Source organism: Acanthochromis polyacanthus, chromosome 12, assembly GCF_021347895.1.
Source record: "Acanthochromis polyacanthus isolate Apoly-LR-REF ecotype Palm Island chromosome 12, KAUST_Apoly_ChrSc, whole genome shotgun sequence".
Classification (NCBI taxonomy): Eukaryota; Metazoa; Chordata; class Actinopteri; family Pomacentridae; genus Acanthochromis; species Acanthochromis polyacanthus.
This window is the reverse complement of record NC_067124.1, coordinates 9,387,546-9,964,261: the sequence shown is the minus strand read 5'-3', so window position 1 is coordinate 9,964,261 and position 576,716 is coordinate 9,387,546. Positions and strand designations below refer to the sequence as shown.

Here is a 576,716-nt window from a genome sequence, read left to right as displayed (position 1 = left end):
TTTGGTAACTAGTTCGTTCTTGACATTTTTGTGATCTAAGATAAACATTTTTGCTCACTTTCAACGCAAGCCTGAACTTATCATTTTTGCTCTTTTATCTATTTCTCTGACAAGGCGCTCCGCCCCTCCCGCATCCTTGATAAGGCATAGAGCCTCCTCAGCAGCCTTGAACGGGCTTAACGCCCCCTCGGCGGTCTTAAGGAGGCATAATGCCTCCCCCAAGTCCTATTTGAGGCAGCTTCCCGCCTCCCTGTGGGTTTAAGGAGACGTTCCGCCTCCTCTGCAGCCTTCAGGAGGCACCCCGTCTCCTCTGCAGGTGTAAGGAGGCGAATCGCCTCCTCTGCAGTCTTCCGGAGGCGCCCCGCCTCTCCCGCGGCCTTGGTGGAGCTTTCCGCCTCCTCCGTGTCCTTGTCGAGGCGTCCTGCCTCCTCCGTGTCCTTGTCGAGGCGTTCCGCCTCCTCTGTGTCCTTGTCGAGGCATTCCGCCTCCTCCGTGTCCTTGTTGAGACGTTCTGCCTCTCCGGCGCCCTCTGAGAGTCGTAAAGCCTCCCTGGCGCCTTTAGAGGAGCTTAACGCTCCCCCTGCGGTCTTAGAGAAGCCAAGAGCTTCCCCCGCGGCGCCTAAGGAGCCAAAGGTTCCGTCTACAGCCTTTAGGAGGCGTTCCACCTCCTCTGCAGTCTTTAGGAGGCGTTCCACCCCCTCTGCTGCTCTAGGGAGGCGGCCCACCTCCCTGGCAGCCTCAAGGAGGTGTCTCGCCTCCTCCGCGTTCTTGTCGAGGCGTTCCGCCTCCTCCGCGTCCTTTTTGAGGTGTCCCGCCTTCCCCGTGGCCTTGGTGAGGCGTCCCGCCTTCCCTGCGGCCTGTGTGAGGCGTCCCGCCTTCCCCGCGGCCTTGGTGAGGCGTCCCACCTCCCCTGAGCCCTTGAAGAGGCGTAGCGGCTCCTCAGCCGCCTTGAGGAGACGTAGTGTCTCCTCCCTAGCCCTGAAGAGGCATATCGCCTCCCCTGAACCCTTGAAGGGGCGTAGCACCTCCTCGGCAGCCATGTGGGAGCATAGCTCCTTTTCCTAGCCGGCCTTCTGAAGGTTCCCGTCGGGCCCACTGCCGGTTCCCAGCCCGGCCTCCAGAGGGTTCCCGTCGGGCCCGCTGCCGGTTCCCAGCCCGGCCTCCAGAAGATCCTCGTCGGGCCCGCTGCCGGTTCCCAGCCCGGACCCCGGAGAGTTCCCGTCGGGCCAGCTGCCGGTTCCCAGTCCGGCCTCCAGAAAGCCCCAACCGCTGCAGCTGCCGGTTCCCAGTCCGGCCGCCGGAGGACCTCCATCCTCCTGGCTCTCTGCTCCCGGTCCAGCCCCAGCCTGTCCTGCACCCGGGCCGTCCTCCGGAGCGGTCCCATCAGCCTGTCTGACTCCAACCTGTCCAGCCCCTGGACCGTCTTCCAACGTGTCCCCCCACCCACCCGGTCCCAGCCCGCCCGTCCCTTGGGCAGCCCCTGGAGTGGCCCGCCCCTGGAGCGGCCCCTCCTGCCAGATCCCTGCCATTTCTAGAGTCGCCCGCCGGTACCCCGACCGGTCTTGGGTGCGCCAGAGTGGGGTACTGTCACACTCCCTGTGCCAGTGCTTTGATTCAGCCAATTTGGAACAGCTGAGGAGAAACTCAGCTGAGGAGAAGCTCAGCTGAACTCAATGCACAATCAGTTCAGTATAAAGTCAGGATCCGCCGACAGCTCCAGTGCTGGTTCATTGCTCATCATCCAAGCCCACGACGCACTCCGCTAAACCCTGCACACCATTCCCCTGTCTCCTGCACACCGTTTCCTGGACTCTATCTCCCCTTTGGACTTTTTACCTGTTTCCCTGCCCTCGCCACGTTTCTCCATCTGCTCCATCCGTTCAGCCTGCTTCCACCCTCCTACTAACTACCCCGTAGTTTTGTTCTGTTTTATATTTAGTTCTACTCGGCCTTCGAGTCCACCCTTAGTTTAGTTTAGTTAAGTTTAGTCTAGTTTATTTTCCATTCCCGTTGTCTCCCATCTGCTTTCTTATTTTAGTATTTGTCTGCTTTTTTCTATTAAACCCTTATTAATCTTACCCACCTGCTTGTGCCTGCTGCTTGGGTTCTACCCTCCAAATCGTGACACTCTCACAGTTTCCTCGATAAATTTCAATTGATCCAGAATTCAGCTGCCGGTATCATTACTCGAACCCCCTCCATCCACCAAACAAATTAAACAGCAGATTTAAAATCCTGTCGTGATGGGATCTAAAACTGCAGCTGCGTCGTACATATTCCTGTCCTCCAACAGTTCCACTGTCTCCCAGTTCAGTTCCGCATTCAATTCAAAATCCTCCTGTTAACTTTCAAGGCCATCCACAATCTTAGCCCCCACATATCTGTCCAACCTCCTCCATGTCTCGTTCCCTCAGATCCTCTTGCTCTATTCATCTGTCTGTTAACGCCGCCCGTCTTACCACCATGCATTCAGCCGCTCTGATGCCTGTCTCTGGAATTCATTACCACCCCTACTCAGAAACACCAATTCATTCCTACATTTCAAATCACAACTCAGAACACATCTGTTTAAAGGACATCTGATGCCAATTGACCTGTCTCTCTGTCTCTTCTATTGTTTTAATAGTTTTTATGTGTATTTTGTGCAAAAAAAATTGAATATGTTTGTGTGTATGGTGTACTTGAGTGCTGAGAAAGGTGCCTTCAAATAAATTTTTTTTATTATTATTATTATGGTTCAGCATGGGTCCAAAGTCAACAAATACACAAGAGAGAAAGCCTCCCTACTTTTTTTCTATTTTTTTAAATCAAAAACAATGACATATTAAAGTGTAATGAGAGCTTATAGACATATAGATTACAGCTTGTATAACTGGGCTTTATGAGTAGGACTTTGAGCAAGTGGGAGGAGGAGAAAGTGGATTACTGACATGCACTTTGATCAGACTGGTGTTACTCTTGAGTGTCTATACATTGTAAGAATTGCGTGTAGGCTGATTGTGTGCTGCTAATGCATTGCAGTGTATCAGGATAGAGTGGCTTCTTGGATAAGAGAACCACCTGCTTCAGAGGAAGTGTAATCCAGCCTGACTCTCCACACTCTCACAAAGAAAGCAGTGTGGAGTAATCACCAGAACCAAATCTCTAACCTTCATGAAAGAGACACTGTGGAAAAAAGCCCAGTCTTTTTGAACAAGCACCACCAATGGTGTGCGCAATTAATCTCTAATTCAGCTGCACAAAACAGCCAATTTGTATGTTAAAGAAGGATGTTGGAAGTATAAAGGGCCAGTAGTAGTTGGACATTAGGATTCGGACATATGTGTTCTCCTTTAGCAGCAATCTGCTGCTTGGTGAAAAATGGTGTTTTGATGGCGTGCCATGTGGTGGGATATAGAGGGACTGTAATGCCTTTTTGAAGGTTTTTGATATAGGCAAATGTGAATGTGGAAGGTCAGAATGAGGCATGATGGCTTCTCCTTTGTTCCCCATTATTTCCTTAAACACACAACTTGTTCTGCTACACTGCTGTTACACCCTCTGCCATGGTGGTCCCCACAGCAGACAGATGGCCAAGTGCTCTTACAATGGTTTAATCACATACACTGATCTATAGACTATATGAAGTTAATCACAACTTTCTAGACAGTTAATCAACCATCACTACTAATCCATCAGCATGTACCCTTTAGTGTTATTATTTAGATGTGACATCTATAATGGAATGAAATTGGGTGAATTCATGCATTGCACTATAGTTCAATTTTGACTGAATGGGCCTTAACTTGAGTATTTCCATTACATGCTGTTTTACACTATCATACTAAGTGTTACAAGGAAATATTGAAGGCAACTCTATTCCATGCTACACAGCTAGGACAGCTAGAGTTAGTGGCTACTTTTCGTAAAGATTTTAAAAAGACATTAAAATATATGAAAGTATAAATGTTAAATATTAAAGTAGTAGTAATACCCCATGGTTAGAAAGACATTATCCAAGAAATGTATCTAATGATTTAATTTTTAGTGGCTCCATACAAATGTAAAAGTGAAAAAAAAAAAATCACCTGCATGTGTATGAAATCCGTTTCTTTCTCCACTTTCACATAATGATCCAGTAAGTCCTTCAGTGTTAACTATATTTATTGTTTGTTCCTACCTTCAATTCATGTGATTCATGTGAGTATATTGCAGCTTTTTTTCATCCTTTGGTTAGGACCAAATGGGTGAAAAATAATTTGGCTCATGGAAAATCAGTATATATCCTAAAGAGTACCTTCTCTAATATAAGAAAGAAGAACAAAAATAATAAAAGGAAAATTAAACAGACAACAGACCTTGTTGTCTGCTTTATCCTGTAGATTTTCATAGAGCGGTGGAGTCTCTCCTAGCTGACACTGGGTAGAGTGTACATGACAGATTACCAGTTCATCACATTGCAAAAATAAAGACACAGACGGGCATCCACACTTACAGTCACAAGCAAACTCCACACAAATTGCAACTATGTTGCAATTCAGACTGTCATATCTGATTTCACATTTACAGCTGTTTTTGCAGCAGCAGATATTTGGACATGTCAAAGTACAGAAAACAGAGATGTGTCGGTGGTGGCTCAAGTCCATTAAGTGTCACAGGAAGCTATGAAAGTGAGCTTGAATGCACAAGAGCAGGACCTTCCATAAGTGGATCATGGTTATCATTGATAGACCTGTACTTTTCCAATGGTGACAAGGCAGTTTCAAGCTGTGAAAATGGTCTGTAGCAGTTAACTAATTAACTGCTTGTAAAAATGATCTGTGGGCTTGATTTTATGGGAGAATAGTCTCATGTCACTGTTCATCTTCAGGTTTACATTGTGACCTTTTTGTAAAAGTCTGACCATACCTTATAGGAACCACTGAGCTAAGCTAGTTAATAAAGTAGTGAAAACTACCTCTACCTCTGCACCTGTTTTCACATCCTTATATCACATCCTTGAAAGTTACTTTGCAAACTTACAATAATTAAACATCTGGGGTTTGGGAAGATGGCGCCAAGTAAGATGGCTGCATCGGCTGGAGGATTCGACCTCACCAGTTTATATTTTATGTGAACATACAGGTATTTATGACGCTTCAATACATATTTGTTCATGAATAAGTGACTGACTATAACATCAGTGAGAACGAAATGCCGAACCTCCGGAGGAACAACTCAGACGGACCGCAACAGCAGCAAAGTGTCTGAGCTACTGCTACTCCTGGCTCGAAAGCTAACCAGGCATCTTCAGCCTCGTCACTCCAGGATGCCACAGATGCAGCCGTCTCCACTGCTAAAATGCATGAGCTTCTTCAGAAGGTAGCGACTGATCAAACAAAGATCTTAAATGATCAAGCCAAACATTTTGAGGAAGTTCGCAAGGACGTGTCAGAAACTAGAAGAGCCGTTGTAGCGATGGAAGCTAAGCTAGCCGATATGCTAACGAGGATAACGAGCGCGGATGCCTGTCTCGATATGCTGGAGGAAGCGGAGCGGCAGCGGTGCAATTCCCCCTCGGCTTTGGCTTCTGAGGTGGAAAAGTTGAACGCCAAACTAACGGAAGATGAGGATCGGGACAGGAGAGTGAATCTACGCATTTATGGCTTCCCAGAAAACGTTGAAAATAAAGATGCCATCTCGTTCCTGAGGGCTACTCTTCCCGAAATCCTTCAGGCTGAATTCCAGGGAGGGCTGGATTTGGAGCGTGCTACCAGCTAAACCCGGAGCCCCACTGAGGCCTTTCATCGTTCGCTTCCTGAGGTTTCAACAGAAGGAGCGGGTAAGACAACTTGCCAGAGATCTTGGTGATGTTCGCTGGAGGAACCATAAAATAAGCTTCTACCAAGATTTCTCAAAGGCTATGCAGGAGCGTCGACATTCCTTCTTCGAGTGTAAACGCCTGCTTCACTTAGCAAAAATCCCATTTGGTCTTGGTTATCCTACGTTCTGTCATTCACTACACCAGGCGGGATAAAGCATCATGTACTTTGACATGTCCAAATATCTGCTGTCAGAAAAGTTACCACAGGGATAACTGGCTTGTGGCAGCCAAGCGTTCATAGCGTCGTCGCTTTTTGATCCTTCGATGTCGGCTCTTCCTATCATTGTGAAGCAGAATTCACCAAGCGTTGGATTGTTCACCCACTAATAGGGAAAGTGAGCTGGGTTTAGACCGTCGTGAGACAGGTTAGTTTTACCCTACTGATGATGTGCTGTTGCAATAGTAATTGCAACAACACATCAAAGTACAGACTTCAGGGCCTAAAAAGGCCCTGAAGTGCATTAAAAACCTCTAACTGGGCCCCTCCCTCCATTTCTTTCTCCCTCATGGACCTTACAGACAGATTTGGGTGAGACAATGACTTGGACAATACTGGCCATCTCTCTCTCTATTACAGTGTTTTTTTTTCTTCTTCCTTTCTTTTTTAATCATTTGGGAGTTATAAACACTGTATTGTGGAGACGTTTTTATTTGTTTTCTTTCAACTGCACCTTTAGTTATTTATTCTTTCACATATTGTCACGGATCTTGCTGGCAGACCCAAGCAGAGAGCCACACAACCAGGGTAGGTGGAATTGAGAAGGTTTTATTGTGCAGAGTGGATATGAGGTGGTGAGGGAACCAGGCAGTGGAGAGACGGCAGGTGGAAGGAAGGTTGGACAGGAGGGTTCTGGAGCTGGGGGTCGGCGGTCACCTTGGTCCGAATGAGGGGACAGAGTGCCGTAGGTGGAGTGGGGGAAACCCTGGCGGTCGGAGGCAGGTGGGGAAACGGGGCGGAAGTCGGTCTGGGGTTTCAGGGAGGGGTCCAGGCAGGAACGGGGGTCTGACGAAGGGGGAAACCGGTGCCGAATTGTCAGAGGAGATCCAGAGGGGAAACAGGTCGGCTGGGACAGCTGGGTCTGGCGAAGGCAGAAGAGAAAACCCAGTTAGAAACTGTCAGAAACACAACCAACTCTGGAGGGCGAGAGAGAGAACTGACTGGCAAGTCTTGTTCAACAATCTGGCAGGGAGTGGAAGGATGAGCCGGTTCTTATTGCTGAGGTGATAATCAATGAGATGTCCCTCAGCTGTCCTCAGCTGAGCCGTAGAGGTGGTTGATTGCCTGAGTGGAGTCAGCTGGGAAGCCAAACTCCACTCAGGCATCGAGCTGTAAGGGAAGACAGGGGTAGAGGAGCGGATGGGAGACTGAAGAGACAGAGACAGAAACTGAGGGACAGATAGAGAGAGGGGAGCATGAGTGGCAGAGGAGCAGGAGAGGAAGAGGAAACAGATGGGGAAGAGGGGTATTTGGGATGTCAGGTGGGAAGGACGGGGGTGAGGAGGGAGCCCTGACACATATTGATTTTTTTTTTTTTTTTTTTGTCTGCAAGTCCGCTCAAAAATGACACCAACCACTCATGGTGCCATTGCTTAAGCTTCATGTGCAATTTTTTTTTTTTTTTTTTTCTTGTTTGTGACTGTGACCATCCAACACGGTCTCACGGGGATTCGTGAAACTGTTACGTAAATTTTTTGTTTCTTTTTCGTGCGCACCAACACGATTTCGTCATGTTTTTCGTGCCGCTCACCACGAAATGTTTTTCGTGTTGCTCACAACGAAACCCGCTGTGGTAATCACAGCTGAAAGTGGTTTATACCAGCGGATTCATGACGATCTAAGCTGTCCATCGGCGTATACTGCTTGTGTGATCGCGTTTGCGGCCGCCGGCCGCCGGACATTCTTGAAATTCCTATGCAAATTGGAAAAAAAAAAAAAAAAAAAAAAAAAAAAAAAAAAAAAGGTAAGTGTACCACCGGGTTATGGTTATGGTTAGGGTTATGGTTAGGGACGATGTCATGCAAAATATAGCGTTGGATTCGCCATGGTTTTACATTAAAAATATAATACACACATTCGTTTGAAATACGTTCTGGGTGGCACGAAAAGTCCGCCGTTTAAAATACATTGGTGCGCATTTCGTGGTGAGCGGCACGAAAAACATGACGAAATCGTGTTGGTGCGCACGAAACCGAAACTAAAACTTACGTGACAGTTTCACGAATCCTCGTGAGATCGGGCTGGACCATCACCGGCCCTCATGGCAAATTAACCTATCATGTTTATTTCAAGCTGTTTTCTACATTATGCCATTGAGGGCCGTGCACACCCAAGTGAAACATAAAACAAACACAGGACAGACAGAAAGGTGAGGCATAGACAGTGTTCTAAGAGAAAAGGTGCATTTTATTTGTTTGTACTCTTTAATTCACACCTTAAAACCATTTACAAATCTAAAACCCTTCACAAACACCTAATACGACAAAGTCCCAACTGGATCAATCATGAAGATGTCAGGAGGCCACAAGAAGGATAGATAGAGCAGAGTGAGATCCACAGACACTAACCCAGCAACCTCCACTGACTCAGCAACCGGAGGAACACACTCTATTGAGTTTTGGTAGGTGCCGGTGTGGTGGGTCTGGCATGCATGAAAACCTCCACCAAAAGGAGGGAGCTGTCCCCTCCAGCCCAAGGAGGTCCACCCAGCCCCCCCGCAGGAGCCACCAAGCGGAGACCCAGTCCAGGACCCCGGAGCGACCCCCCCCCCCGACACAGCCAGAGCCCCAAGGCCCGCGCAGCAGGACGGGCCATAGCGGACCCCCACGGCGCCCCACCGGCCCACAGCCCCACCTCCCCCACGACCACCCCCCCCATCCTCCCCCACAACCCGGCCCCCCCCGCCCCCAGACCCCAAACCCCCGCCCCCCCCACCGTCCCATTTTATTTTGTATTTTTGAAGCAAGTTTGTATATGACATGAACGTATTATCTGAAAAGAGGTGGTGGAGATGTGTGATACCATTCTGCTCCCAAACAGCTAAATGGAGCGGCTGATTGTTAACTTGAAAATCAGGGTTGTACCAAATGGGAGAAAACTTACAGGGCTCCAATTTAGAGTTTGCAATTTCTAATGCCTTCCACCAAGCGGTCAAGGTGGAGGAAATCATTGGGTTTTTAAAACAGTTATGTCGTTTGATGGATGTTGTAATAAAGAGTATGTCTGAAAGTTTGATGCTATTGCAATCCTTCTGTTCCAATTCTAACCAACAGTTGGCATCTACGGTAGGTTGTGTCCATAGAATAAGATATTGTAGCTGGTTAGCTAAATAATAATGCATAAAATTTGGTGCTTCTAGACCTCCTTCGGATTTACTTTTCTGAAGAGTAGAGAGACTGATTTTTGCTTTTTTATTATTCCAGTAAAATTTTGTGATAGCCGAGTCCAGCGACTGGAACCAGTTGGACGTTGGTTTGAATGGAATCATTGCAAAGAAGTAATTTATTTTTGGTAGGATTTTCATTTTGATAGTAGCTATTCGTCCCATAAGAGATATGGGGAGATTGTTCCAGCGCTGTAGGTCATTGGTGATGTTATCCAGTAATGGGGAAAAATTTAAGTGAGTTAATTCAGATAATTTAGGTGAAATTTTTATGCCTAAGTATTTTAAGTTGCCTGTAGGGAAAGAGTAGTGAGGGTCCTGGTCTGCAGGACTCCATGAATTTTCTGTGATTGGAAGTAATGTTGATTTTGTCCAATTTATGGAATAATCTGATAACTCTGAAAATTTAGTTATTAAGTTAAATACTTCCCTTAATGAAGTAGCCGGTTCTTCTAAATAAAGTAATCTATCATCTGCGTATAAATTAATTTTGTGTTCTGTTGCCCCAGAGCGGATTCCTTGGATCCTGACATCCTGGCGCACAGCTGTTGCCAACGGCTCAATGAATATCGCAAATAACAAAGGAGAGAGTGGACAGCCCTGTCTGGTGCCTCTCTGTAAGGTGAAAGTCTTTGAGGCGATTCCATTAGTGGTGACAGTAGCTTTGGGAGAATCATATAGTGCTGATACCCAGTGAATAAATGACTCTCCAAAGCCAAGCTTATTTAAAACAGCAAAGAGGAAGGACCAGTTAACTTTGTCAAAGGCTTTTTCTGCATCCAACGATATGATAACTGCCTTTTTGTCCTGCCGCTGTGATATGTTAATCAAATTTAAGAGCCTTCTTACGTTGTTGGTAGAATGTCGACCTTTAATAAAGCCAGTTTGATCATTATGTATAATTGTTGAAATTACTGTCTCTAGTCTAGATGCCAAGGCCTTTGCAATAATTTTAATGTCGGTATTAATTAGTGATATCCGGCGATAACTTGACGGAAGGGTCGGGTCTTTATCTGGTTTTAATAAAAGTTTAATTGCTGCTGTGTTCATATGAGGCCGTATGTGACCACTGGTTTTAATTTCTGTTACTAATCTAAAAAACAGTGGAGCCAGCGTTGACCAGAAGTGCTTCAGAAATTCGGCCAGAAAACCGTCTGGACCTGGTGCCTTACCATTAGGCATACTGTCTAGAGCACTGGACAGCTCATTTATGGACAATGGAGCATCTAGGATATTTTTATGTTCAGTAGATAACTGAGGCATATTTAAACTACTGAGAAATGCCTCAATATGCTCAGGGTTGGGTTTGTTATTTTCTGAATACAGATTCGAATAATAATTGTAGAAAATATGATTAATTTCTTCTGGCGATTGCGTATACTCACCAGTTGTCCCTTTTATCGCTGTTATGAGAGATTTTTCCCGATTGCGTTGGAGTTGGTTTGCAAGAAATTTGCCTGATTTGTTATTATGCTCAAAGTTGTTGTATCGCAATTGTTGTATTATGAACTCGGTCCTTTTGGATAACATCTCATCTAGCTGTATTTTTGTATTTTGTAATTCAGTCCATATTTGATTATTTGGGTTTGTTGTATATTCATCAGTTAGTTGTTTAATTTTATCTTCCAGATCTTTTTCTAATTTTTGATCTTATTTCTTTTTATACGATGAATATGATATAATTTTACCTCTAAGTACTGCTTTCCCTGCTTCCCAGAGTAAAGATGGAGATGAGTTTGGGGAGTCATTCATTTCCAGATAGTCTGCCCACTCTCTCCTTATGATCTTATTGAACTCTTCATCTTTTAACAGTGAGATGTTAAAACGCCATATCGGAGGTGGTTTAAAGGTGAGGTCAGTTTGTAAGGAGAGGGAGACTGGTGCATGGTCACTGATAATAATGGGGTGTATTCTTGTAGAAGTTTTCTCAGTAATAGAATTATTTGTAAGAAAAAAATCAATTCTTGAAAATGATCGATGCACCGAGGAATGGAAGGTGAATTCCTTCTTTGTTGGATTTTTTAGTCTCCAGCTGTCGCCAAGGCCAAAATCATCCATATATTCTTCTATTACTTTAGCAGATTGAGATTGCCTTGTACGTGTTGTGTTATTGGAGCAATCTACTGATGGATTTAGGACTGTGTTGAAGTCTCCTCCAATGATAACAGTTGAATTTGCTGTTAAGTCAGATAGTTGAGAGAAAAATGAATGAAAAAAGGCCGGATCATCATTATTAGGGGCGTACAAATTCCCAATCGTATATTCTTTATTGAATATAGTTGCCTGGATAATAATGTATCTGCCTTCTGAGTCAACTATTATGTCATTTAAAGTAAAAAGTAGCCTCTTATGAATAAGTATAGAGACTCCTCTTTGTCTACTGTTATAAGAGGCAGAATAAACCTGATTGAAATTCATGCCAGTAAGTAATTTTTCTTCAGATTTTTGTAGATGGGTTTCTTGTAGGAGACAAATGTCTGCTTTTAATTTTGAAAAATGGTCTAAGATTTTTATTCTTTTTGCCTGTGAGCGCGTGCCACACACATTCCAGGAGACCAGAGTTAGTTTATGCATATAGACTGTTTAAATTCAGCCTTGGATGTATAGCTATGTGAGCAGCTTACTAATATTGGCATGTTGTGAAATAAACTCAGTCTACTGATAACGTTGGATGAGTGTATAGCAGGGTTTAAATCTATGATGGGTGTGGATAACAAGACTGTAAAACATGTCAAACGTGAGCACAAAAAAACAAAGAACACTGGTGCCTCGACATATATAACACACGAAAGATTTACATAGGGAGTTTGTGTGGGGGGAGAGGGGAGGTGTGAGTTTAGGTGGTTAGGGGAAGCAGAGGGAGGGGAGGTAGACAAAAAGGTGAACAGAAGGGGGTCAAACATAAAACAGTGAGCCATTATTATAAGTAGCCATAGTGAGATTAAATACATATACATATATACATACCTTCATATATATACATATATATACACACAATATATACATTATTTTATAGTAAATAAACAAAGCTCTTTCGTTTCACCATACTGATCAGAACAGCCAGGGAGTGGTATTGGGGTCCCGGTACAGTTGGCCATCGATATAAAGTTTATCTACAACCAAAGTAGACCGTTTACCCTTCTGCCTGCTCTGCTTCAGTATGGGAAACAATACCTTCCGCCGCTCGTTGATCTCTCTCAGGAATTGATCGTTCATTCCGAAAGAGGTCCCTTTAAGCTCCCGTCCTTTACTTTTAACTAATTCTTTCTGTTTAAAATGTTCGAATTTAGCGATAATAGGACGGGATGTATAGCTTCTACGGGCTCCAAGTCTGTGAATGCGGTGAAAGGAAATATTATTCACCGTTTCCTGGGGAATTTTTAAAGCCGTTGTCATAAATTTCTTAATTTCTGTCTCCGGATTATCTGTGGTGCTTTCAGAGATTCCTGAAAATATTAAATTGTCCCGCATACTACGGGATTGGACATCCAGTACAGTTTCTTTAAGCGCTTTATTCTCCCTTTTAATCGTTTCCAGCTCGGTTGTAACTGCGGAAAAGTTAGAACGGAGTTCCGCGTTGTCCAGTTGAAGCTCACTTACCTGTTGATAGGCGTTCTCCAAACTTACCTTCAGGTCTCGAATCTCGTCGCGGAGGACGCTGAGAACATCTAACTTTTTATTTATAGACTCCAGGACATCAACCGGGACGTCCGTTGTAGCTAGGTCGTCAGTATCAGTCGAGGAATCATTTTTCCTCTTTTTAGACGGATTGTCGCGGTTCGGGTCTTCCATGACGCAGTTGTAAAAATATCCGTCGATAAATCGCTCGAGGTCCTCCACGGTGGGTGGTGCTCCAAATCCGCAGTTCGAGTAAGGAAATATCAATAATTAAATGCAAGTAATGCGGTGATTAAATTTAATTTTGTTTCGAGAAAGAGCTAAGACTAGTGAATTCTATTTCAGCAGCAGGGCGCTGCCATGTTGTATTCCGAAATCTCACTGGCAGTCTCGCGAGAGTCACAGCATAGCCTCTCCCTCACAGCATCCTCTAATTCTAGCTCTTCCCTGACACATATTGATAACTATTTCTAATCTCCTCTGTCGATGCATTTTATGCCCTATTTTTAAGTAATGTACGTCTGCAAGGCACTTAAGTTGGATGGGAACCATGTTCAGGGCTATGTCAATTTGCAGTTTGTTCTTCAAGGTTAAAAATGTTATCGTATTAAGGTAAGGGTTCACATTACTGTAATTTCTATTTTGATGTTTGGTGATGTCGGTGTCACACTTGTGATGCCTGAAACTCTCGTTTTCTTGAGTTAGTTATCCGAAAGTGGATTTATCAGGAGGGTTTGATGGTATGTTCCCTCACCCCCCTTTTTCCATCCCCCCCCCCCTGGATCCAGACCTTTTTTTTTCTTTCTCTCTCCAATGGCTGTTGAAGCAACTCTATCCTTTCTTTTCCATCTTGTTTTATCATCAAAATCTGATTGAACATGACGGCTCTTAACCTTGTTTCAATCAGTGCTAGGGGTCTTAACACTCCACACAAAAGGACAACCGTATTGGAATTTCTTCGCAGGGAAAACATAGATTTAGCTATGATACAGGAATCTCATTTATTAATTAGAGATTCAGGTCGTTTAGCTAATAAATTTTACCACCCTATTGCAACTTCATCCGCAGTCACAAAATGTAAAGGGGTTATGGTGCCATGTAAACGCAAACTGAAATTTGAAGTGATCGATTCTTGGGCAGATGATGCAGGTTGGATAGCTATTGCTAAGATCTGCATGGATCGGAAGAATATTGCATTTATTTCTGCTTACGCTCCTAACATGTTTGATGTATCTTTTTATAAATTTTTAACAAAAACTTTGTTTGATCTCACAGGCTTTCACTTAGTTCTGGGCGCAGACTTTAATGCAGTATGGGACAGTAACATGGATAGAACAGGTGGCATTGAGAGAAGGGACCAACGCCTAGCATCTGAAGCACTCTGCAAATTGGCATCTGATACTGGTCTGGTTTACATATAGCGAATGTTGAACCCTTTCTTAAAAGATTTTTCGTTTTTCTCGGGGAGACATAAATCTTTTTCGAGACTAGATTTTTTACTTGCTTCGAGGGATTTATTCCAAAATATTCAAAATGCACACTCTATTCCAATTACGTGGTCAGATCACAAACCTGTATTTTTTTCGGTCACTCTTCGCCCTTTGCCCAACAAAGCTCCGAGGTGGCATTTTAATTCATCATTATTAAGAGATCGAAAATTCATAGCTCAGTTTGAAAGCAACCTTACTGAATTTCTGGAGTTCAATGTCGGCTCGGTTTCAGATCCAAGGACTGTTTGGGAGGCAGTAAAGGGCTTTATTAGGAGTAATACCACATTATATGGTTCAACATGGAACAAAGAACATGCAGCTAAACTAGAAGCTTTGGAATCAAAATATGCTGCTCTTGATACTGCTTTACAACTTAATTTTGATGATGCTACTGCTTTACAAAAGGATCTGGTTAAAAAAGAGATTAACTCACGCTCAGAATTTCTCATGCATAAAACAAGACAGATCTATTACTTTAACTCTTCAAAACCCAGTCATCTACTAGCAATGAAACTTCGATCTGACGAGCATTTCGCTGATATTTTCTGCATTAAAGACAACAATGGTACCATACAATCAGACCCCAAGAAAGTAAACACTTCTTTTGCCACTTCTTACAAGGAGTTATATAATTCGGAAAATAATTTCAATCAACAAACGTGCAATAATTTCCTAAGTAGCGTTAACCTTCCCCGCCTTACTGATGATGATTCTATCAAATTAGATTCCCCCATTACATCGCAGGAATGTGAGGCAGCTGCTAGAGACATGCGCAAAGGTAGATCACCTGGACCGGATGGCATCCCCCCGGAATTATATCTCACTTTCTGGTCTCTGATTGACCCGCTATTACTGAACATGATCTAATTCTCGATCAAAGAGGGTTAATTTTCTAGGGATGTCAACTCAGCAATTTTTTCGCTACTTCTTAAAAAGGGAAAGGATTCTGTACAGTTTTCTAGCTACAGGCCTCTTTCACTTTTGAACGCAGATTTAAAGATTTTTGCAAAGCTGCTGGCTAGACGACTGCAGGGTTACATGACAGAACTGGTACACTGTGACCAGACAGGGTTCATTTGTTCTAGACTGGCCACGGACAATATTAGAAGATTATTACACGTCATCAATGGGGCCCAAAGTATCAGTTCTCCTGCTGCCGTCCTCTCGTTAGATGCAATGAAGGCTTCCAACCGCCTAGAATGGCCTTTTCCCAAATCCCATAAACTGGAGTTTATGGGATTTGGCAGGACGTTTATTAATATGATCAAAGTGATGTATAAAAAGCCAACAGCTGTAGTACTTACAGGCAAAACTAGCTCCCCTCCTTTTCCTATTTTGAGAGGATCGAGACAAGGCTGCCCTCTCAGTCCCTTGTTGTTTGCTCTTTCCCTCGAACCACTCTCTCAAGCCATCCGCAGTTCCTCTACAATCTCCCCAATCACTGTTAATGGAACTAATCATCACATTACACTGTATGCTGATGATGTTTTACTGTATTTAAACAATCCAGTGCAGAGTATCCCACATGTTTTGACGATTTTTGAACTTTACGGCAAACTTTCTGGTTTTAAAATAAACTGGTACAAATCAGTCTTACTACCATTAAACAAGGCTGCGGTCCCTGCTTCTATTCCAGTTATTAAAAATTTTACTTATCTGAGAATAGAAATATCCCAGATAGCAAACTATGGGTGAATCAATGTTGAATCTATGTTGAGACCTAACATCGAAATTATACAGAAAGCACAAGGTTGATAAAATGTTGAGTCAACGTTTGCTTTTCAACCATAAATCACACTTTACCCAGATAGCAAAAGATGTTAAATCAATGTTGAATTAGGGTTAAGAAGGTTGAATTGTGGTTACGGTTGAAGACTGATGGTTGGATCAATGCTGATTCAACAACATTTTGTCAACATTGAAGTTTGTGTTTAAAAGATACCATTGAATCTACATTGTATTTTGGTTTAATTAAAATGTTTGACAGGTCAATGTTTAATTAATGTTGAATCTATGTTTGCAAACATGTAATCTATGTAAGCAAACGTTGACTCAACATTTTATCAACCTTGCACTTTCTGTATAATTTCGACGTTAGGTCTCAACATAGATTCAACATTGATTCACCCATAGTTTGCTATCCGGGATATCTTTCTACTCGGACTATATCTAAAAACAATTTTAGTAAAACACTCAGCAATGTAGTGGCAGACCTCGATCGGTGGTCCAACCTACCTAATTCACTGCGTGGTAGAATAGCTATTCTTAAAATGAATGTTTTGCCCAGAATCAATTTTGTTAGTTCAATGCTCCCTCTTCCTCCACCCCCCCAATATTGGAATAAATTACAGTTAGCAATGACAAAATTTATCTGGCGAGGCAAGCGACCTCGTATCAGGTTAACCACAATACAGCGAGATAGGCAGGACGGTGGTTTGTCACTTCCAAACTTTAAATTTTATAATTGGGCCTTTACTCTGAGACCTCTATTAACTTGACTGCAGTCTGATGCTCAGGTGTCTTGGCGAGCTTTGGAAGAGCAGATGTTAGCACCATACTCTTGCCAACATTTTATACTCTAACATTTCTCTCAACCAGTGTCGTTTGAAATTTGGTCCTATTATTTCATGTTTGATTTCTATATGGAGGAAGGTGGAGAAATTGTCTGGTTGTTCGTCTGGGTGGAGTCCACACTGTCTAATATTTAACAATGACAAATTGTTAATTGGTGGTCAACCTATTCAGTTCCCTGTCTGGGAAAGAAATAATATAACTACACTTGGTGATATCTATGGGGAAAGGGGTCTTCATACATTTCAGGAGTTACGCGTTAAGTCTATCATCCCATGGTCCTCTTTTTTCTTTTCTTTACAGTTAAGATCTGCTTTGAAGGACAGTGGTGTCCCTTTGCAGAGTCCTCTTACACTACACCCTCTCCATAATCTGTTTTATCGTGTTGGTAGCACAAGTGGTTTTGTTTCAAGACTTTATAAGCTTGGTCCTCCTTACTAATTAGTCTGCGTGAGATGCATATTTAGTGTTCAAATATCTTGCTGTCTTTGTTTGTTTGCCTGTATTGGATCCAGGGAATGGGTAATTTAATTTAATTTATTTCATTTTTCATTTTATTCTATTTCTTTTCTTTTATTATTCATAGATATGTTACCCCTATGTTCTATTCTTTGTGTTCTAGTTGAATAAATAAGTGGCTTTGTATTTTTTTTCATGGAAAACAAATAAAAAAAATTGGTCACAAAAAAAATAAACATCTGAATACATTATTGTCTCACACCACAGGATAATCCACTGACAACTGGTTTATCCTGTGGTGTCCAAATCCAAATATACATAAATTTATGTTTTTATTTATGTGTATGTGTAAACATATCTAATAGGTCATATGAGTATACACCATTTGTGGCTAATGTATGTTTGTAACTGTACACTGCAACAAATTGCTGTAAGAAAATGACGAAATTCTGACAGCAACATACTGTTTTTCATTAAAACAGTAATTTATGGTAGAAAACAATGCATTCTGGGAAATATTTACGGGCAGCATGCCGCTTTCCATAAATACTGTAATATTTTGTCGTACAAAATTAAGTCACACACCAAATCTCAATATTCATCAGAAAAATTGCAATTAGATATTTTGTCTAAATTGCCCAGCCCTAATCCAGACTTACACTATGTTTTATGTGCTTTCAGGTTACTGTTTTCTACTGTACAGCCAGACAAGTGTATGAGGTATGTCATCCATTTTCAAGTGAGTATTGTAATTACAATACTCACTTGAAATGACATACCTCATACCTCATAAACTGTCTGGACTGGGTGACAGTCCAGGGGCCTCATTTATAAAGCTTGCGTATGCACAAAACAGGGCTAGAAAGTGGCGTATGCCACTTTCTACGCAAAGGTTGTGATTTATAAAAACAAACTTGGCGTGAGAATGTGCGCACTGGTGCGCCAACCTTGATTCTTGATGCTTGCTTACGCACAAAACAGGGCGTAAATCACAAACTTTGCGTAGAAAGTGGCGTACGCTGTGTACGTTGTGATTTCTAAAAACAAACTTGGCGTGAGAATGTGCGCACCGGTGCGCCAACTTTGATGCTTGCTTAAGCACATTTTGGAGACAGAGGGAACGGCAGTGCCGGAGGGTGAAGTGGCGAATTGAAACCAGATTGATCTCCAACCTTTATTGTTATCACATATTAGACTTGTAGAGCCGGATAATCATAAACCCTCATTGTTGTAGATGTTCATATAGTGCGTCATTCGGCCGACGACTGTATTTGCAGAACTATGTTCATATATCAACAGGGGCAGATTGAACGTTATTTCATTCGGTCATTTGACCGAAGGGCCGGTCCACATCTGGGGCCGGTGCGGTGATCTTTATTAAATAATTTTGTTTACTGATCACCAGGTGCCCGTATGGTTCATCGGGGAAAGCAGAAGACCCATTTGCTGGGGTGGTCTCCGACGCAGCGACCCGGGTTCGATTCCTGCCCGCGTCAGTTTTATGCATCCCCCTACTCTTCTCCCCATTTCCTGTCACTCTTCACTGCAACTATCACAGTAAAAAGGCAAAAAAAAGTAAAGAATTTTCTTTTATTTATCCATATGCAGCCGAATGGGATGAGCGTCCAACCATTAATCAGCCCTGTACAGGCACGCAGGCACACATGCTTCACACCACAACCCCCGAGTGAAAATGAATTTGTCTATGTGAACCGAAAAAATGTACATTCAATCGGTGTACAAATTATTTGTACATCGGACATGATCATAACAAATTTAGTGGCAGGGTGGCCTGGGTCAACACGATTCGTTCATCCTGACGCACAGCAGTGAAAAGACTGCCGGCCGGCGCTGCGTGAAATGCCGTGGATCCCCCAGCTTATTTATATACAGATACATTCATGAGTTACTTTGCATTGACCATTCATGGTAAAATGTGGGTGTGTTGTGGGCGGAATGTGAGGTGGATCCACCTGTGCAAACTTCCAGCTGGTGTGTGATTTATCAAGAAATTGCATGCAGCTGTGCTTACGCAAAGTTTTATAAATCAGGGGCGAAGGGCATACGCGCATTTCGGATTTTCGGCGTACGCAAACTTTAGTATGAATCCTACGCAATGTTTTATAAATGAGGCCCCAGGGCTGTCAGAAGCTGACATAAGTACAGTAATCGATGTCCTAAAAACTGAAGATCTCTTGAGGGCTTGCATAACCGAGACACTGACAACTGACAAAAGAAGAAAAAATGTGTTCAGAAATATCTTTAATTATGTTGAGCTAGTGTCCATTTGCTTGGGACACAATGAGGCAGGCAAAGAATGTTTTGCTGCCATTCAAACAAGCAATAGAGTCTCTCTTTCAGTGTGAGTCAGTGAGAGAGCAGTACAACCAAGTAGACTCCCATGTCCCATCTGAAGATGTTTTTTTTAGATGTATGGATGGCAATAATATTAGGGAACATTTGCTGTTCAAGACAGAAGTCTCATCACTTGGTACAGTAATCTCGATTCTATATCAAGATTCCTTAGAAGTGGTAAACCCTCTGGGGTCTGGCAAGAAAAAACACAAGATACTCTTGCTGACATTTTGCCACAGAACAGGTCAAGCACTTATATGCAACGTGTTCTTCTTTGTAAAGAACAGGATTTCAAATATTTTGGTCAACATTTAGTCAAGGGCCACCTTGTCAAAGACCTAAAAAATCTTGAGGTCAGTGGCATTGGCTTGCCTGATGGAACAGTCTGTGTGCCAATTTCAGGTGAGCTAATGTAGGTGAGTGTTGATTCACACAACACTGGAGGCTTTGTTGAGAATTTTAGCAAGAGTCAGCATTTTTGCAGATATTGTGAAATTGACAGAAAATTTTTTTGAGAAAGATGCTCTTTCCAGATGTACTAAGCGGGCCACACAGTCTTACCCCAATGATGGGGTTAGTGGAGGTGTCAAATCTGACTCTGTGTTCAGTGAGCTGACTTATTTTCATGTCAGCCAGGATACCTCCCTGTCTTGGCCATGATCTTTTTGAAGGGATTGTGTCATCTGATCTTACATTGTACATAAAGCATCTTGTCAGAGTAGACAAACAGTTGACTTACTGTTTTACAGCATCAAAACCAATGAATAAAGCAGTTCCATTGTCTTGGGAATGATGCCAATGATAAACCCTGTGAGTTTAATCCAGAGGGTATGCAGCACGCCCACCACAAGCTTGGTGGCATGCTGTGCAAAACTGCTGTTTACTCAGGATGTTGCCAGTTTTTATTGGAGAGAAAATAAGAAGTCCATATCATAACGAAGTATGGCAACTGGCTTTAAAACTCCGAGAGATTGTGGAGTTGATCTGTGCACCAGCCATTTCAACTGGCCGAATAGGCTATTTAAGAATTCTTATTGATGAATATTTGTATTTCAGATGGTATGTTTTTCGGACCACGATCCGAGGCCGCACCCAGACTCCATTCGATATAAACTGGAACCTTAAATTTGATGGGACACTTCGATTTTAACCAGCACAGCTTTTCTATTTATGGCAGGAATGACTAACCAGTCTGCGGTCTAAACACTCGTCTAAACGAGCCATCGGTGAACTAAAACAAGGACAAATTCAGCCACTGCACAGCTTATTTACTTTCAGAAATACTTTTCCCTGAAGTGTTTTTGAAATAAAAGAAAAAATTTGCAGCCGAGCCGCTATGTTTATCTGACTCGTCTGCCAGACTGTCAAGCTGAAAACTCAGTCACGTAACCGGTAGTGGCCCGCTGAGGCTCCAGCGCTGTCATGTGACAATGTTGTGGCCCGCTAATGACCACCAGCCAAGTGTACGATTTTCAGATACGGTGCATTTAATTGTGGGAAAATGCTTCTAGGACACGTACCTTCACTGTATGTTTTCTGTAAGCATTCAGGCACTGTGCCAGAATTCCAGCGTGCGGCACTGGCATTTGGCTCGAAAAAATAAAGATAGGACTACATTGCCAATCAAGTTCATCTACCAATGGAATGAGGGGAACGGAGCTTTTGCTCTCACCCAAACTAATATCACTCGCAAATGGGAAGTAGAATGGGTGTCCAGGATGGCTATTTCAGTTGCACAGCGCACTCACTTCCGCTTTTGATGCTGTAACACACATGTCTAGTGCGGAATCCGATTACTCGATTAATTGCCAGAATAATCGCTAGAATACTCGATTACTAAAATAATTGATAGCTGCAGCCCTAGGCACTACAATTTCAGAGCAAGCATACATACAGTCCTGGTCAAAAGTTTACATACACTTGTAAAGAACATAATGTCATGGCTCTCTTGAGTTTCCAGTTATTTCTACAACTCTGATTTTTCTCTGACAGAGTGTTTGGAACAGATACTTCTTTGTCACAAAAAACATTCATGAAGTTTGGTTCTTTTATGACTTTATTATGGGTTACCAGAAAAAGTGACCAAATCTGCTGGGTCAAAAATATACATACAGCAATGCTAATATTTGGTTACATGTCCCCTGGCCATTTTCACTTTAATTCGACGCTTTTGGTAGCCATCCACAGGCTTCTGGCAAGCTTCTGGTTGAATCTTTGACTGCTCCTCTTGATAGAATCGGTGCAGTTCAGTTAAATTTGTTGGCTTTCTGACATGGACTTGTTTCTTCAGCATTGTCCACATGTTTTTGTGGTAGGATGGTCCAGTCCGTCTCCACAGGTGTAGTAGATCAGGTGTGCGCAGCTGGGAGTCATTATCCTGATGCACCTGGCTTACTGGGCGGTGCTACACTGCAGTATATTTGAGAGAGGGCTGCATACTTTCCTTCCTGCATCCTCTACCTGGAGCTGGAGTGTTTTCAGCAGTGTTGTTTGCCTTGGCAGTCTCAAGACGCTGGAGGAGTATTTTTCTACCTACCTGTCAGTAGTTGGTCCATATCCTGGCCGAAGGCTGCGAGCCGAGTGTGTGTGGCCTCGGAGCTTGGCATGACCTTGGCATCGTGTTGGATTTGTGAGTGATCATGCGGGTTCTCTGCGGCTGTTTCCCCTGATGCCTGAGGAGCTGCAGTTTTATTGACGAGCCGCTCCACGTCTGAAGCAAGCTGCTGCTGTTCTGTCTCCGTGTTCATTGCAGCAAGTTCTCTGCCCTTCGGGAATTGATGCATCGGTCTTTTTATGGTGTTTTAAGGACAATCCTGGTGTGCGTGTGCCCATCGCCTGGCACGCCCATTGTTATTGTTTGTAAAAAATTATAGCATTAGAATTACTTTTTACTGAGTTTGTGATCTGTCTATTGTTTGTTCTTTCCCTTTCTTTTGTGATTCCGTGTTTAGTTCTCTAATTATTTTTGGGGTTTTGTATGATTGTTTCTTTTGTTTTTGATTTGTTTGGGTGAGCAGGTGGCCTGATTGGCTTTGGTGGCGACCTCCGGGGTCCACTATCATATAGTGTGGTGTCAGGGTAGTTCTCGAGATCTGTTCCTGTGGCTAACCATATTTCTCTTTCTGTGGACAAGCTCCTGTCCACAGAAAGAGAAATACGGTTGGGCTGTGTGGCTAGTGGCTGGCTGACCTGTTCAGTCAGTCATTTCGGTCTGGTAAGCCTTCAGCCCTGAGTTCAGTATTTAGATGTTCAGTGGCTGCACCCTGGAGGTCCTAAAAGATTACATCTATTTGGCCACTTACTATTGAGCTGTCTCGTGGCATCGCCACTAAGGTTTTTATATTGAAACATTGTCATTTTAACAAAAAGAATATATTAATAAATTCTATTTTGGTGTATATTTGAGTCACGTCTGTCTCTCGTGTGGCACATACGTGTGACTTTTTCCCTGTATTGGAGTGGTTGTTCCCTCTAATAGGATTTCCTGGGGGTGAAATTCCCCCATGTGGCATTGTCAGTCATTTGGTAATCAGCCAAAGTACACTAACCCTTGTAGCATTGCCACATTTTCAATGGGGTTTAAGTCAGGACTTTGGTAAGGCCATTCTAAAACCTTAATTCTAGCTTGATTTAGCCATTCCATTACCACTTTTGATATGTGTTTGGGGTCATTGTCCTGTTGGAACACCCAACTGTGGCCAAGACCCAACCTTCGGGCTGATCATTTTAGGTTATCTTTAAGAATTTGAAAGTAATCCTCCTTCTTCATTATCCCATTTGCTCAATGTAAAGCACAAGTTCCATGGGCAGCAAAACAACTCCACAGCATAATACTACCACCACCGTGCTTGACAGTAGGCATGGTGTTCTTGGGGTCAAAGGCCTCACCTTTTCTCCTCCAAACATATTGCTCGGCATTGTGGCCAAACAGCTCGATTTTTGTTTCGTCTGACCACAGAACTTTCCTCCAGAAAGTCTTATCTTTGTCCATGTGATCAGCAGCAAACTTCAGTTGAGCCTTAAGGTGTCGCTTTTGGAGCAAGGACTTCCTTCTTGCATGGCAGCCTCTCAGTCCATGGCAATGCAAAACACGCTTGACCATGGACACTGACACCTGTGTTCCAGCAGCTTCTAATTCTTGGCAGATTTGCTTTTTGGTGGTTCTCGGTTGACTCTTAACCCTCCTGACCAATTTTCTCTCAGCAGCAGATGATGGCTTGCATTTTCTTCCTGATTGTGGCAGTGACAAAACACTGCCATGCACTTTATACTTACAAACAATTGTTTGCACTGTTGCTCTTGGGACCTGCAGCTGCTTTGAAAAGGCTCCAAGTGACTTTCCTGACTTGTTCAAGTCAATGATTTGCTTTTTCATATCCGTGCTGAGCTCCTTTGACTTTCCCGTTGTAGCATTTGTGGGCATTTGTATCCACTGAGCCCTATTTAAATGGCCTCAGAGAAGTAACCAGTAACCATTCTTTGCTTTCATTGTAGGTAATGTCTGCTTTATGTGAAGAAATCAAGGGCATCATTGTCAGGGCATTGCCAAACCTCAGAGTAAGAGATTCAATTGCAGCTGATTTGGAGACTTCAATTTTCTGGCTTAGAATCAAAGGAAGGCTTGAAATACACTACTCACAATAAGTTAAGGAAATTGTGAGGTCCTCAGTGGATTTCATACATAAGGTGTTTGTTTCACTTCAGTGATTTTGTTGATAGGGAGGCAATTGTATTAGGGTGTTAGACACACCTCATTTTGTGTTTTCCACGTAATGGTCTCACTGTGTACAGTGCACTTTACATTTTGGCTCCAATACAAAAATTCAATAATACAACCCTTTTCAATGTGGCATCAATTTCAACATTCTGGGGGTGTAGAAAGCTGATATTATCAGTAAGTCATTCCCAGTTCATCATTCAAGCAGCCATGAACGCACAATGTCACTTAACGGACAAGCAGCGCCACTTGACCATAGCGCGCCTTCAGATCAGTAGCAGGCGACCAGATGTTGCTGGTGAACTTGATGTGTCATCAGCAGATTTGCAGTAAGACACAGAACTTACTGGCAGTGTTCATGAAAGACCCCAGGAGTGGAGCCCCATGAGTGATGGACCACAATGATGACCAGTACCTAGGGACCTATGCACTCAGACACCATTATGCAACTGCCACACAGCTGCAGGCCTGTTTACAAGAAGTGAGGGGTACTCGGGTTTCCAGACAAACCATTCGCAATCGACTCCAACGCTTTAGTTTGGGACTACCTTTCTTATTGTCTAAATTGTTGGGGTAATAAATATTGCACTATTGAAAATGGTGCTTCTTTTCATTCATTAATAGTAATGTCAAAGGGAACTATTACTTATCTTCATTAAATTTCAGACCAAATAGGAAAAGCACTAATGAAAATAACAATAGCCCTAACTTACTGTGAGTACTGTATGTACAACAGGAAGACATGGCTGACCTCTTTCCTCTTATTCAGCTCCGTACGCTTTTGGATGTGTTTAAATCAGGTAATGCAAACATGGCTCAGAGTGAGTTTGGCTTGAAATTAATCTTGCCATGAGCTACCACTGGTAAATTTTGGCTTAATGCAAATTTTCTTTTTTGTACAAGCCACTGTCAATTTGGTATCTTTCAACAATAATTCACTAATGTGTTGTTTTTTCTTTAGGTTGTTGCTAGTGGTACGGACCCGTACCCGTAGCCTGTGGCCTATGGATACGGCACTTTCCATTTGCCAATCAAATACACGAGATCTGGTCACGTGACTCCCGGTAGACGCTAGAGTTACGGACCCGTAGCATCGGTACTACAGGTACGGACCCTAACCCTAACCCTAACCTTAACCTTTGCTTACCTTTCAGTAGTTTGCAGTGGTTAGCAGCTTCTTGACTCGCGAGACTCGCATACGGGTCCGTATCTGTCGGCAAATGGAAAGTGCCGTATCCATAGGCCACAGGCTACGGGTACGGGTCCATATCTGTAGACACTACCTTTTCTTTATTTTAGAGACAGAGATTTTCCCTTTAGATCTCAGTGACGCAAAGCCCATCACAACTGGAAACAACTTTAGCACTATCCAGCCCCTCATCCTTGCCATCCACATCTAAACTGTCGGAACTGAACAACCCAGACAACAGAGGGTTTCCATCCCAGATTTCCAAAACATGGCCAGAAACTTTCCAAGTGCCATGGGATCACATGCCACTGAGATGTGATTCCATTGCCAACGGGACAAGACCAACCCGTTCAGAGCGGCGGCAGATGGTGACAGAAGAAATTAGGTAATATGAAGCAAACCCAACACGTTCCCAGTTTCTCAGAGTTTGTCAGACAATTGTGAGGCAGTACCCCCAGAGTTTTGCAGATGTTTTTGCAGATGGCTCACTTATGGCAGGTGGTCATACTTCGCCTGCCATAAGTGGTGAAGGGGAAAGAATTTGCACCAGAGTTGAGGGAGTTTATGGCAGCAATTCTTATATATTGACATTGACTTGGTCTACATACCATGGCAAGGTCTATTGGCCTCTCTCTCTCTCTCTCTCTCTCTCTCTCTCTCTCTCTCTCTTTTTCACTCACTCACACACACACCCATACACAATGAGCATGACGAATTCATGCTCATTTTACCCTCATCTCATGGCCACCTAATATTAGGGTTGGGCAATGTATTAATTTTCATTTTGTTTGAAGTGATCTGATCACCTGCAGTTCGTATCACTGTCTTTCTAAAAGTTTGATTTGCTGGAGATTTCTTGATTTTCTTTCTGATTCTAATGGTGGAACTTGAATGTCTAATCACCATCGTATTTGTTACGAGGGTGTGCCTGATATAAAATACCAATACTTGTGTTCTGCCGTTGTTCTTGATCTTGAAGAAGGCATGAAACTTCATCTGAATTTAAAAGAAATGCATATACTTTGCTAGGTTATCTGGGCCATATACTGATTTTAACCTGGATTTTACTCTGTCTCCCTTGCCTTCATGTGACAACTTGATCAATAACTTTAGTCAATTAGTAACAGAAATTATGGATGACATAGCACCTATAAAAACAAATTATTTTCTGGCAAGACAAAAGCACCATGGATGAATGTGGAAAGAGTGAGGGCTCTAAAAAGAGACTGCCGCAAATCTGAGCGCAAGTGGCGCAAGACCAAATTGCAGGTTGACTATAAGATCTATAAGGATACGCTCAGTACTTATAATAAAGAAATAAAACTATCTAAACATCATTATTTTTCTCAAATCATTACTGACAACTCTAATTATTTTAACCCTTTAAACTTCAGTCAATTCCAGCCGTTTTCAGTACAAAAAATCGCTAATATTCTATTTTTAACCCCTTAAGCTTCAGTGTACTGCCGGCGGTACACCTACTAATTTGCACAGGAATTTCAAGAATGTCCGACGGCTGCAAACACGATTATACAAACACTATACGCCGATGGAAAGCTTAGATTCTCATGAATCCGCCGGTATAAACCACTTTCAGATGCGATTACCACAGCGGGTGAGAAAAACACATTTGTCCGACAAAAACAAATATTCACCCATCCGTTCTCTATACACGGCTTCAACGCACACAGCGCGACTCACATTTCCGGGTTTATTATTACACACAAAAAAAATGATTCCACAAAAAACGGCTATAATCCAACCTTTAACATCCAGATGACACAAGCCAGTAAACTATTTTATCCAAAACATGTCCTGAAGTCGGTATAAAATCCCCGAATCGGTCATTTTCAAGGAAATGCACCTCGCGATGCCCGTCCAATATTCCCTGTATTTTTCGGAATTTTTTTTTTTTTCTTCCACTGTACTGATAAATGTAATGAATCTGCATTACATTTCAAATCTAAAATCTTGAATATTAGGAACAATATGGGGGTTTCCTCTGTTGGTGGACTTGACCACTTTCCCTCCGCCCAGTACAATGGTGCCAGCACTCTTTCCAACTTCACTCCTATTCAGTGCAGTGAAATACAGGAAGTTGTGCAACAGCTAAGCTCTGCAACTTGCTCTCTTGATCTCATGCCCACTAGGTTGTTTAAAGATGTTTTTAACTGTATTGTCGATGATGTACTCAAAATTGTAAATACCTCCTTACAGTCTGGAATCTTCCCCTCATGTCTCAAACGTGCTATTATAACACCTCTGTTGAAAAAGAATAATCTTGATCCATTCGCTGTTGAGAACTACAGACCAATCTCAAACCTTCCATTCCTGGGGAAAATTCTGGAGAAGATTGTTTACCAACAATTACTTGGGTATCTGTCATATAATAGCCTGTTTGATGTTTACCAGTCTGGTTTTAGAAATAACCATAGTACAGAAACTGCCCTAGTCAGAGTTATCAATGATCTGATAATTAACACAGACAACCATAAAGTTTCTATTCTGTTACTTCTTGACCTTAGTGTAGCTTTTGATACTGTGGATCATGTCATTTTACTCCAGCGCCTTGAACAGTGTTTGGGCCTCAGGGGCACAGTCCTTAACTGGCTTTCATCATATCGAAGTGGTAGATCTTTCTCTGTTTTGGTCGGCAGCTATGAATCTGATAATGTCAGCATTCAATACTGAGTCCCACAAGGATCAATTCTTGGTCCTCTGCTTTTCAATTTGTATATGTTACCACTTGGGTCCATTATCCAGCACCATAATATTCAATATCATTCTTATGCTGACGACACGCAATTATATGTATCTGTTACTGCTAATAATTTGGGTCCAGTCAATGACCTCATTCAGTGCATTACAGATATTAAGTATTGGATGGCAACCAATTTTTTACAGCTGAATGAAGATAAAACAGAGATTCTTTTAGTTGGTCCGAGTGCTCTGAGGCAACATATTCTCCCTTTGTTAACTCCTCTGTCAGTTAAACCGTGTGAGCTTGTCAAGAACTTGGGTGTTATTTTAGACACTGATCTTAACTTCCAGAAACATATAGCTAATATCTCCAAGATTGCCTTTTATCATCTCAGAAAAATATCTAAAGTAAAATGCTTTCTGTCGCCAGCAGATTCTGCAAGCCTGGTTCTTGCTTTTATCTCCAGTAGATTAGATTATTGCAATGCACTTTTTGCTGGACTGACAAAGCAAATGTTACATAAACTTCAGCTTATTCAGAATGCTGCGGCTAGAATTTTAACAAAAACTAAGAGGTATGAACACATCACTCCTGTTCTATCCTCTCTTCACTGGCTTCCAGTTAAACAAAGAATCAATTTTAAAATACTTATTATTGTTTATAAATCTATGAATGGTTTAGTTCCTTCCTACGTTGTCGACATGCTCACTGAATACATACCGGACAGATCCCTTAGATCATCAAGTAAAAGTCTTCTTATCATACCAAGAATTAACTCAAAATCTGCTCATGGTGCTTTCAGTCACTACGGTCCCACTCTCTGGAATTCTCTACCTCAAGAACTAAGGTCTGCTACAACAGTGTCTTCTTTTAAAAGCAGACTAAAAACGTATCTTTTTGCACAAGCCTTTGACTAGGTTCGAAATGATTGGCTGGATGATAGCATTTTATTATGGAATTAATTTTATTATTATTGTTTTTATTTTTCTTTTAACATTATATTTTAGTACCTTGTAAAACTGTTAGTTTTTATTGCTACCCTTTAATGTTATTTAATTATTTGTTCTTAAGCACATTGAGTCTGCGCTTGTCGTATGAAATGCGCTATATAAATAAATGTGACTTGAGTTGAGTATTGAGCCATTGTATGCAACACTTTTTTTTCCTACTCTTAAGTCTATTTCCAGTGATCACTTCATGCTATTTTCCATCATGTCTGGTTTTGGTGTAACTGTTGCCTTTTCCTGGTTTTAAAGGCTGCTTTGCAGTAAAAAGATGCAATTTTCTGAACTTATGAAACTGTTGCAGCCATTCTAATATCTGTTCTAGCCTTTGGTCATCATATTTAAATGAGTACTGATTGTCTACCAAAAATGTGTATGCAAATATCTCATGAAACTACGAGTTTAATGAGATACAATAGCATCACAAAGTTGACATTGAAGTAATCAGGTAAAAATATTTTGACATTTGATTTTATCCCTATCATCGAGCCTTACTTTATGTAATAGCAGATTTTATTTCCATCCCGCCTCTAATCTCAAACTGCTGTGTTTTTCAGGCACTTCATTGGGATCAACCCAGAGAGAGGGGACCAAGACCAGCCAGGGCAAGATTGTCTCCAAGAGGACAGGGAAAGTAATTTAGAAGACGTCTGTAACAGTCAATTCCTGTGTGTCCACTCTTCTGAAGAACCTCATAGACGTTGAGTGGAATTTCATATAGGTCAGTGAAAGTGTTAGTGTCAGCAGTACTTGGTAAGGTTAGGAAACATACTGGTTTTGGTTCTGTGTTTAAAAAAAATCCTTCAGTTCTTTCACTATCATCTTTTCCACACTCTTAATCGAGTGCTACGAGTGTGAATCCAGAATGTATTTTTCCAAGCAGATATTTCATCACGAGAGAAGTTCTAATTTTGTTGATGCATTCTCATTATGTTAATAAAAGGTGGTGAGTTTCTCACAAAATGTATTTCCTGTTGCACATTAGCAGAAAATAAAGCCGTGACACTTAACAAATGGAACAATTTGCATTTGTTTTTGACCATAGCAGATTCCAACAAAAATGTAATGTCTTATTTCTAGTCTAGTGTAAACACATTCCTCTGTTCACTGACACATGGTTTAGCCAGGCATGTGCATGCCTTTAACACACAGGCATTTTTGCCTCTGAGCCTCGTAAACATTGGGCACATACTCTGGGATGAGCTTTCCATTCCTCTTTCTGCCTTTGACTTGGCTATGATCAAGAGAATCATAGAGGAAGCTGTCTTTGCCTGTGGAAGACAGAGGCAAACATGCAGCTGGGAGGAAGACAAGGGAAGGTGTTCTGTTTCAGGATCCACAGGAATTAGTGGTGAAAGGTTGTGAAAACAACACCAAGACCCAAGCTGTGCGTGAAATTGTGAACAGAGGGATTAATGGGACTGTAAAAAGAGCATTAGAGCCCCCTTCCCACAGCTAAACCACTTCACAGTGCTTTTAAAGGTCTCTGCTAGTGTGTGTGTTTGTGTGTAAGATGGATAGAGACCACCTCCTCTTACTCCATGATGACAATAATGAGAAAAACAGAGAACATATCGAGTACAACAATAGTGTTTGAAGAAATGGCAAAACACAACATGAAAGCGACAGTGATTCAACTATTATTTTCAATTGGTGCATTTGATGTTCGGTTCAGTGTCTGACAGATCTGTTCTTGTAACTACAAGATATATAAAGATATAAACTGATATATAAAGAGGGTTAATTCAGAACTCTGAAGTAACCCTTGGATGTACAACATCGGAGAATAAAATATACTTGCACTTGTTTCATGAAAAAGAGAAATCTAAACAAAATATCTATATGAATAGCTAAAGTGAAGCTCAGTTTACAATTGTAAATGAAAAACAAAATAAAAAGTTCTGGCACAAGTATCAATCTAAATTAAATTCTATGATGATACTTAGGTTTTTAACCTGGTGCCATTGATTGAGTGCCAGTGAGTTTAGTTTTGAGGCCAGTTTGCCTTTCTGTGCCTCTGCTTCAGTTAAAAAAAAAAAAAAGTGATTCTGTTCTGTCTCTTTTTTTGACCAACTTTTCACCCCGGACATTTTTTTGGTCTACATCTGCAAATTTCAGTTTAATGTATAAACAAAAATATTATTAGAATAGAATAGAATAGAATAGAATAGAATAGAATAGAATAGAATAGAATAGAATCACTTTATTCATCCTAGAAGGGAAATTCAATTGCCAGGGTTCTTATCTGTTTAATTTTGAATTGAATAGCCTGACTGCTGATGGCAAGAAAGATTTCCTAAATCTTTCAGTCCTGCAGCGCAGGGATAGGAGCTGTCCACTGATGTTTTGTTGTTCACTCAGGCAGATGTGAAGTGGATGATCCAGGTTTGTCAGAATGGCCTCCATCTTTCTAAGTGCCTGTTTCTCCACCTCATCCTCCAACTTAATAATAATAATAATAATAATAATAATAATAATAATAATAATAGTAATACAAAAACTAAAAACTTGGTTATTTCCCCAAGGGTATTACAATCAAACATTCAGCAATGTATCAAATGATACTAAAGATGAAAAGGTTTTAAATATGATGTGTATCAAGGGGTTTATTCTGCAATGTTTGGTGTGTAATCTGTCGGTTTGTATAAAACGATCGTCAAGCTATAAATGCAGTGAAATGCATCTTATCAAAGTTTAAAAAATGCTTGAGAAACAAGTCCATGAGACAAAAAATGATGTTGATAATTCTACTACTTAGTCAAACCAGACAATCTATATTTTATATTGTCAGACAAGTCATTAAAAATCACACCATTATTTTGTATTTCTGTATTAAAGGCGTGTCTTTACAGCTTAACACCCATTCAGATATACTGTGCCATATTTAAGGCACGTCTTTACAGCTTAACAGCCATTCAGATTTACTGTACCTCCAAGTACAGCATGTGCTTTGCGTCCTTTGTGGCATTGCAGCCTGGTCAACATTGCTGTATTTGTGTTGTTTAACCTTTTTTCTTCAACAGTCGTTACAAGATCTGCTGTGCTGATTGCAGTGACATTTTGTGACATTTGAGCATATGGCCATACATCTCAAATGGGATGGGTATACCTAGTATGGAACGAGAATCAAGATAATCCCAAAAACTAACAGTGAAGTCTGTTGTCTGCTTTCCAGGGATCAATACCACAGATATGCTGTCCTTTCCACACATGAGCTCCAGGTAGACACACACAAAGAGGGTTTAAAGACTAGAAGAATGGCAAAGCAAAATTCACAGCATCTGACTGCTCAGTCATGTGGCCTTTCCGTGTATCCTGTAGTGTGTGTTTACTAATCTCTATCTTCATTCCATTGCCTACACCCATCTGTCCTGTCAAGGGTCACATGTGACAGGAGGGTATACCAGCTAAAGCTGAGCTAAAGGAGGGGTATGGCCTGGATAGGTCACCAGCACAGGGCAAACAGACAGACAACCATGAACACTCACATCTACATCTACAGCCAATTTAAAATCACCAATTAACCTTTTAAAGTGTGGGAGAAAAGCAGAGTACCCAGAGAAAACCCCATGTAGGCACAGGGAAAACATACAAGCACCACACAAAAAGTCCCAAAACCAGAGCCTTTTTGCGGTGATGCAACAGTACTAACCACCACTTCACCCTTCCATTTTTCAAGATAGTATAAATGATTATAATATAACATACAGCTGTGGAAAAAAATATTCCATCACCCTTGTTTTCTTCACTTTCTTGTTCATTTTAATGCCTGGTACCACTCAAGGTATATACTCAAGGTATATACCTTGAGTGATACTATAAAAGACAATGAACATGACAAAAAATGTAGCTGATTACATAATACTTTATGCCCTATTTGACATGCTTAAGCTTAATTGTATTTCCAGGGTATAAAGAGGGCATTTCATGTCATAAGCAGGACTGCACATGCAAAGGCCCAGAGTGATTTCCTGCTTACATTCAAGTTGTAGCACAACTCAGAAATTGTCAGCTCTTACATAATGCCTAAAACAAAAGAATTATATGAAGCCACAAAGGCACTGCTGGAAATTGGCATGAGCGAAAGATAGGTAGTGAAAAAACTGCAGATCTTAAAAGACACCAAGAAAAAACAAGCCAGACATGGTACTGCCAAAGTGCTAGCTGGTCGTGGCAGGAAATGTCCTTCTACCCCACCAGATGTGCACTCATCTATTCCTGTGTCAGGAATCATCGTCAGACCTTCAGGGACCTTAAAAATGAGTGGGCACTGTCAAGAAATGTGACTTGTCCGGCAAGGACAGTTCAAAACAGACTTCTTGAAGCTGGTCTGAAATCACACAGGGCATGGAAGAAGCCCTTTATCAATGAAAGGCAGAGGAAAGCCCAGTTACTCTTTGTTAAGGACCACAAGGATTGGACTGTTGATGATTGGGCTAAGGTTCTCTTCAGTGATGAATTCAAGTTTCAGTTGATGTCCACTCCAGCCAACTTGCTGGTTAGGATTCCTCATAACCTGGAGAAACCTGCAAACCAGACTATCTTGCCCCTACAGTAAAACATGGGGGTGGATCAGTGAAAATCTGAGGTTGTTTCAGTATAGGTGGAACAGGGCAATACAGGCTGTAACTACCTTTGCCACATGGCTATAACTACCCTTGTCACATGGCAAGGGTACTTATAGCCTGGATGGAGAACCAGAACATTAGTTTGGAAGACATTGACACAATCTGGTTTGTGGGGTCTTCTGAGACACACTTCTCCCACAATGACCCAGCCCAAATCAACACGCTGGGCGTAAGGTGCATCGTGGGGTCCATTGCATTGTCCATGAACCTTGTGAACCCGTAGTATGTCTCTGCCGAGCAGATGGCTGCTTGGGGGTCTAGAACTGGGATCTTGTGGACAACTTGCTTGAGGTGTGCATAATATTTGGCAATCTCAGGTGTGGGGATTTCTGACTTGTCATCTGGGAGCATGTCACATTCGATTAGAGTGGGGAGTGGAATTTGAGTTTTACCACTCTACGATGAAGTTGTTAGCTCATCGGCCTGTGGTTTCAGTGACCCCTGAGCAGGTTGTATGCTGCTGTGCCTTCTGCTAGATACCAAAGAGTTCAAAAAGTTCAGTGCTTGCCAGAGACTTATTACTCTGCTCATCCAGAACAGCATAAACCTTGACACCTCTCTCTCTTTGACCTGCTGGATAAACACAGACAAGGCAAATTTTGGAGCATGATCTTGACCTGATTATAGTCCCACAGATAGCAGTGCATTTTGATGTGACAGCTTGAGGGGTTTCTTCACCTCACTCCCTGCCTTGATCTCTTGGGGTTACAGAGGTCTCGGCTATCCACGGAGCCAGCCCTGGATGTAGTGCAGTAGTTTGGCTGTCACTATTGGATTCTCTACACTGAAATCTTGTTCCACAGTCTTTAGCTAGGTGACTGCATGATGCACAGCACCTATAGCAAATCTTCTTTTCTTTAAGATAGGCTTTTTTCTCATCCAAGGATTTGCTCCTAAAACCATTACATTTGATAGGGGGCTGTGGTTTGTTACGGAGCGGGCATTGCTTGTCTGGGTCAGTCATTCTTTTTTCTGGGGGTTGTCACAGCAGCTGTCAGAATATACTCAGATCTCTGTTTTTCTGACAGAGATGGGTGTTCTTGCGTTCTGTTTAAAGGAATGCTCCACCTTTCCTATGCTCGAACCACCTGTGAGTGCAGCAAAGCTTGGGTCGTTGAGTGTTTTGGCTTGATCACAAACAAACTTTGCAAAGATGGAGAAAGGTGGGTAAGACGTTCGGTGACTTTCCTTATACCGGGATGCGAGAGAGACTCACTTGTCATGCAGGGAGTATGGCAGCTTTTAGACTATTGGAGTGATGCCATGGGATGTGTCCAGGTAATTGAGATCAGGTAAGAATCCATCTCCTCTGGCAGCTTCAAGCTCTAAGAGAATGTCTCCCAGTTCTCTAAGCTTTTGATTTTCTGTGACATTTTTGGGAAATCATCAACTTTCTCAAGAAGTGCATTTTCTATTGCCTCCGGTGAACCGTAGCATTCTTCTTGCCTTTGCTGTATGGCAAAGGCTAGAAGAATGCTACCGTGCTCACCCCTACTGCTGCGTCCTGGATGTGGACTGCCTGGATTCTCTTTGCATGCTCAGAGGATTTTGGTCCGAGCCATTTACACAGCAGATCAAGCTCCTCCTTTGATGTCAGGTTTAAGTCCTCCATAGAACTGTGGAAAGATGCTTTCCAGGCCCAATAATTTTCTGGGTGATCGTCGAACCTTAGCAGCCCAGCGCTTACCGTCTCACGGCATATTAAATACTTGGCCAAGTCATTTGTTGATGATGAACTGGGCCCAGTGGTTCTAGTAGCAGCACCCGTACATTAGAGACTGACATTTTTTCGGGATTCCCGCGGGTCACGGGATTCCCGTGGGATTCCCGCGGGATGGGAGTCAGCTTTACTATTGATCATGTGATTGGGACGGTACAGGATAAAAAGTTAACGGGAGCAGACGGGAGTGGGAACCAATCAATAAGACAAAATATAATTTATGACATGCGCCGCCATTTTGTAGTTTTTTTGCCAATAAGCCTACACTGTAATGGAAGTGAAAAGAACTACACGGCCCAGAAGCCAACAGTGCTTCCGGCCGCTGCTCTCCGCTGTAATTCAAAGAAGAAGACTGGCGTAGAATCTGATGTGCTAAAAACTGATTTGCAACGCAAAGTAAGAAGTAAGGACCTATCTATTAAGCTGACAGAAATGGCAGGGAAGTCGGAAATATTGCTCAGCTTCACTGCTTGTTGCAGTTTTTTGTTCAAACAATTTAAAACATAAAAGTATTGTCAATGTTCAAAGGGAACAATTGCTCAATAAATAAGCAAAATGAAGCTTCATATGTTTGGGTTTATTACACTAAGGTAGGCACTTTTGTTTGGACCGAGGTAATAAATAGGTCCTAATTTTACCAGAGATGAACTGTTCCTGTTGCCATATCTTTTGAAATGAAACTGCAGAACACAAAGTAATCTAAAAAAAGAACGGGGAGAAAATCAAATCAAATTCATTGTATTGCCTAAAAACTAGAGGAAGGGGGAAAAAAAGGGAGCGGTACAGAAGTGGGAGTCATTCTGAATGGGAGTGGGATGGGAGTGGGAGCCATTTTACCAGGAGTGGGATGGGACAGGATTTTTTTTTTTTTACTCTGGCCTGGGATTGGGACGGGACAAGATTTTTTTCTGTGGGAGTGGGTTGGGACAGGAGTGAAAATCCACTCCCATGTCACTCTCTACCGTACATACAGGTACATAGCTGCGGATTTTGGTAGCAACTGCTGGATGGTCTCATATTGTGTGGCTGCGTTAGGTAGCTACAAGTTTCTTTGGATGGATTTAAGCCATGCAGATGTTCTTGCTTCAGGTGGCCAGTCCGGGATGAGCTTTGAGCATGAGGGTGATATGGAGTAGCATCATCCTTCTGCTTGTATGCTTGGTGAACAGGTAAGTCACAGAATTCATAGCTACTGATCTGGCTTGACTCCTTTTTACCTTCCCCCATATTGGTGTCAACTGTCTCACCATTGTCCATTGTAAGCTGGCGCATTGGTGTTGACATGGGTTCCATTAGGATTAAGTCGTGGTGAGGCTCAGGTTTTGGATTTTCTGTAATTAAGCTCGGCACATTCACTCTTTAGGCTAGCAAGATCTATCTCTCCAAATTGATTCCCAGCAGCTGCTTCCAGAACATTTGCTTCAGCGATGGCAGCTGAGGCCGCGCTCTCCAGTTTCAGCGCGTGCAGAGTGGCTTGTAGCTCCACTTTCTAGCAGCCTCAGCTGCAGCCTTTTGTTGCTCCTCTTCAATGTATGCTTGTGCCTTAATCATGTCTGCTTCTCTTTGTGCAAATGACGCTTGTGCACGTGCAGCCTCCGCTTTTGCACGTGCCCTGGCTGCAATGGCACTGGCTGAGGACTGCAGACTGGTTTGTGAGGCACTGGAACATACTGATCTCCATATCATCCATAGTCTTTACTGCAGCTTTGATGACAGAAGCAACGTTGAATTTCCTCGAAGCCCATTAGGCGATGTCTTTTCACTATTCTGTCCTCACGAGGATGTAGAGCTGTCTAGCTTGACAGATAGATAAACAGGTCCTTTAAATAAACAGCCTGGAGTCAGCAGGTACGTTCAGGTTGCTTACTTGCAGGACCACTGTGAAACTGTAATACAAAAATGACAAAATAAAAGATTACAGACTGTTTATTTCACACCAACAAACATAAAATCAATAATTTTCTATGTACAATACAAATAAACAAAAATACGTACTTAAATCAGGTAAGTAACACAGACAAGTAAGAAACCGCCGATTAGCTTCATGCTAACTTAATATAGAAAACGACATAGACCGGCTAGCGTATTAGCATCGCTCCTGTTTTAAACTTTTTCACACATAATAATAACAATAGTAATAATAATAACAATAATAATAATAGTAATAATGGATTAGATTTATATAGCACTTTTCTGGGCACTCAAAGCACTAGTAACTTTACAAAGGACCTGCACAGGTAAGTTAAAACTAAAATATAACTGTCACTTACAGACATATGCTCCATAGGGTTCAACACAAGAAAAGTGAACAATGGACAGAAAATGACCGTCTGCTTCTGACCTTTGGTGGAAAAGACAAACCAACTACAGCAAGCCCGCATGAACAAAAAAGGAACAGCATGGTAAACAATCGCCTTCATCTCATAAAGGGGCAGCACAGTTTCTGTGCGTGTGGAGGCACCACTGAAATTATAGCTTCTGTTTGCTCTTCATGTTGCTCTTATTACCTGCAGAGACAAAAGTTGCAACACTCCCGCCAGTTGGCTTGTTCCAGGCTAAACACAATTGCAAAAGACTTTTTAAAGGGTTTATATTAATGGCCACATCTACCACAACTGCCCACTTCCGCTTCTTGTCAACCACAACTATGGTAGGTTGCTTTTTACCAGCACCTGCTTGGAACTTCAGATCCCACAGGAACCTAGCTCCTGATCCTGTTGTTCTCAAGCACTTTTTAGTACTGTTTCCAATACTTTTCTTACATTTTGACTCTGACACTCACTCATCCTTGTCTTCAATCTGTTTGTTGCTTGTATTCAGCATTATTCAGTGTCAGAGTCAAAATGTAAGAAAAATATGGGAAACAGTACTAAAAAGTGCTTGGAACTTCAGATCCCACAGGAACCTAGCTCCTGATCCTGTTGTTCTCAAGCACTTTTTAGTACTGTTTCCCATATTTTTCTTACATTTTGACTCTGACACTCACTCATCCTTGTCTTCAATCTGTTTGTTGCTTGTATTCAGCATTATTCAGTGTACTGTGACTGCATTGTAAGTTTTTGTGTCTTCAGTGGTATCCATCTTTTGTGTCTTCATTGATATCCATTTCGTCTTGTTGCGGCAAGAGCAAAGGAGTCACTTGCTCCTGGCTCAAAGGTTAGTGTCATCCGTGTACAGGAGATGGTTTCTGTGTCTGTAACTTTGCCACTTTGGCTAGATGATCAGAAAGGATCTGACTGAGAGGATTCAGAACAGCAGCTGAACGTCTCCTTGTATGATGATGATCGTTGTAAGGAGATTTCATTGTTCTGATATGTGTTAGCCAGAGTTGATTTACATCCTTTATTCCTTGATCTTCTGTATTCTCTCTTCTTGATATCTGTGCTGTAGCATATACCCAAATCTTTTGTAGAAGTTAGGTAGACTTTGTGTCAAGATATAGATTTGACTATTAATTACACAAACCTTTACTGTGTTAGTTACATTTATTTTCTAAAGATAGCTGTATACATGGGTGATACATATATACTTTAAAACGGATGACTTACTCTAAGCAAATAGGCAGTAATTATTCATTATTTTCTTTAATCAGTCCTGAAAAAACAGTTAACCAATGGTAACTACTAGGTATAAGGCATCACTTCACTTGACAGGATACAAAAACAGCAAATATCATTTAGTAACTAATGCAGAATTACTACCCCACCACAATGGAGTTATGTGATGATCATCATTGGTTTGTCCGTTTGTCTGTCTGTCCGCTCACAAAATTATTCAAAACGGACTAGCAGATTTGGATGAAATTTTCAGTAAAGGTCAGAAATTAAAGTCAAGATTTCTTCTACTGGAAATCATACAATGACTGAGCAGCCTTGGTATTGCGCTCTATGAGTGTTGTTCTTGTTAGTTCTGTGAGGCCCAGTAGCTGCACATCAGCTGCTTATCAGTTATAAGGCCATATTTTTGACAGATATAAGTGGGCAATAATACAGAACTTGTTTTAATTTCACAGAGCCTTTGGAATGAAACTTTTTTGAGTTTAGTATTAAATGTTAGTTAAACTGGTTTGAATCATGGGTATTTTTTTTAAATGCTGGAAATGATCACGCTACTTTAAAGTGGGGGTTGAATTCAGGTCAGCAGTGTTAATGGCAGAAGACATGGTTCATCACCACACCCAGGCCTCTGCACCCACAGTACTATTTGGAAGTCAGGACAGCATTAACTCTCCTTATTTCATGGTGTTTTTTTTTTTTTTATGACACAGTGTTCATGTCATTACATTTAGCCCATGCTGCTGAATGTGTATTAGGTGAGTGTGTTGAGCTGAAATGCATCTGTAAATGATTTGTCAGTGACATGTCAAGGATGCGTGGACATGAATGAAAAGCCACAGAGAAAAGCTTGCAAAACAAATGACTACAGAAGTTAGCCTCATGGAGCCTCCATTAGACATACACTGCTACCTCATACTGCAGACAGGCAGTATGAGAAAGTAGAATGGAGGGGAGCGGAGGAAGAAGAAAAGGAAAACTTTGTCCATTCAGGAAACACTTAAACAAGTTAATCCAATTAGAACACCAATTGTGGTATCCAAGCATTTTCTGTTTACAGTTTTCTTGCATTTTATGCACTTTGGTTAAATTATCATCATTTACTTTGGTTGCACTTTTTGTTATATATTACACTTGGAAACAAAATCAGTTGTGATGTTTACAACTGCAAAATTTATTTGAAAGCAGTGCATTAAAGTTTTATTTGCATAAATTATTGTGTTTTTTTTAAACAGTACAACATAGCTCTGAAATATTAGAAAAGTATCGAAATCGATATCGAACTTTTTGACCAAAAAGTATCGATATCGTATCGAATCCAAAAAAGTGGTATCAACCCATACCTAGTATGTGACTTTCATTCATTTCATTTCTTCAACTTCTATAGCACCAATTTGCAATGTATGTCATCTAAGGGCATTTCACATAAGGTCAAGACCATAAAATATTATAACACGCAAAGAAACCTTGCAATTTCTTTTGTGCAGCATTTAGTGACAGTTGTAATGAAATATCCCTTTTAAAATGAGGAAACCCCCATCTGACACATTCAGACTCAGGGAGAGCAGCCATGCACCCAAGGGTGGAGTCAAGTTGTGGTTTGGGATGGCCATGACCACCTCAGACTAAAGTCTGGCCACTCTGCACAACCTATGTGTATAGCCCTGCGAAAGGGCTATACACAAACTCATAGGTTGAGAAATTGAGTTATATCTTAATCATAATGTAATTTATGATTAAAAGCATAACTAGAAATAACCTCACTATCAGTCATGTTGTCAACCTGGTTGTCCAAAGAAAAATTGTCTAGTTCCTTTACTGTGTCTGCTGTGACCAGCTGCGGTGAGGGTTTTCAGGGATTAGTTTGGTTTTGAATTAAATTATAGCTGTATGCTTGAAAACTGTGAGTACTGGTTCCCACCTACCTTTTTACTGTTTGTTTTTGTTACGAATCCCCCAGTAAGAGGCTCTAAAGAGAGGTAAAGAGACACGACACAAAGCGTATGCTTAAAAGAAGAATATATATTAGAGTTTTCTCAAAAAACAGAACTTCAAACATGGATGGCTGAACTACAACTGGTCGAAAAGATAACACAACAGACTAGAGCCTCCACTAATGGGAGCGTAAACTGAAACTACAGAAGTCAATTCAAAAACTGAATTTACAAACGACCCACGTAAGGTAAGACCTAGGCAGGAAGCAAACAATATACAAAATACAAAGTTACCTTAAACAAGAAAACTAGCGATTCAGCTCTGCTAGAATTGACGACAATGATCAATAACTGTAACATGAACTGGCTCAACGAACAAGTGGGGACTGAACTGAGAGGCTACCATTGAGACAGAGCAGGGCTGGGAAGTTGTGGCAGCTGAAGGGGTGGCGTGTGGTCCGGTGGAAAGGGCTCCAGAGGGGAAGCTGTCCAAACTGATGGTGTTGCCGGTGAGCTGACATGCCAGAGTTACACCAAAACCTCTACAGTTTCTGTGGCTGAAGGGAGCTTGGGCAGAGGGACAAAATAAGCAGCCTTAGAAAAATGATTTACAATAGTTAAGATGATGGTGCTACCTTGGGAAGGAGGCAAACCGATGACAAAATCCACAGCAATATGGGACCAAGGACGGCTAGGAAACGGCTGAAACGAACAGCCCAGGCTGAGAGAGAACTAATGTGTTGGTCTGCCCAATCAGAGGCCGTCCTGCAGGACACCTTGGAGACAGAGGGCTGGGAAATGCTCCAGCACAGCTATGGTGATGACGTTAGCATATTTACAGAGACGGTTGTGGGATATATTAGGGAACTGGTGGAGGACACTATTCCCAAAAGGGCCATCATGGAGTTTCCCAACCAGAAGCCGTGGATGAACAAAGGTGTCAGTGACGCTCTGAAATCCCACACCACTGCCTACAACATAGAACTCACTACTGGAAACATGGGACCTTACTGAGCCACTATATATGGCGTCCGCAGAGCTGTGAGGGAGGCCAAACAGAAGTATGGGGAGAAGCTGGAGTCACAGCTGCAGCAGAGGGTGTCACAAGACTGCCGTGTGACCCCAAGCAGCAGGCAAGCAGGCAGGTGGATAGATAAAGAGGATTTAATGAATGTTTTTTTTTAAAGAAACAACAGCGCTCAATGAGGGAGGCTAAGGGAAATCAACAGAAAGATAAAATAAACTAAACTAACTGAGGGTGAACCGGACGGCTGAGAAAAAACTATACATAAGATAGAACTAATATTAAGACGGCTTACTGGGTGTCCGGTGGGGGAAGACGGAAGTGGGGCAGAGCTGACAGAGTCAGTGAAGGGAGTGTGGCGATGGCTGAAAAGCAGGAAGGATATTCCAGTGGGGAAACAGAGTCCGTGGAGCGACGTGCAGGAGACGTGTTCGGGGTGTAGAATGTAGCAGGGTGTGTAGTAGCGGGGTGGGATCAGTCAATGAACCGGCATTGGAGTGGTGGCGAGAATCTGGCTTTATGCTGTGCTGATTAATGATCTCTCCCGGCTGCGCGCTCCGCACAGCCGTTTGTCATTCTGCTGATGAGTAAGGTCACAGGAGCGGAAGGGCGTGACAGAGGGACTATGGCAGGGACTAAGAACTGTGACAAACTATAAAGCAACACCGATGCCCATGGTGAGTGCTGACATCTCTCTGGCCAACGAACTCAACAACTTTTATGCGCACTTCGAGGCTCTCAGCGGAGAGGCACGCATCCTGCCCAGCAGAGAGGAGGAGACACGCACTGTGACAGAGCATGATGTGATGCTGATGTTTCAACGCTTGAATACCAAGAAGGCTGTGAGACCTGATAGTATAACAGGCTGTGTCCTGAAAGCCTGGGTCAACCAGCTAGCACTGGTGTTCACGGAAATATTCAACATCTTGCTCTCCCAGTGCATCATCCCCAGGTGCTTTAAGCAGTCCATCATTGTTCCGGTCCCCAAGAAAGCCAAGCCCAGCTGTCTGAATGACTACCGGCCCATTGCTCTTACCTCTGTGGGGATGAAATGCTTTGAAAGACTGGTAGGACACTTCATCAACTCCTCCCTACCTGCCTCCCTGGCCCCCTGCAATTTCCATACCAGCCCAATAGATCCAAAGAGGATGCCATCAACCACCTGATACACACAGCTCTGGCCCACCTGAAAATTATGAAGGGGAATTATGTGCGAATGCTGTTGGTGGACTTCAGTATTCAACAGCATAATCTCTTCCAAACTGGTCACTAAGCTGCAGGACCTCGGACTCACCTCCTCCCTGTGCAGGTGGGTCTACAGCTTTTTGACCACCAGACCACAGGTGGTTTGAGTTGGAAAACACCTGTCCCACTCACGCACCCTGAACATCGGTGCCCCCCAGGGCTGTGTGCTGAGCCCTCTGCTGTACTCACTGTACACTCATGACTGCTTGTCCACATAGACTCTAACATCATCATTAAAGGGGAACTACAGTTTTTTTTAACCTGGGGTCTGTTTTCATATGTAATTTCATACATGTGAGTGATGGAGAAGTGAATTTTCGACATAGCTCCAGTATGCAGCCAGGCAGGCAGCTTAGCAGCTCAGCTAGTAGCTCAGCTAGCGAAAAGTATGCGGCAACTGCATCCCCCACTTCAAAGTCCGCCCTAACGTGCTTTTTTCCCCACACTGACCGGCTCGGATAGTCTCAACGAGTGTCCCACAACATACGAGAGATGAGAAGTGAACGAAAACCTCCACATTACCTGGCGATCACTCTTTGTTGTGGTCTGTATCCAAATCTCGCTAGAAAGCAAATCTCGTTCCGAAATCGCGCGATATCTCGCGCCCGGTGGGGGGAAACAGCTGTTTGCCTCAGGAGACGAGGAGAGAGACGAGTGGAGCGATTTTGTGTTGGATTACAGAACAGTTCGTTTTTTTCTAAACCTGGTAAAACTAATGGGTCGTCAGTGCGCATTTCTGAGTTGTAGCAACAGAATGGTATGCTACACTTCGCGCAGCTTTCACAGACTACAGTACTCGGAGAAGGAAATGCTACAGTTGTGGCTAAACGTTTTACAAGTGGACCCTGAAACTCCAGTTGATGCACTTCGACGTGCCGACTACAGAGTCTGCAGCGACCATTTTGACCGGGATGATTACTGCAGATCAAAGAGGCGAGCAAATCCCAAACGCGTTTTTTTGAGGAAAAGTGCAGTTCCTAGATGGGAGACACCAGCTGCAGGCGGAGTGCAGGTACGTTATTAGCTAATGTTTTGTGTGCCTCCCAACAGCAGTTTAGTTTATATCTGTTTATCACGGTTTGTTTTGATTCTTACCGTAAGTTGGGAGGCGGAACTAATTGCAGCCGTACCTGTGTCTTAGTACTAGTCAGTGCAGTGAACGTTTTCACAATCCAGCAGATCAAAAACAAAAAGTAAAGAGAAAGTAAGAAATGCAATAATGAGTTGTACAGTAATAATCTTATCATTTGGCTGTGAAAAACAATGTTTTAGGACGCTGATGGTGCTGACTGTTCACAAGCAACGGAATTTGCTGCAGTTCCACAATCCACTCGAGTAAAAAGTAGACACAGAGCAGATGAAGAACCATGTCCTAAACTGTCATCTGGCTTGAAACTTATTCTGTCAAGTCCTCATCAGACCACACCTCGCAGCAAGCCTTCATTATCTGGAACATATCATGCACTACCTCCCTCTTGGGCACAATCCATGGTAAGTTTAGCTGTGCTAACACCTTTTCTGAACAATTCAACTATCACCATACAACTTCAACATTCCTGGAAAGACAATCAGTCAGTGCATATTGTTATTGTGTGTACAACAGACTGTACCTGCACCAACTGCAGATTTGACTGTCCCTCGCACAGAAACTGAACATTTATCACATGTGAGTAGTATGACTTTTAGTCAGCTTTGTAAAAGAAAAGAAGTGTCAAGATTTTACAACTATCCTGTTTCTTCAGACTCAACAGGAAGATGCAGCAGAACCTGTTTTGATTGACATGAGCATGACCTTCGAGGAAGGTTGATGCTACAGGTACGGACCCATACTTGTAGCATCTGTACTAGAGGTACGGACCCGTACCCGTACCCGTAGCATCTGTACTAGAGGTACGGACCGTTAAGGTCACTGAAGAGCTGGCGCCAGTTAACTACTATTTGCTGCACATTACAGGCAGTTTATATGAATGACTCTGACGGCGAACATTGTATAATTTAACCAAAAATACAACGTCTCCTCTCACACTTTAGACATTGCAGTTTTTACGCTTTTAGACGCCGTGTCTAGTCCAGTTCCTATTAATTAGTTTACCGCGTTCAGTGGTGAAAGCGGCTGACGAACTCCATTGCAAATGTTCCCATTTAATTTCGGACACTAATTTACAAGATAAAGTGAAGGATGTCGGATATGAAGCAAACACTCGTGAATGGTGAGGAGCAGCTCTTTAATTCGGCATGAATTAAAAAAAAAACACAAACTCGATTTACTGTGATATTGTGAGATTTGTTTGTGGTTATGTAACTTAGCCATTCAACAGAGTCAGCTAACATTAAAGTGACTGACGTGCAGTGTCTGTGTTGACAGACGTAGAAAATACGTCAGGGTTTTGTTTAGGTTGTTAATATGTAATAGTCTGTCGCTACTTTTGAAGGTAAAAAAAATACTTGTAGTTTGCTGGCTGTTAGTTCTGCCATTTGTTTTATTTGCTGTTTGTGCTTTATTAGAACAGGATCACGTGAATAAAAAGTTTTGCTATTTTTAATAGTAGTGCTGATTTCAACCCCCAAATCGCTGTCCGTGAAAAAGTCAGATAATGATATTTATAAGACATTATGCATGATAGAAAAGAGAACAGCAGATGACTGACATGACAGGCTCGCCACGCAGATTCACCTCGAATCACGGAAGCGCCTTCATCACTCGGATTACCAAACCGGTTTATTAATATTTATGTACGTCGGATTACCAGCCAATCACAAAGCGCGTTCATCAGCCGGCTCATTAATATTCATGTACGTCTCATTAATATTTATGATAAGGGAAAGTGCCGTATCCGTAGGCCACAGGCTACGGGTACGGGTCCGTATCTGTAGACACTACCTTCGAGGAAATGAGTATTCATGATCCAACAGACAGCAGTTTTGCACCTCTCAGCACCACCTCATCTTCTGCCACAGGATCTGCTTCTGCCTCTGCCTCTGCCTCAGGTAGCCCCCCCTGGAGATGCACCAAAAGGATGGGCAGAGAAAAAATGGCTGGTCAATGAGTCAAAACTCAGGGAACTTTTTAATAGGTGCAGCCAATGTGGGTGTGCCATCACTGAAAAGAAAGTGACAACAAGATCAAGCCAAAAAAAATAAATAGAGTGGAACTTCCTGAATGGACACTCAGGAAAGTGGGCATCCAGCCCTGATAGAAGAGGGATGGCAGAAAATAATCTTTTTGTATCTGCAGCTATTCTTTTTACCGGAGCTACATACACCACCATTGCAGAGTGGGCTGGACAACTAAATGTCCAAATTCCAAAGCCAACTCAGTTTTATGCCATTCAGTCAACTTACCTCATTCCAGTCATCCAGTATGCATACAGAGACCAACATGAAAAAATCATGGAGCGTCTCAGAACATCTGGAAAGAAAATTGAACTCTGTGGTGACGCAAGATGTGATAGCCCAGGTAAAACGTTTTCCTCTATAAAATTGTAATGTTTTTGTATGTCATTGTAATTTCAGAAAATAACCACTTTTTTCTCACCAGCAAATATTCAACGTACTCATTCCAAGACGATGACACAAAAGAAATTCTGCATTTTGAATTGGCTCAGGTAATTCACCAAGAAATAGTAACTAAACATAATATAACATATGTTTCAAATCCAATTTGACTGGTTGTCTAAATCTGTGAGTATGTCATATATGATGACACATTGTTATGCTCTAGGTTACAGAGGCATCCAGCTCGGTGGCAATGGAGGGGATGGGGTTCCAGAGAGGGCTGAACTACTTGCTACATATGGGTGTGGATGTTGGTGTTATGACAACAGACAGGTCGCCATCTGTCAGAAAAATCATGAAGGAAACATACAGCAACATCCTCCATGAATTTGACCCGTGGCATGTCAACAAAAGTAAGAAAAATGTTTACAAACAAATACAATTTTATGTTTCATGTAATGCTGTTTACATCTTCCTGTTGTAACTATAAACAATGTGGGATGCCTCTTTGTTATTGTTGTTTCAATTAGGTGTGAAAAAGAAACTTGTGGCTGCTTCAAAGAAGACACAAAACAAAGATCTGCAACCATGGGTCAAATCCATCTGCAACCACCTTTACTGGTCATGTAGCTCATCTAAAGGTGATCAAGAGGTAACACTGATATTTTTAGTATCCTTTGCAGTTACAAGAGATCTTTTGTCATAAATGGAAGAAGAATGACTGATCAAATACTTGGTTATACTTTATCACTAAAAAGTAATTTACTTTATACTTACTGTACTTCTCTGTATTTCACTATACTTTATTCAGTTTTACCTTGATCATCTAAACTCAGGTTTTTGGACGCTGTTCAAATTTTATTAGGATGTTGTGCGACGTTGGAAGAGCGTACTGCATCACATTTGTGGCGTGCATAGATGGGAGGAGGATGGTGTTGAGTTCACCTGTCATCATCCAGCCCTGACCGAGGATCAGCAGAGAAGGAAAAAATGGCTTCATGCAGATTCATCAGCTTTCCGTGCTCTCAAAGCAGTGGTATTGGACAAGAATCTCCTGCATGATTTGAGGCAGATGGCACGTTTCAAGCACACTGGTATGCTTTATTTCAAGAATAATGTATTTCATTCAAATTAAAAGATTTCTTTTACAAATACTAGGTCAAAAATGTCTGCTGCTGTGAGGACTAATACCACTACTCTCCAGGTCACACCACAGTAATAGTAATTACTAAGCACAACCACTGTACTGTTTACAATATCAACATGTACGATAACGTGTGTTCTGTGGAAGTAGCACTCAATATTGTTTTTGAACTTGCAACACAGGATCTCTGGAGGTCTACCATGCTTCAATGTTGAAGTACACTGAAAGAGGCTGCACTTCGCATATGACTCCATGAGGGCCCGTACACAGCTGGCAATCATGGATCATAATGCCAACATTGACAGACCACAGGCAAAAACAACGGAAGGTAAAGATGTGATATGTTTATGAAAAAATTCCATTTTTTATGTGTAGTCTATATTGTTGTTCACTGCCTGAGAAAATATTCTGTGCTGATTATATATATTCAGAGAAACATAGTGGCATGTTGGGGGGTTACAATTTATAAGAGTTTCTAGTATAGAAAAGCATTCTCCTAAAACTACCTGAAAAATTAACATGCATCTATGACATAGTGAACTACAACTCATGTTATTTTTTTCTTTTTGCCTTAGGAGAATGCCGATACAGATATTCATTCTCAAAACAAAGTGCACAGTGGGCTGCAAGGCCCATCTATGAACATACCAAGCAGACCTTCTGTAATGACCTCATGGAGCGTGTCTTGAAGAGATGACACAACTGTTGTTTTTACAGAGCCTCTGCCCCGTCTCAAACCCCGCCGAAGACTTCTTCGTAACATTGCTCCTGTTCCGAGGCCTACCAAAGCTGATTTGCTTGCACGACATAGTTCAAGGTTCAGACCTTGCTAAAGAGGATCCAATATAATGTTTAGGACATTATTCTTTATGCTGCTTTGTGTGTGTACCAGGTTGAAAATAAAGAGATTGGAAAACAGTAGTTCTAAAAATAATTTATTTTAGATGATTGACTATTACAGTGAAGTATAACAGAGAAATGTATGTGTGCAGAATAATTTACATTATCCCAAAGACGTCCTCTGTGTCGTTGAAACCAGCATAAGTGCCAATTGGAGAGGGGTACTTGTTTCTTATAGCCACAACAACGCAGCCAGGCAACACTCTCCTATTCCCACGACCAAGATGCTCTCCTCTGAGCGCCCACTCCAGCACCACACGGTAAGCCACGAGTCTGCATTGGCTGGAGAAGAGGAAATAATCAATTTTCTATGTGAAAAGTATGACAAAATAACAGTAATTGCGCACACCAGAGACCTTTCGCAGTAAATAAAGTACACAAACGTAAATGGTCACATACACACGTGGACAAAATTGTTGGTACCCCTCAGTTAAAGAAGGAAAAACCCACAATTCTCACTGAAATCACTTGAAACTCACAAAAGTAACAATAAATAAAAATTTATTGAAAATTAAATAATCAAAAACAGCCATTACTGTTGAATTGTTGATTAACATAATTATTTAAAAAAACAAACTAATGAAACAGGCCTGGACAAAAATGATGGTACCCATAACTTAATATTTTGTTGCACAACCTTTTGAGGCAATCACTGCAATTAAACGATTTCTGTATTTGTCAATGAGCGTTCTGCAGCTGTCAACAGGTATTTTGGCCCACTCCTCATGAGCAAACAGCTCCAGTTGTCTCAGGTTTGATGGGTGTCTTCTCCAAATGGCATGTTTCAGCTCCTTCCACATATGTTCAATGGGATTCAGATCTGGGCTCATAGAAGGCCACTTTAGAATAGTCCAACGCTTTTCTCTCAGCCATTCTTGGGTGTTTTTGGCTGTGTGTTTTGGATCGTTGTCCTGTTGGAAGACCCATGACCTGCGACTGAGACCAAGCTTTCTGACACTAGGCAGCACATTTCTCTCCAGAATGCCTTGATAGTCTTCAGATTTCATCGTACCTTGCACACTTTCAAGACACCCTGTGCCAGATGCAGCAAAGCAGCCCCAAAACATTACTGAGCCTCCTCCATGTTTCACCGTAGGGACAGTGTTCTTTTCTTCGTATGCTTGCTTTTTGAGTCTATGAACATAGAGTTGATGTGCCTTACCAAAAAGCTCCAGTTTGGTCTCATCTGTCCAAAGGACATTCTCCCAGAAGCTTTGTGGCTTGTCAACATGCATTTTTGCAAATTCCAGTCTGGCTTTTTTATGAGTTTTTTTCAGCAGTGGTGTCCTCCTTGGTCGTCTCCCACGAAGTCCACTTTGGCTCAAACAACGACGAATGGTGCGATCTGACACTGATGTACCTTGGCCTTGGAGTTCACCTTTCATTTCTTTGGAGGTTGCTCTGGGCTCTTTGGATACAATTCGAACGATCCGTCTCTTCAATTTGTCATCAATTTTCCTCTTGCGGCCACGTCCAGGGAGGTTGGTTACTGTCCCGTGGGTCTTGAACTTCTGAATAATATGAGCCACTGTTGTCACAGGAACTTCAAGCTGTTTAGAGATGGTCTTATAGCCTTTACCTTTAAGATGTTTGTCTATAATTTTTTTTCGGATGTCCTGGGACAATTCTCTCCTTCGCTTTATGTTGTCCATGTTCAGTGTGGTACACACCTTTTCACCAAACAGCAGGGTGACTACTTGTCTCCCTTTAAATAGGCAGACTGACTGATTATGAGTTTGGAAACACCTGTGATGTCAATTAAATGACACACCTGAGTTAATCATGTCACTCTGGTCAAATAGTTTTCAATCTTTTATAGAGGTACCATCATTTTTGTCCAGGCCTGTTTCATGAGTTTGTTTTTTTAAATAATTATGTTAATCAACAATTCAAAAGTAATGGCTGTTTTTGATTATTTAATTTTCAATAAATTTTTATTTATTGTTACTTTTGTGAGTTTCAAGTGATTTCAGTGAGAATTGTGGGTTTTTCCTTCTTTAACTGAGGGGTACCAACAATTTTGTCCACGTGTGTATAGGCTACTCACTCAATAGATAAATGGCCATTTTCTCCCTGTGGTCGTGGTCCCCTCTTCCAGTTGATTTTGGGAACATGGAAGAAGGTCTCCAGCACAGCCCTGTTGATCAAGGGGGGGAAATCCTCTGACAAAGTCAGACAGCGTGTACCGTCCAGTGGGTAACCCCCACTCACAGCTTGCTGCAGCAAGTCCCATTCCCTGCAGCAAAGGCATTCCTCTTCTGTAGGCATAGGTACACAGCACCCACAGAGACACTACCAGTTTCTTGAGTTTCGCAGCCTTGCTTCAGCTGGTTCCATGCTCTCTGCTTGTTGACCAACTGTTTCTGTCCTTGCCCGTTCTTCAATATCTTGAAGTTCTTCGTCCGTGTATTCGGGTTCAAATAAATAAGGTCGGCCATCAAAATAAAATTCAGTTTCGTCCACGTCCTGCTCATCGGGCAAAAACTCAGCCATAACTTCAAAATAAATAAATGAAAAAATAAACTTCGGTAATCCGACACAAAATCGCTCCACTCGTCTCTCTCCTCGTCTCCAGAGGCAAACAGCTGTTTCCCCCACCAGGCGCGAGATATCGTGCGATTTCGGAACGAGATTTGCTTTCTCGCGAGATTTGGATACAGACCACAACAAAGAGCGATCGCCAGGTAATGTGGAGGTTTTCGTTCACTTCTCATCTCTCGTATGTTGTGGGACACTCGTTGAGACTATCCGAGCCGGTCAGTGTGGGGAAAAAAGCACGTTAGGGTGGACTTTGAAGCGGGGGGGGGGGGGGGGCAGTTGCCCCATACTTTTCGCTAGCTGAGCTGCCAGCTGAGCTGCTAAGCTGCCTGCCTGGCTGCATACTGGAGCTATGTCGAAAATTCACTTCTCCATCACTCACATGTATGAAATTACATATGAAAACAGACCCCAGGTTGAAAAAAACTGAAGTTCCCCTTTAAGTTTGCTGACAACAGAGCAGCGGTGGGTCTGATCTCCAACAACAGTGAGGAGGACTATTTCATGGAGATCATCCATCTGGTGCAGAGACAACAGAGACAAGACTAAGGAAGTGATTGTGTACGACACCAAGAAACAGCAGAGGGCATACCATCCACTCAGGATCAGCAGGACAGAGGTGGTGAGAGTGGAGAGCTTCAAGTACCTGGGTGTTAACATCATGCAGGACCTGATGTGCCATCACATCAGCACCTTGGTGAAAAAAGCTCGACAGCATCTTTACCACCTCAGATGCCTGAGGGACTTTAAGCTCCCTCTGAAGGTGCTCAGGAACTTTTAGACCTGCGCCACTGAGAGTGTTTTGACTGGTAGTATCACCACCTGGATGGGCAGCAGCACCTAGCAGGACTTCTTGGTCCTGAGGAGGGTGGTCCACTTGGTGGAGTGCACCATCAGAACCAACCTCCCCAGTCTGCAGGACATTTACAACAAACGCTGCAGATTGAAGGCCAGGAAGACTGCGAGTGAGCCCAGTCACCCCAGCCACAGACTGTTCTCTCTGCTGCCGACAGGGCGGCATTACCACTGCCTGAAAGCAAACACAGAGAGGATGAGGATGAGCTTCTTAGCTTCTTGCTTCTTCCCACAGGCTGTCTGTCTGCTGAATCTGAAACAATAGACTCATATATATATACGCACGTATGGTATGTATATATATGGCATGCCGTTTAGGAAATTATATATACAGTGAACCCTCGCTATAACGCGGTTCACCTTTCACGGCTTTGCTGTTTCACGGATTTTTTTAGTGCAGTTTTTTATGCTTTTTTTAAACAGTTCATTGTGCTCTGCATCCTGATTGGCTAAGGGACTGACCAACGTGAACAGTCTCCGCGCCTAGTCTCCTCTGCCATACAGGCCAGCGGCAGCGCTGCCTGCTGTGGAGCGCTGGATCATTTCTCTCCTTGGTCTCCATGTAGTGAGACACCCTGAAAGACGGAGCCGACGGAGCAACCTTATTCTTTTCCCCCACCGTCAACCGGACAGTGGACGTGGTCCCCAGCCGTCTCTGGCCACCGCAGCCGCGCTCTCCAGGAAAAGAGTGCCGGTGCGAGCCTTCCCCACCCCCAACAGCTCCAATTGATTCAGCCGGCCCGCTCTCTGAGGCAAGAGTACCGCCGCGGTGTCCACCTGGCTGCAGCTGCAGTGCTCTCCCAAGTGCAGTATTGTATAATAACTGTAAAAAATAAAGCTGACTACTTCACGGATTTCGCCTATCGCGGGCTCTTTTTGGAACGTAACCCCCGCGATAAACGATCACAATAAAAATGTCTCATGACAGTTTGGACAGAACAGCAGCCTTCAGCTGAAATCCAGTACAGTTGTGTCCCACCAGTGGCGTGATTGTGGATGTGTCCAGGCAACAGCTGACCTCTGCCTCGTAATTAGCCTTAAGACCAGCTATAAAGATAAACATAGATATTATCATTATCATCAACAAGTAGTGTGTGTTTAACCGCTACGTAGTCGATGCAAACATAGTCGAAGCTAAGTAGCTAAGCTAATGCTAACACATTCAGTGTTCAGAATCAAAACATCTCTAAAAATTTCCTGTCTTCTCAAACGTAGTCGCCGTTGCCCGTGACAACGATGAAGACAGATAGTTAATCACAGCAGAGCTAATCTGAAGAGCAAACGTCCAATAAGGTTCCTGTTTTTGTTTGCCATGTCCCTTCCGGGGCTCCGTAGGAAAAAGTCTGAATGTATGGAATGAAACTCTGAATAGATGGAATGAAAATCTGAACATTATATATATTCCGACTTTCATTCCATATATTCCGACTTTCATTCAATATATATCGACTTTCATTCAATATATTCATACTTTCATTATATATATATATATATATATATATATATATATATATATATATATAATGAAAGTATGAATATATTGAACGAAAGTCTATATATATATTGAATGAAAGTCAACATATATATATATATATATATATATATATATATATATATGTTGACTTTCATTCAATATATATATAGACTTTCGTTCAATATATATCGACTTTCATTATATAAATATATATCGACTTTCATTCAATATATATCAGCTTTTATTCAATATATATCGACTTTCATTCAATATATTATTTCATCCTATACAGTATATAATTTCCTAAACGGCATGGCATATATATACATACATATATATGTCACAGGCATACATATGTATGTAGGCGAAATCAAAATCCTACTATGGTTGTTGTACAGATTTCAATCTTGATATATCAATAGCCTGTATATTAGAAAGAATAGCCCTAACCCTAACCCTCTAACATGATTTTGGTATACAGTATATGAAAAAAAACAACCCAGAAACTACTTTGACAACATAATTTTTTCCCTGTTTATTTTGTCAAGTGTTGAGGACAAAAGTTGACATTACTGCTAAAGTAATTATTTACCTTGTATCTAAAACCAAATTTCAAGGTACATAATTTTAGGGAAAACAAATAATTACATTAACAGAGCATATCATATTCAAAACCCTTCAAATTTCAATCTAGCCTAGGTGAAATCAAAATTCTAATTCTGCCTAGATTCTAAATCTGCCTGGATTCTAATTTGGCCTGTAACATATACACACACACACACACACACACACACACACACACACACACACACACACACACACACACACACACACACACACACACACATATATACACACACACACACATGTAATGTGTGTGTGTGTGTATGTGTATATGTATACATTTTACTTGTGTGTTTTTATTCTTATTGTCTCGGTTTGGAAAAGGTGGATAGTGCATTTCACTGCACATTATACTATGTATAATTGTGTTTGTGACAAATACAGGTCTTGAATCTTGAATCTAAGTACACAAAGACGAAACGATTTTTCATGTCACGGAGGATGTCATTGATCAGATTTTGAAAGACTGCAGGTTGATTAGTGAGTCCAAAGGGCCTCACCAAGTACTCCAAGTGACCCAATGGTGTATTAAACGCAGTCTTCCCCTCGTCACCTTCCTGAATCCGGAAAAGGTGGCAAGAGTTACAGAAGTCTAACTTGGAGAAGACGGTGGTGACATGGAGAAGAGTGGGGACAGAGGATCAGTGTTCTTGATTGTTATATCGTTTAAGCCTTGAAAGTCAGTACATGGATGAAGGGTCTTGTCTCATCCACAATGAAAAAGCCGGCTCCGACTGGGGAAGATGAAGGCCGAATAGTCCCAGCGGCCAAGGAGTCCCGGTTGTAATCCTCCATAGCCAACTGCTCAGGCTTGGACAGGTTGTACAGGTGGCTTGTGGGGAGAGTGACTCCAGGGATCAAGTCTATGGCATAGTCATAAGGCTGATGCTGGGGCAGGGACAAGGCCTTCACCTTGCTAAAAACTTGGGCTAGGTCACGATACTGGACCGGAACCGATTCTAATTTGATGGATGAGGTTGGCAAGGGGAGTGTGGAGTCAGACGGAGCGCAGTAAGGGCTGACCACCACACATCCACAAAGCTACAGGCTTAATTGGAAATTTTGGTGTATTAATTTCCATCAGTGTTCTTTATTTGCCAGTGCAGGCACAGATAGCCTGTGCAAATCTTAGTGAGCTTGCAGCCAAAAACACATATCAACAAGTCATCAAACTAAACCACAGCCAGAGTATTAGAATACTACCATATCATTTCTTTTTTAAAAGGATGTTTTATATAAATATATGTTATTTAACGTGTGTTTCACGTATGATATTGCATTGGATGTGTGTGTGTGTGTGTGTGTGCAATATTAATATGCCTAACATGAAGTATCTGAAACATAATGTGAATTGTGAATGTATTATATTTGGCATCTGAAAATCTGAAAGCCTTGATAACTGATTACCATTTGAAAACCACAGGTATATTTATTTATAGTAATTTAGCATATGTGAAATTGTGAGTCACAAGCATTAAATGTGAAATGTATTTCATGTGATAATTACACATTGCAAAATACGTAAGTGAAATATTAAATTAAAAATGGAATCAGTGTACATACATGCTCATTTTTTAAATAATCAAATAAGTGTAGCAGATATCTTGAATGTGTTTTAGAAATTTTATATTTACATGAAAGGTATTTGTAAAATTCATGTTTTGGAAAAAAAACAATGTGTCTGTATTTGTAGCACATCAAAAACCACAAATGGATGTTGGCATCTATTTCATTATTCCATGATGTTACATGTGAAATGGATATTTGTCATAATGTTTTACATACCACATATGAAATATGTAAAATTCGCTTTCATTCTCTGCCAAATGGATAAATCATATGTGAAACATCTACGACATTACAACATAGTGATAGATAGATACTTTATTAATCCCGAGGGAAATTTAGGCTTTCAGCAGCCTTACATACAACAACATATAACAAAAAAGCAGGTTAGCAACATTAACAGTCAAGGTTAGTATATAAAACTGAAATTAAAGCTCAATATACAGTACTTACACATTTCAAGGCACAGAAGTATAAAATTAAAGTGAATGTAGTGATTAAAGTGGCGATTAAAAGCGGCTTTGACGGGTACTAGGAAAAAACATAAAAGTTATATCAAACCACCTAAGCTGCATGGACATTCTAAGATAATAACATTGGTCCTAATGTGACCTATGTGTAAACCTGACCAGTCAGTGATGAGTTGTAGAGTCTGATGGCCAGGGGGACAAAAGAGTTTCTGAGTCTGCTGGTGGAGCAGGTTGGAGACAGCAGCCTGGAGCTGAACACACTCCTCTGCCTGATTACAGTCCTGTGCAGAGGATGCTGTGTGTTGTCCAGGATGGAGAGAATCTTTTCCAGGGTCCTTCTCTCTGCTCCTGAGACTAGAGAGTCCAGCTCTATGTCCACCACTGAGCCAGCTCTCCTCACCAGTCTGTCCAGTCGTGCAGCATCCCTCTTTTTAATGCTCCCTCTCCAACATACTACAGCATAAAAGAGAACACTGGACACGACAGACTGGTAGAACATCCGCAGCAGTTTCTTGCAGATGTTAAAGGACCCCAGTCTCCTCAGGAAGTACAGACCACTCTGCACTTTCCTGTAGATGCTGTCCGTGTTGACTGACCAATCCAGTTTATTGTCCAGCTGCAGTCCCAGGTACTTATAGGTCCTGACCACCTCCACGTCCATGCCCCCGATGGAAATGGGCTGGAGATGGGGTCTGTTCCTCCTGAAATCCACCACCATCTCCTTGGTCTTGGAGGTGTTCAGCTGCAGGTGGTTTGAGCACATGCAGTATAAACTTGAATCATCCATCAACTGGATCTTGAAAATTAATTTAAAATAACATAATTAGTGCAAACTATTTACATTAGAATAAAGACTAATATACCTATATGCTGATGTAAATTTCAATAAAACATGGAGTATATGTATCCATATATGTATGTGTGAATTCATCACATTTCAAAATGCTTTGTTACATGTGATATAATAAAGTGCATGTGTAAAGGAGATATTAAGAATGAACTCGGTTTCGACACTGGTTCTGTGCTATCATCAGATTCACACAGGGAGTATTGGCCAGAACACCACTTGAGGCCAGTTTCTCCAGAGTAAAGGAATAAAAGAAGCAGAGACTTGGTTAATTGTTATATCGCAGAAAGAGTGAGTGCTGCATCTTCACTTCATGTTGGCTGGTGCTTTGCTTATATGACATAATGGCCGTGACTTGCCTTAGCCAACCATGGCAGGAGGATGCCCTATAAAGCTGGATAATAGCCATTCACCGTCCTCTTGCTTTGATGTCAGGGGCACGCCCCACCTCCCGTTCGCCTCACTTCCTGTTTACCTCAGGTATGGTAGCAGTTGTTACATTGCTTGCCCTTTGTTTTATGTTGTTTTTCTTCAGTGTTGTGGTTATAGTAGCTATTTATTCTTGTACAGTCACCATTGTGCGTCCGTAGCCTGAGAGGTGAGCCGCTCTCAGGCTGCTGTGGTGCATCCAGTCCGAGCAGTGAGCCGTGCGCAGTGCGCAGCTCGCGGGCCATTACTGGTATGTCTTCTTTGTTTGCTATCATATAATGCATTTATGTTGCATGTAAATAACAGCTTTTCATTATAGGCTGTAACTGTGCCCGCTGGTTGCTCCCTGTTCCTTTGTTGTGGACCGATTTCACCGACTGGTGTGGCCAGCATTTATCAAGAGCTGTCCCATCTACACTGGGTCATGGACGCAGGAGCAGTTGCGCCTGCAGAAATTTTTCATCGGGATGGCCAGGTGGGGCCACTTAAAATCTTGGGGTGGCACACCAAAACTAAAAAGCTATAATTTCAGAAATTTTATTTTACTTGTACTGTTATTACTATCTTTTTATTATACTGTAGTATGTAGGCTAGCAGAAAACTATCAGACTTGATGAACCACCTATTGATAAACTTGTTGTCTTTATTATGTTATATTTAATGTTACTAATGATCTAATGTGCATAGACTAACCTACAGTTAACATTTTGAGTTAATTTCTTCCCTTCATTCCTCCTTCGTCTCTTCATCACTATGCCTCTGCTGCTCAATCGTGGGCTCTCTCTCGATGTATTATTTACAACGGATGAAATATTTAATAAAAAATTAACTTGTGCTGAGCACAGTGTTATGCATATGCATGGATACAAAACTGCATGTAAATTAACATTTATGAAGGTATGTTGATCAGTTTATCAATTTTGGCAAGCCTTTGTTTTGCTAGTGTTAAAATAACCGTTCCCTCCATGCCTTTATTTTGAAGACGTATTCTTAATGTTACAGGCTTTTATTTTGTAACCATTTCAGCAGCACAGGAAGTGTTGTCTAAGAAGCCGTTTCTTGACATGACGAAGACCCAGCCAAAAGTCTAAAAATTCACATAAAGATGAACAAAAATGGTTCCACGCTGTTGCTGTCTAGCAAAGGATGTGTCGAAACTTATAATCAGGGAGGTGCACATGATTTCAGGGGGCCGGGGCTCAAAGTCAGAAAAGGGCACGATGTGCGCAATTTTTTTTCTTCGGTCCTGTATAACATTAAATTATAACATTATAAATTAGAATTTGGAAAATGATGTTACATTATATAATTCAGTACTGATACTAAACTAACTAAGCCCTATGTGAAAGTTTCTTTTGTGTCAACAAAGTATGATCACCATTAGTTTACTCACATTATAGGCTTAAGAGACATGCAAAGCAACAACACACTGGTTCATTATTAGGCTGTTTATTGAAGATGAACTCTTTAATAAGAACTGAAGGAGTAGGAGGTGGATGAAGAGGAGGAGGAAGAAGAGGAGATTTATCCAACTATCTCCTCCAAAATAACCTGTAAGCATTAATGCGCATCCTCATCTGCCCCTCTTCCTCCTGCTGCTCATCTTCCTCCTTCGCGCACATGCTATATACGTTCTGTCTCGCACACGCTGAATATTTCCTCTCGTGGGCCCTTGTGGTGTTCTCGCGCGCGAACAGTTTATTTGCGCCCGCGCTCAGTTTATTTATCCGTGCGTGCTTGTGATTGTGTGCGTGAGAGAGCATATCTACGCGCATGAACAACATTACGGCCGTGTTATTATTAGCGGAGACATCTCAGCTTCTTTCCCCTGGGGGACTCACGCCACCCCTGCTGGGACGCCACCTCCGCATCTCCCCAGGGAGGCGGCGCGCCTCACACTTTGAGAAACACTGGCTTAGTGTGTCGAATACGTGGATGGGTAAGATCTTTACTCACAGGTTAATATTGTGCAGTCACATCTTACTCACTCTGATGGGTCAGCGCCGCTTTCTCTCTCTCTCTCTCTCTGACCAGGTCAGTCACAAACCAGGACGCGGTCTCTCTGTCTCTCGCAGCCTCTGTGGCTGAGCTGCGCTAACCTGCACGTCACAGGTAGAAGGGCTAGCAGAGGCTCGAGACACAGAGGCGACAGGCTCAACGCGGCACAACCCCGAATTACAAGAAAATACCGAGGGGGACAGTTTTTTTTCGTGCAGTTGTTGTATTAATGCAGGGCACATTATTACCGCCCGGCAAAACTGCGTTTGCCAGAAGGTATTGTTTTCACCTGCATGGTCTTGGTTGCTTGCGTGTTTGTGTGTAACACTTTGGTTTCCGCACGATAACTCCATAAAATATTGATGTAGCCTCACCATATTTGGTACATAGGTCTACCATAATAAGACACAGGTCAAGTTCGCATTTGGTGACCGTGACCTCATTTTCAAGCTCACAGGGGTCATCTTTGTCACTGGGCGGTCCAAGTTTGGTAAAACTTATAGTTATATATATATATATTTTTTTTTTTTTTTAAAAAAAGGGGCAAAAGAGGGCTCTTTTCAATACGAGGCAAAAAGGTCCTTTAGGTCTATGTGTGCACGTGCATGCTTATAATCACCTAGCAGGGACAAGGTCTTACGGTGAAGAAATGAGGGAAGGACAGAAAGGTGAATTTGTGTTCACAGTAAGGCTGATGGCTGAACTTAACGTGTGTGGCTGGGGTTTGCTACATCGCATGACCTAAATATGTTGCGGCAGGAATTGATGGGACTCAGAAACACCCCACAGTTTAATCATATCTTCCTTTTATGATTTCCAAATGATTTCCAGCAATGGGAAATCTTTAACAAAGCCATGAATCCACAATATAAGCCGCATCAATGCCAAAATATAATCAGTTGGTCCTTGTGTTATTTCTGACCTTCCCTGAAAATTTCATCCAAATCTGTTGCACATGGACAGACAGATTCACAGACTAACAGATTTACAGACAAACATACTCCGATCGTCACATAACTCAGCCACAACTTGGCAGAGTGATATTAGCAGCAGCCAGAGCCGGCCCAAGGCATAAGCGAGTTAAGCGGTCACTTAGGGCCCACCACCACCAGGGGGCCCCCAGAGTCCTTAATAAAAAGCAAGTGTAATTGTAAAAAAATTTAGAAAAAAAACCAAAACAATGAATAACCATTGTTTCGGGTTGTACAACAATAATTTTGGTATAATTTTCTAATGCCAGCTTGGTTGCCAAGTATGTCAACCTTCGATGGTATCAATAAGTGGACCTAGTTACTCCTGCGGCAGAATACCTTAGCGGCTGCGCAAGTTCAGTGACAGTGTCATTGCTCAATGACGGACAGAAGCAACAGAAATGTTGCCGTCCAAGAAAAAGTACCTCTCAGGGGCACAAAAAAGAAAGAGAAAACGGTTGGAGGAGCAGGAAAAGAAAAACAAGGATAAAGGTAGGTTGTATGACTTTTTTGTTTAGATACACACGTGGACAAAATTGTTGGTACCCCTCAGTTAAAGAAGGAAAAACCCACAATTCTCACTGAAATCACTTGAAACTCACAAAAGTAACAATAAATAAAAATTTATTGAAAATTAAATAATCAAAAACAGCCATTACTTTTGAATTGTTGATTAACATAATTATTTAAAAAAACAAACTCATGAAACAGGCCTGGACAAAAATGATGGTACCTCTATAAAAGATTGAAAACTATTTGACCAGAGTGACATGATTAACTCAGGTGTGTCATTTAATTGACATCACAGGTGTTTCCAAACTCATAATCAGTCAGTCTGCCTATTTAAAGGGAGACAAGTAGTCACCCTGCTGTTTGGTGAAAAGGTGTGTACCACACTGAACATGGACAACATAAAGCGAAGGAGAGAATTGTCCCAGGACATCCGAAAAAAAATTATAGACAAACATCTTAAAGGTAAAGGCTATAAGACCATCTCTAAACAGCTTGAAGTTCCTGTGACAACAGTGGCTCATATTATTCAGAAGTTCAAGACCCACGGGACAGTAACCAACCTCCCTGGACGTGGCCGCAAGAGGAAAATTGATGACAAATTGAAGAGACGGATCGTTCGAATTGTATCCAAAGAGCCCAGAGCAACCTCCAAAGAAATGAAAGGTGAACTCCAAGGCCAAGGTACATCAGTGTCAGATCGCACCATTCGTCGTTGTTTGAGCCAAAGTGGACTTCGTGGGAGACGACCAAGGAGGACACCACTGCTGAAAAAAACTCATAAAAAAGCGAGACTGGAATTTGCAAAAATGCATGTTGACAAGCCACAAAGCTTCTGGGAGAATGTCCTTTGGACAGATGAGACCAAACTGGAGCTTTTTGGTAAGGCACATCAACTCTATGTTCATAGACTCAAAAACCAAGCATACGAAGAAAAGAACACTGTCCCTACGGTGAAACATGGAGGAGGCTCAGTAATGTTTTGGGGCTGCTTTGCTGCATCTGGCACAGGGTGTCTTGAAAGTGTGCAAGGTACGATGAAATCTGAAGACTATCAAGGCATTCTGGAGAGAAATGTGCTGCCTAGTGTCAGAAAGCTTGGTCTCAGTCGCAGGTCATGGGTCTTCCAACAGGACAACGATCCAAAACACACAGCCAAAAACACCCAAGAATGGCTGAGAGAAAAGCGTTGGACTATTCTAAAGTGGCCTTCTATGAGCCCAGATCTGAATCCCATTGAACATATGTGGAAGGAGCTGAAACATGCCATTTGGAGAAGACACCCATCAAACCTGAGACAACTGGAGCTGTTTGCTCATGAGGAGTGGGCCAAAATACCTGTTGACAGCTGCAGAACGCTCATTGACAAATACAGAAATCGTTTAATTGCAGTGATTGCCTCAAAAGGTTGTGCAACAAAATATTAAGTTATGGGTACCATCATTTTTGTCCAGGCCTGTTTCATTAGTTTGTTTTTTTAAATAATTATGTTAATCAACAATTCAACAGTAATGGCTGTTTTTGATTATTTAATTTTCAATAAATTTTTATTTATTGTTACTTTTGTGAGTTTCAAGTGATTTCAGTGAGAATTGTGGGTTTTTCCTTCTTTAACTGAGGGGTACCAACAATTTTGTCCACGTGTGTAAATGTTGTGAGCATCGCAAGTTTAGGGCTCAGTCTGAGTCTTGTTTGCCATGGCGCCTTTTTCTCCTCCGGTTGGATATTTGGTAATTGCAATTACATTTTCTAACCTTTAATACATAACAAATCCCTTCACTTAACCCAAAATGATCTAAATCCTCGACTCTAAACATAACCGGAATTAAAACCCGTTAAGGTTCAGCAGCCCGCGGGCGAGCCGTTTTGATATTTACATAAGCATTTTTTAGAAGTAGAACGACACTGCCAACTCGATGATAGAAACATTATACACCGACCGAAAGCTTAGATTCTCACGAATCCGCCGGTATAAACCACTTTCAGATGTGATTACCACAGCGGGTAATATAAACACATTTGTCCAACAAACAACCAATATCCATCCTTCCGTTCTCTATACACGGCTTTAACGTATACAGCGCAACTCACATTATTCATTATTACATAGGGTTGCCAACTGTCCCGTATTAGCCGGGACATCCTGTAAATTGGGCTAAATTGATTTGTCTCATACGGGATCTCAACTGTCCCGTATTTGTGGGCGCCGCCATTACTGTGGTGTAACAGCGCGTCTACTCCCAAATGCTGCCTGCTGAGACAGCGGCAGATATGCTTGTAATCAAAACGTTACAGAACCACAAGAGTACTGTCAAATATATAGGTCTAGAGCTCACGCTACACTCTTGCAGCTGACCAAACTCCAGAATTCAGTCAATAACAACTACCGGGCATAATCAACAACCGTGCTTATCTCATGAATATTCAATTAGCCATGTGCTGCTTATGCAGATCAATAACTTTGGCACTGAACAGGAAGGAGTATCGCTACCTGATAGTTATGATAGAGAGTTGAGAGGATGTTTTGTACAGTGATAAACAAATAAACTTCTCCAGATCACTGTCATTCAGACGTATGCTAGTTATAGGACTTTGCGGTCAAGAAACAGGTGCAGCACAGAGCTGATCAAAAATGAACTTCAGATATCTGTGAACTGTGATATGTCATGTAAGGACTTCTCTTTGGCTGTGCAGAAGGACAAAAACTGCTTGAGTCAGTCAAGGGCAGCAAAAAGTATCCATGGAAAAAGTAAACGTGGTGAGTTTTTTTGCATTTTTTTTTGCCTGTTTTTATGTAAAGGGCCAAATTATTTTAGGTTAAAAATTAAAGGGAATATAGACATTTTTTATTTCCTGTTAAATCACTCAATGAATTTACACTGTGCTCACGCATCATGCTCACACCATAGTGGCACTGTGCACCTGTCCCTTATTTAGTTGTGAGAAAGTTGGCAACCCTATTATTAAACACAGATGAAAAGAAAAAGAGAGCAGAAAAAGCAAAAAGAAAGCAAAGATTTTAGTGTTCTAGAGAACTTGGTTTTTATGTATGTTATAAAATCAAAATATTTTGAATTGTCCTTTTGGAAAAGATCTTCCATGTATAATAATATAAACATGTCATGTGCCTTTTCAAATATGAAAATATGTTTTTCTGGCATGCCAATCTGTACTTTTATACTCTGTTTTACAATCATTTGTAATAAAAAGTAAGCTAAGCAACCTTACAGGTAATTTCTGTTAATGATTGATTGATTGATTTGATTTCATTAAAGTGTCATGCACATTTGTGCCCAGCCCACATGGGCTTACAAGACACTAACAAAAATACATAAAAATGCATAGTGTGGCTGCAGACCACAACTTATAAACAAGAATCATATTAGACTGGATACAACAACCTTTGCCTTCTATCCCAGGCTTTACATAGATACTTGGCAATGGAAAACACATGATTTTCAAACAGGCAACTCAAAATAGAACTTTCTGTTTGCCAAAAAATATCTGGATCCAAGCATTCATCAAACAAAATATTTCTTAACTCACAATAACAGGGACAATAAAGAACAAAATGTGGCTCATCTTCTACCACGTTAAGGTCACACAGCGTACATAGCTGTTACAAGATAAAGGAAACTTAAAAAAACATCTAAATGAACTTCCAACATCAACATAGTCAGTAATGATCAAAGAACTTGATTACACTACTTGAGTAAAAGTAAATTGGGTCAAAATTTACCCCAATAAATGTAAAAGTAATTCAGTGAAGTGAAAGTAAAGAAGCATTTGCTGTAAAGTAAAAGCATAAAAACTGCTGAAATACACGCTATGAATTATAATTTTGGGGCTTAAAAATTACTACCAGTATGATTTCCTGCATGGTAACACAACTGAGTTTATTGAGAAAATTCTAAACAACACTTGACATTGACTGTGGTCACAACAGGCACAAAGCACTTAAACCTACATTTTAATGATAATATAACATTCAATTTATCACATGTAGGCCTACTTTCTCTATCAAACAAAAACACTTTCAAGTCTATTTGTATTTATTTTTAGACATACAGTTTAAAAAAAATAGTTGCATTACCTTCAGTCAAGCTCATTCATCACAAATTGTTTCAAACTTTATTGTTCATTGGCTGCAGTACATTTCTAAATCCACTCGTGGCACCAATTAGTCAAACCGACACTGCGTGATACATGAATGATACAATGAGGGAAAAGTGTGACACACACGATGAGGTCTCATCTACCCATCACTACTTGACATATATTCAGATTTTGTACTGAAGTCGTTCGTGGGGGGCCCCCAAGGTAAATTTCGCTTAGGGCCCACTGAAGGCTTGGGCCGGCCCTGGCAGCAGCTAATGTTAGCTGACCATGCCTAGTACTGTAACGTTACGTAACTCAAATAAGTTAAAAAGCACAGCAGTGCTGCTCTAACAGGTTGCTGTAGCAGCACCTTTTGGCACTTAAAAAGCACGTCATGACGAATATTACTTCTCCCCCTTCTTTTTACAAAAGAAATTATGACATTCATAGTCCTCTCTTCAGATCGGTGCTGCTGATCGATGTGGATCAATGGCGATGCTGTCTGAGTTTGCAACCTACTCAGAACCAATGGAATGAATGAGTGATTGACATCACTGTTAGACAGTGAGCCAATCAAGGGGGAAGGAACCGTCTTTGTCATCATCCCCTTGTTGTTTTTTGATTTCTTCACGTGTGTGTACATGGGAGTGGGGTGATTTTTTTTCCCTGGGCGTGAATGCTTTTTTTGTTTATTTTTAAACAGTTTCTAAATCGAGTGTTTTTGATATTGTTAAAGTGTTTACCTTTTTGTCTTCACTTGAACTACATCTCCTGCCTCATCAGTCGAATGAATCTGAGTTGCTTTCTCATTATTGGTGATTACAATTCCCTGGATGAAAGTTCCACGGTGGTGTTGTCTGGCCGGAGTCTACATTCAGTTTTTGTATGTAGTTGTAGCACCCTAGTTCATCTCACCCTTCCACTCACAACAGTTATTTATTTGCATTTGTGGTTTTCTATAAGGAAAGGAAATAATAAACATATCTTAACTTTAATCTATACTCTAACTCCAGTAAGACAAGCATTGCAAACAGAAATACAATCATACAAAAGCTCATATAGTCCATAGGCCAGACCAGATATTGGTACCATCTCAGGTGACCAAACCAAAGTGGTACTAAAATGTACATTGGGTTAATATAAGTACATTAAGATGTGATGGCCTTTCCACACTGGCAGCTTAATCACTTTTTTGTGAAACGGTCACATTCACCATAACTGCTGTATTGCAATCCATTTAACCCTATGAGGCCCACAGCTGCAACATTACAACATTTTTTAAGGCTGTTTAGCTGTAGCTATTTCTGCCTGAATGTAGACAAACACTGCATATCCCAGCACCCCACACTCTGAACTGCATAACTGCAACATTTTTGGAATGTATTTTAGGAAAATATTAATAATGTGAGACATACCACATTCCAAGTTCAAACAACATGTCTTTCGCTGACACCCCCAGCTCTCTCTTTAGGGACAATTTCAATAATTTTCCAAACAAGTATTTGATCCGTAATCATTTTTTCTTCATATTTAACTTTGTAATGCTCACAGCTTGTTATCAATCCATCAGTCAATCAATCAATCAATCAAGTAAAACTGGGGTTGTCTTCCACTTTACACACAGTATAAAAACTTAAGGATTTGAGCTATTACTTGAGAAAGCATCATGCCAAAAACAAAAAGAGAAAAAGAATTGTTGATGCTTACAAAGCAGGAGAAGGGTCTGCAAAGTTATCACAGCGTTTCCAAGTGTCCAGAAGTGGAGTGAGAAGTCTCATCAAGAAATTTAGAGAGAGCCACACAGCACAGAACAAGTCTGGCAGAGGGAGGAAGCCAAAGATTTGAAAGACTCTGGAAAGAAAACGTGTGAAACATGTGTCTACAGATGCTAGAACCACCACCAAAACACTGGTTAATGACTTAGAGAAGTCAGGAATTGAAGCGTCAAAGAAGACAGTCACTAGACCCTTGCACAGAAATGGACTGAACCCAAATCCTCCACTTCCACAGAAGAGAAACCTTAAAGCCAGACTGAAGTCTGCTGAGGACAACCTGGAGAAAGATTATGAAGACCGGAAGCGTGTCCTTCAGATGAGACCAAACTCGAGCTCTTTGGCCGTAGAGTCGTTGCTTCTGTTTGGAGAAAGAAGGGAGAGGCGTAGAACCCAAAGAACTCCGCCCCCACAGTTAAACATGGTGGTGACAGTATCATGCTGTCAGATGCTTCAGTGCATCTGGAACTGGGAATCTGGTTAAGGTTTAAGGAATCATGAAGAAAGAAGGATATATGAAGATTTAGAAAGAAAACCTCCAGCAGTCAGCTGCTAAACTGGGTCTGGGTCTTACAACATGACAACGACCCAAAACGTACGCTGCTCCTGGTGAAGATCTACCTCCAGAAGACCAAAGTGAATGTTATTGACTGGCCTGCACAAAGCCGTGACTGGGATCCCATTGAAAATCTGTGGGGTCAACTGAAGACCAAGGTCCATGCCAGAAGACCATCAAATCTGGAGGAGCTGAGAGATTTGTCAAAGACGAACAGGCTGGGATTCCTCAGGAGATGTCAGAGACTGGAGGAGATAGTTGGATAAATCTCCTCTTCTTCCTCCTCCTCTTCATCCACCTCCTACTCCTTCAGTTCTTATTAAAGAGTTCATCTTCAAGCTGTTATCCAGCAAAAAGGAAACAACTGACTGTTAGCATCAAGTATTGTTCTGAGCTGTAAAGTTATTATTCAGGTCATGTGTAGCATGTGGCATTTCATTTTTTTTTTTTTTTGCAATGAAGAAAAATCCCATCAAATTGTCCTGTTGAGTTGATAGGACTTTTGGCTCAGACTCCATGCATTTCATTGTCGGTCATGTCCATTAAACGAGTGATAACATATATTTAGTTGTGAGTATGCAAGGGCTATCATATCAAAATGCAAACTAGAGACATATAGCAAGTTAAAAAATACCAAAAAGAATTGGTCACCTGAGGTGGTACCGATATCTGAAATTTGGGTCCTGGCCCAAGGACTAATAGAGGTATAGAAGATAAAGGTACATAAGCTCATGATTGTAGAGCAAATGCTCTACAATCATGAGCCTCTGTCCGTAAACGCCATCAAATACTCATATTGCTGCTGTTTGGAACTTATTAACATAGAATTTCCTGTCTTACATTTCATAATAAAAAACACTCTTGCTATATAAACATGGACACATTCTTATTCTGCATTCTTGCATTCCTGACTTAGCAAAGGTACAGTGCAGTCGCAGTTTGAGTCAAAGAATAAACATATAATAATGAGCTTGATGGCTACATATAACACTTAATAAGCGTACCATTGCGGGGACACTCATTAGCATAATAAGCACGTGCAGAAAATAGAAATATCAACTAAATAAAGAAAATAAACATGACAAAATGAATTAGCCACATCACACATATTCCTTAGAAAATACTCACTCTTTCATTCATGCACAAAAAAACGTCTGAGGATTCTCTGCTGACTGTTGACTTTATTCACCCATTAAGCTATCATGCTGCTCATTACTACGTGACATCACTCCCCACACGTCTCACAAGAGCATTAAATCGAGCAGAAAGGAAATCGAACACTATTTCAACATAAACTACAACCTTTATATACAGTATATAACTTTGGGGCATTTTCTGCAGAATGTCTGTATGATAATAGAAATAATGCTTTCATTCAGTTGGACTTCATCTGTGTAGACACATCCATCCATCCATCCATCCATTTTCTTCCGCTTATCTGGGTCGCGGAGGCAGCAGGCGAAGCAGGTCGTTCCAGACGTCCCTCCCTCCCCCCAGCGATGCTTTCCAGCTCTTCCTGGGGGATCCCGAGGCGTTCCCAGGCCAGAAGGGATATATAATCCCTCCAGCGAGTTCTGGGTCTACCCCGGGGCCTCCTCCCGGGCGGACGTGCTCGGAAAACCTCCAAAGGAAGTCTCCCTGTAGGCATCCGAATTAGATGACCAAACCACATCAACTGGCTCCTTTCGATGCGAAGGAGCAGCGGCTCTACTCTGAGCTCCCTCCGGATGTCTGAGCTCCTCACCCCATCTCTAAGGCTGAGTCCAGCCACCCTACGGAGGAAGCTCATTTCGGCCGCTTGTATCCGCGATCTTGTTCTTTCGGTCACTACCCAAAGCTCTTGACCATAGTTGAGGGCTGGAACGTAGATGGACTAGTAAATCGAGAGATTCGCCTTACGGCTCAGCTCCCTCTTCACCATGACGGACCGGTACAACGCCCGCATTACTGCTGATGCCGCACCAATCCGCCTGTCCATCTCTTGCTCCATTTTCCCATCACTCGTGAAGAAGATCCCAAGATACTTAAACTCCTTTGCTTGGGGAAGCAACTCCCCCCAACCCGGAGGGAGCAATCCACCGGTTTCAGCTGCCGCCCTTTTGGCCAACCGGTACCTGTCAGCTGCTTCGGGAGACCCCCCGAGTCAACCAGGCTCGAAAAGTCTCCTTTTTCAGCCTGACGGCCTCCCTCACTGCTGGTGTCCACCAGCGGGTCCTTGGATTGCCGCCACGACAGGCACCAGTGACCTTCAGACCACAGCCCCTAGCAGCTGCTTCTGCAATGGAGGTTTTGAACATGGACCACTCAGACTCCATGTCCCCAACCTCCCCCGGGATGCAGGAGAAACTCTTCCGGAGGTGGGAGTTAAAAACCCTACGGACATGGTCCTCCGCCAGATGTTCTCAGTTCACCCGCACTACATGTTTGGGTTTACCAGGTCTGTCCGGCAGTCTTCCCCGCCATCGGATCCAACTCACCACCAGGTGGTGATCAGTTGACAGCTCTGCACCTGTCTTCACCCGAGTGTCCAAAACATACGGCCGCAAGTCTGACGATACGACTATAAAGTCGATTATCGACCTTTGGCCTAAGGTGCTCTGGTACCAAGTACACTTATGAGCAACCTTATGCTCGAACATGGTGTTTGTTATGGCCAAATCATGACTAGCACAGAAGTCCAATAACAAAACACCACTCGGGTTCAGATCGGGCAGGCCGTTCCTCCCAGTCACCCCCCTCCAGGTTTCTCCATCGTTGCCCACGTGAGCGTTGAAGTGTCCCAGGAGAACTATGGAATCCCCGGGCGGTACCCCTTCCAGGACACCATCCAGAGACTCCAAGAAGGCCGAATACTCCGAACTGCTGTTCGGTGCATAAGCACAGACAACAGTCAGAGTTTTCCCCTCCGCAACACGAAGTCACAGAGAGGCAACCCTCTCGTTCTCCGGGGAGAACTCCAACAAAGCGGCGCTCAGCCGGGGGCTTGTGAGTATCCCCATACCCGCCCGGCGCCTCTCACTTTGGGCAACTCCGGAGTAGGAGAGAGTCCAACCCCTCTCCAGGATTCTGGTTCCAGAACCCTTGCTGTGCGTGGAGGTGAGCCCAACTATATCTAGCCGGTATCGCTCCACCTCCCACACCAACTCAGGTTCCTTCCCCGCCAGTGAGGTGACGTTCCACGTCCCCAGAACCAGTCTACGCCACCAGGGGGCGGCATGCCCAGGCACCCGCTCCTGCCTACTGTCTGGTTGACATAGCACCCAACCCCGACTTCCTGCCCTGTAGGTGGTGGGCCTACTGGGCAGGATAAAACAGTGTGTAGACACAGGCCTGATTAAATGTTCTTCCAAAAACAGCAGATGCAAAAAACAAAACAACCCCCCCCCTCAAAAAAACCACGATCCATTTCTGCAAAATGATTTTATTTTATTTTCCACTTTGCTTCAGTCAAAAACACTCAATTTACAAGCAGTTAGACTGGATGTGATTGTAGCTATATTTCAAACTTATAAAGAAACATTTAGTCAATTAATACAGTTTTTGCCCACGTGCTTAAATGTGGTAGCATTTTGTTTTCTGAGAATATTTACTGTACACCATAAATAACTTCAAGAAACTGAGCACATTTAAGGCTTTAACAAAATGAAAACCAAAATAATCCAAACTTCCAATATAAATATAGGTTCATCTAAGGACTGAGCCTCTTCAAAGAAGAAAATCTAAGAGAAAGCTTGAATCTTGTACAAACATGCCCACTTAACAATAATCAGTTGCTTCAAGGATCCGTCATAGTAATTGATGCAGTGAAGCTACCTTACCTGGCATCCCAACAAATTGCATATGGTCACAAGTATCAGCCTTCATATAGTCACTCATGATGACTGGAAATATTGCAATGGAAACCATACGAAATTTCCTATGTTCTATCAGTTCTCTGGATCATACTTGAGCATTTGCAAAATTGCAGTAGAAAATCCATCTGCTCATTTTATTGTGTTGCCAATCAAATACATTCCCTCCCCCACAGTTCTGTGTAACTCATTCAGATATGTCCAACACTGCATTCTGTATCATGGTTCTCACCAGATAATCTTGTACCCATGACAGTCATCAATGTATCTACCATTTTCTTTACTATTTCCTTCAAGTTACCAAAACTTGAGAAGAAAAAAGATATGTATAGGACAGTTTTGCATATTAGCCTGTGAATTTAAAATGGCATTTTTATGACGACAAACCTGTACTGTAAGTTTCATCTGCATCACTGCAAAGTGCCCTACACCCTAATCTGTCATGTCTCTTTCAAGGACTTGAAAACGAGACATCTTCACATTAACTTTATCTCCTATAGTGCAAAAAGGCTGTACAGCTCTGTACAACTAAAGGTAATACAACAATTGGCCAACATGAGTGGCAGAGACAGGAACAGACATTAAAGAAAAAAAAATACAGCCATTTTCTACCCAGCCTCGTCATACTGATCAATTTTGACTAAAATACTGTTACTTTTTCCATTTAGGTTTGACCTACACTTTACCGTTTAAAAAAATCAAACCTATTAAAGCTCAGCCTGTGATGAGACATTGGAAGAAAAGGATACACTGTACTGTTCAGTTTTGCTATACCATTTTCTGTGGGCAAATTGTCACATCTTCATGGGATTCTGAATCCCACAAATGGTAGCTTTGCATCACTGGCTCCTCATTCAAGCACCTACACCAAATGTTTGAACCTGCAGTTCCTCCTCGTACTGAGCAGGATTTCTATCGTAACAACACATCATCAGTAGGGTAAAACTAACCTCTCTTACAACGGTCTAAACACAGCACACATTCCCTATTAGTCGTAGAGAAATGCTGCTCTTTTAGTGCTGATGTCACATCCTAAAATGGTTTCCATTCACGTTTTATATACATTTTGCAGACTCTCCTACAAAGAATAACAGCATCAGTCATTCCAGCAAAAACCTCAAAATACATGTCTGTGTTCATATGGCACAACCTCTTGCTGCTTTAAGGAAAGAAGAAAGAGATGTAATGTTATAGAGGTAAATTCTGTTCAAGGGGGAGGTTGGGGTGAACAGTTTGATCAGCAGAACATCCATCCATCCACACATCCATCCGTCCGTCCGTCCATCTATCCATCCATCTATACACTGTTTTATCATTTGTAGGGTTGTGGGGGGCTGTAGCCTATCCCAGCTGATTCAGGGTGATTCAGGCTGGGGGACACTTTGGGCAGGTCGCAAGTACATCACAGGGCACCAACAAAACACTGAACTTTCAAATGGGAGACCGGTGATTGTTTCCTGTATCTAAGTTGTTTTTTTAAAAAACAAAAACAAAAATACATAACCAAAATCAATCAATCAAAACTAATCAAATCCTAAAATATTTAACAGTAATTTGAAAATTGTTCTCATCCTTCAGATTCTGACATGAGATCAGCAACATTTCTATGTGTTGCTGTAGAGGGCATGGAAGAATATTCTGCTATGTCAGTTGAGGAACATGCTGACAGTTTCATGTTTTTTTGTTTGCTTGTTTCTAATCATCCAGAACATGCGTCTTTCTCTTCTATTTCTAGCTGTGCATGCTTTGTGTGTGTATGTTATTGCTCACTACCTTGTCATGTCTCTGCTTCACTACAAGCCCCAAAACAAAATGAATATAACAGAAGTGAGCATTAATGCTTTTAGGCCAGTGTAGGTATTAGCACCTGAGACTGAGTCAATCTTTGATCCAAATTCTATTTTAACTAATTGTACTGGAGTATGGCCATGGTTTTATGTCTGTGTGTAAATATGACCGATACCAAAGTGGTTCCAACCAGGCTACAACAGCCAGTCATGGTGCAGTTTTGGTTCATGGCTGTTCGTTAACTGGACATCATGCTCTCGGTGGCCAAAGTTTTCTCCTTCGATGTGGGTCTGTTTGGGTCAACCACATTTTGGAACAGGTCTTACTTGTACAGTTTAGGTGAATTATGTCATATTAAAGCTCGTGTCCGGAGTTTGAATCGCAGCGTCTCCCAAAACTGTTGGTCCCACCCTCCCTCTGATTTCGCCCCTTTATTTGTGCACGCGCACAGTACCTGAGAGGAGTGCCCGGACTGCTGCAGCATCTTGCCTGTTTTGCTGTTTTCCCCTCTTCTACATTTAGTACATTTAGTAAATAATAAAGGAATTACATTAGAATTCTGTATTGAGTCTAACTTGTCCTAATACCAAAATAACATGAATCTGCTAGGACGAACGAGTAAAGTTTCAATGTGATTACACTCGTGTATCCCTCTCGATGACGTTGTTTATCAAACTTAGTGCATTTACGCGTGTGTATGTGTTACATTGTTTATTTATTTCTATCTAGAGTTCAGAATTGCATGACTCCTCTGACGAAGAGTATGTCCCTGACGCCCCAACATCTTCCTCCAGAGGTCAGGCATCTAAACGAAGCCGTCAGGCGGGCTATGGAGGCCGTGGTCGGGGAGTGACGCGAGCACCCCGAGCCAAAAAACATCCTGCAGTCTCTTGGCCTGACAAGCCGTGGGATTGGTAACTTTTCTGGAAGTTGCTGATCCCTGATGCTCTCTCCTCCACAAGCAAAACAAATGTGCGCGCGGTTGCGTAGTGCGTAGCTCGCCCACCTCTGCATGGGCTTCCTTGCTGTGCGCGTAAACGTTGATTGACAGCATGACAAAGCGGAAGCTCGAACTTGATTGGTTGGCAGCGACCGGCGCTTTTTGAAATAACATGGGGGTCTATGAGAGGAAGGCGGAGCTCATGAATAAATTTTCATATCGCGTCATACTAACATTATATTATAGTATTGAACTTGTCAAGTGGGGCCTAGTTATTTGAGATCCCAGGAGCAACCACTACCTAAATAAAAGCTTTAAGCAAACCAATGAAAAGTTAAAATGAGAAACATTATAAGTTAACCACATGATTATGCTTATGCTTGATGCAAGAATGATTTTAATAGGCTGATATATATTCTGAAATGATTATTGCTATAGAAGAGAATGATTTAAGATGATTTATTTTGTTTAAACTAAGTGGAATGATTTTGATTTAGAAATAGATTCAGTGCAGCTTAATGTGAATGATAACTAAAGTAATCCCTGTTTAAGCTCTGTGTGTGTAGGGCAAAAAGCAGAAGACACCATGACACTGCAGAAAGGAGGACATTGAGGAAGTTCTGTGGCCATATATGGTCTTGGCAACATGTCTCAAGCAATGTGTGTGTGTGTTAACAACGGAAGGTGGATGCTGTGTACTTGCTGTAAAACCATGACTTCTGTATTACTGATGTATGTGATAACAAGTTGATTGCATGAGTTAGACGGTGTCAGGGGCATACCTAGCCAGAGATGTGTGTATTAGAGGATGACACTATAAAAGAGAGAGTCAGAGACACTGAATTCGGAGTTCTCCCCTGGAGGGGAGAGATGCTGCTCACCGGAGCTGCAAGAGATGCTGCTGGCCGGAGCTGCCGGAGAGCATTGCCAAAGTTCTGAAGAATCTTCACCGGACCTTTTTGCCCTAGAGACGTGAAGACAACGCAGGACTTAGGCTGCAGAGTTCTTTGAGGACGTCGTTGGAAGCAAAGTTGTTCTAACTTTGTTCAAAAGAAGAAGACCACACTCTGCTGAAAGGAGAGTCCTGAGAGGTCTGCAGTTATCCAAAGAGATGAAGAGAAGACAGCACCCATGGCATCCAGAGAGGTACAGGAGGCAGCAGCAGAGGGCTGCTCCACTCCAGGGGCTGGAGGACCCAGTGACCCACCACAGCCTGATGAGACGGGGGCTTTCCACCACCACCACCCGACTGAGAAGACAGCTGAGACGCCTGCACTTGTGTTCCAGCTGCTGCTACAAAAGATAACTGCCAGACCAACGATTGGCTTTCGGGACCTCTCCACTCCCCCGGCCTATGAAGAACACCCTCTGCCCACAAAGAAGACTTCGTACCGAGTCTGCTGGTCTACGGAGGAGTTCAACTAGACGCAGGTCAAGACCGGGCGTGGCAGCTAAGGCCTGGCTGTCCGCTCTCTCTCCTAAATTTACTAATTAGAGAAGATTCTTAGGTGCGCTCAGCTTAGTTTAATTTAGTTAAGTTAGAAATAATCAGAAATAATTAAATTGTTTAATCATGAATTAATGCTGTGCCCCTGCTAATAATTGCTTAATAAAACACTATATTGCATTTAAAGAGAAGTCTAATGAAATTATTATGATTCACCTATTCTGCATAGTGGTAAAAAGTTATCAACAAGTGCCACAGTTTTAAGAGGAAAGCTGTCGTTAACAAACGTGGTCAATAAATCAATTCTACTACTTAGGTGGGCTGCTTAGTAAGAGAGTATTTATTGGAGTAAGAGGGGTAAGACGTTTGGAAGAAGACAGTTAGGACCTAGGCGAGTATTCCTCGACACCAGCTTAATCATTCTGCTGAAACCTGTTAGGTGGAATACTAATAGGCAGATAGAATCTAACCCTTTAAACGGAGAGCTGGTCCTGATTTAACCTGAGGCAAGGGTTAAAGAAGGCTATACTGACCGACAAACTAGACTAACACATTTAAGCTTTGTTAAACAATGATACATAAATTGAAAACAAACGGAAACTCCGGACACGAGCTTTAAGGTCTCATTTTTTAGGAAAAAAAAATCTATGCATGGGTTTGTTCTGAACATTTAAAATTTTTTGTACTCAATTTTTGGCCAAAAAAACAAATACACTCATCAAAGAAAGAGAACTGCAATTAAACATTATCTATCAGAATTGCCGGCACTGTTTTAATGTAACCTTGTTGTTCCCTCTTGAGAATATTCACATATTACCCATAAACACATGCACTGGTTAAGAAGTCTGCTAAAGAACATTCTTTAGCAGACTTCTTCAACATGAAAGTTTTAGCATCACTTGAAATTAAATATTGGAACTATTATGAAACAACTAATTAGATTTAGAGCAGAATTATCTGGTATGATGGAAAAGCCACTTAAGAGGATGCAGAATGAAAATGGCTTACTGCTGAAATGGGAGCTAACCAGCTCAGGCCATGTGACTGACATCCTACTCTGTGTTAGCTGCCATTCTTAATAATGACAGAGGTGCTTTTGTGTCCAGGTGTCTGCTCTGCCGGGATGTGAAGGTGATTGTAGTGGGTGGGGCCAGAGCTGGTAGACATGCAGTAGCTCCGAAGACTGTCTGGGTCATAGAGGTGTTCCAGAGCAAGGCCAGTCAGAGAATATGCTTTATGCTTGTCCAGGTATGGCCGCGGGTGGGTATTGGAGGGGTAGAGGGCTGGTGTAGGAGAAGCTGAACATGCACCTGGCAGGCCAAAAGGGTGGGGTAATTGCAAAGAAAGGGGGGCAAGGTCTGTTTGGAGGTAGTCTTTGGGTTTATGGATTCGCTCAGAACCTGGACTGCTGAGCCTGGATAGGGGTGTGGGGCTAGTAGCAGAACTAATCCCTTGATTCAAACCTCGACACACCACAGTCTGAAGAGGTTGGAGCCCTTGACTACACTCTGAAGTGAAACAGGGACCAGGACCCTTGGACAGTCCATTGGCTAGCCCCAGTGGGGCATCCTGGGGACCCTTGCGAAACTGCAGTCTACTTTCCTCTTCCTTGATCATCTGCTGTGTGGCTCGGATTAGTGTCTCAATCTTGCTAGGCTCCTGTGGGCTGCAGCAATAGTGGTCAGCTCGGTACCGATCCCCTGAGTCACTGGCTGAGCCTCCATCTGGAGAGCTGACCGCACTCTCTTCATCGCAGTGGCTTCGGGCTGCAGGAGGATAAAGTCAAAGCAGTCACTGCAGAGTAAACAACAACAAGAATTAATAATATTATTAGTAGCTGTACCAGCTCCTGTATTCTTCTCTTCAGGTCAGCATTTAACACAATCATTCCCCATAGTAGAGAAACTTGGATACTTGGGACTGAAAACCTCTCTCTGTAAGTGGGCACTCGATTTTCTAACAGGGAGGCCACAAAATGTGCGAGTCAGCAGCAACTCCTCCAAGACAATCACACTGAACACAGGGGCCTCTCAAGGGTGTGTGCTCAGCTCACTGCTCTTCACCCCCCCACCCCCGCCCCAGGTCTGTAACATACCCATTTACACAAGCACTCTGCCTCTGTTTATGCCTTTAAAGACTCATACATTCACTATCTGTTACATTATGTCATAATCTGCAATTGATCATTTCTTTAAATAATAAATATTTCATATTTTTTATTCTTTTAAAAATTAACTTTACATATATATTTTTGGTATTTTATTGTATTTCATTTTTATTTATCTTTTTTACATTTTTTATTACTGTCTTGTTGTTTTTAATGTTTATGTAAAGCACTTTGAATTACTTTGTGTTGAATTGTGCTATACAAATAAACTTGCCTTGCCTAAATGTATGGCACTAATACAAAAGTGTGAGAGAAACGTCTTTTTGAGTCCTCTGTCTGTCCTGGATGTATAGAGAAGCTGACAATAAAAATGTTCTATTCTATTCTATTCTATTCTATTCTATTCTATTCTATTCTATTCTATATAGGTTCCTCTGAACTCTTTTTTGGACAGAACGTTGTCCAACAAAAGAGTTCATTGATAACTTGGTTGATTCCATTAACTGAGTTAATGATTTATATGCTGTTGACACAACAACAGCATATAAAGCATTAAGTTAGTGTTTGCTTTATAGACTGAAATGGATTGAGACAGCACGACCTCTCAGCTGTAGTGGTACAGCAATTACCACCAATGAAGCTATTAAGGGCTGTGGATTTGATGTAGGTGTAAAATGTCTCTACAGAATACTGTAAGTTCAGTTTAAAACTATGCAGACGTCAGCTCATACATTGACTCTTATTGCTCACCATGGTAGCTGTGGATGGCTGTGATGTGTGGCATGCTGCTGTTATATGCTTCATAGTTCTCCAAGGAGCTCTTGCTCAGTGGTAGGATGGACCGGGCACTGCCCCACCATGCATCCATGCCAGGTGGAGGGGCTCCTAGAAAGTATCTCCCTGCCTCACATCGACCTCGCCCGCAACTCTGACCTTGACCATGAAAGTGTGTGTGGCCGTCGCTAGTGGTGTGATGCTGCTCTTCTGACAGGTTGTAGCAGAGTGTGCGAGGATCTGTGAACTGCCTGTAGAGACATGACGCATCCAGGCCTTCATTCTGCTCCAATAGCTGAGGGCAAGCAAAGTCAGTGAGGGGGCTACTGCCCCACAGACTCTCCTGATCAGACTCTGATCGTTCTGTCTGGAAGCTAGGATACTGTGGTGAGAAAGGGGGATGAAGGACAGAATAAGAAGTAATAACAAAACAGTTAAAGTAAAACATTAGGATAATGTGGGAACATTTGGGGTTACACCATAAAAAACTTTGAGTATCCCAATCTAATAATTGTTTGTCCATAGATGCATCCCTAGTCACTGTAGCTATCAATATCTTCAATCACACCCAAAACTACACAGATTTAGTTTCAGAAACTGAAAATGGAGAAAAGAAAGAGAGAGATAACAGATGCCATAAATGCCAGAGAGTTCATCAATATGAATATGAGATCCATTAACATAGTTGAACACTTTTCACACACTGTTTTTGAAGTACGGTGATCTGTAAGACCATATATATATATATATATATTTATATATATATATATATATATAAAGAGTTCATTTGCAAAAACAGGTCAATCTGTTTTATACATTTTCAGAAAATTCTTTTTGTTGTTTACTTAGTCAAATCCATTCAACTTCAGTTTGAGAAAATTTATCAAAATGGAGTTATCTGTTTTTGCAAATGAACTCTTCATATATATATATCTATATCTATCTATCTCTCTCTCTCTCTCTCTCTCTCTCTCTATATATATATATATATATATATATATATATGTGTGTATGTGTGTGTGTGTGTGTGTGTGTATAGGGATGTCCAATATTATTGGCCCAATATTGGCATAAAAATGCATTATTGGTCAATATTGCTATCGATTTTTTGGCCTATCAAAACCCAATAAAATAGTGCCTTTAAAAACATGCTTGTTTATAGCAAAACACGACTTGGCGTGCAACAGATCTTAGCCACTCATTACTCTGTGCAAAAAGTTGACTGAAGATAAAAAAAATGCACTGTAAAAATTGTCTGTGTCAAATCAGCATGCTGGTTCCATAAAAACACATGACATAGCACCAGCATTTAAGACAAATCTTCCTGAAAAGCTCAAAAAATGTGCTTTCATTGAATATGATGAAGCCACTAACCAGAGCTGGACAACAGTCTTCATGAGCTTGTTAGTTTTTTTTATGATGATGAGACCAGAGGAACTCAACATCTGGCAAACAGAACGTGAACATTGCCTGAACACTTATGGAAGAATTAAAAGATGTCAGAAAGAAAGAAGAAATAGATAGCTTACCAGTTCTTGTAGCACAGTAAATGTTTTTTAATTGAATTGTAGTTTTATTTAGAAAACTGTACATGCTTATTTTCTGTTTTCTTACTTGTTTCTGATTAAGTTACCAGTTCTTAGAGCACTTGTGTTATTATTTGAACTGAAATATAGTTTGCTGTTATGAACTGTATTTTTATTTTTTGCACTGTGGCTGTTCACATAGTTGTATTTCAGAATAAACAGTGCACATATTGTTTAAAGGTGAATCAAAGTCCTTTTTCCATGTCTTTTACTGATTAGTTGCTAAATAATATACTTGCACCATGTTGTAGTCAGATGAAATACCTACCATCACCTAGTATTACTATAATCAGCATTCTGAGTTTCTGAATGCAGATAGCTTCATTTCTTATTAGTTTGCTAGATTGTACCCTGACCCCCATCCAAAAGCAAAAAAGTTCAGATTTAGGATTATTTTTCACTTTAAGCCCTACAAGTGTGGCTGCAGTAACAAGCTTGCTGTGCCTGACGAACAATATGTCTGTGGATTGGAATTATTTCCAAGTCCACAAGTCTGGTTGATATCGAAATCAGAAATTAAGAATTGGACAATATCGTTTTTTGGCAAAATCAGACATCCCTAACATACATGCTTAAGCTTAATTGTATTCCCAGGGTATTTAATAGGCCATTTCATGTCATAAGGAGCACTGCACATGCAAAGGCCTAGAGTGGTTTCCAGCTTACATTCAAGCAACAGCTCAGAAATTGTCAGCTCTCCCATAATGCCGAAAACCAAAGAATTTTGTGAAGCCACAAAGGCAGCCATCTTGGCACTGCTGGAAATTGGCATGAGTGAGAGACAGGTAGTGAAAAAAATGAAGACCTAAAAGACACCAAGAAAAAACAAGGCAAACATAGTTCTACCAAGTTGTTAGCTGGTTTGGGCTTGTGAAAATCACAAGTGTCTCCAGGCTATATAAAGTAAAAACTTCTAAGAGACACGTTAATCAGGTGTTCAAAACTCTCTGAACTGATTTCTTTCAAAGAGGGAATAGTTATACTCTGTGTACTTCCTTTAAAATCAGCCTGAATGAGCACTACAATATTTAGTTTTGAACTTTCTACCAAGAAGCACAATCTAAACACAAATTTAAAATCACAATTTGTGCGATATGTAATGCTTAATTACAGTCCAGTATCACATGAAAATCTCACCTGTGTATAAGGTGAGAGTCTAGCTTTTGTCTTGAGCCGGGATACTCTGCTCTTAGGAGTTCTGCAGTTCTCTGGGAGGCTGCTGGCGGAGCTGCTGCTGTAGCAGAAAGAGGTCTTGGATGTGGCCTGTTCCAGAGAAAGCTGGAGGCCTTTATATTCTGTCTCCCTACAGACACAAGCAGAAATCCAAGTGGCACATTTACAGCAATGTTATTGATATTTCACATTTACATGATAGATTTCATATGGTCTATGACTGCACAAGGAAGTATCCCAGTCTCATGGAAAGGTTGTTTATTAAAGAACGCAAACACCTCATGTGTACCTGCATGTTTGTTTTTTCTCTTGGTACAAAAACCCATGAACATCTCTTTTTTAATTAGAACCTCATCATGGTGCTGAGCATGTGGAGTGATGTATTTTTCTGTGTATGCCAGGGGCGGCTGGTCAATAGAGGGCGCTAGGGCGCCGCCCCCTTTGTCTCACATCATGTAGAGTCACAGCCCTTCCTTTAATAAAACGTTTTTAAAATTACATTTACATGTATATCCTATGTTTTTAACAAGCAAAATGGATAATAGAGCCTGTAGAGAGTTTCTAAAATGTATAATTTGTAATAAAAACCCAGATTAGAAACGTCCGACGTTGTCTACAATTACTAATAGTGGACATATATGGCCGGGGCGCACTCATCTTTCCCCATTGATTCTCATTATAACTTTGACATGCGCAGTTTGTTCTTCTTCAATACAAGAGATAGGAGACAGCAGGGCGCGCATAGACATATATACGCAGACGCCTCATTGACTGCGGCTGCCCACTCGAGCAATGTGCCTGCAGCGCCGCCATCTTGGACCGGGGCCACCCGAGGCAGCGGTACATACACATCTATGGAGGAGAGAGGTACTGCTGAATCTAAAAGTGGAATTATTCGCCAAATTTTGAACCGATTGCCAAACTGTTTGATTTTTAGAAACGTCACACGTGTAGCTACTATACAAGGTGCTTGGATATTTTTTACAATGCAGGTTTTGCCATACTGCTATTATTACTACTGTTAATAATTATTATTATTACTACTCTTAATATTATATCAATTATTACTATTATTACTGCTATTATTACTATTATTTTTATCATTATTATTACTGTTATTATTACTATTATATCACGTGTATAAATCACGTTCTTTGGTAAAGCTTAAACGTGAGGAAAAAGTAGCTAGAGATAAAGAATTGTCTACAACAAAAATAGTTCCATCATAAATCAGGGCTATTAGATCAATCAGATGCTGTATTCTAACCCACCAAATACTGCAGTAAGTTGCTAGGAACGCTAGATTCATAACATCGAATTTCAAACAAAAAATTGTCTCACATTAGTTATTTCACCGGTAAGCAGCTGTGTAATACACAGGATGATGCAGAGAGCTGGTTAGATCATGGGTAGTAGAAGCCAGACACGGAACTGAGGGGTTCTATCCGTCTTCTCGGCGTTTATTTCACTCTAGCTATGACAACCTGCTAACAATATATTATTCCTTACATACATCTTACATGTGAAAAGTAATCCCACATGCTCTTGTTCCCTTACAGCGCTCATTAGAGCATCCATAGGCTGAACAGAAGTCCGGCATCTAAGTGTTGAGTGGCAAAACCAGCATTGTAAAAAAATATCCGAGCACTTTGTATAGTAGCTACACGTGTGACGTTTCTAAAAATCAAACAGTTTGGCAATCGGTTCAAAATTCGGCGAATAATTCCACTTTTAGATTCAGCAGTACCTCTCTCCTCCATAGACTTCTATGCACCGCTGCCTCGGCTGGCCCCGGTCCAAGATGGCGGCGCTGTAAGCACGTCTCTCGACAGCCTATGAGGCGTCTACCTATATATGTCTATGAGGGCGCGGCCCTGCGGTCTCCCTCTGATCGTTTTACACACCACCGGCCATGCGGTGGCAGCAGAGAGCGAGCGGTTTGTTCATCCGCTTGCCTTTAATTAAACTGTCAAGCGAGTGACGTTCAGGGCTGAGTGTGGGAGTAATTAGCAAGCAAGATTATCAACGAGTCCTAGAGCGAGCCAAAAAAAGGAGAAAATGGAGAGAGAAAATTCAGTGAAGTCACTGAAAACAACGCCGTTCGAGAGGAGAACACTGCAGGAGAAACTGAGAGTGAAGGAGCTCGGACCTGACCGGCCGGACGTCTTAATTAGACAACAGTCGGTGGACAGAGGGAGGAGATATACGCGGTCTTTTTCTTTATTTTGCTTCCCTTGCCTGCTTTTTCAAACCAAGGGAACTGATCAAGCCTGGATTCAGACAGGTATGGCGGATTTAAAGCATTTTTCCGAGAAAGTAAGAAGGCATGAGCAAGCTAGGAGCCACATGGAAAATGCTATGCGTATGGGCATGTTTGGGAGAGCTAACATAGCAGCTCAGCTTGATGATGGCTACAGGATAGGCATCCGTAAACATAACGAGGAGGTCGACAAAAATAGGCATGTGCTGTCTAAATTAATAGACTGCATTAAGTTCTGTGGTGCCTTTGAGCTCGCCCTGAGAGGCCATGATGAGAGTGAAAGCTCCGAAAATCCAGGTGTTTTCAGAGGGCTGGTGGATTTTGTAGCATCACTAGATGCAGCTGTCCATGAGCACCTTCAGACTGCCACTGTGTTTAAAGGGACATCCAAAACAGTGCAGAATGAACTCCTTGACTGCATGCTGGCAGTTTTGAGAGTCTATTATTGAGGAAGTTCAGTGTGCAGACTTCATATCCATCCAGGCTGATGAAACAATGGACATCTCCACCCAGTGTCAGCTTGTTCTTGTGATCCGCTACATCGACAAAATGAATGAAGTGCAGGAGAGATTTTTTGAGTTTATACCTCTGCAATCTGCCACAGCTGAGTCCATTGCCACAGCACTTTTGGAGAGGCTGAGCCTCATTCTCCCTGATGACCAGAAGAGCAAGCTCATCTCCCAGGCCAATGATGGTGCGAGTGTCATGAGAGGAGCCACAGGTGGTGTACAGAAGAAAGTGAGCGATGGGTATGCGAATGCACACTATGTCCACTGCTATGCTCACCAGCTCAACATTATCATGCAGCAGGTGACATCCCGTATCCCAAAAGTTGGTCCGTTCTTCTCTGACCTAGCTGGATTCTCAGGATTTTTTTCAAGATCCCCCAAGAGAACCAGTGTGCTTGACAGAGTGGTGGCACACAGGCTTCCAAGAGCAAGCACAGTAAGGTGGAACTTCCACAGCCGTGCTGTCAACACTGTGTTTGAGCACAAAGACGACCTCCTTCAGTGCTTCGAAACCATCAGGGACTCAGGTGACTTTGATCCTACCACTGTCCATGAAGCTGGAGGTTTTGTGAGACTCCTGGAGGATGCTACCTTCTGCTTCTTCCTGGAGCTTTTCCACCACATCATGCCTCATGTGGACATGCTCTACAGCCAACTCCAGAAGAGGTCCATCGATTCGGTCTTTGTCCACAGAGTGATGCAGCAGTTCACCGACAACGTCCAGATGATCAGGTAAATACATTGTATGTAACCATATTAAACCCTTATGCATCCTCTCACAAAAAGTGTCATACGCAGTACTACGGGACAAAAATGTCCAAGTCAAAAACTGTAATAAAATTATTATATAATAATATCATTTTCCTCTTACATCGTTAGATTTTTAAACCATCAGTCCAGATAATACAAGTTTTGATTGAACTGATCATTTTCAGAGTATTAACATTTTCTTTATTACCTTTAATTCCCAGTTCATTTACATTGTATCACTATTGTTTATTGTGAAAAAATAAAATAAAATGAGTTTTACCCAAACACTTAATGCTGAAGGAAATATTTAAAACTAATGCAGTCTTGGATGTATTAGTGATGAGTAACAATGATTGATTTTGACAATGATTTTGTTTCCATCATTATTTATTTGTGGATAATTTGTGTGAAATGAAAAACTCACACTCAGTCATGTGGGCATCACATAACTGTAATAAAAAACAACTTCTGATTAATGTTAACCATAATAAGTCATTATTTATGATACTTAATGTGCTTAATTTCTTTCTGTTTCGTGGCAACTAAAGTTTAATTTTTTTCTCTTCTGGGGCTGGTCAGAGACTCCCTCCCTACTGTCAGTGAAGAACATCACAGCTGTGTGCCTCAGCAGCAGCTGGCCAAGAAGCGCCACACACTGGGACCAGATGAACTACAGAGGATAGCTACAGAGATGAGATCAAAGCTGAGGCTCTGGTAACTTGGTATCCTACGATACGTATGTCTGTGACTGTTGTCCTTCCTGTTGTTATTCCTTTCTATATATTGACAGTGTACGTCGTCTCTCCCTGAAGTTGATGAGTGGTGACCTGAACAATCAAAACTTTTCTCACCACTCATCAGGACACACAGCTTCATAATTAAATCTTAATATCGACTGGCAGCGGTTCCTCCTGGCCTTAGCAATCTGAACAACATGGCTCCATGTAGTGCTGATAAACCTGCTGGACAAACTGCCACATGTAAGATAGCAGAGCGTTTATGAAACACAGAATTCAACTGCACAACAGCTGCTAGTGCATACACATATGTCAGCAACAATAATTGATTATCTGTGTTGAATTAACACTGGTATTCAAGGCTGAAGAGGGACATGAGGGTGTCCACAACCATATTCCCAAACCTCCAATTTTTCCAATAGAGTATATGTTATTCTGTTGTAGATAAACATTTTCCAAATAAGATTCAATAATATGGACATGACCTGAGTGTGTTGTATGGTCTTTTACAGTGTTATAATCATAGTAAGCTGTTATGTGAACAATTGGACAAGACACTTTTATGTAGGTTCTGTGTGATATCATGTGTGTCTTTCTTTATAGGTTTGTGACACAATCCTGGGCCATGCAAAAGAGAGGTTTGCCTTCACCAAACACCTAATCAGTGCTACACTGCTTCAAGGAGACAGATTCCAGGAGTACGACAGCCAGTTCCCTGAAGCAGCACTCAACACCACCATGGAGGCCTATCCAATGCTGAACAAGGGCAAGCTGAAAACTGAACTGTCACTCATCTTCAGCAACACAGAGTTCAGGAGTTGCAATGGTGCTGTGGCTCTGTACCAGCGCTTCATGAGCAACAATCTTCAGGACACCTTCTCAGAGACTGTGTCTCTCCTGAAGATCCTCATCACGACTCTAATGATGACAGCTGAATCTGAGAGGTGCTTCTCAACACTAAAAAGAATCAAGACCTTCCTCAGGAGCACGATGTCGCAGGATCATCTTAATGCACTGACCATGCTCTCTATGGAAAAGAAACTTGTCAGGGAGACCCCAGATTTTAACCATAGAGTCATTGAGAAATTTGCATGTCTCAAAGACAGAAGAGCAAAACTTGCATACAAAAAATAACACAGATGTAGAGGTGCTGGCTTTAATCTCTAAAATGTGAGGATTTACTTTTTTTGTCATTTAATAATGTAAATAGAAATGTTAGTTGACACAAGTGGCACTTTAGACTGAAAGCCTGTTGATTTTCATATGGTCTGAAATCTGAGGAATTACTGTTTTTCTTTATTTTCATTGTAAATATATAATGTTAGTTGACAGAAGCACTTTGGGCTCAAAGCCTAAGATGAGATAGGTTTTATTTGTCACATGCACAGTTATACATAGTATAATGCCTAATGGTTTCAGTATTTTTTTTTCAGGCAAAGTGACAAATTTTTATTGCTTTGATCTTAAATATGCAGATTTGCTGTTTTCTCATTGTCATGTAAGGTTGTTAATATAAAAGTTAGCTCACAGAAGCACTGTCTGCTTTAAGCCTTATAGTTAGATTTTTTTTTTAACAAAATGTCCAATGTTTGTTGGTTTCACAGGTATGGATTTGTTTTTGTTTATTTGAGTATGTAAATATAAATATGTTGTTCCAAAGATGTGGCTGGACAGAAGAAGCACTTGGCACTGTTTGAAGCTGGAAAAATGAATTGTTTCTTTTTTTTATTTTTGAAGTAAAAAATAGATTTGGATATTTATGCATTCTTAATTATAGAAAAGGAGATTTTAAGGGTTTGGGTGTACCAATTACACCTTATCTGGAGCAAATCATTTCAAACACTGGGGAGATAAATTCAAATTCACTAGCTGGTAACATTTATGTGCATTTTATTGTCTATTTGACTCAGCAGTCGTGTTTAGGTGTACTCTCGTAGTGGTGCATAGTAATAGCACGTCAAATGGCTGTGAACATAATTTACATCAATTCTTGTATTTCGGTGTTGCCGACTCTGCTATTTGGTTTGGTAAATTAAATGCGTCCCCCCCAAGAGAAAAATTCACCAGCCGCCACTGGTATGCGGATGTAATTGTGACAGCTGGGAGAGGCTGGGAAGCGCTAAGAGGGCTGGAACGGCTGTTGGGATGCTTGTTTTACCAGAAGGATTGAAGCAAGGCCTTCAACAAACACTCTACAGAGGCAAAGCTGTCAAATCAAACACACGAGGAGATTAAAGGCTATGTCTGGCTAAATCAGGCCCGCTCAAGAAGCTTGGACATCTCACTACTGGGAAATGGGAATTGATTTCTGGGTAGCGTATTCTCGCTATGGATGATGAATCAAGTTTGAGACAGCAGGAAACTTGGACAGGGATGCCTTGAGACAAATAGTGAGCCATCCGCCATGTATCCCCTCTGTCTCAATCTGTCTCCACACAAACAAACTCATACACACAGGCAAATACATTTCATAGAACTTGCAAGGGAGACTGACAATATATTATATTTACTGAGTAATGCTACTCCAACCATGATGCCCAAAATTATCTTTAGCCTTTGTTAGCCGTGTTAGGGGTTTATCTTCTGCTGTTTTTAGTGCCAACAGTCAACACACACATTAACAAACAAATAACAGTGAGCACATACACCCATCCCTCCCCCCAGCCCAAAAGAATAATAAAATGCAAAAAAAAAAGTAATAAAAAAAGCATAAATCTATATACATGTACACACGTGCATTTATAAATACATATATATATATATATATATATATATATATATATATATATACACTGCTCAAAAAAATTAAAGGAACACTTTTTAATCTAAGTATTGCATCAAATCAGTTAAATGTGGGATACTGATCTGGTCAAGTAAGTAACTGAGGGGCTTTTTAGTCAGTTTCAGCTGCTTTGGTGTTCATGAAATTAACAACAGGTGCACTAGAGGGGTAACAATGAGACAACCCCCAAAACAGGAATGAATTTACAGGTGAAGGCCACTGATGTTTTTTTTTCCTTCCTAATCTTTTCTGACTGTTTTTCACTAGTTTTGCATTTGGCTAGGTACACACGTGGACAAAATTGTTGGTACCCCTCAGTTAAAGAAGGAAAAACCCACAATTCTCACTGAAATCACTTGAAACTCACAAAAGTAACAATAAATAAAAATTTATTGAAAATTAAATAATCAAAAACAGCCATTACTTTTGAATTGTTGATTAACATAATTATTTAAAAAAACAAACTCATGAAACAGGCCTGGACAAAAATGATGGTACCTCTATAAAAGATTGAAAACTATTTGACCAGAGTGACATGATTAACTCAGGTGTGTCATTTAATTGACATCACAGGTGTTTCCAAACTCATAATCAGTCAGTCTGCCTATTTAAAGGGAGACAAGTAGTCACCCTGCTGTTTGGTGAAAAGGTGTGTACCACACTGAACATGGACAACAGAAAGCGAAGGAGAGAATTGTCCCAGGACATCCGAAAAAAAATTATAGACAAACATCTTAAAGGTAAAGGCTATAAGACCATCTCTAAACAGCTTGAAGTTCCTGTGACAACAGTGGCTCATATTATTCAGAAGTTCAAGACCCACGGGACAGTAGCCAACCTCCCTGGACATGGCCGCAAGAGGAAAATTGATGACAAATTGAAGAGACGGATCGTTCAAATTGTATCCAAAGAGCCCAGAGCAACCTCCAAAGAAATGAAAGGTGAACTCCAAGGCCAAGGTACATCAGTGTCAGATCGCACCATTCGTCGTTGTTTGAGCCAAAGTGGACTTCGTGGGAGACGACCAAGGAGGACACCACTGCTGAAAAAAACTCATAAAAAAGCGAGACTGGAATTTGCAAAAATGCATGTTGACAAGCCACAAAGCTTCTGGGAGAATGTCCTTTGGACAGATGAGACCAAACTGGAGCTTTTTGGTAAGGCACATCAACTCTATGTTCATAGACTCAAAAACCAAGCATACGAAGAAAAGAACACTGTCCCTACGGTGAAACATGGAGGAGGCTCAGTAATGTTTTGGGGCTGCTTTGCTGCATCTGGCACAGGGTGTCTTGAAAGTGTGCAAGGTACGATGAAATCTGAAGACTATCAAGGCATTCTGGAGAGAAATGTGCTGCCTAGTGTCAGAAAGCTTGGTCTCAGTCGCAGGTCATGGGTCTTCCAACAGGACAACGATCCAAAACACACAGCCAAAAACACCCAAGAATGGCTGAGAGAAAAGCGTTGGACTATTCTAAAGTGGCCTTCTATGAGCCCAGATCTGAATCCCATTGAACATATGTGGAAGGAGCTGAAACATGCCATTTGGAGAAGACACCCATCAAACCTGAGACAACTGGAGCTGTTTGCTCATGAGGAGTGGGCCAAAATACCTGTTGACAGCTGCAGAACGCTCATTGACAAATACAGAAATCGTTTAATTGCAGTGATTGCCTCAAAAGGTTGTGCAACAAAATATTAAGTTATGGGTACCATCATTTTTGTCCAGCCCTATTTCATTAGTTTGTTTTTTTTAAAATAATTATGTTAATCAACAATTCAAAAGTGATGGCTGATTTTGATTATTTAATTTTCAATAAATTTTTATGTATTGTTACTTTTGTGAGTTTCAAGTGATTTCAGTGAGAATTGTGGGTTTTTCCTTCTTTAACTGAGGGGTACCAACAATTTTGTCCACGTGTGTAAGTGTCACTTCTGATAGCATGAGGCGATACCTGGACCCTACAGAGGTTCCACAGACAGTCCAACTCCTCCAGGATGGCACATCAATGCATGCTAGGGTGACCATATTCTGTTTCTCTGAAAAGAGGACACACTTCCAGCTCGCGCCGAAAAATTTTCAGTCCCCCCCACATTTTTAGGGGTTTTCCGTGGGTCAGGGGGCTTTCTGTGCTTCAAACTCAGTTAAACAAATATTCTGAATTCCCCAGAAAATAACACTTTACCTGGATATACAGAAAAATAGCCCAAAACACTCACAAACAGTTGCTTTATAAATAATATATTTATTAAATTAAAGCAATTCTCCTAAACAATATAATCAGTCACATACAAATATGGCATGCTCTAGTCATTAATAGTTATTGACTCAAGTTGTGTAGGAACACATGTATTCAGATGTTTAACAAAATAAGAAATAATCATCTCTCTTAAGTCTGACACACCGGAAAAGTGAGGTAGAGCCATTCTTCAAAATAACCTCCCAATTATCAATTATGTAAAGATAGAAATAATGCCTCAAAATATTAAACAAAAAGAAAAAAGAGAGGTAGTCTATTTTTCAATGTTCAGTTAGGCCATTCTTCAAAATAATGTGTCTAATGGCAAATTAAAAAAAATATATAGAAATAATGCCTCAATTCAACAGTTTTTCCTTCTTTTTCCTTTTCTTATTAGCTATAAGTCCCAGCTTTGCAGACTGTACATTCTGCCTCCCATTTGACATGACCCGGACGAAAACAGGGGTACTTTTTTCGCATTTCATCAGTGAAATGACATTTGCGTTTTGGCATTTTCTTTCGGTTTGAGTGCTCTCTCGCAGTGTGCCTACCTGCCTGTCAGCCTGCGAGGAAGCGAATCTCCAGCACCGTGGTGCGCGCCGGCGCTTCAGAGAAGCGGCGCTGGCGCTCCGCAGCGTGTGCAGTGGAAATTGTCTGATAGAAGAGAATGGGTTCTAAGTGCTGCGCAGTACGATTAAAGAGCGCGGCGCTGTGCGGCGCGGCGGTTTCGCGTTATGTGGAATTTAGGGGATCAAAAACCCGGACATTTGAAGGACTTTATAAACTCCGGCCGGACAGGCCGGACAGCCTCTCAAAAGAGGACATGTCCGGACTTACCCCCGACAGCGTCCGGTGAGCAGAGATCCGGTCCGGTTTTGGTCCAGACGAAAGTAGTCCGGCCAGTTTGCTGGGGTCACAAAAATAAAGCGTTTTCTTCTCAAACCAATATGTGTTCGAAAGAGTGATATATTTGCATTACAAAACCGTTGTCCACGAAAAAGTCAGACCTCGTAAACGCTTGGCACTATTTTCTCTCCCTTCATATCACTCCGCGCTGCCTCCAGCTGGCAGCCGCGCAGGTTTCACTTTGTTTACTGCTTGTAAAGTTAACAACAACATGTCTGACTACGACAGCGACAATGAATATATTGACTTCAGCATTCAGCCAAGGGGATATCTTTATGAACCCGAATATACTGAAGCCGAAATTCACCAGATGGAGTTAGAACGGGCAGAGAGAGAGAGAGAGGGTGGACAGAGAAGTGGATCATTTGTACAGTATAAAGTTATAAAATTCAACCAAAAAAAACTGAGGAGGCAACACTTACTCTGAAGACAACTGACCGTCGGGTCCAGCTGGCCTGAGACGCTTCTTCCAGTTTATTTTAGGAATGTGGAAAAAGGTCTGCAACACACCCTCATTCAGGAGTGCAGGGAAGTCATTATGATGTGTGATGCTGACAGAAGCTGGTAAGCTGGCCTCCTCATCAATTTAAAGGTCTTGCATCTGTGGCATGATGAGATCCTATTCGTGGCAGCAATAGGACTCCACCTCTGTCGGCATTATTTCGCACTTGAAACAAGTACACCACCATTTATCAGTCACTCGGTGTCTCACGGCTCCAGCTGTGGCTCTTCAACTTCAACTTGTTCCACTTCTCTGTCCACCCTCTCTCTCTCTCTCTGCCCGTTCTAACTCCATCTAGTGAATTTCGGCTTCAGTATATTCGGGTTCATAAAGATATCCCCTTGGCTGAATGCTGAAGTCAATATATTCATCGTCGCTGTCGTAGTCAGACATGTTGTTGTTAACTTTACAAGCAGTAAACAAAGTGAAACCTGCGCGGCTGCCAGCTGGAGGCAGCGCGGAGTGATATGAAGGGAGGGAAAATAGTGCCAAGCGTTTACGAGGTCTGACTTTTTCGTGGACAACGGTTTTGTAATGCCAATATATCACTCTTTCGAACACATATTGGTTTGAGAAGAAAACGCTTTATTTTCGTGACCCCAGCAAACTGGCCGGACTACTTTCGTCTGGACCAAAACCGGACCGGATCTCTGCTCACCGGACGCTGTCGGGGGTAAGTCTGTGTGAATGCACAACACTGCTGACGGGGATGCCATACAGATTCATGTCAAAAATCCCGAACTATCCCTTTAAGTGAATATATGTTTAACAGTGTCACATGAAATGACAAAATATTGCCTATTAAAAGATGATAGCTGTTTGGATCAGAGATGGTTGAATGGTGTACAAATGGGATATTTTGACGAATTAATATGGCTATGCCTTTCACCTTCGAGAAAAATGTTGATTGATAAATCTGGGACGTCCAGCTGCATTTTAACCTCCATTGTTTCGTGTGTTTAATATGAGTTTCTTGCATGAAGATAATATCTCCTTGTAAAGATTTTAAATGAGAGAAATCCTTGCCTCTCTTTAAAATTGTCCTTAAGCCCCTAACATTCCAACTAAGTAAACTTAAGCAGCCACCATGTGGTGAGATTAATGAACTATTAGCAGCCATGACAAATGTCAACTCAACTGAACTTTATTTATAAAGCACTTTTAAAACACCAGCCACTAAGACAAAGTGCTGTCTAATAAACAATAAGATTAAAACATTAAAAACAATAAATAAAAACATACACATATTAAAACAGCAGCACAATAAAACAATAGCAGAGTCTCATGCTGTGTTAAAAGCCAGTGAATAAAAATAGGTATTAAGTTTTGTTTTAAAAACCAAAAGTGAGGGAGCCTCTCTGATGTGCAAAGGGAGATTATTCCATAATCTGGGAGCAGCAACAGAGAAGGCTCTATCTCCTCTGAGCTTCCGCCTAGACCTTGGAACCTCTAGAAGCAAGTGATCAGCTGATCTGTGGGTTCGTGAGGGGGCATGAGCATGGAGCAGCTCAGAGAGGTAGGGAGGGGCCAGACCATTTAAAGCGTTAAAAACAAAAGAACCTTAAAATCAACCCTAAAACGCACGGAGAGTCAATGAAGGGAGGCTAAAACGGGTGTAATGTGCTCATATTTTTGAGTGCTGGTTAAAAGATGGGTAGCAGCATTTTGAGCCAACTGGAGATGTGCTTGGGCAGACTGGCTGGCTCCAAGGTACAATGAATTGCAATAATCCAGTCTGGTAGTAATAAAAGCATGGATGACCATTTCAAAGTGCTCTGGTGTTAAAAAGAGCTTCACCTTGGCTAACCGACGCAGGTAAAAGAAACTAGCCTTCACCACGGCACTGATTTGATGGTCAAGTTTAAAATCAGACTCCGTTTTAAAACCCAGGTTGGAAACCACTGGCTTAACATAGCGAGCCAGAGGGCCCAAGTCAACAGGGGGAGACTCACAAGGGCCACTGGGACCGAACACCATTACCTCAGTTTTCATCTCGTTAAAACATAGAAAATTTTACAAAATTAATGTCATCAAGACAGGACAGAAGCAGCGTGACCAATTGACAGTCTTTCTTTTTCAATGTCACATAAATTTGTGTGTCATCTGCATAAAAATGGAAGGCGATGCCATGCTTCCTGAGGATGGATCCCATAGGAAGTAGGTATAAGGAAAAAAGGAGAGGCCCTAAAATCGAACCCTGCGGGACCTCAAAAGACAATGGAGCAGAAGGGGATTCAAAGATATCGAGGCTCACAGTTCTGCGAGACAAATAAGACCTAAACCACTGCAGTGCACTACCACTAATGCCCACTGAGTGCTACAAGTGACATATTAAAATGTTGTGGTCCACTGTGTCAAATGCAGCAGTTAAATCCAGAAGTACAAGAACCACATAATCCCCAGAGTCATTTGCCAAGAGAAAAATCATTAAAAACCCATAGCAATGCCGACTCCATGCTATGCAGAGTCTTAAAACCAGACTGAAAAACCTCCAATACATTGTGCTCATCTAAAAAGGACTTCAGCTGGGCATGAACAACTTTCTCTAAAATGTTGGAAAGAAAGGTCAGCTTGGAAACTGATCTGTATATTGAAAAATAATTGGTATGTCTATTTTTGATGACTTTTCAGGCAGGTTAGTGTGGTACAAGTAATGACAGAATTGCTATATGATCATGAGAGCAACAACAACAAGAAAAAAAAAGAAAAAAATACACATTCTCAATCCTAACTCCCAACCACTGCCCCCAACTAAGTGGAGCACAGATACCCCCATGAATATCCAGACACAGCTAAACTCAGTAAGAAAACATCTGTTTCAGCTAACCTGAAATCCAATGAAAGTGAAGCAGAGCAGCTTTCCAGCAGTCTCGTCAGTCTAACATGATCATAAACACTTGTTCATATAAAGCAGGAACATACAGAGATTTAATCAAGGCAGAACTAGGAAAAACACAAGTCTCTTGGCTCGTCAGGTATGACCAAAAGCAGACGGATATTGAAGACTTGTTATCGGGTCTTGAGCCAATGGCCGGTTCAGTAAACCTGTCGACAAAAAGCCTCAGTATCTACAGGTTTTTGGAACATTTTCTGTTTGTTGCCAAACGAGAAGATCAGGCGTGTTTGATGCCTGCCTCTCTCGGTTTCTTCTTAGCCATGTCAAAGGCGCAGCGCTGCTCAGATATTTCAGGAGAAAAGTCTGGGAAAATGTTTATCTTGGCACCATTGAAAGTCAGGGGAAACTGCAAGTGGGCGAGCCTGAGGATTTTCTCCTACTCAGGGAACATGGTGGAGTTTGGCGATTGTGGTCTGGGGGCGAGTAGATGAAGACTGGGGGCCGACGCCGTGTGCGCGGTCCACTTTAAGTCCGTTGGGTGAATTTACCTGCTGGAGGAGTTGCGGTAAAAACTCTGCCATATACTTCGATGGATTTCCCTTCTCTACTTTCTCTGGTAAGCCCGTGATTTTGATGTTTGAGCATCTGGATCAGCCTTCCAGGTTAGAAAATTTTCGCTTCATGCTTTGGTTGATCTCAGTTCGCTCTTTGCATCGTTTCTCCAGAGCAGTGAGGCGGGTGTCATGGTTAGTTACGCAGTCTTCCAGGTCGGAGAGGCGGGCAGCATGGTTGGTCAGAGAGGTTTAGACTTGGTGTATACTGGAGTCCAGCGCGTTAAACCTGGTAGTTATGACTTCTTCCAATTTTCCGATGGCGTCTAGGATGTTAGCCAGAGTGGCCTGGTGACGAGGAGAGTTGCTGGCATTGGCCGTGAGGTTGCTTGCTGATTCAGAGCTAGGCTCGTCATCTTCATCTGCGATGAAAACTGCTTTGTTGTCTTTTTACGGTTAGTTTACAGTTTGTCGGTTTTCCCTTTGTATTATTCCTTCCGGAGTTGTTCATTGTTGGTGAATTGTGGAGCAAGTGTGATTTATAAAGGTATATTTAATGGGTGTGTTGCAGAGCCATCAGTAAAGTGAGTGGAAAAACAAGATATTAAAATACTTCTAAATCCCGACTCAGTACCCTTTTGAGATTTTGGAGTGGTATGATAGACAGTGATAAATACACAAATGCACTAAATGAGAGAATATTCTTAAGATGAATGCTGTTCATCCCTCCAGTAGAGTTCCCCTGAGAATCAAAGACAAAACCAAAAAGCACTGCAGCTGATCTGGTGGATGTGGTAGACCTAAACCACACAAATACTTTCACCCATCTGTGACTGACTAAAGCTCTTCTCTTTTAATATATAACAGTAGTGCTATCTGAGCTCCTTATTGCATAACACAATTCCTCTACAAAACAGTTAAAACATGTGCATGTCACAAAAGTTTACACTCCCGGTGAAAAGTTTGAACACGTTCTTTTTAAATGATTTTTCTTGATTTTCATGACTATTTACATTGTAGATTCACACTGAAGGTATAAAAACTAGGAATGAACACATATGGAACTAGAAAAGCACTCGGAGAGCGCAGACCTCCGCCAGGCCATCTGTCTGTCTGTCTGTTAACAGCATAACTCAAAAAGTCATGGACGGATTTTCACCAAATTTTTACAGGATGTCCGGAAGACCAAGGTGATCTGGATCACCTCCAAAATCTAATCGATGGTTACTTTTGGTCTTCTGGACATCCTGTAAAAATTTGGTGAAAATCCGTCCATGACTTTTTGAGTTATGCTGTTAACAGACAAACAGACAGACAGACAGACAAACTCCGATGATTACATAACCTCCTGGCAGAGGTAATTATGTAGTGAACAAGAAAGTGTGAAATCAGTCAAAAGATGTTTTATATTTTAGATTCTGCAAAATAGCCACTCTTTTCTTTGATTACTGCTTTGCACACTCTTGACATTCTCTCGATGAGCTTCATGAGTCACCTCAAATGGTTTTCCGACAGTCTTGAAAGAGTTCCCAGAGATGCTGAGCACTTGTTGGCCCTTTTGTCTTCACTCTGAGGTCCATGTCATCCCAAACCATCTGGATTGGGTTTAGGCCAGGTCATGTGATGCAGCACTCCATAACTCACCTTCTTGGTCAGATAGCCCTAACACAGCCTGGAGGTGTGTTTGGGTCATTGTTTTGTTGAAAAATAAATGATGGTCCAACTACATTCAAACTGGATGGGATGACATGTCGCTGCAGGATGCTGTGTTAAACATGCTGGTTCATTGTGCCTTGAATTTTGAATAAATCGTCAACAGTTTCACCAGACCCAGACCCCCACACCATCACACCTCCTCCTCCATGCTTCAAGGTGGGAACCTTGTGTGGTGAGACTGACCATTCACCTTTTCTGCTTCACACAAAGACATGGTGGGTGGAACCAAAGATCTCAAATTTGGACTCATCAGACCAAAGCACAGATTTCCACTGGTCTAATGTCCATTCCTTATCCCTACTAGGGTTGCAGGGGGTGCTGGAGCCTATCTCAGCTGACTCGGGTAAAGGCAGGGGACACCCAGGACAGGTCGCCAGTCTGTCGCAGGGCTACATGTACAGACAAACAATCACACTCACATCTACGGGCAATTTAGAGTACTCAATTAACTTCAGCATATTTTTGGGCTGTGGGAGGAAGCCGGAGTGCCCGGAGGAAACCCACGCATGCTCAGGGAGAACATGCAAACTCCATGCAGAAAGATCCCAGGCCCACCCTGGGATTTGAACCAGGGATCTTCTTGCTGCAAGGCGAAAGTGCTAACCACTACTCCACTGAGCAGCCCCAGGTGTAACCAAAAATCTCAAATTTAGACTCATCAGACCAAAGCACAGATTTCCACTGGTCTAATGTCCATTCCTTGTGTTCCTTAGCCAAAAGATATCTCTCTGCTTGTTGCTTTGTCTTAGTAGTGGTTTCTTAGCAGCTATTTGACCATATAGGCCTGATTGGCGCAGTCTCCTCTGAACAGTAGATGTAGAGATGTGTCTGCTGCTAAAACTCTGTATGGCATTTATTTGGTCTCTATTCTGAGGTGCCGTTAACTTCCCATTTCTGAGGCTGGTGACTCCGATGAACTTATCCTCAGCAGCAGAGGTGGCCCTTCCTTTCCAGGGGTGGTCCTCATGTGAGCCAGTCTCGTCATGGCACTTGATGGTTTTTGCAGCTGCACTTGGGAAGGCATTCAAAGTTTTTGCAATTTTCTGGACTGACTGACCTTAAGTAATGATGGACTGTCGTTTCTCTTCACTAAGCTGATTGGTTCTTGCCATAATATAGATTCTAACAGTTGTCAAATAGGGCAACTGTACATTGTTGCTGTGTACCAACCTGACTTCTGCACAACAAAACTAATGGTCCCATCCTCATTAAGAAGGCAAGAAATTCCACAAATTAACCTTGACAAGGCACAACTGTGAAGTGAAAGCCATTTTAGGTGACTACGTCATGAAGCTCATCCAGAGAATGCCAAGAGTGTACAAAGCAGTAATCAAAAGCAAAGGGTGGCTATTTTGACGAATCTAAAGTATAAAACATGTTTTATTTCACACTTTTTTTACTTACTACATAATTCCATAAATTAATTCATAGTTTTCATGCCTTCAATGAGAATCCGCAATGTAAATGGTTAATGAAAATAAAGATAAAACATTAAATGAGAAGGTGTGTCCAAACTTTTGACTTGTAGTGTGCATACACTTGCAGATATTATGTATATCATGGCAGTCTTGTGTTTTCCATGATTTCTATAATTTTGAATTTTCAATGATGGAATTAAGCTTTATAGGACAAAAGGCAATATTGCATCTTGGTTCTTTTACAGATTTATTATAGGTCTTCTGAAAAACTGACAAAATCTACTGTGTCAAAATTATACATACAGCAACTAAAATTTTCAGTTTTGGTGATATTTGGTGGTTATGGTGATTTTCTTTGAAGCAAATTTCTCATTTGTGATTACGACTGGCTACAGCTGGTGACAAATGTCAATGACTTGAAGAAGTCACAAAAGTCACTAAGCAAAAATCAAATGTGTACACTGCTGGATAAAGTGTATGGCACAGATGTGTCTCTGCCATGCTTAGGAAGAAAACACAAGATATCACCTCCTGTTGAGAGACAGTTGATCAGGATTGTCAAGAGTCAACGAAGAATCACAAAAAAGTGGGTCTGCAATGAATTAGAAGCTGTGGGAACACAGGTGTCAGTGTCCACAGTCAAAACATGTTTTACATCACCATGGGCTGAGGGGCTGCCAGACAAGAATGAAGCCCTTCCTCTAGAAGCAGCAACTTAAGGCTGGACTGAAGATTGCTGCTGATCACATGGACAATAAAAAGGACTTTTGATGCATATTCTGTGGTCATATGAAACAAAAATATAGCTTTTGAGATAGAAATATGTTTGGAAGACAGCAGGTAAGGCATTTGACCTCAAGAACATCATACTTCTTGCAAGCGTGGTGGTAGTATTATGATCTAGCACGGTATAACATGGAGCATGTATTGATCACGTTTACTCTGTGTCAACAATAGTCAGAACTAAACTAACAGAAAATAAATCCACTTTTATTTGGTTTGTAGACTTTAAAAAAGCCTTTGATTGGGTGGACAGGGATCTGTTATGTTTGAAGCTTCTTCAAGCGGGAGTTGATGGAAAGTTCTATCGAGCATTGAAGTCTCTGTATGCAAACTGTGTAGGGTGTGTGCAGGTGAATGAAGAGCAGACTGAGTGGTTCCCAATTCCCTTTGGTGTAAAACAAGGGGATTTTTTTTTTTTTATCCCCAGGCCTATTTTCTTTATTTATAAATGATTTGGCTCTGGAAATCAAACAACTGAACCTAGGTATACACCTGGACAATGTGATTGTAGGCATCCTACTTTATGCTGATGATGTTGCACTGCTGGCTGAGACAGCTGAGGATTTACAAACAATGTTAAATGTTTTACATAACTGGTGTTGTAGATGGAGACTTGTTATAAATCAAGCAAAAACTCAAATTATGCATTTTAGGAAAAGATCTGCTCCACGTAGCACAAGGGTGTTAACATTTGATAATATGAATTTGGAGTATGTTACTCACTATAAATACTTAGGGTTTACATTTGATGAGTTTATGAATTTTGATGGAGTTAAAATCCTAGCAGCTTCCGCCAGCAGAGCTTTGGGGTCTGTGATAAATAAGTTAAAAGTGTACAAAGATCTTGGATATAGTACATACACCCAGTTGTACGAAGCCTGTGTGTCCCCTGTGCTAAACTATGCTGCAGGTGTGTGGGGGGCCAAACAGATCCCAGCTTTAGAAGCTGTAGAAAACAGAGCAATCTGCTGCTTCTTGGGAGTTCACAAGTTTGTTCCAGTCTTGGCAGCACAGGGCGATATGGGCTGGATTCCTGGATTTATCTTAAGGAAATGTGAAATGGTTAGACTGTGGAACCGGATTATTTATATGCCTGATAATAGAACAACAAAAAAGGTCTTCCTTTGGAGTAAATCTAACTCTCCCTGGGCTGCAGAGCTTCGAGCAGTTTTTAATGAAGCACAGTTTCTTTATATATTTCATAACAATTTGTCCTGCAACATTAAAGACATTCAAACAAAGTTATTGCTACATTTAAAGAAAAGTGGAAAAGTGAGATTTTGACTAAACCCAAGTTATGGACTTATGTTCAGATAAAGGATGATTTTGAGGCAGAATTTTACGTTAAATCTAATATGACAAGGAGCCAGAGATCTCTGATTGCTCAATTACGAACTGGAATTCAACCTCTGGCTTTAGAGACTGGAAGGTTCTCACAAACGCCTGAGGAAGAGAGACTCTGTGGACTATGTCAATTGGGAGAAGTTGAGAGTGAATCTCATTTTTGTTGTATTGTTCTTTTTATGATGACCTCAGAAATGTTTTGTTCAGTGAAGTATCTGTTAAAAAGCCTGATATGTTCTGGTGTAGTGACAATGACAAGATGAAATATTTGTTTACATATAATGTTTATAACCTGGCTGCATTTGTTTGTAAAGCCTGGAAGAGGCAGCAGACTTCTTTATTTAAATAATGAAATTCTAAAATGTGTTTATTGTACCTACTGCTGGCAATTGGCTTGGTGTGTATTTTGGTGTCTTATAAGCCCATGTTAGGGCTGGGCATACTGAATGTATGTAAGACACAATAATAAAAAATTCATTCATTCATTCATTCGTATAGCTGTAAATGGCACTGGTACAAAGTACACTGAATAATCAAGAATGGGAGGATTACCTGAACATTCTTCTGGAAAGTCTAAAATATTCAGTCATAATGTTGAGTCCTGGAATCAGTTTGGTGTTCCAACAAGACAATGACATCAAACACATAGAAACACATATCAAAAATAGTAAAGAGTTAATCAGTCTAGAAATAAGGTTTAAGACTGGCCTCCCCAAAACCCTCGCTTTAACCCAATTGAGAATCTGTGAACTACACTGAAAAAAGAAATCTGTGTCATAAAGCTTGTGGACTAGTACCAAAAAATGTGAAAGTGGCCAAGGGACATTGAACCAAATGTAAGCATTGCTGCCTATACATTCTGACCCAGCAGATGTTGTTATATTTCGAGAAAACCTGTAATAAAAATTTATGAAAGAACCAAAATGCATGATTGTTTTTTGGGTTTTTTTGGTGTTTTTTTTGTTAAAAAACAAGACACATGTTTCAATCTATTCATCATAAAAAATTTACAGTTACGGGAATCATCAGAAAACTCTGGAAAACACTGCTATCTCGTTATACACTATATAATGACAATAAAGCACATTCTATTCTATTCCCTCAGCAGTGTTTTAGCATATGGATTCTGGTGATTGTGGTTTTCCAGCTGCACTAAGGCTGACCAACAGGTACTCCAGCGGGTGGTAAAAACAGCAGGAAAGATCACTGGAATTACTTTCCCAGAGATCAGTACCATCTATACCACCCGCTGTCTGAGGAGAGTGCACAACATCATGCATGATCAACACCACCCGGAACATCACCTGTTCCACCTGCTGCCTTCAGGTAGAAGGTAGAGTCCATAAGAACCTATGCCACCAGACTAGCCCACAACCTCAGGCAGTGAGGCAGCTCAACTGTTATGGAACTGGAAGAAGGGACTTGCACCATCTTTGCACTTTGTATCACTGTAGTGTATGAATGCTCTGAACAAAATTTCATTGTTTTATTGACAATGACAATAAAAGATTGAATTGAATAAACTCAAGGCAACCATGATATACATAGGCTTTACATGTATGTAAACTTCTGTAGGTTGTTGCTCAGATGTTGATGTTGTTTCTTGTAGCAGTGGGGATTTTGACAATGATACCAGGCAGACAACTGAAGGAGAATTCGAAATGCAGACCCGTCTGTATTTTGAAAGGACATCTTGCTTCAGCCTTTGCTTAGTTCCAACCAGTATGATTGTGATTGGTTTAAAGAACAAACCACCCATGGTGTTTCCCTAGCAGAATGATAGTAAGGTGTTACACTGAATGGTCTGCCCATGCAAGACTAAGTCCACATCCAGTCAGTCAGACTAATTTACAGTTGAACATGATTTCAATTAATCAAAATAAAGTTTGGCCTATAAAATCTCAGACAATAGTGAGGAGATGCCATTACAATTTCCCAGCTGCTTGTTAAGGCCATAGCTAATGCCCATTCCATTAGAGAAACATCTTAAATGTACAATCATAAGTCAAAGACAAGCAGTAAATCCTTGCCACCTGCTTGAAAAATAATCCAGAAACTTTGCTCATAAATTTTTCACCTCTTTCAACTCCAGCTCATCAAACTATGCATTCATAAAGTCAGTTGACACAATAATTTCACCTGGTGAACACATACTCAAAAAAGCTGTATTTATGGAGTTTATAACTGATGCAATAGGTTACCAGGAGTCCTACAAAGGTATGAATGATTATTAAAATATATAACCACCTGACCACCCGCTTGACTGCAACACTGGGTGCTTTGGTACGGTTTGTCTTGTCTTGGAGAATCATGCCAAGAGTCTTTCCTTAATGTTGGCTACACTTATAGCAAATTCCATCAGCATTTGAAACAACTTGGAGAAAACAAAAACAGCCAAAGACAGCATTTGTGGTACCTATGTAGCATCACCGTAAATGTCACAGCCCCAACTCGTTAGATTTATGAGGAGGTGTATGTCAGCTACAGAGTAGCCAACACTGTATAGTTGGTTTTGGTCAACGTCTCTGTCTACAGTACACTATAGAAGTATAAATATAAATCCAGGTTAAAGAGAGCATAGCACCACTGATTAAACAGGCAGCATAACTTGTGTGACGAGTAAAACAAGAAAACATGCTTTTGCAGCAGTCATTTCTTTATTCAAAAGATTCAGTGTCAGGTTGTGATAGCAGAGGCAGATCTAAAGACCCAGGGCAGAAGTTGTCAGAGTTGAAGACATAGTTGGAGTTCACATGCAGGTGAAGTGCCCCTCATCACCTATGTTACCCGTGGCTATATACACTAAAGCTACTGTACCTAGTAGCTTTAGTGTATATAGCCTAAAGCTACTGTACCCAGTAGCTTTAGTGTTACTCTGCTTCTAACAACAATACACAAAAGCTCACCTCCCCTGCGTATCTCTGTCTTTCGTCCACCCCCAACCTCCTCACCCCCTCATCCACCCACACCCACACATCATACACATCCACCATCATATGGGATAAATTTCCTATCATAATTCAAGAGCATTTTAAATTGATTTGAGGACAGCATTTATCAATTTCATTCTCAGATTTCATGATATTGTCTCTCAGAACTCTGCTCTCGCGCTCAAATTTGCTCTGAGCGTGCTCAAACTGTGTCCTCGCGCTCGGCTACGATGCTGCTCGCGCAGATTTCCTGCGCTCAAACTCAAACTCTTCCTCTTGCTCTCACGGAACTTCTGCTCACGGATCTCTGCTCTGCTCTCGGATTTTTTGTGTATCAACGCTGTCAACCAATAGAAGGCTGGCTAGCTTTGACCAATCACACTATCCCTGTTTGTATACGGGTGCGTTCGCTGTTCTTCCGAGGAGCGTCGCATACGGGCAGGCACTCTTTCAACAGGTTTTATCCACTCCCTACCTCCGGGGCTGTAATAAATGTGATTTCTTTTATTTTTTTGACCACTGTTGGAATAAAATATCATTCAATACATACAACAGCATCCGAGCTTCTCATTGAAACGGCTATATTGTATAATAATAGCGGCATCGAACACTGCTCTTTGAGGTGTGCTGGTGGAGAAAACAATGTCACCATCCTGAAGCTAGCGGGACAGCAGGTGGCTTGCTAAAATGGACCGGTGTTGTAGAATTTTCACACTCCCCGTAAAAATCTGACTCGCCCTTCGCGTGAACGCGCGCGACTTGCATTTCACTCTGTGGCCACTTGACGGGTTTTCTGTTGTACGTTTACTGTTTTTGCTGTTGTTTTCGGGATTAAGAACCGACCTGCAGACGTGTTTTCCTGTTAAATATGATTAGGTGACATGTGTCTCCTCCTCTTCTCATCCGTATGTGCGCACCCTAAATGGCATCGGGGAGATCCTACGCTACTCTCAGCTTCACTCCTATGAGGACATCAGGACAGGACAGGGTGTAATCGCCAAATATTGTTCATATTCCATCAGTGTTCTACACGTGTCAATAAAATATTTGTTCACTGAGAAAACTTTATATCTCCTGACTTAAAATCGGACTCTCCTAAGATATGGCATCAAAATATGTCTGGTATTTATGTATAAAGTCTTTAATATAAGTATAGTTTTTAAGTATATAGTCATTTGTTATTGTTGTTATTTTTATTGGGCCAGTTAACAATATAACAGAATTGAATTTCTTTATTTATCCCACACCTGGGAGATTATTTGCTACAAGAGCTAAAACACCAAATTACAACAATTAAAAAAAAAAAAAACTAGTAAATTGCAGTCTGTAAGAACAGAATAATAAAATAAGGGGCTAAATGATCACAGTATGGCAGATTAAGAACAGACAGACTATTTCAAAACTAGGACTTTAACAGAAATATGCAGGTTGAGTTAACTGTGCAGATTGTATGATATGAAATCAAATCTGGAGTCAGATTTTGTGGGGTCACTTAACAAAATCTGACTCCCCTACTATTTTGGGAATGCAAGAAGTGGCAACCTCCAAACTTTCTCAGCTACAACATCTGCACCTCTGCTGCTGCTGTGTGAAGTATCAAGTATGTAGTCCCGCTAGCTTCAGGATGGTGACATTGTTTTCTCCACCAGCACACCTCAAAGAGCAGTGTTCGATGCTGCTATTATTATACAATATAGCCATGTTAATGAGAAGCTCGGATGCTGTTGTATGTATTGAATGATATTTTATTCCAACAGTGGTCAAAAAAATAAAAGAAATCACATTTATTACAGCCCCGGAGGTAGGGAGTGGATAAAACCTGTTGAAAGAGTGCCTGCCCGTATGCGACGCTCCTCAGAAAAACAGCGAACGCACCCGTATACAAACAGGGATATGTGATTGGTCAAAGCTAGCCAGCCTTCTATTGGTTGACAGCGTTGATACACAAAAAATCCGAGAGCAGAGCAGAGATCCGTGAGCAGAAGTTCCGTGAGAGCAAGAGGAAGAGTTTGAGTTTGAGCGCAGGAAATCTGCGCGAGCAGCATCGTAACCAAGTGCGAGGACAAAGTTTGAGCACGTGCAGAGCAAATTTGAGCGCGAGAGCAGAGTTCTGAGAGACAATATCATGAAATCTGAGAATGAAATCGATAAATGCTGCCCTCAAATCAATTTAAAATGCTCTTGAATTATGATAGGAAATTTATTCCATACCATCATGTCATGACTCTATTCATACAGTGTCACAAAAAAATAGGAAAGCAGAGCAGGGAGAACAGGAGGGAAATAAGACTTCATTCCCAACACAGCAAGGTGGAGCTCATAAATGTTCATCATGTTTACAACCGATCAATTAAAAGCCCATAAACACAAAGCTTTTGTGCATTTGATGTAGGAGGTAGAGAAAATGTGTGTCAAGCTGTTCTCTGCCTCTGAATGCAGAGAGTTTTATAGGTCTTATTCATTCATGTGCTCTCATGTACAGTGCCTTGCGAAAGTATTCGGCCCCCTTGAACTTTTCAACCTTTCGCCACATTTCAGGCTTCAAACATAAAGATATAAAATTTTAATTTTTTGTCAAGAATCAACAACAATTGGGACACAATCGTGAAGTGGAATGAAATTTATTGGATATTTTATACTTTTTTAACAAATAAAAAACTGAAAAGTGGGGTGTGCAATATTATTCGGCCCCTTTACTTTCAGTACAGCAAACTCACTCCAGAAGTTCAGTGAGGATCTCTGAATGATCCAATGTTGTCCTAAATGACTGATGATGATAAATAGAATCCACCTGTGTGTAATCAAATCTCCGTATAAATGCACCTGCTCTGCGATAGTCTCAGGGTTCTGTTTAAAGTGCAGAGAGCATCATGAAGACCAAGGAACACACCAGGCAGGTCCGAGATACTGTTGTGGAGAAGTTTAAAGCCGGATTTGGATACAAAAAGATTTCCCAAGCTTTAAACATCTCAAGGAGCACTGTGCAAGCAATCATATTGAAATGGAAGGAGTATCAGACCACTGCAGATCTACCAAGACCCGGCCGTCCCTCTAAACTTTCACCTCCAACAAGGAGAAGACTGATCAGAGATGCAGCCAAGAGGCCCATGATCACTCTGGATGAACTGCAGAGATCTACAGCTGAGGTGGGAGAGTCTGTCCATAGGACAGCAATCAGTCATACACTGCACAAATCTGGCCTCTATGGAAGAGTGGCAAGAAGAAAGCCATTTCTCAAAGATATCCATAAAAAGTCTCGTTTAAAATTTGCCACAAGCCACCTGGGAGACACACCAAACATGTGGAAGAAGGTGCTCTGGTCAGATGAAACCAAAATCAAACTTTTTGGCCACAATGCAAAACGATATGTTTGGCGTAAAAGCAACACAGCTCATCACCCTGAACACACCATCCCCACTGTCAAACATGGTGGTGGCAGCCTCATGGTTTGGGCCTGCTTTTCTTCAGCAGGGACAGGGAAGATGGTTAAAATTGATGGGAAGATGAATGGAGCCAAATACAGGACCATTCTGGAAGAAAACCTGTTGGAGTCTGCAAAAGACCTGAGACTGGGACGGAGATTTATCTTCCAACAGGACAATGATCCAAAACATAAAGCCAAATCTACAATGGAATGGTTCACAAATAAACATATCCAGGTGTTAGAATGGCCAAGTCAAAGTCCAGACCTGAATCCAATTGAGAATCTGTGGGCAGAGCTGAAGACTGCTGTTCACAAACGCTCTCCATCCAACCTCACTGAGCTCGAGCTGTTTTGCAAGGAAGAATGGGCAAGAGTTTCAGTCTCTCGATGTGCAAAACTGATAGAGACATACCCCAAGCGACTTGCAGCTGTAATTGCAGCAAAAGGTGGCGCTACAAAGTATTAATGCAAGGGGGCCGAATAATATTGCACGCCCCACTTTTCATGTTTTTATTTGTTAAAAAAGTTTGAAATATCCAATAAATTTCGTTCCACTTCACGATTGTGTCCCACTTGTTGATTCTTGACAAAAAATTAAAATTTTATATCTTTATGTTTGAAGCCTGAAATGTGGCGAAAGGTTGAAAAGTTCAAGGGGGCTGAATACTTTCACAAGGCACTGTATATGCAACCCGGTCTCACAAGGATTCGTGAAACTGTCACGTAAATTAATCTATGGTTTCGTGCGCACCAACACGATTTTCTCATGTTTTTCGTGCTGCATACAATGAAATTCAAGCCAATGTATTTCAAGCGGAAGATATTTCGTGCCACTCAGAACGTATTTCAAACGGATGTGCTACAACCGGAAAAACTACTGCAACGACGGATTTGATTTTATTTTCATACCTGAATCTTAACAACCCAGTCTCATGGCCAAATGTGAAATACCTACGTTTGTCCACAGAACAAAACGTAACAGTCTCACAATAAAGGTCTGAAAATTGTAAAATGTTTACCTTTTTTTCTCCCTATTATTTTCTAGTCAAAGAAAATGTATTAAAGCAAAAGTCCAGAACATCATAATGTCTAACTTGAATTAGTGTGATATATGTTGATGTCACCTGGTAGTTACATTAGGGTCTGCATGTAATCAAAAACTGACCGTCAAATAAATTCAGTACGGTTCAAAAACATTTCGACATTTATTAATAAATAACTTTTTATGTAACTGTATATCTTAAAATAAAGTGCAGAACTTTTTATTTAAAAAAAGTGGCTGAACAACCTGAACCAACTTATATACATCTTTAGCAATACCTAAATCTCATAAATGTAAACATTTGAACACTTTCACATTGTTTTCTTGTCTTCTATCACTCCCCTTATATCTCCGCTGCTTAATGGGAGAACTGAGCTGCTGCTTGTCCTGCCACTGGTTTGAATCGTGGCCTGAATGGTGTCAGAGCTGTTCTCAAACATATTTAGAGGAGCTCATTGGTGAGTCTGGAACAATATTTAGTTTTGATTATGTTCATAGTTGAGAAAGCTGCCTTACAGCTGTATGTTGAGCCAAACATGTCCAGCATGTGACCAGAGTCTGTCCTCCACTGATGTATAATGTGCAAAAGATACAACTCTCAGAGTCGATGCTTTGTAGTGAATCTGAAGAGTCGACTCCTAACGTATTTAATGGAGTATGGAGTTTAACACTGTCCTCGCAGAAAACATGTCACTGGATCCTAGATCAAAGAAGCTTGCCTTCAGTGACAACAGAGCTGTTGATGAGAAACTTCAGAGAATAAGAGCAGCAGCCTGACACCTCCACCATTAGAGGACCAAGTGGAGGAGGAACCTCAAACTTCTGCTGTGTGGAGGCTCTTTGATGGAAGAGCTACAGGAGATGCTGCAAGGAGAAATCCTACAGCTGATGTGGTAATGGAGGATCATATCTAGCGGAACCCCTCATCCAACCAGCAGACGACCCACTGAGCTGGAGGCAGGCCAAGGCCTCAGTCTGCCCCACCTGGTGAAGGTGATGGAGGAGAGACAACTTCTTCCATCAGAGAATCTTCTCAAAAACACGGCAGATATTCACTGAAAGAAGGAGTGGTATCAGCCCATCCAAGCTCGGGCTTCTGATTTTTCTGAATGTCAACCTACACTGAGGACATTTATACTGTTTGAATACTGAGTTTGGTTCTGTTTCTGTTCTGGTTCTGTGGGTTCATGTGCAGAGTTTTGTTCATTTGTTTTTTGTGCAAAAAATTTTGATTGAAATATTAAACAAAAGTAAGAACGCCTGTTTTTGTAACAAAACAAATGCACAAAATGAGTCAATTATAAGGCTTCTCATAAAAACACTGAATGAAAAAGTGTTTGTCAAAACACAAATGATTCATATTTGCCTGGTTAGGCTAAATATGAGGCTACAAACAATAATAAATTGGGAGCCGAAAGAGCCTGCTTTTCTTTGGAAGCCGTGCCAAAAGCTCTCTGAAAAGTGCCTAACTTCCATCACTATTGTCCTCTTTGTCGCTCATCTCTCAGCTGGTTTTTGAAGGCAGAGCGATGATGCCATTCAGCAATGTCATTGGCTGAGTAGCGTCACGTGGGATGCCTGAACTCGTACATAATTGGTCTGTGCGTTTCTGAGCTGACAGACCAATGATAAACACTGGAAAGCTGCACCGGTAAAATAGAAGCGACCTGTCAAATTTACACCCGTATAGACAGCGTCTGGGTCCGGATCCGGACCGCAGTCGGCCTTTAGTGGGCCCTGTTCTCAGCCAGACACCTTCCCCGCCCCATCCAGCTTCACCGCTTCCTAACGCAGAGAAGATGAATTTATGAACGGGAAAGTTAACGTTATGTCAAAAAACATACTGATACATATGTTTGCGCATGTTTAAGTGGTTATATGGAAATTCAGGACCTTTTCTAGTGGGTATAAGGCGTATACCTGCGTGTTTACACCCCTGGGTATACGTATCTTTGCACATTTTTAAGTGGGTATACGGAAATTTGGAAAATTTATAGTGGGTATACGGCGTATACCTGCGTATCACGTAGACTACACCACTGGGTGTGATTAAGATTCAGATATGAAAATAAAATCAAACCTGTCGTTGCAGTAGTTTTTCCGGTTGTAGCACATCCATTTGAAATACGTTCTGAGTGGCACGAAATATCTTCCGCTTGAAATACATTGGTTTGAATTTCGTTGTATGCAGCACGAAAAACATGAGAAAATCGTGTTGGTGCGCATGAAACCATAGATTAATTTACGTGACAGTTTCACGAATCCTTGTGAGACCGGGTTGGTATATGTGTGAAATACACACATCATGGGTAATGAAATATTGGGATACTAGACAAACAAATGGTATCCTTCAAGATACTGTGTGTAATGCAGGTAGCATCTCTGCCATGTTTATAGTTTGACTGTATTGGAAGGAAGTGAAAAGTTGAAGCTTGCAATGGTGATTTTACTGCTAATGCTGTGCTATTAGATGGTTGTTGCAAGATAAAGACCTAGCAAATGCAATCTGGCCTCCAGCCCAGTATCTGCCTATAGATACTGCAGACAGAGCTGTCAGTCTTGGATAAACTCTACCATGAGATGCCACCGAAGAGCACCATTGCATTGAATACAAGAGAGGAGATTTCGTAAGGATTTACAGGAATGTTTCTCTCATCAAAGGCAGAAAAATCACAAAAGGTAATTTTTTACTAAAAGAAATCCCTCTCTCCATCACTCAATTTACTTTGTCTCAACCCTAGGCTACTGCAATAGCAATTTCAAAATTAATAGGACTTGTTAGATTGCTAGATTCTACTAACCAGGCTTTAACAAACATGTCATATATTCAATTAACCTCGAGTTAATTGCTTTACAGCAACTGTTTGTGTGAATATCTTGTACAAATACTCATTACTTTTTCAAAGCACAGAATGACAGCAAAGCATAGATCTGAGCAGCTCTTTCTGTCTTGAAACTACTGTACATGTCATTTTACACCACATTTTTTTTGACTTGCAACTGCTGAGTGTCCACCAGTGTTCTGTTTTTCTATTCGGTTTAATAAAGGCAGTGATTCAATCTACGGTTAGTATTACAATTATTCATTTTAATCATTTTTGGGTAACAAAAACTATTGCTTTATAACATAGAGTAAGATGATATATCAGGCTTTGGATGAAAAGATAATACTATAATGGGATTTTGACATGAACAATAAGCAACATCACCAGAATTATCCTTCATTATCCTTTTAACTGCTAGTGATACTCTCACTAAGACACTAAACTAGCTTAGAGAACAGCCAGTAATTATGAAGCATTGCTCAAATTAGTTCAATAGTTGGCAGTGTTACTAGTAGCTAGTGTAATGTAAGTGTAATAACTAGCTTACTCATAATACATAATGTATTGAATGAGTGCTCATCTAGCCCTGAGTTATGTTGGTTAGAACCAGTTGCATCGAGCTAAAAGTATGGATAAAAAAAATAGCATTCCCAATGCACTGTAGTTGGTGCGAGACGATTAAAAGGAGGTGTGCACACATGAAGTGCAAGCGTATTCATCTTATCATTTTTGGGACTGCCATATTTCAAGCTAGCTAATGTAGTCAACTTCCACCTACATCACTTTTAGAATGAAAATACATTGTATATTGCAAAAAAGACATTTTAATAATGGAGGCATTTTAAATAATGCACATATAAATGCATCATATGAGTTTACTATATCACCAGTTCTTATTCAAAAGTGTCTCCAGCATCTCATAGCATAAATAAATGCAAACAGGTTATGTCTCACAGAATCCCAGACATAATCATAAATATGTGTCTCTGGATCATCTTCCATTCGTGTAATTAAGGTAATTACCTAAGTTAAGGGGTAAAGACAGGCACTCACGTGAGAACATAGTTGACACTGACTATGCAGTGAGGTCTGGACGAGCGGCTGTTGTGTACAATGGTTGCATAACTCTGGACCCAGACCCAGCCACCTTGCTTGGCCAAGAACCGGTAGTACTTTGTGGTGACCTGACCTTTCACCAGCACTAGAAGACCAAAAGATAGAAAGCAAATATCAGGAAATGATTACTGTCAGGAAAAATCCAAGCTAATTGGAAAACTGTAGTGAATGTATTTTATTTACTGCATTATATTCTACAAAGATCTACATTAAAAATTAAGTATTTACACATTTCTGAAATTAGTATTTCTTGACGCTTGAAAAATGTCATCACTGGCATGACATGACATGACATGGAAGGGCCTAACATAACATGAAATGATATTAAACATTTACACTACTCTACTGTGTCTATGCCAGAACAGTATGTGCATGTGAGTGTGTATAAAGATTTTGTAGGAAGATAAAACAAACCTAACTCACACAAGTGATGAGCACAGCGCAGGTGGAATGAGTCACAGCTGTGAACATGATGATAGAGAGTCTTCTCTATGAGATCCTGAGGCTCGTAGCCTGTCAGCTCCGCAACCCTAAGCAACACACATACATACAGACACACATGCTTTATCATAAATACTACTTGTCTAACCGTAGTCCGTAATCTTGACCTAACCCTAACCTTGGTCTTCCCTTAAACCAAGTCACTTCACACTTTACTTTAAAAAAAGTAAAATAAAATAAATAATAACATAAATTACAACATGGAGTCTTTATGTCACCAAGAGACCATGAGAATGTATAAATATGAGTAATACACACATACAATTTCCAGGTTTCATTAAGACTGTTCACATGCATATGTGCATACCCACATACAAAAATATTTAACAAGCCAATATTTTCACATCTGCATACAAACAAATATGTTTTCACTGTGTGTCGGCAGACAGAGGACACTGTGTGGACACTGTGTGTACAGCATGTACCGTGAGTCAAGGAAGATGAGTTTCATGTCCAGATTGGCTCTGAACATAAACATATTGCTGTGTAGTTTGATCTCAGTGATGGCGCTGGGTGGCAATGAGTGTCCAACAGCCACCAGCCCGACGTTCTGATAGCAGCCATCAAATGGAGACATGTCCAGGCTGTACTGACGGATTTTCAGGTAGCCACTACAGTGGATAATCTAGGCCAAGTGATGAACACAAAAAATAAAAACATCAGTCCACATACACAATAGATGCCCTTTACTCCTATTAAGAGTCACAGAGTCAGAAGGAGAGGCCTTGTTTACCTTGCAATTGCAAGACAAAATTATTAGCTGTATTAACTTTCCAGAGTTGTGGAATTATTCCTCATCGTATTAATTCAATTCAGCTCAATTTTATTTACAAATAGCCAATTACAATTCAGATTGTCTCAAGATGCTTTACAGAATCCAAATAGCCTGAGCCCCCAGAGCAAACCCTAAGGCAACAGTGGCAAGAAAAAATGCCTTTTAAACCGGAGCAAACCTTGAGCAGAACCCACTGTGCAAGCTCTTGTTCCTGTTCTATCCTGTTTGTACATAGAAACTCACCATTACTTTAAGCAACATAGAGTGTTTGAAGGCCGGCTCAAAGTCTGATTTGCTGTGATTGACAATCAAATTATCACACTGACAAAATGGTCAAGTAAAGTACATTTCTGTTGTTTTCTTCCTGGTCTGTTTTTTTATCCCACTTGTCAGTGGCATGCACAGATAGACACCAGGTGGTGCTAGAGCACCTGCCCTTTGCCCTCCGCATCTCAACTTTTTTTTTTTAAATTTAAACTTTAAACACACACACAGAGGCACACACACACACACACGACCCGTGTCGTGCCGCGACTCGCCCCGCCCCGTCTCGTAACGTGAACACGAGGAGTGGACACACGCGTGGCCGCAGCTGCCCAGTCCACAGGCATCTCCACGCTGACTGTGACTGTTCTGTCCTCGATGCGTGCTGAACATCTGCGACAGGCAGTTAATCACTCCACTTCAATCAAAAACTCTGGCCGTAGTTTAACAGGTTAATTGAATGAAGCAAAGTGTGAAACGACGACACAATCACAACGTCACTAATGCCAAAGCTGCCAATTACTCCATGTGCTGTCAACTTCTACAAGTTACTTGCTGAATAAATTTTTTTATTCAAAATCACAAAACACAGACAGCTGAACTTAAAAGAACCAGTAGGTGGTGATATTGTGTAGCAAATGTTGGAGGGTTGGCGTGTTGACAGAAATTAATGTCTCCACTTTTCCCAGAAAACATTAGCGAGAGGCTGGACCTGCCGCCACTGGTTCCGGTAAAGGTCAGAGGTCACAAAGTTGTCAACAGGGGCTGAGAGAGGGCACACTTTCTGTGTGAGGAGAACAGCTGGGGACAGTATGAAATTCTTAGTAGGATCTGTTGACACAGGAATGGAAGGCCGTGCATTTATAATAGCAGACACTTCTGCCATGAAGGTGACGAGAACTTCGTGGGTGAGTTTTGTGGCTTTAAGGTTAAGGAACATAGAGTCCAGAATTCTCCAAGCCAGACCCACCATCCTTTCCCATGATTTACCAAAATGGTAGGCGTGAAGGGGATTGAAAGTCCATGAGCATCGTTTCCCTAACAGGTAGGTTTCGACTGCTATATTATCTATGTTTGAGGGTATGTAGAGTTCTTTACACACACCAACAAAATTGGTGCCACGATCTGAGTGAAGACTCTTCACTGGACCCCTGAGAGCTAAGAAGCGTCTCAGTGAGTTAATGAAACTCGATGTGTTGAGTGATTCAATCACTTCAATATGAACTGTCCTCATACTTAAACATGTGAAAATGACAGCCCATCTTTTGTTTTGGACAACACTTCCTCTTGTGCGTTTTGTAAAGATGATCCAAGGGCCGAAAAAGTCCAGACCCACATTTGTGAATGGGGGGTCAATTGAGAGACAATGAGCTGGGAGTTTAATCATCTTTTGCACACTGAGTGGGCTCTCAACTTTCTACATCTTACACAGTGGTGAATAACATTGTTCATTTTCCTTTTACCAACAACAACCCACAAACCTGCTGAGCGAACAGTACCCTCAGTATAGAGTTGACCTTAATGGAGGGTCTGTTCATGACAATGTTTTACTATGAAGGTTGCAATGTTATGTTGGCCAGGAACAATAAGTGGATTCATTTCTGCTTGACTCAGGTCTGCCTCACTGATGTGACCACCAACCCAAAGTAAACCTTGGTTGTCTAAGAAAGGATCTAGACTCTTAATAGGACTGCCTTTAGGAATCTCATGTTGCTCATTAATGCACTTGATCTCCTCGGTGTACATTTCCTCTTGAACAGATCAAAAACACAGCGTTTTTAGCCTACTCAAACTCTTCTACTGTGACTCCGGTTCCACAATGGTGCCAACCTCTACAAGAACTGTCTTTAATGATGCCTGACCTGAAGGTATGAGCAACATGCAGGAGACGAGCGATGGCACGAATCACGGAGCTCCAGCAGGAAAACTTTGTGAACCTTTGAGAACCAGGTTGATTCATCTAACTCCATCTGGTGAATTTCGGCTTCAGTATATTCGGGTTCATAAAGATATCCCCTTGGCTGAATGCTGAAGTCAATATATTCATCGTCGCTGTTGTAGTCAGACATGTTGTTGTTAACTTTACGAGCAGTAAACAAAGTGAAACCTGCGTGGCTGCCAGCTGGAGGCAGCGCGGAGTGATATGAAGGGAGAGAAAATAGTGCCAAGCATTTACGAGGTCTGACTTTTCGTGGACAACGGTTTTGTAATGCAAATATATCACTCTTTCGAACACATATTGGTTTGAGAAGAAAACGCTTTATTTCGTGACCCCAGCAAACTGGCCGGACTACTTTCGTCTGGACCAAAACCGGACCGGATCTCTGCTCACCGGACGCTGTCGGGGGTAAGTCTGTGTGAATGCACAACACTGCTGACAGGGATGCCATACAGATTCATGTCAAAAATCCCGAACTATCCCTTTAAGTGACAGTACATTGTAGTGAGCACTACTATCAAACAACTCTGATTTGTTAGACTTTCTGGGGCGATAAACACCGAACAGAGGCAAGTACCACCTCTCTTCATCTTCTTTCAATGGAGGGGCAATCTCAGCATGGCTATTTTTGAAAATTTTCTCCATCAAGGCTACGAAGTAATTTCTCATTTCTGGTTTTCTGTCAAAGTTGCGGATCGGAGACATGAGCCGGTTCATAGCTTGTGGTCTATATTTGGGAGCCTCTGGCGTGGTAATTTGAATGGCAATGGAGTATTCCAGCTGTTGTTTGCATCCTTTTCCATCCCTTGTTCCATGATTTTCATGAAAGCGTTGTCTTGAATAGAGGGAGATACTTGATTGTCATCGTTGGTTTGTTTAAAGACACGACAGCCCAGGTGGTCTGAATCACAAGTAAATCTGTCACTGGGTTCTGGTACATTGTGGTCGGGATTTGGACCCCGCAGGGTTCCTCTTTCACGTTAAACACATGGGGTGAGGCTGAAAACATGTTGACCAACCTCTCTCTGTCATGTTCGTGTAGAAGGCGTTTACTCTTGCGGTTTTATGAATGTCACTCCAGCCCACATTTCCCACTATAACCCACCCCAAGTCTAATTTTTGTGCAAAGGGTGAGTTGTTAGGGTCACTTATCTGTTCATGGAGTTTGTGCACCCTGTCAATGTCCCATCCAATCAGCATCAGTGTATGGGCGTTTGGGTCCAGCTCTGGGACGAGGTGCGTGACACTCTATAATGAGCAAGACCAAGTGCTGCACTGGGCGTTGGTATCTCCTCCCTGTTATTGGGAATGTCATTACACTCAATCAGAGTGGGCAGGGGGACGTGGACTGTGCCATCTAGAGACTCTACAACATAACCCGTGGCTCTCCTACCCATTGTCTCTTTGAGGCCAGCGCATGTTCTTAGCGAGTAGGGAGAGCAAGAGCCACTGTCATTAAAAATTTCAAAAAACTTTGAACGAACCACAGATCTGTTACTCTGTTCATTGTGAATGGCATACAGCCTGATAGCCTGGTCTGGGTGGCCTGCTTGGTACACCTTTACAAGGCAGACTTGAGTGCACTTGGAAGTGATTTCACTGGGCAGGTTAGCACCTTGCTCCCCGCCATGCTCTACATCAGGGACAGTATCTCTGCTCCAGGGGACTGGGCCTGGATGAAGAGCAGTGTTGTGGTTCTCATTGCCACATTCTGAGCATTGCACTTTAGTTTTTCACTGTTTAGCAAAATGTCTTGAAGAGGCACAGCATCTAAAGCAAATGTTCTCTTTCAGAAATGCCCTGCACTCATTGATGGGCATCTCATGGAAAAACTCTGCAGATTAGAAGTGCATTAGGCTTTTTGTGTACTGGGCACAGTTTATCACAGTCATCTGTCTCCTTTGAATTTCCACGTGATTTGTAGCTTGGTTTTGGAAGTACTTCTGTTTTGTGTACTGACACTTCTCTCTGTTAAATTTCCAGGAGAGTTTCTCAGGTTTAGCTTAGTTTTTAATATTAGCTTTGTAACTAACAAAGCGTACAAAACATCAAATGGAAGAAAAGAGACTTGATGTTCATATTTGTGGTATTTGTAGTAGTTGCTTAGCTTTTGCTCCTGATGACAGTCCACAGGTTACAGAGTTGGTGCATGAGTGATGAGCATCACATGAGGGGTCGACTACATTAGCTGGATACTTATCACATGATGGAGGCTCTTTGTATACTTTAACAGCTTCAGTTTCTAGTAGCTTAGCCTGAGCCTTAATGTAATTTTCTGTGTGTAGTGAACTTTCAATAGAAGGGAGATCTGAAAGATGTCTATCATCTTGTCTATCTATTTGTGACAGAACAGCAGCTTCCAAAAGTTCTGCTTCTGCTACAGCTGCAGCTGCTTCTTTTTCTCAATGTAGGACTTCAAAGGATGCTTCAAGTTGAGCCTTTTCCAGTTCAAGACTTACTTCTTTCTGGGTGAAGGTGAGACGAGTCTTTGCGGCCTCTGCTCTGGCTCTTGCCTGCGCTGCTGCTGATCCCGTAGAAGAGCATGATGTCTGAGACGATTTTATAGACATGCTTCTGAGGAGACACTTACTGTACTAGCCATGCATGCTGATGCGTAGTGGCGTCGTCGTGGCATTGTGTCGTTAGCGTGGTCGGTGATACCTTGTCCGTTGGGAATGCTGTCGTTTCACTGTTCTGTCCTCGATGCCTGCTGAACATCTACGACAGACAGCTAAACGCTCCAATCAAAAACTCTGGCCGTAGTTTAACGAGTTTATTGAACGAAGCAAAGCGTGAAACGATGATACAATCACAACGTCACGTATGCTGAAGCAGTCGATTACTCATGCGCTGTCAAACCCTACAGGTTACTTCCTGAATAAACTTTTAATTCAAAATAACCAACATAGACAGCTGAACTAAAAACAACCAGTAGGTGGTGCAGCAAGCTCTTTCTTCTTTGCAAAAATACATTTAAATGACTGAAACAGATATAGGCAATGATGTTTTTTTAACTTTAACACAAATATTATAACCTGAAACAGAAAGTGGCCAACAACCAGGTAACACGGAGTTGAATCAAATTATTGTTCATAAGACTCAGTTGCCAAGCCACACGGTGCATTTATTTGTCTCTGTTGTGAAGTAGCCTGTCTCATGCAGCGCTACACAACCGCACCTAAATTATCCAACTGCCCATGTTAGAAAGCCCTCATATTTCAATTGGAATATTGTCAAGGTTGTGTTATATATGTGCATTTCCTCCTTTGCTGAGTTACTCGAATGTCAATGTTTTTTCCGTAATGTCCCTGAACGCACCTTGAGGGGTGTGTTTTTCTCTATGGGAGATGCCAGCGTGTCGTCATTTGTTATGGTCACGTGGTACAAGACCGCTGCTGGTTGGCAAGAACCAGCAGTAACATAACAGCTTGCTACGAGAAGGGTATCGAGTTTGAAACAATACGCAAAATTATCGCTTTTCATGAATGAAATTGCACATGTATTTACCACAATGGTAATATCATGTGTAGTTGTTGGTTGTATGAAGGGTTTTGAGAAGGGATCAGGCTTGAAATTTCACCGAATACTGATTTCAGGAGAGAGAAGATGGCGGTGGCTTCAGGCCATCAACAGGAAAAATTGGACCCCAGTAAGCAGCAGAGATCGTGTTTGTGGCTCCCACTTTTCTTCAGGTAAACTATTCAACAGTGTCGCATGTTTAGTATGTTCAACATTGAGCTTATTTACCAAAAGATATTGATTTAGTGTCGCATCCTTCGTGGAAAGCGATCTCTACACTTTCGGTTTGGTTCAGTGTTGTCATGTGTTACCGATCACTTTTTAGGCGATGAAAGTATACTAAAGTCGAATGAAGCATATATAATAACATCTCCTTAAGCCAGCAGCCTCATATTTGCAACCAAATTGTTTTGTATGCGTCTAGCGATCGTTTTTTTAGAATTGTCCTAATTTCGATCACCAATGCTGTGGGTCTGTTACTGTTACATAGAAGCCATTACTGCAGACAAAAAATACAGCAACTTCTTGACATTTCTTTGACATCTTGTTGAAGATTAACAGAAAATATATTATTTTTAATTCATAATTTTTATATTTTTGGGTGGGTGAACTGCCAGGGGTGTCAATCGAGTAAAAATAAATGTTGGTGAAGGAAATGTCCGGCCACAATGAAGGATCGTCAACCCACCCAGTCTTCAAATTGTAGGGATCTGGCAAGGCTTTAATGTTTCCCTGATATCTCAGGCTTACTCACGTATCTTTGTCGGGCCTCAGGTGATAAGGATTGAGCATAATCGGACAATTTCACGGAAGGATAGTTCGCATTGTTATCATCAGCCATTTTCCTCTGGTTCCTCTTGCCAACCAGCGTGGTAATCACGTGACTTTGTGACGTCCACTGTTTGTAAACACTGGCGTCTCCCATAGCTGTACAGTTTGTTGACTAGTTTCTCCCGTGCACATGTTCAGACTGAATGCATGTTGCATTTTTTTCCTTTACTTGCTGTGTGTAAATGACCAAGGTAAGTGGTCTTGTGTTCTCCCAGTGTAGAGCATTCACTGTTCATTGTTACCTGTTGATTGTTATTGATACTTTGTGACGGACATTAGCTTAGCTATTAGCCTATCAGTTGTCAATTGTCAGCCTGTCTGGTTGCGTTGCTAATGTTATGTGAGTTAATGTGATTGAAATGCGAAGCCATACACAATATTTTGGCAGTTTATGCTATTGTGTTTACATGCATTTTATGTTATTTCTCAGTATAATTATTATTATTTGTGGCTGTACTTATGGGCAATGTTTCACTGATTTATTATTCCTGTTTGCTTGTAACATTTCAGAACCACAGTGCAGCACAGCACAGCTACCTGCCACAGCTGTCTATAGTACAACAGCCTTTTGAGTTATCCAGCAATACACACGTGGACAAAATTGTTGGTACCCCTCAGTTAAAGAAGGAAAAACCCACAATTCTCACTGAAATCACTTGAAACTCACAAAAGTAACAATAAATAAAAATGTATTGAAAATTAAATAATCAAAATCAGCCATCACTTTTGAATTGTTGATTAACATAATTATTAAAAAAACAAACTAATGAAATAGGGCTGGACAAAATGATGGTACCCATAACTTAATATTTTGTTGCACAACCTTTTGAGGCAATCACTGCAATTAAACGATTTCTGTATTTGTCAGTGAGCGCTCTGCAGCTGTCAACAGGTATTTTGGCCCACTCCTCATGAGCAACAGCTCCAGTTGTCTCAGGTTTGATGGGTGTCTTCTCCAAATGGCATGTTTCAGCTCCTTCCACATATGTTCAATGGATTCAGATCTGGGCTCATAGAAGGCCACTTTAGAATAGTCCAACGCTTTTCTCTCAGCCATTCTTGGGTGTTTTTGGCTGTGTGTTTTGGATCGTTGTCCTGTTGGAAGACCCATGACCTGCGACTGAGACCAAGCTTTCTGACACTAGGCAGCACATTTCTCTCCAGAATGCCTTGATAGTCTTCAGATTTCATCGTACCTTGCACACTTTCAAGACACCCTGTGCCAGATGCAGCAAAGCAGCCCAAAACATTACTGAGGCCTCCTCCATGTTTCACCGTAGGGACAGTGTTCTTTTCTTCGTATGCTTGGTTTTTGAGTCTATGAACATAGAGTTGATGTGCCTTACCAAAAAGCTCCAGTTTGGTCTCATCTGTCCAAAGGACATTCTCCCAGAAACTTTGTGGCTTGTCAACATGCATTTTTTGCAAATTCCAGTCTCGCTTTTTTATGAGTTTTTTTCAGCAGTGGTGTCCTCCTTGGTCGTCTCCCACGAAGTCCACTTTGGCTCAAACAACGACGAATGGTGCGATCTGACACTGATGTACCTTGGCCTTGGAGTTCACCTTTAATTTCTTTGGAGGTTGCTCTGGGCTCTTTGGATACAATTCCAACGATCCGTCTCTTCAATTTGGCATCAATTTTCCTCTTGCGGCCACGTCCAGGGAGGTTGGCTACTGTCCCGTGGGTCTTGAACTTCTGAATAATATGAGCCACTGTTGTCACAGGAACTTCAAGCTGTTTAGAGATGATCTTATAGCCTTTACCTTTAAGATGTTTGTCTATAATTTTTTTTCGGATGTCCTGGGACAATTCTCTCCTTCGCTTTCTGTTGTCCATGTTCAGTGTGGTACACACCTTTTCACCAAACAGCAGGGTGACTACTTGTCTCCCTTTAAATAGGCAGACTGACTGATTATGAGTTTGGAAACACCTGTGATGTCAATTAAATGACACACCTGAGTTAATCATGTCACTCTGGTCAAATAGTTTTCAATCTTTTATAGAGGTACCATCATTTTTGTCCAGGCCTGTTTCATTAGTTTGTTTTTTAAAATAATTATGTTAATCAACAATTCAAAAGTAATGGCTGTTTTGATTATTTAATTTTCAATAAATTTTTATTTATTGTTACTTTTGTGAGTTTCAAGTGATTTCAGTGAGAATTGTGGGTTTTTCCTTCTTTAACTGAGGGGTACAACAATTTTGTCCACGTGTGTAAATACCAATAACCTGGAAAGTCTAGCTGCCTGTTCTCTAACCGAAATACCTCATACCTTGTGTCACTTTGAAACGACCCGCCTGGATGCCCTGTCTCTTTTTTAGCCCACCTGCTTAACAAGCTCGATGCTACCCATAATAATAATCAATTAATCGACATAATGTGATATAACGTTGACCACACAACTAATGTTTTTTTGTGAATTGGTAATGCATATGATCAGTATACTATAATTGATTATTTAGTTTGTGTAGGTTTATTATTGGCCTACATTAGGTAGAGACAACACTTGCTATGACTTATTTGCCAAATGACAAAAAAAGTAGCTTTCTGCCTTGTTGTAGCCTAATATCAGGAATCAGTCTCGATATTGTCGACCTCTTTTAATTTACCAGTTGCAGCATGCCCAGAAGGGAAAGGGTCAAGAGAGACAAAGAAAGGGAGCTACATCTCATTTACAATGTTACGGTACAATGTTTTATTGACCCTTTGTGTGTTATTATTAAGATTATAAAATAAATGCCCTTACAAAAAATGTGTTCCTGATTTTTTCTCTCTCCAAATCTCACACTGTTATATTAAGGCAGCCAGTGGTTCTACACGCTGCACAAGGTGCCCTTTTTTGTAAACTGAGCACCTGCCCCCAAAATGTCTGTGCACGCCACTGCCACTTGTACTTCGAAAAAAATGCACTATATAGTTTCAGACTACTAAGAGGTTAATGAAGATTTTTCTTTGAGTAGTCTGGGAAAAGGAAGATAGGTCATGCCAGAACCAAACATACTGTACCTGATTTTTGAATATGTGTGCATACCTGGACTACAATCAATGTATACACACCAGGTATACTATATTGCCAAAGTATTCGCTCACCTGCCTTGACTCACATATGAACGTAAGTGACATCCCATTCCTAATCCATAGGATTCAATGTGATGTCAGTCCACCCTTTGCAGCTATAACAGCTTCAACTCTTCTGGTAAGGCTGTCCACAAGGTTTAGTAGTGTGTTTATGGGAATTTTTGACCATTCTTCCAGAAGCGCATTTGTGAGGTCACACATCGATGTTGGATGAGAAGGCCTACCTCCCAGTCTCCGCTCTAATTCATACCAAAGGTGTTCTGTCGGGTTGAGGTCAGGACTCTGTGCAGGCCAGTCAAGTTCATCCACACCAGACTCTGTCATCCATGTCTTTATTGACCATGCTTTGTACACTGGTGCACAGTCATGTTGGAAGAGGATGGGGCCAGCTCCAAGCTGTTCCCACAAAGTTGGGAGCATGGAATTGTCCAAAACGTCTTCATATGCTGAAGCATTCAGAGTTCCTTTCACTGGAACTAAGAGGCCAAGCCCAGCTCCTGAAAAACAAGCCCACACCATAATCCCCCCTCCACCAAACTTTACACTTGGCACAATGCAGTCCGACAAGTATCGTTCTCCTGGCAACCGCCAAACCCAAACTCGTCCATCAGATTGCCAGATGGAGAAACGCGATTCGTTACTCCAGAGAACGCGTCCCCACTGCTCTAGAGTCCAGTGGCGGCGTGCTTTACACCACTACATCCAACGCTTTGCATTGCACTTGGTGATGTATGGCTTGGATGCAGCTGCTCGGCCATGGAAACCCATTCCATGAAGCTCTCTGCGCACTGTTCTTGAGCTGATCTGAAGGCCACATGAAGTTTGAAGGTCTGTAGCCATTGACTCTGCAGAAAGTTGGCAAACTCTTGGCACTATGCGCCTCAGCATCCGCTGACCCCGCTCCGTCAGTTTACGTGGCCTACCACTTGGTGTCTGAGTTGCTGTCGTTTTCACACACTTCCACTTTCTTATAATACAACTGACAGTTGACTGTGGAATATTTAGGAGCCAGGAAATGTGCACGACTGGATTTGTTGCACAGGTGGCATCCTCTCACAGTTCCACGCTGGAATTCACTGAGCTCCTGAGAGTGAGCCATTCTTTCACAAATGTTTGTAAAAGCAGTCTGCATGCCTAGGTGCTTGATTTTATACACCTGTGGCCATGGAATTGATTGGAACACCTGATTCTGATTATTTGGGTGGGTGAGTGAATACTTTTGGCAATACAATGTATATTAACGAACAGGATTATTATCCTGCATCATGCAATGTTGTGTGCTTCCCTATGATGCTATCTTATGTTGAAACAATTGTCATGTCCATAAAGAAAGATAAATTCAAAAGCAAAATTGCGCGAGAGCTCGAGCCAAAACCGGTGTTTTGGAGCGAGATTTGCTTTCTAGCGTCCTGAGATTTGGATACAGACCACAACAAAGAGCGATTGCCAGGTAATGTGGAGGTTTTCGTTCACTTCTCATCTCTAGTATGTTGTGGGACACTCACTGAGACTATCTGAGCCGGTCAGTGTGGGGCAAAAAGCCTGTTAGGGCGGACTTTGACGCGGGGGGGCCAGCTGCCCCATACTTTTTGCTAGCCGAGCTGCTAGCTGAGCTGCTAAGCTGCCTGCCTGGCTAAATACTGGAGCTATGTCGAAAATTCATTTCTCTATCACTCACATGTATGAAATTACATATGGAAACAGACCCCAGGTTGAAAAAAAACGAAGTTCCCCTTTAAGTTAAGGTTGTTTGGCAACTAAGAATCATGTCAGTCTGCTGCAGTCCATCATCCTTGTCCATCCAACACTTTGATCTTTGGCAACATACTAAACAAAATTACCTTTAATTAGGTATGGCTATTGATAGTATCCAAAACAAAAACAAAGCAAAACAAACAAACAAACAATAAAATGTAAGGATTATCTTTCCTCTCATGTGCTACCATGGGCAAGAAATTTGACTTATAGAAGAAATACTGAAATTCAATCAGTTTCTATGTTATTTGTTTGTCACTTTGAACACTCCACAAATCTTTTTCGTAAGCCACCTTCATGACAAAATTTAACCTTCGCAAACAAGATTACATGTAATCTGATAGACAGATAACAATGAAATTTGCTGAGCAGATTTATATTTGCAATAGATGAACTCCATGGATTTTTAGGATCCTAGACACATTTGTTTTTGATCATCCTCAATGGTTTAACTACTATTGGTAAGTTATTTGAAATAACAAAATAGTCACATTGTAATTTCATCAACATGTATTGTGTTATGCACACTATGGCTGTAGCAGCTGCTAAGACACTTCATTTAGGTCTTATCATCCTTATAAGTACAAAGTCTAAGACTATCACCGAAAATATATTTAAAGGGCCAACCTAAAAGGCACACTTCAGAGATGCTTCCATGTTGGCATGAAGTATGTCAAAGCATTTGTCATGTGTAAAATCTAAAACACTAAAAAAAAAAAATACCACAAGGCATTCTCTTTGAATTCCTTTGAGTTTTCCTTTGTTAGATTACAAATTATATATCGTTTCCAGTGTCTTTGTTTTGACTAGAACATGTCACTGCTCATTCCTTCAATTTGTCAGTTTACTAGAAAAATCATAAATGAATACAGCTGTTTTCAAAACTATTTAGCAGCACAGGCATACTACCTTGTAACCTCCACATGTAAGACCAGCGTTTCTCTTAGCAAGGACACATTTCATTCTTAGAAAGAAGGAGCGCTCCATCTCATATTCTGTAGGAAAAAAATGCAAAAACTCAAGTTATTCATGCTGCATGGTGAGTCCATGTCAAATGGAAACAAATGCCTGGGCCACTGATTACCTTGAACAAAGTGTGAGTGGTAAGGCTGGTGTGCTGTGAGAACGGCTGTCATTTCATCATGATCTGCTGGGTGGATGTATTCATAAATGCTGTTTCCCGTCAACTCCACCTGTTGAGATTAAATTGTAGCTCAGAACTGTGTTATACCAGGCCCAGAGGTCCCATTAAGGTTAGGTTCAGGCTTCTGGGTTCTGTAAAGTGTCTTGAGACAATCTGAATTCTAATTGACATTATATAAATAAAATAAAATTGAACTAATTGTCAAACCAACCTGTGACAGTCCCAAGTGGACTGATGCTGTTTCTGATATGTACATTATTTTCCCATCTGGAGCAACCACAAAGATGAAGCCATCCAGTGTCTGAAAGAAACATGAAAAACATGTTTTCATATTAGATACCAACAAAAGGACACAAAATATTTTTACTGGTAATAAAATCAATGTTACTGTCTTGAGTCATTCACAAGGATAATATGCAATAGTGCCTTATTCAACACTCTACAGAGAGAGTTATTGTGATTTGATAAAATAGCGAAATGAAGGAAGGCAATATGTTATATTGTGACATGTTTATATTACTTATCCACTTCATTTGGTTTAGCAAGGCTCAGTCTACCTGGCAAATGAGGGGATGAACATACAGTTACTAGCCTTAATTACATTAACTGCAAATAATAACAATACTAATAATAATAATGATAATAATAATAATGAGGAACATTATTAGTGACAATAATCTCAGCCTGTAATAGAATTAGTATTTATTTAGCAAACAGCTTACTACCAAAGCTGCTTTTCCTCTGTTTAATGTATAGTCACTTGTCTTCAAATCTGTGGTCATCTTTTGCATGCATGGTCAGCGTAAAGCCCTGCCTGTTAAACCATTAGTCCTATACTATCACTGTAAAATTAGGCTTCAATGGGTACATTTGTCTGATCAGCACTAGCCAAACTCTACTTTATTCTAGCCAGCCTGAAGGCCTGCACCCATGCTCCATTGTATTACTGCTGATGTGAGACTGGGTGCAGGACAAGATGAGGCTCTGTGCGTGACCAGGAATGTGTTCAGCTCATTTCACTGTTAAAGCCCCAGAATGATGGCAGCAGAAGGCAGATGGCAGCAGCTAAACCACACACAGTTTACCTATAGCCTGGTGGAACAACAACAACAATAACAATAATAATAACTTTGATTACATTTCCCCCATAGATGTGAACAGTAGAATAATTCATTTTTGTCAATTTTAACTTTAATGTGACCAAATGCAGTTGCTTTCAAATACTGTAAATACTTAGTGGTATGTACCTGTAAGAGATGGGAACCTAATTCCTGGTTGACTCCATCTCGAGAATTTTTGCGAGTCACATGACCCCAGGATTCCCCGAGGCCTATTAAAGGAAGCAACACATACAGAAAAAATATAATTGCAAGAAAGCAACATCTTACTTTACAACGACCCTGAAAATGAAGCAAAATTTATAAAGTCTCTTTTAAACAAGTATAAAGTCGTTAAAAGCTTTACTACAATGACCATTTTACACACAAGTGACTATTTGTATATATAAGTTAATTAGAATCTTCACTTCATAGACTGCTAATGCTTACAAATGCGTCTGCGGAGGGAAATTGACTTTTAAATTTAACAACCTATAGTTTACAATTGGGACTGTAAAATCTCCTTTAACTTCAGCACTGACCAACGCAAATGTAAAATCAGTTCAGCGCAAACTGAAACAAAGTGTCAAGCCAGCAGAAGACCTCTCTAAAAATGGACTAAACGTAAAAAGCTGCTGCGGACTTTCATCAAACGTGAATCATTGTAAATAGCGGGGTGAAAATGCTTCCATAAACCCCACACAACAGAAGTAGAAACACCACCTCAGATGATGTCTGGAACGGAGGCACGGCGGCCCGTCCGAACGGGCATCTGTGAAGCAGCGTTGCGCATTGAAATGCAAATCCCGATCTGCAGAGTAAACAGGCAGCGTGCAGCGATCACAGCGCGCCGCCGTCTCCCTGCTTCATATGGGGCCAATATGGACTTCGCGCTTGCATAAAAAGACACAATCAAATTTCCCCCAAAATACCAACGTGTGAAAAAAATACTCCGACTTCCCTTTCATATCAAACAGAAATAAATATAACGACGGAGCTTCTACACGCTTTACTGCAGCAACAAACACCGCTGTGTGAACATTCATTTAATCAAGAACCGTTCCGTTTCAACCAACACGCATTCAGCAGCTGCATGTCTGTTAAACACACGGTGTAAAACTACTGCAGCACAGGGAATTAGGGACTGTTCTTAAACGGTTGTTGGGATTTACTCCTCAGACGGGTTGACCTTATTCACAAGTAGGCCTTCAGTTAAAAAAAAAGTTTCATAGATATTAATTTGATTGCATTTTATTATAAGATGCCTTGCTTTGCAGTTAAATTGAGTCTGAAAAATCTTTTAAAATGACTCAGTTGGAATTTGGTACAAGGAGCTACAGACAGTAGAGCAAGTCAACAAGTGTCGCTGTCTGTGGCTGTATGTGTGTGTTTAAATACCAACGAGGCGTCCACCAAGGCAAAAGCTTCACTATAACACCGCTCTGTTATATACATAATCATGCTAATTATCATTGTGGTTACAGGCGAAACAGTTCGCGTTTGGCTGATGGCTGCAGTCTGCCGCGCTCATCTGATGGTTATATGTGGCTCACCTGCAATACAAACGGAACGCACACATTCATTGTGAAGTTCTTCTGATGACACAAAATTTGTGTTAATTTCATTAACTACTAGACGTGATGGGGGATGGCAAAAACGACTACTTTTGTGTTACTAAAGCAGTGGTTCAAAACTTTATTGTTAACCTTATTTGAAGGCATGTTTATTCGTGACACAATGCACTATCGCCTTCGGTTAAACCGAACTTTAAAACACGGCATGAAAAAGCGAATTCTTCAAAATAAAAAAAAAATTAACATAGATATAATTTTGTGCGACAAACTTGTTTTAATTTTTATTTCTTTAAATTTCACAAGTTTGCAAGGGGTCTGACCTGTAACTTGCGTCCTACTGGGGGTGACTTAAATACAAGAAGATATTTATTTAAAAAATAATAAAAACAAAATTGACTAAATTGACTAAACGAAAAACAAAACAGATAGGCTATAACTATATTATAATTACGTATAACTCAAACAATTGTAAAGCGATCACCAGAAATGCTCCGTTCAAGGAGAAATAATTTGGTGCTGCACAATTTAATAGTTTACCACACTAAAACAAATCGGCCACAATATTTTAACCCTGTCACTACCCTCAATCCACAGAACAGAGTTGCTGTGTTTAACACAATTAAGGAACAACAGTAGACTATTAACAATGATAATTAACTTCTGGCACAATAAGTCTTTCACAGTCGAAGTCGGTCAAGCAATAGGTCGGAACTAAGAAAAAAATGTTACATGTGGAAAATTGAAAGACAGTAAAATCGAGTCAAGTAGTTTATAGCTCATTCAGAAGGATCCGAAGACTGTATACACACACACACACACACACACACACACACACACACACACACACACACACACACACACACACACACACACACACACACACACACACACACACACACAAGAAGTAAGAAGACAGTATGCATTTATTCTGATTCTCAAACACTACTGTGGCCTACAAATTATCTATTATATATTTCATTACAATAACCAAAATAATAAAGTAGATTTTGCAAATGTACAGTAATTATTATTTTAAAAATGACTTAAAAAATCCCTTTTTGGTTGTAATCTCTTCCAAAGCTTCAGAGAGGAGAATTCACTAAGATATTAATTGTTCTGTTGTTGTTATGTAATTTAACCCAGGATGGATAACATCACTGAGGTCAAAGGTAATGCGACACTGATTATTCTGAGTGCCATATAAAAGTGACCCCCTGGAGTCAGAAACAAAAAGAAAACGAAAATTAGGAACACTTTGTGTCTTTTTCTCCAGCACTTATAGATGGAATTCTTCCAGGTTCTGGGAGTCCTTTGAGTAAAAATAGGCAAGAAACCTGAGTTCACAGGTCTGTAAGAGGAAGAAGACAAGACGGAGCAGAGAGGATAGAGGAGTAAAAGCCTGTAACCTCCATGGGCAACACTCTCCGTTAAATTATTTACAGCTAGCAGGCATGTTTATGTTGCACACACGTGAAGGAGCACAGTGTGATAACCAGTAATCTTCCAGTCATGCAAGAAATGCAGATTGTAGGTGACTGTGCCAGACAGTTTCTGGAAGCAGAATAATGACTGTTTTTGGGGATATTTATGCAATGTACATGTGCTTTAAATATGGATGTCTAACATTGCAACATTCTATTCTGTCAGATATATGAATCTTAATATTAAAAACATCAAATGTAGTTATCCTAACTGATGGCAAACTGATTCTAATTCCAAATAATTATTTTTTTCCTTCTAGAAGGAGAAAATATCTGTATCTATGCACTGATAGATATTTTGTACTGATATAGCATTGTGTGCTGCTCTATTTTTATTGAAACTGTTTAGCTATTTGCTGCTGTTACACTGAAATTTCCCGGCTGTGGGATCAATAGAGGTTTTATCTATCTATCTATCTAGTAAGATTCTTTAATAAATATTTCCATCTTGTGTTGCATTTTGTGGAATCCTGCAGTACAGGAAAAAGAGATTCTGTACAATCACCATGTATGTTTATGAAATTATATATATATGTATATACACACACATATATATATATATATATATTACATTTTACACAGTGGGTACAGAAAGTATTCAGACCCCTTGAATTTTTTCACTCTCTGTGTCATTGCAGACATTTGCCAAAATCAAAAAAGTTCATTTTATTTCTCATTAATGTACACTCAGCACCCCATCTTGACAGAAAAAAACAGAAATGTAGAATTTTTTGCAAATTTATTCAAAAAGAAAAACTGAAATATCACATGGTCATAAGTATTCAGACCCTTTGCAGCGACATTCATATTTAACTCACATGCTGTCCATTTCTTCTGATCCTCCTAGAGATGGCTCTGCTTCTTTATTGGAGTCCAGCTGTGTTTAATTAAACTGATTGGACTTGATTAGGAAAGGCACACACCTGTCTATATAAGACCTTATAGCTCACAGTGCATGTCAGAGCAAATGAGAATCATGAGGTCGAAGGAACTGCCCAAGGAGCTCAGAGAGAGAATTGTGGCAAGGCACAGATCTGGCCAAGGTTACAAAAGAATTTCTGCAGCACTCAAGGTTCCTAAGAGCACAGTGGCCTCCATAATCCTCAAATGGAAGAAATTTGGGACGACCACGACTCTTCCTAGACCTGGCCGTCCAGCCAAACTGAGCAATGGTGGGAGAAGAGCCTTGGTGAGAGAGGTAAAGAAGAACCCAAAGATCACTGTGGCTGAGCTCCAGAGATGCAGTCGGGAGATAGGAGAAAGTTCCACAAAGTCAACTATCACTGCAGCCCTCCACCAGTCGGGGCTTTATGGCAGAGTCACCCGACGGAAGCCTCTCCTCAGTGCGAGACACATGAAAGCCCGCATAGAGTTTGCAAAAAAACACATGAAGGACTCCCAGACTATGAGAAATAAAATTCTCTGGTCTGATGAGACCAAGATTGAACTTTTTGGTGTTAATTCTAAGCGGTATGTGTGGAGAAAACCAGGCACTGCTCATCACCTGCCTAATACAATCCCTACAGTGAAACATGGTGGTGGGAGCATCATGTTGTGGGGGTGTTTTTCAGCTGCAGGGACAGAACGACTGGTTGCAATTGAAGGAAGGATGAATGCGGCCAAGTACAGAGATATCCTGGAGGAAAACCTCTTCCAGAGTGCTCAGAACCTCAGACTGGGCCGAAGGTTCACCTTTCAACAGGAGAATGACCCTAAGCACACAGCTAAAATAACAAAGGAGTGGCTTCAGAACAACTCTGTGACCCTCCCTGACCTAAACCCAACTGAGCATCTCTGGAGAGACCTCAAAATGGCTGTCCACCAACGTTCACCATCCAACCTGACAGAACTGGAGAGGATCTGCAAGGAAGAATGGCAGAGGATCCCCAAATCCAAACACTAGTTGCGTCATTCTCAAGAAGACTCATGGCTGTACTAGCTGAAAAGGCTGCTTCTACTCAATACTGAGCAAAGGGGCTGAATACTTCTGACCATGTGATATTTCAGTTTTTCTTTTTGAATAAATTTGCAAAAATTTCTACATTTCTGTTTTTTTCTGACAAGATGGGGTGCTGCTGAGTGTACATTAATGAGAAATAAAATGAACTTTTCTGATTTTGGCAAATGGCTGCAATGACACAGAGAGTGAAAATTTTCAAGGGGTCTGAATACTTTCCGTACCCACTGTGTGTATATATATATATATATATATATATATATATATATATAGTTGTCTACCTCCCCTACATCACAATCTGCCTTACTGTTACAAGTAGCTCCATATGTTGAGGGATCAGACGTGCAGATCACACTAATATCCACGGCTCTGCAGCAGTCACGCTGCAGATAATCTGCTGGCAGGGGCCGCCAGGGGCCCCGGAGAAAAAACACATCACTGCACGCTGCCCACATTAACAGACACAGCAGACTTGCGCTACTGCTGACCCCATTCACTCACAAAGAAGGATGAACTGCAGAGAATATTCCGCAGATATGTAATTTTCGCCGACATCACCGTTCTAATTCATACGAGGGCCTGCAAAATTCTTCATTCTATATCTGATTGTCACCACTATTACGGTACTAAAACGCCAGGGAAAGATAATTTCAACAGTACTAACGAAATCAATCACATCAATCCACCAAAGATTAGTGTGAAAAGAACACACTGATTAAAATTCGGGCATAAGCCTCGATCTCCTCTATGTTTACCCACCTGGATATTTTCATTGAAACAAGCTTCAACATGAATATTTTATGAAAGAGACGGTGACAATATAGTTTAAATAAATAAATGAATAAACTACTGGAGTTTATTTTGTATTATTTACTTTTGTAAAATTTGTCAGGTAGTTATTTATATGCAGACTTACTGCACACAGAGTGTTTAAAAAAAACAAGACAGAATTACTCGAAATATATTTTCGATAATAAAAAAAAACACAGAATAAGAGCACGTAAAAAAACGCCTCACTAATAAACAAATAAATATGAACTAACTTATCATTCCAACTAATAGGCCACTACTGCTAAAAGGCTAAAAATAGAAATAAGGCAATAATGGGATAACCATCGAAATTATAACAAGATAAAAGTTAAATTTGTTCTACCGGAGCCTATTTGCTTCATTGTATTGTACAACTGTATATATAACGTGATTGTTGCGATTTCCGTTCTATATTATACTATTGTTTTAGTTGTTATTTTTAATTGGCTTCACTCTCTTCATTAGCACTTAGATGCAGATACCTTACCTTCAGGAAACACTACTCTCATCTTCAGGTAGCTAGTTGTCAGTCGTATGATTGAGGCTTTATCCAGCTGGGAGGTGATAGCGGAGGGAAGTGGCAACAGTTTGGCCAGTTCATAAAATTCACTATTTTCCTTTTCCCGTCGAGTTCGGGCCGCATTTTTAGACTTTTCCTTCATGTTGTCTGCTCTGTGTCAGCGACCACTGGTCGGCTGACCACTCTGCACTCTGAGTCCGGCTGCGATCAGTCACTCTGTGGGTTTCTCATAGTGTTTTCATGAAGATCTCCACACGCAAAAGTAAAATTCTCCTTCCGCTCGCGGCCTGAAATCCCCATTACACTTTACTAGCGCGGGACCAACTTCACATATTTCCAGGTGTTCCCACAACTGGCGACGAACAGGAGGCGGCTAATTCCCGGATTGCTTGCAACTGAAGAGGTGTTTTGGATGGCTCACCATACTCTTGTATCCATCATAGCTGGTGCTAAACTTAACCGTGGAACCGCTGGAGACCTTGGGCCCTATATGACAAACAATTCATCAGGCAAACCACATTCATACACACATTTGCGTTCTTGTGTCTGTCTTCGAAACAACATACTGAGTCACTAGTGTACATAATACTGACACTTGTTTGAATCGTTCTAGAAAAGTATAGTGCCTGCATTTTCAATTCTCATTTCACTGCAAATTAACACGTTCTATTTACTTACCTTGCTGCCAAGACAACTGTCGGTTTTCTAAGGTGACGGCTTCTGGGTACACAGAATCTCCCAAAAGCGCAGGATTAACTTATCTTTCATACTGTGTGATTTTATGGACAAGTGGAGCATCCAGAGCCTCCCATGTACTGCGGGCTCGAAGACCCGCCCACTGCAGGAAACGCTGTTCCCTTTGGACGGTTGCATACCCAGCTCCGATATCTACTGTCTGGTATTTAGAACGACGCACTCCAGGAGGGTGAGTGACTGGTGGAAATGTTCACGACTGGCGCCCAAGTTGGACTGAAAAGTCCTCTGCTCTGGAAGACTAGGGTATGAAGAACTTATTAAAAAATATGCTGCTTTAAAGATGTGATGTCTGTCATTAAGAATGCATATTTTGTAAAGACTGCCCTGAAGTCACCAATAATCTGTGTAAGCTTCTTATTTATTTGCCATAAATACTACCTCACTTTCTTAAATTCTCACTTTACTTAATATACTTGTTAGTTTGGGAAGTTGTTTTTGCTAAAAAATTATATCCAATAAACGTGCACTTGGAGTATGTTTTTATGTAGTATACTCCATATATATATATATATATATATATATATATATATATACATATATACATACACATATGTGTATGTATATATGTACACACGTGGACAAAATTGTTGGTACCCCTCAGTTAAAGAAGGAAAAACCCACAATTCTCACTGAAATCACTTGAAACTCACAAAAGTAACAATAAATAAAAATTTATTGAAAATTAAATAACCAAAAACAGCCATTACTTTTGAATTGTTGATTAACATAATTATTTAAAAAAACAAACTAATGAAACAGGCCTGGACAAAAATGATGGTACCTCTATAAAAGATTGAAAACTATTTGACCAGAGTGACATGATTAACTCAGGTGTGTCATTTAATTGACATCACAGGTGTTTCCAAACTCATAATCAGTCAGTCTGCCTATTTAAAGGGAGACAAGTAGTCACCCTGCTGTTTGGTGAAAAGGTGTGTACCACACTGAACATGGACAACAGAAAGCAAAGGAGAGAATTGTCCCAGGACATCCGAAAAAAAATGATAGACAAACATCTTAAAGGTAAAGGCTATAAGACCATCTCTAAACAGCTTGAAGTTCCTGTGACAACAGTGGCTCATATTATTCAGAAGTTCAAGACCCACGGGACAGTAGCCAACCTCCCTGGACGTGGCCGCAAGAGGAAAATTGATGCCAAATTGAAGAGACGGATCGTTGGAATTGTATCCAAAGAGCCCAGAGCAACCTCCAAAGAAATTAAAGGTGAACTCCAAGGCCAAGGTACATCAGTGTCAGATCGCACCATTCGTCGTTGTTTGAGCCAAAGTGGACTTCATGGGAGACGACCAAGGAGGACACCACTGCTGAAAAAAACTCATAAAAAAGCCAGACTGGAATTTGCAAAAATGCATGTTGACAAGCCACAAAGCTTCTGGAAGAATGTCCTTTGGACAGATGAGACCAAACTGGAGCTTTTTGGTAAGGCACATCAACTCTATGTTCATAGACTCAAAAACCAAGCATACGAAGAAAAGAACACTGTCCCTACGGTGAAACATGGAGGAGGCTCAGTAATGTTTTGGGGCTGCTTTGCTGCATCTGGCACAGGGTGTCTTGAAAGTGTGCAAGGTACGATGAAATCTGAAGACTATCAAGGCATTCTGGAGAGAAATGTGCTGCCTAGTGTCAGAAAGCTTGGTCTCAGTCGCAGGTCATGGGCCTTCCAACAGGACAACGATCCAAAACACACAGCCAAAAACACCCAAGAATGGCTGAGAGAAAAGCGTTGGACTATTCTAAAGTGGCCTTCTATGAGCCCAGATCTGAATCCCATTGAACATATGTGGAAGGAGCTGAAACATGCCATTTGGAGAAGACACCCATCAAACCTGAGACAACTGGAGCTGTTTGCTCATGAGGAGTGGGCCAAAATACCTGTTGACAGCTGCAGAACGCTCATTGACAAATACAGAAATGGTTTAATTGCAGTGATTGCCTCAAAAGGTTGTGCAACAAAATATTAAGTTATGGGTACCATCATTTTTGTCCAGCCCGATTTCATTAGTTTGTTTTTTTAAATAATTATGTTAATCAACAATTCAAAAGTGATGGCTGATTTTGATTATTTAATTTTCAATACATTTTTATTTATTGTTACTTTTGTGAGTTTCAAGTGATTTCAGTGAGAATTGTGGGTTTTTCCTTCTTTAACTGAGGGGTACCAACAATTTTGTCCACGTGTGTATGTATATATATACATACATATATATATACATACATATACATATATATATATATATATATATATATAAGTATATTTTTGTTGATAAAACTCAAGTCACCTTTTTTTTTTTTTAAAAAATGGAATTTGGCACGTATTATTCAGAGAATAACAGAAAAGACACTGACCAACTCAAATTGTACTGTTTATGACCAGTATAGGTTTTATATAGCCTACGTCCTTTATACCTAAAACTAAGTATTAAAAAATTACTTAGTTATTTTCAGTTTCACAGCTTTTTTCCACCAGTTGTACCATGGAAATACAAGACAGAATTTTCCTCTTCTAATTGTGATCACAATATCTTCAAAACTCACCACACTATATGAAATGTTACATTGATTTCATTGTGTTGCAAAGCATACCACTGCCCTTTTCCAACTCACATTGTGTGTGTGTTGGAGCCGTTACAGCGGCTTGGTAATGGGATCGAGCCTACGGTGTGAAAATCAGCCGGGATGGTGGAGCCACAGGAAATGGTTGACGCTAGTTTAACCTCCGCTTAAACTCAAAATTTATTAGACGTCGGCTGTGAAAAATATGACCTAAAATACTGCACGATTAAGTCGCCAGTCATTCAGGACAGACGAGTCCAGAAATACAGTCATCACAAGCTGATTATTGTAAACAGATCAAGACGCCACTGCTTTGCTGTGTATTATCGAAATGTATATAGGACACATATTTTAAGACATATTTCAAAATAAATTGGACATCTCCCTTTGTTTTTCTGCTTTTCAAAACCGCCAATGTAAACTATCGACCTCAAAATGATTTTAATTAAGATGTTCAAGTTTTACCCTCCCAGTTGCCATACAGGAGGACAACATTAAAACAGCAGCTTAAGAGTCGCTTGTGGATTTTTTCTTTTAAGAAATAGGCTGACTATTACAGGAAAAGAACTATTGCCTAGAGGAGCAAAGGCCTGGAACTCACTTCCTTTGAACATCAGAGACATTAATAACAAATTAATGTATAAAAGGAAGATTATGCAACTCCTTTTCCAGCAATAATTATTAGATGTTGTGTTTTATAGCATACTCTGTTAGATTTGTTTTATTTTTATTTTTTGTTTTTAATAAGATATTATTGTAATGTATTATGCATGTTTTAATGTTTGGAAAATTTAGACTTTTGTGTGTGGACCCCAGGAAGACTAGCAACCACTTGTGGGAGCTAATGGGGATCCTAATAAACAATAAACAATATTATTTTTTGAATCGTTTTTACATATTGACATAGTCTTATTATTTTAATTCTTACACTGGAAGCTGTATACTCAGCCTGTACTCAACTCAAGTGGTCTCTTCTGGGCCTCAAGGAGCACCACTACAAAAACAAACCTCCACAAGCATTTTCCTGTTACCATTTTGCCCCATCAGTACTGTGCTGCTGATTTGCTGTTTTGCATCATGTGTTTAAATAAAACCTACCACAGTTAGTTGTTTAAACCATGAAAAGAAACATTTGATATATTTTTCAAGAAAAAACACACAGGCTTCAGCTTGCCATATATGAAAATTTATGACTTCTCTTTGTTTTACATGAAAAAATTGCTGGTTGGATCTGATGATTGAGGAAAAAAAGGCATTCAGTGGAGTGATTTGTAATCTGTTTTTTCAGAGTCGTATTGATGACTTTATAAGTCAATTGGCAATTAATCAAAGATGAAAATAACTGTTGGGTGAATGAATTAAACACAAATGTGCATGAGGACGAGGAGAATAGGTGTATTGTCAGCTCAAATATCAGGGGTCTTAACCACAGTTATTGTAGGGCCTCCAGTGACTCCATTGGTATGCTCACCAACCCTGACATCTTGTTACGTGCTAATTTAAGCGAACATTTATTTGGGAATATCCATCCATTTTGTATACACTGCTTTACTCTCAGGAGGAGGGCTGAAGCAGAAGGCTTGAGCCTTACTATCTGACTTAGGGGACACCCTAGCACACCTTGGATAGGTTGTCAGGCCAACAAAAAGAGTTAGACAACCATACACCTAAAGCTAGTTTAGAATCACCAACCTGCACGCACATGGGGAGAACAAATTCCACACAGATAGAGGCTGAAATATAAACCAAGAACCTTCAAGGTGTGAGCCTACATGATTGCCACTTCTAGTAGATGCACCACTAAAACATAAAATCGACCCTGCTTTATTATCAGATATGAGGCTCTACTGTAAAAGAGAAAACTACAGTCCATTCAGCAGAGTTGGTATTCTGATTTGTTTGAACATGAAAATAAAAATAGCTACTTGACATGAAAACACACATCAGACCAATTGTCATCCTCATTATGTCTAAATTTGCAATTGTGAATAAGCTGAAAAGGTAATTACAACAATGTTGTAAAAAAAACCCACAGGGTTTCCCAGAATACACAACAGGGGCAAAGCCCTCATGCTTTCTTTCCCTCAGCTATGACCTCCTGTAGCTCTGCAGGGACTATATGTAGTGGTCATGGGTTCAAAACCTGGTCATGGGTTCAAAACCAGCTCATGGCCCTTTGCTGCAGGCAATTTTCCTGTCTCTCAATGAAACCAGAAAAAGGGCAAAAAATAACTTTGAAAAAAAAAATTAAAGTGGTTTTCATTAGTTCTTTGGTAGTTTGTTGAATCACACTATTCAGCTAATAAACAAGTTTATATTGACCAAATGAAGAATTAATAGTAGTGACTATTCACAGAACAATGAAATATGACTTAAGACAATGAGCTAGCAAATCGTTGAGACAATTCAAAATTTTACTGCAAAAGGTTGCCTTGAAATTTTAAGTTTCCTCCACTAGTCTTTTTTTTTTTTTTTTTTTTTTTTTACGGCAGAAGAGGGTACTACTGACAAATTCCATCCTCAAGATCTTCTATGCTACATATTCCTAATTTATGGGTTCATATGTCATATGTCCAGTATAGAAGAACTGAAAAAAATCGCAAAAACGATGGTTGCAATTTGAATAGTATGGGAGGGAAATGGTTTGATCATATCAAATGCTGTTAAACAATGGCTAAACAGAGGCATAAGCACATGGAGTTAACAGTCAGGTATTTACAGATCTGACTGGGTCCCACTTACACAAGGAAACTAATCAAATAGGAATTGAATGCAATCAGATTAAGGACCTAGACAAGATTTTTGATAAGGGAAAACATATTCGACAACCCACTGAAAAAAGTATAATTTAAACATTTTCTGTAAAAACAAAAAACAATTTAGCAATCCTTTTTTAACTTTCAATATATTTTCTTGTATGTGTGGTTGTAAAGATTTTCCCTCAGCATCATGGAATGCACAGTTTCATACTGTCCTTCACATTGCCATGACTGATAAAGTCCATTAGTAAAAAGTGATGTGTTGGTTTAGAATAAGATCTGATAAAATTTGATCTAAAATCATGAGAATCTGCTTTAAATTGTGTGAACTCCTCCTCAGATAAATCAACCTCTAAAATTTTCAGAAATTTAGTTATCATTTTAGTTTTATTTTAGTTATATCAGTGCTGTTTGAGCTGATGATGGGACAATGATTCTGGTTTTCTGGGAAGTATTATCCATGTACAGTTAGTGCACTGTTTGTTCTCAGTGTCAGCACTACCATTGGGTATGTTTCATTTTCATAAACAGACTTAAACAGCCAACATAGGTGTGATACAGCTAAACTTCCAACCCTTTAGAAACAAAACTGTTTAACAAACACAGCAATTATCGCCTGTCATCTAAATATAGATTGGATTAAAAAGTGCTTTATTAGGTTTTTCAAATCTGGAGTAATGAACATTTAAATGATGGATGCTCTGCACTGACAATCTATAGTGTCTTTCTACTTTACCTACAAAAAAATTGACAATTCATTTCTCATTCACTCACACCATATACAAGGTTCTCAAAGGCCCTCAGGGCCAATTTGGGGTTCAGTGTTTTGCCTGGGAGGCATTTCAGCATGGCTTCTCAAATGACAATGTAAAAGCAACGTGACAATGCAGTAATGAACTAACCTTTCTTTCGTTAGTTTGAGAACTTCGCTAGCCTTTTTTGGTTTTATTTGGTTCTTTGAGTTAGCAACAGGCAACAGCCTTGTTTTCTTTGATCACTTTTATGTAAATGTTTGTCACTGAGCAATAAATTGCTTTGTCCTAACCACTGACATCTGGTTCTTTTGTTAAACCCAGCTGACCCTAGCAACTGGGTCATAACACTCATTCTAAATTGACAAGTTTGGTTTGCTTTCTTGAGTTTGTTTTGTCACATTTCTCAGCCGTCTCAGTTACTTTAGCATGTGATCAGCTGAGGATGCTTCTGAGTAATTGAGAAAGATTTTTATGGAGGGGAAGATTTATTGGATGAAACGTGATAGTTTGGCAATCCTGAGCGAAGCCCCTGTCACAAGAAGAAGCTTGTTTTAAACACCTGCACTGAAATCCACTCCTGGAGATTAAATTGGCTTTATCATCTTTTCCTTGTTTGGCACAATGAAACCAAATTTCTCCCTCTGTTGATTTCTGTATCAGTGTCTCAATTAGGGTTTGTAAACTAACATCTGATTTTTTTTTAAAAAGAACAATATGCCTAACCATATTCTGATATTGATATTGTGCTCCTTACAGCACTTAACTCTTTCTTAACCAAACTATATAATGCTCAACCATTTACTGCATCATCTGTGTTTACCTTTTGATATTTTCCAATAGAGCCACAGTGATTGCAGGCTAACTATACACGTAGAAATCTGTTTTTTTCCTGTTCCTGTTAACTCATCTACAACACATGCTTTGCTATTTTGTACCATGCACTTCTGAATCCATTCCTACATTCCTCGCAAACAACAGATCCACAGAACCACAGTGAGTCACACATAGCACATACTGTAAAAGCTGCTGTATTATTCTCTATTGATGAACACATGACAATAATTGATGAGCTAACTAAACCAAAATACAATTTTTATTTAAAGGCACTGAGTAAACATGGTAAACCTCTGTTGATTTTACTGCTGACTTGTGTATATCTACTAGAAAATAATAAGCATTTATAGGATTTTCAGATAATATAAAAACTGGTCCTGTCCTCCAGATTCAGAAAGATTTATTTCATGGAACACGTGGAACAGAACAATCCTGCTGCCTTGTTCTAATGTATTTCACCTTGAAGAAAACACCATTTGAAATAGTAAATAAGTATTGCCCAGCAGTGTTGTTATATACATTGTGACATCACTGATCATAGGTGTGGCCCTCTGGCCACACCTATGATCAGTGATGTCACAATAGCTATTTATTCTTTGCTAAGGAATACTAAATACTTGCTGTAACACACAACACACATTAAAATTCTAGGCCATAGAGAGCTGTGCAGCAGCAGCTCATTACTTGACGTGATTCAATGTTAAATCAGAATTAATCAATGAAAACACAAAAAAAGTGACCTAAAACATTTTTTTTTCATTTTGAAAGAATCACAATAGATCTGTCCACATCCCAGATTACAAACTTATATCAAATAATCAGAGAAACTGCAAGGACACAAGGCACAAATGTACCTCAGCAACCTTAGCAGAGCAGAATACAGCAAAGTCACAATGCTTAAGTAAAAGTGGAGGCACTGCCAGTGCTAGAAAATCATTAATTGTTATGAGAAACTGATACGAAGTCAGTAGAGCAAAAGTAAATTCCAGCATGAACATAACCCATCAGTGACAGCAAACTCAATGAGATGACATGAGGTTTTCTGTCACTGTTTCTTAGCTGAGGGAAAGGTTATTCACTGAGTCTGACACCTCTGTGTTGACTTGTGAAGCAATGCTGGCAGGTGTTACATTTAGATGGATGTCATACTGCTGGTCCAGACCCAGGTAGCTGTCACTCATCAGGTACAGTGTGTAGATACATCTGAAAGCAGAAAATACACAGAACAGCAGTGAGAGTTTCAGTTAAATTTATGCCACTGGTGGTATTAGGTTCAGATTTGTGTCAGACTGTTGAGATTTGTTTTTGATCAGTCTCAAACCTGTACAGTTTTTCATACCCCCAAAGACTTATCTTTAGCTTTTCTAGAATTATACAGTATGTAATCCTCTGTCTTAAAGTCTCTAATACTCAGTTGTTCTTGATGACAAATCCCCTGTACAGAGTCAAATCATCAAGGAAATTGTCCTAAAATGTATCGTGTATTAGGGCAGGTCGCTGTTAAGCAGACACAAAAGTAGACACCGACCCAAAGTGCCTTTCAATGAAAAAAAAACATTCAAATGACAAATATGTGTGTGTCTATATTAAAGAGTGATGTATCTTAATCCTCTGTGCCACAGGACTCCATTGTTCAACAATATTTAAAACACATTAGCTATCCACACTGTTGCACTGGCTGATATGTTCTGTTTCAATCACACAAACACAATATAGTTCATTTTGTCTCTGTCCCACAATATACTGTCGTGTTGACAGCAATATTGACTGGAGCACCAAACACGGATTATTCTGCCGCTAAAAATAAACTAAAAAAAAGTATTATTTCCTCAAAGACAACAGTTTTTCATTTATTCTACAACAAATAGTACAACTTGCAGTCTGGTAGAAATTGTTAAATAAATGTAGATACTTAACTAGAACAATGTGACAGTCCTTTTTCCATTACTAGTCTAAAGTTGTCTGTAAGGTCGATGATGCAGTTCAATTTGTCACTCAGTCTCACTGTCTGATTAAAGTAGTTTACAGGCGTGTTTGTTGTCAGCTATTGCACATATAGTGTGTGGGTATAGTAAGTGCTTCTGTATGGCTTAAATCTTTTTCCCCTGCACAGTAGCTTACTTTCCAGTCCTTTCTGGTGTGTAGAAGGCCACGGATGCAACTGTGTGGTTGTGCACATATCCCAGTCGCTTGACAGCCAGCAGCTCCCTTCGATCCACCTCTCCCAAGACAAGAAACCATGCTTCATCCTTCACCTTGGGGAACCTGGGAGCCTGGGCCTTGGTTTCCTGTTTCCTCTGTAAGAACAAACACATTGCTTTAGTCCCACTGTTCTACAAGGCTTACATACTCAGAATATCATATTTATTTGATTTGAAATCTTAGCAGATGTGCCTTTATATGATCTCTGGACACCACAGTTCTCAGAGCACTGTACAGTACTACTAAAGTCCTAATAGCATTACTGGTCCTTTAAAACTAACAGACCAAATATTCAGAAGTTATTTTCAATTAATTTGCTTATTAGAAATGTATTTGTTCTGTGTATATGTGTAGCTAGATGTCTAACTTAGGCTTGTCTGATGCCATTTTTCGGTCAACATGACAGGATCCAAAAACAGCAACAACAGTTTTGGGTCTGTACTTCTGAGGTGCTTAGAAACAGCATTATAGTTTTACCTGTCTGTTGGTGGGAAGGAATGAAAAAAAAACCTTAATGAGCAGGGGAAAAGAAAACTGCAGACAGAACCAGGCTTAGGGAAGGTGGCCATCTACTGCGACCGGTTGGGTGTGAGTGGGGATGAGGAGTGTGGGGGATAGCAGGAGGTACTGAGATGGGGAAGGCAGGATAAAACAGCATTCTGTTTGAGTACTAACATGAATGCATCAGAATAAGGATTCAGAAAATGTCAAATCAAAATAAATTCATGGTACTTGTGCTCACCTGATGAATGGTGGCACAATGCTTATGGTACTTTGAGCTCTGGTTTGGTGTCTACCAACTCTTGTATAAACATTTTGGCTGCTAAATACTCCAGTATTCTCACCTGCTAGATTTTAATTGCCAGCTTTTTACACTGAAAACTGCTTCCTACTGCTGGAAACAAGGTTGAGGTGATTAATGAGAAAACAGTCAAGTTGCAGTCTGAAAAATCCAAAATATTGTGAATCAAACATACTGACCCTCTCTTGGCCCAGATTGATGCGTCTCAGTGACACCTGCAGAACGTACTCCTGGTCAGCATGGACATCCAGCCAGCTGCTCTCCTCCCGCAGGTTAACTCCAGCTACAGGGAGGGGATGCTCCATCTGCTCCCGGCTCTCCTCCCACCAGCCCTTCAGGCTCATCTCAACCTGCACCATCGGGAGGTGACTCAGGAAAGTCCATGCCTTTAAAAGGAGGAAGAAGATGGTGACAAAAGAGTGATAATTGATCAGGAGGGAATGAGTAGGAAAGTGACCATTTGTAACCTGTTGTATTGGCTGTGAATTTAGTCTGCTGACAGAGAAATGGGCTGATATGCCAACCAAATGATTTTACATGAAAACAAAACTATTTATATATTCCTACACAGTTCCCATGATCAGCAGATTTATGTATTAGTGTAATATTCTTTGAATTCATGCTATAATCCTCTTGTATCTACAATATAAGAATGCTAAGGTTGGACTGCTTTGTTTCACACCAAAAATAATCTTCAGATTTGGTTTGTAACTGGACCGATGCACACCTTTTCAAGATTTGGTTATTTAGCTTTCGAACTCAAATGCAGATTTCCTCTGAACTGAACCAAAGAGGTCAGGTATGAAAGCATCATGGCAACGCCAAAACAGGGCAACTCAGAAGATCACTCTAGAATCAACACAATGAGTAAGCTCTTACATTACACTACAGTCATGACGAAAAAACCAGCTCACTTCGTGTCACTTTGGAAACCTACAATAAAACACAATTTTCTTTTAAAGTGTGGTTTCTATCTGTTTCTCTTTTTTACTGCCTTAAAATGTTTCTTGTCTCACATGGGGCAAAAAATTTGTTAATATTCTTGGGTATTGCATGTTCTATTGTAAGTCCTTGTGTTTTTATGATAGTTTATTAAAGACAAGGAGGAAAAATGCCCCTCGATTTTGGTTTTGCTGCTTTCTGGGGTAATGGGGTGAGGAAGTAGCACTCTTGTTGTCAGTATTGTTTTGTCCTATGTAGTTATTGTTTGTGTACTTGTTATGGAATTAATAAAAACTATACAAGAATCCAATTTGGTACAAAGTCATATTGTTGTGTAGGTGTATTTTTTTTAAAGAGCGCAAATCAGTTCAGTGGTTGATGGAATTTGAGAACCCAACCACAATAGTCCTAAACACAAACTTTCAATTTCCCATTGCACATAATAAGTATAGTACAGTAATAAATAACTCTAAGCTGCAAAAGTGAGATGCCACCCCATTGCTTCAAATGATGGAAAAGTGATGTTCACAAAGCAAGTGCCAAATTCTAAGATAACAAAGAGAGTCAGTGTTAGATGGACAGATTGTCGGCCACAGTAGGGTAAGTCTGCTATTCAATTATGGCTTGATTTATTCAAGCAGATATTGTTGATACTCTTAGATGCCCTGTAAGTGTTGATTATGGAGTTAAACATTGGGTTCAATACAAAAGTCCACCAAGAGGAGAACAAAAGACAAAAAAGATAAAGGCAGAGAGCTACATACAAGAAAAAAATTCTAGTGGAGAAGGACGTGTGGATATGTGTGTGTGTGTGTGTGTGTGTGTGTGTGTGTGTGTGTGTGTGTGTGTGTGTGTGTGTGTGAGACCATGTGTATTAAGGGCAGAGAGGGAAACAAAAGCCCCTCGAATTCACCCAGCAAAAGCTATTTATGTGAGGATTACTCTCCCTGAACAAGTCAGACAGGAACGCTGCTGCACATCTAATTATTTAATTAGAGAGGCCGCCACACTGTGAGGGGGCGGGGGTAGTGGGGGAGTAAAGGTTTGGAAGGGGGAAAGCAGAGACACTGATTGGGCGAAGCCATAGGGCCTGTCGTCGTGCCCGGACACTCTCATTACTGCTGCAATTAGCACTTAAATTGGAGCGGTAAACCTCATCTATGGAGCTGTAATTGTGGATCCTGGAGGTATCTGGGATCACAGTGGCAAGACTGCTCATGGCTCGTCACTAATGGTGTGTGTGTGTGTGTGTGTGTGTGTGTGAGAGAGAGTGCGTGCGTGCGTGCGCGTGCAAGGTAGTGTATGCGATTTGCATGCACTAAATGTGTGATCAGACCCATTCTGAAGATCATTTTTTGTAAAAGAAAATGATCTGCAATCAAATCTAATTTTTGTTGTTTCTAATAGTTCTGTAGAAAATCAATATTTACTGTCCTCAATGAATACTTGTATTTTCAACGCATTTTTGGTGTAATGTTTGAATTTTTACCTGGGCAATCTGATTTGACTGAAACTCTTGGCCAACAATAGCAGCAAACACATTTTCCTTTCCATTGCAGGCAGCAATCAGTTCAGGAAGTCCTTCGATTGGCCCGTTGAAGCATCCTACATCACTCCTCCCCTTTCTGTTTGACCATTTTCTGTGTTTGGGTAAAAGGCGAGATTGGGAAAAAGGAAAGGGAGAGATCTGTGATTATGAGGCAACATCCAAACAAATCCTACTCTTTACATCCTGCTGTCTCCACTTGTGGCCCTTCCTCTGTCAATTCACTCACATTTTTTTAAGTTTGCATAAAGTTATTTAACATTATTGGATGCAGGCCTGGATATCCACTAAGAGCATGCATGGAAAATCTGACATGTGAAGAAGCTATTCACATAATAAACACAATAAAAACACATGGAGAGATGTAATGTTCTCTGATTCGAAGTAAAGTATGGAGAACATGGTAGCTACCAACGAGAATTACAGCTGCAAATGAATGCATTAAAATTACAACAGTAGAAAAGTGATGCTGTTTACCTGAACAGATAGAGGTCTTGCTGTTCTACATGTGGTAGTGTCAGTAATGAGGAGTCGTGCAGCCAGCGGCCCTGTACGATCATCTGCACCAGGTTGCAAATACTGATGGCTGTAACAAGCCAGCCTTCACTGGCAGCTACATCCAGCATTGCCTGAAGAGAAGAAATACAAGCAATTTTTAAAAATAAAGTTCTACTTACAATACTAATAATGATGCCAATACTACCATAACCCAAATCAGCCAAACAGGGCTTTAAGTGAGAGAAGTTTTTTTTTATTGTAGTGGAAATGTTTGCTGCTAGAATAATGCAGTTATGCAGGACGAGTGACCTTGGAATACGCCAGATGTTTGTCAGAATAACTAAACCAAAATGTTTTATTTTTGGAGCCTAGTTTACCTGACAGCATATTCACTGTACAGTAACAATCACCACATTAAATAAACACAGCTTTTCTAGTGCCATTGATGGATTTCCAAGTAAAATTCTTAGGGCCCTGTCACACTCTAGTGTATAGAGCCAGCGTCTGAGGAACATATCGAATATTTTTTTAAAAAAAAAAGGTTTATACGCACAACTTTTCAGCGTATGCAGTCGATTTTCGGTTAATGACCGTTAGAGTAACGTGAGCCTAGCGTACCGTCAGCGTATGAGTAGCGTATGCATAGCGTATGTCAGCGTATGTGAGGTGATGTGTATTTGAGTTGGTCGTATACAGACGTATGAGTAACGTATATCAGCGTACCTCCGACGTATGAGAAATGTATGCAGAACGTCAGCCTAACGTATGATGAGCGTACACAGCTGGTGATGTTGGGACCAACCCTGTCCAGCAGTTTATCATACATTTCTGGAGGCATGCGTAGGAAGTTCCTGAAGGCTCTCTGATCTTCATTTCTCAATTCAACCATAAGCTGGTCATAAAGGCCAAATTGACGCCGCCTTCCAATCCAAGGTTTCACCCAGATTGCACGTCTCATTCTATGCCTTCTTCTTCTGTGTCATTACTCAACTGCCAACTGTAACAAATCTTGGTGATGTGGCAGCACAGCAACCTCCATCTCTGAACTGCTGGTACAAACTGATACAGATTTGGAAATGTGAGACTTTATATACCCCCCATACGCTGGAAATACACATGTAATACGCATGGGATAAGTTGACTGTACGCTCAGAACATGTTAGGCATAAGTTGAGTACATTAGACTGTCGTTAGAACTACCATCATAACGTTAGCCATTCGTTAGACACACGTCTGACACACGTTCATTATACGCTCCTCTAACGCTAGGTTTCCTGACCCACTGAATTTCAACGTATGAGAAGCGTACTCGACGTATGTGTAACGTACCTTCAGCGTACCTCTAGTGTGTTCAGTGTATGAGGAACGTATGAGGAGCGTAAAATTCATACGTCGGCATACACTGAAAATTTTTGTGCATGTTCAAAAAATTTTTTGGCCGTCAGCATACATCAGCGTACACCGATGTACCCCGGCGTACTAGAAACGTATTCCAGCGTACCCTTAGCGTGTTTCAGCGTATGTCAGCGTATTCCCAAAAAGTCCATATGTTCCTCAGACGCTGGCTCTATACGCTAGAGTGTGACAGGGCCTTTATAAAAGATTTTCTACTGACATTTTGGAAGACTTGTGGAGGCAGATAAGATCCTATGCGAATGTGACGTCAGTGAAACTGGACTTGCGTTGTGTGTTTAGAACTCCTTTCATTTTGAGGTGCAACACTGGACATGCTATCCTGCTCCTGTTTGGACTTAATTGCCATGAAGGATTTTCTACTGACTGTCAAAATATTTTAAAATTAAGATAATTGATTTTTTTTCACAATAGAGTTAATCAAAGGTGAACAATTTGATCCCAATTAAATTAATGGATTTTTGTTAGAAATGTCAACATTACAAAGGATGCATAGTTTAAGTCTACATTTAAGAATAATGTTACCCTTGCATACAGAAGTTAAGTGACATCAATGAGAAAGGTAATATTTGGTAGGACCCTCTTGGAATGCATGGGTTTCTTCTTCTTTCTTTGTCTGCTTTATGCTGGACTTCTGAAGGCCTAAAAATACTCAAAAGTGCATGAAAATTTACACATACATCAGGACTGGTGGAAAATTTGATATTTTAGGGGAGTTGCATACATGTATGCCAAAATGGCTCAATAGCGCCAGTTGCAAAATATTAAACAGGAACTACTGCCAGTACGTGTCACTGACAGCTATGAAATTTGGTTCAAATATGGAACATGTCAAGATGCACAAAAAGTCTATGGCAACCATACTAAAAACACAACAGAAAGTCAGCCATTTTGAATTAAGCGTCATATTTTGGACAATTTTGGACCATTTTTTCAATCAGTTAATCAATCAATAGGCCATAGGCCAAAATACACTCTCAACCACAATGTCACCTGGTGGACATACTTGGATATGCTGATCAGCAGGGATGCAAGGACCCGATCAACGCTGCTTGCAGCTTTATTTTTTTATTTTACCATTATTTATACCGGTAATCTCATTGAGACCGATCCTCAAATAACATAACAAAACAACACTGGGTTCATATTATAGTTAGTCTAAATGAGTAAGGTCTCCATTAATTGGTAAGGTTCTCATCTCTGTGTCAGTATGTTTAGCATCTAAGAGGGCATAATGTGATTCCCCATTAAGTGTAGTGACAAGCTGCTTCAAAATCATAACAGGAGAGTTTTATGAGGGTGATGATGAAAGATGTAAAGAGGGTGACCACGACTGCTTGCTAGCTGGTGAAGCCAGTTTTAGTTTTTTCCCTATTTGGTTCCACAACCTTATGCATATGATCTAATTGACCTCAGGTTCATATTGGATGAATTGATTTTTACAGTTTGGAAGAAAGATTTAGAGACTGGTAGGTGAGTTGATAGTCTAAATATGCCTCTTGTCTGCTTATCAATCTAACTACCTGGTTTCCTGGTATTAATCAATCCATATAGCTTAAAAAGCTGTTGAACAAACAGTGCTGACATGTGCTTGTTCCCCCTGAGAATTTTGCAAGATTTCTAAGATTGTAAACATGTATCTTAAACTTTGCACAATATTATGTATTATCAATATTCTGATATGAAATTGCATGCTGTATACAACAGCCCATATTACCCATTCCTATTTGTTGCGTATTGATCTTTATTATTCTGATTTACCAGTGTATGGCATGTGAATGTGTGCCTGAATGGTTGTCTTTCTCTATGCTCACCAGTGGAAAGGCTCCAGCCCTCTACAATTCTCAAGAATTAGCAAGTATAGCTAAAGGATGATTTAATAGCATCATGCAGATTCTTCAGCTGCATGTTTATGCCGTTTTTCCTGTATTCTGTTCTCTATTGTCAGACTCAACTCAAGAGCATGCTTTTTGACATGATTCATATGGGTTGCATCCATTTAAGGATGGGTAAAGTGTTGCAAGCATCAGAACTTGCTAAATGAAATGCATCTCACTCTGTCAGACGATTGCATTTATATATACTGTAAGTATCAATAAAAATATACCTTTGTTCAATAAAAACAACCATAAAGAAATTGGACACCACAACCATTTCAGTAAACGGTAGCAGAAGGATACCAGAGAAGTAACCACATCCATGAGCCATACAATATCACTGCCAGATACACAGCATGGAAAATCACAAGCACATGTACACATGCACACACACAAACCCCCATCCAGAGCTGTGGACAATGACTTACAGACGTTCAGACATGGTCCTAACTTCAAATAGTACTGTGAGAAACTAAACACCATAGAGCATATCACACAGATTAAATAGTTTTCATGGAACTTCTGATTTGTACATGTATAGGGTTGTTCAGAACCTTGTTGGTTTCTTTCCATATGAATACAGAGCAGCAGACACATTGTGGCTGCCAGACAATCACAATCCTATATGGCAGACATACGGTAATCCTTATGCATCATGATATTTATGAGTTGGATCTGTTCAACTAAAAATCATCCACTAATGCTTAATGTTGCCCTTGTTTTTGGCTTAATCTAGAGTACAGCTTCATAAGATTTGCGCTCTTCTCATGTGCAGCACACTTTCTTCTGTATTCCTCTGTAACCATTTAACATTACATTGACATCAAATCACTCTGAAAAAATTAATCACTGAACAATATTGTATCACTGTGATAACCTGATGATTATATTTTATCAGCAGGAACATAGTTTAGTGAATCATTCTGCATTATAAAATCATCTCTGCCTACATTCAGTCTCTAATGGAATAAAATAACATTTGTGACAGCTGAAACAACCTGCCATTTGTCATTTTAATGGGCAAAAGCACCTCTCCCATGGAACCAGCTCCCATTTTGGGTTTGAGAGGTGGACACCCTCTCCATTTTTAAGATGAGGCTGAAACCCTTCCTTTTTGACAAAGCTTATAGACCCCCTCAGAGTTGACTCAGGTGACTGAGTGGGTCAGTTGGAGTCCACACATACGATGCAAAACTGACTTCTTCAACGTCCCTTAGTTATACTGCCATAGGCCTAGACTGCTGGGGGATGTCTCTCGATGCCCTGAACCCTTCTCTAATTACCTATGTATGTTGTATACAGTGCCTTGCGAAAGTATTTGGCCCCCTTGAACTTTTCAACCTTTCGCCACATTTCAGGCTTCAAACATAAAGATATAAAATTTTAATTTTTGTCAAGAATCAACAACAATTGGGACACAATCGTGAAGTGGAATGAAATTTATTGGATATATATATATTTTTTAACAAATAAAAAACTGAAAAGTGGGGTGTGCAATATTATTCGGCCCCTTTACTTTTAGTGCAGCAAACTCACTCCAGAAGTTCAGTGAGGATATCTGAATGATCCAATGCTGTCCTAAATGACTGATGATGATAAATAGAATCCACCTGTGTGTAATCAAGTCTCTGTATAAATGCAACTGCTCTGTGATAGTCTCAGGGTTCTGTTTAAAGTGCAGAGAGCATCATGAAGACCAAGGAACACACCAGGCAGGTCCGAGATACTGTTGTGGAGAAGTTTAAAGCCGGATTTGGATACAAAAAGATTTCCCAAGCTTCAAACATCTCAAGGAGCACTGTGCAAGCAATCATATTGAAATGGAAGGAGTATCAGACCACTGCAGATCTACCAAGACCCGGCCGTCCCTCTAAACTTTCACCTCCAACAAGGAGAAGACTGATCAGAGATGCAGCCAAGAGGCCCATGATCACTCTGGATGAACTGCAGAGATCTACAGCTGAGGTGGGAGAGTCTGTCCATAGGACAACAATCAGTCATACACTGCACAAATCTGGCCTTTATGGAAGAGTGGCAAGAAGAAAGCCATTTCTCAAAGATATCCATAAAAAGTCTCGTTAAAAGTTTGCCACAAGCCACCTGGGAGACACACCAAACGTGGAAGAAGGTGCTCTGGTCAGATGAAACCAAAATTGAACTTTTTGGCCACAATGCAAAACGATATGTTTGGCGTAAAAGCAACACAGCTCATCACCCTGAACACACCATCCCCACTGTCAAACATGGTGGTGGCAGCCTCATGGTTTGGGCCTGCTTTTCTTCAGCAGGGACAGGGAAGATGGTTAAAATTGATGGGAAGATGAATGGAGCCAAATACAGGACCATTCTGGAAGAAAACCTGTTGGAGTCTGCAAAAGACCTGAGACTGGGACGGAGATTTATCTTCCAACAGGACAATGATCCAAAACATAAAGCCAAATCTACAATGGAATGGTTCACAAATAAACATATCCAGGTGTTAGAATGGCCAAGTCAAAGTCCAGACCTGAATCCAATGGAGAATCTGTGGGCAGAGCTGAAGACTGCTGTTCACAAACGCTCTCCATCCAACCTCACTGAGCTTGAGCTGTTTTGCAAGGAAGAATGGGCAAGAATTTCCGTCTCTCGATGTGCAAAACTGATAGAGACATACCCCAAGTGACTTGCAGCTGTAATTGCAGCAAAAGGTGGCGCTACAAAGTATTAATGCAAGGCGGCCGAATAATATTGCACACCCCACTTTTCATGTTTTTATTTGTTAAAAAAGTTTAAAATATCCAATAAATTTCGTTCCACTTCACGATTGTGTCCCACTTGTTGATTCTTGTCAAAAAATTAAAATTTTATATCTTTATGTTTGAAGCCTGAAATGTGGCGAAAGGTTGAAAAGTTCAAGGGGGCCGAATACTTTCACAAGGCACTGTATATATATATATATATATATATATATATATATACCAAGCGTGTCAAACTCATTTTAGACAAAATATTACAGAAATAAGAAAAAAAACACAAGCAAGACAAAAAGAAAACACAAAACGACAAAACAAGAAACACATCAAAAACGAAAAACAAAACGACAAAAAACATGAGACAAATGACAAGTCAGAGAAAAAAGACAAAACAAAAACAAGACAAAATCAATGAATCATTGAAAAACAATTTCCTTTGTTTCATGTCAGTTTACTGCATCTTTAATATAGTCTATGACTGAGACGTAGGAGGTGTAGTGAACGATGTCACCATGATGTCACCATCATATGGAGGCGGAGAGTCCGTTACAGAGACTTTATGTATCTGTGTTGACCGGCGTCATCGACTGAAAGTTTGACTCCAGAGATGAAGCGCTCAGCTGCACCTCAACTGTTGTGGGAAGATGCAGTTCATGCGGATGCCACCACGCACCTCTGTAGTGAGCGGGATGAAATGACGTTTAAGTGAAAGTGCGGGTGTCGCAACACCCACATCTCCCGGTTGTTATGCCCATGCTAGCGGTTTAAATGAACATGTCATTGTTACAGTCTTCTCACTGTAAGGGTGCCCCTCTTCCCTGTGGTCTCTGTGCGCATCTCACTCTGTTGACAACTACTTTCATTGGAAATTAGCGAGATTAAGTCTTCATGAAAAGTCTCTAATCTCTCCAATTTCTTCTTTCCATTTATCTGTGAACATAATAATGCAACAGAATTCCAAATGTTGTTTTCATTCCCTTATTTTTGTCAGACAATAAAAGTGTGAAATACTGAGTTAAATGTGGCACATTAAGATTACCCGTTAAGCTCTCGCTGTGCTGAAATCAGAGATGTGTTGCATCTCGCAGCATCTCAGTATCAACACGCCCACTAGAACTCTCCTCTGTCTGTCACTCAACGGATGACAGAGAGGAGCCTGTGGCCACCCAAGGGAGAGAAAACCCTCACATTCGTGGTCCAACACCAGCGACACTTTTCAACTTACAGTCACTAGTTTTGTCTCTAGGCAGTAAGTCCTTAACGGGGTCTGAAAAGTCCCTAAATGTAGTGACAAAGTCCATTGGAAGAACTGGGTTGCAGAACTGCTCGAAGTGGAAATGCAAATTTGATTGGCTGGTAGCGTCACGTAGGGTGCTGCGCCAGCTAAAAGCAGAGAAGCGCTTATGCCTTAATGTCGCCCAGAAGATAAGGCGACAACAAACATGCATGCGTATAACTTTTAACCTGTTTGCATTGACAGGGGGAGGATAAATATTTTTTTAAGGATAAGTTAACCATTTCCAAGACATTTGACTTTTTCTCATTTTCCATATGTTTCCATGACTGGAAAATGGTCAATCATTTTCCAGGTTTTCCAGGACACGTGGGAACCCTGAGAAGACTCCGATCAATAGACATCTGCCGTAAGATGCTGCAGATGTTTAATCAGTCTGTGATGGTAAGTGTTCTGTTTTATGCTGTGGCCTGCTGGGAAGGCAGTATAAAACACAAGGATGCAAGGCGTCTAAACAAACTGGATAAAAAAGCTGGCTCTGTGGTCGGCCTCAACTGAACTCATTGGAGGATGAGTTGGAGAGACGCGCAATGAGCAAGGTGAGCAAGTGAGAAATATGGATCATCCATTTCATATCTCCCTTAATAAGCAAAGAAACATTGGTGGTGGACGGCTCCTATCCCTGCCCTGTAGGACAGAAGGATTTAGAAAATCTTTCATGCCATCAGCAATTAGATTGTATAATAATGAAGTAAACAGATGAGACTCCCAGAAGACTGAATTTCCCTTTGGGGATAAATAATGTTTTTGTATTGTATTGTACTGTATTGTCAGTCCCTCCAGAAATTCGCGATGTTGCGATCGCGCGAATTCACACGAAATCAACCAATCTCCGCGAATGTTACGGGCCTTGCAATTTTGTCCAATCACTGCAACTTTCCCGCAATTTTGGCCCGCCTCCCATGAGTTCCACCAATCATAGCAGCTTCCAGCGCAAACATAATGCATGAACGTCACTGAATTAATTTCCTTGTTTACGGCTGAAATGAGCCAAAGAACACGGCGGAGTTATGTGACGATCAGCGTGTGTGAATCCTTCCTCTGTTACCAACATCACTCAAAAATGGACTCAGGGATTTGAATGAAATTTTCGTGGTCGGTCAGAAATGACACAAGGACCAAGTGATTAGACTTCGGCAGTGATACGGCTTAAAGTTTGGATCCACGTATTTGTTAAGGATTCATAGTGGCACGGCGTCTGATAGCGGCACGGTAACCATGGCAACAGGTGAACGCCACCTCAGCGGCCTGCTGACGATCACATGAATGTGATCTTACAACAAATCTACCACTGTGGACGTATCAGAAATGACACAAAGAACAACTGATTAAATTGTGGGGGTGTTTCTGAGTCCCATCAATTCCCGTCACCCGCTACATATTTAGGTCACGCGATTCGGTATCTAAACATGTATAACACACACCTGTGTTCAGCGCAAGGTCAGGTCAGTCTTGGTGGAGTACTGCGCTCTCTTCTTGTTAATTGACATGACAAGCCGTGAGCGTGTGTGTGAACACGTGTGTGCCAGGAAGTGAAATTAACTTTTAAAGCCACTGACAGATAGGTTCAAATATGTTTCATTCAATATTAAATTATCATTTTGTGCCACAAATCTACCAACCACTTCATGGTAAACCAGTATCTGGCTGCTGCTGATGTTCCACCGTGGTGTGTCAGCTTGTGGAAATGGGTTGGAACATTAAATAATTTATTTCAGAATAAATATTGTCAATTGTTGAAACATGTTCTACAAGCTGGAAAAAAAACGCAGCTTTTTAGCAACTGTCACTGTCTCTAGCAATTTCATCACAACAAATAAGCGTAAAACATCGCAACTTTTAACGCAATTTTTTTAGAAAAGCTGCCGCGAATTCAGGCATTTTCGGCCGCAACAATCACGAAAAACGCCCGCGAAATCCTGGAGGGACTGTATTGTATTGTATTGTATGTTACTCCGATCATGCATGTATTCCAATGTGTGTTATATGCTTCCTTGTAAATGAATGAATTTAAAGCTTATTTCAGTCTTTTGTACATTCCAGTAAATTTAGGTATTTTGCAAGTCTGAAAATTCAAACACAAATTCACTCACAGTGGTGTGCTTAAAAATGCGGTGTGCTTTTTTCCTTTAGAGCTCATAAGATGACCTACTTAATTTTGTGCCAGGCCACATCTTAGTTGAGTTTGGAGAGCATGTTTATGTCCTGCTTTTCGCCAGAATCAAAGTAAGTATAGTTATCTCCTTTTGAGGGTGCAGGTAAAATGTGCATTGCTGTCCATGGCAAGGCTAAAGTGTGCCTTTCAGAGTCAGTGGAAAAAGGTAATTTGCACAATACAACTTGAAAAAGTAACTTGTAATACTCAGCAACTGAACAAATATTCTTAAAAATTGAGTTACAGCTGCTTTCTTTAACGTTTTAATAAAGTAACTCATAGATTAATGAATCAGTGATCTCATTAAGAGATTTCTAAACCTGTTAATCAGTTGTACACTGAATTTTACCTGACAGATTCGGATGGCGTTGTCCAGCACTGTCTTGGTATCTGTGGTGTAGTCGCTACATGGTAGCTGAGCATGGCTGAAGTGGGCCTGCAGCAGCAGGTGGGTCTTGGTATGGGCACTGTCGTAGGAGTGGGGGTTGACCTGCAGGGGGAGCTGCTGAGCCAGCTGGCTGTTCAGCTGGTCCTCATTGTGTCTGACAGGCAGCTCGGCGTACTCCTCAGCATCCTGAAAGAGATCAAAAGTAAAACAAAAGTCTAACGCACGCTGACATAAAACTGTTTAAATCAATAAAGCATGTGTACTCCAACTGCTGCATGTAGGTCTCTTTTCCTTGATTTCTTCTTCTCTGCTGGCTAAAACCTGGCTGTTCCCCCCTCCACATAGACAAATTTCCCCAAACCTGATGATCCAAACATCCTTTACTTCTGCTTATAAAATCTACCAGTGACTTTGATTTTTTGATGTCTTTAAATTCTTTGACACAATTTTCTCAGACTGCTGAACGATAGAATAATAAAAAATAGTCAATGCACTGTGCCACTGGGTAGGCAAAAATAATAGTGATAGTCTCTCATTCTCCTCCTTTAGCAGAAGCAGTGTGTTCAGCTTTGTTTGTGATTGCTATGCAGAGAGATGCATGCACACGTATGACTCCTCTCATCTAATTTACTCCAGTTCAACTTTGGCTAATGTAGTCCTATCAACAGGCTGTGCTGAAAGCATTTGTCATAGCCTCCCCTCATATGGATGTGCTGGACATAAACACTATAGATCTTAAAGCAGGCATCATAACCAAAACTCCACACGCCCTTAGATTTACAGAGGAAGAGGAGGAAGAAAGTAATTGGAGACATTGGAGCCAAGACAGTAATCGCAGATAGAAAATACAAAGAATTTGAGTAAAGCAAACAAAAGGATTCAAGGATATTCATTGTCATTAACCACGCCCGACGGGTATGTCGGCGGGGTTATTGCATTCGGTGTGGTATCTGGCTGGGTAAGTAAGTAAGTATGTATGTATGTATGTATGTATGTATGTATGTATGTGGCTATGTCCAGTCCGATATCTCTGCAACCGCTGAAGTCAGGATAATCAAACTTGGCACTGAAGATCAGTCTAAGGTCCCCTGCTCAGTTGTGGAGTTACAGGTCAGCAGATCAAGTAGAGAGGGAGATACGTACGATGATCAAAATTGATACATATTGCATCAGTTGTATAGGGAGGACAGGGTTTTCGCCAGCAGAGGGCGTGGTTCTGCCCTCTACTGAGGGCTCATCAAGTTGCATTTTGGCAACAAAACTTTGTTGGCACTTCCAAAAACCCCAAAACAACACAGTATAACAAACAACAAACAGCTGTATTATACACTGACAGTCATTAAAAACTTTGAAACCATATTTTTCAACATAATTTTTATTTTGAAGCCCGAAACTGGATTTTCTTCATATGAATCATTTGTTTAGCATATTGGCATACAGAAACAAAAATCTAAAGTTTCAAGAATGATTTCAAAATAAAGAATTTCACAAAAGAAAACGGCACCTGCCAAACACAAAGTCACAACAGTCAATACCGAGTATGGCCTCCATTTACTTCGATGCAGGCAGCAATCCGTCGGCGCATGCTTTGGACCAGGCTTCTGATTGTGGGTTGGGAACAGCCCATACGCCTGGCTACATCACTGTAGCTCAAACCGGCCTCCACCATACCCAGTGCCCGGAGGCGTTGTTCATGTGATAGACGCGGCATGATGCTGTTCACTGGACTAACAATGGTGGCCTTTTTTGGGCCTTTATATAGGCCTTCAAAACCCATTCTCAAATTGTGCAGATACTCACTGAGTATTGCTTGGTGTGTATTTGGTTCAGTTTTGCAAAGTGACCAACCCATGTGCAATGAATCATGACAAAATGACAATTCATCATTATCTCAACTACCAGGGCACTAGATCATCAGTAAATCCACAATGAACAATTACAACCCACCTACAAGTACAATTCTGCGTACATTTCTACCTCAAAGTTTCTACTGACTGTCAGTATATATATATATATATATATATATATATATATATATACACACGTGGACAAAATTGTTGGTACCCCTCAGTTAAAGAAGGAAAAACCCACAATTCTCACTGAAATCACTTGAAACTCACAAAAGTAACAATAAATAAAAAATTATTGAAAATTAAATAATCAAAATCAGCCATCACTTTTGAATTGTTGATTAACATAATTATTTAAAAAAACAAACTAATGAAATAGGGCTGGACAAAAATGATGGTACCCATAACTTAATATTTTGTTGCACAACCTTTTGAGGCAATCGCTGCAATTAAACGATTTCTGTATTTGTCAATGAGCGTTCTGCAGCTGTCAACAGGTATTTTGGCCCACTCCTCATGAGCAAACAGCTCCAGTTGTCTCAGATTTGATGGGTGTCTTCTCCAAATGGCATGTTTCAGCTCCTTCCACATATGTTCAATGGGATTCAGATCTGGGCTCATAGAAGGCCACTTTAGAATAGTCCAACGCTTTTCTCTCAGCCATTCTTGGGTGTTTTTGGCTGTGTGTTTTGGATCGTTGTCCTGTTGGAAGACCCATGACCTGCGACTGAGACCAAGCTTTCTGACACTAGGCAGCACATTTCTCTCCAGAATGCCTTGATAGTCTTCAGATTTCATCGTACCTTGCACACTTTCAAGACACCCTGTGCCAGATGCATCAAAGCAGCCCCAAAACATTACTGAGCCTCCTCCATGTTTCACCGTAGGGAAAGTGTTCTTTTCTTCGTATGCTTGGTTTTTGAGTCTATGAACATAGAGTTGATGTGCCTTACCAAAAAGCTCCAGTTTGGTCTCATCTGTCCAAAGGACATTCTCCCAGAAGCTTTGTGGCTTGTCAACATGCATTTTTGCAAATTCCAGTCTCGCTTTTTTATGAGTTTTTTTCAGCAGTGGTGTCCTCCTTGGTCGTCTCCCACGAAGTCCACTTTGGCTCAAACAACGACGAATGGTGCGATCTGACACTGATGTACCTTGGCCTTGGAGTTCACCTTTCATTTCTTTGGAGGTTGCTCTGGGCTCTTTGGATACAATTCCAACGATCCGTCTCTTCAATTTGTCATCAATTTTCCTCTTGCGGCCACGTCCAGGGAGGTTGGCTACTGTCCCGTGGGTCTTGAACTTCTGAATAATATGAGCCACTGTTGTCACAGGAACTTCAAGCTGTTTAGAGATGGTCTTATAGCCTTTACCTTTAAGATGTTTGTCTATAATTTTTTTTCGGATGTCCTGGGACAATTCTCTCCTTCGCTTTCTGTTGTCCATGTTCAGTGTGGTACACACCTTTTCACCAAACAGCAGGGTGACTACTTGTCTCCCTTTAAATAGGCAGACTGACTGATTATGAGTTTGGAAACACCTGTGATGTCAATTAAATGACACACCTGAGTTAATCATGTCACTCTGGTCAAATAGTTTTCAATCTTTTATAGAGGTACCATCATTTTTGTCCAGGCCTGTTTCATTAGTTTGTTTTTTTTAAATAATTATGTTAATCAACAATTCAAAAGTAATGGCTGTTTTTGATTATTTAATTTTCAATAAATTTTTATTTATTGTTACTTTTGTGAGTTTCAAGTGATTTCAGTGAGAATTATGGGTTTTTCCTTCTTTAACTGAGGGGTACCAACAATTTTGTCCACATGTGTATATGATAATCATTGAAATTTCCCTTGAAGAACCAATAAACTGTTTAACATTATTAATACGAGTCTAAAACTTATTCAAAAGATCAAATTAACACAATGAAGTGAGGAATACTGTTAATGTGCAGCTATTTTTATAATTTCAAGGTAAAATGCTGATTGTTCTGTGATTTTCCAGCTTTGCAGAAAATTCAATGCATTCATTACTTATACACAGATTTCTTTGATGGTTTTTAGTTGTTACTCAAATATATCAAGGCATTTAGCACTGCTGGAAATTATTACAGGCATTTTTTGTAACATTTTCTAACATCGTACGGACAAATTAATTAATGGAGAAAATGGTTTTAAATTACAGATGCTATCAACAACATTTCTTGTTAATTTGATTTAGTTGTCGGCCTAGGATGATGAGGTCCAGTTACCAGGATCACTACTCTGCAGCTTACTGGTTCCGTCCTGCAGCTCCTTCATGCTGTCCTCCTCGCTACAGACCAAATCAAGTAAGATTTTGATTTAATTAATAAACACCATACATTTACAATAAAAAAAATCAAGTAAGATTTGTTTAGACTATGCAGACATCAGCGTGATCAATATGTTATCTTTTGGCCCATCCTAAAATCACAACGTACAACATTTATTTTAATCAATCAATCAATCAATCAATCAATCAATCAAAGTTTATTTCTATATCACGTTTCTTACATAAAGTAGCACTAAGTGCTTAACAAATTAAAAACAAACAATAAAAAGACAATGCCCCACATCCCTCCCAACTCAACTCCCATCATACTCCCTATCAACACACAGACAGTCACACAGCCACGCACACACACATACACACTTCTACAACAGAAATAACTAGAAAAGCACGCAGAGAGCGCAGACTTCCGCCAGGCCATCTGTCTGTCTGTCTGTCTGTTTGTTAACAGCATAACTCAAAAAGTTATGGACAGATTTTCACCAAATTTTTACAGAATGTCCGGAAGAGCAAAAGTAACAATCAATTAAATTTTGGAGGTGACCTGGATCACCGTCTGGATCCAGGATTTTTTTGAAGGACTCTGTACAATTGAGAGATGGCCGCCAAAATCCGTCCATAACTTTTTGAGTTATGCTGTTAACAGACAAACAGACAAACAAACTCCGATGATTACACAACCTCCTGGCGGAGGTAATAAGTTAACTGTGTTCATGAATATAGAAAATAATTACTGACAACTAATGCTGCTTGGGTGCTTTTATGCAGGATAAAGGAACCAGGATGCTACTGTGGATCTGCTGCAGTATCTGGAGACGTCAGAGGAACGGTTCTTGAAACAGATCTGAAGACACTGAGACCTGACCACTGCCATGCTCCAGAACATCCAGAGGACGGATGAAAATTCAATCACCTTTGCTGGACTGATGGGACGCATGGTGTCGGTGCTGGAGCGACTGTCACAGAAATAAACTGCATTGTCCACTATTCCTACCTTTTTTAGAAAAAGTAATCATATTTTTTATAAATTCTTTTCCTTCTTAGCTATTTAAGTACACTGGTATTTTACTCTTGCACTTTGGGTGAATACAAATATATTTGTGATGAAAGATGCGTGTTTTGTCTATAATCTACAGAGATTTTATTCAGTGTTAAGTGCACACTTCTACGTACACACATTTTGACAGATAATCAGTTGTGCTTTTCAAGGCAGATTTCAATCTGAAACATATCAGCAACATACCAGTATGTTGTTTCTTACAACATATGTCACACCAAGCTAGATAAACTGCACTACTGCAGCAGATATATTATTGAAGTGTGCTTACATTACATGTCTACATACACTACTCACAAAAAGTTACTCAACTTTCAGGTGATATTTATGGAAATTGTAAAAATTAATGCTATGGTGATATTAAATCATGAAAGTAGGGCATTTAAGTAGAAACATGCAATAGTGATTTCCTCATCTCAAACAACTTATTAAAACAAAAGCTAACAGCAGTGAAGGGTATATCACAATAAAAATGTCTCATGACAGTTTGCACAGAACAGCAGCTTTCAGCTGAAATCCGGTACAGTTGTGTCCCACCAATAGCGTGATCACGGATGTTCCCAGACAACAGCTGACCTCTGTCTCGTAATTAAGATCATCTATAAAGGTAAATATAGATACTATCATCAATTTATTGCGTTTGTTTAACTGCTATGTAGGTTCGCCGCAGCAAGATGGAGTATCTGTGTGTGAATGAGAGGGACCCAAGTGGAAGAGTGAGGTTACAGGGAGAAGAGATCAAGAAGGTGGAGGATTTTAAGTACTTCGGGTCAACAGTCCAGAGCAATGGAGAGTGTGGAAAAGAGGTGAAGAAGCGTGTACGTGCAGGCTGGAACGGCTGGAGAAAAGTGTCAGGTGTGATAGAAGAGTTTCAGCTAAAATGAAAGGAAAGGTTTACAAAACTGTGGTGAGACCAGCCATGTTGTTTGGTCTGGAGAATGTGTCCCTGAGGAAAAGACAAGAGGCAGAACTGAAGATGCTGAGGTTCTCTTTGGGAGTGACCAGGATGGATAGGATCAGGAATGAGTACATCAGAGAGACAGCACATGTTAGAGGCTTTGGAGATAAAGTCAGAGAGGCCAGACTGAGATGGTTCAGACATGTCCAGAGGAGAGAGAGTGAATATATTGGTAGAAGGATGCTGAGTTTCCCACTGCCAGGCAGGAGGCCTAGAGGAAGACCAAAGAGGAGGTTTATGGATGTGGTTAAAGAGGACATGAAGGTAGTTGGTGTGAGAGAAGGGGATGCAGCAGACAGGGTTAGATGGAGGCAACTGATTCGCTGTGGCGACCCCTGAAGGGAAAAGCCGAAAGGAAAAGTAGTTTAACCGCTATGTAATGGATGCAAACGTATTTGAGGCTAAGTAGCTAAGCTAAATGAATTATGGAATAATAATAAACGTCAGAAGAACTGCAGCCGAGTGGCTCGGGGCTGTGAAGCCTGAGAACCTAATTTAAATAATAATAAAAACTGGGTAAGTTTATCCCCGTGTTTTGGAACAATAGCGCCACCAGCTGGAACCGAACAACTACACGACGCGCTCATGTTACGCGTTATGCTGCGCACGGTGCAGATCAACAACTATTGTGTACAATCAGAAATTGCGATCGCACGCGTGTGTGAGCGCGTAAAAGTATTTGTCAAACAGTGACAGACAGGCGTGTACACGCTGCTTCATACGCACGCAGCTTCTTGTTACGCGTGACAGAGTTCGCGCACGTCATTTCCGCGTACGTGTGAGCGCGTGACCGAAATGTTCTATTATCTTCATGTGAGCGTTAATGCGTGCGTTTGTAAAAAAACGCATGGATTTTACGCGTGACCGCTCCGCGTAGTGTGATTGCCGGTGCGCAGCAATGGTCACACGTGAACGCACGCGTGAACGGGAGGCCATTATAAGTCAATGGGGAAACTGCATTACGCGTCAGGCGCATAGGCGTCAAAGTACGCGCGCGTGTTGAGACGTTCAGTCGATAGCTGCGCACGCTTTTTGACACGATTCTGACGCCATACCGCGTAGTGTGATTGCCGGTGCGCAAGCAATGATCACACGTGAACGCACGCGTGAACGGGAGGCCATTATAAGTCGAATGGGGAAACTGCATTACGCGTCAGGCGCACAGGCGTCAAAAGTACGCGCGTGTGTGATACATTCAGTTGATAGCTGCGCACGCTTTTTGACACGATTCTGATGCCATAACGCGCGACAGAGTTTCGCGCACGTCATTTCCGAGTATGTGTAAGCGCGTGACCGAAATGTTCTATTATCTTTATGTGAGCGTTAATGCGTGCGTTTGTAAAAAACACGCCATGAATGTTACGCGTGGCCGCTCCGCGTCGTGTGATTGCTGGCATGAGCAATGATCACACGTGAACGTGCGCGTCAACGGGGAGGCCATTATAAGTCAGTGGGGAAACTACATTTACGCTTCAGGCACACAAGGCGTCAAAGGCACGCGCGTGTGACACGTTCAGTTGATAGGCTGCGCACACTTTTAGAATCGATTCTGACGCCATAGTGTGTGTGTGTGTGTGTGTGTATGCGTGTGTAAGATTCCATGATGCATCTTCTATTGGGCAGTCAGACAGGAATATAACAGGGGTAAAGTCTTCTGTGCACAGATCAGTCAATGGATGAATTTCCAAATGCAGTTGTGCACTTTCAAAATTTAATAATTTCCCACTCCAAAACCAAAATTGGGAAAATACAGATTAATCTGTTACCCAATATAACCAAACTGGAGAGGCTGGAAGAGTGATTAGTAATTTCTACCCAGTGTTACCACAGCTGATTGTAGGATTTTTTTGTAATAAGAAGCTGGTGTAAACACAACTATATTGCAACATTTAAAAATATTCATCATACAGACAGGAATATGTCTTTTGATTCTGCACAAAAGGTTGTAAATTCACGAAACAAAAAGGGGTTCTTCCTTGGAGGATTAGAGTAAATTTAATAGCATCTACATGTGATCCTCACTATATAAACATAGTAAATGGGTGACAGAACAGCAGCATCTGTATGTTCACAGTGTGAAACTTACCGTGAGAATTGAAGCAGCTCTTGGATGGACAGCTCGGCTCTCAGTTGCTCTTTAAATGTGCGGATGGGTCTGATGCTTTAGGTAGTAATAGGAGGCGATGCGACCATACGTCAGTGGTTCAATAGCTCGATCATCCTGAGTATTAATGGAAATAAGAACTTAATTTAAACAAATTTGTAGGCATTTTGTAGATTACAAACATATTTTCACACGCACGCACGCTTGGTGGGGTTGGGGGGATGGCGTCTAGAATCGATTTCAAACAATTTCTGACTTGTACACAATAGAAGTGCACCGGTTGCAGATCAACTATTGTGTAAACAATCAGGAAATTGCGACCGCACACGTGTGTGAACGGTAACAGTTATTTGTTCAAAACCAAGTGACAGACAGGCAGGCAGGCGCTGCCTTCATAGTACGCAGCTTCTTGTTATGCATGAAAATACAATTCTGCACGTTAACAACGCTACGCACAACATAATAATCATGGCGTGTACACACACGTTGCTGCGAGTTGCTTTGAATCGATTCTGACGCCACACACACACACACACACACACACACACACACACACACACACACACACACACACACACACACACACACACACACACACACACACACACACACACACACACACACACACACACACACACACACACACACACCTCTTTTATCTCTATGCAGTAGGAGCACTCTAGTTCCTGTAGGCTTCTCTCCACCAAGCTCGACAGATATTTGTTAATGGACTCATGGCTGATGTCTTCTAAGCTGTAATAACTAAACAACACAGAGCACAGAGAAAATTTGTTTCAACAAAAAAAAAAACCAATGACTTTATGTGAAAATACAGAAATCTTGTTAGAAACCTTTACATGCACCATACTTGCTTTAACTTCCACCATCTGGCTCAAGAAGAGATAAAAATTGACATATTTTAGATGTGCTCTCATATGTGTGATGATATGATACAAGAAGGGAGGAGACAGCAGCTACATACTGCAAGTTGAATTCTCCTGCTTAAATCATAACTCAGTGATGACAATTGGTCATACACATCACCAAGTTATGCTTTCAAGCATCATATATTGTTTTCAGAAACCTGTGTAAGTGTTTAAGGCTTAGTGACACCTCAATGAAATCTGTAAAATGAATTCATTATTAACAATACCTTTTTTCTGTGTTCCATTGGACATCCCAACAACTATCTCTGGATTATTTTGTTACTCAAGAAATCACAAACTGGATGATTCTGAAGTAATTTTTCAAGCATTCTCATTTCCCCTTTCAAGTTTTTCTTTCTTACCTTAGACTTGAGTGTAAAAATTGCAGTTGAAAGTAAAAAATAAAGGCTGTCATTTATGTTTTTGTGTTGGCATTATAAAGGCATAATGAAATAATGGATTGTTCTTCATTTCCTGATTTTGGTTTCCCAATTAAAACGTGAAAAGAATCAATGATATGTGGGTTGACCTCGCTTTTATCACCACCAATTTTACAGTGATAAATAAACTTCAATGTTTCACGTATTGGTGTAAGTCACCTGAGTTGGTTTTTGATCATCACATCACCAAGTGTGTCTCAGTTCAAATTATGAACTGCAATCAAGTAAGGTAAGTAATCAAGTAAGGCAAAAAAAAAAAAAAAGATATTAAGCATTGTCATGATGATTTAAACACTGACATAACAGCAAAAGTTGGCCACTGGTAAGTGCTGAAAAAAACAAAAACTGGTTTCGTCTTTAAATGCTGATGTAACTAAGAGTGCAAACACTGGCAGAAGTACTGATAAACTGAAGTAGTCAAAATTATGTGCACACTACTGCAGACTACATGACTAATACTAAACTTCGGGACAGCAAGCAACCATCATTCTCTACGTAGAAAGGTTCCTGATGATGGAAACTTGCTGTTGATGGAACCTCCTTTGGCTTTAGTGGAAACCTCAGCAAATAATGATAGAGTAAAATGTTGTCACAACTGTACTTGCTTATAACGTTGTACACACTGTTGCGTTACAGAAGTAAAGCCCCAGCTGAGAGAGAAATGGCTAGCCCCTGCGCTAGAAAATGATTCCAGGTTTGGCTGTTATTAACTGAAGACAACCAGTGGGTTGTCTTGAAATGGGATCCATGCTCTGCTCTGCTCAGTAAGAGTTACCACATGAGGCTCAGCAGAGGTGTAATAAAGGACAATCTTCATTAGCTCCAAAATGCCAATATCTGTACATATTTGTGTGCAGGTAGACCAGGGCATGGTTTCTTTAAAGCTTGTACAAAACAAATGCTTAAATCCTAAAGGTATGTTTGGCAAGGACAAAAAACCCCACAAAAAACAAACAAAAAAACTGCAAATTTCAGTGGAAAGTAATGTAAAACATGTCTCAGCAGTGACTTGGTTGTGATAACATGTAGACCTGAGATCTTTCTTTTTGTTTGTTTCAGAAAGTTGTCAGTTAACATAAAATGGAAATCTGCCATTAGAAATACATGCAGGGCTTTAAAACTGCATTTGTAATCATACTGTAGCAAGACTTGGTAGACCAGCTGGCATTACTAAAATTTGTGATATGCAGAAGGTCATACAATAAATCAAATCATTTCAACAATTAATGAAGAATTAATCTATATAAATGAAACATATAATGCAATGAAAAATATTCCTCAATCGTTATAAAAAATTGGCTATCATATAGATGGTTTTAAAGTAGTATTTAGTTAGAGTCCCTCCCTTACCCTTGTTAGTTTGGATTATATTATTTAGCTAGTTATGTGCCGCCCAGTTTTGTTGTTGGTTGTTGCTTTCACTCCTTGAGTTGACAAAAAAAGAAAAAAGAAAAAAAAGGTTTTATATTCCTTGACATAACGTGAACAAACTATTTAAATTTATATTAGTTATCATCCGAAATGGTTGCAATATTTATGTCCAGCTTTATTAATGGAAACCCATTTTACCCACTTGCATACACAATTTCATTCTGTGGACTGTGGAACAACTAAATGAGAACATACATTTAATGCTCATTCTGTAGACTGTGGAATAACTAATGAGAACATAACCTTTAATGCTCAGCTCCCTTTGTCACTGCAACGAATAATTTTTTGCTTTTGTTTCAAAATTTTCATTCATAATGTGGACCAACTAGTGTATGTTCTGTTGACAATAAAAGCGCCTATTCTGTTCTGAAACACCGCCAACGGACTACTGAAGACTAGAAGAAGGTATTATGGACTGAATGAATCAAAATTAGAAATCTTTGGTTCTTCACACAGGACTTTTGTGCGCTGTCAAGTAGGCAAAAGGATGGTTCCTTAGTGTGTGCCATCAACTGTCAAAACATGGAGGAGGAAGGGTGATGGTCTGGGGCTGCTTTGCTGGATCCAAAGTCGGTAACTTGTACAGAGTGAGTGGTACCCTGAACCAAAACGGCTACCACAGCATTGTGCAGCGCCATGCAGTACCCTTTGGTATGTTCCTAGTTGGTCAAGGATCCATCCTACAGCAAGAAAATGACCCATAACATAAGTCCAAGCTCTGCCAGAAATACCTTGGTAAAGAGAACAAGATGGTGAGCTTGAAAACATGGAGTGGCCAGCACAGTCTCGAGACTCAAAGCCCCATGGAGCTGGTTTGGGTTGAACTGGACAGAAGAGAAAGCAAATCAACCTACACGTGCCACACATTTATGGGAACTTTTTCAACTGAGTTGGGAAGAATTTTCTGAAGAATATTTGATTTCCATTGTGGAAAGAATGCCATGAGTGTGTTCAGCGGTTATATTCTGCCAAAGGTGGTACTTTGAAAAGTGAAAAATTTAGAATATAATGTTGGTTTTTAAATAGATTTTTTTAAAAGCTCATTTGGTTATTTGTTCTGTGCTTTCATGTCAGAGTACAATGAGACATTAACAAGCATTATTTCCTATAGAAAACTGGAAAAAATTGGGTGTTCTAAAACTTTTGACCAGAAGTGCATACAAATACTGGGGGTAACAGTTTCTCGTAATGTTGTTGCTCCCATGACAAAGCTTTGTTAGTTTAAGAAAAAGTTTTTTTAAAATAGTGCTAGAGGAAACAAGATGACATGGTCATCAATATCCCCTGCCACATGTGATGTCTATGAGTCTATATCCAAAATAGTGTAAAGGGTCATAACTCTGTTAAATATTATCGCACAGGTCTCATTTTCGAACTTGATCAAGGTGTCCATGGTGTGAAGCTACACACTAAATTGTTAGCTGTAAAATTAAATGTTCACTCACACTGTGTGCATCCTCCTGGGGGCTAAGCCCCCCGTCCTGAAAACCTAGTGCCGCCCCTGCAGCAGTTTACAGCTTGTCAGCTGCAGTCGCGTTCTGTCGCTAATTACGGGATAACCGTGAATGCTAGCTCAAAAGTAACCGGATGGTGAGTGGCAGGATGAGTCACGGAAGAGGTCGGTAATGTTTAATGTTGCTGTAGAGTGAAAAATGACCGAGAAACGGCAGTTTTAAAATCGCTGTGTGTGAAGCATCACAAGGCATAAATTTGCATTGAGCCTTATGGAGGGCGATTCAGGTCCCACATCAATTAAGGGCTGGCGCGTGATGTAGCAATGTGCCAGGTGAACAATGTTGGACTCATATGAATGTAGAGAGTCTTTACTATAGTCCTGTGAAAGGATTGTCCTTGTAGTATGTACCGTTTGGCCAGGATGGCAATTTAAGTAAAAAACAAAAAAAAACGGACAGATTTTGTCCCTCTCCACACTCTCGCACCAGAGGAGCACATGCTCTAACATGGGATTTTTTGCTCAACCTAGGGGTTTTTGGAGGCTCCTGTATGGAAAACCATAAATCCCAACGTCACAATATGTACATGCCTGAAAAGAAGAGAGTTGGGGCTTTTTTAAGACTAAAATGAAGTCTTTAGGTGAAAGTATGGCGAAGCAGTAGCATTTGTAAAACAGTGCATGACATGGTCATCAATATCCCCCGCCACATGTGATGTCTATGAGTCTATATCCAAAATAGTTGTAAAGGGCCATAACTCTGTTAAATATTATCGCACAGGTCTCATTTTTGAACTCGATCAAGGTGTCCATGGTGTGAAGCTACACACTAAATTTCGTAATCCTAGCTGTAATAGTTTCCGAGAAAAGCTGTCCCCTTCATCTCGAACGCACGGACGGACGGACGCACGGACGAACGGACGGAGGCCAAACCTATATCCCCTTTTCCACTTCGTGGAGGCGGGGGATAATAAATAAAGAACAATAGGGCGAATGAATAGCAGTTAGTCTGCTCACATGTGAAGGAGGTATACTAGATGAAGGCAATTTTAGAGTTGTCCACATAAATCATGTAAATCAGGGCCCACTCTGAAAAATCGGCCACTTCTCATACTGCATTAAAATAAATGACATCTTCATGACTATCATACAAAAGAATTTATAGCGCAGCTGGGCGTAGGAAGGAGAAATCTCAGCCTCATGTAAGGGCTGGAAGCAGCAGTTGAGATGTGTAATGGCGATATTTAATGCATATTTAATGTAAAGCATTTCTTTCGTTCCATTGCTCCACATGTTAAGAGCGCACAGTTCTCTGAATGTGTTTATTACCACATACATTTCACAGGTCTTTATCGGTGGCAGGGCCTGTCTGATTAAGTCACGAACATTAGCGTCACCCCACATTAGGCTCCTGATGGCACAGGGAGTCAGCAGATTATGATACCCATGGGAATCTGTATGTGTGTGTGTGTGTGTTTGTGTGTATGTGTTTGTGGGAATCAAAGCCTGAAAGCAGTAGTGATAAACTGGCTGGTAAGTTACAGAACCCAGCTGCACGAAAATAACAGTGTCAGGGGATATCAGAGGCAAAACTTAGAGCTGGGCTCTAATTCATGTAACAAAAACTGAATTTAAGGGTGCCAATACACAAATGTTGATTAAAGAGCCTGCAATAAATGCCAAATATGTTTGTCATACTGGAACCAAACGGTTTTGATTGTTTAGATTTAATGGAAGGCCCGTGGGTCTAACTTAATGTCAATGCAAGTATAAGTAATGTCACATACAAAAATAGTGTTTGTTCCTTTTACATTTACTGTTCAGCATCATATGGAATCTGAATCCAGTATCAGATCCTCTTACCAAATCTGAATTGCTATGAAAATTCTCCTTAAGTTTAGATGTTAACATTTATGAAGCATAAAGCACAACATAGCTAAATTTAAAACCTTTTTGCTAAACTTTTTCTTAGCTGAGCTGTGCAAACAACAAAGTAAGCATAAAATAGTGGCCCAATAAATGTTTAAAGCTTGCATGTGCAACTTGAAAAGACAATATTAGACAAAACGCTGAGTATTGTACTTATACTTCCTGTTATACATGTTATTTATAGTACATTTTATATTATTAATGAATAGACAACATACTGTAAAAAAAAAAAAATCACTTTGACGTGAAAGAACCTTTATTTGTAAATTATTGTCAAAAAAGTCAAACTTAACTGACGATGCTGCACATGATTTATTTGATATGATCTTACTGTGTACCATTGCCACAAAACTCTTGGTTCTAGTTTATCTACAAAAACACACATGGTCAATCTCTCACGAAAGAGAACTTAAAAGCTTTTTGGATGCTCAAGTTTTGTCACATTAGTCTGTATCCAAAAAAAAAAAAAAAGCCTAGGGAAGACTGCGCCCTGGCCCTGGGTCAGCGATCTTTCTGTGTGAAATTTGCATGTTCTGGCCTGTGCATGCCTGGGTGTTCACTGGGCACTCCGCCGTCCTCCCACATTCCAAAAAATATGCATTGTTTATTTGGCAATTCTAAATTGTCCGTAGGTGTGAATGCAAGTGTGCTTGTTTGTCACGTTAAGTCAGCTGGATAGCTACAGCCAACCTGCAACCCTAATGAGGATTAAGCAGTATATAGATAATGGATGGATGGACAAAGGAAGATTGAAGATAAGACATTTGGTTCGTGTTTGAATTCAATACATTGATTTTTCAGCAGAAATGGGGCCATCAGAACCCAATCTCAATTACAGAAACTGTCAACTTGGACCTCACCTACAACCTGGGCTATCTTGTGGGGTTAAAGCTAATTTTGCAACAATCCAGGCCTTGTTCAGCAGGTTAAGAGCTTTGTTAATTGTCTAGGATGAAAGTAAAGCATGTTCTCAGTTGGTGTTAGACTTTGCCATGGCTTGCCCTTGCCACTAGTAGTAGCAAGGAGGGGTCAATGATGAGATAATGTATCCTGCAGTTTTGTTTTGCAGCGAGGTGGAACAATTAGATCAAGTGTACTGGTACAGCATAGGCAGTAGTGCTGACATCGTACCTTCCTGTCATGTTGAACAGGGAGCAAAATTTGAAGGAAAGGCTTGTGATTTACCACTTTATCTATATTGTAACCCTTACCTATCATTTTGACAATTCAAAGAATGGATGCAAAAATTATATTACAATAGGGCTGCATGATATTGGAAATATATGCAATACGCGACATGGGTGTCAAGAACTGCAACATCGATATATAGTGCGATATTGGATATTAGTGACGTTGTTCGCTGCGATAACCACTTGTTTCTCTTCTTGCAACCCCCAGTTCGTTGACACATCCCGCAGGGCAGCCGCTTTGGGAGTCGGAAAGCAGACTTCTAGGCAGTGTGTTTTCAGTTCGAAGTCGTTTGTGAGAAAGTGAACGGTAAACTCATGTAGGGCTCAGTGGTCCCGACTGGACCATAAATCTGCGGTGCTTGCAAAGAAATCCACATTATAAAGCTCCGCTTTTACAGAACCCAAACATGCCTCGTACATCTACGGAATGGCGATTTGGGAAAAATAGTCCGTGATGCACTTGGTATCTGCGATCAATTCTTTCAGCATATCCAAAAACCTTCTTTGCACACGACATTAATGGAGAGTGTGCATTTCATGACATAACGTGTAATGGCCACAGTTAAACCTTGGTGGTGCTTGGAAGTTTTTTCATATGGCATAACAGAAGAAAAACTTTCACCAATTGTTGTCTGTGTGCTTGCCTTTCATTTGTCTGCCTTCATCTGAGTAGCTTGTGGTTTTTTAGATTGTAAGAAAACGGCATACACAGTTCCTTGTGGTTGTGTTCGAGGTGGCTTTGCAGATTTGTAGTGTTTCCTCGCGACGTAGCCACAATTTTTCGGCATGACTTGCAAAGTGCTTGAGTCTGTGACTTGCCTGTCTCCTAAAGTCGTAGTACTCCCAAATTTCTGAGGTGTGGTGTTTTTTAGGCACAAGTTGTTCGTTACAGTCGTCTTTCTCGTGTCCTGCCATGTTGTGTTGTGGCGCTTTCCTTTTCCACTGGGAGCATGAGGCTCACTCTAGCCAATAGCAAAAGTGCTATTCGGGTGGGGGTGGGGTGGTTAAGGTTGCGCTCAATTGGTCACGAGAAAACGTCTATGCACACAAAAAGCATGATTTATACATCTAAATAATGATAAAATTATCACGCAACTTTGCGATATGGATATCGCACTTACCATTATTGCAATAACTATATTTTTTCAATATATCGCGCAGCCCTATTACAAATACAAGAAACTGAAGTGCATTTCTTTTGCTGGTTGTCTGGGTTTCTTTCTCTGAGACAAATTAAGACTCGCTGACACATGTGAAGGGAGTTGGGAGTAGAACTATCATTAAAACCAACCAGAAAAAGATGCCTCCTAAGGTAGTTTAGAGATCTGCTCAGAATGCCTATGAGAAGCCACTCTCTGGAGGTTTTCTAGAAATGTCCAAGTTGGCAAAGACTCTAGGAAAACCCAGAACACACTGCCACTGTGACGTGGATACCAAATGAGCAGGTGGGAATGCATGGCTGGTGGGATGGGACTTAACTTAATTTTCACTTTAAAGTCACAAATAGGGTGTATTTAACAAATAAGTTAAATAATTAATTATCTGCATGATTAACAGCACTACTATGAAAAAAATACATCAATTCAAATGCTGTCACTACTAACAATATTGCAATCAATAATTTGTGTATGTTGTTGCAGTAGTGTTCCTATCCTTGATCTCAGTAGTAGTCACTCTAAAACTATCGTTGATGCTTTTTCAAATTCTGCAAGGAGACAGTAAAGTGAAGAGAGAAACAGCAAGAGAATGATACCATTGTTCTTGGTCCAATTCAAAACCAAGATGCTGTGTGTATATAGTCCACACCAGCCAAAAGCAGACCGTAAAAGCTGACTGATGCTTTCCACCATTACAATCCAAAGGGAAGACTAAATCCTTGTCATTGTTTCATTGAACACTGATGGACACTAAATACTGACCAAAAATCGGAGCTTGAATCCAAATGATCAGCATCGTGTTTCATAGCCTGGTACTGATATAATCCAACAGCCTCAGCCTCAGTCAGTCAGTGGTAAATGCGGGCTGACAGCCGTGCAAATACCAACAGGCTGGAATGTTCTGGACTGGTCTCTGTCTATGCAGCAGATGTTTGACTGAAGAACACAGCACTCCTCTAATCAGGTTATGAGAATAGACCCAGAATGTTTGCAAGTATGTGTATTTGCTTCACCTTTGATGCACAAACTGCTTCAGTTAGTAATGACATATGGTGTGAGTATTGCTAACCTGGGGTTCATCACCAGCCGTCTGAAGAAGTATGTCCAGGTGATGTAGTCCATGGCATCCTGCTTGGATGAGATGGTTCCAGCTGCAATTTCAGCATTTAGATGGTCTGATAGCACATTGAGAAGGCTGGGGAGACAACACAATAACTATTTGTAATAACAAAAAAAAATTCTAATTTTTGATTTTAATATTCAATTACCGGTATTTGCCTTATTTATGTTTCTAGCAGGAATGAATTTTTAAAAATCCGTTTCTTACGGTGAAAGATTATTTTTTTCATTGTCCCACATTACAAAATAATATCTTTGGATTTCAGATTGTTGAAATCCAACAATGGACAAAGCAAACCTGAAGACATCCCATTAGATTCTGAGAAACTGTCTTGTACATTGCTGTTGTATTTTTCTGACATTTTTCAGGCAAAATGAATAAGCATCAGCATTAAAAATGACTAAGTACTGACATTTACAACCAAATTTATGGATAGAAATCAGAAAACTGTTGTACCTATTTTTAAAATAATATTGTTTCTGACTTAAATAAACAGCAATATGAGTTTTAGACTACAGTTATTTTATATAGATGTAGTTATTTTATGGTTGGTTATGTTTGACAACATTTGACAAATAAGTAATGTGCCTGCATGACTATGAAAAATATCAAATAGGATACAGCTATCAAAAAAAGCGCAGGCATTATTTGAAAAGCAAAGGGTACAGGTACTCCTTACTTGTAAATAATTGTGTTTTTAAACCTGTGTTTCTCTGACTCTGTGTACACTTAGAGTAATTACTGGAAAATCCCTACTGTTTTGTTTGCACTGACGCATTGGTAGGGATGAGGTAAGTGAAAATGAATAATCCTTGCGAGCCATTAGAGTTCATTATACATTTTAATTTCAAAGACATTGAATGCCACATTAGAAAAATCCCTTGATGAAAAACTACTTGAACTACACTATATTGCCAAAAGTATTCGCTCACACATCCAAATAATCTGAATCAGGTGTTCCAATCACTTCCATAGCCACAGGTGTATAAAATCAAGCACCTAGGCATGCAGACTGCTTTTACAAACATTTGTGAAAGAATGGCTCGCTCTCAGGAGCTCAGTGAAATCCAGCGTGGAATTGTGATAGGATGCCACCTGTGCAACAAATCCAGTCGTGACATTTCCTCGCTCCTAAATATTCCACAGTGAACTGTCAGCTGCAAAATAAGAAAGTGGAAGTGTGTGGGAACGACAGCAACTCAGCCACCAAGTGGTAGGCCACGTAAACTGACAGAGCGGGGTCAGCGGATGCTGAGGTACATAATGCGAAGAGGTGGCCAACTTTCTGCAGTCAATCAATACAGACCTTCAAACTTCATTTGGTCTTCAGATTAACTCAAAAACAGTACGCAGAGAGCTTCATGGAATGGGTTTCCATGGTCCAGCAGCTGGATCCAAGCCATACATCACCAAGTGCAATGCAAAGTGTCGGATGCAGTGATGTAAAGCACACCGCCACTGGACTCTAGAGCAGTGGGAACGCGTTCTCTGGAGTGATGAATCGGGCTTCTCCATCTGGCAATCTGATGGACGAGTCTGGGTTTGGCAGTTGCCAGGACAACGATACTTGTTAATGGATGACAGAGTCTATGTGGATGAATTTGACTGGCCTGCACAGAGCCCTGACCTCAACCCGATAGAACACCTTTGGGATGAATTAGAGCAGAGACTGAGAGCAAGGCCTTCTCATCCAACATCAGTGTGTGACTTCACAAATGCGCTAATGGAAGAATGGTCAAAAATTCCCATGAACACACTCCTAAACCTTGTGGACAGCCTTCCCAGAAGAGTTGAAACTGCTATAGCTGCAAAGGGTGGACCGACGTCATATTGAACCCTATGGATTAGGAATGGGATGTCACTTACGTTCATATGTGAGTCAAGGCAGGTGAGCAAATAATTGGCAATGTAATGTACCTGAATAATAACCCTACAGAGTTTTTCATGAGCACTGAAACAGCTGGATCAATGTTCCACGTCTTTCTCGTCTAATCTACCTGATTAACTCTTTGGTCACATTATGGAAACTCTTTAAAAGTCTGGATGTTTAAAAACTAAACCTAGATATTTGACTTTGCAGTATACCACCTAAAAATAACTTTGGTACCGGCGGAAGTGTCACATCATTAATATTAGCACAACACACATAAGGAAGGTTGTATCAATCGAACCTTCCTTATGTGTCATCTGATTGGGGAAAACGCTAGCTGCTAGAAGTCCAATAATCAATAAACACCTGTGGCTTGACATGAACAACTTTCTGAGCAAGCACAGCAATTGACTTGGCTTGATATATCCTGTTGATGATACTGAGTTTTACTCATTTTGCATTACTGATACTCTAACACTACTACTGATATCTACTGATACTCTAACACTATTCTTTATTAGGTTTCTAATGTCAAGTCAATAATTAGTTTTACTGCAACTGTTACATAAGTGAAAACTTTAAAACCGGTCAGGTAGTTGTAATATAGCCACCAGTTTATCATAAGGGTCGTCTGTTACAGCTCTTACTAAGCTGCCTGAATGTTGTCTAATAGAAAATTTGTCAAAGCACTAAGCAACGTGGCTTACTGCATAAGGCTTGTTATTATTGGGCATTTTGTGTATCAAAAACAGCAAAAAACTATTAAAAATATGTTAAACTTTCTGTACCTTGACATGAAATGTTAGAATAACTTCATATAAAAAGGAAAAAGCATTATATTAATAGGATTCACAGAAATTTGGTTTAAACAGTGGTGGAAAAAAGTTTTCGGACACCCCATGCATTTGTGAAATACTGCATTAAGAATCACTTAAGTCAGGGGTCACCAACTATATTTGCCAGAGGGCCAGAATTTTATCGGACAGTCGCTTTGGGGGCCGGACCCTCAAACAAAAATTAAATAAAAATCGAATTTTGGCATAACATTATTATTTGATGTTTATTTTTTATATTTTTTTCCATTTCATTACAAAACTGAAGGCATTTTTAGCCTTTATGAGTCAGTGCTCCTATCACCTGTACCACAGTCAACCACAAGGAGTGATAGAGATATTTTGCCTCATCTCAAGTCAACTTTATTCACAGAGCACTTGAAAAAGAAGTGACAGGAAAAGGCCTCTTAACACGGGTAAAATGGCACTCTCTAAGGCCACAAAACGAAAAGTTGATGTGGAAAACAGATCCTTTAATAATGACTGGACTGACTGCTTTAATAGTGTGGACCACATGATATTTTCTCTTTGATCCTCACAATTTTGGAATCCAGTCGCGGGCCGGATTGGACGGTTCGGCGGGCCGGATTCGGCCCGCGGGCCGCCAGTTGATAATCACTGACTTAGGTCTTCGAGTGAGATTTCTTTTTGTATAATCACAGCCAAAATACTAAACAAATCCTAAAAAAGTCATGAAAGAAAAACATAAAATTGATTGGTTCCATAAAGTTACATAAGAAATTTTGAGCACTGGGTCATTTTGGTACCAGTTATCCACAAATGAAGGTTGTGCTTTTTATTAAAAGACCCAATTTTGTTACCATGCCTTCTCATACCATATTGATATAAAGCCAGCACATTGAAAGTTCTTCAGAGACAAAAATGGGCTAAAACAAGGAACCTAATGCAGGAAACAAGCCTGAAGAATACAGATTCTCAGCCAGAAAAGGTACAGCTGTCACCAAGATAACTCAGAAGTGCAGATGCAGTCCTTCAAGGGGGCAGTTGGATACACTCTGCAGAAATACAGACGAACCAAACAACTCATCAGAGCCTGACTGCATGAGGAGCTGGAGGCTAGCATGCAGGCAGAGATGGGCTAATAAGCTTGATGCTATGCAGACAGAGCTAACCTCGCTGAACACGAGGATCATTTCGACTGAAGGTGATCTTATTAGCCTGAAAAAGACACAAAAAGAGTCTCCGCCGACCTTCCACACGCAAGACAAAACTGGAGGCTTCGAGTGTAAGATTGTGGACCTGGAGGGACCGTTGGTATGAGATGCAACATTTGGTATATGGCTTGCCTGAGGACGGGAGAAGGACGCGCCAGTACAATATCTAGAGAGGATGATCCCGATATGGTTCCCCGCGCTGAGGGCACCAGAAACCAGAGATTGAACGCACCCACAGGATCAACATCGGGCGGGCCGTCAAAGGGAAGGTCGACCACGAGCTTTCATCTTTTGTTGCCTTGTGCTTCTCCGTGCGGCAGTCTATTCTCCGGGAAACGAGGAAACACCCACCATCCGTGGGCAACCGAGAGCTCTTGCTGCGGACTTCAGCGATTATACAGCCAAACGTCGCAGATCATTCTCTCGGGGCCATGGCTTTGGCTCGTGAAAGGGGCATTGTGATGCTTTTCTACTTTACCCTGCCACTCTCAAGATCAAGTCTGGACACGCCACTCACCTGTTTTCCTCACGGCGGATGCGGAGCAGTTTTTGACCGGCGTCCATCTCCGGACCGCACCGGTGATGACACGGAGGACGAGCCGATGGTGAGGAGCCCCAGCAGCTTCGCCCTAGTCCAGACACTTAGTCTAAAGCGGAGGACGTTTTACAGGTTGAATCTCTGAGCTGACTAGCCAGATTTACTGCAATTTATTTACTGTTTGGCGACTCGCTCCGGCTATTTGGCAGCAGCTGGAGCTACTTGGTATTTTTTTACCTGTTTGTTCATTACAGACTTCTACAAGCGAAGTTGTTGTTGCCCAGTTCATCTCATTCAGTTGTGTGCACCCAGTTAATCTATTTGTCCTTTCTTATACAAAAATTCTAGATTATCAAATCCTGCAGTAGCACATATATTGTGTGTGCATTTGTGTATGTATGTATGTGTGTTGTATATACATAATTACATATATCTATAGGTTTATGTGTATGTGTTATGTGCCACAGTCTCTCTCTCTCGCTCTCTTCTCTCTGGTTTGGCTCTCTCTCCTCCTTCTGCCTGCTGCTCACCTGAGTGCAATCGGCACTCAGGTGATGAGAGGAGGAGGAGGAATAAAAGGGACAGGGAGTTGCAGAGATGGGGGCACGACTTGGCACAGACACCTGGACAGGTAGGAGGGAGTTTTACCTTCCTCCGTGGTTTTTCTCCCCTCCAGGCAGGTTTTTCCCCGTGCATGTACGGTGCCGGGGTTTTTGTTGGTTTCCTTCGTTGTATTAATTTGGGCTGGAGATTCACGACAGTTTCGTTATTCGTCTTTTGTTTATTTCAGCCTTAGTTCTTATTTTTGGGTTAGTTTAGGGGAGACGCTGGGAGCGACGGCCCACTGCTGGGTTGGCCAGCGTCTTCCACTTTTGTTCTTTTGTCTGGGGTCTCCAGCCCTCCTTTGTTTTTGCTTTCGTTTATGTTCTTTCTATTGATTATCTTGGGTGGGCCAAATAAAGCCTGTGGGTTTAATTGGAGTTATCCTGTGTGGCGTCCTTCTGTATATGCTGCGGTCTCTCTCCCCTATTGAGCCTGTGTGTTTTTTTAGTCTATGTGAGGGCCGTAACATATTTGGGGCTCGTCCACTCGCGTTTGGCTTTGTTGCCTCCGCGTGGAAACTGGGCAGTTTGTTGCTGTTGCAGTTCTTTGGTGTCGGTGATGTGGTATCATGGTAACTGTTTTTCTTCCCGGTGTTTAATTGACGCGATAGCTTGGCCGCCGGTGATTTGTTACCTTTGGTACTTTATATTGTTTGCCGCCGACTTTGCACTGCCCCATGTGTGTGTGTGTGTGTGTGCTTTTGTGATTTTTGTGCACGCATATGATTGTACTTTTGTGCACACATATTTTCCTATTGTGGACGCCACTCTAGTTGTATGGTGGTCTGTGCCGTTTTTGTGTCGTGTGCTGTGCCAGTTTTGGACTGGTGTTTTTCTTTTGACCTGTGGCTTTGTTTGATTTGACCAGGGGTTTGTGATCTGTTTTTGGGCGTGGTGTTTTGGCTATGGAGTTTCACTTTTGATGATTTTGTGGCGCATCCTAGCCTTGATAAGTTGCACCTTTGCACGAAGGAGCAGTTAATTAGTGTCGCCGGGCATTTTGAGGTTGCTGTGCCTAAGCAGGCGAAAAAACAAGTAATCAAAGATGAGTTGTTGGCTGGTTTGTCTGATAAAGGCGTTGTGTTGAAAATCCCTGAGGAGTCGGCGACGCGGTCGCCTGCCGGACCAGAAGATTCGGGGGGCAGCTCCGTCTTAAAGAGCTGGAGGTTGAAATGCGTCGCTTGGCAATTAGAGACAAGGAACTTGATAATGAAGTAGCTTTGCGTAGATTGGAAGTAGAAGCACAGATTCGTTTGAAAGAGCTCGAGTTGAAGCAGTCCTCCTTACCCGGTGTGTCTCAAGTTCAATCTGGCGAGTTTGATGTAAATAAATGTATTCGTTTGGTTCCTCCTTTCAGCGATCAAGATGTTGACAAGTATTTCGTTTTGTTTGAGCGCGTTGCAAAGACATTGAAGTGGCCTAAAAACGTTTGGCCATTGCTTTTACAGGGTGTGTTTACTGGGAAGGCTCAAGAAGCTTACGCATCTCTGTCACTTGATTTGAGTTTGAACTATGACGAAGTAAAAAAAGCTGTGTTGAGGGCGTACGAATTAGTGCCCGAGGCGTATCGCCAAAGGTTTCGCCGAGGCAAAAAGGTGGATAATCAAACTTTTCTTGACTTTGGGCGTGAAAAGGAAGCTCTATTTGATCGCTGGTGTCAATCTGGAAATGTTAAAATTTTGATGATCTGCGTAATCTAATATTGCTGGAGGAATTTAAAAACTGCTTACCAGATAAAATCGCTACTTACATTAATGAACAAAAAGTATCCACAATGTCTGAGGCGGCAGTCCTGGCTGATGAATACGTCCTCACGCACAGGAATAATTTTGACAAGTCCAATCTGTCCCCTGAGCGTGGCGCCCCTGTTGCCAGGGCTGTTGCTTTTCCATTTAAACCACACTCTCGGGGTGAGATGAAGATTGTTAGTAAAGACGGTGACATTAAGGACAAGCCGGTTTGTTTCTATTGCAAGAAGCGTGGCCACACCATCAGCCATTGTTTTGTCCTGAATAAACGAAATAAGTCTCCAAAAGCAGTTAATCTGTTGATAACTGAAGTTTTGCCCAGTCAGCAATCCTGTCATAAACAGCCTATAGCTAAATCTGACTTTGCTATGTATGCTCCTTTTATTATGAGAGGTTTTGTTTCATTGTCAGAGGAGGGCCCAAAAACTCCTGTCACCATCCTAAGGGATAGCGCAGCCTCTCAGTCGGTCATTCTGCAAGGTGTGTTGCCGCTGTCGGCCCAGTCCTCTGTTAAGACTGAGGTTTTAGTCCGAGGGTTTGGGATGCAGTTTGTGGGTGTGCCTTTGCATTCTATTTATCTAGACTCTGAGTTGGTTAAGGGACGTGTAGTTGTGGGAGTGTGTCCAAAATTTCCTGTAGAGGGGATTTCTTTTATTTTGGGCAACGATTTAGCTGGTGGCAAGGTGCTGTTGAATCCTGAGGTAACTGCGGTTCCTCTTCTTGAACACCCGGATGATTTGGGGCGAGAATTCCCAGAGGTGTTCTCAGTTTGCGCTGTCACGCGCGCTATGTCCAAGAGGCAAGAGCAGGATTTACATGACGAGGTGGATGAGGTAGGATTGGCGGATACTTTTGTAGCCGATCCTGTCTGTTTGGCCTCTCCGCCAGTAATCTCTTCTCCTGCTCCGCCTCCGCCACCTGCAGTCACTCCTGCTGCTTCGCCTGTTTCTACTCTCGTTGACGATCACAGCTCAAAAGTTTGCATGTCACGAGAACAGCTTATTGTTGGGCAAAAACATGACGCATCTTTAGTTTCTTGTGTCGATGCGGTTGTTCCGGTGGACCAAATTGAAAAGATGTCCTCCGGTTATTTTTTGAAAGACGGCGTGCTTATGCGTAAATGGACACCGCCACAGATGTCCCCACAGGATGACTGGGGTGTGGTGAGACAGGTGGTAGTACCAAAAGCATACCGGCGTGAAATTCTTAAGTTGGCGCACGATAATCCACTAGGTGGTCATTTAGGGATTAATAAGACCTATGACCGTGTTTTGCGGTGTTTCTTCTGGCCGGGGTTAAAACGGGACGTCCAGCAGCATTGTAAAACATGCCACATATGTCAGGTTTCTGGGAAACCAAATCAGACCATTCCACCATTTCCCCTTTATCCAATCCCGGTGGTGACTGAGCCTTTTGAGCGTGTTGTTGTCGATTGTGTCGGTCCTTTTCCTCGCACAAAAGCTGGAAATAAGTTCCTTCTGACCATTATGTGTTCCTCAACTAGGTTTCCTGAGGCTATACCTATGCGGAAAATCACAGCTCCAACTGTCGTGAAAGCATTGGTCAAGTTTTTTTCTGTGTTTGGGTTGCCAAAAGTAATTCAAACCGATCAGGGATCTAATTTTATGTCACGAGTTTTTGCACAGGTGATGGCGCAACTTGACATCTCTCACTGTTATTCCAGTGCGTATCACCCGGAGAGTCAGGGGGCGATTGAGCGTTTTCACCAGACCTTGAAATCCATGCTCCGTGCTTACTGCTTGGAGTCCGATAAGGACTGGGATGAGGGGGTCCATCTCCTCCTTTTTGCGGCTCGCGAGGTGGTTCAGGAGTCCCTGGGTTTTAGTCCGGCGGAGCTGGTGTTTGCCCACACCGTGCGTGGCCCTCTTAAACTGTTGCAGGAGAAATGGCTGGGTGATGGTGAGCCACAAAATCTACTCGACTATGTGAGTAATTTTCGTTTTAAACTACACCGTGCCTGTGAATTGGCGAAAGCAAATATGTCTGCTGCACAAACGAAGATGAAAAAGTGGTTTGACAGAAGTGCTGTTAGCAGATCTTTTAGCCTTGGTGAAAAAGTTTTGGTGTTGTTGCCTGTGCCTGGTTCTGTTTTGCAGGCGCGTTACAGCGGCCCTTATGTAATCCAGGAGAAGGTTGGTCAGCGGGATTATATCGTCGCTACTCCTGATCGTCGAAGACGGAGCCGTTTGTGCCATGTGAACATGCTGAAGCCCTACCTGGACAGAGATTCAGCCCCGCTGTCTTCTGTTGCTACTGACAGTAAAGCTGTTTTGGCGCTGTCCAGTGCTGAAGGCATTGATGAGGCTCAGGTAGCAGAGGCGCTGTCCAGTGCTGATCCCACGCAATCACCGGCGGTTTTGGCCGCGTCTGACATAGAGGATGTTGTGGGTTTGTCGAGTGCTGTGGTCCAGGGCCGATTAAAGAACTCTGAGATGCTGTCTAAACTGGATGAATGTTTACAACATTTAACTCAGGTGCAACATGAGGATGTGGTTAGAGTGATAAAGTCTCACATCTCTTTGTTTTCAGATGTGCCGACTCGCACCCACGTGTTGCAACACGACATTGATGTCGGAGATTCCCCACCAATAAAGCAGCACGCATATAGGGTGAATCCCGATAAGCGCCTCCGTTTACAACAGCAGGTAAACTATATGCTGGAGAACGGAATTGCAGAACCCAGCTTTAGTGCGTGGAGTTCGCCGTGTCTCTTAGCCGGCAAATCTGATGGCTCTGACCGGTTCTGCACGGATTTTAGAAAGGTGAATGGGGTCACGAAGCCGGATTGTTATCCTTTGCCTCGAGTTGAGGATTGTGTGGATCACGTCGGCAGTGCCAATTATGTGACAAAGTTAGACCTTTTAAAAGGGTATTGGCAGGTGCCGCTGACTCCTCGGGCAAGTGAGATTTCTGCGTTTGTGACCCCTGATGCTTTTCTGCAGTATACGGTGATGCCATTTGGCGTGCGTAATGCACCTGCTACGTTTCAACGTTTAGTAAATACGGTTTTGTCGGGCTTGTCAGGGTGCGAGGCGTATCTAGATGACATTGTTGTGTATTCCAGTTCTTGGGAGGACCATTTGCAGCAGCTTCAAGCGGTGTTTGGGAGGCTGTCCGATGCCAACCTCACACTTAATTTGGCGAAGTGTGAATTCGGTCGCGCTACAGTGACATACCTTGGAAAAATTGTGGGTCGGGGACAGGTTAAACCGGTCCATTCCAAAGTGGAAGCTATCTTGTCGTTCCCTGCTCCTGCTTCACGTCGGGAGCTGCGCCGTTTTTTGGGGATGGCGGGATACTACAGAAGCTTCTGTAGGAACTTCTCGGCTGTGGCGGCTCCGCTCACCGACCTACTGAGTCCAAAGACTGTCTTCCGTTGGTCTGACAGTTGTCAGCGTGCGTTTGACTGTGTAAAAGCTCTATTGACTCATGCCCCAGTTCTGGCTGCGCCCACATTTGATCGTCCGTTTAAATTGTCCGTTGATGCAAGCGATGCGGGGGCGGGTGCTGTTCTCCTTCAGGATGGAGATGATGGTGTTGAGCACCCAGTCTCTTATTTTTCAAAAAAATTTAACCACCATCAACGTGTGTATTCGACCATTGAAAAGGAGGCTCTGGCGCTTATTTTAGCACTTAAACATTTTGAGGTATATGTTGGCTCCGCAAGTGCGCCCGTTGTTGTGTACACTGATCACAACCCTCTTGTTTTTATTAATCGGATGCGAAACGCCAATCAGAGGCTCATGCGCTGGGCATTGTTTTTACAATCAGTTAATGTGGAGGTCCGGCACATCAAGGGCCGAGAAAATGTCCTAGCCGACACATTGTCTAGGTGCTAGGTGCGTGAATGATGTCTGCGGCGCTCCCCCCATTCACGTTTTTAGGGTGGGGGTGTTATGTGCCACAGTCTCTCTCTCTCGCTCTCTTTCTCTCTGGTTTGGCTCTCTCTCCTCCTTCTGCCTGCTGCTCACCTGAGTGCAATCGGCACTCAGGTGATGAGAGGAGGAGGAGGGAATAAAAGGGACAGGGAGTGCAGAGATTGGGGGCACGACTTGGCACAGACACCTGGACAGGTAGGAGGGAGTTTACCTTCCTCCGTGGTTTTTCTCCCCTCCAGGCAGGTTTTTCCCCGTGCATGTAGGTGCCGGGGTTTTTGTTGGTTTCCTTCGTTGTATTAATTTGGGCTGGAGATCACCGACAGTTTCGTTATTCGTCTTTTGTTTATTTCAGCCTTAGTTCTTATTTTTGGGTAGTTTAGGGGGAGACGCTGGGAGCGACGGCCCACTGCGTGGTTGGCCCAGCGTCTTCCCACTTTTGTTCTTTTGTCTGGGGTCTCCAGCCCTCCTTTGTTTTTGCTTTCGTTTATGTTCTTTCTATTGATTATCTTGGGGTGGCCAAATAAAGCCTGTGGGTTTAATTGGAGTTATCCTGTGTGGCGTCCTTCTGTATATGCTGCGGTCTCTCTCCCCTATTGAGCCTGTGTGTTTTTTTTAGTCTATGTGAGGGCCGTAACAGTATGTGTATGTATATATATATATATATATATATATATGTGTGTGTATGTGTATATATGTGGATGTGGATATATATACACACGTGGACAAAATTGTTGGTACCCCTCAGTTAAAGAAGGAAAAACCCACAATTCTCACTGAAATCACTTGAAACTCACAAAAGTAACAATAACTAAAAATGTATTGAAAATTAAATAATCAAAATCAGCCATCACTTTTGAATTGTTGATTAACATAATTATTTAAAAAAACAAACTAATGAAATTGTGGAGAACTGACATCCCAGATCTGAGTCCTGATTTTGATTGGGACTCAGTTTGGTCTAACATTTTGCTAACCTCTCGTAACCTTAATCACCAGCAAATCCACCTGAATTTTGTTCACAGAACTTATCTTTCTCCAAGGAGAAAGCATTTAATGGGTCTCGTGGCTGACTCCTGATGTATTCTGTGTCCTCTGGGGGCTCCTGGCACTTTCCTGCAAATGTTCTGGGAATGTCCACCTGTGGCTCGTTTTTGGAACGGGATATGTGCTCAGTTGTCCGATATTTTTCTTTGACTATCCCTGTGTCAGTAACAATCCTACTATTGAATGATTTATCTCAGCTGTCATTGCCTAGGCACCAAAGGAGACTTATTCTTGCTGGGTTAACTGCTGCCAAGAAATTAGTAACCGTGAGATGGAAACACCCTGATAAGCTGTCAGTGATCAACTGGATTCTTACATTTCTGGATATAATCTGCCTGGAGCTGTCCACTGCCCAGGTGATTGGGATTGATGAATATAAGATTGATATATGGGTATCAATGGCAAGAAAATTGAAAGAGCGGATCTAGCCATCTAGTCTGCTAGATGGCTAGAACCCTTTACCACTGGGATCTGGGGTGCCCTGGGGTATTGGGAGGGATTGTGTGTATTTTATTAATATTATTATAATCATTACTAATATTATTTTTGTTATTATTGTTTTTTATCATTATCATTATTTTTATCACTATTATGATTACTGTTCACTGCCTATTTTCATCTTGTTTTCTTTTTTGCATTGTTCATATGCTATTCTTCTCTGTATATGTACAAAATTGAATAAAAATTTGATCACAAAAAAAGGGGACATGTACCAGGTAATTGTGTGTAATGTAGACAGGGATATGTGCAATAGTGACAATGGGAAATGTGCAATACAATTATATGTAATAGTGTCAGAGGGATATATGTAGTGCAATCTTATGTTGCAGTGACAGTAGGATAAGTGTAGTATAGCAATGTGAAATACTGATAGAGGGATCTGTGTTATAGCAACAAAAAGATATTTGCAATATAATCATGTGTAAATGTAAATTACTGCTTGGTAGCTTGCTTTGGTCCTCCAGTTTTTGTCTGTTATGTACACTACATATTATCGCTTGCTGTTTGTTTGTCTTATTTGTATGTCTTTGTTCAGTTCTGGTATTACGTTATTTGTGATTTCTTTATTTTTGATCTGCCAATGGTACTCAAGATAGAAATTAACTGTACGACTACAATCTCTCATATTTACATGGAATGTACATTAATATGAACTGTCCCATTTTAAAAAATAAAACATAAACAGTACGGTGCCATTCTCGAACTCACATGCTCCCTTCTGCACTGTTCCATTGAGTTCAAAACTGGATGTTTCAACAAGATAATGCCACACATCTCGGGCCAGTTGAACTTGGCTGCAGGAGCATAGTATCCAGGTCTTAGAGTAGCCAGCTCAATCCTCAGACATGAGCGCTATTGAAAATCTGGAGTGGATTCTCAAAAGGTCTGTTTCACAGCGTAAACCAAAGAATTTAGAAAAATTTAAAGCAGTGATTCAAGAAGAATGGGACAAGATTATCCCTCAATAGTGTGAAAGGCTTGTGGGGAACATGCATGAAAACATTGTCAAGAATTAAGTTTGTTAGTTTTTAAACAATAAACAAAAAACAATATTTGTATTTGTATGTGTTTGTCTTATGCAGCCCAACCTTTTGAAACACAAAAAAAGATTTTTCCACAAATATTTCATGATAATATTTGAGACTGTAAAATTTTAAGGATGAACTTTTTTCCACCACTGCATGGTTAAAAAAAAAAAAAAGCAATGACCAACATCCATTCTCTTTAACAAATATATACACAATAAGTACTAAAATACAAAAGAGGGATCACACAGATCATTCTTTGAGTTGATATACACAAATATTTCCATTTAAAAAAAAAAATCAAATAACATGCATTCTATAGTGTCATTTTGGCAACAGAGGAAATTATTTTCTGAATGTATCTGAACCTAAACATGCATACTACCTTCTTCATACTGGCATACTGATTTAGAACTTGGTCCATGCACTGTTTGATAAGTGGGTTCCTTGGTCAAATGTGGTAGAATGTGAATAACAGGCAGAATCTTAATTACAAAGTGACTGTTACCTGGACTCAACTGGGAATGGCTCATAGAGGAACTTCTTGTAGAAATCCTTCTTGATGTCATGAACGAGAATAACCGCTTTGCCCTGGTCGTCAAACTGAGGACGACCTGCTCTCCCCATCATCTGCAGCACATCTACAAGCAGAGCATAACATTAAAAAAGCTGCTTTTCCATTCTGCTGTTCTCAAAAAAAGCTGCAGTGAAAAATGATTCTGTGCTGTCGGGATTTGCCTTGAGAAGTTTTCCACTTAAAGGTGGAGTCTTCGATTCTGGAGAAAATCTGCTGATATGTAGCTAGCTAGCATATTTATTTATTTATTTATGGAATACACAGGAATGATGTTTTGTAGGTCAGTCTGAGTAGATCAGTCTGAGTATGTCAAGGTCAAACAGACAGCTGTTTGACCATGACATATTCTGTGACATTAACTGAATTTAACAAAAACTGTATTGGATTAGAATCGCATAATCCATCTTAAAATCTCACTGCATTTGCTTCAGTCGGTTTGTGAATATTAGATTAATGTGGAGTGATCTTCTAGAAAACTAGTTGTAGTCAGGGTCGGATTGCTAGTCAAATTCGGCCCAGGACTTTTTGGACCAGACCAGCCCACCTGTGCAATCGCAATCGACCCTCCTTTGAACTTGTAATCACATCTCAAAAACAATTCCTCTGGCACTTAAGTTGTTGTTGCTGATATGGTGGCCTACAACCATGAATCCATTATTCTAGGTCTAGCATCATAGACAATGGGAGGGAAAAAAAATTCCCTTCAATTAGATTTTTCACATAACTGATGTCAAGCTTTAATGTGCAAAGTTCTTGCAATATATAGCTTTTAAATTTCTCAAAAATCTTAGCATAAGGCATTAACGTTCATAAAATACTACCCTGAAACCAAGTTTGCCTTCATAGGCTTACCCAGTCTACTGAAATAATTATCAGCAAATAGAATGACTTTTCCTTTAACAACACAATGCATTACATGATTCTGCAGGTGGCTCACTATTAACGTTTTGTTTACGTTCGTCTCCATCTCCAACTGCCTGGCTGGGCTTTACTGCACACACCACCGCGATATCAACTCTACTCAGCCAGAGCTGTCACCTCAGTGCGGGGCTGAGCGTGCGTGTGTGTGACGCATGTGGGCCTGCGTGCCTGCGTGCCTGCATGCCTGTACAGGGCTGATGAATGGTTGGACGCTCATCCCATTCGGCCGCATATAGATAAATAAACAAAATTATTATTATTATTTTTTGCCTTTTTATTGTGATAGTCGCAGTGAAGAGTGACAGGAAATGGGGAGAAAAGTAGCGGGAAGACATGCAGGAAAGGGCCACGGGCTGGAATCGAACCCGGGCCAATGCGTCGGAGACCAGCCCCTGTATGTGGGTCGCCTGCTTAACCCGATTAGCTATACGAGCATCAGGTGCTCAATAAATAAAATTATTTAATAAATACCAGCGCACCGGCCCTTCGGTCAAACGACCGAATGAAATAACGTTCAATCCGCCCCTGGCTGTAGTAGAATTAGTAACATGAAGTCCCAATATCAAACTTAGCCAACAGATTATTGTAATTGTTATGATGGCAAAAGTAGGAGTCTTCATGTAACATTTCATTAAGGGATAATTCATTACATAATTACATTTCAGTACTTTAATCATGCAATGACAAAGTAAACGTTAGCATTCTGATGAACTGAATAAAATAAACCAAACTGCACTGTATGTACAAGTGAAATAAATATCGAATGATTGTGGTCAATGTACCTGTAATGGGGTAGTCCACATAGCGTCTGGATTTGCCATCGTAGTATTCAGTTCCCTTCACAACTACTAGATGAGCGGGAAAGTTCACTCCCCAGGCCAGAGTACTAGTGGCAATCAGAACCTGTTACCATTGCAAGCATTTTGACAAATGTTGCAAAAATTGAGGAATAAAGGGAATAGAAGATTTGTATAAAATGGAACTAAAAAAAAAAGCATAAAAAGAAGCATAAAATCCACATTCTGCTGTAAAACACATTATTATATTTCCAAGAATTCTTCTTATTTATGGAACACCTTAGAGAACAAGCAAGAAATGTTAAGAGCCTTGCACGGACATATCCACAACATCATCACAACTTCAAATCATTTTGTTTATAAGTAGTTAAGTATTCAGGAGACGTCTGGTCAATAGTATGGAGTCATACCTGGATCTTACAGTTGACAAACAGCTCTTCAACAGTCTTTCTGTCTCTCTCATGAAGGCCTGCATGATGCATGCCAATACCAAAGGCCAGGGTTAACTTCAAGTTGGAATCCCTTATTGTGGCGATGATGTCCTCTATCTACAGACAAACCAGGCAATAATGACTGATAGCCGACGGACACAAATCTAAATCCAAACTAATTGAGAGTGTACTGCACGATGACCACACTGAAGCCTGACACACCAAAACATGACACTATAAACTACAGCGTATGAAGCATGATTTTCATCACTTTGTGTTCTAAATCTTTCATGATAAACAGATGTATAATATCAAAAACCATGGGCCAGGACCAACAGTTCTGTAATCAGTTATTCAGTTGCAGACATGTGCCTCATTTGCATCACTTTCCTCTGATTCCAGTAGGACTAGGGCATCATGTTTTGTACTATACAGATCTAATGTCGAGACATCAAAATCAGCTTCTGCTTTAAAGGAAAAAAGTGTAACCTGAGTGCTGGCAGAGAAACAAAAATAAAGTCAGTGGAGCAGAGCTGCAGATGAACACAGGGCAAGTACAGATGGCTTCTGATCTCTATGATTCTGTTCTTTGCATTTAAAAAAACAAAACACAATTTAAGTGATTGAACAAAATTACATTAAATTCAGTTTTGAGTAGCATAGTCTCTATGCTAGTACAAATAAAATCATGCACACTGGACACAAAATGGTTAAAGTCCTTCTCTGATTATTGACTTAACTGTTAAACAGTCATTTATGTGTATCAAAGGGACATACAGTCATTTATGTGTATCAAAGTGACATATGTAGGAGTTTTCCTCATAAAATATTCATTTCCTACCATAAAACAGCTTAGATTTAACTCTACACAGGTGCTTCCCTTGGGATGAGCAAATTTGCATTGTCCCTACCTCTCTGACTCCTCCTCACTGACAGCAGGTCAAGCTCACTGGTTCACCTATTACTCTGTTCTGACACTGTACAACTACTTAGTGCTACACAACAAAAAGCTGCAATATTCAAACGATTCAGATGTACATGTTCTATTTGAGACAGAAACTGATTCTGAAGAAATACTAAAAAACAGGAAGTCTAAGTATATTTAGTTGATACTGTCATTGATACACTGCAGGTTATAGGTGAAAATTCTTAGACATGGTGTTGACTTCATTTTTCACTCATGATATTTCTTCTAGCATATAAAAACTCCATGGACATGTTAACAAGGCAAAAAAGTGATGTTTACCAGAGGGCTCTTTAAATTTTTTTTTAAATTTTTTAAAAATCAAATCTTTACTTTTTAAGAAGGATTTAGGTAGAGGTTTAGAGCTCATCTTTGAACATTGAACAAAAATAGTCTCTTTCAATACTTCCCCCACATCTCTACATCTCTTAATACAATCAATGACTCAATACAAAGTGGATTTCGAATGTTCGAACTAATCAATCCCAAATACGGATATGAGGTAATGGTGAGTCAGAGACTAAAATTAAAAAGCACTTGAAAATCTTGCCCAGAGAGAAGTAGTAGACAGCAGCAGAGGGAAGAAAGAGCTGTCAGGTCAGAGAGAGGATCTGGGGTGGTGGGTGACCCCTGGTGAGAGTTAAGTAGCTATCACCAGAAGCCTGTCTGTCAAACAGCAAGGAGCTGAGCTGTTACACAGACCAGTGCAGAGAAGCAGCAGGAAGCGGCATATCAGCAGAACACACACATACGCTGGTGCTGCTGCACACTCATACAGAAACTGGGCCTTTGTTATCAGACACTGTACATTTGCATTGAGACAAGGAATCTGAAAGACTCAGGAAAACAAAATCAGGACTTTGTAATGGCCCCTCTTGCATATTTTATTATTCAAACAGATCAGGGTGGAATTATTAATGCAACACTAAACATATTTATAGGTAACAGAGAGGGTGATGGTGGAAACAATTGTCAGCTATGATAGGCATCACTTCCTCTCGGGCATAACCTGTAGAACAATAGCCCTTGTGCCATAGAGTACTAAAAATTCATATTTATTTCTTATGACTAACAGTTTAAAGATTCTTTGCCATTTTGTGTCAGGGCTCCCTCCTCACCCCCGTCCTTCCCACCTGACATCCCCAAATACCCCCTTTCCCATCTGCTCCTTTCTCCTTCTCCTGTTCCTCTCCCTCTCATGCTCCGGTCTCCCATCCGCTCCTCTGCCCTGTCTCTCCCTCTGCAGCTCGGCGCCTGAGTGGAGTTCAGCTTCCCAGCTGACTCCACTCAGGCAATCAACCACCTCTACGGCTCCCAGACAGCTGAGGGACATCATTCTGATTACTCACCTCAGCAATAAGAACCTGCTCATTCTTCCACTCCCTGCCAGATTGTTGAATAAGGACCACGCAATTCAGTTCGCTCTCTAGCCTCTTGCAAAATCTGTTTGAGTTCCTGCCTTTTTTCTTATGTTGTTTTCTCCTGCCTCCACTCAGACCCAGCTGTCCGGGATCCAGCCACCCAGAACCCTCGTCCGTTTTCCCCAACCCATTCATCACCGGTTTCCTCCTGCCTGGACCCCTTCTGTTCCTGCCTGGATCCCCCGTTCCTGGCCAAAACCCCCCACTACACCAGCCGCTCCCCGCTCCTGCACCCTGGTTTCCCCCCCACCGAGCCACTGTTCATCCCCTGCAATAAATCATTCTAAATCTCCTCTGGTCTTGGTAGTGTGGCTCTCTGCTCGGGTCCAGCCCTCCCAAGTTCGTGACATTTTGCTTGATTGTGGAAATTACATGAAGTGTCTCAAAAATAGTGATCACACATTATCTGACCCCATGTAGTCAAATTAAATTCTTGTGAGGCTTAATTTAGATCAGTGGTTCTCAAGTTTTTTCTGTCGGGCCCCCTTTCGGCGGAGAAAAGATCCCCCCCCTCCTCCCCCATGTATGTATGAAAACGTGAATATGCAAGGGCTGTGTGTGTAAAGATCAGGGGTGTCAAACTCATTTTATCCCAGGGACAACATAAAGCCCAGTCTGTATGGAAGCAAATCAGACTCATCAGATTATGAATTTTAAAAGCTGCTGCAATTCTTACTTTGAAATTTTTTGCATCAAAATCATGTATGTGAATTTTTTTATGCCTGAATTTAGCTCATCAAAATCCTAAAAAAACAGTTAAAAATTCAATGTGTTCAAAATTCGCTGTCAAAAAATTCGCTGTTCACATCCAGGGGACTTAGGCTGCGTTCACACTGCAGGCTAAAGTGACCCAAATCCAATTTTTTTGCCCCTGTGCGACCTGTATCTGATCTTTTCATGACAGCCTGAACAACACAGATCCAATTTTTTCAAATGCGACCCAGGCCACTTGGATATGTGGTCCTAATTCCGATAGGCATCGGAAGAGAGCCAGGATTTTGGCCCTGGAGTTTTGTGGGGCAGTGGCAGCAACGTCTGCCCAGAGAACTGTGTGGGTGCCCAGTCACAGCCAGGAGTGGTGGGATAGTGATGTGAGAGGCTTCACAGATGCGGACTTCATTCAGAATTTTCGAATGACAAGGGCGACCTTTACGTACATATGTGAGCGCCTCTTTTTAACACTCTCACGGCAAGACACACGTCTTCGGCAGCCCAAAGACATGTTTTGCTTGAAGTTTGTCGTGTACCAATGACGTATAGGTTGGATAAATGTGACCTGGCCGTTCAGACTGAAGTCGCATGGTTTGCCATGCGACCTCACGTGCGAGTGTTAGAAAGAGGCGCTCACATATGTACGTAAAGGTCGCCCTTGTCATTCGAAAATTCTGAATGAAGTCCGCATCTGTGAAGCCTCTCACATCACTATCCCACCACTCCTGGCTGTGACTGGGCACCCACACAGTTCTCTGGGCAGACGTTGCTGCCACTGCCCCACAAAACTCCAGGGCCAAAATCCTGGCTCTCTTCCTTCTTGACCTTCTCCTTAAAATGATTAAGTTATAAATATGCTGGCAGCGGCTGGACAACAACTTTAAAATGGCCAGACATGCTCTACTGTTAGCGTCAACGTGTTTACTTCCGTAAACACTGAACATGCTCTCTGCGTGTGTCATTGTGGTGTCGTCTTCTGCGCATACGGGACACTTTTGGGTCATGTGAGGTTCACACAGGAGATCACATACAAGTTGCATTTAATTGGAAATGTGAACTCGCAAAAAAATCGGATTTCACAAAAAAACTGGAATTGAGCATTAAGCCCTGCACTGTGAACGTAGCCTTAGACATAAATAATCGATCCTGGCCAAAATCGAACAAACGCCCAGCCAATCAAGTGACGCTCCTCTGGTCATGTGACACGGACAGTTGACCTCACATAACTATGGCTACCAGCGTGAACGAGAGCACTTCGGTGAGTGTATTAATCCTTTATGTGTCCTCTATTTGGTTTGTTTTTGTGAAAGTCAGTAACCTGTAATGCATGACATGTTTCCAAAGAACAAGATCTATAGCAGGGCTACTCAACTTACCATCGCTTGTGGGTCACATAGAAAAACATCTCTGTTTGCGTGGGCCGCAACCTAAATTTGCTAATTTAATATGACTGAATTATGTAAAAGACATTTAAATAATCAAAGTAATATTCAAAAACAAAATATCTTAAATGCACTACAATAGAAAGACAATTTCATTAGGCCTTTGTAAAAGTAAAATAAGACTTTGTTTAAAATATATTACATTTAGCCTTATAGATCTATTTGTGGCCGTTTTCTGCATTTCCAATAAAAAGCAAAAAGGCCAAATGTCATGACATTAAAAAAACTGTCACAGATACCAAATTACAAAATGAGGCTTTATTCACAAAATATGAACAGAATTCATACTTACTATGCATATTAGTGCTTTTTTGTAACAAACATAAGTCATCTTTCAAAGTTTTTAAAATATTTTTCAAGCAATGCTTTTTTTGAGAAATTCACTAAATTACATAAAAAAAATAAGTAGGCTTTATTCCAAAAAAAATAAAAAATGAATTAAGAGATTGTTTATTTAAAAAAAATGGCCTATTCCCCCCAAAAATAAATAAAGTAAAAATTAAATCTTGTACATCACAAAAAAATTTCACCTGTGGCCAAAAACCAACCATTGTAAAACATACAAACATAGCTCTTTAGGTGACCTACTTTTTGGAGCAATGAGGTATAACCAAATGACATAAAAAAAAAACATATACAGTGCCTTGTGAAAGTATTCGGCCCCCTTGAACTTTTCAACCTTTCGCCACATTTCAGGCTTCAAACATAAAGGTATAAAATTTAAATTTTTTGTCAAGAATCAACAACAAGTGGGACACAATCATGAAGTGGAATGAAATTTATTGGATATTTTAAACTTTTTTAACAAATAAAAACCTGAAGCACAAAGAAGAACAAAAGACAATTGGCTAAATTTGTAAAGCTCTCCCTAAAAGAGATAGGAATGGTTGACGTATGGAGAAATCTTAATCCTTCTAAAAAAGACTTTACTCATTATTCATCAACTCATGGGGTCTACTCAAGGAATGACTACTTCTTTATGAACATGGTTAACAGATACAGAGTCGAAGAATGTAAAATTGGAACTGCAGATCTTTCAGACCATAATGTAGTTTATCTACAAATAAACTTAAATACCAGGAAAAGGCACACAATCTGGAGGCTCAATGTAGGAATTTTAAAAAATAAAGACCTTGTAGAAGACAGAAAAAAAGAAATCAGACAATATATAGAGGAAAATAATAATGAGAAAGTTGACCCAACAATAGTATAGGATGCCTTGAAAGCAGTTGTACGGGGAAAGCTTATAGCAAGGAGCACATTAATAAAAAAAAAGTCAAACAGCTAAGTACAAGAGCTGCACTCAAAGGAGAATTAGAGCAACAACATCAAATTACGAAAGAACAGGGAGTATATCAACAAATACAGGATGCTAAAAATTAATTAAACAATCTCTTATTATGTGAAATGGAAAAAAGATGTTTGTTTCTAAAACAAAGCTATCATGAAATGGGTCCTAGATCAACAAAATTATTAGCAAAATGCCTAAGAAAACAACAGGCAATAAATACTGTATATAAAATTAGAGACCTGGACACCAATGAGGTCACCTACGAACCAGAAGATATAGAAAGAGCATTCAAAAAATTTCATGAAAATTATACACACAACCACAGGCTGCAGATGAGAAAGAAATGGAAACTTTTCTAAATCAATTCGACTTACCTTCAATCGGAATCTTTCAAAATGACACCAATGAAGAAATAAAATAAGCCTTAAATTCATTAAAAAATAACAAATCAACAGGTAGCGACGGCTACCCTGCGGAATGGTACAAAACTTTTAAGGCAGAGCTGATACCAGTACTCCAAACATCTTTCAATTGGACTCTAAAAGAAAACAAAATTTCACCAACATGGGCAGAAGCAATAATCTCAGTTATTCCAAAACCAGGGAAAAATAAAGAAGAATGTGCATACTATAGGCCAATTTTAATATTAAACAATGACTACAAAATATACACATCTATTATTTCCAAAAGATTAAATTCCTTTCTATCAGATCTCATCAATGAAGACCAATCAGGCTTCATAAAAGGTCACCAAACTCAAGACAACATTTGGAGAACACTTCATATTATAGAACAAGCACGAAAGGAAAAACAAAGCACTGTCTTAGTGAGCATCGAAGCCGAAAAAGCCTTCGACTGTGTAAATTGGAATTTTCTCTATAAAGTATTAGAATGACTAGGATTTTACGAGAAATCAGTGCAGTTAATAAAAACAATATACAAAGAACCCTCAGCCAGAATTAAAATAAATGGAAATTACTGATGAAATTAGGCTGCAAAGATCTACAAGACAGGGACGCTGCTTATCATCAGCCCTCTTTGCTATTTTCATTGAACCTTTGGCGCAGGCCGTGCGGCAAAACAAAGCCATAAAGGAGGGTCACAATAAAGGATGTAGAACACAAAATTGGATGATGATGTAATAGCCTTCCTCGGACAGATAAACATAGCACTTCCAGCACTGATGAAGCTTCTGGAATCACATGGCCATTTATCAGGATACAAATTAATATCTCAAAGACACAGGTCCTCACAATTAACTATACTCCAACAAAGGTAATCCGGGAAACTTACAAATTTAATTGGAACCTTAAATCTATTAAATATTTGAGTGTGACAATCACTCAAGACCCATCAAAACTTTGAGGAAAATTACAAAACACTAAATCAGGATATACAAAAAGACATAGAAAGATGGTCCACTTTACTACTAGACTTCAACTCGAGAATTGAGATAATAAAAATGAATATGTTGCCCAGATGTTTGTACCTGTTCCAATCACTACCTGTGGATGTTCCTCAAAGTCAATTCATAATGTGGGACAAAATCATTTCTAGATTTATTTGGGGTGGCAAAAGACCCAGAATAAGATATGAAACCCTCCGACTGCCCAAAGATAGAGATGGAATGGCTCTGCCAAAATTAAAAGAATACTTTTATGCAGCTCAACAGAGACCTCTTTATTGTTGGTGCAAACTAGACTACAAGGCAAAGTGGAAAGATATTGAGAAAGAAATAAACCAACAACCAATTCAAAACATAATTGGAGATAAGGAGATGTACAGAAAATTCAGGAAAAATTTGGATCCAATAACAGGTTATACACTAGACTTATGGTTTAGAATATTAAAGTCCATCAAATGTCTCAATGAATCCAAAAGATTAAAATGGGTTGCTTATGATGGCAACTTTAAACCAGCCCAATAAGACCAACGCTTTAAAGAATGGGCAGCAAAAGGGATGGCGTGTTTTAGAAAAGGTAGTGTCTATGGATACGGACCCGTATCTGTAGCCCACAGGCTACGGGTATGGCACTTTCCATTTGCCAGACAGATACGGACCCGTACGCGAGTCTCGCGAGTCAAGAAGCTGCTAACCACTGCAAACTGTTGAAAGGTAAGCAAAGGTTAAGGTTAGGGTTAGTGTTAGGGTCAGGTTTAGGGTCCGTACCTGTTGTACCGATGCTACGGGTCCGTACAGCTAGCGTCTACCGGGAGTCACGTGACCAGATCTCGCGTATCTGATTGGCAAATGGCAAGTGCCGTATCCGTAGTCCACAGGCTACGGGTACGGGTCCGTACCTCTAGCAACAACCTTTAGAAAATGGAGGGCAGCTGGAGAGTTTCCAAAACTTGAACGGAAGGATTGATCTGGCAACGCATGACTTCTACAGATATCTTCAGTGAAGAGATTACTACAGAAAAGAAGTCCAGGTGGATCCCTCCAGAAATGTGAATGTGTGATGCAAACTATAATCAAAGCTTACAGGGAAAGTAATATCAGAATAATTTCAGCAATATATCAAGCACTAAATCTACAAGATAAACATACAACTAACTATATAAAACGTAACTGGGAAAAGGAACTTAATATGGAAATTACAGATGATGATTGGCTCAATATGTGGAAGTTTCACCACACATCCACCAGTTTGCTCCTCGCGTATACTATAGATCTTGTTCTTTGGAAACATGTCATGCATTACAGGTTACTGACTTTCACAAAAACAAACCACATAGAGGACACATAAAGGATTAATACACTCACCGAAGCGCTCTCGTTCACGCTGGTAGTCACAGTTACCCTGGTCTTGTGAGGTCAACTGTTCGTGTCACATGACCAGAGGAGTGTCACTTGATTGGCTGGGCGTTTGTTCGATTTTAGCCTGGATTGATTATTTATGTCTAAGTCCCCTGGATGTGAACAGCGAATTTTTTGATGGCGAATTTTGAACACTGAATTTTTTGATGGTGAATTTTGAACACATTGAATTTTTTTGATGGCAAATTTTGAACACATTGAATTTTTTGATGGCGAATTTTGAACACATTGAATTTTTAACTGGTTTTTAGAATTTTGATGAGCTAAATTCAGGCATAAAAATTCACAAACACAATTTTGATGCAAAAAATTCAAAGTAAGAATTTCAACAGCTTTTAAAATTCAGAATCTGATGAGTCTGATTTTCTTCCATAAGTCTGATCTCCAGTGGGCCCCACTAGTAAAATCACAGCACAATAACCAATAAATAACCACAACTCCAACTTTTCCCCTTTGTTTTAGGTTGAAAAAAGTACATTCTGAAAATGTTCACATTTAATGAATTATCTTTTTATAAAAAATTATGAAGCTGAAATTTCTTAAGGAAAACAAGTTCAATTTCAACAGTATTATGCCTCAGTTCATCATTTACACATGTGCATTGTAACTGCCAGATCCCAGTTTATCTATAAAAACATAAAACATTCAGTCACAGGTATCTGGAACTGAACAATCTAGTAGTCTACTTTATGATCAAAACCACTTGTCAAGGTCTAGAAATTATCTTAAATTTACAGTTTTACAAATTTACAATTTACAGTTAATGTTGTTGTAATTTTTATCCTTTGTAAAGTAGTCCTGTGGGCCGAAATGGACCGTCTGGCAGGCCGCTTTTGGCCCGCGGGCCGTATGTTTGACATCGCCGGTAAAAATAAGCAGTGTAGATGCGCCGAGTACGTGACTTGATCAAGTATGCTGGTGTGAGTGGTTTGTCTACTAATTGCAAGCTGTCAGTTCAATCCTAGACCCTCCACATGCCAAAGAGTCCACAGGGAAGACACTGAATCCAAATTTGTTCCCAAAGGAATGTGAACACTCTGCATGGCAGTTGAGAAACAAATTGGAAAGCACTGTGTACAAACTATCTCAAGTTAGAATGTACTATAAAGGGTGACCCAAAAGTTGGAAAACAAAGTTTAACTGCAGTGTCTATTTGAGTTGGGGGTGCATGAATTCACTCTTATTTTACCCATTTTTGTTATAGCATAATAAAATAACTTAAAAGCATAGTATTTGCCGAGTGCAATAACTTGGAAGAAAATTAACAGAACCATAAGGTACAGGTATGCTGGAGCATAACTTCAAAATGCAGGCCATCAGTGTCAGATTTCAAAACTCTTGATGGTAAAGTATCTGACAGTTTTAATTTTTTTAAACATCCAAAAGTACTATGAGGCAACATTTACTGGCCAGTTTGAGGAACTTTCATAAGCATGAATGAAGATACATTCCAGAAGATACCAGTGTAACCAGTTGGTGGAAACGTTCACAACCTTGTATAAGAAACAAACATGAACATGTCAAAATATGTATGTTTGTTTTACACTAATCTGTTACTCTTCTGAATATATCTGTGGTACTGATTTATTGAAATAACATATTATTTGGATTATAGACTTTTCATTTGTTTCCAAACTTTTGGGTCACCCTGTATACTAAAAGTGCAGATTGATAAGCAAAAAAAATCACACTTGCTCCAAAAACCAAGAATAAACAATGAAGAAATAATTTTGATAATTTAGTTGACTAATAATTTTGCACAGTTCTGAGGACAACACTCACAATTCCATTCTAAACTTTCAGGTTTCAAGTTCAATAACATTTTTGATTGACCAGTGACATTAATCTTAAGGAATACAGCTGGCCTAATAAATGTGCATATAGTGTAATGTTGTTGTTGCTGCTCCTCCGGTGTAGAAACAGTGCTAGCATACCTCTCTCTCATCCTGGTGGAGCCATTGTTTGGGGTTATCCTCTGTAGCCAAATAAGCAATGAGGTCCAGGGCAGTCAGACGAGTTTGCCTTCGTGATGATACAAAAATCAGCACTGGCTTGGTTGGAGAGTGACTGCGTATCGCTGTAGAGATTCCAAAATACAAATAGTTTCAAGTACTGTGCAATGACATGAGAAATTGCAACTACTCTACTGGTTGTTTCAGAACTATTTTGGGTGTCATGATGCAGTTGTTGCAATCTGATTTTACTAAGCATGCAGCTCTCACAAACACAGACAGACATGCAATTATTTAAGAGTGATTGATTTGTCTTAGTGACCCATGAAAATGCTTAACCAACACATTTTTCTGTCTTCCATATCCTGTCTGTGCCTTTCAGGCGAAGTCCATTAATTTCTAGCAATGAGCAAACATTATTCAGACTATTTTCCACAGAAGAATAATCCATATGCGGTGCTTAAGTGGGTTTTGGGGAAAGCTGGATGGTGTATGTGGGACTAAGTATAAATGAAAAAAAAAAAAAAACATACAAACTATAGTGTTCATGGCAGTAATTGAATATGTCTACTGATGGTAAATGGTCTGTATTTATATAGCGCTTTACTATACCTGCAAGGTACCCAAAGCGCTTTACAGGATATGTCACATTCCCCCATTCACACACACATTCACACACTAATGGTGGAAGCTGCCATGCAAGGCGCTAACCACGACCCATCAGGAGCAATTAGGGGTCTTGCTCAGGGACACCTCGACATGAGCACGACGGGCTGAGGATCGAACCGGCAACCCTTCGATTGCAAGACAGCCACTTTACCCACTGAGTCATGCCGCCCCATACTGATGGCTTACTGATGTGATTTTTATACATTTTGGACAAGAATAAAACTCTATGGCATGAAGTCATACACCAGGCTTTCATATACACATGGTAGTACACAGTTATGAAATACATTCACTGTTTTGGTTTTGCTGATGAGATGGTGTTGACTATTAGTTGAAATACATATTATTGCCAGTCCTATCCTTGAAGGTTGTCCTGTAGATTAACAATATACAGTGTCTATACCTACACTGTGACACATAGAGATTTTTTTTTAAACAATTCATTAACTTCATGCAATGTATTAGTTAGACTTGAAAACTTTTTTCCACCACTGTAGACTGCCCATCCAAAAAAATGACAAGTTTCCTTACGAAGATTGAAAAAGCGCTTTAGCACAGCACCTTGGCTTAGCCATCTTGCTTCAGAGTGGTATGGTAGGCCATGGGTGATGTGACTGTCACTGAGAAGGCAGCAAACTGATGATGATTCAGACCTCTGGCTTGGATGAAATTAACAGTTCGGACAACCACCTCCATGACGTGATCCATTTTCAGCGACTTACAGCACAATGCCTCCTGATGCAAAATACAGTGGAATGTCCAAAGACAACTCCCTCCATTTGCGGCTTGTACTTTATATTTAAATTTTGCCACAACACCCACCTTTTTCCTGATCATTGACGGCGCACCATCTGTAGCCAGGCTGACAGTGCAGGACCAGTCCACTCCGACTCTGTCCAGCGCGCCAATGACAGCATGGAAAATGTCCTTGGCTGTTGTGGTGTCTAACATAGGCACCAATTCAAGAAACTCCTCTTCATTTATCTTCTGTCTTCACAGTTCTCCTTGCAAGCTGTTGTATTTTTCGCCATGCCGAGTCTCATAGCGGCGCCGATGTAGGATCCACCAGCCATTATTACACAGTGGAACAGGACAAGAACGGATTTAACACCTTCACAGCCACAGTAGAGACGAGGCTTGCTTTGATCAGTGCAGCTGAGACACCAAGACACTGCAAACAAAGACACTTTCCACATCTGGCCCGAAGATGCAAAGGGACAAATCAACAGGAGAGCACCACATCAAACTTTAAAGGATGACCCTACACAGACTGGTTTAAATCCCCACTCACTATCTGGCCTACAAAGGGACCAAATGACCACCAATATGCATTCGGACTGATTCCTGAGCCATTGAAGAGGGAGCTCAGGAACCTGCATGACAACTTCAAACACATTCCATTCACCGACAAGGAACTCTGAACTCCAATCAGAACCAACAAAGACAATCATCTCACAATTTTGAACTAAACTCACTGTAAATATACCTATTTCATAGAACAAATGAACTTTCCAATAACTTCATGGTCAATCTTTATCTTGCCTTTTCTTGAATCCTCTGTTCTATTTGTTTTGGTATCAATATCATAATTTTAACATGTCTGCCGGTCACATATGATCATGTTTGGTATCATTTTATTCAGCTATCTATCAGTAATGCTCCTAGGTAAACCATGTTTATCAAATTTCAATATTTTGGAAAATTACAGAAATTACCTGAAAACGTAACTCTGTGAGGGACATCTGGACATCAGCCCTCCCTGATGGAGTATGTACCAGACCCATGCTGAGTTAATGATATGCAAAGGCCCACTTTAAAAGACCACATCTGAAAGCACCATTTCGAGTCTCTTTTTACCATTGGGAGACCTCTTTAACCACCCTGAGTCTCTTTTACCATTTGGAGTCCTATTTCACCATCACAATCAAGAGGCTTCCAACCCAAGAGTTCTCCTACCTCCGACTCTGAGGCTCCACTCTGTCCAGCGCTGTTCCGACCCACATCAACAAAGGCCGACCGGACCATTCACCGAGGCAACAGCAGCATCATCATTCTCATCCTCATCATCATCATGAGCACACAAGTACCTTTCAGTCACGGGAACTTGGTGCAACTTTCTCAAATTATCTTTCCAAAGATATAATTCAAAGGCTAACAAATTAGCCGACTACCAAATTGACAACTGCTTTCAGGTGTGGTCTATTTATCCCTTTTCCCTCAGAACATCATATTTTAAGTGTAATATTAATCCCAGTGTTACGTTAAAATATTGTTTTCTCTTCCTTCCTTTTCCCATCCTTCACATTTAACCCTCTTATTTGTTTTGTGTTGTTGTTGTTCGTCTTAATGTGTGTTATTGTTGTTGTTATTGTTTAGTTTAGTTTAATAAATGTACATAAATATAAGTTCAGTGCCTCAATTGTCTTGTTGTTCACATTTTGGTCCCTAACTCGTATAGATTCCAGCTACCTCAATTTTATTCATAACCTCTCAAGCTAAATAATTAGGGTCCGAGCACCGAGGGTGTGAAGGACAGGCGGTGCAAGGGCACCGACTGTCCAAGGCACCAGCGGTGCCTAGGACCCTATTGAAACCCTAGGGTTTATTAGGGTCCGAGCACCGAGGGTGCGAAGGACAGGCGGTGCAAGGGCACCGACTGTCCAAGGCACCAGCGGTGCCAAGGACCCTATTGAAACCCCAGGGTTTATCATTATTAGGGTCCGAGCACCGAGGGTGCGAAGGACAGGCGGTGCAAGGGCACCGACTGTCCAAGGCACCAGCGGTGCCAAGGACCCTATTGAAACCCTAGGGTTTATTATTAGGGTCCGAGCAGCACCGAGGGTGCGAAGGACAGGCGGTGCAAGGGCACCGACTGTCCAAGGCACCAGCGGTGCCAAGGACCCTATTGAAACCCGAGGGTTTATTATTATTATTATTAGGGTCCGAGCACCGAGGGTGCGAAGGACAGGCAGTGCCAGGGCACCGACTGTCCAAGGCACCAGCGGTGCCAAGGACCCTATTGAAACCCTAGGGTTTAGTATTATTATTATTATTATTTTTTTTTTTTCTCCCGTAAAGTAAATTGGCTTTTTGGCGGCTTTATCATACTCCAAAACGCGTGAAATTTGGCATGCACATCAGGACTGGCGAAAAATTTGATATTTTATGGGAGTTGCGCATGTGCGTGGCAAAATGGCTCTATAGCGCCACCTGCAAACTTGAAAAAGTAGTCATTAGGCCAACTGCCACAATGTTTCATGTACAGCTACAATATTTGGTGGGCATATGCACAACATCCGGACACACCAAAAAGTCAATTACAGCCACGCCCTAAACCCAACAGGAAGTCGGCCATCTTCAATTTGCTGTAAATTTTTCAAACTTAATCGCTCCTCGGGAAATGAATTGCCTTTTTGGTGGCCTTATCATATTCCAAAACGCGTGAAATTTGGCGTGCACATCAGGACTGGTGAAAAATTTGATATTTTATGGGAGTTGCGCATATGTGTGGAAAAATGGCTCTATAGCGCCACCTGCAAAATTGAAAAAGTGGTCATTAGGCCAACTTCCACAATGTTTTATTTACAGCTACAATATTTGGTGGGCATATGCACCACATCAGGACACGCCAAAAAGTCAATCACAGCCACACCCTAAACCCAACAGGAAGTCGGCCATCTTGAATTTGCTGTACATTTGTCAAAATTTATAGCTCCTAGTGGATAAGTCTGAGAGAACTGAAATTTGGCCAGTACATGCACCAGACCTTTCTGATGAAAAGTTATCAAAAACTCAACCAGAAGCCAAAAGGTGTGGCCATGGCGGAGCCTCAAACAACTGATCCTTCGCCATGAAACAGGAATTGGTGTCTAATTCTTCTCAACATGCTCCAATCTGCCTGAAACTTTACATGTATGATGACAGTCCTGTCCTGATGTCATCCACATAGGGATATTCATTGACAGTCATAGCGCCACCTTGTGGTTTCAGGAAATAGACATCTTTTACACTTTCATGCCCTATTGTTACCCGGTTGATCATATTCACTTCAAATGCAGTGACAACAGCCTAAACACATTGATGATGCATCCCAGTGAAAATGGTGACTTGTCATCAAAGGGCGTGTCTGTGGCGGCCAAACCAATTGCGATGTTTCGCCATGAAAATTTAACGATTCATATCTCAGCTGAACAACATCCTATCTGCCTCAGACTTCACATGTTGGATACCAGGTCCAGTCTGAACACATCCACACTCATAAATTTTGAAAAAGTCATAGCGCCACCTGTTGGTAATAGTAAGTTTAAGGCCTTATATTTTCAGATACAATGGCCCCAAACTTGGTGATATCATGCTGGAAATTGGTCAGTCGAGTCTTCACCTCTTGACAATCACACACTGTGAAGGGTGTGACATTTCATGCAACGCTGTTGCCGTAGCAACCAAATATCGCCATGAAAAACAAAGCCCTTTCTGACAGGTTAGGAATACTCCAATGCTCACAAAAATTACCACACACATCACCATCGACCCAAGGAACGACACTGTATGCATCTCGGCACTGCACATGCTATAGCGCCCCCTACAGTATTTTTAACAAACAGCCCCCCCAGCACGTTTCACCTACATCCATGAAATTTGGGAGGCTTATGGAGCACATCAGGACGCACAAAAAAGCCTCTTGGAGCCATGTCCTAAACCCAACAGGAAGTCGGCCATCTTGGATTAATTGTGAGATTTTTGATGATTTTTCTCATTTTTGAGAGTTAATACCTCCTAGGGGATAATTCCAGGAGACCTGAAATTTTGTCAGTCCACACAGCAGGACTTGGTTTGGAAAAGTTATCAAAAGTTTAACCAGAAGCCAAATGGCGTGGCCATGGCGACCATTAGAGTTTTGATGCTTCGCCATGAAACAACAACTGCTGTATAACTCTCCTCTGCATGCTCCAATCTGCCTCAAACTTTCCATGTGTGATCACAATCCAATCCTGATCACATCTACAGGCCAACAGACACTCTCAGTTGCAGCGCCACCTGTTGGAGGGACAATAAATGCTGTATAACTGGCCTCTACATGATCAAATCAGCCTGAAACTTTTCATGAGTGATCAGAGTCCAGCCCTCATCACATCCACTGTTTGAAATACACTCTGAGTTACAGCGCCACCTGGTGGTGGATGGGCAGGAAATGCTGTATAACTAGTCTGAACATGCTCCAATCTGGCTGAAATTTTACGTGTGATTAAACTCTGGTCCAGATGTGATTCGGAGGCCAGCACACACTCTCAGTCACAGCGCCACCTGGTGGACGTGCATGGATTCGCCGACCAGCGTGGATGCGAGGACCCGTCCATCGCTGCTTGCAGCTTTAATTATTATTATTATTAGGGTCCGAGCACCGAGGGTGCGAAGGACAGGCGGTGCCAGGGCACCGACTGTCCAAGGCACCAGCGGTGCCAAGGACCCTATTGAAACCCGAGGGTTTATTAGGGTCCGAGCACCGAGGGTGCGAAGGACAGGCGGTGCCAGGGCACCGACTGTCCAAGGCACCAGCGGTGCCAAGGACCCTATTGAAACCCTAGGGTTTATTATTAGGGTCCGAGCACCGAGGGTGCGAAGGACAGGCGGTGCCAGGGCACTAAATCTTTAATAAATTATATTCAATTGTTAATCTGTACGCCCCAAATAATGATGACCCAGCCTTCTTTCATGTGGTTTTCTCCCACTTAGCAGACCTATCCGCTAACTCAACAACCATTATCGGTGGCGACTTCAACATAGTATTAAACCCGTCACTAGATCGATCTCATAGTCCAATACATGCAAAACAACCACAATCAGCAAAAGTCATGCAGGATTATATGAAAGATTTTGGACTAGAAGATGTCTGGAGACTCAAAAACCCAACAAAGAGGGACTATACCTTTTTCTCTCAGGTGCACCAAACATTTTCAAGAATTGACTTTTTCCTCTCAAATAACTCTATCGCACACAAAGCTACTACTAAAATTCACCCAATCATTATCAGCGACCACGCACCAATATCTCTCAGCCTGCAGACAGATTCCATCCCTAAACCTCCTCTGACTTGGCGCCTAAACATCTCTCTACTCGAAGACCATGAATTTGATCGAATAATAAGAAGTGAGTGGGCAGACTTTCTTAAAAACAATGATTCCAACGATGTATCTCCATCTTTACTTTGGGAAACTGGAAAAGCCGTAATCAGAGGCAAAATAATATCGTACTCCTCGTACAAGAAAAAAAGGATCAACAACTACAGGAAGAAATTGAGGAAAAAATTAAAGAACTTACGGAGAACTATGCAATAAATCCAAGTGATCAATTATGGTCTGAACTACAAAATGTTAAACTAAAACTCGATAATATCTTATCAAAGAAAACAGAGTTCCTATTACAACAGCTGAGATATAATAATTTTGAACACAACAATAAAACAGGAAAATTTCTTGCAAACCAACTCCAGCGCAATAAAGAAAAATCCTTCATAACAGCAATTCAGGATCCCTCAGGAAAATACACTCAGTCACCCCAGGAAATTAATCAGACTTTCTATAACTATTACCGGAGTTTATACTCATCTACAGTCAACCCAAACGAAGAAGATATTCATAACTTTCTTGACAATCTAAACTTGCCCGAATTAACATCAGATTATAGAGACACACTAGATGCTCCATTATCTATCAAAGAGTTACAGTGTGCATTAGACAGTATGCCAGCAGGCAAGGCACCTGGTCCTGATGGCTTCCCTGCTGAATTTCTTAAACAATTCTGGTCAATGTTAGCACCCCTGTTCTTCAGGACAGTGACAGAGATTAAAAATAATGGTTATATAAGTTCACATATGAATACAGCTGCAATTAAATTATTATTGAAACCAGACAAAGACCCTACACTCCCCTCCAGCTATCGACCTCTGTCACTAATCAACACTGACATCAAAATTATCTCTAAAGCACTCGCCTCTAGGTTGGAGAAAATTATCCCGTCAATGATCCACTATGATCAAACTGGTTTCATAAATGGCCGACACTCCACCAACAATATCAGAAGACTTCTTAATCTAATCTCTCTGACGCAACACCACAATAAAGAAGCTATCGTTATGTCACTGGATGCAGAAAAAGCCTTTGACAAAGTCAATTGGTCTTTTCTCTTCGCTGTGCTCCGCAAATTTGGCTTCGGAGAGTCTTTTATCCAGTGGATATCGGCTCTGTACAACTCACCCAAGGCTACAGTCACCACTAATGGAATCACTTCACAAAGTTTCAGTTTGCAAAGGGGAACGAGACAAGGATGCCCACTCTCTCCTTTATTGTTTGCGATCTTTATCGAACCATTAGCAACAGCTGTACGTCAAAGCACTGATATCAAAGGTATATGTGCTCTGGAGACTGAACACAAAATTAACCTATACGCAGATGACATTTTACTTTACCTACAAGAACCGAAAACCTCAGTGAAGGAAGTATTTAACCTCATTACAACCTTCTCACGTCTTTCAGACTACTCCATCAACTGGTCAAAATCAATCATATTACCTTTAACAGAAAACTCATGGAATCCCACAGTCCAAACCTCGAATTATTCTATTCCTACTGGCAACATCAGATATCTAGGCATAAATATTTCCTCCAAACTCTCAGAGCTAGTTCACCTGAACTACACCCCACTTTTGGATAAAGTCTGTGATGATCTAAGGCGATGGAATAACCTCCCCATCTCCCTTTTGGGACGATTAGCTACGGTTAAAATGAAAATATTACCTAAAATCAACTACCTCTTTTCCATGATTCCGTTTAAACCCACATCAAAGTGGTTTCAATCGTTAGACTCTGCCATTGGTAAATTCTATTCAAAGAACAAAAAGGCTAAAATCAGTCTGGCCACCCTCCAGAGGAATAAATCAGAAGGGGGACTGGGAGCCCCCAACTTCATGTATTATTACTTAGCCAACCAACTTCAGTATATCACCAAATGGATTCATCCACATGTAGAATATAACTCCTGGCTGGAACTAGAACAGTTAGATTGTAACCAGATCAAAATCTCTGACCTGCCCTTTATCACTTCCGCCCTTAAACATCACTCCTGCTTCAAGAACCCAATGATTGCCTCCACCTTGTCTGCCTGGTGGAAAACATTGGAGGTCACAGGCTCCCAATTAAAACCCAGCATACTGTCCCCAATCTGGCACAACCCTGATTTTGCAAACAATAAAATAGCTCTTTATTTCAGGACGTGGGCAGAGAGAGGAGTCACCCACCTCCACCACCTTTTTGATGATAACATATTTAGGACATATACAAACTTATTCCAAACATTCGAAATAAGAAATGGAAACTTCCTCCACTACCTACAGGTAAAGAAGACGCTTACAAGTAGAATTCCATCGCTTCAGTCTAATCCACAGCCAACTGATTTACAGCCACCTGAATTTGTCAAATATATTGCGAAACTGTCTCCAAGAAACAAAAAGAACCTCTCAAAAATTTATAGTTTACTCTCAAAGACAGATTCTATTCACCTACCAACTCACAAATGGGAAGAAGACTTGTCCAAATCCTTTGACTCTGATTTTTGGACCCAGATCTGTGAAAACACATTTAAAATGACAAAAAATACCAACTTACAACTGATCCAAATTAAGGTTCTTCATAGAACGCATATAACCCAATATAAATTATATAAAATGGGCTTCTCAAACTCAGACACATGTACTCAATGCACTCAAAACATGGCTGACACATATTTTCACGCCCTTTGGCTATGTACACCTGTCTATCAATTCTGGGCACTAATCACACAGAAACTCTCCGATATTTTGGGCTGTGGGATTCCACATTCCCCGAACATTTGCCTAATTGGTGACCTAACGCTAACAGCCTTACCGGTTATCCACATCCAACCCACACTTGCAGCTATCGCCATTGCCAAAAAAACTATTTTAGTCAACTGGAAAGATAAGAAAGCCCTCAACATCATCCATTGGCTAAACCTCCTCACAGAACACATTTCACTGGAGAGAATGTCTGCTACCCGGAAAAAACAATTGGACTCATTTAAAGAAAAATGGTCTCCATTTATTAATTCATTAAATATTAACTTATAGCTCCTGCTTGTATGTGGGCGTATGCCACTGCCTCCATTATTTAAAAAAAAAAAAAAAAAAAAAAAATCTGTAATACCTGTTCTGTCTGTGCATATGGTCTAACTTTCCTCTGTTTTATTTCAGTTTATTAACACTACAACTCTCAAAGATTGATAGCACCATGGACTTCAAGACCGTATGCATGCACTGGTGGTGACCTTCCTCTAGGGTTCCCGGGGTTGCTCTCTGGCTCTGCGGGGTCGGGGTGGCTTGTGCCCCTCTCCCTGGTGTTGGATGTCTCGGGTGTCTCCCCCATTGAGCTCTAGGTCTGCTGGGTCTGCACGCTCTCCCTGGACCTTGGGGTGTCGGCGGCTGATCTCTCCTGGGCGCCTGGCTGGTCCGGGGGGCTTCGGGTGAGTCGGCCCCTCCGTTGCTCCCCTGTCCCTTCCTGCTCCGCTACCCTCCTCCTCCCTCCTCTCCTGCCTGCCCCCCCCTCCTCGCCCCTCTCCCTCTCCCGTGGGGGGCCGGTGGCCCTCTGCGGGCGGGTGGTCTGGCGCGGGGGCTGGGTGTTCTCTCTGGGGGGGTGGCTCTGGCCCACCTGGGCACAGGCCTTCATCCTGGCCTGTGTGCCCCCACTGGAGTCCAGTTTCTGCTGGCTGGGGGCCTCCGTCCGGGCCTGGTGCTGTCCTGGGGTGTGGTGGGGTGGGTGGGGTCTCGGGGGCGCTGCGGGGTGGGCGCCCTGCGTCCTTGTCGTGCCGGCTCCTGGGTGGGTGTGGCGGCTTGTGGCCCTCGCTTCCTTGTGGCGCGGCCTGGTCCCCCTTCGGGGTGGGGCGCCGCATGTGGCTGACCTGTGTTGGGGCTACGGTGCCTGCCGGGGCGCTGCTCTGATCTGCAGCTCCCGGGGGGTTCTTGTGCAGGCTGGGCCAGTTGGTTCGTGTGGGCCCTCCCCGGTCCCTTGCCTCTTGGCTCTGGGGGCCCTCTGCGTCAGTACCGGTGGTCTTGCTACCTGCCTCCCCCACTGCTTTGTCCTCTTGGGCCAGATCCACACCAGAATGCCTCTGATTGTGCACCTCACATTTTTCACACCTCACTGTAAATAGCAACCTTTAGGCACATATAGGGACACAACATTTAGGGCCCCGAGGGCAGGTGGGGGTGGGAACGATGGGCACTGTGGTGGGGCGGGTGGCAGGGCTATACGGCCCTGTCTCCCCCTCATCACCCTCTTGCCTGCCTCCCCTGCTCTCCAATCTTTTTTTTTAATGCACCACACACACTCACCTTGGGGCTAGGTCTGGGTTGGCTAACGCCCCCCCAGCCTTCCCACTTTTAATGCACCACATGACACCCAGGGTTACACTACCACGGTGCTGGGATAATGTTTCCCGTTAGGGATCGGGAGACATATTAATAGGAGAATAACGGGTGGGTTTCACCGTTATGGCCTCTCTGGTGGGATCTGGCCCCCATATGGCTTTACGGCTATGGGGCGGCGGGGTGCACCATCATCCGTGTCGCTGTGGCTGGGGGTCCCCGGGGCCGGGGGTCCGGGGCCTGTGGGGGTTCTCCTGCGTGTCCTGCTGGTCCCGGCTGGTGCGGTGACCCTTGTTGGGCTGCGGGATCTGGACTGGCTGTCCTGGTGGGTGCTGTGGCTTTGGCGCGGGCTGGTTGTGTGTGGTGCCTCTATCCTGGTGGGGGGGTTGGTTCGTGTCGCGGGATGTGGGGGCCTTGGGTGTGCTGTGCTCGCCCGGGGGCTGGTGCGGGTGGGTATGCGGGGTGCCCCCCCATTGGCGTTGCCGGGCCCCACTGCTCTGTCCATTTTTGCCCTCTGGACTCGCATTGGGTCCCGGCTCCGGTTCCCTCCGGCCGGCCTCCGGTGGCGGCCTGCCCCGGTGTTGGGCTGGTTGCCGTCCCTTCGGCGGGGCGCTCTGCCCCTGTGTCTGGCTTCCCGGCTGCTTGGGGCCGTCGGCCCCCCTTGGGGGTGGGGGGTGGGGGTGGGGTGTGGGTGGGTGGGGTGTGGGTGGGTGGGGTGGTGGGGTGTGGGGGTTTGGTGGGGGCTGGGGCGGGCGGGGTTGGGGTTTGGGTGGCGGGTGGGTCCGCTTGCCCCGGGCTGCCTGGGCCGGTTCCGGCGTGCTGGGGGTGTTGGTAGCTTCGCCCTCTTGTCTTCGGGGTCCGTGTGGTACATGGTGGCCCCGGTTGCTCTCTGGGGGCGCTGCCCCGTGGCTCCTCGGCCTGTGGGGGGGTGCCCTGTCGGCTTGGCACTGCACTGCTGTGATGGCTGTTCTGGGCTTCGGGGTCTTTCACACTTGCATGTGCATGTTTGCTCAGGTCCCACCAGCTCCTGTCGAGTTCCGCTGTTGAGCAGTGATGGGACCCGCCGGAATGTGCTGAGACTCTCTCCAGAGTCTAATCTCAAACTAAACCCTCTCTCCTTTTCTCTAGTATCTTCCTCTAGTATCATCTGGCCTATTCCACTCTATACTAACATGACACCCACAACTATGGTGTTTAGTACTGTCTGGCTAATTATTCTTTCATTTATTTATTTATTTATTGTTTGTTTGGTTTTCTGTTCTCTTGTGTATGTGTTTGCTTTTTTGTCTTATTGATGGGTAATTATTAGTTGGGAATAGCACAACACCTGATATTCTTCAGATGTAATAGCATTGCTTGCTAGACCCTGTCCCTGTCCATCCCCTCTCGTCCTGTCCACCCCTTTGTTTCCCCTCACATCACCACTGAGGTGTAGCACTGCCCTCCCTGGCTCTTAAACAGGGTAATGTAATAAAAGTGTCAGCTTAGCTTTCAGGGAGGGCTGGTGATGGTCACACGCATGCACCAAATAATAAGATATTTGGCTGCAAGACTAAAATATGCATTAATCTCATAAAGTGTTGACACCCCTTTCATGGAGTTAAACAATGAGAATAAATGCAGACAAAAAAGGAAAGAAAAAAAAAAAAAAAAAAAAAAAAAAACCCAACAGGAAGTCGGCCATCTTGAATTTGCTGTACATTTGTCAAAATTTATAGCTCCTAGTGGATAAGTCTGAGAGAACTGAAATTTGGCCAGTACATGCACCAGACCTTTCTGATGAAAAGTTATCAAAAACTCAACCAGAAGCCAAAAGGTGTGGCCATGGCGGAGCCTCAAACAACTGATCCTTCGCCATGAAACAGGAAGTGGTGTCTAATTATTCTCAACATGCTCCAATCTGCCTGAAACTTTACATGTATGATGACAGTCCTGTCCTGATGTCATCCACATAGGGATATTCATTGACAGTCATAGCGCCACCTTGTGGTTTCAGGAAATAGACATCTTTTACACTTTCATGCCCTATTGTTACCCGGTTGATCATATTCACTTCAAATGCAGTGACAACAGCCTAAACACATTGATGATGCATCCCAGTGAAAATGGTGACTTGTCATCAAAGGGCGTGTCTGTGGCGGCCAAACCAATTGCGATGTTTCGCCATGAAAATTTAACGATTCATATCTCAGCTGAACAAGATCCTATCTGCCCCAAACTTCACATGATGGACACCAGGTCCAGTCTGAACACATCCACACTCATAAATTCTGAAAAAGTCATAGCGCCACCTGTTGGTAATAGTAAGTTTAAGGCCTTATATTGTCAGGTACAATGGCCCCAAACTTGGTGATATCATGCTGGAAATTGGTCAGTCGAGTCTTCACCTCTTGACAATCCCACACTGTGAAGGGTGTGACATTTCATGCAATGCTGTTGCCGTAGCAACCAAATATCGCCATGCAAAACAAAGTGCTGTTTGACAGGTTAGAAATACTCCAATGCTCACTAAAATTACCACACACATCACCATCGACCCAAGCAACGACACCGTATACATCTCGGCACTGCACATGCTATAGCGCCCCCTACAGTATTTTTAACAAACAGCCCCCCCAGCACGTTTCACCTACATCCATGAAATTTGGGAGGCTTATAGAGCACATCAGGACGCACAAAAAAGCCTCTTGGAGCCATGTCCTAAACCCAACAGGAAGTCGGCCATCTTGGATTAATTGTGAGATTTTTGATGATTTTTCTCATTTTTGAGAGTTAATACCTCCTAGGGGATAATTCCAGGAGACCTGAAATTTTGTCAGTCCACACAGCAGGACTTGGTTTGGAAAAGTTATCAAAAGTTTAACCAGAAGCCAAATGGCGTGGCCATGGCGACCATTAGAGTTTTGATGCTTCGCCATGAAACAACAACTGCTGTATAACTCTCCTCTGCATGCTCCAATCTGCCTCAAACTTTCCATGTGTGATCACAATCCAATCCTGATCACATCTACAGGCCAACAGACACTCTCAGTTGCAGCGCCACCTGTTGGATGGACAGGAAATGCTGTATAACTGGACTCTCCATGGTCAAATCAGCCTGAAACTTTACATGAGTGATCAGAGTCCAACCCTCATCACATCCACTGTTTGAAATACACTCTGAGTTGCAGCGCCACCTGGTGGTGGATGGGCAGGAAATGCTATATAACTAGTCTGAACATGCTCCAATCTGGCTGAAATTTTACGTGTGATTAAACTCTGGTCCAGATGTGATTCAGAGGCCAGCACACACTCTCAGTCACAGCGCCACCTGGTGGACGTGCATGGATTCGCCGACCAGCGTGGATGCGAGGACCCGTCCATCGCTGCTTGCAGCTTTAATTATTAGGGTCCGAGCACCGAGGGTGCGAAGGACAGGCGGTGCCAGGGCACCGACTGTCCAAGGCACCAGCGGTGCCAAGGACCCTATTGAAACCCTAGGGTTTATTATTATTATTATTATTATTATTTTTTTTTTTCTCCCGTAAAGTAAATTGCCTTTTTGGGGGCCTTATCATAAACCAAAACGCGTGAAATTTGGCATGCACATCAGGACTGGCGAAAAATTTGATATTTTATGGGAGTTGCGCATGTGTGTGGCAAAATGGCTCTATAGCGCCACCTGCAAAATTGAAAAGTGGTCATTAGGCCAACTTCCACAATGTTTCATTTACAGCTACAATATTTGGTGGGCATATGCACCACATCAGGACACACCAAAAAGTCAATCACAGCCACGCCCTAAACCCAACAGGAAGTCGGCCATCTTCAATTTGCTGTAAATTTGTCAAAATTAATTTCTCCCGGCAAATGAATTGCCTTTTTGGGGGCCTTATCATAAACCAAAACGCGTGAAATTTGGCGTGCACATCAGGACTGGCCAAAAATCTGATATTTTATGGGAGTTGCACATGTGTGTGGCAAAATGGCTCTATAGCGCCACCTACAAATTCGAAAAAGTGGTCATTAGGCCAACTTCCACAATGTTTCATTGACAGCTACAATATTTGGTGGGCATATGCACCACATCAGGACACACCAAAAAGTCAATCACAGCCATGCCCTAAACCCAACAGGAAGTCGGTCATCTTGAATTTGCTGTACATTTGTCAAAATTAATAGCTCCTCGGGGGTAAGTCTGAGAGAACTGAAATTTGGCCAGTACATGCACCAGACCTTTCTGATGAAAAGTTATCAAAAACTCAACCAGAAGCCAAAAGGTGTGGCCATGGCGGAGCCTCAAAAAACTGATCCTTCGCCATGAAACAGGAAGTGGTGTCTAATTCTTCTGACCATTCTCCAATCTGCCTGAAACTTTACATGTATGATGACAGTCCTGTCCTGATGTCATCCATATTGGGATATTCATTGACAGTCATAGCGCCACCTTGTGGTTTCAGGAAATAGACATCTTTTACACTTTCATGCCCTATTGTTACCCGGTTGATCATATTCACTTCAAATGCGGTGACAACAGGCTGAACACATTGATGATGCATCCCAGTGAAAATGGTGACTTGTCATCAAAGGGCGTGTCTGTGGCGGCCAAACCAATTGCGATGTTTCGCCATGAAAATTTAACGATTCATATCTCAGCTGAACAAGATCCTATCTGCCCCAAACTTCACATGATGGACACCAGGTCCAGTCTGAACACATCCACACTCATAAATTCTGAAAAAGTCATAGCGCCACGTGTTGGTAATAGTAAGTTTAAGGCCTTATATTTTCAGGTACAATGGCCCCAAACGTGGTGATATCATGCTGGAAATTGGTCAGTCGAGTCTTCACCTCTTGACAATCCCACACTGTCAAGGGTGTGACATTTCATGCAACGCTGTTGCCGTAGCAACCAAATATCGCCATGAAAAACAAAGTGCTGTTTGACAGGTTAGGAATACTCCAATGCTCACTAAAATTACCACACACATCACCATTGACCCAAGGAACGACACCGTTTGCATCTCTGCACTGCACATGCTATAGCGCCCCCTACAGTATTTTTAACAAACAGCCCCCCCAGCACGTTTCACCTACATCCATGAAATTTGGGAGGCTTATAGAGCACATCAGGATGCACAAAAAAGCCTCTTGGAGCCATGTCCTAAACCCAACAGGAAGTCGGCCATCTTGGATTAATTGTGAGATTTTTGATGATTTTTCTCTTTTTGAGAGTTAATACCTCCTAGGGGATAATTCCAGGAGACCTGAAATTTTGTCAGTCCACACAGCAGGACTTGGTGATGAAAAGTTATCAAAAGTTTAACCAGAAGCCAAATGGCGTGGCCATGGTGACCATTAGAGGTTTGATGCTTCGCCATGAAACAACAGCTGCTGTATGACCAGAGGCGTCACTAGGTTTTAAGGACAGGGGGGGCTTAGCCCCCAGCAGATGCACAGGATGTGCATAACTATCCTCTGCATGCTCCAATCTGCCTCAGACTTTACATGTGTAATCAGACTCCAATCCTGATCACATCCATAGGCCAACATACACTCTCAGTCGCGGCGCCACCTGTTGGATGGACAGGAAATGCTTTATAAGTAGCCTGTACATGTTCCAATCAGCCTGAAATTTACATGTGTAATATGACTCCAATCCTGATCACATCCATCGGCCAACATACACTCTCAGTCGCGGCGCCACCTGTTGGATGGACAGGAAATGCTTGATAAGTAGCCTGTACATGTTCCAATCAGCCCGAAACTCTACATGACTGATCAGAATCCAACCCTCATCTCATCCACTGTTTGAAGTACAGTCTCAGTCGCAGCCATACCTGGTGGATGGACAGGAAATGCTCTATAACTGCTCTGAAAATGCTCCAATTTGGCTGAAATTTTACATGTATGATCAGACTCTGGTCCAGATGCGATTCAGAGGCCGACATACACTCTCAGTCACAGCGCCACCTGGTGGACATGCGTGGATTTGCCAACCAGCATGGATGCGAGGACCTGTCCATCGCTGCTTGCAGCTTTAATTTCACTTTGAGTTTTGGGATGTCTTGAATTCAGCCCTGTGGGTTGATAATTTTCATTTCCATCAAACGATGTGGCATCTTTTTTTTCTCAACGCATTATCCAGTCCATATCAATGTAGATATCCAGCTTGTTATTTTTTCTCATTAAAATATGATGTATTTTAAAATGTTCCTTTAAGTTTTGTGAGCAGTGTAGAACTGTGCATTAACAATGTCTTTTTGTGGACTGGGGATGTACCTTGGAAGGTGGGCTTGTTCATGCTTGCCATACGGGGGCAATAGTGTTGTCCGGGGAAACCATGGATGTGAACTTCTAGGGGGACAGGGCGCACAGACGGACGGAAGTTAAACAACCCCACCTGTTAAAGAAGGGGAGGTTGGGGTGGGGAGAAAAAGAGAAGGGAAAGACAGATTTAATGTGAGCAGCTGGCAACATGAAGTTCCATCTGGCTCCAATGTGAAATGTCTATCACCGTCACAGAGCAGCAGGCCACTGCTGGAGTCTGCTGTGTTGCGTTTAGCCTGTGATGTGCCTCCTGTGTTTATTGTGTGATAAGACGTTATGGCCCATTGCATGAACAGAAGTGAATTCAAAGTGAGTGATAAGATGTAAAGTGTGTGCTGCATTGTTTGGCTTTTTGTTATATTGAGGACAAAGCTTGCCTTCAGATCTTAAAAGCTTGTATAATGGATTGGGAAGCAACAAATCTAGCAGCTTAGTCTCAACAGCAGATAACCAGTCAGATTTAAGGATGGCTGACAGCCAATCTGGTTTCACTACAGTTTTGGCAGTAGAGCAAATGACAACTTGCAAAATTATGAAATGTGTCTGTGATGATGCAAAAGTATGATTCATCCCTACAGACATTACAAGGATTTCATGACATATTCACCAGTGGAAATGATCAAAAAGAATAATAAAGTAATTAAGTAATCACTTTTCTCAGATAACTATTTACAGCCCCTATAGGTTACAATATCCATGAGTCAAACACGGATGGACATAGTGACACATAGTCACAATTCTAATGCAAGTAAAAATGTAGAGTTTGTCCCTGGGGGTCTTGGTAGATGGAGGGTACCAGAGGACATAAAGTCAATGAACCTCAAATGCATACCTTAAGTTGTTAATGTTGTGTGATGGCTCTGCAGCTGTTAACAGGATCAGTAAAGTGCAAGGAGCATTTTTGCTTAGATACACACGTGGACAAAATTGTTGGTACCCCTCAATTAAAGAAGGAAAAACCCACAATTCTCACTGAAATCACTTGAAACTCACAAAAGTAACAATAAATAAAAATTTATTGAAAATTAAATAATCAAAAACAGCCATTACTTTTGAATTGTTGATTAACATAATTATTTAAAAAAACAAACTAATGAAACAGGCCTGGACAAAAATGATGGTACCTCTACAAAAGATTGAAAACTATTTGACCAGAGTGACATGATTAACTCAGGTGTGTCATTTAATTGACATCACAGGTGTTTCCAAACTCATAATCAGTCAGTCTGCCTATTTAAAGGGAGACAAGTAGTCACCCTGCTGTTTGGTGAAAAGGTGTGTACCACACTGAACATGGACAACAGAAAGCGAAGGAGAGAATTGTCCCAGGACATCTGAAAAAAAATTATAGACAAACATCTTAAAGGTAAAGGCTATAAGACCATCTCTAAACAGCTTGAAGTTCCTGTGACAACAGTGGCTCATATTATTCAGAAGTTCAAGACCCACGGGACAGTAGCCAACCTCCCTGGACGTGGCCGCAAGAGGAAAATTGATGACAAATTGAAGAGACAGATCGTTCCAATTGTATCCAAAGAGCCCAGAGCAACCTCCAAAGAAATTAAAGGTGAACTCCAAGGCCAAGGTACATCAGTGTCAGATCGCACCATTCGTCGTTGTTTGAGCCAAAGTGGACTTCGTGGGAGACGACCAAGGAGGACACCACTGCTGAAAAAAACTCATAAAAAAGCGAGACTGGAATTTGCAAAAATGCATGTTGACAAGCCACAAAGTTTCTGGGAGAATGTCCTTTGGACAGATGAGACCAAACTGGAGCTTTTTGGTAAGGCACATCAACTCTATGTTCATAGACTCAAAAACCAAGCATACGAAGAAAAGAACACTGTCCCTTCGGTGAAACATGGAGGAGGCTCAGTAATGTTTTGGGGCTGCTTTGCTGCATCTGGCACAGGGTGTCTTGAAAGTGTGCAAGGTACGATGAAATCTGAAGACTATCAAGGCATTCTGGAGAGAAATGTGCTGCCTAGTGTCAGAAAGCTTGGTCTCAGTCGCAGGTCATGGGTCTTCCAACAGGACAACGATCCAAAACACACAGCCAAAAACACCCAAGAATGGCTGAGAGAAAAGCATTGGACTATTCTAAAGTGGCCTTCTATGAGCCCAGATCTGAATCCCATTGAACATATGTGGAAGGAGCTGAAACATGCCATTTGGAGAAGACACCCATCAAACCTGAGACAACTGGAGCTGTTTGCTCATGAGGAGTGGGCCAAAATACCTGTTGACAGCTGCAGAACGCTCATTGACAAATACAGAAATCGTTTAATTGCAGTGATTGCCTCAAAAGGTTGTGCAACAAAATATTAAGTTATGGGTACCATCATTTTTGTCCAGCCCTATTTCATTAGTTTGTTTTTTTAAATAATTATGTTAATCAACAATTCAAAAGTGATGGCTGATTTTGATTATTTAATTTTCAATACATTTTTATTTATTGTTACTTTTGTGAGTTTCAAGTGATTTCAGTGAGAATTGTGGGTTTTTCCTTCTTTAACTGAGGGGTACCAACAATTTTGTCCACGTTTGTACTAGAAGCATCTGCGGTTGCTGCTAATGAATTAGTTTTAGTGATGTTCATGAATCAGATAATTTAAAAGCAGAACAGAATGCTCCACTGACTGATTCGGGTTCGGTATTCAAACTATGAAAAGCTTCAGTGACTGAGCAAAATAAGACAGTCGAAACAGAAATATAGCAGTCTTCACTCAGAAATATTCTAGAATTTCAGAATTTTTTTTGCAACCATTTCATAATGTCAACACATTTTTTGAGTGTTTGGTGTTGCAAATCCTACACTGAAAAGGCTGCAAGTAAAATGATTTCAACATACAATGTGACCCCTCAACAGTATGGATTGGCAGGAAATTCTCCCTATGTAATCTAATCATCAGTACAAATGACTAACAACTGTAAGTGAGCAGTTACTGCGCTGATAACAGCTTAACGGAACAAGCTAAGCATTGCACTGTTGAGAACACTGAAAACATAAACTGCAGCTAAAATTCTATTCAGTTCTAAAATCGATCAGTTTTGATACAATTTAGAACCATATATTAGTAAAAACTGCAACAACAAAATGTTTTGGATTCTTTAACATTTAGACCTGTTCATCATGGTGGAAAAGACCCATAAACCTGATTCCTTAGAAACAAAGTTAAAGCAAAATTAGACAGTGGAAACAACATAAGCCTCAAGGTTATATTAAATTGTCTGAGAGTTCCAGGTGAGTATATTAGTTAAAGAAAAGAAAAGGAAATACAGAATGTTTTCTGGTGAAAGTCGTAAAGTTAAAGGCACATTATTGGTTTTTGATGATTATGATGCAGATTTATTTATTTATTTATTTTTGCATCATCTGTAATTACTGGCTTACTTTAATAAACTGACAGCAAATGACCTTCAATGGTTGGGTGGAAAAATGCTATTAATGAGAAAAAAAGTTATTCCTAACAAGAAAATTATAGTGAATTGAATTTCTGAAAACAATTTATAATAGTTTTCATCAGACAAAAATATCGGATGAAATTACAAGCAGTTGATATTAGGAATGAAAAATAGAAAAGAATGTAACAATTATCCAAGACAATCTATAGAACACAGTTTGGATGCATTGTTCCACATTGGAAAACACACAAAGACTGCAGTTCATATAAAACTTTATGGAGGTGTGTAAACTGTCATTATTGGCCTTCAGTATAAAAACCTCTTGGTCAAATTGAATTGAAGAATTCAGTGCAACACTCAGCTTGAAGCTAGAAAGCCATCCACAGTTTCTGCTGATGATTAGAACTTAAGTATAGTATCCAGAGAGAGACTGCAGACAACTTCAGAGATAAACAACAACAACATTAACTTCTTGCCAAAAGTATTTGTTTATCTTAAATGCTGTTATGATGAACATTATATCTGTCATAATATGAGAAACCAACAAATCGTAAAAAAAAAAAAAAAAAAAAGCTGAGCTAGACAAAGACTATGGTTTCACTGCAGCAGTTCTTGGTGCACAAAGCCAGTCTGAATGTTTTTGACACAAAGATGATTCTTCCAGCTGGACAAGGGGTCAGAAGGTAAGAAAAATACAGTTCTACAATTTCATATAGCAGACACTTTTATCCAAACATCAGAGAGTAGATGCAACTCAAGCAAGGATGTAGTCAGGAGAAAACAACATAGATAACTTCCATAAACACTGCCAAAGCATGTTGAAAGTACATTCCTATATATAAACTCATACTGTGTATGCTTTGGTGCTAACCTGTCCAATTCCCAGCCAGTCACCTAGGTCTCGAGCGTTAGCCAGAGCTGTGGACAGACCTACAACTCGAACACTCTTAGAAGTATGAGATGAGATGAAGTTCGTTCTGGACACAATGACCTCCAACACTGGACCTCTGTCTTCACCTGGACATTGACACAATGTTAAAGCCCAATCAGAATGTTAAGTTGGACTGCAAAATGCATAATATTTGGCATAACTACACTCCTTTGTGCACTATGGAGAAAATTTGCATGACAAAAATTTTTAAACTTTGACATAAAGTGTAAACCTATTCTCAAAAGGGTGAGGTTGATATGCAGGTTGTTCATTTTACGAAACACTGCAGATACAAAAACACATGCACATGGTCCTTTAGAAAGAGTTTAGATGACATGTGGGTTGTACGGCTTTACGGAATATATCATATTCACACACACTCCCGAAAGTTTTGTGGCGGTATCTTACCCAGCAAGTGGATCTCATCAATGATGAGAATGGCTACTTTCTGAACGTAGCTTCGGTTCTGCCAACTTCTGCTCACTCCATCCCACTTCTCTGGTGTGGTGACAATGAGGTCAGCCTGAGCTATAGCTCTCATGTCTGGAGTCACGTCACCTGTCAGCTCTATGACTCTGCACAAGTGTAATAACGAAACATTTTTTTGATCATTTCATAGTGCTTTTGCATATGGCATAAAACATCAATACAAATATGACTCTTTTATGACTTTGTGAAACCCTATGGCTGCAATTAACGCTAACTTACTTCTGACAACCTCATAACAGCATTCTACTAATGTGTCAGCTCTGTTTTCTCTTACTTCTTTCCTAGCTTCTCCTCAATTCTGATCTTCCAGTCCTCAATCCTTTCTCTCACCAGGGCTTTCAGAGGAGCGATATACACCACCTGAAGACACAGCAACAAATACAAACAATTAGTGAAAGAGGCACTGCCAAGTTTCCTTAGGTTTATGTTAATTGTTAGTGTGTTCCAAAAGTCACACAGTCTACTGATCTATCTTGAACCACAATGCACATGTGATGTATGTTCATCCGTTTCTCAGTTGGAAAGTCAGTTTCTGTTCAGTCTTCCCTCACCCTGACCCTAACATTAACCCTACGTATAAGAACATTCAGTAAAGAAAATTAAAGTGTCATATATTGTTAAATTTTAACATAAGGATAACATTCAAAACAACTTGTAACTTTACTCATTTAATTACAATCCAGAAATGTCTAAAGACACTGGTTTTTGTGGTCTTACGAATGAATCCACATCGCCATTTTGGGACGTCAAACTAGCTTAAAACTGAAACCTTGACCATCAATACTTGACACATCTCAAAATATAGCATGAAACATGATCCATCCATATATCCCCCTTCACTCTGTTCCTCCCTGTGTCCTTTCTCCGAGTGTCCCTGGTCCCGGAGCTGGATGCTTCAGATCTGCAGTTGCTGTCCCACTAACTGGCTCTGTGTGTTATATGTTACTTGTTCCCCACCCTCCTCTTCTCCCAGCCCTCCCCCTCTACCCCTCTATTCCTCTAACTGCTGGCCAGAAGGCAGATGGGTGCCCCCACATAAAGAGCCGGGTTCTGTTCATGGTGTCTTCCCTGTTCAAAGGGAGTTTTGCTTGCAACTGTTGCCTTAGGGCTTGCTCTGGGGGTTCAGGCACATGGGTTCTATAAAGCATCTTGAGACAATTTGACCTGTAATTGGTGCTATATAAATAAAATTGAACTGAACTGAATTAAATATTTATACACTTACAGGGAATTTCTGGGTACTTCTATAGTACCCTTGTCTAAAAAATTTGCATCGCTCTTGGCAGTATATTTCTGGAGATATCGAACCCGCAAACTGATTTCTCAGGTAACATGTCTGAAAACATACATACTTAATTCTCAAAACTCAAAATATTTTGCAGAATTTAGTTTTGGGTCCCGAATAATAAATACATAAACTCTGAGAAAAAACTGTGACAGTGGAGCAACACCGCAATTTGAAATGACCCAGACTGACCCTAATGTGTCCCCGACCATCAGTTGTGCTGCTGCGCAGCAGTGTTGGTATCTAGTAAATAATCAATTACTGCAATAATCCATATTATGACAGGAACTGCCCAATGTAGTAAAGTAAGACAAGAGTCAATCAATATTGTAAAACATAAATGTCAGTCAGTTCAATACATTTTTAGAACATTGAAATTTTCTTCATAGGCCGTCACAAAAATGATCACAGTCTGTTTGACTGAGAAGGAGAATGCTGCATCAGATGACATGACCTCCACAATCACTCGATTAAACCTAACTACGATGGTTTTCATTCACTCTGTGCTCTGTGGGATGGCTTGGAGCACAGAGTGAAGGAAAAGCAGCCAACAAGTGCTCAGAATATGTGGCGACTTCTTCAAGACTGTTGGAAAAGATCCAGGTGATAACCTCACAAAGCTGGTTGAGAAAATGAAGAGCTAATATCGAAGAAAAAAGTACCCACTTAAATGATTCTAAAATGTAAAACATATTTTGCTTTGTTAACACTTTTTAGTACACGATTCTCTTTGTTCAAATAAATAGTTAAATGTCTTGACTTTTGTTAAATATGTGCAATATAGTAAGAATAAAGAAAAAAACTCTGAAATGAAAAAGTGCATCAAAATTTTTCACTGGTACTGTCATTGGTGTGCACAGACACACCAATGATCATGCAACGTATTCATGCAAAAAAGCTTACAGTATGTTACTGTTCATTATATTTTCAAATCATAATAATAATGTGAAACAAAAAATACCTTCATCAATGAACTGTGTGATACAGTAACATTTGGTTGGCTTGAATTTGCTACATTCCTCTTGTCTCTCATTTAGACAAAATTGCACTTTCTGGGGGTTCTGACTGCCATTTCTTTCATATAGAGAAAGTCTAAAGTACACTCAACAAAAATATAAATGCAACACTTTTGTTTTTGCTCCCATTTTTTATGAGATGAACTCAACAATCTAAAACTTTTTCCACATACACAATATCACTATTTCTTTCAAATATTGTCCACTCCTCTTCAATGGCTGTGCGAAGTTGCTGGATATTGGCGGGAACTGGTAGACGCTGTGGTATACGCCAATCCAGAGCATCCCAAACATGCTCAATGGGTGACATGTCCGGTGAGTATGCTGGCCATGCAAGAACTGGGACGTTTTCAGCTTCCAAGAATTGTGTACAGATCCTTGCAACATCGGGCCGCGCATTATTCTGCTGCAACATGAGGTGATGTTCTTGGATGTACGGCACAACAATGGGCCTCAGGATCTCGTCACGGTATCTCTGTGCATTCAAAATGCCATCAATAAAATGCACCTGTGTTCTTGGTCCATAACAGACGCCTGCCCATACCATAACCCCACCGTCACCATGGGCCACTCCATCCACAACATTGACATCAGAAAACCGCTCACCCACCCGACGCCACACACGCTGTCTGCCATCTGCCCTGAACAGTGTAAACTGGGATTCATCCGTGAAGAGAACACCTCTCCAACGTGCCAGACACCATCGAATGTGAGCATTTGCTCACTCAAGTCGGTTACGATGACGAACTGGAGTCAGGTCGAGACCCCAATGAGGACGACGAGCATGCAGATGAGCTTCTCTGAGATGGTTTCTGACAGTTTGTGCAGAAATTCTTTGGTTATGCAAACCCATTGTTTCAGCAGCTGTCCGAGTGGCTGGTCTCAGACCATCTTGGAGGTGAACATGCTGGATGTGGAGGTCCTGGGCTGGTGTGGTTACACGTGGTCTGCGGTTGTGAGGCTGGTTGGATGTACTGCCAAATTCTCTGAAACGCCTTTGGAGACGGTTTATGGTAGAGAAATGAACATTCAATACACCAGCAACAGCTCTGGTTGACATTCCTGCTGTCAGCATGCCAATTGCACGCTCCCTCAAATCTTGCCACATCTGTGGCATTGTGCTGTGTGCTGAAACTATACCTTTCAGAGTGGCCTTTTATTGTGGGCAGTCTAAGGCACACCTGTGCACTAATCATGGTGTCTAATCAGCATCTTGATATGGCACACCTGTGAGGTGGGATGGATTATCTCAGCAAAGGAGAAGTGCTCACTATCACAGATTTAGACAGATTTGTGAAGAATATTTGAGAGAAATAGTGATATTGTGTATGTGGAAAAAGTTTTAGATCTCCGAGTTCATCTCATAAAAAATGGGAGCAAAAACAAAAGTGTTGCATTTAGATTTTTGTTGAGTGTAGTTACCTTTTTCATTGTAGGATCTGACAGATTGTTGTCTTTGCTGAACCAACAGCAATAAATAATGAATATTTCCGAACAGCAATTACACAGTAAATTTTATGTAACACTAGTGAAATTCAAACCCTCAAATGTTGAGTGTCTTATGTAAATTTATATCATTTATGACCAATTGAAAAGGCTGCATCAAGTCAGTATGTTCTGTAAATTACATACCCTTATATTCACCAGGAACAAAGAGTGAGCCAACTAGCCTAACCTTAGAAGATGGATACTCGTTAAAAACCCGGAACATGGCCATTTCTGCTGCAATAGTTTTTCCGGAGCCTGTTGGTGCTCCCAGCAGGACATTGGTGTCGGTGTGATACAGCATGTGGAAGATCTGGGTCTGGATGGGGTTAAAGTGAGTGAACTTGTATAGGCTCTCGTATTCTTGTTTACCCAGAGCTGTCACTGGCAATGGCTGCAGGTCTAGTAGCTCTGAGAAGGAAAGGAAAATGGAAGAAGTGAATTAAAATGAAGCTATTCAGTGATTAAAATTCATAATGTGAAGAATGGTTAGATCCTCAACCTTAATATTTAGGCCCCAACAGCCTCAAAAGATCATACATGACCAAGACCACTGTTTCTATAATAAACATTGGAGTGCTATATAATAAAAATAGGAAACATTAGAACAACAAAAATGCATGATGAGTGGACACTATGCTTTTGTTCTCTAGTCTACTTGGAGTGTTGCTGTCTTTTTGCAGGTAGAAAGCAGCTATTCTCAACCTGTTCTGTGGTGGTAAGCTGCTGTTATAAGCAAACAGTAATTTGTACTTTGTATTTTTAGGATAAAGTGCACTGATGCTTTTGCTAATATTTGATTTTAGTAAAAGATTAGGTAACTTTTACTAAATAAAACATGCTTCATCCATCAATCTATAGAATTTTTAATTTTTTGTTAGTTATAATCCAGCACGACTGTTTGTATTGACATGTCAGTGGCATCCCACATTGCTACAGCGACCAGACTTTCTCAACAATAAATATGGTGACCTGAAGAATTTTATTTACTTTGGAGAATGATGTGCATCCATAGAACAGCACTTTCAGTATTTTACGTTGAAGTCACGGTAAGTAAAATTCCTGCTTTCATGGCAGCAATGTGTGCATGAGTGTGCTTGAGTGTATGTACCAGTGTGGGGTGGGTGTCTCTCAGGTAAAATGAGGTTCTGGAAGTTGATGATGCAGACGGCCTCAGCTCCGAGCCAGCGGTCAGACACCGCCTTGATGTAGTACTGGGAGGGCAATGGCTCAAAGATGGGAATAGTGAATACTATGTGCTGAGGCTCTCCTGTCACCACCTGGAAGAATAACCAAAAAAAAAGTAAGAACACACATGAGTCAGGGTGTACTCTTTGGGAACACTTTTTTATGTCAATTGAAGTTCGACACACAAAACTAACCCGTTTCTTTTGCAGAAGGAAGTACTCGGAGTGGTAGATGTGATCATTGATGGGATCTTCAACCCATAACCACCAAGGCTCACCCACTGACCCATGCACCTGAACCATGGAGAAAAATAAACTTTCAGACAGTCTTTTCAACAGATAGCAAGTAAGGTAGTTTGTTTCTTTCTTGCTTATATTCATGTTCTTGAGTGTCAGTTTTTAAAATGTATGTCAACATTCACATTGATATTAATTTTTACTTCTGCAACCTGCCCACCACTACTGGTTTCCACTGACGGACTGTGGAATGAAGTTAGATGTCTAACTGTATCTGGTATTGCAAATGTATTGTGCATTCTCTGTTCTTTCATAAAGTCATCAAGAACTTTCTTCAGTGATAAGAAGAATGAACAATAGATGGTCTGGCCCCCACAGAACCCTAATCTCAACATCATGGAGTCAGTCCACTTCACAGAACAACCATGGCAAGTTCTAAAAGGAGACAACAACCTACCTGACATGTACCTCCACAATCTCTGTGCAAATCTATCAAAGGAGACCTGGTGCTGTTTTATGTCATAACATTTGTATTTTTTCTGTGTATTTCTGTGTATGTTTTTCATCTGTGCATTCCTGCTTCCCACTTTGTCAGGTTTTACATTTTTGGTGATTAAAAATAAATAGCTGGAATTTATGAACAGGAAAAACGCAATGTTAAAAGCATTAATACACAATAAACTAAATACATGCAGCCAAAAAATTCTGTCAGTTCAACCCTGGAATGAAGAAAAGTAAATAATATTTGCAGAGTTATGACACTTTGCATCACAATTAGTGAGTGTGGTCCATTTCCTGGGTGTCATTGGGTAAGCGGCTCATGTGTCGGTACGTGTGTCCGGGCTCTGCAGCCAGATCAGAGCTAAGCTATCCAGTGTTCTATTACCACTCTCTCATGATTAGAGCATGCATTGCTAATCGGACATAAACATTCATCTTCATATTGAGTCCTGCTACAATGAGCTTCCTATTCCGTTCAAATTCCATGACAAACTCTGGACTACCCATGATTCCCTCAGGCTCCTCTGCTCTCTCAGTTAGTACATGCTGGTGAGGCCTGAAGGCATTTTGGCTCTTAAAAACAGATGACGATTCCATGGCCAGAAACATAACAAAGTATCTGTCTGTCTGTCTGTCTGTCTATCTATCTATCTATAAATTAATTGTCAAATTTAATGCAAAATTTTTACGCAATTAACCCATCTGCAGCGCAGAATGACCCAAAATCCCTGAAGTCTGGCAACGCATTTCAGGCAGTTTGCACAAGTAGACTAACTGTCACTTATGCCGCTGCACATGGGCAAATGGGCAGTTGATCCGGTAGCGGCAGAACCAACCCACTCCAAATTATATTGTATTTCTTTTTAAATTAATTAACAAATTCATTTAACAAAACATTGCGGAATACAATTTCCACAAAGGCTTTTTTGTAATGAACAGGTACTTACAGTGCAGTAAAACAAAATATATATCTATTAAAAGAGGCAGTTCTTGAAAATTATCTGAAAATGAAACACAATAAAAACAGAAAGGAAAAAGCAAGATTGAAAAACAAAACAGAACAAAACATTAAGCTAGGCCTTTCTTTGCAGATCGTAATTCTCAATTAAATTGAATAATTTCATTGTATGTTTACTCTTCATTTTTTTAAGGGCTTTAATGAAGGAGAGAAGCTCCTTATGAAACACAAAAAACCTAGGACTTACCATCATCTATTTGCATTTATTTATATAAAATTTTCCAAGGATGAGGATATTGTTAATCAAGAAATTATAATCTTTGTTTTCTGATACAAAACCATAAATGATATCTTTTTGAAGAAAGGGTTCAAGTAGAATATTGGTGCAAAGCCAGTCACATATATCAGCCCAAAGTACTTTTGGTACTTTGATGATCTGTAGTTTACATATGCCCACAAAATACACACTTATTCATGTCAAATCCAATTTTTTTTTTGTCTGCATTGTGTAACTCCACGGAAGGGGTGTCAACATTTTATGAGATTAATGCATATTTTAGTCTTGCAGCCAAATATTTTATTATGTGACCATCACCAGCCCTCCCTGAAAGCTAAGCTGGCATTCTTTATTTGAATTCCCTGTTAAGAGCCAGGGAGGGCAGTGCTACACCTCAGTGGTGACGTGAAGGGAAACAAAGGGTGGACAGGACGAAACAGGACGGACAGGGAATAGCAAGCGGTGCTATTACATCTGAAGAATATCAGGTGCTGTATTATTCCCGACTATTCATTACCCATCAATAAAACAAACACACTAAAAAATTTAAAAAAACAAAACAAAAAAAACTCAGAAAAACCAAACAAACAAAAAAAAATTCATAAATAACCAAACAGTATTGAACACCATAGTTGTGGGTGTCTTGACAGTATAGAGTGGAATAGGCTAGAAGAAGATACTAGAGAAAAAGAGAGTGGGTTTAGTGTGAGTTTAGACTCTGAAGAGAGTCTCAGCACATTCTGGCGGACCCCATCACTGCTCAACAGTGGAACTCGACAGGAGCTGGTGAGACCTGATCAAACATGCATGTGTAAAGGACCCCAAAGCCCAGAACAGCTATCATGGCAAGGCAGGGCCAAGCTGACAGGGTGCCCCCTCCCCCCCGAGGCCGCAGGAGCCACAGGGCGGCACCCCCAGAGAGCAACCGGGTCCACCGTGTACCACACGGACCCCGAGGACAAGAGGGAGCAGCTACTGACACCCCCAACATGCCAGAACCGACCCAGACATCTCGGGGCAAGAGGACCCACCCACCACCCATGCCCTAACCCCACCCGCCCCAGCCCCCACCAGGACCCTGCACCCCACCACCCCTCCCAACTTTCATGGGGCATCATACATCCTTCACCATCAACAAGATGAATTACAGACCAGATGTTTTTATCCATCAATTCCTTATTGTACAATAATTTGTTTTTGATCACAATATATCTGTTGTTCCATATCAGTGTGCTATGTGGGGTGAAATTATGACTGTACAGTATTTTCCAATATAAGAGAACTTGTTGGTAAAAAAGGGATAGTTTAACAGGTAATCTTTGAATGGTGAGTCACATCTTAATAATAGATCAATATCTCCTAATTTCTTGAAAATGTCTCTGGGAATATGAAACCAAAACCTGTTGTTGCTTAAAAGGGATTTTAACCTATTCATTTTCAAAGTTCAATTTATGAAATCAAAGTTTATTGCTTATAAACCTCCATTTTGATATTCTTTAGTCATTTCAACTTTTTTTTTTTTAATATAGTGAGTTTTTCTTTTCCAAATTTAACCGAAAATAATCTGGTTAATCTTCTTGATGGCTCTGTTAGCAGTAGCTAAAGAATGCACAGGATACATATGTCTCGAAACGCCTTCCATCTTAGTAAGATAAAGTGATCTCTCTTAATAACCAGGAATTAAGTTTACCTTGGCAGTTATCAAAAACCTTACATATATTCTTGTTTTCTCTTTCTTTAGAAATATGTACACCTAAATATTTGACAACCGACCTTATATAATTGTTGTATGCATTTGTTAATTCACATTGATGGATTGACATCAGTTCACATTTGTTTAGGTTGAGCTTAATCCCTGAGGTCTTGGAAAAAAAACAACAATGGTTGTATAATCTTTGGGACTGCAGTTAGCTGTTTCATGAAAACAGTCGCATCATCTGCTAACTGCAGAGGTGGGTAGAGTAGCCAAAAATCGTACTTAAAGCTGCTGTCCGGAGTTTCCGTTTGTTTTCAATCTATGTATCATTTTTTAACAAAGCTTAAATGTGTTAGTCTAGTTCGATACTATAATATAAAGTTAGAATAACGCGATATGAAAATTTATTCCTGAGCTCCGCCTTCCTCTCATAGACCCCCAATGTTATTCCAAAAAGCGCCGGTTGCTGCCGACCAATCAAGTTCGAGCTTCAGCTTTGTCATGCTGTCAATCAACGGTTACGCGCACAGCAAGCAAGCCCATGCAGAGGTGGGCGAGCTACGCACTACGCAACCGCGCGCACATTTGTTTTGCTTGCGGAGGAGACAGCATCAGGGCTCAGCAACTTCCAGAAAAGTTACCAATCCCACGGCTTGTCAGGCCAAGAGACTGCAGGACGTTTTTTGGCTCGGGGTGCTCGCGTCGCTCCCCGACCACGGCCCCCATAGCCCGCCTGACGGCTTCGTTTAGATGCCCGGCCTCTGGAGGAAGATGTTGGGGCATCTGGGACATACTCTTCGTCAGAGTAGTCATGCAATTCTGAACTCTAGATAGAAATAAATAAACAATGTAACACATATACACGCGTAAATGCACTAAGTTTGATAAACAACGTCATCGAGAGGGATACACGAGTGTAATCACATATTGAAACTTTACTAGTTCGTCCTAGCAGATTCATGTTATTTTGGTATTAGGACAAGTTAGACTCAATACAGCATTCTAACGTAATTCCTTTATTATTTACTAAATGTACTAAATGTAGAAGAGGGGAAAACAGCAAAACAGGCGAGATGCTGCAGCACTCCGGGCACTTCTCTCATGTACTGCGCGCGTGCACAAATAAAGGGGCGAAATCAGAGGGAGGGAGGGTGGGACCAACTGTTCTGGGAGATGCTGCGATTCAAACTCCGGACAGCAGCTTTAAGTAAGAGTAACATTACTTCAAAATAATATTACTTAAGTAGAAGTAAAAAGCAGTCATCCAAAAAATTAATCAAGAAAGAGTAAAAAGTACTTGGTGAAAAGACTGCTCAAGTACTGAAAGTACTGAGTAACTGTTTGATTGTAATGTCCGATTTATTTTTTAGATATGATGAGATGAGACAGACAAAGACATAAAAAATTGTGCAAATTATGTTATTTCCATTTAATAAACTAAAAAAATAGCAAAAATAAGCAACATCTTTACAAAATGACAAGTTAAGGCACAAGAAACACAAATTTCCAAATCTCAGTTTTTAGAAACATACATTTTTTGAAACAAATACCTGTACTAAGGTAACGTTTGTATGTTTGAACAGTGAAAACTACTTCCAATGACAAGATATACTGCATGCTCATGTATATGAATGCTGTATCCCGCTGTATCACATAGACCTATCAAGCCTGACCTCATGCTTCACGTCGCCCATGTTAGTAAACAGAAGACAAAAGCCAGAGATATCCATGCTAATGCTATGCTAATGTTGTCGGACTCCAAAGCAAGATCAAATTTCTCGAAAATGCCTCCATTTTTTTTTTTTAAATTCCGTCTGCTACATGTGAAGAGCTTGTGCTGCTATGCCACTAATGTGACCGCATGGCGACGTCTGGTGAAATGGAGTCACATGATTTTTGTTGCTTCATCTGATTGGTGAAACACAGTCATCTCTCCGGCAAAATAAAGCAGATCTAATTTGGTAAATAAAAAAGTAATGCGTGAGTGTAGCCCAGTGTAATGGAATGAGAGTAGCGTTTCTTCATCATAAATCTACTCAAGTAAAACTGAAAAGTATGGCAGAGAAAAACCACTCTCAGAAGTACATTTTTTTTCAAGAAGTTACTCAAGTAAATGTGACGGAGTAAATGTAACTTGTTACTACCCACCTCTTTCTAACTGGCTAATGACTATGGGTTTGCCCAACACATCTAAGGGAGCAATGTTTGAGCTCTGATAAAAATAGAAAGCATTTCAGTAGCAGTAATAAAAAGAAACTGAGAAATTGGACAGCCCTGTTTTAGCCCATGTTTGATATCAAGCCTTGGTAAAGTACCTCCTGGTAATGAAATTGAGCCATTTGCATTATCATAAAGAGATTCATTATCATAAAGAGATTCACCAAAACCAAAAAGTTTAAGAGACTGGAAAATAAAAGGGAGCTCAATTGAGTCGAAGGCTTTATAAAAGTTAAGAAACTAAACAAAACCATAGTCCTCTATTAGGCGACTACAATCTGAAAGATCTATAACTAAACAAATATTGTCATGAATTGATCTATTTTTTATAAAGCCAGACTGGGAGTCACTAATAATTTTGTCTGCATTGTTTTTTAGTCTATTAGCATAAACATGAGTTACGATTTTGTAATCTGTGTTCAATAAAGTGATAGGTCTAAGATTATCTAGAATTTTGGGGTCCTTGACAGGTTTAAGGATTGAGGTAATTACTTCTTGCTTTATGGTAGAGGAAATGCTAAGCCATCTGCCACCTATTTTAGCATGAGAAGAAACTGAATTTTTAATATGTCCCAGAAATGTTGGTAGAAATTGGATATAAGCCGGGGGATTTATTCAAAGATGGACTCTCTACTCATTTGTCAAGCTCATGAGCAGTGATATCAGAATCTCACAATTTCACAAAATCTTCATCTATACAACGAATACAATTTTCTATATTCTCAAAAAGTGGTGGATCACAATTTAGAAAGAAGCTCCTTAGTGATAATGTGGGCGGCATGGCTCAGTGGTAGAGTGGCCGTCTTGTAACTGGAAGGTTGCTGGTTTGATCCTCGGCCTGTCGAGCTCATGTCGAGGTGTCCCTGAGCAAGACACCAAACCCCTAATTGCTCCTGGTGGGTCATGGTTAGCGCCTTGCATGGCAGCTTCTACCATCAGTGTGTGAGTGTGTGTGAATGGGTGAATGTGACGTATCATGTAAAGTGCTAAAAAGCGCTATATAAATACAACCATTTATAATGTTTGGGTCTGAACATAACTGATCATTGACTAATAAGATTTTAATTGAATTCATCGCCTGTCTTCTCTTTTTGAAGCCACAAAAGTATGGTGGTACATTTTTCATCTTCCTCCATCCATTTGGCCTTGGATCCAATATAAGCTCCTTCCTTCAGCTTTTTTGAGATATATTTCATCAAGTTGTGTTTGCAAAGTTAGTAAATACTACTTATTACGGTCAGAGGGTGATGTTTTCATATGGTAGGTGTTAACTTCTTTAATTAGATGTAGCTCAGTGCGTCTGCTACTCTTAAAGATTTCTCAAAATGAATACAGAATTCCCGAATTTCGAATTTAAGAAACTCCCATTTAGATACATATGATGTCCAAGAAGCATTGGTCATCACTTCTGAAATTAAATGTTTTATACCCTCACAATAAGTATGATTATTCAGTAAACTTGATTTGAATTTCCAATAGTCCTTGTTTCTACAGCTGAATCCAGGTGATGAAAAGATAATTTTCAAAGCAAGAGTGATCCGTAAGAGGAGCAGCAGACATAGAGCAGTCAGAGATCAGCTGTAATATAGGAACAGAAATGAACCAATAATCAATTCTGGACTTTGTCATACAATTTGGTTTGAATCAGCAGTACTGTTTGGTGTTAGGGTGTTTGAAATTAACACCTCTGAAATCAATTGTCTATTATGTGTGGGGTTATTGAAACCACAGATGTTAGCTAAAATAATGTGTTTATTGTCCAATTTTAAAACACAGATTAGCCATCTACCACTGTTGCTACATTTAGAGGTTATCAGTTTGCCAGGAGAGCGATAAAACAAAATAGCTTGCCCTGCTGATTTAGTGGAACCATGAACAAAGAGGATCTTGTCCCCCCATTGGTTAATCCAATATGTTTCATCTTTTGGTTTTGAGTGTGTCATGTTTCATGTCATAAAACAATTTTTTTCTACCCTTTCAAAACAGAAATATAGCTTTTCTCTTGTTGCTATCTCTTAAGCACCTGGCATTCTGCGACAAATAAGAAAAAGAAATATTCATCATGAACTGGATGAAATAAAGCTAGCGATTGCTTGCAATCAAAACAGTGAAGAGAAGTGAGAAAAAGGCCCAAACTTAGGCAATGTCCTTTTAAAATCAAAGCCTTTGTAAATTTAACTATCCAGCCTGCTTGTATCAAAAAACTAATGTCCTTTACTGCGTGCAAAAAATTGCAAACTTGTTCCAGTAGATAATCTGGTGATTCTGGATTTAATTATTTTCAACAGGTGGATACATAACTTGTTGTAATAATCTCTTAAAAAAAAAATAAAAAAAATCCTAGTCCTACAGCAAAACCTGAACAGGACAACAAAACCTGAACTTTGTCCACCACCAGAAATATAACTACAATATAACAGATGAAGTCAGAAATTGTAACTTTTGCAATTCCAAGCTGTACACAGCTTGCTATCACAATCTTTTTCTTTTAACTCATTGAGATACAACCATTTACCCCCCCCCCCCCCCCCCCCCCCCCCCCCCCCCCCCCACCTTCAATAATTGTATTTTTAAAATTAAATTCTGCTTTTTGCATTGGGGGAGGCAGAGCCAGCCATGGTACAACTCCCCTGGAGCAGGATGGGTTAAGTGCCTTGGTTAGGGCTCAAGAGCCCAACAAGTGGCTACATTGGGGTTTGAACCTCTGACCTTTGGATCAGTAGTCCAGAACATAACTGTTGCGCCACACACTGCAAGTCTCCTGACCTCCTCTGACCCTGAGCGCTATAGTACTCCTTAAATACAAATTTTTATTTTATTTTTTTTTTGCCTAACAATTATCTCCTGCACATGTACGTATAATGTGAAATAGAAATGCAAACACTAATGTGTTTGTGCAAATGCAATGTACCCAGTTACCCTGAAAAATCCACAAACCTCACAGTGAAAGTTTTAGTATTGGAACTGCTACGGATATAGAAATTATACTACTGTGTTGATTTCACAAAAAGAAAACAGAGAGTATGGCTGACACCTGTAGGACTTAATTTTAACAAAAAGTGTTAGTTGTACCAGCAGTTTGTGTTTGTCTTTAAAAACAACAGAGGTTGTGCAGTGGGATTCCACAGTTTTGTTAATCTATGTCTTTCAGAGCTGTAGAGACACAGGGGAACCACAGCCCAGCACAGCACACCCTGCAGCACACTAACTCATGAGCACTTCTGCTAAAGCCTTCAAGACAATACACACGAGAACTAAAAAAGGTGTATGTCACTTTCGGCTTGTGCATTCCCATGCATTTCAATCTGAAACAAGTCCACTTTGAGTTCAGTCACATGACATGAGTAGTAAATTGATGATCCATTTATTTATCAATCTCTATTTAATGGAGTTGTAATGCTCCCTCCAAGGTTCTGACACAGCTACTCAGGCAAGTTTTTTTTCCTAATTTTTTTTTTTACTATTTTCTATCATGTGGAACAAAGTTACAGATATCAAAAACAATAAAATATCACAGAGAATTATGTAGCAAGCAAAACTGCAAAAATATTTAAAATTTCAAAATGTCCACTATTTGCTTTGAATATAGCTGTGCATGCTTCTTATTCTCTCAATCAGTGTAATTAAGGTTGCCACTATAAATGCAAAATATTTCAAAACATTTGAAAAGTCTCACTCATGAATTCACCATATGACAGACCCCTAAGTATTTTCTAATCATGTTAACTCTTCTGACTTTACTTTTTTACAAAATAATTTTTAGAACTTTGTTTGAAATGAAGCAGAGCAATACATATTTAGCAAGGAATTATTTAGTTGCAGGGCAAAAATAGTTCCACTTTTCCAAGCACAGGTCTGAAACTGAGAGCTGTATTAGGACTTAATATATCAGCAATTATGGGTTATTGTTGTGTGATTGAACAAATTTAGGGGATGTATCTTTATGTGATGAAAACTGATAATGTGTTTGAGGAATAAGTTAAATATATTAAAACACTCTGCTATATTAAACAGTTTTATCAATTTAGGTTTCCAATTTGATGCTATTTCAAAAACAAGAAGCAGAAGTATTTTGTATGTTATAGTAGTTTTCATTTACCTGGTCATTCCAGCGAAAGTCAGGCGTGACAATCAGGCGAACACGTAAGACGGTGCGTGTGATGGGCTGGATGCTAGCCTCCATTGTGACTGAGGGAATCTGGTGGACACACTGTTTGACTGCTAACCCGATGTTGACATGGTGCAGCATGTGACCTGGGAAAAATACACCTTGCATTAACATGTGTTCATGATCATGAGTAAATGTGATGTTATGCATACAGATGTCACTAAAATCCAAAATCAAATAGATAGGTGATATTCCAAAAAAGCAGGACTGGCTAGCTTTAGCATGATATAATTTGGCATACAGCAACAATATAATGTTTTTTTAAAAAATCAAAAATACTGTTGTCAGTTGCTTTTACTTTGCTGTCCATCAGTGAAAATCAACAATATCTGCAGCAGTTTCACACAAAAAAAAGCCTTAGTATGTTGTAGCAGTATATCCTCTCAGTCACTGGGAGGCTTATAAAGTAAAAAAAAAAAAAAAAATGGCTGAAGTCTTGACTTCACTGACTGTTGTATAACAAAATAGCAAAGTAAAACTGCCTTTCATAAAAAAATACATAACTTCTGCTATGACTAAAATATGACAATAGTTCAGCATTTATAGCATATGTACACTATTTTTTACAGCAGGAAAACAAATACACAGAGAAAGTTTTATATATTTTTTTTACCAATTTCATCCTTCCTCATTTCCTTCAATTTGTCCACAGTGAGCTTCTTCTCCTCTAAACGGTTTAGTACAACATGGCTCAGGTTGGGGAACTGGCGGAGAGGGTGGGCAAAGCCCCACAGCCGCTTGTCAATCACTTTGCAGAGAGTGAGCAGTCGGTGGGTCATGGCTGGCCACCGCTTCCTCAGAGCAATCTCAAACAAAGCCCTCACAATCCGAGCAGCATTCTGTGAGAAGTAATAACAGCAGGAGAAAAAGTGAAATGACGCTCGAAGAACTATGGCACTTGTAGACATTTTACCCACCCTTTCTCATGACAAAAATAGTTATAACACTGAACTTTGTGGTTGGAATAAAACAACTGAAACACATTTGTACTAGAGCAGAAGTAACCTGCAACAGCTATAGGGTACATCAGGCAGCATACAGGTGATTAATCATGTGTGATCAAGAGAAGGTCTGGTTTGGTTCAGATGTGCAGGTTGGCCACAGCTGTGCACTGATGGATTGCCCATGTTGGTTCTGGAGGAGAGGTCAAATGGCAATGTTGCTTGCCGATAGACTGCTCAAGCCTGGTCAGGTTGTGATTGATCTACTCAGGTGTTAATGTGATCAGATTTTTTGGTAAATGTCATACTACTGAAATCTGGTTGTCCTGTTTGATAACTTGGTGAGAGAGGTCTGGTGAGACACAGGAAGGCCTGAAATCTGGGGAGATTAGATCAACCCAAAGAAGATTCCTTATTACTCTTTTCTGCTCTATAATTGAATTACATCTTTTTCAATTAAACCACTATTTTCAGAGATTTCAGCATCTTTAAAACTATCCATCCATCCATTGTCTATATACCGCTTTATCCTCACTAGGGTCGCGGGGGGTGCTGGAGCCTATCTCAGCTGACTCAGGTGAAGGCAGGGGACACCCTGGACAGGTCACCAGTCTGTCGCAGGGCTACATATACAGACAAACAATCACACTCACATTCACACCTACGGACAATTTAGAGTTATCAATTAACCTCAGCATATTTTTGGACTGTGGGAGGAAGCCGGAGTACCCGGAGAAAACCCACGCATGCACAGGGAGAACATGCAAACTCCATGCAGAAAGATCCCAGGCCCAGGCCGGGATTTGAACCAGAGATCTTCTAGCTGCAAGGCGAAAGTGCTAACAACTACGTCACTGTGCAGCCCTATCCTTAAAACTGTATCTTTGATATGACAAAACATCACTATCAGTATTGTCAGGACTGTAAATTTAACTACAACCTTCATGACAGTACCTGTAGTACACTTCCTATATATCTGATGTCAGCTACTACACAACATCATACCAAATTAACAACTAGAAGGAACATCAACATAAGTATGTTTGTTATTATTGCAAATTTCCACACTGCAGGATTAACAAAGGATTTTGAAAAAAAACATTAATATTATGTTTTCTATTTTCAATATAAAAATGGTCGCAGTGTAATTAATATTCATTCATTCATTCATTCATATTTTCACTACTAATTTAAATATCCTCTAGATGATCGACTGCAGAAAGAACAAATTACATGTGGATACAGATATACTGTCAGAGCAGAAATTTTAATAAATTACAGTTTAAGCACCCCAGGCTTTTTAACAACTGATCATCTTGTTTATCTACTTAATGTTACTACAGCAAACAGTTTGATGTTTGTACATGTGGGAAATTTACTTGCAGTTTACTTACTCCTCATAACGCACAGTTGTATGTAGCAAGTCTCGTAACGACACATTACCAGGTGACAATCTTTTTGGATGTACTTTAGTTCCTGTATGGCACAATGCTTAAAATTCAAAAGGGATAGGACTGAAATTTTAGCTATGAGTTCACTTGCTCTGAGAGAGAAAAAATGTACCGTATTTTCACGACTATAAGGCGCACATAAAAGTCTTAGATTTTCTTCAAATTGTGCGGCGCGCCCTATGGTGCAGTGCGTCCTGTGTGTGTTGTTGTTGTTGTAAGGCGGACGTAGACCAGGTGGTTTTTTCCACGCATTACCATCGCTGTTGATCTGTGACTCTATGCGTGCCCATCTCACAGCCGATGTGAAAAAACAAGTGAAGCAAATGAACTCTGAGCTTGCTGTCATTCCGGGAGGCCTGACAAAGGAACTCCAACCGCTGGACATCGGTGTGAACCGGCCGTTCAAAGTAAGGCTGCGAGCGGCGTGGGAGCGATGGATGACCGATGGAGACCACAGTTTCACTAAGAGTGGAAGGCAGCGCCGGGCGAGTTACGCCACAGTTTGACAATGGATTGTAGATGCTTGGGCTAACGTGTCTGCTGGCACTGTTGTTCGAGCTTTCGCAAAAGCCGGCATCATTTCCGAAGCGCCGCACGGCACGGAAAGTGACTCTGACAGTGAAGAAAGTGAACCTGGCATGTTTGATGGAGGTTTAGCGCAGCTGTTCAATTCAGAAACAGAGGATGAGGACTTCCATGGGTTTGATTGATGACGATTACCGGTAAAAAAAAAGTGAATACCAAACTCAGTTTTGCTCCCGCTCTATTTTTAAATACGCACACTTGTGTGCTTGTTTTATCTGTGTTTTACCATGCCCGCGCCTATTGATGATTAAAAAAATGTTAGTACTTTGTAATCAATACTTAAATAAAGCACAACCAAACTCAGTTTTGCTCCGGCTCTATTTTTAAAAACGCACACTTGTATGCTTGTGTGTGTGTTGTAAGACCGACGTAGTAGAGGACACCATGAGAACGTTAAAGGGGGAAGTGTGGGCGTGGATTGTATATAAAACCCTCGCCATATAATCAGGTGCGCCTTATGTGTGTTTTAAATACAGTAATGGCACACATAACTGAGACTGCGCCTTTTGGTACAGTGCGCCTTTTGGTCGTGAAAATACGGTAATTATTCAGAAGAAGAAATCTTGGACATTGAAAATAATGTAATAAGAAATCTGATGTCACATTTTAGTGGTCAGCCATTTAAGCATAGCCATTTTTCTCTCTGAGCTATATAGTCAAACTATTGCATGCTTTCGTTGTTGTTTTTCGAGGTTTTATGGTCTACATATTTAGTTGCTTCGAGATTATCTTTTGTTTGTGTTTTGTCTTTACTCATCTGTGTTAAAATCTTAAAGACACACAACAATTTGAAGTTGGACAACTACATGCATAAGAATTTAATGGTGTGGAACTCCAAATTGGATGTTTATATCCTCACTAACAGGAACATTTATATATATGAGTAAAAATCAGCTAAGGAGTAATAATGTGTAACAAATTATCTAGACATTCAAATTATTTTATTGATTAATCAAAGGACATTTTATTACACTTTGATGATTGCCTTAACAATAGAAACATATGAAAAGATAGTAAACTAGTCACGTTTTTGACAAATAGCCTATCAAGTTTCCAAAATTACGCTTATGTATGTTACTTTTGTATGTTTCTTTTGACGGAAAAAAAGTTCACTTTTTTCCGTCAAAAGAAACATACAAAAGTAACATAATAACGTAATTTTGGAAACTTGTCAAAAATGTGCCTAGTTTACTATCTTTTCAAATGTTTCCATTGTTAAGGCTATCATCAAAGTGTAATAAAATGTCCTTTGATTAATCAATAAAATAATTTGAATGTCTCGATGATTTGTTACACAATATTACTCCTTAGCTGATTTTTACTCATATATATACACATGGACAAAATTGTTGGTACCCCTCAGTTAAAGAAGGAAAAACCCACAATTCTCACTGAAATCACTTGAAACTCACAAAAGTAACAATAAATAAAAATTTATTGAAAATTAAATAATCAAAAACAGCCATTACTTTTGAATTGTTGATTAACATAATTATTTAAAAAAAACAAACTAATGAAACAGGCCTGGACAAAAATGATGGTACCTCTATAAAAGATTGAAAACTATTTGACCAGAGTGACATGATTAACTCAGGTATGTCATTTAATTGACATCACAGGTGTTTCCAAACTCATAATCAGTCAGTCTGCCTATTTAAAGGGAGACAAGTAGTCACCCTGCTGTTTGGTGAAAAGGTGTGTACCACACTAAACATGGACAACAGAAAGCGAAGGAGAGAATTGTCCCAGGACATCCGAAAAAAAATTATAGACAAACATCTTAAAGGTAAAGGCTATAAGACCATCTCTAAACAGCTTGAAGTTCCTGTGACAACAGTGGCTCATATTATTCAGAAGTTCAAGACCCACGGGACAGTAGCCAACCTCCCTGGACGTGGCCGCAAGAGGAAAATTGATGACAAATTGAAGAGACGGATCGTTGGAATTGTATCCAAAGAGCCCAGAGCAACCTCCAAAGAAATTAAAGGTGAACTCCAAGGCCAAGGTACATCAGTGTCAGATCGCACCATTCGTCGTTGTTTGAGCCAAAGTGGACTTCGTGGGAGACGACCAAGGAGGACACCACTGCTGAAAAAAACTCATAAAAAAGCGAGACTGGAATTTGCAAAAATGCATGTTGACAAGCCACAAAGTTTCTGGGAGAATGTCCTTTGGACAGATGAGACCAAACTGGAGCTTTTTGGTAAGGCACATCAACTCTATGTTCATAGACTCAAAAACCAAGCATACGAAGAAAAGAACACTGTCCCTACGGTGAAACATGGAGGAGGCTCAGTAATGTTTTGGGGCTGCTTTGCTGCATCTGGCACAGGGTGTCTTGAAAGTGTGCAAGGTACGATGAAATCTGAAGACTATCAAGGCATTCTGGAGAGAAATGTGCTGCCTAGTGTCAGAAAGCTTGGTCTCAGTCGCAGGTCATGGGTCTTCCAACAGGACAACCATCCAAAACACACAGCCAAAAACACCCAAGAATGGCTGAGAGAAAAGCGTTGGACTATTCTAAAGTGGCCTTCTATGAGCCCAGATCTGAATCCCATTGAACATATGTGGAAGGAGCTGAAACATGCCATTTGGAGAAGACACCCATCAAACCTGAGACAACTGGAGCTGTTTGCTCATGAGGAGTGGGCCAAAATACCTGTTGACAGCTGCAGAACGCTCATTGACAAATACAGAAATCGTTTAATTGCAGTGATTGCCTCAAAAGGTTGTGCAACAAAATATTAAGTTATGGGTACCATCATTTTTGTCCAGCCCTATTTCATTAGTTTGTTTTTTTTAAATAATTATGTTAATCAACAATTCAAAAGTGATGGCTGATTTTGATTATTTAATTTTCAATACATTTTTATTTATTGTTACTTTTGTGAGTTTCAAGTGATTTCAGTGAGAATTGTGGGTTTTTCCTTCTTTAACTGAGGGGTACCAACAATTTTGTCCACGTGTGTATATATATATATATATATATATATATATATATATATATATATATAACATTGCATATAATATGTAGCCAGACTGAAATATATGCATCAGTATTAAATATAAGAAGTTCCAAATTTGAAATATTTTTTAATATTAACTTGCTACAGTTGTGTTGCTTGGTTGTGGGACCTTGTTGAATGACAATTTAATCTGGACTTGGCCTGAATACAATATGTTAATAAGTGTAATATTTTCTATTCTGAAATTAATTTGCTTTTGATTGATAAACTATTGTTTGCATTGAACTATTGTCTGCACAGTTTAGATAGAGATTATTCACAACAATCCTGTCTTCACGTATATGTGGTGTCCTTGTGGCTTATTTCTCTATTGTTGACATCATTGTCATGATGATGTTAACTGCTGAGGAGAGCATTGTGGGTTGTTGCTGATGACTTCATGTATTAAGGACACACCAGAAAAATGCAGAAGGTGTCTCAATTTCCCTAGTTCACAATCCCTACAACTTGAAAACAAAAGAATATGCTCTGATTGACAAATTATAAAGAACATGTATCTCTTGATTTGTACTAGCCCCATCATAAGGAATGTGACCTTTGTGATGCAATCATGCAGCAGAGTTCAGAAGTTACACTGCTGTCACTGGCTGCAGGCAAACATTGCTGTTTATTTCATTAAGCGTAGATTTTGAATATTTAACTGTTTGAACTTGAATGTATCGTCCAAACAAGTTATAAGTGAGTTGATTCATTGTTATTTTGTTATTGACAATGGTCCTGGAACTCCACTTGAAAACAAAAAACATGTGAACTTTTGAGTAGTAAGAAAATCCCTGCAACAGTGTTTAAATGAAAAATGGTATATAACTTCCTGTAATTATAATTCTAAATTTAAGTAATTTGACAGAATGAACTTAAGCATAAAATTTGTCCTCTGAGGCTTTAATTTACGGATATATTGGTTTATCTTGTAGTGTGTATATATACATGCGTTGTTCTATTTCCCTGACCTGTGCCACATATGACAGATCTGAGATGAGGGAGAAGCTGTCCACCTCTCCTCGGCCAATGTACGTCTGCAGCAAAATGTTGACTTTGCCGTAGCCGTTCTCCACACCGCCTGCAGCTGGCAGCTCACAGTAGTTAGACAGCATCTGCTCCAGCTCCTCCATCTCCTCATCACGGACCTGCCAGCACACATCACCTGTATGATATACTTCTGTTTTCATACCATACTAGAGCTTCTGATGAATAAATGCATTTCAACCGGTGTAGATATAGCTGTAATGTAGACTTAATTAATAATTTGTTATTCATATACATTACCAGTCAAAAGTCTGGACATACCTTCTCATTCAATGGTTTTATTATTTTTTATATAATTTTCTACATGGTAGATTAATATTGAAAATTAACACCTTTTTGTTTATAACATAAATCCATATGTATTCTTATATAGTTTTGATGTCTTCAGTATTAATCTACCATGTAGAAAATAATACAAATAAATAAAAATCATTGAATATGAATGTGTGTCCAAACTTTTGCCTTGTAGTGTACATTATTGGACGTATAAGTACAGATGTGATGGTGAGATGTTAGTACTTGACTGAATCTTCGACAGCCATAGTTGTAGCTTGTAACTACTTGATAAACTCTCACCTTGAGCTGTTCAAACTCTTCGGCCTTGGACACAATACTGAGGATGTCAGCTTCTGTTCGCTGAGAGTTAAAATGTTCGTTGAACGTCTTTACCAAAGGAGAGAAGAGATGTGTGAGCGGTTAATAGGCTTTTGTCTTGAGGTAACTTTTCAAAGTCATTGTGTCTGAGGTTACAGTATTTTTATGACATAAAAGATGCACTGGAGAAATAAATTCTATGATTTAAACGTGCAGGTACCTCAAAACTGTATGCATAATTAATTTCTTTAAGTTGCTGGTTGCCGTTTATTCTTGGTTTTTATCGCAAGAAATGGTTTACGAATATAAAACAGTGTTTTACCAGTGATGACCCTTTAGATGTGTGCGCCTGTTCACTTTTGTTCAGAAATTTATGTAGCAGTGTGAAACTCCAGATCTATTTTTTAAATGCTCAATTGCTCCACTACAACATATATAATATACAGAATATTCACATGATACTGTCAAGTAGACACAGGCCAGCAGGACAGAAATATCTGCATATGTATTAAATACTTTATTTTTAAATAGGAAAAATCACAAAGTTTTAGAAGGCTAAAACTGTGTTGCTTTCTTGTTGGACTACCGTTTCTTCTGTTGCACTTCAATATATTCATTGCTTGGTGTGGATTCTAGGTGCAGGTAGGCAGAATTTAGTCACACCTAGAAATATGCAAACATTGTTTCATATTTGCAATTTGTTGTTGTGTACTTCTTGAATGTCTTTCTTATACGTGTTTCTGACATGCCCCCTAAAATGTGCCTTCCTGTTAAATTATGTAACTTTTGCAGACAGTGCTGATGGCCTTGAGGAGAAACGTGAGAAACTTGTTGTGCATTTAGCTGGATATTCCATTGTAAAAAGATGCTTCTTTGTAACAGTAGCTTAACAAAGCAAACAAAGTTGGCTACTTTTTTGTCTTTTGTTTTGTTTAGGGCAACACTATTTGTACCAACTTTATGACACTGAGTAACAGGTGTAAATGCATATATGTTTCTTCCGTACACATATTTTACTGTTACAGTTGTAGGCTGGGGTACACAGTTAACCATGAATTGCTCATCTGCATTCTAAAATGGAAAAGTCCATCTATTTTCCTGCAAAAGGGTTATGATGTTGCTCGGTAGGTACACCTATAAATAAATGTATTCAGCATATGTCAGTTTTCATGTTTTTTGGTGGTTGCCATGGTACTGGAAAAATACATTACATACTAACATACGGACAATACACTCAATTATCATATCTGATAATGGCTGAAAAGGTACTGGTAAAAGATATTTGAAATCAACCAACAATATTTGCTTAAAGAGAAACACATTAAGCAACTCCAGGTGAAAAGATATTGCAGTGATGTGAAGTAGGAGTGAGTCTACCTCTAAGATGTTGTTTCTTATGTTTGGGTGATTCTACCTCTATGGTGTTGTATCGGATGTAGAAGTGGCTAGCAGTCCTGCCCAGGTCAGTGGAGGCAAAGTAGCCAGTACGCTCCTCAAAGCGGATCATCCTGGCCTTGTCCAGCTTTCTGCCTGCCTCCACCACCAACTCCTTCCTGTACAGTTCCAAAGCCGGATCGATCTGAAACAGTTTGAGTGTTTTAGTTGAAATTCATTGATAATATTCCACTATACTGGATTCAGATATTTACAGATATTGACACTTTGTGTTATGCCTTATACTGCCTGTCTAAGACTGCACTTGTATGTCTTTTAAAACAGCTGTTTTTAAAAATACAACTCAAACCAAATTCCATACATATTCATATCTTTCTCTATGAGGTTATTAAGCTGCAACTGTATCTGTACTAGCAGCTTGTAATAGTAGGACAATGCAGTGTAAGTCAGTCAGTCAGTCAAAATCTTCTTATTTTATAGTAAACTTTTCATTAATTATTATTATTAGGCATAGGTTATGATTATATCTATTGTAAACTACACATTTCCTGCTTGTAAAAAAATCATGAGCTACCCCTTCTCTGCCGTGATCTTGGAAAGAAAGACAAGCAGATTTGTCTTATTCTACCAACCTGATAAGCCTTGTGGTTGATGCCATATGCCAGTGGGTTGGCCCTCATTCGAACATAGAGGTATGTATAACTGAGCCACTTCACAGCCTCTTCCACATTAGTGACTGTCCCCAGAGCAATCTACAGTAAGCAAGAAAGGAAAGAGACACTCAACCATTCAATAATATCATTGGTCTCTGCTACCATCCAGTGGACAGTTCATGAAAGTGCAGTCACACGTCATGTACAGTTTATTCATTGCTTTACAGCCTCAGTCTTCTAATTCCAATGTTTAGAAAAGATCTTAATAAGACAGCCATCAAGGAGTCAGTATTATGTTTTCTGGCATTTCCCATTTCCTTTTCTGTGTTAGATACTGTTTTTGTGCATCTGAAAGGACTACAAACTTATAAAGCCAAGCTCCCACACCAGAGGGAGTTACTATCTTGCAGACAAAACCTTGCTCCGTACTTGCCTGAAACATTTTGTTTCATGTCAAGGCTTCTCTTCCATTGCTTATTTACATCACCATCTAACACAGCTGCATTATCCCTGCCAAAGCAGCCAGACTGGCATGACCTCAAAGAATGAGAAGCACCTTTACAGTCCTCACTTACAGTATGTTCACACTACGGTAGCTTCTGCTATGGCTACATCTCTCTACCTATCGTTATAGATCTGGGACAATAAGCAACCAATGTGACCTTGGTTTTGTCATGCCAATTGACCAATCAGAGCACACGGACTTTTGCAGTAGGAGGTTTTACAGAAAAAGGAACAATAACGGGGGGCGAGATGGCTCAGTGGGTAGAGTGGCCGTCTTGTAACTGGAAGGTTGCCGGTTCGATCCTCGGCCCGTCGAGCTCATGTTGAGGTGTCCCTGAGCAAGACACCGAACCCCTAATTGCTCCTGGTGGGTCGTGGTTAGCACCTTGCATGGCAGCTTCTGCCATCAGTGTGTGAATGGGAGAATGTGACGTATCATGTGAAGCGCTTTGGATAAAAGTGCTATATAAATACAACCATTTAATGGATCATTTCAGACAGGGAGTGAGAATATGTGCTTCTGTAAGAGTTTTTTTTTTTTTAAACTTAAAAGCATGTAAGCATATTCTACCATTTGTATGCATACAATCTTAAACTTGTAAATGTGTATAATGTGGGAAATGGAAAAAAAGCAATTTAAAAATTGAAAGAATAAATAAATCCCATTTGGTCAGGATGCCAAAGAGAGACTAACCTCAGCGTTGAGATTGTCAGCAAGGCTGTCCAGGAACTGACTCTCAATAGGATTCTGTTGGGTGAGTAGCGTCAGGTAATGACTTAGTTTGTCATGGGTGGTGATGATGGTACCCTCTCCATATTTGTCAAATTGGGGACGACCTGCACGTCCGAAAATCTGCATGACGTCCAGGATGCCCAGATCCACCTGAGCACCACGCTTAGCATCATAAATTTGAGTACCCTGTTACAGACACAATGAAGTTTCAAACATAAACAACAACAACAAAAAGAGTACACTACTAGGAATAAAAAGCAGTACATTTAAATGTGTTCAGATTTACTAAATATCTTTCTAGCTGGGCTGTTTGCTGATAGTCTACAAAAGGTAGGAGCCACTTTAAGGCTACTCATAATTTCATTTATATTTTGCTTCATTACAAAACAAACTTGCAATTAATGAGGTGAGCACAAAGTAATTGGAGCCACTGAGGATCCTGAAGGTCTGAAACCCCAGAGCAGTAGCTTTGTCTACATGGTGATCCAAGCTTGCTCACAAAATAATGTGTATACACACAAGCATGAAAAAAAGCAGGAGACAAATCAAGACGATTAAAATGCCAGACAGAAATCAATAAAAGCAAATAGTAAGGACCTTGATGATAACTGCATGGGCCGGCAGGTTCACTCCCCAGGCCAGTGTAGCAGTGCAGACTAGCACCTTGAGGTGGCCTTTAGAGAACATGCTCTCCATCAGGTTACGGTCAGACCGTAACATCCCAGCATGGTGGATCCCAAATCCTTCTGGGAAAATCTCTTTCATCTGCTTATTCCTGGAGCGTTGAATCTGAAAGGGGTGGTCAGGAAAAGTAGTTTTAAAAAAGGAAAGCGAAGTGTTTAAGGTAATGTGAGGGATAGGGATTGCTTTTGTGTGTCAAAGGTAGGATGTGAGCTTAAATCCAATATCATGCTGAATTGCAAGAAAACAAGAGGACTTTGAGAGAAATTGACTTGAGTCATAGTTGTTATCTTTCCTTAAATGAGAGCAAAAATAACAGGGGAAATCCATAATATAACACAGTCTTGTACAGATACATGGCGATGTGCAATCAGTTAAAAAAAAAGTATAGATGAATTACCTCTCTGACAGAGTAAACAAAAATTTCACAAATTTACAAAGGTTTTTCCTACAGTGCATTACACAGGTGTAGACTCCCTGTAGATTCAAACAGTATCTGCCGTTGATAGATCACACACACACACACACACACACACACACACACACACACACACACACACACACACACACACACACACACACACGTTTGTTTTTCTATACCGGTGGGGACTTACCATTGACTCCCATTCATATCTAGCTCCTAACCCTTACCCTAACCCTAACCTTAACCATCACCAAATCAATGCCTAACCCTAAACAAACGTTTTTGCACTTTTACATTTTTTATTAACAACAATATGGCCAAGAAAACGGTGTTGCCACCCGTGGGGACCTCATTTTAGGTCCCCACCTTTATAGCAAATAGTCAGGTCAAAGTCCCCACCGGTATTGCAGAAACAAGTACACACACACACACACACACACACACACACACACACACACATACACACGTTTGTACTTCTATCTTAGTGAGGACATCCATAAGCGTAATGCATTTCCTAGAGCCTTACCCTAACCTTAACTATCACAAATGATTGCCTAAACTTAATCCTTACCCTAACCCTAACCAAACCTCAATTCATACCTGTTCTCTAAAAACAAGTCTTCACCCTCAAACATGGCTGTTTCAAAGTGAGGACCGGGCAAAATGTCCTCACTTTGTAAAAATGTCCTCACTTTGATAGTTAAATGCAGGAAATGGCCCTCACAATGTAGCAAGTACAAGAACACACACACAGGCATAGGCACAGTGAGTCATATTGAGATGTGTGCTGTGACTGACAGCGGGGTCTGTGACCTGGCTGGGCTTGAGGGGAGTCCTTATCACAGGGTTTTATCTCTCTCTCTGGGCATCTAAATAGAGGTCAGTGCCCAGTAGGCATCTGCACCACAAAGAGAAAACCTATTACTTCCAGCAGCTGCCTGCCTCACACACACTGGCTAAATGTTTTGGTTGCAATGAATGGCTGGATTTGCACGCAAATGTCATAGAAAGAAGTGTTCGGTCTAAGACCTTAAAAATCCAACTGTGTAGCAGGTCTAATGCTGTCTGACTACAAGCTTTGTAAAATGTAATGAAGGATTTCATGCAATTTTTTAGCAAATCATTTCTACTGAACAAATTGCTGTTGATTTCTTTACTATCAGGTAATATTGCCAGATTTTAAACATTTAAATGGAGACTAAATTAAAACATCCATCCATCTATCCATTTTCTTCTGCTTTTCCGGGTTCGAGTCACAGAGGCAGCAGATGAAGCAAGTCATTCCAGAGGTCCCTATCCCGGTGATACTTTCCAGCTCTTCCTGGGGGAATCCAAAGGCATTCTCAGGCCAGACAGGATACATAATCCCTCCAGCGGGTTCTGGGTCTACCCCAGGGTCTCCTCTCAGGCAGGCTTGTTGAGAAAACCTCCAAATGAATTTGTAAAAAATCTGGGCATTATTTTTGACTCTGAGCTGAATTTTATCCCAATATTAAAAACATTACAAACGTAGGTTTTTATCATCTTAAGAACATAGCCAGAGTCCGCCCGTTTCTCTCTCAGGCCAGCATGGAGGTGCTAATGCATGCTTTTATCTCTTCTTGTTTAGACTATTGTAATGCTCTGCTCTCTGGTCTTCCCAAAAAGAGCATTTTAAATCTACAGTTACTGCAAAACTCAGCTGCACGTGTGCTGACAAGGACCAGAGGACGGGAACACATTATACCAGTTTTAAAGTCGCTGCATTGGCTCCCTGTTCGCTTCAGGATCGATTTTAAGGTTCTTTAATTAGTTTTTAAATGCCTTAATGGCCTTGCGTCTTCTTATTTGTCCGATCTCCTTTTAACATACCGACCCTCGTGGACCCTGAGGTCCTCTGGCAGCGGCCTTTTAATTATACCACAAACCAAGACCAAAACCCACGTCAAGGTGGCATTTAGCCACTATGGCCCCTGCCTCTGGAATAGCCTGCCGGAGAACCTCAGGACAGCAGAGACTGTCGATGTTTTTAAAAGAAGGTTAAAGACTCACCTTTTTAATCAGGCTTTTAACTGACCTTTTAAGCCTCCTTATGTTCTGATGTTCTTATCATTACTTATTTATTATCTTAGGTATTTTACTGTTTCTACTTTCCATGCTTTACTTATTTAAATATTTGTTTATTTCATTTTATTTATTTTTTTATTCTTTTAACTCCAGTGTTTCCTCAGGGAGTCCTCCACACTGGGGGCGGTGTCTGGTCTGCTGCTGGGGGTGTTGGCCACGGGTCCCCTCGGCTTGGCTGGTTGGGGGGGCTTCCCACCTCAGTATGGTGTCCCCGTGTCTGTCGGGGTCGGGGGGGTCTGGATGCTGGCACCTCCAGCGGGCATGGCCTGGAGCTCCTCCCAGTGTGGACGGTCCCAATGGAGGCATTTCCCACAATCGTCAGTGTCATGCCATGTCTCCCTACAGCCAGTGGTAAGAGTGTGTGTGTGTGTGTATGTGTGTGTGTGTGTGTGCTTGTGCAGTTGTGTGCCTATATAGAGGGAGGGTGGGATGGGTCTTTTTGTTTTTAATGTTTTTAAATGTTGTACAGCACTTTGCGCTACTGTCTTTTTATGAAAAGTGCTCTATAAATAAAGTTTGATTGATTGAGTTTGAAGGAAGTCTCCCCAGAGGCATCCAAATCAGATGTCCAACCCATTTCAACTGGCTCCTTCCAACGTGAAGGAGCAGCAGCTCTACTCCGAGCTCCCTCCGGATGTTTGAGCTTCTCATCCTGTTTGTAAGGTTGAGCCCAGCCACCCTGCGGAGGAAGCTCATTTCGGCCGCTTGTACCCACAATCTGTGGGTATAAAAGACATGTAAATGTGTATGTACGATTGTTTTATACAGAGATAAAAATAATAATAAAAATAAAATAAAGATAAAATATGAATAAATAAAAATTAAGAAACCAAGACCTTCCCACCCATCCCATCACTGCTTAAAGCTGCTGTCCGGAGTTTGAATCGCAGCGTCTCCCAAAACGCTGTTGGTCCCACCCTCCCTCCCTCTGATTTCGCCCCTTTATTTGTGCACGCGCGCAGTACATGAGAGAAGTGTTCCGGAGTGCTGCAGCATCTTGCCTGTTTTGCTGTTTTCCCCTCTTCTGCATTTAGTACATTTAGTAAATAATAAAGGAATTACGTTAGAATGCTGTATTGAGTCTAACTTGTCCTACTACCAAAATAACATGAATCTGCTAGGACTAACGAGTAAAGTTTCAATATGTGATTACACTCGTGTATCCCTCTCGATGACGTTGTTTATCAAACTTAGTGCATTTACGCGTGTATATGTGTTAGATTGTTTATTTATTTCTATCTAGAGTTCAGAATTGCATGACTCCTCTGATGAAGAGTATGTCCCAGATGCCCCAACATCTTCCTCCAGAGGTCGGGCATCTAAACGAAGCCGTCAGGCGGGCTATGGAGGCCGTGGTCGGGGAGCGACACGAGCACCCCGACCACGGCATCTAAACGAAGCCGTCAGGCGGGCTATGGAGGCCGTGGTCGGGGAGCGAGGCGAGCACCCTGACCACGGCATCTAAACGAAGCCGCCAGGCGGGCTATGGAGGCCGTGGTCGGGGAGCGACGCGAGCACCCCGAGCCAAAAAACGTCCTGCAGTCTCTTGGCCTGACAAGCCGTGGGATTGGTAACTTTTCTGGAAGTTGCTGAGCCCTGATGCTCTCTCCTCCACAAGCAAAACAAATGTGCGCGCGGTTGCGTAGTGCGTAGCTCGCCCACCTCTGCATGGGCTTGCTTGCTGTGCGCGTAACCGTTGATTGACAGCATGACAAAGCTGAAGCTCGAACTTGATTGGTCGGCAGCAACCGGCGCTTTTTGGAATAACATGGTGGTCTATGAGAGGAAGGCGGAGCTCAGGAATAAATTTTCATATCGCGTTATACTAACTTTATATTATAGTATCGAACTAGACTAACACATTTAAGCTTTGTTAAAAAATGATACATAAATTGAAAACAAACGGAAACTCTGGACAGCAGCTTTAACAGAATGTTCATTCCAGGTTAAAGATTACACTATGCTGCATCGAATGAATCACAGAGCTGGGAATGCCTGTATGACTGAACCTCACGTATCATAGTAGTAAGGCAAAGGCTAGGCATTTTTTTTGGGTAGTATTAAGACGCGTTTGATTTTCAATAACCCCAAAGAGGGCTATAATAGGATCTGGATCAAATCTAATGTTCAATATCCGAGAAAGAGTGCTAAAGATGGCTCCCCAAAAGTTACCCAAATGTGGGCAAGACCAGGCCATCTGCCTGAAGGAGGCTTCCGTCAGGTTACACCTGGTACATAGAGGGCTAACTTCAGGGTACATAGAGGACAGTTTGGTCTTGAAAATGTGTGTCTGGTGTACGGTTTTAAACTGGATTAATCGATGGAGAGCACAGAAAGAAGACGAGTGAACCAGTCTAAGTGCGGTAGTCCAGGCATCTTCAGTTATAGTGACACCACAAATCCCTCTTTTGAATTTGTTTACAGAAGGTCTTTTAAGCTCTAACATAATGGCTTTAATGACAGGATTTTATCAAGTTTTGCTGCTTGTGAAGAAGCTTGGGATTCAGATAATTGTGACACAAGAAAATGTCTAATCTGGAGAAAACAAACGAAATCGGATTTTTATAGTTTAAATTTTTCCTTCAATTCTGAAAAAGCCAATATGGTCCCTTCTTTGAGTAAATGTTTGAAAAGAGTGATACCCTCCTGGTGCCATGTCTGAAAACCTGCATCCATGATGGAGGGCTTAAAAAGATGGTTTAGGATAGGACTCCAAGTAGAGAAGCTGGCCAGGCCAAACTGTTTTCTAAATTGTCCCCAGATTTCCAAAGAGTGTTTAACCACAGGATTGTCAAATATACTAACAGAAGATAAATGTCAGGCAGAGCCAATACAAGTCAGAGGGGGAGGATTCTTTGAAGAAAGCTCCAAAGCAACCCAATCAGGGAGTTCAATCTGTTCATAATAGAAAGACCAATGAACTAGACATCTTAAATGGGCTGCCCAGTAATAAAAACAGAAATTTGGCAAGGCGAGACCCCCAGTAAATTTAGACTTCTGAAGATGAGTTTTGCTTAAGTGTGGATGCTTGCCTCTCCATAAGTAGGAGGATATGATTGAGTCCAGCTATTAGAAAAAAAAGCATGCGAAAACAAAGATTGGCAATGTTTGAAAAAGATACAGGAATACGGCCAACCAAAGACATTGATAAGGGCCACCATTGTGAAGTTAGTTGCTTGGTCTGGTTGAGGACAGACAGGTTTTCTTTGAACAAATCTTTGTACTTCTTGGTAACTGTAACTCCAAGATATAACCTTAAAGATTAGGTTAGAATAATCCAAAGCCTGTGCTTTTTCATTTAGTGGGAAAAGCTCACTCTTGCTGACATTAAGTTTATAACCAGAGAGAGTGCCAAAATGGTTTAGCAATGTTAAAGCAGTAGGAAGTAATTCAGATGGGCTAGAAACGTAAAGGAGAAGGTTATCCGCATAGAGGAGACCCTATGCTCCACGCCTCCCCTCTAAATACCAGACAGTGAGCAAATCAAATCTAGTCTTTGATTCGACTCTCTTTTGTATGTATCAGACCATTTATTCTGGGCATACTGTTTGTCTAATTGTCCTATTTGGTGGATTAGGTCATTTTGTTCCTGAACTGATTTACGTTTCATTCGGACGGTAAAAGCATTGATCTGCCCACAAAGGTAAGCTTTGAGTGTATCCCACAGGGTAAGACGGAAGATATCTGGATTTGTGTTAGTATTGATAAAAAAAGCTATTTCATTTTCTACAAATTTAACAAATTCTGCGTCTGATAGCAAAGTTGAGTTGAAACACCATTGTCTACACTCAGGAGGAAGGTCAGGAAGTGACAAGGAGAGCAATACAGGCGCATGATCAGATATTACAATTGGCTGATATTCACAGGTCGTAACAAAAGGTAAAAGTTGGTTATTAAGAAGAAAATAGTCAATCCTGGAGTATGTATGGTTCACTGGTGTGAAAAAGGAGAACTCTTTTACATTTGAGTGCAAAGAAAACGCTAGATATCACAAACACCAAAATCACTAAGAAAGCTACTGATGAGACAGGCAAGACCCACTGACTGTGCTGGGGCTGCTGAGCACTTATCCAATAATGGATCCAACCAACAATTGAGATCACCCCAAAAATAAGACGGTAAGTATTCAGATCAGGTAGTAATGAAAACAACCAAATTAAAAAAAACTGGTATCATCCACATTTAGTGCGTATACATGAACTAGCACCACAAGCATGTTGTACAGTTTCCCTGAGACAATTACATATCAACCGTAATTATCTGATATTACATCATGTGACTCAAATTGAATATTGCGATCCATTGAAACCCCTCTAAATTTGGCTTGAAATGAAGAAATAAAACCGGTACCTGTCTGCAGATCATCGCAGCAGACGACTGGAGTCAGAGTTACGGATATGGGCTTCTTGTAGAAAAACAATTCTGGCTTTAAGATATTTTAAATGGGAAAATACTTCCAAAATTAAGGCTAGCCATTGCTCAGCATAGATAGAATGTTGTGTCTCAAACTGGTTTTAGTAACCTTTTGGTAGGACTGGAGCAAAGTATCCACTCTCCCGAACCAAGATAGCTGCAACAAAATATTTATAGAATACGAAATAATAATAATAATAATAATAACAGCAGCAAGCTCTGGAAAAAAATCCTCTTCTCAAACTATTCTTCCAAGTGCAACACAAAATTCAAACACAAAATGCAAAGCTCCAGCACAGGTAATAGTAAATTGTAATGGTAACTCCTTATTTGAAATCACAAGTATGCCAGGGAATTAAATACAGTAAACCAGCAAACAATATTGTCCCAACGAAAGTCTGAATTGCTAATGCAATGGGCCATTTGGCTTATTTAATAAATTATATATATATATATACATATATATATATATATATATATATATACATATATTTTATATTTAAGTGAAAATAAACTTGACTTGGTAAAATTATCAGAAATAAAGTAATGTTTACGAAAAGGTTCAGTTTCAGTTCAGTTTAGGACTAGCCAAGATCTTTCAGCAATTTAAGAGTTAGAAAGTTAAAGAAATAAACAGTGTGTATCACCAACAATATCGCTGACAGCCAGGGCAATGTTGTAGATGTGTTAGGAGCAGCCCCTCTGTTTACGCTCAAGTCGAGTTGGCGTATAGGGTGAATAGGGCAATCATCGAGGAACTTTTGCACAGTGTCAACATACTCGATTCATTTCTTCGCTCCGCTGGGTAGCATCAGACAGAGACGAGCTGGGTAAAGCAAGGCAGGTTTAAAGCCCCTCTTGTAAAGCTCCATTTGTATTGCACTTGTTGACTCATCGCCTCTGCGCTGTAGTCCTCCACAATGCAAATTTGCTGGTCATGGAAGTCAAATTTCCCCCTGCGACGGGCTTCCCAGATAAGCTCCTTCGTCTGGTACCGATGCAGGCAGAGAAGGACTGGCCGTGAACGTTGCCCTAGACCCAGCTTTGGAGTCAGCGTGCGGTGCGCTCTGTCAGTCTCAGGCGGTCTTGTTAAAATGTCTCGCCTGACTACATTTTGGAGAAGTGGACTCAGCCAGGCCAATGATGCACAAGTTTGAACGTCTGCTTCTATACTCCAGGTCACTGACTTTAGTCTTGAGCTTGGTGCTTTCCTCACGGAGAGTGGAGCAGACCGCTTCGAGATCCAAGACCCGCTGGCGAAGGTCATCTGCAGCTAGCTCAAGGGAGGAAATTCGTTGGTCGTGGTCATCTGCGAGAAGTTTTGTCTGGTCCAGTTTGGCCACAATCCCAGCAAGTGATGATTTAAACTCTTCACAGTGTTTTGGAGTAGGACGGATATAGCTTCGATAGTCAAGCTAGGGGTAGCAGTAGTGTTAGCAATGGCGTCTTCTTTTTCAGCAACTTTCTTGGGCGGCAGCATTTTGGTAGATTTTGTATGTCCCCGGCTTCAAATAAAGATAATAAATCTTTTCGTGTAAATGGCAGACAAAAAAATGTAGCTTATGTGGGTTTTTTTGGTAAGAAAAGTCCAAAGTCTGCCAGAGCTTGCTCCATACGCAGCTATGCCGTTAAGACCCAACTGGAAGTCCCCGCTTTTCCAACAGATTTGAAGAATTTTTTACATATACCATTCAAATCATCCCAAACCATCTTATGAGGTTCAGGTGACAGTCCGCCACCATCAGCTTCTTTGTAAAACAGCTCTTTCACAGTGTTGAGCTGTGTTTTTGACCGTCAGGTCAAAATGATTATTATCCAAAGCTGAGATTGTTTTGGACCTATTAGACTAGGATTTAAGAATACAAATTTCCACTGGTCTAATGTCAGTTCCCTGAGTTTCTTGGCCCAAGCAATTCTCTTGTTTTGGCCTCTTTCAGTGTTTTTTTTTTTTTTTACAGTGCTTTTTGCGCTGCCCGGGGCTTCTGCGGCACCTGTGGAAGATCCTGAAAGTGATCTGGAGAAGGGGAAGAGTTGCCGACCAGTGGAGGTGTGCTGAGGGAGTGTGGATCCCCAAAGAGGAGGACTCAAAAAACATCGATCAGTTTCGGACCATCTCACTACTGTGTGTTGAAGGGAAGGTGTTCTTCAGCATCGTCTCACGAAGACTGACAGAGTTTCTCCTCAATAACAACTACACTGACCTCGCAGTGCAGAAGGGAGGGATCCCTGGAGCTCCCGGTTGTTTGGAACACACTGGTGTAGTTACACAGCTCATCAGAGAGGCCCATGAAAACAGAGGTGACCTAGTTGTCTTGTGGTTGGACCTGGCCAACTCCTACGGGTCCATAACGCACAAAATGGTCGAGCTCGCTCTACACCTCCATCAAGTTCCCAGTAAGATCAAGGACCTGATCCGGGATTACTACAATAATTTCAGGATGAGGGTCACTTCTGGGTCAGAAACATCAGACTGGCATCGCATTGGGAAAGGAATAATAACAGGATGTACTATCTCTGTTATTCTTTTCGCTCTTGCCATGAACATGGTGGTCAAATCAGCTGAAGTGGAGTGCAGAGGGCCCCAAACTAAGTCAGGAGTACGACAGCCCCCTATAAGGGCCGATATGGATGACCTTACCATCACAACAACATCGGTCCCAGGGAGCAGGTGGATCCTACAAGGACTTGAGAGACTCATCACCTGGGCAAGGATGAGTTTTAAGCCTTCCAAGTCAAGGTCAATGGTGCTGAAAGGGGGCAAAGTGATTGACAAGTTTCGTTTTTCCATCTTAGGAACCGTCATTCCAACCATCACCCAACAACCTGTCAAGAGTTTGGGGAAGTTCTTTGATTCCAGCCTGAAAGACTCTGCTGCAATTTTGAAATCCAACAAAGAACTTGGAGCTTGGCTTACCAAAGTTGACAAGTCCGGTCTGCCGAGATTTAAAGCTTGGATTTATCAGCATGCCATCTTGCCCCAAGTCCTGTGGCCCTGTTGGTTTATGCAGTCCCAATGACAACAGTTGAGTCCCTATAAAGGAAGATCAGTGGTTTACTTCGGAAGTGGCTGGGACTCCCACGCAGTCTCACCAGCACTGCACTGTATGGGACGAGTAACACCCTGCAGCTGCCCTTCAGTGGCCTCACAGAAGAATTCAAGGTGGTGCGCACCAGGGAAGCCCTACAGTACAGGGACTCCAGGGACAGCAAGGTGTCATCAGCCGGCATTGAGGTGAGAACGGGACGGAAATGGAAGGCTGAGAAAGCAGTGGAGTTGGCAGAGTCACACCTGAGACAAAAGGCTCTGGTGGGCACCGTGGCGACAGGCAGAGCAGGCTTGGGCTACTTCCCGAAGCCTCTGGTCAGTCAGGCTCGTGGCAAGGGAAGACACCATCTACTCCAGGAAGAGGTCCGAGCAGGTGTGGAGGAAGAGCGGCTAAGCAGGGCAGCGGGACTCCAGCAGCAGGGAGCGTGGACAAGATGGGAGAGTGCACTGCAGCGCAGGATGACCTGGTCAAATATCTTGCAGGCAGATGTCCATCGGGTCCGCTTCTTGGTACAGGCTGTCTATGACGCCCTGCCAAGTCCAGTAAATCTTCACGCCTGGGGGGAGCTATAGCGCGATTTCGTAACGAGATTTGCTTTCTAGCGTCCTGAGATTTGGATACAGACCACAACAAATAGCGATCGCCAAGTAATGTGGAGGTTTTCGTTCACTTCTCATCTCTAGTATGTTGTGGGACACCCGTTGAGACTATCCGAGCCGGTCAGTGTGGGGAAAAAAAAGCACGTTAGGGTGGACTTTGACGCAGGGGGGGCAAGTTGCCACATACTTTTCGCTAGCTGAGCTGCGAAGCTGCCTGCCTGGCTAAATACTGGAGCTATGTCGAAAATTCATTTTTCCCATCACTCACATGTATGAAATGACATATGAAAACAGACCCCAGGTTGAAAAAAAAAAAAACGAAGTTTCCCTTTAAGTGTATGACATCCTGAGCAGGTTTGTATATACACGAATACCATTAGATATGGTCAGAAAGCACAACATAGAGCCCTTAATATTTAACTTTTTAACTTTGGTAAATTCTTTCCTGTCATCTATATACCTCTAATATAATTCCTCTACACTTAACTATTAGTTCCATGCCTTGGGCAGATGACGATTTTGTAAAAATAACAATATGGGTCACAAAAAGCAATCCTGTTGTCCTATCAATTGACATGTACAGTGCCCTCCATAATTATTGGCATCCCTGGTGAAGATGTGTTGAAAGCCTTAAAATAAATTCAATTTTTATTGCAGAAGCATACTCTCACACTGAAAACTGTTGAAAAATGTATTATAGGAGAAGCTTAGGTGCTGATTTGTTGGCAAAAGGGGGTCGTACAAACTATTAACATAAAGGGTGCTAACAATTGTGGCAAACATGATTTGATGTAAAAGAATTATTTCTTAATGTGGGATTTTTTCCCCACACTGAATAAATGCATTTGAATTAAAGGTTGGATTTTCCACTTTTTTTCATTGTGGTCCTATATTATTTCGAAGAAAAACTGAATTTATTAGAAGCTAAAGAACAGATCTTAATCAGGGGTGCCAATAATTATGGAGGATGCTGTATGTTTGAAAACAAATGCAATGTCTGTCCTGGTAAGATTCCTCAGCACCAGGTAGTTCACTGTGTGAGCCTGGAAAGGCTGGTAATTGAAATGCTGCGGCTGGGGCTTTGCTTTGAGGTGTCAGAGTATGTTACAGCCATGCTTCCAGCATCTAATCTAAGGTGAGTCACCGCTGATGTCTGCTGCGCCATGACTGTATTTGAGATGGCAGTGACCTAAGCTCCTGATCAGGTCCCATTAGGCTCTGCCACTCACTCCAGCTCTTGCTGCAGAGCTCACTGAGCACACAGACAGCTAGCTGCCAGCTACAGTCAGTGTCTATCATGGCTGTTACTATGAAAACAATGTCAGCTAACATGGGAACTAAAGTAAATTACTACAGACATTCAAACCTTCTCAAAGACCAGTAAACACATCTCAATGGGATTAAATTATTTTACATTTTTGACAATTGAATTGAAAAACCAAAAACATTTTTTAGAAAAATAAAAGCGGCTGCTTTTAAAAAAAAATATTTTGCAGCGCATTACAGCTTGAAAGAATTCAGATGTGAAAAATCTCCACCCGAAAAGTGGCAAATAATGGCTATGCTCTTTAGTCAAGAGTGACAGATAGATATCTTTGAACACTAACAAATAACTCCCATATGTATCAAAACTGTTCATCTACTTCCTTAATTGAGCCATAATAGCCAATTGCTGATTTCATTTAGTGGCCTTTGACAGTCATAATGTTTGGCACTCTGCGAGACTGGATGATCATGGTAGTTAGGTAGGAGAGAAGGGAGGATGAGTTTTCCACTGACACCACTTTTGATACTAACTCCACTTTTCCATCATGATTTGCCTCTTTGAAAATGAGATTGTATTTTAGCTTCATCTCAGGGAGGTATTAGCTAAACCTAATGCAAATCATTGTGAGAAGTGCAAAATTTTGCATCATCACATTTTTACAATTTAGTGAAGCTTTTCCTGAGACTGCAGATGCAGGGAACTAAGTCATAGTTTACCTGATTTGCATGAAATGCCAGATTTTGCACATCTTTGAAAAGCAACAGAACCAAAAAGAAATTGACCCCTGCTACACTTGTGTATTCTAAATATTACAGCGCATTCCTAAGGAAATATTAGTCAAATTGTCTATTGTTGTCAGCTTACCAATAAGATGAGCAGCAAAAATGAAAAGGGCCCCTGCTAGTATGGGTTTCAGTAGGTTTTAAATCTTCTAAACTCCTCCTAACACTGTTAGCGTACAGAGGAAAACAAGTATTTAATTGATAAATTCAATCATACTGCAGTAGTCCCAACCTGCTGAGGCAAAGTCGAGAAAAATTCCAATCAAACTGGGGGCAACTGCTGCTAGTCTATTGTAATCATTAGGTTCTAACAAGAACTCCTTTAAAATTGCTTTATCTGCATGTACTGTAAAAATTACTATAATTGTTTTTACTACTGCCAATTTCTCTGCTGAAGCAGAGAGTTATCAGTGAGAAACAAAATTCTGGAATCTTAGCTTCCATGAGCTCAAAACAGTTTTAAGTAGCAGTGGTTTTCTTCCTTTTTACCTGTGCAAAACTTTATTAGACTAGATGCAGCCTTTTCTTATTTTAACTGCGGAATTCTGCTGCGAATAGAATATCTTTTTATAGTTTGAGTTTTTAGTATATGGTGGGATGCGATTAAAAAAAGAATAAATCTAATTAATTAGAGGCGTTGTAATTAATTAAACGCAATTAATCACACTTTTGTCAAATAGCAATATTTGACACAATAAGTGAAGTTTTTCAATTCAAATAAAATTGTGGTTGACAGTTGAATCAATGAATAGACATATACACGTTTATAATTTAAAATTTATTTAAAAAATTAAAATGGACATACAGAACAAAGTGATTTTGATTATTTAAAGCATGGATTTAGTTGGTTTTTTTTTCCCACTGTATGACACATAACGTCAGCATAAGTAATTCAAGGATGTTCAAAAAGTTGAAAATCCAGAGATTCATTCTGTTTTCATAGTTTCTGGGTCTGATAAATTGTTTATTTTTTATGCTTCGTTTTTAAAGGAATATACATTTTTATTTACGGATTTTTTATAAACAAAAAGTTTAAAATCAAGTTATTTAAAGACAGATATTTCTGTTGTTTAAGTTATTACTCCTCCAAGGAGGCAGAGCCTTGACGGAGTTAAAACTTAAACAACAAAATTATTTAATTCATTTTTTATCTGCATTTTTCATCTGTATGCCACATTCACAGATTACTGCAAACTCAAAATGCAATTATAGCAATTAAAGCTGCAAGCAGCGTTGAACGGGTCCTCGCATCCTTGCTGGTCGGCGACCCCAAGCATTTTCACCAGGCAATGCTATGACTGAGAGTGTATTTAGGCCCACGAATGTCACAAAGGCTCGATTCTGAGCACACAGGTCAAATTTCAGGCAGATTGGAGCATGTACAGGCTATTTATGCAGCACTTTGTGTCGATCCACCAGGTGGCGCTATCTGTGTTACTGTATATTGGTCTATGAAACTCATCAGGACTGGTCTCTGATCAAACATGTTAAGTTTGAGGCAGATTGCAGCATTTACAGGGGATTTACATAAGACGTCCTGCTTCATGGCGTAACATTAAAGTTCAGTTGTCCGCCATGGCCACGCCCTTTGAGTTTTGTGAACAATTTTCACAAATACTCAACCTGACGGCGTATAGTATATATTGTCCCAATTTCAGATGTTTTGGAGCTATTGCCTGTGAGAAATCAATTGTTGAAAATGATCAAAAACACCAAAAATCTGACATTTAATTCAAAATGGCCAACTTCCTGTTGGGTTTAGAGAATGACTCCAAGAGACTTTTTTGTTTGCACTGACAAGCTACATTTGCATGCCAAATTTCATAGTCCCCGGTGAAAGTCTGTGTGGAGGCTATTTTTTTAAATGCTGTAGGGGGCGCTATGGCACATGCTGTGAATGTATTTTGGCCAATAAATGTGATCAGGACAGGAGGTCTGAGGTAGATTGGAGCATGCAGAGGATAGTTAGGTAGCACTTGATGTTTCATGGCGAACCATCAAAATTGTGGAGGTCGCCATGTCCACACTCTTGATCAGGAGATCGTGTTGTATTTCCTGGTAAAATTTGAGGTCTGTAGGAGATAAGCCCAAGGAAGAGTTCGCTCTCAAAAATTAAAAAAATAGAGAAAATTTATCCACGTATTTCAAAATGGCGGACTTCCTATGGAGTTTAGGGGATGGCTCCAAGAGGCTTTTTTGTGTGTCCTGGTGTGCTCTATAGGCCTCCCAAATTTAGTGGATGTATGTGAAACGTGCTGCCAGGGCTGTTTATTAAACATACTGCAGGGGGCGCTATAGCACATGCCCTGCAGAGATGCATACAGCGTTATTCCTTGAGACGACTGTGATGTGTGTGTAAATTTTGGTGAGCTGTTGAACATTCTCAGCCTGTCAAAAAGTACTTTGTTTGTCACAACAACAACACGTTGCCACGGCAATAGTATTTTATCAGATGCTAAAATCTTCATACTTTGGCATTGTCAGGGGGTGAAGACTGGGCTGACCAGTTTTCAGAAGGATATGACAAAGTTTGGAGCAATCATGCATGCAAATGTAATTTCTAAACTGCTTGTTACCAATAGGTGGTGCTATGACTTTTTCTAAATTTTTCAGTGTGGATGTCCTCAAACTGGTTCTGGTGTCCAGCACATGAAGTTTGGGGCAGATAGGATCCTTTGCAGCTGAGATATGAACACTTCAATTTTCATGGCGAAACATCAAATTTTGGCGTCCTGCCACAGACACGCCTTTTTATGACACGTCACCATTTTTTCTGTGATTCATTATCAATGTGTTCAAGCTTATGTCACCACATCTGAGGTGAATCTGAGCAACAGGCTAAGAATAGGACATGAAAGTGTAAAAATTGTCAAATTCTTGATACCACAAGGTGGCGCTGTGACTGTGAATGAATCTTGCTGTATGGATGTCATCGAGGCAGGTCTGTGATCATACATGGAAAGTTTCATTCAGATTGGAGCATGTCCAGGAGAGTTACACAGCATTTCCTGTTTCATGGCGAAGGATCACATTTCGACAGGTTGCCACAACCACACCCTTTAACTATGGAGGAAGATTTTAATAACTTTTTCTCAGGAAGGCCTGCTGTATGTACTGGCAAAATTTCAGATCTCTAAGACTTTCCCCCGAGGAGGAGTTCATCACAGATTTTGTACAGTTAACGCATGATGGCGTACTTCCTGTTGGGTTTAGAGCATGGCTGTGATTGACTTTTTTGTGTTTCCTGATGTGCTGCATATGCCTCCCAAATTTTGTAGGTCTAGACCAAATTCCCTTTGAGTTGGCCTAATACCACTTTTTAAAATTTTGTAGGGGGCGCTATGGAGCCATTTTGGTACACACCTCCACATGCCTTAAAAAATATGAAATTTTTCACCAGTTCTGATGTGTGTGCAAATTTTCATGACTTTTCGAGCATGTTCAGGCCCTGAAAAATGTAGTTGTTTTGGCAGAATAATAATAATTAAAGCTGCAAGCAGCGTTGAACGGGTCCTCGCATCCTTGCTGGTCGGAGACCCCAAGCATTTCCACCAGGCAATGCTACGACTGAGAGTGTATTTAGGCCCATGAATGTCACAAAGGCTGGATTCTTAGCACACAGGTCAAATTTCAGGCAGATTGGAGCATGTACAGGCTGTTTATGCAGCACTTTCTGTCCATCCACCAGGTGGTGCTATCTGTGTGGTAGTTCATCAAATATCAAAATCTTCACACTGTGGTATTGTCTGGGGGTGAAGAATCAGCTGACCAATTTTCAGAATGATATGAAAAAGTTTGGAGCAATGGTGTGTGCAAATGTAATTTCTAAACTTCTTGTTACCAATAGGTGGCGCTATGACTTTTTCCAAAATTTTCAGCGTGGATGACCTCACACTGGGAATGGTGTCCAGCACATGAAGTTTGGGGCAGATACGATTAGGATTTGCTGAGATATAAACATTTTAGTTGTCATGGCGAGACATCAAAATTCGCCGCGCCGCCACAGACACACCTTTTTATGACACGTCACCATTTTCACTGTGAATCATCATCAACATGTTAAGGTTTATGTCACCACATTTGAGGTGAATCTGAGCAAGAGGCAAAGAATAATACATCAAAGTGTAAAAAAATGACATTTTCTGTTGCCAGCAGGTGGCGCTCTGACTGTGAATGGATTTCATCATATGGATGTGATCAGGGCAGGAATCTGATCATACATATAAAGTTTCAGGCAGATTGGAGCATGTTCAGGGAATTGACACAGCACTTGAAATTTCATGGCGAAGGATCAAAATTCCACAGACCGCCACGGACACGCCCTTTGACTTTTGAAAAAGATTTTAATAACTTTTGCTCATTAAGGCCTCCTGTATGTACTGGTTGAATTTGAGGCGAATTGGAGTTTCCCCCTGGGAGGAGTTCGCTCTGGAAAAAAATGAAAAATGGGCAAAATCTCACATTCAACTTAAAATAGCTCACTTCCTGTTGGGTTTGGAATATGGCTGTCACTGACTTTTTTGTTCAGTCTGATGTGCTGCATATGTGTACCAAATTTGGTAGCTGTAGGTGAAACATGATGGGCGTGGGAAAGTGTAGGGGGCGCTATGGAGCCATTTTGCCACACACCTCCACAATTCCTTTAAAATATGAATTTTTTCACCAGTCCTGATGTGTGTACAAATTTTCATGAGTTTTTGAGCATGTTTAGGCCCTGAAAAATGCAATTGTTCTGAGAGACAAATAATAATAATAATAATAATAATAATAATAATAAACCGTAGGGTTTCAATAGGGTCCTACGGCACCGTTGGTGCCTTGGACAGCCGGTGCCCTTGCACAGCCGGTGCCCTTGCACCGCCTGTCCTCGGCACCTCGGTGCTCGGACCCTAATAATAAACCATAGGGTTTCAATAGGGTCCTACGGCACCGTTGGTGCCTTGGACAGCCGGTGCCCTTGCACCGCCTGTCCTCGGCACCTCGGTGCTCGGACCCTAATAATAATAAACCGTAGGGTTTCAATAGGGTCCTACGGCACCGTTGGTGCCTTGGACAGTCGGTGCCCTTGCACCGCCTGTCCTCGGCACCTCGGTGCTCGGACCCTAATTAAAGCTGCGAGCAGCGTTGAACGGGTCCTCGCATACTTGCTGGTCGGCGACCCCAAGCATCTCCACCAGGCAATGCTACGACTGAGAGTGTATTTAGGCCCATGAATGTCACAAAGGCTGGATTCTGAGCACACAGGTCAAATTTCAGGCAGATTGGAGCATGTACAGGCTATTTATGCAGCACTTTGTGTCCATCCACCAGGTGGCGCTATCTCTGTGACTGTATGTTGGTCTATGAAACTCATCAGGACTGGACTCTGATCAAACATGTAAAGTTTGAGGCGGATTGCAGCGTGTACAGGGGATTTACACAAGACGGCCTGCTTCATGGCGTAACATTAAAGTTCAGTTGGCCACCATGGCCATGCCCTTTGAGTTATGTGAACAATTTTCACAAATACTCAACCTGAAGGCACGTTTTAAATATTGTTCCAACTTGAGGTGTTTTGGAGTTATTGCCTGTGAGAAATCAATTGTTGAAAATCAGCAAAAACACCAAAAATTGGACATTTAATTCAAAATGGCCAACTTCCTGTTGGGTTTAGAGAAGGAGTCCAAGAGACTTTTTTGTTTGCACTGACGTGCTACATATGCATGCCAAATTTCATAGTTATAGGTGAAAGTCTCTGTGGAGGCCATGTTTAAAAATTCTGTTGGAGGCGCTATGACACATGCTGTGGATGTATTTTGGCCTATAAATGTGATCAGGACAGGACTGTGTTCAATCATGTGAGGTCTGAGATAGATTGGAGCATGCAGAGGATAGTTAGATAGCACGTGATGTTTCATGGCGAACCATCAAAATTCTGGAGATCGCCATGGCCACACCCGTTGACTCTGGAAGAATCTTTTAATAACTTTTGATCAGGAGATTGTGTTGGATATCTTGGCAAAATTTGAGGTCTGTAGGAATTAACCCCTCGGAGGAGTTCGCTCTCAAAAATAAAAAAAAAATAGAGAAATTTTTTTCACTTAATTCAAAATGGCGGACTTCCTGTGGGGTTTAGGGGATGGCTCCAAGAGGCTTTTTTGTGTGTTCTGATGTGCTCTATATGTCTCCCAAATTTTGTGGATGTCGGTGAATCGTGCTGCCGGGGCTGTTTATTAAACATACTGCAGGGGGCGCAATAGCACATGCCCTGCAGAGATGCATACATTCTTATTCCTTGAGACGACAGTGATGTGTGTGTAAATTTTGGTGAGCTGTTGAGCATTCTAAGCCTGTCAAAAACTACTTTGTCACAACAACAACACGTTGCCACGGCAACAGCATTTTATCAAATGCTAAAATCTTCACACTTTGGCATTGTCAGGGTGTGATGAATCAGCTGACCAGTTTTCAGAAGGATATGAAAAAGTTTGGAGCAATGGTGTGTGCAAATGTAATTTCTAAACTTCTTGTTATCAATAGGTGGCGCTACAACTTTTCCTAAAATTTTGAGTGTGGATGTCCTCAGAGTGGGCCTGGTGTCCAGCACATGAAGTTTGGGGCAGATAGGATGAGGATTTGCTGAGATATAAACATTTTAGTCGTCATGGCGAGACATCAAAATTCGCCGCGCCGCCACAGACACACCTTTTGATGACACGTCACCATTTTCACTGTGAATCATCATCAACATGTTAAGGTTTATGTCACCACATTTGAGGTGAATCTGAGCAAGAGGCAAAGAATAATACATCAAAGTGTAAAAAATGACATTTTCTGTTGCCAGCAGGTGGCGCTCTGACTATGAATGGATTTCATCATATGGATGTGATCAGGGCAGGAATCTGATCATACATATAAAGTTTCAGGCAGATTGGAGCATGTTCAGGGCATTGACACAGCACTTGAAATTTCATGGCGAAGGATCAAAATTCCACAGACCGCCACGGACACGCCCTTTGACTTTTGAAAAAGATTTTAATAACTTTTGCTCATTAAGGCCTCCTGTATGTACTGGTGGAATTTGAGGCGAATTGGAGTTTCCCCCTGGGAGGAGTTCACTCTGGAAAAAAATGAAAAATGGGCAAAATCTGACATTCAACGCAAAATAGCTCACTTCCTGTTGGGTTTAGAAAATCGCCACCACTGACTTTTTTGTTCACCCTGATGTGCTGCATATGTGTACCAAATTTGGTAGCTGTAGGTGAAACATGCTGCCCATAGGAAAGTGTAGGGGGCGCTATGGAGCCATTTTGTCATACACTTCCACAATTCCTTTAGAATATAAAATTTTCACCAGTTCTGGTGTGTGTACAAATTTTCATGAGTTTTTGAGCATGTTTTGGCCCTCAAAAATGCAGTTGTTCTGAGAGACAAATAATAATAATAATAATAAACCGTAGGGTTTCAATAGGGTCCTACGGCACCGTTGGTGCCTTGGACAGCCGGTGCCCTTGCACCGCCTGTCCTCGGCACCTCGGTGCTCGGACCCTAATAATAAAGAAAAATAAAAAACCCTAAGGTTCCAATAGGGTACTAGGCACCGCTGGTGCCTTGGACAGTCGGTGTCCTTGCACCGCCTGTCCTTGGCACCCTCGGTGCTCGGACCCTAATAAAGAAAAATAAAAAACCCTAAGGTTCCAATAGGGTACTTGGCACCGCTGGTGCCTTGGACAGTCGGTGTCCTTGCACCGCCTGTCCTCGGCACCCTCGGTGCTCGGACCCTAATTATATTCAACATTTTAATACTTTTTGTAAATTCAAGTATTTTCTTTTTTAACATTTAGTTTTTGCCATTTTCAGCTTTATTTTGATAGTTACAGTGAAGGCAGACAGGAAGCGGGAGAGAAGAGTAGAGGGAAGACCATAGACACATAAAGAGTAGACGCCGCACTGGTTGCTGGGGCGCAAGAAATGCGGCCGCCATCTTGGACCAGTCATCGTGAGAGTTCAACAGCAGAAAGAACCAGATGCCAGAGCACTGTGCCGCATATTCATGTTCAAATCGCCGGACCATTGAAACAGGGCACGAGGGATTACTTTTCACAAGTAAGATTTAACATTACTATTGGTTGTATTTTGTGAATTGAATATTATTGTACTGTATTTATGCCCACCAGCAAACTCGTGGCCAGCTAGCTGGGCTATGTTTAGTGCCGGTGTTGACCCATCTGTGAACTGAGACTTTATAAGTCATATTCCATAACACTGACTTAAATTACAACTGACACAGGAAAGCTAAAACAAATATTACTGGTATAACATTGACCAGCAAATTTTACACAGGTGGCACAAAGTGTATAGTTCACATGTAATTCACCCTAACAACAGTAAGCTACCTCTAATGTCTCATACCCACCCATTTACTTAAAAATAAAGACAACTCAACATCTGACTGTAGAATAGTTTGCAAACAAGGTTATTCAGTTTAAGCAGTTTTGGTTCATTATCAACAGATTTGCATCAAAATAGGAGTTTTGTTGAAGACAGGTTGTAAGAAATTTGAAGGAAGAAAACAAGCTTGACCTCTTTTGTAAGATGTTTTTGTATAGACTCTGCCAAATCTTCCGTTTTCATTTTGAAAGTTTCCCAAAGACAAAGATATGAGGAAGAAGTGGGAGATGGCTTTGTGGAGGGAAGGATTCACTGCAAGTGATTCCGTAGTGCTTTGCTGTGGACATTTTAAGCAGGGTGCTTTTGATAGGACAGGTCAGATTGTCCGACTCAGAAATGGTGTTATTCCATCCATCTTCAGCTTCCTAGTTCACCTCCAAAGAGTAGGTGGATCATCATAAGGCTATTAGCATTCACAAATGTAAATATTCTATTATCAATCACAGGGTAGGGTGATATACTTAACCCTGTATATTCTTTTTCATTTTAGCCGGAAAAGAGCAGGAGTACATCTACCTCCAGAAGACCTGATGAGAGCATGTCCATGGCCTCTCAGGATGATCCAGAAACTGGAACCTCAGACCCACAACCTCAACCCAATGATATGAGTATTTCTGTAAACATCATTGACAAGTGATGACAATAAGAAAGAATGTGAGCCATACACTAGTGGTGCCAAAGTGATGTGTGTGAAGTGAAACATCACTCAAACCGGGCAGTTAGAGATGCTGTACCATCATAATTTGATGAGAGCTACCATCTTCTAGCCCTGAAAAACAATGGCGGCCTAGTGATTCCATCAGAAGGCACAGTGAAGGTTTGATTTTATATTCTTGTTTATTTTTTTATCTTTGCATGTTAAAGTTGCTTTGTTCTTTGTTATTTTCTCTGTACTGTAAAGTTTCTTTTAGCACTGTGTAAAGCGTTATATAAACATAATTATTTTTATTATAATTATAATTATTATTATTACTATAAGGTGGTGAGAGTTGCAGGTGATTCGCCAGGCTTCAACAAAGCAAGATCCAAGGGTGTCAACAGTCACACACATCGTCCGGGAGGAGATTGGAACGGTGGATGTTTTTCTGCTTGAGGAACACATTGAAGAAACACAGTTTGGTATCCACAACCAACATTCCAGCTTGTTGTCATTGGTTATGTCCGTGTTTCTCAAGATAGCCTTATCTTGGCAATGTAGTGCAGCCTTGCACCACATTGCCAAACTTACCTGTCTTGACCTGCAAAAAGGGAACACAAGAAAGAAGCTCTGCAAAACAGTCCTCTTTCATCGGTTTTAGCTGTAAAACTTTCACGAGCAAGTTTGTTCATGTGTAAATATGGTTTGGGGCAGGGATGTCATGTTCTTGTGTTAACTTGAGAATTTACATTGCACACGGCGCGCTGTGCAAAAGCACAGGTTGCTTGTCTCCCTCACTTCTGATTGGCTGTGAAATTGGAGGGATTTTTTATGTTTTCAAAGAGTTTCATGACAGAAAATCATAAAGATGATGAGCCAGAAGATATTGCTTGATTTAGCTGAAATTTTACTCTTGACATTGGCCTATAAAGAAAGAAACGACTCTGGGTCCATGCCATATTGCAAACTAGGAAAGAGCATGGAGAATTTGATGCCAGATCTCAGAAAAGATCCAGAAAAATTCCGGGCCTACTTTCGCCTTAGCCCAGAACTTTTTCCAAAGCGGACCATTAATGTATAGGTGTCAGGGCTCCCTCCTCACCCCCGTCCTTCCCACCTGACATCCCCAATACCCCCTTTCCCATCTGGTTTCTCTTCCTCTCCCTCTCATGCTCCTCTCTCCCTCTCCTGTTCCTCTCTCTCTCTGTCCCTTGGTTTCGGTCTGTGTCTCCCTTCGGTCTCCCGTCCGCTCCTTTGCCCCTGTCTCTCCCTCTGTCTCCTCGGTCTCCCATCTGCTCTTCTACCCCTGTCTCTCTCTCTGTCTCCCATCCGCTCCTCTGCCCTGTCTCTCCCTCTACAGCTCGGCGCCTGAGTGGAGTTCAGCTTCCCAGCTGACTCCACTCAGGCAATCAACCACCTCTCCGGCTCCTGGACAGCTGACGGACATCACTCTGATTACACTCCACTGCAATAAGAACCGGCTCATCCTTCCACTCCCTGCCAGATTGTTGAACAAGACGACACAGTTCAGTTCGCTCTCTGGCCTCCTGTAAAGTCTGTTGAGTTTTTTGCCATTTCTCTTCCATTGTTTTCTCCTGCCCCTCGTCTAGACCCAGCTGTCCGGGATTCCCGCCGTCCTCCTTCCCCTCCGGCTCTCCCCAGACCATTTGGTACCGGTTTCCCCCCTCACTCGGACCCTCCTTTCCGCCCAGACCTCTCCTGGAGCCCCCGGCCTGTTTCCAGCCCCAAACACCACTCCAGCAGTTGCTTCCCCGCTCCTGCATCCTGGCTCCTCTCACCCTCCATTATAATCCACATCCCCAACAATAAAGCACATTCTCATTCCAACCAGCCTTGGTAGTGTGGCTCTCTGCTCGGGTCCAAGCCGCGAAGTCGTGACAGAACAATCTGGTCAACAACGGACCCGGACAGCCCACTACCAGGGTTCGGACCAATCCTCTCCCCCCACAGCCTTCGCCATCCCTGCAACCGGAATCCCTCTGCTCTGCCCCTCACCTCGTCTCCCGATTTCCCCCAGCCATCCAAGAACCCTGCAGTTACCATGTCAAGTCTGGATGTTGACTCCCCTTTCTGGGGAACCCGTCTGGCCATCAGGACGACTCCTTGGAAGCACCAAAGCCGCCGGTCGAGGGGAGACTCTCGGCCGCCTATTGTCAGCATTACCTCCAGCGAGCTAAGTGCACTGCTGCTGGACCGAGCCCTGGAGGTGGAACCAGGCTCGGTTCCTCAGCCCAGTTCCCTGCCAGCCTCCAAACGATCTGGCCGCCGGAGGCACGACGCCAGGAGGCGCCGTTGCGCCCTGAATTCTGCTTCGGCAAGGCCCTACAATGACCCTCCGCCTTCTGTCCACATGGGGGCCATCCTCCTGTTTTCTGTTTCCCTGAATCAGACCCACGACCAGACCTCTGTTCCCCTGAATCTAAACCAGACCCCTGCCCAGCTCTCTGGCCCCCAGAATCAGCTCACTGACCCTCAGAACCAGGCCCCGAATCACCCCTCCGTTCCCCAGGACCAGACCTCCATTCCCCCCAACCAGACCCAGATCCAGTCCTCAGCCCCCCAGAACCAGACCCCAACCCAGACTCCAAAGAGCTTGGCAGATACCCCTGATTACCGGGCCCTGCCCTTGTCCTCCGTTGCCCCCAGAGTCCTTTCCCCCATCCCTGAGGCTCTGAAAGCGGCCTCCACAACCCTCAGGAGGCTAGTGGCCGCTCTTCCCCTTATTATGGGGGCTGAAGTCTCGCCCTCCGTTGCCACTACAGCACAGAAGGCATTCAGAGCCACCTTGGCTAGTTGGGAGGAGCTTCGAGCTGCCCAGGTGACCTACGGAGACTATTTTGCCATCACGACAGATCCTGGGGTGCTCAGAACTGCCGCCTCATTCCTGGAGGTGCTTAACACTACCTCCGCACTCCTGGAGGGACTCGAAGCTGCCTCACACCAGATCCAGGAGTGGCCCGATGTCCCCTCACCTGGTGGCTCCCCTGGCGGCCAACTGGACCCAGTCTCCCCGCCTCCAGTACTGCCCCCCGAGGGGTCCCCAGCCCAAGCCTAGCTCATAGAGGAGCTCCCGGATCCAGTTCCGCCCCCAGAGGGGCTCCCGTCCCTGGACCCTGTTCCTGTGGGGGTCGACGCCCCGCCTCCAGTTCCCGTGGGGGGTCAACGCCCCACCTCCAGTTCCCATGGGGGTCGACGCCCCGCCTCCGCTCCCTGAGGAGGTTGGCGCCCCGCCTCCAGCCCCTGGAACCTTGGCAGTCTTAGAAAGGCTTAAGGCCTCCCCCGAATCCATGAAGAGACTGTGCGCCTCCCATCCTGTGCCGCCCCTGGAGGGGCCCTTGGATCCTGTGCCGCCGCCCCCAGAGGGGCCCCCGGCCCTGTGTTCAGTCCTGCCCCCGGAGGACCCACCGGACCCGGCTCCGCCCCCGGAGGGAGTCCACCTCCGCTGACTCCCGGTCCGGCCCCGCTTCCGCCGGCCTCCAGCCCTGCCCCCGGGGAGGTCCAGCCGTCGCCGGCTCCCAGTCCGACCTCCGGCCCGGCCCCCGGAAGGAGTCCGCCTCTGCCGGCCCTCAGTCCGGCCTCCAACCCAGTTCCCTGTACCACCTTCGGGCCGTCCCCTGAAGCGGACCCTCCGGCCCATCCGGCCTCGGCCTGTACCACCTCCGGGCCGCCCCCCTGATTGGACCCTCTGGCTTACCCAGCCTCGACCAGTCCGGCCTCCAGAACGGACCCTCCGGCCAGTCCATCCCCGGCCAGTCTGGCCTACGGTCCGCCCTCCAGAGCAAACCCTCTGGAACACTCATCCCCGGCCAGTCCGGCCTACAGTCCGTCCTCCGGAGCGGACCCTCAGGCTTGTCCATCCTCGGCCAGTTCAGCCTTTGGGCCGACCCCCGGAGCTACTGCCCGGCTAGTCCAGTCCCCGTCCTGTCCCAGTCCGGTCCAATCCGTCCTCCGTCCTGCCCTCAGTTCAGTTCAGTCCAGTCCAGTCCTGCCCTCAGTTCAGTTCAGTCCAGTCCAGTCCTGCCCTCAGTTCAGTCCAGTCCTGCCCTCAGTCCAGTCCAGGTCTAGTCCGGTTCCAGTCCATCCCAACCCAGTCCAGTCCTCAGTTCTGTCCCGGTCCAGTCCTCAGTTCTGTCCTGGTCCTGTCCCAGTCCAGTCCAGCCGGCCATCCAGTCCCAGTTCAGTCCAGTCCTGTCCCAATCTAGTTCACAGTCCCGTCCCCGTCCAGTCCTCAGTTAACTCCGTTTCAGTCCAGTCCAGGTCCGTCCTCCCAGGTCAGTGAGTGAAACCCTCACTGATTTGTTGAAGCTCCAGGCAACAGCGACAAAAGTTGAACATTTTTCAACTTTCTTGTATGCCGTCGCAAGCCAGCGGTTGCACGTCTACGTGAATGCGCGCGAAATTTCACATGCACGAATGTCGCTGTCGCATTGTTGGGAGGGGGGAAAGCGATGTTCGTCTCGTCGCACAGCAGCCATAGAAAATGAATGGAGCACGATTGTTTTCGCCTCCCGTGTGTCGAGCCCCTAAGAAAATCAGCACCATTTGGCAGTATTTTGACGCAGCAGATGACAACAAGGTCGCCTGTCGGCTGTGTAAGCAGAAACCAGTGTTACCAACTTAGCAACTTTCGCGCTAAATCTAGCGACTTTCCAAAGCGTCCAAGCGACTTTTTTTTGTCAAAAGCGACTAGCCACAAATCTAGCGACTTTTTCTGCCATTTTTTAGACTGACAGAAAAACTCGGATCATTCTGCAGTTACTGTCCTCAACAAGCAGCAGGTGGGTGTGGAGGGTGTCAGTCCAGTAACCCTGCAGCAGTCCCAGTGTCTGAGTGAGTAGGGGAGACAGACATCACTCTGCGGCCAGACGGCAGATGAATCGCGCATGCGCAAAGTCACTACGGATCCCATCCAGACTTACGGAGCGGGATATAAATGAAAATGTTTCTTCACTGTCATTATGTGGCTTTATAGACTAGTCGACTAGTCGCAAATAAAATTTTAGACTAGTCGGTGGGGAAATTGGTTGAAATTCCCATCCCTAGTGGAAAAGTACTTTACACTTTACTCCGTTTTCCTCACACTATCCCACTGTTTTACAAAGCCATGTTTCTATTTAAGGCAGCTGCTTTTGTGGCATGTGTGTTGTCACTCCAATGTGTCACTCTGGTTTCCATCAGCCTTTGAGGTGTGGCTTATTGCTGTTGATCAGTGCATTGGGGGTCAGTTTGGCTCAGTGACAGGTTGTCACAGATGTGACACAATAAAAGGACTGGCGGTGGACTTCCAAAAATAGATGCAAAATGAAGAAAGCGGAGACATTAATGAGCCTAGTCTGGTGTTGCCGTGGAGTCCCTGGAGGCTTCGCACTCAAGAGGCATCAGTGTGTCTAGATCTGTGTATCTTGCAAAATTATATGAAAGCTGCACATCTAAAGGCCACAAATATGAAGAGTTTAAAGAATAAGATGTCCTCACAAGCAAAGGAAAGGCATTTCAGTTTGTACTGCCTACCTTTACATCATCAACCACTGAACACCTTTTCTGAAGTAATATGAATCTATACTTTCATAAACAAATCTTAAATACAACATGTCATGTATGCCCAGTATTAACACTGAAAGAGGGTGTGAAGGGTGTTACACAAACCATGACAGGGTGTGTAAAATTACTTGTGTAATGGACCCAAGAGACCACAGGGTGTCTCCTATCCTCCACAGTAAATCTGCTTTTCTCTGATACACATGGTTTTATGCCTGAGAACTAGATATGGAGGACAGAGGGGTTGTGAAGAATGAAGGTGAGGAGAAGAGAAGGGGGAGGAACGAAGAGGTTGAAATGTCAGAGTTGGACTAAATGAAAGTCAAATAAGCTTCTGAATATAACGCTCTGCGGTAAGAGCTTTAGGCAGAGGATTCCTGCACACAAGTTACACTGTGCCTCACATTTTGTTAGAGATTACAAACATCTATAGTGTCTGATTTCTATTTATAGCTATAACTGTTTTCATACCTCCTTGATGCTATCAAGAGATGAAATTCAAAATTGAAACTACAACTTCAATAATAACATTACAGATACACTTATTTACTACATAGTTGGAATATGTTAATTTTGCCGTTTCTTATTCTATAATCGCATTACTTTTTTAACTGACAACTGAATAAGGAAAGTATGGTCTTTTACCTTGCTGATGTATTTCGACTGCATCTGGAAATTCAACTGCAAATAGATTGGATGTAACTCTACACCATGGCTTCCTCTAGAATGTGCGGATCTACATGGCCCCATTTGACATTTACCATCAGTACACTGCACTTTCAAGGTGGAAATGCTCAGCAGTGGCATTGACTTTTTATTTTTGCTTAACATACGTTTTGTTTCAAAACAAAGCAAACAAGGATCAGCATATCAACATTTTAGGATGACAAAAAATAAAAAGATTTTCACGAGGGAGTTCTTTAGAGAAATCAATCCAACAAGTCAATTGACAGAGGTAGGATTTATAAGCATAACGATGATCCAAAGGATACCAGCTCCATGTGTGTGGTGGCGCTGCGGCGGCGGAGACGGCCCGAATATTCAGATCCGTTCCTGTGGTTCGTGCGGCAGCGACGGTGGAGACGGTCCGAATAGTCGGATCCGTTCGTCTGGTCTCCCGGGTCTTTAGTTAAACTGAAGAATTCCCAAACACCGGTCTTCAGCATCTTGTCTTGTGTTTATGCAACAAAGTGAAGCATGACGTCAGAGTCGGCAGCCACCCGGCCATTCGGGTGGTGTTTACAAACACGAATAGAGGAGCCGAAATGAGCCGAAGAACACGGCGGGATGAGCCGAAATGGGCCGAAGGTGCAGGGAAGAGACGAGTGAAGTCCGACGGCGGGGTGTGTGTGTGTGTGTGTGTGTGTGTATGTGTGTGTGTGTGTGTGTGTGGGGGGGGGGGGGGGGATATTCGGATACCAAAATTAATATCCAGATAGTGCCGTAGCGAATGAATATTCGGATATTCGGGTCCAGCCCTAAGGGAAACATCATAAAAATCCCAAAGAAAGGAGACCTTGCACAATGTAAAAACTACCGTGGAATAATGCTACTCCAAACTGCAAGCAAGATATTCAATCGAGTGCTGCTGAACAGAATGAAGAATGCTGTGGATGCCAAACTCCGAGACCAACAAGCTGGGTTCAGACAAGAAAGATCATGCACCGATCAGATAGCAACTCTGCGAATCATAATATAACAGTCTCTAGAGTGGAACAGCTCGCTGATGATCAATTTCATAGATTTCGAGAAAGCATTTGATAGTCTTGATAGATACACCTTGTGGAAGCTGATGGCACACTATGGTATACCTGAGAAATACACATCAATCGTGCAAAACTCATATGAACACATGACAACCAGAGTGATACACAAGGGAGAGCCATCAAGCCCATTTGTGATGGAGACTGGAGTTCGCCAGGTATGCACCTTGTCTCCGTTTCTCTTCTTGCTGACTATTGACTGGATAATGAAGGAGGCAACCAGAGGACAGCACAATGGAATTCAGTGGACTCTCACTCATCAACTGGATGACTTGAACTTCGCTGACGATTTAGCCCTACTGTCTCATAGCCAAACACAGATGTAGAGGAAGACATCAGCGCTCGAAGAAATAGCAGTCACACTGGGAATAAGGATAAGCGGAGACAAGACCAAGGTGATGAGAATCAACATCCAGAACACTCAGTCAATCAACCTCCAAACAGGCGCCATTGCAGACGTGGATAGCTTCACTTACCTTGGAAGCCAGGTGAACACAGCCGGTGGAACTGAAGAAGACATAGCATCACGAATTGGCAAGGCAAGAACAGTATTCCATCTCCTGAAGAGAGTGTGGCGATCAAGAGAGATTCACGAAAACATCAAGCTGCGAATCTTCAATTCAAATGTCAAGTCTGTGCTCATGTATGGCTCTGAAACCTGAAAGACAAGGGTGGCTCTAGACAGAAAAATCCAGTCCTTTGTGAATAATTGTCTCCGCAAGATCCTACGCATCTGGTGGCTCAACAAAATCTCAAACAAGGGCCTCCGGGAGAGGACACGGCAGCTGGCAGCCCCTGTTGAAGTGCGAAAGAGGAAGTGGAGATGGATCGGCCATACCCTTCGAAAAGAGGAGACCAGTATCCCAAGACAAGCACTCAGATGGAATCCACCAGGCAAGAGGAAAAGAGGCCATCCGTAAAACACCTGGCAACGGTCTTGGGAAGAAGAGATGAGGGCAGCAGGATTGATCTGGCATTCTATGGTCCTCAGAGCCATGGACAGAGACAAGTGGAGGGACCTTGTGAGCGACCTATGCACCGAACGGAGCAACAAGGCATAGAGACAAAAGAGGTGGACAGCCAGGAATTGGAAGAAGATTTTGTGGTCAGATGAGTCCAGTTTCCAGCTTTATCCTCCTCCTGCTAATGGGGGAGTATGCAGAAGACCAGGAGAAGCATTATCTCCAGCACGTACAGCACCTACTGTCAAGCATGATCCAGGCAGTATCTGGGTTTGGAGATGCATGAGTGGTACTGGTGTTCAGAGGTGGGTAGTGTAGCCAAAAATTGTACTCAAGTAAGAGTAACGTTTCTTCAAAATAATATCATTCAAGTAGAAGTAAAAAGTAGTCATCCAAAAAATTATTCAAGTAACAATAAAAAAAGTATTTGGTGAAAAGACTACTCAAGTACTAAGCAACTGTTTGATTCTATCGTCCGATTTATTTCATTTTTAGAAATGATGTGATCAGAGAGACAAAAATGTAAAATAATGTGCAAATTCTGGTATTTCCAAATAAAAATAAATAAAAAAGCAAAAATAAATAGCATCTTTACAAAATGACAAATTAAGGCACAAGAAACACAAATTTCCAAATCTCAGTTTTTTACAACATAAAACTTTAGAAACAAATACCTGTAGTAAGGGAATGTTTGTATGCTTGAACAGTGCAAAGTACTTCGAGCGACAAGATATACTGTATTTCACTTCCCTCCAAATAGCACATGCCCAGTAGATAGAAAATAACACAACTAGAGCTGCACCCGAATATTCAGTCGTTGTGGTGGCATCTCAATATTAATTTTGAGATCCGAATATTCGGACCTACCAAGTTTGACGTCATGCTTCACTTCGCCATGTTATATTAAACAGAAGACAAAAGTCGAAGACGAAGATATCCACTAATGCTATGCTAATGTTGTTGGACTCCGAAGCAATATCAAACTTCTGGAAAATGCCCTCCTTTTTTCATTCCCTGTCTGCTTCATGTGAAGAGTTCGTGCGGTCAAGCCGCCAAAGTTCGCATGTGGTCATGTGACTGCAAGGCGACGTCTGGTGAAACGGAGTCACATGATTATTTTTACTTTGTCTGACTGGTTAAAAACAGTCATATGGTAGATTCATTGGGGGCATGTCTCTGGCAAAATAAAGCATATCTAATGTGGTAAATAAAAAAGTAACGAGTCGAGTGTAGCCCAGTGTAACAGAGTAAGAGTAATGTTTCTTATTCACAGATCTACTCAAGTAAAAGTAAAAAGAATGGCACAGTGAAATTACTCTCAGAAGTACATTTTTTTCGAAAAGTTACTCACGTAAATGTAACAAAGTAAATGTAACTCGTTACTACCCACTGCTGGTGTTGGTCATCTCACTGTCTGTGATGGCACCTTGAACTCTGCCAAATATTGTGCCATTCTCCAAACCCACATCCTCCCTTCTGCACGTGCACTGTTCCGTTGAGGTCAAAACAGGATGTTTCAACAAGATATTGCCCCTTGCCACACATCCAGGGCCAGTGGAACTTGGTTGCAGGAACACAGTATCCAGGTCTTGGAGTAGCCAGCTCAATCCCCGGACATGAGCCCCATTGAGAATCTAATTTAGTTTTGTTAGCTTTTCTTGTAAACAATAAACCAAAAAATATAATTTGTATTTGCTTGAATCTGTCTAATGCAGCCACACCTTTTGAAACAAAAAATATTTTTCTACAAATATTTCAGATTGTGTAAAATTTTAAGGGTGTCCAAAAAAATTTTTCACCACTGTATGTTACTCTAGTTAGGATTACCTCAAAGCTTTACAGCCTAAACATGTAAGAAACTTTCACAATATCCATTGCAAAAAGTAATTGATTCCATGTCTGGATGTGGTGGAGCATTTCTGTAAGCTATGGGATGCCAAACTTAACACTAAAAAAACTCTGTGATCTCAAGTACAGCCACTATTGGATGTCCAAATCAATGTTTTCTTTGTTTTAAAGCTGATGACAAGTGTGCTTGTGCTTCCTTTAAAATGACTGCCATTTTCTTTAACACTTTGTTACATAATGCAATGAAATTCATTCATTTAGCTAGCATATTTGAGTATATAATAGCCTTTCTGTGTATTTAACTGTAGGTGAAAGACATAAAAACAACTCTAGAATTGTGGGCATTGCATAAGCCTCATATTCAATGGGTGCCCCCTCACACTGACATAAAATTATTTATAAATTGTATGAACAAGATCAGAAGGCTGAACTGTGGGACTCTTCCATAACATACCCTCTTCAAGAGTGATTTCATTTTGCACTCAAGAGCACTTTATAATCATCAAGTCACCAAAAACTGTATTTGACGAACTGACTCTAGTGGGTGCGTTCAGCTATCTAAGCTTGACTGACAGCTTCTCTAACCCCTGAGATAAAGTCAATTAAATAACATGGACAGGAAAGAGAAAAACAGAGTGACTTCTAAAGCTGTATAAATACACCTTAAATTATATGACTGACCTTAAAGGGGCTTTATTTTACTGCATATGCATATTGGAGATAAAAAAAAACAAAAAAAAAAACACCTATAAATATTAATGTGGGGCAATTTCCAGTGTGCAAATAAGTAGTGCATTATCTCTGTGTGGGCTTAGAGTGGAGTCAGCCTGATGCCCCTTCCTTTGCCAGAGCAGGCCGGACTAACAAACACTCACAGATGAACTAATAGTGTGGATAATACTCATTATGCTGGGGAACAGACAGAAGATCTAGGAGCGAATTAATTCACAGTTAGAGCATATACAACAAGGTTAATTCATGTACAGTGGGTACGGAAAGTATTCAGACCCCTTGAAATTTTTCACTCTGTGTCATTGCAGCCATTTGCCAAAATCAAAAAAGTTCATTTTATTTCTCATGAATGAGTGTACATGAGCTGAGTGTACACTCAGCACCCCATCTTGACAGAAAAAAACAGAAATGTAGAAATTTCTGCAAATTTATTAAAAAAGAAAAACTGAAATATCACATGGTCATAAGTATTCAGACCCTGTGCTCAGTATTGAGTAGAAGCACCCTTTTCAGCTAGTACAGCCATGAGTCTTGGGAATGATGCAAAATGTTTTTCACACCTGCCATTCTTCCTTGCAGATCCTCTCCAGTTCTGTCAGGTTGGATGGTGAACGTTGGTGGACAGCCATTTTGAGGTCTCTCCAGAGATGCTCAATTGGGTTTAGGTCAGGGCTCTGGCTGGGCCAGTCAAAAACGGTCACAGAGTTGTTCTGAAGCCACTCCTTTGTTATTTTAGCTGTGTGCTTAGGGTCATTCTCCTGTTGAAAGGTGAACCTTTGGCCCAGTCTGAGGTCCTGAGCACTCTGGAAGAGGTTTTCGTCCAGGATATCTCTGTACTTGGCCGCATTCATCCGTCCTTCAATTGCAACCGGTCATCCTGTCCCTGCAGCTGAAAAACACCCCCACAACATGATGCTCCCACCACCATGTTTCACTTTAGGGATTGTATTGGGCAGGTGATGAGCAGTGCCTGGTTTTCTCCACACATACCGCTTAGAATTAACACCAAAAAGTTCAATCTTGATCTCATCAGACCAGAGAATCTTATTGCTCATAGTCTGGGAGTCCTTCATGTGTTTTTTGGCAAACTCTATGTGGGCTTTTGTGTGTCTTGCACTGAGGAGAGGCTTCCGTCACTGTGCCATAATGACTGGTGAAGGGCTGCAGTGATAGTTGACTTTGTGGAACTTTCTCCTATCTCATGACTGCATCTCTGGAGCTCAGCCACAGTGATCTTTGGGTTCTTCTTTACCTCTCTCACCAAGGCTCTTCTCCCACCATTGCTCAGTTTGGCTGGACGGCCAGGTCCTAGGAAGAGTTGTGGTCGTCCCAAACGTCTTCCATTTGAGGATTATGGAGGCCACTGTGCTCTTAGGAACCTTGAGTGCTGCAGAAATTCTTTTGTAACCTTGGCCAGATCTGTGCCTTGCCACAATTCTGTCTCTGAGCTCCTTGGGCAGTTCCTTCGACCTCATGATTCTCATTTGCTCTGACATGCACTGTGAGCTGTAAGGTCTTATATAGACAGGTGTGTGCCTCAAGTCCAATCATTTTAATTAAATACAGCTGGACTCCAATAAAGAAGCAGAACCATCTCGAGGAGGATCAGAAGAAAAGGACAACATGTGAGTTAAATATGAATGTCGCTGCAAAGGGTCTGAATACTTACGACCATGTGATATTTCAGTTTTTCTTTTTTAATAAATTTGCCAAAATTTCTACATTTCTGTTTTTTTCTGTCAAGATGGGGTGCTGAGTGTACATTCATGAGAAATAAAATGAACTTTTTTGATTTTGGCAAATGGCTGCAATGACACAGAGAGTGAAAAATTTCAAGGGGTCTGAATACTTTCCGTACCCACTGTACATTAACTGTAGGAACAGATGCACAATTGCTTTGAAAGTACCGTTTCAAAGACTAACCAGGCCACAGTGCACCATTTCCAGTCCCCCCAACCTAATCTCTTGTCTCTATTACCAGTTTTAGAAAGCATGAAAAGTGATCTGATTTGTATACATATCCCATTTAAATAGAGAGAAGATTAGAGACGCATCAATCTTGGCTCAGTCCCGGGGAACGAAGGGAAAGGTTACTAAATTTATCACTCTGCCTTCTGTTGCAGGAAATTTAAATATGCGAGTCGGAGCCTGACTGACCGTCCTCTGAGGGAGAATATAGCTCCACCTCTGTGTACTCTCACAGCACACAGACCATTAATTACACACATGCACGCTCACTATCTGTTTTCTCCTCTAATGCTTGCACACACAGATGATACAGCACCAAACTACGTTCATGAAGTTAGTGGCAATGTGCAGTGAATCAAGACATTCAGTGTTCTCTTTTGTGTTGGCTCTGTTGTATTTTGCATCGCTACCAAGCTACATGTTCACTTTTCATAATCAGATTCTGTGCAGAGTAGTGTAAACGTGTAGAGAAGGTCAATCAAGTTTAAATAAACACAAGACAAAAAAAGAGAAAAAAACAAAAACAAAAAGACCACTTAGCGGTTGTATTTCTCTGCCAAACAGTCAAGGTAACCTTCATTACTGTTACATTACATTGACTTCTGACTTTTCACTTCATCATTTTATCCAAGTAGATATGTGTGAGAAACTGTCGTAACTAGCCTGTAAAATTCTTGAGGTATGGCCAAATATAATAATTGGAAGAAATTCCCTGACGGAATTTAAGAGATATCACTCCACATGCATGAGAAGGATGGACAAGATGGTTGTAGTATAATCCGGAAACATACAGTTGTGAATAAAACATTATATACACTTGTAAAGACCATGCACATGATGACAGTAATGAATTTTCAAAGATTCTTATAACTCTTCATTTTCAATATTGGAATGACTGAAACATGTCTCTTAGTTCGCAACTGTATAGTTTATAGTCTTATCTGTCACAAGCACACAGGCATGACAATGTGGCACTATGCTTAGTGTTTTTATTATCCTTATCTGTGAATTTTCAACTAAATTTGTTGGTTGCATAATCATATCCTGTCTCAAAGCTATATGTATCATAATACTACACTGCATGTTGGAAGTAGTGGTATTTTTCCAAAGTGGCACAAGAGTACTGCAAAATTTAACCCCACATCTTTGCAAAATAGGTAGGGTTGGAAGATTATTTACTGACTACTTTTGAAGTTAGCTGGTAAAATGCTATAGCTAGCTCGTAAGCCAACCACTAAAACACTAGACACCTAACCCTTTATTCTCGTCTATAAGGCAGATGACATACAGTGCCTATCATAAGTATTCACCCCTTTGATGTTTTACCCTTTTATTGCTTTCATAAATCAATCATGGTCAATAAAATTTGGCTCTCTTAACACAAAAATGTATTGGAAAAAACTCTTTAATGTCAAAGTGAAAACAGATTTCTATAAAGTAATGTTAATGAAAGAAAATATATAAATGAAAATAATTGTTTGCATAATTATTCACCCCCTTTTTAATTTAATGGTCTAATTCAATAGAGGTCCATCAAATTGTTGCCAATAGTCTCACAATTAGTGAAATGAAGATCACCTGAGTGGTGTGGGTGTGTTTCAAGTGATTGAGTTGTAAAACAGCTGTGTCTGAAGGGTCCAGAGAGTGGTTGATCAGTATTCCTGGCTACCATTACACCATGAAGACAGAAGAACACTAAGCAACTCAGGGAAAGGGTTATTGAGAAGTACAATTCAGGGGATGGTTACAAAAAAAAATTCCAAGGCACTGAACATCCCCCAGAGTTCAGTGAAATCAATTATCAAGAAATGGAAGGAATATGGCACTTGTGTGAATCTGCCTAGATCAGGCCGCCCTCGTAAACTGAGTAACCGTGCAAGTAGGAGACTAGTGAGAGAAGCCACCAAGACCCCTACAACTACTGTGAAGAAGTTACAAGCTTCAGCTGCTGAGATGGGAGAGACTGTGCATGTAGGAACTGCTGCCCGGGTTTTTCACCGGTCAAAGCTTTATGGGAGAGTGGCAATGAGAAAGCCACTGTTGAAGAAAAGTCATATTAAATCTCGGCGAGAGTTTGCAAAAAGCACATGGAAGACTCCATGGTCAAGTGGAAGAATATTCTTTGGTCTGATGAGACCAAAATTGAGCTTTTTGGCCATCAGACAAGATGTCATGTTTGGCGGAAACCAAACACTGCACATCACCAAAAACACACCATCCCCACTGTGAAGCATGGTGGTGGCAGCATCATGCTGTGGGGATGTTTCTCAGCAACTGGACCTGGAAGGCTTCTAAAGATAGAGGGCAGAATGAATGCTGCAAAATACACTGAAATCCTGGGGGGACAATCTTTTTCAGTCTGCAAGAGAACTACATCTTGGGAGAGGATTTATTTTCCAACAAGACAATGATCCAAAACATACTGCAAAAATTACACAGGAATGGTTAAAAAAGAACCAGGTAAATGTTCTGGAGTGGCCGAGTCAAAGCCCAGACCTCAATCCTATAGAGAATTTGTGGCTGGACTTGAAAAGGGCCGTTCATGCCCGATACCCACGCAACCTGACAGAGCTTGAGCAGTTTTGCAAAGAAGAATGGAGCAAAATTGCAGTGGGCAGATGTGCAAGACTGATTGAGACCTATCCACACAGACTCACTGCTGTGATTGCAGCCAAAGGTGTATCTACTAAATACTGACTTGAAGGGGGTGAATAATTATGGAAACAATTATTTTCATTTATATAATTTTCTTTCATTTGCATTACTTTATAGAAATCTGTTTTCACTTTGACATTAAGAGTTTTTCCCAATAAATTTTTGTGTTAAGAGAGCCAAATTTTATTGACCACGATTGATTTATGAAAGCAATAAAAGGGTAAAACATCAAAGGGGGTGAATACTTATGATAGGCACTGTACGTAAGGCCCCAAATGCACTTATATACACCTGTCGTCAGTCATCCCTCAGCTCTTATGCTTTTTATCTCACTAGAAACACCTTCAGTGAAATAGGATAGCTGGTTACAGCTGTGTTTCTCTGCAAGCTACTCAAGAAAGCAGTGGTAGTTTCCAGTGATGACCGCTTGCGAAGAGGTAATTTCAACTTTTTCTTTTCTGTTCATGAGGTCTCTATGTGAGCGTCAAGCCTAACTGCTAAAGAAGGCTTCTGTTAGCCCTAGTCCTTAGGGTTGTATCTTCTCTTTGCTTGTCCTGTCAAAGTCCCTGCTACCAGCTGAGTTGACCATGCAAACTACATTTTGACAGGTGAGCTGACCTCAAACTGGTGCCCTCTGAGGATGCTAGTCAGTCACAGTTTGGTCTAGTGACTCATCATGATGATGACAATATGCTGGATTTTGGCATGGACATTCAAGGTTTATCATCAAGACAGTATGCCGTTGCTTTCAGACCCACCGTTGGTGGCTGAGATATAGAATCAGTTCGGCAAGTCAGAAGTGGATATCTTTGCCTCAATGGAAACACCCACTGCCCTGTTATTTTCCACTACAGACCACAATGTGCCTCTAAGCATGGATGCATGAGCATACCCAAGGCCCAACACACTTCTGTTTACATCAGCAGTAAAGATGATACGGTTGGTTCTGAAGAGGGTGTGTCAATCAGTCCCTAACCCTGTTGGCGACTCAGTGGCCAGCAAAGTCATGGCATGCTAAGAAAATCTGTCTGTAATTAGTAAGGCCCTGACAGCTTTCCATTCGCAAGGATCCTCTCTCTCAAGAAGTAAAGGGAGAAATTCATTTGTGCACAAACCTGTGACAGATAAATGCTAAGAACTCTGTATGAGCAGGAGCTCAGCTATAAGGTTGTTGCTGCTGTGGATGGCAAAGCTCTGAACATGTCTGATATAGAGCCTATGGGGATTAAGATGCTGCCAGGGTATAAAGACCCTTATCATGGGCGACCTCTCACCAAGGGTGAACTGGGGTGTTTCCTCTCTCATTACAACATCTGGCAGCATCTGTTGTCAAGTCCAGTTCAGTGGAGAATGGCCTGCCACATGTGAAAATGTATTAATATAAGACTTCTTCTTGCTTTAAGCTCTGCAAAGCAGTTGGGCAACATTCCTGTCATGTTTGTGCATCCCTCTTGCACCCACTTCTCTTCCGATGGCTCCAAGATTGTATTGTCTGTGCAATGTGTTTTTACCTAAGCTCATCCCCGATGACTACAGTCCTATGGAGTTTGAGCTCTTGAATTTCTGACTTTTTCATCCGAGAAGCAAAGTAGGTTGCAGTCCTTGTGTTCTGTGTGTGTGCTCTGCAACTACATTGACTGTACTTCGAGTATGTTTTCATGTGACCAATTTATCTGATTTACTAATCTGGTCAGAGGTCTAAACAGTGGCTTCCTGTGGCAAAGGTGGTCTCCTTTTGCCTTGCAGTAAGAAGGCACATTCTACCATGGATGTAGAAACATCATGGGCTTTATTAAAACTGCTGTCTGTGGCTGATACTTCTGCTGGGGCCAGCATCTACATATACTTTTGTTTCTTTCATTTGGATGCGACAGTCCCTCCAGTGGCTCATGCTGTCCTTTTTTGCCGGGTCTGTGATGCACTAGAAAGCTGGGGGTTGGTTTGGTGGCAGCTCTGTGGGGCATAAGTGGACACAATAGGCACTGTGCAATATGTGAAATGTTATATGATTAATAATGAACCAGAAATCGAAACCTCGTTACAGCCCATTTGAAAGTCTTTCACATCCAGAATGGAAAGCTCAAGAAACCAGTTCTTTGTTGTTGGTCATTATTGTGGGAGACTTTAACATTCATGTTGAAGTTGACAGTGACAGCCTTATGACTACATTCAATTAATTATTGGACGAAATAGGCTTTTCTCAATGTGCCAATAAACAGACTCACAGTTTTAACGACACCTTTGACCTTGTTCTGGGAAATACATAGAAACTGAACAGCTAATAGTATTTCCCCAGAACCTTCTTCTGTCTGACCATTTTTTGATAACATTTAAATTTACAACAATGGATTGTCCAACAGTTAAGAATAAATATCATTACAGTAGATATCTGTCTGACAATGCTGTAACCAAATTTAAGGAAGTGATACCATCAGTAGTACTAATAGTGGCGTGGAGATGACAAGTCCCATCCACCGGGTCCTCAGATGGCGAGCTCTTGTGCGATTTCGGAACAAGATTTGCTTTCTACCGTCCTGAGATTTGGATACAGACCACAACAAAGAGCGATCGCCAGGTAATGTGGAGGTTTTCGTTCACTTCTCATCTCTAGTATGTTGTGGGACACTCATTGAGACTATCTGAGCCGGTCAGTGTGGGGCAAAAGCACGTTAGGGCAGACTTTGACGCGGGGGGGCCAGCTGCCCCATACTTTTCTCTGGCCAAGCTGCTAGCTGAGCTGCCTCTAGCAGCCCATTTCCACCAATCGACTCTGCATTGCCCTTACTATACTTGATATCTTCATCTACACACTGTTTGAATTTTACTACCAGCTATATACACTATATTGCCAAAAGTATTCGCTCACACATCCAACTAATCAGAATCAGGTGGCAATCATTTCCATGGCCACAGGTGTATAAAATCAAGCACCTAGGCATGCAGACTGCTTTTACAAACATTTGTGAAAGAATGGCTCGCTCTCAGGAGCTCAGTGAATTGCAGCGTGGAACTGTGAGAGGATGCCACCTGTGCAACAAATCCAGTCGTGACATTGCCTCGTTCCTAAATATTCCACAGTCAACTGCCAGCTGTATTATAAGAAAGTGGAAGTGTGTGGGAACGACAGCAACTCAGCCACCAAGTGGTCGGCCACGTAAACTGACGGAGCGGGGTCAGCGGATGCTGAGGCACATCGTGCCAAGAAGTGACCAACTTTCTGCAGAGTCAATCGCTACAGACCTTCAAACTTCATTTGTTCTTCAGATCAGCTCAAGAACAGTGCGCAGAGAGCTTTATGGAATGGGTTTCCATGGCTGAGCAGCTGTTTTAAGCCATACATCACCAAGTGCAATGCAAAGCGTTGGATGCAGTGGTGTAAAGCACGCCGCCACTGGACTCTACAGCAGTGGAGATAGCGTTCTCTGGAGTGACGAATGGCGCTTCTCCATCTGGCAATCTGATGGACGAGTCTGGGTTTGGCGATCGCCAGGAGAACGATACTTGTCGGACTGCATTGTGCCAAGTGTAAAGTTTGGTGGAGGGGGATTATGGTGTGGGGTTGTTTTTCAGGAGCTGGGCTTGGCCCCTTAGTTCCAGTGAAAGGAACTCTGAATGCTTCAGCATACCATGATATATTGGACAATTCCATGCAACAGTTTGGAGCTGGCCCCTTCCTCTTCCAACATGACTGTGCACCAGTGCACAAAGCAAGGTCCATAAAGACATGGATGACAGAGTCTGGTGTGGATGAACTTGACTGGCCTGCACAGAGTCCTTACCTCAACCCGACAGAACACGTTTGGGATGAAAAAGAGCGGAGACTGAGAGCCAGGCCTTCTCGTCCAACATCAATGTGTGACCTCACATATGCGCTTTTGGAAGAATGGTCAAAAATTCCCATAAACACACTCCTACACTTTGTGGACAGCCTTCCCAGAAGAGTTGAAGCTGTTATAGCTTCAAAGGGTGGACCGACGTCATATTGAACCCTATGGATTATGAATGGGACGTCACTTACGTTCATATGCGAGTCAAGGCAGATGAGCAAATACTCTTGGCAATATAGTGTACGTAGTATATTTATTGCCAGAGCCATACATCGTAACAGTGAACTTATGAATCAGTTTCAATGTTCGCTTGTACTTTGTAGGTATCATCTATCGTCATGCACGTATCCAATTGTGTGTTATGTGTTCCTTGTTCCCTACTCCCCTCTTCTCCCATTCCTCTCCCCCTCCCCCTCTACCCTCGACCTCTTCTGTCAACTCGCCGGCCAGCAGCAGATGGGTCCCCCCACATAAAGAGCTCAGTTCTGCTCAAGCTTTCGTCCCTTTAGAAGGGAACTTTTTCTTGCCACAGTCGCCTTAGGTCTTGCTCTGCGGGTTCAGGCATATGGGTTCTTCAGGCATAAGTGTCTTGAGACAATGTGAATTGTAATTGACACTATATAAATAAAATAAAAGTGAAGTGAACTGAACTGAATAGAAAATTGCACAACCATTGTTTTTGATGACTGCAGACATGCGTCTTGGCATGCTTTCCACCAGCTTCTGGTATTGTTCTGCTGTCAGAGCAGTCCATCTTGTTGCACAAATTCAAACAAATTTGCTTTGTATTTGGGCTTGTGGTTCTTCATTTTGCATCTGATGATTTTCCACAGGTTTTCAAATAGATTTAGATCCGGAATTGAGCAGGCCAAGGCATGGTTCCAATGTTCTGGTTCTCCATCCAGGCTTTAACTGACCTTGCCGTGTGGCAAGGGGTATTGTTTTGTTGGAAAATCCAGGCATTGGAGGCAGGAAAGAGTTCTCCAGCTGATGGAAGAAGACTGTTGTCAAGAGTAGCCCTGTAGATGACCTGGTTCATTCGCCCTTCACACAACTGCATTTTCCGTTCCACCCATACAGAAACAACAAATCATCACTGATCCACCCCCATGTTTTACTGTAGGAGCAAGAAAGTCTGGTTTGTAGGCTTCTCCAGGCTTCCTTCTAACCAGTAAGTTGGCTCCAGTGGGCATCAACTGAAAATTGGATTCAACACTGAAGAGAACCTTAACCCAGTCATCAGCAGTCCAATCCTTGTGATCCCTGGCAAAGAGTAACCGGGCTTTCCTTTGTTGATGAAGCACTTCTTCCATGCCCTGTGTCGGTTTACAACTGTCCTTGCCAAACAAGTCACATTTCTCCACAGTACTCACTCATTTTAAAGGATCCTGGAGGTCTGATGACGATTCCTGACACAGGAACGGATGAATGCATGGTCATCTGGTGAGATAGAAAGATGCTTCCTGCCGTGAACAGCTAGCAATTTGGTAGTACCGTGTTCGTCTCGTTTTTTGTTGGTGTAATGAACGGCTATCTTCAGTTTTTTCACTATTTGTCTCTCATTCATGCCAATTTCCAGCAGTGCAAGATGGCTACCTTTGTGGCTTCACATAATTCTTTTGTTTTAGGCATTACGTGAGAGCTGACAGCTTCTGAGTTGTGCTACAGCTTGAATGTAAGCAGGAAACCACTCTAGGCCTTTGCATGTGCAGTACTACTTATGACATGAAATGGCCTCTTATATACCCTGAAAATTCAATTAAGCTTAAAACCCTCACATCCCGATTTACGTGCCGGCGCGTCAATACTGTTGCGCCAATGTAATCAAACGAAGCAGGAAAATGAAGCATCGGCGAGTCTCCCTTTAACTTGTGTTGAAAGTGCAAATTTTGAGCTTTCTACCAGTTTTTGAATCATCTTGATCAGCCAAGTAAAACCAGAGATATGATCAATAATTAACCACACATTTTTTACCGAACTTCACCCGAGCATATTTCCAGCGTCTTTTATGCACGGCGAAACTTTGAACTTTGGACTCAGCGGGAGAGTCCTCTCTGCTGAAAGCACCTGGCTAGAAACACAGACTCTTGGAGTGATGCTTGGTGTATGATGGAAAATGTGGACCAGTTTTTCACAAACCTGGTATTCTCTGGAGTAAAAACGCGAACTGGATTTCCCCAAAAGTTGACTGAGAAACTTGGAGCTGGGTGACAGAGATGCTCTGACAGGGAGCGGCCACACAGACACACCCCTAGTCTTTGTGTTCATAGTAAGAGAGTGGAATATTCTAGAAATACACAGAGGAGAGATGGCCAGCGTGCGGATTTGGAACATTCTATCATATTTCTTTTAGTCAGGGGATAGTTATAACTCTTTGGGAAAGCAGCATGTCCTTCACTGGCTTTGGCCACAGATCACTCTCTCTGCTTGACACAGAGAAGACCAAAGATGCACAGAAAATAAAGATTTTGTTTCAGATGTAATATATTACTATTAATAACAATAATAGAACACCAACAATAATAATAACAACAATAATAATAATAAAACAACAACAACAATAATAATAATAACAATAATAATAATATTCATAATAAATATATTCTAGCAATGGAGAACACCAGGATTCCAGATTCTCCTTATGGTCCTAATGCCTGTTTCTGTTGTTTTTGCCATTGCAGAGACTGTGGTGGACAGAAAAAGTTTTTTTTGGAGTGGCACAAATTCATTTATGTAAAATTTTATTGTGACTCCTCATGATTTTGTAAATAGTTGTGCAAAAGTGCCTAAAAATTTCCTGCATTTTAGTGCAAATAATGGTATATAACTGTGTTTACTGATAAATTTGCTCATTATTTTATGACAAACAATTTATATTTGCATTCTAAGTTCTGAAAAGGATTGGTTACACATGTTTATGGGGTCCACAGTAAAAAAAAAAAAAACTTTTTCCTTCTCGGACTTCGTATTTTTTCTGCAATTTTAGGTCAAGTGTGTTCATACATTATATCAAAATGTATAAATAATAATTATAGAATCACACAGGTGAGGTTGTGCTGAAAAAAATACATCAAGCAAAGCAAGATCAACAGCTTTTAAGGTGAAATATAAAGGTAAAATCCGAATTAGTCAAAATGGACCTTCTCCCCCCCTAAGGGTTAAGCACGTCAAAAAGGACATAAAGTATTATGTAATCGGCTGCATTTTTTTTGCCATGTTCACTGTATTCTTCATGTAATATAATTTTTAATGGTACCAGTCATGAAAATGAACAAGAAATTGAAGAAAACAAGGGTGGTCTAATATTTTTTTTCCATGACTGGATATGCTATCTATGTAGTATGTTTAATGCCAGAACCTTACATCATAACAGTAAACTTATGAATCAGTTTCAATGTTGGCTTCTACTATGTATGTATCATCTATATTACTCTTACCATGCATGTATCCTGATGTGTGGTTTAGGTTTCCCCGTCCACCACCCACCTCTTCTCCTATCCCTCTCTCTCCCCACCCATCTACCTCTTCTGTCCCTCTCAACCTGGCTGAGGAGCAGCAGATGGGTCCCCCCATATGAGCTGGGTTCTGCTCATAGTTTCTTCTTGTTAAAAGGGAGTTTTTTCTTCCCACTGTTGCCTTAGGGCAGTGGTCCCCAAACTACGGCCCGCGGGCCGGATACAGGTACCTGACACAGTGCCATACTGTTGTGAAGGTGGAGACATGCAGTGGTGGAGTATTTGCGACGATTACAAAAAAAAAAATTAAAAGAGCGGCGCTGGAAGTTTAGTATCACTGGGCTGCCGCTGCAGAATGAATGTAGCGGAAACCCTGGGATTAAAAGGAAGGAAAACAAGACCTTTGAGACACTGCTCATATGAGTCATTTAAGTCAGAGATTCTGCTCTGACAACTAAGCTGAACGTTTACCTGTTAAGATCGTGCACGGCACAACAGAAAATTAATGTTCCATGGACTTTTTTTCTGTGAAGAACCCAGAGAGGGTAATTTGGTTATTATTTATTTCATAAATAGTGTTATTATATATTTCCCGACATTATTTTTTCTGTGAGGAACCCAGAGAGGGTTATTTGGTTATTATTAATTTCACAAATAGTGTTATTTCCTGACTTTTTTTTCTGTGAAGAACCTAGAGACGGTAATTTGGTTATTATTTATTTCATAAATTGTGTTATTTATGTCATTAATAGTGTTATTATTTATTTCCTGACTTTTTTTCTGTGAAGAGCCCGGAAAGGGTTATTAATATTTGGTTTTGTGTGGCTTTCTGGAGAACAACGTTTACGTTTAGGCACCCCTGCGATCGTCACACTTTTTCTGTTACAAACTGACCCCAGCCCACCACCAGAGAAGGGAAAAGTTATGTGGCCCTCACAGGAAAAAGTTTGGGGACCCCTGCCTTAGGGCTTGCTCTAAGGGTTCAGGCATATGGGTTCTGTAAAGCGTCTTGAGACAATATGAATTGCAATTGGTGCAATATAAATAAAATTGAATTATATCTACAATTTCTGTTTCCTGAAGGAAAGGAACAAAGGGCAACACTTGCTCCACAAGAGCAGGTATCAAACTGAGGGATGAATGTGATGATGGCAGGGCCTCATATATGTCATAACAGGTCATTTGCCTTTACAGTGTGAAAAGAAAGTGTCCAAGGGAATGATATTCTCTACAATATTTACTGGTACTCATTTCTTTCCTACAGGGAGGCAAATCATTTTTTTCTAATTAGTTTGTCAATCAGTATTGCATAACTTTTGATGTGCTGCTCAGCTGTTTTGTCCCTGGAGTTGACCTGGGTTAGATGTTTGCTAAATGCTGAAATATTTATTTTAAAAATACTGAATCAGATATGTTAACATTGTAACATTGCTGAATGTGTTATTTTAATAATTTACATCCATGCGTACTCACAATTCTGACAGCCCTGTCAAAATGTTGGACATAGAAAGAAATTCACTTGTGCCAAGAGCATACGAAATTCTCACTGTACACTGTGAAAAAGCTGAACTAATATATTGATTACTTGTCTGCTTTTAAAGGTAATTAACTTATACTGATGAAAGGCTATTTACCTGTTTCTCACATTGGCCATAGTCTGGACCCTGGTCTGGTTGAAAGAAACATGTTTCTCCGTGGTTCTTTGCCATCTCAATCAGCCCCATGGCTGTCTTCACTGTGGCATTACGAGCATGGACAAACACCATCACCTAAGACACAAAAATACAAATGAGAAAAGTTCAGTTCAAAACAATACATAAATCTACAGAAATTCTCAGGCAGTTCAGCAACCATATCATTTGTAGAATTTCAAATTCAAGTTGAAGTCTGTCTATTATTGGACCATCCATTCTTCCTTTATCCTCTGCAGGATTGTGTGGGGGCTGGAGTCTATCCCAGCTGATTTATGGTGAAGGCAGGGTACATTCACATTCACCCATATGCCAATAAAGAGTCACCAATTTACCTCAGCATTTCTTTGGATTGTCGGAGCTGGAGCACCGGGTGAGAATTGACGCAAGCACAGGGTACATTCAAACTCCACACAGAAAGACTCCAGGCTGAGATTATACCCAGGACGTTCTAACTGGTAGATGACAGTGTTAAACACTGCATTACAGGTAACACTAACTGTTTAAAAGGCAAGAAAGTGGCACACCCTCTAAATCATTTTAAAGAGTAACCATGTGTGTCTCACTCCTTCTTTTGACAAGTCCACATGCTACATCTGCCATTGTGATGGTGCTGTTGGAGCTTATCAGACAAGGCACCTTACTTCCAGTCGTCCACAGACATACTTGACATACTGACAAATTAAAAGTGGTGGAAAAAAACAAAACAAAAATAAAGTGGCTTGAGGTTGTCTCAGATATTATCTTTTTTTTTTTTTTGTTTCTAAGTATGTGAAATAACCCTTTCCCAAAAGACAATCCTTAATTTGCTATTCTGAAAGAGCTGTCTGACACGTTTTCTCCGGGCACTCCGGCTTCCTCCCACAGTCCAAAAATATGCTGAGGTTAATTGAGTACTCTAAATTGCCCGTAGGTGTGAATGCGAGTGTGATTGTTTGTCTGTATATGTAGCCCTGCGACAGACTGGCGACCTGTCCAGGGTGTCCCCTGCCTTCGCCCGAGTCAGCTGGGATGGGCTCCAGCGCCCCCCGCGACCCTAGTGAGGATAAAGCGGTGTATAGAGGATGGATGGATGGATGTCTGACACATCAGAGTGGGCCTTCATGTTGTATTTGAAATCACCCCCATTAGTTGCATTTTTACACTCATTTTTCACACTCTCTTTATCTATCTCTGGATAGGTTGTTTGACATGAAAAACAGGTTTACTTTTCAAGTCTGTCTTAAAATAACAGTCAGGTGCCTAAATGCACAGTAAATCTGTTTTTACTCAATGAAATCTTTATTACTGTTCATACTAGCCATTGAAAGTTCAATACCTTCCAAAATGCTCAGGGAAAAAAATCCTGAGTTTTCATGGAAAAATGTTTCCAAAAGTTTATCTGAAAGTAATACTAGTCTTCAGCAGCCTAAGCTGGACACATGAAGCAGACCAATTCCCACATCTATAATTTAAGCATTTTGCTTGTTCATTCATGGGTACTACAAATACTGTCTATAGTGTTTGCACATATGATATAAATCCTTTGAGTTTGCAGTCGAAATAATTAAGCAGACAGAATGCTCTATGTTGGAGTGATAATAATTTAACTACAAATACCCGGGAAATCACCCGGAAAATCATCAAGAAAATTTCATCCATCACATCTTCCCAGATTAAATTAATATATGTCATAGCCACTTTTTGACAATTTAATATCAGATGAAGAAGAGGCCTCCCCAGTTGAACTGTGGACTCAGCGGCCTCAACCTACAAGCCAGATTGCAGCATTGTATTGTTTCAACCATTGATATAAAAAAAAAAAAGTTGTCAGTGGTGCTATGGAAGCAAATCAGACTAATCAGATTCCTGGATTTTAAAGCTGCTGAATTTCTTACTTTGAATTTTATTTTTCATCAAAATTATGTATGTGAATTTTTTATGGATAAATTTAGTTCATCAAAATTCTAAAAAAAACAGTTAAAAATTCAATGTGTTCAAAATTCGCCATCAAAAAATTCACTGTTCAAAATCCATCGTCAAAAAATTCAGTGTTCAAAATTCGCTTTCAAAAAATTCACTATTCACATCCAGGGGACTTAGACATAAATAATCGATCCTGGCCAAAATCGAACAAAGGCCCAGCCAATCAAGTGTATTAATCCTTTATGTGTCCTCTATTTGGTTTGTTTTTGTGAAAGTCAGTAACCTGTAATGCATGACATGTTTCCAAAGAACAAGATCTATAGTATACACGAGGAGCTTTTAACGACGTGCTGCTCGCCGCGTTAGCTGCGCTAGCCGTGTTAGTACAGCGCTAGCGGTGTTAGCTGCGTTAGCCGCATTAGTACGGTGCTAGCTGCGCTAGTACCGTACTAAGGTCGCATTGACAGCACGTTCTGCAGCTGGGCAATTGAGTATCAATTTTATAAACGCACAAATGGCCAGAAGTGTGATTTATGTGCCCGAAAATGCAGTTACATCACAGAGCACTGTAAAGAAATTGGTAACATAGCAAACTTAATTAGTCTACACAACACTTTGTTTATTATGTGTGTTTTCTGCTAAGGTTGATGTTTTGGTTTGCTTCATTTTAAAATACACTTGATCTTGAAAGGTTTCAAACTGTGTCGTAGGCTTGGGCGGTATTATGGTAATACCGTATACCGCCGGTGTTTAAAATAGCAGCAGTATCAGTTCCAATACCGTCATGAAAAAATGCAATGCTCTTATACAGGAGATAAGTGTTATGAGAGTGTGTGGCTCCGTTATTAGAGAGGGAGAGAGAGCAGCGTGTGTGTGTGGGTGTGTGTGTGAGAGCGGGGGAAAGCCAGATGTCCGAGCAACCCTGAATGCAGCGCGAGCGAGGAAGACGGCACGGCAGTCAATTAGGGGAGTAAGAGAGAAGAGGTGTGTAGCTGCTGGGTTAGCGTGCTGTTAACTCGTTAAAGTACGGCGGCCCGCGGGCGGGCCGTTTTTTTTATCGGTATACGCTTTTTTTAAAATAGAAGGACACTGCAAACACGATTATACAAACACTATACACACATAGAAAGCTGAGATTCTCATGAATCCGCCGGTATAAACCACTTTCAGATGTGATTACCACAGCGGGTAATATAAACACATTTATCCAACAAACAACAAGTCATGTAAACGTGCACAGCTCACCTGTCGACGCAGTTTGGACGCTCGTTTCTGGTCATAAAAGAAGATAATCCACAAAAACCGGCCAGAACCCAAGCTTAGCCATCCAGAGGAAACAATCCAGTATAATACTTTGGCCAAAACATGTCTCGAAATAGGTAAAAAATCCAGAAAACGATCGGCTCCGTGCGCGTGCACGCGGCGCGTGGTGGCGCTGTGCGTTTCATATTCACTGCATCTTTCTATTATAACTTTATCATACACGGTCCTATTTTCTTTGTTCGCGATTCAAAATGGATACTGGAGGCTTCTCGACCGCTTCAAACCGGACTTCAACCAATCAGGTGACTCGTTTCCGCCTACTTCGGCAATATAGCCAACCATGGCCGAGTCTGACAGATATCGATTACATCACTTGATTGACTTGTTTCTCAGCAAATCACGCCGGAGGAAACGTTAGATTGACAGGCCTGGTAGCCAATGAGCTTGCTGAATGGCTTGAATATAAATCCCGCCTCTGCCAGCGGCTTTATATGATATTTCATTCGTGAGCTCCGGGCTCCACCTGCTGTTTCTCTGTATTCCTCTCAATCTGTGTGTGTGATCGACACTGAAGCCTATCTGAAGTGATTTTTTGAGTTCTTTATGAGTTTTTGGAATGAAAATGAAGTGGAAAATGAAGTGAAAATGAATTTATACCATTCTGTAGAGAGTGTGCACAGTGTATAAAGAGTGTATCCAACATTGACAGGGGCGGAGCATATCAGTACAAATACATGTGTGAAACACTCATTTCTTGTAGTATTGCTCTGAAATTTTGACCTGAACTATGTAAGACCCCAGGCTTTTGCAATATTGTGTTTTCAAGCTGTTGCAGTGCTGCCACACTGATTTTCAGGTGTTTTATTAGGGAAAAAATGTAGGCGAGAAAAAAAATTCATCCTAATTCAGTGTGTGCCAACATGAAATACTCTGTGCCAGTAGCACCTAGAGTAATTCTGACTGCACTGGGTGAAAATTCAGGTTGTCAGCTTTCAAATGAGACCCCAACCATGCATGTACTCCAAACAGTTCAAGAACAGCATTCAATTTACTTTCTGTAAATCTCAGTAGAAATTTCGGGCGGAAATTAATAAAGGCTGCAGTATTCTTCAATAAGGCCGGGCTCCTGTGTCTTTGCCTTCTATAACTGCTGAGGAAGTGAAGGGGGTTAACCCCGAAGTAACAAAAGTAACTTCGGCCCTGGAGAATCGTCCTCCCGGCCACGGTCGGGAGCTGAGCAGGAAAGGTTAACATAGGGATTAAATAAAAGTCATTTAATGCCTAAAATTGATTCTCTGTCCAGTAGCACTTATGTGTGGTTGAATTTTCAGTTTTACTTAAACAGTTATGTTTTAGCCTACTTTTGGAGACTTTCCATAAAGTTTATGAACGTGACAGCGCGGAGGAGGGAGAGAGGGGGAGGATGGCAGATCCTGCACGGAGTGACTTGGTGTCAAAAAAGAACACAACTTCTGCAGTTTGGGAGTATTTCAGCTTCCAGGCAAACGAGAAAGGAGAGCCGGTAAATACTGATGAAGCAAATTTGTAAATTCTGCAATCAAAAAGTGATTGCGAGAGATGGAAACACCTCTAACCTAAGGATGCATCTCAGAATCAACCACCCACTCACTGCTGCGAGTATTCAATTTTCGAATGTGAAGGCACAAGCCAGTAACAGTAATAGTCACGGTGATACCGTATACCCCGGTGAAATGTGAAGGAAGTTTGACAGTATCAAAATTTGGATACCGCCCAAGCCTACTGTGTAGTCAAATAATTCCAGCTGTAAATGAATAGCTTGAAATGAACTGCCCTAGACTGCCCTGTTTGTAGCCGACCATTCCATCATAGCATGCTATATCAAGAGTTAGTGTGCAATGGTAGTGATAAATGCAGCCCATTTTTGTTAACTGTTTCCTGTGTAGTATGTGTACCCTCCTTTAATCTGTTCTAAAAGAAGAGCCTAATGGGGCAGTCTAGTCTTTCAGTGAGGTTAACTATTTAATCCTATTGGTAGTTTGCATTTTATAACTTTGTTTTTCTCTGTTGTAGGAACTATTGTTAAATCATCTTTTGTGAGACTTTGTTCTTGTTTGGAGCATATTGGACTGGATCTGGACTTCTCAGAGCTCTCTTGCACAGAAGAACTTGTGTTTTTAAATGCTTTATCCAACCAAGTAGAAGTTTGCCCAGCTATTATAAATGCACTGACACAGCTTCACCATCTTATCAGAAAACAGGAATCAGTACATCACAACTGTGCACTCAGAGAGGTCCAGCTGGGTGACAAAGAATGGTCACATCCCCAGACCACTTTTGCAACTTACTGGAACTTAATGTGTCTGTCCCATGTGTTGTCAATGGTATCTGTGAAATATTGGCTTAGTATTTCAAATACTTTCTTAAGCAGACTGTAGACCCAGTTTCAGTAGTTTTTTCTGACATTGAAATTTCAGGTTATTCAAATATCAATATCTCAAGGATAATTCAAGATAAAAGCCAGAAATTTTTACTTACTTGTCTTGCTAGCATGTAATAGCAATTTCAGCCAACCCCTTTAGTTTGCTGCTTTACTTTTACTGATGGCTGAGTTGGATTTGTGTCTTGACACGTGCAGATAAAGATGTATAGAAATGGATCCAGTTCTTCACACTGACCATTTATTGCTTGAATGAATGTACGGATAAGTTGAAAAATAAAATGACAAAGTTTTAAACTAGTCTATTATGAAGGCCTTGTTCCTTCTTGCAGCCGCATGCTCAAAAAACTTTTTTCCTTTCTCAGCCCCACCCAGATGCTGTGGCAGCTGGTCTTGAAGCCTTCACCTTAGGCTCCACTTGAAGCTTCCTCAAGGACACACCTGCACACACACTCTCTCCCATTCACATACACATACAAATAAAAAAGAATGTGAAAATCAACACAAATTGCAATTTGGCTTCTACTTAACTTAAGCAGAGCAGATTGCTATTAAATAGAGCAGTGGAAAAAGGTTTTTAGACACCTCATACATTTGTGAAATACTGTGTTAAGAATCACTCTTTGATCTTCAAAAGCAATTTCTATTAGTTCAGTCACAGCCATAATACTAAGCAAATCCTAAAAAAAAGCCATAAAATAGTTTTAAATTGATTGGTTCCAAAAAAATAAGAAATTTCGACGAGTCTGTTTAATGCGTCCACACCTTTTGAAACACAAAAAGACTTTTCCACAAATATTTCATGATAACATTTGAGACTGTGTGAAATTTTAAGGGTGTCCGAAAACTTTTTTCCACCACTGTATATGTCAAAGCTTGAAAATTTGCCATTAGAAAAACGCCACTATCTCCAGACCCATATATGTGGTCATGGTTCCATGATGCCAATGTCATGGTAATGACTGGATGCAGCTAATTTACAAAGAAATGACACTAAACAACATGTCAGGTTTCAAAGATTGGACTTTCCATAGATCACTTCATTTTTTTTTTCATATTTCAACTCATCCATAATCTGGGATTATTTGATCTACTTGTTATATCTACATCCCTATCTATCTCTCTCTCTCTATATATACACACGTGGACAAAATTGTTGGTACCCCTCAGTTAAAGAAGGAAAAACCCACAATTCTCACTGAAATCACTTGAAACTCACAAAAGTAACAATAAATAAAAATTTATTGAAAATTAAAAAATCAAAACAGCCATTACTTTTGAATTGTTGATTAACATAATTATTAAAAAAAACAAACTAATGAAACAGGCCTGGACAAAAATGATGGTACCTCTATAAAAGATTGAAAACTATTTGACCAGAGTGACATGATTAACTCAGGTGTGTCATTTAATTGACATCACAGGTGTTTCCAAACTCATAATCAGTCAGTCTGCCTATTTAAAGGGAGACAAGTAGTCACCCTGCTGTTTGGTGAAAAGGTGTGTACCACACTGAACATGGACAACAGAAAGCGAAGGAGAGAATTGTCCCAGGACATCCGAAAAAAAATGATAGACAAACATCTTAAAGGTAAAGGCTATAAGACCATCTCTAAACAGCTTGAAGTTCCTGTGACAACAGTGGCTCATATTATTCAGAAGTTCAAGACCCACGGGACAGTAGCCAGCCTCCCTGGACGTGGCCGCAAGAGGAAAATTGATGACAAATTGAAGAGACGGATCGTTGGAATTGTATCCAAAGAGCCCAGAGCAACCTCCAAAGAAATTAAAGGTGAACTCCAAGGCCAAGGTACATCAGTGTCAGATCGCACCATTCGTCGTTGTTTGAGCCAAAGTGGACTTCGTGGGAGACGACCAAGGAGGACACCGCTGCTGAAAAAAACTCATAAAAAAGCGAGACTGGAATTTGCAAAAATGCATGTTGACAAGCCACAAAGCTTCTGGGAGAATGTCCTTTGGACAGATGAGACCAAACTGGAGCTTTTTGGTAAGGCACATCAACTCTATGTTCATAGACTCAAAAACCAAGCATACGAAGAAAAGAACACTGTCCCTACGGTGAAACATGGAGGAGGCTCAGTAATGTTTTGGGGCTGCTTTGCTGCATCTGGCACAGGGTGTCTTGAAAGTGTGCAAGGTACGATGAAATCTGAAGACTATCAAGGCATTCTGGAGAGAAATGTGCTGCCTAGTGTCAGAAAGCTTGGTCTCAGTCGCAGGTCATGGGTCTTCCAACAGGACAACAATCCAAAACACACAGCCAAAAACACCCAAGAATGGCTGAGAGAAAAGCGTTGGACTATTCTAAAGTGGCCTTCTATGAGCCCAGATCTGAATCCCATTGAACATATGTGGAAGGAGCTGAAACATGCCATTTGGAGAAGACACCCATCAAACCTGAGACAACTGGAGCTGTTTGCTCATGAGGAGTGGGCCAAAATACCTGTTGACAGCTGCAGAACGCTCATTGACAAATACAGAAATCGTTTAATTGCAGCGATTGCCTCAAAAGGTTGTGCAACAAAATATTAAGTTATGGGTGCCATCATTTTTGTCCAGCCCTATTTCATTAGTTTGTTTTTTAAAATAATTATGTTAATCAACAATTCAAAAGTGATGGCTGATTTTGATTATTTAATTTTCAATACATTTTTATTTATTGTTACTTTTGTGAGTTTCAAGTGATTTCAGTGAGAATTGTGGGTTTTTCCTTCTTTAACTGAGGGGTACCAACAATTTTGTCCACGTGTGTATAAGACTATTAAGAATGTACAGAACTGTTTTAATTGCGAAACCTAAAAATTCAACTTCATGCAGTGGACCTTCTTTGGGTCACACAGTCGCACAGTATTGCGGAACTAAAAAAAAGTCGGATTTTCAAGGGAACCACAGGATGTGACGGATCGTTATTCTCCTGGTGGTGTGCCGAGATCTGCATGCAGGTCGTGGGAGCGCAAACTTTCATATTGCATCTTTTCATTATCAAGAAATACTGTGCCATCAAAAACAGTTTAGCGTCTCATAGTTTTCGTTTTAGCAGAGCGGGCACGCTCCCGCGACCTGCATGCAGATCTCGACGGGCAGGCACAACTCGGCACAGCAGGCGCTTCATGGCTAATGCGAGCAACAACAAGAAGAAGCTAGAGCTGGAAGACACTCTGGTGTCATTAAAATCACCCATTTGGGATCACTTCGGTTTCCCAGTGAAGTAAGAAAAAGTAGTAAAACAAGTGGACAAGACGAAAGCCGTATGCCGACACTGTGAAGCGGTCCTCAGCTATGCATCCAGCAACACGGCAAACTTAGACACACCTTAGAAAAAGCACCATCCAAGTGTAACTATCACCGCTGCTAGGAAAAAACAGCGGACTGTGCAAACGATGCTCCCAACATCATTTCATCAAACCCTGCCTAGCAATTCAGAACGGGCTAAAGCAATAGCCAAGTCCATGGTGTTTTCATAGCAGCAGATCTATGGCTATACTCCGTTGTTGAGACCCGAGGTTTTAAACTTATGATGGTCAGCTTACGTTAACTTCACATTATTGCTGTGCTCTTTGCTATAGATAAATGATGATATTGTGATTTTTTTAAGCCTACTAGTATATTTATACTGGTAAACAACAGCCTAACTAAACAGTATTGTTTTTTTTAAAAAAGCAATTACATTAAAATATATTTCCTATTTTAGGTGATAGAGCCCCGTTATGAAGTTCCTTCTCATCCACACTTCAGCTAGTGAGTCATACCAGCTCTTATATCAGCAGGGTTTTTTTTTTTCATTTTTTCCCTTAACTGAGAACAGAACCGAACCGTGACTTCCGTACCGAAACATGCATTGAACCATGATTTTTGTGTATCGTTACACCCCTAATAAATAAATAATACACCCCTAATATATATATATATATATATATATATATATAATGTTGGTTGTTGTTTTGTAATCTTTCATATTTATATACTTGTCAGGTGAGCTGGGAGAACAGGTAGGGAGAGAACTACATATAACAAATCTTGTATGGCAAGTGCAATTACAGGCCAGGATGTCAGTCTTAAAAGACAGGTAGTCCTTGTAATGTCCTGGGATGTGAAAGGTCTCATAACAGGTGGAGACTGTGGGGCATCTACCATTCACTACTTCTATGGAGAGAGTTCTCGGTAGAGTTTCCCATCCAGTCCAGAATTTCATCAGATTGGTCAATTCAGATGGTGTTGCTAGGGAGTGGAATAAAATGGATTAAATAAATGGCTACAACAAATTAAACTATCAAAATAATCCAGGGTACACATACTAAACAGGAACAGTTGACAAAAATTGCCTGCATTTATCACCATCATTGCACACTAACTCTTGATATAGCACGCTGTGATAGAATGGTCAGCTATGAACAGAGCAGTGTAGGGCAGTTCATTTCAAGCTATTCATTCACAGCTGGAATTACTTTGACTACACAGTTTAAAACATTTCAAGATCAAGCGTAATTTAAAATGAAGCAAACCAAAACATCAACTTCAGCAGAAAACACATAATAAACAAAGTGTTATGTAGACTAATTAATTTTGCTAGGGTACCAATTTCGTTACACTGCTCTGTGATTTAACTGCATTTTCGGGCACATAAATCACACTTCTGGCCATTTGTGCATTTATAAAATTGTTACTCAACTACCCAGCTGCAGAACGTGCTTTCAGTTTGACCTTAAGCTAGTACCGTACTAATGCGGCTAATGCAGCTAACACCGCTAGCGCTGTACTAACATGGCTAGCGCAGCTAGCGCTGTGCTAACGCGGCGAGCAGCACGTCGTTAAAAGCTCCTCGCGTATACTATAGATCTTGTTCTTTGGAAACTTGTCATGCATTATAGGTTACTGACTTTCACAAAAACAAACCAAATAGAGGACACAAAGGATTAATACACTCACCGAAGCGCTCTCGTTCACACTGGTAGCCATAGTTACCCCGGTCTTGTGAGGTCAACTGTCTGTGATACATAACCAGAGGAGCGTCACTTGATTGGCTGGGCCTTTGTTCGATTTTGGCCAAGATAGATTATTTATGTGTAAGTCCCCTGGATGTGAACAGCAAATTTTTTGAAGGCGAATTTTGAACATTGAATTTTTCGACAGCGAATTTTGAACACATTGAATCTTTTTGATGGCGAATTTTGAATACATTGAATTTTTAACTGGTTTTTCGAATTTTGATGAACTAAATTCAGGCATAAAAAATTCACATACATAATTTTGATGCAAAAAAATCTAAGTAAAAAATTCAGCAGCTTTTAAAATTCAGAATCTGATGAGTCTGATTTGCTTCCATATGGTGCACAATAAAGTTAGCTTACAAGTTCTAAAGGGCTACAGAAATACTCATGTTAACTGTGTCCCCGAGGGAGAGAATGGGCAAGACAGAAGAAAAAAAAAGAAAAAAACAAAGCCTGTGTGTGTGTGTGTGTGTGTGTGTGTGTGTGTGTGTGTCTGTCTGTCTGTCTGTCTGTCTGTCTGTGTGCATGCATAATTGCAATAAAATGATGTAGACAGGATAACAGCAGTGCCCAACAGGGAGCTCAACTCCTGTAGCAGATTGGAGCTAAATGGTAAAGTCTGAATTCACAACTCTCATGTTCCCACTAGGCCTACTGAGGCAGTAGAATGGAAGCAGAGCGAGTGGAGGGTGGTGGGTGGATGGTGGATGGAAGGAGAGGGTAGGGAAGGATAACACTGGGGAAAATAAGGACTACAGAGACTTTCGATAGCGGATGTTCATTCTCAAAGCTTCACAAAAAAATATTTACAGCAGAAGTTCCTATTCATGAAAAAGTTCAAAGAAAGTTTTTCTAGGAAAGTGAGTTGTTTTTCAAACTGTATTCTGACATTACATCAACATCACAATTGTTCTACTCCAGATAGCTTGCCAAAGCTATTTGGAGCCATTAATAAAATCCTACAGAAGTATGGGGATGATATTTGGGATATAATGGAACTGAGGTGTCAGGTGCAATGCAATTATTTGTTGTGAAGCTTGGGAAAAACTAATGAGGAAACGATAACCCCCTCCTTCATAGACAGGGTCACAGTATAATATCTGAGAAATTGAGCTTTTAATAAAACTAAATAAGGCAGATAAATTTATTTTGAGGGAAAGTGAAATTGTTCAGTGGACATGAATATGGTTCAGATTACCTGCCATGAATTATTATTGCAGTCATTATTGCATTCACTAGTCCTCATAGGACTAGTTTGAGTTTGTAAAACACATGCACAAATAACCTGAAGTAATATATCACTTCAATCAAAGTAATATAGAGACTCTACAAAATCTCTGTTGGCATGCTGTGGCATCTGATATCAAGGTGTTAGCAGCAGGGTCTTTAAATCTTGGATGTTGTGATTTTGAGCCTGTGGGTGATCATTCATGATCATTTTTGACTCTTGTTGGTTTTTTGTGCATTATGCATTAAACCACCCAGGGATTATTTCAACATAACAGTCAAACCTCTACAGATGATCCAGAATGCAGCAGCACGTCTGGTCTTCAACCAGCCCAAAAGAGCTCATGTCACTCCCCTGTTCATCTCCCTTCACTGGCTTCCAGTTGCAGCCAGAATCAAATTCAAAACTCTCCTCCTGGCTTACAAAACATTTACAAGAATGGCCCCAGCCTACCTGGATTCTCTGATCGAGGTCTACTCCCCTTCACGCCCACTTCGCTCTGCATGTGAGAGACGCCTGGTGCTTCCAGCCCAGCACGGCTCGAAATCTCTAACCAGACTCTTCTCCTCTATTGTTCCCAAATGGTGGAACAAACTACCAAACTCTGCACGTTCTGCTGAGTTCCTTTCTACTTTTAAGAGACAATTGAAGACTCAATTTTTCAGAGAACACCTAGGCACTTAATCCGACTCCACCTTAGGGGTAGAATAAGTCAGGTGGTCCAAAACCCAGCACTTATTTAGCGCTGACAAAGTTGAAAAAAAAAAGGGAGGGGGGGTTGGCAATTCTTCTGCAACTTGATGGCAACACCTTTGACCAATCGCACTTGAAGCACTTTTGCACTTACTACAGGTTTTTCCTGATGTCTGAATTCTTGTTTGTGTTGTATGTCGCTTTGGACAAAAGCATCTGCTAAATGAAATTGTAGAATTGTAGAACATTAGGTGGCATATTTTGTACCAAAACAAAACAAAGAAAAAACCCCACTGGCTTTTTGGTTTGAAAACAAATCTCGTGAAAGCAAAAAAATCAGCTTAAGGTTTCAACCAACTCATAGTTCAATTTTAACATGAGCAAAACTTTCATTAACAGCATTTCTAGCCACGGTCACCACAAAATCCCTGGTCATCAGTTGGAAATGGCAAGCTAGTTTTTGTCTACTTCTGAGTGATGCAGAGGACTCCTTTAAAAATGACAAAGAATTTTGAGACATCAAGCTGCCACCATTACAGTAAACTGCACATTGAAGAAATGGGTTGGTTTTACATTGCAAAGAGCTGTGCAATCAAATATGCAATGATCTAATGTGTGTATTTATTTTTCCAATCAGAAAAAAAACATAGCTTAGATGTCTTCAAATAAAGAGGAGCTGGTCAGTATTATGTGACCCACATTGTGTCACTGTCTTCCAAATTAAATTTTCTCCTTTATAAAGGTTTTCTGCATGCATTTCAGTGTGTTGTGTTAAAGACATCTGGATGCACGCACAAATGAAGACTAGAAACCCAGAAATCCTGAAAACAAAATCTCTGTAAAATGCTTTTTGGCACAAAAAAATTTTATACTTAAAGTTAGTCAATACTCTAGAATTTCACCTTCAGAAAACCAATGCATGCATTCATTATTGCATTTACTTATTTAGTTAAAACACAAAGCCCTTACCTGATGACCTGCTTTAACTTGTTCCAGAACTTTGTTGTAGCAAACCTCTTCTGTGTCATGAATCTGCTGAATCTGAACAGGACATAAAAACACAAGAAGCAATTTAAATGAACTGATGAAATTTTTAATCTGATATAACTTCTTCTAGGCATATACTTCAAAATTACTCAGGTTTGTGTATGTCAAGTTTAATTTCTTTATTATTTAAACATCTGCAGTAACCAAAAATCAAAACACTGACATGTTCTCAGGCTGTAGTTATCGTAAATAATTTGACTATATTTGTGATTAGCATTCCATATGTGCTGAGGACAATGCTGTAATGAGGATGCTTCAAAAATATGTCTGGCTTTTTTGAGCTGCAGTGTCCCTTACTGTCACTGAAATGTCAGAGATAATCTAAAACCAGATAATTATTTTTGCCATGTCAATAAAACACATGGCACACATGGGTTGCTCTGCATATAGAAGATGAAAACCACCTATGCATGCAGAAGTCTTACTGGTTTTCAAATTCACTGAATTTCATTGTTCACTAACCTTGTTGTTGGTTTTGATGCCAACAAAGGTCTGTCCAAGAGGCACTGGCCTGAAGCGACTGTCAAAGAAAAAGAGGCCAATATAGGGGTTGACATGGAGGAAGGTGGCCACATCCAGGTAGTTGGGTAGGGTGGCTGATAGTCCTAGGATCCTGATCATGCTCTGAGTGGACTCCACCTAACCAGACAACAACAGATTAAAAGTAAGAACAAACTCTGTCCTATTAATCGAGGCAGGCTTTGATATGCAGTTCAAAGCAATAAAAGGCGATGTGTGCTTGTCTAGTGGGAAAAAAAGAGTAAAGATATAGAATTTTAGAGGGTTTAATACAATACTAAGATCACAATGTCCATTATTCATACTTTTACATCCAGACAAAATATCATGTAAATTACAGTTTAATTTGTTACGGCCACAGGTATCTGTGTGCGTCTGGGTTCTGGATGGTTTTCTGCTGAGCCTTTTGTGTTGGGGGATTGCATTTGTGGGTTCAGCTGTGGCTGTTTTCAGAGTCTTTTCAGAGTCTCTCTGAAACGCCAGCTGCCAGCCATTCCACCTAGTGGCTCAGGAGTAGATGACCTGCAATGCAGTCTGTTCTCCCCGCTTTCAGCCCTTCCTGATTGGGCCACCCTCCAGCTCCCCTCCACCACTATCCAATTGGATGCAGCCAGCCAGCACCACACCTGCAGATTATATATCTGCCACCACGTTATTAGTCGGGGTGGCTGGTATCTGTGACCAGTCCGCCCTGGTGCCTCTCTGAGTGTTGTATTGTTGATGTTTGTGTGATGTGTGTCAGTCTGTACGTACGTGTGGTGGGTACCGAAAACACTTTGGTCTGGAGACACTCTTGGTGAGTTCTACAGACACTTTGGGCTAAGTGAAGAAGCCATTCATTTTGAGTATTCATGACCTGTGTGGTCAGTGTGTATGAGTGTGAGGCACCAGTTTTGTTTAGTTTGTTTTTTGCACTCTTTGTATTAGTTTTTGGTACAGGTGGTGGGTGTTGCTTTTGTACTTATGTTTGGCTAGGGAGTTTAGTTACTTTGTTTTGGGTTAGATAGTTTGGAAACTCTGTTAGTCTTCGTTTTGTTATATTCTGTTCTTTGATTGAGCACCACTCATCAGTTTTGTGTTCATTGTTGTCACTTTTATGTTCCATTCACCACTAAGCAATAAATCCCTTCACCTGAACCAATAACACTGGCTTTTGTTGCATCCAGCCAGCCCCTAGAGGTTGGATTGTAACAAATTACTTAAACCATTTGTTAACTGAAGAGACAACCACCAACTGCTCATGCCCATACCAACTAACAATTAACTAACACTTCTGCAGCAGTTTTAAATTTAAACCTGTCTGGAAAACATGTGAAACTTAAACCACTGCATTCAACAATTGAAAAGGAAGAAGTTTCACTGATTACCAGCAAGTGAATGAACTCTGTAAATTGGAAAATTCATTGCCACCCCACATATTGACATCTTCACACACTTTTTATGAAGCTAAATGATACATAAAAGCTTTGATGGCATACTCACTTTACTGAACATTTCTAAACCTGTGCAATGTACTATATATAGGAAAACTTCGAGTATGTGTGCATGGCTGCATAGCTGCATTTCTGAGCTCATATCTGAGCTGTGGTAGTGCCAAACACCAACATTGTGTCTATATAGAAAGTATACTGTGAGGAGCAGAGTAGCATCTCTAGTATTTAATCTGTATAGAAAAGGGACACTCATTTTAGAGGATACATGTTTAAAAGACACAGAAAGATAAACTTGAAATGTTAACATATACAGTGCCTTGTGAAAGTATTCGGCCCCCTTGAACTTTTCAACCTTTCGCCACATTTCAGGCTTCAAACATAAAGATATAAAATTTTAATTTTTTGTCAAGAATCAACAAGTGGGACACAATCGTGAAGTGGAACGAAATTTATTGGATATTTTAAACTTTTTTAACAAAAAAACCCTGAAAAGTGGGGTGTGCAATATTATTCGGCCCCTTGCATTAATACTTTGTAGCGCCACCTTTTGCTGCAATTACAGCTGCAAGTCGCTTGGGGTATGTCTCTATCAGTATTGCACATCGAGAGACTGAAATTCTTGCCCATTCTTCCTTGCAAAACAGCTCGAGCTCAGTGAGGTTGGATGGAGAGCGTTTGTGAACAGCAGTCACAGATTCTCGATTGGATTCAGGTCTGGACTTTGACTTGGCCATTCTAACACCTGGATACGTTTATTTGTGAACCATTCCATTGCAGATTTGGCTTTATGTTTTGGATCATTGTCCTGTTGGAAGATAAATCTCCGTCCCAGTCTCAGGTCTTTTGCAGACTCCAACAGGTTTTCTTCCAGAATGGTCCTGTATTTGGCTCCATTCATCTTCCCATCAATTTTAACCATCTTCCCTGTCCCTGCTGAAGAAAAGCAGGCCCAAACCATGAGGCTGCCACCACCATGTTTGACAGTGGGGATGGTGTGTTCAGGGTGATGAGCTGTGTTGCTTTAACGCCAAACATATCGTTTTGCATTGTGGCCAAAAAGTTCCATTTTGGTTTCATCTGACCAGAGCACCTTCTTCCACATGTTTGGTGTGTCTCCCAGGTGGCTTGTGGCAAACTTCAAACGAGACTTTTTATGGATATCTTTGAGAAATGGCTTTCTTCTTGCCACTCTTCCATAGAAGCCAGATTTGTGCAGTGTACGACTGATTGTTGTCCTATGGACAGACTCTCCCACCTCAGCTGTAGATCTCTGCAGTTCATCCAGAGTGATCATGGGCCTCTTGGCTGCATCTCTGATCAGTTGTCTCCTTGTTGGAGGTGAAAGTTTAGAGGGACGGCCGGGTCTTGGTAGATTTGCAGCGGTCTGATACTCCTTCCATTTCAATATGATTGCTTGCACAGTGCTCCTTGAGATGTTTAAAGCTTGGGAAATCTTTTTGTATCCAAATCCAGCTTTAAACTTCTCCACAACAGTATCTCGGACCTGCCTGGTGTGTTCCTTGGTCTTCATGATGCTCTCTGCACTTTAAACAGAACCCTGAGACTATCACAGAGCAGGTGCATTTATACGGAGACTTGATTACACACAGGTGGATTCTATTTATCGTCATCAGTCATTTAGGACAACATTGGATCATTCAGAGATCCTCACTGAACTTCTGGAGTGAGTTTGCTGCTCTGAAATTAAAGGGGCTGAATAATATTGCACACCCCACTTTTCAGTTTTTTATTTGTTAAAAAAGTATAAGATATCCAATAAATTTCATTCCACTTCACGATTGTGTCCCAATTGTTGTTGATTCTTGACAAAAAATTAAAATTTTATATCTTTATGTTTGAAGCCTGAAATGTGGCGAAAGGTTGAAAAGTTCAAGGGGGCTGAATACTTTCACAAGGCACTGTACCTGAGGTCACATGGAAAGGTGTACAACACATTTTTAAAAAAAATGTATCCATTGCCCAGACAGCTGGGTTAATTTAAAGACAACCATATCTGTTTTGTCACATGTACATGACAGTGACAACTGTAAAGCATGCCTGAAAACACTCTACACAAAAGGATAAAGGAAATATTCGGCAAACACTAACATGTACAAAAGGCATTGAACTGACAAAAAAAGCATACTGGAGTGAAATTGCGGTAACAAAAGCTGAAAAAAGACTTGTTTGTGATAAACAGGTCACTTGAATTCAGAAAACATGGGCACATTGTAGAAAGTGAGTAGGCAGCTTCAGGGTCAATGTGTTTGATTTTTACTTTGTACTGAGACAAAGTAAACAATGTTGCTCATGTACTGTCTTTAATTTGTCTTTGAAACTTGAAGAAAATTCAATATGTTGTACATCAATGTGGGTGAGGGGATAGAAAACTAGAGGGGGTATTGGGGGAGAGCGGCGGCTGCCCTATCTTTGAGCCTCCTGCTGAAAGTGACAGGGAAGATTGGTAAGGCCTTTAATGTGATGCAGTACCTGTCAAACCATCCCATCAAGATAAGACCAAACCAATCCCTACCGGCACACAAGGCCTTCACAACAACGCTACTGAACCTCCACTCTGCAGATGTGTATCATGTTCATTATGCAGAGAACCAGTCAACATTTTCTTTTATTTTACAAAAATATGAATTTAACTGTCTCCCTGTTCTTCTTTTTCTTAACTCAAGTTGTACTGCTTGTAGAATTGTGGGCCAATTTCATGGCCAATTGCTCTTGGTCCAATTGCTGTTGGTCCACACTGCCATTTTCGCAAGCTCCTAAAAATGAAAGAATGATGGTGTAATCCTGCACCCTAGCACTTTTGACCAACTATCTCAGTTTCCAGTTGGTCTCAATGCTTTTATGGTTCCTGACAGAACGAGTTATTACCATCTATCAGCTTAGTATGTCTTTATGGACAATGTTTGATTTACTATGTTCCCGCGCAATCAGCCACAAAAATGGCATATAAATGAATAGCATTGGTCATTTCATTATAATGCAATGTTCTTTTGGGAAACCTGTGAGTGTTACTTTCACACATATCACAAACTTAAATATTGCTGCAGACCAGGGGCGGAGCTAGACCATTTTCAGGGGTGCTTGAGCACCCCTTAATTTTTTTAAGCACCCCTAGAATTCTTGGGTGTTATTTATATATGTTTATAATAAATGAATAAATAATTATTAACAGTGTTATGAATTTTACCGTTTCAAACCAAATGTAAAACCTGGCAAAGTACTCCCTAATTTGACCCCCCCCCCCCCCCCCCCCCCCCTTTTGGATAATGGTTTGATCCATTAAGAGAGCGCAAGTTCCCCTCTACTCTGCCGCTGCGCTGAATGCTGCTCCCACCCCTGTGTGCGTGTGATGGATCGGGCAGAGAGATTGACAGGAAAGTGAGACGACACAGATTAACTCTTTAAATTGGCTACTGAGAGGAAATGTCAGTCATTAAATTGACTGCTAAGATTTAAGGCCTTAAACATACTGTAGGATGTCAAGTGTTCTGTTGTCTTTGGCAATCAAGCCACGGTTTTCTTTTCATGGCTTTGTCCAAATTTATAGTTGTCTGTGTATGTGGCAATTTTCTAAGAGTTTGAACTTGAGATAGAGGTCCCACTACCATTCAGTCATGATGTTGTTCTAAATTATATTTAGTAGGCCTTGCAGTCAGTGAATCATATCGAAACATGCATATAAGACGACCACATGTGGGGCTATTGAATTTGGTTATGCCACTCAGTTACTGATGCGGTAGGAGTTTGATGGGACATAGTCTTTGTTTTAACACCTTGAAACAAGCCCTTTTAAATAGGAGCTGTAGAATGTGTCTGAGGATACCTTTGATTTCAAGCAATACATGGTACTTTCTGCCTGTGTCTCTTTTTCACATGTAAAGGTGGCCAAGAGCCTGCTGTGTCTTAATGTACAGTTAAATAAATTTTAATATAAAACTGACATTTCTTGAAGACTTATTTTTATATTGTTGTTTCAAATAACATGTTCATCACTACAAACAACCACTACCTTGCTTCTTTCTCTCATAGTCTTTTGCCAAATCTTAGTGCCAAGCCAACCAGGTCCTTGAGGCAAAGTCTGTATTCAAGCAAAGAAAAAAAATCATCAATAAATGGACTTTTATCAATGGCACTTAGCCTATGGAATCAGTTGTTTCCTGAAGGCCAATGGGAGAGACCAATCAAACCTGATCCCAAATGAAAATCAATGGGTCATCTAAGAGAATGACTGAGCTCTGTTATGAATGCAGAAGAGCTGGGTGAGCCGTCACTTAACATTGGTCCCCCCAGCGCCCAACCAGGTGCTAAGCACCCCTAGAGCTGAAAGTCTAAAACCGCCCCTGCTGCAGACCAAGCACACCCCTTATGTATGTCAAATTCTAAAGGCCATGGCCTCTCAAAGCAGGATGATGTGTGCTGCCACACCGCAAAAATTGGTTAAGAAGAGTTCACTGGATGCAAAAAAGAAGTCTATGTCTTGACCCACCCTCCAAGCTCCTCTCCATCTGTAAGGTGCTCTATCAAGGCTCCCTGATCCCAGTTTGTAAACATTACAGGCATCCTCTCCTAAAGCTAACATTAAAATGTTCTGTGTACAGTGATTCAAACATTTGCATGCTTCTAGACTTTCTGCAGTTAGCTGTTGCAGTGTTTCCTCTAGGATTTTTTTTCTGTAGGGAGGCAGGCTCCCTGCTCGCCCCCGTCTGTGTGTAAAATGTTTGACTTGTAACATACACTCGTTTTCTTCAAGCACCTTCTCAGTCTTGTAGTTAATTCTATCAATTCTAACAACTATGTGTTATCTCTCGTCCGCTAGCCTAGCACTGAGCAGTTAGCATGGCTTCTCCCTCTTCCTCTCCTTCTCTGTCCTGCTCGGTATGCCACATGTTTAGTTACCCCTCTGCCTCCTTTAGTGATAATGATATGTGAAATAAATGCAGTCTCTTTGTAGCTCTGGAGGCGAGGCTTTCTGAATTGGAAGCGCGGCTTTCTGAATTGGAAGCGCGGCTCCGCACCATGGAAAACAACTCGCTAGCAGTTAGCCAGGCCCCCTTAGCCGGTGCGGACCACAATAGCATAGCGGATCGCGTAGCCTCTGCTAGCCGTCCCCTAGCAGCTCCCGAGCAGCCTGGAAGTCAGGGTGGCTGGGTGACAGTTCATAGGAAACATAGTCCAAAGCTCAAGCCCTCTGTCCCGGCCCACCACAAACCGCTTCATGTTTCCAATCATTTTTCCCCACTCAATGACACACCTGCTGAGAAACCAGTTCTGATCATTGGCAGCTCCATAGTCAGAAACGTGAAGTTAGCGACACCAGCGACCCCAGTTAAATGCCTCCCAGGGGCCAGAGCGGGCGACATAGACGCAAATTTGAAACTGCTGGCTAAAGATAATCTTAAATATAGTAAGATTATTATTCATGTCAACGGTAATGACACCCGATTTCACCAATCGTAGGTCACCAAAATTAGCGTAGAATCGGTGTGTAACTTTGCCAAAACAATGTCGGACTCTGTAATTTTCTCTGGACCCCTGCCAGATCTGACCAGTGACGATATGTTTAGCCACATGTCGTTTCGCCACTGGTCGTCTACGTGGTGTGAGGCAAACGACATTGGCTTTTTAGACAATTGGAGCTCTTTTTGGGGAAAACGTGGTCTGATTAGGAGAGACGGCATCCCTCCCACTTTGGCTGGTGCAGCTCTCATTTCCAGAAATATGGCTGATTTTATTAGAACTCTTGAAGTATGACAACCCAGCGGTCAGACAAGGATGCAGGGTTGTAGTCTTCCACACCTCTCTGCAGTTTCCTCACAGCTGTCACCCTCCAGTAATTCAGTTAGCTTTATTGAGACTGTGTCTGTCCCCCAAGCACAAAAAATCAATAATTTAAACAAATTAAAAATAAAAAAAGAAATAGTAATCATAAAAATCTAATAAAATTAATACCACTATTTCAACAGAGCGAAGAGACAGGACAATTAAATATGGTCTGTTAAGTATTAGATCTCTTTCATCTAAATCTCTGTTAGAAATGATTTGATAGCTGATCATCAGATTGATTTGTTCTGTTTGACTGAAACCTGGTTGCAACAGGAAGAATATGTTACCCTTCTAGTCATACTGTCATGTTCCTCGAATCACAGGCCGAGGAGGAGTGGCGGCAATCTATCACTCTAGCTTAAAAATTAACCAGAGACCTAAACCTAGCTACAGTTCATTTGAAAATCTTACTCTCAGTCTCTCTCATACAGATTTGAAAGATTTGAACACAGATTTGAAAGCTCAGAAACCAGTTAATTTGTTGTCGCATATTGTCCTCCTGCTCGTTACTCTGAGTTTTTATCTCAATTCTCAGGCTTCTTATGTGACTTAGTGCTCAGTTCAGATACAGTCATTATTGTGGTTGAATTTAACATTCATGTTGATGTTGACAGTGACAGCCTTAAAACAGCTTTTAATTCAATATTAGACTCAATTGACCCTTCGCTAAGCCCCTCCCACAAATGGCTACTATCCAATCCTACCTTAGCAACTGTATCTAGGCACGAGAGGTCTGTCAAGATTTTAGCAGAAGACAATATGCCGAAGCGGTGTGCGTACGGTACTTGCAAGTCTGACACTCGTTATCCGCAAAGCTTGGAGGGTGGTGTTGATTTTTTTACATTCCCCAAGCCAAAGACACAAGAAGAAAGGTGCTGCATGTGGATTAAGCAGTGTGGGAGACCGCATGATCAGCTGAATCCCTCCAAAATCAATAAGAACACCTACGTCTGTTCTAAGGTAAGTTGCTAGCTAACATTAGCTCACCGTAGCTCTGTGTGTTATGTCAGATAACATTAGCAAAGAAAGACATCTCAATGGAAGGTTACTTCTCTTAAAACTTGAGCTACTGTGTATTATTTGAGTGTTACGGCCACCAGTATTGGTGTGCCGTTCGTTCTGAGGTGGTGCTTTGTTGGGCCTTCTGTTTGGGGGAGATTTGTGTGTAGGTTCAGCTGTGGCTTGTTACAGAGTACAGAGCCTTTTGGAGCCCCAGCTGCCAGCCGTTTCAGCTGACGACCGAGCTGATGACGACCTGCACTCTCGTCTGGTTCTCCCCGCCCTCCGGCCGTCCTCATTGGACCACCCTCCAGCAGCTCTTCCTCCGACCAACCAGAGGCAGCCAGGCACCACACCTGCTCACTATAAAGCACCACCATACCATCAGTCTTGGTAGCTGGTGCTTTGACCAGTCCACCCTGGTGCTCTCTGTGTTTCGTGGTTTTGGGTACTTTTGTGTGGTCTTTTGGTCTGGAAGCACTTGTGGTTGTGCTCCAGACAACTCTGACCTTTTGTTGGCAGCTTTTGTTTAGTGTGGAGACTGAGGCTCCACTTGTGTAGTTGCCAACTTTGTATAGAAACCACTATGTATGCTGAGCTTTCATAAACTATGCTCATTATGTATACTGTTTCAGAGGCACCAGTTTCGTTTAGTTTGTTGGTACACTTTTTGTATTTTCTGTTCCTGGTGGTGGGTGTTGCTTTTGTAGTTTGGTTTGGCTAAGGAATTTAGTTGTTTTTCTTTGTGTTTAGCTCAGTTTTAAACTCTGTTAGCCGTTATGTTTTATTCCGTTCTTTGTTTTGGCAACACCCACTCGTCTTGAGTTTGTCACTTTTGAGCTCCTTTTACTACTAAGCAATAAATCCCTTACCTAAACCAATTACATCTGGTTATTTTGTTGCATCCAGCCAGCCCCTAGAGGTTGGATTGTAACATTGAGCAAAATAAATACTGGTGATATATAGAGACAACTTCTGACATACTGGTATAGCATATATATACTAGCAATCTACGGGTCTCCGCCTACGCTCACGTCTGGCTTTGGCGACAACAGATGAGATTGGTACTGCATTAATGTTGTAACCCCTTGGTTTGTGCCACTGTTGTGGCAAACTTGTGCAAGATATTGCTGGACTTTGTGGTGCCTTAATGAGATCAAGTGTATAGATCAGCCCTACTACACACGTGGACAAAATTGTTGGTACCCCTCAGTTAAAGAAGGAAAAACCCACAATTCTCACTGAAATCACTTGAAACTCACAAAAGTAACAATAAATAAAAATTTATTGAAAATTAAATAATCAAAAACAGCCATTACTTTTGAATTGTTGATTAACATAATTATTTAAAAAAAACAAACTAATGAAACAGGCCTGGACAAAAATGATGGTACCTCTATAAAAGATTGAAAACTATTTGACCAGAGTGACATGATTAACTCAGGTGTGTCATTTAATTGACATCACAGGTGTTTCCAAACTCATAATCAGTCAGTCTGCCTATTTAAAGGGAGACAAGTAGTCACCCTGCTGTTTGGTGAAAAGGTGTGTACCACACTGAACATGGACAACAGAAAGCGAAGGAGAGAATTGTCCCAGGACATCCGAAAAAAAATTATAGACAAACATCTTAAAGGTAAAGGCTATAAGACCATCTCTAAACAGCTTGAAGTTCCTGTGACAACAGTGGCTCATATTATTCAGAAGTTCAAGACCCACGGGACAGTAGCCAACCTCCCTGGACGTGGCCGCAAGAGGAAAATTGATGACAAATTGAAGAGACGGATCGTTCGAATTGTATCCAAAGAGCCCAGAGCAACCTCCAAAGAAATTAAAGGTGAACTCCAAGGCCAAGGTACATCAGTGTCAGATCGCACCATTCGTCGTTGTTTGAGCCAAAGTGGACTTCATGGGAGACGACCAAGGAGGACACCGCTGCTGAAAAAAACTCATAAAAAAGCCAGACTGGAATTTGCAAAAATGCATGTTGACAAGCCACAAAGCTTCTGGGAGAATGTCCTTTGGACAGATGAGACCAAACTGGAGCTTTTTGGTAAGGCACATCAACTCTATGTTCATAGACTCAAAAACCAAGCATACGAAGAAAAGAACACTGTCCCTACGGTGAAACATGGAGGAGGCTCAGTAATGTTTTGGGGCTGCTTTGCTGCATCTGGCACAGGGTGTCTTGAAAGTGTGCAAGGTACGATGAAATCTGAAGACTATCAAGGCATTCTGGAGAGAAATGTGCTGCCTAGTGTCAGAAAGCTTGGTCTCAGTCGCAGGTCATGGGTCTTCCAACAGGACAACGATCCAAAACACACAGCCAAAAACACCCAAGAATGGCTGAGAGAAAAGCGTTGGACTATTCTAAAGTGGCCTTCTATGAGCCCAGATCTGAATCCCATTGAACATATGTGGAAGGAGCTGAAACATGCCATTTGGAGAAGACACCCATCAAACCTGAGACAACTGGAGCTGTTTGCTCATGAGGAGTGGGCCAAAATACCTGTTGACAGCTGCAGAACGCTCATTGACAAATACAGAAATCGTTTAATTGCAGTGATTGCCTCAAAAGGTTGTGCAACAAAATATTAAGTTATGGGTACCATCATTTTTGTCCAGCCCTATTTCATTAGTTTGTTTTTTTAAATAATTATGTTAATCAACAATTCAAAAGTGATGGCTGATTTTGATTATTTAATTTTCAATAAATTTTTATTTATTGTTACTTTTGTGAGTTTCAAGTGATTTCAGTGAGAATTGTGGGTTTTTCCTTCTTTAACTGAGGGGTACCAACAATTTTGTCCACGTGTGTATAATGTTTTTACAAGAGACCCATATCAAAGCAACTATGCAACACAGGTTAAAGTGTAATTGGATATCTCAAATTTATCAATCATCATTCACCTCTCATGCCCGTGGGGTGGCAATATTATTTAAAAAGAATATCCCATTTCAGGTAACCTCTGTAATGAATGACCCTCTTGGTAGATATGTTATGGTCACTGGTAATATAAACTCATTCCCATTAACTCTTCTTAATGTATATGGCCCGAATACGGATGAGCCCAGTTTTTTTAAAAGGGTTTTTGACATACTTCCAGACGATAATGACTCAAACATAATAATAGCTGGAGATCTTAATTCTTATCTGGATCCTTTTCTGGACAAACTATCTACGCGCCCACCACCAGAATTTGCATCAGTGCGACTTGTAAACAACCTTCTAAAAACCAGAAATCTAGTGGATATTTGGAGGATTGATTATTTTTTAATCAGCTCTCACAGATCACAAATTCCAAATATCATAATATATTAATCTCAGATCACAGTCCCCTAATGATCACATTAAATCTTTCTCTGTCAAAACAGACTTATTCTTGGCGTTTTAATCCAAATCTTCTTAACGATGACAGTTTTATTAAAACTATCACCACTAAATTGAAGAATTTTATAGAATTAAACGACAATGGTGAAGTGTCTGATTCCATCTTGTGGGAAACGTTAAAAGTAGTTTTGCGTGGGGATATAATCTCTTATACGTCAGCCCTTAAAAAAGAAAAAGAGAGGCGATTACTTGAAATTAACAGCTCACTTCCTGCTTTGGAAAGAATATATCAAATTTATAAATCACCTGATCACTACAAAGAGATAATGAAACTTAAATATGAATATAACGGTATTATGAGTGATCAAGTCAATAATTTACTTTTGAAGTTAAGGCAAAAAAATTTTGAGCTTGGAGATAAACCTGGTAAAGTGTTAGCAAGACAGCTTAGGGGTGTTCATGCTTCTAGAGCAATTTATAGCATTAAATCTAAAACAGGTACTCTTATAACCAATCCTGCTGACATAAACCATCGATTTAGCGAGTTCTATCGCGAACTCTACTCCTCTAAACATGCAGTTTCACAATCCAATTTTAATGATTTCTTTGACACTCTTGTGTTACCCAGGTTGAACGACACTGCAAGGAAATACCTTGATACTGATTTTACCCTGCAGGAAGTTATCACTGCTATAAAGTCATTTCCATCAAATAAAGCTGCCTGATGGCTTTAGCTCAGAATTTTATAAGAAATTTTGTGATATCCTTGCACCACTCCTACTCAGGATGATTCTTAATTCCAAAAAAAATGAACAGTTACCAAATACGCTCTATGAAGCTAGCATTTCTCTTATTTTAAAAAAGGGCAAAGATGAAACAGATCCTGCTAGCTTCAGGCCAATTGCACTCCAAAATGTTGACCGTAAGATAATAGCTAAAATTCTGGCGACAAGATTGAACAAGCATTTAACATCTATCATTCACCTTGACCAGACAGGGTTTATTCCTGGTAGACTTTCCTTTTCCAATGTTAGACGACTGCTCAATACTATTTACTCTGACTACAGTAACCGTAAAGGAGCTTCCATATTGTCTCTTGATGCACATAAAGCTTTCGATCAAGTGGAGTGGCCCTATATGTTTGAGTCATTGCGTAGATTTGGATTCGGAGGAACTTTTATATCTTGGGTGAAATTGATATATGCAAATCCGTTGTGCTCTGTACTGACAAATGGTGATCGGTCAGCTCCGTTTCTCTTACAACGATCAGTTCAGCAAGGCTGTCCACTGTCGCCAGCACTCTTCGCTATTGCGCTGGAACCTCTCGCTGTAGCAATAAGAGCGCACCCACATTTAAATGGGCTTCAGGTTGGAGGAATAGAAACAATTATCAGTTTATATGCTGATGATGTAATACTGTATCTATGTAATGCTGAAGAGTCAGTCCCTCCTCTTCTTCACCTGATTACATCTTTTGGTAAAATATCAGGATACACCATTAACTGGTCAAAGAGTGAGTTTATGCCTCTTACCAAAGGCTATTCACCAGGTTTTTTGGAAAGTGTTCCATTCATAGTTAATGATCATTTTACCTACTTTGGTTTGACTATACCTAAAGATCCAAAATTTATATTCAAATTGAATTTTGCAGAATTTGTTTCAGGATTAAAACAGAATATTGAATGTTGGAAACTACTGCCGCTATCAATGGTTGGACGCATAAACTCAATTAAAATGATCTCTCTACCCAGATTTTTGTATTTGTGTCAAAATCTCCCAATCTATCTCACATCAGCTTTTTTCGAAGACTTGGATTCTATTATCCTTTCCTATATTTGGAATGGTAGGAACGCCAGAATTTCAAAAGTGCACTTACAGAAGCCAAAAGCGGAGGGAGGGTTAGGCCTACCAATATTCAAACATTATTACTGGGCAGCCAACGCAAGGGCATTAATGTTTTGGCAGCATGGGATTCAAGACAATCAGGCAGCCCCACTGTGGCTTAAGATGGAGGCCAACTCTATAAAGAATTCTTCTTTACCAGCTATGTTATTTTCCAAATTTGAAAAACCAGAGTCCTGCAAGAATTTGTGCTTTGTATTAAGACAGTCCGTCAAAATTTTAAACACGATAAGGAGATTTCTAGCACTACCAAATACGTCAGTACAAACACCTTTATGCTTTAACCAATGCTTCACACCCCCTTGGCATGACAAGTCTTATCATGAGTGGAGACAGAAGGGCTTAGTGTTAATTATTGACCTGTACAATGATGGTAAATTTGCATCATTCAATCAACTGAAAGAAAAATACGACTTATCTTACTCACATTTCTTTCGGTATTTACAGGTCAGACATTACATTCAGTCAAAAATTCCAAGATTCCAAAATCTTCCAATTGAACATGAAATTTATACAATCTTTAGTAGCCCTCCCAACTCCAAGCATCTCATTTCTAAAATTGTAAAATTATTTGATAATTGTATTATTGCCCACACTGTGAAAACTAGGGATGCTTGGAGGGAAGAGCTAGGTTTGGACTTGCCTGAGTCCATGTGGACCAAATGTTTATCCCGGATTCATTCTTGCTCTGTAAACAGGAGACATCAATTAATTCAATTTAAGGTTGTCCACCGCTTGCATTATTCCAAAGCCAGATTGCACAAAATCTATCCTTCAGTTTCCCCAGTGTGTGACAGGTGTAATGTGTCAGAAGGTACTTTGTCTCATGCTTTTTGGTCCTGCCCCTCACTAACAGGCTTCTGGTCAAAAATATTCGACTGGTACTCCAAAGCATATAAAAGTCCACTCCAGCCAGACCCTGGACTAGTCATCTTTGGCTGCTCACAATCAACGAAGACTATTCCTGCTACAATGCAAAAATCACTGGAACTTGGACTGATTGTTGCAAAAAAATTAATATTGAAAGAATGGAAGTCTCCCCTTCCTCCCTCTTTCCAACTATGGGTCACGGACATGTTATTTCTACTACAAATGGAAAGAATCCGCAGTGGCTCAAGAAACACTTTTACGAACTTGTGGAATCCATTTCTGGCACATTTTGAAAAGGCCAACACACAATGACTTTAAACTGAGTCCCTGTTCCTACATTTTATTTTTATTCATTCACTTCTTTATTGATTTATCCTGCCTCCTCGCTGTACTCTGCACTTATCTGTACTGGACTGGTGGTATGTTATGCATCTCAGCCTTGTTCTGTTTGGTCTTGTTTAAAATAATGAAAAATGAAAATAAAGTATTAAAAAAAAAAAAGAATGTGAAAGGTGAAATTTGTGCTATTCATTACCATACAGTGGGTACGGAAAGTATTCAGACCCCTTGAAATTTTTCACTCCAGTGTTTCCCCTCATATATGACCGACGATGTGGGCCGCCTCGCTGGTATAGGCCACCGCCTCATTACAATTTTGCTGACATTGCCACCTCACTGGTCTGCGCCAAAAAAAAAAAAAGGAATGCTAAATATGAGCATTTTCTCGCCTTGGCTGAAGACAGCAAGGCACATCCCCATTGCGGACAAGAAGCGGCAGCGCTCCATGGTTTCGTTTTTCAGGGCTAAAAGCAGGTGTGTATCACAGACATATGTCAAATTAAGTATCAAAACTATTGCATGTCATCAAAATAAAGTGAGCAACGCAATGTAGGCATTGATCTCGCTTCCTTTACTGAGTTTGCTTACTGTTTTGTTGTCTGCGGTGATACGAATTGACAGTGACTGCAAAAATGGCTCTCGTTAAAACATTTAGACACGACAAAACCTGTTCTCACGAACGAGACAAATGATTTCAACGGAATATAAAGTTCCTAGTTTCTTTTGATAAAATGATTTATAGAGTGCCCGAAATTATATCATTCAATGGCAAAACAAATTCTGTAATTTCAACGGTTCACCGTTTTGATATCTGCATAAGCATTTTTAAAAATAGAACGATACTGCCAACGCGATTATAGAAACACTATACACCCATGGAAAGCTTAGATTGATCAACATTAATCCCCACTTATATTTGATTTGCCTCATGTAATAAAGAGAGCATGTGTTCAAATTTGGTGTTTGTGTTTTCAAGAATGTTTACTTAAATTCTTTAATTCAGCTGCCTGACACATATCAAAATTATGTATTCTAACTCAAGGTTAACAACTGGTATTCTAAAGAAGTTATTTCTTTGTTCAAAAAGGTAACAGTTTTGAAAACAGAACTAACTCCTTCAGAAAACCAGTTGTTAACCCAGAGTTGAAGTTTTCTTTCACATTTTTAAGTAAAATGAAGGTCATGACATAACCTTTTTATTATAAATAAAAATGAAAATGAAGTGGGAATTTGGTACCTAACATGTAGTTGTTTTGAGAAAAAAGTAAAAGTCACCACTTGATTCCAGATTCAAGTCCTTTGTCACCTTTTTAAAATTTGTAATAAGAACTGATGTGGCATTTTGGAATGGCTTGTGGAAATCTGACCAGAATATAATAGACTGGACTAGTTGACATGTTTTGATCACAAGGACAAGTGGGTTTATATATTTTCTCCCTGTCATTAATTTTTAAAAAAGAAACATGAAAATTTTATTTAATTTAGTTTTTGGAAATGGCTACAAATACAACAAAATGTGCTCCAAATTATGCCAGAATGCCACATTTTGCATCTTGATTTTCAAAATTTTTCCGGTCAAGGCCCTAGTGGGGTGTTGGCAAGGGCCTTTGGCCCTTGCCAACACCCCACCACCTCATAGCCATTTCAATCCAGGGGAAACGGTGCACTCTCTGTGTCGTTGCAGCCATTTGCCAAAATCAAAAAAAGTTCATTTTATTTCTCATTAATGTACACTCAGCACCCCATCTTGACAGAAAAAAACAGAAACGTAGGAATTTTTGCAAAATTATTAAAAAAGAAAAACTGAAATATCACATGGTCATAAGTATTCAGACATTCATATTTAACTCGCATGCTGTCCATTTCTTCTGATCCTCCTCGAGATGGTTCTGCTTCTTTATTGGAGTCCAGCTGTGTTTAATTAAACTGATTGGACTTGATTAGGAAAGGCACACACCTGTCTATATAAGACCTTACAGCTCACAGTGCATGTCAGAGCAAATGAGAATCATGAGGTCGAAGGAACTGCCCAAGGAGCTCAGAGACAGAATTGTGGCAAGGCACAGATCTGGCCAAGGTTACAAAAGAATTTCTGCAGCACTCAAGGTTCCTAAGAGCACAGTGGCCTCCATAATCCTCAAATGGAAGAAGTTTGGGACGACCACAACTCTTCCTAGACCTGGCCGTCCAGCCAAACTGAGCAATGGTGAGAGAAGAGCCTTGGTGAGAGAGGTAAAGAAGAACCCAAAGATCACTGTGGCTGAGCTCCAGAGATGCAGTCGGGAGATAGGAGAAAGTTCCACAAAGTCCACTATCACTGCAGCCCTCCACCAGTCAGGGCTTTATGGCAGAGTGGCCCGACGGAAGCCTCTCCCTAGTGCAAGACACATGAAAGCCGCATAGAGTTTGCCAAAAAACACATGAAGGACTCCCAGACTATGAAAAATAAGTTTCTCTGGTCTGATGAGACCAAGACTGAACTTCTTGGTGTTAATTCTAAGCGGTATGCGTGGAGAAAACCAGGCACTGCTCATCACCTGACCAATACAATCCCGACAGTGAAACATGGTGGTGGGAGCATCATGTTTTTGTGTTTTTCAACTGCAGGGACAGGACGACTGGTTGCAATTGAAGGAAGGATGAATGCGGCCAAGTACAGAGATATCCTGGAGGAAAAACTCTTCCAGAGTGCTCAGGACCTCAGACTGGGCCAAAGGTTCACCTTTCAACAGGACAATGACCCTAAGCACACAGCTAAATAACAAAGGAGTGGCTTCAGAACAACTCTGTGACCGTTCTTGACTGGCCCAGCCAGAGCCCTGACCTAAACCCAATTGAGCATCTCTGGAGAGACCTCAAAATGGCTGTCCACCAACGTTCACCATCCAACCTGACAGAACTGGAGAGGATCTGCAAGGAAGAATGGCAGAGGATCACCAAATCCAGGTGTGAAAAACTCGTTGCCTCATTCCCAAGAAGACTCATGGTTGTACTAGCTGAAAAGGGTGCTTCTACTCAATACTGAGCACAGGGTCTGAATACTTATGACCATGTGATATTTCAGTTTTTCTTTTTTAATAAATTTGCAGAAATTTCTACATTTCTGTTTTTTTCTGTCAAGATGGGGTGCTGAGTGTACATTAATGAGAAATAAAATGAACTTTTTTGATTTTGGCAAATGGCTGCAATGACACAGAGAGTGAAAAATTTCAAGGGGTCTCAATACTTTCCGTAACCACTGTATGTATGACATGTTATCATATCTTCACTGTGACATATTTTAGTATCTAGAGCACATTCACATATAGTTTGAATGAAATAAATAACCCACGTATTTGCTAGCATGTATAATCAGGGTTGTGTTAAAGTTTGGTTGACGGGATTATGGTGAGGAATAAACAGATCACGTTTGTGCGTTTAATATCATGTATTTTAGTTTGTTTTGATAAAACTCATCTCCCTTTCTCCTGAAGACAAAGGGGAGTCATCAAATCACTGAGAATTGTGCCAAAGTGTTATATCCCCTCCTTCAGGCCTCACAACCTGATAAAACGGACAGCAGCCTGTCCTCTTCCTCTCTTTTACTCTCTGACTTTCCGAGCACGCTGCTGAGCATCTCAATTTGCTTCTCTAAGACGCATTCTTTTCTTTATCCTCTGAAGTTCCTTTGTTCCAGAGTTTGGTCTCGCTTTCCAGTTCGTTCTGGACATTTTTTGTAATTGAAAATAGATATTTTTGCTCACTTTCAACGCAAGCCGAATTTATTCTTTGTTTTGATCCGTAATTTTTGACAAGAACCAATTAGATCCTGTTTCACGATATTTTCTAAGTTTTGCAGTGGCTCCAGTCAACATCCGTTCTTTTTACTCGGCTAACGCCTGCTAAAATAGAACGAGAGCCATCATTTTTAATCAAGTGACTTTTCATCAACCCAAGAAGAAGATTGGTACACCGGTTCACTCCCTCCGCTGACAACATTTGAGGTCTGCTGGCTCAGACTCCATCTGTGTGACAAGAGCTCCCCATGGACAGGACATGGACGGTTGCCATAACGACGATAAGACACACTGGAGCCAAATCCAGGCACCTGGTAAAGACGTCATCAAAAGTCGCAACTGTGTCACGGTCCTGGAGACTCTGCTTGACAGTTCTACGAATACATAAGACCAGCTGAGCTTTCTCTGTTCCTGATTTGGGTTAATGTCACTAACCACTTGATTACCTAAGTTCGGCCACTCCGTTTATTCTTTTACGAATCGTCGTAGTCCAAATTATCATTTCATTGAGTCAGGTCATCTGCTATCTGGCTTTCTGTCACCATAATCCTCATCTTTTAATATGCTGATTTGAATCTGATCTACACACACACATACAATCTCACATACACACGCGCAGACACACGTATTCACGCACGAACACACACGTCACATTTTTCACTGTACATAGCTCACTTGTATTGTTTGTTAGAATAGTCAATAAATGTTTTCACTTAGACCAATCCATTGTCTTGCGCGTTTTCTGTGTGTGAGAACTGAGGTCAATTTCAACCGAGAATTCTAGATTTTCAGCTATCAGACTGATCAACCGTATTTCAACAGGAATCTCTTGGAGATTCTGCCTTTTGTTTTCCAAAGATGGCGCCATGGAATGGCCGCCACGGTGCTTTGGTGCGCTCTCTTTTGCCTTGTTTTATTTGATAGTTTTATTTTTTGCCATGCAAACAAGAGGTCTCTCACCAGAGATGAACTCCCTGAACATCAGGGCTACAACCCCAACGGATCTAATTCCCACATTCATGGCATCATCTGTGGATTCTGGTCAAAGGTGCGCTCACCTTTGCCAACACTATTTGCAGGAAACGCCGCAGGAGAGGAAAAGAGCTGGGGCGCTTGTGCGTCTTCGCCGACATCGTACTCCACTGCCGGGAATTTTTCTCTCCAAAGTGCGCTCTCTGGCAATAAAATGGACGAACTTCAACTACGGTTGGGAAAAAAATAGAGACCTCTCATCCTCATCTGCCCTCTGCTTCACGGAGACCTGGCTGTGTGGAAACACACTGGACTTTGGGGGGATGGGGTGCCTGGATCTTGGGCTGTGGCGGAAGCGCCGGCCCATGCCGGGTGGCCGGTTCCTCTGGTGATGTTGGCCCTCTGCCTGGTGGGGCGGGGGTTGCCTCTTGGATGCCTGGGGCCCGGGTCCTGGGCTGTGTCCGCCCTGGGCCTCTGGCCCCTGGCGGGGTCCGGTGGCCACCGGTCTTGGTTGCCTGGGGCCCGGCCTCGCTGGACGCTGGGGGTCCTGTGCCGGGTTCTCCCTCTGCCCCCTTCCGGCCGATCCGTGGTCGTCCTCGTAGTTTGGTGACTCGGGTCTCTGCTCTGGGATCGCTGCCGGCTCGCCTGGGTCTTGTGGGCTCTCGGGCCTGCTTCTGGCCTTCACGGAGATCAGAGGTCATAGTTGCATGATCACAGTCACAATTGCACCGTACTCTGCATGTGACATAGCAACCATGTTGTCTTGTGGGGTGTTAAGTTTATCCTGGTGCCAAAATATCAAAAGACATGTTTTCCTCAGTTTGTTCGTTTCACATAGTTGTTCTGAATATTTACTAGCTGTGTTTCCTAACAAAACCTGGAGGATGCTTTCCGCTGTGTCTTTGTTAAGGTGTACTAGCTTGTTGTCTGTTGTGTCGGTTTCAATTGAAAAGATTATTGTATTCTTGCACTCTTCCTTTTCTCTTCTCTATCCCCCTTTGTTGTTGTTTTTTTTTTCTTTTTTCTTTTCTTGTTTCTCTCTTCCTGCCTCTTTGTTTACCTGTCAGGTCTGGCAAATTATGTATATTTAACTAATCAACAAGTATTCAAACTAAATAAATTACTGAACATTATCAAGGGGAGTCTTATACTTATAAACTCCCCTTGGAAAAGCAAACTTGTATGGCCCAATGCAGCAGCCAGATCCCCCATTCTGCCTGTTCTATTGCTGGACAGGACAAAAAAAAAAAAAAAAAAAAAAAAAAAGGAAACACACCGGACTCTGCGCTGCAGCTGGGCGGGTTTCAACTTCTCAGAGGCGGACCGGCAAGCGGATCTCTCTGGCAAGAAGAAAGGTGGAGGTATTTGCTTTTACATCAACTGTAGTTGGAGTAACGATGTGACTGTGATCCAGAAATACTGTTTAGTCGACCTGGAATCCCTCATCATTAACTGCAAACCATTCTCTCCCCCCGTGAATTTGCTTCATTCATTCTCTGGTCGGCGTTTACATCCCACCAGCTGGCCAGTGCACAGGAGGCACAATGCGCTCTAGCCGACCAGATATGTGTGCAGCGAAAAAACCCAGACTGTCTGATTATTGTCCTTGGTGACTTTTAATCAGGGAAATCTCACTCACGAATTCCCCAGATATAAACAGTTTATTAAATGCCCCTCCAGGCAGGAGAATACTTTGAATAAATTGGTAACACCCACCGTTAAAAGACGCCTTTCATGCTGTGCCCCGCGCTCCGCTGGGAGAGTCTGACCATGTCATGATCCATCTGATTCCTGCTAACAGGCAGAGGTTACAACTCTGCAAACCTGTGGTAAGGACATAGAACAGTGGACCAGTGATGCTGTGGGGAAGTTACAGGCATGCTTGGAACCTACTGACTGGATGTTTTCAGGACTTCCACCAACAGTCCTGGACGAGTACACAGACGCGGTGACGTCCTACGATCAGCTTCTGTGAGGACAGCTGTGTAACATTACGCACTAGGGTGAGTTACAACAACGACAAACCCCTGGTTCAACCGCAAAACTCAGGACACTCAGGCTGGAGAAGGAAAGGGCGTTCAGAAGTGGGGACAGAGACAGCTTCAGGGCAGCTAAGAGTGAGTTTGGCAAGCAGTGAGAGCTGCTAAACGGCAGTACGCAGAGAACACTTCAACAACAGTTCTCCATCAGCCTGTAGATGGATCACAGACTTTCTGTCTGACAGTAAGCCAGCATGTGAAAGCTGGGAAAGGCAAGTCTCTGAGACCAGGACCATCAGCACTAGGCTCCCCCCAAGGCTGTGTTCCTTTCCCCCACTATGGCCCTGTTATCCCTATACACCAACAGCCTGCACCTCCAGCGCACCAGTCTCCGTCAAACTCCTGAAGTTTGCAGATGCACCTACCCTCATTGGAACTCATCTCTGATGGGGATCGAGTCCTGGCTTACAGACTGGAGGTAGACAACTTGGATGGACTTCAGGAGGACACAGGCCTCCCCTGCTCCCATCAAGCATCTCTGACTCCACAGTGCCTCGCCCATGGAGTCCTTTCCGCTTTTTGGGATCCATCATCTCCCAGGACCTGAAGTGGGAGATGAACATCACCTCCATAACCAAGAAGGCAAAGTAGAGGATGTACTTCCTGAGGCAGCTGAAGAAGTTCAACCTGCCAAAGACTATGATGGTGCACTTCTACACGGCCATCATAGAGTCCATCATCTCCTACTCCATCATCGTCTGGTACCCTGTAGCCATCGCTCGGGACTGAGAAGGTGATCGGATGTAACCTGCCATCTCTCCAGGATCTATACACCTCTAGGACTTTAAGGCGTACAACCAAGATCTTGGCCAACCCCTCTCACCCTGGACACAAACTTTTTGAACCCCTCCCCTCAGGCAGGAGGCTGCGGTCCATCAGGACTAAAACCTCTCGCCACAAGAACAGCTTCTTCCCCACTGCTGCATCGCCGTTGAACACTGCCTGTGACCCACCCCTACCCCACACTCTACCTGACACCAACTCCAACTGTAACCCACTGCAAATCAGCTCTGTTGACTATATTAATTACCGTATTTCACGACTATAAGGCGCACATTACAAGTCCTTAGATTTTCTACAAATTGTGCGGCGCGCCCCTACAGTGGCAGTGCGCCCTGTGTGTGTTGTTGTTGTAAGGCGGACGTAGTAGAGAACACCATGAGAACGTTAAAGGGGAAGTGTGGGCGTTGATTGTATATAAAAGAATGGGTATGTGCGTTATGCAGAACATCGTTGTTTTAACAACCCTGAAAATGGCAAAGAGACACGCTTATGAAGCACAGTTTAAACTGAAGGCCATCAGCTACGTGGAGGAACATGGAAATCGAGCAGCCGCGAGAGAATTTAAGATTAATGAATCGATGGTTCGCAAGTGGAGGAAGCTGGAAAACGAGCTCCGACAGGTCAAGAAGACGCAGCTGAGTTTCCGCGGACATAAGGCGAGGTGGCCTGAGTTGGAGGAAAGACTCGAGCAGTGGATCATTGAGCAAAGAATGAGTGGGAGAAGCGTTTCAACGGTCACCATTCGACTAAAAGCAGTAACGCTAGCAGAAGAAATGAAAATTGAACATTTCCAAGGAGGTCCGTCTTGGTGCTTTCGTTTCATGAAACGGTGCCATTTTTCCATCCGGACCAGGACTACGGTAGCGCAGCAACTTCCAGCGGATTATAATGAAAAGCTGGCCATCTTCGCTCCTACCGCAGCAAACACATCGCCGACAAACACATCCAGCCCAGCCACATCACTAACATGGACGAGGTGCCGCTCACTTTCGACATCCCGGTGAGTCACACTGTGGAGAAGAAGGGGACCAGCATGGTAGCGATACGCACAACGGGGTACAAAAAGTCTTCTTTTACTGTTGTGCTTGGCTGCCATGCTAATGGACAGAAACTGCCGCCTATGGTGATTTTTAAGAGAAAGACTTTGCCTAAAGAGAAGTTTCCAGCAGGAGTCGTCATTAAGGCAAATGAAAAGGGCTGGATGGATGAGGAAATGATGAAAGAGTGGCTGAGGGAGGTGTATGTAAGGAAACCAGGTGGTTTTTTCCACGCATCACCATCGCTGTTGATCCGTGACTCTATGCGTGCCCATCTCACAGCCGATGTGAAAAAACAAGTGAAGCAAATGAACTCTGAGCTTGCTGTCATTCCAGGAGGCCTGACAAAGGAACTCCAACCGCTGGACATCGGTGTGAACCGGCCGTTCAAAGTAAGGCTGCGAGCGGCGTGGGAGCGATGGATGACCGATGGAGACCACAGTTTCACTAAGAGTGGAAGGCAGCGCCGGGCGAGTTACGCCACAATTTGCGAATGGATTGTAGATGCTTGGGCTAACGTGTCTGCTGGCACTGTTGTTCGAGCTTTTGCAAAAGCCGGCATCATTTCCGAGGAGCCGCACGGCAGGGAAAGTGACTCTGACAGTGAAGAAAGTGAACCTGGCATGTTTGATGGAAATTTAGCGCAGCTGTTCAATTCGGAAACAGAGGATGAGGACTTCCATGGGTTTGATTGATGACGATTACCGGTAAAAAAAAAACGTGAATACCAAACTCAGCTTTGCTCCCGCTCTATTTTTAAATACGCACACTTGTGTGCTTGTTTTATCCGTGTGTTTTACCATGCCCGCACCTATTGATGATAAAAAAAATGTTAGTACTTTGTAATCAATACTTAAATAAAGCACAACCAAACTCAGTTTTGCTCCCACTCTATTTTTAAATACGCACACTTGTATGCTTGTGTGTGTGTGTTGTTGTTGTTGTAAGGCGGACGTAGTAGAGGACACCATGAGAACGTTAAAGGGGGAAGTGTGGGCGTGGATTGTATATAAAACCCTCGCCCTATAATCAGGTGCGCCTTATGTGTGTGTTAAATACAGTAATGGCACACATAACTGAGACTGCGCCTTTTAGTACGGTGCGCCTTATGGTCGTGAAAATACGGTACTACTGTGGAGTAACTGTGTATACCTTTTTATAGTCTATTTATCCTATATTCCTTACATCTCTTCCACTTACCATTTTATTTGTACTTGCACCAAGAGCACCAGAGAAAATTCCTTGTAAGTGTAAAAACCTACATGGCAATAAAACGAATTCTGATTCTGATTTTGATTCTGAAATTAATAATTTCCCGGGATAACCAGGGTGGTGCCCCTTTATTTTAACGAGTGCAGTATAACCGCTTCAGTGGTTTACCCTCCATCACTGCCCCGATAAAAACTGAACAGTATGGTGAAATATAATCCAAAATACAACCACAAAACAAGAGAAGTAAATAATGACAAACATTATTTGATTTGATATATTTTACATTCCTATTTTTCAAATCAAGGAAAATTATGTTTTTTTTCTATTTCCCTTTGAATGAGACATAAATATAAGTTGGAGACTGAATATTCTAAATTTTCTTTTTTTCCTTATTATGAACATTTGCTTTTAAAGGACTGAGCTGCCATGGAGGGCCCTTCTCTTACAAACCTTTAGAGCTTGCCCCATCAAAGCCAGATGTTCTGTCTGGTCAATTAAAGGGTTAATTCAAAGAAACCTTTACTGTGGAATCTATAGTTGTATTGAATGTTTATAATGTTTTGTTCTTTCTATTATGTTTCACCAGAGCGACAACTTACAGCAGACTTATTAGAGCAGGCAGAGTTCTCTTACCAAAAAGATGACACGAGAAAGTTAGAATAATTTCCTTCAATGTAAACGGTATACTCAGCCCAATAAAACGATCTAAGATTCTTTCTAAAATGAAATAAGGAAAAGCACATATTGCATACCTACAAGAAGCACATCTGAATGATGTCAAACATGAAAAACTACAAAAAATGGGTTTTACAAAAGTTTATTTCTCTTCATATCAATCTAAACATAAGAGGGGAGTGGCTATCCTAATCTCCAATAAGATCATGTTTGAACAGACATATAAACAAAAGGACACAAGGAGGGGAGACTTATTTCGATAAAAAGAATAATAAATAGGACAGAATTTACCCTGCTTAACGTTTATGCTCCACCATGTAGTGAACTTGGTTGTTTAAAAAAATAGATCTAATTACGAATCAAATGGGAAGAATTCTAATATGTAGAGGAGACAAACATTCACTTAGAACCTAAACTTGATGTCCTCAATCAAAAACATAGCACCAACAAAATAAGTAAAAAATTCAGTGAAATGATGAAAGACACAGGCCTAATAGACATCTGGAGAGAAATTAACCCCAAAACAAGAAACTACTAATTACTCTAACCCACATTCAGTCTATACAAGAATAGATTACTTTATAATCTTCAGTAAGGACAGATCAAGGATCAGTGACACAGGGGAGTCACGTGGGGATGACAACAAGATGGCAGCTGGTTAACAACTCTCCGCTCCGCGAAGTGTCGTTTTACTGTTTATTCTTATCAAGTGGCTCATAGTTAATGTAGTGTCAACAGTACCTAAACCGGTAAAAGATCGGTGTTTTCTTGGTATCGAAGAACTGAGTAATTTCTCGCACTCCGAATGTGGACAAAGAAGAATACAAAAAGTGCTAGCTCAATGTCTACTCGGGCTAGCCCTATCTATGAAGAGTCTGGCAGTGAGAACTCCCCTCGCCGCTGGGAAAGAGTATTTGCAGAGATAACTAAAGTTAACTCTACTCTACAAACAGTGGCGACCGACATTACCACGATAAAAGCTACTACAACTGAGCTGAGAACAACGGTAGTGGCAATGCAAGTAAGAATTGAGGAAACTGAGGCTTGCGTCACCCATTTGGAGGAGACGACGGAGCGGCTGCATACGGCTGAAGATGGGAGAGACAGACAGGTGAAAGTGATGTGGGACCATATCCAAGCCCTCCAAAATCACAGCAAAAGAAATAATGTGAGACTGATAGGTTTAAAAGAAGTGTTCGGGACCAACGGCACTTTGGCGAGCTGTGTTCAGAAAGTTCTGGTCGAGGGGCTCGGAGTCGGTATGGGCGCAGAGTTTGAAGTCGAAAGGACGCAACATGTACCAGCGCAAGTGTCGGACCCCGGCTGTCCACCGAGACTGGCAATTAATCGATTCCTGAGACAGTCTGCGAGGGATAAAGTGATCGCTGCAGCGAAAGAGAAATGTGGGTTTGAGTGGGAAGGATGCCAATTGTCTGTGTTTCCTGATATGACAAGAGAGCTGGCAGAGAGGAGGAAGGCTTTCATTGCTGTGAAACAAACTTTGGGAGCTCGATGGCATACCCCGCAACTTTACGATTCACATGGAAGGGAAAAGGTAAAAGTTTCAGCGCAGCGGCGGCCGCGGAGAAGCTCATCAGAGAAGGTTGCCAGGAGGAATGCGCAGAAACAGAGTGACACTAGAGCCGACCACAGTGATGGTTCTATGGAAGAGCCTCAGTGATGCTGCAGAGATTATTGGAGCGGTGATGGAGTGGACTAACTTGCCATCACGAGGAGAACCGGCACGTTAACCTACGGACCGGATAAGGATTTTTTCCCTCTCTCTCTCTCTTTTTGTTTTTCTTTTCACATTCAAGGCTGCCAGTGTTATGCAGCAGGAGTTTTGGTTCACTTTCTGTGTGCATTTTGAGTTGGAAACGTTCTTTTTCCACATTGAGTATCAATATTGTGAGAGGGAACATTCCACTCATGGTCATGAAGTTACAGATCCTTTTTTTTTTTTTAAATGTAATGGACAGGCATATAAAGAGACAGAGGGACATAATATGACAGGGAAATATCTTAAATGTGTGACTTGGAATATTAACAGCTGTGGAAATCCAAATAAGAGACGCAAGATACTGGCATATATAAAAATCAACCAGGCGGACATAATCTTTATACAGCAGACCCACTTAAATGAAGGTGAGGAGTCTAGATTTAAGGGTGACTGGGAAAACCATATTTTTCATAGTTAATTGTCAAGTGCATGTAATGGAGTAATCATCCTGATTAGAAAGAATATACACTTTGCTCTTCTTAAAGAAGTAAAAGATACAGCAGGAAGGATCATTTGAATACAGGTGCTAATAGAGGGCGTGAAGGTGATATTATGTAATATCTATGCACCCAATAATGAGAACCCGCACTTTTTTCATGAAGTAAATAGGATTTTGGGAGCTGTGGATGGTCATATTATATTACGAGGTGATTATAACGAGGTTTTAGATCCCATTCTGGACAGGAGCAGGTTTAAAGGAACTCCAAGGTCTAAGGACCGAGAAGCAATTCAGATGTTAAAAGAGGAGCTGAATCTCACAGACATATGGAGGCTCACCAATCCCAACAAACAGGAATATACCTTTCACTCCCACTGTCACAAATCTCACTCTCGGATAGACCTGTTCTTGATTGCAAGTCCCCTGATAACTAATGTAACTAGCTGTGATATCAAAAGTATTGCACTAACTGATCATACAGCAGTAGAATTGTGTTTGAAGATGGAAACTGAAATGGGTAAAGGATACAGATGGAGGATGAATACAGCTCTTTTACAGGACAAGTCATTTAAAACTTTAATTGGGGAGGATTTAAAATCTTTTTAAAAAAAATAAATACAGGCAGCACCAAGGAAATCAAAACCATCTGGGAGGCTTCTAAAGCCTATGTTAGGGGAAAATGTATAGCTTATGCCTCGAAGACGAAGCGAGAGAGCCTGCAAAAAATGTGTGAAATGGAGAGTGAAATTAAGTTAAAAGAAAATAAACTATCTGAAAATTATTCAGATTCTTAGTATCAGGAACTTTGCACGCTTACATTTAAACTACATGAAATATACAATAATAACGGGGCTTATGCCTTGTGTAGATTAAAAACAGACTTTTATGAGGGAGGAGAGAAAACAGGGAAACTATTAGCTCGACAGGTGAAAGAAAAGGACTTTTCAACTATAATTTCAGCTATAAAGCAAGGGGACAAAGTGATAACAGCAGGCAAGGAAATCAATGAGGTGTTTCAAAAATTTTATGAAAAACTATACACATCAACAATACCATGTAAAGAGAAGCAGAAAGAGCAAGACTTGTTTTTCTCTAAAATTGATATGCCTAAGTTATCTCCTGAACAGGTGGAGAGGCTGGAGTCCTCGACAATTGAGAATGAAATAAGAAAGGCTGTTTCATTAATGAAAACTGGAAAATCTCCTGGTTATGATGGACTTCCTGCCGAGTACTACAAAGAGTATATAGACATCCTTGTTCTAGTACTACAGAAGGTATATCAGGAAGCCTTTGAGCTGGGCCAGATACCACCTACTTTTAATGAAGCATTGATATCCTTAGTTCCTAAAAAGGACAAAGACACAACAAATCCATCCAATTATCGACCTATCAGCCTGCTTAATCTGGACTGGAAAATATTCCTGCCAAGCATTATACACCCCAATCAGGTGGGCTTCATGAAAAACAGATCATCTTCAGACAAAGTAAGGAAACTGCTGCACTTGATGTGGCTTGGTCAGTCAAAAAATGTACTGGTAGCAGCCGTTTCCTTAGATGCTGAGAAGGCTTTCGACAGGGTGGAGTGAAATGAAATGAATGAAAAAAATATGATATACACACAGAAAATAGAAAAAAATACGATGTTCATAAAACAACGATACTATGAAAATGGTTCTAAATTTACAAAACTATTGGCCTAGAAGCTGAAAAAAAAACAAGCGGACAATGCAATATTTAGAATACGAGATTCTCAATAAAATACAATTGACACTAAACAAGACAAAATCCAGAGTGTATTTGAATTATTTCATAAGTGCCTATATACCAGAACACCAGAAGATGGAAAAGATCAGATTGACATCTTCCTGGAAACTCTAAAAGTACCAATTATGAAGGAAGATCAAAATAAAGATTTAGGTGCAGAAATACCAATAAAAGAAATAGAAACAGCCATTGAAAATTAAAATCCAACAAGTCACCGGGAAATGATGGCTTCACAACAGAATGGTATAAAAAATTTAGAGAGGAACTCACACCAATCCTTAAAACTACATGTAACTGGGACCTACAGAGAGCAGATATCCCTCCCACCTGGAAATAAGCCATTATATCTGTAATCCCTAAAAAGAAGAAAGACAAAATTGAATGTGGGTCATACAGGCCAATATCAGTCCTCAATGCAGATTAGCGTATATGTACTTCCATCATGGCTAAAAGGATGGAAAAAATACTGCCGAATCTAATTCACAACGATCAAACAGGATTTATATACAGACGGCAAACAGAAGATAATACAAGACGAACTCTACATGTTACGAATCAGATACAACAACTAAAAGAAAAGGCATTGATTTTAAGTCTAGATGCAGAAAAAGCATTGGACTCGGTCAGCTGGAAATATCTCTATAAAGTGTTAGGCAAATTTGGTTTCAATAAATAAGGAACAGATAGTATAAAAGCCATTTACAACAACCCGACGGCACGAAATTAAATTAATGGTCATTTGACCAAATCACTAACTCTGGAGACGGGAGTACGACGAGGCTGTGCCTGGTCCCCACTTCTCTTTGTCTTATTTCTAGAACCACTAGCCCAACACTTAAGACAAAACAGTAAAATAAAGGGCATTGAAATTAATGGTAGGGAGCACAAAACAGCATGCTACGCAGACAACATACTTTTATATCTTAAAAACTCCAAAAACTTCCCTACCAGAAGTCATGGATTCCCTTAAAAACGTAGGCTCAATGTCAGGATACAAATTAAATATAAATAAAACGGAAACTAAGCAATGGTTTACACAAGAAGAACCGACAACAAATAACTGGATAGACATAACCATGGGAATTTATAGGATGGAAAGAATAACTTTTATTGCAAACCTGAAGATGGATTCCTTTGTGCAACACTGGGAGGGATGGGTGAGATATGTGAGGCCTTTGAGACCGGATCTCGGTGGGAAAACTGCATGAATATGGACTTAAAATCATTTAACTGAAGGAAATGTTTTTGTGTTTTATTGATTTATTCACTGATTCTCTACTTTGAAATCCTGTATGCCAAGGCAATAATGAACTGCTGTAAATGTTGATTTTTACATCTACTCTCTGAATGTACATAGTTTGTGTATATTTGTCTAATTTCTAAGATGTTGGTAAAATTGAAATTCTTTCAATTAAAAGAGAATTGAAAAAAGTAAAGCTACCAACTTAAATCAATACATGTATGCAAAAATAATGCAGTCTATAAAATAAATCAGACAATAATTTTAAAAATTAAACTAAAAAAGACTGGTGCACAGAACAGAGAAAGCTGAAAGGATTAAAATTATATTCTAATGTATAATATATGACACATGCTGGTAGCAGACAGGAAATATGGTTTACCTGTCTGATAGTCCTGGCCACCAGGCTCTCCAGTACTGGTCCTCGATCTTCATGTAGAAGGTGAACTTCATCCAAGATCAAAAGACGTACAATCTGGGACAAAGCCACATCTCCAACGCTCTTCCTGGTCACAACATCCCACTTCTCTGGAGTTGTGACCAACATCTGAAAACAAGCATTGAGACATTAGGCACAGGATCCTGGAATTTAGTGATTGAGATCATTTTGTCAGAAGAAAGAGTCATTTGAGATTTACTCATGCAAATTAGAGTCAAACATAGATTATTTTTTAATATTCATATCGTTATGGTGACTAGCAGCGCATAGATGTACACGGACAGTGTGGAAGATATTGCTTTATATGTGATTATTTTTCAGTAGGATTTTTGTAACTGACAATGTAGCAAATCCACACTCAGTGTTAATATGCAAATGCTCGATTCAATTTCAGCAGCTCACTAATTTCTGTGATTTAGGTCTCTGTTTCTGTGAACCGAGCAAGATTATGCCCATCAGTAGAAGAGGGTTTAGAGATCAAGAGAAATAATGCATGATTAACTGGGAGCAGGGAGTTTGAAAGGCATTTAATGAAAAGAGAGCACACTGACGCACCTTGAATACCCTGATCACATACACTATTTTGGCAAAAGTATTCGCTCACCTGCCTTGACTCACATTTGAACTTAAGTGACATCCCATTCCTAATCCATAGACTTTAAATATGACGTCGGTCCACCCTTTGCAACTATAACAGCTTCAACTCTTCTGGGAAGGCTGTCCACAAGGTTTAGGAGTGTGTCTATGGGAATTTTTGACCATTCTTCCAGAAGCACATTTGTGAGGTCACACACTGATGTTGGACGAGAAGGCCTGGCACTCAGTCTCCACTCTATTTCATCCCAAAGGTGTTCTATCGGGTTGAGGTCAGGACTCTGTGCAGGCCAGTCAAGTCCATCCACACCAGACTCTGTCATCCATGTCTTTATGGACCTTGCTTTGTGCACTGGTGCACAGTCATGTTGGAAGAGGAAGGGGCCAGCTCCAAACTGTTCCCACAAAGTTGGGAGCATGGAATTGTCCAAAATGTCTTGGTATGCTAAAACAGGAGATGGTGGTTGACATCAGGAGAAGGACACTCCCACATCCACCAGTGAACATCCAGGGCAGGACATTGAAACAGTGGACAGTTTCAAGTACCTGGGTGTTCACCTCAACAATAAACTGGACTGGTCCCACAACACTGATGCTCTGTACAAGAAGGGCCAGAGTAGCCTCCACCTTCTGAGGAGGCTGAGGTAATTCGGAGTGTGCAGACCTCTACTAAGGACTTTCTACGACACTGTGGTAGCCTCTGCTTTCCTCTACGCTGTCGTCTGCTGGGCCCCGGGCAGCACAGAGCGGGACATGAAGAGACTGAACAAGCTGACCAAGAGGGCCAGCTCTGTCCTGGGCTGCCCACTGGACTCTGTGATGGATGTGGGTGAGAGGAGGATGTTGACCAAGCTCTCATCCATCATGGACAACAGCTCCCACCCACTGCACCAGACTGTAGTGGAGCTGAGCAGCTCCTTTAGCACGAGACTCAGACACCCTCAGTGCAAGAAGGAGCGCTACCGCAGGTCCTTCATCCCCACTGCCATCAGACTGTATAACACTACTGTGTAGTTGTTATTATGTGCAATATTTATTATCTTGTTTTTGCACTTTCGTGACTTTTGCACTCCTCTGTTTTTTGTTTTTTGTTTCTAAGAGCCCTGTAACGGTAAATTTCTCCTTTGTGAGATAAATAAAGTCTATCTTATCTTAACATTCAGAGTTCCTTTCACTGGAACTAAGGGGCCACGCGCGCCAAGCAGCCCAGCTCCTGAAAAACAAGCCCACACCATAATCCCCCCTCCACCAAACTTTACACTTGGCACAATGCAGTCCGACAAGTATCGTTCTCCTGGCAACCGTCAAACCCAGACTCGTCCATCAGATTGCCAGACGGAAAAGTGCCATTCGTCACTCCAGAGAACGCGTCCCCACTGCTCTAGAGTCCAGTGCCAGCGTGCTTTACACCATTGCATCCAACGCTTTGCATTGCACTTGGTGATGTATGGCTTGGATGTAGCTGTTTGGCCATGGAAACCCATTCCATGAAGCACTCTGTGCACTGTTCTTGAGCTAATCTGAAGGCCACATGAAGTTTGAAGGTCTGTAGCCATTGACTCTGCAGAAAGTTGGCCATCTCTTGGCACTATGTGCCTCAGCATCCGCTGACCCCGCTCCGTCAGTTTACGTGGCCTACCACTTGGTGGCTGAGTTGCTGTCTTTCCCACACACTTCCACTTTCTTATAATACAGCTGACAGTTGACTGTGGAATATTTAAGAGCGAGGAAATGTCACGACTGGATTTGTTGCACAGGTGGCATCCTATCACAGTTCCACGCTGGAATTCACTGAGCTCTTGAGAGTGAGCCATTCTTTCACAAATGTTTGTAAAAGCAGTCTGCATGCCTAGGTGCTTGATTTTATACACCTGTGGCCATGGAAGTGATTGAAGTGATTGGAACACCTGATTCTGATTATTTGGATGAGTGAGCGAATACTTTTGGCAATAGAGTGTATGTCCTATTAATTGATTACTTAGGCCCAAAATTGTAATGGACAATGAACGCTCAATCTAATTGCTAAAGAATTTAGGTTTTTGTTTCTGTCCTTATCTACTGACAAACTTATAGCAGAAACTGACACTGAGGTGTGAAACACCAATGCACACATAGTGGGGGAAAAAAAAAGCACCATTCACCTTCAGTAAAGCAACACAGCAGGGCAGGAGTAAAGCTCACTCTGTTTTCTGTATGGCTTCCATATCCATTTTTAGGCATTGTTAACTAACTCTTTCTTTCCTTGCTGATTTACAGCAGAATGAGTGCAAAGGAACGGAAATTATCTAAGATTTTATCTGATTTATCTGATTTAGACTTCTGAAACCTCATATTAATATCAGCAAAGCTTGAGTGACAAATGTGGATTTTTTTTCCCTCAATAAAAAGATTTGTTTGCACCAACAAGTCATGCTTTCTATGTGCTTAGAGACGTGAGTGTTGTTTTAAGACAGTCATGAAAAAGTGAATCTATCTCTTTAAGCAAACTAGGTACTAAGTTATACGAGGATAGTTAGAGGACAGAACTGGACATTTTATTTGCCTGTCTTGTGAGACCGCTAACTTTATGAAACTGCAATATTAAATTCCTTGACTAGCCATTTACCAGTGAAAATACTCTTTGTGTAACTTTACCAGAATTTCAGCTTTAAAGTTCTCATATTCTTTGATCAGGATTATTGAGATTACTGAAGAGAGTATTTGTGAGCTACATCTTTTTTTTTTAAATCAATTTCCTGCAAATTTCACTAAATGCCAGACACTTTAAAAATAACAGCAATACAATATAAATCCCTCTACAATATGGCTTTTGCATGGCTCATCAATGTTCAATTGCCCATAGCTCTACTTTGTACAGACGGAAGAGGCCAAATCACCATACTAACAAACCATAACAACAGACGTAAAATATCACTCAGGTCTTGTATGCTAATTTATATAAGTGCTTAGCAGATGTATGTCAATGTCAGTCTACTGTTCAATCCACAAAAATGAGCATATTTAATTACATGGTGTTTTGTGTGATTCAATGAAGAGTCAGCAGGTCTACTTTTGTCTTGATGTCGTTCCTAGAGTAATTGTAGTCAACAGTATTAACACATCTCATCTGCATAAAACATCAAAAGACAACTTCTTGGCACATTGCTTCATTGCTTAGTGCCTATAATTCCAGTGCAACTTTATTCTCTCTTTTCTCTCTAAAATGCATATTTAATGGTGTGTGAACTGTTTGGCAACCTGTCTGGGTGGGTGAGGGTAGGGGGTGGTGGTTGGAGTGCTGGTGGAGGGTTATTCCTATTAAATTCTTCCTGTAAAAGCAGTTCATTAAATCCCCTCTAGTTTGCATTTAAATCAATCTATTCAGCCATTAGAGACTGGCATGCTCACAGAAAAGGAAGCGCCTGCTTCTAATTGGACTTACTGGTTATTCAAAATGGAGACTCTGGCAAATGGAGCACAAGCCAGAGTGCTTTTTTAATTGCTTCACCAAACACACACAGGGAGGTACAGAAAAAAACTGCCATTGTTTGGCAGAATGCAGCTATTTAGTCTGTTTATCAAGATGATCACAGCAGAGCTGTAATCAATTCTCTAAATTCAATGATTCTTTGTATTTCATATAAGACAACGTACGTCAATGTTTCTTAAAGGTGACAATTTAATCAGAGAATGACTTCATAAACCTTAATAAAGTCCGATATAGCTTAAAAGAACTTTTCCAAAAATTAATCGCCTAAACTAAAGAATATCAGGCATAGTGAAATCTATTCATGCTTTAAGTGTGTTTTTTCTTTTTTGGTATTTTTTTTTTTTTTTTATTTTGAGCGCACTACTGTTAATTTAGATGCTTTTAAAATGAACAGTTAGAGACACAAAAAATTCTTGGGATTGGTGATCCTCATTTTTGGTCAAATTAATGTCATGTGCCATGACTTAAAAAATATGTAAATTTTCATTTGAAAGGCAAACATCTAATGTCAAAACCATTTAAACTATGTCCACTTTAATTCAATTTTATTTATATAGCGTCAATTACAGTCAAATCGTCTCAAGACGCTTTACAGAACCCATATGCCTAACCCCCAAGCAAGCCCAAAGGCGACAGTGGCAAGGAAAACACCCTTTTAACAGGGAAGAAACCTCGAGCAGAACCCGGCTCTATAAATGGACATAGTTGGTAGTTGAGGGTTTCCTTCAAATGTTGTTTCCAAATGATATATCCACTAACAGTAGTCAGAACCGGAATCAAACTGGGTGAGGTAGATGGCCATCCTCCCTCAGTCTGGTTCTGCTGGAGATTTTTCCCTACTAATGGGGATGTTTTTTCTCTCCATTGCAAGTCCTAGCTTTAAAGGGAACCTAAATAAAATTTTGGATTTGTTGGGTTTCTTTATTATTGTCCAAATCTACACTTTACTATGTGAAGTGCTTTGAGATAACGAACATTGAACTGGCACTACATAAATGAAATCGAATTGTCTAGAATTAAACACATCATTACGAAGGACAGTATAATGGAGATTCACTGTCAGTCTTAAGATTATTTTGATGTGGTAGAAGAAGAAATATGTCTTAAGTGACATTTATTGCAGTATAGGACTTGCTACCATATAATTAATATTCATACACCGATCACCAATTGCCACTAAAACCTTGGATTCTGTCTTCTGAAAGAGAGTTATTCAGATAGAGACACGAAGTCTTTGATTTTTGAAACATTTCCATAGATGGGTAAATTTTCCCTTGTATCGAACACTGACATTCCTCTGTTGGACATAATGGGAGTGAGGAGTTGGTTCCTGAGTTGTAAGGTCAACATGGATGTGTGCAACCATGCACAACACAAGCCATGACACAAACTGCTAATTTTCAGCACTTAACTACTAATTGTCTGCATTTGATAAGAACTTGTTGATAAGTGATCAACTGTTGAGAAAAAGATCCTGACAATAAGTTCCACGATTCAAGACAGCTTGGCATTTCCATAATGACTTCAACGGTGTTCGGTTTGTCTTTTATGGGTTCTGCCTGTACAATGTTTGTCACCAACATTTTTTCTTAATAGAGTTCCTTTTAAAACCTAATTTGTAGGGACAGAATTGTGTTGTGTGTGTGTGTGTGTGTGTGGGGGGGGGGGGGGGGGGGGGCGGTTGGGGCAGCAGAGATTTGAATTTCTCTGAATGTACCTTGACTTCACCAAGAAATTCATTACACATTCCCCTTTGTCCTCTGTTCTAGAAAAATGGCGGACTGTAAGGTTGCTCTTTCTTGGATTACATTAACTGATATTTCCTTTGTGGACAGAGGGAAAAGAGGGTCTGGAAGTCCCATGATGGAACCCACCCCCATACTGGCATCCACATGGCAGCAGTTCTCCAAACCCTTTCTGTTTCCATGGTAACTATTGCAGCCATGGAGAGGAGGATGTGGGAGGTTGACGTAGGTGGGAGGCTAGGTTAGACATTTACTGGATTGTGCTATGTTAACAACTTGCAGTCTGTGAAGCCAAACCATAATGAGAACCTTAGTAATGCTGTATTGTCATGGTCAACTATGTACATATGTATGTATGTGTGTGTTTATGTTAAGTCCCATATGTGTGTGTGTATGTATATATATATATATATATATATATATACACACGTGGACAAAATTGTTGGTACCCCCTCAGTTAAGAAGGAAAAACCCACAATTCTCACTGAAATCACTTGAAACTCACAAAAGTAACAATAAATAAAAATTTATTGAAAATTAAATAATCAAAAACAGCCATCACTTTTGAATTGTTGATTAACATAATTATTTAAAAAAACAAACTAATGAAATAGGGCTGGACAAAAATGATGGTACCCATAACTTAATATTTTGTTGCACAACCTTTTGAGGCAGTCACTGCAATTAAACGATTTCTGTATTTGTCAATGAGCGTTCTGCAGCTGTCAACAGGTATTTTGGCCCACTCCTCATGAGCAAACAGCTCCAGTTGTCTCAGGTTTGATGGGTGTCTTCTCCAAATGGCATGTTTCAGCTCCTTCCACATATGTTCAATGGGATTCAGATCTGGGCTCATAGAAGGCCACTTTAGAATAGTCCAACGCTTTTCTCTCAGCCATTCTTGGGTGTTTTTGGCTGTGTGTTTTGGATCGTTGTCCTGTTGGAAGACCCATGACCTGCGACTGAGACCAAGCTTTCTGACACTAGGCAGCACATTTCTCTCCAGAATGCCTTGATAGTCTTCAGATTTCATCGTACCTTGCACACTTTCAAGACACCCTGTGCCAGATGCAGCAAAGCAGCCCCAAAACATTACTGAGCCTCCTCCATGTTTCACCGTAGGGACAGTGTTCTTTTCTTCGTATGCTTGGTTTTTGAGTCTATGAACATAGAGTTGATGTGCCTTACCAAAAAGCTCCAGTTTGGTCTCATCTGTCCAAAGGACATTCTCCCAGAAGCTTTGTGGCTTGTCAACATGCATTTTTGCAAATTCCAGTCTGGCTTTTTTATGAGTTTTTTTCAGCAGTGGTGTCCTCCTTGGTCGTCTCCCATGAAGTCCACTTTGGCTCAAACAATGACGAATGGTGCGATCTGACACTGATGTACCTTGGCCTTGGAGTTCACCTTTAATTTCTTTGGAGGTTGCTCTGGGCTCTTTGGATACAATTCCAACGATCCGTCTCTTCAATTTGTCATCAATTTTCCTCTTGCGGCCATGTCCAGGGAGGTTGGCTACTGTCCCGTGGGTCTTGAACTTCTGAATAATATGAGCCACTGTTGTCACAGGAACTTCAAGCTGTTTAGAGATGGTCTTATAGCCTTTACCTTTAAGATGTTTGTCTATCATTTTTTTTCGGATGTCCTGGGACAATTCTCTCCTTCGCTTTCTGTTGTCCATGTTCAGTGTGGTACACACCTTTTCACCAAACAGCAGGGTGACTACTTGTCTCCCTTTAAATAGGCAGACTGACTGATTATGAGTTTGGAAACACCTGTGATGTCAATTAAATGACACACCTGAGTTAATCATGTCACTCTGGTCAAATAGTTTTCAATCTTTTATAGAGGTACCATCATTTTTGTCCAGGCCTATTTCATTAGTTTGTTTTTTTTAAATAATTATGTTAATCAACAATTCAAAAGTGATGGCTGTTTTTGATTATTTAATTTTCAATAAATTTTTATTTATTGTTACTTTTGTGAGTTTCAAGTGATTTCAGTGAGAATTGTGGGTTTTTCCTTCTTTAACTGAGGGGTACCAACAATTTTGTCCACGTGTGTATATATATATATATATATACACATACATACACACACACACATATGTACATGGTTGCCAGGCGAACAATATTTGTTGGACTGCTTTGTGGCAAGTGTAAAGAATATGAGAACTTTAAAGCTGAAGTTCTGGTAAAGTCACACAAAGAGTATTTTCACTGGTAAATGGCTAGTCAAGGAATTTAATTTGTACTAAAGGCCATGTAAGTGTGGGTGATGGTCATTTGAGGTCGCAATATATACTGTGTGCCATTAGTTAACAATGCCTAAAAATGGATATGGAAGCCATAAAAAAAACAGAGTGAGCTTTACTCCTGCCCTGCTGTGTTGCTTTACTGAAGGTGAATGGTGCTTTTTTTTTTTTTGCGTCACTATGTGTGCATTGGTGTTTCACACCTCAGTGTCAGTTTCTGCTGTAAGTTTGTCAGTAGATAAGGACAGAAACAAAAACCTAAATTCTTTAGTAATTAGATTGAGCGTTCATTGTCCATTACAATTTTGGGCCTAAGTAATCAATTAATAGGACATACACTCTATTGCCAAAAGTATTCGCTCACTCATCCAAATAATCAGAATCAGGTGTTCCAATCACTTCAATCACTTCCATGGCCACAGGTGTATAAAATCAAGCACCTAGGCATGCAGACTGCTTTTACAAACATTTGTGAAAGAATGGCTCACTCTCAGGAGCTCAGTGAATTCCAGCGTGGAACTGTGATAGGATGCCACCTGTGCAACAAATCCAGTCGTGACATTTCCTCGCTCTTAAATATTCCACAGTCAACTGTCAGCTGTATTATAAGAAAGTGGAAGTGTGTGGGAAAGACAGCAACTCAGCCACCAAGTGGTAGGCCATGTAAACTGACGGAGCGGGGTCAGCGGATGCTGAGGCACATAGTGCCAAGAGATAGCCAACTTTCTGCAGAGTCAATGGCTACAGACCTTCAAACTTCATGTGGCCTTCAGATTAGCTCAAGAACAGTGCACAGAGTGCTTCATGGAATGGGTTTCCATGGCCAAACAGCTACATCCAAGCCATACATCACCAAGTGCAATGCAAAGCGTTGGATGCAATGGTGTAAAGCACGCCGGCACTGGACTCTAGAGCAGTGGGGACGCATTCTCTGGAGTGACGAATGGCACTTTTCCGTCTGGCAATCTGATGGACGAGTCTGGGTTTGACGGTTGCCAGGAGAACGATACTTGTCGGACTGCATTGTGCCAAGTGTAAAGTTTGGTGGAGGGGGGATTATGGTGTGGGCTTGTTTTTCAGGAGCTGGGCTTGGCCCCTTAGTTCCAGTGAAAGGAACTCTGAATGCTTCAGCATACCAAGACATTTTGGACAATACCATGCTCCCAACTTTGTGGGAACAGTTTGGAGCTGGCCCCTTTCTCTTCCAACATCAGTGTTGTGGGACCAGTCCAGTTTATTGTTGAGGTGAACACCCAGGTACTTGAAACTGTCCACTGTTTCAATGTCCTGCCCCTGGATGTTCACTGGTGGATGTGGGAGTGTCCTTCTCCTGATGTCAACCACCATCTCCTGTTTTAGCATACCAAGACATTTTGGACAATTCCATGCTCCCAACTTTGTGGGAACAGTTTGGAGCTGGCCCCTTCCTCTTCCAACATGACTGTGCACCAGTGCACAAAGCAAGGTCCATAAAGACATGGATGACAGAGTCTGGTGTGGATGGACTTGACTGGCCTGCACAGAGTCCTGACCTCAACCCGATAGAACACCTTTGGGATGAAATAGAGCGACTGACTGAGAGCCAGGCCTTCTTGTCCAACATCAGTGTGTGACCTCACAAATGTGCTTCTGGAAGAACGGTCAAAAATTCCCATAAACATACTCCTAAACCTTGTGGACAGCCTTCCCAGAAGAGTTGAAGCTGTTATAGTTGCAAAGGGTGGACAGACATGATATTTAACACTATGGATTAGGAATGGGATGTCACTTACATTCATATGCTTGCGCGCTATTTTCGATTAATTAATTACAGATGAAATAACGCGTTAAATAAATTAGCGCATTTAATCGCACCTTTCTCAGTTCCCTGATTTGTGGCACACCAGTAATACTGATGAACACTAAAGCCCAGTAGGTGGCGGTAATGAACCTAAAGTCTGTCTGCAGCATACGGTCAGCGGTCTGCAGTGAAGAAGATACACAGCACACAAGGAGGTTTGGCCAACAGTGAAAGAAGATGAGTCTCATTGTGCTTGTTGGAAGTAAAGTTTTCTTTTAAAAATCTTCCCAATGTCAGCTTGGACAAAAGCTTGGTTGTTTGCAAATTGTGCATCAAAGAGTTTTCTGATCACCACAGCCAGGGTCGAAAATCCCATTTCATTTTTGGGGGGACAATAAACAGTAAAATTTCAGAGAGTAATTCTTGGGGGGGCATGAAAAAAATTGCTCTCTCCCTCTCGCTCTCCTGCTGCTTTGGAACTTGTCTTGCAGGGTTGAGCCCTCAGCATGTTATTAAAAGTAATAATAGCAGTTATAGCATTGTTCTGTCTTAGTGCATATTCTACCTGCATACAGGTTTTTCTATGATCAACCACCAAAATCAGCAATGTTATTAAGTGGAAATGATACACTTTTTTTGACCACACTAAACTCAAATAAAGTTAATATGCATAATTATCCAAGATTTATTTTCCCCAAAGAAGCTGAAAAATGCTTTGTGACAAGTTTTTTTTAAAGAATCAAAACTGAACAATCTTTGACTTTAAAAGAAATCTGATATATGTCAAACTGAACATCTAGTGATAAGTCATGGTGATAACTACTGGACTAACTACAAGTCTACAAAAAATAATAAAAATCTTCCAAATCTGGATATCTCTATAGAAACAAATCTGGTGTCAGTAAAATATAAACTGGGCTTCTATCTGACATTAATATCCTGACAGACATTTTTGAAAATCCTGTGGTCTATATTTCCTCCCCTCTTTCCCCTCATCTATCCTCCCCTGTCTCTCTATGCCATCTCTGTCACTGCCGCTATTCTACATACTCGTTTGAGCCTGTTAACGATCATAAGCTAGGCTATTTTCTTACCGGCGTGCTGATTTAAAAAAAAAAAAAAAAAAAAAAAAAAAAACATTTACACATTAGCATAATTTCTTATCCTTTGAAAGATCATCGTGCGCTGTTGACACACGACGCTGCCGGTAGCCCAGCACACTGGAAACGGTGTGTGGACTAAGCCACTTGAGGAATGGGGGGGGGGTCATAATCTTTCAACAATTAAAAAATAAAAAGTTCTACGTTTATAATTTGCAGCGCTTGTGTTGTGCTTTATTAAACATTACTATGTTATTATTCAATTGTTTTTGTGTGCTTACAATGATTTTTGCGGGGGACAACTTTATGGAAGGGGGGACATGTCCCCTATGTCCCCCCCGGGATCTCCGCCTATGACCACAGCACTTCAAGAAGACGGTATCACCTCAATGTAAAACATGTTGCTGTTAGTACCAGATCTAACATTAGCTACGACAATTCTGTCAAAGAGGCGGCACCTTGACAGAGTAATAAACCAGAAAAATGTCTGTCTTTTAATTACTTAATTATACATTTTTAGAAAAAATAGTTTGTTTCTAAATAAAAATATATATTCCTAAAAAAATAACCATCAAAATGGCACCATTTATCAGACCCAGAAACTATGAAAGCACACTGAATCTCTGGATTTTCAACTTTTTGAAGGTCATTGAACTACTTATGCTTTTTTTGTGTGCCATGCAATGGGGAAAAAAAACAAACTAAATTATTAAATAAATAAATCATTTCTTTTCTATATGTCTCATTTTAAAATTATCCTCCTAAGACCCGAGCTTTGGTTTGGTTTGCATTTTAGTTTATTTTCTACTTACTTGGAATAAGGAGTAACCAATAAATATAATAACTCGATAATATCTAATATCTGATTATTATGTTTATTACATTTACATTATATATATATATATATATATATATACACACACACACACACATTACTATGGAAGCGAATGTGACTCAAAACTCAAATTCAAAAGCATTAGCAGAAATGCTTTTGCATTTCAAAGTCATGGCGGCACTTTTTGACTCAAAAATGAAATTAAAAAGCAATATTCCAAAATGCAATTTCATTTTCTTCTTCAACACTGCTCATTCTGTGACTAAATGAAAAAGCAAATGCAAATCACATTTGACATTTAATTTTCAAAACGTTCACCAGCAAAAAGGTAACAAAATTCAATTTGAAATGTCAAATTTGAAAATGCAAAAGCATTAGCAGAAATGCTTTTTAATTTCAAAGACATGGCTGCACTATTTGACTCAAAAATGAAATTAAAAAGCAATATTCCAAAATGCAATTTCATTTTCTTCTTCAAGACTGCTCATTTTGTGACTAAATGAAAAAGCAAAAGCAAACTCAGAAATGCTTTTTCGTTTCCGTGCTCACCCCGCAAAATGTGTCTCATAATTCAAACGCAAAAGCAATCTCAAGTGGCGCAGGTAAGTGACGTCACGGACCCCAACTAAAACTAGATTTGACTGGAGACCATTGGAGACTCGACGTGCAAGCAGATGGCGACGAGTATGTCCGGTGTTCAAGATTAACTGGTGTTCCCATCAACTGGTGATATTCAGTGAGCGACAGTGAGCAACACATAGCATAGGTGACTGTACCGATGCCTGTTCAAAACACACAGACGTCAATAAACTGTTCCGAAATGTTCTTGTTGTCAGCTTTAACATTGTCGTTATTGCTCTGTTTGGACTCACGGCTGTTCAGTCTACCAGTAAAATACTCGGTTTAATGAGGACTTCCACCTAACGGAGTGGAAATATCGCTTCACTGCGGCAGTGTGACGATCTCCATCACATTAACTGGTGACAGTCTGTGGCTTCAGTCCGACAAAAACACCAAGAGAAGTTCCCTGGCCCTGGATGTGTGTCAAGGGGTAATTTCTTGTTCAAACATTCTATTTTGACCTCGACAGAACAGAGCACAGGCAGAAGCGAGCATGTGGGTTTGGAGAATGGTACAATACTTGGCAGAGTTCACTGTGCCATCAGAGATGACCAACACCAGCAGCACTCATGCATCCCCAAACCATGATACTGCCTTGACCATGCTTGACAGCAGGTAATGTAGATACTGTAGATAGTGCTTTGCCTGGCCTTCTGCGTACCCTTACATTAGCAGGAGGAAGATAAAGCTGGAAACTGGACTCATTTGACCACAGAATGCTCTTCCAGTTCCTGGCTGTCCACCTCTTGCATGCTTGGGCCCAATGATGATCACTGATCAGGGCCTTCTTGACAGCCTTGTAGGACCTTAAGCCATGATCTAAAAGTCGGCCACGTACAGTGTGGGTGGAAAACTGGACACCAGTTTGGTCTGACCACTGCTGCTGGAGCATCCTGTGATGCCATTTGGCAGTTTTCCCTGCACATGTGGATCAGGATGTGGTCATTTCTTGCTGAAGAAACCCTTAAATGCTCAAATCTTGATTTGTCGTCTTCATATTGACACAAAGTATGGCAACAAAAATGGTGGGTTTTTTTTGTTTTTTAAAAGCACAACCTTCATTAGTGGATCACTGGTGTGATTCTAAAGAGTGATTCTTAATTTAATATTTCACAAATGCACGGGGTGTCCGAAAACTTTTTTCCACCACTGTATATGTGTATATATAATTATCTTTAATCTTATTTTATATATATTTTATCTTGTTTTATCATATTCTACTTCGCTATTATTTTTGTTATCTAATTTTTATCTTATCTCAATGTCCTTGTTATTTCAGCTGTGTGAAGGGAACTCGCAAAAAAAGAATTTCATCACTCAGGGTAACCACTGTGTTTCTGCTGTGTGTAGGACAATAAAGTTCTTGAATAATATATATACATATGTATATATATATATATATATATATATATATATATATATATATATATATATATAACAGCGCTCGATCTCGACGGTCACCAGGTCGCCATTTGCGACTAAAAACCGATTTTGGCGACCAAAAATGACAAAAAACACGCTGGTTAGGGGCCCAAATATTTTGATTTGGGCTACTGACCTCCAAATCTAAGTTTCAGGGATGGCAATTTTCCGCGGATCCGTGACGTGGAGGAGGAACTGGTAGAGACTCCAATCGCAATCTCTACTGGTAGAAACTCCAATTCTACTGGTAGAGGTTTCGATCGCAATCTCTACTGGTAGAGACTCCATATATATATATATATATATGGTCATTCCATGTGAAATGACCAGATATTCCTTGGGGGTGTTGCTGCACCATCTTCAAATTAGTCCTAAATTTGTATGCCATTAGATAGTCACAAAAGTACTTTCTATGCAAAATTGTAGCCCTGTAGCTCAAATAGTTTCTGAGTTGTGGGGGTCTGAAATTTTCAGAATTTGGGCTATAAAAAGCCTCGCCAGCGTTTTTTGCATCTTTAAGTGGTTATTTCTCAGCCTCTAGACATACTAGAGAGCTGTGAGTTGGTAAAAACGGCCTCTGCATGTAGCTAGTGTCCCACAAACATCACCAGGTGTTTCCCTACAGTCTGCAGGCCGTGTGGCTTGCTAAAAATGCTAAAAATTAAGAGACACCTACTCACGAGTGGAGTTTGGGACGTTAAAAGTACTAGAAATACTGCACAGAAGTGTTCTGACACCCCTGGGTTCCATTCTACACAAACTTGTGTGATAACCTAGCAAACTGGAGCTTTCTAGGTACCTCAGTTTGGAAAATATGAGCTCCCAAAGTTGGATGAGATTTTAAATTGGCTATTTTTGGTGGCAAAAATCTCAATGTGGGACAGGTACCAGAGACCCCAAATTTTTCTACAAGACAGTTCCATCTGTCGTCTATCACTGTACAAAAAAGCAGCAAGGTTATATTTGTAGTTACTGAAATATTCTTACTCAAAATGGCATGGGTGATGTCAAAATCGATTTTTGCTTTTCAGTACTTTAAATTGGGATACAAGTATTAGTAGTCATTCCAATGGTAGTATTATGCATGTTTTGTTCTTTTTGAAATGTTAGTTGTTAAAGGTGACTACCTTCAAAAAGTGTAATGGTATAACTTAGGTATACCTAAGTTATAACTTAGGTATAGGTTCTTTTGCTTGTAACATGACATTGTACAATTAAATTTAACATATTTAATCCCACTGCACTGATACTGTAAAATTCAACATTATTGTTGTATTTTTAAATTAATCAACCATAAACTACTACAGAGCTCCCTGAATTCAAGTTAGGACATGTAATTTGTATGTGTATGTTATAATTACATGTATGCATTGCAAATGGGTGTCAACATGTCTAACCTTAGCCCTGACAAATCTCTACTGGTAGAATTGGAGTTTCTACTGGTAGAGATTGCGATCGCAATCTCTACTGGTAGAAACTCCAATTCTACCAAATCACAGTCTCTACCATGATATATATAAGTTTTTCTTTTTTAATAAATTTGGAAAAAATTCTACATTTCTGTTTTTTTCTGTCAAGATGGGGTGCTGAGTGTACACTAATGAGAAATAAAATGAACTTCTTTGATTTTGGCAAATGGCGGCAATGACACAGAGAGTGAAAAATTTCAAGGGGTCTGAATACTTTCCGTACCCACTGTGTGTGTGTGTGTGTGTGTATATATATATATATATATATATATATATATGGGGCGTCCCAAAAAATGTATACACACTTTAAATAATTGTAAACTAGGGGTTTATTATAATTCGTTTAATTTTCAACATATAAAAGAATTCACAAAATCATTCTATTGTTTTTTCACCGCCTGTTCTCAAACTGATGTCGCACTCACTCTGGTCTGTTAAATATGGACAAAGCTTTTCACTCAACCATTTTATGTAAATGTACTCAAACAAACTCAGTCAAATGGAGGGATCAGAGAGAGAAAGTGAAGAAGGCTAAGTGAAGGAAAGATAGTGGAATGCTGCACAGCAGCCGTGAACCTGACAAATCATTCTCTTTGTGAAATCTTTTCATGTGACATGATAGAAAAGCAACTTTAAAACATCTTGAGATTAGCTGGAATTGGCCTAATTTCACACACACGCACCTGCACACACACGCATGCACGCACGCACACATGCCAAATTCCAACCTTTCCTTTTTGTATTTAGTCCCACAAGGCTTATAAACTTTAACTCTAAGCTGTGCAATCTCATAAATCCAACTCTTGTGGATTTAACAGACATGCATGTTTTCCCAACCTTTTCAGTCAAATGGATCTGTCTCTCAGACTGGATTCAAAAACTTCCACTTCCTTCTGACCTGAAAGAGCCAAGCTCTCTCAATATATATGCGCTCAACCTATAGTTTAATCCCCCATTCTTTGGCCTCATCGTAATAAACCTATCCTCTTTCTATAACAGGGAAGGAAACTCCTGCAAGGGAGGGATTCAGGAATGCAAATGTTCCCTCAGGAAAACGCGCTGAAAGAACAAATAATACACTAATATTACTAATCATTTTGACAAGATAACTTTGGAAACAGAAAGGAATATCCTGGTTCACACAATGTCCTCCTTCAAGAAACTATTTCAGACTGCTACAGGGTCATGCCCATGTATAATGAACAACTTAACAGTTCAGTTATTTCTTTATAGGAGAATCCTTCAACAAATGCCACCAAAACACTGATTCCAAAAACATCTTGGTCCATCCCTCAGTCTGTTCTGACTTCCACCACACTGTCTGTGGCTTCTAGCTGAGCCTATGATTTGTTAGTATTGAAGAACCATTAGGCTCACAAATTATGACTGACAAATATTTGGGTTTATATATAAACTATAAATGAATGACAAAACATTTTGCCGTACAACAACTGGCCATTGTAGTTTTATCAAAAAAATAATTAAACAGGAGGGGGGCGCTAGTGCGCAGTGATGGAGTTGGACGTGCCTCTCAGTGGCTCCGTGCTGTTCCCTCTTTTTATAGTTAATATTTACTGCACACAAGGTATTCCTGATACTGCAGGCTGCTTGGCTTCTGGCTCGGTCTTTTAAGCCTGGTTTTACATCAAGATACCCAACAAGGAGAAAGAAACTCAAAGTGGGAGAGGCGCTGCCTCCAATGCTGCTAGCAACGAAGCTATACTTGCCGCTATCAACAAACAAGGTGCAGAGCTTGCTAAAGTTTCCAAACTGGTGGATGGACTCAAGAAATCAATGGAAGAGCGCCTTGATTCAATAGAGTCATCTCTGTCCACTCTTCAGACCAAACACTGTGAAGCTGAGAGCCGTATGGGTGATATGGACGAGGCTCTCTTGGCTGCTGACCAACGTATCACGGCGGTGGAGGCTACATGCAAGGAGCTACAGGGGGCTAACTGCAATCTCAGTGCGAAGCTCAATGACCTAGAGGGGCGCTCCCGTCAACTTAACATACGTGTCATTGGCGTCAGAGAAGGAGAAGAGAAGGGCCAACCAACCGAATTCATCTCCAAACTGATTCCGGAGTTACTTGGTCAAGATAATTTCAACAAACTAGTAAAGGTGGACAGAGCACATCGCAGCTTGAAACCCAAGCCCAAAGAGAATGAGCGGCCAAGACCCTTCATCGCTAAAATCCATAACGACAGAGACGTGCGAGACATCCTGCGGCTCAGTCGTCAGCTTGCACCGCTCAAGTACAACGGTGTGAGGGTGTCAATTTATCCCGACTACACATCGGAGGTGGCGGCCCAGCATCAGTCATTTAACACCGTGAGGAGAAGGCTCACCGAGGCTGGAGCTAAGTGCACCCTTCGCTTCCCCGCCAAACTTAATGTGGTCTACAATGACTCCGTGAATGTTTTTGAGACACCAGCAGCAGCGGAGAGGTTTGCAGAAAGTATAGCTGACAAAGCTTAAGTTCACATGTCAATCATGCTATTAAGCTTTTTCATAGCACGATGATTACCTGGTATGATATTTGCAGCTGGGCTTTTTTATTATATGTATATATTGTTTTAAAGGACAATATGCTGCTAACCTATGAACCAGAACTTTTTATTCATATTGTGACTTTCAGATTTTTATGCCCGGTCTGTTTTCCTTATATGTCTTGCATTGATGTCCATACAGCAAGGGAATTGGTATAATTAGTGCAGTACCAAGTAGGTTTAATTTTAATACATCAGAGGTTCTCACGTAGCTGCCGGCATGGGTTAGTCTTCTGTTACCCGGCAACCTCCTTATAGGAAGTATGTTACGCCACCTAGTTCACCACTTGGGTGTGTTCTGGGGTGGGTATGTGTATTTGTTAATCTGCCAGATATTATGTTCTTTTGTGTCAGTCTGTACTTTTACTTCTATGTAGATGCAGGATAATTGTTCAGTAGGGTCAGGAAGAGGTCCTGTTACTTTCATATCTTGGAATTGTAGAGGTCTTGGTGGAGCATTAAAGCGAGGGAAAGTTTTCTCACATCTTAAATCTTTGTCAGCAGATATAATTTTTCTGCAAGAGACTCATATTCGACCAACTGAACAAGGACGATTACGATCTCCATGGTTATCATACAGTTATCTTTTTCCTCTAAAGCAAGAGGTGTTGCAATTCTCATTCGTAAAAGCATCCCATTTAATTTTGAGTCCTTGTCCACTGACCCGGCTGGGAGATATGTCCTTGTCACAGGTACGATTAACTCTGTCTCACTAGCCCTTTTAAATATATACGCGCCTAATTTTGACTGCCCTGATTTTTTTTGCAAAATTTTTAACCTTGTGGCTAACTGTAGAACTCACAATATTATTATTGGTGGTGACTTTAACTCCTTTTTAGATCCTCAGGCTGACAGGTCCTCCTCTAAAACAGCTCTGTGTTTAAAATCTGTACCCACTCTTAACTATCTAATGAAGTCACTTGATTTGGTGGACATATGGAGACTTCAACACCCCTCTGACAGACAATATTCCTTCTTCTCCCCAGTCCATGGTAGCTTTTCCAGAATAGATTACTTTTTAGTTGATGCCAGATTAATATCAAAAATAGACAATTCCACATATCATAGCATCTTAATCTCAGACCACGCTCCTCTCTCAATTAATATTAATTTTGATTTGAATACAGGTTACTATAACTGGAAATTTAACCCCACACTACTCTCAGATAAAGGTTTCTGTGAATACCTAACCAATAAGATTGAAGACTTCCTACAATGTAATGACACAGGTGAGGTCTCAGATTCAATATTAGGGGAGACTTTTAAAGCAGTTGTGAGGGGGCAAGTCATGTCATATCAGTCTTCCTGTAAAAGAGCTAGACTAAGGCGCCTCTCTGAGATTGACTCCGAATTATCTGCTTTGGAAGAATCTTACAGAAATTCAAAATCTGAGGACACCCTCAACACTATTTTGAAAATAAAATATGAGTATAGTGAGATTCTTGGAGGCCAGGTGAGACACTATATCTGCAGACTGAAACAGACACACTTTGAGCTGGGCGAGAAAGCTCATAAGCTTCTTGCCAGACAGTTAAAAGGAGTGCAGGCAGATAGGGCAATACATAATTTTTTTTCTGCTGAAGGTCAGCTGATCACTGATCCCAAAAGCATAAACAAAAGATTTTTTGATTTTTATAGCCATCTTTATACTTCAAGGTCAACAGCCTCTGATACTGAGATTGCAAACTTCCTCAATGCGTTGGAAATTCCATCCCTTGATGATGATGCGAGACAGGCTTTGGATGGCTGTTTCACATCAGATGAAATTAAAACTGCCATTCGCTCTTTCCCTAATGGCAAAGCCAGTGGACCTGATGGATTTGGTATCGAATTTTATAAAGCACATATTGACACCATCGCCCCCTTGCTACTTCGTATGATTAATTGCTCTTTGGAAGAGGGTGTGCTTCCTCAAACCTTCTACGATGCTCATGTCTGCCTACTTCTAAAAAAGGACAGAGATGAAGCTGATGTGGCTTCATATCATCCTCTAAGTCTACTAAACTCCGACCAAAAGATTATAGCCAAAATACTAACAAATCGTCTGAATAAATACATTGGCACCTTAATACACCCGGATAAAACGGGGTTCATTCCTGACAGATTCTCCTTCTCTAACACCCGCCGTCTGCTGAATGCTATGTACTCCACTAAACCGCTCCACACTGCTGTTATATCTCTGGATGCACAGCAGGCATTCGATTGAGTGGAATGGAGATACATGTTTGCCACCAAATTTTTAACACTTTTAAAAATGCTATATGCATCTCCCAAGTCATCTGTTCTGACTAATTTTGACAGGTCTGCCCAGTTTGTGCTAGGGCGCGGTACGAGACAGGGATGTCTCCCCCATGCTTTTCGCCTTAGCTCTTGAGCCACTGGCGATAGCTGTTAGAGCTAGCTCTCAAATTAGTGGGTTAAGATGTGGTGGGGCTGACTGTACCATTGGCTTATATGCAGACAATATTATTTTGACCTTGTCAGATGTAAAGACATCCCTATTTCCCCTCCTTGATTTGATAAAGCAATTTGGGCAATTTTCCGGGTTCATCATTAACTGGGATAAAAGTCTTTTCATGCCTTTAAATTTATCTATCTTTTCCAGAAAGTGCCTATCTTCCTTACATCCTCTTTTTTTAAGACAGTAGACTCTATCATTATGCCCTTCATATGGGCCGACAAGCCACCGCGCATAACCAAGGCACACCTGCAGAAACCTATAACTGAAGGTGGTCTTGGACTCCCTGTCCTGTGCCATTACTACTGGGCCTGTAATGCCATAACATGGTTTTTTTTGGCATCATGCTGCAACTGTACATGGACATGCATGCAACCCGGACCCCAGCTGGCCTTTAATAGAGTCCCATAAGGCAGTGTTGTTGACAGGCGCATCTCTATCAGCAGTTCTGTTCTCCCAATCAAACCTGCTCACCACATTGCTCAAACAGTTTAAAGTTGATTTTATTTTATTTAACTCATTCAGAATTCTTAAGCAAATTAAAAATGCTCTGAAGCTCTCCAAAATGTCCTGTTATGCCCCTTAAGGCAGAATCCTACATTCAAACCAGGTTTAATGGACCCCACATTTGCTTCCTGGGCTGTGAAGGGTTTGTCTGCAGTGAGAGATCTCTATGTAAACAAAGCCTTTGCATCTTTTGCACAATTACAGGAGATGTTCCAGATTTCTGCTGGGCATTTTTTTCGTTATCGACAAACTAGAAATTTTGTAAGACAGTCTCTTCCCCTTGATCAGTTACCTGACCAGCACAATTTTTACACTTTATTGACCACTCGTCCTACGTCTAAAGGTCTGATCTCTCAGTTTGTCTCACTTTTCACCTCCCATATATCCTCGATTCAGATCAGAGATGCCTGGATTGAGGACACAGGTGTGGAGATCTCAGATGGGCTATGGGGAATGGCACTGGAGGGGATTAAAGCTTGTTCTATTAATGCAAGGCTTCAGCTCATCCAGTACAAAATCGTGCATTGTTTACATTACTCCAAAACTAAACTCAATAAGATCTTCCCCACTGTCTCACCTACCTGTGACAAGTGTAAAGTAAGTGACGGGACCCTTGCACACCTTTTTTGGGACTGTCCCAAGCTCAGTGGTTTCTAGGATGACATTTTTCATCTATACAGTGTAATTTATAATAAGCCACTGAAACCTGATGGTATCCTTGCAATACTACACTGCTCTACTTATTCCATGACTCTCCCAGAAGCAATGCAAGAAGCTCTCGTGCTTGGCATGGTTGTAACAAAGAGGGTGATCTTGAGGGAATGGAAATCTAGCGCTGCACCTTGTTTTAAACAATGGCTGAATGACATGGTTTCTTGTTTATATCTTGAAGAATTGCGATATACAATATCAGACAGCTGTACCAAATTTTTTCGGGTCTGGGGTCCCTTTATTGATTATATCAAGATGGACAAAGACACAGTATCAAGCTAGTTACAACTACAGTATTCTGTAATACACCTTTATTATGGTTGGATGCTTTCCTTTTGTTTTGCATTTGATTTGTCTGCCTGTTCTCCTGATAAGCCTGTTTCCTGTTATACATTCATGACTCTGGGACATTACCCTCTGGACCTCCCTGAACATTTTGGCTCTCATCTCATGGACTATTCCTGGCATCGAAAGATCACTCTCACTATTTGTTGGACTGACTTGTTGAGATATGCACCTCGTATGGTCTGGCATTGTTTGTGGTTTGTGTCTGTACTGTGTAGGCATGGGCCGGTTACCGGTTTTAAGGTATACCACGGTATGAAAAAGTCAAGGTTTCAAAACCACTAAAATTTTCCGTCATACCGTTACTCATACGTATGAGCGTTTTTTTTAATGTGACCTCTCATCAGGGAGAAAGTAGAGGTCCCTCACGCTGTGTGAAGCTGCAGCCTAAAGCGGCCCTCCGCCCGCGTTTGTTGTGAGTGACAAGCAGGCAGCTCTGCAGGCTGTGTGATGGCTGAAGGAGGCGAGCCCCCGGAACTTTTTCCGCCGTCCAAGCGGACTAAGTCGGTTGTTTGGGAAAACTTCGCCTACCGTAAAAAGCCAGACGGCCACGGCTTGGAGGAAGAAGGTCGCCTGACGTGCAAAACGTGCTTGAGGACAGTGGTAGCCCGAGGAGGCAATACATCGAATATGATAGCGCATCTACGGGAGCACCACCCATCGCTGTATGCTAAATTAAAGGTGCTGTCTTGAAATGAACGAGCGTATTAGCGTCTGACATTAGTGAAATGAGCTTGTTACCGAGGCAGATATGGTAAGTACCATATCTTATCTTTTCTTCATCTCTATCTTTTAGTAACTTTTTTTATATTTTAACTGAGGCAGATACGGTAACTAGCTTGCTAAGGATTTATCTTAGCATGCTAGTTACCATAACTGCCTTAGTAAAAAAAAAAAAAAAAAGTTATCCACAACTTTTTTCTTTCATCAATCTTGATTGCTAAGATGGATAACAACAGCTAGTTTACTCTAACATTTTAGAGCTGCAATCATAATACCGTGAAACCGTGATATTTTTGCCTAAGGTTATCATACCGTCAGAATCTCATACCGGCCCATGCCTAGTACTGTGACCCTTGTGTTGTATGTCTTTTGTTGTCTGAAAAACTTTCAAAATAAAATGAACAAGACGACATGGTCATCAATATCCCCCGCCACATGTGATGTCTATGAGTCTACATCCAAAACAGTGATCAAGGGCCATAACTCTGTTTAATATTATCGCACAGGTCTCATTTTCAAACTTGATCAAGGTGTCCATGGTGTGAAGCTACACACTAAATTTCGTAATCACAGCTGTAATAGTTTCCGAGAAAAGCTGTCCCCTTCATGTTGGACGGACGGACGCACGGAAGCACGGACGGATGGACGGAGGTCAAACCTATATCCCCCTTTTCCACTTCGTGGAGGCGGGGGATAATAAAAAAATAAATAAATAAACAGGAAAAACAGTGCATTTAGGGGCTATCGTTAACTGTGAATCAATCTACATTTTTTTCCATTCTTTATTTTACCAGGTAAGATATGTTGAGAACATTTGTTGTTTTAGTTTGTATTTCTGGCAGCAGGATGATAGATGTGAAAATGAGTCAACAACTTAAAGTTTTGGGACAACAATTACACTGCCTAGAATTATAAGCCAACACAGGAAAAGCATCAAAATAAAAATCGTGCCTTGAAAACATTTATTTATGTAACTCCACTTTACTGGTTCCTCAAGAATGTGCAGATCTATGAAGTCCTCATCTCTCTCATTCTAATTGGTTCTGTAGGGCTGCTACGTATGCAAATGAGCGTCTGTGGGATGTGTTGGAGAAACCATTCAAATCCATTCAGGACCCAGATTGCAACTTTAAGTTTACTCAGAACTTAAAGCATGTGCTGCAAACAACTTGGTTAATTATATCCAATGTCTCGTGAAGTTTATGCCTTGACAAGCAAAATATGTTTTGGTGGCACAAGAGGGATCTACATAATGTTAGGTAGATGGTTTGTGTATGTCACAAAGGAAAAACATATATCATCCTTACCTATATACACACACAATATGTACTAGTGGATCAACTCATTGCTAAATTTAGTCTATACATGGGATTTGTTAAAAAATTAGAACATCCTGGATATCTGTTTACTTGCTCTTTAAAAACAAAACTCCTTAACCCAGGTAGACAGTACAGCATTGCTGGAAATGAACCAAAAGCTTAACTGTCATCTTTTTGGTCATTATTTGGTTTGCTCAAGAGAACTAATCTCAAAGTTGAAATATTCATTTAAGAGTTACAGTGTGACTCAAAGCTTTTATATCCTGCAAATGTCAGTCATTGCAGCTGGCAGTCTAGTGTTTTTTGTTTGTTATTGTGTTTGTTTCTATTTTCAAGAGGATCTCAGGAAAAAAAAAAACCCTTAGGCAATGCACGCAGTGAAAAAATATCACAAAGACATAGGATAAACTGGCAATGCTATGTGCAACAAAAAAGGACACTGGGATTCCAATTATTGTGAACAACAGATGTTTAGGCATAAAGAACATCCCCATTTTTTTACTGGTTTTGTATTTAAGAGCTACTATAAAATCACAGTTGCAGCATTTAAGCTACATTTGTGATTAATAATAGTCAGAAGCGCTACTGATGGACTTTGCAGATTATATTGTAAGATGAAACAGGCTCCAATAAATGTCACAACCCATTCACTCGGGGGTGCTAGAGAATGTACATGTTTAGAAAAGGGAACCACTTTTGGTCCCCTTATTGTGAGCAACAGTATGTGTGAGAGTGAGCAACAGTATGCGAGTACCTGTGTTCGGAGGATCTCTCCTTTGGTCAGCTGCATGTCTCCAGTGAGTTCTTTAACAATGATGCCCAGTGGCTCCAATCGCTTACTGAAGTAATTAGTCATCTCAGCTGCCAAGGCCTTCATAGGAGCCACATATACTATCTAGAGAGAGAGAGAGAGAGAGAGAGAGAGAGAGAGAGAGAGAGAGAGAGATGGAAATATGTAGGAGAGAGAACACAGTGGTAGACTGGGGAAAGGTAAAAGATGCAGGTACAGGTGGAGGAAGTTTGGAAGGACACCTTGGTGATAAATGAGTAAACAAAGATGGGATCATCTGTTGGAAAAATTTGCCAGCCACTTTCATGGGTAAAATTTAATGGTGATGTATGAAAAGCAACAATCATCAGTGGTTCTCAAAAATAGGCTTGTATGTGTTAATAAGCCTTTTGGATGTTATTAATATTTTTATGAGTGTGTGTTAGGATTTGACACTGTGGGTTCATGAACACATATAGCACCTCTTTTACAGTCGAGGTCAAAAGTTTACATACACTTGTAAAGAACATAATGTCATAGCTCTCTTGAGTTTCCAGTTATTTCTACAACTCTGATTTTTCTCTGATAGTGATTGGAACATACTTCTTTGTCACAAAAAATATTCATGAAGTTTGGTTCTTTTATGACTTTATTATGGGTTAACAGAAAAAGTGACCAAATCTCCTGGGTCAAAAATATACATACAGCAACATGAATTAGCAATTTTGGTGACTTAGAAAGTTGTGTCAATGAAATGAGCTTCATAGCATGGCCTCTTAACTTCTTGTGAATGATTATGAGTGGCTACAGCTGGTTACTTCTCTGAGGCCATTTAAATAGGGCTCAGTGGTTACAAATGCCCACAAACGCTACAACGGGAAAGTCAAAGGAGCTCAGCACGGATATGAAAAAGCAAATCATTGACTTGAACAAGTCAGGAAAGTCACTTGGAGCCATTTCAAAGCAGCTGCAGGTCCCAAGAGCAACAGTGCAAACAACTGTTTGGAAGTATAAAGTGCATGGCACTGTTTTGTCACTGCCACGATCAGGAAAAAAACGCAAGCTATCACCTGCTGCTGAGAGAAAATTGGTCAGGAGGGTTAAGAGTCAACCGAGAACCACCAAAAAGCAGATCTGCCAAAAATTAGAAAGTGCTGAAACACAGTCAGTGTACACGGTCAAGCATGTTTTGCATTGACATGGACTGAGAGGCTGCCGTGCAAGAAAGAAGTCTTTGCTCCAAAAGCGACACCTTAAGGCTCAACTGAAGTTTGCTGCTGATCACATGGACAAAGATAAGACCTTCTGGAGGAAAGTTCTGTGGTCAGACAAAACAAAAATCGAGCCGTTTGGCCACAATGCCGAGCAATATGTTTGGAGGAGAAAAGGTGAGGCCTTTGACCCCAAGAACACCATGCCTACTTTCAAGCACGGTGGTGGTAGTATTATGCTGTGGAGTTGTTTTGCTGCCCATGGAACTGGTGCTTTACAGAGAGTAAATGGAATAATGAAAAAGGAGGATTACCTTCAAATTCTTCAAGATAACCTAAAATGATCAGCCCGAAGGTTGGGTCTTGGCCACAGTTGGGTGTTCCAACAGGACAATGACCCCAAACACACATCAAAAGTGGTAATGGAATGGCTAAATCAGGCTAGAATTAAGGTTTTAGACTGGCCTTACCAAAGTCCTGACTTAAACCCCATTGAAAACATGTTGACAATGCTGAAGAAACAAGTCCATGTCAGAAAGCCAACAAATTTAACCCTTTAAGCTTCAGTCAATTCCAGCCATTTTCAGTGCAAAAAATCGCTAATATTCTATTTTTAAATTTAAAAAATGACGAAAAATACAGGGAATATTGGACGCACATCGCGAGGTGCATTTCCTTGAAAATGACCGATTCGTGGATTTTATACTGACTTCAGGACATGTTTTGGACAAAATAGTTTACTGGCTTGTGTTGTCTGGATGTAAAAGTTTGGATTATGGCCGTTTTTTGTGGAATCTTTTTTTCTGTGTGTAATAATGAACCCGGAAATGTGAGTCGCGCTGTGTGCGTTGAAACCGTGTATAGAGAACGGATGGATGAATATTTGTTTTTGTCGGACAAATGTGTTTTTCTCACCCGCTGTGGTAATCACATCTGAAAGTGGTTTATACCGGCGGATTCATGAGAATCTAAGCTTTCCATCGGCGTATAGTGTTTGTATAATCGGGTTTGCAGCCGTCGGACATTCTTGAAATTCCTATGCAAATTAGTAGGTGTATCGCCGGCGGTACACCTACAACGCACTGAAGCGTAAAGGGTTAACTGAACTGCACTGATTCTATCAAGAGGAGCAGTCAAAGATTCAACCAGAAGCTTGCCAGAAGCTTGTGGATGGCTACCAAAAGCATCTAATTAAAGTGAAAATGGCCAAGGGATGTGTAACCAAATATTAGCATTGCTGTATGTATATTTTTGACCCAGCAGATTTGGTTACTTTTTCTGTTAACCCATAATAAAGTCATAAAAGAACCAAACTTCATGAATGATTTTTGTGACAGAAGTATCCGTTCCAATCACTCTATGAGAGAAAAATCAGCGTTGTAGAAATAACTGGAAACTCAAGAGAGCCATGACATTATGTTCTTTACAAGTGTATGTAAACTTTTGACCGCGACTGTACATAAAGCTGCTAATAGCTGACTTTTTGCATAAACAATTATGATTCTTTTTTCCAACTGTTGCGGTACTAGATTTTCACCACTTTCCTTTTTGCAAAACCAAGTCTTAAGAAATATGACAAAATTGTAAAACTTAAATGTCTATCTTGCAATTAGAGAAATAGACATACACAATGAATTAAGAAAAAACAGTCATTGAAGGCCGCAGTCATGCTTTAATGTGTATACGGTAGTTGAGGATTTCTCAGTCATGCTTGGTTGTGATGAGTAGTCATGTTGAGTATGTCATTCCCAAATAATACTGTTGCACAGCAAACACTGACAATGGGCCTACCTTCAAATTAATTAACAATTGCAGATGTTTGTGATAGCAAATTTTCTCTGCATTAAAGCCAATTCAAAAACTCTATTCCCATTAGTTGTTATGTGTGATGTACATTATTCTTTGTCTTAGCTTTTCAAGTGCACGACAATGTCATGTACTTTGACATACAAAAATACACTACTTTTTCTTGGTTTCTTTGGCAAAATCACATCTGTTAATCAGATCGATTCAAACCACATCCACACAGTCTTAATGCACAGCTTTAAAAAAACTGAGAAATTTTAACATTGAATGCTGCTCTTTAATTGCATCTACCGGGCTTTGCAAAAGTTCTGTTACACTCGGTTTCATGATCTTTAGAGACATTTACATGTTGGAGTGAAAAATTCCATTAAACAAACTGAAAGTTCTACCTTATAGGCAGGTGTCATGAAAACAAATTTGTTCTCCGGTAAAGTTGTATCAAGATGAAAGTCAAAAGAGTTGAGATATCTGCTCTCCTTTGTGCAGGCCACAACAAGTCTGACATAGCCAAACAGCTGAACATCAGCCGGATGACCGTCCACACAGTCACGAAGAGGCTCAAGAATGGTGAAGACCTGAAAGATCGACCACGATCAGGCAGACCTCGAGTTGTCGAGCGTTCGGTGGTGAGAAAGGCCTTTCAAAGCGATCCGACGCTCAAAATGACTGAGTTCGCAAAGAAAAAAAAGATCTCGGTGGCCACAGTGTCCAGGGCTGTCAAGGAGGAAGGTGGCAAGAGCTTAAGGCGTGTACCAAGGCCTCTGCTAACCAACCGTATGCGAGAACAATGCCTGGAGCGTAGTTGTCGCCTTCTTAACGACTTGAAGAGCCATGGCAATCGAGTTCTGATTTTTTCTGATGAAAAGACCTTCACAGTCGATCCAGTCATCAATAAGCAGATCGTGTGGTCAGCTTCGGTCAGGATGTCTCCACAGTCCGATACGTGTCTGCAACCAAGCACCCAGCCTCTGTGATGATGCTCGGCGTTGTGGCTTCAAATGGTGAGAAAATGCCACCCGCATGGCTCAAAACTGGCTACAGGCTCAACGCAGCCGACGACAGGGACATCTTGGCCACAAAAGTCCTGCCGTGGGAAAAAAGATCACAAAGAAGGGAGATTATGTCTTCCAGCAAGATAGTGCACCAGCCCACACTGCCAAGGTTGTGCAAGAGTGGTTAGGGTCCAACTTGAGTTTCTGGCCGAAGGACATGCCACAGTCACCTGACCTCAACCCCCTCGACTACAGCGTGTGGGCGCACGTTGAGGGTCAGGCCTGCAAGGTCCGGCACAGTAGTGTCGAGGAGCTCAAGACTTTCATCAACCGTGTGTGGGCAGGAATGAAGAAGGACTATGTCCACAAGGTGTGCACAGGCTTCAGGTCTCATCTGGAGCGTGTGATTGCAGCCGAGGGTGGCCACATTTCTGATTAATATTATCATTAACACATATATTGAAATATTTGCAAAATAAAAAGTTATGTTATTGCACCAAAAAATCTTTGTGTTCATTTTCGTGAATGTCTCAACAAGTGTAACAGAACTTTTGCAAAGCCCGGTATTTGAAATTTGAAAGATACATTTGAGATCAAATTGTCATGATAATTAAATACTGTACAGCATGACAACAGCTTTGATTTGACAGTTTGCTATAATACATTTTATACAGTTAAAGTGAAGATTTGATCAAGCTCGGATAGCCTATCTTCATCCTCAGTGTAAATATATGCTGAAGTTCAGCAAAATTTAGTTTCATTTAGCACTGACTCAAATGTTATGTCACTATTGAAACGAAATACATGAATAGAAAGGTACATAGAAACAGTTTTGAATTGGTATAGTCTTCTGATCAGAAACAGGAAATTCTGCAAAGCATCCAATAAGCATCTGCATGAGTTGGGACATAGTGTAGAGGACGAAATGTGCTGCAGTGCAGGCAAATAATGTATAAAAGCCAAGGCAAGGCATAGCCTACGTATATAGCAGTTGTTAACACTGTGTAATGGGTTCAACACTGTCGACCAATATGTAATATATTTCTGCTTTGTTTTTTTTTATTTTGCGAGCAGAGATGCTCCAACAGCACTGAAGACAGTCCACTCTCCACAAAAGACATTTTAATCCCTAAGGCCTTTAAATTAAAATAAAGAAATAAACAATAATAACAAATTTTGATTTCAGCTGGATTTTCTAAATTAATAAATAAAATAAATATAGTTACCAGTCCTTCCAGGATTTTGCAGGCGTTTTTCGTGATTGTTGCGGCCGAAAATGCCTGAATTCGCGGCAGCTTTTCTAAAAAATTGCGATAAAAGTTGCAATGTTTTAAGATCATTTGTTGTGATGAAATTGCGGAGACAAAGACAATTGCTAAAAAGCTGCATTTTTTCCAGCTTGTAGAACATGTTTCAATGCTGTAATTGACAATATTTATTCCGAAATTAATTATTTTGCATTCCAACCCATTTTCACAAGCTGGCACACCATGGTGGGAAATTAGCAGCAGCCAGATACTGGTTTAGCATGACGTGGTTGGTAGATTTGCGGCATAAAATGCTCATTTACTATTGAGTGAATCATATTCTGACATATCTGTCAGTGGCTTAAAAAGTTAATTTCACATCCTGGCACACACGTGTTCACACACACACGCTCACGGCTTGTCACGTCAATTAACAAGAACAGCACTGAGAGAGTGCAGTCCTCCACCAAGACAGGTGTGTGTTATGCATGCATACATACATACCGAATCGCGTGACCTAAATATGTAGCAGGCAACAGGAATTGATGTGACTCAGAAACACCCTCACAATTTAATCAACTGTTCCTTGTATCATTTCCGATTCGTCCACAGAGGTAGATTTGTTGTAGGATCACAATCGTGATCGTCAGCGGGCTGCTGAGGTAGCATTCACCTGTTGCCCTGGTTACCGTGCCGCTATCAGACGCCGTGCCGCTACCTCAATGGGAAATCCTTAAATCTGTGGATCCAAACTTCAAGGTGCATCACTGCAGAAGTCTAATCACTTAGTCCTTGCGTCATTTCTGAACGACCCTGAAAATTTCATTCAAATCCCTGAGTCTGTTTTTGAGTGATGTTGGTAACAGAGGAAGGATTCATACATGAAAATTGTCACATAACTCTGCCGTGCTCTTTGGTGGAATAATTACTCTAATTTACCTTCATTCTTTTAGTGCTCTAACGGAACTGGATGCAACAGTTTCCACCATGGTGATTAATGTGGTCTGTTGTCTGATCATTTCAGCCGTTCTAATATGTTTCGTGTTTTTAAGTGTATCAATCGATGTTTTTTTTTTTCTTTTTTTTGTATTCCACCACAGTATTGCACGGGTGTAAAACAGTTTAGCTCCACTTTGGTGAAAAACATCAGTGAATTAATTGTTTATCACGGTCTTCAGTAATAATTTTTGTTGGTAAATGAGAGATATTAGTATCGCACGTCTGCACCTTCAAACCAGAAACAAGGAAGTGAATTTGGTGACGTACGTGCATTACGTTTGCGCTGGGAGCTGCTATGATTGGTGGAACTCACGGGAGGCGGGCCAAAATTGCGGGAAAGTTGCGGTGATTGGACAAAATTGCAAGGCCGCACAAAATTCGCGGAGATTGGTTGATTTCGCGTGAATTCGCGCGATCGCAACATCGCAAATTCCTGGAGGGACTGAGTTACCGTCTTGCCATTTATGCTGCCAACCACACAAGTGGTCATCTATCAATCTGTTCCTGAGTTATAATGTGAAATGATTGCCATTGTGATGTCACAGTGAAGCTGACCTTTGATCTTTGGATATAAAATGTCATCACATTATAATTTTGCAATCAGACATTTTTGTAAAATTTAGTAATAATTAGCATATGAATTCTGGAAATATGACTACCAAAACCAAATCGATACATCCTTGAGCCCAAGACAGCATTTGTGCCTTGGCTGTCACAATAGTTGTTGCTAGAGGTGGGTAGAGTAGCCAAAAATTGTACTGAAGTAAGAGTAATGTTACTTCAAAGTAATATCACTCAATTAGAAGTAAAAAGTTATCATCCAAAAAACCACTCAAGTAAGAGTAAATAAGTATTTAATAAACGGACTACTCAAGTACTGAGTAACTGTTTGACTGGAATGTCCGATTTATTTTTTAAAAATGATGTGATCAGACAGACAAAAATGTGAAATAATGTGCAAATTTGGTATTTTCAAATAATAAAATAAAAAAATTGTAAAAATAAATGACATCTTTACAAAATGACAAGTTAAGGCACAAGAAACCCAAATTTTCAAATCTCAGTTTTTCACAACAGAAAGCTTTGAAACAAATACCTGTAGTAAGGTAACATTTTTATGTTTGAACAGTGCAAACTACTTCCAGTGACAACATATACTGCATTTCACTTTCCTCCAAATGGCACAGGCTCAGTAGATAGAAAATAACATTACAACTCGGGCTGGACACGAATATCCGAATATTTGGTTGTCGGATTTCCCCCCTCCCTGGCTGTATCACGCGGGGCTACCAAGCGTCAAGTAAATGTAACAGAGTAAATGTAACTCGTTACTACCCACCTCTCGATGTAGCACATACAAAAATGCTGCCACCTACTTATAAAGTCTGAGAATTTTATTGACTCTTGAGCCGTTGCTTTTTTGGATGCTGCCTGTCACCACAGTTGAGCCGCAACTGCTGGGTCTCCCCTCCGGAACTCAGCCCTCACAAGCGGACTCCGCCTCACCGCCCACGGCGGCCACCCTTTGCTTGCTTCAGCCTTTTCCGAGGCATACATCGCCCCGCCACTCACCGATCTGAACTGGCCTTGCCTGCCGTCAGTTCTGCTCCAACCCCAGATTTCCCGAGCCTGTCTGCCCCTTGGCTCCTTCAGTTTCAATCCCCTCTGTTTTGTGAGTACGCCGTTGTCAGTTTAGTTTCATCACTGACCGCAGGTTAATTTTGTCGTGGTTTCTCTTAGATGTGTCGACGTTGAATAACACGTCCGGTGACACTGTTGCTTTTAATATGATTTTATTATTAAAAAGACAGCATCTGAACAGACCCCATGGTTTGCCTGTGGAGGTTCACAGCCAATACGAACATCTCTCAGAATGATGAGCTAGTGGTCATTTTATACCCTTCTGGTGAAGGATATGATCTCAACATCTGACGACTGTGGTGAGAAACAGGATGCACCCCTAAATCAACATAACACAGAGTTTCTCTTCTCGGATAACAGAAGGCACTCACTGATATCGGTTCATGTATGGAAACCTAACATAACATATGGCTTCCCTTCAATGACAGGCCCCACTTCACTTTACAATCCCCCAGGCACAGAAGTCACTTTAACATAAACATTCCCAAACCAAAACAGAAACACACATCTCAGATCAGACTACCTACTTACATAGGGAAAAAAGAAATGTATGTTTTCCCACAAGTTGCTGGTCAGATACTACAATAGACAAAGCAGATTCCATTCTACTAACTTATTAAGTAATGCATGTCTCAGATCAGATACTACAATTTAGTAATTACAAACTAAATTTCTGTGTAGTTTTAAGGTATCCCTAAATGTAAAATCCAAATAACATTAAAACTAGAACAATTTCACGTGTTTGATGATTTTGGCTGACAATAGACAACAGACTCCCCACCCTGTGACAGGTCAGGTGACTGTGGAGGCCAGATCATCTGATGCAGCACTTCATCGCTCTCCTTGGTCAAATAGCCCTTGCACAGCCTGGAGGTGTGTTTAGGGTCACTGTCAACACAAACCGGATGGGATTGCATGTCGCTGCAGGATGCTGTGGTAGCCATGCTGGTTCAGTGTGCCTTCAATTTTGAAAAAATCCCCAGCAGTGTTACCAGCAAAGCACCCCTACACCATCACACCTACCCTCCATGTTTCAAAGTGGAAACCATGCATGGAGAGACCATCCATTCACCTTTTCTGTTTTGCACAAAGACACGGCAAGTGGAACCAAAGATCTCAAATTTGGACTCATCAGATAATAGCACATATTTCCACTGGTCTATTGTCCATTCCTTGTGTTCCTGGGCCCAAATAAATCTCTTCTACTTGTTGCTTTTCCTTAGGTATGGTTTCTTGGCAGCTATTTGACCATAAAGGCCTGATAAGTGCGGTCCTCTACTAGAATTCTGTGTGGCATTGATCTGGGCTCCAATCCGAAGTGTTGTTAACTTGTGATTTCTGCGGCTGGTGACTTGGATGAACTTATGCTCAGCAGCAGAGGTGACTCTTGGTCTTCCTTTCCTGGAGTGGTCTTCATGTGAGCCAGTTTTGTCGTAGTACTAGATGGTTTTTGCAATTGCAGTTCATACATTCAAAGTTTTTGCAATTTTCCGGACTGAATGACCTTCAGTTCTTAAAGCAATGATGGACTGCCGTTTCTCTTTACTTAACTGATCGACTCTTTCCATAATATGGATTATAACAGTTGTCAAATAGGGCTGTCAGCTGTGTATCAACCTGACTTCTGCACAACACAACTGATGGTCCCAACCCCATCAAGAAGGCAAGAAATTCCACAAATCAACCTTGACAAGACACACCTGTAAAGTGAAAACCATTTCAGGTGACTACATCATAAAGCTCATCCAGAGAATGCTGCACACATCAGCAAAACAGACAAACCCTCTTAGAGTAATCTTAATCAAGTACACGACTCACAATAAGTTAAGGATATTGTGAGGTCCTCAGTGGATTTCATACATAAGGTGTTTGTTTCACTTCAGTGATTTTGGGGACAGGGAGGCAATTGTATTAGGGTGCTAGACACACCTCATTTTGTGTTTTCCACGTAATGGTCTCACTGTGTACAGTGCGCCTTACAAATTGGAGCCAATACCAAAAAAATCCCCCAAAAGACAACCTTTTTCAATGTGGCATCAATTTCAACATTCTGGGGTATAAAAGCTGGCATTGTCAGTAAGTCATTCCCAGTTCATCATTCAAGCAGCCATGAACGCGCAACGTCATTTAACGGACGAGCAGCGCCACCTGGCTATAGTGCGCCTTCAGGTCGGTAACAGGCAGTCAGATGTTGCTGGTGAATTTGGTGTGTCTCAAAGTGTCATCAGCAGATTTACAGCAAGACACAGGTGACTCCACTGACACCAAGACACCGCCGTGACCGTTTGCAGTGGGCACAAGACCATGTGACCTGGACAATGCAGCAGTGGTCTACCATCCTGTTCACTGATGAGTGTCGGGTCACCTTGCACAGAAATGATGGTTGTCAGTGTTGCTGGAGAAGGCAAAGTGAGCGATACGCTGAGGTCAACATGGTCCCCAGGGTTGGCTTTGGTGGAGGAGGTGCAACAGTCTGGGCAGGCATCACCAGTCAGTGCAAAACAGATGTGGTGATTGAAAATGGCTCAGTCACTGCACGTTCTTACCTCAGAGACATCATAGAACCCATCATCATCCCCCAATTCCGCCAGCACACCCTCAACTTTCTGTTCATAGATGATAATGCTCCACCACATGGTGCCAGAATTGCCACAGCTTGAATTCAGGTATTTGGAGTGCCTCATTTGGTACGGCCAGCAATTTCTGACCTGAACCCCATAGAGCACGTCTGAGACTAGCTGAAGCAGCGAATGGATGCTCGTACCCACCCCCACGTGACCTCGCAGAACTACGCGCAGCACTTGTGGAGGAGTGAAACGCATTGCCTCAGAACAACATCATGAGGCTAGTTAGGAGCATGAGACATGGCTGTCATTGCAGCAAATGGTGGAAACACCCGCTACTGACTTTGTCAATTTTGGTTATTTGGGGCTATCTTTGATATTGTCTAAATTCTTGGGGTAATAAATATTGCACTAAAGAAAATGGTGCTTCTTCTCATTCATTAATAGTAACATCACAGGGAACTATTACCGATTTCATTAAAATTCAGACCAAATGGAAAAAGCACTCATGTAAATAACAATAGCCGTAACTTATTGTGTGTAATGTATATCCAACTATGCTTGATTTAAAACTAACTGAAAGCTCCCAGTGAACTACCGAATGAAATCTGAGAGAATCTCTGCAATGGGTGTGTTCATTTCAGCCAGGCACATTCAGCAACACCATCATGGAGTACCAATGAAAACATGACAGTTATTTTACAAATTGTACAGATTACAGAGAAATCAGAAACGTGATTTCTTGCCTGTGGAGGTTCACAGCCAATATTTTCTATCTACTGAGCCTGTGCCATTCGGATCTTGCAGACGTGGATATTATACCCAGTCCAGCTAAAAAGGCAGCAACAAGTGGCCCCTATATTTTGAAAACCTATTTTGTATGTTTGTGTGTGTGTAAGCATCAGACCTTAAATTCATCTTTCTTGATGACACCACCAGGTTGCAGATGTTGGCGGATCTCATGAAGGACAGTCAGCATGGCGATGTTGGTCTTGCCAGCACCAGTTGGAGCGCAGATCAGAAGGTTTTCGTTGGTGTTGTAGGCTGTCTCAAACACCATGGACTGGATCCTGTTCAGACGCTTCATCCCCTTGAACACCAGCTGCCCAATCTGAGCAAGTAAAGTGAGAGGGAAAAAAAGGATGAATGAATGGTTACCACATTGATAATGCAATCATTTTCAAAAAAAAGTGTCATAGCAACTGCACAAACTGAAATAAGTAATGCCAGTGGTATGGAAGCAGGCCTGTTTATGGTGTCTATTTTTATCAAAATCTAAATTAAAAAACAGCACAGAATATTTTATTCCTTTGAAAAATGACTACATTCCCAAATGCAAATCGAGCCCAGAAAAGTGTCTGCTTTTCACACTTGGCATGGAAACTGCTACTACAGTCAGTTACACAGGTAACAGATGTATGAAACCTGCTTGTTTGTTTGGAGAAGGTCAGTAGAATTCATTTGAATAATAGCAAACAGATCTATAGAAACAAAGTTTGGGGAAAAAGGTTGATTTTAACCATAGACTGTATGAAAGGATCAATGACATGAAAGCTAACACCAGAAATAAAGCTAAAATACCTCTTGGTTACTGCTGTACAGATTGTTTACAAAAGAGATCATTTGGAGAAAATGTTAGGACCAAGTGCTGCCATATTTTGTCTTCAGTTTTGTACAGCAAGAAGAAGCTGAGATGAGTCTTGCATTATGCATTCTATGATTTGTACACATTAGATCAATTTTGCTGGATACATCTCCCACATTGACATTATATAGACTCCCCTCTGAAAGTATTGGAATAGTGAGGCCAATTCCTTTATTTTTGCTGTTGAATTAAAACATTTGGGTTTGACATCAAATGATGAATATGAGACAACAGATCAACATTTCAGCTTTGGTTTCTAGGTATTTACATCTGGATCTGATACACAACTTAGAAGAAAGTAAAGATGCGCTGATCCTGATACTGTATCGGGATCGAGCCTCAGATATAAAATTAATAAAGTATCGGACAGTATCTGAATATGACATGACGTCGCCGATCCACCTGCCGATACAATAACAGCTTCACTGCATGGTAATAGTGATTCCGTCGCCACACATTTAGGGCGACCTGGCGGAAATAACTTCTTCTTCTGCTTCGAGACTGGCGGAAGTGACGTACGCCGAGGTAGCCGCGTTAGCGCGCACAAACGAAGCTAGCATGTCCTTAATTTGGAGGTTCTTTTCACTTGAGATGCAAAAAAGTGCCACAGCAAAGTGCAACATATGTGAAGCCGATGTTCCGAGGGGTGGACACAAACTTTCAACGTTTAATACCACCAATTTGGCCAAGCATTTACAAAGAAGCCATGCGAAAGAACACGAGGAGCTCGAGCAAGCTAAACAGCAGCAACAACAAGCCCAGCAGAAAATAACCAATTCATTCAAGAGGCGTGAAAAACTTCCAGCAGACAGTCCGAAGGCTCAAAGGATTACAGAGAAGGTGATAAATTTCATTGCACTGGATGATCAACCTCTCTCTGTGGTCGACAATGTCGGCTTTCGTAGCCTGATGGAACACCTTGAGCCCAGGTATTTGATCCCCAGTAGAAAATATGTAACAAACACTGCGTTACCAGTACTCTACAAAAGAGTGTCATCGCAGCTAAAAGCAAAGCTAAACAATGTTAAAGCTATGAGCTTTACTACTGGCATATGGTCCTCTGAAGTTAGCCCAATGTCGCTGATAAGTCTCACTGTACATTGGCTGAGTGTGGACACTTATGCTTACAACAGCACGGTGCTGCAAGTTAAACAGTGTAGGGGCTCACACACCAGTGAGTTGATAAAAACCACAATGAGAGAGATGCTGGATAACTGGAACATTCCGCTGTCTAAAGTACATGTGGTTTTGAGAGACAACGCAAACAACGTGAAAAAGGCGATGGATGAAGTGCATGTTAATAGTTTGGGCTGCCTGGCGCATACACTGCAGCTAGTGGTTCACGAAAGGGTTCTCTCACAACAAAGCGTGACTAATGCACTCGCAAATTTCAAGCATTCACAAGTGGCGCAGTCAAAGTTTGAAGACATTCAGAAAGAACTGCAGCCTACAAAACAAACAAAAAGGCTCCAGCAAGACATTCCGACGAGATGGAACAGCTCGTTGTACATGATTCAAAGCCTCCTTGAACACAAGCGAGCCCTGTGCACGTCATGCGGACGTCGGCCTGCCTACCACACTGTCTGCCAATGAGTGGTCTTTGTTAGAAAAAACTGTGACAGTACTGGAACCCTTTGAGGAGATAACGCGGTTCATCAGCTCTGCGACCTCCACAGCAGTGGACGTAATTCCAGCCATCACTGTCCTGAAACGATTGCTCCAGCAGGAGACCAGCACTGACAGCGGGATCAAAACCATGAAGTGAAACCCTTATGGAGGCCATAAACAGGAGGTTCAGCAGCACCGAAGATACACCCTTCTACGCTGTAGCAACTTTAGTGGATCCCTGTTACAAAGACAGGTAAGACAAGATTTATAAAATGTTTTCTCAAAATTATACCCAAATGATGTTGTTGGCTGTTTTTAAATGTGAAATGTGGCACAAACTAGATTCCTCGAACTGTCCATAGCCTAAATGTGAGATGTGAAAACTGTGTGAGAGACAGGAAGGGAGAGAGAGGCAATTGTTTTTACCAATTTAGTCAGAAGAAACATGTTTATTTTCATACATCACTGTCTGATGCTTTGGTATACCAAAGTTGTACTCAACCTGTTTTACAATCTATCTTATTTTTGTGTTAGATATTTCACAGATGCTATCACAGCCAAGCTTGCCAAGGATGTCCTGCTGCGAGCGATGAGGAAGGTGGAGCGAACAATGAATGATGGAGCAGCTTCAGCTACACAGCCAGTGGCTTCTGAGGAGGATACAGCTTCAACAAGAACAGAGCCAGCTGACAATTATGACTCTTAGTTTCTAGCCCTTTAAAGTCCAGGCAATTTCCGCCCGAAATTTCTACTGAGATTTACAGAAAGTAAATTGAATGCTGTTCTTGAACTGTTTGGAGTACATGCATGGTTGGGGTCTCATTTGAAAGCTGACAACCTGAATTTTCACCCAGTGCAGTCAGAATTACTCTAGGTGCTACTGGCACAGAGTATTTCATGTTGGCACACACTGAATTAGGATGAATTTTTTTCTCGCCTACATTTTTTCCCTAATAAAACACCTGAAAATCAGTGTGGCAGCACTGTAAGAGCTTGAAAACACAATATTGCAAAAGCCTGGGGTCTTACATAGTTCAGGTCAAAATTTCAGAGCAATACTACAAGAAATGAGTGTTTCATACATGTATTTGTACTGATATGCTCCGCCCCTGTCAATGTTGGATACAATCTTTATACACTGTGCACACTCTCTACAGAATGGTATAAATTCATTTTCACTTCATTTTCACATTATTTTCACTCCAAAAACTCATAAAGAACTCAAAAAATCACTTCAGATAGGCTTCAGTGTCGATCACACACACAGATTGAGAGGAATACAGAGAAACAGCAGGTGGAGCCCGGAGCTCACGAATGAAATATCATATAAAGCCGCTGGCAGAGGCGGGATTTATATTCAAGCCATTCAGCAAGCTCATTGGCTACCAGGCCTGTCAATCTAACGTTTCCTCCGGCGTGATTTGCTGAGAAACAAGTCAATCAAGTGATGTAATCGATATCTGTCAGACTCGGCCATGGTTGGCTATATCGCCGAAGTAGGCGGAAACGAGTCACCTGATTGAAGTTCGGTTTGAAGCGGTAGAGAAGCGTTCAGTATCCATTTTGAATCGCGAACAAAGGGAATACGACCGTGTTTGATAAAGTTATAATAGAAAGATGCAGTGAATATGAAACGCACAGCGCCACCACGCGCCGCGTGCACGCGCACGGAGCCGATCGTTTTCTGGATTTTTTACTTATTTCGAGACATGTTTTGGCCAAAGTATTATACTGGATTGTTTCCTCTGGATGGCTAAGCTTGGGTTCTGGCCGGTTTTTGTGGATTATCTTCTTTTATGACCAGAAACGAGCGTCCAAACTGCGTCGACAGGTGAGCTGTGCACGTTTACATGACTTGTTGTTTGTTGGATAAATGTGTTTATATTACCCGCTGTGGTAATCACATCTGAAAGTGGTTTATACCGGCGGATTCATGAGAATCTCAGCTTTCTATGTGTGTATAGTGTTTGTATAATCGTGTTTGCAGTGTCCTTCTATTTTAAAAAGAGCGTATACCGATATAAAAACGGCCCGCCCGCAGGCCGGCGTACTTTATTCACTGCAAAAAAGGAGGGGGTATCTCTAAGTGGATTCATGTTCATAAATAAGATTATATTGAATGAACCCTGTCTCAGGTTTGTGTTCTTTGCAACAAAACATTGTAGTCTTGTAAATCTCGCTGTACAACTGTACGTTGATCATTTATTTCATTAAATATGACTGTACACTGAGTAAATGTTATGGTGTACTATACTATTCTCACTGTAGCGTAGTCACTATATAGTGACTGACTACTGACTTAGACGATATAGTCTATAGCCTTTGATGAATATACCAATAGCCACTATAGTATAGTGGCTGCTAGTAGTGTGGCTAATTGGCTATCATACATGTCAGTTTAAATAAGTCATTTTAATCTTGTTTCTCAAGGTGTCTCGCATGAAAGCAGCTGATCCAAGCCGGAGCAGCTTGATGTCTCTGTATGATGACATTCTGGAGGAGAGTGATGATCCTGGAACAGGGAGTAGGACTGATGATGTTGCTGTAGTTCAATTGCAAAAATATTTTCAAGAGCCAACAATTCCTCGTTCTGAGTCTCCTTTCGAGTTCTGGGGAAAAAAAAAACATGATAGCTTTCCTGCAGTTGCAGCCATTGCATTAAAATTTCTCAGTGCCCCCTCCACCTCAGTTGAAAGTGAGAGACTGTTTAGCACCACATCCAATATAGTGGATGAAAAGAGAAACCGCCTTACTGCAGAGAATGCAGAAATGCTAATTTTCCTCAAGAAAAACCTGCCAAAGTTCTCCTAAGCGAGACTCGTCTGTGTTAACCTAAAGGTTAAAAGGTAACCTGTTATACCTGATGTTAACTTTAAAAAATCCACGATGAGATGTGGCTGTCCTTGTTTACAGTGGTTGCTGCTGGATTGATGTTGTTTAACTTGCTCCAGCTCCTCATGTTCTTGCTGCATTAAAATAGACTTACAATGTTTTAATTTATGTTGTTGCATACTATTTTAAGAAGCAGCTAGTATGCACTTTCTTATTGCCACCTTTTTGTATTTGTCACTTTTTCATTGCCAGGCTCTCATTTATTTGTTCTAACCTAGATACCTCATTTTAAGTTCAAGGTAACAAGACTGACTGATGTCAGTGATGCAGTTTCCTTTCATTGTTTACAGTGGTTGCTGCTGCACTAAAACAGAGATACAAAATAATATTTTGTGTTCAATATAATTCTATGAAGCAGCTATGCACATTGTTTTATTTATGAAGGTATACTGTTATTGCACTAAATATTCTGTCAAAAAAGGAGGTTGCAACTTTAGCATTTGCACTTTGCACTGCCAGCCATTTGTTATTGTTGTTTTGTTCTTTGAAGAGTTGCCTGTTGCATTTTGTACTGACTGCACTTATTAATTGAACTCAAGCCTATTATGCAATTAATAAATGGCTTTAATTGAAAAATAATGCAATTTTTTTTTTTAACTTAAATTTTTTTCTCTGTCGTCTACGTAAGTATCGGGTATCGGGAAAGCATCGGGAAATAGCCAAATTAATATATCCGATCGGATCGGAATTGAAAAAACATGGATCGGAGCATCCCTAGAAGAAAGCATTATTTTTAAGGGAGCACCAAATTTTTAGGTGAGCAAAAGTATTGGAATCGATCAACTTAAAATAGATTAAAGTGAAAAACATTTAATATTTAGTTGCAAGTCATTTGCTTGCAAAAAGTGCATCAAGCCTGTTACCCATTAACATCACAAAACTTGTGCATTCCTATTTTGTGATGCTTTTCGAGGATTTCTTTGGAACCTCTTTCACCTTTTTTGAGGCTCATCTCTGTACTTTTTGGCAAATTCCAACCTGGCCTTCCTGTTCTTCTTGCTAATAAGTGGTTTGCATCCTCTGGTGTAGCCTCTGTACTTTTGTTCATCAAGTCTTATGCAAACAGTAGATTGTGATACCTTCACTGCTGCTCTCTTGAGGTTGATATTGATGTCACTAACAGTTGTTATACGGTCTTTCTTTACAGCACTTACAATGTTTCTGTTGTCAATTGCTGCTGTTTTCCTTGGTCGGCCTGTTTGACATCTGTTACTTAGTACACCAGTGGTTTCTTTCTTCTTCAGAACATTCCAAATGGTTGTACTAGCAATGGCCAATGTTTGTGCAATGGCTCTGGTTGATTTTCCATCTTCTCTCAGCTTCACAATTGCTTGTTTGATATCCATAGACAGCTCTCTGGTTTTCATGTTGGTTACACCTCTAACCATTAGATGATGTCTGCACAGGCAAAACCCAAATCTGAAATTGAACGTATACATTGAGCGCTATTTATTGTTTGAATAATCGATGTAATAGGACACATCACGCAACAAAACACACTTGCCAGTCATACGTTCCAATACTATTGCTCACATGAAAAAATGTGTGGGTTCAAACAGAAGGTGCTATCTTCTAAGTTGTGTATTCGATCCAGATGTAAATACCTGGAAATAAAAGCTGAAATGTTGATTTCTTGTGTCAAATTCATGGCTTCATGTCAAGCCCAAATGTTTTCAGTCAACAGCAAAAATAAAGGAATTGACCTTACTGTTCCAATACTTTTGGAGGGGAGTCTACCTAAAAATATGTCACTGATTATGTGTTCAGTGACAAAATAATAGTTTGTAGTTTCTCAATTATAGTAAAAAAAAACCCTGAAAAATAAACAATGCTCATGTAGCCTAGCTGCGCTAGACAACCCACGGCAACGAATTTAATTCTCTGCCAGGGTGGGTCTAGTTACCCTCGGTAAGCCTCGAGGTTGGATGCTCCTAAAACTGGCCGACGAATCACCATGAAGTGTAGAGTCAGAAGGTGGGCGTAACTAAGTGACGACAGAGACATGACGATTCTGACAGAAACAACCAGAAACAACTAGCCTAGCCGTGCTAGACAACCCACGGCAACAAATTTAATTCTCTGCCAGGGTCGACAACAAAAACGACAACAGTTGTTGAGCTCCATTAGCACCGACTCGGAATAATCTTTCTGTTAACATGTCTATAATATACTTGAGCTTCACCCATTGACTGTATAAATAAGGCTTCACCAAACTACCGCATCCTCTGATTTCCGGCGCTCTATGAACTACGTCAGCCTATTCGTTGCGCTGATTGGTTGTATACCTACCCAACTGCTGCAGAGTGATTTGAAAGACAAGCTTTTAGCCTGCCTCCCTCCCTGTCGAGAGTTACTTGACCCTTGAGTCTTCAGACCTGGGTCTAGCGCGGCTAGGCTAATGCTCATGCATATTGTTATGCAATTGACCATTTTAAAATTTCTGTAGCTTTATCCATAAATAAATAAGATTTCTGCCAAATAGAAATTGCTCGTCTATTGTCAGCCAAAATCAGTAGTTTTAATACGTTATTTGAATTTCAAATTTAGGGATTCCATAAAACTACACAAAATGTAGTTTATAATGACTATATTACTATTTTGAATGCAATAGAAGATACAAATATTAATTTAGAATTGTATCGTTATGTCTTATTAATTTCATGATATGATTATTATAATAATGATGATAATAATAATAGGCCTCACAGTGAAGTAGTGGTTAGCACTTTCACCTTGCAGCAAGAAGATCCCCAGTTCAAATCCCGGCCTGGGCCTGGAATCTTTCTGCATGGAGTTTGCATGTTCTCTCTGTGCATGTGTGGGTTTTCTCCAGGTACTCCGGCTTCCTCCCACAGTCCAAAAATATGCTGAGGTTAATTGATCACTCTAAATTGCCCGTAGGTGTGAATGTGTGTGTGTGATTGTTTGTCTGTATATGTAGCCCTGCGACAGACTGGTGACCTGTCCAGGGTGCCCCTAACCTAGTGAGGATAAAGCGGTGTATAGAGAATGGATGGATGGATGATAATAATAATGATTCTTCTATCATTTTGTATTCATTCAAATAAAAATTGCTGCTGAGGTTTTGAAACTCAGCTCGAACTGAGGAGTGATGTCAAGATTTAGGGGTACAACAAAATCCAGGATGAGTGTCATTGTTGATTGGCAGAGTCAGCTTAGTATTGGTTGTCGAGTTGCCCTTAGCAACTCGAGTTGGGCCAACATCAACTATTTAGTTCAGTTTCACCCAATGGTGACGGCATTATCGGCAGCAAATGCACTCTGCAGAATATTCTAAGGAATGTGCTGACATGAAATATCATGTCATATATGAAAGGTGATCAGCTACCACATATTAGACTTAGCCTCACTGCGAGAGGTGACTGCAGAGAAAGTAGAGCATTAAAAGGCGTGAGGGAGAAGAAATGTGTGTGGTGGAATCAGCTGCCACTCAAGCTGCCCTCCGTCTGCTTTCACTATGGCAACAGAGAGTGGATGATGGCTTTCAATCTTACACTGCCTCTGATAAGCAGAGAAATGGCCACAGTGAAGGACAGTTGGTGTGACACGCAGGCACATACACACACTGACACAGAAACATGCAGGACACTATATGCACATACAGGAAAGTGAAAACATGCAGTTGCTGCTCAGTTGAATCATTTCCTTCTGGAACAGAATGTTTACAGTCAAGAAACAAATTAAAAGACTATATTATATTCAAACTATTTTTACGTGATGTCATTGGTAAAGAATGCAAAAACATTAGCTTCGAGCATAAAAATTTACCAAAAAATATAGAAACAGAGTTATGAAATGCCAATTAGCAGGCAATTACAACACATGATCAGCCAGTGTCCCTTCAAGTAATTAAATAAAAAAAAATAAAAAAAAACAAGTGACCAAACAGATCATATGTTGGGAAATGACATTTTGGAATTGAATCTTCAGGTGGATTTTTATTTTAGATTCCTGTCATTATTTTTATCTTCCAAATTCTCCAGAATAGTAATCACAAATACAAGCATTGTGGATACACAGCTTGAATCTGCTATAATCTTTTAGGTGCTGCATAGACACAAGTGAGTGCAAGTATGTTGCCATTCAGGTTACAACACAATAGAAAGTATGAAAATTGCGTGCACAATGGAATGAGGTTCAACAATGACATGAGCAGCTAGCTTTAACCCTTTAAGGCCCAACGTAGCGCCGGCGCTACGTTTTGCATACTGAGTTTTGATTGGCTGTAGATTTGAAAACAGATAAGATACCTCGATCATTCTTTGTGCATATAAAATCTGGGGAGTTACACTAACATTTCATACATTCACCAGGTCTCAGAGCACTTTTTCGTTGCAGTGATGTGTTTGTAAAAATACATAATAAAGTGTACATAACAAATCTCTTTATAAACAAGACTGCGGACATTTGCAGTGCTTCCTATGCCGAAAAAAAACGTAAGAATCATGTGACAGGTCATTCCCATCATATACATACATGTGATCACGACCTGTGTCACATGATTCCTGACCTATAACCATGAGGTTCCAGCTCCCATCTACAGGAACTGGCCTCGTTTCACGGGAGTAGTTGTTTCCTTGGAATTCGTCGGACAATCTGCACAGATACTCGCTTGCTCTACTACTTTGTTTTACAAATACACTCAGACACACAACCCACACACACCAAACATCCATCATACACACCTTGGACACACTTCCACACGTAGTTATGGAGCCACAAAATCACCGCCGTGCTAAACGGTTTTGCATTTTGGCCGAAGCTCTGGAGCAAATTACCGCGTCGGATGAGGAGTCTTGCCTTTCGTCTGAACCGGATTCTGCCACCAGCGGGGATGAAGCGGACCTCATCGAGGGAATTTATAATTCCAATGTCATGTAAGTTTATACGCATGAAAAGCTGTTTTTTTAGTTGAAGAAAAGTAAAGAAAAGATGCATATAATGCCGCCGAAAGCATTCCGCGCAAAATACGCATAATTTTTACAAGTCATGCACTGTACACAGCTAACGTAGCATGCAAATTTTTCTCTGTGTAGTGTTGACAATGTTGGGGAGGAGGAAGAGGAGATGGAGGTCTCCTGCTCTCCTGGTACCACGGAGAGAGGCAGAGGCAGAGGCAGGGCCCGGGCTCCAGCCAGGAGAGGCAGCAGCAGCCGCTCCATCACCGAGAGCTCCAGGCCAGAGGCACTCCATGCAGCTGGCTGGAAAACTGAGGAGGAGCCTGACAGCTTACCTTCTCTGACACATTTTCTACCAAAAAGGAGGCCAGGTGTCCATCCACCACTGTCAGAAAATGTGGACAGCCCTTCTCCATCAGACCATTTCAAAATGTACTTGGACCAGACAGCCATAAAAATTCTGTGTGCCAACACAAACAAGAATGCAGCGAAAAATATAGCTGCAGGTAAAAAAAGTCAGATGGGCTGATGTCACAGTGCCTGAAATGTATCAGTACATTGGGCTGACACTGTACATGAGCATCTTGAAGCTTCCAAAGATACGGGATTTCTGGCGTACTGATTCCATCTTCCATGTGGAATATCCAAGGAAGGTCATGTCCAGGAAACGGTTCCTCGTCATTACTGGAAACCTGCACATGAGTGACCCTGTCTAGCATCCCGAAAACTAAATCAATGCTCTGACACAAAAATCTCCACGAGGGGTGATCAGAGAGGGGCCCCTTCTCTTTATCCAGTGCTCGATTTAAGGCTGAGAGGTCCGGTGGCCCAAATGACATTTTTTGGGGCCACCAACATACGTTAATTTAGACATTTTTAGGAGCCAAAATGGACTTTTAGTGGCCAAAAAAATAAATCCTACTTTTTGCATCCTTTGTGCGTTAAATGTGTAATAATTTGTCTGTGTGTGTCACATGTACAGTGCCTTGCGAAAGTATTCACCCCCCTTGAACTTTTCAACCTTTCGCCACATTTCAGGCTTCAAACATAAAGATATAAAATTTTAATTTTTTGTCAAGAATCAACAACAATTGGGACACAATCGTGAAGTGGAATGAAATTTATTGGATATTCTATTCATTTTTAACAAATAAAAAACTGAAAAGTGGGGTGTGCAATATTATTCGGCCCCTTCACTTTCAGTGCAGCAAACTCACTCCAGAAGTTCAGTGAGGATCTCTGAATGATCCAATGTTGTCCTAAATGACTGATGATGATAAATAGAATCCACCTGTGTGTAATCAAGTCTCCGTATAAATGCACCTGCTCTGTGATAGTCTCAGGGTTCTGTTTAAAGTGCAGAGAGCATCATGAAGACCAAGGAACACACCAGGCAGGTCCAAGATACTGTTGTGGAGAAGTTTAAAGCCGGATTTGGATACAAAAACATTTCCCAAGCTTTAAACATCTCAAGGAGCACTGTGCAAGCAATCATATTGAAATAGAAGGAGTATCAGACCACTGCAAATCTACCAAGACCCGGCCGTCCCTCTAAACTTTCACCTCCAACAAGGAGACGACTGATCAGAGATGCAGCCAAGAGGCCCATGATCACTCTGGATGAACTGCAGAGATCTACAGCTGAGGTGGGAGAGTCTGTCAATAGGACAACAATCAGTCGTACACTGCACAAATCTGGCCTTTATGGAAGAGTGGCAAGAAGAAAGCCATTTCTCAAAGACATCTATAAAAAGTCTTGTTTAAAGTTTGCCACAAGCCACCTGGGAGACACACCAAACATGTGGAAGAAGGTGCTCTGGTCAGATGAAACCAAAATCGAACTTTTTGGCCATAATGCAAAACGATATGTTTGGCGTAAAAGCAACACAGCTCATCACCCTGAACACACCATCCCCGCTGTCAAACATGGTGGTGGCAGCCTCATGGTTTGGGCCTGCTTTTCTTCAGCCGGGACAGGGAGGATGGTTAAAATTGATGGGAAGATGAATGGAGCCAAATACAGGACCATTCTGGAAGAAAACCTGTTAGAGTCTACAAAAGACCTGAGACTGGGACGGAGATTTATCTTCCAACAGGACAATGATCCAAAACATAAAGCCAAATCTACAATGGAATGGTTCACAAATAAACGTATCCAGGTGTTAGAATGGCCAAGTCAAAGTCCAGACCTGAATCCAATCGAGAATCTGTGGGCAGAGCTGAAGACTGCTGTTCACAAACGCTCTCCATCCAACCTCACTGAGCTTGAGTTGTTATGCAAGGAAGAATGGGCAAGAATTTCAGTCTCTCGATGTGCAAAACTGATAGACATACCTCAAGCGACTTGCAGCTGTAATTGCAGCAAAAGGTGGCGCTACAAAGTATTAATGCAAGGGGGCCGAATAATATTGCACGTCCCACTTTTGAGGTTTTTATTTGTTAAAAAAGTTTAAAATATTCAATAAATTTCGTTCCACTTCACGATTGTGTCCCACTTGTTGATTCTTGACAAAAAATTAAAATTTTATATCTATGTTTGAAGCCTGAAATGTGGCAAAAGGTTGAAAAGTTCAAGGGGGCCGAATACTTTCACAAGGCACTGTAGATGTTTAGTGCATTTTATGTGCCCTTGGGCCTCTGTCATCCTCTGTAGCATGCCTGTTGGAACTTAACATAGCTGCATAATGAGTGGTAGTATTGCAGTGCTTGGTGCTGGGTATAGTTCTAAGTTACTGTTAAGAGTAGACCAAAATTGGAAAATGCCTATTGTATTTTGATTCCTTCTAATTGCTTGCACTCTTTTTTCTGCACATTCCATTATTTTTTAGAAATTATATTTTAATTAAAATTTCATAATAAATATGATCTGAGCATAAGTTTTAAACTGATTTTATTTTTTTGGAAGAAAACTACAACTAATTAGAAAGCAACAATTATTTGCATTGGCCAAAAATTAGTTATTTCATGTGTTTTTTAAAAATATTTTAATTTCCCAACTCACTAGGCAAAATCAGATTAATGTGTGACAGAAATAGAAATAAATATTTTGACGTGAAATTTACTCTTTTATAATATGGCAAAAGTGTGATTTACATACCTTTCAACTACAGCAGCCATCAATTTTAAGTGCTTCTATTTTCACATAATTGCAACTCCCTGTTCCCAATCAGACCTGAGCTGGAGTTTGCCTGAAGGCAGCTTGTCAAGCTTGAGACTTCGCTCAGTCAACTAGGCTAGTAAGTTGACCGAGCGCCGGGAATCATGGGAGGTTGATGACATCATACAAAATGGCTGCCCCCATGAAGAAAACATGATAGGCGGTTCAGCTTGGTGATTTTCGGCTAAAACTTGGATTTGGAGGTCAGTAGCCCAAATCAAAATATTTGGGCCCCTAACCATCATGTTTTTTTGTCATTTTTGGTCGCCAAAATCGTTTTTTAGTCGCAAATGGCGACCTGGCGACCGTCTAAATCAAGCGCTGTTATCAAGTGGATGGACACAAGGGAGGTGAGTGTGTGTTCCACTCTTCACACTGCTTTCTCTGGGGACACTGTAAAGAGGATGTGCAAGGCTAGTAGGAAGTATGCAGTGGTGGAGGTGCCAGTGCCAGCAGCTGTGAAGGAGTACAACAGATACATGGGAGGAGTTGATCTGTCTGATCAGCTGATAGGCTCCTATTCTTCATGGAGGAAGAGCAGGAAATGGTACCTGACAGTGCTGTATCATTTCATTGACATTGCCGTGACAAACAGCTTTTTGCTTCACAAAGAACTGTGTGGCAAACTGGAGCAGCAGTCCCTGACTCACCAGGGATTCCTGGAGCAGCTGTCAGAAGAACTCTGCTTAGTGCCCTCACAAGTCCTGGAAAGCCAACATCATATCCCTGTTGCTCTTGTTGAGGGGGCATCTGGCTCTAAAAAGGCCACAGCGGGGCGCCGGAGGTGCAAGCAGTGTGGAAAGTGCACCCCCTTCATGTGTGAGGCATGTGAAGTGCCTCTCTGTGTCATTGTGGACAGGAACTGTCATAAGCTGTACCACAGCTCCACTGGTGGGACTGAACAATGACTTGGAATATCAAACTGATGGTAAATAGTTCACCCTCTATTTTTGCCTGATTGCATATGTAGTTCGAAAGAAAATTGAAATAATTTGTGTTCTTGTATTCTGAAGTTTCAACTCAGTAAAAGCAATTTTCTTTTATTTTCAAATGCACTTTTTATGAATGACCATGCTTTGTACATAAAATATGTGTATTCATAAGTATCTGACACACTTAGAAATTTGATTGCACTATTGTAAATAGTTTGTTTTGATGTTATTGTTGACTTTATGCCAATTTTGCCTTTGAGTCCATATTTTTGCCTGACTGCATATGTAGTTTGAAAGAAAATTGAAATCATTTGTGTTCCTGTATTCTGAAGTTTTAACTCAGTAAAAGCAATTTTCTTTTTTCAAATGCACTTTTTGTGAATGACTGTGTTTTGTACATAAAATGTGTGTTCATAAGTATCTGACACACTTAGAAATTTGAATAGTTTATTTTGATGTTAATGCTGTCTTAATGCAAATTTTGCACTGTTATTTATTTCCATTTTTTTCAAGTTACAATATTGAACATATCTCAAAAAGCAATTTATGTACTGACTCCAAATAAATTTCCTGTGGTTCCAAACAATATTGTGCAACTTTTTTACATTTGCAAATTTGAGGGATAAAGCTATGCAATTTCTGTATTTTGAAATATATGTGAAAAAAAAACAAAAACAATTTTCATTTTTTTAAGGTTTATTACACTTTAAAGCAATTTATTACACTACAGCCATGGCCATAAGTTTGGACACAAGTACCAGGATGCATGTGAATCTTAGAAAATACCACAAAATTGTCACTTACAATACAGTACACAACTCCTGAGAACTATATTAAGTTTCATATTTTAAAAAAAACATCAAAAGAGTTTGGCGTCATTTTGTTATTCTTACCAAATTCGGTTGTGAAAGTACTGCATTTTTTTTTTGTTATTTTCTTCTAATATTATGTTTTGGGAACAAAATTGTTCCAATTGTTGGAATTTATTGATAATATTATATCCCTTGTTGATTTGTTGACTAATTAAACTGGAGCTGTCAAAAAATATTAGTTATGTTCTGTAATAGACATCAAAACAAACATAGTAAGTCATGCTGTGTCCAAACTTATGGCCATGGCTGTAGGTAAGACATAAGTCAATACATATTATTAAAACCTGGGATGTAAGGGTTATTCTGATGTAAAGCAAATAAAACTAGTCCAAAAAATGACACTACAGCATGTAAAAATGTAAAAATATGTCCTGGCAGACTTGTACAATGGGGGGGCCTTAAAGGGTTAAGCTTTATTTATATTCTGCTGCTAACAAGTCTCCACCACACATTTTTTAGGGAAAAATACAGGAATCATATTTAGTGTCGAGAAGCTTGAAATTCTGATAGTTTGATCATGTTTAATTAACCCTTTAAGCTTCAGTGTACCGCCGGCGGTACACCTACTAATTTGCATAGGAATTTCAGGAATGTCCGACGGGTGCAAACGCGATTATACAAACACTATACACCGATGGAAAGCTTAGATTCTCATGAATCCGCCGGTATAAACCACTTTCAGATGCGATTACCACAGCGGGTGAGAAAAACACATTTGTCCGACAAAAACAAATATTCATCCATCCGTTCTCTATACACGGCTTCAAAGCACACAGCGCGACTCACATTTCCGGGTTTATTATTACACACACAAAAAAAGATTCCACAAAAAACGGTCATAATCCAACCTTTTACATCAGATGACACAAGCCAGTAAACTATTTTGTCCAAAACATGTCCTGAAGTCGGTATAAAATCCCCGAATCGGTCGTTTTCAAGGAAATGCACCTCCCGATGCGCGTCCAATATTCCCCGTATTTTTCGTAATTTTTTTTATTTAAAAATAGAATATTAGCGATTTTTTGTACTGAAAACGGCTGGAATTGACTGAAGCTTAAAGGGTTAAGAATGGCCACAGTTAATTGAGCTCTAGAAAAATAACGGAACCACCACCAAGAATAAAGTCAGATGTGTTGTCGAACCTCTGTTTTTTTTTCCTGTTTTCACCGTCTTTTTATTTGCCCTCTCCTTCTTCTGTGTCCCACCTCTGTCTCACTAAGGCTGATTCAGGATGCCTTAAGCTTAGACAGCAATATTACTTATTCAAGGATTCATTAGAAGTATGTCATCACTTTCCTATTCCCCTCGTTTCACTTCAACACTCATAGAAAGAAATAATTAAAGAGTGCATATCAGGCAAGGATGTGCCGGATGCTGTTCGGATGTTGGCCCCTCAGCCCAGTAGGGAGGAAGAGGTTATTAATGCATCAAAGAACAACATTATTAGAGTTTACTTAAGCTGGAAGGAGTGGAGGAAGGATGTGATTTCAGCTTGGTGCTGCATAGCCCGACAGAGCTCGAGATGAACAGTTTCGCTCATTTATGGAAATATAGATTGGATAGTTTGACTGGGGTTTTTTTTGTCATGTAAAGAATGTTGACAACCAGCAAAGCCTACTCCCAAAATATAATAAGAGAAAATTTAAAAAAAAATTCAAAATGAAAATGGCATAGAAGCTGATTACAAAGTCCTTCGAGCTTAAGATGGTGGTGCGCATGGACACAGCGAGCCCTTCAGGAGACAGCGAGAGTGACAATTTTGAGTGTCTTGCCTGTCCTACACATTCATTATGCAAAATTTACAGCTGAGAGACTTTGCTGAACATCAGGGCAATGAATGTTGCTAAAAATTGAGACTCTTGACTGTGATTTGCACATACAGGTCCTTCTCAAAAAATTTGCATATTGTGATAAAGTTCAGTATTTTCTGTAATGTACTGATAAACATTAGACTTTCATATATGTTAGATTCATTACACACAACTGAAGTAGTTCAAGCCTTTTATTGTTTTAATATTGATGATACTGGCCAAAAAGTAAAGAAAAACCAAAAATACCTATCTCACAAAATTAGCATATTCCATCCGACCAATAAAAGAAAAGTGTTTTTAATCAGCCTGTGGCACTGCTGAGGTGTTATGGAGGCCCAGGATGCTTCGATAGCGGCCTTAAGCTCATCCACGGTGCTGGGTCTGGTGACTCAACTTCCTCTTCACAATATCCCACAGATTCTCTATGGGGTTCAGGTCAGGAGAGTTGGCAGGCCAATTGAGCACAGCAAAACAATGGTCAGTAAACCATTTACCAGTGGTTTTGGCACTGTGAGCAGGTGCCAGGTCGTGCTGAAAAATGAAATCTTCATCTCCATAAAGCTTTTCAGCAGATGCAAGCATGAAGTGCTCCAAAATCTCCTGATCGCCAGCTGCATTGACCCTGCCCTTGATAAAACACAGTGGACCACCACCAGCAGCTGACATAGCACCCTAGACCATCACTGATTGTGGGTACTTGACACTGGACTTCAGGCATTTTGCCATTTCCTTCTCCCCAGTCTTCCTCCAGACTCTGGCACCTTGATTTCCGAATGACATGCAAAATTTGCTTTCATCCGAAAAAAGTACTTTGGACCACTGAGCAACAGTCCAGTGCTGCTTCTCTGTAGCCCAGGTCAGGCGCTTCTGCCGCTGTTTCTGGTTCAAAAGTGGCTTGACCTGGGGAATGGGGCACCTGTAGCCCATTTCCTGTACACGCCTGTGCACGGTGGCTCTGGATGTTTCTACTCTAGACTCAGTCTACTGCTTCCGCAGGTCCCCCAAGGTCTGGAATCGGCCCTTCTCCACAATCTTCCTCAGGGTCCAGTCACCTCTTGTAGTTGTGCAGCGTTTTCTGCCACACTTTTTTCTTCCCACAGACTTCCCACTGAGGTGCCTTGATACAGCACTCTGGGAACAGCCTATTTGCTCAGAAATTTCTTTCTGTGTCTTACCCTCTTGCTTGAGGGTGTCAATGATGGCCTTCTGGACAGCAGTCAGGTCGGCAGTCTTACCCATGATTGCGGTTTTGAGTAATGAACCAGGCTGGGAGTTTTTAAAGGCCTCAGGAATCTTTTGCAGGTGTTTAGAGTTAACTCGTTGATTCAGATGATTAGGTTAATAGCTCGTTTAGAGTACCTTTTCATAATATGTCTAATGTTTATCAGTACATTACAGAAAATACTGAACTTTATCACAATATGCTAATTTTTTTGAGAAGGACCTGTACATAACCAGCACGGCATTCTATCGGAGACTACGGCGGCACTTAATTGACATAGAAGAAAGCCCAAGCACTTTGAACGTACACAAAAGGGGGAAGAGAGCCGGATCCATGCTAGGCTAAAGGCTAACCCCTCCAGACCAGCTGTACCATCGCTCCTATTCTCCAATGTCAGCTCCCTCGACAAGGTGGACGAGCCACGTTTGCTGAGAGAAACCCAAAGAGAGTGGAAAGATTGCTGTGTGTTTGCTTTCACAGAAACATCGCTCCATGACAACATCCCAGACGTGGCCATACAGCTGGAGGGGATGATATCATTCTGGGTGGACAGTGAGCCTGCTAGCTCTAGTAAGACCTTCACTGCGTGTAGCAACCAAAACCTTGGATGACTAGAGGTGTGCTTGCTGCTGACAGCCCGAGATGCTGCCTTCAGGGCGGGAGACCAGACTGCATTGTTTTCATTCAGCTGAACAGCTTTTTAATCAAACACAACACATTTGAAACATTTCAGTCAGGTTTTAGGACAAACCACAGTACAAAGACTGCTTTACTGAAAATCGTGAATGATCTCAGATTCAATTTACATTCCCGTAAGTTTTCAGTTTTGGTACTACTAGACCTGAGTGTAGCCTTTGACACAGTAGACCACCCAATACTTCTATCCCAACTCAAACATCTGGTTGGCCTCTCTGGAACTGTTTTAAACTGGTTTGATTCCTATCTCTCTGATAGAAAATTTATGGTAAGTTCGGATACTTGCTCATCAAGCATCCACAAAATGAAGTATGGAGTTCCCCAAGGCTCAATTTTAGGCCCAATGCTTTTTAACTTATATATGCTGCCACTTGGGAAGGTCATCAGGAGACATGGCATCAGCTTTCACAGCTATGCTGATGATACTCAATTGTACATTGCCATGTCTCCTGATGACACAGGGCCTATCGATGCTCTTTTTAACTGTGTGTCAAGACATCAAATCATGGATGGCAGGGAATTTCTTGCAACTCAACCAGGACAAGACTGAGGTTTTAGTTCGGTCCTAAAGCTAAGAGAGAGGAACTTTTATCAAAATTGCTTTCACTGTCATTTAAACCAGCTGACTATGTAAAAAATCTGGGCGTTACTTTTGACTCTGAGCTCAATTTTACTCCTCATATTAAACAAGTAACAAAAACAGGTTTTTACCATTTAAAGAACATAGCCAGAGTCCGCCCGTTTCTCTCTCGAGCAAACAGAGATTCTGATGCATGCTTTTATTTCCAGTAGAATGGACTACTGTAATGCCCTGCTTTCTGGTCTTCCCAAAAAAACTATTTCCCATCTCCAATTACTCCAGAACTCAGCTGCACGAGTTCTGACAAAGACCAGAAGGCAGGCTCACATTACACCGGTTTTAAAATCACTGCATTGGCTCCCTGTGTACTTTAGGATTGATTTTAAGGTTCTTTTAATGGTTTTTAAATGTCTTCACGGTCTTGTGCCATCTTACCTCTCAGATCTAATTTTACCCTATGAGCCCTCGCAGACCCTGAGGTCCTCTGGCACTGGCCTTTTAATGGTTCCCAAGGTTAATACAATAATCCACGGTGAGGCAGCTTTCCAGTACTATGCCCCTCGTCTGTGGAACAGCCTGCCAGAAGACCTGAGTGCTGCAGAGAACGTAGAGACTTTTAAAAACAGGCTTAAGACTCACCTTTTTACATTGGCTTTTACCTAATGTCTGTATTTATTATTTATATCTACATTTATGCACTTATTTATATTTTATGTACTCTTTTGTTTAAGTATTTTATTTATTTTAACATTTGTTTTAATATCCTGTTTTACACAATTTTAGTTATATTCTTAATGTGTTTAGTTACTTTATTTTATTCTACATTCCTATGTTTCCTCAGTTTGGGGCCGTCTACATCTGGGGCTGTGTTTGGCTCTCGGTCTAGTGACACCGACTTGGGATCCACTCTGGCGTTTTGGGAGGTGGGGAGGCTTCTGCCTTTCCCTCTGCCCCTGTTGTGGGGCACCCTAGGCTGGTGTTTGGGCTGTCGGCATCTGTTGCCCCGGGTGCAGACGGCTCTCAAAGATGGTGTTTCCTCGACCTGGTTCCTCTGTGCTCAGCCAACCCATGCTGCTATGTTTTTATTTTATCTAGGCGGGTGGATGGGGGGGTGGGTTCTTCAGGTAAGCGCATGTGGGTGTGGGTGTGGGTGTGTGTGCGCGTGTGTTTTATTCTCTGTGCATTTTATTCTATGTAAAGCACTTTGTGCTGCATTTCTAATGTATGAAAAGTGCTTTATAAATAAAGATTGATTGATTGATTGATTGCTTTTCGTTCAGCTCGGTTTGCGCTCTCAAAAGGATCAAGGCTGCGAAACACAGCTACACAGAGAAAATCCAAGAACACCTATGTGATACAGGAAACACAAGACAGTTGTGCCAGGAAGTCCAAGCGCTGACGGACGACAAGTCCAGTCAGAGGGTCGATGATGATTACATTTCTCTTCCAGACAGGCTCAACAACTTATTTGCACGCTTTGAAGCATCAAACCCGACAACTAGAGAGAAGGCTGTTTATTCTCCTCCGTCTTTCAGGCCAGCTTTCGCCATCAACTCAGCAGACACAAGGAGGATCCTAATCAGGGTTCACCTACGAAAAGGATCAGTTCCGGACAACATCCCGGGATGTGTGCTCGCGCTGGCGAGCTGGCAGATGTCTGTAGCCCTATAAGGTACAGTCAATTCCAGCCATTTTCAGTACAAAAAAAATCGCTAATATTTTATTTGTAAATAAAAATATGACGAGAAATACAGGGAATATTGGACGCGCATCGCGAGGTACATTTCCTCGAAAATGGCCTATTCGTGGATTATATACCGACTTCAAGACATGTTTTGGACAAAATATTTTACTGGCTTGTTTCGTCTGGATGTCCAAGGTTGGATTATGGCCGTTTTTTGTGGAATATCTTCATCTGTGTGTAATAATGAACCCACAAATGTGAGTCGCGCTGTGTACGTTAAAGCCGTGTATAGAGAACGGATGGATGGATATTCGTTGTTTGTGGGACGGTGGTGGTTTCCACTCCACAATAATCAGTGCCATGCCATGTCTCTCTACAGTCAGTGGTGAGAGTGTGTGGGCATGTGCGTGCGTGCATGTGTTGTGTGTGTATATGTATATATGGAGGGAGGGAGGGATAGGTTTCCTCATTTTTAATATTTTTAAATGTTTTAAAGCACTTTGTGTTTATCGTAATTGTATGAAAAGTACTATAAATAAAGTCTGATTGATTGAAAGACAAATTGCTGTGTCCAGACATGCATGGCTGATTAAGACCTGTCCACACATGCTATATGCTATAATTATGGACAAAGGTGCATCTACTAAATACAAACTTCAAGATGAATACTTAAGCAATCACATATTTCACCTAATATATTTTTAATTACTCTGTAGATGTCTGTTTTCATTTTGACATAAAAGATTATTCTGGTGAATTCATCTCAGAAAAAGCAAACAAAATTGACCTTGACTCAATGTTGAAAGCCAATAAAAAGGGAAAACATCCATTGAGGTGAAGACTTTTTTATACGCATTGTATAAAAATTGGTGATAAGCAAATTTAATAGTCTGCTCTTTAAGATTATGGTTATTTGCGTTATACCAATTTTTAGGGCTGGACCTGAATATCCAAATATTCGGTCGTTGTGGTGGTATTCGAATATTAATTTTGAGACCTGAATACTAAAAACACTCCCCTCCCCCTTCCCCCCACTGTATCACGCAGACTTACCAAGTCTGACGTCATGCTTCACTTCGCCCGTGTTAGTAAACAGAAGACAAAAGCCAAAGTCGGAGATATCCATGCCAATGCTGTGCTAATTCTGTCAGATTTCAAAGTAAGATCAAACTTTGCGAAAATAAACTTCTCAAAAATGCACTTCACCCCGCTGTCGGTTGCCGAGCGGATATTCATAACTAATTGGGCCCGAACATCTGGAGCTCAGAAATTGCTGTTCGGACCAGCCCGATACATTTTAAGATTATTTTTGCTGAAGAATAGAGTTACTTTTCAGTCGACAACTAAATAAGAAAAGCATGGTTTTACCTTGCTGACATGTTTCAACTACGTCTGCAGTCTTCTTCAGAGCGTCATCCGACGTGTGAGGGCGTGTCCTTTTTTTATCAGGTGACAAAAAAAATCAGGTGACTGGTCTGACAGATCTGTCAGACTGGCCACGCTCCCTGCCGTCTGGTGGTCTCTGGAGGATGGAATCCCAGGTAGGCAAGTGGGTGTAGGTAGGGGCGAAAACCCCATTTCATTTTTTTGGAGGGGACAATAAACAGTAAAATTTCAGAGAGTAATTCCTGAGGGGGGGGGGACTGCTCTCTCCCTCTCTCTCTCCTGCTGCTTTGGAACTTGCCTTGCAGGGTTGAGCAGGCTGAGCATGTTATTAAAAGTAATAATAGCAGTTATAGCATTGTTCTGTCTTAGTGCATATTCTACCTGCATACAGGTTTTTCTATGTTCAACCAGCAAAATCTACAATGTTATTAGGTGGAAGATGGAAATGATACACTTTAATGGTCACATCTAACAGAATTTCTTTGCACCCTGCTCTAATTTCCACTTTAGTCAATCAAAGTAGCTTTACAAGAAAGTAAAACTCAAAATAAGTTCCAAAACTATCGAGGAAATACCATCAAGAATAATCCAATAACTACTGGACTAACTACTAGCGTACAAAAAACAATAAAAATCTTCAAAATCTGGATATCTCTATAGAAACAAATCTAATGTCAGTAAAATATAAATCGGCCTTATATCTGACAGTAATATCCTGACAGACGATTTTGAAAATCCTGTCGTCTATATTTCCTCCTCTCTTTTCCCTCATCTATTTTCCTCTCTGTCCTCCCCTGTCTCTCTGTGTCAGCTCTGTCACTGCCGCTATTCTACATACGCGTTTGAGCCTAGCCACAAGCTAGGCTTTTTTTTTTTTTTTTTACCAGTGTGCTGATTTAAAAAATATATATATATTTACACATTAGCATAATTTGTCATCCTTTGAAAGATCATCGCGCGCTGTTGACACACGAAGCTGCCGGTGTTGTACCGAGTCGAGTTATGCATGCCCGCCGAGATATGCATGTCTTGGCCCAAAAAACTGGGGATGCAAATCCTGGCAGATCCAGAATGTGTCCTGCAGAAAAATGCATCCCTCTGTTAACTGCTATTATGGACATTTTTAGATTAAATGATGCAGAACACACCAGAGATCGGTGTCTTTTAACCAAACCATGTGAAAACAGAGGATGCAAATCTTGGCAAATCCAGAATGTGTCCTGCCAAATAATGTATCCCCCTCTTTACTATTAATGAATAAGCTTCGGGCATTTTTTCAACAAGAAATCCAAGCTTCCATATGCTGTGTACTTCGAGTGTTTTGTAGATACAGCTAAACCCGACAAAAAGTATCTTTTCACTATCAAGAACTACTGTGCCGTAGAACAGTGATTTTCAACCACCGTGCCGTGGCACACTAGTGTGCCGTGAGAGATCATCAGGTGTGCAGTGAGAAATTATCCAATTTCACTTTTTTAAAATGAACATTTATTAATCATTTTCTGCAAATATTATGTCATTGTCGAGTGTCCATGCTGCAAAGACTGGCAGAGTAATGTAATATTCGTCCGTGTGGCAATCTGATTGCCTCGTTCCTCCAAGAGAATTAGTGATGCACGTGAGAGATTCTGACCCAGATGAAGGCCCTAGTATGAGTGGTGGGAAAAAGAAAGCAAAGACGGTGAGCTCAAGGCAATATAGTGAAAGCTATCTTTCATTCGGATTTACTTTCACCAGGGATGAGACTACACCTATTCCATTATGCCTGGTGTGTGGTGAGAAGCTATCCAACAGCGCTATGGTGCCAAGCAAGCTTAAACGCCATCTCAAAACGAAACACCCGTCGCTTCAAAACAAGCCGATAGACTATTTTGTTCGCCTGCGTGAAAACACAGAGAAACAGGCAACGTTTATGAGAAAAACCACAAAGGAAAATGAGAAAGCGCTCAAAGCTAGTTACCTAGTTGCCGAACTCGTTGCTAAATCAAAAAAGTCGCACACTGTGGCAGAGACACTAATACTACCTGCTTGTAAAGCCATTGTCAACGAGATGCTCGGCCCTGACACGGTGAAAGAAATAGCTAAAGTCCCGCTCTCTGATAACACAATTGCCAAGCGTATTGATGACATGTCTACAGACATTGAAAGCTATGTTTTGGAAGAGACATACGTGGGAAAACTGCTCAAGTGTGTGCACCGATGGAACTGCAGCCATGGTCGGGCGCACCAAAGGCTTCGTGAGCAGAGTGAAGGAAAGAAACCCAGATCTGATTGTTACGCACTGTTTTTTGGACCGTGAGGCCCTCGTTGCTAAGACTTTACAAGCCGAACTGGTTCCTGTGTTGGATGATGTAGTGCGCATAGTGAACTTTGTAAAGACACGACCTCTGAAAAGTCGTATATTTGCATCTCTGTGTGAGGAAATGGGAGCGGAGCACAAAGCCTTATTGCTCCATAGGGAGGTCCGATGGTTGTCGTGTGGTAAGGTGCTGGCCCGTGTGTATGAGCTGCGAGAGGAACTTAAAATATTTCTGACAAATGAGAGGTCTGATTACTCAAATCTGATTGCAAGTGATGAGTGGTGCGCAAAGCTGGCATACCTGGCTGATATATTTCATCATCTGAATTAACTGAACACAAGGATGCAGGGCCGAAATGAAAACCTGCTTACAAGCACAGATAAAGTAAATGGATTCCGTTTAAAGGCGCACCTCTGGCAACAACATGTGCAACGTGCCAACCTGGAGATGTTCCCACTCACAGAGAAACGGCAAAGTCCCACTGCTACACTGTGTGAGGTAATAGGTAAACATTTGAAAACTCTTGAGGAGAAGTTGTCATTTTATTTCTCTTCAGCCTCCACTGAATGCTTTGACTGGGTTAGGGACCCATACAGTTCAGCGTCAGTTGTTGGAAAGGACATGACTTTACAAGAGCAGGAGGAACTAACTGAACTGAAACAGGATCGTAGTTTAAAACTAAGATTTGCTGATCTTCCTTTGGAGAGTTTTTGGTTGACTGCTGCCAAGGAGTTCCCCATTCTGGCCAAAAAAGCTGTTCTGACATTCCTCCCATTTTCCACAACATATCTGTATAAGCTGAGCTTTTCAAGCCTAACTGCTATAAAAACTAAAAACAGAGAGACTGAGAGCTGTTGAAGAAGAGCTTCGTGTGGGTCTTTCTTCTATTCCTGCGAGGATATCGGCTTTGTGTTCATCTAAACAGGCCCAGGTTTCACAATGAGAGAGTATAAATAAATTGAGAAATTATATTGTAATTAAATATACCGTACAAAGTGTCATTTTGTGACATTTTTGGTTAGTGGTGTTCCGCAAGATTTTTCCAATGTAAAAAACGTGCTGTGGCTCAAAAAAGGTTGAAAAACACTGCCGTAGAAAACAGTTTGGCATTTCAAAGTTTCTTTTTTAGCGGAGCATGCAGATCTCGGCGGGCAGGCATATCTCAGCACACCGGTAGCCCAGATCATAGATGGTCCAGCACGCTGGAAACAGTGTGTGGACTAAACCACTTGAGGAATACATTCTTCCTTTAGGCAATATTATTAGGAAGCATTGTATTAACTTCCATTGTTATGCAGATGACACACAATTGTATTTATCTATGAAGCCAGATGAAACTGATCAGTTAGCTAGACTGCAAGATTGTCTTAAGGACATTAAAACCTGGATGACTTTTAACTTCCTACTGCTAAATTCAGACAAAACTGAAGTCATTGTATTTGGCCCCAAACATCTTAGAAACTCGCTTTCAAAGCAAATAGTTACTCTGGATGGCATCACATTGGCCTCCAGTACTACTGTGAGGAATCTTGGAGTTATTTTTGACCAGGACATGTCCTTTAACTCACACATAAAGCAAGTCTGTAGGACTTCCTTTTTTCACCTGCGTAATATTGTAAAAATCAGGAACATTCTGTCTCAGAGTGATGCAGAAAAATTAGTTCATGCTTTTGTTACTTCCAGGCTTGACTATTGCAATTCCTTATTATCGGGTTGTCCAAATAGTTCTCTCAAACATCTACAGTTGATCCAAAACGCTGCTGCGAGAGTACTGACAGGAGTTAGCAAAAGAGATCATATTTCCCCTATACTTGCTTCTCTTCACTGGCTTCCTGTTAAATCCAGAATAGAATTTAAAATCCTTCTTCTGACATATAAAGCTCTTAATAACCAATCTCCATCATATCTTAAAGATCTGATAGTACCTTATTATCCTAGTAGAACTCTTCGCTCTCAAGCTGCAGGCTTACTTGTTGTTCCTAGAATTTCTAAAAGTAGAATGGGAGGCAGAGCCTTCAGTTATCAGGCGCCTCTCCTGTGGAACCTGCTCCCAGTTTGGGTTCGGGAGGCAGACACCCTCTCTATTTTTAAGACCAGGCTTAAAACGTTCCTTTTTGACAAATCTTATAGTTGGGGCTGACTGGGTGACCCACAGGGGTTCGGCTTGTGTCTTCATTTGCACAGCTGACTCCTTCTTGGACGTCCCTTCGTTCTGCCTCTAGTCATGCTGCTATAGGCCTAGGCTGCTGGGGGACTTTTCTTGACGCACTGAGCCCTTCTCTATCTACCTTTACATTTAATATGTATACCGTTATTGCAGTACATTCACTCTGTTTCCCCCTGTGCTATTTCTCCGAGTGTCCCTGGTCCCAGAGCTGGATGCTTCAGATCTGCGGATGATGTTCCACCAGCTGGTCCAGTCTCCACCATGTCCACTGTGGGATGCTGCTGCTGACCTTCCTCCAGCCCTCTGCTTCCAACTCCCTTTTTCCACCAGTCAACTCTGCATTGCCTTCACTATACTGTTATGCTAACTTACATACTGTTTAAATTTTACTGCTAGCTATATATGGAGTATGTTTAATGTCAGAGCCGTACATCATAAGAGTAAATTATGAGTCAGTTTTCAATGTTAGCTTATACTTTGTCTGTGTCACATATCCTGTCATGCATGTATCCAAATGTGTGTTGTGTTTTCCTTGCTTTCCCACCCCTCCCTCTTCTCCCATCCCTCCCCCTTGCCCTCTTCTGTCCTTCTCAACCCGCCCGGCCAGCAGGCAGATGGGTCCCCCCTATATAGAGCCGGGTTCTGCTCGAGGTTTCTTCCCTGTTAAAAAGGTGTTTTTCCTTGCCACTGTCGCCTTTGGGCTTGCTCTGGGGGTCAGGCATTTGGGTTCTGTAAAGCGTCTTGAGACGAGTTGACTGTAATTGACGCTATATAAATAAAATTGAATTGAATTGAATGGGGGTGGGTTCATAATCTTTCAACAATTAAAAAAAAAAAAAAAATGTTTATAATTTGCAGCACTTGTGTTGTGCTTTTACTAAACATTACCATATTATTATTCAATTGTTTTTGTGTGCTTACAATGATTTATTTTTTGTGGGAGGGGCAACTTTATGGAGTCCCCCCGGGATTTCCGCCTCGGGGTGTAGGCCCCCTCGTCCCGGTTCAAGGAACTGTTCACTCGCGTCCTGATCTCTATGGCTTCCTGAATTCATCGTGTATGCGCTGGTCTCTGATTTTAAAATCTTCCCCGTCCCAGTCCATGATGTGATTATTTCTTTTACAACAGTCCATGATGGCTGATTTTTTTTTTTAATCCAACTATGCTATGGTTCTTATGCTAAGAAACAAGAGGACTTTTCAGTCCTGTGTTTTTTGTTTCTTTTTTTCTTGATGTCAAATGGTTTTTTTTATTTTTTTTAATTTAACAATCGGTGATTTAAGCAGGGTTTTTTTATTCTGCTTTTTTAGATTATCTTGGAGGAGTGAGAAGAGGAAATGGAGTAGAAAAGACCGTTGCTACTGTTGCTCAGTGGAGTGCTAAGTGCGGAGCAATGGAGCCAGTCGGTTATTATTTACTCCCAAAAGGAGGCTCTTATCTCACTGAGCGCTCCAAAACTGCTAGGATGAGACATAATATTCCAGAGAAATTTCTATAGAAGAGATGTGGAGGGAGATGAGCTGGAGTAAAAAGGAACAGTAGGAAGTAGTGGTGTGCGATACTGCAAGATTTGGTATCGATCTGATACCAAGTAAATACAGGGCAAGTATTGCCGATATCGATACCGATACTTCAGACTAACTTTTGCAGTAGTAGATTTTTAAGATATTTTTTTTGCACAATTAGTTTAGTAATGTCAAATACGATCTTTGAATTCTGCGCGGGACATTTACCGATGTTCCCTGAACGCCTCACAGTGCAGACTACGGTAGATGCTGTTCAGTGGCTGGGTGATCAGACAGGTGTGAGAACAAAATTTGCTTAAATTTACTTATTTAACACGAGCAAACCCAGGTTTTGTTTTTTTTTTGTTTTTGGCTATAAAGAAAATCCAGAAAGTGGTCAGAAAACCCCGATACCAAACTGATGACTCTGGATAGCTACAAATAGCATCTGAATACTTGCAAATGTGGCTGCAGGGCTACCTTGGTTTTGTCAAACAATAGACCACTCAAACAGGCAATCAAGCAGACAACCTCCACAAGGATCAGTCCTGGCCCCATCCCTGTTCACTCTGTATACATCTGACTTCAAATACAGCACTGAGTCCTGCCACATTCAGAAATACTCTGATGACACTGCTATCGTGGCATGTATCAGAAATGGACATGAAGCTGAATACACAGATATGATAAGTGCCTTCAGTGACTGGAGTCACAAAAACTACCTGCTACTCAACTCCTCAAAGACAAAGGAAATGACCATAGATTTCCGCAGATCCAAACCCCCTCTTCAGCCAGTGAACACTTGTGGCGTGGACATCGAGATGGTGACATCATATAAATATTTAGGTGTCCACCTTGATAATAAGTTGGACTGGTCTACAAACGTAGACTTCATCTACAAAAAGGGCCAGAGCCGACTTTATTGGGTCAGAAGACTTCGATCTTCTGTGGTATAATTTGGCTAAGGATTGGATATGTATAAAATGAAAGTGCTATGGTATGTAATGCATGAAATATGAACAGCTTAATATATCAAAGATATCTGTCTGACCTTCGGATTCAAAGGTCAGTATCAGCATGTGGGATAGGCGGTATCAAAAAATGAAAGACATCATGTGAAATTACAGGAATTTCCCCAAATTTTGACACCAAGCACAACTTGCTTCTATAAATCCTTCTATGTTTAATGTATGTATGTGTAATGTTTTTTTAATTAATGAATCCGAAGGTCGGACAGATATTTTTGATTTTTAGCTGTTGATATTTCATGCATTACATACCATAGCACTTTCATTTTAAACAGATCTAATCCTTAGATAGCCAAATTATACCAAATAAAATCTCTAATGGATATGATGATTAGTTTTTGTGTAATGGGTGGCCAAATATAGCAGTTTAGAAGTTTGTGATGGATAAAATCGCAACTTTGTCATTCTCTATAACATGCAATTATAAATATAAAGTAAATATTTTCACATTTCTGGGGACTATAGGTCACTGTGAAAAGATTCTGAAAATTTCAGATCTCTATCTTTTGTTGTTCAGAAGTTATAGAAGTTTGAAAATGGTCAAAAAATTTCAAGTCTTAATTTTGGCCGCAATTTTAGGGTACCACCTACCTACTTAAAATGGCCATAACTTTGAAACTAATGACAATAAAGCATTCAAATTTTGGATTTTCCCATCATATATAATGTACTAAATGTATATAAAATTTAGCAAAATCTGAGACGGTCAGGTGGGAAGTTTTCTTAAAATTGGTTGATTTCACACGGAATGACCCCAGTATATATGGCTGGAGATGGAAGATGACAATACACCCTATCTACAGTAAGGCATGGGTTATGAATGCTGTTCTTGGCCTCATTGGCTTCATCAGGTACTGAAAAACTATAATAAGTAGAAAATGAGATGAATTCGATCAAATATCAGGAAATCTCAGAAGCTAATTTCATGCTGACATTGAATATGATGATGCTTGGGGAAGACATTTGGCTTTCCAGCAGCAAGACCATGCTTATCACATTGTCTACTAAGGCTGGGTTTCCCAAGACATCCTAGAATATTCTAGAGTGGTATTGGTAGTTGAAGGATTTAAATCTCACAGGAAATCTTTATTGGGATTTGGTGAAGACAGTTGCAGCAGACATACTCAAGAATTATGCTATACTAGGACACTTTCCCATGAGGAAGGAACTCAGATTCTTTGTTTGGATTACCAGAAGGTATTGTTTGGTTTAATATCTTTTTTTTGCAAAAGGTTATAACAGTCATAAAATGCTCCAGCAAGTTTTAAAGACACTTGTCATTAGGGGGTTGAATAATTTTAGTTGCAACTGTATATACAAGATACAGTGTAACTAAATATTCAGACAGAAAAATTGAGACAGTTGTTCTTTTGTAATGTTTTCATGTCAGACACTTCTCAATAAATCCTCAGCAAAAAAGAAAAAAAATATGTATTTTGATATCTTCCTAACATTTTGTCAAATCGTGCAACAAGTCTATCAAAATTGACCATGTGATATTTCAGTTTTTCTTTTTTAATAAATTTGCAAAAAATTCTACATTTCTGTTTTTTTCTGTCAAGATGGGGTGCTGAGTGTACATTAATGAGAAATAAAATGAACTTTTCTGATTTTGGCAAATGGCTGCAATGACCCAGAGTGAAAAATTTCAAGGGGTCTGAATATTTTCCGTACCCACTGTAGAGCAGGGGTAGGCAAACTGCAGCTTGTTGATCTGAGAACAGCACCGTTTCACACCCAAGCAGTGACCCACAGGAATGTGTAAAAAGGTCGTCTGCTTGATTGCCTGTTCAAGGACCTCAATGCTCACAAAAGATATGCTGATTAGGGTCAAATGACCCTTCTCTGGGTTCAATTGTGATATGTATCAACTGATCCACTCTTGGGTTTGCTAGTGTTGAGTAAGATAAAGTGTGCTCATTTCAGATTAGTCCAATATGAAAGCGATTTTGTCCATGTGTTGTTCTTTGTGAGCGGAGAAAGCAGCGCAGTGCGCTACGTCTTTTAAGAGTGGAGCGCATTCTTTAAATTTTAAAGGCCACAGTCAGTTGTTTTCTTATAGTGGTTAGAAGCTAAAAATCATGATTGTGATGAATGATTATTTAATTTTAATTGTCTCTGGTTCAGTATCTTCCTGCCAGCAGTCTGATCTGTCACGGCCGCTGCAGGTGATCTGCATGAATGAGATGAGTTGCAGGACGTGGCCGTGCTCCGTGGATCTCCGTGAGCGCTGGCGCATGCCCGCCTTGACTGTCGACCCCCCAGGAGCCTTTCGCTACTCCCTCTCCAGTTGTGAGTTTCTGGCCAGTGTTGGAATTATAGTTGCTTGGTATTTATTCATTCTGTGAATAAAACTGGTTAATAACGACCTGCCTGCCGCCTGCTCTGTGTAGCTCTCACTTCAGGTTCCGTTCGGCCACCGTATCGTAACATGATCATCAGCTGTGTCTCAGTTGGATGACTTCTCTGCCTCCTTTTCCCTCAGTGTTGACTGAGGAACATACAACAGCTAAACAGTTCATTCTACACATCAGGCAGGAACAGATTGACAGAGCGGCAGAAGAAATTAAAGTTATAGCCTACTTTACGCCACTATGATTTATGATGGAGCTGAGCCTGCTTGCTTATTTGTCTGGCGCCACCGAGTCACGTGGCAGTACAACATCCAATCACAAAGGAGGATTAGCTGCTGCTCCTCATATGAAGGACTTCTGACAGGCAGATCGCCTGTTCATTAAAGCCGCATCAGTCAGTCCCTCCAGGATTTCGCGGGCGTTTTTCGTGACTGTTGCGGCCGAAAATGCCTGAATTCGCGAAAGCTTTTCTAAAAAATTGCGATAAAAGTTGCGGTGTCTTAAGCTTATTTGCTGTGATGAAATTGTGGGAGACAGTGACAATTGCTAAAAAGCTGCATTTTTTTCCGGCTTGTAGAACATGTTTCAACGCTGTAATTAACAATATTTACTCGAAATTAATTATTTAATGTTCCAACCCATTTCCACAAAAGCTGGCACACCATGGTGGGACATCAGCAGCAGCCAGGTACTGGTTTAATATGACGTGGTTAGTAGATTTGCGGCACAAATTGATAATTTACTATTGAATTAATCATATTTGTACATATGTCAGTGGCTTAAAAAGTTAATTTCACTTCCTGGCACACACCTGTTCACACACATGCTCACGGCTTGTCATGTCAATTAACAAGAAGAGAGCACAGTACTCCACCAAGGCAGGTGTGTGTTCTGCATGTTTACATACCGAATCGCATGACCTAAACATGTAGCGGGCGACGGGAATTGATGTGACTCAGAAACACCCCCACAATTTTATCAGTTGTTCTTTGTGTCATTTTAAATACGTCCACAGTGGTAGATTTGTAGTGGGATCACAATCATGTGATCGTCAGCAGGCCGCTGAGGTAGCTTTTTGCCATGGTTACCCTGCCGCTATCAGACGCCATGCCGCTATGAATCCTTAACAAATCTGTGGATCCAAACTTTAAGCCGTATCACTCTAATCACTTGGTCCTTGTGTCATTTCTGACCGACCTTGAAAATTTCATTCAAATCCCTGAGTCCGTTTTTGACTGATGTTGGTAACAGAGGAAGGATTCACACACGCTGATAGTCACATAACTGTGCTGTGCTCTTTGGTGGAATAATTAAACTAATTTACCTTCATTCTTTCAGTGCTCCAACGGATCTGGATGCAACAGTTTCCATCATGGTGATTTATGCGGTCTGTTGTCTGATCATTTCAGCCGCTTTAATATGTTTCGTGTTTTTTTTTTTAAAGTGTGTATCAATGGATGATTATTCTTTTCTTTATTTTTGTATTCCACCACAATATTGCATGGGTGTAAAACAGTTTAGCTCCGCTTTGGTGAAGAACATCAGTGAATTAATTGTTTATCACGGTCTTCAACAGTAATTTTTGTTGGTAAATGAGAGACATCAGTATCGCACATGTCTACATCTTCAAAGCATAAACAAGGAAGTGAATTTGGTAATGTACATGCATTACGTTTGCGCTGGGAGCTGCTATGATTGGTGGAACTCACAGGAGGCGGGCCAAAATTGCAGGAAAGTTGTGGTGATTGGACAAAATTGCAAGGCCACAAAAAATTCGCGGAGATTGGTTGATTTCGCATGAATTCGCACTGTCGCAACATTGCGAATTCCTGGAGGGTCTGATCAGTGCAGACATACTGGACAGAAACTGAAACTAAAGTATCGATATCGCAGCCCTGGTATCATTCAATATCAATACCCATGCTGGGATTGATATTATTGATATTTGGATCGATCCGCCCAGCTCTAGTAGGAAGGAAGAAATAGTTTGGAGAGAGGCTTATAAATCGGCTCTAAGGGTAACAAGATGCGGGAGCTTGAGATACTGGTCATGAGTCGAAGACTCTACCAGGTCAGCAGCCTCATGCTTTACACAAAAACATGGCTGAAAGACTGTATTTCTGAGAAAAACATCAGCATCACAGGGTTACGGACTATATGAGTGAACCGACACACCACAGCATGCTGTAAGAGGAGAGGTGGAGGACTTGCTCTGCTTGTGAATGACAGATGGTGTAACCCTGCACACACTACCACCAAAGAACATTTCTGTAGCAGGATATTGAACTGCTAGCAGTTAGTCTGAGATCACACTATCTGCCACGGGATTTCACTGTGATCGTCGCCATTGTTGTTTACATTCTTCATACCGCACACACTGAGACTGTAGAGACCAGGTCAACCATCTCCTCCCACCCGCTTCCTTCAACCCAAACTTCTACCTTCATCCTCTCAACCTGGCCCTTCCCCAACCAGCTCTGGGACCTCCATAAGCTCAGTCCCACCTCTTCTCACTCCTCCTTCTCTGTTATCTGTTGTCTTGGTGGTCTATGATAATATTGCTGCTGTTGCAAATTAATTTCCTATTAAGGACCAATAAAGTATATATTCTATTGTACTCTAAATATTGACAGATGCTTTCACAATTCTATATGTACGTTAGATTAAATCCCTGGCTGTGTGTTTATTTGTGACAAATACCACCCAATTAAGTTATTGATGCCTTGTGTACTGAATTGATGTGCTGAGATCCTTCTGTATCAGCCATAACTGGCCAAAATCTTCCGTGATACAGTTAATCTTAATACAGTTACAGGACACCTCCGTTTCTAACTCTACTCCATACATGACTAAACAAATACAGTACAGTTCGGTATGTTAACTGAAGTACAATCTCTGTGTAATGACTGCAGAGGTTCTGCTTGTTTTCTGTAGGAGTAGAGGAATGGTGATCCCAGTCTCCTGCTGTCTGCCTAATTATTTCCCCCACAGCTAAGTCCACTTATAATCTCCGACGTATAAATATTCATTCTTGAATTATGGACCACTGAGCTTCTCCCATTTTTCGAAGGATTCTGCATTCTCCGTCCTGTATCTATTTTGTCACAGCAATCACTTGAGCAGCTGATCCTCATTTTGATTTATCCATTTTGCTTGTCTGTAGCGAAAAGCCAGAGTCCCTACACTACATGCTAATTAATGCAAATGTATGCCTGCACCAGTATTCACCTTGAGGTAAAGCACACACGTTGTAAATAGAAAGTTGTCATCTTTTAATAATCTTTGGAAATCTTCAGTGTTTTTGTCATTCTCTCTTTAAAACCTCACTGGCTTCATTGTTATGTTAATCTATGCACACACATCTTCCAATTGGAGATCCAGCTGTGATTACCAAAACATGTCTCGAGGGTGTGATGTCAGCGTTGTGGAGAGGTGGTTACTGTACTGCAATAGGCATGATGCAGCTGTACATAGGACCAAACCTGTTTTGCTGCAATTTTCCTCTTTAGGGATTTCAGTATCCAGAGAACCTTGTTGTAATAAGTAACGACTTATTGCATTTTTCTTGTCTATTCAGTTTTACAGTAATTCGTGTGGAGATAATAAAGCATGGCCTGAACCCACAAAGCGTTGTCTTTGTATGAAGACTGTTAACTACCTGCCAACTTGACAAGAGGTTAGGGAGGGCAGAATATCTAGCTTTTTTTCATGCATGCATGGAACACAAGTAAATTGAAGAATTTAGACATGGTTCCAACTTTGTGCCAGCTTTGAAAATTCTTTAGTAGTAAAGCACTGAAAATGAGAAAAGAGAAAAACCCTCCAATTTTTTATTAACTTAATATTAAACTTCAACGAAATTCAAGATAATTGTTCAAAGATGTTAATCCCATATGGAAATGCAGCACAAAAAAGGACTAATCAGTAGACTAAATAAATAAAACTTAGAAGCTGCTTATCATGGTGATCAGAGAAACCTGGCATCACAACAGGTCAACACAACAAACAGTTGCAGGAAAAGGGTCCCTAAAACTTGTTGTGCTGATTGACACCATCTCTTTGGGAGTGTAATCAAAAGACGACCTTGTAAACTTTCAAATGAGCCATACCATGTCAAAATCTATGCATTACAAGGAAAGTTATGACCGGAAAACTGTGGCTGTGTAATGGTCTTGCATGTACCAGACATTGTTTGTTTACAACTTCACTCCCATTCCAAGATGGCGGCCGGTTGACACATCGTCAGCCTGTGCTGGACAGTGGCACGAGGCTTCTATGATTTCTATGAGTTACACCTTGTCCAGCCCATTTTTTTTTCTTTCATGCAAATCAAACTAACTGTTCCAACTGAAAAAAAAATCTCCCATTCACACACTGCAGTGAAGACCTGTGCCCTAGAATATATATTGGCACACAGACAGGCTGAGGGCTGAAACCCACTCTACCATCTGAGACACTGCCACTCCGAATGACTGTGTGGTTACTTGCTTTATTTTCCTCACTTTAGCAAGTCTTTGCACTTAGTACAGTCAATAAGTGGGATGGCAGCTAGGCTATGTGGAATGTCCATGGGGTGTGTACTTCTGATTCAAGTGCGTGCATGTGGTTTGCAAAAGAATAACGTGTGTGTGGCTCTTCTACAACTGTGTGCAGGGATTATATTTGTGCTTGAAGATTTTGGCAGTATAACAGCATCACACCTTTTCAGCCTTACACCAAAACCTTAGATTTTGAAGATTATTAGGATTGGAGTGACGAATGTTACGAAGACCTTACTGGAAAGCAAGGAATGATTGACATTGTTTGTCCAGAAAAATTGCATTTTTGAGGGCCTAAACATGCTCAAACTCATGAAAATCTACACATTTCACTTACGTCCATGAAATTGTGTAAGCATATGTAGCATGTAAAGATGCACAAAAAAGCCTTTTGGAGCCACACCCGAAACCCAACACAAAGCATGTCATTTTGAATAAAGTGTTTAATTTTGGATGATTTTTGTCATTTTCAAGAGCTGTAAACTCAACTGGCATTACTCCAAAACACCTCAAATTTGACCAGCTTATACAGCAGGATATACTGAAAAGTTATCAAAATGTTTTGCAAAAGTCTGAGGGCGTGGCCATGATCGCCTCCGGAATTTTGATGTGTCGCCATGAAACATCAGCTGCTGTGTAACTACTCTCTGCATGCCACAATCTGATTCAAACATATGTTCGATCAGAGTCCTGTCCTGGTCACGTCCATTAGCCAAAATACATTCACAGCATGTGACAAAGGCAATGGCGCCCCCCTGAACTTTGCTGCTTCACCATGAAAGAGGAAGTGTTGTGTAAATTCCCTGTACATGCTGTAGTGTACCAAGCTTTTTTTCTAAAGTTCTTTAAATAAATGACAAATAAATAATTGTTTGAGTAAAAAGTTAGACCATAGCCACATTTGTAATGGGGCTGGACCCGAATATCCGAATATTCGGTCGTGACGGTGGTATCTAGATATTAATTTTGAGATCCAAATATTTGTGTCGTCCCCACTTTTGCAAAGCACTGTAGATTTCTCTCAAATACAGATTTATTGACTTTACTGGACATGGGCTGATTATGCTTATTGTCATACACCCTTAAAAGGTGTATTAACAAAATACAAAATATTCCTAGAGGTGCTGAAACCTCTGTGACGATCCTCCACTTCGACACCAGATGTACCTGATCAGGAGCCGAGGGACGCCACTTGACTGAGCCACCCTGCAATCAGCGGCTCGGCTGCATTTAATCGCTTCTCCTTTCCAATCAAGATGGGGGCTTGCTGACAGAAGCAGTGTGCCATAGGAGCGCCAGCTTCATGTTTTGGTTTTTGTTCGTTTGTGCCTTTAAGGCCGTGTGGAATTATTTGCTTGGCAATAAAACTTTGTTTCCCTCCCCATCCAGTGGTTGTCTCTGCGTTTTTGTTACAGCTTTGGAGTAGAGTTGTAACAAATGGGGGCTCGTCCACAAGTTGAACCCAGATCAGTTACCTCTGAAGAGGAAGATTATGAGTTGATACATAAGAACTCTGAGGGAGAAAGATCAAGATTAAACTGTCAGTAAACTGCAAATACAGTCTGAAATCTCTGTACTACGAACCCCTTCAGCTCACCTTCAGTTACATCAATAACGTACATAAAGTTCTACAGCCAGTCAGGAAGTTTTAGTTTTTGGAGGCCTCTGCAGGCTCGTCTGGAATCTGCTGCTCCCCTGTCAGATTGAAGACATCCTTTCCTTTAACCGACAGCAGGTCAAAGTCTCGTAGATCATCGTCGTCCTCGTCTTTTTCACTCACAAGTAACATCTTGGAACGATCCACATCTTGTTCATTACTACTTTCCTTGTCCTCACTGGAGTCATTTGAGCTCTGGTTTTCCTCATGAGGAACTTTTCCTCTCAGCTGGGCCTTAAACTTCCACAGCTCTTCCTCTTCATCACATTTATTTCCACCCATCTTGCTCGCCTCCCATTTGGCAGCCCTTTGTTTCAGTCTCTTCTCTCTGTTTGGCTTTCACTTTGTGGCTGTACTCCTGCTGTCAAATTCCTGATCCTACCGTTTCAGCCTCTCCTTCGCCTTTTCCACATTGATACCTTAAATCGCGTCGTCTTCCTCATTTGCAGCAGCAGCCACGGGGCACTGGACTGGCGGCCACAGCTGCATACCTCCCCCTCGTCCCTGAAAGTCACTCTGGTGTTCACCTGGAAGTTTCTCTTGAGGATCTTTTTGGCTTCTTCGTACTGAGTCTATTTTTCTGTTGTGTTTTATTTTAGTTTAATTACTCAGGTATAATTGACACTTTTGTGAAATGTATGAAATGCATTGATTTCTGTCAAAAAGATAACCAGCTCCTTGCCTTTTCTGTATACAGACTGATGATGCTGACGGTCTTGCATTATCATATTCTGAGCCAGGAAAAACCCTGGATGTCATGTCCATCTTATTAAGTTACTGTCAATCACTTGGATCAAATCACTCACAGTCCTGACGAAGAGGAATGTAGAGAACTAGAAGCCAACTTTAAGGGAGTGAAGTGCTGAAACACTGGAGTAACCCTTTAATTTGGTGATTTTTTTCCCCTGATTTGAACAGTCTAGATTCAAAAACAGGGCAGCATGAGCATGTAGTCACATGCTCATGCTGCCCAGTCACATGTCTTATAAACTGCAATTAAGCTTCAGGTGTTCCCCCATTCAACTGCTAACTTTTCTGTTAGAACTTTACTGATTTCATGATATCTGTAAATGCTTCTCTACCTTCGTCCACTCAACAGATGTAAGATCAAATCCTCACCTTCAGCCAGGGAGAGACCAGTGTCCAGAGCCATTCATTCAACCTCCAGCTGCTTCATCTTCTTCCTCTTTCCTGCTGAGAGCACCTCTTCCTCCTCCTCCTCCTCCTCCTCCTCCTCCTCCTCCTCCTCATCATCATCACTGCTGTCACTGCTATGCTGACGTTTAGCAGACCTTATCTAATCCTTCTCCTTATCTTCCTCCTCCTCGGAGTGCAGTTTGTCTGGGTCTGTATCAGTGTGGACACTTGGGAATACGTAAGACATACAATTACATCTTGAGGCACTTCTTTTGGCCTCAGCTAAAAAGAGATGTTTCTCAGAATATTAGAATGTGCCAGACATGCCAAATGACAGGGAAACCTAACCAGAAAATTAAAGTTGCTCATCTTTGTCCCATCCCAGCAGTTACCTAGCCATTTGAGCATCTTATCATTGATTGTGTTTGTCTTTTATCATGTTCAAAATTAGGGAGCCAGTATTCGCTTACAGTCATGTGTTGGAGTACAAGATATCCAGCGGCCTGTCCGTTACAGACCATTAAGGCAAAATCTGTGGTTAAAGTGCTGACACAGTTTATTTCAGTGTTTGGGATTCCAAAAATCATTCAGAGTGATCAGGGCTCCAATTCCATGTCGTATTTGTTTGCCCAAGTTCTGAAGCAGTTCTGGGTAAAACACAGCCAGGCATCCACATACCACCCACAGAGTAAAGGGGCTCTAGAAAGGTTTCCCCAGACCTTGAAGTTTCTGTTACGGAGCTATTGTGTTGAAATGAACCAGGATCAGGAACAGGGCCTACTGTGGTTGTTGCTGGCAGCTAGAGAGGTGGAGCAGGAAAGCACTGGGTTCAGCCCGAATGAGCTGGTATTTGGGCATACTGTGCAGGGCCCGATAGCTCTGCTGCATGATGCAGTGGCCCCATCTGATCCACCCCAGAATTTGGTTGATTATGTAAATGATTTCCGGCACCAGTTGTATGTGGCGGGGGAAAGTGCTAGAGGGGGCCTGGCCTCTTCCCAGGCTAAAATGAAGTGCTGGTATCACCGTAAGGCCGAGGCTTATCAGTTCAATCCTGGGGACCAGGTTCTGGCACTATTGTCTCTGGTGACATCTCTGTTTAAGGATAACTTTCATGGTCCCTTTACAGTCATGCATCGGGTTTCAGAGGAGAACCATCTCTTGGCAACACCAGAGCATAGAAGGAAGACTCAGCTCTGTCATGTCAACATGGTAAAGCCTTATTATTCCCATGAGGGGCGGAAAGAAGTGTAGATGGTGAAACCTGTGTTGGTGGTACAGGCAGGGAGTCCTCCAGATGCTACCTCCTGGGTGCCACAACAGGATGATCATGTGGTTACACCTGATGAGGGCCGGCTGCGAGGCTGTTTAAAAAACTCAGAGATGTTGGGCGAGTCTTTGTTTAGACACTTATCCAGTGAACAGTGCACTGAGCTGTCTGTTTTTGTCAGGGAGTACTAGACATGTGCAGGTTTGAACATCATTAAAGAGACTTTAATGATGTTCAAACCCGCACACATCTGACAGAATGTGACATCAATGTGGATGAGGCTGAGACAATCTGGCAGCGATTCTACAGGGTATCATATGCAAAATGCAAGGTTACGGAGCAAGAGACCCAATACATGCTTGACCATGGTATCGCTCAGCCCTCATCTTCCAGCTGGGCATCTCCCTGTTTTTCGTAGATAAAGCTGACAAGAGCCCTAGAGTTTGCACAGACTATGAAAAGTAAATGGGTTGACGAAACCAGAGGCCTACCCACTGCCCTGGGTGGAAGACTGTGTAGATCAGGTGAGTTCAGTGTGCTTTGTCAGCAAGTTTGATCTTCTTAAAGGGTACTGACAGGTTCTACTGTCTGTTAGAGCATGAGAGGTATCCATCGTCATTATTCCTTTGGCTTTTTCTTGTACAATGTGAGGAGTTTCGGACTCCGGAATGCACCGGCCACCTTCCAGCAGCTAATGAACATTGTGGTAGCAGGACTGGAGGGCTGTGCAGTGTATCTTGATGACGTGGTGGTCTATAGTGATTCCTGGGAAGAACACGTCCTCCACTTTCAGAGCCTTTTTTGACCGCTTGTGTGCTGTGCACCTAACTGTTCACTTGACAAAATGTGAGTTTGCCAAGGCTACAGTTACTTATCTTGGGAAGGTTGTGGGGCAAGGTCAGGTGCGGTCAGTACAGGCCAAAGTGGCTGCTATTGAAGGAGCTGATAGGCTTTTTGGTTTTTCTAATTTTTCCAGTGTGGTTGTTCCTCTCTCAACCTGCTTAAAGCTAAGATGAGGTATGTATGGTCTACTCCCTGTCAACGAGCTTTTGAGAATGTGAAGATTGTTCTGTGTTCTTCTCCAGTCCTCAGTGCACCTTGCATGACTCGGCCATTTCAGCTGCAGGTGGATGGCAGTGATGTTGGAGCGGGTGCAGTGTTGGTCCAAGCTGGCCCAGATGGAGTTGAGCGTCCCGTGAGTTTCTTCTCCAGGAAGTTCAACTCGTACCAAATGAACTACTCAGTCATACAGAAGGAGATTCTGGCTCTTATCTGGGCTTTACAACATTTTGATGTTTATGTAGACTCGGGTAGGCAATTGGTGGTCTACACAGACCATAACCCACTGACCTTCTTCAACTTCTTGCACTGCCCAAACCGCAGACTGATGCGGTAGATTTTGCTTTTGTTTTCCAACTGTTTGGACGTTTGCCACATCAAAGGCTCAGAAAATGTGGTGGCTGATGCATTGTCTAGAGCCAAGTGATTTGTGAGCCGTTCTTGGAGGGACCCCCTTGTGTAGTACCCCCTGGGCCTGGTCTGTTTTAAAGCGCTTCTACAGGTACCAGAGGTTGTTGAGTGCAGGCTCGAGAAGGGGGGACTGGACGTAGGATTGGTGAGTATGGTAGCTTGGACATTGTGTACAGTAGACTGCAACTTGTCAGTATAGAGATTTGTAAAGTTTCAGGGATGTGAGAAATTGGTGACCACTCATAGGAATGAGCTTGTGTTGTGTATTGTTGATAAATGTTGTTTGAGATTTTCAGGGGGAGCCTCGTACACCAGATGTACCTGATCAGGAGCCTACAGACACCACCTTACTGAGCCACACCTGCAATCAGTGGCTCAGCTGTATTTAATCGCTCTCCTTTCCATTCGAGACAAGGGCTCGCTGACAGGAGCGGTGTGCCATTGGAGCTCCAGCCTCACATTTCTTGTTTTTGGTTGCTTGGCCCTTTAACCCTTACAAGGCCTTGTTATTATATATATATATATATATATATATATATATATAGGAATGCATGTACAGCCATATTTCTGGAGAAGTACATATACTAAAACATATACTAAAACCACCTAATCCATAAAAATATCGATCAAGTCTTGCAAGGTCGCATTGTCGTAGACGTTCGCCATTGTGAATTTCGGCCGTGTTATTATGGTACACGGCCCCGATAAAAGCTTTGTAATTGTGGCTTCGTTATAACGGCTCATACGGCTTTATCGTTTGAAATAAGCAAATTTGGGGTCAATGTTTATATCTCACCATTGGTCGACTTAAACATACGAGTGTGTGCATATTTTATGTTAATTTGCAAGCATAAACAAGTCACACATGTTGAGTCAAGAATGTTCGGTTTCGGCTGTGTGTACAAGTAAGCGGGAACCGAGTATACTCGGTCCCAGCTTTTTAAGGGTTAAGGCCATGTGAAATTATTTGCTTGGCAATAAACCTGTGTTTCATTCACCATACAGTGGTTGTCTCCGTGTTTTGTTACAGCTTTGGAGCTGAGTTGTAACACTAAAATTTATTAAAATTTAGCAATAATTACTCCTGACAAAGGGACCCCCAAACCCCGACACAGGATAGTCTGACACTGTCACATTATTATCCAGAGCTATTAGGATTAGTCAGATTTATACCACATTACTCTTCCAATCAACCAGTCAGTGAGTTCATCATAAGGACATTAAGTCAGATAAACCGAAGGCAGAATTTGAGCCAGAAAGTCAAACTGACATCACCAGGAAAGTTGCCAAGTTAATTAAGCTGACAGGGAGTTGAGAAGACTTTATCAAGTAGAAATTTAAAGAGAACACATCCAGAGCCAACAGGCCCATTTTTCTGTTTTCCTCAAATACATTACTTCAAGCACAGGACTCTAGCTGCAAGACTTCATTTGTTGTTAGTCAGATTTTTGAAGACAGTAAATAACACAGCCTGACACATGAACTAGTTCGGACAACCAACTTGCTGCTGTATAACAAATCAGTGTGCACCACTGGAAATTTATGTTCATGGGTAAAGTCAGCTGAAAGCAGCCCTTGTTTAAATCAGAGACCCAGAGTGGAAGCCCCGCAGAACTCAGCTGCCTAATACAGGACCATACACAATTATGGTCAAGGATGAAATAAAAGTTCCTATGACAGTATCTGTTAAAGTCTGAGGCAAAACCAATATCAAATACCTAGCTGGCTCCAATAGGATGCAACATTTTCTGCAATATGAAGATCTTCAAGCAATGAGCAGTATCTGGCATTGTATGATGGGAGAATTCCTAAGTAAAAGCTTCTCTATAAAGAAATACATAGACTGATTGAGTAAGCTGCACATGCTGTCAACAAAGCATAAGCAGTCTTTCTAAACAGTGCACACCATGTGCTTACCAAGGTGCCCATCAGCCCATCTTGGGCCAATGCTGAGTGGGATAGAAACAGACAGGCTCATTAACACAGTGGATACACAGTCTACAGCCATATGGACAAACTGGGAGGACTGGGAATATCCCGCCAATCCACCAGCAACTTAAAACACACTAATTGGACCCACATAGATTGCACTAATGATTCAAACAGCAACAGCTAAACACCAGTGTTGTCCATATCCATTGGCCTCTATCTATTAGGGTTTAATAGTAAGACTGAGATTGCCAGGATTTTTGTACAGACAGAAAGCAGGCACCAACATATTTTTTTTTCTATTTTTAATGTTTTTCTTTTTTTGTTTGTGCAGTGGCTGCTATTTTATTTTATTTTTTTAATGTATGAATCACTATATGAGTTCCTAAACTAATTAAATTCCTCTGTGCATCAGTAATGGGAAGCTAAGAGATATAATTGTTGTCATTTTCATGCCATCCTTTTAATTACTTTCTGGTTCCATTTCATTCCATTTGAATTGACAGCCTGATCAACTTTTAATTGCCAGTTTTTGCAAACAGCTTATCAGCCTGTTCCAAGCTTGCATGCAGAGTACTAAATGACCTGGTCAAACACACTCACAAACACACAAATGTGCAGCAAATGGATTCACGTGCACGCTGAGCACACATATGCATACCAACCCTTCGCACAAGATGCATGGTGGAGTTTGACAGAGTGAGATGCAGAAGCAGCAAACAGGAGACCCATTCATTTCCCTATAGAACAGCAGCCGGAAGAAGAGGGGGAGAGGGCACAAAGCAGGGATAGGGAGGAGTTGGTAGTACGATGCAGATAGCAATGAGTGAGGTAATCCATCACTCCATCCATAAGCACCTGCTGAAGTAGCAAACAGGTTTGTGAGACCAAAAATCCTACATCTCACTTCTGTTCACATCATATGCCTAAATCTATATTTTAAAGGACAATTGTGGTTTACTTTGATTTCATGTATTTATCATTAATGTGGGCATTTTGCTATTGCTAATTTATCTAATAAAATAAGGAAAATCAATATGTTGAGCAGTGCTATTACCTACTTAGTTGTTTACTCAATTGACAAGTGGTATCTGACTGATAGTCTGACAGGCTAAACTGCTCCACAGCCCTCAATTACGAAGGTCCTATGTATTGTAAGCTGAAAACCGGACACAAAGTACTTTGAAGTTTAACAGGAGAGAAAAATAGCTAAGTTACAATGTTTACAATGAATTTTTCTCAAACATTGTAATGTTAGAGTCGAGCTAATTTCTCAAAAAAATAATACATCAAATGAAGGAACAAATACATAAATAAAATACAAATAATTTTAACAAAATAAAAGAAACTCTTCAGTTGAGAGCAAACAATACAAACAGCAGTACAAATAGGCTACACAACTACCAAGAGTATCATGTAATACTTCACTCAACTCTTTTAATTAATACTTGAATTAGAAACCGCTAATTTAATCTGCAGGGGACCTTTTCATTTCTGATTGCTTTGGAGACATTGGCACTGATGTAGGGCTGCAACTACTGATTATTTTAATAATCGATTAATCGGTTGATTATTTTTTTCGATTAATCGGTGAATCAGATTTTTAAAAAATTAATTTCCGCCTCTTTATTCAGAAACAGAATATTTGGAATGACAGAGCATCTGGTGGTGGTAACCTACATTTGTAACCACAGCTGCCCTGGGGCAGACTGACGGAAGCGTGGCTGCCAATCCACGCCTACGGCCCCTCCGACCACCACCAACATTCATACACCAGTGTGAGAGCCACACTGGAGGCTTAATCTTCAAATTATTACCATCATTGTGTGCAAGTTACGTTTATTTATAATGCATATCCAAACCACGCTTAAGCTGATTAAAGTGAAATAAAATGTATCTCTCAGTCACTCACGCCCTATCACTGTTAACTACTAACAAGCAAATGCCAGCATCAGGTGAGCGACCAGAAAGTTTCCTCACTTTGAAACGGAACAAACTAGGATAATGTAGTGACTTAAGGTGTGTGTCCACTCGATGCGACACATCGCATGTGACATGCTGGTTCGGTTGCAGTGCGTTTCCCGCTGCAATCCGTGTTTAACTAGAGCTTATTTGCATAAAGTAGACTCGGCTTCTACTGTCCTCAAACATCTAAACTAGCCGTCGGTGAACTAAAACAAGGACAGATTAAGCCGCTGCACAGCTTATTTCTCACCTCAAATGATTTTAGAAATTTTCCCTGAACTGTTTTTGAAATAATAGAGAAAGTTTGTGGCCAAGCCGCTGTGTTTATCAGACTCATCTGCCGGACTGTCAAGCTGAAAGCGCGGTCACGTGACCACGTAGTGGTCTGCTCGTGACCACTCGTCATCAGTGTAATTATCAGATGCGTGCATGGCTGTGCAGGAAAATCGCATGTACTGGACACGCGGCATGTTATTTGTTTTGTGAAGCATAAAATGCTCCCACAGTTTTGAGGACTTCGGTCAAACTGTTTTCTCCGTGTCAGTCATGTTTCATTTGTTGAATTTACTTTTCCTTTGAAAATACCGCATCGCTCTGTTCAACTCTCTCTCTGCAGGTGAAGTAGACGGCTTCACGACATGGCAAGTGACGCATGAATCGTGCGATACAACGAATCGATAATGAAATTCGTTGCCAACGCTTTTATTAATCGATTATCGATTTTATCGAATCGTTGTTGCAGCCCTACACTGATGTTTTTAATATATACATATACATATTGTAGCGGCTGTGGGGAGCCGCTGGGGTCGCTGTGGCGAGTGACTGTGTTCCGGGTGGGAGAGCCGCTCAGCATCATGGGAAGTTATGTGTTCTTTGGGGTCGCTTTATAGGGTTATTTGTGTGATTTGAGATGTTCTCTTATTACTGGTTGTTTTTCATTGTTCTAATCCTACATTCTGGGTTCATTTGGTGTGTTCACTGTTTTCACTGTACCGTGACTCATGGGGGTTGTGGGGAGAATGACCTCGGCCTGTGAGCCGACACAGTGGGTGTGAAACTCCTGAGTGCTTATTGTGGTGGTGACAATAAAGCCCTGGTGTGTTAACTGCAAAATCCCTCATTGTTCCTGCCTCAAGTCGCCGCTCAGTGCTACAATATATATACATATATGTTGCTGGCAAGACAGTACTAAACAAGGAGCAAATGTTAGGTACTAGCAGTGCAAGAAGATATTTTGAAACATTTATATTATGAGAATTTTTTTTGGACAGTTTTCACTTTTTCAATATACTTTTGATTCTATTGAAAGAATCAGTCTAGAATGACAGCTCTAGATGGTTCCCGGACCTTCACCTGAGTGGAAATCTAAAGTAGGAGCCGAGAGATTCATGGCTGATTGTAACGTTTATGAAATTTAAAATCCAAATCAGGAAACTTTAATATTACCACTAATTAAAATAATAAAGAATATAAAAACCTTGTAGCACAATCTAATGCAACCTCACACTGTAATAGTATTCCAAAATTTACTGTAAATCTGAACTCTTAGATGTACTGAGTCTACTGCAAGGTAATTAGGGAGTCTTATATTTTCTGAGTCTTATTTGAATGTAAATAAAAACATTGACAATTAATAATAATGCAGGGTCACTGAGGGCACACTGAGGAAAATTATTTAATTTCCATTGTATTGATATAACAAATATAAACCACTAATTATGGCCATACAACAAAATTCTTTTTCAATTTAACCACAAACTGAGTGAACCACAATACACATACAATTTTCAACGGTCTGCAGACAATATGAAGATTTTATTTTTTTATTTGAGCATGCTGTTACCATTGAGACTAGACTAAAAGTGATGAACTTTTGAATCCGTCAAAGGGGCCTTGAAGACTCTCAATTTATGTTTACAAGTCTAAGCAAACACACCGAGCCACATGTGTGTGCTTTGGGGAAACCACATCAAAATTGGATTAGGAAATGCAATCAAGGTGGATTAATTATGGATGGAGGGCTGTTCAGCTGTGCCTCATCTTTGCAGGCCAGTGCTTATACACAACTTCCTGAACAGGGAAGGAGAGGGCAAGCTGTCAACAGTCAAAGAATCAAAGGATGATGAGTGAAAGCAGTAACAGCGGAACACACTGGAGAGAAAACAGCACGAGGCATTGTCACCTGATATCATGAGTCGAGACTGAAAGTCGCTTACAGCAGACCTTCATGTGACACCTATGGCAGCATCTGTCTCATGTATTTAGACACATCAGCCTTCCACTCTGACTGGCAGACAAGATTGCTGTAAATGATTTTTTTTTTTTAACATCATAAGATGAAAAGAGAATCACTGCAGTCCATACATTTCCATATAATAAATGATCAAACCGCAATCTCCATTTACCTTATCGTAGATTTTTTTGTTTGTTTTTTAAAGTCCTATGCATGAATGAACCGCAACCCTTTCTGCATGACCTGAGAGATTATATGAACAGGAATATGTGTATGTACCCTGCCTTATGTGATATGGTTCAAATTGGTTGCAGTGGTGTGATAATGTGTCACACAATATCCCACTGATATGAACTTTCCAGTGAAACTCAGCATTTCATCTATAAATATTTAACATTAAAATCAGCATCAGGCACTCCTCTATCTTTCTGGCAGGATTTTAATGACAAATACAGCCATGGCCATAAGTTTGGACACAGCATGACTTACTATGTCTGTTTTGATGTCTATTACAGAACATACCTAATATTTTTTGACAGCACCAGTTTAATTAGTCAACAAATCAACAAGGGATATAACATCAATAAATTCCAACAATTGGAACAACTTTGTTCCCAAAACATAATATTAGAAGAAAATAACAAAAAAATGCAGTACTTTCACAACCGAATTTGGTAAGAATAACAAAATGACACCAAACACTTTTGATGTTTTTTTTTTTTTTTTAATATGAAACTTAATATAGTTCTCAGGAGTTGTGTACTGTATTGTAAGTGACAATTTTGTGGTATTTTCTAAGATTCACAAGCGTCATGGTACTTGTGTCCAAACTTATGGCCATGGCTGTATTGAACTCAACTTAAATGTTGAGTTTCATTGCTAGTAGCAGAACAATGAGCTGTGAAAATAACAAGACTGGCTTGCTTCGGGGGTTCAGGCATATGAGTTCTACAAAGCATCTTGAGACATTTTTACCTGTAACTGGCACTATATAAATACAAATGAATTGAAATTGAATTGATGTTGTACAGATGGAAATGGTACTGTAGAATTGTACATTTTACTCAATTTACCATGCGAGTCATGGTACAGTCAATTCCAGCCATTTTCAGTACAAAAAAATCGCTAATACTTTATGACGAGAAATACAGGGAATATTGAACGTGCATCGCGAGGTGCATTTCCTCGAAAACAACCTATTCGTGGATTATATACCGACTTCAAGACATGTTTTGGACAAAATATTTTACTGGCTTGTTTCGTCTGGATGTCCAAGGTTGGATTATGGCCGTTTTTTGTGGAATATTTTCATCTGTGTGTAATAATGAACCCGCAAATGTGAGTCGCACTGTGTACAGAGAACGGATGGATGGATATTTGTTGTTTGTCGGACAAATGTGTTTATATTACCCGCTGTGGTAATCACATCTGAAAGTGGTTTATACCGGCGGAGTCATGAGAATCTAAGCTTTCCATCGGTGTATAATGTTTCTATCATCGAGTTGGCAGTGTTGTTCTATTTCGAAAAATGCTTATGCAGATATAAAACGGTCCGCCCGCAGGCTGCTGAACCGCAACGGGTTTTAAGTACAGTGCACTTCATTCTCCCTTTTAAGTTTTTGACCTAGACTTTATGACCAAACAGCATTTTTTGGGGTTATGCTTGTCTTTATTAACCTCACCTGCAGCGAGAACAAGGAATGTATTAGGGTCCGAGCATTTCAATGTTTCACCACGAAAATTGAACGATTTATATCTCAGCTCCACATGATCCAATCTGGACCAAACTTCATATGATAGACAACAGTCTGGGTCTGAACACATCTACATTCATACATTCAGAAATATTCATAGTGCCACCTATTGGCAACAGGAATTTATTGTCATTACATTTACATTTACCATTGCCCGAAACTTTGTTATATCATTTTGCAAATTGGAGAGCACAGTGTTCACATGTTGACGATGTCACAGTGTGAAGATTTTAATCATTTATGAAACGATGTTGCCGTAGCAACGCATCATTGCCGTGACAAACAAAGTACTTTTTGACAGGTTAGGAATACTCCAACGCTTGCCAAAATTGCCACACATCAGGACTGGCAGCATATTAGAGATTTTAGGGAAATTGCATGTGTGTGTCAAAATGGCTCAATAGCGCAACTTGGACAATGTCAAACATTTACTATGGCCAGTATGTGTCATCTACAGTTCTGAAATTTGATATACCTATGTAACTCATCAAGACGCACTAAAATGTAATTGACACCCCTGCCTAAAAATGAATAGGAAGTCAGCCATTTAGAATTATGTGTCATATTGTCAACGATTTTGGGTCATTTTTGGACATTTTCAAAAGCTAGAAACTCAAACAGGGGAACACAGAGAGAGCTGAAATTTGGCCAGGATATACAGCAGGCATGGGTGGCCAAAAGTTATCAAAATGCTCCGAAACAGTGTTGCAAACTCCTCAGTAAAAAAATTGCTATTGGCTGTCCTAAAAGTCGCTAGAAGTGACAAAATGATGTCATCGCCTAATTATTTCGTTCTTTGAAGAGAACAACTTGGATTTGACATGCATCAACATGCTGGTCACAGATGGTGCAACCTCAATGGCAGGCAGGGATCGGGGGCTGGCCACGAGGATGACAGCCGCGGCTCCACAAATGAGAGTTCTATATTGCCTCATCCACCAAAGCCTCCTGTCTGCTTAGCTCAATGGTGAGTTAAAAGAGATCATGGACTCTGTCATGGCAATTATAAACTTTATCCATTGCAACTCCAGTTTACAGCACCACCTTTTCCGCAAACTGTTGACTGACATGTCTGCTGAATTAAATGATTTGCTCGTTCACAATGACATTAGATGGCTTAGCAAAGGAAACACATTGAAGCATTTTTGTGAACTACGAGAGGACATTCTGGTGTTTCTCCGGATTTCAAAATTGAAAAAAGCTGGCAAGTTTCTGTCTCTGATGTAAAGCGACGTGTTTAATGCTGCTGTGTGCTTTCTGAGTGACGTTTTCCATCATTTCAACTCATTAAACCTGGAGTTGCAGGGCAACTGAGCTTGTGGAGAAGCTTCATGCTTTTCAAAGAAAGCGCTCACTCTTCTCTGCTGATCTTTGTACTGGAAGAATGCTCCACTTCCCAAAATTGAGGAAATCTGGCCTGCAAATTACCAAGGTGATGTCAGGCTTTATTGACTCTTTGAAAAACAACTTTGCCATTAGGTTTGATGATTTCAGCATCTCCACTGAAGTTATGAGATTTATGAAGGACCCTTTCTGTGTGAACGTTGAAGCAGACTTTGCACTGAAAGCAAAGGAGCTGGTATTGTCATTGCATGAGGGGTCTTTACAACGGGAACTCATTGACGAAGTCGCAAGTCGTCAGATGACTTGCGACAGTCATTGCAGCAGGCAGGGCTTGAAAAATTCTGGATCCATGAAATCAGCCGAGAGGAATTTCCACACTCAAGGGGTCTTGCACTTTTTCTTCTGAGAATGTTTGGTTCAACATACACTTGTGAGTCGTCATTCTCACACATGAATGTCATTAACACTCACAATTGCTTATCCCTTACTGACCAGCATCTGCAAAACTGCTTGTGCATTGCCCTGACAATCTATACACCTGACTTTACTGCTTTTGTTCAGTCAAGAAAAGGCCATTTCTCTCAAGGATGGCAAATTTTGGCAAACAACATGCAAGTTAACAGTAAAGCAAGCAATGAGGAGTGATTTTTGAACAGCATGATGTAATTACCGGTAACCTGTTATTTTCATCCCTCATTCAAGACTGTACCTAAGATTGTATTGTATCTTTTAAATGTATGTAGAGCATTTCATGCAGTTGCATTAGTACTCTTATTCCTAATGCTGGTTGATGGCGGAGACCACCATTATTTAATTTCCAGTTTTTATTGAAAATTTTAATTTTGAATATTTAAGAGATAAATAATATGAAACAGAAAATTGTGCACTAAAAGATTTAAAAGTGCTGGAAAACAAGAAAATTGATCTAAGTCTAGATGGTAGGATTAAAAACTATACAATTCTATTTTCCTGTATCTCTCCAAGTTATTTTTGTCTAAAAAGGGCAAGTAGCTTTAAGACAGTATCTATTGGAATGTCACAACAGAAGCAAATCAAATATGCTTTAAAAATGTTTTAGCTTTAAAATAAACCCACATCTGCCCAGCACTATGGTGAGTAGGTGTGTAATGTCTGCAGTCATTTGGAATTGCACCCTTTTAAAATTATGTGCGAAGCAAGACGTTGGTGTTTTACTACTGAATAATTATTCACCAGCTAAAAATGCTATATATAGCTTCCAGTCCTTACATGAGGTTAAAACCCATTTCCAGACATGTGAATAGCTTCCAATCAGCCTGCTAGAGGACAGGAGGGAATCTTGGCTGGAAGGAAACATCATTTCAGATAAACATAAACAAATTTTAAAAATTTCTATCTACAACAATTTGTGAATAAAATGTCTGTTTAAAATGGACACTACTTACACAAATCTGTCAAGCAAGGGAGTATTACCAGGGCTTTACATGTCAAGCAGCAAAGTGATATACCGTACAAAGTGGGAGGGAAGAGTCATTCATTACTTATGCCTTTCAACCAACTCACGCACACTACAACTCTCATGCAGTTGCAAAATAGCAAAGCTTTCTGTGTTCCTTAATTCTTTTTGCTCTATTCTACCATTTCACTGTAGAGATGTGTCATTTCAATGTGTTAGTAGCCTGAGTAAATTCCTATCAATTACTAGCCAAGTCACGGGAAGCACAGCTGTGAGCGCTGTCAATACTGCTGTCTATATCTGAGCTACAGTGTCAATTCTGCTGTTAGTAACATGAGGCACATCAGCAAGTAGGTGTAGTTTTTGTGCAGTAGGACTTTCTGTGCATGTTTGATCCATTGCTACAAAGAGTGGCACTTGGTCTTACTCACAATTCACTCAGTAACTTACCTTTTTGAATGAAATGGGAAGGCTTTTACCATGGTGGCAAGTGTGAGATGGCTCGGCACTGATTCATTAGTTAAAAAGCACCCCAATAAATTCTCCACTCTGAATGTTTCGTCATGCTATTAAAGGCGTACAGAGGCTTGCATAGCCGTCTTTCCCCATTACAACTTTCAATAAATGACAATCGCCACTCAGTGTAAACTGAAAGGAGGGGGAGCATCAGACTTTTCAGCCTGTCTTTCAAAGCCCTCCTAATAGCACGTAAAGACTTATTAGGCATTGTGTGCTGGCGCTTTAGAGGAGTGAGGCACTTTGTTCAAGAGTTGCCCAGGCTTCTGTTAATGAATAGAGCCACTGCTTGATTGAGGCTAATTCACACTGTTCAGCAAACGAGGTTCCATATCAATCTATATCAGTTACACAGGAACTTTAAAAAATAAAGGGAAAACTATGAATGAGTTAGAAACTCTGGGAAAATAAGAGATAAGCCTTTTAGAGAGTATGAGAAGACAGCGATGGAGCCTTAGAAAATGTATTTCAGATTGATTAGGTTTTATATCTTTGCATGAAAATCTCGGACAGGAATTCAGTAATAGCTGAAGGTCTGTTTGAAACACACAAAATGTTAACTAATAACTTACAATACTAATAACTATTTTTGCCCTCTAAAGCCCTATTCGCACGGGATTAGTATTACCTGGGGACCTCTGGTGATTTGTAATAATTGCTGAGGAGGTCGGTGATCTTAATCCCTTGTGAATGCTCCATGTCGGTAATTGGTAAAGTAATAATTCCCCCGCAAATTACCTACTATATTTCACCAAACACCGATGTCCTGGGACAATACTCATCCCGTGCAAATCTGCATCTTGGTTACTGGGGGGTATTTTCATTTTTATTGTGCATATTTTTCTACATCTTTCTCGGCTGAATTATGGAGGATGCGGAGGAAATTATTGACGGCATTTTAAGAGCAAATGCAGGAGTCGTCCGATACACAGCAGACATATAGACCATTCACAGAAACGGCAATATCAGATCAACAAGAGAGAAATTTGCGAGGATATTGAGATGGATGACATGCGTAGCAGCATGCATTAAGTAGCTATATATTTTTCAACAGGCTAAATACAACAACAACGATGCCCGCTGTTCAAAAGTCACGTTTGACATATTTACTGTTGCCATGACGACTACGTACCACATTAAAAGTGATCAATTTAATGCGAACCACAAGCTTTCCATAAACCTACCCTAGTGGTTTTTCTGTCCAAACCTAACGTGACCTTATAACAATAGCACTATTACAACATAGGCCTTTCATGTTTTAAAGTTTATATGCGCGACAGGTGTCTGTATTTTTTTTTCGAGTGGCGGCTGGATACTTTGCACCATAGACTGTAGCTATATATACAGTGTAGTGGACACGCTTGGTCTTTGGAATTCCAGAGGAGACACCAAATCAGATAAGGAACATTTTCTTTTAGGATGGGGGTCTAGAACCCACAAACTGTCATTTTGGACATAGGCCAGAACTAGAACTCTCTCCCTCTCCCCGGAGAAAGGCGCCATTAATGCCATGGTTGAATTACGACAGGATATCTGTGATTTCCCCACACCAAACCAGTTTCTGGAAAAACTAAAATACATTGTTTTTGTTCACAGCTAAATGAGACTCAGACTTCCTGCAGAGAGATGGAGTTCCCTGCAGAACTCTGACACCTTGAAAAACAACTTCAAAAACAATGACTCTCACTTCTGCTGTGAATGTTCTTTTTGATCAACAACTTACTCATACGTAACCCCCTCTTTCCCTAGGAATGCGAGCACCCTTGCCTCCCCTGTGCAGGTCCATCTGATAAGAAGCCATAAAACCTTTGTCACATATCTATGTAAAAGCCTGGTTTGACTGTCACAGTTTTAACCCTTTAAGCTTCAGTGTACCGCCGGCGGTACACCTACTAATTTGCATAGGAATTTCAGGAATGTCCGACGGCTGCAAACACGATTATACAAACACTATACACCGATGGAAAGCTTAGATTCTCATGAATCCGCCGGTATAAACCACTTTCAGATGTGATTACCACAGCGGGTGAGAAAAACACATTTGTCCGACAAAAACAAATATTCATCCATCCGTTCTCTATTCACGGCTTCAACGCACACAGCGCGACTCACATTTCCGGGTTTATTATTACACACAAAAAAGATTCCATAAAAAACGGCCATAATCCAACCTTTTACATCCAGATGACACAAGCCAGTAAACTATTTTATCCAAAACATGTCCTGAAGTCGGTATAAAATCCCCGAATCGGTCATTTTCAAGGAAATGCACCTCGCGATGCCCGTCCAATATTCCCTGTATTTTTTGTAATTTTTTTATTTAAAAATAGAATATTAGCGATTTTTTGTACTGAAAACGGCTGGAAATGACTGAAGCTTAAAAGGTTAAACAGAAACATAATGGACTCAAAGTGGCTATTTCTGAGATGTATTTTGTGTTTCCATGTTTACCAAAGTTACAGTAAGGACTTCCTCTAAAACATATTAAAAAATTTATGTTTCTACAGGAATTGAAACTAAATTTAATATTTTATTGGTTTAATCCAATTTCTTCCACAGTCCCAGTGTCCCCTGCCGACATCGGAGGACACGATGATGTCGGAATGAATTCCATTATTAACCTCTGAATTTATTTCCCATTAAGAATGTAAAAGGTGAAACTGTGTTATTCATAACCATACACATGAAGTGTAACACATATCCTCACTGTGACATATATTTTTAGTATCTAGAACACATTTCACATATACTTTGAATAAACTAGATAGCTCTCATATTTGTTAGTCTGTATAATCATGATTGTGCTCACTTTTGGTTGACAGGACTATGGTGAGAAATAAGCAGATCACGTTTGCGCATCTAACATCATGTGTTTAATTCGTTTTGATAAACATCATCTCCTCTTTCTCCTGAAGACAAAGGGAGAGTAATCAGATTACTAAAAATCGCACGAAAGTTCCTTCCTCTGCCCACAGATCTACTGGACAGATAAAAGGCCGGACAACGCCTGTCATCGCTCTCTTAACTATTAACTCTTACTTTCTCTCTTAATGCTTTATTTTCTCTCTTAGCTCTTGCTTCTATGTCTCTTTTGCTTTCTTCTTCTTGCCAACTTCACCATCAGCTGCTCCAGCTCTTTATCTACGTTTTCTTAGATCTGTGTCGTTTCTTTTTAATTAATTCTTTGATTAAGCGTTCTTCTTTTTGCTAGTTTATTCCTTCCATTTTTGTTATACAGATCAGACAATTTGCTCATCCTCAATACAAGTCTGAGCTTACGTTTTAATCTGTTTTGATGACAAGAACTAATTGGAACACGTACGTACGTAATTCACGTACGTACACACACGTTACCTTCTTCACTGTATATAGCTCGCTTGTATTGTTTTGGTAGAATAGTTAAATATTTTCATTTAGACCAATCTATGGTTTTGTGCGTTTTCTGTGTGTGAGAACTGAAGTCAATTTCAACCGAGAACTTTAGACTTTCAGATATCAGACTGACCATCCCCTTGAGATTCTGCCTAAATTAATAATTTCTCCTGATAACCGGGGTGGTGCCCCTTTTAAACGAGTGCAATATAATCACTTCAGTGTTTATGCTACAACAGTATATACAATATGTATATCTTTATATACAGTCTATGCTTTGCACATGGACATGACAACAGCAGATGTTGTGACTTGCACAGATTTGACATCATATCCTGGCTGTAATGTCAGTAAATTCAAGTAAAATACAGACTTCGCTTATCCCGTGCGAATTCACTTTAAGAAACACAGACATCCTGGAGTAATTCACAAATTACCAGAGGTCCCCAGGTAATACTAATCCCGTGCGAATAGTACTTAAACAATGAATTCCCTGGAGACACAAACACCTCATTAATCCATTCTAAACCATCCTGGAAAACGAGCAACACCCAAACAGCAGGAACTAGTCCTGAAGCCGATTTGTCTGTATATTTATCTAAAAAAATTCCTTAGAGTCTTCATGTGGTCCTAGATTGTCAACACTGCTCATTCCCATTCTTACAGACAGAAACCATAACACTATATTAAATCTGCAGTCCCAATATAATGGATATGAATTCTACAAGTAATGCTTATAGGTATAAATTAGTACGTCCAGTGATGCAATATCATTTATAACTTGTTTCTTGTATATAAACCATAGAGACTTTAATGTCATAGCTGTGATAAGATACATCTGCTTCAAATGACAAAACAGACTATTTAGAATAATGCTTTATACAAACAGAAATTGGACTATGCTTATGTTCTTTTGATTTTAACACTGTAGCTGACCTTTACATGATTGAAGCATTGAGTATGTTCAAGGTAACAGCAGCTTGTCATTGCTTGAGGGATTTCCAGCTTATCGAAATCAAGTACAGCCACAACAACACCAAAGAAAAAGAAATTCCTTTGATGTGCATACTCTCATGTGATTATGGTTTCATGGTACACTTGAAAAAATGGTTAAATGTCATGGCAACTATGAAAGTGAGAAGGAATTTAAGCTTATGTACAAGAAATAAATTCCATCCATTATCTATACACCGCTTAATCCTCATTAGCATCACGGGGGGCTGGAGTCTGTCCCAGGTGACTTAGGGTGAAGGCAGGGGACACCCTGGACAGGTCACCAGCCTACCAGAGATATATAGAGAAACAATCACACTCACATTCACACCTACAGACAAATTTGAATCACCAATTAACCTCAGCATATTTTTGGACTGTGGAAGGAAGACGGAGTAAAAATCCACACATGCACAGGAAGAAGATGCAAACTCCACTCCTGTGCTAATCTGCAGTTGGTGGGCATCACACCAGTTCACAATAATAATAAACACGCTCCGCTTAAAACATCCCCCGCCTTATATATAGTGCCTCTGAGTGCAAGAAATAATAATATACACTGGATGATACACCTACAAAATGATACATCTTCACTACAATGAAAACAATCAGGTCAAGGTCATGCACCAAAAAAGGCATTATGCACAGGTGGTGTTGGTGCAATATGCATGAAATACTTCAGGTAGTTTCTGACATATGCTCCAGAAACAGAATCAAAAAATATTTGAAGTGCCTCACAATGACCTTGAAAATCAGGTCAAGGTCATGTACCCCAAAAGGCACATCTACATTACCAACAGGCTTAGTGTGTGCAATATGAGTGAAATTCCTCAAGTAGTTTCTGAGATATGCTCCGGAAACCCAAAAATATTTCAAGTGCCTCACTATGACCTTGAAAATGAGGTCAAGGTCATGCACCCCAAAAGGCACATCTATACTATATAGAGATGGCCTGGGTGCAATATGAATGAAATCCCTCAAGTAGTTTCTGAGATATGCTGCGGACACGAAATGTGGACGGACGGACGGACGGACGGACGGACGGACGGACGTGCCCACACCAATAACCCCCTCCGTGCCTACGGCCGGCGGGGGATAAAAACATGCAATTACAAGAGCCGTGCAGCAACAGGTTAGCTGAAAACACACACACACACGGAGTTGTGTAGAAGTATTTTGCATCCAACTCAGATGATCACAGAGAAAGTACAGATAACCAAAAGCCAGAATGTAAACAGTGTCATAGAGCATTTGGGACAAACAGATGAAACACTTTGAACTTATCTAACCAAATAAAGACAGATATCTAGATCTGTATACAAAATTAAATACTGTATTAGTTCAGATGTTTGTTTGTACTTTAGCAACATGCTGGCACAGTGTTCACATTCTGAAATGTCATTATCATAGCAACATCTGTATTTATTGTAGCAATGCTCCACAAACATCACTGACAGAGATTAATATCAACTTGTTTAGGCTGGCATAGCAAAAGATGAGCTGGTTGCAACTCATAACATTAGTAACAACTGCCATTATTGTTCAGTGACTCAAGATGTAATGTGTATAATGTGTGTGACTATTTTGGTATTTGAATGAATTTTAATAGATTTACCTCAGACAGGTATAACTAAAACATGTACCCCCACAAGTTAAAGCAATTAACATCAATTTATAATCCACAACTTGCACTGAAGTAGTATGCCCAATGTCTATTTTGTGCTCTGCAATTTTCTATTTGACAATCGCATCCTCTATACCTAAACTGCATTGGTTATTTACCTTTAGACGAGCTGCTTGCATGCCTAACTACAGAAGCAAGCATTGGGCTAGTAAAGGAAATGTGGAAATACTGAAAATGATGTAGGAAGCATAATGCAACACAATACCTGTAACAGTGCAGTGACACACACAAAATGACATCTTAACGCAGTAATGACCATCAATATTTACACCTGCTTGGAGCTTTCCTGCGTGCCTGCTCCGCAGATGCAACAGTAGCCTGTTTTTCATGTTTGTCTTCCACAACAGTTAACAAGTTAATTATTAAAAGGTACATGGTTTATCATACTTGTAACAATGGAAGTGTGTATATATGAAAATTAACCTGTGAAGGCACAAACACATGAGTGTAGAGCAGACTGATATCTTCTCACCAGCAGACAAGTCCCAAACTTATATTTAAAAGTTAAACCTGCCCTGCCCTAAACTTCAAGCAAAGTTACTTGCTTATACCCACAAAAAAAGGAACCTAGCAGTTTCCAAAAAACTTTGTCAAGCTGCTCAAGATGTGTGTCTGGAATGAATGATATCCAAAAACCTTAACTTCCCTAATTTTTAAGTGTGGCCTTTACCTGCTGATGTTGTAAGCCTTAGCAAGTTTAAAAAAACAAACAAACAAACAAACAAACAAAAAACAGAAGGGTACCATGGACATAAAACTGCTATAATATTTACAAAATATAATTTGACAGTATAATATTCTTTCTCTGTGAACACATATCTATGGTTAGTGGATGGACTAATGGTCCATTCTCAGACAACGCTGATTAGGATTGAAATTGACAGGCACTTAAGAGACCTCAACACTGACAGTGCAGACAGACACAAGAGTCAGTATAATAAACTTTGAAAACAACAAGCGCAACCCTCCGTTTATCAATTTGTCATGGCACAAGACATATGCACACACTCAATTACATGCACACGCAAGCACCAAAGCTGACTCCTGTTAATTATGATGTCCATTAGCATGACTGACAGGAAGGTTAAGAGAGGTGAGCAGTTACACAAGTCTTCTGAAGTGTAACAAAATGATTTTGAGGTTTACGGGTATCACAATTTAGTGCCTTCATAAACAAAAGGTCAAGCTCAGAGAAGAAAGGCTGACCTTTTCTACTGCTGCATCTTCACTAGTTATGCAGTAGTGACGGAATACAAAGACCACTTCAGCAGACAGGATGGAAGTCGAGCCTTTAAAAGACAATGATGTGTGTCTGGACTCCGCTTGAGTCCTCCTACTCCCCAAGGGCCACACTAAACTGAGCTTTTGGTTTTCTGCCCCCAAAAAGAGCCAAGTAGTGAGTCCCTTGGGAAAGCCTGCCACAGTCCAGGGGGAATGTATGTACCAGTATGAGTTTGTCAGTCAAGGTGTCAGCCAGACTGACAGGTCATTGTGTTAGCTGACAGGTGGCTGAGAGCTACAGCACTTACATTAAGAAGGAACATAACTCACTCTCTGTTCACTAAGATGGAGGATAACACATATTTGTGGCATCACCAAACTCTCCAGTCATCTGAACAGATATGGAGGCAATTTCTGTTGTTCATACGGATGTACTTCAAATTCCAGACACAAATTATATGAGCTCCTAAAGTCATCAGTGCCCTGGAATTTTATTAAGTCTAAGGCCTGGAATCTGCTAATCATATCCACTATTGATGTCACGTAGGCTCAGCTTTTGCCTGTAAGGCCCACGGTTGCAAATTACACATGAAAAAGTGTTATTTTTTGTTTGTCTGTTTTAATACTGCATTTTGTCAGTGAGCGTTCGCAATGCAATTGGATGTAGCTGAGTACAAACAGCTGTGAACAAAAATTTACACACACTTGTAAAAATCATGCATGTAATGGCAGTCTTCAGTTTCAAATGACACAATTAATAAAATTATCTAACAGAGGGGTTTTGAATATGGCGGCGTAGAGATGAGTCACATCCGGCAGTGCTGGTAAAACAATTCGCTGATATTTTCATTTAACCCTACTAAAATCAAACCTCCATTCAACTAGTGATTGACTTTCTTAAGATGAGCATTAAGACCCATTTCTTAAAGCGGAACTTCGGTTTTTTTCAACCTGAGGTCTGTTTCCATATGTAATTTCATACATGTGAGTGATGGAGAAATGAATTTTCGACATAGCTCCAGTATTTAGCCAGGCAGGCAGCTTAGCAGCTCAGCTAGCAGCTCGGCTAGCGAAAAGTATGGGGCAGCTGGCCCCCCTGCGTCAAAGTCCGCCCTAACGTGCTTATTTCCCCACACTGACCGGCTCGGATAGTCTCAACGAGTGTCCCACAACATACGAGAGATGAGAAGTGAACGAAAACCTCCACATTACCTGGCGATGTTTTGACCACTTAGAGCATAAATTTGAATCCCTCATGAGCACTCAGTTGGCACTGACAGAGAGAATTATTGCCGCAGAGGAGCAAAGCATTGACCACGAGCGACACATTAAAATTTTGGAGCTGTGTATTTCTGATATGAAAAAATGTAATGAAAAACTTAACAAAAAACGATGACTTGGAGGGACGATCCAGACGGAATAATGTCAAGACTGTGGGAATACCAGAGGGTGAGGAAAAGGGCAAGCCCACAGATTTTATTAGGGAGCTGATACCGAGGTTACTCGGGGTGAAAAAGTTTGTGAAGCCTGTGATTGTGGACAGAGCACACCGCATACCTGTGCCAAAACCTACAGATGTTAAAAAGCCAAGGAGCATCATCGCCAAAATTCACTTTTACCAGGACAAAGAGCTGATCCTTCGGCTGAGTCGGCAACAACAGATGACCTATAATGGCCGACGGGTGTTCATCTACCCGGATTACACAGCGGAGGTGATGGCACAACGGAGGGGATTTCGACAGGTAACCCAGGCGCTTAAGGAGAGGGAGGTGAAATTCACTTTACGCTTCCCAGCAAAGCTTCATGTTTACTACAACGATCAGGTAAAAGTCTTCACTAGTCCCGGAGAAGCATTGTCATTTATAGAGGATGACATGAAAAAATAAATTCTTGATGCAGGCCTTTGAACTGAGAACTTTGAGAATATTAAGTTGCGCCTGCTTACCATCTACCTCCTAAATAGAAACGGCGGATTAAATGGTATGAACTCTTCATTATTTCTGTTTTATCTCCACTGTGGAGTGCTTGTGGACTTTTCTCGTCCATTGTCTGTGTTTAAGTCTGTTTTCACAGGGGGATTCTGGACTGCTGGCCATTTACCATGCATTCTCCTATAATTGATGGGGGTTTTTCTTTTTCCTTTTTGGAGGGGTGGGAGGCGGTGGTATGCGTGGTTGTGCGAGTGATGAGGCTGTGTGGGGAGAGATATGTTGATCTTGGTTTAGTCTCTGGGAGGGAACATTCTATTGTCATTATTTGTCATGTTGACATTATGTATAAAATTCCTGAGCCTTACAGTTTTTAATTATTTTATTCAATAACGTTAAATAAATGAATTTAAATGGAACTATTTTGCTCTTATGGAACATAAGGGGCCTTGGCAATGACTTAAAATGCGGGAAGGTTATTTCTCATTTGAATTCATTGAAGGGGGATATTTTGTTTCTACAAGAGACTCATACTGTCAAAGCTACAGAAGACAAACTTAAACCAAGCTGGATTTCACAGGTGTATCATGCTCCATTTACATCTTAGCCTCCCTTTTGAATTGAAATTTAAAACTATTGATCCAAATGGGAGATTTATTTTAATTTCTGGATGTATTAATTCATTTCCTATCACCCTGTTGAATATCTATGGGCCTAATTTTGATGATCCTACCTTCTTTCATAAAGTTTTTGATCTACTCCCAGAAGATGGATCGTCTAGTATTGTAATTGGAGGGGACTTTAATTGTTATTCGGATTTATCTTTAGACATATCCATTAAACCTTTTCCAACTATCAAAGCTGTGCAGAACCTTAATCACTTATTTAAATCAATAAATTTGGTAGACGTCTGGAGAATACAATGCTCTGACGCTCGAGAATATTCATTTTACTCAAATGTTCATCAGACCCGGCGCCTGCATAGCTCATCGGGTTAAGCAGGCGACCCTATACTAGAATTGATTATTTTATAGTTGATGCCGGTTTGATTTCAACCATCACAAATGCAGATCATTGTCCGGTTACACTGCAGCTGCAGTTATCTCTCCCTAGACCAAAATACTATTGGAAATGTAATCCTCTACTCTTGACTGAACCTGGGTTTAAGGAGTACATGATTAAAAAGTTAACAGATTTTCTTGAGATTAATGATAATAAAGAAGTTTCAGACTCCATGCTTTGGGAAGCGCTTAAAGTCACTATGACGGGATATATTATTTCTTTTGAAACCTATAGAAAAAATGAGAAAATTAAGAGATGTAAAGAAATAGAACAAGAAATTACTCAAATTGAACAAATACATCAATCCTCTTTACTACAGTCTGACTATAATAAGATTCTGAGATTAAAATCTGAGTATAACTCTCTAATGGGTAGTGAAATTCATAACCTTCTACTCAAAACCCGGCAGAAACACTTTGAATTAAATGATAAACCTCATAAATTACTTTCAAGACAACTTAAAGGTGAACAGGCAAAATCAGCTATTCACAAAATACAGTCAAAAATGGGCAAATACTTACAGACCAAAAAGATATTAATCAATGTTTTAGAGAGTTTTATTCTGATCTTTATACTTCTACTTCCACAGCACCAAATGGAGATTACTCTCAATTTTTTGATTCTTTGAATTTGCCACAGTTAAATGATAGAAACCAGAGGTTTCTGGAAAGAGAATTTTCAGTGCTTGAACTAAATGAGGAAATTACGGCATTCCTTACTGGTAAATGTCCTGGACCAGACGGGCTTGGAGCTGAATTTTACCAAGCCTTTAAGGATATTTCAACTCCTTACTTACTCAGGATGATAAATGACTCAGTAGCTAATAACAGACTTCCATAGTCTTTGTACAAAGCAAACATATGCTTGTTATCAAAAAGTGGAAAATATCCCACAGGTCCTGCTAATTACAGGCCTATCTCTCTACTTAATTTAGACCATAAAATTCTAACTAAAGTTCTTGCTACTAGATTAAATAAATTAATTGAAATTATTATTCATCCCAGGTAGGCTTTCTTTTTTTGATGTCTGTCGAGTGATGAATATACTTTACTCTGACACAGGAGAAAATACCAAAGCAGCTGTTATAACATTGGATGCCCAGAAAGCATTTGACTCCACTGAATGGCCGTACTTATTTGAAGCTTAAAAGAGGTTTGGTTTTGGAAATATTTCCGTGAACTGGATTAAAATGATTTACTGTTCTCCTGAATCCTCTGTTTTAACTAATAATATTTTATCTTAGACAGGGAGATTGCCTGTCTCCCTTGTTATTTAATATAGCGTTGGAACCTCTGGCAACTGGGATAAGAAATCACCCGCATATGAAGGGTATAGCAGGCGGTGGATGAGAGTGTCTTGTGACGTTTTATGTAGATGATTTACTTATCACTTTAACAATTCCTGAAGAAAGTATTCCTCCTCTTTTACAGTATATAATGATGTTTGGTAAAATTTCTGGTTACACAATAAACTGGGATAAAAGTGAACTTATGTTCACCAAGGAAAACAGGATTGTAAAAAATTGTCCCTTCAATATAGTCCAGGACTATATAACCTATTTAGGCATTAAAATCTCCAGAAGTCCAAAACAGTTGTTAAAATTTAATTTACTAGCGGGGGTAGACTAATTAAAATGTAGCATAGAGTACTGGAGGACTCTACCACTATCTGTGATCGGCAGAGTAAATGCTATAAAAATGGTATCACTACCAACATTTTTGTACCTCTTTCAAAACTTGCCAATTTGGATGTTTGTTGTTTGGGGATACAAAAAACATAGACTTTCCAAAAAAAAATTATACAGGCCAACTAAGGATGGTGGTCTTGGTCTTCCAGTGTTTAGGGATTATTGAGCAGCAAATGCTAGGGCAATGGCTTACTGGCAGTGGGGTTCTCCAGACCACCAATCATTGAATTCTGCCCCCTCTGGCTGAAATTGGAGCATGCATCTTTGGAAAAACTATACTCTTCCCTTTCTTCTTTACTTTTTACCAAGCTTTCTTCTGGTATCAAATCAGTTAGTCGTAGCTTTGTTGTGATAAATTCTCTTAAAATTCTCAACCACATAAGAAATGTCTTTAAAACTCCTGGTATATCAGTCTAAACTCCTGTCTGCTATAATTATGCTTTTGTTCCAGCAGTGCTGGACAACATATTTTCTTTGTGGTGTGCCAAAGGGTTGAGGTGTGTAGGGGATTGATATGTAGACAACAATTTTGCATCATTTTAGCAGTTAAGGTCCAAAAATGCTATACCTTATTCTGTTTTTCTTCCGTTATATGCAACTGAGGCATTTTGTACGAGAAAACAAATACTTGGAGTCGAACTGTCTGAGATATGCCCTTTTTGAATTGTTTTCTCTTTTACCTAGCAATAAGAAGCTCATCACCAAATTTGTAAGATATTTTTCAGAAGAATTAGTATTAAGAAAGCATGGGAAAGAGAAACTGTTGTTCTTTCTGACCAACTGTAGAAAACTGCTTTTTCCCGTATCCATAGTTGTTCAATAAATAGCAGACATAGGTTGATACAGTTTAAAGTAATTCATCATTTTTATTATTCTAAAGATAAGCTTCAAAAGTTCTACCCCTCTGTTTCTCTTAAATGTGATAAATGTACAGTCAGTGATGGTACAACGTTGCATTTTTTTGGGACTGTCCGTTAATCTACCAGCTCTGGGTCAGAATTGTTTTTCTTTTTCTCTGACGTGTATAAGAGGAAGTTCCACCTAGACAGGGAGTTTGCTCTTTTTGGAGCCTCAGAGGATTCATCTGTGCTCCCTGCACACATACAAGCAGTTCTCTTAATAGGCATGGTGTTAGCAAAAAAATTATTTAAAAAAATTGGAAAACACCAACTCCACCATGCTTCAACAGCTGGTTGCATGAATTGGTTTCAGTCATTCATTTAGGGAAAAACTGCGAAACAGTAATTTTTAAATCCCAACTCAAACTGGAGAAAATATGAGATCCCCTTTTGCAACACTTGGAACCATCTCAACTACATTTGATACTTGAGTATTTGGTCGCTTCTTGTACAAAGATGTTTAAGGATTGCCATGGAAGGCTTATTGTATATTTGTTGTGCCCTCAGTTATTATGAATTCCCTCTTTTTTTCTTTTTTTAATCTGAACCCCTCCTCATCAGCCAGAAGACAGTGTGTGTGTGTGTGTATGTGTGTGTGTGTGTGTGTGTGTGTGTGTGTATTGGTGACTATGTTGGGTTTTTGGTTTTCTTTTGTGTTGTTGGGGGGGGGGGGGGGTGAGTATGGGGTGGGAGATATGATTGTTTTCTTGTTTGTCATTACTAATCTGTTAATAAAAATAATATTTATTAAAAATAAAAAAAGGGAGAATTGGAGCCGTAGAGGATGCCATGGACCCGGTCAAAACCAAGGTTGAGACTCTGGAAACGACTGTGGATTTTTTTGGTCGAGTGTATTGACGATTTAGAGAACCGTGGGCGAAGGATGAATATCCGAACACTGAATCTTCCCTAGGGCGCTGAAGGGACCGCTGAAGGGACCAATCCAACGCGCTTTTTCAAGCGCTGGCTGCCTGAAATGCTGCACATTGAAGGGAAAGGCGGACGGATAAAGCTGGAGAGGGCTCACCGCTCACATGCTCCAAAGCCCCCATCCACTGTTCCCTCTAAGCTGCGCGCGTGCGCAACTGCACACTCCTGACACCATCTCAGCGCACAGAAAATCTGCGCTGCACACAAAAAAATCCAACCTAAATTGAAAATAAAATAAATTCATAATTCATTCTGTGCTATTTTTCAATGTCAGTCAGTGAGTGACCCCTGACTGGCTGCTCCAGCCAATGATGTGATTCATATCGGTATTTACGCAGCTAATCAACGTCGTTTGCAGACATCCTTATGTGCAGCCACCTTATGGGCTCGACACACGGGGAGCGACAGTTGAGGGGGAAATGCGAAAGTCATCGCAACAGAAGATACATTCAACACACGGTGCGCGATACTAGGCAGCCGCAGGTGACACACGGCGCGCTCTGGAAAAGCACAGATCGCTTGTCTCCCTCACTTCTGATTGGCTGTCGAATTGGATTTTTTTAAGTTTTCAAAGAGTTTCAGGACAGAAAAGCAAACAGATGATGAGCCAGAAGATATTGCTTGATTTAGCCGAAATTACCCTGGTGCCAACCAACTCCCATGCCAGCGGGATGGCATGGGAGCCCATAATTCGCCCCCCGTGTGTCGAGCCCATTAGCGGGCTGCTACAGCACGCTAGCATATCTAGTCTTCTATATATATATATCTATGCTTCTCTGTGTGCCCAGTACTATGGTCCTGTCGCGGGTTTCCTGGTTACAGACGCTGCTGCGCACTGCTCTGCACATTTAAAAATGTAACCCGTAACTCCACCACGTCCAAAGAAGCAAAAACGTTTGAGTGGGATGACTCGAACCCCTGGCAATGGGTACAAGAAAAACTGTGTTTTCTGTTGCTCATGGACTGGCTGAAGTAAGGCAGCATCAGGAGACAAAGATGTAAGAAACATGAGAATAGAGAGGACCCAACCAGCAGGTCACAGTTTATCATCCCCAATCATCTCCTGAAGTCCATTTGGTAAGAGACATCAGGATGAGATAAACTGGATTTCCTACAGTATATGTTTGTGAATTTACCAGATTATGCTTATATTCATAATATAAGCATAATAATATAAGTGGAGTAGTGGACACACTACTCCACTGTGCTAACCACAGTGGTGTAGTGGTTAGCACTTTCGCCTTGCAGCAAGAAGATCCCTGGTTCAAATCCCGGGGTGGGCCTGGAATCTTTCTGCATTGAGTTTGCATGTTCTCCCTGTGTATGCGTGGGTTTTCTCCGGGCACTCCGGCTTCCTCCCACAGTCTAAAAATATGCTGAGGTTAACTGATTACTCTAAATTGCCCGTAGGTGTGAATGTGATTGTTTGTCTGTATATGTAGCCCTGCAACAGACTGGCGACCTGTCCAGGGTGTCCCCTGCCTTCGCCTGAGTCAGCTGGGATCGGCTCCAGCACCCACCGCGACCCTAGTGAGGATAAAGCAGTGTATAGAGAATGGATGGATGGATGCTTATGATCATGCTGATGTGGCCGTAGACTCCACAGTATTTTAGTGACTCAATAAATTCCTAAGTTTTATTTATATGCTTTTTAGTTTTCAATAAACATTTATTTAATAGCCTATATGTGATCAATAAATGATCTTTGCCTATCTAAAGAAAACTCACTCAAAACTCTGATATGTTAACAGTACTAAATAAATATATAAATAAATACATGCATACATACATAAATGAGTTAATACATTAACTGTGTTAAGATAAGATTTAGATATAGATGAAAAAAATATCTGTAGATAATTTCTTTGTACAGTATTCTGCATTCAGTTGTTTGTTTTTGCAGAATCCAGTATTGCACACTGGTTGGTCATTACATTTTATTAGCATGGTTTCAATGTTTAAAATGATACCACTTCTTTTCAGACATAACCTGTTATCAAAAAAGAATAAAAAAATTCTTAGTTCCGTGTTAATAAAGCACTTAAAGCTTTAAGTATGGCTAAATGATTTTTTTCAAAATTAAATACGCCACTCCTTGGGTGGCAGTGGCCTCGAGTTCAGTAAAGTTGGAAAGATATTCACAGATTCAGAGTTCCAGCATCTATAACTTGTTAGATATAGGTTGTCAAAAACATAAATGATGCCTCTTTCCCATCGCTGTAAGGCACACAATATGCTACAAGCCCAGTTTTATCAAAAGTAGCTGTCTCTCAAGCTGCAGAAATAACACTGGTGTCTATGGAGTGAACAGGGACCATCTGCAACAGCAAAGACAGACAAAAATATTCAATAACTTCACTCTTATACATTGTAGTGTCACCAAAATCACAGGAGCCTTCAACTGGCTCCTGCTGACAAAGTGTTTTAACAGAAATGTAAATGCTGTAATTTGGTTCTTTTAACAAACCATGTAACTTGGATGGATGCGATGCTGGCGTGACCACAGTGCACACGCCTGATGTTGCTCACAGTGGTCCAAGGGTCTGCTCAGTGAGTTTGTGTGTTTGCTCAGACTCATGAAAAATTAGAGGGAACATTGCCCCATCCACACAAAGACCAAGACCCGTGGTGGTGCGTTTTCACAACTACCAAGACAAACAACGTGTGATGAATGCATCCTGGGAATTAGCAAGATGGAATCAGACCGTGAAACATGGAGGTTCTACGGTTATGTTTTTTCAGGATTTTTCTGCCGCCGTCATTCATATGAGAAAAGGATATGATGCAATGAAGAAACGGCTCCGGTCACTCGGTGCAGAATACAGGTTAATTTACTCCGCAAAGCTGAAAGTAACATGCCGTGGATCTACTAGAGTGTTTAATAACCCCGCCAAGGCAGAAGATTACATTAACACGATGGATGGGGCTGCTTCAAATTCCAATGAGTAACATTTGGGCTATACTAAAGACCATCTCTGACTATCATCTTTCAGTCAGTACTGTGACAAGAATGGAGCATCTAATTTACAATGACTGTGTAGGGAGAGATAAACACTGCCTCCCGGCGTCCCAGACTGATGTATCTTGTTGCCGGTAGCAACCCCACACATTCGATCTCAATCTGTGCTTATGGGAAGGACAGTGTTGCGTTCTATGCTTAAGTTTGGCAGTGTGCGCCTTAAACGCATCGTTTTCTGTTCTTTCTGGCCCTATGTTCATTATTGTGATATTTCTTACTCTCAGAGTTGACAAACACTCTGCTAATTCATATCTTAATTACTTTTATGACGGGACTCAAATTGTGTACTTGGAATCTTAAGGGAATACATACCCAAGTAAAACGTAGAAAGTTTTAAATTACCTCAAAAAGGAGAACGTACAAATAGCTTTACTGCAAGAAACCATTTAAATGACAGTGAACATTTAAAAACTTCAGCATGTAGGGTTTAGCTGTGGGGTGGCTATTCTTATACAGAAAAATATTCCTTTAAATATTTTGGAATGCATAAAGGATGCATTATGCTGCTATGTTATTTTAAAGTGGATTATTTCAGGGGAGGAAATCGCTATACTTCTTTTGAATGTGGCGGGACTCAGTGCTGTATTTGAAGTCAGATGTATACAGAGTGAACAGGAATGGAGCCAGGACTGTTCCTTGTGGAGCCCCAGTACTACTCATTAATCCTTTAAGCTTCAGTCAATTCCAGCCGTTTTCAGTACAAAAAAATCGCTAATATTCTATTTTAAATAAAAAAAATTACGAAAAATACGGGGAATATTGGACGCGCATCGCGAGGTGCATTTCCTTGAAAACGACAGATTCGGGGATTTTATACCGACTTCAGGACATGTTTTGGACAAAATAGTTTACTGGCTTGTGTCGTCTGGATGTAAAGTTTGGATTATGGCCGTTTTTGTGGAATCTTTTTTCTGTGTGTAATAATGAACCCGGAAATGTGAGTCGCGCTGTGTGCGTTGAAGCCGTGTATAGAGAATGGATGGATGAATATTCGTTTTTGTCGGACAAATGTGTTTTCTCACCCGCTGTGCAATCACATCTGAAAAGTGGTTTATACCGGCGGATTCATGAAAATCTAAGCTTTCCATCGGCGTATAGTGTTTGTATAATCAAGTTTGCAGCCGTCGGACATTTCTTGAAATTCCTATGCAAATTAGTAGGTGTACGCGGCGTGTACACTGAAGTTTAAGGGGTTAAAGCTTGTGTCCGGAGTTTCCGTTTGTTTTCATTTATGTATCATTGTTTAACAAAGCTTAAATGTGTTAGTCTAGTTCGATATAATATAATGTTAGTATGACGCGATATGAAAATTTATTCATGAGCCTCCGCCTTCCTTCTCAGACCCCCATGTTATTCCAAAAAGCGTCGGTCGGCAGCTAGCCAATCAAGTTCGAGCTTCCGCTTTGTCATGCTGTCAATCAACGGTTATGCAGCAGCAAGCACGCCCATGCAGAGGTGGGCGAGCTACGCACTACGCAACCGCGCGCACATTTGTTTTGCTTGTGGAGGAGAGAGCATCAGGGATCAGCAACTTCCAGAAAAGTTACCAATCCCACGGCTTGTCAGGCCAAGAGACTAAAGACGTTTTGTGACTCGGGTGCTCGCGTCGCTCCCCGACCACGGCCTCCATAGCCCGCCTGGCGGCTTCGTTTAGATGCCCGACCTCTGGAGGAAGATGTTGGGGCGTCTGGACATACTCTTCATCAGAGGAGTCATGCAATTCTGAACTCTAGATAGAAATAAATAAACAATGTAACACATATACACGCGTAAATGCACTAAGTTTGATAAACAACGTCATCGAGAGGGATACACGAGTGTAATCACATATTGAAACTTACTCGTTCGTCCTAGCAGATTCATGTTATTTTGGTATTAGGACAAGTTAGACTCAATACAGAATTCTAACGTAATTCCTTTATTATTTACGAAATGTACTAAATGTAGAGAGTGGAAAACAGCAAAACAGGCAAGATGCTGCAGCACTCCGGGCACTCCTCTCAGGTACTGAGCGCGTGCACAAATAAGGGGCGAAATCAGAGGGAGGGTGGGACCAACAGTGTTTTGGGAAACGCTGCGATTCAAACTCCGGACACGAGCTTTATATCCCAGAAACACAGTTGTCCAGCCTGACAAACTGCGGCCTTCCTGTCAGGTAATCTGTGATCCATGAAACACAGGAAGGATCCACTCCCATCTCTGTGAGCTTGTCTTTGAGGATGGTGGTTGGATGGAGTTGAATGCATCTGAAAAATCAAAGAATATGATTCTCACATAAACTCCAGGTTCCTCCAGATGAGACAGGGCACGGTGAAGCATGAAGAGGATGACATCATCCACTCCAATGTGTTCTTTGTAAGCAAACTGCAAGGAATCTAGTTTGTCTTTGACCTCAAGCCTCAGCAGACGTAAAACCAGCCGCTCCAGAGTTTTCATGATGTGTGAGGTCAGAGCAATAGGTCTGTAGTCATTTAGTTCAGCCGGACATTTGATTTTGGTACTGGTACAATAAAGGATGTTTTCCATAGAGCAGGCACCCGCACCAGCTGTCGACTCAGGTTGAAGATCCTGTGGAGAGGTTGACACAGTTGTGCAGCACAGTCTTAAAGCAGCCCTGGACATACACCATCTGGGCCAGCTGCCTTCCCAGAGCAAAGTCTCTGAAGCTCCAACATCACCCCTGTCTCTGTGACAGAGAAGAATACAGGCGCTAGAAGGGAAGTGGTTGCAGCTGTGGAGACGTGTAGGAGACGGAGGAGAAGAAGGAGGAGCTATAGTGGGGATTTCCATATGTTGAGGAGAAGAAGGAGGAGTAGCATTGGAAGTAGGTGTGTCCACAGTGTCAAATCTGTTGAAGAACAAGTTGAGTTCGTCAGCTCTTTCTACATCACCCACTATTGGCTCCCTCCTCTTTTTATTGTTGTGTCCAGAGATGATATTGCTTCCTCTCCACACATCACAGATGTTACTGTGTTGAAAATTCCTCTCTATCTTCTTTTTGTATTCCATCTTTGCCATTTTCAGTCTCCTCTTCAACTCATGTTGCACTTCTTTGAGCCGTTCTTTGTCACCATCTCTAAAAGCTTGTTTTTTCTGGTTGAGGATTGCCTTAATGTCGCTTGTGATCCATGGTTTGTTATTGGGGAAAAGCAAACAGTCTTTGCAGGTATGACTGTGTCTCTACAGAAGCTGATGTATTCAGGTAAACAATCAACCTGTCTGTCAATGTTCATACTGTCCTCATCTGTTTCCAGAAGCACATTCCAGTTTGTTGATTCAAAGCAGTCCCTTAGAGCTTCACTGGCTTGAAGAGTCCATTTTCTGATTTTGACTTTAAAATAACTTTGATTTGAGCGAGTGCGAGTAAATTTTTCATCTACTCGCGCATGTGCGACCAGTAAATTTGCAGATTCTTTTTTTTTTTATTACTATTGAGTATTTTTTGTTGTTTTCAAAATTCTGCTCCACACTTGGTGGACAGTCATGCACAAATGAACTGGTTTAACCAACATGAACTCCAAAAGAAGAAGAAAGGAGATGAACACCAAAGAAGAAGATGGCGGACCAATGTGTGTGAGAGCGGGGGGCGAATGATGGCGAAGCTCCTGGTGCTTCACAAAGCCTTTATTTACGTTCAGCCTTATTTTGAACACAAATTCACCTTTCTGTCCTTCCCTCCTTTCTTGTCCTCATTCCAGCTGCTTCTAAGTTTATACACATCCTTTGCTAGACAGCAACAGCATGGAACCGTTTTCTTTCATCTTTACGTGAATTTTCGGACTTTTCAGCAGCGTCTTCGTCATGTCAAGAAACCTCTTCTTAGCGAAACATTTCCTGTGCTACTGAATTGGTCACAAAATAAAAGCTCGTAGCATTAAAAATACGTCTTCAAAATAACAGTCTGAAGGGAACGGTTATTTTAACACTAGCAAAACAAAGGCTTGCCAAAATCCATGAACTGATCAACAGACCTTTATAAGAGTAATTTACATGTGATTCGGTATAAATACATGACGTGCACATGCATAACACATGACTGTGCTCAGCACAAGGTCTTTTTTATTACATCCGTTGGAAATGATACATCAACTGAGCAGCCTTGGTGGAGTACTGCACTCTCTGAGTGCTTTTCTTGTTATACTGTGTCAAGTGCTGCACAGTAAAATGTGAATTGAAAACATAGTTTCTGCATTTATTGTGCAAGTATTTATCAGCCATCAGGTGAAAATGAGAGGAAATGTGAATATTTATATTGCAAGTCGATTTTGGTGTGTGCCCCTAAAATTTTAAGTTAAGGGCCACTGTGCTCCCAGGAAATAAAGTTAGTCTGGAGCCCTGAAGGCCTTGATGCAGAAATGCGGACACACAGGTTCAAAACTGAGAAGGTTCTGGTGTTCAAGGGTCAGTTTATAACAGCATTCATATAATTAGGGTGATTGGTAATCATGGCTATATTCAGTCTTGTATCAATAATCACAAGATTTTGCATCAGTGACTACACATTTTGACTGATGTCACACTGGGTTTCTGCTTTGGGTCCTATATTTTTGAAGAAGTTTTTCAAAATAATTTGTTTTTGATTGTTAAAAAAATACTCTACTTGTTAGCTTTAAAATTGCAGTTATTTGGAGGTGTTTATATTTTGAATCATTTAACATTCAAGTTATTGTGTAAGGGTGAACTCACTTCTGTTGTATGCAGTACATTAATACTACACCTCTAGCACCAGTTTTAATAAAAGTGAGCTGAATGACTGCATAAAGAAGTTCAATTAATTAGGCAATGTTATTAGCAAGAAAAATAAGATGCTGAAGGACACTGAGGCAAGCCTGGGTGTGTTTCCCAAACCCTGAAATATCTGGGAGCCTCAGCAATGCAGTCTAAAAGATCTCTCTCTACAGCGTGAGATCAGTCAGTCTGTCAATCAGTCAATGTTGGCTGGATATCTTTGTTAATGTAACAAAGGAAGAACATTCCACAGGGGAAACCTAACAAAACTAAAAGAGGTGACAGCTGACTATATGCTTTGACTGACTGCATTTCATTCAGATTCTCAACAACACACATACAAAAAAAAGTTAATAAATAGCCTGAAACAACTGCGAATCATAAAATCTCATGTTGGCTTGCAGTGATCATTCTAACTGTTATAACTTTGGGAATTGTGTCAGGTACTTTATGCTTTGTGAGATAAGTGTTTTTTGTGAGGACGGTGGTTCACACTCAAATCTGAACAAGAAGCTGGGAAAACAACTAGCTTTGGGTTGTTTAAATAATTATCTTGCTTTAACCTTCCAGCCTGAGTAGTAACAACTTATCTATACACAGTGTAGAAACACAGAAAAAAAAAAAACGGGCACAAATGCACACTGTAAGTCCTACCTCATCAAGTTCAGAGATGAAGACAGGCTTCTCTTCAAAGCCAATTGGCATGGGCTCATTTGGCGGGATTTCTACCTCCTCGTACATCTTAATGTTCTCTCTTCGGATTCCCTCTGGTAGAAGCATCTGAATGTCACACACAAAAACAAAGACAAAACCTTAGTCCTCACAAATGATCCCAAAGATTCAAAACTTTCATAGGTAGATTTTAAAACATGGCAATGTGTAAGAATATTCATAAAACCAAATGTAATTTTATGCTTAAACTTGTTTTGACCATGTACAACATTTAAAGCACTGCACGTAATGGCCCAGGAAAACAAAGCAGGAAAACAGAACAGGCCATTATGTACTAAAATCCATGTAAAACACACCATTATTCAAAATCCACCAATGCAACAAATACGGTGTTTGGTCGTTGTTTTTATAATGTGCAGCACATGGGGTGAAAATGAATTGTGATTCATGGTTAGATGTGCTTTTTGTCTGCATTCTGTGGTTTGTGATTTCAATTACTATGACTGTAGAATGCAAATGTGAGTGGTATAGTATGAGGAACATGGGTTCACATAAACAACATACCAAAAAGACACTGTACAAAGCACTTTTTTCGTTTGAAATAACGTAATCAGAATTTACTGGAGTTAGCAAAAAACAAAAAAACAAAAAAAAAAAACATGCTTTCTCATGCATTTGTGTTTCTTTTTTGAAAGCTTCTTTTAAGTAATATGTCTGTAAGCTTCCAATGACTCCTACAACTCTTAATTATCTATGACAGAATCATTGGAAATCATGCATTTTGGTTCTTCCATAGATTTACTGAAGGTCTTCTGAAAATATGACTAAATCTGCTGAGTCAAAAATAGACATATAGCAAATTCAACTATCAGTTTTGGTAGTTTTGAAAGCTGTGTTAATCAGATCTTCTTCTCATGAGTGATTACGATTAACTACAGCCGATGACAATACTCAGTCAATTTCAATAGGGCCCATTTAATACGCTCATCAGACTGAGTCACAAACACCGTCACTACCACAATCATAAAGAAAAGGCAAGCTATCACATGCTGCTGAAAGTCAATTGGTCAGACAATCAAAAGTCAACCAAGCATCACTGGGGGGAAAAAAAGGGTGTTTATGGGTGTTATTCTGAACCTCACCCTGGCTCCTCCAACAAATGCAGGTGTCTTTGTGGCTTCTGCATAGCTGTCGTAGACATTAGGATATCGGATACATTCATATACTCTTTGTCTGCTCAGCACAGGTTCACGTCGTGCAGTCAGTAGGGCCTGCTCTCTGTATTAACACACAAGACACATTTCACATAAAACACTAAAGGCAACTACAGCAAACAAATAGTGTTCTATACAGTGAAACTGAGCATTTAAGATGAATAAGGAAAATTAAAACACCGACGTCATTGTAACATGCCTACAAAGGAAAAAAAATTGGCACGGTAACATATGGACAATCACTTGGATCCATACAGGAACCATCTCCATCGATATTTCTGCTTCAAAAAGAAATAGCACCATTGATGAATGATTCAAATGAAGCAGCAAAGATGTGAGGCATTATGTTCCTTCCTAAAGTGGCTTACCTCTGCACTAATCTTTTCCTTCACACTGTGCTAGATTTGGCCATGCTAAATTTTTAATTAAACAGATCGCTGCTCCTTTTTTTATCCTTAGAAATTAAACTTTTTGAAAAAAAGACACGCTGAGTTATTTTGTCATAAAGCTCCAGCCAAGTAGTCATAAAAAACTGAAAAAATTGTTATTTTTGAGACAGATGCCCGAGATCACAGGTAGAGATGGAAAGAGAGAACCAAAAAATGAGAGAAAAAGGAAGAAGAGAAAGTTTGGAAAGATGATATACCGCTGGGTTCTCATCTCTCTGGGATCAAAGGTCAAGACAGCATCTGAGGAGTCGGCATCATCGGTTCCTTTGGCTCTCTTCTTCTCTTTCTTCTCTTCCCTTCGGTACATTTTCATCATTTGTTTCTCCTGCTCTGACTGGATAGTCACCTGGCACCCATAGGCAGGTTTGGTCACTTCACCACTGATTTTTCGGCTGGCATCTGAAAGAAATACAGGTAAAATGGCATAGACAATAAAACATGACAAAATCAAAGGTTTGCCTGTACTGTTTTAAATCATTTCATTTCTATAAATAGAAGTGTAACGGAGATCAAGACAACATACAGAAAAAACTACTAAAATATAAGTTGCAAAGTAACAAAATTTACTGATATGAAGACAGAAAAACAAACAGACTAGTGTAAATGACATCCACATAAAATAAAATCTTAGCCTTTTCAAGAGTCTTAAGCAATAAATTGTTTTCTTACTGAAAAAAACTATAGACCAAGAAAAGACAGATATTTTGAAAGAATTTACACTGAAGGCCCATTTATCAGTGACAAGACTTAAAATAATTCCATTTCAGCATTAGTTTTCTCTCTTCAGCACTCCAGCTGACAGCATAACAGTGCCAAATTATTAATACATGCTGGATGTAAACGCTCTTACCTTAGCAACCTTGGGACGCATGCATTACTAGTTTGTACATAGATTTTTTTTTCATTTTTTTTACTATGACACCTGTCCATACTTAAAAGGACTAGAGTATAAGTATATGAAATATAACTATAAATATCAGAAGCATTTTGAAGTAACAAAATTGTTTGTGGACATAGAAAAGGACATTATACCAACAAAGGTTAGTAAGAACTGATTAATATTTTATCACTAATCTTGACATCCCACTAACATCAGATGCAGGTGGCATTGCATGGGTTAATGTTCCTCACTGCAGTCTCACTGTTTGAGACACAACAGCTCAATATAAGGCAGAATTGCTCTTGAAAACAGATGAGATCTGATGACTGCACGATGGCCTGGGCTGATTGACTGAATGATTTCTTCTTTATCTCGTCTAGCGGCTCTAACTGCTGCACATCCTCCCTGTCGTTCTAACAGCTCCCCTTTTCCTGTCACTCTTATCCTCCCTCCCATTACCTCTCTAAATCCAACCCCCGTTAACTCTGTCACCCTCTATGCACCAATTCCTCTGTCTAAACCATTTGCCACCCCTTACTTTTGCTCTCTCGAGGAGCTATTGTGTTTTGTGTCTCTAACAGTGATTGCCTCCAAATCCCCAGAATTCTCATTTCCACAAGAGATAATGGTGCTATAATTGCAGTGAAGAGCATCACCATGATAGATCATGTTTGTTTACAAGATGCTTTCAAGGTTTTTTATACAAATTTTAAACTGACGATTTTATAACAATAATAAAAATAAATTTTATTGTAATGCACTTTTTATTTAGCCAAAATCTCAAAGTGCTACACTGAAGATTCAAAAAGGATAAAAACAAAATAATCAACAACAATCATCACAACTTACAGCTATTGGGCAGGTAGCACAGATGAAATAATAGATTTTTTTCTAAATCAATTAGTTAAATTTTTTTGAACAAAATCTACTTATCTGACAGATGTGAAATTGCAACATGCTGATCAAGCAACAGTATGATTATCTAGATTTCTACAACTCGGAGGATTTCCCCTTAAATTGCTTTTCAACACTGAATCACGGTAAATTTTAATTAGGCCTTTTTTGACAAGAATTTATAGAATTCATTTCAAAGTGAAAACCAACTTACAGAAAGTAATGTCTACTAATGACATTTATTAAGTAAACTTATAAAATGTAACATAAGTGAGTGTATAAGTATTCATCCACTTTAAAGTGACTACCAATTCAACACAGGTGTAGGCAACTAGAGCTCGATGTCACACAATTCGTGAAATGGAGATCATGACAGTGTAGTGAACGTGAGTCAAATGATTGTAGAAGCACAACCACATACAGTCGGCAAGAGAACAACGACTCGGAAGGAGCTTTGTTTTCCAGCAAGACGATGACCTGAAACATACAAAGTTAAATGGAAATGGGTGAAAGACAACAAGGTGAATGTTCTCAAGTGGCCACGTCGGAGTTCAGACCTCAACCCTAAGAATTTGTGGCTTGACTTCAAAAGAGTAGTTCCATGTGCAGCCTGAGAAATGTTGAGCAGTTTCTAAAGACAAATAGAGCAGAATTGCAGTGTCCAGATGTGCAAGGCTGATTGAGGCCTATCTGCACATGCTTAATGCTGTAGTTGCAGCCAAAGGTGCATGCACTAAATGCTGATTTCACAGGGATGGCTAGATGGCTAGATAGACGGATAGATAGATCGATATATCGATAGATAGATAAAACCTTTATTAATCCCACAGCGGGGAAATTTACAGTGTACAGTAGCAAATAGAACATTTTGAATAAAAAAAAGTGTGCAGCACACTATGCACACAGTGCATATATATAAATAAATAATCCTCAGAAGAAGAAAAAAAGCAGTATTTACAGCAAAATTTCTATGAAATTGCACAGCATCATTAACCACGCCTGACGTGTACGTCAGCGGGGTTACTGCATTTGCTTCAGTATCTGGCTGGGTAAGTATGCATGTATGTGTGTGTCTGTCCGTTCAGATATCTCTGCAAGTGCTGAAGTCAGGATAACCAAACTCGGCGCTGAAGATCGGTCTAAGGTCCCCTGTTCAGTTGTGGAGTTAGAGGTCAGCAGGTCAAGGTCACAGGGGTCACTTAGCACATTTCTTGCATATTGCATCATTTGCATAGGAAGGGATAGACGTAGGATGATCAAAATTAATACAGAGTGTCATGCATGGGCGTGGTTCTGCCATCAGCTGAGGGCTTGTCTAGTTATTTAAATTTTTTATTGCACAGTTTGTAAGTGGGTGAATGTAGCCGCAAGGGGACACAAGCCAGTGTCTTATTGTGCCGCTCCCAAGCCCGGATAAATACAGAAGGTTGTGACAGGAAGAGCATCCGACGCAAAACTTTGGCCAAATCAAACATGTGAATCAAATGTATGACTTCCATACCGGATCGGTCAAGGCCCGGGTTAACAACGACCGCCATCGGTGCTGTCGACCTACAGGGTGCCGGTGGAAAATGGACAACTGTTGGTCGAAGAACGAGGGGAGGAAGGTGTGTTCGTAAGAAGAGAGAGAAGAGGAACACCAAGAGTCTAGGACTGAGAGTAGGGACTTTGAATGTTGGAACTATGACAGGAAAAGGTAGAGAGCTGGTTGACATGATGCAGAGGAGGAAGGTGGACATACTGTGTGTCCAGGAGACCAGGTGGAAAGGTAGTAAAGCTAGAAGTTTAAGAGCAGGGTTCAAGTTGTTCCATCATGGTGTAGATAGGAAGAGAAATGGAGTAGGAGTTATCTTGAAGGAGGAGTTTGTTAGGAATGTCCTGGAGGTAAAAAGAGTGTCAGATCGAGTGATGAGCCTGAAGCTAGAAATCGAAGGTGTGATGTTCAATGTTGTTAGTGGGTATGCTCCACAGGTGGGATGTGAGCTTTAGGAGAAGGAGAAATTCTGGTTGGACCTTGATGAAGTGATGCAGAGTATCCCTCGAAGTGAGAGAGTTGTCACTGGTGCAGACTTCAATGGACATGTTGGTGCAGGAAACAGAGATGATGAGGAGGTCATGGGCAGGTTTGGTATCCAGGAGAGGAACACAGAACGACACATGGTGGTTGACTTTGCAAAAAGGATGGAAATGGCTGTAGAGAATACTTTCTTCCAGAAGAGGCAGGAACATAGGGAGACCTATAAGAGTGGAGGTAGGAGCACAGAGGTAGACTACATCTTGTGTAGACGGTGTAATCTGAAGGAGATCAGTGACTGCAAAGTAGTGGTAGATGAGAGTGTAGCCAGACAGCATAGGATGGTGGTGTGTAGGATGACCCTGGTGGTGAAGAAGATGAAGAGGGCAAAGGCAGAGCAGAGGACCAAATGGCGGAAGCTGAAAAAGGAAGAGTGTTGTATGACTTTCAGAAAGAGTTGAGACAGGCTTTGGATGGTCAGGAGGTGCTTCCAGATGACTGGACAACTACAGCAAATGTGATCAGGGAGACAGGTTGGAGAGTACTTGGTGTGTCATCTGGAAGGAAAGGAGATAAGGAGACTTGGTGGTGGAATGAGGAGGTGCAGGAGTGGATCCAGAGAAAGAGGTTAGCTAAGAAGGAGCGGGACACTGAGAGGACTGAAGAGAGTAGACAGAGTACAGGGAGATGCAACGTAAGGTGAAAGTAGAGGTGGCAAAGGCCAAACAAGGGGCTTACGATGACTTGTATGCTAGATTAGACAGTAAGGAGGGAGAGACTGATCTGTACAGGTTGGCAAGGCAGAGAGACAGAGATGGGAAGGACGTGCAGCAGGTTAGGGTGATAAAGGATAAGGATGGAAGTGTGTTGACAGGTGCCAATAGTGTGATGGAAAGATGGAAAGAGTACTTTGAAGAGTTGATGAATGAGGAAAATGAGAGAGAAGGAAGAGCAGAATAGGCGACTGTTGTAGACCAGGAAGTAGCAAAGATTAGTAAGGATGAAGTGAGGAGGGCATTGAAGAGGATGGAGAGTGGAAAGGCACTTGGCCCTGATGATATACCTGTGGAGATATGGAAGTGTCTCGGAGAGGTAGCAGTAGAGTTTCTGACTGGGTTGTTCAACAGGATCTTCGATAGTGAGAAGATGCTCGAGGAATGGAGAAGAAGTGTGCTGGTGCCCATCTTTAAGAACAAGGGAGATGTGCAGAGTTGTGGCAACTACAGAGGAATAAAGCTGATGAGCCACACGATGAAGCTATGGGAAAGAGTAGTTGAAGCTAGGCTAAGGGCAGAGGTGAACATTTGTGAGCAGCAGTATGGTTTCATGCCAAGAAAGAGTACAACAGATGCAATATTTGCTTTGAGGATGTTGATAGAGAAGGTCAGAAGGAGATGCATCGTGTCTTTGTAGATCTGGAGAAAGCTTAGGACAGTGTGCCCAGAGAGGAACTGTGGTTTTGTATGAGGAAGTCTGGAGTGGCAGAGAAGTATGTAAGACTGGTGCAGGACATGTATGAGGACTGCAAGACAGTGGTGAGGTGTGCTGTAGGTGTGACAGAGGAGTTCAAGGTGGAGGTGGGACTACATCAGGGATCAGCTCTGAGCCCCTTGTTTGCTATGGTGATGGACAGGACAGACGAGGTTAGACAGGAGTCTCCACGGACTATGATGTTTGCAGATGACATTGTGATCTGTAGTGAGAGCAGGGAACAGGTGGAGGAGAAGCTAGAAGCATGGAGGTTTGCCCTGGAAAGGAGAGGAATGAAGGTTAGCCGCAGCAAGACGGAGTATCTGTGTGTGAATGAGAGGGACCCAAGTGGAAGAGTGAGGTTACAGGGAGAAGAGATCAAGAAGGTGGAGGATTTTAAGTACTTAGGGTCAACAGTACAGAGCAATGGAGAGTGTGGAAAAGAGGTGAAGAAGTGTGTACAGGCAGGCTGTAAAGGCTGGAAAAAAGTGGCAGGTGTGATGTGTGATAGAAGAGTTTCAGCTAAAATGAAAGGAAAGGTTTACAACACTGTGGTGAGACCAGCCATGTTGTTTGGTCTGGAGACAGTGTCCCTGAGGAAAGACAGGAGGCAGAGCTGGAGGTAGCAGAACTGAAGATGTTGAGGTTCTCTTTGGGAGTGACCAGGATGGATAGGATCAGGAATGAGTACATCAGAGGGACAGCACGTTAGAGGCTTTGGAGATAAAGTCAGAGAGGCCAGACTGAGATGGTTCGGACATGTCCAGAGGAGAGAGAGTGAATATATTGGTAGAAGGATGCTGAGTTTCCCACTGCCAGGCAGGAGGCCTAGAGGAAAACCAAAGAGGAGGTTTATGGATGTGGTTAAAGAGGACATGAAGGTAGTTGGTGTGAGAGAAGAGGATGCAGAAGACAGGGTTAGATGGAGGCAATTGATTCGCTGTGGCGAACCCTGAAGGGAAAAGCCAAAAGGAAAAGAAGAAGAAGTTTGCAAGTGGGTGAACAGAACTACTGGGAGCAGGCTTGATTGTAAAGTCTGACTGCATCAGGAAGGAAGGACCTGTGGTATATCTCCCTTAGACACTGGGGGTGAAGCAGTCTGTCACTGAAGGAGCTGCTCAGTGATCTTACTGTTTCCTGCAGGGGGTGGGAGGTGTCCTCCATAAGAGACAACAGCTTTGTCATCATCCTCCTGTCCCCCACCACCTCCACAGGATCAAGGGGGTCGCCCAGGACAGAACTGGCTTTCTTTAAGGCCCGGTCACATCGCCCGAACTTTGCTGGAGCATTCCTTGAACGGGGGGGGGGGGGGGGGGGGGGGGAAGAGAGATTTCGACAACGCTCATCACCGCGCACAAAATGGGGAAAAACATCGAAAACACGGGAGTTGGGTTTGCGGTGCACCGCTGAAGCCGGCGTTGCTTTAGCGGTAGCGAGCGTTGGTTTAGCGGTGTTCTGCGCTGACAAATCTTTCTGCGGGCCCACCTCTCTGTGGCAGCTTGTGGCAGCTTCTCTTCTCCTGTTTTGAGGTGCTTGGTCACGGCTTCTCTCCACTGTGACCGATCAGCTGCAAGATTTTCCCAGGTCTCTGTGTCAATATCCACAGCCTTCATGTCACGCTTTACAACATAACGGTATCACAGCTGTGGGCGTCCAGTGCGTCTACTTCCAGTGGCCAGCTCACCATACAGTAAGTCTTTGGGGATGCGGCCGTCTGGCATGCGGTGAACGTGGCCTAGCCAGCGGAGTCTGCGTTGCCCGAGTAAGGTGAACATGCTAGGCAGACCCGCACAAGACAAGACCTCTGAATTTGGGACTTTGTCTTGCCACGAAATTCCCAGATGCGGCGGAGGCTTCCCATGTGGAAGGTGTTCAGGCGTCTTTCTTGTCTGGCGTATGTCGTCCAAGTCTTGCTAACGTATAGCAGTGTACTGACACAGGCATTGTACACTGCCATCTTGGTCTTCACTGTGAGCATGGGGTTGGACCACACACGTGTAGTGAGGCGTGCAAGTGTGGTAGCTGCCTTTCCAATTCTCTTGTCAAGCTCCACGTCCAAGGATCGGTTGTCGGTGACAGTGGAACCTAGGTACGTGAAATGATGGACCACATCAAGCTCGTAATCATCGATGGTAATGATCAGTGGTGTTTCTGTTCCTTGTCCCAGGACGTTAGTCTTTTTAAGGCTGATGGTAAGCCCAGTGTCTTTACAGGCCTGGGAGAAATGAGCTATCAGTGACTGAAGTTCTTGCTGAGTGTGGGATCCTACTGCTGCGTCATCAGCAAACAGCATGTCTCTTATCAGGGCTTCATGCACTTTGGTCTTGGCTCGGAGGCGAGCAAGATTGAAAAGCCTGCCATCTGATCTTGTATGCAGGTAAATCCCTTCTTTTGATGTGCCAAATGCATGTTTTAGAAGCAAGGCAAAGAAGATTCCAAAAAGGGTTGGGGCAAGTACGCAGCCCTGTTTGATGCCGCTGCTGATGTTGAATGGCTCAGAGGTGCTACCGTTGAACTGCACAGTCCCCTGCATGTTGTTGTGGAAAGACTCAATCAGGCTGTGTAGTTAAGGAGGGCAGCCAATTTTAGGTAGAATTTTGAAGAGACCTTGTCTGTTCAGCAGGCACCAGTCCACAAAGTCCCGGTTAAGTTCTCTGTACTCCTCCTCATCTCCGTCTGTGATGAGGCTGACGATGGCAGAGTCGTCAGAGAACTTCTGAAGATGGCAGTTTGTGGTGTGATGGGAGAAGTCTTGCAGTGTAGAGGATGAAAAGAAAGGGGGCAAGGACAGTTCCCTGTGGGGCCCCTGTACTGCACACCACAGTCCCCCAGAAGTGCAGGCTTGATGGTGTTGAAGGCACTGGAGAAATAAAACATCATTCTTACAGTGCTCTTCATCTTCTCCAGGTGAGAGAGGCATCTGTGCAGGAGGTAGATCACTGCATTATCAACCCCGATGCCGGGCTGGTAGGCAAACTGCAGCGGGTCCAATGATGAGCTTATCAGGGGTCGCAGATGACAAAGGACCAACCTCTCCAGGGTCTTCATCGGGTGGGATGTTAGTGCCACCAGCCTGAAGTGGTTGAGGTCCTTGGGGTGCGATATCTTCGGCACCGGTACCAAGCAGGATGTCTTCCACAGCTGTGGTACTCTCCCCAGCTTCAGGCTTAAGTTGAAAATATGTTCCACAATCCTGCTCAGCTGATCTGCGCAGGACTTGAGGAGCCTGGAGCTGATGCCATCAGGACCTGTAGCATTCCTGATCTTCAGCCTGCTCAGTTCTCTCTTTAACTGGGATGTTGATAGGGACAAGTTGGGGCAGGGGGGCTGTGTGCCGGTTGTGAGTGTGGGACCCTGTGGAGGAGGGGAGGTCTAATGGTAGGAGAACTGTGGTGGAGCTGTAAGGAGGGGGAATACAGTAGGGGTGGTACAGTCAGCAGGGGGTGCAGACAGATGCAGTGGTGGCTGCTGCAGGGTGGACTGGTCCAGGGGAGGGGTGGCTCACTGTTCAAACCTGTTAAAGAAGGTGTTCAGATCATTCATCCACTCCTGATCCTGTCTCAGTTCAGTCTTGGGATCTTTGTGGTCAGAGATGGTTTTCAGGCCCCTCCAGACCCCGCTGACATTGTTCTGCAGCAGCTGATCCTCCATCCTCTTCCTGTAGCTGCATTTTCCCTCTCTAATCTTCCTCCTTAGTTCTCTCTGTGCAGATCTCATCTCCTCCTTGTCTCCTGACCGAAAAGCCCCTCGTTTGTTCTTCAGGAGAGCCTTTATATCAGGAGCAATCTGGGGTTTGCTGTTGGCGAAACAGCATACAGTCCTGGTGGGCACAGTGTAACCCACACAGAAGTTAATGTAGTCCATGATGCAGTGAGTGAGGTTGTCGATGTCCTCCCCATGATCTCACAGAACATTTCCCACATAGTCGTGTCGAAACAGTCCTTGAGAGCCTCCTCAGCTTCCTCAGACCATCTCTTGACCATGCAAGTGACAGCTGGCTGTCTGTGTACCAGAGGTTTGTATACAGGAAGGAGGTGAACCAGGTTATGGTCAGATTTACCAAGTGGTGGGAGAGGAGATGATGTATATGCCTCCTCTGTGTTGGCATAAAAAAGGTCCAGTATTTTATTGTCTCTGGTGTGGCAGGTGATATACTGTGTGAAAGTGGGTAGTGTGGACAATGGAGAGGCATGGTTAAAGTCCCCAGTAATAAGGAAGAGGGCCTGTGGGTGCTGTGTCTGCAGCTTGCTTGCTACTGAGTGTAGGACATCACAAGCAGAATTAGCGTTAGCAGAGGGAGGAACATACAAAGCTATCGCGATAACATGCGAGAATTCCTCGGCAGGTAGTATGGTCTCATGCTAACAGTTCGATGTCCTTGCTGCAAACTTTTTCCTTGATAGTGATGTGCCCAGGGTTACACCATCTATCATTAACAAACACAGCCAGTCCCCCTCCTTTCCTCTTACCGCTCTCCTTCATCCGGTCTGCCCGCAGCAACTGAAAGGCGTCCAATGCAGCAGCTAGAGTCCGCTGTTACCTCTGTTAGCCAGGTCTCCGTGATTAGCATGATGCTTCACTGCCAGTATTCCCGCTGGTGTTGTGTTAGCGCCGTAAGTTCATCCATCTTGTTGCCGATAGATCTTACGTTCCCGGTGATGACTGAGGGGAGGACGGTTTTGTACCATCTCCTCCTGTTGTGGCGTTCTGCCCCTGCACGGTTTAACCTTCTCCTCCTCTTAAGTTCACGGGGGACATCAGGCCTCTCACCGGTTAGCCTTGCAGTGCTACAGAGGGCTAACAGCTGGTCTCGAGTGTAAAAAACGGGGTCACCGCTGCACGCTGGATCTGCGATCACCAATGTGGAAAGTAGATTCAAAAACAGAAGAAAAATCTAAGCAAACTGCGCTAATTCTGTGTCCATTATTGACACTGATTACTAGTGCAACTTCTGAAAAAGAAAAAAGAAGAGAAAGCAAGAGGAAAAGAAAGTAAACAGAAAAAGATTACTCGACGAGCGAGAGCGGCTGTAACTAGCTGCCACTAGAGCGGCGCCATTTTGGGTGAACAGTTAACAGTTATGCAATCACTTATTTATATTTTTAACTAATTGGCATTACTTTGTATAAGTCTGTTTTCACTTGGACATGAAAGAATGTGTGTGTTTTTGTTTTTTTGGAAAGTCATATCAAAAAAGAATTCAATGTTCTGATCGGAAATGGGGGCTGCACAGTAGCGTAGTGGTTAGCACTTTCACCTTGCAGCAAGAAGATCCTTGGTTCACGTGCCGGCTTTCCCGGGATCATTCTGCATGGAGTTTGCAAGTTCTCCCTGCGCATACGAGGGTTTTCTCCGGGCACTCTGGCTTCCTCCCACAGTCCAAAAATATGCTGAGGTTAATTGATTACTCTAAATTGCCCGTAGGTGTGAATACAAGAGTGACTGACTGTCTGTATATGAAGAGTTCATTTGCAAAAACAGCTAACTCCGTTTTCAGAAAACTTTTTTTTTTATTGTTTACTTGAGAAAATAAAAACAACACTACTAATTTATTTTTTCTCTATTTTGTCATGTATTTCTCTACTGAGTCAAATCCACTCAACTTCAGTTTGATTGATATTATCTCAAGTAAACAATAAAAAAAAGTTTTCTGTAAATTTATCAAAACGGAGTTATCTGTTTTTGCAAATGAACTCTTCATATGTAACCCTGTGGCAGACTGGCGACCTGTCCAGGGTGTCCCCTGCCTTCGCCCGAGTGCATGCTTTAATCTCCTCTCGTTTAGACTATTGTAATGCCCTACTCTCTGGTCTTCCCAAAAAGAGTATTATAAATCTACAGTTACTGCAAAACGCAGCTGCACGTGTGCTGACAAGGACCAGAGGGCGGGAACACATTACACCAGTTTTAAAGTTGCTGCATTGGCTCCCTTTCTGCTTCAGGATCGATTTTAAGGTTCTTTTATTAGTTTTTAAATGCCTTAACGGCCTTGCGCCTTCTTATTTGTCCGATCTCCTTTTGACATACCAACCCTCGCGGACCCCGAGGTCCTCTGGAGCGGCCTTTTAATTATACCACAAGCCAGAACTAAAACCCATGGCGAGGTGGCATTTAGCCACTATGGCCCCTGCCTCTGGAACAGCCTGCCAGAGAACCTCAGGACTGCAGAGACTGTTGATGTTTTTAAAAGAAGGTTAAAGACTCACCTTTTCAATCAGGCTTTTAACTGAACTTTTAGGCCTTCTTATGTTCTGATCATTACTTATCTTATGTATTTGATTGTTTTCACTTTCCATGCTTTACTTATTTATATATTTACTTATTTATTTACTTGTTTATTCAATTTTATTTTATTTCTTTTAACTCCAGTGTTTCCTCAGGGGGGTCCTCCACACTGGGGACTGTGTCTGACTTTTGCAGACGCAATTATTGTGTTTTCTGTTATTTTGAAAGTATTAATGATGGAAGTAAAATTAAAGTTTTTTTGGCATATTATAAGAATGTCTTATCTGTAATTTGATGCCTTTTGGAGATTCTTCCATCTTTCCTTGGCTTCTTTATGCACATTAATACAATTTTTTTACTTGGGGTACCCAAACTTTCGATCCCCACCATATTAACTATAACATTGGAAAATGCAGAAGTCAACTAGTGAGATTTTCTGAACTGTATGTAGTTTTATGTAAGACAAAATTAACGTATAGAATACTTTTAAATAGGGCTGCGACAACGAATCGATAAAATCGATAATCGATTATTAAAAGTGTTGGCAACGAATTTCATTATCGATTCGTTGTGTCGCGTGATTCACACTTCACTCGCAATGTCGCGGAGCCGTCTACGACCACCTACAGAGCGAGTTGAACAGAGCGAGGTGAGGCAGAGTGGAGGCTGTATTTTCAAAGGAAGAGTAAATCCAACAAATGAAACAGGACTGACAGAGAAAACAGTTTCACAAAACAAACAAACATCTGCATGTCCTCTACATGCGATTTTCCTGCACGGCAACGCATGCATTTGAAAATCACACGGATGGCAGACAGTTACTAGCGTGCCACTACGTGGTCACGTGACCGCGCTTTCAGCTTGACAGTCCGAAACAAGCTTGAGTCGGATAAACACAGTGGCTTGGCGGCAAACTTTCCCTATTACTTCGAAAGCACTTAAGTGAAAAGTATTTCTGAAAGCATTTGAGGATGAAATAAGTTGCAGCAGCTGAATCTGTCCTTGTTTTAGTTCACCGACATCTAGTTTAGATGTCTGAGGACAGTAGAAGTCAAGTCTACTTTATGCAAATGGGCAGGTAAACACACCGGACACGCATCTTGAGTCACTTTAAAGTGAGGAAACGTAATGTCAGTATTTCTGTTAGCTCGCCTGATGCTAGCTTTTGCTTGTTAGCTGATTAATGACAGTGTGTGTGAGAGAGATACTTTTTATTTTGCTTTAATCAGTTAAAGCAGGGTTTGAAAATGCATTATAAATAAACGTAACTTGCACACAATGGTGGTAATAATTTAAAGATTGAGGCTCAAGTTTTAAATTTTCTGACAAAGCCTGAGTGAAGACACTGGTCTCTGTTGGAGTGAGGCAGGATGAATTGCATTGACAGGCTTCATGATGAGAAAGACATGTCCACCACAGCAAGCAGCTGTCTGAGAGCATCCTCAACATGACCGTCACTGACATGAGGCCTCTGTTGATGGTTGAAGACAAAGGCTTCACTACAACGCTCTTATTTTCTCTGTCAGTCCAAATCTTCTATTTCTGAATAAAGAAGCGAAAATTAAGTGTTTTTTTAATCCGATTCATCGAAAAAATAATCGACCGATTAATTGATTACTAAAATAATCGTTAGTTGTAGCCCTACTTTTTAATATGACATACTGGTTTATAAAAATAAATCAAAGTTTTATAACTGATAGAACAAGCTTTGACAAGATGTACCAAAAAAACAAAAATGTTGCAAGATAGCTTAATCTAAGTAGAACAAACTTATGGAGTTTCAAAATGTCTTTATTTTCAAGTTTAAGTAAATTAATTTTAGAAATTGTTGCTATTTATCATTTCATTTTGTTGTGTGCTTTCTGCTCTCTTACCTTTAATAAGGAATAACAATTAAATAAAAGAAGAAGAAGGTGGAGTTTTAAAAGCTGGAGATCATCAGCTCCTCAGTGTACACACACAATATAAAAAAAAAACTATTCACTTTTAATAGGTGATCTGAAACCAATTTCCTAATTTACATTTAGCTGTGAATTGCTTCCTCAAAAAAATAATCACAGACTCTTAAAAGCAGACAAAACAACCAAAATTAACAATAGTCACATTTTGGAAGCTCGGATCAGAAAACATCAGTCATTTTTGCAATATTTCATGCTGAGATATTGTTTTGAAACTATTTGCAGATAAATTTTCTGTCAGTTGATTAATCAATTCATTATGTAATTGGTAAACCTGCTTTACTTTACTCACTTTCTTAAATCTCATGAAATGTACTGAAGGGAAGGAAAAAAGCTTTCGGAAAACAGGTGAAAAAAATAATAACCTTGCTATGTTCTCTCTACACAGGAAAATGTGTATGTATCAACAACATGAGGTTAAAATCAGTTTATCGAAAGGGGTATATTAAAAATATATTCCAGTATGTGAATGTAATTGTATTATCACCTCTAATATACCCTGATTAATCAAGCATCTGTCAAAACATTTTCTAATGTATGTATGTCCACACTGTGTAATTAATTGTACATTCCACACAGCAGTTCCTCTATTAGGTACTGAAATGGGAAGAGGAGCTACCAAGAGAATTGGTTCTTTGATAAACATGCAAGTGAAAAGCAGCAAACTGCAATTTGAAAGCTAATCAGCAAGAGACAGGCATTCTCACTAAATCCCACTCTTCCCGATGGCATGCAAAGAGTGGAAAATTTAATCAGCCTTTTTTAACCCCTCCTGCCTTCACCCTCAGTCAAGGCAACTCTAAGCTCAAAAGCTGTCTGGCAAGTGATATTTTTTTTTATGCTGATCAAGAGTTCTTCGCAAAAGGAATAACATCAGCTGAGGTTTGAGATATTATATGGGAGTGACAACAATTACAGCTCGTTTTCTTTGGTATAATACATTGTAACAATTTTTAAAATGTTATTTTAAACATTGTTTAAAATAACATTTTAAACAAGATCACAAGTTATGTAAGACCACAAAAAAAATAAAAATTGTTTGAGGATGTGCAGTGATGTTAGCTCGTTACTTTTTCACTGCAGAGAAATCAGGAGAACAAGCCACCTATGTATGGCCAGTTCAAAAATCAAGCAATGCATATTTATTTCACTGATATACAGTACTCACATTAACTTAGGGATATTGTGAGGTCCTCAGTGGAATTCATACATAAGGTGTTTGTTTCACTTCAGTGATTTTGGGGATAGGGAGGGAATTGTATTAGGGTGCTAGACACACCTCATTTTGTGTTTTCCACGTCATGGTCTCACTGTGTACAGGGCGCCTTACATATCGGGGCCAATACACAAAATACAAAAAGACAACCTTTTTCAATGTGGCATCAATTTCAACATTCTGGGGGTATAATAAGCTGGTATTGTCAGTAAGTCATTCCCAGTTCATCATTCACGCAGCCATGAACACACGACGTCACTTAACAGACGAGCAGCGCCACCTGACCATAGCGCGCCTTCAGGTCAGTAACAGGCAGTCAGATGTTGCTGGTGAACTTGGTGTGTCTCAAAGTGTCATTAGAAGACTTGCAGCAAGACACTGAACTACTGACAGTGTCCGTGACAGACCCAGGAGTGGAGCCCCACGAGTGATGGACCGCAGTGATGACCAGTAACTAAGGACCTATGCACTCAGACACCGTTATGCAACTGCTACACAGCTGCAGGCCTGTTTACAAGAAGTGAGGGGTACTAGGGTTTCCAGATAAACCATTCGCAACCAACTCCACCGCTTTGGCTTGAATGCCAGACGAGCGTTGCAGGTGACTCCACTGACACCAAGACACCACCGTGACTGCAGTAGGCACAAGACCATGTGGCCTGGACAATGCAGCAGTGGTCTACTGTCCTGTTCACTGATGAGTGTTGGGTCACCTTGCACAGAAATTATGATTGACAGCATTGCTGGAGAAGGCAAAATGAGTGATACGTCGAGGTCAACATGGTCCCCAGGGTTGGCTTTGATGGAGTGAGGTGCAACAGTCTGGGCAGGCATGACCAGTCAGCGCAAAACAGATGTGGTGATTGAAAATGGCTCAGTCACTGCATGTTCTTACCTCAGAGACATCATAGAACCCATTATAATCCCCCACTTCCGCTAGCACACCCCCAACTTTCTGTTCATGAATGATAATGCTCCACCACATGGTGAGAGAATTGTGACAAGCTTGACTTCAGGAAGTCGGAGTGCCTCATATGGTATGGCCAGCAATGTCCCCTGATCTGAATCCCATAGAGCACATCTAGGACCAGCTGAAGCAGCGACTGGATGCTTATACACCCACGTGACCTGGCAGAACTGCATGTAGCACTTGTGGAGGAGTGAAACGCATTGCCTCAGAACAACAGCTGTCATTTCGCAAATGGTGGAAACACCCGCTACTGACTTTGTTAATTTTGGTTATTTGGGGCTATCTTTGTTATTGTCTAAATTGTTGGGGTAATAAATATTGCACTAATGAAAATGGTGCTTCTTCTCATTCATTAATAGTAATATCAAAAGGAACTATAACTTATTTCATTAAAATTCTGACCAAATAGGAAAAGCACTCATGTAAATAACAACATCCCTAAATTATTGAGAGTACTGTACACCAACCAAATCTTTGCTGATGCGAATCAGAATTATTGGATTTCATGAGAATGTATCAAGCCTTGGCCACTGTGGAAAAAAAAAAAAAACATATGGATGTTGACAATCTCAACTCTATAAACAACAAATAATAACCATGATAGTCTGCAGCTTCTCTTTAAATACAAAGTTAAGTTAGCATGCAAGGTCAGATGTTTTACTGACAACATTTGATTAAGCATTTTAGGTATATTATGGGTCATTCCAGGTGAAATGACCAGATATTCCTTGGGGGTGTTGCTGCACCATCTTCAAATTAATCCTAAATTTGCATGCCATTAGATAGTCACAAAAGTACTTTCTATGCAAAATTGTAAGCCTGTAGCTCAAATAGTTTCTGAGTTGTGGGGGTCTGAAATTTTCAGAATTTGGGCTATATAAAGCCTCGCCAGCGTTTTTTGCATCTTTAAGTGGTTATTTCTCAGCCTCTAGACATACCAGAGAGCTGTAAGTTGGTAAACAATGCCTCTGCATGTAGCTAGTGCCCCACAAACATCCCCAGGTGTTTCCCTACACTCTGCAGGCCGTGGGGGCTTGCTAAAAATGCTAAAAATTAAGAGATACCTACTCACGAGTGGGGTTTGGGACCTTCAAAGTACTAGAAATACTGCACAGAAGTGTTCTAACACCCCTGGGTTCCATTATACACAAACTTGTGTGATAACTTAGCAAACTGGAGCTTTCTAGGTACCTCAGTTTGGAAAATATGAGCTCCCAAAGTTGGACGAGATTTTTAATTGGCTATTTTGGGGGGCAAAAATCTCAGTGTGGGACAGGTACCAGAGACCCCAAATTTTTCTACAAGACAGTTCCATCCATCTTCTATCACTGTACAAAAAAGCAGCAGGGTTATATTTGTAGTTACTGAGATATTCTTACTCAAAATGGCATGGGTGATGTCAAAATCGTTTTTTGCCTTTTAGTACTTTTAATTGGGATACAAGTATTAGTAGTCATTCCAATGGTAGTATTATGTATGTTTTGTTCTTTTTGAAATGTTAGTTGTTAAAGGTGACTACCTTTAAAAAGTGTAATGGTATAACTTAGGTATACTTAAGTTATAACTTAAGTATAGGTTCTTTTGCTTGTAACATGACATTGTACAATTAAATTTAATCTGTTTAATCCCACTGCACTGATACTGTAAAATTCAGCATTATTGTTATTTTTAAATTAATCAGCCATGAACTACGACAGAGCTCCCTGAATTCAAGTTAGTACATGTAATTTGTATGTGTATGTTATACTTACATGTATGCATTGCAAATGTGTGTCAACATGTCATTACACTTTTTGAAGGTAGTCAACTTTAACAACTAACATTTCAAAAAGAACAAAGCATACATAATACTACCATTGGAATGACTAATACTTGTATCCCAATTTAAAGTACTAAAAAGCAAAAAAATGTAATGCCCTTTTTATGTTACAAGGTCTAGTTTAGAGCCATACCTGCAGATATCATGACATGTTGACACACATTTGCAATGCATACATGTAATTATAACATACACATACAAATTACATGTACTAACTTGAATTCAGGGAGCTCTGTAGTAGTTCATGGCTGATTAATTTAAAAATACAACAATAATGTTGAATTTTACAGTATCAGTGCAGTGAGATTAAACAGATTAAATTTAATTGTACAATGTCATGTTACAAGCAAAAGAACCTATACTTAAGTTATAACTTAAGTATACCTAAGTTATACCATTACACTTTTTGAAGGTAGTCACCTTTAACAACTAACATTTCAAAAAGAACAAAACATACATAATACTACCATTGGAATGACTACTAATACTTGTATCCCAATTAAAAGTACTAAAAGGCAAAAAACGATTTTGACATTACCCATGCCATTTTGAGTAAGAATATCTCAGTAACTACAAATATAACCTTGCTGCTTTTTTGTACAGTGATAGAAGACAGATAGAACTGTCTTGTAGAAAAATTTGGGGTCTCTGGTACCTGTCCCACACTGAGATTTTTGCCCCCCAAAATAGCCAATTAAAAATCTCATCCAACTTTGGGAGCTCATATTTTCCTAACTGAGGTACCTAGAAAGCTCCAGTTTGCTAGGTTATCACACAAGTTTGTGTATAATGGAACCCAGGGGTGTTAGAACACTTCTGTGCAGTATTTCTAGTACTTTGAAGGTCCCAAACCCCACTCGTGAGTAGGTATCCCTTAATTTTTTAGCATTTTTAGCAAGCCCCCATGGCCTGCAGAGTGTAGGGAAACACCTGGGGATGTTTGTGGGGCACTAGCTACATGCAGAGGCCTTGTTTACCAACTTACAGCTCTCTGGTATGTCTAGAGGCTGAGAAATAACCACTCAAAGATGCAAAAAATGCTGGCGAGGCTTTTTATAGCCCAAATTCTGAAAATTTCAGACCCACACAACTCACAAACTATTTGAGCTACAGGCCTACAATTTTGCATAGAAAGTACTTTTGTGACTATCTAATGGCATACAAATTTAGGATTAATTTGAAGCTGGTGCGGCAACCACCATCTGGTGAAACCACACGGAATGACCTTTATGTAATTGAGCATGAACATCACACTCTCTTTGTAGGCCTGTTGCTGAACTTAGAATTTTGCATGCAATGCAGGCGGCACAGCAAAGTAATAGCTAGACATTTTCACATCACAGTACACAATATATTTCACAGAAAAAACAGAGTACAGAGTGCCAGCATTAACACTATCAGTCAGTGCAAACTGCAGATGTCAGCTTATTGTGTAGCTTCCAATGCTATATTCTGAAAGAAGGTTCCTGAATCGATAAATGTGTATACTGGAATACAAGATATACTCGGTTAACAGGGGCCTGTCAGAACTGATTTTCTGTCAGTTGCAGGGTAGTTTAAGTTGTTGCCATCTGCAGATCTTCCCACAAGAAAAATATACTTCTAAAACTCATAGTAAGTTGGAGGATCTGTATGAATTAACAGCTGATTTAACTCGTAAAATTTGTCACAAAGTTAGTAAGCGCTTTTGCTTAGGCTGCTGTTAAACCTGTATTTTAAAAGGGACAACACTAGCTACACTCAGCACTTCATCTAATATTAGATCTGAAGTATTCGTAATGGTATAAATCAATGATTTAACTTCCTAAATGAATGAACAGATTCACCAGTCTGCACTAATTAGCCCAATGTACTGTGTCACACCCAGCATTAAAATCTATGTTCAGGACCAATGAATTTTCAGTTTCACAAAATAAATAAATAAAACTTTAAAGGATGAGTCTGCATGACTTAAAATAGTTGCAGGGATAATTTTGACAAAGTGGGAGCTCTCCCTCCTAATCTTCAGGAGTTCTGTGATGTCTACCTTGCACATGGATCAGAAGACAGCTCTAAATTATCCATCCTTATCTTTCCACTAAGGTCTTCCACTACTTACAGCTCCACTCTGCATATTAATGAGGGGAAGGCAAAAAGAGGAGTCTGCATTCTTAGGACAAAGAAAACAGAGGGTCAAGAAACAACACCAGTTCAGACAAGGGATGGCGTTTGAATTTTTATTTTCTTTTTATTAAAGAAAAAAGAAATATGTAGGCCTGGAGGAAAGGTACACACTTCTAGGAGAGATGTGATAGCATAGCACAGTATAAAGTTTACTGAAATACAATCTCAATCTATCTTCCAAGATCAAGATCTTGGAAGATAGATTGAGATTGTATTTAAGACAAAGAACTCTTTAAGACAAGGAGAACCAGATAACTAAATCAAAATCAAGTTTAAACTTATGCCACACAAGAGTGTGTGCTAAATTGTGCCGAAAGCTTGTTTTACGCTTGCCACGCCCGCGAGGTCCGTGCAGACAAATTACGTCATTTTAGCAGCCACGCCCCCTCAAGGCTGGGTTATGCTTTTTGCACGAACAAGCAGCACGTAAATGGGACACTTGGAAATCCGCTCTGGAGACCATGTGTGACTTTATATTCCATGCAGTGTCTGCTCCCAAACTGCAGGGGCAGTGTATCGTAAGCACATGTCCACCTAGTCTACTCTAGTACTAAACTGGAGTAGAAGAAGTTTGCCATTGTTTACACCACTTACAACAAGACATTTTACCAAACAGTAGCATTTCAGCAGTTAGTTTTAATTTCACGTCATGAATTGTTCATAACCTGGTTATCACGGTGATCTTTGTGTGGTGAATCGTATAAATGCATGTATTTCTGAAATTCTGCTGCGAGAAGCTCCTGTTCTTCTACCAGTTTTCCGTGTGTGTCCGTCTGCTTAATTACAAAAATTTGGAGATGTACAACACGGAAATTTTCTGCTTGGCAGTATATTATATTGTTTATACTATGGCAGAGGCAGAAGCAAAATCGCAGGAAAGGCTTTAGCCTGATTTCCATCTTTCCTAGTACATGGCATAAATGACTTGAAAGAAATAATGAAAAGCTGAAGTTGAAGGCCAACCTTTCAGTAGCAGCACTTCAGTAGAATGAATTATTCCTCTAGTATGAAGAAAACAGTCTCTTGAGGAATTCGCAATGTTGAGATCGCGCGAATTCATGCAAAATCAACCAATCTCCGCGAATTTTGCACGGCCTTGCAATTTTGTCCAATCACCGCAACTTTCCCGCAATTTTGGATCACCTCCCGTGAGTTCCACCAATCATAGCAGCTCCCAGCACAAACGTAATGTGTTGTGAAGTACGTCACCGAATTCACTTCCTTGTTTCTGATTTGAAGATGCAGACATGTGCAATACTAAAGTCTCTTATTTACCAACAAAAATTACTGCTGAAGACCGTGATAAACAATTAATTCACTGATGTTCTTCACCACAGCGGAGCTAAACTGTTTTACAACCGTGAAATATTGTAGTGGAATACAAAGAAACGAGAAAAAAAATCATCCATTGATACACACTTTTTTTAAAAACGCGAAACGTATTAGAACGACTGAAATGTGGGGACAGCAGACCAGACAAATCACCATGATGGAAACTATGGCATCCAGATCCATTGGAGCACTGAAAGAATGAGGTAAATTAGATTAATTATTCCACCAAAGAACATGGTGGAGTTATGTGACTATCAGCGTGTGTGAATCCTTCCTCTGTTACCAACATCGCTCAAAAACAGACTCAGGGATTTGAATGAAATTTTCGGGGTCGGTCAGCAATGACACAAGGACCAAGTGATTAGACTTCGGCAGTGATGCCGCTTAAAGTTTGGATCTACGGATTTGTTAAGGATTCATAGCAGCACGACGCCTGATAGTGGCATGGTAACCATGGCAACAAGCGACCTCAGCGGCCTGCTGACGATCACGATTGTGGTCCTACTACAAATCTACCACTGTGGACGTATCGGAAATGACACAAGGAACAACTGATTAATTTGTGGGGGTGTTTCTGAGTCCCATCAATTCCCGTCACCCGCTACATATTTAGGTCACGCGATTCGATATGTAAACATGCATAACACACACCTGTGTTCAGTGCAAGGTCAGGTTATGAACAGTCTTGGTGGAGGACTGCGCTCTCTCAGTGCTGTTCTTGTTAATTGATGTGACAAGCCGTGAGCGTGTGTGAACACGTGTGTGCCAGGAAGTGAAATTAACTCTTTAAGCCACTGACAGCTATGTCTAAATATGATTCATTCAAAGGTAAATTATGCCCACGAAATCCTGCAGGGACTGAGAAAAGAAGAACACAACTCAAACATAGTGGCAGTAATAGGAAATAGGAATTTATGATATTATCTGTATTTCTTAATTTCACTAAATTGTTGATATTCTAATTCAAACTGGATGTGGGTGACGCTTACCACATAAGTCATTGGACAATCTTATGCTATTTATAAATTTCCCATAGAATCAGTTACTCACAAAATACACTAAATAATATCAACTCTGAAATCTAAAGTCTACGTCTTTTCATCTTGGTAAAAGCTGTATGACCGTATGTTTTAACAGTATAGTCAGAATCCGTGCTATCTTGCATGATATATCTTTAAAAACCGAGGTTTGGAAACAGAATGAAACAAAATTTGCTTTTGAGTGTTGAGGATGAAAAATAAGAAGCATTTGACAGTCTTAATATCTCATTTGGCCATATTACAAATTTTGCATGTTGCCTATTTGCACATGAAGCAGACAGAGCACACCCATGGCATTCAGTGGATCTAAACTTATGTCAAAACAGGAGAAAGCTATTTAAAAACTCTGAGAATCTTTCTTAACTGTTCCAATCAGCTCGTCTGTTGTCTTATAAGTGTTACCCTGCACTTCGCAACTATTCAAAAACATATTTCTCATACATTAGCTGAACTACTTTGACTGAATTACCCAATAAAAAGTCCAACTCTGATTGTGAGGCAAGAGCTGAAGTCACAAATAGAGATTTCAAAGTATTTTTATTTGCAATGCATGGTTCTACCATCGCAGGAAGAACAAATGGTTCTGAATCCTTTGGTGACAGTATCTGATCTCTCTGTGTTTAGATATTGGGAAGCTATCATGTGCAATTCTATTGTAATTATTTATAAAGCATCAAATCACACCAAAGGTCATCCCTCTATATAAAGTTAGGTCAAAACCGTACAAAATTATAAAGAGAAACCAAATAATTCTCCTTTGGGTCTCACTTGGTTACTGTTGGCAGGGAGAGCTGCCTCTTAACAGCAAAAAAATTTAGACAGAACCTGACTAACGGTGGGCTGACCAATCGAGCTACAACGTGTATGTATTTAGTCCCATATAATGTAAATGAACATATTTGTGTATATTTATTCTACATCATACACACTATTATTCTTGTTTTTAGAATTCTTATTATTATTGTCATTATTGTTTAGAAATGGTAGTATTTTTGAAGAAGCAGAATGATTAGATTTGCAATCACTGTGTTAGGAGGAGGAGTGGGATTAGATACGCTTTGACTTCTTCCCACTCCTTTTTGAGCAACTTATGCATTGTCTTTTGTGTATGTTCTCTTTTATGCTGAAATGTTCAAAATAAACTTTCAATAACAAACAAAAAATAACCTATTCGACAGAGATACATTTCAGCTGAAATTCACCCAAGACACTCAAGATAATTATTTCCAGCTGTCTCTGTCTTTATCAAAGTGAACAATTTTTTCCGTGTTAGTAATTAAACACATTGTGGATTTGCATTACATTACAATAACCAACCAGCAACATCAAATTTTGTACTGAGAGAAAAGACACCAAGCAAAGCAAAATCAACAGTTTTTAAGGTGAAATATAAAGGTAAGATCGGAATTAGAGAAAAACAGCCTCAGGCCACCCAGACTTGAGAGATTTAATTTGTACCAGTTTGCAACCACAACATTCCCTTTTCCTCTTGCCATTTCAGAAAAGGAATATTATTATTAGTCATTTCACGGCCTGTCATGATTTCCAACACAAGTACATATTATCAAAATTTATTTTCATTCAGATTTTTAAGTACTGCAGAAGAATTTGGAGGACAGATGTTCCTTTCTAATCTGTCAGAAGTACAAATTACCAGTATTTGCATGTGGCTATATTGCATGAAAAATTATATTTTTAAAATGAGTTAAAAAAAAATACTGCTGCACTGCATAGAAGAAGAAACATAAATTGGTAAGTATGTACATACATGTATAAATTAGCATATGTAAATTTTGTAACAATGGCTAAAACATTATTTACCATCAATTCTGTTTCATTAGTACTGTTCACAGTGCCACACAATTACCACCCACATCTCCAAATTAAGCAATTGAAGTTGGTCTGCTGTTATGCTAACAGCAAATTATTCTTATATGCTGTGTGACTATTATGAAAACAGATTAGGGATAAATGATCGCTAGAAATGCACTCATGGTGAACCACTGGTTTGCATCTTTATAGTTCAAATTAGCCTCTTTCTTTGTGTTTTTTAATCTGCATAAGGTAAAATCTGTTATTCATGACTTTTTCAAAAAGTTCATACAAGTTCAGTCAGTGTTACCATGGAAATAACTTGGTTGCCATGGGGCTGTCTCACCTGGTGGGTAGCCAGTTCTGTCGGGTGGGATCGAGAGGAGGGAGTCAATGATAGTTGCCCTTCGCTGGAGGAGGGTGGAGATCATCTCAAGCCCCTCTGGGCCTAGCAGCTCAAACAGCTGGAGGGAGGAATGGAGGGAGGTTGAAATCAGTGGCCAGAAGCCAGAAATATAGCCATCTAAAACAGCAGCAAACATATCACCTCGCACACATCCAAATACAAACACATCCAATGGCTCACCAACATCCCCAAACATGCTACTACTGCCAAGGCTGAACACCTGGTAATTACCATCTGCCTGGTGCAGAATATGCTCTGCCGCTTAGCCTCCTAGACACAGCCACCTGGCACTTGCACATAAAAACAATAACTACAACAAATCCTGCGCACAGCAGCAACAGCGCACAGTTAAGGCTTACCCAAGCAAAGGCTGGACAGTTATCAATGTAACTGTGAGACAAAAGTAGATGTTCCATTACAGTGGATAAAATTCTTGCCTTCTAATTGTTAAATTGTAGGTGTAATGGCCCAGGAAGTGTAATTTGAACCTGTAAAACAATGCAGTATTGTTTTCTGCACTCCCTTAAGGCTTGGTTTTAGGATGAAGGCATGGCTTGCTCTTTCATCCAGTCCTCTGTTGGGAAGGCAATAGTCTGCACAGCAGGGAACAAAAACAGCAAATGCACTTTGATGTCAGGTTACTTATCGTCTTTGTTGTGGCTATCTTTGTTTCCCTCAGTGGTCTCTTTTATATCTGTTTGATATAAATGTCTCAGTTACACTGAATATCTGTTTCATTGGAATTGAGTGTACTATATGTCAGGAGTCTGTTGGAGATTAGGTGAGGAGTGGGGAGTTGGGTATAAGGGTTCACATGCTTAAAGGGATATTTTTTTTATGAACTCTCACAAATTCTGCCCTTACAGTTGACTGATTAGGTATGGGTTCTGCAACGACTGAGAGACATACTTTTTCCTTCACATGGTTTCTGTGCAGTCACCATCCGACAAGCAAGCCCACTTACAAAGCATGAACTTTGTAAAAACCTCACATGTGCTAAGCAACAGGTCAAGAGTGGAAATGTCTGTGTCCTTTGCTGCTTTCTATTCCACCTCCCATTCTCAATTTTGTAGCAGATAAACAGAACAACAAAAGCACATTTGGAATGGAATCACCACTAGGCAGTTATTTATCATCCTGGGTTAACTTATGCATGAGAAAATACGCTTTCGACTCATTTGAAGAAAATACTGAATGTAAATACATTAAGAACCTATAAATAACAGAACAACATATTTAGAAAAAAAAGGCATTTCACTTTAACATCCTTTGTGGACTCTCAAGCAGACAATATGAAAAGGGAAGATAAATAAAAAAGATAAATATTTTCAAACAGGAAATAAATGATTACTAATGATACTTCTGCTCATTAGCAGGTCCCCAGGTGCGGGCTATTAGCTACTTATATGTCCGTCACATCTGAATGTCACAATATCTTCACAGTTTAGAACAAACTCTAAACAGCTTTTCACCCAACAATTTGGTGAATTCAATAGTAATTAAAGCTGCAAGCAGCATTGGGCGGGACCTCGCCCTGCCCCCCCGTGCCGTCGGCAAGCAAGTGCCATCCGTGACCGACGATGAAAGCCAGAGGAGTTCCTCTGCCGGAATATTGTACGGTTTCGGACGAGATAATGTTCAAAGGTTTTGCATATTTTGGTGTATAGCGCCCCCTAGATAAAAGATAGCTCAAATCCATCGACAGGTCTTCGTAGAGCTCGAGTAGACGAACGCATGAGTGGTGGTTCCGTGTCTCTACGACATTCCTGTGTGAAGAGCTGAGGTCATTTGTGATTTATGCGTTTTTTTGTGTCCCTAGGTGGCGCTATAGAGTTTTTCCAGAATTTGTTTTCAGAATATTGAAATTTTCACCAGACCGGAACTGCGTACCAAATTTCAGCAAAATACATGCACTTTTACGGGGTCAAATTAAGCGAAACATGGTTTCTGGTGAAGACAAACTTTGACAGCTTATAAAACAAAAACTAGACAAGTTAACCTTTTTCTTTTGATAACTTTTGTTTGGATGGATATTCACTATAATCTGTGCAAATATTAAGCCGAAATATTGTACGGTTTCAGAGAAGATAATGTTTAAAGAGTTTTCATATTTTGGGTCATAGCGCCCCCTAGGTATAAGATAGCTCAAATCCGTCTAAAGGCTTTCGGAGAGCACGAGCAGACGAACGAATGAGTGGTGGTTGCATGTCTCCACGACATTCCTGTGCTCAGAACTGAGGTTTTTTGTGATTTATACAGTTTTATTGTGTCCCTAGGTGGCGCCATAGAGTTTTTCCAGAATTTGTTTTCAGAATATTGAAATTTTCAGCAGACCGGACCTGCGTACCAAATTTCAGCAAAATACATGCACGTGTAGGGGGTCAAATTAAGCGGAACATGGTTTCAGGTGAAGGCAAACTTTGACAGCTGATAAAAGAAAAACTAGACAAGTTAGCCTTTTTCTTTTGATAACTTTTGTTTGGCTGGATATTCACTATAATCTGTCCAAATATGAAGCCGGAATATTGTACGGTTTCGGAGGAGATAATCTTTGAAAGGTTTTCATATTTTGGGTTATAGCGCCCCCTAGATTGACGATAGCTGAAATCGTTCGGACAGGTTTTCGTAGAGCTCGAGCGGGCGAACGTGCGTGCAACATGTCATATAAAGTCATGCACGTTTAGGGGGTCAAATTGAAGCGAAACATGGTTTCAGGTGAAGACAAAATTTGTTAGCTTATAAAAGAAAAACTAGACAAGTTAGCATTTTTCTTTTGATAACTTGTTTGGCTGGATATTCACTATAATCTGTCCAAATATGAAGCCAGAATATTGTACGGTTTCGGAGGAGATAATGTTTAAAGGGTTTTCATATTTTGCGTTATAGCGCCCCCTAGATTGAAGATGGTTCAAATCGGGCAGACAGTTTTTCATAGAGCTCGAGCCGACGAACGCGTGAGTGGTGGTTGCGTGTCTCTATGACATTCCTGTGAAGAGAGCTGAGGTTATTTGTGATTTTTGAAATTTTCGTGTCCCGAGGTGGCGCTATAGTTTTTTTTCAGAATATTGAAATTTTCGCATGACCCGACGTGCGTGCCAAATTTCATAAAAAGTTATGCATGTTTAGGGGGTCAAATTAAGGGAAATGTGCGGGGAAGAATAATAATAAGAAGAAGAAACGAAGCAAATACAATAGGGTCTCGCCAGCTCCGCTGGCCAGCTTCGCTGGCCTGCTTCGCTGGCTCGGTCCCTAATAATAATAATAATAATTAAAGGTGCAAGCAGCATTGGGCGGGACCTCGCCCCGGCCCCCACGCGGTCGGTAAGCAGCTCCCATCCGTGACCGAAGATGAAAGCTAGAGGAGTTCCTCTGCCGGAATATTGTACCGTTTCGGAGGAGACAATGTTTCAAGGGTTTGCATATTCAGATTATAGCTCCACCTATATTGAAGATAGCTCAAATCAGTCAGGCAGGATTTTGTAGAGCTCGAGCAGACGAACGCGTGAGTTGTGGTTGCATGTCTCTACGACATTCCCCTGCGACGAGCTGAGGCCATTTGTGATTTTTGCAGTATTTGTTTCCCGAGGTGGCACTATAAAGTTTTTCCAGATTCTTTTCAGAATATTGAAATTTTCAGGAGACTGCACCTGTGTACCAAATTTCAGCAAAATCCATGAACGTTTAAGGGTTGAAATTGAAGCGAAACATGGTTTCAGGTCAAGACAAACTTTGACAGCTTATAAAAAAAAAAACTAGAGCAGTTACTGTGTTTATTTTGATAACTTTTGCTTGGATGAATATTCACTATAATCTGTCCAAATATGAAGCCGAAATATTGTACGGTTTCGGAGGAGATAATGTTTAAAGAGTTTTCATATTTTGGGTCATAGCGCCCCCTAGGTATAAGATAGCTCAAATCCGTGTATAGGCTTTCGGAGGGCACGAGCAGACGAACGCGTGAGTGGTGGTTGCATGTCTTTCCGACATTCCTGTGCGCAGAGCTGAGGTTTTTTGTGATTTATACATTTTTTTGTGTCCCGAGGTGGCGCCATAGAGTTTTTCCAGAATTTGTTTTCAGAATATTGAAATTTTGAGCAGACCGGACCTGCGAACCAAATTTCAGCAAAATACATGCACGTTTAGGGGGTGAAATTAAGCGGAACATGGTTTCAGGTGAAGACAAACTTTGACAGCTTATAAAAGAAAAACTAGACAAGTTAGCCATTTTCTTTTGATAACTTTTGTTTGGCTGGATATTCACTATAATCTGTCCAAATATGAAGCCGGAATACTGAACGGTGTCGGAAGAGATAATCTTTGAAAGGTTTTCATATTTTGGGTTATAGCGCCCCCTAGATTGACGATAGGTGGAATCGTTCGGACAGGTTTTCGTAGAGCTCGAGCGAGCGAACGTGCGTGCAAAATTTCATGTAAAGTTATGAACGTTTAGGGGGTCAAATTAAGGGAAACGTGCGGGGAAGAATAATAATAATAATAATTAAAGCTGCAAGCAGCATTGGGCGGGACCTCGCCCTGCCCCCCCGCGCGGTCGGCAAGCAAGTGCTGTCCGTGACCAAAGATGAAAGCCAGAGGAGTTCCTCTGCCGGAATATTGTACGGTTTCGGACGAGATATTGTTTAAAGGTTTTGCATATGTTGGTGTATAGCGCCCCCGAGGTTGAAGATAGCTCAAATCCATTGACAAGTTTTCATAGAGCTCGAGCAGATGAACGCGTGAGTGTTGGTTGCATGTCTGTATGTCATTCTTGTGCGAAGAGCTGAGGCCATTTGTGATTTTTGCAGTTTTTGTGTCCCTAGGTGGCGCTATAAAGTTTTTCGAGATTTGTTTTAAGGATATTGAAATGTTCAGCACACCGGACCTGCGTACCAAATTTCAGCAAAATACATGCATGTTTAGGGGGTCAAATTAAGCGGAACATGGTTTCAGGTGAAGACAAACTTTGACAGCTGATAAAAGAAAAACTAGACAAGTTAGCCTTTTTCTTTTGATAACTTTTGTTTGGCTGGATATTCACTATAATCTGTGCAAATATGAAGCCCGAATATTGTACGGTTTCGGAGGAGATAATCTTTAAAGGGTTTTCATATTTTGGAGTATAGCGCCCCCTAGATTGAAGATAGCTCAAATCTGTTGACAGGTGTTCGTAGAGCTTGAGCAGACGAACGCGTGAGTGGTGGTTGCATGTCTCTACAACATTCCTGTGCGAAGAGCTGAGGTTATTTGTGATTTATGCAGGTTTGTTTGTGTCTCTAGGTGGTGCTATAGAGGTTTTCCAGAATTTGTTTTCAGAATATTGAAATTTTCAGCAGACCGGACCTGTGTCCCAAATTTCAGCAAAATACATGCACGTTTAGGGGGCGAAATTGAAGCGAAACATGGTTTCAGGTGAAGACAAACTTTGACAGCTTATAAAAAAAAAACTAGACAAGTTAGCCTTTTTCTTTTGATAACTTTTGTTTGGCTGGATATTCACTATAATCTGTGCAAATATGAAGCCGAAATATTGTACGGTTTCGGAGGAGATAATGTTTTAAGGGTTTTCATATTTGGGGTTATAGCGCCCCCTAGATTGAAGATAGCTCAAATCGGCCAGACAGGTTTTCGTAGAGCTCGAGCGGACAAACATGTGAGTGGTGGTTGCATGTCTCTCGGACATTACTGTGCGAAGAGTTGTAGCCTTTTGTGTTGCCCTTGTGGTTTGTTGCCGTTTGTCATGTCCCCAGGTGGCGCTATAGACTTTTTGCAGATTTTTTTTCAGAATATCGAATTTGTCGCGTGATCCGACGAACGTGCCAAATTTCTCAAAAAGTTATGCACGTTTAGGGGGTCAAATTAAGCAAAACATGGTGGACTTGTAAAATAATAATAATAATAATAATAATAATAATAATAATAATAATAATAAACCGAGCAAATACAATAGGGTCTCGCCAGCTCCGCTGGCCAGCTCCGCTGGCCTGCTTCGCTGGCTCAGTCCCTAATGATAATAATAATAATTAAAGCGGCAAGCAGCATTGGGCGGGACCTCGCCCCCCCCCCCGTGCCGTCAGCAAGCAAGTGCCGTCCGTGACCGAAGATGAAACCCAGAGGAGTTCCTCTTCCTCAATATTGTACGGTTTCAGAGGAGATAATGTTTAAATGGTTTGCATATTTCAGCTTATAGCGCCCCCTAGATTGAAAATAACTCAAAGTCGTCAACAGGTTTCCGTATAGCTCGAGTAGATGAATGCGTGAGTGGTGGTTACCTGTCTCTCTGACATTCCTGTGCAAAGAGCTGACGCCATTTGTTATCGTTTCAGTTTTTGTGTCCCTAGGTGGCGCTACAGAGTTTATCCAGAATTTGTTTTCAGAATATTGAAATTTTCAGCAGACCGGACATGCGTACCAAATTTCAGCAAAATACATGCATGTTTAGGGGGCAAGATTGAATCGAAACATGGTTTCAGGTGAAGACAAACTTTGAAAGCTTATAAAAGAAAATCTAGACAAGTTAGCATTTTTCTTTTGATAACTTTTGTTTGGCTGGATATTCACTATAATCTGTGCAAATATGAAGCCGAATATTGTACAGTTTCGGAGGAGATAATGTTTTAAGGGTTTTCATATTTGGGGTTATAGCGCCCCCTAGATTGAAGATAGCTCAAATCGGCCAGACAGGTTTTCGTAGAGCTCGAGCGGACAAACATGTGAGTGGTGGTTGCATGTCTCTAGGACATTACTGTGCGAAGAGTTGCAGCCTTTTGTGTTGCCCTTGTGGTTTGTTGCCGTTTGTCGTGTCCCCAGGTGGCGCTATAGACTTTTTGCAGATTTTTTTTCAGAATATCGAATTTGTCGCGTGATCCGACGAACGTGCCAAATTTCTCAAAAAGTTATGCACGTTTAGGGGGTCAAATTAAGCAAAACATGGTGGACTTGTAAAATAATAATAATAATAATAATAATAATAATAAACCGAGCAAATACAATAGGGTCTCGCCAGCTCCGCTGGCCTGCTTCGCTGGCTCAGTCCCTAATGATAATAATAATAATTAAAGCGGCAAGCAGCATTGGGCGGGACCTCGCCCCCCCCCCCCCCCCCGTGCCGTCAGCAAGCAAGTGCCGTCCGTGACCGAAGATGAAACCCAGAGGAGTTCCTCTTCCTCAATATTGTACGGTTTCAGAGGAGATAATGTTTAAATGGTTTGCATATTTCAGCTTATAGCGCCCCCTAGATTGAAAATAACTCAAAGTCGTCAACAGGTTTCCGTATAGCTCGAGTAGATGAATGCGTGAGTGGTGGTTACCTGTCTCTCTGACATTCCTGTGCAAAGAGCTGACGCCATTTGTTATCGTTTCAGTTTTTGTGTCCCTAGGTGGCGCTACAGAGTTTATCCAGAATTTGTTTTCAGAATATTGAAATTTTCAGCAGACCGGACATGCGTACCAAATTTCAGCAAAATACATGCATGTTTAGGGGGCAAGATTGAATCGAAACATGGTTTCAGGTGAAGACAAACTTTGAAAGCTTATAAAAGAAAATCTAGACAAGTTAGCATTTTTCTTTTGATAACTTTTGTTTGGCTGGATATTCACAATAATCTGTGCAAATATGAAGCCAAATATTGTACAGTTTCGGAGGAGATAATGTTTTAAGGGTTTTCATATTTGGGGTTATAGCGCCCCCTAGATTGAAGATAGCTCAAATCGGCCAGACAGGTTTTCGTAGAGCTCGAGCGGACAAACATGTGAGTGGTGGTTGCATGTCTCTAGGACATTACTGTGCGAAGAGTTGTAGCCTTTTGTGTTGCCCTTGTGGTTTGTTGCCGTTTGTCGTGTCCCCAGGTGGCGCTATAGACTTTTTGCAGATTTTTTTTCAGAATATCGAATTTGTCGCGTGATCCGACGAACGTGCCAAATTTCTCAAAAAGTTATGCACGTTTAGGGGGTCAAATTAAGCAAAACATGGTGGACTTGTAAAATAATAATAATAATAATAATAATAATAAACCGAGCAAATACAATAGGGTCTCGCCAGCTCCGCTGGCCAGCTCCGCTGGCCTGCTTCGCTGGCTCGGTCCCTAATGATAATAATAATAATTAAAGCGGCAAGCAGCATTGGGCGGGACCTCGCCCCCCCCCCCGTGCCGTCAGCAAGCAAGTGCCGTCCGTGACCGAAGATGAAACCCAGAGGAGTTCCTCTTCCTCAATATTGTACGGTTTCAGAGGAGATAATGTTTAAATGGTTTGCATATTTCAGCTTATAGCGCCCCCTAGATTGAAAATAACTCAAAGTCGTCAACAGGTTTCCGTATAGCTCGAGTAGATGAATGCGTGAGTGGTGGTTACCTGTCTCTCTGACATTGCTGTGCAAAGAGCTGACGCCATTTGTTATCGTTTCAGTTTTGGTGTCCCTAGGTGGCGCTACAGAGTTTATCCAGAATTTGTTTTCAGAATATTGAAATTTTCAGCAGACCGGACATGCGTACCAAATTTCAGCAAAATACATGCATGTTTAGGGGGCAAGATTGAATCGAAACATGGTTTCAGGTGAAGACAAACTTTGAAAGCTTATAAAAGAAAATCTAGACAAGTTAGCCTTTTTCTTTTGATAACTTTTGTTTGGCTGGATATTCACTATAATCTGTGCAAATATGAAGCCGAATATTGTACAGTTTCGGAGGAGATAATCTTTAAAGGGTTTTCATATTTGGGGTTCTGGCGCCCCCGAGATTGAAGATAGTTCAAATCGGTTGGACAGGTTTTCGTAGAGCTCGAGCGGACAAACGCGTAAGTGGTGGTTGCATGTCTGTACGACATTCCTGTGCGACGATCTGTGGATTTTTGTGTTGGCCTTGTGATTTGTTGGCGTTTGTCGTGTCCCTAGGTGGCGCTATAGAGTTTTTGCAGGTTTTGTTTTCAGAATATCGAATTTTTCGCTTGACCCGACGTGCGTGCCAAATTTCATAAAAAGTTATGCACGTTTAGGGGGTCAAATTAAGTGAAACGTGCGGGGAAGAATAATAATAATAATAATAATTAAAGCTGCAAGCAGCATTGGGCGGGACCTCACCCCACCCCCCACGCGGTCAGCAAGCAAGTGCCGTCCGTGGCCAAAGATGAAAACCAGAGGAGTTCCTCTGTCGGAATATTGTATGGTTTCGGAGGAGATAATGTTTAAAAGGTTTGCATATTTCAGGTTATAGCGCCCCCTAGATTGAAGAGAGTTCAAATCCGTCGACAAGTTTTTGTAGAGTTCGAGCAGATGAACGCGTGAGTGGTGGTTGCATGTCGCTACGACATTCCTGTGCGAAGAGCTGAGATTATTTGTGATTTTTGCAATTTTCGTGTCTCTAGGTGGCGGTATACAGTTTTTCCAGAATTTGTTTTCAGAATATTGAAATTTTCAGCAGACCGGACCTGCATACCAAATTTCAGCAAAATACATGAACGTTTAGGGGGCGAAATTGAAGCGAAACATGGTTTCAGTTGAAGACAAACGTTGACAGCTTATAAAAAAAAAAAACTAGACAAGTTACTGTGTTTCTTTTGATAACTTTTGTTTGGCTGGATATTCACTATAATCTGTCCACATATGAAGCCGGAATACTGAACGGGGTTGGAGGAGATAATTTTTGAAAGGTTTTCATATTTTGGGTTATAGCGCCCCCTAGATTGAAGATGGCTCAAATCGGGCAGACAGGTTTTCGTAGAGCTCGAGCCGACGAACGCGTGAGTGGTGGTTGCGTGTCTCTACGGCATTCCTGTGCAGAGAGCTGAGGTTATTTGTGATTTTTGAAATTTTTGTGTCCCTCGGTGGCGCTATAGAGTTTTTTCAGAATTTGTTTTCAGAATATTGAAATTTTCGCATGACCCGACGTGCGTGCCAAATTTCATAAAAAGTTATGCACGTTTAGGGGGTCAAATTAAGGGAAACGTGCGGGGAAGAATAATAAAAATGATAATAAGAAGAAGAAACCGAGCAAATACAATAGGGTCTCGCCAGCTCCGCTGGCCTGCTTCGCTGGCTCGGTCCCTAATAAGAAACCGAGCAAATACAATAGGGTCTCGCCTGCTCCGCTGGCCAGCTCTGCTGGCCTGCTCCGCTGGCTCGGTCCCTAATAATAAGAAACCGAGCAAATACAATAGGGTCTCGCCAGCTCCGCTGGCTTGCTTCGCTGGCTCGGTCCCTAATTAAAGCTGCAAGCAGCATTGGGCGGGACCTCGCCCTGCCCCCCGTGCGGTCGGCAAACAAGTGCCATCCGTGACCGAAGATGAAAGCCAGAGGAGTTCCTCTGCCGGAATATTGCATGGTTTCAGAGGAGATAATTTTTAAAGGGTTTGCATATTTCAGGTTATAGTGCCCCCTAGATTTAAGATAGATGAAATGCGTCGACAGGCTTTCGTAGAGCTCGAGCAGACGAACGCGTGAGTGGTGGTTGCATGTCTGTACGACATTCCTGTGCGAAGAGCTGAGGCCATTTGTGATTTTTGCAGTATTTGTGTCCCTAGGTGGCGCCATAGAGTTTTTCCAGAATTTGTTTGCAAAATATTGAAATTTTCAGCAGACTGAACCTGCGTACCAAATTTCAGCAAAATACATGCACGTTTAGGGGGCGAAATTGAAGCAAAACAATGTTTGAAGTGAAGACAAACTTTGACAGCTTATAAAAGAAAAACTAGACAAGTTAGCCTTTTTCTTTTGATAACTTTTGTTTGGCTGGATATTCACTATAATCTGTGCAAATATGAAGCCCAAATATTGTACGGTCTCGAAGGAGATAATCTTTAAAGGGTTTTCATATTTCAGGTAATGGCGCCCCCCAGATTGAAGATAGATGAAATTAGTTGGACAGGTTTTCATAGAGCTCGAGCAGATGGACGCGTGAGTGGTGGTTGCATGTCTCTACAACATTCCTGTGCTTAGAGCTGAGGTTATTTGTGATTCATGCAGGTTTTTTGTGTCCCTCGGTGGCACCATAGAGTTTTTCCAGAATTTGTTTCTGAAATATTGAAATTTTCAGCAGACTGAACCTGCGTACCAAGTTTCAGCAAAATACATGCACGTTTAGGGGGCAAAATTGAAGCGAAACATGGTTTCAGGTGAAGACAAACTTTGACAGCTTATAAAAAAAAAAAGACAAGTTAGCCTTTTTCTTTTGATAACTTTTGTTTGGCTGGATATTCACTATAATCTGTGCAAATATGAAGCCGAATATTGTACAGTTTCGGAGGAGATAATCTTTAAAGGGTTTTCATATTTGGGGTTCTGGCGCCCCCGAGATTGAAGATAGTTCAAATCGGTTGGACAGGTTTTCGTAGAGCTCGAGCGGACGAACGCGTGAGTGGTGGTTGCATGTCTGTACGACATTCCGGTGCGATGAGCTGCGGCCTTTTGTATTGCCCTTATGGTTTGTTGCCGTTTGTCGTGTCCCTAGGTGGCGCTATAGAGTTTTTGTCGATTGTTTTTTCAGAATATCGAATTTTTCACGTGACCCGACGTGCGTGCCAAATTTAATAAAAAGTTATGCACGTTTAGGGGGTCAAATTAAGGGAAACGTGCGGGGAAGAATAAGAAGAAGAAGAAGAAGAAGAAACGAAGCAAACTCAATAGGGACTCGCCTGCTTCGCTGGCTCGGTCCCTAATAATAAGAAACGAAGCAAATACAATAGGGTCTCGCCAGCTCCGCTGGCCAGCTCCGCTGGCTCGGTCCCTAATTAAAGCTGCGAGCAGCATTGAACGGGTCCTCGCATCCTTGCTGGTCGGCGACCCCAAGCATGTCCACCAGGCAATGCTGCGACAAAGTGTATTTAGGCTCATGGATGTACCGAGGACTGGATTCTGAGCACACAGGTCAAATTTCAGGCAGATTTGAGCATGTACAGATTATTTTTGCAACACTTTGTGTCCATCCACCAGGTGGCACTATGTCTGTGACTGTATAGTGGTCTATGAAACTCATCAGGACTGGACTCTGATCAAACATGTAAAGTTTGAGGTAGATTACAGCATGTACAGGGGATTTACACAAGACGTCCTGCTTCATGGCGTAACATTAAAGTTCAGTTGGCCGCCATGGCCATGCCCTTTGAGTTATGTGAACAATTTTCACAAATACTCAACCTGAAGGCATGTTTTAAATATTGTTCCAACTTGAGGTGTTTTGGAGTTATTGCCTGTGAGAAATCAATTGTTGAAAATCAGCAAAAACACCAAAAATTGGACATTTAATTCAAAATGGCCGACTTCCTGTTGGGTTTAGAGAAGGAGACCAAGAGACTTTTTTGTTTGCACTGACGTGCTACATATGCATGCCAAATTTCATAGTTATAGGTGAAAGTCTCGATGGAGGCTATTTTTTAAAATTCTGTTGGGGGCGCTATGACACATGCTGTGGATGTATTTTGGCCTATAAATGTGATCAGGACAGGACTGTGTTCAATCATGTGAGGTCTGAGATAGATTGGAGCATGCAGAGGATAGTTAGATAGCACTTGATGTTTCATGGCGAACCATCAAAATTCTGGAGGTCGCCATGGCCACACCCTTTGACTCTGGAAGAATCTTTTAATAACTTTTGATCAGGAGATTGTGTTGTATATCTTGGCAAAATTTGAGGTCTGGAGGAATTAACCCCAAGGAGGAGTTCGCTCTCAAAAATATCAAAAAACTAGAGAAAATTTGTCCACTTAATTCAAAATGGCGGACTTCCTGTTGGGTTTAGGGGATGGCTCCAAGAGGCTTTTTTGTGCGTTCTGATGTGCTCTATATGTCTCCCAAATTTTGTGGATGTCGGTGAATCGTGCTGCCGGGGCTGTTTATTAAACATACTGTAGGGGGCGCAATAGCACATGCCCTGCAGAGATGCATACATTCTTATTCCTTGAGACGACAGTGATGTGTGTGTAAATTTTGGTGAGCTATTGAGCATTCTAAGCCTGTCAAAAACTACTTTGTTTGTCACAAAAACAACACGTTGCCACGGCAACAGCATTTTATCAAATGCTAAAATCTTCACACTTTGGCATTGTCAGGGTGTGATGAATCAGCTGACCAATTTTCAGAAGGATATGAAAAAGTTTGGAGCAATGGTGTGTGCAAATGTAATTTCTAAACTTCTTGTTATCAATAGGTGGCGCTACAACTTTTCCTAAAATTTTGAGTGTGGATGTCCTCAGAGTGGGCCTGGTGTCCAGCACATGAAGTCTGGGGCAGATAGGATGAGGATTTGCTGAGATATAAACATTTTAGTCGTCATGGCGAGACATCAAAATTCGCCGCGCCTCCACAGACACACTTTTTGATAACATGTCACCATTTTCACTGTGAATCATCATCAACATGGTTTATGTCACCACATTTGTGGTGAATCTGAGCAAGAGACAAAGAATAATACATCAAAGTGTAAAAAATGACATTTTCTGTTGCCAGCAGGTGGCGCTCTGACTGTGAATGGATTTCATCATATGGATGTGATCAGGGCAGGAATCTGATCATACATATAAAGTTTCAGGCAGATTGGAGCATGTTCAGGGCATTTACACAGCACTTGAAATTTCATGGCGAAGGATCAAAATTCCACAGACCGCCACGGACACGCCCTTTGACTTTTGAAAAAGATTTTCATAACTTTTGCTCATTAAGGCCTCCTGTATGTACTGGTTGAATTTGAGGCGAATTGGAGTTTCCCCCTGGGAGGAGTTCGCTCTGGAAAAAAATGAAAAATGGGCAAAATCTGACATTCAACGTAAAACAGCTCACTTCCTGTTGGGTTTGGAATATGGCTGTCACTGACTTTTTTGTTCAGTCTGATGTGCTGCATATGTGTACCAAATTTGGTCGCTGTCGGTGAAACATGATGGGCGTGGGAAAGTGTAGGGGGCGCTATGGAGCCATTTTGCCACACACCTCCACAATCCCTTTAAAATATGAAATTTTTCATCAGTCCTGATGTGTGTACAAATTTTCATGACTTTTTGAGCATGTTTAGGCCCTCAAAAATGCAATTGTTCTGAGAGACAAACAATAATAATTAAAGCTGCAAGCAGCGATGGACGGGTCCTCGCATCCACGCTGGTCGGTGAATCCACGCACGTCCACCAGGTGGCGCTGTGACTGAGAGTGTATGTCGGCCTCTGAATCGCATCTGGACCAGAGTCCAATCATACATGTAAAATTTCAGCCAGACTGTAGCATGTTCAGAGCAGTTATAGAGCATTTCCTGTCTATCCACCAGGTGGCGCTGCGACTGAGAATGTATTTCAAGCAGTGGATGTGATCAGGGTTGGACTCTGATCAGTCATGTAAAGTTTAAGGCTGATTGGAAAATGTACAGACTACTTATAAAGCATTTCCTGTCCATCCAACAGGTGGCGCCATGACTGAAAGGGTATGTTGGCCTACGAAATTGATCAGGATTGCAGTGTGATTACACATGTAAAGTTTGAGGCAGATTGGTGCATTCAGAGGATAGTTATAAAGCAGCTGTTGTTTCATGGCGAAGCATCAAAACTGTGATGGTCGCCATGGCCACACCATTTGGCTTCTGGTTGAACTTTTGATAACTTTTCATCACCAAGTCCTGCTGTGTGGACTGACAAAATTTCAGGTCTCCTGGAATTATCCCCGAGGAGGTATTCACTCTCAAAAAAGAGAAAAATCATCAAAAATCTCACAATCAATCCAAGATGGCCAACTTCCTGTTGGATTTAGGGCATGGCTCCAAGAGGCTTTTCTGTGCGTCCTGATGTGCTCTATAAGCCTCCCAAATTTCATGGATGTAGGTGAAACGTGCTGGGGGGGCTGGTTGTTAAAAATACTGTAGGGGGTGCTATAGCATGTGCAGTGCCGAGATGCATACAGTGTTGTTCCTTGGGTCCATGGTGATGTGTGTGGTAATTTTTGTGAGCATTGGAGTATTCCTAACCTGTCAGAAAGGGCTTTGTTTTTCATGGCGATATTTGGTTGCTACGGCAACAGCGTTGCATGAAATGTCACACCGTTCACAGTGTGGGATTGTCAAGAGGTGAAGACTCGACTGACCAATTTACAGCATGATATCACCAAGTTTGGGGCCATTGTACCTGAAAATATAAGGCCTTAAACTTACTATTACCAACAGGTGGCGCTATGACTTTTTCAAAATTTATGAGTGTGGATGTGTTCAGACTGGACCTGGTATCCAGCATGTGAAGTCTGAGGCAGATAGGATCTTGTTCAGCTGAGATATGAATCGTTAATTTTTCATGGCGAAACATCGAAATTGGTTTGGCCGCCACAGACACGCCCTTTGATGACAAGTCACCATTTTCACTGGGATGCATCATCAATGTGTTCAGGCTGTTGTCACTGCATTTGAAGTGAATATGATCAACCGGGTAACAATAGGGCATGAAAGTGTAAAAGATGTCTATTTCCTGAAACCACAAGGTGGCGCTATGACTGTCAATGAATATCCTGATGTGGATGACATCAGGACAGGACTGTCATCATACATGTAAAGTTTCAGGCAGATTGGAGCATGTTGAGAAGAATTAGACACCAATTCCTGTTTCATGGCGAAGGATCAGTTTTTTGAGGCTCCGCCATGGCCACACCTTTTGGCTTCTGGTTGAGTTTTTGATAACGTTTCATCAGAAAGGTCTGGTGCATGTACTGGCCAAATTTCAGTTCTCTCAGACTTATCCACTAGGAGCTATTAATTTTGACAAATGTACAGCAAATTCAAGATGGCCGACTTCCTGTTGGGTTTAGGGTGTGGCTGTGATTGACTTTTTGGTGTGTCCTGATGTGGTGCATATGCCCACCAAATATTGTAGCTGTAAATGAAACATTGTGGAAGTTGGTCTCATGACCACTTTTCAATTTTGCAGGTGGCGCTATAGAGCCATTTTGCCACACACATGCGCAACTCCCATAAAATATCAAATTTTTCGCCAGTCCTGATGTGCATGCCAAATTTCACGCGTTTTGGAATATGATAAGGCCGCCAAAAAGGCAATTCATTTCCCGAGGAGCGATTAAGTTTGAAAAATTTACAGCAAATTGAAGATGGCCGACTTCCTGTTGGGTTTAGGGCGTGGCTGTAATTGACTTTTTGGTGTGTCCTGATGTTCTGCATATGCCCACCAAATATTGTAGCTGTACATGAAACATTGTGGCAGTTGGCCTAATGACTACTTTTTCAAGTTTGCAGGTGGCGCTATAGAGCCATTTTGCCACGCACATGCGCAACTCCCATAAAATATCAAATTTTTCGCCAGTCCTGAAGTGCATGCCAAATTTCACGCGTTTTGGAGTATGATAAGGCCGCCAAAAAGCCAATTTACTTTACGGGAGAAAAAATAAAAAATAAAAAAAATAAAAATAATAATAATAATAATAAACCCTCGGGTTTCAATAGGGTCCTTGGCACCGCTGGTGCCTTGGACAGTCGGTGCCCTTGCACCGCCTGTCCTTCACACCCTCGGTGCTCGGACCCTAATAATTAAAGCTGCAAGCAGCGTTGAACGGGTCCTCGCGTCCTTGCTGGTCGGCCACCCCAAGCATGTCCACCAGGCAATGCTGCGACTGAGAGCGTATTTAGGCCCATGAATGTCACAAAGGCTTTATTCTGAGCACACGGGTCAAATTTCAGGCAGATTGGAGCATGTACAGGCTATTAATTCAGCACTTTGTGTCCATCCACCAGGTGGCGCTATCTGTGTGACTGTATATTTGTCGATGAAACTCATCAGGACTGGACTCTGATCAAACATGTAAAGTTTGAGGCAGATTGCAGCATGTACATTGGATTTACACAAGACGTCCTGCTTCATGGCATAACATTAAAGTTCCTTTAGCCGCCATGGCCACGCCCTTTGAGTTTTGTGAACAATTTTCACAAATATCCAACCGAAAGGCGTGTTTTATATATTGTCCCAAATTCAGGTGTTTTGGAGCTATTGCCTGTGACAAATGAATTTTTGAAAATGACCAAAAACACCAAAAATCTGATATTTAATTCAATATGGCGGACTTCCTGTTGGTTTTAGAGAATGATTCCAAGAGACTTTTTTGTTTGTACTGACGTTCTACAAATGCATGTCAAATTTCATAGTCATAGGTGAAAGTCTCGATGGAGGCTATTTTTTAAATGCTTTAGGGGGCGCTATGGTACATGCTGTGAATATATTTCGGCCAATAAATGTGATCAGGACAGGATTGTGTTTAATCATGTGAGGTGTGAGGTAGATTGGAGCATGCAGAGGATAGTTAGGTAGCACTTGATGTTTCATGGCAAACCATCAAAATTGTGGAGGTCGCCATGTCCACACCCTTTGACTCTGGAAGAATCCTTTAATAACTTTTGATTAGGAGATTGTGTTGTATTTCCTGGTAAAATTTGAGGTCTGTAGGCGTTAAGCCCCAGGAGGAGTTCGCTCTCAAAAATTAAAAAAATAGAGAAAATTTATCCACGTATTTCAAAATGGCGGACTTCCTGTTGAGTTTAGGGGATGGCTCCAAGAGGCTTTTTTGTGTGTCCTGGTGTGCTCTATAGGCCTCCCAAATTTTGTGGATGTAGGTGAAACGTGCTGCCGGGGCTGTTTATTAAACATACTGCAGGGGGCGCTATAGCACATGCCCTGCAGAGATGCATACAGTGTTATTCCTTGAGACGACTGTGATGTGTGTGTAAATTTTGGTGAGCTGTTGAGCATTCTAAGCCTGTCAAAAAGTACTTTGTTTGTCACAAAAACAACGCGTTGCCACGGCAACAGCATTTCATCAAATATCAAAATCTTCACACTGTGGTATTGTCAGGGGGTGAAGAATCAGCTGACCAATTTTCAGAATGATATGACAAACTTTGGAGCAATCACGCACGCAAATGTAATTTCTAAACTGCTTGTTATCAATAGGTGGCGCTACGACTGTTCCTAAATTTTTGAGTGTGGATGTCCTCAGAGTGGGCCTGGTGTCCAGCACATGAAGTTTGGGGAAGATAGGATGAGGATTTGCTGAGATATGAACATTTTAGTCGTCATGGCAAGACATCAAAATTCGCCGCGCCTCCACAGACACACCTTTTGATGACACATCACCATTTTCACTGTGAATCATCATCAACATGTTAAGGTTTATTTCACCACATTTGAGGTGAATCTGTGCAAGAGGCAAAGAATAATACATCAAAGTGTAAAAAATGACATTTTCTGTTGCCAGCAGGTGGCGCTGTGACTGTGAACGTATTTCATCATATGGATGTGATCAGGGCAGGAATCTGATCATACATATAAAGTTTCAGGCAGATTGGAGCATGTTCAGGGCATTTACACCGCACTTGAAATTTCATGGCGAAGGATCAAAATTTCAAAGGCCGCCACGGACAAGCCCTTTGACTTTGGAAAAAGATTTTAATAACTTTGGATCATTAAGGCCTCCTGTATATACTGGTCGAATTTGAGGCGAATTGGAGTTTCCCCCTGGGAGGAGTTCGCTCGAGAAAAAAATGAAAAATGGGCAAAATCTGACATTCAACGCAAAATAGCTCACTTCCTGTTGGGTTTGGAATATGGCTGTCACTGACTTTTTTGTTCAGCCTGATGTGCTGCATATGTGTACCAAATTTGGTAGCTGTAGGTGAAACATGATGGCCGTTGGAAAGTGTAGGGGGCGCTATGGAGCCATTTTGCCACACACCTCCACAATTCCTTTAAAATATGAAATTTTTCACCAGTCCTGATGTGTGTACAAATTTTCATGACTTTTCGAGCATGTTTAGGCCCTGAAAAATGCAGTTGTTTTGGCGGAATAATAATAATAAATTAAAGCTGCGAGCAGCGTTGAACGGGTCCTCGCATCCTTGCTGGTCGGCGACCCCAAGCCTTTCCACCAGGCAATGCTACGACTGAGAGTATATGTAGGCCCACAAATGTCACAAAGGCTGGATTCTGAGCACACAGGTCAAATTTCAGGCAGATCGGAGCATGTACAGGCTATTTATGCAGCACTTTGTGTCCATCCACCAGGTGGCGCTATCTCTGTGACTGAATGTTGGTCTATGAAACTCATCAGGACTGGACTCTGATCAAACATGTAAAGTTTGAGGCGGATTGCAGCATGTACAGGGGATTTACACAAGACGTCCTGCTTCATGGCGTAACATTAAAGTTCAGCTGCCCGCCATGGCCACGCCCTTTGAGTTTTGTGAACAATTTTCGCAAATATGCAACCTGAAGGCGTTTCTTATATATTTTCCCAAATTCAGGTGTTTTGGAGTTATTGCCAGTGACAAATGAATTGTTGAAAATGACCAAAAACACCAAAAATCTGAGATTTAATTCAAAATGGCTGACTTTCTGTTGTGTTTAGAGAATGACTCCAAGAGACTTTTTTGCTTGCACTGATGTGCTACATATGCATGCCAAATTTCATAGTCATAGGTGAAAGTCTCTGTGAAGGCTATTTTTTAAATTCTTTTAGGGGGCGCTATGGTAGATGCTGTGAATGTATTTTGGCCAATAAATGTGATCAGGACAGGACTGTGTTTAATCATGTGAGGTCTGAGGTAGATTGGAGCATGCGGAGGATAGTTAGGTAGCACTTGATGTTTCATGGCGAACCATCAAAATTCTGGAGGTCGCCATGTCCACACCCTTTGACTCTGCAAGAATCTTTTAATAACTTTTGATCATAACATCGTGTTGTATATCCTGGCAAAATTTCAGCTCTCTCGACCTTAACCCCGAGGAGGAGTTCGCTCTCAAAAATGAAAAAAATACAGAAATTTTATCCACTTAATTCAAAATGGCGGACTTCCTGTTGAGTTTAGGGGATGGCTCCAAGAGGCTTTTTTGTGTGTCCTGGTGTGCTCTATAGGCCTCCCAAATTTTGTGGATGGAGGTGAAACATGCTGCGGGGGCTGTTTATTAAACATACTGTAGGGGGCGCTATAGCACATGCCCTGCAGAGATGCATACAGTGTTATTCCTTGAGACGACTGTGATGTGTGTGTAAATTTTGGTGAGCTGTTGAACATTCTAAGCCTGTCAAAAAGTACTTTGTCACAAAAACAACGCGTTGCCACGGCAACAGCATTTCATCAAATATCAAAATCTTCACACTGTGGTATTGTCTGGGGGTGAAGAATCAGCTGACCAATTTTCAGAATGATATGACAAAGTTTGGAGCAATGATGTGTGCAAATGTAATTTCTAAACTGCTTGTTACCAAGAGGTGGCGCTATGACTTTTTTTTAAATTTTTCAGTGTGGATGTCCTCAAACTGGTTCTGGTGTCCAGCACATGAAGTTTGGGGCAGATAGGATCCTTTGCAGCTGAGATATGAACACTTCAATTTTCATGGCGAAACATCAAACTTTGCCGTCCCGCCACAGACACGCCTTTTCATCACACGTCACCATTTTTTCTGTGCTTCATCATCAATGTGTTCAGGCTTATGTCACAACATCTGAGGTGAATCTGAGCAACAGGCTAAGAATAGTACATGAAAGTGTAAAAAATGTCAAATTCTTGATACCACAAGGTGGCGCTGTGACTGTGAATGAATCTTGCTGTATGGATGTCATCGAGGCAGGTCTGTGATCATACATGTAAAGTTTCATTCAGATCGGAGCATGTTCAGGAGAGTTAGACAGCATTTCCTGTTTCATGGCGAAGGATCAAATTTCGACAGGCCGCCACGACCACACCCTTTAACTATGGAGGAAGATTTTAATAACTTTTTCTCAGGAAGGTCTGCTGAATGTACTGGCAAAATTTCAGATCGCTCAGACTTTTCCCCTAGGAGGAGTTCATCATAGATTTTGTACAGTTAACGCATGATGGCGCACTTCCTGTTGGGTGTAGAGCATGGCTGTGATTGACTTTTTTGTGTTTCCTGATGTGCTGCATATGCCTCCCAAATTTTTTAGCTCTCGGCCAAATTCCCTCCGAGTTGGCCTAATACCACTTTTTAAAATTTTGTAGGGGGCGCTATGGAGCCATTTTGCCACACACCTCCACATGCCCTAAAAAATATGAAATTTTTCGCCAGTTCTGATGTGTGTGCAAATTTTCATGACTTTTCGAGCATGTTCAGGCCCTGAAAAATGCAGTTGTTTTGGCAGAATAATAATAATAATAATAATAATAATAATAATAAAAAACCCTAAGGTTCCAATAGGGTCCTTCGGCACCGTTGGTGCTCGGACCCTAAAAACCCTAAGGTTCCAATAGGGTCCTTCGGCACCATTGGTGCCTTGGACAGCCGGTGCTCTTGCACCGCCGGTGCCCTTGCACCGCCTGTCCTCGGCACCTCGGTGCTCGGACCCTAATAATAATGATAATAATAAGAATAAGAATAAGAAGAAGAAACCGAGCAAATACAATAGGGTCTCGCCAGCTGAGCTGGCCAGCTCCGCTGGCCTGCTTCGCTGGCTCGGTCCCTAATAATAATAAGAAACCGAGCAAATACAATAGGGTCTCGCCAGCTCCGCTGGCCAGCAGAGCTGGCCAGCTTCGCTGGCTCGGCCCCTAATAACCTCTTTGTTATTATTGAGTTAATGTGGTAAAGCCCACAGTATTGGGATGTCACTACTACTGCCAAAGCAAGTCTGACTTCAAAGGTACTGTGACTGAACAGTTCAAGTGAGACACGTCACTTGCACCATGTAGCCTGTGTGAACTCGTTATTACTGCCAAAAATTATTTATGATGCTACATTTATAAGATAAGATAATCCTTTGTTACTCCCCATGTCTGGGGAAATTTCCCATGTTACAGCAGCACAATAAACAAGAATAAACAAAAAATATAGTTATAAGCATAATAATATTCACAGTAGTTCAAGAGTGTAGGATTGAAAGAGTGGCTTATGGAGTGACTTAAAGTACAAGAAAAATTCAAATGGTGCAAGAACTGTGCAGATTATGTGGTAAAAGATGATGTGATAGAATCCAGTTTTATGCTAACATCAGCCAGTGATGCTGGTGTTGTAAAGTCTTATAGCGATATTTGGGGGGGAAATGGCTGAAGGTGGTGTGACTGAGTAGTTGCTCCTCTCAGTGCTCCTGCTTTTATCGCTTCTACTTTATGAAAATACTCACAACCAACTTTGAATAGGGGATTCATATTCATAGTAAGTGCACTGGCATTGCTTACTTATCAAAATAACTTCCAAATCTACCAGAAACCAAGAAAAAAAAAAGGGAGATGTCGGCGCTGCTAATGAAGCTATCATGGCTATGCTAAAGGCTACGCCAGAAGAGCACAAAACCTCGCTTTCAGTGGAGTTTAATGCATCTATTCTTTGAAACCAAGCTGGACTTCATTCAATCAACTCGTAACGACCACCACTAGCGGATTACTTCATTGGAGACTGCGGCTGCAGCCTCAAGCAATGAGATGCAAGATATGGCTGCTAAGTTAACAGCTGTAATGGAAGATAACGGCAAGCTGAAAGCTAGGCTAGTCGATTTGGAGGGCAGGAGCCGCCGCACCAACGTTCGCATTTTGGGAGTCCCCGAGAATATTAAGTGGCCAAGACCTACAACCTTCTTTTCACAGATGCTTGTGGACGTATTTGGGACAGTCATTTTAAACATGGCCCCTGTACTGGACCGGGCTCATCGTGTGCTAACCGCTAAACCAGGACAAAATGCTAAGCCCCGAGCAGTCGTTGTATGCTTTCATCACTATCAGACACGCAAGCTTGTTGTGCGCAAGGCCCGGGAGCTACAAGGCAAACTTAAATACAAGGACACCACCATTCACATCGTTGAGGATTACTGCCCTGAAGTGTTGGCACAACGCTCCGCATATCGCGACGTTATGAAGGAACTCTACAACCTAGGCTTGAAGCCCCAGCTCCGTTATCCAGCTTCGCTGTTTGTCATAACCAATGATGGAACCCGGAGGCGGTTAGCATCTCCCGATGACGCGAGGAATTACAACACTACTCATCGCCGTCTGAGTTCAAGCTCTTCGGAGGACTAAGACCATAGATTTTAAACAACTGACCTGACTTTTGTGTGGTATGTTCCTATTGAAGTTTCAATGATCTCCCTTTATGTTTAACATGTTTTATTATTATTATTATTATTATTATTATTTTCACAATATTCAAATGCATCATTCTGACAAAAATAAGTACAGTTTGAGTTAAAGTCAGCACACTTACTTTATTTTTGAGTGGTTTTTTAATGTATATATTCTTATGGCTGCAGGAAAACCCAATGGAAGTATTATTGAGCAGCCATTGCAGGGAAGAAGTTAGTCCCTGCTGTGCAATGGACACTACAGATTTGTTTTGTTCTTTTGGGATTCCAGTTCAGGTATTTTTTGAGTGTATATGGGTGCGTGTGTGTTTTTAATGTTTGGCTGTATTTCGTTTTTTTTGTTTGTCTTTTGTTTTTGTGTTTTCTCTTTCCCTCCCACTTTAGTCACCGGCCCTCAGCACAACTAGCTTCAGTTCGACGAATTGATTCTAGTGCAGCTCGCCTTCACCCAGTGTTAACTTGTCATACCACCATATTTTTTGAGATTTTCAAGGTACGTTTAACATAGACAGCAGTCTTAGATTTGTTTCTTGGAATGTTAGGGGAGTGGGGAATGCGATCAAGACCAATAAAGTTGTGGCCCATTTGCAACTGCTCAAAGGGGATGTGTACTTTCTACAAGAAACACATCTCCGTAACAAGGAAGTAATGCGACTAAAGAGACATTGGATTGGGAATATTTATCATTCTAAATTTAATGCTAAGGCCAGAGGGACAGCCATACTTATTCGTAGTAATGTTTTGTTTGAACAACATCAATTTTTTGCTGATACAGAGGGGCGTTTTATATTAGTCTCTGGCAATTTACAGGGTTCCCTTGTGACTTTAGCTAGTGTATATTAGGGATTGGAATTTCGACTAATTTCCGAACCGACTAGTCGCTAATTTTATTGGCGACTAGTCCGTTCGGAAAACTTGCCATTTAACCCTTTAAGCGCCAAAGTCACAATATTGCGACAAACAACATTGCTAAACATAACAAGCCATAGCTTCAAATATAATGCCTCGTGTGCCTCATGTACTGTACACCAGGAGATGGCGGATATCTGGAACTTCAATCTGAGCATCAGTTGTGGGCATGTTTTCATTCAAAGTTTTGGAGTTTACAGAGTTTGAAAACCAAGGAGACGAGACTCGCCGTCGGAGCGTATCAGAGCGCAAGACGGCACATTTTAGAGTGAGAAAACTCACCGTACCGAGAGGTCTGCTCAACGCTGACAAAGTACTTTGTCAAGTAATGGCTGACTCATATTCTGAAGAGGAATATTCACCCTCTGATGAAGATGTTCAGTCGTCCACTGAGACAGAAAGTGCCGCTGCGTCTGTGTGTAACGGCAGCGGGTCAGTGGGCCATGACAGTCCACGAGCAGCACATACTGGAGCCGATGCTTTGCTTCGGGGTCGCAGGAAGGGACGCGGCGGGTGTAGCTGGAGTGGTCAAAACACCGCTAATGATGAAGGGGATAACGGGGGTTTAAAAAAAGAGACAAGCATATGCTACTGGCGGCCGCTTGAGCGTAAAGCTGCATGGCGGCGCCCGGTCGGGGGTGGGGGGGTGGGGGGGTGGGTGGGCACACTGGCATTTAACCGACTAGTAAAATACTAAACGTTTAATAAATGAGTCGGCGGTTAAACAATTAAACGACTAGTCCGCACATCCCTAGTGTATATGGGTCAAATTGGGATGATGATACCTTTGTGACTAAATTATTTTCCTCCTTGCCAAATTTAGAAAACTATCAACTCATTATCGAAGGTGATTTTAACTTTATTCAGGATGTTATAATGGATCGATCTTCATCGAGACCTTTTTCTCTGAGTAAATCTGCTAAAACCTTGGAGTTTTTCACTAATCAATTGGACATCGTAGACCCATGGCGACATGGGAATCCAAATGGCAAGGCATTCTCCTTTTTTCTCACCCTCACCGTACATATACACGCATAGATTTCTTTCTTGTTGACACTAGGTTGCTTTCAAAAATAAAAACTTGTGATTATCATACCATAGCCATATCTGATCATGCCCCAGTTTCTTTAAATTTAGTATTGAAAGCCTAATCTCGCCCAACTAAACTTTGGAGATTTAACTCTAATCTTCTAACTAAAGATGAATATATTTCTGAGAACCCAATTAACATTCTTTTTTGAAATCAACATCTCTCCTGAGATATCTTGGAGCACACTGTGGGAGTCTTCAAAAGCCTATATGAGAGGTCAGCTGGTAAGTTTTATCTCAATTTTTTTTAAAAAAGAAGAGTCATCCTATACTACTAATTTATTAAATAACAAAGGACTTGGATAACAAATATGCCTCAAATCCTGACCCAAATCTTTACACGGAACGAGTGAAACTTCAGTCTAGTCTTAATCTGACTACTGCTGAAGCTGCTATGATTCAATTAGTCAAGACTTAATCTGACTTCTGCTGAAGCTGCTATGATTCAATTAGTCAAGACGAAGCAACAATTCTTCGAGTCTGGTGATAAAGCTGGTAAACTTCTTGCTCACCAAGCCCACACCGATGCAACTTCAAAACTTATTCCCAGTGTGAAATCTGCGACTGGGGAGATAGTATCTAATCCCGAGGAAATAAATACAGCTTTTGTAGAATTTTACTCAGACTTTTATTCTTCTATGTCGCCACCAATTGCATCTGAGATTCTTCATGGTATACAACTCCCACAGATTGATGGCAATTCAGCAAAGCAATTGGGTGGACCTATTACAATAATTGAGGTACAAGAAGCCATTAAGTCTCTGAGTGCTGGCAAGTCACCGGGCCCAGACGGCTTTTCAGCAGATTATAAGGCTAATCCTGATATTGTTGCTCCAGTACTGAAAGAAATGTATAATGAGGATCTTTTGAGCCACCGACTCCCTAAGATTTTGTCTGAAGCCACCATCTCATTAATTATGAAAAAAGATAAAGATCCCCTAGCATGTCGTAGTTATTGACCCATATCACTCCTGAATGTAGATTTTAAAATTATTTCGAAGGTCCTGGCACTTCGATTGCAGCGAGTGCTTCCTCAAATAAGCTCTATGGATCAGACTGGCTTCATGATAGGACGCCATTCCTACCATAACTCTAGACGTCTTTTGAATATAATCCACACAAAGAGCGGTTCAGTTCCGGAAGTAGTCGTATCCCTTGACGCGGAGAAAGCTTTCGACCGCGTCGAGTGGAGCTTTCTTCATGAGGTAATGGCTGGATTTGGTTTGGCTGATGAATTTGTCCAATGGGTTCAGCTTTTGCACTCTTCCCCATCAGTTCAGTTCGCACGAATAATACATTATCTGCACCTTTTCCGCTTGGGAGGGGCACTAGGCAAGGATGCCCTCTCTCGCCCCTGTTATTCGCCATTGCTATAGAGCCTCTTACTATATGGTTGCGCTCGGAAGAGAGATTTAAAGGCATCACAAGGCTGGGGGTAACCCATAAAGTGTCCCTTTATGCGGATAATTTGCTCTTGTATATCTCTGATCCAGTGAGATCGCTTTCTGCGATTTTGGATATATTGAACAAGTATGGCACATATTCTGGATATAAGCTCAACTACCAAAAAAGTGAAATGTTTCCACTTAACTCTTTGGCCATAAAGCTCCCACATTCACTTACACCTTTTAAGTGGTCGGACTGTGGATTCCGATACCTTGGAGTTTTTATTTCCTCTTTTCTACCGGATATGGTGAAACAAAACTTTGTCTTTATTAGAATGTGTTAGAAAGGATTTTGAGCGTTGGTCCTTGTTACCTTTGTCTTTAGTTGGTAGGGTCAATTGGATCAAGATGGCTATTCTCCCTAAATTTTTATACCTCTTTCAACATGTACCTATTCTCCTTAAGAAATCATTTTTTGATAAACTCGATAAAATTATTTCACATTTCTTATGGAATGGAAGTGCAGCTAGACTCAGCAAGTCTATTTTGCAGTCTGCAAAATGTGATAGGGGCCTTGCTTTACCCAACTTCAGACAATATTACTGGGCTACCAATGTGCAAACTTTTATATTGGGCGTGCGAAAATGACAATACCCTGCCTGCCTGGGTTCAAATAGAAAAATCATCAAGCCAATATTTCTTATCATCAATAATTAGTTCCCCACTTCCTCTCTCTACTACTCTGGTGAGTGATAATCTTATAGCGAAGGAAACAATCTGCATATGGAGGCAGTTAAGAAAACATTATGGACTACTTGGACCATCTTTAGAAACACCTTTACAGAAAAACTGCAATTTTGCACCCTTAGTGACAGATATAGCCTTTAGAATTTGGTATAGTAAAGGACTTCGAAAGATTAAGGACTTATATCTTGATGTTTTTTCATCATTTGCTGACCTCTAGGGATGTAACGATTCATCGAAAATCGATTTAAAATCGATGTAAACTGCGTAAAATGCGCATCGATGTAAAAAATAAAAGCATCGAAACTTTGTTTACGCATGCGCTGAACGTCACTACGCATTACGTATAACCACGGCGGCGGCACCAAACAAACAAGACGCAAAGATGGCAGCGGTAGAAGACGACTTCGAGATAGAAAGCCCTCCAGTGAATTTAAAGTCTGCAGTGTGGCAGCATTTTGGTTTCCCAGTATTTACAAAAGAAAATGGAGAGAAAACTACTGACAGGACAAAGACTGCATGTAAGCATTGTAAGAGACTGCTGTCGTACACAAATTGCACGACTAACATGTCACAGCATCTTAGCCGACACCACGGTGAGCTGAGTTTGCCGCCGACTCCCCCACAGGAGCGACGCTTAGCAAAGGGACAAACTACACTGGGGAATGTATTTGCACGTCCGCTAGCCGACTCCAGTGCAAGGGCCAAAGCGATCACGCGGTCCATCGCTGTGTATATGGCTAAAAACATGAGCCCATTTTCAACCGTGGAAAACGAAGGCTTCCAGGACATGATAAAAACTTTAGAGCCGAAATACACGCTGCCGTCCCGTCCCCACTTCAGTCAGAAGGTGATGCCCGAACTGTACAGGCAAGTCAAAGCTGATGTTACAGTGCTTGAAAATGCGGATAGTGTGGCGATTACAACAGACGGATGGACATCTAGAGCAACGCAAAGTTACCTCACTATTACTGCTCATGTGATCACCCCAGAGTGGAAAATGGCCAGTTTTGTGCTTCAAACGCGTCCCCTTTTTGAAACCCACACCGGGACAAACATTGCCCAAGTACTGAGAGAGGCTGTAGCAGAGTGGAAACTAGATCGACCAAAACATAGCATCGCCGTTGTTACTGATAACGCAAGAAACATGGACGTTGCCGTGAGAGAGGCTGGACTCGGGCCCCATATTAAATGCTTTGCTCACACCCTGAACCTGGCGACGCAGGCTGGTCTGGCTGTCCCCCGGGTCTCTCGTCTCTTAGGTCGCATCAGGCGCATTGTGGCTTTTTTTCACCGCAGCCCTTCTGCAACCGCTGTGTTAACTTCAAAACAAAAGGCGCTTGACCAAGGCAACCAGCACAAGCTTATTATGGATGTTACGACCCGCTGGAACAGCAGTCTGGACATGGTTGAACGCTATCTGGAGCAACAGGTCGCGGTTGCAGCAGCTCTTCTCAGCGCGGACATAAGACGAAATGCACGTGAAATCGACACGCTGGACAACTCAGACATCAGAGATGCCGAGGACATTGTGAAACTTTTGAAACCTTTAAAAACAGCCACCACTGTGCTCAGTGATGAGCACAATCCCACAGTGTCACTCATTGTCCCTCTAAAATACATGATTGAGCAAAGCATGGAAAGTAATGAAGAAGACTCTGTCACAGTGACGGCAATGAAGGCAGCTATACTGAGCAATCTGTCAGACAGGTATACAAGGGAATACAGCTATTTGCTGGAGTGTACTGCAGTTGACCCCAGATTTCGCACCCTACCCAATCTAGAGGAAAACCAGCGCCAGGATGTCTTCCACAGGATCAAGAATAAAGCTGTGCAGCTACTCAATCAGGTATTAATTTCAAGCTTTAATGTTTTAAATATAAAAAATATTATTTATAAGATTATAATATATAACATATAACTTTATAAATATACTTTACTTCTGTAAAATATAAAAGATAATGTTTTAACAGCATTATCATTAAAAAAAAGAAGAAAGAAAAACAGAAGCTATTTTTGTGTTTTACTGATTTATAGTCCAGCCTACAAGAGGACACCAGCAGTGATGGAGGAGCAGAACCCAGTGCTTCAGAACCTACAGTGGAGGCAGACACTGTGCAGCCACAACCCCCTCCCGCCAAGAAGACAGCCTTAGAAGATCTTCTAGAAGGGACTTTTGATTCAACTGTTCATGCTGCTCCAGACCACATTCAAATGGTGGAAACAGAAATCAACAGGTACAGAAGTGAAGAACCCACACCTCTCAAGAGCTGCCCTCTGGACTGGTGGAATGAGCATGGTAGGAACTACCCAAAACTTTCTCCACTTGCAAAGTCATACCTCACCACACCAGCAACTTCAGTAGCAAGTGAACGAGTCTTCTCAACAGCAGGGGACATTGTTACTATGCAAAGATCTCAACTTTTGCCCGAGAATGTTGACATATTGGTGTTTCTTAAAAAAAAATATGCCTAAGAAGAAGCACTAGTCTATTTTTGATGATCTCAACTTCTGTTTCTCCAGCTGCATTGTGTAATAGCAAGTTGCATGCATGAATGCAGGCGTTCAAATGTTAAAAAGTGTTTCAAAAGAAAAGAAAGATGGACTTGTGTTCACAAATCTTTAGTACATCTACATCCGTTTATTTTCATGTTTAGTTCTGGTACTAAAAAGAAGTTGCAGTCTAATACAATGTCAATATTGCAGAGAAAAAACATTGGCATTGATTATTACACCGTTATGTCCTGTAAGTTTTCTTTCTGAGAAATAGCTGGAGAGTGGAGACTGGAACTAAATGCAGATGTTGAAATAAAAGAAAAACCTTTTGGTATTAAAAAAGTGTCATATTAATTTTGTAAATAGGGTTCTAAAAAAGTAAAAATAAAATCGAAAAAAATCGAAATCGGGAAGTTGAAATCGAAAATCGAATCGAATCGGGGCTTGAGTGAATCGTTACATCCCTACTGACCTCTCATCCAAATTTGATCGACCTAATTCACATTTCTTCCGATATCTTCAGGGTAGAGATTTTGTCAAGAAAATATTTCCTCATTTCCCTAACCGACCTCCTGAAACATACCTAGACACTCTTTTGGAAACGGACCCCAAACAAAGAAAATGTATTTCAATCCTTTATAATATGTTTGACAAAGCCAATTTAAAGTCTATTACTTCAATCAAAGTGAGATGGGAAGAAGAACTCCAGACATCTTTGTCCGAACAAAAGTGGGAATTAGCTGTGAAGCTGATTAATACATCCTCAATTTGTGCCCGCCATGCTTTGATCCAATGTAAAGGTTTTTTTTTTTATAAAATACATTATACTAATGCCAAATTGTCTAAAATCTACCTAGCTGTCAATGATGCTTGCAATAGATGCGGACAATCACCTGCCAACCACGTTCATATGTTTTGGGCTTGCCCTAAACTGAAGGCCTTCTGGAAGGACATTTTTCATACACTTAGCCAAGCTTATGGTCAGACCATTGATCCTAATGCTCTCTCTGCGATTTTTGGCATTCCCCCTGATTTAAGCATATCTGGTCCCCTCAGACAGGCTTTAGCCTTTACAACGTTGTTGGCTCGTCGACTTATCTTACTGAAGTGGAAGCTTCCCCACCCCCCACTCCACGATCATTGGGTGAGGGACGTGCTGTTTAATTTGAAGTTGGAAAAACTTTGATTTTTGTTGAAAGGTTCTGTTGACAAATTCAAAAAAACATGGCAACCATTTCTATTGCTGATTGATAGTATTGTTCTCATTCCTGACACGGAGGTGAATTAGTTTCTACCTTTATTTGTTTTGGTTCTTTTATTTTCATGTAATTTTAATTTATTGTCATCTATTTGATTTTCCCTCCTTTTTTTTGTGTTATTGATGTATGAGTATGAGTGTGTGATTGAGAGTATTACGTTTTCGTGTATAGAGACTGGTTCTCTGCAATTGTACCCCAAATCTGAACCGGAATATGGGTTAGTTCAAGGGTGGGGGGGAGTTGATGTCATAAAGGCATGTAATTCTCTTTGAATATAATTTTACAACTGTCAAGATGTATATCATGCTGAAAATTAATAAAGAAAGTTGGATAAATAAAGTCTTATAGCAGCTGGGGTGAACGACTTGCGATAGCGCTCCTTCTTGCAGATTGGGTGTCTCAGTCTGCTGCTGAAAATGCTACTTAGAGACTTCACAGTGTCATGCAGTGGGTGAGAGGGATTGTCCATGATGGATGTGAGCTTTGCCAACATCCTCCTCTCACCCACCTCCTCTATGGAGTCCAAGGAAAAGTCCAGCACAGAACCGGCCCTCCTGACCAGTCTGTTCAGTCTCTTTCTGTCCCTTTCAGTGCTCCCTGCTCCCCAGCAGACCACTGCATAGAAAACAGCAGACACTACCACAGAGTCATAGAATGTCTGGAGCAGAGTCCTGCACACTCCTAAGGACCTCAGTCTCCTCAGCAGGTGGAGACGACTCTGGCCCTTATGTACAGGACCTCTGTGTTGTGTGACCAGTCCAGTTTGTTGTTGAGGTGAACACCCAGGTATTTCTATGAGTCCACGATCTCAATGTCCATACCCTGGATGTTCACCGGTGCAGTCTGATGTGTGCTCCTCCTGCAGAAGTCAATAGCCATCTCCTTCGTCTTACTGGCGTTGAGCTGCAGATGGTGTCGCTCACACCAGTCGACAAAGTCAGAGACAAACGTCCTGTACTCCATCTCGTCCCCATCAGACACACACCCAACAATGGTTGTATCATCCGAGAATTTCTGGAGGTGACAGCTCCCAGAGTTGTAGTGGAAGTCCGATGTGTACAGGATGAAGAGAAAGGGAGAGAGCACTGTCCCCTGTGGGGCCCCCATGCTGCTAACTACTACATCAGACACACAGCCCTGAAGCCTCACGTACTGTGGTCTGTTGGTGAGATAGTCGTTGATCCAAGCAGCCAGGTGACAGTCTACTCCCACTCCCTCAAGCTTCACCCTGAGCAGGGAAGGCTGGATTGTGTTGAAAGCACTGGAGAAGTCAAAGAACATGACCCTCACAGTGCTGCCGGTGTCCTCCAGGTGAGTCAGCAATCTGTGCGGCAGGTAGACGACTGCGTCATCCACACCAATATTCGGTTGGTAAGCGAACTGCAGTGGGCCCAGATTAGGGCTCACCTGGGGGCGTAGGTTCCTGAGGATGAGCCTCTCCATGGTCTCCATGGGCCACAGGTCTGAAATGGTTTGGCTCCCTGGGGTTCCTGTTTTTTGAGACAGGAACTAGGCAAGAAGTCTTCCACAACACAGGAACCCTCTCCAGACTCAAGCTCAGGTTAAAGACGCACAGCAGCACCTGACAGAGCTGGTCTGCACAGTCTCTGAGGAGTCTGGAGCGTATTCCATCAGGACCTGTGGCTTTCCTGGTCTTGATCTTTTTTAGCTCACTTCTCACCTGATCAGCTGTTATGGAGAGGCTGGGGGTTGAGGACAATGACAGGAGAGTGGGTGATGGTGGTGGTGGTGGGGGGTGACAAGGAGACTGTATGTGGAGTCCAGAGGGGGTGGAGGGTGGTGGTAGGAGGAGAGGTGTTGTTGGTGGTATAGAACCCTTTCACATGACATATGCATACTTAATTAGGCAGTTGTGCGCGCAGACCCGGTTCAAAACAAAGCCTGTTTACCTGGCCAAGGCGTGATATTGCAAGCACATATTACGCTAAATATGCCTTCTTGTTGTGCTGTCGGCTGTCAGAATCGTAGTAAGGCAGATGATATGGCTGCTGTGACAGCGACCAGGTGGAACTTGCTTTGTTACCGCGGCTAAACGTTTGGTGTATTTAATACTGATTTCCGCGTTCTCCGGAGCAGTCGTTACGTTGATATCACAGTTCCTGCTGATATACCGGAGAAGCCGTGAGCCCGTTGTGTCACTGACCCTGTTTCTTAGAACAAAACCTTGAGTTGTATCCTTCCATTGAAGCAGTATTCAGATGACCGGTGAATTTAGTCTACCCACTCAACCTGCAGCCATTGTTGGTTTCAAAGGGGGTAAAGCATGGTACTTTATAAAGCTTGTGGAAGCAGGACCAGTTGCAATAAAAGCAGACCAAAAGTGAACACACCATCAGAAGACAAATGCATCAAACTTTGCTCACTAACAGATAAAAAAGCAACTTTTCAAACATACTAAATTTACTAAATAAAGAAAACAAGACTCTACTCATTAAAAGTTCTATGCTATCTAGTCACAGTCTTATAGGATGAGTAGTCTTTCTAAACCATTTCTCTAGAGAGAAAACCAAACACTTGATGTGGACTAAGACATAGCATTTCACAGCTGATCATAGACAAAATCATGTTTACTGATGAATCCCAATTACAGATTAGCGGCAGTAACTGAAGGGTGCATGTAAAGACACCAATAGAAGAGACTATGATACCACAGCATTTTAAATCCACAATGGTATGAATACTACAGTCTACCCTAACTGATTCTACAGATTCAAGTTATGGGATGCTCCAAGTTACGGGTTATTATATTCCACTAGTGAATACACTAAGAGCGATTCACAGAACCCTGGGGACCATGTTGACCTCGGCGTGTCACTCACCTTGCCTTCTCCAGCAACGCTGTCAATCATAATTTCTGTGCAAGGTAGGGCTGGGCAAAAAATCGATTTAATCGTTTTATCGAATTTGTTGCTAAAAAAGATTTTTATTTTGCAAACTCGAGTTTTTCCCCCGCAGTTTTCCGGCATCTTTCGTTTTCCATCCGCCCATTCCTCGTGGGCTTCCGTAGCGCGGTGTCACACAGTCCCCTTCCCCGTGGCAGCGGCAGCATGTAACAGAGAATTCATTCAAAAGAAAGGCACAGCTAACTCAATCATTTGGAACTGGTTCGGTTTTGATGCTTCAGACGAACAACAGACAAAGCCTCGCTGCAAAGTATGTTTAATACTTAAGTGTACCGCCGGCGGTACACTTACTAATTTGCATAGGAATTTCAAGAATGTCCGAAGGCTCCAAACGCGATTATACAAACACTATACGCCAATGGAAAGCTTAGATTCTTATGAATCCGCCGGTATAAACCACTTTCAGATGTGATTACAACAGCGGGTAATATAAACACATTTGTCCGACAAACAACGAATATCCATCCATCTGTTCTCTATACACGGCTTCAACGCACACAGCGCGACTCGCATTTCCGGGTTCATTATTACACACAAATGAAAATATTCCACAAAAAACGGCCATAATCCAACCTTCTACATCCAGACGACACAAGCCAGTAACATATTTTGTCCAAAACATGTCCTGAAGTCGGTATATAATCCACGAATCGGTCGTTTTCAAGGAAATGCACCTCGCGATGCGCGTCGAATATTCCCTGTATTTCTCGTCATATTTTTTTATATACAAATAGAATATTAGCAATTTTTTGTACTGAAAATGGCTGGAATTGACTGCAGCTGTTGAAAGTGTTAGATGCAAGGTATGTTGTACCCAGTCGCAAGTATTTCGCCGATGTGGCGCTGCCTCACCTGTACAATACCACTCGGCAAAAGATCCGCAACGAGCTGGAGGAGGTGGCCGGACAATGCAGCCGTACATGAGTCTCACAGCGCAACGACAGCTGGACCATGCACAGCATCTGCCTCCAGACAGCATATTTCCCCGATTACCACACCGGTGAAATAATTGCCCACGGATTAAAAGATGCTCTCAGTTCCTGGGGAAATTGTTGAATTACAGAGCCTCATTAACTTGCGTCATTAACTTGTTCATTAAATTGTTTACATGCATTTTTTTTTATTCTGAGGACAATTACAGCAATAAAGTTACTTTTGACAGTATATCTGATGTCTGCAGTAATTTTTAAGTGCATTGAAAGAAAAAAATCGAAAATCGAATAGAAACTCGAATTTTTCTTTAAAAAATCTGAGATTTTTTTTTTTAGACCAAATTGCCCAGCCCTAGTGCAAGGTGACCCGACATTCATCAGTGAACAGGACGGTAGCCCAGTCTGAATGGCCCAAAAAGAAAATTAAGTTTTTGGAGTGGCCGAGTCAAGGTCTGGACTTCAATCAATAAATTAAGATGCTGCGGCAAGACCAAAAAAGTGCAGTTAATGTTTGAAAACCATGTAATGTGGCTGAATTACAACTATTCTACAAAGAAGAGTAGACCTAAACTCTTCCATGACAATGTCAAACATTGATCACAAGGTATCGCAAATGATTAACTGCAGTTGTTGCTGCCAAGGGTGACCAAACCAATTTGGTTTAGAGAGGCAATTACTGTTTCACTAACCCCTAAATCCCACATAACGCGAAACTGGCGCGCCACACAGCGCCGCGCTCTTGAATCGTACTGCACAGCACTTAGAACCCATTCTTTTCTATCAGACAATTTCCACTGCACACGCTGCGGAGCGCCAGCGCCGCGTCTCTGAAGCGCCGGCGCGCGCCACGGCACTGGAGATTCGCTTCAGGTCTATTTTCTGCACTACCGCTTCAAAACCTCGTAAATTCACTGTCGTTGAGAAAGCACCAGACAGGAAGTTAAACCGGAACTTTCAAAATAAAACACAATGCACGACCTCTCGGACGTAAATTTTTTCCTATATGTTGTTTTTACACCTCCAGAGGCACGAGCATCAGGTTAACAGGGTCCCAGATACAACATGACGCCATGGGCGAAGAGAAATTACCGTTTTTATATAGAATAAACCATACAAAATTAACTATTGGATAAAGAAAAGCACTCATTTGAGATCAAAACATAAATCATGTACTCAACCATGCTAGAAGTACTATAAATCACAGAGCAATTTGTAGAAGCGAAATGAGGTGTGGTTTATTTATTTTCTGTTTATATCATGTGTTTTTATCACGTGATATCGCTGTTCACACGAGAGCCTCTCTGAGGAGCATCCGGAGGAGCATCCGGACGGCGCGCCGCTGTGCGCTTTGACTTTCGGAGCAAGACAGCGGCGCTTCGTTCCGTTGCACGGCGCGATCGCTTTATGTGGAATTCCGGGGTAAGATGAAACAGGTTTTAAATGAATCTTCAATAAATCATCTTCTAAAAATTGTATTTTGTGTCATGTGGGTTATATCTGTCTAATATAGATAAAAAAATATTAGTTTTACTTATGAGCCTGTGATGTCCTCACAGACAATTACCACATGTAACCAAATGACTTCCCACTCCACTCCTGGACTGAGCAACTACCACAAAATGTCAGCAATCCAGGGTCACCAATGAGAAAAAAAATAAGCAAGTCCTCTCTATTGTTAGCTTTAATGGCAGAGCCTTTAAACTTTACTGTTGACTTTGGAGTCACACAGAGGTAAAATCATAGAGAGCCTGCAGGTGCACTTTCACTTTTTACGTCACACACACACATGTGCATGCACACACATCTAAAGATGTCAGTGGGAGAGTTCTCTTCCAAATGTCAACTACGTGAGGAACAGTGGAACAAACTGTAACCAGAAGAAGTTGTACAATCCACCTCTGTGGTGTATTAATAGAAAGTAGGGAGAGGGGGAGAGAAGGGGGTTGGTGGGAGAGGGGGTGGTAGCGGGCAGGGTGGTGTACTGTTGAGATACTGTTGTGCAGCTACATGGACAACATAAGAGCCTCGAAGTATAAGAAAGACAGAAAAAAATAGATAATAGATTTAAAAAACACATAAAAATGCAGAAGAAAATGATTAAGACACCCTTGGCTCTGCATCTCTATATCCAAGCAGTACTTTTTATTATATTGGAGTGTCATTTTGTATGAGTGAATGCAGATGCAAACAAGACTTTACCAGTGGTTGTTCTTAATCACCATACTAAAAAAGCCCCCAAAAAAAACATGCCTTTGTCAAAATGTCTTTGTTCCTCCATCGTTTTCTCAAGCATGAAAACATTTTAACAAGATGCTGACTTTCACAGTGTCCTCTCACACATACAAATTTTACATATACAGTCAAGCATTTGGATATGATGTCCCTAAGGCTCTATGCTTCTGCAATTTATTAAAGTTGGACATGTAATAGTAGAAACTACATTTAAGTGAATATGTGTGAATATGAGGATTACCAGAAGTGAATATGAAAGTGAAGGCTTGAAAAAAAACAAATACCTATTAGAAAGATATCAAAGGAGGTGTGTCAAACATGGCAGTTCTTCTGTTATGGCTTGGGCAGGTATGACAGCCAGTGGAACAGGCATACTATAATTTAGAGATGATTTTACTGCTGAACAAAGAAATAGGATGAATAAAGGTATTTAGGGGCATTCTGTGTGCTCTGATTTGGTTAAAAGTATCAAAAGATGTCAGAATTTGTGCACTGCATTTGTGCAGAAAATTCTGCCTCGGAGACGAGATGCTGTGAGATCGAGAGATTCTGTGAGAGTGACGAAATTCAACATGGCGGCCCCCAGCTGCCAGATTAGAACTACCGTATTTTCCGCACTATAAGGCGCACTTAAAAGCCTTTAATTTTCTCAAAAATCAATGGTGCGCCTTTTAAGGAGGAGCTTCATCCGGCCGAGTACTAAAAATGACCAGTGTTGAAAGTTTCATATTGCACACACTTTTTAAGATAAGGTATGCAACCTGTACATTTTTAGAGACCTTTAAACACCAACTTTACTGTGAAACCATTTTTTTTTCATTTTGAACAACTGGATTGAAATTAAATACTGTTGAATTATGGAACCCGAAATTACATCTTGTATTTGCCCCAAGCAAAATCTCATGCAATATTTAGACCCTCCAGAAAAACGCGATTATGCAATCACATGAATTCCCGCATTAATCACCGAAATGCCGCTGATTATGCGGGGGTCAATTATTTACCTAAAGGCCGCATAATCCCCACAAAACAGCGCATGATTCCCACAAGAATCTCACATTTTCACGAAAAAAAGAGAAATATGCGGGTCCCGCTTGAGTTCACAATTCCCGCATAAAATGAGAAAACTATAACCAATATAAATGGAGTTGAGAGTGAGTTTTTATGTGACGCCCAGCCTGATGGCATCAGTTTGCGCATTCACACACACTAGAAGCACAAACTGATGCGGAGCATGGCGCTCAGAGATGAAAAACAAGAATGGCGAATGCGCAAAGATCACATTTACCTACGAATATTTCAGCCAGAGACCTGGCAAAACAGTACCCACATTTACAGCACGAAAGTGGGGGAATTTTTTTTGCCAAAAGCGTAAGAAGATAAATTAAGGGGCAGTTTATGTGTGTCCGAAAATCAAGTTTTGAGAAATCGGCACTTAAAGTTTATGATTAATGATGACTCATTATATAAGCAATCAAATTTTAAAAAATCATCAGGAGAAAGAATACATGTTTAGGTATATGATAATCATCTTTTTAAAAATTTGACTTTTTCACCCAAATCTATCATATTTGAAGGAAAAGCTCGCCCTTAACCCGGTGCGTCTTATGTGTGCACTGAGTTCCAAAATCTGACTGTCGGACCATTTCCCACCAACATAGGGACGTAATACATACACTACACACGCTGGCAGCAATAAGCCTATTACAGAACATTACCTAAAGCTACGTACAGTACTGACTATTATCCGAGCTTTCACGAAAGCCAACATCATTGCTGAACAGCCACTCGGCAACGAGACTGACTCCGACAATGACGAGAGAGAACCTGGCATGTTTGATGTTGAAATTGCCCAGCTGTTCAATTCAGATACAGAAGATGAGGACTTTGATGGATTTGTGACAAAAGATTGATCAAAAAATGTGAGTGCATTTTTAAATGCGTAGTAGAATCAAGTTCTACCATACTCACTGTTTTGCTTCTGTTTCCTTGTTTTAGCATGCGCCCAATAACAAGGCACACCTTATATATGGCTTCAGTACAGAAATAAACCCTATAATCGAGATTGCGCCTTACAATCCGAAGTGCCTTATGGTGCAGAAAATACGGTCGCCATTTTCTCGACTCATTTATATTTGAAAAAACAACCTAAGTAGCCTGCTCAAGATCGTAGAAGTAGTGCTAAAAGTGGAGGACTTTGAGAGCTTTATTGACGACTACCTCGTCCGGGGCACTATGGAAGACTTAAATTCCGCTCTGGTCACCTAGAACCCAAGCGACTAATGGGACATTGAACCACCTTTTTAAAATAAGTTCTTACATATCGAAAATTTAGCTGGCCTGACTGATAATCCAGTGTTTCCCCTCCTATCCCCACCGCCTCATTACAATTTTGCCGACATTGCCGCCTCACTGGTCCACACCAAAAAAAAAAGTAATGCTAAATATTAGAGAGCATTGACACATAAGTCCGGTATATTCGCCGCTGAAATCAACAAGTCAGAATGACAGCCTTTTCTCGCCGTGGGTGAAGACAGCAAGGCACATCCCCGTTGGTCGGTAACACTCAGTTCTCCTATGACATCCCGCGAGTTCGTGTTTCAAATGTCGGTCGTTCCGATTGGCGAACAACGAGCATGGCGGACAAGAAGCGGCAGCGCTCCATCGTTTCGTTTTTTGGGGCTAAAAGCAGGTGTGTATCACAGACATATGTCAAATTAAGTATCAAAACTATCGCATGTCATCAAAATAAAGTGAGCAACGCAGTGTAGGCATCGATCTCGCTTCCTTTACTGAGTTTGCTTACTGTTTTGTTGTCCGCGGCAATACGAATTGACAGTGACTGCAAAAATGGCTCCCGTTTAGGCATGGGCCGGTATGAGATTCTGACGGTATGATGATAACCTTAGGCAAAAATTTCACAGTATTATGATTGCAGCTCTAAAATGTTAGAGAGTAAACTAGCTGTTGTTATCCATCTTAGCAATAAAGATTGATGAAAGAAAAAAGTTGTGGATAACTTTTTTTTAACTAAGGCAGATATGGTAACTAGCATGCTAAGATAAATCCTTAGCAAGCTAGTTACCATATCTGCCTCAGTTAAAATATAAAAAAGTTACTAAAAGATAGAGATGAAGAAAAGATAAGATATGGTAGTTACCATATCTGCCTCGGTAACAAGCTCATTTCACTAATGTCAGACGCTAATACGCTCGTTCATTTCAAGACAGCATTAACTTTACCTTTAATTTAGCATACAGCGATGGGTGGTGCTCCCGTAGATGCGCTATCATATTCGATGTATTGCCTCCTCGGGCTGCCACTGTCCTCAAGCACGTTTTGCACGTCGGGCGACCTTCTTCCCCCAAGCCGTGGCCGTCTGGCTTTTTACGGTAGCCGAAGTATTCCCAAACAGCCGACTTAGTCCGCTTGGACGGCGGATAAAGTTCCGGGGACTCGCCTCCTTCAGCCATCACATAGCCTGCAGAGGTGCCTGCTTGTCACTCACAACAAACGCAGGTGAGCGGGGGGAGGGGCGCTTTAGGCTGCAGCTTCACACAGCGTGAGGGACCTCTACTTTCTCCCTGATGAGACGTCACATTAAAAAAAAAAACGCTCATACCGCAGGAACGGTAAGACGGAAAATTTTAGTGGTTTAGAAACCGTGACTTTTTCATACCGTGGTATACCTTAAAACCGGTAACCGGCCCATGCCTACTACCGTTAAAACATTTAGGCATGACAAAACCCGATCTCACGAACGAGAAAAATTATTTCAACTGAATATAAAGTTCCCAGTTTCTTTTGATAAAATGATTTATAGAGTGCCCGAAATTATATCATTCAATGGCAAAACAAATTCTGTGTTCAAAAAGGTAACAGTTTTGAAAACAGAACTAACTCCTTCAGAAAACCAGTTGTTAACCCAGAGTTGAAGTTTTCTTTCATATTTTTAAGTAAAATGAAGGTCATGACATAAGCTTTTTATTATAAATAAAAATGAAGTGGGAATTTGGTACCTAACGTAGTTGTTTTCAGAAAAAAAGTAAAAGTCACCACTTGATTCCAGATTCAAGTCCTTTGTCATCTTTTTCAAATTTGTAATAAGAACTGATGTGGCATTTTGGAATGGCTTGTGGAAATCTGACCAGAATATAATAGACTGGACGAGTTGACATGTTTTGATCGCAAGGACAAATGGGTTTATATTTGTCATATTTTCTCCCTATCACTAATTTTTAGAAAAGAAACATGCAAATTTTATTTAATTTAGTTTTGGAAATGGCTACAAATACAACAAAATGTGCTCCAAATTGTGCCAGAATGCCCCATTTTGCATCTTGATTTTCAAAATTTTTCCGGGGGGACATGCCCCCGGACCCCCTAGTTGCTTCGCGCCTCCGGCACAACCCACCAACTCGCAGCCATTTCAACCCAGGGGAAACACTGTAATCTGTTGAGACTTCTTCAATCATCTTTCCCTATCACAAAAAAACATGCTTAAAACATGGGCAATACCAGCTGAAATAAAAGAATAATTCCATTTTGTCCAAATAATAACAATTCTTGAATACATCCATCTACTTTTCTTTTGTAGACGGCCAAAGATGTGTTTGTTTCTTCATTTTTGAGTTTGGTGTTTTTAGCACTTGGCAACCAAATGATTTGTATATGACCTCTTCTGCTCTGTACATAACAGCCAGGGATATTACAGTTTACAACACCACCTTCTCATAACACTACATTGCCCAATATATTTGTTCCCAAACAGTTAAAGAAAACAAACCTCATTCCCATTTGATTTTCTTTTTTCTTACCTTTCAAAAGTTTGCTTAAATTCGCTTGACATTTAAATACAACCATGGATATTCACACTCACGTCACACCAGCTGTGGAGGTTAGAAAAGAACCAGGCCTGTACTCTTTGCAACTCAAATTTTCAGGTCTAACTCAGCTATTTGGGGTACATTTCTTTGTGGAAAACTCACTGAAACACTTTCAATTTCACCCAAATCATCTCACCAAAGGATAAAGTGAGGGTTATCTACTGGAAGAATGGTGCTCAATCATGCCAGCAGAGTTCCAGAGACTTAGAGGATCAGTGCCATGATGCATTAAAACCATTCTGGCAGCACATGGTGGACAAGCACCTTACAAAGATACTTCATGATTGTTTTTCCTTTAATTTGTAACTAGTCTGTATATTAGGCTGCATTTCTTTTTGCACATACCTCATTCTGCAGCTCATCATCACTCCTGTGTGAGGCCAGCATCTCAAATAGGGAAGTGCACAGCTCCTCTGGGTTGGATGAAATCATGTTCCCCCTATCCAGATATCTCTCCACTTCTGTTTGAAGGATTGATCCATCCCCAGAGCTCAGTGATCTCTCTGAGCTGGGCACATCTTCCTCACGGTTTACCTTTTTCCCACTCTGTTGGCTGTTGAGGAAACTGATAAAGTCTAGACTCACACTCTCATCATAGACACCAGAGCAGGTCAGGTCCTCCAGTGGGTCCAGTGTGTAGCAATCATATGAAAACGTAATGTTGCGTCCAAAACCAGAGTCTCGCTGGGGGTTGTGACGGGAGCTGTGGGTCTGGATAAAGTCTTCAATTTGGGAACTATCAAGTGGAGCCACCAGCCGTGCCACACAGGCATGGGAGGCTTCAGCTGCTGATAATGGAAAGGGGCCAAACATCTGTTTAATGACCCAGGTCTCCTCTGTGCCCACATGGTCTTTGTTGCGGAATGTCTCGAACAGAAAGACAGCTGCACTTTCAATAGCTTCCTGAGCATGTTCAGTACCCACTGTTAAAAGAAACACAACACAATTAAATTATTATGTGAGGATTTCAGTGGCACAGTGAAGGAAAAATTAATAATGTGTGGACTCTAGAAAATGTCATTTATGTAGTCTCATGTCTCATTCATGTCTTTCTCTCATCTTCAACTGTCCTAAAAATTATGGTCTCAAGCAGTGGTGGAGGAAGTACTCAGTTCACATACCTTGCTGTGAAAAGTCACTAAATACATTTACCGGTAGTCAAATGCTGTAATCAGTTATAGAAATGAGGAATGAACGATGACAAGATTTAGTATACCATCAACAAACAACTAAGCAATCATTTGAAAGGACTAATGAACAACTGAATGGATTACTGTTTAAAGCAGTCTTATTCAATGACCTGTGTGCAGCCTAAGAATCATATACTATAGTCGGTATCTCCAGTCAATAAAACAGTATGCTCCACCAGCCAAAAACATTTATTGTACAGAGGTTTATTTAGCTGCTTGACCTACTGCATTACCACTTTTAAATACATTCAGTCAAATATGTCTCTGTCAGTGATGTTAACTTACATTGAGGGCTCATGTTCAAAACTCATTTAATGGACTACATTCAACTACAATTCACTGAGAATTTGAAAGAAGTAACAAAACAGCAAGGACAGAGATGTAAAAAAACCTGTTGTTGGCTGGATACTCTGAGTTGTTGGTTCCGGCTAGTTGTCCAACTTGCCTAATGGTAAAGTCTCACCCTGACTATGAGAAACTTCCACGGAAAGGACAATTAAAATTGATGAACCAGTCATCATTTTAATGATGATGATTATTAGGATTGCTGCAACAGTCACCTTCACCTTTTCTATTATCATTAGTGGTACCGAGATAGCAGTGCTGTTTTATATGACCATTAAATCTGAGCTGTGCACTATATATAGTCCCAGAAAAGAAATAGCAGCTCTGAGCAGTAAAGGCTACACCATGAGCTCCCTGTTTAAGGCTCCTGTACCTCATTTAAATAAAAATCCAAACAATTCATGCTTAAACAGATCAGCACTTAACAAGAAAGGATACAGTGCAATTGTCCAATTAGAGGAAAAAATGTCAGAGGAACAGAGGAAGAACAGAGTGAAGATGGTTGGAGAGGGAGAGGAAAGTGAAAACAGATGAAAAGGATTTAAACCAATTAAAATGGTCTAAAGGCATCAGACTTCTTGTACGTAACCAAACAGAATGGTTGGTTTCATCGTCTCAAAAGTATGCTAAAGAGCGAATTTTTCTGTGCATCCACCAGTCACAGGTTGAGCCTGGTATAAAGTATAAAGAAGTGGAGAGCACCATCACAACAAATACCGTTTGTCTTAACCCATCAATGAAAAGTAAAAAAATAACTAAATGCAAATCATCACAGGCTTTGACAAGAATTGACGCATGAAGTTTAGCTACAGTGGGTACGGAAAGTATTCAGACCCCTTGAAATTTTTCACTCTCTGTGTCATTGCAGCCATTTGCCAAAATCAAAAAAGTTCATTTTATTTCTCATTACTGTACACTCAGCACCCCATCTTGACAGAAAAAAAACAGAAATGTAGAATTTTTTTGCAAATTTATTAAACAAGAAAAACTGAAATATCACATGGTCATAAGTATTCAGACCCTTTGCAGCGACATTCATATTTAACTCTCATGCTCTCCATTTCTTCTGATCCTCCTCGAGATGGCTCTGCTTCTTTATTGGAGTCCAGCTGTGTTTAATTAAACTGATTGGACTTGATTAGGAAAGGCATACACCTGTCTATATAAGACCTTATACAGTGCCTTGTGAAAGTATTCGGGCCCCTTGAACTTTTCAACCTTTCGCCACATTTCAGGCTTCAAACATGAAGATATAAAATTTTAATTTTTTGTCAAGAATCAACAACAAGTGGGACACAATCGTGAAGTGGAACGAAATTTATTGGATATTTTAACCCTTTAAGCTTCAGTCAATTCCAGCCGTTTTCAGTACAAAAAATCGCTAATATTCTATTTTTAAATAAAAAAAATTACGAAAAATACGGGGAATATTGGACGCGCATCGGGAGGTGCATTTCCTTGAAAACGACCGATTCGGGGATTTTATACCGACTTCAGGACATGTTTTGGACAAAATAGTTTACTGGCTTGTGTCATCTGATGTAAAAGGTTGGATTATGGCCGTTTTTTGTGGAATCTTTTTTTTTGTGTGTAATAATAAACCCGGAAATGTGAGTCGCGCTGTGTGCTTTGAAGCCGTGTATAGAGAACGGATGGATGAATATTTGTTTTTGTCGGACAAATGTGTTTTTCTCACCCGCTGTGGTAATCGCATCTGAAAGTGGTTTATACCGGCGGATTCATGAGAATCTAAGCTTTCCATCGGTGTATAGTGTTTGTATAATCGCGTTTGCACCCGTCGGACATTCTTGAAATTCCTATGCAAATTAGTAGGTGTATCGCCGGCGGTACACTGAAGCTTAAAGGGTTAAACTTTTTTAACAAATAAAAACCTGAAAAGTGGGGCGTGCAATATTATTCGGCCCCCTTGCATTAATACGTTGTAGCGCCACCTTTTGCTGCAATTACAGCTGCAAGTCGCTTGGGGTATGTCTCTATCAGTTTTGCACATCCAGAGACTGAAATTCTTGCCCATTCTTCCTTGCAAAACAGCTCGAGCTCAGTGAGGTTGGATGGAGAGCGTTTGTGAACAGCAGTCTTCAGCTCTGCCCACAGATTCTCAATTGGATTCAGGTCTGGACTTTGACTTGGCCATTCTAACACCTGGATACGTTTATTTATGAACCATTCCATTGTAGATTTGGCTTTATGTTTTGGATCATTGTCCTGTTGGAAGATAAATCTCCGTCCCACTCTCAGGTGTTTTGCAGACTCCAACAGGTTTTCTTCCAGAATGGTCCTGTATTTGGCTCCATTCATCTTCCCATCAATTTTAACCATCTTCCCTGTCCCTGCTGAAGAAAAGCAGGCCCAAACCATGAGGCTGCCACCACCATGTTTGACAGTGGGGATGGTGTGTTCAGGGTGATGAGCTGTGTTGCTTTTATGCCAAACGTATCGTTTTGCATTGTGGCCAAAAAGTTCGATTTTGGTTTTATCTGACCAGAGCACCTTCTTCCATATGTTTGGTGTGTCTCCCAGGTGGCTTGTGGCAAACTTCAAACAAGACTTTTTATGGATATCTTTGAGAAATGGCTTTCTTCTTGCCACTTTTCCATAAAGGCCAGATTTGTGCAGTGTACGACTGATTGTTGTCCTATGGACAGACTCTCCCACCTCAGCTGTAGATCTCTGCAGTTCATCCAGAGTGATCATGGGCCTCTTGGCTGCATCTCTGATCAGTCGTCTCCTTGTTGGAGGTGAAAGTTTAGAGGGACGGCCGGGTCTTGGTAGATTTGCAGTGGTCCGATACTCCTTCCATTTCAATATGATTGCTTGCACAGTGCTCCTTGAGATGTTTGAAGCTTGGGAAATCTTTTTGTATCCAAATCCGGCTTTAAACTTCTCCACAACAGTATCTCGGACCTGGCTGGTGTGTTCCTTGGTCTTCATGATGCTCTCTGCACTTTAAACAGAACCCTGAGACTATCAAAGAGCAGGTGCATTTATACAGAGACTTGATTACACACAGGTGGATTCTATTTATCATCATCAGTCATTTAGGACAACATTGGATCATTCAGAGATCCTCACTGAACTTCTGGAGTGAGTTTGCTGCACTGAAAGTAAAGGGGCCGAATAATATTGCACACCCCACTGTTCAGGGTTTTTTTTGTTAAAAAGTTTAAAATATCCAATAAATTTCATTCCACTTCACGATTGTGTCCCAATTGTTGTTGATTCTTGACAAAAAATTACAATTTTATATATTTATGTTTGAAGCCTGAAATGTGGCGAAAGGTTGAAAAGTTCAAGGGGGCCGAATACTTTCACAAGGCACTGTAGCTCACAGTGCATGTCAGAGCAAATGAGAATCATGAGGTCGAAGGAACTGCCCAAGGAGCTCAGAGAGAGAATTGTGGCAAGGCACAGATCTGGCCAAGGTGACAAAAGAATTTCTGCAGCACTCAAGGTTCCTAAGAGCACAGTGGCCTCCATAATCCTCAAATGGAAGAAGTTTGGGACGACCACAACTCTTCCTAGACCTGGCCGTCCAGCCAAACTGAGCAACCGTGGGAGAAGAGCCTTGGTGAGAGAGGTAAAGAAGAACCCAAAGATCACTGTGGCTGAACTCCAGAGATGCACTCGGGAGATAGGAGAAAGTTCCACAAAGTCAACTATCACTGCAGCCCTCCACCAGTCAGGGCTTTATGGCACAGTGGCCCGACGGAAGCCTCTCCTCAGTGCAAGACACATGAAAGCCCGCATAGAGTTTGCCAAAAAACACATGAAGGACTCCCAGACTATGAGAAATAAGATTCTCTGGTCTGATGAGACCAAGATTGAACTTTTTTGTGTTAATTCTAAGCGGTATGTGTGGAGAAAACCAGGTACTGCTCCTCACCTGCCCAATACAATCCCTACAGTGAAACATGGTGGTGGGAGCATCATGTTGCGGGGGTGTTTTTCAGCTGCAGGGACAGGACGACTGGTTGCAATTGAAGGAAGGATGAATGCGGCAAAGTACAGAGATATCCTGGAGGAAAACCTCTTCCAGAGTGCTCAGGACCTCAGACTGGGCCGAAGGTTCATCTTTCAACAGGACAATGACCCTAAGCACACAGCTAAAATAACAAAGGAGTGGCTTCAGAACAACTCTGTGATCGTTCTTGACTGGCCCAGCCAGAGCCCTGACCTAAACCCAATTGAGCATCTCTGGAGAGACCTCAAAATGGCTGTCCACCAACATTCAACATCCAACCTGACAGAACTGGAGAGGATCTGCAAGGAAGAATGGCAGAGGATCACCAAATCCAGGTGTGAAAAACATATTGCATCATTCCCAAGAAGACTCATGGCTGTACTAGCTGAAAAGGGTGCTTCTACTCAATACTGAGCACAGGGTCTGAATACTTATGACCATGTGATATGTCAGTTGAGTCATTCCATGTCAATTCAACAAATGCTTGTTGCACCACTTTCTCAGATCCTCCCAAAAATTTTTTTGGGCTTTATTTGGGTAATTTTATGAACAAATGCAAAGTATTATGGTTATAAACATACAGTATAAGCAGTAATGATCTAATCTAATACCCATAGTCAGTCCAAACTTAATCCTCGCCTATGATTTTAGGGTTTTAAACTACTAAAAAAAGCAATTTATACTCCTTTTACATGGTCAGAATTTTTTCCCCTTCCAAAACTTTTACCCTTCTGGTGAGAAAAGTATAGAAATGAATGAAAATAAAAAAATACTGGACTGTGGAATTTCCCAAAATATCCTTATTATTTCATGGGCGACTTTATTTTGGGTTTTTCATGCCTCTATTTTAGGACTTATTCTTGTGAAAAGACATTGAAAGAATGAATTTTCTTCTTTACTAATGAAAGTTGCATAAGGTAAAAGTTTTAAAACATTAAAATAAAGCTTATTTATTGATTTATAGGCTGTTGAACTCAGGTGTAGACCCAAAATAGCCTAACTTTAGGCATTAAAAAGTGCATGTGGGATACATGGTACGCGGTTCAAATTTTTTTGGAGGAACTAGTATGTGTGAAGTATGTGTGAACTTACTTTCATATTTGTTTCTTGTGCCAAAGATGAGCAACTGCTGAATCAATTTACTATATATTTTGATCCTCGTTTTTGTTTTTAGGAACCATTTACATGACCAACTAAAGATGAAAGATGAATCTGAAGCATCAGCATCGTAGTATAAGTTACAAAGGGCATATCTGAAGTTAATTATTATATAGACATTGTTTTTTCTTTCATACAGTAACTGAATAAGAAGAAATGGCATCACTCCCAGACTGCATTCTCAGGACAGCCTCCTCAGAGGAATGCCATAAGACAACTTACTGCAGGAAGACGGGCCTGCGGAAATTTTGTACCTACACAGACAATGAACAAGAACTTCTGTTAATGCGAAGTGGGTCTGAAATACCTGCAGATGCTTCAGTATGCATGCATCATGAAAAACTGTATTTGAACAAATATGAATTTTTACAGAAAGCATGTTGCGACCCTTTCAGATGTCACAAGGCTAGTGTCAGGAAAAGTCTCCGCTCTCTTGACATACAGGCAGCCAAAACTTTACAGTCAAAAGGGTATATGAATGTGAGGCCTGGCATGAAGGTCTGTCCTCAATGCTACAAGAAAATTGAAACCTGTGAAGAGAGCAGCATGTCAGAAGACAGTCAGACTGACCCTTGGTATGTACCTGAAGAAAGATCAGTGGCATTCTCACCTTTGAACGAGACCCTGACTGCTATTGGCTGCTCACCTCTGAAAGTAAATAAGCTGAACAAGTCACAAGTTGACATCTACACCCAGAAGAAGGTAGCAAAAGCACAGAAGAGGCTCTCAGAACAGCTGGATGCAGTAGGTGGCACAGCAACCACATCCAAGGCAACAAAAGATGGAGATGAGCATCATGATTGCATCTGCCTAGACTATCAGGTGCTGCTAGAGGCCCTTAAGGAAAAGTGCAGAATATCTCCCAAGCAGGAGCAGGTACAAATTCTAACGCTAGCACCAGCATCTTGGACAATAGAAAAGACTGCTTCAGAATTTGGAGTTACTAACTACTTGGTGAGGAAATCCAGGGATTTAAGGAAATCTGATGGTGTTCTTGCATATCCAAAGGCAAAATCTGGCCATGGGATAACAGCAGAGGTCAAGCAGCAGGTGGTAGACTTCTACGAATCAGACGATATAAGTCGGATGTGTCCTGGAATGAAAGATTATGTCTCTGTGAAGAAAGATGGTAAGAGAGTACAAATGCAGAAGCGGCTCATTCTCTGCAACCTGAATGAAGTGCACAGGGCCTTCAAGGAGAAGTTTGAGGTGAAAATAGGCATCTCAAAGTTTTGTGAGTTGCGACCAAAATGGTGCATCACAGTAGGGGCCAAGGGGACCCACTCTGTTTGTGTGTGCACCATACATCAGAACGTTAAGCTGATGACTCCATGTATAGGCCCAGAGGTGACCTACCACACCCTCATCCAGAAAATGGTGTGTGATGAGAAGAGCAAGGAGTGCATGCTCCACAGATGTGAGCACTGTCCTGGAGAGGCTGGGCTGAGAGAGTACCTGCAGACTCAGTTGCAGGAAGACACAGATGATGAGGACATAATCAGGTACAAGCAGTGGGTGCACACTGACCGTACTACACTTGTGACACAGGAGGAGTCTTGTGCTGCATTCATTAATAACCTGGTCACAAAAGTGGACCAACTGACCAAGCATCACTTTATAGCAAAAGCCCAGAGTGCCCATTTGTCCAGTATCAAAGAAAACTTACCTGATGACACAGTCGTTTTGTGTGGTGATTTTTCAGAAAACTACTCATTTATCATTCAAGATGCAGCCCAAGGTTTCCATTGGGATAATTCCCAAGCAACCCTTCATCCCTTTGTAGCCTATGTGAAACTTAATGGAGAATTGAAGGCACTAAGTTATTGCATTGTCAGTGATTATCTCAAGCATGATACTGTGGCCGTTCACACATTTCAAACAGTCCTTGTGCCCTACCTGATGGAACAGTACCCAGCTGTTAAGAAGTTCATCTACTTTTCTGATGGAGCGGCATCGCAATACAAGAACTTCAAAAACATGTCAAACCTGTGTAATCACAGTGCAGATTTTGGAGCGACAGCTGAGTGGCACTTTTTTGCAACATCTCATGGAAAGGGACCATGTGACGGGGTAGGGGGCACAGTTAAACGACTAGCAGCTCGGGCAAGTCTCCAGAGTCCCCGTGAAGGCCACATCCTCACACCAGAAGCTCTCTTCACATGGGCAAGACAGCACATACCTGGCATAAAGTTCTTCTATGTGAACAAAGAAGAAGTCCTTTCCAATGGAGAGAAATTGGAAGCAAGGTTTACAAATGCGAGGTCAGTCACAGGAATAAGGGACAATCATTGCTTTGTGCCAGAATCAGAGACACAACTCAAAGTGAGCAGAGTTTCAGGAACTGATGATGGCTTCATCTGTTCTGTGTCCAAGCAAGAACCTGACAAAAACAGAGTTCTCCAGGAGCCAGGCCCTGATTCTCAGCCCCTCATTATTCTTCCTGGCCAATATGTCGCTTGTGTCTATGACAACAGCTGGTGGATCGGTATCGTATTTGACTTATCAGCTGAATTTGAAGATTTGCAAGTGAAATTCATGCACCCAAAAGGTCCCAGCAAGAAGTTCACATGGCCTAGAAAGGATGACGTAGTGTGGGTGCCTACAGCCCACATCCTCTGTCCAATCACTGCTCCTTCAACACGCCGTGGTGGACAGTACCACATATCTGGTGCAGATGATGGCCTGATTTCAGAGAAATTCAAGCAGTTCAAAGGACAGAAATAGTGGTGTGATAAGTTGGGGACAAATTACATGTTTTACATGGGACCTAAGGCAATATAACTCATTTTAACTGCAATATATTAGTTAGAATTCCTAAAAAAACGCCTATAAAACATAGTGCATTTCTTGGTTAAATTGGCCATGAAGGATTCAAGAAACAATGTTGATACTTCAGATATCAATTATTCGGATGTTTATTGTTATACAGACAAAGTTTCATGTTTCTACTCCATGTCCCACATTGGTTTCTGTGCCAATATATGTATGGTGTTTTTCAGTCTGTTTCATAAATAGGCATCGTTTTGAGGTCTAAGGAGACTAGCTAGCTCTTGGATATTTTTAGGTTAGAGAGAACTTTTAAGGTACTTTGAGATTTTTATAACATATGAACCTTGTTACTTATTAAAATTTGTGAAAAAAATGCCTAAATTCTTGAAAAATGCCATTTTCGCCAAATTTTTAAATTGCCCTGTACCACAGAGAAATGGGTATATTCATTCCAAATTTTTTTTTCCTGCTCTATTGTTAAGGTGTTTGAACCCTTCAGATCACTTGTAAGTCTATATCATCAGTCAGTTCCCAGTATTATCTTCCTAAATCAAGCCTTTCTACCTAAAATATCAATTTCCGAGTGGAAAAATAGGGATTTAAATATTTTATAACTTAGCAAATAGCAATCATATGATGTTAAAACTTTGCAAGTAATCTATTCTTATGTTGGGATAGTTAAAAAAAAAGTTTGGAGATGATCAGAGGAGGTCATGCAACAAAATTTCCTCAGATTTGTTGAAATGAGATGGAATGACTCAGTTTTTCTTTTTTAATAAATTTGCAAAAATTTCTACATTTCTGTTTTCTTCTGTCAAGATGGGGTGCTGAGTGTACATTAATGAGAAATAAAATGAACTTTTTTGACAAATGGCTGCAATGACACAGAGTGAAAATTTTCAAGGGGTCTGAATACTTTCCGTACCCACTGTATAATTGGAAGTCACAGAGGAAAGAGTACAGCATGTTCATCATGCTACTAAACACATACTTCTACAACTTCAATTCACATATTTTTTGTTGCTGGTAAGCATTTTCAAATTAGATGATAGCTCTAAATCTTCCTCCATTGTATGGACATCCAGTCTGTGCCAAAAATCCTCATGCAGCCATCCATTTGAAGCTATAAAGTAGCATTTCTAATGACTGAGAAGTGTGTATTCTCCTGCCTCAGACCATGTAACCATGTCCTACTGATGACAGCAAGCACTTACAATTACTTGGAAACACAAATGCCTGAATTTATTTACAATTACAGTGGTCCCTCACTATATCGCAGTTCACTTCTCGCAGTCTCACTGTATTGCGGATTTTTAGGTTGGGTTTGGTTTTACGATTGTTTCGCTATACCGCGCAATTTTGCAATACAGACATTTTTCTCTGGTTTTGTTGTTGTGTCAAGTTGCATTGAAAAATTACACTGTGGAACACATATCTGCTTTATATGCACTACATAACTGCCAGATAGGCTTGGGCGGTATCCAAATTTTGATAACGTCAAATTTCCTTCACATTTTATGTGATATATATATACGGTATACGGTATTAACGTGACTATTACTGTTACTGGCTTGTGCCTTCACATTCGGAAATTGAATACTCGCAGCAGGGAGTGGGTGGTTGATTTGGAGATGCGTCCTTAGGTTAGAGGTGTTTCCATCTCTCTCGATCACCTTTTGATTGCAAAATTTAGAAATTGCTTCATCAGTATTTACCAGCTCTCCTTTCTTGGTTGCCTGGAACTCGAAATACTCCCAAACTGCAGAAGTTGCGTTCTTTTTTGACACCAAGTCACTCCGTGCGGGATCTGCCATCTTCCCCCCTCTCTCTCTCCTCCGCGCTGTCACGCGACGACATCACGTTCATAAACTTTATGGAAAGTCTCCAAAAGTAGGCTAAAACTTAACTGTTTAAGTAAAACTGAAAATTCAACCACACATAAGTGCTACTGGACAGAGAATCAATTTTAGGCATTAAATGACTTTTATTTAATCCTTATGTTAACCTTTCCTGCTCAGCTCCCGACCGTGGGCAGGAAGCCCAGGGGAGGACAGTTCTCCAGGGTCGAAGTCGTCAGCAGGGATCTGACGCAGCGTTTACTTGTTGTCATGGTTACATTGACGCCGTACTGGCCGCTATATCTCGCACTGTGAAATCCTGAACAAATCTGTGGACGCAGACAAGCCGCATCACTGCCAAAATCTCATCACTTGGTCCTTGTGTCATTTCTGAAAATTTCATCCAAATCCGTTTTGTTGCACAGGACAGAAAGATTTACAGAGACACGTACACTGCTCGTCACACAACTCCACTGCATTGCTTGGTGGAGTAATAATAAAACAAATATTGTAGCGTTGGATTTGTGTATCATTGTGTTCATTTGCATTTACTTTATTTTGTTCATTATTTTGGTGTTTCTTTATGTTGTGCCTTGGATCTTATTTTGTTGATTTTTTGGTCAGATATTTCATTGTTTTTTTGTTTGCTGATTGCCCTGCTTGGTGTCGTAGATGTTGGTTCCGCATTTTTACTGTCTTTGGTACAGCTGATTTAATTGTAATTTTCTTCTATCGTGGGAGGATCTGGAACGTAACCCCTACGATAGACAAGGGAGCACTGTATATAAAAATTATTTGTGTTTTTGCTTTCCAGCTGATGTTAAATTTAGTGGAGATTGTTCATTTGTTTATTACACATAGAATAGATATATAATAATAATAAGAAGAAATAGTAGTAGAAGAAGAAGAAGAATATATATGTAATAATTAGGTCCCACTCTCAACAGTCCTATGAGAAACCAGTGCTTGCAAAAGGTTCCGAGGTACGTATCGAATATGCACAAGTCAGCATTGGGAGAATGCATACGTTATCTCAGCTAGTCTGAATGAAAGAGGTATGATACGAATTTGCGACGACCAGCATCAAGGGGTTGACGGCAGTCTACTGTACAGGTAAGTTCATTTGTATTACTTTAGTGCATTTGAGAAAGTGTCTGCAAAAAATAACTTGGACCTGACTGCACCCATCACTAAGCTGATGTTTAAAACCCGTGCCAAATTAAACTAGACATTTACTAAATTAGACTGTCCCATTAAAATTTCACTGGTGCTCTGTCAAAAGCTGTGGCTAAATTTCCAATAGAAAGAATACTAGTTATATAAGCTTCCTGACAGTCTTTTATAAATGCATACACTACTGGTCAAAAGTTTTAGAATGCCATAATTTTTAATTTTTTAAAAAATGAAATTCAAGTAGTTCAAGTCCAATAAATGGCTAGAAATGGTACAAAGGTAAGTGGTGAACAGCCAGGGGTTATAAAAAAGGTAAGGATACCCGAAATTGAAAAATAATGTACATTTCAGATTTATACAAAGGCCTTTGAGACGAGAAATAAACTGTGCAGTTGCTGTTAAGCTGCATGTCCACTAGATGTGTTTTTGCGGCATGTAAACGATGCACATCTGAAAATCGCCTGCATAGTGGACGGTCACAAGTGGGCGGCTACGAACTCAAGCCTGCTCCAGCAGATGCGTCGGACCAACATGACGGCTCAGATGCAAACTTTCTCTTTCATTTCAAAAACACTGAAGCAAAAAATATTTCTGAAAGCATTTGGGGCGTCTGCCACATCTGTTGGATGCTCAAGCTGAAAGCGCAGTCATGTGACCACGTAGCGGCCCGCTTGTGACCGCCCACCATGTAGGCGATTGTCACATGGGCCACTTTTACATGCAGGAAAAACGCATCTAGTGGACATGCAGCTTAACAGTGTTTTCATCAGTGAAACACAAACACATGGAAACACATGACAATAGATTTGATGTCTATAACTTATTTACCAATCTCTTTGGCAGCCAGAAGGAGACTCTTCAGTTCCTGACCGGCAGCCTGCTGCTTGGCTTTGTCTTGTTCCTCAGTGCAGAAATGGACTATCTTCTGCCATGTCAGGTCCTCTCTGGCAAAAAGCTCCTGTCTCTTCAGACGCTTGGCCTAACATGAGTCACAGGGAGAAATGCAATTATATTCCAAGAAAACAAAAACAAAACTGTTCTAATAATCACAGGAACTTTTAATTGTTCACATACCCTTGTATAACAGCAGTGTGCTTGAATACCAATAAAAAATATCCCAAAGAAATAGTGTTTGCCAATAGATGAGGCAGATAGTCTGGAAAAACAGGATGTGGCACACTAAGTGACTGATAAAATGTAGTTCTTTCTAAATATTTACTTGAGGATCAGTCAAGATAATATCATTGTGCATGTCTTGACCCCAAAATGACTAATAAATCAACTTGATCAAACTCCAGAAACATGCCAGAAGTTCTAATGCTCCAAGCTTTCAATGCCATAATGCAACTCAATAGCATCATTTAGTTAGATCTCAATCCATGTAAATGTTCAGGTTTTTCAAAATTCCACTCACCGTATCTACAGAATTGTGTGATATTTTCATTTTACAATAGGCATTGGGGAAAGACCCTGATAGCTCTAAATTAGAATCCCCATACAGAGAAAATGTTATGATTTGTTTTAATGTACTGTATGTGTCAAGCAGCATGAACTTTTCTAACAAAATTAAAGTTCTTACAAATTTATTTCTCAGGTAAAAGCCATGTGAACACTTTGGCAATGAATTTTTCCAATATTATGTTATCCTTTCTAAGATACAAGATAGATCCCTTCACTTCTCAGCCCTGTCTCTTGTACAAATACTAAAGAACACTGTGAATACTATGTCAGAAATTACATAATGATCATATATTTACCATTCATTTTAAGAAATAAGGATCGACTTTCTCCTGAAAAACACTTCATTTATTTCTTTCAACAAATATAGCACAATGAACGAGCCAATTGACATCTCTAAAGAACGAGGGATGGGAATCATCTTAATGAGTTTTTGGTACAAGTACAATGGCAGTTCAATATTTTAATTCAAGGGTCATTCCGTATGAAATCAACCAACGTATGAAAACTTTCCACCTGACCCTCTCAGATTTTGCTAAGTTTTTACATACATTTAGTACATTATATATGATGGGAAAATCCAAAATTTGAATGCTTTATTGTCATTAGTTTCAAAGTTATGGCCATTTGAAGTAGGTAGGAGGTACCCTAAAATTGCGGCCAAAATTAAGACTTGAAATTTTCGACTATTTTCAGACTTCTATAACTTCTGAATAACAAAAGATAGAGATCTGAAATTTTCAGAATCATTTCACAGTGACCTATAGTCCTCAGAAATGTGAAAATATTTACTTTATATTTATAATTGCATGTTACAGAGAAATTTTATGTGGTATAATTTGACTATCTAACCATTGGATCTGTATAAAATGAAAGTGCTATGGTATGTAATGCATGAAATATGAACCGCTAAAAATCAAAAATATCAAAAACTAAATATATTTAGTTTGAACATTAAACATAGACGGGTTTATAGAAGCAAGTTGTGCTTGGTGTCAAAATTTTGGGAAATTCCTGTAATTTCACATAATGTCTGATTTTTTGATACCACCTATCCCACATGCTGATATTGACCTTTGAATCCGAAGGTTGAACAGGACTTAGAACTTTGATCTTTTGTGGAGGCCCTTCTCAGAGAAAAGCTGGAGCTGCCGCCGACTTTTGCGCTGAATGTCGAGAGAGCCCATAGAGCGCTGGGAGTTCACCCCCCTAAAGATGTGCCTCCGAGGTCAATTATTGTGAATCTATCTAGCCACAAATGCAAAGAAGAAATAATCAAGAAAGCGTGGGAGAAGAGAGGCTATATTTATGAGGGGCAGCGAGTGTATGTGGACCATGATTGACCTGATGTGATGAAAAAGAGAAAGGAATACACTGAAGTAAAGAGGTTGTTGAAAGAGAAAAAAATAAGATTTCAAACACCTTTTCCTGCAAGGCTCCGTGTTTTCTATGAAGGGGAAACCCGCATCTACAACTCAGCAACAGAAGCAACTAAAGATATGGCTGCAAGAGGATTCCAGGTGCGCACTGTCAAGCCTGCATATGACCCCACTGAGAAGATACTGCAACGGATGTGGCAATCCACCCACAGGGAAAATAGGTCGGACCAGGTGTCAGTGGGACATAAACAAAAATTAAAGCTGCAAGCAGCGATGGACGGGTCCTCGCATCCACGCTGGTCGGCGAATCCAAACACGTCCACCAGGTAGCGCTGTGACTGAGAGTGTATTTCGGCCTCTGATTCGCATCTGGACCACTCTGATCATACATGTAAAATTTCAGCCAGATTGGAGCATGTTCAGAGCAGTTACAGAGCATTTCTTTTCCATCCACCAGGTGGCGCTGCGACTGAGAGTGTATTTCAAACAGTGGATGTGATGAGGGTAGGACTCTGATCAGTCATGTAAAGTTTCAGGCCGATTGGAACATGTACAGGCTACTTATAAAGCATTTCCTGTCCATCCAACAGGTGGCACGGCGACTGAGAGTGTATGTTGGCCTATGGATGTGATGAGGATTGGAGTGTGATTATACATGTAAAGTCTGAGGCACATTGGAGCATGCAGAGGATAGTTATGCACATCCTGTGCATCTCCTTGGGGGATCTCCTTGGGGCTTAGGCCCCCTCTCCTTAAAACCTAGTGACGGCTCTGGTCATACAGCAGCGGTTGTTTCATGGCCAAGCATCAAAACTCTGACGGTCGCCATGGACACACCATTTGGCTTCTGGTTGAACTTTTGTTAATTTTTCATCACCAAGTCCTGCTGTGTGGACTGACAAAATTTCAGGTCTCCTGGAATTATCCCCTAGGAGGTATTAACTCTGAAAAATGAGAAAAATCATCAAAAATCTCACAATTAATCCAAGATGGCCAACTTGCTGTTGGATTTAGGGCATGGCTCCAAGAGGCTTTTTTCTGCGTCCTGATGTGCTCTATAAGCCTCCCAAATTTCATGGATGTAGGTGAAACGTGCTGGGGGGGCTGTTTGTTAAAAATACTGTAGGGGGCGCTATAGCATGTGCAGTGCCGAGATGCATACAGTGTTGTTCCTTGGGTCAATGGTGATGTGTGTGGTAATTTTTGTGAGCACTGGAGTATTCCTAACCTGTCAGAAATGGCTTTGTTTTTCATGGCGATATTTGGTTGCTACGGCAACAGCGTTGCATGAAATGTCACACCGTTCACAGTGTGGGATTGTCAAGAGGTGAAGACTCGACTGACCAATTTACAGCATGATATCACCAAGTTTGGGGCCATTGTACCTGAAAATATAATGCCTTAAACTTACTATTACCAACAGGTGGCGCTATGACTTTTTCAGAATTTATGAGTGTGGATGTGTTCAGACTGGACCTGGTGTCCATCATGTGAAGTTTGAGGCAGATATTATCTTGTTCAGCTGAGATATGAAAAGTTAAATTTTCATGGCGAAACATCGAAATTCGTTTGGCCGCCACAGACGCCCTTTGATGACAAGTCACCATTTTCACTGGGATGCATCATCAATGTGTTCAGCCTGTTGTCACCGTATTTGAAGTGAATATGATCAGCTGGGTAAGAATAGGGCATGAAAGTGTAAACGATGTCTATTTCCTGAAACCACAAGGTGGCGCTATGACTGTCAATGAATATCCCGATGTGGATGAAATCAGGACAGGACTGTCATCTTACATGTAAAGTTTCAGGCAGATTGGAGCATGTTGAGAAGAATTAGACACCACTTCCTGTTTCATGGTGAAGAATCAGTATTTTAAGGCTCCGCCATGGCCACACCTTTTGGCTTTTTGCCGAGTTTTTGATAACTTTTCATCAGGAAGGTCTGGTGCATGTACTGGCCAAATTTCAGTTCTCTCAGACTTACCCCCAAGGAGCCATTAATTTTGACAAATTTACAACAAATTCAATATGGCCAACTTCCTGTTGGGTTGAGGGCGTGGCTGTGATTGACTTTTTGGTGTGTCCTGATGTGGTGCATATGCCCACCAAATATTGTAGCTGTAAATGAAACATTGTGGGAGTTGGCCTAATGACCACTTTTTCAATTTTGCAGGTGGCGCTATAGAGCCATTTTGCCACACACATGTGCAACTCCCATAAAATATCAAATTTTTCACCAGTCCTGATGTGCACGCCAAATTTCACGCGTTTTGGGATATGATAAGGCCGCCAAAAAGGCAATTCATTTGCCGGGAGAAATTAATTTTGAAAATTTAAAGCAAATTCAAGATGGCCGACTTCCTGTTGGGTTTAGGGCGTGGCTGTGATTGACTTTTTGGTGTGTCCTGATGTGGTGCATACGCCCACCAAATATTGTAGCTGTAAATGAAACATTGTGGTAGTTGGACTAATGACTACTTTTCAATTTTGCAGGTGGCGCTATTGAGCCATTTTGCCACACACATGCGCAACTCCCATAAAATATCAAATTTTTCGCCAGTCCTGATGTGCATGCCAAATTGCACGCGTTTTGGAGTATGATAAGGCTGCCAAAAAGCCAATTCATTTTACGGGAGAAAAAAATAAAAATAATAATAATAATTAAAGCTGCGAGCAGCGTTGAACGGGTCCTCGCATACTTCCTGGTCGGCGACTCCAAGCATCTCCACCAGGCAAAGCTACGACTGAGAGTGTATTTAGGCCCATGAATGTCACAAAGGCTGGATTCTGAGCACACAGGTCAAATTTCAGGCAGATTGGAGCATGTACAGGCTATTTATGCAGCACTTTCTGTCCATCCACCAGGTGGCGCTATCTCTGTGACTGTATGTTGGTCTATGAAACTCATCAGGACTGGACTCTGATCAAACATGTAAAGTTTGAGGCGGATTGCAGCGTGTACAGGGGATTTACACAAGACGTCCTGCTTCATGGCGTAACATTAAACTTCAGCTGCCCGCCATGGCCACGCCCTTTGAATTTTATGAACAATTTTCGCAAATATGCAACCTGAAGACATGTCTTATATATTTTCCCAAATTCAGATGTTTTGGAGTTATTGCCTGTGAGAAATGAATTTTTGAAAATGACCAAAAACACCAAAAATCTGACATTTAATTCAAAATGGCCGACTTTCTGTTGGGTTTAGAGAATGACTCCAAGAGACTTTTTTGTTTGCACTGACATGCTACATTTGCATGCCAAATTTCATAGTCCTTGGTGAAAGTCTCTGTGGAGGCTATTTTTTAAATGCTGTAGGGGGCGCGATGGTACATGCTGTGAATGTATTTTAGTTTATAAATGTGATCAGGACAGGACTGTGTTTAATCATGTGAGGTCTGAGGTAGATTGGAGCATGCAGAGGATAGTAAGATACCACTTGATGTTTCATGGCGAACCATCAAAATTCTGGAGGTCGCCATGTCCACACCCTTTGACTCTGGAAGAATCTTTTAATAACTTTTGATCATAACATCATGTTGTATACCCTGGTAAAATTTGAGGTCTCTGGGAGTTAACCCCCAGGAGGAGTTCGCTCTCAAAAATTCAAAAAATAGAGAAAATTTATCCACATAATTAAAAATGGCGGACTTCCTGTTGAGTTTAGGGGATGGCTCCAAGAGGCTTTTTTGTGCATCGTGATGTGCTCTATCGGCCTCCCAAATTTTGTGGATGTAGGTGAAACATGCTGCCGGGGCTGTTTATTAAACTTACTGTAGGGGGCGCTATAGCACATGCCCTGCAGAGATGCATACAGTGTTATTCCTTGAGGGGACAGTGATGTGTGTGTAAATTTTAGTGAGCTGTTGAGCATTCTAAGCCTGTCAAAAAGTACTTTGTTTGTCACAAAAACAACGCGTTGGCACGGCAACAGCATTTCATCAAATATCAAAATCTTCACACTGTGGTATTGTCTGGGGGTGAAGAATCAGCTGACCAATTTTCAGAATGATATGAAAAAGTTTGGAGCAATGGTGTGTGCAAATGTAATTTCTAAACTTCTTGTTACCAATAGGTGGCGCTATGACTTTTTCCAAAATTTTCACCGTGGATGACCTCACACTGGGAATGGTGTCCAGCACATGAAGTTTGGGGCAGATACGATTAGGATTTGCTGAGATATAAACATTTTAGTCGTCATGGCGAGACATCTAAATTCGCCGCGCCGCCACAGACACACCTTTTTATGACACGTCACCATTTTCACTGTGAATAATCATCAACATGTTAAAGTTTATTTCACCACATTTGAGGTGAATCTGAGCAAGAGACAAAGAATAATACATCAAAGTGTAAAAAATGACATTTTCTGTTGCCAGCAGGTGGCGCTCTGACTGTGAATGGATTTCATCATATGGATGTGATCAGGGCAGGAATCTGATCATACATATAAAGTTTCAGGCAGATTGGAGCATGTTCAGGGCATTTACACACAACTTGAAATTTCATGGCGAAGGATCAAAATTCCACAGACCGCCACGGACACGCCCTTTGACTTTGGCAAAAGATTTTAATAACTTTTGCTCATTAAGGCCTCCTGTATGTACTGGTTGAATTTGAGGCGAATTGGAGTTTCCCCCTGGGAGGAGTTCGCTCTGGAAAAAAATGAAAAATGGGCAAAATGTCACATTCAACTTAAAATAGCTCACTTCCTGTTGGGTTTGGAATATGGCTGTCACTGACTTTTTTGTTCAGTCTGATGTGCTGCATATGTGTACCAAATTTGGTAGCTGTAGGTGAAACATGATGGCCGTGGGAAAGTGTAGGGGGCGCTATGGAGCCATTTTGCCACACACCTCTACAATTCCTTTAAAATATGAAATTTTTCACCAGTCCTGATGTGTGTACAAATTTTCATGAGTTTTTGAGCATGTTTAGGCCCTCAAAAATGCAATTGTTCTGAGAGACAAATAATAATAAAAATAATTAAAGCTGCGAGCAGCATTGAACGGGTCCTCGCATCCTTGCTGGTCGGCGACCCCAAGCATGTCCACCAGGCAATGCTGCGACAAAGTGTATTTAGGCTCATGGATGTAACGAGGACTGGATTCTGAACACTCAGGTCAAATTTCAGACAGATTGGAGCATGTACAGACTATTTTTGCAGCACTTTGTGTCCATCCACCAGGTGGCACTATGTCTGTAACTGTATAGTGGTCTATGAAACTCATCAGGACTGGACTCTGATCAAACATGTAAAGTTTGAGGTAGATTACAGCATGTACAGGTGATTTACACAAGACGTCCTGCTTCATGGCGTAACATTAAAGTTCAGTTGGCCGCCATGGCCATGCCCTTTGAGTTTTGTGAACAATTTTCGCAAATATGCAACCTGAAGGCGTTTCTTATATATTTTCCCAAATTCAGGTGATTTGGAGTTATTGCCAGTGACAAATGAATTGTTGAAAATGACCAAAAACACCAAAAATCTGACATTTAATTCAAAATGGCTGACTTTCTGTTGTGTTTAGAGAATGACTCCAAGAGACTTTTTTGCTTGCACTGATGTGCTACATATGCATGCCAAATTTAATAGTCATAGGTGAAAGTCTGTGTGGAGGCCATTTTTTAAATTCTTTTAGGGGGCGCTATGGTAGATGCTGTGAATGTATTTTGGCCTATAAATGTGATCAGGACAGGACTGTGTTTAATCATGTGAGGTCTGAGGTAGATTGGCGCATGCAGAGGATAGTTAGGTAGCACTTGATGTTTCATGGCGAACCATCAAAATTCTGGAGGTCGCCATGTCCACACCCTTTAACTCTGCAAGAATCCTTTGATAACTTTTGATCATAACATCGTGTTGTATATCCTGGCAAAATTTCAGCTCTCTAGACCTTAACCCCGAGGAGGAGTTCGCTCTCAAAAATGAAAAAAATACAGAAATTTTATCCACTTAATTCAAAATGGCGGACTTCCTGTTGAGTTTAGGGGATGGCTCCAAGAGGCTTTTTTGTGTGTCCTGGTGTGCTCTATAGGCCTCCCAAATTTTGTGGATGCAGGTGAAACATGCTGCCGGGGCTGTTTATTAAACATACTGCAGGGGGCGCTATAACACATGCCCTGCAGAGATGCATACAGTGTTATTCCTTGAGACGACTGTGATGTGTGTGTAAATTTTGGTGAGCTGTTGAACATTCTAAGCCTGTCAAAAAGTACTTTGTTTGTCACAAAAACAACGCGTTGCCACGGCAACAGCATTTCATCAAATATCAAAATCTTCACACTGTGGTATTGTCTGGGGGTGAAGAATTAGCTGACCAATTTTCAGAATGATATGACAAAGTTTGGAGCAATGATGTGTGCAAATGTAATTTCTAAACTGCTTGTTACCAAGAGGTGGCGCTATGACTTTTTCTAAATTTTTCAGTGTGGATGTCCTCAAACTGGTTCTGGTGTCCAGCACATGAAGTTTGGGGCAGATAGGATCCTTTGCAGCTGAGATATGAACACTTCAATTTTCATGGCGAAACATCAAACTTTGCCGTCCCGCCACAGACACGCCTTTTCATCACACGTCACCATTTTTTCTGTGCTTCATCATCAATGTGTTCAGGCTTATGTCACAACATCTGAGGTGAATCTGAGCAACAGGCTAAGAATAGTACATGAAAGTCTAAAAAATGTCAAATTCTTGATACCACAAGGTGGCGCTGTGACTGTGAATGAATCTTGCTATTTGAATGTCATCGTGGCAGGTCTGTGATCATACATGTAAAGTTTCATTCAGATCGGAGCATGTTCAGGAGAGTTAGACAGCATTTCCTGTTTCATGGCGAAGGATCAAATTTCGACAGGCCGCCACGACCACACCCTTTAACTATGGAGGAAGATTTTGATAACTTTTTCTCAGGAAGGTCTGCTGTATGTACTGGCAAAATTTCAGATCGCTCAGACTTTTCCCCTAGGAGGAGTTCATCATAGATTTTGTACAGTTAACGCATGATGGAGCACTTCCTGTTGGGTGTAGAGCATGGCTGTGATTGACTTTTTTGTGTTTCCTGATGTGCTGCATATGCCTCCCAAATTTTTTAGCTCAAGACCAAATTCCCTCCGAGTTGGCCTAATACCACTTTTTAAAATTTTGTAGGGGGCGCTATGGAGCCATTTTGTCATACACTACCACAATTCCTTTAGAATATAAAATTTTTCACCAGTTCTGGTGTGTGTACAAATTTTCATGAGTTTTTGAGCATGTTTAGGCCCTCAAAAATGCAGTTGTTCTGAGAGACAAATAATAATAATAATAATAATAATAATAATAATAAACCGTAGGGTTCCAATAGGGTCCTACGGCACCGTTGGTGCCTTGGACAGCCGGTGCCCTTGCACCGCCTGTCCTCGGCACCTCGGTGCTCGGACCCTAATTAAAGCTGCAAGCAGCGATGGACGGGTCCTCGCATCCACGCTGGTCGGCGAATCCACGCACGTCCACCAGGTGGCGCTGTGACTGAGAGTGTGTGTCGGCCTCTGAATCGCATCTGGACCAGAGTTTGATCATACATGTAAAATTTCAGCCAGATTGGAGCATGTTCAGACTAGTTATATAGCATTTCCTGCCCATCCACCACCAGGTGGCGCTGCAACTCAGAGTGTATTTCAAACAGTGGATGTGATGAGGGTTGGACTCTGATCACTCATGTAAAGTTTCAGGCTGATTGGACAATGCAGAGGCCAGTTATACAGCATTTACTGTCCATCCAACAGGTGGCACTGCCACTGAGAGTGTATGTTGGCCTGTAAATGTGATCAGGATTGGAGTGTGATTATACATGTGAAGTTTCAGGCAGATTGGAGCACAATGAGAAGAATTAGACACCACTTCCTGTTTCATGGCGAAGGATCAGTATTTTGAGGGGCCGCCATGGCCACACCTTTTGGCTTCTGGCCGAGTTTTTGATAACTTTTCATCAGGAAGGTCTGGTGCATGTACTGACCAAATTTCAGTTCTCTCAGACTTACCCCCTAGGAGCCATTAATTTTGACAAATTTACAGCAAATTCAAGATGGCCGACTTCCTGTTGGGTTAAGGGCGTGGCTGTGATTGACTTTTTGGTGTGTGCTGATGTGGTGCATATGCCCACAAAATATTGTAGCTGTAAATGAAACATTGTGGAAGTTGGCCTAATGACCACTTTTTCAATTTTGCAGGTGGCGCTATAGAGCCATTTTGCAACACACATGCGCAACTCCCATAAAATATCAAATTGTTCGCCAGTCCTGATGTGCACGCCAAATTTGACGCGTTTTGGGATATGATAAGGCCGCCAAAAAGGCAATTCATTTGTCAGGAGAAAAAAATAATAATAATAATAATAATAATAAACCCTAGGCTTCCAATAGGGTCCTAGGCACCGCTGGTGCCTTGGACAGTCGGTGCCCTTGCACCGCCTGTCCTGCGCACCCTCGGTGCTCGGACCCTAATAATAAACCCTAGGGTTTCAATAGGGTCCTAGGCACCGCTGGTGCCTTGGACAGTCGGTGCCCTTGCACCGCCTGTCCTCGGCACCCTCGGTACTCGGACCTTAACTACAGGCCTTCAGAAGAAACACGGAGGGGGACTAGTGTGGGAACACCAGGAGGGCAGGAGTCCAGTAACCGGCAAGGTGATAACTGGAAGGTTAAGGTAACTTGCTATAATTAGTAACCCAGTGGACAAGAAATATGGACAAATGAGGGTTTTCAGTAATGTCTCGAAGCGCTGATTGGGGAGGTGAGCATTTTCTTTGTTTGAGAAAAAAAAAGACTTGTTGAAATGGACAGGGTCAAAAGTGGCCAGGAGGGCCCCCTACCATTTGGGATATGGGGTTATCCCTTAGAGCTAAGAGTTAGCTCTGAAAAGGTTCAATCTTGGACCTCATGTTGGGAAGTCTGTGTTTTCTGTTTTCTTGTAATGTTTGTTGGTTACTATTGTTCTCAAAGTTTCTTTACTTGTAGCACAAGGGGTGGAGCAAGATTATTTTCTTTTGCTTTATGCATAAAATGGCGTTACCAAATAACTATTTAAAAGTAGCCTCTTACAATGTTAATGGGCTGCTCAGCCCAATTAAGAGGAGCAAGGTACTGAACAAGATAAAAAAAAAGATGGAGTGGAGGTGTTTTTTTTTTTGCAGGAGACACATATGACAGACAAAGAGCATGAAAAATTGAAGAGGAATGGTTATAATCAGGAGTTCTCATCCTCTTATAAGTCAGGACATAGATGAGGGGTATGTATATTAATTTCCAATAGAGTTTGCTTTGAAATGTTGAGAACAATAAAGGATGGAGAAGGCCAGTATGTTTTAGTGATAGGAAGATTGGAGGGAGTCCTGGTAACTTTGTTTAACATCTACACCCCGCCAGGCTCTGACTGGGGATTCTATAAACTCCTCTTTGATCTAGTGATGATAGAGAGCGAAGGGATGTTGGTTGCTGGAGGTGATCTTAACCAGAGGCTCAATCCACACTTCGATTCATCAGGTAATGTCTTCCAAAAAAATAGTATTTGTAAAAAAAAAAAATTGTAAATTAATGTCAGAACTCGGAATTTTGGATATATGGAGGGAGCTTAATCCACTTAAGATGGATTACACCTATTACTCTGCTCCTCACTCTGTATATACAAGGATTGATTATTTTTTATTGCATATTAAGGATCGTTCTAGGGTAATAAGCTGTAACATTGGAGTGATGGATTTATCTGATCATTGGCCTGTATTCTTAAAACTGTGCATGGGAATTGAAAGGAAATCAACAATGTGGAGGTTGAACTCAAGCCTGCTCAATGGTCAGATGAAAGAAGAAATTGAAAAGGATATTTCTGAATACATAGAACTAAATGATAATGGTGATGTATCCCCATCTGTACTATGGGATGCATGCAAAGTTGTAATGAGGGGAAAGTTGATAGCAAAATCAGTTCACGTGAAAAAAATGAAACAAGCAGAGCTAAAAAATTGCAAACTGACCTGGGAAAATTGGAGGAAATGCATAACAATTTTAACAGTAAGATTATTGATGACAAAGATGAAACGGGCAAGGATAAATTATATTTTATCACAAGAAATTCAGAAGAAAATGATTTTTACGAAGCAAAAACACTACGAGGCTGGGAGTAAATCCACAAACTATTGGCATATAAACTTAAACAACAGACAACAAGACATGTTTACAAGATGAAAGATCCACAAACAAAACAAACTGTGTATAAGACAGAAGATACCATACGTGCTTTGAATATTATTATAAGCAGTTGTATGATCAAGTAAACAATGACAACAATAGATCCCAAATAGACAAATTCCTGGAGGAGTTAAATTTACCACAGTTAACAGAGGACCAGAACAAACAATTAACAGCAGAAATAACAACAAAAGAAATCAACTTAGAAATTTCCAGGCTGAAAAATAATAAAAGTCCTGGGGTTGATGGTTATGGCTCTGAATGGTACAAAACCTATAGGGAAACTCTAATTCCATTACTACACAAAACTTTTAATTGGATTTTAAAAGGAGGAAATATTCCTCATTCTTGGAGAGAGGCAATAATCTCTGTGATTGCAAAGGAGAGTAAAGATGGAACAATATGCTCTAGTTACAGACCAATAAGTGTACTCAACGTGGATTATAGAATTTTTACAGCAATCTTAGCCCGGAGAATGGAGAACATTTTACCCATTAGTTTAGATCAAACTGGATTTATAAAACAAAGGCAAACACATGATAATATCTGTCAGACTCTACATATCATACAGCATATCAAAGAAAAGAAATTAGAGGTGGCAATTTTAGGAATGGATGCAGAAAAAGCTTTTGATTCCGTTAGTTGAGATTTTTTTGTTTAGAGTAATGCAGAAGTTTAATTTTCACAAGGGTTTTATTAGGACAGTGCAGGCTCTGTACACAGATCCTACTGCAAGGATTAAGGTTAATGGTAGTTTGTCTAAGGTAATCAGGCTAGGGAGAGGGTGTCGTCAAGGTTGTTCAGTCAGCCCACTGTTATTTGCCATCTTCTTGGAGCCGCTAAGCCAATGGATTAAACAGTGCAATAGTATTAAAGGTATAGCCATGTCAGGAGTTCAACAGAAAATTGCTTTGTTCGCAGACAATGACTTGATTTATCTGGAGGACCCAAATTCATCTCTACCAATCTTGATGACTTTCTTGACAGAGTTTGGAAGGCTCTCAGGTTACAAAATCACTGCTCAAAAAACCTAAGCTCTTGCTTTTAAATACAAGCCAAATCAAAATATAAAACAAAACTACTTAATTGGGATCAGCAGTCGAAGTATTTGGGTATTCACTTAACAAAAGATTTTGGAAGCCTGAAAGCAGTTAATTACAATCATATAATTTGTAATATAAAAGCAGACCTTTCTAAATGGAACTTAATACCATATCTGGGTTTGGCATCAAGAGTAGAGGTGATTAAAATGAATATTTTGCCTCGTTTGCTATATATATTTCAGAATCTCCCAATTGAGTTAACAAATAAAGACTTCAAAGAATGGGACAAGTTTATATCAAGATTTTTATGGAAAGGTGCAAGGCCCCGCATTAAATATAGAACTTTACAACTGCCAAAAAAGAAGGGCGGTTTATCTTTGCCTTGTTTTAAGAGTCATTATCAAGCTGCTCAGATGAAGGTCGTGATAAATTTGTGTGACCCAAAGTATGCAGCAAAATGGAAAGACATTGAAGAGAAAATGGCACCACCAATACAAGCCTTAATGTGTGACATGAAATTGCAGACAGATTGTCAAGAAAGTGTTCATCCTTGGTTGTGGGTGTCTCTGAAAATGTGGTCAGAAATTATGAAAAAGTATGACTTAACAGAACAATGTAGATTTTTGAGATGGATCACCAAATAAATTAGATGTCACATTTAAAATATTGGAGAATGGCCCAAAAATGTATTGGGAGATCATTAAAAAAGATAATGTGATGACTTTTCAGCAGATGAAGGATCTATATGGTCTGGGTAAACGGGATTTTCATAGATACCTGCAGTTGAGACATTATGTAAGACAAGAAATTAAAAAAGTGAAACTGGATTTCTCTCAACCAGGTATTTTGAAGATTATACTGGATGCATATAAATCAGAGCGAAGTTGCAAAGTTATTTCAAAATTGTACAAGGCATTGGATGATTTAAACGAGGGCACCACAGCATATGTGAGAGAAAGATGGGAAAAGGAAGCAAAAATCAGGATTGGAGAGGATTGGGAGTCTGTAAATGCATATCTATGGAAAACTACAAATTCTCTGTTTGGGAGGGAGTATGGATGGAAGAATATAATAAGGTTTTTCTTGACTCCTGCACAAAGAAAATATGCAAATACAAAATGTTGGAGGTCTTGTGGTGCTCGTAATGCAAATCATTTCCACATCTTTTGGGATTGCCCCATGATAAACTAGAAAAGCACTCAGAGAGTGCAGACCTCCGCCAAGGATAGAGAGGAAAACAGGAAAACCATGCAGTAAAGGATCATGAGCTGGAATTGAACCTGCGTCTCTGACACAGTTCTGTTTACGAATCACCATCTTAACCAGTTGAGCTATCTGGACACCTTGCTCGAATTTGTTGGATGACATACTAACCTATGATGTTTTCTGTCATATTTTGGACCACATACTACAACATACTAAAAAATTCAAAGTGATCCAGAATCCTTTCCGGATTGCCACCAAAATTAAATCAGCTCTTCCTCTTACCATAGTCTACATCCCCTGAATATTTCATCTGAATCTGCCCAGGCGTTTTTGAGTTATCTTGCTAACAGACAGACAGACGGACAGATGGACAGAGAAACGCCGGGTGTCCCATAACCTCCTTGGCGGAGGTAATCAATACTGGATGGAAATTAAAAATGTAATAAAGTGTTAAATCTTAAAGTTCCATTAAGTTTTGAAATTTTGTATTTGGGTATGATTGATGTATTACATTTAAAAAGAAGGGGATGACTATAAAATAATGAGAATCACCAGTTTATCCAGGCGTGCAGCATCCTTCTTTTTCAAGCTGCTACCCCAGCACACTACTGCGTACATGAGGGTGTTTGCTACTACAGACTGATAAAAGATCTGTAGCAGCTTCTTGCAGATGTTGAAGGACGCCAGCCTTCTGAGGAAGTACATGCGGCTCTGTCCCTTTCTACACAGTGCATCAGTGTTGGCAGACCAGTCCAGTTTGTCATCCAACTGCACTCCCAGGTATTTGTAGGTGTGGACCACCTCCACACGGTCCCCTTTGATCATGACTGGTTCTAGATGAGGCTTGGGTCTCCTAAAGTCCACTACCATCTCCCTGGTCTTGGTGGTGTTGAGTAGCAGGTGGTTGGAGTCACACCATTTGACGAAGTCCTGGATCAGTTTCCTGTACTCATCCTCCTCTATTTGCTTAAATATTACATGTATTTTGTGAGACACCAAGTGGTATATCTGTTTACACCCTGGTTCAATGCTACAGTGTTCCTTTGTTTTCTTTAACTTTATCAGGCATCTTCAAACTGAATAAACTGTTAGTATAAAAGAAGGGCATTTTGTAACTTGGTTTGGAACTGTCTGTGAAAATCTATTGTGAACATTATTATATCATGTGATAACTTGTGTTCTTTGAAATTGGAAAAAACAATAAAAATAAAATTTAAAAAAAGAAAAGAGAAAAGGGTTGTCTTTTTGTTTTGTTTTTTTGTATTGGCCCCAATATGTAAGGCGCACTGTACACAGTGAGACCACTACATGGAAAACACAAAATGAGGTGTGTCTAGCACCCTAATATAATTGCCTACCTATCCCCAAAATCACTGAAGTGAAGCGAACACCTTACATATGAAATTCACTGAGGACCTCACAATATCCCGAACTTATTGTGAGACAGACAGACAGATGGGATGTCCGATATTGGCTTTTTTGCCGATAACCAAGGTGCCAATATTGTCCAACTCTCAATTTCCGATTCCGATATCTACCACTACCGATATATGAGGGCTTGGAAATAATTCCAAATCAAAGACATATTGTTAGTCAGGCACAGCAAGCTTGATACTGCAGCCACACTTGCAGAGCCAAAAGTGAAAAAGTAATCCTAAACATGAACTTTTTTCCCTTTTGGGTGGGGATCAGGGTAAAATCTAGCCAACTAATAAGAAATGAAGATATCTGCCTTCACAGAGACTACAGATTACAGTAATACTTAAAAGGTCAGTATGTGGGGGTAGGTACTCCATCTGACTGCAACATGGTGCACATACATTGTTCAGCAACCAATCAGTAAAAGACATGGAAAAGGACACCGATTCACCTTTTAACAATATGTGCTCCATTTGCACTATTTATGCTGAAATACAACTATGCAAACAGTTGCAGTGCAAAAACAAAAAATAATAAAATAATAGTTTGGTTTGGTTTGTTCAAGACCTGTTTAAAATCAAGCAAAGTTATATTTTTGGCAGCAATCCTCTCTGTGTTTGCCTTCAGTCAGAAGAGAGAACAGTCTGTGGCAGGGGTGGCTGGGCTCACTAGCAATCTTCCTGACCTTTAACCTGCAGCATTTGTTGTAAATGTCCCGTAGGTTGGGGAGGGTGGTTCTGATGGTGCACTCAGCCCAGCGGACCACCCGCCTCAAGGCCAAGAAGTCTTGATGGGTGCTGCTGCCCATCCAGGTGGTGATACTCCCATCCTTTTCTTTCTTTCTTTCTTTCAAGTTTATTTGTAAAAGGACAGCGTGCAGTTACATTAAAAAGATGGCTGCACCAGATTTAGCTTCAAGCTAATTTCCATCTGTAGTCCTTGGTCCATAAAAAACATTCATTATTTAAAACAATGCATATAAAACGCATTACATTAACAATGCAAAAACAAAATCAAAATCAAATCCAAAACACTCTCAATGGTGCTGGATGTTGATGTGACAGGATCATGTCAGGTCCTGCGTGATGTTAACACTCAGGTACTTGAAGCTCTCCATTCTCTCCACCTCTGTCCCGCTGATGTGGATGGTATGCTGTCTGCCGCTTCTTGCTGTAGTCCACAATCAGCTGTTTGGTCTTGCTGACCTTTAGGAGGAGGCTGTTGTCTCTGCACCAGTCCTCCAGATGGGTGATCTCCATCAAATAGTCCTCCTCGTCGTCGTGGGAGATCAGACCCACCGCTGCTCTGTCGTCACCAAACTTAATGATGATGTTAGAGTCTATGTGGACAAGCAGTCATGAGTGTACAGTGAGTACAGCAGAGGGCTCAGCACACAGCCATGGGGGGCACCGATGTTCAGAGTACGTGAGTGGGACAGGTGTTTTCCCATTCGAACCACCTGTGGTCAAAAAGCTGTAGACCCACCTGCACAGAGAGGAGGTGAGTCCAAGGTCCTGCAGCTTAGTGACCAGTCCGGAGGGGATTATCGTGTTGAACACTGAACTGAAGTCCACCAACAGCATTCGCACATAATTCCCCTTCCTAGTCTGCAGTGCACCAGGACTGTGTGTAGCAGGTGGTTGATGGCATCCTCAGTTGGTCTCTTGGGCCAGTACGCAAATTGTAGGGGGTCCAAGGAGGCAAGTAGGGAGGAGGTGATAAAGTGCCAAACCAGTCTTTCAAAACATTTCATCACCACAGAGGTAAGAGCAATTGGTCGGCAGTCATTCAGACAGCTGGTCTTGGTTTTCTTGGGTACAGGAACAATGACGGACTGCTTAAAGCACCTTGGGATGATGTACTGAGAGAGCGGGAGGTTGAATATTTCCCTGAACACCGGTGCTAGCTGGTTGGCAAAGGCTTTCAGGACATGGTCTGTTATACCATCAGGTCCTGCAGCCTTTTTGGTATTCACGTGTTAAAACATCAGCCTCACATCATGCTCCGTCACGGTGCGCGTCTCCACCTCTTGGCCGGGCAGGATGCGGGCCTCTCCGCTGGGAGCCTCGAAGTGCACATATACAGTGCCTTGCGAAAGTATTCGGCCCCCTTGAACTTTGAACTAAATGACTGATGACGATAAATAGAATCCACCTGTGTGTAATCAAGTCTCCGTATAAATGCACCTGCTCTGTGATAGTCTCAGGGTTCTGTTTAAAGTGCAGAGAGCATCATGAAGACCAAGGAACACACCAGGCAGGTCCGAGATACTGTTGTGGAGAAGTTTAAAGCCGGATTTGGATACAAAAAGATTTCCCAAGCTTTAAACATATCAAGGAGCACTGTGCAAGCAATCATATTGAAATGGAAGGAGTATCAGACCACTGTAAATCTACCAAGACCCGGCCGTCCCTCTAAACTTTCCCCTCGAACAAGGAGAAGACTGATCAGAGATGCAGCCAAGAGGCCCATGATCACTCTGGATGAACTGCAGAGATCTACAGCTGAGGTGGGAGAGTCTGTCCATAGGACAACAATCAGTCGTACACTGCACAAATCTGGCCTTTATGGAAGAGTGGCAAGAAGAAAGCCATTTCTCAAAGATATCCATAAAAAGTCTCGTTTGAAGTTTGCCACAAGCCACCTGGGAGACACACCAAACATGTAGAAGAAGGTGCTCTGGTCAGATGAAACTAAAATCGAACTTTTTGGCCACAATGCAAAACGATATGTTTGGCGTAAAAGCAACACAGCTCATCACCCTGAACACACCATCCCCACTGTCAAACATGGTGGTGGCAGCCTCATGGTTTGGGCCTGCTTTTCTTCAGCAGGGACAGGGAAGATGGATAAAATTGATGGGAAGATGAATGGAGCCAAATACAGGACCATTCTGGAAGAAAACCTGTTGGAGTCTGCAAAAGACCTGAGACTGGGACGGAGATTTATCTTCCAACAGGACAATGATCCAAAACATAAAGCCAAATCTACAATGGAATGGTTCACAAATAAACGTATCCAGGTGTTAGAATGGCCAAGTCAAAGTCCAGACCTGAATCCAATTGAGAATCTGTGGGCAGAGCTGAAGACTGCTGTTCACAAACGCTCTCCATCCAACCTCACTGAGCTCGAGCTGTTTTGCAAGGAAGAATGGGCAAGAATTTCAGTCTCTGGATGTGCAAAACTGATAGAGACATACCCCAAGCGACTTGCAGCTGTAATTGCAGCAAAAGGTGGCGCTACAAAGTATTAATGCAAGGGGCCGAATAATGTTGCACGCCCCACTTTTCAGGTTTTTATTTGTTAAAAAAGTTTAAAATATCCAATAAATTTCGTTCCACTTTACGATTGTGTCCCACTTGGTGTTGATTCTTGACAAAAAATTAAAATTTTATATCTTTATGTTTGAAGCCTGAAATGTGGCGAAAGGTTGAAAAGTTCAAGGGGGCCGAATACTTTCACAAGGCACTGTAAGTTGTTGAGTTTTGTCGGCCAGAGAGATGTCAGCACTCGCCATGGGCATCGGTGTTGCTTTATAGTCCATCACAGTTCTTAGTCCCTGCCATAGTCCCCTGTTGTTCCTCTGCTGCAGCTGTGACTCCAGTTTCTCTCTGCACTTCTGTTTGACCTCCCTCAGGGGTCTGTGGATGCTGTATGGCTCTGCGGATGCCAAACCTCGTAAGGTCTCATGTCTCCGGTTGTGAGTGCTGTGTTGTAGGTGGCGATGTGGGACTTCAGAGTGTTGCGGATGCCTTTGTTCATCCACAGCCTCTGGTAGAGAAACTCCCTGATGGTTCTTTTGGGGATAGTGTCCTCCACTAGTTTCCCAATAAATTATAATAAAATAATAATAATAAAAATAATACATTATAAAATAATATATCATATAAAATAATAATTTTACCGAAATCAATTTTTTTATGTCACAAAAGTGCTTTTCACATGTAGTTACAAATGTATCCTTAGTAGCTTTGTTGAAGTCAGAGTTACTGAGCTTAAAATTTTCTTCAAAAAGCCCTCTCAACAAGCAGTGATGTAATAAATCTGAGCAGGTCTGACAGTTCAGGCTCTCAGGTCAGGAGACACATTAACACAATGACTCCATTACAATCAGCATCTCAGCGTATTCTAAAACTAAGCATTTTAACACGACCTGAGTGATACTCTCGGAGTGACTCCAGCTATCATTTCTGTGGAGGAGCAGTTTTTTTGATGAGAGGATTTCACTGGAACTGAGCCTGGTAAAAGAACAGAATATCGCTCTCAGTTTCATTTTTAGTCTCAGGCAGCTGTGGGTGATCTGAGAAATTAATGAAAAGTATGGATACCTTTTGATTTCAAAATAGGAATCATGGTTGGCAAGGCTGTAAAATGGCCAAAACTAACAAATTAAAAACAGGTAGAAATGGATGATAGTCAACCAACTACTGACTAGTGGATAGAGAACCACATTGAAAGGAAGGCAGCAGCACCCAATACTCTTTCTCAGAAACAGTTTGATCTTAATACCATCCAACAAAATTTAAAAGCACTCATTTTTTTGTTGTTTTTTTTGTGCCTGTCGGGATGTTATGCCACCTACCTTGATTCTTTAATCCAGAGATGCTTGAACATTGAGTATGTGCATATGATTTCATGCATACATAAGTTTAATTAAAATGAAAGAAAACCTGCACAGACGCTCAAGCACACACACATAGACCACACACACACACACCACACTTCAGCAGCAGCAATCAAAATAGAGAACTGGATTTAGTGTTCAGTGTGTCTGCACCATCAAGTTCTTGAAAACAGGCCTGCCAATTATGATTGTCAACAGAAAAATTATAAACAACGGCCGTGACAACTCTTTATTAGTTAAATATAACTATAATAAATGCTTGCATATTAAGGGATGACATTGCTATGTGCGCAGCATGCAGAAGGGGCTATTTGCAGACAAACCCCAGTTTCACTCACTGACATCATGGCCTTTGCTTTTTGCGGAAGCATGCAGCTATTTTCAGAAAAAAAACTCTGATAAATCAACTGTACACTACCTGCTCAGCACTAACCAGCAACAGTAGCGAGTATATAGCAGCAGTTGGTGGGAAACAAACCCCAGCTAAAACATATTGAATACTGGACTTAAATAACTCATGAGGTAGCCACACAATGAATGCTAATTGTTTTTGCGCGATTAAACGAGACGAGATGCAGTATAGAATACAACAAAGAAAAAAATTACATAATTTCTGACATTCAAGAATGCATTCTTACTTGAACCACCACATGGTCATAAAGAACAGAACAATATCATAGTCAACAACAACCAGTTATTAACTTGTTAAGTTGTTGCACTGTCCTCAATTGAACATTATTATTAATAATAATAATAAAGATTTTACATTTCTCCACTTAACAATTCTGATCAAGGGAAAAATCAATATCCAAAGAATATCCCAGCCAAGAAGAGAACATTAAAAAGGTGGCTGCATCTAGCAATCTGTTCACCTTTTGGATTTTATCAACATGAGGGATGGTTTAGCACACTGTGTTGTTGTGTCAGTACATTTATTCATGTAATGTACTCAAGTATTCTGAGGTATTTTTTTTTTTACTATATTTACATTTTATGTCCCCGCATATTCCCATCAGTATAACTATTTCTACTTCAGCACATTTTGCACTGAAATCAGCGCATTTCAGTGCATTAATTATTTGGCATTACTTTGTACAAATCAGTTTTCACTTTGTCACAAAAGAGTCTGCTTTCACTAGGGATGAAAACTTGTAGCCATCATTTCCATGCCCAGGAGGATTGGGTCCAAAAATTACAACTGTTAGGCTTTAATTTTAAATAAGTACAAATACCCTACTGTTGAGTGTAAAAGTAAGCAGTAAGGTGATACAATTTTGAAACATTTAACATTTTAAAAAAAATTGCACATGGGTATACTAACTTCTGATGCATAATGTATTTAGAGTTTCAGCATATGACCTGGTGACATATGATGGAGGTGGCAGACTTTTGGCTTTGGAAACACATCACATCCTAAAGATGATAAATATTTAGAGAGAATGAAAATCACTAACGGCTGTGCTGTGTCTTCTTTTATGTCCCCTGTCGCTTGATAATAAATTCAGCACTGAAATAGTTCTGCACGAGTCAAGCCCTACTTGCGCACATACTGCACACATGCATCTTATATTAGGTGTTGTGCACTAGACATCAGGCATTGATTTAGTGTCAGGTATTTTTATTGGCAAACAGCCAGATTTCCATTCATTCTAATATTTCTATTATGTGATTAATGTAACAAAATCTGCAGTTGAGATTCCTCATTGACCGCTGCAACATCTCAGCTGGGATACTGTGAATTTCATCCTTAATTCTCCGTTTTAACTCATCCAGAGTTCTTGGTCGAGTTGTGTACACTTTACTCTTGAGATAGCCCCATATAGATTTAAAGAATGCATTCGTACAGGAGGACGCCATCTACAGGAAGTAATTTTTAAAAAATGAAAATTCCATCATTGTTTCTTAAATGGCATGTTTTAAGGTTTCAATTACTATGAATAAAATATTTTTCTTCCATCACTCTTGGTTTTATTGGATTGTTAAAAAGTTCACGTTTTTTTTTTTTGTGTCACCCTGTACTTTCATGAGTGACACAACCAACATGCAAAATCACATTATGAGCTTGCTCAGAGAGTTGGAAGAAAATCAACCTGACGTAATTGATGTCAAAGACGAAACTTCTCGATGAGCGCATCTACACTTCTTACTCTGGTAAAATACATTGGATGGAACAATATACTGACTTCATTCTTCTGACTTTTGCCATGATAGATGTTGGTAATTTACCTTTTAGGTCACACATTAAGGTGGCACTCCAGCAATTTACACATGGTCAATTAGTAGTTATACTAACAAGCCCATGGAAACCTTATTTTTCCTGGTAAGCTAGTGATAATGATATCCCCAGCTTACCTCAGCTTGGGTTAATGATTTAACTAGTTGACGAGCATCACAAGCATTACATGACAGGTAGTGGTTTCAGTTAAAAAAAAAAGCTTGTCTGAATATATCTCACTTATAAATTAAGGAATATAATTAGGGTCCGAGCACCGACGGTGCCGAGGACAGGCGGTGCAAGGGTACTGACTGTCCAATGCACCAGCGGTGCCTAGGACCCTATTGGAATGCTAGAGTTTTTTTCCTTTATTATTATTATTGTTATTATTATTATTCCGCCAAAACAACTGCATTTTTCAGGGCCTGAAAATGCTCGAGAAGTCATGAAAATTTGCACACATATGACAGCCTTCAAGCACTGAGTCACGTTTTACTGCCACCGGTGTACAAAATATTCTGTAAGGAATACTTTTCCATACTTCCAAATTATAAAAGTTGTTTCTAGGGTAAAAAATTGTCTACTTTCTGATGGAAGCATCATATTTTATCTCAATTGTATGCTTACATAATTTTTGTGGCCATTTATGGCAAAAAAAAAAAAAAAGATGATTTTAGATGACAAAAATTTTTGTACTTTGGTATGGAAGCAGTAAATCCTGTGTTAATGCTTCTTTGATTAGGTATTTTAAGGTCTCTTTCCCTTGTTCATGTTGTGTGCTTTAATTTGGAACCCAGTTTTAAGGCTTGCAGGTATTCCAAGGTGTTTTTCAGTACCTGTGTTTACAGAGGGTGCAGTGACAAAATCGTTTGCTGTATTTCAAGTTTAAGGTAAGAAGTTACCATATATTTCATGTTATTGGAAGGACTATAACAGTTATATGCAAGTGTTATATACCATTTGATTCTCTCGGACCTGGCAAAATACTAACCCACCCTGTTGAAATTCTTGATTTGTAAAAAAATTATTGATCCTCGTTAAAAAAAAAAACTAACACTTGGGAAATTTTGACCATACAGCTTCAAAAATCAATCCCAGTATACTTTAAAATGTTGTGCAGATGGTCATTACATTATTTTGTTGATTTTGATGCTCAGAAACAAGTGTTGGTTTTTTAACAAGGAATTTTACATCTTTTTTTTTAATTTGCGCCTGGCAAATTTTGGGGTATTAAGGTGTTTTGTATTCCTTTTGTTACTTTCTCACTGCCTGACTACTAAATATAGTTAAGAAATCTTTGTTAAAGGGGAACTTCGGTTTTTTTCAACCTGGGGTCTGTTTTCATATATCATTTCATACATGTGAGTGATGGAGGAATGAATTTTCGACATAGCAATTTCTGCCTGAAGTGTGAGAGAAAATGGCTGTAGCTCAAAAGTGGTTAGAGATTTTGCATTTCTGATTTCAAATCAGAATTCCTGAGAAAATTTTACAATAGAAAATTTATGTTTTAAATTTCCAACGGAAAGTCGAAAAAATGGTCATTTTGGCAGTGAAATGTGACTCAAAGCTTGGACCCTGTCATATCAGAACTGGCAAAAGATTTGAAATATTTTAGAGCATGTGGAGGTGTGCGGTAAAATGGCTCCACAGCGCCCCCTACAAAATTTTTAAAAGTGGTATTAGGCCAACTCACAGGACATTTGGTCTAGAGCTACAAAATTTGGGAGGTATATGCAGGACATCAGGAAACACAAAAAAGTCAATCACAGTCATGCTCTAAACCCAACGGGAAGTGCGCCATCATGCGTTAACTGTAAAAAATCTGTGATGAACTCCTCCTGGGGTGTAAGTCTGACAGACCTGAAATTTGGCCAGTACATACAGCAGGCCTTCCTGAGAAAAAGTTATCAAAATCTTCCTCCATAGTTAAAGGGTGTGGTTGGGGCGACCTGTCGAAATTCCATCCTTCGCCATGAAACAGGAAATGCTGTGTAACTCTCATGAACATGCTCCAATCTGAATGAAACTTTACATGTATGATCAGAGACCTGCCCTGATGACATCCATATAGCAACATTCATTCACAGTCACAGTGCCACCTTGTGGTATCAGGAATTTGACATTTTTTACACTTTCATGTACTATTCTTAGCTTATTGCTCAGATTCACCTCAAATGTGGTGACATAAGCCTGAACACATTGATGATGAATCCCAGAAAAAATGGTGACGTGTCATAAAAAGGCGTGTCTGTGGCGGGTCGGCAAAGTTTGATGTTCCGCCATGAAAATTGAAGTGTTCATATCTCAGCTGCAAAGGATCCTATCTGCCCCAAACTTTATGTGCTGGACACCAGAACCAGTTTGAGGACATCCACACTCAAAAATTTGGGAAAAGTCATAGCGCCACCTATTGGTAACAAGAAGTTTAGACATTACATTTGCCCATACCATTGCTTCAAGCTTCGTCATATCATCCTGAAAATTAGTCAGCTCAGTTGTCATCCCCTGACAATGCCACATTGTGAAGATTTTCTCATTTGATAAAACGCTGTTGCCATGGCAACACGTCGTTGTTGTGACAAACAAAGTAGTTTTTGACAGGCTTAGAATGCTCAACAGCTCACCAAAATTACCACACACATCACAGTCGTCTCAAGGAAGAACACTGTGTGCCTCACTGCAGGGCATGTGCTATCGCGCCTCCTGCAGTATGTTTAATTAACAGCCCCGGCAGCACATTTCACCTACATCCACAAAATATGGGAGGCATATAGAGCACATCATGATGCACAAAAAAGCCTCCTGGAGCCATCCCCTAAACACAACAGGAAGTCCGCCATTTTGATTTAAGTGGAAAAATTTTCTCGATTTTTTTAATTTTTGAGAGCGAATCCTCCTAGGGTTTAACTCCTACACACCTCAAATTTTGCCAGGATATATAACATGATCTCCTGATCAAAAGTTATTAAGAGATTCTTCCAGAGTCAAAAGGTGTGGACATGGCGACCTCCAGAATTTTGATGTTTCGCCATGAAACATCAAGTGCTATCTAACTATCCTCTGCATGCTCCAATCTACCTCAAACTTTACATGTGTAATCAGACTCCAATCCTGATCACGTCCATAGGCCAACATACACTCTCAGTAGCAGCGTCACCTGTTGGATGGACAGTAAATGCTGTGTAACTTGCCTGTACATGTTCAAAGCAGCCTGAAACTTTACTTGTATGATCAGAGTCCAACCCTCATTCAATTCAGTTCAATTCAATTTTATTTATATAGCGTCAATTACAGTCAAATCGTCTCAAGACGCTTTACAGAACCCATATGCCTGACCCCCAGAGCAAGCCCAAAGGCGACAGTGGCAAGGAAAACACCCTTTTAACAGGGAAAAAACCTCGAGCAGAACCCGGCTCTACATAGGGGGGACCCATCTGCCTGCTGGCCGGGCGGGTTGAGAAGGACAGGGGAGGGCAAGGGGGAGGGATGGGAGTAGAGGGAGGGTCCACACCCACTGTTTGAAATACACTGTGAGTTGCAGCGCCACCTGGTGGATAGACAGGAAATGCTTTATAACTGCTCTGAACATGCTCCAATCTGGCTGAAATTTTACATGTATGATAAGACTCTGGTCCAGATGCGATTCAGAGGCCGACATACACTCTCAGTCACAGCGCCACCTGGTGGACGTGCGTGGATTTGCCAACCAGCGTGGATGCGAGGACCCATCCATCGCTGCTTGCAGCTTTAATTTATAAGTGGTGTGTGTGCGTGTGGTCAAGTGCTGGCTATACTTGTGGGGACCAAATGTCCCCACAACTGTAGGAAAACCGAAAACAATGTCACTTGTGGGGACCTCATTTCGGTCCCCACAATTTTAAACAGTGTTTTCTTGGCCATGTTGTTGTTACTGTAAAAAAGTAAAAGTGCAAAAACGTTTCTTTAGGGTTAGGCATTTTTTTGGTCTGGGTTAAGGTTAGGGTTAGGGTAAGGGGTTGCATATGAATGGGAGTCAATGGTATGTCCCCACAATGATAGAAAAACATGGTGTGTGTGTGTGTGTTCTTGTACTTGCTACATTGTGAGGACCATTTTCTGCATTTAACTATCAAAGTGAGGACATTTTTACAAAGTGAGGACATTTTGGCCGGTCCTCACTTTGAAACAGCCATGTTTGAGGGTGAAGACTTGTTTTTAGAGAACGGGTATGAATTGAGGTTTGGTTAGGGTTAGGGTAAGGATTAGGGTTAGGCGATCAGTTGTGATAGTTAAGGTTAGGGTAAGGCTCTAGAAAATGCATTACGCTTATGGATGTCCTCACTAAGATAGAAGTACAAACATGTGTGTGTGTGTGTGTGTGTGTGTGTGTGTGTGTGTGTGTGTGTGTGTGTGTGTGTGTGTGTGAGTGATTTTGGATAAATCACCATAGGCCATGCATCTTTGTCACACAAAAAATCATGTATTTTGGGTCTTTCAAAAATTTAGTAACCCTTGGTGGGTCAAAAATATCGAAATAGCAAACTAGAACCATCAGCTTTGGTGATGTAATTTGGCTGTGTTAATGAATTTCTTTTTGGCAGAATGACCTCTTAATTTCTCATGAGTGATTACAGTTGACTACAGCTGTAGGCTCCTCTGAGCCAACTTAGATGGGGCCCATCTGATACACTCATATTTAGCAACAGACACGAGAGTGAGAAAGTCTGAGGAATTCATCAAAGATCAGAAAAAGAAAATCACAGACTTAAACAAGTCAGGAAAGTCACATGGAGCCATTTCAAAGAAGCTACAAATCCCAAATCATCTGTGCAAACAATTATTTGTTAGCATAAAGTACATGGTACAGTTGATCAGAAACATGTCTGGATGAGAGAAGATGAGGCCCTTAATTCCAAGAACACTATACCTACGGTCAAGCATGATTGAGCTGGTATTGTGCATTATTAGTCAGATGGATTAGATAGATAGATTAAACCTTTATTGATCCCACAGCGGGGAAATTTACAGTTTAACAGCAGCAAACAGAAAAGTTTAAATGCAAAAGAGAGCAGCACACAATGCACACAGCGCACATATATATATATATATATATATATATATATATATTTCCTTCTTCTAGAAGAAAAAAAACAGTATTTATAGCAAAATTTCTATGAAATTGCGCAGCATCATTATTTACTTTTTTCCAGTTTGTTGGTGGGTGAACTGAACTACTGGGAGCAGGCTTGATTGTAAAGTCAGACTGCAGCAGGAAGGAAGGATCTGAGGTATCTTCACGGGTGAAGCAGTTATGTATTAACTGGTGATTTACACAAAATAAATGTAATAACGAAGAAGGAGGATTAACTTTGCAGAAAAAGTCTATAATCCTCAGCCAGAAAGATGAGTCTTGGGCACTGATGGGTCTTCCAACAAGACAACGACAGCGCTCGATTTAGACAGTCGCCAGGTCGCCGCGGTCGCCAGGAATGATAGGAGATTGATGACATCATACGAAGTGACTGCCTCCATGAAGAAAACATGATACGCGGTTCAGCCCGCCCGAGCACTCGACTTGGACGGTCGCCGGGTCGCCATTTGCAACTAAAAACATGGCAAATGGCGACCCGGCAACCGTCCAAGTCGAGCGCTCGGGCGGGCTGAACCGCGTATCATGTTTTCTTCATGGAGGCAGCCACTTCGTACGATGTCATCAATCTCCTATCATCGCGGCGATCTGGCGACTGTCTAAATCGAGCACTGCAACGACCTCAAACACACATAAAAAGTGGTAAATAAATGGCTAAATCAGGCTACAATTTAGGTTTTAGACTGATCTCCCTAAACTCCTGGTGTAAACTCTATAATGAATCTGTGAATGGCACTAAAGAAACAAGTTTATGTCAGAAAACCAACAAAGTCAGTTGAACTGTACCAATTCTGTCAAGAATGGTCAAAGATTCAAACAGAAGCTTGCCAGAAGCTTGTGGACAGCTACCAAAAATGCCAAGTTGAAGCAAAAAATAGCCAAGTGATACTTAAACAAATATCAACATTGCGTAAGTTATATTTTTGACCAAGCAGATTGTCAAATTTCCAGAAAACCTATAATAAATCTATGAAGGACTAAAATTCATGATTCAAAGTCACTGAAAACTCAAGACTGGCATAATACACATTATCTCTAAAAGTGTATGGAAACTTTTATTCACAATTGTAGTTTGGTTGAAAGTTTGGACGTTGATACTGAGAAAGATGTAGCAAATGGCAATGCTCAGGGCTGAGCAATCGGCCCATTTTGAAAGGGACCTGGACCAGTCTGTACTGATTCTGCATTACCCAGGTGTAAAGCCAGGCAATCTCCTGTGTATAGTATTAGCTTTTCTGTCAATGTCTGCCTAGACACTATCAGATGTCCACAATCTCTTAGTTTTGTTTCTTCTCTTAACCGCAGTAAACTCATGACAATTTCTGAGTATCAGTGTTTCAAAATAAATGTGTTTTTACAGTGAGGTTGATATTAGACATTTATTATTAAAAAAAACAGTACCAGAACTTTTGACAGTGTCACTGATACTGATATTAACTTTATCGTACACATAGTCTTTTCAGTACTGTTGGTTAGGAAATGCATTTTAAAAAGTAGGGATCAAAAATGAACTGTGTAAGGCTAATAATAGCAATATGTCCGACTATGACAACACAAACTAGAAAAGCACTCAGAGAGTGCAGACCTCCGCCAAGGATAGAGAGGAAAACAGGAAACCCATGTAGTAAAGGATCATGAGCTGGAATCGAACCTGCGTCTCTGACACAGTTCTGTTTACGAATCACCTTCTTAACCAGTTGAGCTATCTGGACATCTTGCTCCAATTTGTTGGACGACAAACTAACCTATGATGTTTTCTGTCATATTTTGGACCACATACTACAACATACTAAAAAATTCAAAGTGATCCAGAATCCAGGTTCCTTTCCGGATTGCCACCAAAATTAAATCAGCTCTTCCTCTTACCATAGTCTACATCCCCTCAAACTTTCATTTGAATCTGGCCAGGCATTTTTGAGTTATCTTGCGAACAGACAGACAGACACATAAATGCCGGGTGTCACATAACCTCCTTGGCGGAGCTAAAAATTCAAAGTGATCCAGAATCCAGGATCCTTTCCGGATTGCCACCAAAATTAAATCAGCTCTTCCTCTTACCATAGTCTACGTCCCCTCAAAATTTCATGTGAATCTGCCCAGGTGTTTTTGAGTTATATTGCTAACAGTCAGACAGACAGACAGACGGACACACAAACGCTGGGTGTCACATAACCTCCTTGGCGGAGGTAACAAGTTTTGCAATTACCATTAAATTTTACATAAGCCTTAAACGATCAATGAGTGTATTCAACTAACACAGAGCTCCATTGTTGTCCAAAAACTATTAAAAAACACTTCAGCATGACACACTATTGTACTGGTCCTTCAAGGTACGAAATAAGAAAATATAATATGGTACCCAGTCGTTTGAAAGCATATTCATTCAGCCTTATCTGTTGTAGCAATGCTACAAAGGCTAATGTTAGTTTGCTTAGGCTAACACTGCAATAGCTCAACATGTTTACGCAGTGCTAGTGCTGTTATTGATTTCCTACTACTATAAGGATTAAATTCAACATTAGCATAACCTGCAGTGAATGTTAAGTGCTGGATCAGAATAGTTAGACATACAAGTAGAATTAAGAAACATGGTAGCTCTATTTAACCTGAGGATAGAGCATGCCATACATATTGGTGGCTGGCACATTCTTGACCAATACTACATGTTTGATAAAGGTCTGGTAATAAAATTCCATCTGATAAATACTGATAATGTGCTGCAAAAGGACTGCAACTCCCAAACACACACACAAAGATGACAGCAAAGTAGAGAGGACACAGTGCAGAGAATGAATCAAAACTTCAAGTATATTTAAGCTGACAACAACAAAGCTTGTTTTCCCTGAGTCCAAAAAAATCAAGAAAGTCTTCGAGCATCCCCCTATATTTAAATTGCTGACCTGTCAGCTTCCACAGTCGGGATGCGTTTCCCAGACATAAGGAGAACAATATGTTTACAGTTAATTATTTTGAACAACCTATTATCTCTACTTACATATAACAACTGGACCAGATTAGTTATGATTCCTAAAGCCTTGCTGAATTTTTGTAATCTCTACTAATCAGTCATTCCTCCTGTTAACCATAAGAACATGCCCACCTAAATCTGTCCAGTAGGAGAAGACGACACACAAAGGAGAGGATAAATGATCACACCAAAGTTTTTATAAGCCATGGAGTGCAAGGGCTTAACCCGAACTCAGTTCTACAGTATATTAAGCTATGTGACTGGTTTCTTAGCCTATATGAGCTTGTCAGTAAGGTGATATCAGTGCATCTCCAACTTCATGTTGCTTTGGTTTGCATTTTGTAAATACAGACTACACATGAAGTTCTGTGTTCTATTGTGACAATAATAGTTTTCAATCTGGCCTCACCTTCAGATCATTGAGATGCTCAGTAAAGACGTCCTTCTTGCTGACATTTGAGAAGGACCGCAGTGCACCTGTTAGTCTTGGAGGAGACATGATTTTCTGTCGCTTTCCTCCTGGTTCTACGATTCTTCTGTGACTGACAAACTGACAGGAAGACACAAACATTAAACTTAACTTTCATGGCAGTTTCTGCACTCTACACATTATTAGTGGCACAGCGTGTCTGTCTTGAAATAGAGGCTGAACTCTGTTTTCCAAAAACTGTCAACTTAAAGTTGCATTTCTAAACCAGAACTATACACCTCGTGTACGGCCTGGTCAAATACTACACATCTTCAGAAACTTCCGACACTAGCATAGCAATTACCCCCACACCCTCAGATAATATCGATACTGACTTGAATGTAATCAGTTCCTGCAAGAAATAAAATATTTGGGATAAATAACGTGGGATATACAGACTGCTTGATGAATAGAGTACGCTGAAGTGGAGACGATCATTTTCGATATACCCAAAACCCTAATAACTCAAAGTAACATATTGACGATACAAAATAAAGTGTTTCAACTATTATCCCCTCTAAACAGGGCCACAGTGGATGTGCCACTTCTAACTTTCATTACTGGATGGTTATCAAGGTTTTCACGTCCCTTTTACCAATTTCAAACACAATAAAATCAAAAACAGACTTACACGTTGTGTGTGTCTGTGTTGCAAGCTAGTCTTTGGTTGTCAGCCTGGCTGCAACTTCCTCAGCTGCATAAGCTTTCGCTCTGCAAAAGACTTTGAATATATAATTAACTGCGACAAATTAACAGTCTATTATTTACTACAAAAATGTACATATCAATTGCTATACCTTCCAATAACACCGTCAAGAACGTAAAGTAAGACGCGTGTCAGCAGAATACCGGCAGATGAAAATATAGCTTCCGTGTACGCTCGGGATTATGGGTATTGTAGTTTAAATGGCAACAGCTTATTACAAGGAAATGCGCAAAAATAACTACATTACCCACTTACATAGGGGTGTGACACGTCACAAGAGGTCCGCTTTAAACGCTGACCGGCGCACACCGATAAAAGTATAGGCGGAGTCAGAAAGGGAACGAAAGCCGTTCAAGCACAGATATGAAGAGTAGATACGCCAGCTCGCTGTAGCTATAGACATATATAACGAGTAGACGCCGCATCGACCGCTACTGCCTATTGGGGCTGACGAGCGGTGGGGCCGTGATCTTGGTCCGGTCACCCGCTCCACTCAGCCTGTTTGAAAGCGCATTTAATCCATCTTAAAGGCCTTATAGAGGATGTTTTTTGTTTGTTTAATTTGTCTGATTCACAAAAAATGAATATACTGACCTTTAGTGGACTTGTATGTATGCAGAGCTCTAGAGATAGTAAGAGTTGCGACACTCATGCTCTCGCAGCGGGGCGGTCACGTGGTTCATGTAAGCCTGACTAGTTCCAAACAGGCAGCGCTGTCATTTCCTTCTGTGGGACTGAGAGCGGCGATTTCACGGTAAAAAGGAATAAAATCACACCTCCAAGTACTTGTTTGATTATTAATTCATTGGAGTATGTATGTAAATGTCAGTTTTACATTTTGAGCTGTAAGGTGACATATTAAAGACACTTTTGGGGTTTTGGAGGGAATGTTTCACATTCGTGTTAGCATGGAAAATCGACTTTTACACAGAAATGTAAGATGATTGAAGATGTTAATTTTTGCCCTGCTGGATTATTGTATTTCCAGACAATGTCTATATTTCTCTGATTCACTTACCCGTAGTCTGGGAGTTATTGAAAAGCAGAGTAACAACAGTCCATTCAGCAGATAGTGTCCAGCCACTTCTGATGAGGCAGGAGTTGACTCACTATAACCATTTTAAGACATACACAAAATTGTTATTCAAGAATAACAACTCATTATGCTTTGATGAATGAAATAGTATGTTTTATTGACAATGGGAGAAACAATGAGGGTCTTCGTGTCTTCAGTGAGGGCTCTCGGGATACTGGCGGATAGATAGATACGATACATATTAATAAATATATTTGTTAAATACTTACAAGTATAAGTTTATGCATTATAAAGGGTCTCATATAAAGGACGTAGTCTTGACAATTAAAAAGAGGTAGCGATGTAGCTAGGTAGCTTTCAAAGAAGAGCTAACAAGCACATGGCAATGCCTGAAAGTTGGTCATCTGCCAATATTCACAAATACAGATAAATGTATGCACCACAAAGGGCTTCTGATATAATATAAAGACGTTAAAATTAAAAAGAGGTAGCGACTCATCAACAATTAATCCGTCAATATATCCCTGGAGATAACTTCACAGCTAACAGCAGAGTCGAGCTAAAAAAAAGTAGCAGAAATTCGGTCGTCTACCAAGATAAAAAAATATATATATAATTACGCAGCGCAAATACAAATAAAGCTCAGCATATGCATCATAAAGAGCCTCTGATAAAATATAGGCAGCTGACAATTCAAAAGAGGTAGGCATTTCATCAACTTACGTCCACATATACTCAACGACCTGCAGTGCAAATGAACGGTGGCTATCACTGTCAAAGCGGTGCTAGGAACTAAACAAGCCTCCACAACCCGGAAGTAGACTGGAAGAAAGCGTACAACATCACCCTATGGGAGTGTCGCAACTCTTACTATCTCTCGGGCTCTGTATGTATGGTCTCTAAAAGAATAAAAAAAATAAAGAACTGTGGACATGGCAGGACCTGAAAAACATCAGCCAATCAACGCGCTTGGACCGAGGCGTTTGGTTTGCTCCCTTTCCCGTCAATCAAAAATCTTCTGGCTCAGGCCTAGTTACGTAGATTACGTACGCCTTGGACTTACGTGTTTTCTGTATGTGTTGCGTATAGCTTCGTAGTTAGCTGGCGACTTGTTTTGCTCATCTTTTTTTACATAATGGCAGATAAAGATCCAGGGGGACCCAGCCGTAAAAGACAACTTCACGAGTTTCTGGAGGGGGGCGTTTCTTCGTAAATGTTAAGAGGGGGGAGGTTAGAGGGGGGTGAGGGAGAGGTTGTATGTGCGCATGTGCATGCTACGTTCAAAGTCGTAGGACATTAAATCTCCTCTAATGCCTTTAACTCTGAAACTGATTTTCATGCTTTTTTGTTATTTTTTATTTGCACATGTACAAACATTTTACAGCTAAAACCAATGAAAGAGGACTGTTTTGCAGAGCTTCTTTCTTGTGCTCCCTTTCTGCAGGTCAAGACAGGTAAGTTTGGCAATATGGCGCAGCCTTATCTTGAGAAACACGGACACAACCAATGACAACAAGCTGGAATGATGGTTGTCGATACCAAACTGTGTTTCTTCAATGTGTTCCCCAAGCAGAAAAACAACCTCCTTTCCAATCTCCTCCCGGACGATGTGTGTGACTGTTGACACCTTTGGAGCTTGCTTTGTTGAAGCCTGGCAAATCACCCTCTCTGCAACTCTCAGCACCTTTTAATAATAATAATAATAATAGTTATTAATATTACAATAATACATTAGAGCACTTTACACAGTGCTAAAAGACACTTTACAGTACAGAGAAAATAACAAAAAACAAAGCAACATTAACATGCAAAGATTAAAAAAAATAAACAAGATTATAAAATCAAACCTTCACTGTGCTTTGTGATGGAATCAGTAGGCCGTCATTGTTTTTCAGAGCTAGAAGGTGGTAGCTCTCATCAAATGATGATACAGCATCTCTGACCAAGCTTGGACACATCACATAACCTTCAAAATGAAAACGGAAGATTTGGAAGAGTCTGTACAAAAACATCTTACAAAAGAGGTCAAGCTTGTTTTCTTCCTTCAAATATCTTACAACCTTTCTTCAACAAAACTCCTATTTTGATGCATATCTGTTGATAATGAACCAAAACTGCTTAAACTGAATAACCTTGTTTGCAAACTATTCTACAGTCAGATGTTCAGTTGTCTGTATTTTTAAGTAAGTGGGTGTCTACAGTCTGTGCCACCTGTGTAAAATTCGCTGGTCAATTTTATACCAGTAATATTTGTTTTAGCTTTTCTGTATCAGTTGTAATCTAAGTCAGTGTTATGGAATATGACTTATAAAGTCTCAGTTCACAGACGGGTCAACACCGGCACTAAACATAGCCTAGCCAGCTGGCCACGATTTCGCTGGTGGGCATAAATACAGCACAGTAATATTCTATTCACAAAATACAACCAATAGTAATGTTCAATCTTACTTGTGAAAAGTAATCCCTCGTGCCCTGTTTTAAACGATCCAGCGATTTGAACATGAATATGCGGCACAGTGCTCTGGCATCCTGTTCTTTCTACTGCTGAACTGTAAGTATGATGACCGGACCAAGATGGCGGCCGTATTTCTCGCTGCGCAGCACCCTGAGCGGCGTCTACTCTTTATTATGTCTATGGCTGTAGCAGCCGGCTAATCGACGTGCCTACGTGGCAGCCATCTTGGAGGTGGCAAAGTTCCCATTCAAAGCAATGCATGTACATTGAAAATGTATCATAATTTGCTCATTTCTCAACCGATTTTCGTGTGGTTTACTTTATTGTCAACTTCAAAACATGCTATTAATAGAAAATATGTGATCTAAAAAAACACTGAAAAAGGCTTCCTACAAATGTAACCTGCAATTTTAGTCATCATATTCTTTAGGTCCAGAGGCCAGGGACTCTTTTCAGTTCAGCCATTACATATATAAATGTAAATGCCTGGATACATAGAAAATGTTTTGAGATCAAAAGATTTAATTGTAAATGTAATCTATTTATTTCTTATTAAGATTAATTTATTCTTATTTATTTATATATAATATAATATAATATTATATATATATATATATATATATAGATAGATAGATAGATAGATAGATAGATATAGATATATAGGCTACTATATACATATAACAAGGAGCTATACTAGAACAGGATAGAGTTTATTTACATTTACAATAAACACAATTATTATGTATTATTATGATATTATTTGGGGCAGCTGTGGGTCAGGTGGTAGAGCGGGTCGTCCAATGATCGAAGGGTTAGCGGTTTGATTCCCACTGTCACCTAGTCATGTGCTGTTGTGTCCTTGGGCAAGACACTTACCCGCCTTGCCTCCAGTGCTGCTCTCATACTGGTGTATGAATGCATGTGAATGTTGGTGGTGGTCGGAGGGGCCGTAGCTGCAGATTGGCAGCCACGCTTCCGTCAGTCTGCCCCAGGGCAGCTGTGGCTACAAATGTAGCTTACCACCACCAGAGTGAGAATGTGTGAGTGAATGAATAATGGATCCATTGTGAAGCACTTTGAGTGGCCAAAACAGCACTATATAAATCTAATCTATTATTATTATTATTAATATTAACTATTTATTTTTTGATACCTCTGTTTAGGATAATATATACATATAACAATGAGAGACTAGAACAGGATAGTTTATTAACTTTTACAATAAACAACTTAAGTATTAATATTAATTCATAATTATTTAATTATTTCTTTCTCTCTCTAGGTTGTTATATACATCTAAGAAGGAGATAGACGAGAACAAGATAGAGGCAGAGTGGAACAGAATACATTTTATTTACATTTACAATACACAGGTACATTGTTGTGTGTGTCCCTGAGTAAGTAACACTTCCCCTTCATACAAAGTCATGGCTAGAAACCCTGAAAGAGGACCGTTTTGCACGATTTCTTTCTTGTACTTTGACCTTGTAAATCAAGAGAAGTGAGTCTAGCTATGTGGTTCATCCTTATTTTGAAGAACACTGACACAATGTAAGTGATCAAGAGAGACAGGTGGTTCTCTCTTCCAAACTGGGTTTCCTCAATGTGCTCCCCGAGTGAAAACACATCCTTTGTGTCAATCTCTTCTCTGACAAAGTGTGTGACTACAGACTCCCGTGGTATGCATCCAGGACTATGGCGAATAGCCCGCTCAGCAGCTCTCACCACCTGAACAGTGCCGTCCGAGGGAACCACCAACCCACCATGGTTTTTCAGGGTCAGAAGATGGTAGTTCTCGCTGAATGATGATTTTGTAGCCTCAGACACTAGGCTTTCACGGCACACATCACAGGACAGCCTGCTCAGGATTCGTCGAACAACAAATCCAGCAATGTAAACTTCCTCCTCAGCCAAAAGTCTTTGGGAAACCTACATGGAGTAAGAACAGTAGACAAAAAAGTAAATAAGTCTGTACACAACAACATATCTAAAAATAAACCATGCTACTAAATTAAGGACAAAGAACAGTAGTAGCCAATATACTGGAGACCAAAGTTATTTAATTTGATCAGTATAACATTGTTTAGTAACATTTCAATTATGTGAGAGCAGTCCTAAAGAATTGCCTGAAATCCCAATCATAAAATGGGTTTCGAGGAATAACATAGATGCTAATCTGGATATATATGAGTTAGGCTTTATAACTACTATTGGTAGTATTGGTGGTATTAATAGTAATGCCACTACTACTACTAGTAGTAGTAATACACCAACTACTGCTGCTGATACTGTCACTACTACTACAACTTGTAATACTATTACAAATGCTGATACTACTTCTACTACTCCAACAGCTATTTATACTACCACTGCTGCTTGAACTTTTGGTATTACTATTACTGCTGCGTGTACTTTAAGTATTACTACTACTGCTTGTACAACTATACTACAGCTACTAATCATCGTCTGGTGTTTGGTTGTCCAGCTGTTAGCTTTCGTTAGTGATTTGCTAGCGGCTAACTGGTTAGCTCTCATAGACTGAACAGGATTTAACAATGAAAAAAGAACCAAAAAAAATTCTTACTTATGGAAAGTTATTCCAAATTTCCTTGTCTCCAACATTCGATGTAGTGTGCAATTAAATGCAGCGCAGTGATCTGGCATTGTTCCTTTTTTTTTGTTTTTGCTCCGTACACACCAATGGAAAATAAACAAAATTTTGCCCCCACTAGCCTTGTGTCTCCGTAGGCATGCTGCTCTGATGGGTGTGTCGTATCTACTCTTCATATCTATGGATTCAAGTTGTGAGAATTGACCATCCTTTTTCGTCCGAGCGTCCCGGCATTGAGAAGAAACAAATTCAGATATGAGTTTATTGGAAAACGAAACTTCCTTAGTTCAGGTAATACATGTTAAAAATTTTCGGCATGTTTAAGGTCGCTGTGAGTACGTGCATTTGGAACGCTCACTGTACTTGTTCTTGTATTGGATCCTTTTTTTCTTTGCAGAAAAGGGTTTCAAAATGGCCTCCAGAAAGTCATGTGACAAATTTAAACACTGTTGTTGGTTTACTTAGAACCCCATTTCTTTTTAATGCATTGCATCATAACTGGGGATGTATTATCTGTGTGTAGAAAGCTTAAAATGTGGTTGTTGCCATATGGCAACGCTGTACGATAGAGGGTTAAAAAACAAACAAAAAAATATTGGTAACTTACTTTTACTTACTTTTTTTCCACTAAAGAATCTGAAGATGCATTGAGCAAATGTTAAAATGAAACCCACCTCAGACCTGCTGGATTGCAGATGTTTTCTGTCAGACACATTTGTTAATACAAGTTTGTAAAAAAAGAAAACTGTTGTTGAAATTGATGTTTTTGAAGGAGAATATTCCTATACTTGTATCTTATTTTGTTCTTTAGCTTGAAATAGTAGCAGTAGTTTTTCTATAATCAAAAAACATTGATTGGATGTTTCCAAGTCCAAAACTATGTTATGCATTTTGTTGTAACCACACAAGTCATGCCACATATGTAGTTTCTTCAAAGTCATGGGAAAATTCCAGTTTCACACATGCAGTTTCTTTTTGTCAATTTTCCTCAAGATTCAAATCAAATATACTCCCCAAAGTGAGATTGCATGATACACCAACTGACATAATAATGCAATAACAGATGAAATCTAAACAACTTGCAGCTTATCAAACTGTCCAAATACCTACCAGCCTAGTGTATTTGATGAAAATTCTGTGCATGTATGATGATACTTTAATTATTTTATCAACAGTAACATACAAAAAAATGCCGCCCGCTGTTATGGAGCCCAGGGTTCAACCTGAGGACGGCCACCAATGTTCCCTCTAATTTTTCATGAGTCTGAGCAAACACACAAACTCACTAAGCAGACCCTTGGACCACTGTGAGCAACATCAGACGTGTGCACTGTGGTCATGCCAGCATCGCGTCCATCCAAGTTACATGGTTTGTTAAAAGAACCAAATTACAGCATTTACATTTCTGTTAAAATACTTTGTCAGCAGGAGCCAGTTGAAGGCTGCAGTGATTTTGGTGACACTACAATGTATAAGAGTGAAGTTATTGAATATTTTTGTCTCTCTCTGCTGTTGCAGACGGTCCCTGTTCACTCCATAGACACCAGTGTTATTTCTGCAGCTTGAAAGACAGCAACTTTAGATAAAACTGGACTTGTAGCACATTGTGTGCCTTACAGCGATGGGAAAGAGTCACTGAAATACTGTATACGGTATACGGCCACATCAGCATGATTATAAGCATAATCTGGTAAATTCTCAAACATATACTGTAGGAAATCCAGCTAATCTCTGTCAGGCCGGTCACTGGCGGCTCCGCCTAGTGCCTCCTTCTCTCCCTGTTTCTAGAGCTGAATCCCAAACCGCCCCCTACACAATATCCCTACACACTACCCCTCCGTTTGCACGTTCTCGCGGAGGGTCCTCCATATTAAGGGCCGTCCCAAACCGCGTAGTGCCGAGGGGGAGTGGACTGTTCAGCCCTTAAATAGCGAGTCTGCATCGATGTTCACTCTGGACAACTTTTTCAGGAAGTGCAACGTCGAAATGGAGGAGGAAACAACATATCGATGTAAGTTCCACATGCGTCCATTATTTCTCCCATGCCTTTTTCACACTGACAGAACATCACAAAAAGAGTGGTGTAAAAAGATAAATCAAAAGAAACAAATCTTCTTCTCTGCTGACGTTTGATTTAATTGTGCACCCCCTGACACCTTAAAATTTGAACACAACTGACAGAATTCATTTATTCATTTGTTGGATTTGAAATACCAGATAATAGGATTGGAAAAAATGTGAGTGAAAAAAAGTGGGATGCTTTCGTCTTCTGGAAGCAGCAGCGATCCTTGTTAGTTGCAAGCTGTGCCACAGCGCTACAGCCACGCACAGTAGGCGTCTTTGTGTTACCATGGCGATGACGTCTTCCGTTTCCCGGTGAGGCGACAGGGCGTCCCATTCCTGACGATCGTATTTATACCCTCCCCCTTCAATAATAGGTGCCCTCCACAGCTGCAAGTGTGACTTCTTTTAGAGTGACACTCGGTAGTGGAGGGGAAGTGTGTAGGGGGCGGTTTGGGATTCAGCCTAGGTGTTGCTCTGTGTGGTGGCAGCTCTCAGCTGAAGCCAGTTGTAATCAGCTGATTGGATCATTGAGGTGATCCCAGCCAATCAGCGCCACTTCCACTTCCTACAAGAGCAGACGCCACACGCTCTCCGACGCTGGATTGTGACACAACTTGTAATCACTCTTGCATCTATAGTCTAAAGTTTTCACCTTCGTATGCCTCTAGTAATTCTGGTTTCTCTCTGCTACAGTCCTTGACTCTTGCGCCTGCTGTTTGCCGGCTGGGACTCTTCACACCAACATCCAGACCCCTCCGCTACCTACTGGAAAACCACCTACCGTCTCCTCCAGTCCATCCAGCACCCACAAACCACCTCCTCCCCCCCGGCGTTCCCTTCCTGGATAATCACCAGCTGGAGCCCAGTCCGAGCGTCTCTTTGTGTTTATGGACTTGATACGGCACCGTTTAGTTTCGCAAGTAACAGTTTCGTTCTACGCCTCAGATAAGTTTTGTTCCAAGCCCTTTTGGCTTCGCTTTTTGTTAAGTATTTTTGCCTAGTTAAAACGTGTGCCAACTAAATTAGTTCTAATCAGCCTTTTTCCCTCTGTGGTTTTTAGTTTGCGTGTCATCCTGCCTATAGGAGCAGTAGAGAGTAGTTTAGTTGTTTGTTTGAGTTAGCCTTCCGTCTGCTAGCAATTACTGATGTTGAATACTAGTTCTGACAATAAAACCTTTTAAACTCAGTTCCTTGCTTACTCGTTCATTTCTTGCACACTGAGCTCTAGCCCTAAATCCACAAATCTCATCATGATGTCCCTTACCAAATGGACATCAGGAGATGATGGGGGGTGATAAACAGACCTGCTGGTTGGGTCCTCTCTATTCTCATGTTTCTTACATGTTTGTCTCCTGATGCTGCCTTACTTCAGCCGGTCCATGAGCAACAGAAAACACAGTTTTTTTGTACCCATTGCCAGTGGTTCGAGTCTTCCCACTCAAATGGTACCTAATATTTGACTGAGTAGGTGTGTTCTCCATTCTCCAAACTTCAACATGGTACCATCTGGCCCCCTGTTGACCTAGGAGGCTGAAATTGTATATACCGACTCACCGGGGGCCCCAGTACTTGTGGTTAAGATTTCGTCCCGTTTGGGTAAAAAATGAGGGTGAGGGTCTAATTCCACTGGCAGAAGGCTCTCAGGGGTTAAAAGTCTGACAAGACCTGATTTTGCAACATGAACACTTGGTCAGATTTTTCTACTGGGACCCTGGGGCTGATCTTTTAGTATGTTATACTAGGCTATATTTGGAGCTGAACTGGGCTGGTTTGGTGTCTCTGTGACCTTCCTGTGACCCCTGGCGCAGGGTCAAAATGTCACATTTTTGGACTATGAAGCCCCACAAATCGGTCATTTTTGCATCAAATGAGCTGGAACTTTTAGGGGTGATTTAGGTGACCTTGGTGAACAATTGATTTGAAGCACAAGTCTCTAGGTCGTTCCTGGAGCTACTTCTGGTTTGGGGGGGCTAGCAAAACAGTTCCAGTGGATTTAGATTTTCGATGTTTCAGAGGTACCAGATCCCAGGTTTCAGCTCTCTGAGTGTAACAGAAGTGAAATGAGAGCAAAAGAGGGACATTTATGAAAAAACGTGTTTTTTTTGGCCCTCATTCCTTCTTCAGGGCCCCTGGAGGTCTGAAACGTGCATGAGCGTTCACATTAGCCTCTGTATATAGAACCTGTGCAATTTGGTCCAAATTGGTTTAGGATTGTGTGAGATTTTGACCTTTTTAGCCCATTTTGAAGCATTTGGACATTAAAGGGTTAATGGTCGAGTGAAAACCCGGCCATGATCGAGCCCCTTTTGAGCTAACTCTCTGAAAAAAAAATATGCAAGGTCAGGAGGTGGTCTACTAGGAGCGTGTACGATTTGGTGTCACTAGACCCAAAAATGACCGAGCAGGATTTTTTTTACATGTCTGAAGGCCTCAGGCTTCATCACTGCTAGCAGGCCTCACTGCTGAAAAACGCGGGTTCCCGTGGGGCTAGACCCTTGAAAACAGATACAGTGCTTCATGTGACTGCTCTGAATAGTCCCACACAATATCAGACTTGAATTCCACTGGGAATGACTTTTATGATACTTGTTGCACAAAATGTCCCCTTCATTTGAAGTCTTCTTCCCCGAAGCTGTCGGGCTACTGAACAGGTCTCTGTAGACTCTGTTTTCATATCATCACCACCTCTCCCCCGCAAATACACATGCATGCACACATCCCCACATACACACACAAGCATACACACATTCATACACACACTGCACTACTGGACTAGGCTCTTTATTCATTTACCTACTAAATATTGCACAAACTGTTGGTTCACTGCACATATATCTATGTTGCAGATTTGTATATATTAGTGTGTCTCTTTATACTTATATTGTCTTTATGAGAGTGTTTTTATATTTTTTTGATGGCTGAA

At 41.1% G+C, this 576,716-nt stretch overlaps 4 protein-coding genes and 1 long non-coding RNA gene across 9 annotated transcripts; 3 read left to right on the top strand and 2 right to left on the bottom strand.

Annotated features, from left to right (window-relative positions):
• The first annotated feature begins 43,793 nt into the window (after window positions 1-43,793).
• On the top strand, window positions 43,794-49,416 carry LOC110970254 (uncharacterized). Of its 5 annotated transcripts, XR_007945584.1 has the most exons (11): window positions 43,794-44,443; window positions 44,704-44,922; window positions 45,035-45,097; window positions 45,174-45,247; window positions 46,390-46,888; window positions 46,970-47,036; window positions 47,153-47,339; window positions 47,457-47,578; window positions 47,792-48,020; window positions 48,253-48,398; window positions 48,646-49,415. It is a non-coding gene; the product is annotated as an uncharacterized LOC110970254 (long non-coding RNA). The 5 variants fall into 5 exon arrangements; XR_007945582.1 differs by having other exon boundaries at window positions 45,174-46,888; XR_007945583.1 differs by having other exon boundaries at window positions 44,704-45,247; window positions 48,646-49,416.
• Window positions 49,417-73,607: 24,191 nt separating this feature from the next.
• Window positions 73,608-134,270, bottom strand: sim1a (SIM bHLH transcription factor 1a). The gene is made up of 11 exons (XM_051957277.1): window positions 133,230-134,270; window positions 127,071-127,153; window positions 126,035-126,124; window positions 125,764-125,872; window positions 125,589-125,674; window positions 112,942-113,141; window positions 112,439-112,545; window positions 111,953-112,100; window positions 81,309-81,474; window positions 78,562-78,967; window positions 73,608-77,470 (listed from the first exon to the last, which is right to left on the bottom strand). The coding sequence occupies exons 1-11, from the start codon at window positions 133,402-133,404 to the stop codon at window positions 76,767-76,769; spliced, it is 2,274 nt and encodes a 757-aa protein (XP_051813237.1). The 5' UTR covers window positions 133,405-134,270; the 3' UTR covers window positions 73,608-76,766.
• LOC127536546 (uncharacterized) lies at window positions 83,237-87,354 on the top strand. The gene is made up of 3 exons (XM_051957268.1): window positions 83,237-84,845; window positions 85,443-85,577; window positions 86,204-87,354. The coding sequence occupies exons 1-3, from the start codon at window positions 84,100-84,102 to the stop codon at window positions 86,259-86,261; spliced, it is 939 nt and encodes a 312-aa protein (XP_051813228.1). The 5' UTR covers window positions 83,237-84,099; the 3' UTR covers window positions 86,262-87,354.
• Window positions 134,271-141,121: 6,851 nt separating the features above from the next.
• Window positions 141,122-565,804, bottom strand: ascc3 (activating signal cointegrator 1 complex subunit 3). The gene is given in 45 exon segments (XM_051957275.1): window positions 141,122-142,146; window positions 143,065-143,240; window positions 144,127-144,333; window positions 146,379-146,529; window positions 146,913-147,064; window positions 156,754-156,978; window positions 158,319-158,337; window positions 165,051-165,115; window positions 165,117-165,185; window positions 165,719-165,830; window positions 174,664-174,789; window positions 188,458-188,590; window positions 190,230-190,350; window positions 190,655-190,792; window positions 201,260-201,402; window positions 218,640-218,760; window positions 222,964-223,109; window positions 223,432-223,598; window positions 223,787-223,872; window positions 227,489-227,709; window positions 228,410-228,578; window positions 228,681-228,779; window positions 238,471-238,625; window positions 239,153-239,378; window positions 245,493-245,669; window positions 246,145-246,231; window positions 247,577-247,741; window positions 248,190-248,309; window positions 249,409-249,633; window positions 250,045-250,236; window positions 296,237-296,371; window positions 309,780-309,851; window positions 310,320-310,496; window positions 341,191-341,355; window positions 365,900-366,040; window positions 377,282-377,485; window positions 452,559-452,684; window positions 453,719-453,854; window positions 454,437-454,638; window positions 478,379-478,496; window positions 520,676-521,253; window positions 533,614-533,764; window positions 564,862-565,002; window positions 565,553-565,632; window positions 565,719-565,804. Coding segments are annotated over 43 exon segments (6,636 nt in total). The 5' UTR covers window positions 564,952-565,002; window positions 565,553-565,632; window positions 565,719-565,804; the 3' UTR covers window positions 141,122-141,998.
• LOC110971511 (E3 SUMO-protein ligase ZBED1-like) lies at window positions 505,824-508,871 on the top strand. Its single transcript, XM_022221869.2, has 2 exons — window positions 505,824-507,450; window positions 507,639-508,871. The coding sequence occupies exons 1-2, from the start codon at window positions 505,987-505,989 to the stop codon at window positions 508,074-508,076; spliced, it is 1,902 nt and encodes a 633-aa protein (XP_022077561.2). The 5' UTR covers window positions 505,824-505,986; the 3' UTR covers window positions 508,077-508,871.
• Window positions 565,805-576,716: the final 10,912 nt, after the last annotated feature.

What these genes read in the sequence shown, in the direction of transcription:
- LOC127536546 (XM_051957268.1), top strand. Translation starts at nt 84,100, where the DNA reads ATGGACATCTCCACCCAGTGTCAGCTTGTTCTTGTGATCCGCTACATC. An exon ending in GACAACGTCCAGATGATCAG is followed by an intron (nt 84,846 to 85,442) that starts GTAAATACATTG and finishes GGGGCTGGTCAG; the next exon opens with AGACTCCCTCCCTACTGTCA. An exon ending in AGATCAAAGCTGAGGCTCTG is followed by an intron (nt 85,578 to 86,203) that starts GTAACTTGGTAT and finishes CTTTCTTTATAG; the next exon opens with GTTTGTGACACAATCCTGGG.
- sim1a (XM_051957277.1), bottom strand. Translation starts at nt 133,404, where the DNA reads ATGAAGGAAAAGTCTAAAAATGCGGCCCGAACTCGACGGGAAAAGGAA. An exon ending in TTACATGTGGAGGTTACAAG is followed by an intron (nt 113,142 to 125,588) that starts GTAGTATGCCTG and finishes CACTTGGCCTAG; the next exon opens with ATTATCCACTGTAGTGGCTA. An exon ending in GCGCTGTGCTCATCACTTGT is followed by an intron (nt 112,101 to 112,438) that starts GTGAGTTAGGTT and finishes TTGGTCTTCTAG; the next exon opens with TGCTGGTGAAAGGTCAGGTC.
- LOC110971511 (XM_022221869.2), top strand. Translation starts at nt 505,987, where the DNA reads ATGGCAGCGGTAGAAGACGACTTCGAGATAGAAAGCCCTCCAGTGAAT. An exon ending in CTGTGCAGCTACTCAATCAG is followed by an intron (nt 507,451 to 507,638) that starts GTATTAATTTCA and finishes ACTGATTTATAG; the next exon opens with TCCAGCCTACAAGAGGACAC.